Source organism: Onthophagus taurus, chromosome 5 (genome assembly GCF_036711975.1).
Source record: "Onthophagus taurus isolate NC chromosome 5, IU_Otau_3.0, whole genome shotgun sequence".
Classification (NCBI taxonomy): Eukaryota; Metazoa; Arthropoda; class Insecta; order Coleoptera; family Scarabaeidae; genus Onthophagus; species Onthophagus taurus.
This window is the reverse complement of record NC_091970.1, coordinates 8,334,175-8,910,890: the sequence shown is the minus strand read 5'-3', so window position 1 is coordinate 8,910,890 and position 576,716 is coordinate 8,334,175. Positions and strand designations below refer to the sequence as shown.

The 576,716-nt window shown below is 29.5% G+C and overlaps 16 protein-coding genes, 5 long non-coding RNA genes and 1 pseudogene across 51 annotated transcripts; 10 read left to right on the top strand and 12 right to left on the bottom strand.

The window, feature by feature from the left end:
• The first annotated feature begins 15,750 nt into the window (after positions 1-15,750).
• LOC111413406 (serine/threonine receptor kinase thickveins) lies at positions 15,751-62,125 on the top strand. Of its 2 annotated transcripts, none has more exons than XM_023044367.2 (3): positions 15,751-16,092; positions 53,278-53,456; positions 60,133-62,125. In XM_023044367.2, the coding sequence occupies exons 1-3, from the start codon at positions 16,047-16,049 to the stop codon at positions 61,438-61,440; spliced, it is 1,533 nt and encodes a 510-aa protein (XP_022900135.1). In that variant the 5' UTR covers positions 15,751-16,046; the 3' UTR covers positions 61,441-62,125. The 2 variants fall into 2 exon arrangements, with proteins under 2 accessions (XP_022900135.1, XP_022900136.1); XM_023044368.2 differs by lacking the exon at positions 15,751-16,092 and adding an exon at positions 26,105-26,301.
• Positions 62,126-63,937: 1,812 nt separating this feature from the next.
• LOC111413418 (uncharacterized) lies at positions 63,938-64,471 on the bottom strand. The gene is made up of 2 exons (XR_002706168.2): positions 64,276-64,471; positions 63,938-64,223 (listed from the first exon to the last, which is right to left on the bottom strand). It is a non-coding gene; the product is annotated as an uncharacterized lncRNA (long non-coding RNA).
• A 250-nt stretch (positions 64,472-64,721) lies between these two features.
• Positions 64,722-66,387, top strand: LOC111413409 (uncharacterized). The gene is made up of 5 exons (XM_023044371.2): positions 64,722-65,099; positions 65,149-65,507; positions 65,561-65,712; positions 65,762-66,166; positions 66,220-66,387. Exons 1-5 carry the CDS (start codon positions 64,848-64,850, stop codon positions 66,318-66,320), a joined length of 1,269 nt encoding a protein of 422 aa, XP_022900139.2. The 5' UTR covers positions 64,722-64,847; the 3' UTR covers positions 66,321-66,387.
• A 4,158-nt stretch (positions 66,388-70,545) lies between these two features.
• Positions 70,546-71,208, bottom strand: LOC111413416 (large ribosomal subunit protein eL34-like). The gene is made up of 2 exons (XM_023044380.2): positions 71,138-71,208; positions 70,546-70,875 (listed from the first exon to the last, which is right to left on the bottom strand). Exons 1-2 carry the CDS (start codon positions 71,200-71,202, stop codon positions 70,593-70,595), a joined length of 348 nt encoding a protein of 115 aa, XP_022900148.1. The 5' UTR covers positions 71,203-71,208; the 3' UTR covers positions 70,546-70,592.
• A 234-nt stretch (positions 71,209-71,442) lies between these two features.
• Positions 71,443-80,511, top strand: LOC111413414 (Vesicle transport through interaction with t-SNAREs 1a). Its single transcript, XM_023044377.2, has 4 exons — positions 71,443-71,657; positions 71,729-71,787; positions 71,878-72,228; positions 79,779-80,511. Exons 1-4 carry the CDS (start codon positions 71,564-71,566, stop codon positions 79,926-79,928), a joined length of 654 nt encoding a protein of 217 aa, XP_022900145.1. The 5' UTR covers positions 71,443-71,563; the 3' UTR covers positions 79,929-80,511.
• A 3,683-nt stretch (positions 80,512-84,194) lies between these two features.
• On the bottom strand, positions 84,195-124,614 carry LOC111413405 (long-chain-fatty-acid--CoA ligase 5). Of its 4 annotated transcripts, none has more exons than XM_023044362.2 (9): positions 124,445-124,614; positions 101,041-101,195; positions 93,552-93,675; positions 90,602-90,871; positions 90,317-90,516; positions 85,201-86,049; positions 84,999-85,142; positions 84,774-84,947; positions 84,195-84,712 (listed from the first exon to the last, which is right to left on the bottom strand). In XM_023044362.2, exons 1-9 carry the CDS (start codon positions 124,521-124,523, stop codon positions 84,575-84,577), a joined length of 2,133 nt encoding a protein of 710 aa, XP_022900130.1. In that variant the 5' UTR covers positions 124,524-124,614; the 3' UTR covers positions 84,195-84,574. The 4 variants fall into 4 exon arrangements, with proteins under 4 accessions (XP_022900130.1, XP_022900131.1, XP_022900129.1 ...); XM_023044363.2 differs by lacking the exon at positions 124,445-124,614 and adding an exon at positions 114,305-114,383; XM_023044361.2 differs by lacking the exon at positions 124,445-124,614 and adding an exon at positions 102,398-102,866.
• Positions 124,615-132,053: 7,439 nt separating this feature from the next.
• Positions 132,054-137,684, bottom strand: LOC111413410 (bone morphogenetic protein 10-like). The gene is made up of 3 exons (XM_023044373.2): positions 133,682-137,684; positions 133,067-133,629; positions 132,054-133,013 (listed from the first exon to the last, which is right to left on the bottom strand). Exons 1-3 carry the CDS (start codon positions 133,932-133,934, stop codon positions 132,783-132,785), a joined length of 1,047 nt encoding a protein of 348 aa, XP_022900141.1. The 5' UTR covers positions 133,935-137,684; the 3' UTR covers positions 132,054-132,782.
• Positions 137,685-137,769: 85 nt separating this feature from the next.
• Positions 137,770-148,466, bottom strand: LOC111413400 (microsomal triacylglycerol transfer protein). 3 transcript variants are annotated; one of them, XM_023044357.2, is made up of 5 exons: positions 148,250-148,466; positions 146,830-148,206; positions 138,577-140,301; positions 138,006-138,523; positions 137,770-137,955 (listed from the first exon to the last, which is right to left on the bottom strand). In XM_023044357.2, the coding sequence occupies exons 2-5, from the start codon at positions 147,088-147,090 to the stop codon at positions 137,823-137,825; spliced, it is 2,637 nt and encodes an 878-aa protein (XP_022900125.2). In that variant the 5' UTR covers positions 147,091-148,206; positions 148,250-148,466; the 3' UTR covers positions 137,770-137,822. The 3 variants fall into 3 exon arrangements, with proteins under 3 accessions (XP_022900125.2, XP_071051894.1, XP_071051893.1); XM_071195793.1 differs by having other exon boundaries at positions 146,830-148,209; positions 148,250-148,441; XM_071195792.1 differs by having other exon boundaries at positions 146,830-148,185; positions 148,250-148,441.
• A 180-nt stretch (positions 148,467-148,646) lies between these two features.
• On the top strand, positions 148,647-305,446 carry LOC111413401 (chromosome transmission fidelity protein 18 homolog). Of its 9 annotated transcripts, XR_011640316.1 has the most exons (9): positions 148,647-148,819; positions 148,898-149,439; positions 149,556-150,818; positions 157,456-157,950; positions 167,673-167,724; positions 199,865-199,906; positions 302,829-302,895; positions 302,984-303,044; positions 305,240-305,446. XR_011640316.1 is itself a non-coding variant. In XM_023044358.2 (6 exons), exons 1-6 carry the CDS (start codon positions 148,744-148,746, stop codon positions 168,127-168,129), a joined length of 2,526 nt encoding a protein of 841 aa, XP_022900126.2. In that variant the 5' UTR covers positions 148,647-148,743; the 3' UTR covers positions 168,130-168,185. The 9 variants fall into 9 exon arrangements, 1 of the variants encoding a protein (XP_022900126.2); XR_011640317.1 differs by lacking the exon at positions 302,984-303,044 and having other exon boundaries at positions 302,829-302,857; XR_011640314.1 differs by lacking the exon at positions 302,984-303,044 and having other exon boundaries at positions 302,829-302,857; positions 305,184-305,446.
• LOC111420214 (Dorsal root ganglia homeobox) lies at positions 173,564-281,680 on the bottom strand. Its single transcript, XM_071195794.1, has 7 exons — positions 281,244-281,680; positions 275,169-275,286; positions 248,683-248,774; positions 248,524-248,625; positions 225,790-226,145; positions 180,135-180,259; positions 173,564-174,367 (listed from the first exon to the last, which is right to left on the bottom strand). Exons 2-7 carry the CDS (start codon positions 275,260-275,262, stop codon positions 174,066-174,068), a joined length of 1,071 nt encoding a protein of 356 aa, XP_071051895.1. The 5' UTR covers positions 275,263-275,286; positions 281,244-281,680; the 3' UTR covers positions 173,564-174,065.
• LOC111413407 (probable cytochrome P450 6a13) lies at positions 180,244-186,871 on the top strand. The gene is made up of 2 exons (XM_023044369.2): positions 180,244-181,656; positions 186,343-186,871. The coding sequence occupies exons 1-2, from the start codon at positions 180,357-180,359 to the stop codon at positions 186,501-186,503; spliced, it is 1,461 nt and encodes a 486-aa protein (XP_022900137.2). The 5' UTR covers positions 180,244-180,356; the 3' UTR covers positions 186,504-186,871.
• LOC111420215 (peptidyl-prolyl cis-trans isomerase-like) lies at positions 235,469-236,721 on the bottom strand. The gene has a single exon (XM_023053159.2). It carries the CDS (start codon positions 236,604-236,606, stop codon positions 236,058-236,060), a length of 549 nt encoding a protein of 182 aa, XP_022908927.1. The 5' UTR covers positions 236,607-236,721; the 3' UTR covers positions 235,469-236,057.
• Positions 301,586-302,426, bottom strand: LOC111421462 (uncharacterized). The gene is made up of 3 exons (XR_002707204.2): positions 302,117-302,426; positions 301,909-302,059; positions 301,586-301,858 (listed from the first exon to the last, which is right to left on the bottom strand). It is a non-coding gene; the product is annotated as an uncharacterized lncRNA (long non-coding RNA).
• A 4,516-nt stretch (positions 305,447-309,962) lies between the features above and the next one.
• LOC111421459 (protein 5NUC-like) lies at positions 309,963-315,946 on the bottom strand. Of its 15 annotated transcripts, none has more exons than XM_071195907.1 (14): positions 315,688-315,945; positions 315,488-315,590; positions 315,159-315,274; positions 314,959-315,061; positions 314,629-314,735; positions 314,429-314,531; positions 314,090-314,197; positions 313,890-313,992; positions 313,560-313,666; positions 313,360-313,462; positions 313,028-313,134; positions 312,828-312,930; positions 311,884-312,161; positions 309,963-311,837 (listed from the first exon to the last, which is right to left on the bottom strand). In XM_071195907.1, exons 12-14 carry the CDS (start codon positions 312,907-312,909, stop codon positions 310,437-310,439), a joined length of 1,761 nt encoding a protein of 586 aa, XP_071052008.1. In that variant the 5' UTR covers positions 312,910-312,930; positions 313,028-313,134; positions 313,360-313,462; positions 313,560-313,666; positions 313,890-313,992; positions 314,090-314,197; positions 314,429-314,531; positions 314,629-314,735; positions 314,959-315,061; positions 315,159-315,274; positions 315,488-315,590; positions 315,688-315,945; the 3' UTR covers positions 309,963-310,436. The 15 variants fall into 15 exon arrangements, with proteins under 15 accessions (XP_071052008.1, XP_071052005.1, XP_071051999.1 ...); XM_071195904.1 differs by having other exon boundaries at positions 313,028-313,143; positions 315,159-315,265; XM_071195898.1 differs by having other exon boundaries at positions 314,629-314,744; positions 315,159-315,265; positions 315,688-315,944.
• Positions 315,947-316,318: 372 nt separating this feature from the next.
• On the top strand, positions 316,319-326,941 carry LOC111421458 (Sarcolemma associated protein). 2 transcript variants are annotated; one of them, XM_071195895.1, is made up of 9 exons: positions 316,319-316,390; positions 316,446-316,518; positions 316,922-317,205; positions 317,261-317,489; positions 317,551-317,810; positions 317,862-318,032; positions 318,199-318,351; positions 318,401-318,547; positions 325,098-326,941. In XM_071195895.1, exons 3-9 carry the CDS (start codon positions 316,981-316,983, stop codon positions 325,986-325,988), a joined length of 2,076 nt encoding a protein of 691 aa, XP_071051996.1. In that variant the 5' UTR covers positions 316,319-316,390; positions 316,446-316,518; positions 316,922-316,980; the 3' UTR covers positions 325,989-326,941. The 2 variants fall into 2 exon arrangements, with proteins under 2 accessions (XP_071051996.1, XP_022910384.2); XM_023054616.2 differs by lacking the exon at positions 316,319-316,390 and having other exon boundaries at positions 316,496-316,843.
• A 7,832-nt stretch (positions 326,942-334,773) lies between these two features.
• Positions 334,774-335,525, bottom strand: LOC139429779 (uncharacterized). Its single transcript, XR_011640362.1, has 3 exons — positions 335,372-335,525; positions 334,998-335,244; positions 334,774-334,922 (listed from the first exon to the last, which is right to left on the bottom strand). It is a non-coding gene; the product is annotated as an uncharacterized lncRNA (long non-coding RNA).
• A 581-nt stretch (positions 335,526-336,106) lies between these two features.
• LOC111421460 (nucleolar MIF4G domain-containing protein 1 homolog) lies at positions 336,107-351,114 on the top strand. Its single transcript, XM_071195894.1, has 7 exons — positions 336,107-336,556; positions 336,618-337,559; positions 340,538-340,659; positions 340,714-340,910; positions 347,482-348,139; positions 348,189-350,905; positions 350,958-351,114. The coding sequence occupies exons 1-6, from the start codon at positions 336,139-336,141 to the stop codon at positions 348,483-348,485; spliced, it is 2,634 nt and encodes an 877-aa protein (XP_071051995.1). The 5' UTR covers positions 336,107-336,138; the 3' UTR covers positions 348,486-350,905; positions 350,958-351,114.
• A 163-nt stretch (positions 351,115-351,277) lies between these two features.
• On the top strand, positions 351,278-556,344 carry LOC111414667 (cell adhesion molecule 3-like). Of its 2 annotated transcripts, none has more exons than XM_071195912.1 (7): positions 351,278-352,967; positions 375,654-378,081; positions 515,786-516,000; positions 533,821-533,956; positions 534,758-534,891; positions 542,425-542,632; positions 542,771-556,344. In XM_071195912.1, the coding sequence occupies exons 2-7, from the start codon at positions 378,027-378,029 to the stop codon at positions 542,914-542,916; spliced, it is 894 nt and encodes a 297-aa protein (XP_071052013.1). In that variant the 5' UTR covers positions 351,278-352,967; positions 375,654-378,026; the 3' UTR covers positions 542,917-556,344. The 2 variants fall into 2 exon arrangements, with proteins under 2 accessions (XP_071052013.1, XP_071052014.1); XM_071195913.1 differs by lacking the exon at positions 351,278-352,967 and adding an exon at positions 359,055-359,378 and having other exon boundaries at positions 377,993-378,081.
• LOC139429773 (uncharacterized) lies at positions 364,119-365,153 on the bottom strand. The gene is made up of 2 exons (XR_011640356.1): positions 364,648-365,153; positions 364,119-364,537 (listed from the first exon to the last, which is right to left on the bottom strand). It is a non-coding gene; the product is annotated as an uncharacterized lncRNA (long non-coding RNA).
• Positions 556,345-558,430: 2,086 nt separating the features above from the next.
• On the top strand, positions 558,431-559,722 carry LOC139429847 (uncharacterized). The gene is made up of 3 exons (XR_011640416.1): positions 558,431-558,711; positions 558,789-559,044; positions 559,404-559,722. It is a non-coding gene; the product is annotated as an uncharacterized lncRNA (long non-coding RNA).
• On the bottom strand, positions 559,708-576,421 carry LOC111414652 (hexosaminidase D-like). Its single transcript, XM_023046047.2, has 8 exons — positions 576,194-576,421; positions 576,079-576,133; positions 575,801-575,966; positions 575,073-575,748; positions 563,421-563,528; positions 563,201-563,371; positions 563,062-563,148; positions 559,708-560,079 (listed from the first exon to the last, which is right to left on the bottom strand). Exons 1-8 carry the CDS (start codon positions 576,220-576,222, stop codon positions 559,881-559,883), a joined length of 1,491 nt encoding a protein of 496 aa, XP_022901815.1. The 5' UTR covers positions 576,223-576,421; the 3' UTR covers positions 559,708-559,880.
• On the top strand, positions 565,996-568,268 carry LOC139429846 (tigger transposable element-derived protein 1-like; annotated as a pseudogene).
• Positions 576,422-576,716: the final 295 nt, after the last annotated feature.

The window sequence follows — 576,716 nt, the reverse complement described above, 5'->3', positions numbered from 1 at the left end:
GGTTATACGAAAATGTAAAGTTTGTTTCAACTTTTTTTTCTCAATATTTTTCCAATCCAACCCAACAATTATTATACATCATTTTAAAGAGAAAGCTTTGAGCTTTAATTTAGAACAAGTCTCATTCCTTAATTTCGATAAATACCGCTTCCAGGAATTTTTAAATTATCATCTTTTTTGGCACTTTTAGGTTATACGAAAATGTAAAGTTTGTTTCAACTTTTTTTTCTCAATATTTTTCCAATCCAACCCAACAATTATTATACACCATTTTAAAGAGAAAGCTTTGGGCTTTAATTTAGAACAAGTCTCATTCCTTAATATCAATAAATATGATTTCCAGGAATTTTTAAATTAGCATCTTTTTTGACACTTTTATGTATCGATTTAAACAGAAAGCTTTAAGCTTCAATTTAAAATATTGATTCCAAAGGCCTTTATTGAGTGTGTTTTGATAGCTTTTTAATTCTGTCATAAAGTTTCAAAATTTTTAACTTGGGGACACAAAGAGTTAAGGTTGTTTAAAGAACGTGAGGATTTTAAACTTTAAGGCGACCATTTGAAATAACAAATCGTGCAACATATGGTCGAAAAGTTTAGGTACAAAGGGACGTTCCGGGAATTGGGATCTTTGTAACAAAATACTCGTACCATGTGGGAGTCGGCATGATCAGCGGAAGTAACAAAAAAAATGGGATTTTTTCTCTGCCAAAGCGAAAATGTTGCATTTTTTAAAACTTATCTGCCCCGTATTGCATTACAAAAACAGACTGCTGACCAGATCACAACGGAGTAGATAAAAATTATCGTCGCGGAATTCCAAAACATCAACGTGCGAACTTACGCCGTATTTAATTCTCATTAGGATTAAATTGCTGACCAGAACAATAACTTTTTTTTTTTTAATTTATAAATTTTATCCGAGTATGTAACTGACTGAGCAATAAAAGAAAACAAAATAAAAGAAAAGAAATCAGTTGTGGCTTCGAGATGACGACAACGCAACCATACGACATAAATGGTAGAGCAATGCCACTGCTCGACTCTTAACTCTTAACACGTAGATGGACATCGGTTTGATGAAACCGATGTATATGGAACTTCGTGGCCGTTTTGGTGCCACTGGAATGCGAATCGCAGAACGTATCGATTTTATGTTCCCAAAGATGGGGGAATATTTGCAACGCTTTTAAGGGAACCCTCCCTTTCAAAAACTTGTTTGCCCAACTGATGTAGGACTAAGTACTCATATTCAATTACTACAAAAAAAAAAAGAAATTAAATTGATTTCAAAGAAATGTTGTATAAAATTTCCATACAATACAATACACCCTTCCAAGAGAATTCAAATTCATCGAACCATGAAACCGCGTTAAAAAAGCCCTCTTCTTCCCTCGTTCGAAAGGAAAAATCGAAAAAGCGAAGAGATCTCGCGGTCCATAATAACGGGGTCCTCCTAATATAAAATCGCAAGCGAAGCATGAAAGAACGAACAAGAAAGGTATCTTGGCTTCACGCCCCAATGCCCGAACTCTTCTTCGTTGCGCTCACGATTTCTTCTTGTATCGCCGTCTCGTTCGTGGTCTTTATCTCGGAACAAACGACGTCTCCCCGCGTATTGCCCGACAATTAAGTCGAAACAAACTGTTCGAGGAGTCGATACGTGCCAAACACGTGACTTATCCGTTTCTCTCTCGCTTATAACATTAATAACAGGTGGAATCGCATGCTGCGAATTGTTATGAAACGAACGTAGGTGTCTTTAGATCGATTTAAATGGAATTTGGTGACAATATAAAAGTATAAATCCAAGATTAATGATGGGATCTTATTTTTTTTATTCCCATTTTCTGTATACTTCATCTTTAACAATATGGGAATTTACGTCTTTCCCGAAGAGGTGAATACCGTTCTACCTGACCCTGCATTCATATATATTCAAGGGTGGATTTGGTATTATGCTCGTTTTTATTGTTACAGTCGTCCGAACCTGCGTGGCACCGATTCGTTTTCTCGATGCAGGTGTGCCACCGGCCGTTTCTGGCATTTAATCCTCCTCTTTTGTGTGCACGTTCGTGTGCAAGCCACGGCGAGAATTCAAATTTTTCTTCTCTTTAACACCTTGTCGTTGAAATTAGATGGGTGTAGCAAAGAAAATATCTTTCATTTATTCAATTTATAAGCTAAAAGATAAAAGTTTCACTATTGATTAATAAGGAAGCTCTTGTAAAGTGTACTTCAATTAGAGAAGAATGAATTATCTTCATGAATCATTTTTCTGCCAGTATTTAAATCATACTGGATCGTTTCTGCCAGTATGATGTAACTAATTTAGACACGATCCAAGAAAAAGAGATACCAAAAATTAATACACGAATTTTTGGCAACACTTCAACAGATGTGTTGAAGGTAATAATATTGAAATTTCAAAAAGTTTTCAAAAAATCGTATCATCTCTATTTTTAATGGTAATGATATGATGTATATGTTAAATTAAAGCTTGGAGATTCTAGTTTATGATATGATATAAAAACTATATGATAGTATTAATAAAATTTCCTGAAAAAAGATATTAAAGAAAACACTGTCAAATTTGCAAATATAAAAAGACATCATATTTTCAAAAAATCGTATCATCTCTATTTTTAATTGAAGTGGTATGATGTATATGTTAAATTAAAGCTTGAAGATTGTAGTTTATGATATGATATAAGAACTATATGATAATATTAATAAAATTTCCTGAAAAAAGGTATTAAAGAAAACACTGTCAAATTTGCAAATATAAAATGACATCATATTTTCAAAAAATCGTATCATCTCTATTTTTAATCGTAATGATATGATGTATATGTTAAATTAAAGCTTGAAGATTATAGTTTATTATATGATATAAAAACTATATGATAATATTAATAAAATTTTCTGAAAATAGGTATTAAAGAACACACTGTCAAATTTGCAAATATAAAATGACATCATATTTTCAAAAAATCGTATCATCTCTATTTTTAATGGTAATGGTATGATATATATGTTAAATTAAAGCTTGAATATTCTAGTTTATTATATGATATAAAAACTATATGATAATATTAATAAAATTTCCTGAAAAAAGTTATTAAAGAAAACACTGTCAAATTTGCAAATATAAAATGACATCATATTTTCAAAAAATCATATCATCTCTATTTTTAATGGTAATGATATGATATATATGTTAAATTAAAGCTTGGAGATTCTAATTTATGATACGATTTAAAATATATATGATAATATAAATAAAATTTCCTGAAAAAAGGTTTTAAAGAAAACACTGTCAAATTTGCAAATATAAAATGACATCATATTTTCAAAAAATCATATCATCTCTATTTTTAATGGTAATGATATGATATATATGTTAAATTAAAGCTTGGAGATTCTAATTTATGATATGATTTAAAATATATATGATAATATAAATAAAATTTCCTGAAAAAAGGTATTAAAGAAAACACTGTCAAATTTGCAAATATGAAATGACATCATATTTTCAAAAAATCGTATCATCTCTATTTTTAATGGTAATGATATGATATATATGTTAAATTAAAGCTTCAATATTCTAGTTTATGATATGATACAAAAACTATATGATAATATTAATAAAATTTCCTGAAAAAAGGTATTAAAGAAAACACTGTCAAATTTACAAATATAAAATGACATCATATTTTCAAAAAATCGTATCATCTCTATTTTTAATCGTAATGATATGATGTATATGTTAAATTAAAGCTTGAAGATTGTAGTTTATTATATGATATAAAAACTATATGATAATATTAATAAAATTTCCTGAAAATAGGTATTAAAGAAAACACTGTCAAATTTACAAATATAAAATGATATCATATTTTCAAAACATCGTATCATCTCTATTTTTAATCGTAATGATATGATGTATATGTTAAATTAAAGCTTGGATATTCTAGTTTATTATATGATATAAAAACTATATGATAATATTAATAAAATCTCTTAAAAATAGGTATTAAAGAAAACACTGTCAAATTTGCTAATATAAAATGACATCATATTTTCAAAAAATCGTATCATCTCTATTTTTAATCGTAATGATATGATATATATGTTAAATTAAAGCTTGAATATTCTAGTTTATGATATGATACAAAAACTATATGATAATATTAATAAAATTTCCTGAAAAAAGGTATTAAAGAAAACACTGTCAAATTTACAAATATAAAATGACATCATATTTTCAAAAAATCGTATCATCTCTATTTTTAATGGTAATGATATGATATATATGTTAAATTAAAGCTTGGATATTCTAGTTTATTATATGATATAAAAACTATATGATAATATTAATAAAATTTCCTGAAAAAAGGTATTAAAGAAAACACTGTCAAATTTGCAAACATAAAATGACATCATATTTTCAAAAAATCGTATCATCTCTATTTTTAATCGTAATGATATGATGTATATGTTAAATTAAAGCTTGAAGATTGTAGTTTATGATATGATATAAAAACTATATGATAATATTAATAAAATTTTCTGAAAATAGGTATTAAAGAAAACACTGTCAAATTTGCAAATATAAAATGACATCATATTTTCAAAAAATCGTATCATCTCTATTTTTAATCGTAATGATATGATGTATATGTTAAATTAAAGCTTGGATATTCTAGTTTATTATATGATATAAAAACTATATGATAATATTAATAAAATTTCCTGAAAAAAGGTATTAAAGAAAACACTGTCAAATTTGCAAATATAAAATGACATCATATTTTCAAAAAATCGTATCATCTCTATTTTTAATGGTAATGATATGACATATATGTTAAATTAAAGCTTGAATATTCTAGTTTATTATATGATACAAAAACTATATGATAATATTAATAAAATTTCCTGAAAAAAGGTATTAAAGAAAACACTGTCAAATTTGCAAATATAAAATGACATCATATTTTCAAAAAATCGTATCATCTCTATTTTTAATGGTAATGATATGACATATATGTTAAATTAAAGCTTGAATATTCTAGTTTATTATATGATACAAAAACTATATGATAATATTAATAAAATTTCCTGAAAAAAGGTATTAAAGAAAACACTGTCAAATTTGCAAATATAAAATGACATCATATTTTCAAAAAATCGTATCATCTCTATTTTTAATCGTAATGATATGATGTATCTGTTAAATTAAAACTTGAAGATTATAGTTTATTATATGATATAAAAACTATATGATAATATTAATAAAATTTTCTGAAAATAGGTATTAAAGAAAACACTGTCAAATTTGCAAATATAAAATGACATCATATTTTCAAAAAATCGTATCATCTCTATTTTTAATGGTAATGGTATGATATATATGTTAAATTAAAGCTTGAATATTCTAGTTTATTATATGATATAAAAACTATATGATAATATTAATAAAATTTCCTGAAAAAAGTTATTAAAGAAAACACTGTCAAATTTGCAAATATAAAATGACATCATATTTTCAAAAAATCATATCATCTCTATTTTTAATGGTAATGATATGATATATATGTTAAATTAAAGCTTGGAGATTCTAATTTATGATACGATTTAAAATATATATGATAATATAAATAAAATTTCCTGAAAAAAGGTTTTAAAGAAAACACTGTCAAATTTGCAAATATAAAATGACATCATATTTTCAAAAAATCATATCATCTCTATTTTTAATGGTAATGATATGATATATATGTTAAATTAAAGCTTGGAGATTCTAATTTATGATATGATTTAAAATATATATGATAATATAAATAAAATTTCCTGAAAAAAGGTTTTAAAGAAAACACTGTCAAATTTGCAAATATAAAATGACATATTTTCAAAAAATCGTATCATCTCTATTTTTAATCGTAATGATATGATATATATGTTAAATTGAAGCTTGGATATTCTAGTTTATTATATGATATAAAAACTATATGATAATATTAATAAAATTTCTTAAAAATAGGTATTAAAAAAACACTGTCAAATTTGCTAATATAAAATGACATCATATTTTCAAAAAATCATATCATCTCTATTTTTAATCGTAATGATATGATATATATGTTAAATTAAAGCTTGAATATTCTAGTTTATGATATGATACAAAAACTATATGATAATATTAATAAAATTTCCTGAAAAAAGGTATTAAAGAAAACACTGTCAAATTTACAAATATAAAATGACATCATATTTTCAAAAAATCGTATCATCTCTATTTTTAATGGTAATGATATGATATATATGTTAAATTAAAGCTTGGAGATTCTAATTTATGATATGATTTAAAATATATATGATAATATAAATAAAATTTCCTGAAAATAGGTTTTAAAGAAAACACTGTCAAATTTGCAAATATAAAATGACATCATATTTTCAAAAAATCGTATCATCTCTATTTTTAATCGTAATGATATGATATATATGTTAAATTGAAGCTTGGATATTCTAGTTTATTATATGATATAAAAACTATATGATAATATTAATAAAATTTCTTAAAAATAGGTATTAAAGAAAACACTGTCAAATTTGCTAATATAAAATGACATCATATTTTCAAAAAATCATATCATCTCTATTTTTAATCGTAATGATATGATATATATGTTAAATTAAAGCTTGAATATTCTAGTTTATGATATGATACAAAAACTATATGATAATATTAATAAAATTTCCTGAAAAAAGGTATTAAAGAAAACACTGTCAAATTTACAAATATAAAATGACATCATATTTTCAAAAAATCGTATCATCTCTATTTTTAATCGTAATGATATGATATATATGTTAAATTAAAGCTTGAATATTCTAGTTTATGATATGATACAAAAACTATATGATAATATTAATAAAATTTCCTGAAAAAAGGTATTAAAGAAAACACTGTCAAATTTACAAATATAAAATGACATCATATTTTCAAAAAATCGTATCATCTCTATTTTTAATGGTAATGATATGATATATATGTTAAATTAAAGCTTGGAGATTCTAATTTATGATATGATTTAAAATATATATGATAATATAAATAAAATTTCCTGAAAAAAGGTTTTAAAGAAAACACTGTCAAATTTGCAAATATAAAATGACATCATATTTTCAAAAAATCATATCATCTCTATTTTTAATCGTAATGATATGATATATATGTTAAATTAAAGCTTGAATATTCTAGTTTATGATATGATACAAAAACTATATGATAATATTAATAAAATTTCCTGAAAAAAGGTATTAAAGAAAACACTGTCAAATTTACAAATATAAAATGACATCATATTTTCAAAAAATCGTATCATCTCTATTTTTAATGGTAATGATATGATATATATGTTAAATTAAAGCTTGGAGATTCTAATTTATGATATGATTTAAAATATATATGATAATATAAATAAAATTTCCTGAAAAAAGGTTTTAAAGAAAACACTGTCAAATTTGCAAATATAAAATGACATCATATTTTCAAAAAATCGTATCATCTCTATTTTTAATCGTAATGATATGATATATATGTTAAATTGAAGCTTGGATATTCTAGTTTATTATATGATATAAAAACTATATGATAATATTAATAAAATTTCTTAAAAATAGGTATTAAAGAAAACACTGTCAAATTTGCTAATATAAAATGACATCATATTTTCAAAAAATCATATCATCTCTATTTTTAATCGTAATGATATGATATATATGTTAAATTAAAGCTTGAATATTCTAGTTTATGATATGATACAAAAACTATATGATAATATTAATAAAATTTCCTGAAAAAAGGTATTAAAGAAAACACTGTCAAATTTACAAATATAAAATGACATCATATTTTCAAAAAATCGTATCATCTCTATTTTTAATCGTAATGATATGATATATATGTTAAATTAAAGCTTGAATATTCTAGTTTATGATATGATACAAAAACTATATGATAATATTAATAAAATTTCCTGAAAAAAGGTATTAAAGAAAACACTGTCAAATTTACAAATATAAAATGACATCATATTTTCAAAAAATCGTATCATCTCTATTTTTAATGGTAATGATATGATATATATGTTAAATTAAAGCTTGGATATTCTAGTTTATTATATGATATAAAAACTATATTATAATATTAATAAAATTTCCTGAAAAAAGGTATTAAAGAAAACACTGTCAAATTTGCAAACATAAAATGACATCATATTTTCAAAAAATCGTATCATCTCTATTTTTAATCGTAATGATATGATGTATATGTTAAATTAAAGCTTGAAGATTGTAGTTTATGATATGATATAAAAACTATATGATAATATTAATCAAATTTCCTGAAAAAAGGTATTAAAGAAAACACTGTCAAATTTGCATCGAGGTAGTTACTGTCATGAAACTCATTTGTATTCTTCATCATAGAGACTGCCAACTTGTTGGCATCAAGAGCTCTTACATCTTAAAACCTACATTTATTATCCTAGAGGCTGCCAACTTGTTGGCAGCATGAGCTATTAAACGTTAAAACTTGTATTCATCATCCTAGAGGCTGCCAACTTGTTGGCAGCATGAGCTATTGAACCTTAAAACTTGTATTCTTTATCATAGAGGCTGCCAACTTGTTGGCAGCATGAGCTATTACCCTTTGACACATGTGTTTTTCATCATAGAGTCGGCAGCAAAAGCTCTTACATCTTAAAACCTTCATTCATCGTCATAGAGGCTGTCAACTTGTTGGGAGCATGAGCTGAATGTTTGGCTTAATTAAGCCGAGGTTGCTTTTCGCATTATTAATCTTTATTCTAGCATCTGAGATTTTGGACTATCGAAGTCACTAGACTTGTATGATTTTGACTATAATCTTTGAAATTATGGCCCCATTCTTCAGAGAGTGACAGTTTCAACTATGCAGAGATCAAAAAATTGTAGTCAAGCAGAAGGAGATTATATTGAACAATTCCCAGATCCATTTCTTTATGAGATCTTTGGTACAAGGACACTCTCAACACCTATATGTCAAAAATTTGGGATATACATATTCAAAAAAGTGAATAGAAATTAGATATTGCGAATCGAAGAATTTCTTGATTTCGCAAAAGTTTATTAATGTATGTGTCAATATCGATTACATCTCTCCATAGGAGTTTCCGCCTGGTTAGTACATAAATGAACGGTACAGAGCAGGAAACAACAACATAGATGTAATGTAATAACGAGTATTCAAAGCTTTCTGAGAAGTAAATAGAGGCGTTAACGTTTATATGCTCAATAAACGTAATAATTCTAAATTAACCGAGCTGTGAATTAGTTTAAATGAAAAGGTAAATTTTATCAGCGTGTTTCAATATGACAACTTCCATAAAAGTCGTTCTTCCACACATTGAAGAAGACAAGTCGTCATCTTCGTTATCTTAACTCGCGCATGTTACCGACTAATTCCGATTCACCCGGACTACCGAACAAGGTGTAAAGATAGCGCTTGTCCTCCTCCTCCGTGAAAAGAAGAGTCCATCGAGCGGGCGAAATAAAACCAACCGCCCAAAACACGATCTAGAAAAAGACAGACAGGTAGCCTCCCACGGCAGATTCGATTAACGCGCGCACAAAAACCCCCTCGATCTTCCTTCCTACGCTATCCTACGGCGACCAGAAAAGGACGAACGATGAGTTATGGTTCTCCTCAGTGGGGCAGACAGCCGTGCGCTAACAAAAGTGTTCTTCGACGGTCTCACTTTTAAAGATTCGCCCCAATCGACCATCGACTTTCGGCTCAAAATCGCTCGGCGTCGACGGGCGCATTGTGAGGTGTGATGTGGGCCGGTTTCGCCACAGATGTTCCTCTGGACAACCCGGGGGAAGAAGAAGGCGAAGAAGATGAAGAAGAAGAAGGTCCTTTGTAAAGGACGATAAGTTATTCCTTCTGAATCCGTCTTATGACGGACGGCCACGGAGGCCTTTTCACTCGTTTCGAATGCGCTAATGACATCTCGGCGATATTTCTTCTCGGTCGCGCCGTGGGAGGAAGTTTTTTTTAAAGGTCCTTATTGGATTTGACGGCCAACGTTGCTGCTTCGTACTTCGTACGGTTCTTATTGTCGAAACCGAGTCGATGGTAATGACGCCGAGAACTAATAGCTTTATACCCATGATAAACTATCCAATCATTTTTGGATATACACACAAAAAGAAATAAGTTGAATTATCATTACTGCTAATATCTGATCAATCTGATCATAATTAATTATATTAGTAACGATTTTTTAAAAATAGATTGTGGTTAAATGTAGGCAGGTTTCAATGAATGTGGAAAGGTCTCGTTGCGTATGAGTTATGGTTCAAAAAGAGAATTTGTATGAACTATGTGAGAAATGCCTGAACCCTTTCTCTTCTAAATAGGAAACAAGTTCTCTGTCGAATGCTCCCATAGAATTACTCCGTAATAAGTTGCGGTTGCTACATAAACTCTAAATGATGATCATTTTTGAGGTTTTTATTTATAAAGATTTCACTTTTAATCAATATGGAATTATTGGTTGTATCAAGCGCACGTTTTAAATTGGTGTAGAAAGAGATTAAGTTTAAACAAAAGGTTGCTATGCTATTATAACAATATCATACTTCGCTTTGGCATGGCTTGGAATCTGCCAAATTGTTGACATCAAGAGCTATTATATCTTAAAACCTACATTTACTAACATAGGGAATATTGAAATTTGTATTCTTCATCTTAGTGTCTGCCAACTTTTTGGCAGCATGAGCTATTAAACTTTAAAACTTGTATTCTTCATCCTACAGGCTGCCAACTTGTTGGCAGCATGAGCTATAAAACCTTAAAACTTGCATTCTTCGTCATGGAGGCTATCAACTTGTTGGCGGCATAAGCTATTACCCTTTGAAATGTGTATCTTTATGATAGAGCCTGCCAACTTGTTGGCAGCATGAGCTATTGAACCTTAAAACTTGTATTCTTCAATCTAGAGGCTGCCAACTTGTTAGCAGCATGAGCTATTACCCCTTGAAATTTGTATTCTTCATCCTAGAGGCTGCCAACATGTTGGCAGCATGAGCTATTACCCCTTGAAACTTCTATTCTTCATATTAGAGACTGACAACTTGTTGGCAGCATGAGCTATTGAACCTTAAAACTTGTATTCTTTAATCTAGAGGCTGCCAACTTGTTAGCAGCATGAGCTATTACCCCTTGAAATTTGTATTCTTCATCCTAGAGGCTGCCAACTTGTTGGCAGCATGAGCTATTACCCCTTGAAACTTCTATTCTTCATATTAGAGACTGACAACTTGTTGGCAGCATGAGCTATTGAACCTTAAAACTTGTATTCTTTATTCTAGAGGCTGCCAACTTGTTAGCAGCACGAGCTGTTACCCCTTGAAACTTGTATTCTTCATCCTAGAGGCTGCCAACTTGTTGGCAGCATGAGCTATTACCCCTTGAAACTTCTATTCTTCATATTAGAGACTGACAACTTGTTGGCAGCATGAGCTATTACCCTTTGAAATGTGTATCTTTATGATAGAGCCTGCCAACTTGTTGGCAGCATGAGCTATTGAACCTTAAAGCTTGTATTCTTTAATCTAGAGGCTGCCAACTTGTTAGCAGCATGAGTTATTACCCCTTGAAATTTGTATTCATCATTCTAGAGTTTACCAACTTATTGGCAGCAAGAGCTCTTACATCTTAAAACCTACATTCATCATTATAGAGGCTGCAAACTTATTCGCAGCACTCTTATTGCAGTATAAATTTGGAACTTGTTAGGTTGGGTTGGGTTGGGCAGCATGAAGTTCATAGAGTCTTCTAACATGTAGTTGACAGTAACAGCTATTGTATTTCAAGATTACTATTTTGTTTCTGATGTGCTTAATATCAAAAATATCTAGCATACTCTTAACACAAAAAACTGGCAAAAACTTGAGGTTCTATGACATTTCGTCACAATCGCATTTTTTAAGAATTACATTTCTACATTTGAATGTAACCAGAGTTGAATTATTTGCAGTAAAAATGTACTATGTATCCATAATTAAAGTATTTTAAGATTCCATGAAAGTTGGCATGTCTTTGTCTATGTATCTTTGTCTTATATCATTGATACCCAACATTGTATTAATGATGAAATATTCTACAGTTAAAGATGTCTTATTGTTGTGCTATTAACAGCTAATTTTGCGTTATTAAAAGAAAATTTTCTGCACACACAACATTTTTATGCATAATCATTTTTGAGCTTTCTACTAATACCAAATTATATAGCATTATAACTTGGTGGTTCTATTCTTCTCTAATCAGTATCCAGTTTTCTGCAAAAAGCATATTAACAATATGTAGTCCTCTGTTAGCAATATCTAGTCTTCTGCAAGCAGTAGGTATCAGTATTAGTAGTATTTAGTGTTCTACTAGCAGTATTTAGCCTTCTTTAAACAGTATCTGGCCTTTTTCTACTAATATCTAGTCTTTAGCAAAAAAATAATCTTTCATTACTGGTGTCTAATGTTCTGCTAACAATATCTAGATTTTTTCAACCGACGAAATTCATAAAAGTTACATATTTTCGTATTTTTCTCAATATCTATGCTTCTGAGAGTAAAAGTATAAGAGAGCAATATTATTAAGAATAAAATTTGCTACAACTTTTGTTCTAAATTTTTTTTTATAGCATGCCCCGATATCCAAGTGTTATCATGCAGTACTTTCAAAACGACGAAATTCATAAAATTTTCATAATTTCGTATTTTTCTCAATATCTATGCCTCTGAGAGCAAAAGTATAAGAGAGCAATATTATTAAGAATGAAATTTACTACAACTTTTGTTCTTAAAGTTTTTTTATAGCATGCTCCGATATCCAAGTGTTACCATGAAGTACTTTCAAAACAATGAGATTCAAAACATTTTCATAATTTAGTATTTTTCTCAATATCTATGCCTCTGAGAGCAAAAATATAAGAGAGCAATATTATTAAGAATGAAATTTGCTACAACTTTTGTTCTAAAAGTTTTTTTATAGCATGCCCCGATATCCAAGTGTTATCATGCAGTACTTTCAAAACGACGAAATTCATAAAATTTTCATAATTTCGTATTTTTCTCAATATCTATGCCTCTGAGAGCAAAAGTATAAGAGAGCAATATTATTAAGAATGAAATTTGCTACAACTTTTGTTCTAAAAGTTTTTTTATAGCATGCCCGGATATTCAAGTGTTACCATGCAGTACTTTCAAAACGACGAAATTCATAAAATTTTCATAATTTCGTATTTTTCTCAATATCTATGCCTCTGAGAGCAAAAGTATAACAGAGCAATATTATTAAGAATGAAATTTGCTACAACTTTTGTTCTAAAACTTTTTCTATAGCATGCTCCGATATCCAAGTGTTACCATGAAGTACTTTCAAAACAACGAAATTCAAAACATTTTCATAATTTAGTATTTTTCTCAATATCTATGCCTCTGAGAGCAAAAGTATAAGAGAGCAATATTATTAAGAATGAAATTTGCTACAACTTTTGTTCTAAAAGTTTTTTTATGGCATGCTCCGATATCCAAGTGTTACCATGAAGTACTTTCAAAACAACGAAATTCAAAACATTTTCATAATTTAGTATATTTCTCAATATCTATGCATCTGAGAGCAAAAGTATAAGAGAGCAATATTATTAAGAATAAAATTTGCTACAACTTTTGTTCTAAATATTTTTTTATAGCATGCTCCGATATCCAAGTTACCATGCAGTACTTTCAAAACGACGAAATTCATAAAATTTTCATAATTTCGTATTTTTCTCAATATCTATGCTTCTGAGAGCTAAAGTATAAGAGAGCAATCTTATTAAGAATGAAATTTGCTACAACTTTTGTTCTTAAAGTTTTTTTATAGCATGCTCCGATATCCAAGTGTTACCATGAAGTACTTTCAAAACAACGAAATTCATAAAATTTTCATAATTTAGTATTTTTCTCAATATCTATGCCTCTGAGAGCAAAAGTATAAGAGAGCAATCTTATTAAGAATAAAATTTGCTACAACTTTTGTTCTAAATATTTTTTTATAGCATGCTCCGATATCCAAGTGTTACCATGAAGTACTTTCAAAACAACGAAATTCATAAAATTTTCATAATTTTGTATTTTTCTCAATATCTATGCCTCTGAGAGCAAAAGTATAAGAGAGCAATATTATTAAGAATGAAATTTGCTACAACTTTTGTTCTAAAAGTTTTTTTATAGCATGCTCCGATATCCAAGTGTTACCATGAAGTACTTTCAAAACAATGAAATTCAAAACATTTTCATAATTTAGTATTTTTCTCAATATCTATGCCTCTGAGAGCAAAAATATAAGAGAGCAATATTATTAAGAATGAAATTTGCTACAACTTTTGCTCTAAAACTTTTTTTATAGCATGCTCCGATATCCAAGTGTTACCATGAAGTACTTTCAAAACGACGAAATTCATAAAATTTACATATTTTCGTATTTTTCTCAATATCTATGCTTCTGAGAGCTAAAGTATAAGAGAGCAATCTTATTAAGAATGAAATTTGCTACAACTTTTGTTCTTAAAGTTTTTTTATAGCATGCTCCGATATCCAAGTGTTACCATGCAGTACTTTCAAAACGACGAATTCATAAAATTTTCATAATTTCGTATTTTTCTCAATATCTATGCTTCTGAGAGCAAAAGTATAAGAGAGCAATATTGCTAAGTATAGAATTGGCAGTAGTTTGTCTATTTTTAATATGTAGTCTTCGATCAGCAGAGTTTACTCTTCTTTAAGCAGAATTATTGTCTATATCTGGTGTTCCATTACTAATATCTAGTGTTGTACGACCAGTATCTATTCTTTTTCAATCAGTATTTGGTTTTCTGCAAGAAATATCCAGTTTTCTGCAAAAAGCATTTAATTTTCTGTACACAATCTTTAATCTTCTATTAACAGTATTTATTTCTCCGTCAGCAATATGTAGTCTTTTTTAAGCAGTATCTGGTCTTTCTCAACTAGTATTTAGTTTTTTGCTTGAAGTATCAAATGTTTTACAAGCAATATCAGATCTTAGTACCAACTCTTCTGCAACCAGTACTTAATTTTTTCATGCGATATCTAGTCTTTCTATTTTAGTCAATATTTAGTCTTCTGGTAGCAGTATCTGGTGTTCTATTAGTACCATCTTGTCTTCCATAACCAGCATCTAGTTGTGTACATGCAATATTTAGTCTTCCACAACGAATATTTCGTTTTCTGCAAGCAATATTTAGTTTTTTATTACCAATGTGCACCGTGGCAGTAATAGTAATCTTGCGTCATATAACTTGGTGCTTAGTTATTTAGACAAACTCCCTCCACGCCAGATTAAAACGTACGCTTGATACATAGCTCTTCTTTTTAAATATGCCTAAGGTATATAATAATTTCATGATATCAATCCACAATTATAGTTTGAACCACATCATAACCGCGATGTGCACTCACCTCTCAAAACGAAAGCTCAACAATAGCCCCTCCTGGGCGTCCCTCTCGTCCCTTCACACCATAGTCTAGGTCCTCGGCCGCGCGCCTCGGTCGCCTCGCATCGACCGCCCGCCGCAAGACAGCGTGTTTTTTCACAGTCGCCTTACGCCATAATAACTTGGGCGCGTTTCGAACCTACGCTCAGTCGATGCGCAAACGTGGTGTGGTGCGTGTCGAAGCCTGGAGACTCTCACGCGATTTTCTCCTATACAACTAATAAATACGTGGGTCGGTAGACGCGAAATGATTTGCTTTTGCCGGTCGAGATCATTTCTTTTCACGTTTCGCGTACACCTAACGATTTACTTTCGGAAATTATACGAATCGTAGCAAAAAAAAAGAACTTTATATAGCAAAATCCTGTGATATAATTTAAAAGTGAACTGATAAAATAGTTTTAGTGATCGATACATGTGATTTTGATGTTTATTTGAGTCGAGATGAGTCTGAAAAGGAAAAGGAACATGAAAAGGCTACGTCAGAATGGTATGATTTTTCTTTTTTTGATACTTTTTTTTTTGACTCGTTTGGCTGGTCGTCAAGTGAAGTGGAGACGAAATCTCCTCTAAATTTGTAGGTGGATGTGTTGTGTGTATATTTACGACCTGTATATTCTACCTGGTTATTAAAATAACAAATGAGTTTAATTTTGGATTGAACCTACTTTATGGTTATGATATTTTCGATTGTCATTTAAATCATGAAAACGACTTTTAAAAAATAAAAACGTAACATAACATTTCTCTATGTTTATTATATAAAAGTTTTAAAATAGATGCTAATAAATTTCCCAATAAAACATAATGACGAAAAGCGACGTCATTTGAAAGGAAAAATACACCGCAATTTTCCACGAAATGATTTAGTAATTACAAATAAAAAAAAGTACAGTTAGATTTAAAATTTTTAATATATTGTTTATATTTTTCCATTATATCTCTCGTTATCGATATCTCTATCATAATTGCAAGTACTTTTTTGAGATAAAACCTTTATCATTGTTATTACAATAGACAGTAATAAGCAACAATATTGAATTAAAAAATTTTATTATGATATTTTATTGCCATCTCAACATTAAAAAGTAATTACTTATACCGCGTTTATAGTAAATTATAATCATGATTATTTATTACAAAATGAATTTCCTTCAACGTTATTAACTCCTCTTGGTTTTACCAAATAACCTGAAGACATTTGCAATCGATTAGTACCATTTTGACACACACCAATCATCTTTTTCCATTTCCTGGTATCTTTGAAACACTTAAAATCCAATAATAAAAGTATCTAATTTTATCTAATTCATTATTTGGCGCCAAAGATTTCTCCAATTTCTAATCATCTCGATTATAGTGGCTAAACCGCAAGTAATCTCGAATACAATCTTTGATAACCAACAAAAATACATCTTCGCAGCCTTCATACACAATAGTTATTAGTATGACAAGGTCGCGAATTACTACTTCGTGAATGAAGTCGAAATCGCTTGCGGCTGAGGCGTTTTATCTTTGACGATCTCGGTTTTATCGATATAGCCTCAAGCGGGCAATGTTAAATGATAAAAATCGATCTGATTGGACATTAATTATACGTATGATAAGATCTTTGTTTATTAATTTTATCGGTCGTGTTAATGAAGCCAAGGTGCATACCGGCCGAGGGGCTACAACCTAGACCTTTAGAATTTTTACTATCTCAAAAGATCCATCATCAATTTTGTCCCTGTCTCAAACCGACCCAACCTAAATATAATACAAATATATGTCACTATTACAGATAAGACAGCTGAAGAAATTGAGCTAATTAAATCATTGAAGTCAAAAGATATCATTATAATATTTGGAGGCTTAATGTCTTTCTTTTTAGTATTTTCCTGATTTTTTTTTTTTGATGTTATCCAAATTTTTGGCAAAATCTTTAATATCCATGAATTTAATATGTTGCATTACACCCTTGATTAGAAAAGTGGACGGCATTGGCAGTTAGAAGTAGAAAATAACAAAAATAACATAAACTTGAACAAACAACGAAATTCGTAAAATTTTCATATTTTCGTGTTTTTCTCAATATCTATGCCTCTGAGTGCAAAAGTATAAGAGAGCAATATTATTAAGAATGAAATTTGCTACAACTTTTGTTCTAAAAGTTTTTTTATAGCATGCTCTGATATCCAAGTGTTACCATGCAGTACTTTCAAAACGACGAAATTCGTAAAATTTTCATATTTTCGTATTTTTCTCAATATCTATGCCTCTGAGAGCAAAAGTATAAGAGAGCAATATTATTAAGAATGAAATTTACTACAATTTTTGTTCTAAAAGTTTTTTTATAGCATGCTCTGATATCCAAGTGTTACCATGCAGTACTTTCAAAACGACGAAATTCATAAAATTTTCATATTTTTCTCAATATCTATGCCTCTGACTGCAAAAGTATAAGAGAGCAATACTGTTAAGAATGAAATTTGCTACAACTTTTGTTCTAAAAGTTTTTTTATAGCATGCTCCGACATCCAAGTGTTACCATGAAATACTTTCAAAACGACGAAATTCGTAAAATTTTCATATTTTCGTATTTTTCTCAATATCTATGCATCTGAGAGCAAAACTATAAAAGAGCAATATTGTTAAGAATATAATTTGCTACAACTTTTGTTCTAAAAGTTTTTTTATAGCATGTTCCGACATCCAAGTGTTACCATGAAGTACTTTCAAAACGACGAAATTCATAAAATTTTCATATTTTCGTGTTTTTCTCAATATCTATGCCTCTGAATGCAAAAGTATAAGAGAGCAATATTATTAAGAATGAAATTTACTACAACTTTTGTTCTAAAAGTTTTTTTATAGCATGCTCCGACATCCAAGTGTGACCATACAGTACTTTCAAAACGACGAAATTCATAAAATTTTAATATTTTCGTGTTTTTCTCAATATCTATGCCTCTGAATGGAAAAGTATAAGAGAGCAATACTGTTAAGAATGAAATTTGCTACAACTTTTGTTCTAAAAGTTTTTTTATAGCATGCTCCGACATCCAAGTTTTACCATGCAGTACTTTCAAAACGACGAAATTCGTAAAATTTTCATATTTTCGTATTTTTCTCAATATCTATGCATCTGAGAGCAAAACTATAAAAGAGCAATATTGTTAAGAATGTAATTTGCTACAACTTTTGTTCAAAAAGTTTTTTTATAGCATGCTCTGATATCCAAGTGTGACCATGCAGTACTTTCAAAACGACGAAATTCGTAAAATTTTCATATTTTCGTATTTTTCTCAATATCTATGCATCTGAGAGCAAAACTATAAAAAAGCAATATTGTTAAGAATATAATTTGCTACAACTTTTGTTCTAAAAGTTTTTTTATAGCATGCTCTGATATCCAAGCGTTACCGCGAAGTACTTTCAAAACGACGAAATTCATAAAATTAAGCAGTATCTAGTATTTCTTAAGCAGTATCTGGTCTTTCTCAACTAGTATTTAGTTTTTTGCTTGAAGTATCAAATCTTTTACAAGCAATATCAAATATTAGTACCAACTCTTCTGCAACCAGTACGTAATTTTGTACCAAAAAGTATCTAGTCTTGTGCAGGAGGTGTTTAATCATCTATTAGTAATATGTAAATTCTCTATCAACAATACGTAGTCTCCTCTAACGTTCTACTAACATTATCTAACTTTTTTCATGCGATATCTAGTCTTTCTCATCTAGTATTTGGTTTTTCCAAGGATTATCAAGTCTTTTACATGTAGTATCTGAACCTTTATTACCAGCGTCAACTCTTCCGTAGCCAACATTTAGTCAACAAACAGAAGAATCAATATTTAGTCTTCTGTAAGCAGCATCATGTGTTCTATTAGCACTATCTTGTCTTCCACAAGCAGTATATAGTTGTGTATGTAGTATCTAGTCTGCCATAACCAATATTTGGTCATCCGCGGCAATATTTAGTCAACAAGAACGTTCTGGGTTTCTGCAAGCGATATTTAGTCTTCTTCAAGTAGTATCTAGTCTTCTAATAGCAACATTTAGTCTTCTGGTAGCAATATTTAATCTTGCATAACTAGTATTTGGTCTTCTGCAAGCAGTACCTGGTGTCTATCTGGTATCTACTGTCTTGTCTTCCATAAGTAGCAACTAGTTGTTGCCGAAAACCAACCTCAAAGCTTTTACACTTATTACAGGATTAAGTGTCTTCCAGATATTGCTTTCCTCTCCCATTGATATCTCTGGCATAACCAACAGCGTCTTCAGCTGATGGATAAAGCAAGACCTATTAGGACCCCATCATATCGATGCTCCATGAGCAAGTAATTCATCATGGCTGGGGAGTTAGAACGCATTTTGGCCAATGAAAAAGTTTTGATACTGCATCCATAAAATCCTTTTTAGACTGAAATTATAAATTTTGTGTTTTGAGAGACTTCCATATCTTAGCTTTAGTATCTCTTAGCGTCTTGTATTATTTGCCACATGTTGGTATTATATCATTTTTAATATTATAGTGTCTCAAAAGTCCATCAGCTTTTCCTACCCAGCTATACCATGTTTCTTTTTAGCCTTCATTCTTCTAATGGTCATTATTAACTCTGTTATCTCAGCAGCACAGATAACATGGGTATCTTGTATATCATCACTCATATCACATTTATAGTATATCATGTATGCTTATTTTATATCAAATACAGGAGAAATTGGTTTAAGACTTTTTGGTCGAGCTATCCATGAAAACTTTGTTGATACTTTCTTCATAATCAATTTTTGAAAAAAAATGATATCTCAAAAATCTCCCTATTTTGATTCATTACAATACAATTTTTCGACTCATTTTTATTCACAAAAACATTAAATGTGATTTATCTGCATTTGAAAATCAATAAGAACTCATTACCGAAACGTTACCGTACCGATATTATGCAAACCGCTCCATTTATTTTCACAATAAGCCGGGGTCTCGACTCCGTCGACGGCCCACGTCCTCGCAATGTAAATTGTAAATGGGTTGGTTCAAAAACGTCGACCCCCTTTGAAAACCTAGGGTATTGTATACAGAAACCTATTCTTCTCTCTCATTCTAGCCCCGGATTTCGTTTCCTTTAATATTTCTCTTTTTCGGGCCGATCCTCTTTTAAAGGAGAGGCTACGCCCCCCCTCTTTTTAAAAAGATACTGGCGCCAATAATTTCAAGGGCCTTCCGAACGGTCGGAGGCGATTATTGCGTGATAATTACGAGGTTGAAGAATACAAAATAAAATTTAAAAAAAAATCATTTCAAAAATTGATTCATGAAGTTGTTGTAAACGTGTTTAATAACCATCACTGTGTATATAAATAATTAGATTGTCAACGCTAACACTAAACGTGTATACACTCAGCATAAATTACTTCGTGTGAGTCTTATGTGGAAATTAGATAATAATTCGTTTTAAATTTTGCATGAAATTTTGGTTTATTAGTAAGTAATCGTTTAAAATGAATTAATTATAATTTTAAATTATCACAACTTTATGCATATTTGAGGATTTATAGTTAATTTACTTTTGATCATCATTATATAGTAATAATATTATTTTTTGACATTGGCAATTCTTTAATCGCGCAACGTTGCCAGATCGTTGGTATATACAGTACGCGTCATAAGTAAACCCCCTGCCTAATTTAAAAACGGTTCAAAATATAATATTGTCAAAATAGATATTGACGCATCTAAGAGCAAAAATGCAAGAGAGCAATATTGTTAACAATAAAATTTACTACAACTTTTATTGTAAAAGTTTTTTTGTAACACGCTGCGACTCCCGAGTATTAGCTTTAATAACTTAAAAAAGCTACAGATTCATTAAATTTTCATATTTTCGTATCTATCACGATATTGACGTATCTAAGAGCAAAAGCGCAAGAGAGCAATATTGTTAACAATAAAATTTGCAACAATTTTTGTTATAAAAGATTTCTTATAGCATGCTCCGATTCCCCAGTGTTAGCTTCAATAACTTGAAAGAGCAACAAATTCATGAAATTTTCATATTTTCGTATCTATCTCGATATTGACGTATCTAAGAGCAAAAGTGCAAGAAAGCAATATTGTTAACAATAAAATTTGCAACAATTTTTGTTATAAAATATTTCTTATAGCATGCTCCGATTCCCCAGTGTTACCTTCAATAACTGGAAAGAGCAACAAATTCATGAAATTTTCATATTTTCGTATCTATCTCGATATTGACGTATCTAACAGCAAAAGTGCAAGAGAGCAATATTGTTAACAATAAAATTTGCAACAATTTTTGTTATAAAAGATTTCTTATAGCATGCTTCGATTCCCAAGTATTACCTGCAATAACTTGGAAGAGCAACAAATTCATCAAATTTTCATATTTTCGTACTTTTCTCGATATTGACACATTTAAAAGCTAAAGTGCAAGAGAGCAATATTGTTAACAATAAAATTTGCTACAACTTTTGTGCTAAAAGTTTTTTTGTAACATGCTGCGATTCCTAAGGGTTACCTTTAATAGCTTGAAAAAGCTACAAATTCATCAAATTTTCATATTTATGTCGATATTGACGTATCTAAGAGCAAAAGTGCAACAGAGCAATATTGTTAACAATAAAATTTGCAACAATTTTTGTTATAAAAGATTTCTTATAGCATGCTCCGATTCCCCAGTGTTAGCTTCAATAATTGGAAAGAGCAGCAAATTCATGAAATTTTCATATTTTCGTATCTATCTCGATATTGACGTATCTAAGAACAAAAGTGCAAGAGAGCAATATTGTTAACAATAAAATTTGCAACAATTTTTGTTATAAAAGATTTCTTATAGCATGCTCCGATTCCCCAGTGTTACCTACAATAACTTGGAAGAGCAACAAATTCATGAAATTTTCATATTTTCGTATCTATCTTGATACTGACGTATCTAAGAACAACAGTGCAACAAAGCAATATTGTTAACAATCAAATTTGCTACAACTTTTATTAAAAAAGATTTCTTATAGCATGCTTCGATTCCCAAGTATTACCTTCAATAACTTGAAAGAGCAACAAATTCATGAAATTTTCATATTTTCGTATCTATCTCGATATTGACGTATCTAAGAACAAAAGTGCAAGAGAGCAATATTATTAACAATAAAATTTGCAACAATTTTTGTTATAAAAGATTTCTTATAGCATGCTCCGATTCCCCAGTGTTACCTTCAATAAGTTGAAAGAGCAACAAATTCATGAAATTTTCATATTTTCGTATCTATCTCGATATTGACTTATATAAGAACAAAAGTGCAAGAGAGCAATATTGTTAACAATCAAATTTGCTACAACTTTTATTATAAAAGATTTCTTATAGCATGCTTCGATTCCCAAGTATTACCTGCAATAACTTGGAAGAGCAACAAATTCATCAAATTTTCGTACTTTTCTCGATATTGACGCATTTAAAAGCTAAAGTGCAAGAGAGCAATATTGTTAACAATAAAATTTGCTACAACTTTTGTGCTAAACGTTTTTTTGTAACATGCTGCGATTCCTAAGGATTACCTTTAATAGCTTGAAAAAGCTACAAATTCATCCGATTTTCATATTTATCTCGATATTGACGTATCTAAGAACAAAAGTACAAGAGAGCAATATTGTTAACAATAAAATTTGCAACAATTTTTGTTATAAAAGATTTCTTATAGCATGCTTCGATTCCCAAGTATTACCTACAATAACTTGAAAGAGCAACAAATTCATGAAATTTTCATATTTTCGTATCTATCTCGATATTGACGTATCTAAGAGCAAAAGTGCAAGAGAGCAATATTGTTAACAATCAAATTTGCAATAATTTTTGTTATAAAAGATTTTTTATAGCATGCTCCGATGCTCCAGTGTTAGCTTCAATAATTGGAAAGAGCAACAAATTCATGAAATTTTCATATTTTCGTATCTATCTCGATATTGACGTATCTAAGAACAAAAGTGCAAGAGAGCAATATTGTTAACAATAAAATTTGCAATAATTTTTGTTATAAAAGATTTCTTATAGCATGCTCCGATTCCCCAGTGTTACCTTCAATAACTGGAAAGAGCAACAAATTCATGAAATTTTCATATTTTCGTATCTATCTCGATATTGACGTATCTAAGAGTAAAAGTGCAAGAGAGCAATATTGTTAACAATCAAATTTGCTACAACTTTTGTTATAAAAGATTTCTTATAGCATGCTCCGATTCCCCAGTGTTAGCTTCAATAACTTGAAAGAGCAACAAATTCATGAAATTTTCATATTTTCGTGTCTATCTCGATATTGACGTATCTAAGAACAAAAGTGCAAGAGAGCAATATTGTTAACAATCGAATTTGCTACAACTTTTATTATAAAAGATTTCTTATAGCATGCTTCGATTCCCAAGTATTACCTGCAATAACTTGGAAGAGCAACAAATTCATCAAATTTTCATATTTTCGTACTTTTTTCGATTTGACGCATTTAAAAGCTAAAGTGCAAGAGAGCAATATTGTTAACAATAAAATTTGCTACAACTTTTGTGCTAAAAGTTTTTTTGTAACATGCTGCGATTCCTAAGGATTACCTTTAATAACTTGAAAAAGCTACAAATTCATCAAATTTTCATATTTATCTCGATATTGACGTATCTAAGAGCAAAAGTGTAAGAAAGCAATATTGTTAACAATAAAATTTGCAACAATTTTTGTTATAAAAGATTTCTTATAGCATGCTCCGATTCCCCAGTGTTAGCTTCAATAATTAGAAAGAGCAACAAATTCATGAAATTTTCATATTTTCGTATCTATCTCGATATTGACGTATCTAAGAACAAAAGTGCAAGAGAGCAATATTGTTAACAATCAAATTTGCAACAATTTTTGTTATAAAAGATTTCTTATAGCATGCTCCGATTCCCCAGTGTTAGCTTCAATAATTGGAAAGAGCAACAAATTCATGAAATTTTCATATTTTCGTATCTATCTCGATATTGACGTATCTAAGAGCAAAAGTGCAAGAGAGCAATATTGTTAGCAATCAAATTTGCAACAATTTTTGTTATAAAAGATTTCTTATAGCATGCTCCGATTCCCCAGTGTTACCTTCAATAACTTGGAAGAGCAACAAATTCATCAAATTTTCATATTTTCGTACTTTTGTCGATATTGACGCATTTAAAAGCTAAAGTGCAAGAGGAGAGCAATATTGTTAACAATAAAATTTGCTACAACTTTTGTGCTAAAAGTTTTTTTGTAACATGCTGCGATTCCTAAGGGTTTCCTTTAATAGCTTGAAAAAGCTACAAATTCATCAAATTTTCATATTTATCTCGATATTGACGTATTTAAGAGCAAAAGTGCAAGAGAGCAATATTGTTAACAATAAAATTTGCAATAATTTTTGTTATAAAAGATTTCTGAGGATATATAAAAAAATTATAATGAGTTAATTTACTTTTGATCATCATTGTATAAGTCGCATATTATTTTTTGACAGTGACATAACCTCAAATTTCATTTTTCATTAATTTCTTATTGAAATTGATGTTTAACCGGTTAAATCCATTTAAAACGATAATCTTATCATATCAAGAACGAAAATCATCCATCATATGGTAGTTTTGATGAAGAATTGGACGAAAATCCGTAGATTAAATATTTAAATATATTTTTGAAGCTGGACGTTGAAATCTAAAAGAAAATGTTCCGAAATCAATACAAACAAAGTCAAAGCAACAAAACAACAACATTTCATGCATAATTATTGTTAAAATATAAATTTCAATAATTGTTGATAAAAATTTAATCGGTGACATTTCACATTTCGAAGTTGGCATTACCGGAGAAATTTAAATTACGAATTTCAAGTTGAAGAATTTAACCAATCAGAACACGGTATTTCAAACGTTCTTGCAGTAAACAAACGAAACTGGTGATTTTAGTGTGATTTCGAACGTGACGTGGAGTGCACGCTAATTTTTGTCCTCGATCATTTTTAAAACTAAAACAAAAGTTAGGTTAGTTGTCAATCACCGTTGTGACATAACCTCAAAAATAGAAAATTAACTTTAAACGATTATTAATAAGTTAAATAAGAAGATTATTCGAATTAAAATTAATCACCTTTAATAATAAACAAGAAAATTCCGTTCCGAAGAATTATTCCAATCCAATCAAGAATCATTGTTTCCGATTCCTTTGAAGAGTCCAAGTTTCTTTAACCGAGAACTTCAGTAATCTACAAGATAAGTTAAGTTATAATTTTTAATTTCATTACTAAACTTCTATACTTAATCTTAATCATCACAACGTAACAAAAGTAAATTCTACTTTTGTTCATCATTGTATATAGATATAATATCGTCATGGTGTTTTTACAAACGGTTCGTGTCTTTCCGTAGATCTTCTGAGCGGGTTCGAAGAGTTCCGAGCGAAGTTTCTCTGGGCGACCATTCATTAAGTAAAAAAACCTGGCTCCAGTCATTGTTGGATCCTTGTAAGGCAAACTTGCTATCGTCAACATTCCGAAACGTCGCGTTCCGTTGTCGGCTTTCCGTGCGTTTTTCCGCGAAAAGAACGCTTTTCCTATTATTAAATTCTCAATATGTTGCATAGGTGACGTCCGATTCGAGTTCTTACGGTTAATTTCGAAGTGTGAAGTTGTGATGTTAAACATGGATGAGATTGGTAAATATGATCTGGCTTATTAGATTACTTTCTTTGATTTGATTTGATTCTTTTTTGATTTATTTTTTTACTTTTGTAGGGAATAGATTGGTATTTAATTTAAATCGTTTCTTTTTTTAACGGGTTTCCTGACAGGTTATTTTCTTTATGTGGGGCCTCTTATGCTAGCAGACGCTGGAAGGGGCTGGTCATTGAGGCGCCAGTTCCTGGCTGGGATGGTCAGGTCGAGGCGCATAAGAACCTCAACAGATGTGTGTGGACGTGATCCTTTTTTTCGTCGAGATTTTAAAACGGGGGTTCAAAATATCTTTTAAATTTATAATTTTTCTTGGAACTCTTTTTTTCCAAAAAGTATTCCAAAAAACGGTTGACAAACAATATCAAAAACATCTTATTTCCTATTCAGATTACGACTTGTTTGTTTATTAACAGAATGTTTGCGTTGTAATTAAACCGTTTAGTTGGAAATTTTATTATGACATCATTTATGTCATGTTTTTTTTAATACCCTACATATTGGTACTCCTGAAGATGACTATTTGCCGCTAAAACCGGTGCGATGGGTACCAGATTTTGTTAAATTAAATACTCCAATAATAAACAAAATGAGATAAACTACTAGTTTAATAACAGATTAAATTGCTGATGAAAAGGAAGCGAACAATAACAGTTGGAGGTCACTATTAATTCTCAGCCGATCGAAATGCGCGCGAAAATATTGGAGATCAGTCATCGAAATTTCTCGGAAAAATTGTGCTAAGTCTAAAACTGACCAAAAAATCTTGAAATATATCTGGCAATGTTTAGAATATCTTCAATATCCCTTGATTTATTGTATAAGTTTACTAGATATCTTATATGTTGAGTTGGAACCTTTTTGAATAATCTTGGAAAGACTTAAACACCTGGAAATTCTCTGGAAATGCTTGACAATAATTTTAAAATGCCTAGATATACTTGGAAATTCTTAGAAACACTTAAATATCTTTGGACTCGTTATAAGATTCTTGGAAATGCTTAATATATATCTGGAAATGTTTAGAATTTCTTCAATATCCCTTAATTTGTTGTATAAGTTTACTAGATATCTTATATGTTGAGTTAGAACCTTTTTGAAGAATCTTGGAAAGACTTAAACGTCTGGAAATTCTCTGGAAATGCTTGAAAATAATTTTAAAATCCCTAGATATACTTGCAAATTCTTAGAAACACTTAAATATCTTTGGACATGGTTATAAGTTTCTTGAAAATCCTTAAAATATATCGAGAAATGTTTAGAATTTCTTCAATATCCCTTAATTTATTGTATAAGTTTACTAGATATCTTGGATGTTGAGTTGGAACCTTTTTGAATAATCTTTAAAAGACTTAAACATCTGGAAATTCTCTGGAAATGCTTGAAATAATTTTAAAATCCATAGATATACTTGGAAATTCTTAGAAACACTTAAATATCTTTGGACATCCTTATAAGTTTCCTGGAAATCCCTAAAATATGTCTGGAAATGTTTAGAATTTCTTCAATATCCCTTGATTTATTGTATAAGTTTACTAGATATCTTGGATGTTGAGTTGGAACCTTTTTGAATAATCTTGGAAAGACTTAAACATCTGGAAATTCTTTGGAAGTGCTTGAAAATAATTTTAAAATCCCTAGATATACTTGGAAATTCTTAGAAACACTTAAATATCTTTGGACATCGTTATAAGTTTCTTCAAAATCCTTAAAATATATTGAGAAATGTTTAGAATTTCTTCAATATCCCTTGATTTATTGTATAAGTTTACTAGATATCTTGGATGTTGAGTTGGAACCTTTTTGAATAATCTTGGAAAGACTTAAACATCTGGAAATTCTTTGGAAGTGCTTGAAAATAATTTTAAAATCCCTAGATATACTTGGAAATTCTTAGAAACACTTAAATATCTTTGGACATCCTTATAAGTTTCCTGGAAATCCCTAAAATATGTCTGGAAATATTTAAAATTTCTTCAATATCCCTTGATCTATTGTATAAGTTTACTAGATATCTGGGATGTTGAGTTAGAACCTCTTTGAATAATCTTTAAAAGACTTAAACGTCTGGAAATTCTCTGGAAATGCTTGAAAATAATTTTAAAATCCCTAGATATACTTGGAAATTCTTAGAAACACTTAAATATCTTTGGACATCGTTATAAGTTTCTTGGAAATCCTTGAAATATATTGAGATATGTTTAGAGTTTCTTCAATATCCCTTGATTTATTGTATAAGTTTACTAAATATCTTGGATGTTGAGTTGGAACCTTTTTGAATAATCTTTAAAAGACTTAAACATCTGGAAATTCTCGGGAAATGTTTGAAAATAATTTTAAAATGCCTAGATATACTTGGAAATTCTTAGAAACACTTAAATATCTTTGGACTCGTTATAAGATTCTTGGAAATACTTAAAATATATCTGGAAATGTTTAGAATTTCTTCAATATCCCTTGATTTATTGTATAAGTTTACTAGATATCTTGGATGTTGAGTTGGAATCTTTTTGAATAATCTTTAAAAGACTTAAACATCTGGAAATTCTCGGGAAATGTTTGAAAATAATTTTAAAATGCCTAGATATACTTGGAAATTCTTAGAAACACTTAAATATCTTTGGACTCGTTATAAGATTCTTGGAAATACTTAAAATATATCTGGAAATGTTTAGAATTTCTTCAATATCCCTTGATTTATTGTATAAGTTTACTAGATATCTTGGATGTTGAGTTGGAATCTTTTTGAATAATCTTTAAAAGACTTAAACGTCTGGAAATTCTTTGGAAATGCTTGAAAATGATTTTAAAATCCCTAGATATACTTGGAAATTCTTAGAAACACTTAAATATCTTTGGACATCCTTATAAGTTTCCTGGAAATCCCTAAAATATGTCTGGAAATGTTTAGAATTTCTTCAATATCCCTTAATTTATTGTATAAGTTTACTAGATATCTTGGATGTTGAGTTGGAACCTTTTTGAATAATCTTTAAAGGACTTAAACATCTGGAAATTCTTTGGAAATGCTTGAAAATAATTTTAAAATCCCTAGATATACTTGGAAATTCTTAGAAACACTTAAATATCTTTGGACATGGTTATAAGTTTCTGGAAAATCCTTAAAATATATTGAGAAATGTTTAGAATTTCTTCAATATCCCTTGATTTATTGTATAAGTTTACTAGATATCTTGGATGTTGAGTTGGAACCTTTTTGAATAATCTTTAAAAGACTTAAACATCTGGAAATTCTCTGGAAATGCTTGAAAATAATTTTAAAATCCCTAGATATACTTGGAAATTCTTAGAAACACTTAAATATCTTTGGACATCGTTATAAGTTTCTTGGAAATCCTTAAAATATGTCTGGAAATGTTTAGAATTTCTTCAATATCCCTTAATTTATTGTATAAGTGTACTAGATATCTTGGATGTTGAGTTGCAATCTTTTTGAATAATCTGGGAAAGACTTAAACATTTAGAAATTCTCTGGAAATGCTTGAAAATAATTTTAAAATCCCTAGATATACTTGGAAATTCTTAGAAACACTTAAATATCTTTGGACATCCTTATAAGTTTCCTGGAAATCCCTAAAATATGTCTGGAAATGTTTAGAATTTCTTCAATATCCTTTGATTTATTGTATAAGTTTACTAGATATCTTGGATAGATGTACTAGATGTACTCACAAATCCTTAGGAACCTCTAAATCCTTATCCATTTTTTGATAATCTTTGATAAACTTGGCTTTTTAAATAATTCCTCGATATTCTTGGAAATCATTATGCACATCTTTGAAATCTTCTGGAAATACTTCTTGCCGCAGTTACAATATTATGGTGTCAGGATTTGTTCCATTTCTGGAGTGCGTCTCTGCATAAGTCGTGCCTTGCTCGAATCCAGTTCCATGTCAGTCCCCAGCATCACTCAATGTTAAAGTTCTCATTACGTAGAGTCTTAACTGTCTAAATTGTAGGAATGTAGTTATGGATTTGTCCAATATTTTTTGGTATTCTCGGGCCAAAAGCACCTTATCTTTTTATCTTGGGCCGTGGAATGTGTCTGAAAGCAGAAAGACATCGTCTATTCAGCCAAACAGGTGAGCACTACAGGTAGATAAGTTACCCAGATACTTTGAGGTTGGATAGTGCTTGAGTATCTTTGAAAATGTTTATGAATTCTCTGGATATGCTTTAATTCTTTAAATTTTTTCTGTAATTCCATGGAAATTTATAGATGAGCTAAAGAATACTGAAAAAATACCACTGGGTTTTTAAGAAATTTTTAGATAAACTTGGGAAATATATAGAAATACATCAATATCATTGAAAATCTTTATAAGTTCTTTGGAAATCTTTTAAATCTTTGAAAATATTCTGCAAACACTTGGAATTCTGTAGGAAGCCTAGATGTCTTAGAAAAAAACCTGTAAATTATCTTAGGAAGCCGTAAATCTGCTTAATAATCCCTTAGTTCTATTGGAAATCATTAGAAATTTTATGGAATTCACCTGAATGTTTCCAAAAATCTTTAGACGTTTTCTGGAAATTCTTGAAATCTTTTGAAAAACCTGGTTCTCCAACTACCAATTTCGTAGAAATCCCTGAGTGTTCTCGAGAAGTCATAAAAATTCCTGAAAATATTCAGAATCTTTTCGATTTTTTAATTGAACACTTTTTATTGAAAACATTTTTGGAAATCCTTTAAATCTTTCAAATCATCTAGAAACATCTGGAATTCCTTAGAAATCCTAGATTTTCTTAAGAATTCTTAAGAATTTCAATGTAATCCTACAAATTTAAGAGTAATTTCTAGAAAGCCTAGATTTTCTTAATTATCTTTTGACACTCTTAGAAATTATCATAAATTCTATGGAAAATTACCTTGAAATCTTTTGGAAATAATCTTTGGATTTAGGAATATCGTTGGCAACTCAAGTAATCGCTTAATACTTCCAGAAATTATTATAACTTTTTATTATTTTTTTTATTATAATTTAGAATTCCCTAAATATACTTTAGAATTTTAAATCTTTGACAAGTCTTCAAAATTTTGAACAATTTTAGGAAAACTTGGAGTTTTTAATAATTCAACCTTTGATCATCTCTACAAATATTTTTAATCATTACAAATTCTTTAAAAGTAGCCAGAATTAATGTTTTGGAAATTCGCGTAAAGTTTTAAAATCCTAAGAATATTTTGGAAATCCTTAAAAAATCGTAATCCGTAAAAACTTTAGAATATTCTTGGCTGCCCTTACAAATCATTAAAATCTCTTAGAAATTAGTTTATAATGTTAGGAAATTTATTCTTTTCTCAAATCATTTGGCACTTTCGGAAATTATTATAATTTTTGCGGAAATCCTTGGCAGTGGTCTGCAGATTTTCTGGAAATCGTTACATATCTTTGATTTGCCTGAAAATATCTTTGATATCTTTTAGAAAACTTGTAAATACCTAAAATTTGCCTGAAATGTTTTGATATTGTTAAGAAAATCCTGCAACATGGAATGGTCCTAGAACCACTGCCTCAGCTTCTAAGTAATGAATTTGTATTAAAGAAAATTTTATTTTAAGTACTAGAGCCACTGCTTCGGCAGCACGGCTGCCTTGGCTTCTAAGTAATATGTTATTGTTGAAAACCTAAATACTGCCTCGGCAGCATGGCTGCCTCGGCTTTTAAGTAATGTATTTGTATTAAAGAAAACTACTTTATTTTAAATAATAGAGCCGCTGCCTCGGTAGCACAGCTATCTCGGTTTCTAAATAATGCGTTATTATTGAAAACCATGAATTACTGCCTCGGCAGCATGGCTGCCTCGGCTTTTAAGTAATGTATTTGTATTAAAGAAAACTGTACTTTATTTTAAATAATAGAGCCACTGCCTCGGCAGCACAGCTGCCTCGGTTTCTAAATAATTTTTTATTATTAAAAACCTCGAATTACTGCCTCGGCTTTTAAGTAATGTATTTGTATTAAAGAAAACTGTACTTTATTTTAAATAATAGAGCCACTGCCTCGGCAGCACAGCTGCCTCGGTTTCTAAATAATTTTTTATTATTAAAAACCTCGAATTACTGCCTCGGCAGCATGGCTGCCTCGGCTTTTAAGTAATGTATTTGTATTAAAGAAAACTACTTTATTTTAAATAATAGAGCCACTGCCTCGGTAGCACAGCTATCTCGGTTTCTAAATAATGCGTTATTATTGAAAACCATGAATTACTGCCTCGGCAGCATGGCTGCCTCGGCTTTTAAGTGATGTATTTGTATAAAAGAAATCTTTACTTTATTTTAAATAATAGAGCCACTGCCTCGGCAGCATAGCTACCTCGGTTTCTAAATAATGCGTTATTATTGAAAACCTTGAATTACTGCCTCGGCAGCATGGCTGCCTCGGCTTTTAAGTAATGTATTTGTATAAAAGAAATCTTTACTTTATTTTAAATAATAGAGCCACTGCCTCGGCAGCATAGCTACCTCGGTTTCTAAATAATGCGTTATTATTGAAAACCTTGAATTACTGCCTCGGCAGCATGGCTGCCTCGGCTTTTAAGTAATGTATTTGTATTAAAGAAAACTGTACTTTATTTTAAATAATAGAGCCACTGCCTCGGTAGCACAGCTATCTCGGTTTCTAAATAATGTGTTATTATTGAAAACCTTGAATTACTGCCTCGGCAGCATGGCTGCCTCGGCTTTTAAGTAATGTATTTGTATAAAAGAAATCTTTACTTTATTTTAAATAATAGAGCCACTGCCTCGGCAGCATAGCTACCTCGGTTTCTAAATAATGCGTTATTATTGAAAACCTTGAATTACTGCCTCGGCAGCATGGCTGCCTCGGCTTTTAAGTAATGTATTTGTATAAAAGAAATCTTTACTTTATTTTAAATAATAGAGCCACTGCCTCGGCAGCATAGCTACCTCGGTTTCTAAATAATGCGTTATTATTGAAAACCTTGAATTACTGCCTCGGCAGCATGGCTGCCTCGGATTTTAAGTAATGTATTTGTATTAAAGAAAACAACTTTATTTTAAATAATAGAGCCACTGCCTCGGTAGCACAGCTATCTCGGTTTCTAAATAATGCGTTATTATTGAAAACCTTGAATTACTGCCTCGGCAGCATGGCTGCCTCGGATTTTAAGTAATGTATTTGTATAAAAGAAATCTTTACTTTATTTTAAATAATAGAGCCACTGCCTCGGCAGCATAGCTACCTCGGTTTCTAAATAATGCGTTATTATTGAAAACCTTGAATTACTGCCTCGGCAGCATGGCTGCCTCGGCTTTTAAGTAATGTATTTGTATAAAAGAAATCTTTACTTTATTTTAAATAATAGAGCCACTGCCTCGGCAGCATAGCTACCTCGGTTTCTAAATAATGCGTTATTATTGAAAACCTTGAATTACTGCCTCGGCAGCATGGCTGCCTCGGATTTTAAGTAATGTATTTGTATTAAAGAAAACAACTTTATTTTAAATAATAGAGCCACTGCCTCGGTAGCACAGCTATCTCGGTTTCTAAATAATGCGTTATTATTGAAAACCTTGAATTACTGCCTCGGCAGCATGGCTGCCTCGGATTTTAAGTAATGTATTTGTATAAAAGAAATCTTTACTTTATTTTAAATAATAGAGCCACTGCCTCGGCAGCATAGCTACCTCGGTTTCTAAATAATGCGTTATTATTGAAAACCTTGAATTACTGCCTCGGCAGCATGGCTGCCTCGGATTTTAAGTAATGTATTTGTATAAAAGAAATCTTTACTTTATTTTAAATAATAGAGCCACTGCCTCGGCAGCATAGCTACCTCGGTTTCTAAATAATGCGTTATTATTGAAAACCTTGAATTACTGCCTCGGCAGCATGGCTGCCTCGGCTTTTAAGTAATGTATTTGTATAAAAGAAATCTTTACTTTATTTTAAATAATAGAGCCACTGCCTCGGCAGCATAGCTACCTCGGTTTCTAAATAATGCGTTATTATTGAAAACCTTGAATTACTGCCTCGGCAGCATGGCTGCCTCGGATTTTAAGTAATGTATTTGTATTAAAGAAAACAACTTTATTTTAAATAATAGAGCCACTGCCTCGGTAGCACAGCTATCTCGGTTTCTAAATAATGCGTTATTATTGAAAACCTTGAATTACTGCCTCGGCAGCATGGCTGCCTCGGATTTTAAGTAATGTATTTGTATAAAAGAAATCTTTACTTTATTTTAAATAATAGAGCCACTGCCTCGGCAGCATAGCTACCTCGGTTTCTAAATAATGCGTTATTATTGAAAACCTTGAATTACTGCCTCGGCAGCATGGCTGCCTCGGATTTTAAGTAATGTATTTGTATAAAAGAAATCTTTACTTTATTTTAAATAATAGAGCCACTGCCTCGGCAGCATAGCTACCTCGGTTTCTAAATAATGCGTTATTATTGAAAACCTTGAATTACTGCCTCGGCAGCATGGCTGCCTCGGCTTTTAAGTAATGTATTTGTATAAAAGAAATCTTTACTTTATTTTAAATAATAGAGCCACTGCCTCGGCAGCATAGCTACCTCGGTTTCTAAATAATGCGTTATTATTGAAAACCTTGAATTACTGCCTCGGCAGCATGGCTGCCTCGGATTTTAAGTAATGTATTTGTATTAAAGAAAACAACTTTATTTTAAATAATAGAGCCACTGCCTCGGTAGCACAGCTATCTCGGTTTCTAAATAATGCGTTATTATTGAAAACCTTGAATTACTGCCTCGGCAGCATGGCTGCCTCGGATTTTAAGTAATGTATTTGTATAAAAGAAATCTTTACTTTATTTTAAATAATAGAGCCACTGCCTCGGCAGCATAGCTACCTCGGTTTCTAAATAATGCGTTATTATTGAAAACCTTGAATTACTGCCTCGGCAGCATGGCTGCCTCGGATTTTAAGTAATGTATTTGTATAAAAGAAATCTTTACTTTATTTTAAATAATAGAGCCACTGCCTCGGCAGCATAGCTACCTCGGTTTCTAAATAATGCGTTATTATTGAAAACCTTGAATTACTGCCTCGGCAGCATGGCTGCCTCGGCTTTTAAGTAATGTATTTGTATAAAAGAAATCTTTACTTTATTTTAAATAATAGAGCCACTGCCTCGGCAGCATAGCTACCTCGGTTTCTAAATAATGCGTTATTATTGAAAACCTTGAATTACTGCCTCGGCAGCATGGCTGCCTCGGCTTTTAAGTAATGTATTTGTATAAAAGAAATCTTTACTTTATTTTAAATAATAGAGCCACTGCCTCGGCAGCATAGCTACCTCGGTTTCTAAATAATGCGTTATTATTGAAAACCTTGAATTACTGCCTCGGCAGCATGGCTGCCTCGGCTTTTAAGTAATGTATTTGTATAAAAGAAATCTTTACTTTATTTTAAATAATAGAGCCACTGCCTCGGCAGCATAGCTACCTCGGTTTCTAAATAATGCGTTATTATTGAAAACCTTGAATTACTGCCTCGGCAGCATGGCTGCCTCGGCTTTTAAGTAATGTATTTGTATTAAAGAAAACTGTACTTTATTTTAAATAATAGAGCCACTGCCTCGGTAGCACAGCTATCTCGGTTTCTAAATAATGTGTTATTATTGAAAACCTTGAATTACTGCCTCGGCAGCATGGCTGCCTCGGCTTTTAAGTAATGTATTTGTATAAAAGAAATCTTTACTTTATTTTAAATAATAGAGCCACTGCCTCGGCAGCATAGCTACCTCGGTTTCTAAATAATGCGTTATTATTGAAAACCTTGAATTACTGCCTCGGCAGCATGGCTGCCTCGGCTTTTAAGTAATGTATTTGTATAAAAGAAATCTTTACTTTATTTTAAATAATAGAGCCACTGCCTCGGCAGCATAGCTACCTCGGTTTCTAAATAATGCGTTATTATTGAAAACCTTGAATTACTGCCTCGGCAGCATGGCTGCCTCGGATTTTAAGTAATGTATTTGTATTAAAGAAAACAACTTTATTTTAAATAATAGAGCCACTGCCTCGGTAGCACAGCTATCTCGGTTTCTAAATAATGCGTTATTATTGAAAACCTTGAATTACTGCCTCGGCAGCATGGCTGCCTCGGATTTTAAGTAATGTATTTGTATAAAAGAAATCTTTACTTTATTTTAAATAATAGAGCCACTGCCTCGGCAGCATAGCTACCTCGGTTTCTAAATAATGCGTTATTATTGAAAACCTTGAATTACTGCCTCGGCAGCATGGCTGCCTCGGCTTTTAAGTAATGTATTTGTATAAAAGAAATCTTTACTTTATTTTAAATAATAGAGCCACTGCCTCGGCAGCATAGCTACCTCGGTTTCTAAATAATGCGTTATTATTGAAAACCTTGAATTACTGCCTCGGCAGCATGGCTGCCTCGGATTTTAAGTAATGTATTTGTATTAAAGAAAACAACTTTATTTTAAATAATAGAGCCACTGCCTCGGTAGCACAGCTATCTCGGTTTCTAAATAATGCGTTATTATTGAAAACCTTGAATTACTGCCTCGGCAGCATGGCTGCCTCGGATTTTAAGTAATGTATTTGTATAAAAGAAATCTTTACTTTATTTTAAATAATAGAGCCACTGCCTCGGCAGCATAGCTACCTCGGTTTCTAAATAATGCGTTATTATTGAAAACCTTGAATTACTGCCTCGGCAGCATGGCTGCCTCGGATTTTAAGTAATGTATTTGTATAAAAGAAATCTTTACTTTATTTTAAATAATAGAGCCACTGCCTCGGCAGCATAGCTACCTCGGTTTCTAAATAATGCGTTATTATTGAAAACCTTGAATTACTGCCTCGGCAGCATGGCTGCCTCGGCTTTTAAGTAATGTATTTGTATAAAAGAAATCTTTACTTTATTTTAAATAATAGAGCCACTGCCTCGGCAGCATAGCTACCTCGGTTTCTAAATAATGCGTTATTATTGAAAACCTTGAATTACTGCCTCGGCAGCATGGCTGCCTCGGATTTTAAGTAATGTATTTGTATTAAAGAAAACAACTTTATTTTAAATAATAGAGCCACTGCCTCGGTAGCACAGCTATCTCGGTTTCTAAATAATGCGTTATTATTGAAAACCTTGAATTACTGCCTCGGCAGCATGGCTGCCTCGGATTTTAAGTAATGTATTTGTATAAAAGAAATCTTTACTTTATTTTAAATAATAGAGCCACTGCCTCGGCAGCATAGCTACCTCGGTTTCTAAATAATGCGTTATTATTGAAAACCTTGAATTACTGCCTCGGCAGCATGGCTGCCTCGGATTTTAAGTAATGTATTTGTATAAAAGAAATCTTTACTTTATTTTAAATAATAGAGCCACTGCCTCGGCAGCATAGCTACCTCGGTTTCTAAATAATGCGTTATTATTGAAAACCTTGAATTACTGCCTCGGCAGCATGGCTGCCTCGGCTTTTAAGTAATGTATTTGTATAAAAGAAATCTTTACTTTATTTTAAATAATAGAGCCACTGCCTCGGCAGCATAGCTACCTCGGTTTCTAAATAATGCGTTATTATTGAAAACCTTGAATTACTGCCTCGGCAGCATGGCTGCCTCGGATTTTAAGTAATGTATTTGTATTAAAGAAAACAACTTTATTTTAAATAATAGAGCCACTGCCTCGGTAGCACAGCTATCTCGGTTTCTAAATAATGCGTTATTATTGAAAACCTTGAATTACTGCCTCGGCAGCATGGCTGCCTCGGATTTTAAGTAATGTATTTGTATAAAAGAAATCTTTACTTTATTTTAAATAATAGAGCCACTGCCTCGGCAGCATAGCTACCTCGGTTTCTAAATAATGCGTTATTATTGAAAACCTTGAATTACTGCCTCGGCAGCATGGCTGCCTCGGATTTTAAGTAATGTATTTGTATAAAAGAAATCTTTACTTTATTTTAAATAATAGAGCCACTGCCTCGGCAGCATAGCTACCTCGGTTTCTAAATAATGCGTTATTATTGAAAACCTTGAATTACTGCCTCGGCAGCATGGCTGCCTCGGCTTTTAAGTAATGTATTTGTATAAAAGAAATCTTTACTTTATTTTAAATAATAGAGCCACTGCCTCGGCAGCATAGCTACCTCGGTTTCTAAATAATGCGTTATTATTGAAAACCTTGAATTACTGCCTCGGCAGCATGGCTGCCTCGGATTTTAAGTAATGTATTTGTATTAAAGAAAACAACTTTATTTTAAATAATAGAGCCACTGCCTCGGTAGCACAGCTATCTCGGTTTCTAAATAATGCGTTATTATTGAAAACCTTGAATTACTGCCTCGGCAGCATGGCTGCCTCGGATTTTAAGTAATGTATTTGTATAAAAGAAATCTTTACTTTATTTTAAATAATAGAGCCACTGCCTCGGCAGCATAGCTACCTCGGTTTCTAAATAATGCGTTATTATTGAAAACCTTGAATTACTGCCTCGGCAGCATGGCTGCCTCGGATTTTAAGTAATGTATTTGTATAAAAGAAATCTTTACTTTATTTTAAATAATAGAGCCACTGCCTCGGCAGCATAGCTACCTCGGTTTCTAAATAATGCGTTATTATTGAAAACCTTGAATTACTGCCTCGGCAGCATGGCTGCCTCGGCTTTTAAGTAATGTATTTGTATAAAAGAAATCTTTACTTTATTTTAAATAATAGAGCCACTGCCTCGGCAGCATAGCTACCTCGGTTTCTAAATAATGCGTTATTATTGAAAACCTTGAATTACTGCCTCGGCAGCATGGCTGCCTCGGATTTTAAGTAATGTATTTGTATTAAAGAAAACAACTTTATTTTAAATAATAGAGCCACTGCCTCGGTAGCACAGCTATCTCGGTTTCTAAATAATGCGTTATTATTGAAAACCTTGAATTACTGCCTCGGCAGCATGGCTGCCTCGGATTTTAAGTAATGTATTTGTATAAAAGAAATCTTTACTTTATTTTAAATAATAGAGCCACTGCCTCGGCAGCATAGCTACCTCGGTTTCTAAATAATGCGTTATTATTGAAAACCTTGAATTACTGCCTCGGCAGCATGGCTGCCTCGGATTTTAAGTAATGTATTTGTATAAAAGAAATCTTTACTTTATTTTAAATAATAGAGCCACTGCCTCGGCAGCATAGCTACCTCGGTTTCTAAATAATGCGTTATTATTGAAAACCTTGAATTACTGCCTCGGCAGCATGGCTGCCTCGGCTTTTAAGTAATGTATTTGTATAAAAGAAATCTTTACTTTATTTTAAATAATAGAGCCACTGCCTCGGCAGCATAGCTACCTCGGTTTCTAAATAATGCGTTATTATTGAAAACCTTGAATTACTGCCTCGGCAGCATGGCTGCCTCGGATTTTAAGTAATGTATTTGTATTAAAGAAAACAACTTTATTTTAAATAATAGAGCCACTGCCTCGGTAGCACAGCTATCTCGGTTTCTAAATAATGCGTTATTATTGAAAACCTTGAATTACTGCCTCGGCAGCATGGCTGCCTCGGATTTTAAGTAATGTATTTGTATAAAAGAAATCTTTACTTTATTTTAAATAATAGAGCCACTGCCTCGGCAGCATAGCTACCTCGGTTTCTAAATAATGCGTTATTATTGAAAACCTTGAATTACTGCCTCGGCAGCATGGCTGCCTCGGATTTTAAGTAATGTATTTGTATAAAAGAAATCTTTACTTTATTTTAAATAATAGAGCCACTGCCTCGGCAGCATAGCTACCTCGGTTTCTAAATAATGCGTTATTATTGAAAACCTTGAATTACTGCCTCGGCAGCATGCCTGCCTCGGCTTTTAAGTAATGTATTTGTATAAAAGAAATCTTTACTTTATTTTAAATAATAGAACCACATAGCTACCTCGGTTTCTAAATAATATGTTATTATTGAAAACCTTGAATTACTGCCTCGGCAGCATGGCTGCCTCGGCTTTTAAGTAATGTATTTGTATTAAAGAAAACTGTACTTTATTTTAAATAATAGAGCCACTGCCTCGGCAGCACAGCTATCTCGGTTTCTAAATAATATGTTATTATTGAAAACCTTGAATTACTGCCTCGGCAGCATGCCTGCCTCGGCTTTTAAGTAATGTATTTGTATAAAAGAAATCTTTACTTTATTTTAAATAATAGAACCACATAGCTACCTCGGTTTCTAAATAATATGTTATTATTGAAAACCTTGAATTACTGCCTCGGCAGCATGGCTGCCTCGGCTTTTAAGTAATGTATTTGTATTAAAGAAAACTACTTTATTTTAAATAATAGAGCCACTGCCTCGGTAGCACAGCTATCTCGGTTTCTAAATAATATGTTATTATTGAAAACCTTGAATTACTGCCTCGGCAGCATGGCTGCCTCGGCTTTTAAGTAATGTATTTGTATAAAAGAAATCTTTACTTTATTTTAAATAATAGAGCCACTGCCTCGGCAGCATAGCTACCTCGGTTTCTAAATAATGCATTATTATTGAAAACCTTGAATTACTGCCTCGGCTTTTAAGTAATGTATTTGTATTAAAGAAAACTGTACTTTATTTTAAATAATAGAGCCACTGCCTCGGCAGCATAGCTACCTCGGTTTCTAAATAATATGTTATTATTGAAAACCTAACTACTGCCTCGGCAGCATGGGTGCCTCGGCTTTTAAATAATATATTTGTATTAAAAAAAACTTTAGTATATTTTATGTACTAGAACCACTGCCTCGGCTTCTAAGTAATGCATTTGTATTAAAGCAAACTTTAAATTATTTTAAGTACTAGAGTCACAGCCTCGGCAGCACAGCTGCCTCGGTTGCTAAATAATATGTTATTATTAAAAACCTAACTACTGCCTCGGCAGCATGGCTGCCTCGGCTTCTAAGTAATACATTTGTATCAAAAGAAGTTTTAAGTTATCAGCATTATATACAGGTGTCCCGTATCTTCCGCATCATATATAAACTCAATATTCTGTTTAATGAATTAGAAAAACTTTTTTATCGCCTAATCAACACAAATTTCTCTCTAATCCAATGATTTATGTACATACAAGATTGAATAAAAATGTTGATCAATTCGTTTATTTAATTTGCAATGCGTGTTCAGTGAAGCGTTGACACCTGAGCATTTTAGAACGCGCTACGAAACTAATAACAGCGGCGACTAGTATATCTATAGCGCAGAGTTGCACATCCAAGGCTAAAGTGGACGAGGCACCGGTGTCCGATGTGTGTAGGTGTCACTTGCATTAGATTTTCTCTTTAACTCTCGACAACTCTCGTTAATGGCATAGACGAGTGAAGGAACTAAATAGAATAGGTAGAGGAGGAGGGGAAAGAGTCCGGTATAAAGTGAACGGAGTTTACCCGGACGTAGAAGTGAAATTAACAACAAAAAAAAAATAAATTTATTTTTAGTTTATTTCTTTTTTAGTCGAAATGAGCGAATAACATACACACACCGGATGGTCTTAGTGCATAAACGCACAGAGACACATTTTATTTCTGTAACCTTTAACGACCACGTATATTTAGATCGAACGCTTTCGGCCCGCTTGCATTCCGGCGCGTTCCAAGTTCTACAACCTCGAAACCGAAGAGCAAACACGCGAGGAAACACGATAAACCTAATCTATTTCTTATTTATTTCTAATATTTTCTTATCCCCTCCTATTTCAACATTTCGTTAACTTTACACAAATTAGCTAATGAAGTAAATAAAGGTTCGACCCATTACGATTTCAACGAAAACATTGTTTTTTAAACGAAATTGTGTAAATGAGTAATTTGTTGAAGCGAGTTAATAAAACGAATTATAATATAATAAGACACTGTGTGCGTTATCGTAAATTTTAGTTACATAACTTTTTTTTTCCAACGCGGCGGCTTCATGCTTATTCCATTCATATTTAATACGCTTATAATACGTGTGTGTGTGCTCGTTAAAATGGTCATGCGCCGATAATAACTCGTAATCGTCTACTTATAAACAGCAAAACAAAACGCGTAGCGTAATCGTAAGGGTATTAAAAATATATGGTGTATTTTGTTATCGATAATAAATGCGTATTATTGTATATCAAAAAAGAAATTATATAAATTAGAGTAAATTAGATTAATACGATGTTTAAAATGATATGAGGAACACAAAAAGTACACACAATTCAAATTTGGCAGAAAGAAAAAAAATTACACGATTACTAAGTCATTATTTATTAGTTAATAAATTCGCAATTTTAAATTTTTTCGATTTTTTTGGTCCTAAGATGTTCAGCATGACCTAGGGAACACGATGAGCACGCACAATTCAAATTTGGTAGTTGCAAAAAAAATTACACGATTGTTAAAAGTCGCTCCTTTAGCTCTAAATTTGAAATTTTAATTTTTGAAAAAATTTTTTTTCTAGACTACGTAAAATATCCTTGGGAACACGACTAATACACACATTTTTCAATTTTGGCAATGACAAAGTACTTATTTCCTTAACTAATAAATTCAGAATTTTAAATTTCTTCGATTTTTTTGTTCCAAAGATGTTCAACATGACCTAGAGAACACGATGAGCACGCGCAATTCAAATTTGGTAGTTGCAAAAAAAATTACACGATTATTAAAAGTCGTTTCTTTAGCTATAAATTAGAAATTTTAGTTTTTGAAAATTTTTTTTCTTCAACACTGTCTAAAATATCCTTGGGAACACGACTAATACACACATTTTTCAATTTTGGCAATGACAAAGTACTTATTTCCTTAACTAATAAATTCGGAATTTTAAATTTTTTCGATTTTTTTGTTCCAAAGATGTTCAGCATGACCTAGGGAACACGATGAGCACGAACAATTCAAATTTGGTAGTTGCAAAAAAAATTACGCGATTACAAAAAGTCGTTTCTTTTGCTATAAATTAGAAATTTTAGTTTTTGAAAATTTTTTTTCTGCAACACTGTCTAAAATATCCTTGGGAACACGACTAATACACACATTTTTCAATTTTGGCAATGACAAAGTACTTATTTCCTTAACTATTAAATTCGGAATTTTAAATTTTTTCGATTTTTTTGTTCCAAAGATGTTCAGCATGACCTAGGGAACACGATGAGCACGCACAATTCAAATTTGGTAGTTGCAAAAAAAATTACGCGATTACAAAAAGTCGTTTCTTTTGCTATAAATTAAAAATTTTAGTTTTTGAAAATTTCTTTCTTCAACACTGTCTAAAATATCCTTGGGAACACGACTAATACACACATTTTTCAATTTTGGCAACGACAAAGTACTTATTTCCTTAACTAATAAATTCGGAATTTTAAATTTTTTCGATTTTTTTGTTCCAAAGATGTTCAACATGACCTAAGGAGCACGATGAACACACACAATTCAAATTTGGTAGTTGCAAAAAAAATTACGCGATTACAAAAAGTCGTTTCTTCAGCTATAAATTAGAAATTTTAGTTTTTGAAAATTTTTCTGCAACACTGTCTAAAATATCATTGGGAACACGACTAATACACACATTTTTCAATTTTGGCAATGACAAAGTACTTATTTCCATAACTAATAAGTTCAAAATTTTAAATTTTTTCGATTTTTTTGTTCCAAAGATGTTCAACATGACCTAGGGAACACGATGAGCACGCACAATTCAAATTTGGTAGTTGCAAAAAAAATTACGCGATTATTAAAAATCGTTTCTTCAGCTATAAATTAGAAATTTTAGTTTTTGAAAATTTTTTCTTCAACACTGTCTAAAATATCCTTGGGAACACGACTAATACACACATTTTTCAATTTTGGCAATGACAAAGCACTTATTTCCTTAACTAATAAATTCGGAATTTTAAATTTTTTCGATTTTTTTGTTCCAAAGATGTTCCACATGACCTAGGGAACACGATGAGCACGCACAATTCAAATTTGGTAGTTGCAAAAAAAATTACGCGATTATTAAAAGTCGTTTCTTCAGCTATAAATTAGAAATTTTAGTTTTTGAAAATTTTTTTTCTGCAACACTGTCTAAAATGTCATTGGGAACACGACTAATACACACATTTTTCAATTTTGGCAACGACAAAGTACTTATTTCCTTAACTAATAAATTCGGAATTTTAAATTTTTTCGATTTTTTTGTTCCAAAGATGTTCAGCATGACCTAGGGAACACGATGAGCACGCACAATTCAAATTTGGTAGTTGCAAAAAAAATTACACGATTACACAAGTCGTTTCTTCAGCTATAAATTAGAAATTTTAGTTTTTGAAAATTTTTTTTCTGCAACACTGTCTAAAATGTCATTGGGAACACGACTAATACACACATTTTTCAATTTTGGCAATGACAGAGTACTTATTTCCTTAACTAATAAGTTCAGAATTTTAAATTTTTTCGATTTTTTTGTTCCAAAGATGTTCCACATGACCTAGGGAACACGATGAGCACGCACAATTCAAATTTGGTAGTTGCAAAAAAAATTACGCGATTATTAAAAGTCGTTTCTTCAGCTATAAATTAGAAATTTTAGTTTTTGAAAATTTTTTTTCTGCAACACTGTCTAAAATGTCATTGGGAACACGACTAATACACACATTTTTCAATTTTGGCAACGACAAAGTACTTATTTCCTTAACTAATAAATTCGGAATTTTAAATTTTTTCGATTTTTTTGTTCCAAAGATGTTCCACATGACCTAGGGAACACGATGAGCACGCACAATTCAAATTTGGTAGTTGCAAAAAAAATTACGCGATTACAAAAAGTCGTTTCTTCAGCTATAAATTAGAAATTTTAGTTTTTGAAAATTTTTTTTCTGCAACACTGTCTAAAATATCATTGGGAACACGACTAATACACACATTTTTCAATTTTGGCAATGACAGAGTACTTATTTCCTTAACTAATAAGTTCAGAATTTTAAATTTTTTCGATTTTTTTGTTCCAAAGATGTTCCACATGACCTAGGGAACACGATGAGCACGCACAATTCAAATTTGGTAGTTGCAAAAAAAATTACGCGATTATTAAAAGTCGTTTCTTCAGCTATAAATTAGAAATTTTAGTTTTTGAAAATTTTTTTTCTGCAACACTGTCTAAAATGTCATTGGGAACACGACTAATACACACATTTTTCAATTTTGGCAACGACAAAGTACTTATTTCCTTAACTAATAAATTCGGAATTTTAAATTTTTTCGATTTTTTTGTTCCAAAGATGTTCAGCATGACCTAGGGAACACGATGAGCACGCACAATTCAAATTTGGTAGTTGCAAAAAAAATTACGCGATTATTAAAAGTCGTTTCTTCAGCTATAAATTAGAAATTTTAGTTTTTGAAAATTTTTTTTCTGCAACACTGTCTAAAATGTCATTGGGAACACGACTAATACACACATTTTTCAATTTTGGCAACGACAAAGTACTTATTTCCTTAACTAATAAATTCGGAATTTTAAATTTTTTCGATTTTTTTGTTCCAAAGATGTTCCACATGACCTAGGGAACACGATGAGCACGCACAATTCAAATTTGGTAGTTGCAAAAAAAATTACGCGATTATTAAAAGTCGTTTCTTCAGCTATAAATTAGAAATTTTAGTTTTTGAAAATTTTTTTTCTGCAACACTGTCTAAAATGTCATTGGGAACACGACTAATACACACATTTTTCAATTTTGGCAACGACAAAGTACTTATTTCCTTAACTAATAAATTCGGAATTTTAAATTTTTTCGATTTTTTTGTTCCAAAGATGTTCAGCATGACCTAGGGAACACGATGAGCACGCACAATTCAAATTTGGTAGTTGCAAAAAAAATTACGCGATTATTAAAAGTCGTTTCTTCAGCTATAAATTAGAAATTTTAGTTTTTGAAAATTTTTTTTCTGCAACACTGTCTAAAATGTCATTGGGAACACGACTAATACACACATTTTTCAATTTTGGCAACGACAAAGTACTTATTTCCTTAACTAATAAATTCGGAATTTTAAATTTTTTCGATTTTTTTGTTCCAAAGATGTTCCACATGACCTAGGGAACACGATGAGCACGCACAATTCAAATTTGGTAGTTGCAAAAAAAATTACGCGATTATTAAAAGTCGTTTCTTCAGCTATAAATTAGAAATTTTAGTTTTTGAAAATTTTTTTTCTGCAACACTGTCTAAAATGTCATTGGGAACACGACTAATACACACATTTTTCAATTTTGGCAACGACAAAGTACTTATTTCCTTAACTAATAAATTCGGAATTTTAAATTTTTTCGATTTTTTTGTTCCAAAGATGTTCCACATGACCTAGGGAACACGATGAGCACGCACAATTCAAATTTGGTAGTTGCAAAAAAAATTACGCGATTACAAAAAGTCGTTTCTTCAGCTATAAATTAGAAATTTTAGTTTTTGAAAATTTTTTTTCTGCAACACTGTCTAAAATATCATTGGGAACACGACTAATACACACATTTTTCAATTTTGGCAATGACAGAGTACTTATTTCCTTAACTAATAAGTTCAGAATTTTAAATTTTTTCGATTTTTTTGTTCCAAAGATGTTCCACATGACCTAGGGAACACGATGAGCACGCACAATTCAAATTTGGTAGTTGCAAAAAAAATTACGCGATTATTAAAAGTCGTTTCTTCAGCTATAAATTAGAAATTTTAGTTTTTGAAAATTTTTTTTCTGCAACACTGTCTAAAATGTCATTGGGAACACGACTAATACACACATTTTTCAATTTTGGCAACGACAAAGTACTTATTTCCTTAACTAATAAATTCGGAATTTTAAATTTTTTCGATTTTTTTGTTCCAAAGATGTTCAGCATGACCTAGGGAACACGATGAGCACGCACAATTCAAATTTGGTAGTTGCAAAAAAAATTACACGATTACACAAGTCGTTTCTTCAGCTATAAATTAGAAATTTTAGTTTTTGAAAATTTTTTTTCTGCAACACTGTCTAAAATATCCTTGGGAACACGACTAATACACACATTTTTCAATTTTGGCAAAGACAAAGTACTTATTTCCTTAACTAATAAGTTCAGAATTTTAAATTTTTTCGATTTTTTTGTTCCAAAGATGTTCAGCATGACCTAGGGAACACGATGAGCACGCACAATTCAAATTTGGTAGTTGCAAAAAAAATTACACGATTGCTAAAAGTCGTTCCTTTAGCTATAAATTAAAAATTTTAGTTTTTGAAAATTTTTTTCTTCAACACTGTCTAAAATATCCTTGGGAACACGACTAATACACACATTTTTCAATTTTGGCAATGACAAAGTACTTATTTCCTTAACTAATAAGTTCAGAATTTTAAATTTTTTCGATTTTATTTGTTCCAAAGATGTTCAGCATGACCTAGGGAACACGATGAGCACGCACTTTCAAATTTGGTAGTTGCAAAAAAAATTACACGATTACAAAAAGTCGTTTCTTTTGCTATAAATTAAAAATTTTAGTTTTTGAAAATTTTTTTCTTCAACACTGTCTAAAATATCCTTGGGAACACGACTAATACACACATTTTTCAATTTTGGCAATGACAAAGTACTTATTTCCTTAACTAATAAATTCGGAATTTTAAATTTTTTCGATTTTTTTGTTCCAAAGATGTTCAGCATGACCTAGGGAACACGATGAGCACGCACAATTCAAATTTGGTAGTTGCAAAAAAAATTACGCGATTACAAAAAGTCGTTTCTTCAGCTATAAATTAGAAATTTTAGTTTTTGAAAATTTTTTTCTTCAACACTGTCTAAAATATCCTTGGGAACACGACTAATACACACATTTTTCAATTTTGGCAATGACAAAATACTTATTTCCTTAACTAATAAGTTCAGAATTTTAAATATTTTCGATTTTTTTGTTCCAAAGATGTTCAGCATGACCTAGGGAACACGATGAGCACGCACAATTCAAATTTGGTAGTTGCAAAAAAAATTACGCGATTACAAAAAGTCGTTTCTTCAGCTATAAATTAGAAATTTTAGTTTTTGAAAATTTTTTTCTTCAACACTGTCTAAAATATCCTTGGGAACACGACTAATACACACATTTTTCAATTTTGGCAATGACAAAGTACTTATTTCCTTAACTAATAAATTCGGAATTTTAAATTTTTTCGATTTTTTTGTTCCAAAGATGTTCAGCATGACCTAGGGAACACGATGAGCACGCACAATTCAAATTTGGTAGTTGCAAAAAAAATTACGCGATTACAAAAAGTCGTTTCTTTTGCTATAAATTAGAAATTTTAGTTTTTGAAAATTTTTTTTCTGCAACACTGTCTAAAATATCCTTGGGAACACGACTAATACACACATTTTTCAATTTTGGCAATGACAAAGCACTTATTTCCTTAACTAATAAATTAAGAATTTTAAATTTTTTCGATTTTTTTGTTCCAAAGATGTTCAGCATGACCTAGGGAACACGATGAGCACGCACAATTCAAATTTGGTAGTTGCAAAAAAAATTACGCGATTACAAAAAGTCGTTTCTTTTGCTATAAATTAGAAATTTTAGTTTTTGAAAATTTTTTTCTTCAACACTGTCTAAAATATCCTTGGGAACACGACTAATACACACATTTTTCAATTTTGGCAATGACAAAGCACTTATTTCCTTAACTAATAAGTTCAGAATTTTAAATTTTTTCGATTTTTTTGTTCCAAAGATGTTCAGCATGACCTAGGGAACACGATGAGCACGCACAATTCAAATTTGGTAGTTGCAAAAAAAATTACACGATTATTAAAAGTCGTTTCTTCAGCTATAAATTAGAAATTTTAGTTTTTGAAATTTTTTTCTTCAACACTGTCTAAAATATCCTTGGGAACACGACTAATACACACATTTTTCAATTTTGGCAATGACAAAGTTTTTATTTCCTTAACTAATAAATTCAGAATTTTAAATTTTTTCGATTTTTTTGTTCCAAAGATGTTCAGCATGACTTAGGGAACACGATGAGCACGCACAATTCAAATTTGGTAGTTGCAAAAAAAATTACGCGATTACAAAAAGTCGTTTCTTTCGCTATAAATTAGAAATTTTAGTTTTTGAAATTTTTTTTTCTTCAACAGTGTCTAAAATATCATTGGGAACACGACTAATACACACATTTTTCAATTTTGGCAATGACAAAGTACTTATTTCCTTAACTATTAAATTCGGAATTTTAAATTTTTTCGATTTTTTTGTTCCAAAGATGTTCATCATGATCTAGGGAACACGATGAGCATGCACAATTCAAATTTGGTAGTTGCAAAAAAAATTACACGATTGCTAAAAGTCGTTCCTTTAGCTATAAATTAGAAATTTTAGTTTTTGGAAATTTTTTTCTTCAACGCTGTCTAAAATATCCTTGGGAACACGACTAATACACACATTTTTCAATTTTGGCAATGACAAAGCACTTATTTCCTTAACTATTAAATTCGGAATTTTAAATTTTTTCGATTTTTTTGTTCCAAAGATGTTCAGCATGACCTAGGGAACACGATGAGCACACACAATTCAAATTTGGTAGTTGCAAAAAAAATTACACGATTGCTAAAAGTCGTTCCTTTAGCTATAAATTAGAAATTTTAGTTTTTGGAAATTTTTTTCTTCAACGCTGTCTAAAATATCCTTGGGAACACGACTAATACACACATTTTTCAATTTTGGCAATGACAAAGCACTTATTTCCTTAACTATTAAATTCGGAATTTTAAATTTTTTCGATTTTTTTGTTCCAAAGATGTTCAGCATGACCTAGGGAACACGATGAGCACACACAATTCAAATTTGGTAGTTGCAAAAAAAATTACACGATTGCTAAAAGTCGTTCCTTTAGCTATAAATTAGAAATTTTAGTTTTTGGAAATTTTTTTCTTCAACGCTGTCTAAAATATCCTTGGGAACACGACTAATACACACATTTTTCAATTTTGGCAATGACAAAGCACTTATTTCCTTAACTATTAAATTCGGAATTTTAAATTTTTTCGATTTTTTTGTTCCAAAGATGTTCAGCATGACCTAGGGAACACGATGAGCACACACAATTCAAATTTGGTAGTTGCAAAAAAAATTACACGATTGCTAAAAGTCGTTCCTTTAGCTATAAATTTGAAATTTTAGTTTTTGTAAATTTTTTTCTTCAACGCTGTCTAAAATATCCTTGGGAACACGATTAATACACACATTTTTCAATTTTGGCAATGACAAAGTACTTATTTCCTTAACTAATAAATTCGGAATTTTAAATTTTTTCGATTTTTTTGTTCCAAAGATGTTCAGCATGACCTAGGGAACACGATGAGCACGCACAATTCAAATTTGGTAGTTGCAAAAAAAATTACACGATTATTAAAAGTCGTTTCTTTAGCTATAAATTAAAAATTTTAGTTTTTGAAAATTTTTTTCTTCAACACTGTCTAAAATATCCTTGGGAACACGACTAATACACACATTTTTCAATTTTGGCAATGACAAAGTACTTATTTCCTTAACTATTAAATTCGGAATTTTAAATTTTTTCGATTTTTTTGTTCCAAAGATGTTCATCATGACCTAGGGAACACGATGAGCACGCACAATTCAAATTTGGGAGTTGCAAAAAAAATTACACGATTGTTAAAAGTCGTTTCTTTAGCTATAAATTAGAAATTTTAGTTTTTGAAAATTTTTTTCTTCAACACTGTCTAAAATATCATTGGGAACACGACTAATACACACATTTTTCAATTTTGGCAATGACAAAGCACTTATTTCCTTAACTATTAAATTCGGAATTTTAAATTTTTTCGATTTTTTTGTTCCAAAGATGTTCAGCATGACCTAGGGAACACGATGAGCACGCACAATTCAAATTTGGTAGTTGCAAAAAAAATTACGCGATTACAAAAAGTCGTTTCTTTTGCTATAAATTAGAAATTTTAGTTTTTGAAAATTTTTTTTCTGCAACACTGTCTAAAATATCCTTGGGAACACGACTAATACACACATTTTTCAATTTTGGCAATGACAAAGCACTTATTTCCTTAACTATTAAATTCGGAATTTTAAATTTTTTCGATTTTTTTGTTCCAAAGATGTTCAGCATGACCTAGAGAACACGATGAGCACGCACAATTCAAATTTGGTAGTTGCAAAAAAAATTACACGATTATTAAAAGTCGTTTCTTTAGCTATAAATTAAAAATTTTAGTTTTTGAAAATTTTTTTCTTCAATACTGTCTAAAATATCCTTGGGAACACGACTAATACACACATTTTTCAATTTTGGCAATGACAAAGCACTTATTTCCTTAACTATTAAATTCGGAATTTTAAATTTTTTCGATTTTTTTGTTCCAAAGATGTTCAGCATGACCTAGGGAACACGATGAGCACGCACAATTCAAATTTGGTAGTTGCAAAAAAAATTACACGATTGCTAAAAGTCGTTCCTTTAGCTATAAATTTGAAATTTTAGTTTTTGTAAATTTTTTTCTTCAACGCTGTCTAAAATATCCTTGGGAACACGATTAATACACACATTTTTCAATTTTGGCAATGACAAAGTACTTATTTCCTTAACTAATAAATTCGGAATTTTAAATTTTTTCGATTTTTTTGTTCCAAAGATGTTCAGCATGACCTAGGGAACACGATGAGCAGGCACAATTCAAATTTGGTAGTTGCAAAAAAAATTACACGATTACAACAAGTCGTTTCTTTTGCTATAAATTAGAAATTTTAGTTTTTGAAAATTTTTTTCTTCAACGCTGTCTAAAATATCCTTGGGAACACGACTAATACACACATTTTTCAATTTTGGAAATGACAAAGTACTTATTTCCTTAACTAATAAAATCAGAATTTTAAATTTTTTCGATTTTTTTGTTCCAAAGATGTTCAGCATGACCTAGGGAACACGATGAGCATGCACAATTCAAATTTGGTAGTTGCAAAAAAAATTACACGATTGCTAAAAGTCGTTCCTTTAGCTCTAAATTTAAAATTTTAATTTTTGAAAATTTTTTTCTTCAACGCTGTCTAAAATATCCTTGGGAACACGACTAATACACACATTTTTCAATTTTGGCAATGACAAAGCACTTATTTCCTTAACTATTAAATTCGGAATTTTAAATTTTTTCGATTTTTTTGTTCCAAAGATGTTCAGCATGACCTAGAGAACACGATGAGCACGCACAATTCAAATTTGGTAGTTGCAAAAAAAATTACACGATTATTAAAAGTCGTTTCTTTAGCTATAAATTAAAAATTTTAGTTTTTGAAAATTTTTTTCTTCAATACTGTCTAAAATATCCTTGGGAACACGACTAATACACACATTTTTCAATTTTGGCAATGACAAAGCACTTATTTCCTTAACTAATAAATTCGGAATTTTAAATTTTTTCGATTTTTTTGTTCCAAAGATGTTCAGCATGACCTAGGGAACACGATGAGCACGCACAATTCAAATTTGGTAGTTGCAAAAAAAATTACACGATTGCTAAAAGTCGTTCCTTTAGCTATAAATTAGAAATTTTAGTTTTTGAAATTTTTTTTTCTGCAACACTGTCTAAAATATCCTTGGGAACACGACTAATACACACATTTTTCAATTTTGGCAATGACAAAGTACTTATTTCCTTAACTATTAAATTCGGAATTTTAAATTTTTTCGATTTTTTTGTTCCAAAGATGTTCATCATGACCTAGGGAACACGATGAGCATGCACAATTCAAATTTGGTAGTTGCAAAAAAAATTACACGATTGCTAAAAGTCGTTCCTTTAGCTATAAATTTGAAATTTTAATTTTTGAAAATTTTTTTTTTCTAGACTATGTAAAATATCATTGGGAACACGACTAATACACACATTTTTTCCATCTTATATCAATGATATTAAATATTCAAAATTTTATCATTTATTAATTATTATTTTACAGTGAGAAGATGTTATTGCCAAGGTCACTGCCCGGATAACCAAACGAATGGGACTTGCGAAATAAAGCAGGGTGGAATGTGTTTTACTGCCGTGGAAATCGAACAAGATGAAACTACAGGGAATTACGAGGCGGAATTTACGTACGGATGTCTTCCCGATGAGGAAGGCGGTCTTATGCAGGTAAATAATCCTATAAGTTATTATCGCTTCCGTATTTTAATACCAAACACGTTTTACTTAACACAGTCTTTTTAGGCGCCATCTAATATTCAATAGACAAATTAAATTTCGATATGTACCAAATATGAACCAATTAACACGATTTGGGTTATAATTAAAAAAATGAAAATTTGATTTATTAATTGCTCGATTTGCATAATTATTATAAATGGATTAACTCTTAACTTGATTTATTAATAGCAAAATTTGCGTAATCGTTTAATACTTAAAGATAATCCGAATAACGTTTTAATAAAGATTCTTTTGTTCCCTCTCCCGTTCTGGAGTCATTAAATGGGAGAAAATAGAAGCAAAAACAGCCATTATAAAGTAATTTTAAACATTCTATCCACAAAATACAAACGTTTACGTGAAATCTTTATAAACACAAGCTCGGCTTTTCTAAACAGAACGGGAGTAACTAACCTGGATCTCTCTTTTGTGTGTTGTTGTATTCCAATAAAATCTAATTCAAATCAAATTTTAAATCTTCTATAATTCTTTTTGATTTTGTTCCAAAAAGTATTGTATTTTTTCTGGCATAAAGATTATTTCTTACCATATTAGATTTTATTGTAATTAAGCGATTTTACGTGTTTCAACGCATTGAATCATCTTCAGGGAACTAAAATAAAATGTTTAAAACACGATGAATAACGGAAGTACTAAAACTGATGGAGAAAAACGTTATGGATAAAAAATGTTCCTAATGCATCAAAAAATCATAATCCATAATTATATCATTGTTATCTATCACCGGTTTCTAGTGATGTAGTATAAATCATAAAATATCAAGATTGGACGATTTTTCTTAATAAATTCAACTATGACGGAAGTACTAAAACTGATGGAGTAAAACGTCGTGGATAAAAAATGTTCCTAACGCATCAAGAAATCATAATCTATACTTGTTTCATATTTATCTATCACCGGTTTCTAGTGATGTAGCATAAATCATAAAATATCAAGATTGGACGATTTTTCATAATAAATTCAACTATGACGGAAGTACTAAAACTGATGGAGAAAAACGTTATGGATAAAAAATATTCCTAATGCATCAGGAAATCATAATCCGTAATTATATCACAGTTATCTATCACCGGTTTCTAGTGATGTAGCATAAATCATAAAATATCAAGATTGGACGATTTTTGTTAATAAATTCAACTATGACGGAAGTACTAAAACTGATGGAGAAAAACGTTATGGATAAAAAATGTTCCTAATGCACCAAGAAATCATAATCCATAATTATATCATTGTTATCTATCACCGGTTTCTAGTGATGTAGCATAAATCATAAAATATCAAGATTGGACGATTTTTTTTTAATAGAATCAACTCTGACGAAAATACTAAAACTGATGGAGAAAAACGTTATGGATAAAAAATGTTCCTAATGCACCAAGAAATCATAATCCATAATTATATCATTGTTATCTATCACCGGTTTCTAGTGATGTAGCATAAATCATAAAATATCAAGATTGGACGATTTTTCTTAATAAATTCAACTATGACGGAAGTACTAAAACTGATGGAGAAAAACGTTATGGATAAAAAATATTCCTAATGCACCAAGAAATCATAATCCATAATTATATCATTGTTATCTATCACCGGTTTCTAGTGATGTAGCATAAATCATAAAATATCAAGATTGGACGATTTTTCTTAATAAATTCAACTATGACGGAAGTACAAAAACTGATGGAGAAAAACGTTGTGGATAAAAAATGTTCCTAACGCATCAAGAAATCATAATCTATACTTGTTTCATATTTATCTATCACCGGTTTCTAGTGATGTAGCATAAATCATAAAATATCAAGATTGGACGATTTTTGTTAATAAATTCAACTATGACGGAAGTACTAAAACTGATGGAGAAAAACGTTATGGATAAAAAATGTTCCTAATGCACCAAGAAATCATAATCCATAATTATATCATTGTTATCTATCACCGGTTTCTAGTGATGTAGCATAAATCATAAAATATCAAGATTGGACGATTTTTTTTTAATAGAATCAACTCTGACGAAAATACTAAAACTGATGGAGAAAAACGTTATGGATAAAAAATGTTCCTAATGCACCAAGAAATCATAATCCATAATTATATCATTGTTATCTATCACCGGTTTCTAGTGATGTAGCATAAATCATAAAATATCAAGATTGGACGATTTTTCTTAATAAATTCAACTATGACGGAAGTACTAAAACTGATGGAGAAAAACGTTATGGATAAAAAATATTCCTAATGCACCAAGAAATCATAATCCATAATTATATCATTGTTATCTATCACCGGTTTCTAGTGATGTAGCATAAATCATAAAATATCAAGATTGGACGATTTTTCTTAATAAATTCAACTATGACGGAAGTACTAAAACTGATGGAGAAAAACGTTATGGATAAAAAATATTCCTAATGCACCAAGAAATCATAATCCATAATTATATCATTGTTATCTATCACCGGTTTCTAGTGATGTAGCATAAATCATAAAATATCAAGATTGGACGATTTTTCTTAATAAATTCAACTATGACGGAAGTACTAAAACTGATGGAGTAAAACGTCGTGGATAAAAAATGTTCCTAACGCATCAAGAAATCATAATCTATACTTGTTTCATATTTATCTATCACCGGTTTCTAGTGATGTAGCATAAATCATAAAATATCAAGATTGGACGATTTTTCATAATAAATTCAACTATGACGGAAGTACTAAAACTGATGGAGAAAAACGTTATGGATAAAAAATATTCCTAATGCATCAGGAAATCATAATCCGTAATTATATCACAGTTATCTATCACCGGTTTCTAGTGATGTAGCATAAATCATAAAATATCAAGATTGGACGATTTTTGTTAATAAATTCAACTATGACGGAAGTACTAAAACTGATGGAGAAAAACGTTATGGATAAAAAATGTTCCTAATGCACCAAGAAATCATAATCCATAATTATATCATTGTTATCTATCACCGGTTTCTAGTGATGTAGCATAAATCATAAAATATCAAGATTGGACGATTTTTTTTTAATAGAATCAACTCTGACGAAAATACTAAAACTGATGGAGAAAAACGTTATGGATAAAAAATGTTCCTAATGCACCAAGAAATCATAATCCATAATTATATCATTGTTATCTATCACCGGTTTCTAGTGATGTAGCATAAATCATAAAATATCAAGATTGGACGATTTTTCTTAATAAATTCAACTATGACGGAAGTACTAAAACTGATGGAGAAAAACGTTATGGATAAAAAATATTCCTAATGCACCAAGAAATCATAATCCATAATTATATCATTGTTATCTATCACCGGTTTCTAGTGATGTAGCATAAATCATAAAATATCAAGATTGGACGATTTTTCTTAATAAATTCAACTATGACGGAAGTACAAAAACTGATGGAGAAAAACGTTGTGGATAAAAAATGTTCCTAACGCATCAAGAAATCATAATCTATACTTGTTTCATATTTATCTATCACCGGTTTCTAGTGATGTAGCATAAATCATAAAATATCAAGATTGGACGATTTTTGTTAATAAATTCAACTATGACGGAAGTACTAAAACTGATGGAGAAAAACGTTATGGATAAAAAATGTTCCTAATGCACCAAGAAATCATAATCCATAATTATATCATTGTTATCTATCACCGGTTTCTAGTGATGTAGCATAAATCATAAAATATCAAGATTGGACGATTTTTTTTTAATAGAATCAACTCTGACGAAAATACTAAAACTGATGGAGAAAAACGTTATGGATAAAAAATGTTCCTAATGCACCAAGAAATCATAATCCATAATTATATCATTGTTATCTATCACCGGTTTCTAGTGATGTAGCATAAATCATAAAATATCAAGATTGGACGATTTTTCTTAATAAATTCAACTATGACGGAAGTACTAAAACTGATGGAGAAAAACGTTATGGATAAAAAATATTCCTAATGCACCAAGAAATCATAATCCATAATTATATCATTGTTATCTATCACCGGTTTCTAGTGATGTAGCATAAATCATAAAATATCAAGATTGGACGATTTTTCTTAATAAATTCAACTATGACGGAAGTACTAAAACTGATGGAGAAAAACGTTATGGATAAAAAATGTTCCTAATGCACCAAGAAATCATAATCCATAATTATATCATTGTTATCTATCACCGGTTTCTAGTGATGTAGCATAAATCATAAAATATCAAGATTGGACGATTTTTCTTAATAAATTCAACTATGACGGAAGTACTAAAACTGATGGAGAAAAACGTTATGGATAAAAAATGTTCCTAATGCACCAAGAAATCATAATCCATAATTATATCATAGTTATCTATCACCGGTTTCTAGTGATGTAGCATAAATCATAAAATATCAAGATTGGACGATTTTTTTTTAATAGAATCAACTCTGACGAAAATACTAAAACTGATGGAGAAAAACGTTATGGATAAAAAATGTTCCTAATGCACCAAGAAATCATAATCCATAATTATATCATTGTTATCTATCACCGGTTTCTAGTGATGTAGCATAAATCATAAAATATCAAGATTGGACGATTTTTCTTAATAAATTCAACTATGACGGAAGTACTAAAACTGATGGAGAAAAACGTTATGGATAAAAAATATTCCTAATGCACCAAGAAATCATAATCCATAATTATATCATTGTTATCTATCACCGGTTTCTAGTGATGTAGCATAAATCATAAAATATCAAGATTGGACGATTTTTCTTAATAAATTCAACTATGACGGAAGTACTAAAACTGATGGAGAAAAACGTTATGGATAAAAAATGTTCCTAATGCACCAAGAAATCATAATCCATAATTATATTATTGTTATCTATCACCGGTTTCTAGTGATGTAGCATAAATCATAAAATATCAAGATTGGACGATTTTTCTTAATAAATTCAACTATGACGGAAGTACTAAAACTGATGGAGAAAAACGTTATGGATAAAAAATGTTCCTAATGCACCAAGAAATCATAATCCATAATTATATCATAGTTATCTATCACCGGTTTCTAGTGATGTAGCATAAATCATAAAATATCAAGATTGGACGATTTTTTTTTAATAGAATCAACTCTGACGAAAATACTAAAACTGATGGAGAAAAACGTTATGGATAAAAAATGTTCCTAATGCACCAAGAAATCATAATCCATAATTATATCATTGTTATCTATCACCGGTTTCTAGTGATGTAGCATAAATCATAAAATATCAAGATTGGACGATTTTTCTTAATAAATTCAACTATGACGGAAGTACTAAAACTGATGGAGAAAAACGTTATGGATAAAAAATATTCCTAATGCACCAAGAAATCATAATCCATAATTATATCATTGTTATCTATCACCGGTTTCTAGTGATGTAGCATAAATCATAAAATATCAAGATTGGACGATTTTTCTTAATAAATTCAACTATGACGGAAGTACTAAAACTGATGGAGAAAAACGTTATGGATAAAAAATGTTCCTAAGGCATCAAGAAATCATAATCCATAATTATATCATAGTTATCTATCACAGGTTTCTAGTGATGTAGCATAAATCATAAAATATCAAGATTGGACGATTTTTCTTAATAAATTCAACTATGACGGAAGACTAAAACTGATGGATAAAAACGTTATGGATAAAAAATGTTCCTAATGCATCAAGAAATCATAATCCATAATTATATCATAGTTATTTATCACCGGTTTGTAGTGATGTGGCATAAATCATAAAATATCAAGATTGGACGATTTTTCTTAATAAATTCAACTATGACGGAAGTACGAAAACTGATGGAGAAAAACGTTGTGGATAAAAAATGTTCCTAATGCATCAAGAAATCATAATCTATACTTGTTTCATATTTATCTATCACCGGTTTCTAGTGATGTAGCATAAATCATAAAATATCAAGATTGGACGATTTTTCTTAATAAATTCAACCATGACGGAAGTACTAAAACTGATGGAGAAAAACGTTATGGATAAAAAATGTTCCTAATGCACCAAGAAATCGTAATCCATAATTATATCATAGTTATCTATCACCGGTTTCTAGTGATGTAGCATAAATTATAAAATATTAAGATTCGACGATTTTTTTAATAAATTCAACTCTGACGGAAGTACTAAAACTGATGGAGAAAAACGTTATGGATAAAAAATGTTCCTAATGCATCAAGAAATCAAAATCTATCGGATTAATACACAAATTAGTTCTAGTTTTATTTCAATAAAAATGTACAACAATCTAGCACTGAATAACAAGTAAAACAAGAATTAACCCAAAACTTTCCGGTGAAGTGTTAATTCTAAGAAGTTCAAACTGACCTAAGGAACACGATGAGTGCACACAATTCAAATTTGGCAGTAGCAAAAAAAATTACACGGTTGCAAAAAGTTACTTCTTTAGCTCTAAATTTGAAATTTTAATATAAAAAATTTTTTTTTTCTAAACTATGTAAAATATCCTTGGGAACACGACTAATACACACATTTCAATGAAAATATTCAACGAAAGTTTTTAATTGCGTATTTTAATTGCTTTCTTTTTGTTACAGTGCAAAGGTTCTTTAGTACCTCACCGTCAAATGAAAGTAATCGAATGCTGTAACGGATCCGATAATTGCAACAAAGATTTAATCCCAAAATACGAATTACCAAGCACGACGCAAGAACCCAGTTTTTTCAACACCCCCGAAAGTATACCGTTAATGGTACTTTTCACCTCGATAACCGCCTGTATAATATTCCTTTTGGCCGTGATAGCCTGTTTATACATCCATTTCCGACGGAAGGAATTAAAAAGAGGCAGCCCTTATTATTTGAAAAAATCCCCCGATCAATACCCCATTGATATCCACGTAAACGACACTTTCGCTAACATTTTGGATCCATCCAGCGGTTCCGGTTCGGGTCTTCCCATGCTCGTGCAACGAACGATATCGAAACAAATCCATTTGGTACATACGATCGGAAGAGGGAGGTATGGTGAAGTTTGGTTGGCGAGGTGGAGGGACCAAAAAGTCGCCGTTAAAGTGTTTTTTACAACTGAAGAACACTCTTGGTTTCGAGAAACCGAAATTTATCAAACGGTTTTGATGCGACACGAAAATATTTTAGGATTTATAGCTGCCGATATAAAAGGAACCGGTTCTTGGACGCAAATGTGGTTAATCACGGATTATCACGAATACGGCTCGTTATATGATTATTTACAAAATCATGTTTTGGATACGAATTCTTTATTGATAATGGCTCAAACCGTCGTTTCCGGTTTAACTCACCTTCACACTGAGATTTTCAGTACTCGAGGTAAACCGGCGATAGCGCATCGAGATATTAAATCAAAAAATATTCTCGTTAAGAAAAACGGGGAGTGCGTTATAGCCGATTTTGGATTGGCTGTAAAATATTGTAGCGATACGAATTTAATCGATGTGCCGGTTAAGAATGAACGAAGTGGTACAAAGAGGTACATGGCGCCGGAAATACTCGACGGTACAATTAATCCTGCGAATTTCGATGCCCATAAAATGGCGGATATTTACTCTTTGGGCTTGGTCCTTTGGGAAATGCTAAAAAGAACCGCAACCGGTGATAAATTATCGTCGGCGGAAGATTATTGTCTTCCTTATTACGACTGCGTGCCGAACGATCCCAGTTTTGAAGAGATGCAACAAGTGGTGTGCGTGAAAAAAGTTCGACCGGAAATATCGACGCGATGGTCAAAAGACGATGTATTATCATCGGTTTCGCGCGTGATGCAAGAGTGTTGGCACGCGAATCCCCTCGTAAGGCTGACGGCGTTACGTGTTAAAAAGACTTTGGCCAAACTTGAAGTGGATCCAAATGTAAAAATTGTTTAAAAAACACTTTAATTTTATTATTATTAATTTTTTTGTTGTTATTGTCTTCCTCTTTTTTTTTTAAAGAAGTTATATATTGTTAAGGAGTTGTAGTTCGGACAGAAAAAAAGAGTGGGGGGAAATTATAGTTTTTTTCCCCCGTTGTGTTGTATATATTAGAGCTATTAAGGACTATTAATTAATGTTATTTAAATCAAAAGATAAAATTTGAGCCCAGAAATAAATAATAAAATAAGTTTTTTTTTGTAAATAGGACGACTGTCAGCTATAACTTCCATCTTAACTTTGAACTCAAAAATAAATAAAATAGAATATCATTAAGTGCCATTTTCTGTTTACTTTTTAATTTATTCAATAACTTGCTCAAATAAACGAGATTTATTTATTTTTATCTTGACAGTCGAAAAAATGATGGTAAATTTTTTATGAAGGAACCTACATAGGCCGTGCGACTACAAACATGTGCATTTACAAATTGTAAATATTATAAATAATGAGGATAAAATGAATGTGTAAAACGTATAACGTAGCCGTTTTAATAAATTTACGAAAATATTAACAAAATTAAATGATGTAAAACACGTTGAAAGACTGACTTATGAATGTATCGTTTCGTTCTTATTTTTATTGTGTACAGAAGGAATGTAATGTGTATAAATCAATATAGTTTATAATAGAGATATTATTTAGTAGCTTTTTTTTCTAACTTATATAATAGATATAAATATTAAATAAATTTAATTTTAAAAAAATCAGCGACATCTATTACTCAGAAGCTTAAGTTTTCGCTTTAAACATGGTTCTCAACTTGGCTAATCGCATTAGTTCACCTAATGAATAAAAGATGTCGCATGACGTCATTTAAAAATTATTTTGAGATGGTTTGCTTCTCGGCTAAGTAAAAAATTATACCGGGTGATTCAAATAAAAAGAAAATTTTGCCAGAAAATCTCGTTTTAATTCATTTTATTTGGATCACCCGGTATAATTTTTTACTTAGCCGAGTTTCGAACCTTTAAATAATTCGTTTTTAACTTGACTAGTTTCACTAATGAAGAAAAGATGGCGCTAGTGGCCATCTAAAAATTATTTTTAGATGGTTTGCTTCTTGGCTAAGTAAAAAATTATACCGGGTGATTCAAATAAAAAGAAATTTTTGCGAGAAAATCGCATTTTAATTCATTTTATTTGGATCACCCGGTATAATTTTTTACTTAGCCGAGTTTCGAACCTTTAAAAATTCGTTGGTAATTTGACTAGTTTCACTAATGAAAAAGAGATGGCGCTAGTGGTCATTTAAAAATTATTTTGTGATGGTTTGCTTCTCCGCTAAGCAAAAAATTATACCGGGTGATCCAAATATAGAGAAATTTTTGCGAGAAAAACGCGATTTAATAAATTTTATTTGGATCACCCGGTATAATTTTTTACTTAGCCGAGTTTCGAACCTTCAAAAAATTCGTTGGTAACTTGACTAGTTTCACCAATGAAAAGAAGATGGCGCTAGTGGTCATTTAAAAATTATTTTCAGATGGTTTGCTTCTCCGCTAAGCAAAAAATTATACCGGGTGATCCAAATATAGAGAAATTTTTGCGAGAAAAACGCGATTTAATAAATTTTATTTGGATCACCCGGTATAATTTTTTACTTAGCCGAGTTTCGAACCTTCAAAAAATTCGTTGGTAACTTGACTAGTTTCACCAATGAAAAGAAGATGGCGCTGGTGGTCATTTAAAAATTATTTTCAGATGGTTTGCTTCTCTGCTAAGCAAAAAGTTATACCGGATGATCCAAATATAGAGAAATTTTTGCGAGAAAAACGCGATTAAATAAATTTTATTTGGATCACCAAGTATAATTTTTTACTTTGCCGAGTTTCGAACCTTCAAAAAATTTGTTGGTAACTTGACTAGTTTCACTAAGGAAAAAAAGATGGCACTAGTAGTCATTTAAAAATTATTTTAAGATGGTTTGCTTCTCCGCTAAGCAAAAAAATATACCGGGTGATCCAAGTACAGAGAAATTTTTACGAGAAAAACGCGATTAAATAAATTTAATTTGGATCACCCTGTATAATTTTTTACTTAGCTGAGTTTCGAACCTTTAAAAATTCGTTTTTAATTTGACTAGTTTCACTAATGAAAAAAAGATGGCGCTAGTGGTCATTTAAAAATTATTTTGAGATGGTTTGCTTCTCCGCTAAGCAAAAAATTATACCGGGTGATCCAAATATAGAGAAATTTTTGCGAGAAAAACGCGTTTTAATAAATTTTATTTGGATCAACCGGTATAATTTTTTATTTAGCCGAGTTTCGAACCTTCAAAAAATTCGTTGGTAACTTGACTAGTTCCACGAATAAATAAAAGATGTCGCCTATCGTCATTTAAAAATTATTAACCCGTAAAGAATTGGTTCGCAACCTAACTATCAATGTTTTCGTTGTTAAATAACAGATGTCGCTTATGATTTTTCAAAATTTGATATAACAACAAGAGCAATTTTCATCGTTTATTTGAGATCAATTAAATACAATACAATAATTAAAATGTACATCAATCAGACAGAGTGCTGCATTCCCAATACCAATACTCTTCTATTTAGTGTCCTCGTTCAACTCCCTACCTCTCATCACCTATTTTATGCCTTTACATCATGATCTTTGAGGTTGCCCCCTTTTATTTTTTCCAGGAGATACACAGAAGTGATACGAAACCGTTATTAAGTATTAAAAGTCATCAATTTAAGGATTAGTGGTCGATTCAACCAGAAAGCTCATCCAACCTACAAAAACATAAAAAATTAATAAAAACTCGGATTTTTTGAATAAACTTACCCCATATTGCTTGAAAGACATTTTAAACGGAATTTTATCCATCCATATCCATGAATTTCGTGGAAAAACTGCAAAAACGACGTGAATGAGAGGACGTTTACAAAATGGCGATGCTTGTTTGGGGGCAATTGTTTTGAGGTTATGTTTTAAAATTAATTAATCAAATTTAATTAAATGAATTAAAAGTTAACTAAAATCAAAGTAATTACTTACAATTAAACAAGTTTTTCTCTTTCGTATCAATATTAACAACTAATTCGAAATGGTTTGTAACAAATTTAGTGTATTTTTCGAACATTCATTTTAAGTTGGTATTAGATTTATTTTCTCATTTTTGCGAAGAATTTTTTAATTTAATGTATTTATATCTCTTAACATATTGAATCATCTTAATTAATAAATAAATTTATAAATTTTTATTTATTAATTTAATACAAATAAAGATAAAAAGTATCGCTCTCTCTCTCTCTCTTAGATAAAAATCGAACTGTCACATTCCAGCACATTGCGATTTCAACATAACCTAAAAATGTTCAAATTAAAAACATATTTTAATTAATAATTAATTTACGATGAATAAAAATAAACAGGAAACAAAGAAAAGAAAACGTTCGAATTCGTTGGAGATTAAAACCGAGGGAAATGTAAGCTTCAATCCAAAAGAAGAGGAATTTTCACTGGAAAACTCTATAATCGAGATAGATACATCTCTATACCGCAATAAAAACGAAATTAAAAGTATTAAAGATGTAACTAATGATAAATTATGCGACGCTATTAATCGAACGAATAACGAAATGGAACAAATTTTTAGAGATAACCAGGTAAAAAATTAATTTTGAGGTTATGTTGTTATTAATTTTTTATTTTAAGCATTTAATGGATTTAAGAATTAAAATACCGTTTAAAGTCCCAAAAGCACATCTAATTGAGAAATCAGTGGTTGCAATACAATCGAAAGGTTTATTTGATGGAATTCCCATAAATACAAAAAAATACACAAAACGTGAAGATGATTTAATTTTAAGAAACTTTAAAGAGTTTTGTGAAGCTCACAAAATCAAACATGATCCAACCCCGTTTGTAAATTTTGTTATTGGTGGGAGACATGTGTTAAGCGTTTACGAACGATTACAATTTGTGCGTTATATTGGAAAGGGGTTAAACGATAGGAAATTATATAGTATTTATAAACGATTTCAGTTATTATGTAGTACAACTAATAAAGGAAGGTTAATATTACCCCATTAACTATGATTATTTAAGATTAACATTTTTATTTTAGATTTTCTTCAATTGAAGATCAAATTTTATTAACTTACATCAATAATAACAATGATGATAAACAAAAATTTGCTAAAATAGCCAAAATTTTAAATCGATCCAAGAGTCAAATTTTAAAAAGATATTCGACCATTACAGAATCGATAGAAAATGGTGAAATTAAAATTTTATTTCAATTAAAAACTTAAAAATCAAATTTTAGATTTTGCCAAAATGACTGGTATACCAAAAATAGAATATTTAGTTTCAAAAATGATGGAGGTTTTAAATATTTCGACGATTAAAGAACTTAAAAGTACCGAACTGACGAGTGAATTTTGGGAGGAAATAAGTAAACAATTAGATTATCCCTTATATCAATTAAAAAGGTTTTGGAATGCGAGCGTTGCCACGAAGCTTTTTAACCAAAATATCAAAATTAACAAAGTTTTGAGGAAAATTGTTGATACTTTGCATGAAAAAAACATTACCGATTGGAAAAGTATCGATTGGAACGAAATTTGTAAACCTTTCGAACGCAAATATTACACACCTTCCTTTATTTATGATAAATTTAAGGATTTAAGAAGGTGTAACATCCGCAAAGAATATCAACAAGATCCACAGGGTAAAATATAACCATGAATTTAATAAAATCTTAACTTTGTGTGTTTTTTTTAGTGTGTATAAAAATGTTGAAGGATTTATTTAGTGAAAATCCGCTTTTACTGAGGAAAATAAAATCGTATGAATATGAAGATGGAAGAATTGCAAAATATTAAGTTATGTTAAATTAATTTAATGTTATTTTGTATTAGAAAATATAATGTAATTGGGTTAAGTTGTTTACTTTTGCGTTTTACTTCCTTTTATGCACAAATAATTACTTAAACAAATTAATTACAAATTTGTCTCAACATTTTCAATCAGTCAATTTTTAAAAAATCATTTCCGGTCTGTTTTTGGAGTTAAGAAACGGGATGTGTCTTAAATTAAAGCTTGAAATGTCCTCTTTAAAATGATGTATGATAACCTATATGGTTAATATGAAAATTTTGGAGAAAAAAAATTTTTTTTAAGTTGTAAAAATAGGTTATGTTATTATTATGATCATGTTTAAATAATCACTTCCGGTGTAATTCTCTTAGCTAAGAAATGTATTATATATCAAATTAAAGCTAAAAGTGTCCTCTTTAAAATAATATGTAACTTCTTTAAACAGATTACAGGGTCTTCGAGAAAATAAACAAACAAAAATTGTAGAATCAAATTAGATTTGTTTCAACATTTTCAATGAAAGCTAATTTTCAAAAAATCGTTAAGAAACGGGATGTGTCGTAAATTAAAGCTTGAAATGTCTTCTTTAAAATGATGTATGATAATCTATATGGTTAATATAAAAATTTTGGAGAAAAACGATCGTTTTTAAGTTGTAAAAATAGGTTATGATAGAGACTATTTTAAATTAATGTCAATGTTTAAATAATCACTTCCGGTGTAATTCTCTTAGCTAAGAAATGTATTATATATCAAATTAAAGCTAAAAGTGTCCTCTTTAAAATGATATATAACTTCTTTAAACAGGTTACAGGGTCTTTGAGAAAATAACCAAACAAAAATTGTAGAATCAAATTAGATTTGTCTCAACATTTTCAATGAAAGCTAATTTTCAAAAAATCATTTCCGGTGTGTTTTTGGGAGTTAAGAATCGGGATGTGTCTTAAATTAAAGCTTGAAATGTCCTCTTTAAAATGATGTATGATAATCTATATGGTTAATATAAAAATTTTGGAGAAAAACGATCTTTTTTAAGTTGTAAAAATAGGTTATGATGGAGACTATTTTAAATTGATGTCAATGTTTAAATGATCACTTCCGGTGTAATTCTCTTAGCTAAGAAATGTATTATATATCAAATTAAAGCTGGAAGTGTCCCCTTTAAAATGATATACGACTCCCTTAAACAGATTGTGGGGTTTTTGAGAAAATAACCAAATAAAAATTGTAGAATCAAATTAGATTTGTTTCAACATTTTCAATGAAAGCTAATTTTCAAAAAATCATTTCCGGTGTGTTTTTGGGAGTTAAGACACGGGATGTGTCTTAAATTAAAGCTTGAAATATCCTCTTTAAAATGATGTATGATAATTTATATGGTTAATATAAAAATTTTGGAGAAAAAAGATCTTTTTTAAGTTGTAAAAATAGGTTATGTTATTATTATGATTATGTTTAAATAATCACTTCCGGTGTAATTCTCTTAGCTAAGAAATGTATTATATATCAAATTAAAGCTGGAAGTGTCCCCTTTAAAATGATATACGACTCTCTTAAACGGATTGTGGAGTTTTTGAGAAAATAACCAAACAAAAATTGTAGAATCAAATTAGATTTGTTTCAACATTTTCAATGAAAGCTAATTTTCAAAAAATCATTTCCGGTGTGTTTTTGGAGGTTAAGAAACGGGATGTGTCGTAAATTAAAGCTTGAAATATCCTCTTTAAAATGATGTATGATAATGTATATGGTTAATATAAAAATTTTGGAGAAAAAAATCTTTTAAGTTGTAAAAATAGGTTATGTTATTATTATGATTATGTTTAAATAATCACTTCCGGTGTAATTCTCTTAGCTAAGAAATATGTTACATGTTAAATTAAAGCTGAAAGTGTCCTCTTTAAAATGACTCCCTTAAGCAGATTGTAGGGTCTTTGAGAAAATAACCAAACAAAAATTGTAGAATCAAATTAGATTTGTTTCAACATTTTCAATGAAAGCTAATTTTCAAAAAATCATTTCCGGTGTGTTTTTGGGAGTTAAGAAACGGGATGTGTCTTAAATTAAAGCTTGAAATGTCCTCTTTAAAATGATGTATGATAATCTATATGGTTAATATAAAAATTTTGGAGAAAAAACATCTTTTTTAAGTTGTAAAAATAGGTTATGATGGAGACTATTTTAAATTGATGTCAATGTTTAAATGATCACTTCCGGTGTAACTCTCTTAGTTAAGAAATATGTTATATGTTAAATTAATGCTAAAACGCCCTCTTTAAAATGATATATGACTCGGTATAGTTCAAGAATCATATCGCTTAAAAATCGACATTTTTTTTAATCGACGATAAATCACTCACGTAAAACGTTTCAAATAAAAAAAAAGTGCGGAAAAGTGTAAAACTTACCGACAAATCACTTTAAAGTCATTGAAGGAAAAGTATAATATAATATACAGGCGTCCCCAAACACACAGCTAAACCCGATACTTTCTAATTCTAGTGTTAGTTCTAGTTTTAGTGCAATAAAAATATACAACATAGTGATATCTAGCAACATCATATTTGGACTCATTTTAATGTTTTTTTTTTTTTTCATTTAATGTCAACGTCAATTTTAACATATTTGTAATTGTCGTGAAAAATCCTTTAAAATGAGCCCAAACATGATACGTTTAATTCCAATATTACTCGAGATATAAGCAACTTCCGGTTTGAAATGTTAACGTTATTTTGACAAATTCTTAATTTTTATAAAATGTCTTAATATTTGTCACAAAAAGAAAAAAAATTAAGGTTGGTATTAATATTTAATAATTAAATTGCTATCTTCATTGTTGCTAATTTCGGGTTTAACGTTTTTTATTCTAACTTCGTTGATTTTGAGATAAGTGCGTCATCTTTAGACTCATTTTAAAGGTTTTTTAATGAAGATGACAAATATGTCAAAATTAACGTTGACGTTTCAAACCGGAAGTGATTGTATTATTACATTAATATTAAAGTTAAATATGTCAAGTTTGGACTCATTTTAAAGGATTTTTTATGAAGTTGACAAATATGTCAAAATTAAAAGTTCGAACTTTTTGGCTTTTTGAGATAAATGCGTCAAGTTTGGACTCACTTTAAAGCTTATTTTATGAAGATTACGAATATAATAATAATCGGATTTAGTTCCACGTCTCTCAAGACGGCTAAACCCGAATGATTCTAGTTCTAGGTCTTCTAACGCAAGACTTCTAGTGATAGTGCTAGTGTAAAACTAGAAATATTCGGGAAAAAGCCGTGCGTCTTCAAACTTTTCAAAGTTCTTGTCTAAGACGCCCGGAAAAACCTAGAAGTTTTTAGTTCTAGTTTTAATTGTCATTTAACCCTAAATTCTTGTACATTTTAATTGATCTAAAAAAAATTTTTTTTTGATTTAATCCACTTACCTTGCTTATAATTTCATCCATTTACCCATTTTGAATTAAATACAACCTTTAAATCCAATTAATTATGTGTTTTTCATTAAAAAAAAACTTAAAATCAATGTCAATTTTGTCAAGCAACTGCAATATTTGGATCTTAATCACCATGGTAACCGAGTCAAGTTGGATAACCTTAAAATAATAAAATTTTATTCCGATTTTTTTATCAATTCTAACCTAATTTTTATTAATTTTAAAACACTTCGAATTCTTTACGATTATGTCGCATTCACAATAAATTCGTTAATTGTAATTAATTTAAATCGATTCTAATTAAGAGAAATAAATTAAAAATATCTTTTTTTTTGATTTAATTCACTTACCTTGTTTATAATTCCCTAGATAAACCGATTTTGAGTTAAATAGAACCTTTTAAACGAATTAAATTAGACTTTTTCCTTAAAAGAACTTAAGTTCAATTTCAATTTTGACAAGCACCTGCAATATTTGGATCTTAATCACCATGGTAACCGAGTCAAGTTGGATAACCTAAAAATAATAAAATTTTAAGTTATTTTAAAATAATTTATTGATTTATTTTAGAATTTTGTGTAGAAATTCCACTTTGAGTTAAAGAAATGATATAACACATGATATTAGATTATAACTTCTTAAATTTGAGTAGTTATGCATAAAATCATGAAGAACATTAAATAAACATGGAACAAATTGGCTTATAACAATCAAATAAAGTTATGGAACTTGTTTATTTGAGATAAAAGAGTTATAGGAGCTTAGAATATAAAAGAAATAAAACTATATTTTTCTTATAATAATAAATTTATTACAAACGTCAATTTTTATGCATTTACTTCTTAGATTTAGTCGCCTGTTGTGCTTTTAGCACCTTGACAACAATTTTCTGTTCTTCTAATAAGAAAGCACGCACAATCTTTTCTTTAACGCACTTATGACATAAAACACCACCGTAAGCCCTTTTGACGGTCTTCTTACGACGGCACATCCTCGAGCGTTCTTGGGGCCTCGCTGGGACAATACCCCTCAATTTATCGGAACATTGACCACATTTTGGTACCTTCTTCTTCTTTTCTAAGTATTGATAAACCAATTTACCACCAGGGGTACGAACACTAAAACAAAAACGATTTAGTATAGCAAAAATTTTTTTTAATACTTATAATTATTTAATTAAAACATAATCAGATATAAAAAACGAACGATATAACAGCATTTCGTCACGAGTTATTCAGGACTCTAGCCAAGAATCATCATTAATATTTTGACAACGTGTTTTGAAAGACATAACCTCAAAAAAAGTGAGGTTAAGTATGTTGCATTTTAATATTTTTTAAATGAATTTAAGATAACGAAATAAAATGAATTTAAACTTACATGCGTCGTTTATTAGAATTTGTATTATAAGACAATCGTCGCCGGAAAACAAGCCGTTGAACCATTTCGATCTGAAAAATCAACAAAAACTTACTCTCAATATTTCACTTAAACATTAAAAAACGAATTAAAACAACGCTGATTGAATAACAATTATTAATAAACGCGATGTTTTAGGATAAATCGGAAATAAATTTATTTTCACAAGCGACGTACCTTGTAAAACGCACCGGAAGAGAAAGGAAATTCTAACTTATCGACTCGGCTAACTTCGCGCCGAAGTAACCGCCATCTATCGGAGATTAAAATAGGGTGGGGATGAGTCAAGACTCGAGTGATTCGTCGAAAGAACCAAATTAGTTTTTTTTTCTTTGCTTTTTTTTTGAGACAAAATCAAAACAAAAAGGTGAAATAGAAATTTTTTAAATGGGGTCACTTTTTGAGAATTACGAACAGCAATATTCGGCCCTTACGGCCGATATTACGGCTCAAGTGGGACAGTTAACCTCAAGCGTAACGAGTAAGTAAATATTTCGATTTTCAGTTGGTATTTATTATTAATTTTTTTGTTTCTTTATTCTTTTGTTATAGAAGATAGACGCCAGTTGATCTCAAACATAGAAAAACATGTTGAAGAAGCTCAAGAACTGGTAAAATCTTAATTTGCACCTTAATCTAATTTTAATCATTATCTTTTATTTGTTCTTTACGATAAAAAAAATGTATTTTTCCCTCTACAGCTTGAACAAATGGATTTGGAAGTTCGAGAAGTTCCAGAACACGCAAAAAGACAAAGATGCAAAACAAAACTTGATTGCTATCGAGCTGAGTTAAAAAGACTCACCTTAGATTATATAAAAGCTAGATCGGTGCGGCAAAGTACGTTTGGTTATGATTCAACTGAGGATTTAAGCGATCGGATTTGTAACGATCAAAAACAACGACTTTTGGATAATTCGGAACGTTTAGAAAGGACCGGAAAAAATCTTGAGGAAGGGTATCGAGTCGTTATTGAAACGCAGAATATTGGAGCTGAGGTTTTAGCCAATTTAAGTGAACAACGCGAAACTATACAAAGATCGAGAGCAAGGGTACGTAATTTTAATTAAATTAAACTCTAAAAAAATTAAAATAATTCAAAAATCATCATGTCGCTTAAAAATCGTTAATTTTTTTTTAATCGACGGGAAGTCTCTTAAATAAGCCATTATATATATAAAAAATGTGTGAAAAAGTTTAAACTTGCCGAAAAATCACTTTAAAGCTTCGACGTGACGTCATTTTTTGTGACGTCATCGACCCTGCTACTCATATACAGGGTGGTTCAGTTTTTCATTGGGAAATCTTACTAGGATGCCAAAATAATCCTGCTTAATCACTGTTAATGTAAACACCTTCATTTTAAATCAACTTTAAGGTATATACACAATGTACAGTTGGTTGTCTATATTAAAACAAATCGAATACAAATCCTCTTCTTAATTAATTTGTCTCAAATTATGGTATACAAAACTTTGGAAACTGCTTTATTGTGTGTGTAAAATTAGTAATTCAATTTGTAACTTAATTTAAGCATACATTAATAAAAATTTTACACATTTAAAGACAATTCAGCTGGTTCAATGTAAACGCCCTTCATGGCGAAGCTTTTCTTTATTCATGAATTTTCATATTTTTTTCGATATCTATGCGTCTGAGAGCAATTTTGTTAAGAATACAATTTGCTAGGCGATTTTGATATTTTGAGAATTCCTGGCTTGAACCTAAGAAATGGTGATATCTATTGTGGCATTGATTATGGATTATGTTATCTTGATTCATTATAATTCATTTTTATAGGAAATGTTTTTCTCTATCACCTTTAATTTTCTAATTATAACAGAATTTAACGCAGATGATTGTCAATTTTGAGAATTCCTGGCTTGAACCTAAGAAATGATATCTATGGTGGCATTGACTATGGATTATGTTATCTTGATTCATTATCATTCATTTTTATAGGAAACGTTTTTTCTATCACCTTTAGTTTTCTACTTATAACAGAATTTAACGCAGATGATTGTCAATTTTGATATTTTGAGAATTCCTGGCTTGAACCTAAGAAATGGTGATGTCTATTGTGGCATTGACTATAGATTATGTTATCTTGATTCATTATTATTAATTTTTATGGGAAACGTTTTTCTCTATCACCTTTAATTTTCTAATTATAACAGAATTTAACGCAGATGATTGTCAATTTTGAGAATTCCTGGCTTGAACCTATGAAATGATATCTATGGTGGCATTGACTATGGATTATGTTATCTTGATTCATTATTATTAATTTTTATGGGAAACGTTTTTCTCTATCACCTTTAATTTTCTAATTATAACAGAATTTAACGCAGATGATTGTCAATTTTGAGAATTCCTGGCTTGAACCTAAGAAATGATATCTACGGTGGCATTGACTATGGATTATGTTATCTTGATTCATTGTTATTAATTTTTATGGGAAACGTTTTTCTCTATCACCTTTAATTTTCTAATTATAACAGAATTGAACGCAGATGATTGTCAATTTTGATATTTTGAGAATTCCTGGCTTGAACCTAAGAAATGGTGATATCTATGGTGGTATTGACTATGGATTATGTTATCTTGATTCATTATTATTAATTTTTATGGGAAACGTTTTTCTCTATCACCTTTAATTTTCTAATTATAAGAGAATTTAACGCAGATGATTGTCAATTTTGATATTTTGGGAATTCCTGGCTTGAACCTAAGAAATGGTGATATCTATGGTGGTATTGACTATGGATTATGTTATCTTGATTCATTATTATTAATTTTTATGGGAAACGTTTTTCTCTATCACCTTTAATTTTCTAATTATAACAGAATTGAACGCAGATGATTGTCAATTTTGATATTTTGAGAATTCCTGGCTTGAACCTAAGAAATGGTGATATCTATGGTGGTATTGACTATGGATTATGTTATCTTGATTCATTATTATTAATTTTTATGGGAAACGTTTTTCTCTATCACCTTTAATTTTCTAATTATAAGAGAATTTAACGCAGATGATTGTCAATTTTGATATTTTGGGAATTCCTGGCTTGAACCTAAGAAATGGTGATATCTATGGTGGTATTGACTATGGATTATGTTATCTTGATTCATTATTATTAATTTTTATGGGAAACGTTTTTCTCTATCACCTTTAATTTTCTAATTATAACAGAATTGAACGCAGATGATTGTCAATTTTGATATTTTGAGAATTCCTGGCTTGAACCTAAGAAATGGTGATATCTATGGTGGTATTGACTATGGATTATGTTATCTTGATTCATTATTATTAATTTTTATGGGAAACGTTTTTCTCTATCACCTTTAATTTTCTAATTATAAGAGAATTTAACGCAGATGATTGTCAATTTTGATATTTTGGGAATTCCTGGCTTGAACCTAAGAAATGGTGATATCTATGGTGGTATTGACTATGGATTATGTTATCTTGATTCATTATTATTAATTTTTATGGGAAACGTTTTTCTCTATCACCTTTAATTTTCTAATTATAACAGAATTGAACGCAGATGATTGTCAATTTTGATATTTTGAGAATTCCTGGCTTGAACCTAAGAAATGGTGATATCTATGGTGGTATTGACTATGGATTATGTTATCTTGATTCATTATTATTAATTTTTATGGGAAACGTTTTTCTCTATCACCTTTAATTTTCTAATTATAAGAGAATTTAACGCAGATGATTGTCAATTTTGATATTTTGGGAATTCCTGGCTTGAACCTAAGAAATGGTGATATCTATGGTGGTATTGACTATGGATTATGTTATCTTGATTCATTATTATTAATTTTTATGGGAAACGTTTTTCTCTATCACCTTTAATTTTCTAATTATAACAGAATTGAACGCAGATGATTGTCAATTTTGATATTTTGAGAATTCCTGGCTTGAACCTAAGAAATGGTGATATCTATGGTGGTATTGACTATGGATTATGTTATCTTGATTCATTATTATTAATTTTTATGGGAAACGTTTTTCTCTATCACCTTTAATTTTCTAATTATAAGAGAATTTAACGCAGATGATTGTCAATTTTGATATTTTGGGAATTCCTGGCTTGAACCTAAGAAATGATATCTATGGTGGTATTGACTATGGATTATGTTATCTTGATTCATTATTATTAATTTTTATGGGAAACGTTTTTCTCTATCACCTTTAATTTTCTAATTATAAGAGAATTTAACACAGATGATTGTCAATTTTGATATTTTGGGAATTCCTGGCTTGAACCTAAGAAATGATATCTATGGTGGTATTGACTATGGATTATGTTATCTTGATTCATTATTATTAATTTTTATGGGAAACGTTTTTCTCTATCACCTTTAATTTTCTAATTATAAGAGAATTTAACGCAGATGATTGTCAATTTTGATATTTTGAGAATTCCTGGCTTGAACCTAAGAAATGGTGATATCTATGGTGGTATTGACTATGGATTATGTTATCTTGATTCATTATTATTAATTTTTATGGGAAACGTTTTTCTCTATCACCTTTAATTTTCTAATTATAAGAGAATTTAACGCAGATGATTGTCAATTTTGAGAATTCCTGGTTTGAACCTAAGAAATGATATCTATGGTGGCATTGACTATGGATTATGTTATCTTGATTCATTATCATTCATTTTTATGGGAAACGTTTTTCTCTATCACCTTTAATTTTCTAATTATAACAGAATTTAACGCAGATGATTGTCAATTTTGATATTTTGAGAATTCCTGGCTTGAACCTAAGAAATGGTGATATTTATGGTGGTATTGACTATGGATTATGTTATCTTGATTCATTATTATTAATTTTTATGGGAAACGTTTTTCTCTATCACCTTTAATTTTCTAATTATAAGAGAATTTAACGCAGATGATTGTCAATTTTGAGAATTCCTGGTTTGAACCTAAGAAATGATATCTATGGTGGCATTGACTATGGATTATGTTATCTTGATTCATTATCATTCATTTTTATGGGAAACGTTTTTCTCTATCACCTTTAATTTTCTAATTATAACAGAATTGAACGCAGATGATTGTCAATTTTGATATTTTGAGAATTCCTGGCTTGAACCTAAGAAATGGTGATATCTATGGTGGTATTGACTATGGATTATGTTATCTTGATTCATTATTATTAATTTTTATGGGAAACGTTTTTCTCTATCACCTTTAATTTTCTAATTATAAGAGAATTTAACGCAGATGATTGTCAATTTTGATATTTTGGGAATTCCTGGCTTGAATCTAAGAAATGGTGATATTTATGGTGGTATTGACTATGGATTATGTTATCTTGATTCATTATTATTAATTTTTATGGGAAACGTTTTTCTCTATCACCTTTAATTTTCTAATTATAAGAGAATTTAACGCAGATGATTGTCAATTTTGAGAATTCCTGGTTTGAACCTAAGAAATGATATCTATGGTGGTATTGACTATGGATTATGTTATCTTGATTCATTATTATTAATTTTTATGGGAAACGTTTTTCTCTATCACCTTTAATTTTCTAATTATAAGAGAATTTAACGCAGATGATTGTCAATTTTGATATTTTGAGAATTCCTGGCTTGAACCTAAGAAATGGTGATATCTATGGTGGTATTGACTATGGATTATGTTATCTTGGTTCATTATTATTAATTTTTATGGGAAACGTTTTTCTCTATCACCTTTAATTTTCTAATTATAAGAGAATTTAACGCAGATGATTGTCAATTTTGATATTTTGAGAATTCCTGGCTTGAACCTAAGAAATGGTGATATCTATGGTGGTATTGACTATGGATTATGTTATCTTGATTCATTATTATTAATTTTTATGGGAAACGTTTTTCTCTATCACCTTTAATTTTCTAATTATAAGAGAATTTAACGCAGATGATTGTCAATTTTGATATTTTGAGAATTCCTGGCTTGAACCTAAGAAATGGTGATATCTATGGTGGTATTGACTATGGATTATGTTATCTTGGTTCATTATTATTAATTTTTATGGGAAACGTTTTTCTCTATCACCTTTAATTTTCTAATTATAAGAGAATTTAACGCAGATGATTGTCAATTTTGATATTTTGAGAATTCCTGGCTTGAACCTAAGAAATGGTGATATCTATGGTGGTATTGACTATGGATTATGTTATCTTGATTCATTATTATTAATTTTTATGGGAAACGTTTTTCTCTATCACCTTTAATTTTCTAATTATAAGAGAATTTAACGCAGATGATTGTCAATTTTGATATTTTGAGAATTCCTGGCTTGAACCTAAGAAATGGTGATATCTATGGTGGTATTGACTATGGATTATGTTATCTTGATTCATTATTATTAATTTTTATGGGAAACGTTTTTCTCTATCACCTTTAATTTTCTAATTATAACAGAATTGAACGCAGATGATTGTCAATTTTGATATTTTGAGAATTCCTGGCTTGAACCTAAGAAATGGTGATATCTATGGTGGTATTGATTATGGATTATGTTATCTTGATTCATTATTATTAATTTTTATGGGAAACGTTTTTCTCTATCACCTTTAATTTTTTAATTATAACAGAATTTAACGCAGATGATTGTCAATTTTGATATTTTGAGAATTCCTGGCTTGAACCTAAGAAATGGTGATATCTATTGTGGCATTGACTATAGATTATGTTATCTTGATTCATTATTATTAATTTTTATGGGAAACGTTTTTCTCTATCACCTTTAATTTTCTAATTATAACAGAATTGAATGCAGATGATTGTCAATTTTGATATTTTGAGAATTCCTGGCTTGAACCTAAGAAATGGTGATATCTATGGTGGTATTGACTATGGATTATTTTATCTTGATTCATTATAATTCATTTTTATAGGAAATGTTTTTCTCTATCACCTTTAATTTTCTAATTATAACAGAATTTAACGCAGATGATTGTCAATTTTGATATTTTGAGAATTCCTGGCTTGAACCTAAGAAATGGTGATATCTATGGTGGTATTGACTATGGATTATGTTATCTTGATTCATTATTATTAATTTTTATGGGAAACGTTTTTCTCTATCACCTTTAATTTTCTAATTATAACAGAATTGAACGCAGATGATTGTCAATTTTGATATTTTGAGAATTCCTGGCTTGAACCTAAGAAATGGTGATATCTATGGTGGTATTGATTATGGATTATGTTATCTTGATTCATTATTATTAATTTTTATGGGAAACGTTTTTCTCTATCACCTTTAATTTTTTAATTATAACAGAATTTAACGCAGATGATTGTCAATTTTGATATTTTGAGAATTCCTGGCTTGAACCTAAGAAATGGTGATATCTATGGTGGTATTGACTATGGATTATGTTATCTTGATTCATTATCATTCATTTTTATAGGAAACGTTTTTCTCTATCACCTTTAATTTTCTAATTATAACAGAATTGAATGCAGATGATTGTCAATTTTGATATTTTGAGAATTCCTGGCTTGAACCTAAGAAATGGTGATATCTATGGTGGTATTGATTATGGATTATGTTATCTTGATTCATTATTATTAATTTTTATGGGAAACGTTTTTCTCTATCACCTTTAATTTTTTAATTATAACAGAATTTAACGCAGATGATTGTCAATTTTGATATTTTGAGAATTCCTGGCTTGAACCTAAGAAATGGTGATATCTATGGTGGTATTGACTATGGATTATGTTATCTTGATTCATTATCATTCATTTTTATAGGAAACGTTTTTCTCTATCACCTTTAATTTTCTAATTATAACAGAATTTAACGCAGATGATTGTCAATTTTGATATTTTGAGAATTCCTGGCTTGCACCTAAGAAATGATAATATCTATGGTGGCATTGACTATGGATTATGTTATCTTAATTCATTATCATTAATTTTTATGGGAAACGTTTTTCTCTATCACTTTAAGTTTTGTAATCATAACAGAATTTAATGTAGGTGGTTGTCAATTTTGGATATTGTGCCGTTTAGCCGTGAATTGGAAACGTGGGGTCAAAACTTTCTAGTTCTAGGTCTAGGGTTAGTTCTAGTTTTACACTAGCACTATCACTAGGACTAATACAAGACCTAGAACTAGAATCATTCGGGTTCAGCCGTCTTGAGAGACGTGAGGCTAAATCCGAATGTTTCTAGTTTTCGATCTAGTATTACTTCTAATATTAATACAGAGTCTATTGATACACAGTTTATCTTACGACAGGTAATCAGTCGTTATGCACCGAAAGCTTAAGAAAAACAAGAGTGTTTTATCCGAAAATATACGTTGTAATCTCACCTAGTTTAGTTAGTTAGAAAATAACTTTACTTTTAAGTTTATCAGATTGATTTTGTGCGTGGTTATGGTTGCTATGGCTAGGTGTTGACCGATTTTATAGGAAAAACATTGCTTGTGACGTCACGTCAAAACTTTAATGTAATTTTTCGGTATGTTCTACGCTTCGTCGATTTTTAAGCTACATGATGATTCTTGAATCTTTTTTAAGGTTAAAAATTTAGTTCGACAATACATATCATTTGCAAATATTTTTAGTTGAGGGATACAAACGAGGAATTGGGTCGAGCTTCTCGTATAATGAACTCAATGATTATTCGTGCCATGCAACAAAAGGTTATTTTATTTGTGGTTGTTGTATGTTTTATAATAGCAATAACAGCAGCGATTTATATAAGTGTTTCGTAATATTTAGCGAAAAAGTCTTTTGAAGATTTTATTATAGTGACTTTATTTGATTCTTTATTAGATTTTAAATAATTTGTGCTAAAACATTGAATGAAGTTGCGTTAATTTTAGTTTCAAGTTGAGTCACTACTACAATAAGTATGAAACGCAGATTGATAAGTACAGTTCACAATTTGCATCCGATATTTTTACATAACACTTGCTTTAGTTGACCAATAATAATAATAATAATAATCGTTTGCGTTAAAGTCGTTAAAACTGTGATATAAAAGAACCGTTCCTTAATTTTCAGCACTTATATTTCATAACTCACACAGTATTTTTGTGTCCACACGCTAATGTGTTTCTAATTAATTAGTTTTTAACTAAATTTAAGAAAAAATAAATATACTTTGTATATAAATAAACCAAATTTATAGAGTTACAAATAAAAGGTAAGTTCAAAGTGGTTTGTAAACGATAGATATTATAAAATTATAAAAAAATATATATAAATCATTTTTTCTCTTTTTGTTGAATAGGTCGTATAGATTTTTTTTGTATTTATTGTAAATGTTGTTGAAGATTATACATTCCGTTTTTATTTGGCGATTTTCATTATAAACGATCTGTCTCTTAAGATCCTCAACATATTTCATCTTGTTACTCTTATCCTGTTCATATCCGAGAATTTTCCACCCACTTCTAATTTTATTCGTTTCACGCGCCTAATTTTTGCTTCTTTAGTATCATACCTTGTTTATATGTTGCTCATATTCTATTTTCCCTATTCTATCCTCCAGGGACTTTACAGTGTTAGCTGATTTTTCTCTTTTTCCCACTTCTGCTTCGCTTTTAGTTCTTGGAGTTCCTGCACTTCGGTTGTGAATACTTTTCTATTCAGTGTCATTCATCTCTCTTCTCCTCTTGGTGTCCTTTAGTACAATTGTTCGATTCTTTCCTCTTCCTTGCATAGCAAATGACCAAATCATCTCAAACCTCTCCTCTTCGAATTCTTCCTTGCACTTCTACGTAAATAATGCACATGTTTGCCAACCCTCTGTTTCTTCTCCTCTTTCATCGTCCAAACCTCACAGCCGTATGTCAATACACTTTTGGCCATAACCTTTCCAGTAAAGTTTCTTGTTATTATGACTTATATGTTTATCAGGTGGAGTTGTAGAAGTAATCATTGGTAAGTTATCTAAATTATTGGGATTTAGCTGGTTCTATTACATGATAACTAACTGCAGGTTTAAAATGTCAACCTCAATTTTGACATATTTGTAATCTTCATTAAAAATCCTTTAAAATGAGTACAAACACGACATATTTATCTTCAATATTAATGAAGTTATGGTCAACTTCCGGTTAAGATTGTCAACGTCAATTTTGACATATTTGTAATCGTCGTGAAAAATCCTTTAAAATGAGTCCAAACATGATACGTTTATACTCCAATACTCCAATTACTCCAATATTACTCGAGAAATAAGCAACTTCCGGTTTGAAATGTCAATGTCATTTTGACATACTCTTAATTTTTATAAAATGTTTAATATTTGTTACAAAAACAATAATATAATTAAAAATAATAAAAAATTAAGGTTGGTATTAATATTTAAAAATTAAATTGCTACCTTCATTGTTGCTAATTTCGGGTTTAATGTTTTTTATTCAAACTTTTTTGTTTTTTTGAGATAAGTGCGTCATCTTTGGACTCATTTTAAAGGTTTTTTAACGAAGATAACAAATATGTAAAAATTGACGTTGACGTTTCAAACCGGAAGTGATTGTATTTCCATTAATATTAAAGTTAAATATGTCGAGTTTGGACTCATTTTAAGGGTTATTTTATGAAGATCACGAATATAATAATAAAATTAAAGTTAACATTGACAACTGAAAGTTTTTTTCACGACTAAACCTGAATGTTTCTTCTCCTCTTTAGTTCTTCTCTAGAATTGTGGAAGTAGTTACTAAATTAAGGTTAGTAATCATTGGTAAGTTATCTAAATTATTGGGATTTAGCTGGAAAATCATTCAAATTATTGTAAACTTGTTTAAATAATGACAAACTAGTTCATGGCCACTTCATAAGTTGTTTTGAATCATTGGAAAATCCTCCAAATAATTGAAAACCAGTTCAAACCTTTGCCAACTGGTTTGCAGCTATTCCAAGTTGTTAAAAAAGAGTGATTGCATGTAAAGTTGTTCAAAACAGGTCTACAACATTGCAAAATTGTTCAAAATCATTGATAGTTAAGGTTGGTAATTATTGAAAACTTGAAATGATTAAAAAATGTTGTCCAAATGATTGAGATCTAATTTACAGCTATTCTAAGTCATTCAAAATGATTGAAAAACTAGTTGGTAATCACCAAAAACATGTCTAAATGTTTAAAAATATTTTCGTATTTTTTTGAAATCGTTCATTATGCTTGAACTGGTATTAAAATTATTCAAAACAGGTCTATAGCACTGTAAACGTATAAATATATACCAAATTAAATGAAAACTAATTGGTAATCAATGGAAACTTGTCTAAATAATGGAAAACTGTGTCATAGCTATTCCAGATTATTCAAAGTGATCGGTAACCTTGTCTAAATGATTAAGAACTGGTTCATAACTAGTCCAGGTTGATGAAAGTGGTCGAAAACTGCATCCAAAGTTGTCCCAAACGTGTTTATAGCTTTGCAAAATGCTTCATAATGTTGAGAATTGGGTGGTAATAATTCAAATTGAAAATGGCTGAAAACTGATTAATAGGTACATATTTCAAATGGTTCAGAATGATTAAAAACTGTAATTGAAATTATTCAAAACAAATTTGCGGAGAATAACTTTTTTTTATCTAATTCAAATGCAGTTATAAAACTTCTATTACATGATAACTAACTTCAGGTTTAAAATGTCAACCTCAATTTTGACATATTTGTAATCTTCATTAAAAATCCTTTAAAATGAGTACAAACACGACATATTTATCTTCAATATTAATGAAGGTATGGTCAACTTCCGGTTAAGAATGTCAACGTCAATTTTGACATATTTGTAATCGGAGTGAAAAATCCTTTAAAATGCGTCCAAACATGAGACATTTAATTCCAGTATTACTCGAGATATAAGAACTTCCGGTTTGAAATTTCAATGTCATTTTGACATATTCTTAATTTTTATAAAATGTTTAATATTTGTTACAAAAACAAAAATATAATAAAAAAAAAATAAAAAATTAAGGTTGGTATTAATATTTAAAAATTAAATTGTTGCTAACTTCGGGTTTAATGTTTTTTATTCTAACTTTTTTGTTTTTTGAGATAAGTGCGTCATCTTTGGACTCATTTTAAAGGTTTTTTAACGAAGACGACAAATATGTAAAAATTGACGTTGACGTTTCAAACCGGAAGTGATTGATTTGCCTTAATATTAAAGTTAAATATGTCGAGTTTGGACTCATTTTAAAGGATTTTTTATGAAGTTGACAAATATGTCAAAATTAAAAGCTGAAAGTTTGAACTTTTTGGTTTTTTGAGATAATATCGTCAAGTTTGGACTTACTTTAAAGGTTATTTTATGAAGACTACGAATATAATAGCAAAATTAAAGTTGACATTGACAACTGAAAGTTTTTTTCACGACTAAACCCTAATGTTTCTTCTCCTCTTTAATTCTTCTCTAGAATTGGAGAAGTAGTTTCTTAATTAAGGTTAGTAATCATTGGTAAGTTGTCTAAATTATTGGGATTTAGCTGGAAAATCATTCAAATTATTGAAAAGTTGTTTAAATGATGACAAACTGGTTCATGGCCACTTCACAAGTTGTTCCGAATCATTCGAAAATCCTCCAAATAATTGAAAACCATTTCAAACGCTTGCCAACTGTAACATTGTAACATTCTTTATAATGTTTGAGAACTGCGTGGTAATAATTCAAATATTACCTATATTATATTATATTTCAAATTGTTCAGAATAATTCAATTGCAACTCAAGACATTTCAAATATTTCTTAAGAAAAAATCTTATATTATAATTAATTGTTGGAGGGCTCCTTATATTTAATTTCCATAAAGATTGGACGTTTTAATTAAAACAACACAAAGTTTAATTTTATTTTTTTGTAAAATAGAACTTTATTTTTGCGTGAAACGTTTCTTGTTGTAAAATGAAAACTAACAAAATAAATTATGCACAACTTAATTAAGTCATCGAACTCAAGCTCCTTTAAATGCTCGCTAATCGTAAAACTATTTGTTTTATTAAAAAATAATTAAGACGAAAAGAAAAAAAAATAATCTATTTATTATTGTAAAACGGGGTTGTAATAGTAAAAACCCAAATTACTTATATACACGGTGAATTTTAAACACTACTTTCTTTTTCCTTCATCATAAAACTATCAAATTCTTCTTGATTTATTTAATTTTTTTTTTTCATTTTCATTCTTATTTTTTTATCTCAATTTATTTAAGTTACAAAGAGAATGTTATTTCGCGTCGTGATTTTAATATAAAAACGCGTTTCATTAACAACAACAAACAACAGAACGAAAAAACCGTGAAATGATATGCTGTCGTATGAATATTGCGTTTTAAATTGACTCTTATTTATTTATTTTTGTGTTTGTATCATTTCTTTATACAAAAATTTAATTAGTTTTTATTACGACAGTTTTTTATACATATCTTCGATTTGCGGGGTGAAGTACGACTTGATTTGTGGCCGTTTCGATTTCATTGTGGGTGTCAACAATCCATTTTGTACGCTAAATGGATCGGGGTGAAGATAAATATCTTTTACCTATCAAAAAAAAAGTGTTATTAAAATTAAAACAATTTTGCTTTATTTATGAGTTTGTTACTTGTTCGAATGATTTTAACGCTCCTTCTCTTCCCCATGCTAACATATCGTCTAAAATTAATTGTTTTACTTCTGGGTGATTACACAAAACGCTTAATGTGCCGGGAATTCCATTCTCTTGTGCCCAGCATTTGATTACATCTACATCTGGTACAACAATTGCTACAATACATGACTGCAACCAAATTTTATTATCATTTTAATCATTTTTTAATTCATTTTTTACCTTTAATGATTCACCATGGACAAAAACTTGTTGTACATATTGAGATCTAATATAACAATTCTCTATTTTCTCAGGAACTATGTATTCGCCTTGAGATAATTTAAAAATGTGCTTTTTTCTATCGATAATTTTTAAGGTTCCGTTCTAAAATCATTCATAAATTAAATTAATTCGATTCTTCTTCTTATTATTTTAACCATACATTTTGCCACATTCCTATATCCCCGGTGTGGTGCCATCCATTTTCATCAATAGTCTCATCTGTATTCTCTTGATCTTTGTAATACCCCTTAAAAACGTTTGTTCCTTTGACGCAAACTTCGCCTTGGTTGTTTTTGGCCCAATACTCCATTTCGGGCACATCGACCAATTTGACGCAACAACAAGCGACGGGGGGACCAACATGTCCTGGGACGTAATCGCCTTGAACTGTTAACGAAATTGGGGCGCAACATTCCGTTTGACCATAACCTTCAACCACCAAACAACCCAACGCGCAACGAATAAACGTCAAAACATTTTCTGCCAAAGGCGCGGATCCCACTAACATAAATCGAAGCCGCCCTCCCATTCCTTCCTGAACTTTCCTAAATACCAACATATCCCAGAAACTGTTATTCCTTATAATCCCTCTTTTAATTTCGTTTTCTTTCGCACTCATCGCCATGTTGTACAACATTTTTTTAATGCAACTCCTTCCGATTTCGTTTTGAACCTTATCGTAGATTCTGTTTAATAATCGTGGAACTGCTGGGGTCACCGTTGGTCTTAAAGCTTTCATGTCATCGCTTAACCTTCTGATATCTCCCGAATAAAATCCAACGGCCGCCCCAACCAGGTACATCGCGTTCTCACAACAACGTTCCAACATATGGGCCAACGGCAAAAATGATATCATAACATCACTACTGACCGGTTTGTGATCCCCTAATTGCATTATTACCGCGCAAACTGATGCCATAACGTTCTCGTGTGTTAACATGACACCTTTCGGATTTCCCGTCGTTCCACTCGTATAACAAATTGTACATAAATCAGACGGTTTCGGTGGCTAAAACAAATTAATTCATGATAAGAGACGTTATACATCACTTGACTAAGCGACATTTTATCGTTGTTAAAGATTTTCATGCTGTTTGGTGGGTAAAGGTTATATTTTGTGTATAAATTGTTTCAAAATTATAATTTTTGTTAAGTTCCCTACATTTTATTTTTTTGGTTCATGTCTCTAAGTGCATTCGTTCATTTTAAAGAACGAAATGAATTTGTCACTAACAATTTACTTAACCCTTTGTGTCCCAAGAAGTCAAAAATTTCCAAACTTTGTAACAGAATTAAAACGCTATCAAAATACACTCAGCAAAGGCCTTTGGAATTAATTTTAGCAAAATATGCAATCCCCCCATTCCGGGGGGATAATGGTACTTGAGTTGCTTTGGCAGAACAATTTTCACAACTTTCTCTTTCTTTTGAATTTGCGCTACGACATTTTCGTGAACGCAGAAAATTTGAATATACAGAACGACGAAAATCTGATAGAATATTGAGAAAAAACATATTGAGCAAAAACTAAGTGTCAAAAAAGATGCTAATTCAAAAATTTCTGGAAGCCGTGTTTATTGGAATTAAGAAATGAAACTTATTTTAAATTGAAGTTTCAAGCTTTCTGTTTAAATCGATATATAATAATCATTGGGTTGGATTGGAAAAATATTGAAAAAAAATGTTGAAACAAAACTTACATTTTCGTATAACCTAAACGTGTCAGAAAAAGATGCTAATTTAAAAACTCCTGGAAGCTGTATTTATTGGAATTAAGGAATGAGACTTATTCTAAATTAAAGCTCAAAGCTTTCTCTTTAAAATGATATATAATAATTGTTGGGTTGGATTGGAAAAATATTGAGAAAAAGAATGTTGTAACAAAAGCTACATTTTCGTATAACCTAAAAGTGTCAAAAAAGATGCTAATTTAAAAATTCCTGGAAGCCGTATTTATTGAAATTAAGGAATGAGACTTATTCTAAATTAAAGCTCAAAGCTTTCTCTTTAAAATGATGTATAATAATTGTTAGGTTGGATTGGAAAAATATTGAGAAAAAGAATGTTGTAACAAAACCTACATTTTCGTATAACCTAAAAGTGTCAAAAAAGATGTTAATTTAAAAATTCCTGGAAGCCGTATTTATTGAAATTAAGGAATGAGACTTGTTCTAAATTAAAGTTCAAAGCTTTCTTTTTAAAATGATGTATAATAATTGTTGGGTTCGATTGGAAAAATATTGAGAAAAAAAATGTTTAAATAAAACTTATATTTTCGTACAACCTAAACGTGTCAGAAAAAGATGCTAATTTAAAAACTCCTGGAAGCCGTATTTATTGAAATTAAGGAATGAGACTTATTCTAAATTAAAGCTCAAAGCTTTCTCTTTAAAATGATGTATAATAATTGTTGGGTTGGATTGGAAAAATATTGAGAAAAAGAATGTTGTAACAAAACCTACATTTTCGTATAACCTAAAAGTGTCAAAAAAGATGTTAATTTAAAAATTCCTGGCAGCCGTATTTATTGAAATTAAGGAATGAGACTTATTCTAAATTAAAGCTCAAAGCTTTCTCTTTAAAATGATGTATAATAATTGTTGGGTTGGATTGGAAAAATATTGAGAAAAAGAATGTTGTAACAAAACTTACATTTTCGTATAACCTAAAAGTGTCAAAAAAGATGTTAATTTAAAAATTTCTGGAAGCCGTATTTATTGAAATTAAGGAATGAGACTTGTTCTAAATTAAAGCTCAAAGCTTTCTCTTTAAAATGATGTATAATAATTGTTGGGTTGGATTGGAAAAATATTGAGAAAAAAGATGTTGTAACAAAATTTACATTTTCGTATAACCTAAAAGTGTCAAAAAAGATGTTAATTTAAAAATTCCTGGAAGCCGTATTTATTGAAATTAAGGAATGAGACTTGTTCTAAATTAAAGCTCAAAGCTTTCTCTTTAAAATGATGTATAATAATTGTTGGGTTGGATTGGAAAAATATTGAGAAAAAAAATGTTGTAACAAAATTTACATTTTCGTATAACCTAAAAGTGTCAAAAAAGATGTTAATTTAAAAATTCCTGGAAGCCGTATTTATTGAAATTAAGGAATGAGACTTGTTCTAAATTAAAGCTCAAAGCTTTCTCTTTAAAATGATGTATAATAATTGTTGGGTTGGATTGGAAAAATATTGAGAAAAAAAATGTTGTAACAAAACCTACATTTTCGTATAACCTAAAAGTGTCAAAAAAGATGTTAATTTAAAAATTCCTGGAAGCCGTATTTATTGAAATTAAGGAATGAGACTTGTTCTAAATTAAAGCTCTAAGCTTTCTCTTTAAAATGATGTATAATAATTGTTGGGTTGGATCGGAAAAATATTGGGAAAAAGAATGTTGTAACAAAACTTACATCTTCGTATAACCTAAAAGTGTCAATAAAGATGTTAATTTAAAAATTCCTAGAAGCCGTATTTATTGAAATTAAGGAATGAGACTTGTTCTAAATTAAAGCTCAAAGCTTTCTTTTTAAAATGATGTATAATAATTGTTGGGTTCGATTGGAAAAATATTGAGAAAAAAGATCTTGAAACAAGCCTTACATTTTCGTATAACCTAAAAGTGCTAAAAAATATGCTAATTTAAAAATTCCTGGAAGCCGTATTTATTGAAATTAGGGAATGAGACTTATTCTAAATTAAAGCTCAAAGCTTTCTCTTTAAAATGATGTATAATAATTGTTGGGTTGGATTGGAAAAATATTGAGAAAAAAAATGTTGTAACAAAACTTACATTTTCGTATAACCTAAAAGTGCCAAAAAAGATGTTAATTTAAAAATTCCTGGAAGCCGTATTTATTGAAATTAAGGAATGAGACTTGTTCTAAATTAAAGCTCAATGCTTTGAATCTTTTTAAAACGATCAACAAATTCAAACACCACTTTTCATTAAACTTCTAACCTCACATCTGGACGAATAAGTTTAAATATACCTAAAAACCCTACAGTGCGGATTGTTCAAAATGAGTGTTCAAAACTACCGGTACTTTAAAGTACCGTCGGGACACAAAGGGTTAAGATACTTTACGTTTTAATAAGGTGGCTTTGCTCATTGTTATTCTAATGACAGTTGGACAGTGATTTTTTATACAGAAGATTAGTACCATGGTTATTCTCTGTCTTGAAGATGGGCGTAATTATGAATGTGTTGCAAGAATCCTTCATGTTCATCGCTCCACTATTAAAAGAGTGATAACACAAACTGGAAGAAATAAGAGAAAGACAGGAAGCGGTAGAAAACGAAAAACCGCTGCTGTTGATGACAGATTTATTCGTGTTATAGCTTTGCGGAATCGTCATTTAACGTCAGTATAGACGAAAAATGAGCTTCGACAGGTCCGAGGTACAAATGTGAGCAATTCGCCGAAGACTAAAGGAATCTGGGTTGAAAGCTTGCAGAGGAATTGAGGATTTGAGGCAATGGAACAATGTTCTCTTCACCGATGAATTCAGGTTCCGCTTACATTCTCCAAATGGGCGGAAAAGAGTGTGGAGAAGAAATGGAGAAAGGTTTGCGGAATGCACATTTAGCCCCCGTCTGAGTTATGGAGGTGGTTCAGTAATGATGTGGGCAGAAATAAGCCGGGAAGCCTGCACTGATTTGGTCATCATCGATGAATCATTAACTGCCCACCGATAAATAATTACGTGCAACCCTTCAGTGAGTTTATAGGCGATGATTTTATCCTAATGCAGGATAATGCACGGCCTCATACAGCCATGTGTGTTACACAATACCTCAATGAAGTGGTTAATCTATTTGTAGAGTCTCTGAAGATGGCCAAGGGCCGAAACTGGTTAGACTTATCTATATAAAATAAAAACCAGTATAAAAGTACCAATCAAACTCTAGATTAATTTCTTCAAAAATGTTTACACGAATCGTCATCATTTTGTCTCTAGTTTTAGTGATTAAATTTATGCCACGACTTACAGAAACTGTTCTTGTGATAGCCAAACAATTTTCAATAGTTTGAACCTGTTTATTCTGAGAAGTCTTACATTTTTCTCAACATTATTTATTTGTCGCTTAGTCAAGTGATCCATAACGCGGTCCAATTATAAAATTGGTGAGAAGTTGTTGGGTAAGAAATTTATGAAAGCCTGATGATGGGAATAATTCCCGAAACGTCGACTTATTTGTAATGGTTTAGAAATAAATATTTTAAAGGAGGAAATTTCACATATTAAAACAAATTAATTAAATTTTTTAATTACCGTTTCTGGATGGTGTCTTTTCGAACCTTGAACTTCAACGTCAGAAAACTTAATAATCTCAACTCCACGGTTTTTCGCTCTTTGCTTAGTCGCCGCTCGAACGTCTTTAACAACGATCAATTTTTGCATACAACGTGGACCTTTGTCCAATAGGAAATTGCATTTTTGGTCGTCATCGCATACGACAACATTTATAGAGGCTAAAAAAGTACAATTTAATTTTTAACAAATTTGTGTAATTGTACAAGTACAATTTTTGATTTATTTAATTTTATTTTTTTTTACTTTGTTTAATGATGAAGGCACATGCGTCCGGACCGAGGGTATCGTATAACGGAACTAAAACCATGCTGTAACAATAAAGAGCTTGTTCGGTTAGGATCCATTCGGGGCAATTCTGAGCGTAAATCCCTATAAAAGTTTCCGTTCCCGGTTGTAAACCCATTTGAATTAATCCAGCACCGAAATTTTTCGCTCTTAATAAAGCTTCATTGTAGTTTAACCATTGGTAAGGTTTGTTATACGATTCTCTCCAACCCAAACAAGGACCATTATCTGAAAAATTAATTAAAATATGTGTGAAAAGAGTCAGTTTAAACATATAAATAATATTAATAACATTTGATATTGGCTTTGATGATGAAACAACAAAAATTTACATAATATCGTTTACTGCATGAATCCAGTATACAGTATATGATTCCAGTATACAGGGTGATTCATTAGCTCTATGACAAACTTTGGCAGATGAAAGGTGATGCGATTCTAAGGAAAAAATGTTATATGAATATGGGTCCGATTCATTTTGGTTAACGAGTTACAAGCCTTTGAAAATTTTACACAGTTTAATAGGCAAATGAAAATGTAACATAAAAAATAAGTTTAAAAATTACAAAAATTGTTCGAAATGTCCGCCTTCAGCTTGAATGCACGCTTCACATCGACGAAGTAAAGATTTGCAACAATAATTATGAAGCACAAATACAGAGTTGGCTGTGATAACAAAACTGAGTTCTTTATGTCAAACATTTCAATTTACTCTATTCTGTGTGTTTCAAAGTTTATAATTGTCAGAGTTTTGATCGAAAACGAAAATGCATGTATTTACGACTGAAGAATATGCAGATATTATTTTTGTATACGGGCTTTGTAACGGAAACGCTCGGCAAGCAGCAAGAGAATACCTTCGTAGGCTTCCACATAGACATCAACCTGCCCATGCAGTGTTTAGTGCATCATTTCGCAGACTGAGAGAAACAGGTCCACTAGATTCCGTTCGTCCCCATGATGTGAATGTACAAAATGAAGAACGTGTTATTGATTTAGTACTTGACGACCCTTCAATTAGTACTCGGCGTATAGCGAGCATGTTACAAATATCCCAAAGTTTTGTATGGCGTGTATTGAATCGAGAAATGTTACATCCGTTTCATCGCCAAAATGTTCAAGCATTACATCCTGGAGATACTGAACAACGCTTAGCATTTTGCCATTGGATTATTCAGCAACATGCTCAAAATAATAACTTCATTTCCCAAGTTTTGTGGTCTGATGAAGCGTGTTTCACTAGGGACGGCATAAATAATTATCATAACGAACATGTGTGGTCCTTGCAAAATCCACATGCAATTAGACCAGGAAGATTTCAGCAACGGTTTAGTGTAGACGTTTGAGGTGGCATTTTTAACAATTCTTTGCTACCTGTATGGGTGATAAATGAACGCTTAAATGCAAATATGTACAGAAATTTCTTGGGACATAACCTTTTCGATTTTATCGACGACGTACCACTTAACATCGTTCAAAATATGTGGTATCAGCACGATGGTGCACCACCACATCGAGGAAGAGAAGTCATCGCTTGGTTACATGAACATTTTCCAAACAAATGTATTGGCAATGGAGGTCCAGTAGTCTGGCCACCACGATCTCGAGATCTAAATCCGCTGGATTATTATTTCTGGGGACACATGAAGCAGCTTGTGTACCATGTAGAAATTACTACCCGTCAGCAACTACTGGACAGAATTCAAGATGCAGCTAATAGCATACGGAATGATCCAAATATCATACGTCGTGTGATAGAATCTTTACTTCGTCGATGTGAGGCGTGCATTCAAGCTGAAGGCGGACATTTTTGTAATTTTTAAACTTATTTTTTATGTTACATTTTCATTTGCCTATTAAACTGTGTAAAATTTTCAAAGGCTTGTAACTCTTTAACCAAAATGAATCGGACCCATATTCATATAACATTTTTTCCTTAGAATCGCATCACCTTTCATCTGCCAAAGTTTGTCATAGAGCTAATGAATCACCCTGTATAGAATATCATTTTAGTATATAATAGATGATTCCAGTATCACGTGGATGATGTCAAAACCCAAAAGTTAGATGCAATGTGTATGATAATTACTAAAACCAAACAACAGGGAACTTTTTAGGACTTGCTCGTAGCAGCATAAAAGTACTAATGGGTGTGTTTACTGGGCATTGCCGATTAAAAGCACACCTCAATTTGTTGGGTTTAGCCGACGATGTTGAATGCCGATTATGTGCGGAGGAAGCAGAGACGATTGAGCATGTTTTATGCCACTGCCCTGCTGTTAACCGTATCAGATTCATGATTTTTGGGTCGCAGTTTATCTCCTCAAAGGATGTGAATGACCTTTTACCGAGCAAGGTATTAATGTTCGTTAACAGCATTGGACGGACTGCACTGTGAAATTTGATAACGATATCTATTGGGGTACAATAGATCTAGATTTGTAGATTTGAGCAGGAAAGAAAGACAAAATATGTGGCTGCAAAATAATGGGTGTCCAGCACATTTTTCACATATTGTTTTCGAGATAATCGCTTGTCTCACGTCAAATAACCCTGTATATACATACAGTGTGTTAATTAATTTTCGTACCTGACGTCTTAATTCAAGTATGCAACCAATATCACAGTATTGGTATTGCAATATACGATTTGTGTATTACAATATCTATACTGTGATGTTGGTTGCATACTTGCAATGATGACGTCGGGTACGATAATTAATTAACACACTGTATATATCTTATCTTACACACTATCTGTTAAGAACTATTATTATAAGATGTGTAGGCATTATTTGGACAGCAAGTGTTAAATGAATATTTTTCCTTATGACTTATGTCGACCAAAAGAAAACTATTTCGATTTTCATCTCATTTAAATAATATTAATTTGATGATGAAAAACTTACTTGCTTCTTTGGCACCTCTTCGAAAACCTTCGTATAAAGTCCTCGTATCTGAATAAAGATAGCTGACGAATTGGCCTTCCTTAGCATCCTTAAAAAATTTTGATATCCTGATCAATTCTGGACCCTGAAAAACAAATTAATTTCTCAAATACGTTTCCACATTCTTAATTTTTAAAAGAATGTCGAATTAAAAAAAAAACGTAAAATTAAGCACTTAAATATTGGACAAACGCCAATTTAAATACACGAAGGTGATCCTTAAATGTGATTTTTGGCTATGCAGAAATAAAAATTTGTTGCAGACACCACACCTATTTATCATATCTTCTAGGTCATCATTTCCAAAAAATTAACATCAAATTAAAGGTTTGTTTAAAATAATTTGTTGAACACCAACTCAAATTGAAACCAATTTAAATGTCAATGAGCTAAATTTATCGTTTACTTTTAAACTTGACATTTTATGTTATTATTTATGTTTTTTTTTTGATTTCTTTTTTATTAGAATTTTTTAAACTTGAATCATACACCCAAAAAACAAAAATGAAAATATTAAATCGTATGAAAGGTTAATAAATCAAAGTCGGTAGACTATAACATAACTTCATTTATGTTATTTTAGCATTACAAATTATTGCATAAGACGTACTCTGATGGATCACGTGCGGGAATGTTTATTTTTAGAAATAAAGCAATAAATTACCATCTAATTGCATTCAAAATGCGTTCAGCCACGTTCGCTAAACATTAATCATAACTTACTAAACGAAGTAGAACTTAAAAGCTTTTAATTAAATTTTGAAATTGTTTATTTGTACAAATTATGCGACTTACTCTGGTTTTGTAAACATCGGTTTGATTATTTAAATTAATCGGGACGTGAATCGGCTGAACTGTAGCGCAACAACACTTGCAACACATTTTTTAAAATTTTTCTTTTAAGAAATAGAAAAAAAATTAATTCATATTCACAATGTCGTCTCGAACACTTTTATTTTCCTACGAGAAAATGTCCACCTCACCAAATCTCAGACTCTACTTGGCTAACGTTCAATAACACGAAATTTACGTAAATGTTCTTCAATTATAAATAGGATGGAGGACAATTTTTGTTCAACAAATCACCGATAAACGTTCGTTTTCTTTATCTTTCTAATAGAAATTCCTCTCCGAATTGGATTTCAACTGAGTGATAATAATTTTTCGGGAGGAAAGCACGGTCCGGTTGATTTTCAACTACTGAAAAGCTTTCATTCGAGTTAGAATCGTTAAATAGTAGAGATGACCCTCACTCCACTTCACCATTACAAAAATATAACGAGATGCCGATTCGTAAAAAAAAAGAACAAATCACGAGGTGTTGTTACAAAATTTTCTTGTTGATTCTTCCTTATTAATCATTAAATTTAAAAATTTAATTGATTGCGTTGATTGATTTTGAAAATTTAGAGATATTTAAAGGTTTCAAAACAAACATATTGACAAAAATGATTTTTGATCTAATTTTGGGTATGTTTTTATTGAAATATTATTCGATGCGAGTGACACATCGTCTTCTATCGAAATATAAAAGCATAAATATGTACAGATTGAAATGTTCTTTAAAATATTTTATACCTCATCGTTATATCTCAATTCGTTCTTAAAATACGATTGTCTAAATTTTTTTTTTTACAAATTAATAAAAATGTAGAGCTGAGTTTAAAAAATCATAATGACCAGGTTTATGGAATGTAAGAAATCATTTATGGCACACCAAATCTTCATTAAATTTGCTTTAAAACGTGCTTTATCTCATCGTTATATCTCAATTTGTTTTTAAGATACGAGATTTTCTAAATTTGTGTTTTTTACGAAAAAATAAAGATGCAGAACTGACTTTAAAAAATCATAACATCCAAGTTTATGGAAAATAAGAAATCATTTAAGGCATATTAAATCTTCATTAAATTTGCTTTAAAATGTTCTTTACTTCATCGTTATATCTCAATTCGTTCTCAAGATACAATCTCTTTAATTTCTATTTTTTTATATATTAATAAAAATGTAGAGCTGAGGTTAAAAAATCATAATGACCAGGTTTATGGAATGTAAGAAATCATTTATGGCACACCAAATCTTCATTAAATTTACTTTAAAATGTGCTTTATCTCATCGTTATATCTCAATTCGTTCTCAAGATACAATTTCTTTAATTTCTATTTTTTTATATATTAATAAAAATGTAGAGCTGAGGTTAAAAAATCATAATGACCAGGTTTATGGAATATAAGAAATCATTTATGGCACACCAAATCTTCATTAAATTTGCTTTAAAACGTGGTTTATCTCATCGTTATATCTCAATTTGTTTTTAAGATATGAGATTTTCTAAATTTCTGTTTTTTACGAAGAAATAAAGATGCAGAACTGATCTTAAAAAATCATAACAACCAAGTTTATGGAAAATAAGAAATCATTTAAGACACATTAAATCTTCATTAAATTTGCTTTAAAATGTTCTTTACTTCATCGTTATATCTCAATTCGTTCTCAAGATACAATTTCTTTAATTTCTATTTTTTTATATATTAATAAAAATGTAGAGCTGAGTTTAAAAAATCATAATGACCAGGTTTATGGAATGTAAGAAATCATTTATGGCACACCAAATCTTCATTAAATTTGCTTTAAAACGTGCTTTATCTCATCGTTATATCTCAATTTGTTTTTAAGATATGAGATTTTCTAAATTTCTGTTTTTTACGAAGAAATAAAGATGCAGAACTGATCTTAAAAAATCATAACAACCAAGTTTATGGAAAATAAGAAATCATTTAAGACACATTAAATCTTCATTAAATTTGCTTTAAAATGTTCTTTACTTCATCGTTATATCTCAATTCGTTTTCAAGATACAATTTCTTTAATTTCTATTTTTTTATAAATTAATAAAAATGTAGAGCTGAGTTTAAAAAATCATAATGACCAGGTTTATGGAATGTAAGAAATCATTTATGGCACACCAAATCTTCATTAAATTTACTTTAAAATGTGCTTTATCTCATCGTTATATCTCAATTTGTTTTTAAGATACGAGATTTTCTAAATTTGTGTTTTTTACGAAAAAATAAAGATGCAGAACTGACCTTAAAAAATCATAACATCCAAGTTTATGGAAAATAAGAAATCATTTAAGGCATATTAAATCTTCATTAAATTTGCTTTAAAATGTTCTTTACTTCATCGTTATATCTCAATTCGTTCTAAAGATACAATTTCTTTAATTTCTATTTTTTTATATATTAATAAAAATGTAGAGCTGAGTTGAAAAAATCATAATGACCAGGTTTATGGAATATAAGAAATCATTTATGGCACACCAAATCTTCATTAAATTTGCTTTAAAACGTGGTTTATCTCATCGTTATATCTCAATTTGTTTTTAAGATACTTAATTTTCTATATTTCTGTTTTTTACGAAGAAATAAAGATGCAGAACTGACCTTAAAAAATCATAACATCCAAGTTTATGGAAAATAAGAAATCATTTAAGGCATATTAAATCTTCATTAAATTTGCTTTAAAATGTTCTTTACTTCATCGTTATATCTCAATTCGTTCTAAAGATACAATTTCTTTAATTTCTATTTTTTTATAAATTAATAAAAATGTAGAGCTAAGTTTAAAAAAATCACAACGTCCAGGTTTATGGAATGTAAGAAATCATTTATGGCACACCAAATCTTCATTAAATTTACTTTAAAATGTGCTTTATCTCATCGTTATATCTCAATTTGTTTTTAAGATACGAGATTTTCTAAATTTCTGTTTTTTACGAAAAAATAAAGATGCAGAACTGACTTTAAAAAATCATAACATCCAAGTTTATGGAAAATAAGAAATCATTTAAGGCATATTAAATCTTCATTAAATTTGCTTTAAAATGTCTTTACTTCATCGTTATATCTCAATTCGTTCTCAAGATACAATTTCTTTAATTTCTATTTTTTTATATATTAATAAAAATGTAGAGCTGAGTTTAAAAAATCATAATGACCAGGTTTATGGAATGTAAGAAATCATTTATGGCACACCAAATCTTCATTAAATTTGCTTTAAAACGTGGTTTATCTCATCGTTATATCTCAATTTGTTTTTAAGATATTTAATTTTCTATATTTCTGTTTTTTACGAAGAAATAAAGATGCAGAACTGACCTTAAAAAATCATAACATCCAAGTTTATGGAAAATAAGAAATCATTTAAGGCATATTAAATCTTCATTAAATTTGCTTTAAAATGTTCTTTACTTCATCGTTATATCTCAATTCGTTCTAAAGATACAATTTCTTTAATTTCTATTTTTTTATAAATTAATAAAAATGTAGAGCTAAGTTTAAAAAAATCACAACGTCCAGGTTTATGGAATGTAAGAAATCATTTATGGCACACCAAATCTTCATTAAATTTACTTTAAAATGTGCTTTATCTCATCGTTATATCTCAATTTGTTTTTAAGATACGAGATTTTCTAAATTTCTGTTTTTTACGAAAAAATAAAGATGCAGAACTGACTTTAAAAAATCATAACATCCAAGTTTATGGAAAATAAGAAATCATTTAAGGCATATTAAATCTTCATTAAATTTGCTTTAAAATGTTCTTTACTTCATCGTTATATCTCAATTCGTTCTAAAGATACAATTTCTTTAATTTCTATTTTTTTATAAATTAATAAAAATGTAGAGCTAAGTTTAAAAAAATCACAACGTCCAGGTTTATGGAATGTAAGAAATCATTTATGGCACACCAAATCTTCATTAAATTTACTTTAAAATGTGCTTTATCTCATCGTTATATCTCAATTTGTTTTTAAGATACGAGATTTTCTAAATTTCTGTTTTTTACGAAAAAATAAAGATGCAGAACTGACTTTAAAAAATCATAACATCCAAGTTTATGGAAAATAAGAAATCATTTAAGGCATATTAAATCTTCATTAAATTTGCTTTAAAATGTCTTTACTTCATCGTTATATCTCAATTCGTTCTCAAGATACAATTTCTTTAATTTCTATTTTTTTATATATTAATAAAAATGTAGAGCTGAGTTTAAAAAATCATAATGACCAGGTTTATGGAATGTAAGAAATCATTTATGGCACACCAAATCTTCATTAAATTTGCTTTAAAACGTGGTTTATCTCATCGTTATATCTCAATTTGTTTTTAAGATATTTAATTTTCTATATTTCTGTTTTTTACGAAGAAATAAAGATGCAGAACTGACCTTAAAAAATCATAACATCCAAGTTTATGGAAAATAAGAAATCATTTAAGGCATATTAAATCTTCATTAAATTTGCTTTAAAATGTTCTTTACTTCATCGTTATATCTCAATTCGTTCTAAAGATACAATTTCTTTAATTTCTATTTTTTTATAAATTAATAAAAATGTAGAGCTAAGTTTAAAAAAATCACAACGTCCAGGTTTATGGAATGTAAGAAATCATTTATGGCACACCAAATCTTCATTAAATTTACTTTAAAATGTGCTTTATCTCATCGTTATATCTCAATTTGTTTTTAAGATACGAGATTTTCTAAATTTCTGTTTTTTACGAAAAAATAAAGATGCAGAACTGACTTTAAAAAATCATAACATCCAAGTTTATGGAAAATAAGAAATCATTTAAGGCATATTAAATCTTCATTAAATTTGCTTTAAAATGTTCTTTACTTCATCGTTATATCTCAATTCGTTCTAAAGATACAATTTCTTTAATTTCTATTTTTTTATAAATTAATAAAAATGTAGAGCTAAGTTTAAAAAAATCACAACGTCCAGGTTTATGGAATGTAAGAAATCATTTATGGCACACCAAATCTTCATTAAATTTACTTTAAAATGTGCTTTATCTCATCGTTATATCTCAATTTGTTTTTAAGATACGAGATTTTCTAAATTTCTGTTTTTTACGAAAAAATAAAGATGCAGAACTGACTTTAAAAAATCATAACATCCAAGTTTATGGAAAATAAGAAATCATTTAAGGCATATTAAATCTTCATTAAATTTGCTTTAAAATGTTCTTTACTTCATCGTTATATCTCAATTCGTTCTCAAGATACAATCTCTTTAATTTCTATTTTTTTATATATTAATAAAAATGTAGAGCTGAGTTTAAAAAATCATAATGACCAGGTTTATGGAATATAACAAATCATTTATGGCACATCAAATCTTCATTAAATTTGCTTTAAAATGTGGTTTATCTCATCGTTGTATCTCAATTTGTTTTTAAGATACGAGATTTTCTAAATTTGTGTTTTTTACGAAAAAATAAAGATGCAGAACTGACCTTAAAAAATCATAACATCCAAGTTTATGGAAAATAAGAAATCATTTAAGGCATATTAAATCTTCATTAAATTTGCTTTAAAATGTTCTTTACTTCATCGTTATATCTCAATTCGTTCTCAAGATACAATCTCTTTAATTTCTATTTTTTTATATATTAATAAAAATGTAGAGCTGAGGTTAAAAAATCATAATGACCAGGTTTATGGAATATAAGAAATCATTTATGGCACACCAAATCTTCATTAAATTTGCTTTAAAACGTGGTTTATCTCATCGTTATATCTCAATTTGTTTTTAAGATACTTAATTTTCTATATTTCTGTTTTTTACGAAGAAATAAAGATGCAGAACTGACCTTAAAAAATCATAACATCCAAGTTTATGGAAAATAAGAAATCATTTAAGGCATATTAAATCTTCATTAAATTTGCTTTAAAATGCTCTTTACTTCATCGTTATATCTCAATTCGTTCTAAAGATACAATTTCTTTAATTTCTATTTTTTTATATATTAATAAAAATGTAGAGCTCAGTTTAAAAAATCATAATGACCAGGTTTATGGAATATAAGAAATCATTTATGGCACACCAAATCTTCATTAAATTTGCTTTAAAATGTGCTTTATCTCATTTATGATTTTTTTAAATTTTTGTTTTTTACAATCAAACAAGCGGAGCTAAGTTTAAAGAATCATAACAACGTGATTTATGGATAGTAAGAAATTATTTATGGCACATTGAATCTACATTAAATTTGCTACAAAATGATCTTTACTTCATCATCATATCTCAATTCGTTTTTGAGATACGATTCTTTTTAGCAACTACTTTTTTTATGAGATCATTATCTTGATGATTCTTTTGGCGCTTAAATAAAGTATCATTGACCCACTCACAGTCCGTTAGACGAACGAAAAACTTTGATTGATTCAGTTCAATGCTAACGGAACATTCTCGATCATCATCTCAACGAAAAAAAAATCTTTAGAGTTCATCATCTCTTTTAAATAGCCGAGTTGTATTAAAAACTTTTTTTAGTGGATTATTTTCTTGTAGTGGTCTCTAAAAATACATCGTGGTTTCTAATTTTGTTACATCTTCGACGTAGAGAATACGTAATAAGATTTAAAACGATGTATTTACCGGTAAAAGCGTGCACTGTTCATCTAGAGGAAATAGTGGTTTTTGTGGTGCTGGTCTGCTTGCCAAATAAAACGCTGAAGCTGCGGCAACTCCCGTCAAAGCCAAAGCACCGGCTCCACCTCCAATGTAATGAAGGTATTGCTCCATATCTTCCACTAAAAACAAAATAAAAACGAAATTTATTAATAAATAATAAGTTTAAAACGTTGTATCACATCTTTAAGATCTATTTTACTTCTGAACAAAACTCTTGGCAAGAACCTGAGTGTATACGACAGATAAAGACGACCCAAATAACGGGTGATTTAATTTATTTTTAAAATAGAAATAATTATTTGGTGTTAATTTGAATAATTTGGGCCAAAAATTCTTAATCTCCATTAAATTTCCTTTAAAATGAACCCAAACTCGATGTGGTTATCTCAAAAAATAAAGCTAATCATGAAGTTAGCCATATAAAGTTAAACAACGTGAAGTTGGATTTAAATGAGTTATAACTCGGTTGTTTTTTGAGATAAACCCATCGAGTTTGTACTCATTTTAAAGGATTTTTTGTGTTGTATAAAATGAATTATTTATTTTTTTTTAATTTAACGTCTATAAAAATTTGAAAAAACCTTTTCAAAGTTTCACATTCCTTTTAAGTCTCTCTAACCTTTTCAGTTACTGTTACATAAAATGACAATAAGGCAGTTAGGTTCGTTGAACTGTTCGGGACTGAAAACTATCGCGTGGGTTTCCTGGATGCATTTCGAGCGCTCGGGATAATAAATTTCGAATTTTTCCAAAGTCAGGAACGAGTAGAAAGTGGGTGAGCTGTAACTCGGCGCTCGCTGAAGCTCTCGCGATCTCTTCGTGTGTAATAGGTGAAAGATTTCGATCCCGGTTAATGCCGGATACAATAAACCATTTAAAATGGGGTGCGCAACCATGTTAGGAGGAATGTTTTCTTTGAGAACTTTCTTAAATTAGAAATAACTTTGGGCGATCTCTAAAGAGAAAACGAGAATTAAAAATAATTTCTCAATTGGTTCCCAAAGTAATTTAAGGAGCCCGATTTTTTTTTTCGTTGCTTAATTTTTGATTGTGCTCCTCTCAATTACTGTCAGGCATGGTGTTCAGTTTGGAAGTGTATTGACTCCAAAAAATCGGGTTCACTGCTCCCTCGATTTATATTTTGATTGGCCAATTTCGAAAAAGGAGCGATGCGAAATGAAATAATCGCAACGGAGTCACATTCGCGAGGGCAATAAACTACAAATCGATATAACAAAAATTGTTTCTATTCATCAAAATTTAATCCATCAAGATTTAACCCAGAAAGATTGAATCCATAAAGTAAAACTTAATAACTTACAATTTCTCGTTTCCGGTCCATTTTCTTCTTTAACCCGCTTAATTCTTTTCTTAACGATTTTTTTCTGACTTTTCTTACGACCGTTCACGTACGTTTTCACGTAATTAATTATTTCTTCCTTCATATTAAGATTTAATTTCGATAAAATAGTTCATTGAATCACAATTTTCAAAATGAAACGAAAAAATAATAGTGACTTCTTGCATAAGCGCCTATCCGGGCACTTGTGCGTAGTACCAAAGAAGTGTGGCACAATTTAAGTTTTACCGAGCTGCCACTACTACTTCTTCTTCGAGAGACGAAGAGATCTCTTTGGTTGTGGTTCAGTATCCGTCGCGGCTTTGCACCACAATAATTTGATCGTTAGGAATTGTCCCGAAAAAATTATTATTCAATTATACTTTCATTAATTTAAACATTTTTTTTATGTCACCACAATGAAATGTTATACTTAGGCGGTGTTTAACACAACAATGCGTGCGTATCGGTTCGCGTAACGCTTTTATACTCACGTGTACGACTTAAAAAAACCACTACACTCTGTACAATATATATCGGCGATATCTATCGTAGTGGGGTTGGATACATTTATTTATCTTTTCTTATACAATAATTTCGTTGTAAATTTTGGTTCTTATCTGGATAAAGAATGACGTAAGGATACTAATCTTTATGTTTTAATATTAATTGAGTTTAAAATTTTTCACTTAATGTGGAGAAACTTGATATGCTGAGTAATAAATTCTGTTATAAACTCGCCGCGTTAGATTTGATAATTTTATGATTACGTTGCGTTCTTGCAAGATATTATATACTTAAAATATTAACAATTTTTTAATAATAAAACTAATATATAACCGATTTCAACCTAAAAGACCATCTTCAACACTTCAAAAGCAAAGAGGATTAATATACCCACTAATTTTGAATTCCTCATCGAATTTCCGTTAATTTGAGTACAAACTCGATGGGGTTTGATAAAATTTTGTTTGTTCCAAAATGGCGGATTGACGTAAAAATTAAGATGGAGGGTTAAAATCAAAATTAATAAAAATATATCGTGTTGGGGATGATATAAATTGCGGATTTCAAAAATATCCTAATAAAAATTAATAATAAATCGGTTTTAATTAATTATTTCGTTTATAATAAAAATTTCGTTCATTTTGAAATTAATATTTGAATTCCTTATCGAATTTCCGTTAATTTGAGTACAAACTCGATGGCGTTTCATGAAATTTTGTTTGTTGCAAAATGGCGGATTGACGTAAAAATTAAGATGGAAGGTTAAAATCAAAATTAATGAAAATATATCGTGTTGGGTATCGTTTTGGGATGATTTAAATCGCGGATTTCAAAAATATCATAATAAAAATTTAATAATAAATCGGTTTTAATTAAGTATTTCGTTTATAATAAAAATTTCGTTCATTTTGAAATTAATTTTGAATTCCTCATCGAATTTCCGTTAATTTGAGTACAAACTCGACGGGGTTTGATGAAATTTTGTTTGTTCCAAAATGGCGGATTGACGTAAAAATTAAGATGGAGGGTTAAAATCAAAATTAATGAAAATATATCGAGTTGGGTATCGTTTTGGGATGATTTAAATCGCGGATTTCAAAAATATCATAACAAAAATTTAATAATAAATCGGTTTTAATTAATTATTTCGTTTATAATAAAAATTTCGTTCATTTTGAAATTAATTTTGAATTCCTTATCGAATTTCCGTTAATTAGAGTACAAACTCGATGGGATTTGAAGAAATTTTGTTTGTTCCAAAATGGCGGATTGACGTAAAAATTAAGATGGAGGGTTAAAATCAAAATTAATGAAAATATATCGTGTTGGGTATCGTTTTGGGATGATTTAAATCGCGGATTTCAAAAATATCATAATAAAAATTTAATAATAAATCGGTTTTAATTAATTATTTCGTTTATAATAAAAATTTCGTTTATTTTGAAATTAATTTTGAATTCCTCATCGAATTTCCGTTAATTTGAGTACAAACTCGACGGGGTTTGATGAAATTTTGTTTGTTCCAAAATGGCGGATTGACGTAAAAATTAAGATGGAGGGTTAAAATCAAAATTAATGAAAATATATCGAGTTGGGTATCGTTTTGGGATGATTTAAATCGCGGATTTCAAAAATATCATAATAAAAATTTAATAATAAATCGGTTTTAATTAATTATTTCGTTTATAATAAAAATTTCGTTCATTTTGAAATTAATTTTGAATTCCTTATCGAATTTCCGTTAATTAGAGTACAAACTCGATGGGATTTGAAGAAATTTTGTTTGTTCCAAAATGGCGGATTGACGTAAAAATTAAGATGGAGGGTTAAAATCAAAATTAATGAAAATATATCGTGTTGGGTATCGTTTTGGGATGATTTAAATCGCGGATTTCAAAAATATCATAATAAAAATTTAATAATAAATCGGTTTTAATTAATTATTTCGTTTATAATAAAAATTTCGTTTATTTTGAAATTAATTTTGAATTCCTCATCGAATTTCCGTTAATTTGAGTACAAACTCGACGGGGTTTGATGAAATTTTGTTTGTTCCAAAATGGCGGATTGACGTAAAAATTAAGATGGAGGGTTAAAATCAAAATTAATGAAAATATATCGAGTTGGGTATCGTTTTGGGATGATTTAAATCGCGGATTTCAAAAATATCATAATAAAAATTTAATAATAAATCGGTTTTAATTAATTATTTCGTTTATAATAAAAATTTCGTTCATTTTGAAATTAATTTTGAATTCCTTATCGAATTTCCGTTAATTTGAGTACAAACTCGATGGGGTTTGATGAAATTTTGTTTGTTCCAAAATGGCGGATTGACGTAAAAATTAAGATGGAGGGTTAAAATCAAAATTAATGAAAATATATCGAGTTGGGTATCGTTTTGGGATGATTTAAATCGCGGATTTCAAAAATATCATAACAAAAATTTAATAATAAATCGGTTTTAATTAATTATTTCGTTTATAATAAAAATTTCGTTCATTTTGAAATTAATTTTGAATTCCTTGTCGAATTTCCGTTAATTTGAGTACAAACTCGATGGGATTTGAAGAAATTTTGTTTGTTCCAAAATGGCGGATTGACGTAAAAATTAAGATGGAGGGTTAAAATCAAAATTAATGAAAATATATCGTGTTGGGTATCGTTTTGGGATGATTTAAATCGCGGATTTCAAAAATATCAACAAAAATTTAATAATAAATCGGTTTTAATTAATTATTTCGTTTATAATAAAAATTTCGTTAATTTTGAAATTAATTTTAAATTCCTTATCGAATTTCCTTTAATTTGAGTACAAACTCGACGGGGTTTGATGAAATTTTGTTTGCTCCAAAATGGCGGATTGACGTAAAAATTAAGATGGAGGGTTAAAATCAAAATTAATGAAAATATATCGTGTTGGGTATCGTTTTGGGATGATTTAAATCGCGGATTTCAAAAATATCAACAAAAATTTAATAATAAATCGGTTTTAATTAATTATTTCGTTTATAATAAAAATTTCGTTAATTTTGAAATTAATTTTAAATTCCTTATCGAATTTCCTTTAATTTGAGTACAAACTCGACGGGGTTTGATGAAATTTTGTTTGCTCCAAAATGGCGGATTGACGTAAAAATTAAGATGGAGGGTTAAAATCAAAATTAATGAAAATATATCGTGTTGGGTTTCGTTTTGGGATGATTTAAATCGGGGATTTCAAAAATATCCTAATAAAAATTAATAATAAATCGGTTTTAATTAATTATTTCCTTTATAATAAAAATTTCGTTAATTTTGAAATTAATTTTGAATTCCTCATCGAATTTCCTTTAATTTGAGTACAAACTCGATGGGGTTTGATGAAATTTTATTTATTCCAAAATGGCGGATTGACGTAAAAATTAAGATGGAGGGTTAAAATCAAAATTAATGAAAATATATCGTGTTGGGTATCGTTTTGGGATAATTTTAATTGGGGATTTCAAAAATATCATAATAAATCGATTTTAATTAATTATTTCGTTTATAATAAAAATTTCGTTAATTTTGAAATTAATAATGAATTCCTTATCGAATTTCCTTTAATTTGAGTACAAACTCGATGGGGTTTGATGAAATTCTGTTTGTTCCAAAATGGCGGATTGACGTAAAAGTTAAGATGGAGGGTTAAAATCAAAATTAATGAAAATATATCGTGTTGGGTATCATTTCGGGATTATTTGAGGCGTAGATTCCAACTATATCAATCTATGTCCGTTTCGAGCAATAAGTTAGAGTCGTAAATCAGTTATTTTACCTATCATCTCTAATTTTTAACGCATTCGAACCTTTAAACGAAGTTGAAACTGCTTCTAAGCGGACTATACAACTTATGTCTTCTTACAATGTCGATATTGCTTGTATATCAGCTATCTATTTGGCGCTAGGCGAAGACTTTAGAACAGTAAGTAGAGGAAGAACCAATAGAGGAATAGCACACCATCAGAAATTCATTCAGTTCTTCACTTAACATTTATCAATATAAAATAATATAATAATATTCAATTTAACATTAATCTCATTCAAAACAACATTAAAAAATTATTTGATAACAACGTCGCAAAAATACTTAAAAAAAGAAGCTGAAGCAAAATTTGAATGCAGAGCAGATAATCCAAACAGCAGTAAAGTTATCGAGAGTATCAACTAGACATCAATCTAGTAATTACGTTTAATATACATAGTTTTGAAAAACCTGCGAGATAAAATAATCGGCCAAGTTTGGTTATTTCCCAACAACTTGGAAAAAGGCAGAAATATTGATGTTGTCAAAACCGGGAAAAAAGAATCCAACGCTGTCAAAGATATTTGAGAAGATTATTTATGCAAGATTATCAAAGGAATTGATGGTTTAAAGAAATCTTGTATTAGACGTGTCTTCTTCAGACTATCTCTGTACCAAGATGTTCTTGTTTTCAAACATCTATGGGACTTGGTACTTCTAATGCTTGAGGAACTGGACAAGTGATTGAATAAGTGATTTTATAGCATAGATGCCATAGATCATAGATCGTATTTTAAGAGTGGTCTGGTATTTTCTGTTTCTCCAGAAGACATTTTGAGAAAAAATTCCTTTCTGATCAAAACGTCTCAGTCTCCAACCATGTCCAGTTCCTGGAATCGCGTGATTATACTTGTGGACCAAAGCGTGGATCTATCGGCTATACTTAATTTGCATCCAGCTTGGTTTAGGTCCATCATAACTTAGATCTGCTCCACCACAACTTGATTTGTTTCTATTACAAGTTGGATTTTGGACAATATTTTTGGGCTAATAATTATTTTATATGGCAAAATCATCAAATTTAGAATTTTTCTGGTTCTGATTCTTACAATTTGGCAAAAGTCAATAATGTATTAAAATCTTGAGATTAATTGAGAAACTTTTTTGCAAAAAATTTTAAATCAAAATTTTAAGGTGGTCAAAAATGTCTTCGAGTGGTTTATTATCTCGTTTCGAATGATATAAACGGCCGTAGTATCTATATATAGTATGTTAAGGCCGCGAATGGCGCAACCGGGCGTAGTGCGCAAGGTCAATGCACCGTTTTATTTAAAGGAACAAGAGCGCGCCCCGTGAAACGTAAGTAGGCCACGACACAGCGCCTCCATCTCTTTTACTTCTTTAGTCCGGGGGCACGCGTTGTTTTGTTGTGTCCCGTCCGGACCATCTTTTTTTGCGTAACACCGGCAGCTGCGTCTGAGGGGCTCCAATTTTATCGAGAAAAATAATTAATGCAATGAATCATAAGTATGGAAATTTTTTCTATGCACTTTGCGTCTGTGATTTTTCGTTCCATTATTCAAACGGGGTAGTCCGGATTTTTTCGCACCGCGCGCGTTGTCTATTTCCGGCGGCGCAGACGAACAATCGATCTAAACACGCCCAGTTTTTGTTGTTGTTGTCTTGTACAGAGACTATAGACTAAGATAATTGTGATTCCCTACCGCGAATTTCATTTGCATGCACAGAACGGCGGCAGACTGTTTACGTTTTCTACGACGGCCTTGAATAACGACGTCTCGCTGAGTGAGTGTAATGACTTTTCGCGGATATCGGCGAAATATCGATGCCTATCCCGATTTCATTTACTTATCTTCATCTTTACCCATCAAGGTTAAACAAAGAAGATAAGACACTTTTTACGTAAAATTTTTTAACTGATTACGTACATAAATTGTAATAATCTTCAATATAATCGTCCAAAATAGTAATACCATGAATTGCTTTTAATTTATTATTTTAATTCATTTATTGCTTTCAAAGACTTTAATAATTGTTTGGAAAAGAGATATGTTTTCCAAAAAGCTACCTACCACCTCCAGAGTGTTAGATACACTTCTGGAAAAGGTTAATAACTGCTTGGAAAGAAGAGGTATGCTTCCCAAAAAGCTACCTAATGCTGCCAGAATTCTAGATACTGGTGGAAAAGATTACAATCTGCTTGGAGAAGACTAGACAGTGCAAACAAACTGCTTGGAAAGACGAAATACTGTTTCCATAAGATTATTTGCTGCTTTCCAAGCGCGATATACTAGTTGAAAAGATTACAACCTGCTTGGAGAAGACTAAATACTGCTGGGAGAAACTATTATCTGCTTGGAAAGACAAGATACTGTTTTCAAAAGATTATTAACTACTCTCAGAATGCTAAATATTGTTGGAAAGACTACTAATTGCTTGGAGAAAGCTAGATATTGTTCGCAAAGACTATTTAATGCTTTCAGAAGACTATGACTGTTACCAAAACACTACTAAGTGCTTGGAGATTAGAATACTACTGGTTGAAGACTATCTACTGAAACTATTCTTCAGTTATCTTAATCCTATCTATAATTATCAACCAAGATTGCGATTCTGAACTTTCGGAATCAATTTTATGTAAACATTTATAGCTGATTCTGATAAGTTTTAGTATTTGCCAAAAGATGCAATAATGCATATGTTTGGAAAGTTTTAAAATGTAGCTTTGAATAACAACAGAATCTATTGTAAGTACGACAATAGAATAAAGTCCAACCTCAACGTTGTCTAAATACTTAGAACTGATTCTGAACTTTCTGGAATCAGTTACCGAATATGTGCTGCATCTTTTTGAACCAACTTGCAAAATTTATACAAGTTTATGCTAATCTCTCAACATTTTCCGCAATATTTTACGGAGATAATAAGCAATAATACTCTGGTCTAGCCAACGGGGTTCCTATTTCATTTAGATTTTGACAAAATCTTCCTTTTGACTTAACATTATTTTGTGAAAAACATTAATTGATTTTTTTTTGTTGGAAAAACTATCTTTCGTCTTCAGACACACGAGTGTTAGTTCTAGTTTTACACTAGCACTATCACTAGAACTAATACAAGACCTAGAACTAGAATTATTCGGGTTTAGCAGTCTTGAGAGTGTTAGTTCTAGTGACAGTGGTAGGTAGCGCTAGTTAGCATAAGATATTACTATGTTGTATATTTTTATTGAACTAAAACTAGAACGAATAATTTAATTTTATCATTATATTCGTAATCTTCATAAAATAACCTTTAAAATGAGTCCAAACTTGACGCATTTATCACAAAAAACCAGAAAGTTCGAACTTTCAACTTTTAACTTTGACATATTTGTCAACTTCATAGAAAATCCTGTCAAATGAGTCCAAACTCGATATATTTAACTTTAATATTAATGGAAATACAATCACTTCCGGTTTGAAACGTCAACGTCAATTTTGACATATTTGTCATCTTCATTAAAAAACCTTTAAAATGAGTCCAAAGATGACGCACTTATCTTAAAAAACAAAAAAGTTAGAATAAAAAACATTAAACCCGAAGTTGGCAACAATGAAGATAACAATTTAATTTTTAAATATTAATACCAACCTTAATTTTTTATTTTCTTTTTATTATATTTTTGTTTTTGTGACAAATATTAAGACATCTTATAAAAATTAAGAGTATGTCAAAATGACATTGACATTTCAAACCGGAAGTTCTTATATCTCGAGTAATATTGGAATTAAACGTATCATGTTTGGACTCATTTTAAAGGATTTTTCACGACGATTACAAATATGTCAAAATTGACGTTGACATTCTTAACCGGAAGTTGACCATAACTTCATTAATATTGAAGATAAATATGTCGTGTTTGTACTCATTTTAAAGGATTTTTAATGAAGATTACAAATATGTCAAAATTGAGGTTGACATTTTAAACCTCAAGTTAGTTATCATATAACAGAAGTTTTATAACTAAAGTTAATCTATTGTTAGTCACTTTCTCAAATCAAATCATTGATTAAAAAATAATCATCGATTTTTAAGCCACATGATAATTTTTGAATTTTTCCCAAGTTTCAATAGTTTGAGCCTGTTTATTTTGATAAGTCTTATATTTTTAGAGAGATGAAAACGATAATTCGGTTTTTCTCAACATTATTCATTTGTCGCTTAGTCAAGTGATGCATAACGCGGTCCAATTATTTATGTATGCAAAGAATTGTTTTGTAAAAACGTACTACTTTTATGAAGTAGTAGTGGTAGGTCAGTTTATACCGTAAAAAAAGAACAAGAATTAGTGATTATTTTGGACGTGTCTATAAAAAACTATGCAAAATTGTGCTTTACTTATTTCTGTCAAGTTTTGGAAAGTATTATTCTAATTTCATTTTATTCTATTGTACCTACATCCTCACAATCTCGAATTACGCTTGAAGCATCATCTCGAATTGGAGAGCGTTTAATATGCCACTAATGAGACATCCGTTCATGATTCGCAATCCCATTTGTCTCTGTATGGAGTACAGAGATGTCTCTGTACCGGTAATATATCGTATATACATCGTTGTACTACAATAGAATTTCAGAATATATTTATATAAAATTTCAACTATAATATTTTTAGCTAAATAAGTTATTTTACGAAAGGAACCAGCCTAAATTTAGGCTGGCAATATGAGACAGCCTTTCTTTTCTTAAAAAAACTGGTAGAATACTGTTCATACTAGATTTGCTGCCAGTATACTGCTCCCCCCTCCATTCCTGCTCACCAGTCTCAACGTCAAGTTACTCTCTGTAGCACAGAATCCTAATCTGACGCCATATTATAGCGAGTTGCCAAGGTATGCTGCTATTGGTGTTAAAAATTTGGTCACTTCTGGTTATTCTGTGCCTTTGATAACTCGCAATAAGATGGCGTCAGATTAGGATTCTGGCATTTAAATCGATGTCACAAAACGAGGTGGCGCCAACATCAAACCACTCTTGATGTAACCTCTCTGCTGAGCACTCTTTCTTCATCAGTTTTAATTTTGTGCTGTGAAATGGTTTCTACAGATTGTTGCTGCTACATTTGTGGGACTTATACTTATATATTTACCTGTACCTTGTCCTCCAGCTACATTTGAAAACATGTTAGATGATGTCGATCATTTGTTTCAAAGCAGTGAGCCCACCTACAATGACCCAAAACTCTTCACGCAGTCGGAACTAAACGATTTCGTTAGAGACTTAAAAATTATTCAGCCGAAGTTTTAGGGTCGAGGACATTTGTTGGCTCTTGGAACATCCTTCTCTTGATACAGAAGTAGAGAAAAAAAAAGTTTGAGCCTTTTTCTCTCTGGAAGTGAGCTTGTTTTTTGTACTAATGTTCCTGGGTTGACGGAGACATTCTTCTAAAAGAAGTCTGAAAGCTGTTCTTCGCCACAATGACAACGAATATGCATCTGTACTAGTAGGACATTCACATCATTTGAAAGAATGTTTCGAGAACCTCAAATTGGTACTTAACAAGCTTAAGTACTCTGATCATAAGTGGACTCTTTGTGGGGATTTGAAAGTGTTACTAGGCCAACAGAGTAGCTACACAAAGAATGGCCAGCAAGAAAAACTTTGGTTCTTGGAGTTAAGAACGTTGAGAAAGAGAGTCCTAAAAAGATTCTACTTCCGCCACTTCACATCAAGTTGGGACTGATGAAGCAATTCGTCAAAGCATTGCATAAAAAGGAGAGTGTTTCAGATATCTCTGTGAGCAGTTTCCCGGCCTCTCTGAGGCAAAACTTAAAGAAGGGGTATTTGTTAGTCCCGATATAAGGAAACTTATGATGGATGAAAACTTCGAGTTCAAAATGGAAGACCAGGAAAGGAAAGCATGGAAGTTTTTTAAATAAGTGGCTTTCTAGGAAATAAAAAAGACCCAAACCAAGATATAAAAGAAATGGGGGCACTGCAACGTTAACATGATGACAAACTACTGCTGGATGTTAAAAAGGGAAAATCCTCAACCCCATAGCAGGAAAAGTAGCAAACGAAGTTTTGAAGGAAAAAGAAAACGTTACTACAAAGACTTGTAAAGGTGTTAATTTTGTTAATACATATATCCCATGGATTAATATTAAGCCCATGGAAGTATTTGTTGATCCCAAGTATATGAAAAGGCTAACCATCTCTATTATGTCATCCTCAACTTCCAAATATTCTGGTACATAGATCTTCGAGGCTTTGAAATATTCTGATAGATCTCTTTATATTCTGACCTTACTAGAAACTTTCCTGCTAGTTAAACGTATCATGACTACCAGATGAAATAAATTTAGTTAGAGAAGGTCTACTTTATGATCATATACTATAAGAGGATTGCACCACAAGACCAGAACCGCACGACCATGCATCGCTGTTGGTGCAGGTCTTTGAGGTACAGCTACAAAATCTTGATTCTGAAAAGGGTTAAAGATATTGTAGTTAGAAAGTTTGGGTTGAAAACTTTCAATTAACCCAGAACTGGAATGTTGTAGAAGAAAATCCTAAAGTCTTAGTTTGCACTAAGAAGCAAAGTTGTTAGAGTTTTAGTACCATTATGATCAATTTGAATAAAGAATTAGTTAGTTTTATTATCATTATAATAGTTTGATATGCTTAAACACGACTTTTATGCAAGACAAAGTAATCTAATAAACCGCATAAAGGTATGAGGGTTCACAATCAACAACGACAGTTATTTTACATAACGAAGTTTCTAACTTTGCGTACGTGGTTTGAATTTATTTGCCACGTGTGTGTGCACGGGTGCATTGACGAAATTTCGTTTTTACCCAATTTACCGGACACTTAGCACGAGAATCACGTCCTAAAGACCGCTATTATTTGACGAAAAAATTTTGGTGTTGTTAAAACTTTTCCTGTTTCGCTTTTTTCGGAACGAACTGTATATTTAGAAAACTTCACCGGAATATTTTATTGCTAAATAATAGATTAAGATCTAAGAAATCTTTTAACTACCTATTTCATGTACAATTTAAATTTGGCGATGCGTCATCAATCTACAACAATCGTAAGAGAGATGAAGAATCCGGAGATGATGATGAGTGGAAAAGGTGAACGGCCTCCTCAGTTGGTCACTGTACCATCGCGCAAGAAGTAACCAGACCACGGGATCACACCGCGAGCTCTCTCCAAGGGTGGAGAGGAGACGAAAGAGGCGGTTGAAGAAGAAAGATCTCTTGAGGTGCCGTCTAGAGAGAGGTAACTGACCTCTTTATATCTAACGGTATATTTGTTACAATTGCGCGATGGAAGGACGGTGGAAGAATATGAGTAACAAGGTCATAGGAATCGCTGTCGACCAGCAACTTGAGTTATTGGTGCGATATTTTTAGCTTTCTTCAATTTACCATCGCGGTATCAGTTTGGTGTCAATTTTCGCGGTCAATATGATCTTCGAAAGACTACTAATAACTTAGAAATTATTGAGATAGGTTATGGATTTCGTATTAATAAAGACTTTTCTCGTAAAGCATTAATTATTAGAATAAATTAGATAAATATCTTATTTACAAAATACTCACTAAATTCCTTCAACATTGTATTATTTCACTGCAAAAGCCCACGTTACGTTCAACTCTACCACATCTGGTTAAATGAGAAGTTATCTCAACAAATGAGTTGTTGACGCTTAATCAAAATAATGAAATATCGAAAGAGTTCAAAGTTCGCCGTCTCGAGCAACGTTTTAATTGAAATGATGGGATATTTTTACTCACAATACCAACATTACATAGTTCATTTTAACTTACAACTATCTAATTTTTGACCCATTATCATTCTTCATAAATTACAATTTTTGCAATGGAATCAACTTTATAAGCAGGATATGGATAATTAAAAATGGTTAATGATGTATTAGAAACGTTATTATAAAGATTGTTTATTTATCAATCTTAGAAAAAATGCAGAGTACTCTAAGAACCAACTTAGATACGACACTCATTGTTAGATACACCAAGAAATTCTACAATAGAAAAATAGATAAGAAGTTTATGTCTTTTATTTTATATAGAATTTAAGTCTAACCAGTTTCGGCCCTTGGCCATCTTCAGAAACTCCACAAACAGATTAATATCAGCACTAGTTGGCGGTTTAGTCGTGACAAAAACTTTAATTTTATTATTATATTCGTAATCTTCATAAAATAACCTTTAAACTGGGTCCAAACATAACGCATTTATCTCAAATAATCAAAAAGTTCGAACATACAACTTTTAATTTTGACATATTTGTCAACTTCATAAAAAATCCTTTAAAATGAGTCCAAACTCGACATATTTAACTTTAATATTAACAGAAATACAATCACTTCCGGTTTGAAACGTCAACGTCAATTTTGACATATTTGTCATCTTCATTAAAAAACCTTTAAAATGAGTCCAAAGATGACGCACTTATCTCAAAAAACAAAAAAGTTACACTAAAAAACATTAAACCCTAAGTTAACAACAATGAAGATAGCAATTTAATTTTTAAATATTAATACCAACCTCAATTATTTATTTTTTTTTATTATATTTCCGTTTTTGTGACAAATATTAACTATTTTATAAAAATGAAGAATATGTCAAAATGACATTGACATTTCAAACAGGAAGTTGCTTATATCTCGAATAATATTGGAATTAAACGTATCATGTTTTGACGTTGACATTCTTAACCGGAAGTTGACCATAACTTCATTAATATTGAAGATAAATATGTCGTATTTGTACTCATTTTAAAGGTTTTTTAAGGAAGATTACAAATATGTCAAAATTGAGGTTGACATTTTAAACCTGAAGTTAGATATCATACAATAGAAGTTTTACAACTGAAATTAATCTAGTGTTAGTCACTTTTCCGTATTTCCTTTTTATTTTTAACGTGTTTTTTGGGTCATTTCATATTGATTAAAAAAAACGTCGATTTTTAAACCACATGATGATTTTGACGTTTTCAACATTAAGGTTGTAACTCAAAAAGTAAGATCGAAAGAAAAAAGTTTTGTTATTAAAAAAATATTGTAATGTGTTCCCAAAAATTCCTAACCTAAGAGGTTATAATTCGAAAATTCTCGATTTTGATATTTTCAACATTAATATATTCAAAATAAATCAGTTTTATAGTTTTAAATAATAGTTTTATAATTTACAAATCAATTTTGATATTTTGAGAATTCCTGGCTTGTATCTAAGAAATGGTGATATCTATGGTGGCATTGACTATAGATTATGTTATCTTGATTCATTGTCATTAATTTTTATGGGAAACGTTTTTCTTTATCACCTTTAATTTTTTAATTATAACAGAATTTAAGGCAGATGATTGTCAATTTTGATATTTTGAGACTTCCTAGCTTGAACCCAAGAAATGATGATCTCTATGGTGGTATTGACTATAGATTATGTTATCTTGATTCATTATCATTAATTTTTATGGGAAACTTTTGCTCTTTCACTTTTAATTTTCTAATTATAACAGAATTTAACGCAGATGATTGTTAATTTTGATATTTTGAGATTTCCTGGCTTGAACCTAAGAAATGATGTTTATGGTGGTATTGACTATAGATTATGTTATCTTGATTCATTATCATTAATTTTTATGGGAAACGTTTTTCTCTATCACCTTTAATTTTTTAATTATAACAGAATTTAAGGCAGATGATTGTCAATTGTGATATTTTGAGACTTCCTAGCTTGAACCTAAGAAATAATGATCTCTATGGTGGTATTGACTATAGATTATGTTATCTTGATTCATTATCATTAATTTTTATGGGACACGTTTTTCTCTAACACCTTTAATTTTCTAATTATAACAGAATTTAACGCAGATGATTGTTAATTTTGATATTTTGAGATTTCCTGGCTTGAACCTAAGAAATGATCTTTATGGTGGTATTGACTATAGATTATGTTATCTTGATTCATTATCATTAATTTTTATGGGAAACGTTTTTCTCTATCACCTTTAATTTTTTAATTATAACAGAATTTAAGGCAGATGATTGTCAATTTTGATATTTTGAGACTTCCTAGCTTGAACCTAAGAAATAATGATCTCTATGGTGGTATTGACTGTAGATTATATTATCTTGATTCATTATCATTAATTTTTATGGGAAACGTTTTTCTCTAACACTTTTAATTTTTTAATTATAACAGAATTTAAGGCAGATAATTGTCAATTGTGATATTTTGAGACTTCCTAGCTTGAACCTAAGAAATAATGATCTCTATGGTGGGATTGACTATAGATTATGTTATCTTGATTCATTATCATTAATTTTTATGGGACACGTTTTTCTCTAACACCTTTAATTTTCTAATTATAACAGAATTTAACGCAGATGATTGTTAATTTTGATATTTTGAGATTTCCTGGCTTGAACCTAAGAAATGATCTTTATGGTGGTATTGACTATAGATTATGTTATCTTGATTCATTATCATTAATTTTTATGGGAAACGTTTTTCTCTATCACCTTTAATTTTTTAATTATAACAGAACTTAAGGCAGATGATTGTCAATTTTGATATTTTGAGAATTCCTGGCTTGAACCTAAGAAATGGTGATATCTATTGTGGCATTGACTATAGATTATGTTATCTTGATTCATTATCAGTAATTTTTATGGGAAACGGTTTTCTCTAACACCTTTAATTTTTTAATTATAACAGAATTTAACGCAGATGATTGTTAATTTTGAGATTTTGAGACTTCCTGGCTTGAACCTAAGAAATGATCTTTATGGTGGTATTGACTATAGATTATGTTATCTTGATTCATTGTCATTAATTTTTATGGGAAACGTTTTTCTCTAACACCTTTAATTTTCTAATTATAACAGAATTTAACGCAGATGATTGTTAATTTTGATATTTTGAGATTTCCTGGCTTGAACCTAAGAAATGATCTTTATGGTGGTATTGACTATAGATTATGTTATCTTGATTCATTATCATTAATTTTTATGGGAAACGTTTTTCTCTATCACCTTTAATTTTTTAATTATAACAGAACTTAAGGCAGATGATTGTCAATTTTGATATTTTGAGAATTCCTGGCTTGAACCTAAGAAATGGTGATATCTATTGTGGCATTGACTATAGATTATGTTATCTTGATTCATTATCAGTAATTTTTATGGGAAACGGTTTTCTCTAACACCTTTAATTTTTTAATTATAACAGAATTTAACGCAGATGATTGTTAATTTTGAGATTTTGAGACTTCCTGGCTTGAACCTAAGAAATGATCTTTATGGTGGTATTGACTATAGATTATGTTATCTTGATTCATTGTCATTAATTTTTATGGGAAACGTTTTTCTCTAACACCTTTAATTTTCTAATTATAACAGAATTTAACGCAGATGATTGTCAATTTTGATATTTTGAGATTTCCTGGCTTGAACCTAAGAAATGATCTTTATGGTGGTATTGACTATAGATTATGTTATCTTGATTCATTATCATTAATTTTTATGGGAAACGTTTTTCTCTATCACCTTTAATTTTTTAATTATAACAGAATTTAAGGCAGATGATTGTCAATTTTGATATTTTGAGACTTCCTGGCTTGAACCTAAGAAATGATCTTTATGGTGGTATTGACTATAGATTATGTTATCTTGATTCATTATCATTAACTTTTATGGGAAACGTTTTTCTCTAACACCTTTAATTTTTTAATTATAACAGAATTTAACGCAGATGGTTGTTAATTTTGAGATTTTGAGACTTCCTGGCTTGAACCTAAGAAATGATCTTTATGGTGGTATTGACTATAGATTATGTTATCTTGATTCATTGTCATTAATTTTTATGGGAAACGTTTTTCTCTAACACCTTTAATTTTCTAATTATAACAGAATTTAACGCAGATGATTGTTAATTTTGATATTTTGAGACTTCCTGGCTTGAACCTAAAAAATGATCTTTATGGTGGTATTGACTATAGATTATGTTATCTTGATTCATTATCATTAATTTTTATGGGAAACGTTTTTCTCTATCACCTTTAATTTTTTAATTATTACAGAATTTAAGGCAGATGATTGTCAATTTTGATATTTTGAGACTTCCTGGCTTGAACCTAAGAAATGATCTTTATGGTGGTATTGACTATAGATTATGTTATCTTGATTCATTATCATTAATTTTTATGGGACACGTTTTTCTCTAACACCTTTAATTTTCTAATTATAACAGAATTTAACGCAGATGATTGTTAATTTTGATATTTTGAGATTTCCTGGCTTGAACCTAAGAAATGATCTTTATGGTGGTATTGACTATAGATTATGTTATCTTGATTCATTATCATTAACTTTTATGGGAAACGTTTTTCTCTAACACCTTTAATTTTTTAATTATAACAGAATTTAACGCAGATGATTGTTAATTTTGAGATTTTGAGACTTCCTGGCTGGAACCTAAGAAATGATCTTTATGGTGGTATTGACTATAGATTATGTTATCTTGATTCATTATCATTAACTTTTATGGGAAACGTTTTTCTCTAACACCTTTAATTTTCTAATTATAACAGAATTTAACGCAGATGATTGTTAATTTTGATATTTTGAGATTTCCTGGCTTGAACCTAAGAAATGATGTTTATGGTGGTATTGACTATAGATTATGTTATCTTGATTCATTATCATTAATTTTTATGGGACACGTTTTTCTCTAACACCTTTAATTTTCTAATTATAACAGAATTTAACGCAGATGATTGTTAATTTTGATATTTTGAGACTTCCTGGCTTGAACCTAAAAAATGATCTTTATGGTGGTATTGACTATAGATTATGTTATCTTGATTCATTATCATTAATTTTTATGGGAAACGTTTTTCTCTATCACCTTTAATTTTTTAATTATAACAGAATTTAAGGCAGATGATTGTCAATTTTGATATTTTGAGACTTCCTAGCTTGAACCTAAGAAATAATGATCTCTATGGTGGTATTGACTGTAGATTATATTATCTTGATTCATTATCATTAATTTTTATGGGAAACGTTTTTCTCTAACACTTTTAATTTTTTAATTATAACAGAATTTAAGGCAGATAATTGTCAATTGTGATATTTTGAGACTTCCTAGCTTGAACCTAAGAAATAATGATCTCTATGGTGGGATTGACTATAGATTATGTTATCTTGATTCATTATCATTAATTTTTATGGGACACGTTTTTCTCTAACACCTTTAATTTTCTAATTATAACAGAATTTAACGCAGATGATTGTTAATTTTGATATTTTGAGATTTCCTGGCTTGAACCTAAGAAATGATCTTTATGGTGGTATTGACTATAGATTATGTTATCTTGATTCATTATCATTAATTTTTATGGGAAACGTTTTTCTCTATCACCTTTAATTTTTTAATTATAACAGAACTTAAGGCAGATGATTGTCAATTTTGATATTTTGAGAATTCCTGGCTTGAACCTAAGAAATGGTGATATCTATTGTGGCATTGACTATAGATTATGTTATCTTGATTCATTATCAGTAATTTTTATGGGAAACGGTTTTCTCTAACACCTTTAATTTTTTAATTATAACAGAATTTAACGCAGATGATTGTTAATTTTGAGATTTTGAGACTTCCTGGCTTGAACCTAAGAAATGATCTTTATGGTGGTATTGACTATAGATTATGTTATCTTGATTCATTGTCATTAATTTTTATGGGAAACGTTTTTCTCTAACACCTTTAATTTTCTAATTATAACAGAATTTAACGCAGATGATTGTCAATTTTGATATTTTGAGATTTCCTGGCTTGAACCTAAGAAATGATCTTTATGGTGGTATTGACTATAGATTATGTTATCTTGATTCATTATCATTAATTTTTATGGGAAACGTTTTTCTCTATCACCTTTAATTTTTTAATTATAACAGAATTTAAGGCAGATGATTGTCAATTTTGATATTTTGAGACTTCCTGGCTTGAACCTAAGAAATGATCTTTATGGTGGTATTGACTATAGATTATGTTATCTTGATTCATTATCATTAACTTTTATGGGAAACGTTTTTCTCTAACACCTTTAATTTTTTAATTATAACAGAATTTAACGCAGATGGTTGTTAATTTTGAGATTTTGAGACTTCCTGGCTTGAACCTAAGAAATGATCTTTATGGTGGTATTGACTATAGATTATGTTATCTTGATTCATTGTCATTAATTTTTATGGGAAACGTTTTTCTCTAACACCTTTAATTTTCTAATTATAACAGAATTTAACGCAGATGATTGTTAATTTTGATATTTTGAGACTTCCTGGCTTGAACCTAAAAAATGATCTTTATGGTGGTATTGACTATAGATTATGTTATCTTGATTCATTATCATTAATTTTTATGGGAAACGTTTTTCTCTATCACCTTTAATTTTTTAATTATTACAGAATTTAAGGCAGATGATTGTCAATTTTGATATTTTGAGACTTCCTGGCTTGAACCTAAGAAATGATCTTTATGGTGGTATTGACTATAGATTATGTTATCTTGATTCATTATCATTAATTTTTATGGGACACGTTTTTCTCTAACACCTTTAATTTTCTAATTATAACAGAATTTAACGCAGATGATTGTTAATTTTGATATTTTGAGATTTCCTGGCTTGAACCTAAGAAATGATCTTTATGGTGGTATTGACTATAGATTATGTTATCTTGATTCATTATCATTAACTTTTATGGGAAACGTTTTTCTCTAACACCTTTAATTTTTTAATTATAACAGAATTTAACGCAGATGATTGTTAATTTTGAGATTTTGAGACTTCCTGGCTGGAACCTAAGAAATGATCTTTATGGTGGTATTGACTATAGATTATGTTATCTTGATTCATTATCATTAACTTTTATGGGAAACGTTTTTCTCTAACACCTTTAATTTTCTAATTATAACAGAATTTAACGCAGATGATTGTTAATTTTGATATTTTGAGATTTCCTGGCTTGAACCTAAGAAATGATGTTTATGGTGGTATTGACTATAGATTATGTTATCTTGATTCATTATCATTAATTTTTATGGGACACGTTTTTCTCTAACACCTTTAATTTTCTAATTATAACAGAATTTAACGCAGATGATTGTTAATTTTGATATTTTGAGACTTCCTGGCTTGAACCTAAAAAATGATCTTTATGGTGGTATTGACTATAGATTATGTTATCTTGATTCATTATCATTAATTTTTATGGGAAACGTTTTTCTCTATCACCTTTAATTTTTTAATTATAACAGAATTTAAGGCAGATGATTGTCAATTTTGATATTTTGAGACTTCCTAGCTTGAACCTAAGAAATGATGATCTCTATGGTGGTATTGACTATATATTATGTTATCTTGATTCATTATCATTAATTTTTATGGGACACGTTTTTCTCTAACACCTTTAATTTTCTAATTATAACAGAATTTAACGCAGATGATTGTTAATTTTGATATTTTGAGACTTCCTGGCTTGAACCTAAGAAATAATGATCTCTATGGTGGTATTGACTATGGATTATGTTATCTTGATTAATTATCATTAATTTTTATGGGAAACTTTTGCTCTCTCACTTTTAATTTTTTAATTATAACAGAATTTAACGCAGATGATTGTCAATTTTGATATTTTGAGACTTCCTAGCTTGAACCTAAGAAATGATGATCTCTATGGTGGTATTGACTATGGATTATGTTATCTTGATTCATTATCATTAATTTTTATGGGAAACTTTTGCTCTCTCACTTTTAATTTTCTAATTATAACAGAATTTAACGCAGATGATTGTTAATTTTGATATTTTGAGACTTCCTGGCTTGAACCTAAGAAATAATGATCTCTATGGTGGTATTGACTATAGATTATGTTATCTTGATTCATTATCATTAATTTTTATGGGACACGTTTTTCTCTAACACCTTTAATTTTCTAATTATAACAGAATTTAACGCAGATGATTGTTAATTTTGATATTTTGAGATTTCCTGGCTTGAACCTAAGAAATGATCTTTATGGTGGTATTGACTATAGATTATGTTATCTTGATTCATTATCATTAACTTTTATGGGAAACGTTTTTCTCTAACACCTTTAATTTTTTAATTATAACAGAATTTAACGCAGATGGTTGTTAATTTTGAGATTTTGAGACTTCCTGGCTTGAACCTAAGAAATGATCTTTATGGTGGTATTGACTATAGATTATGTTATCTTGATTCATTATCATCAATTTGGATCTAATGGCTGGTACAACGTTATTGATAATCATCTTTTTGCATTTTGCTGCGTTAATATACTCGATGTTTTTGGTCACCATTGTTCCTCTTACCCGGTTCTTGCTGTTTCTTTTTGCATGTTCTTTATAAACAAAAGGCCAGAGTTCTATTTTGCCGTTCAAATACAGTTTTTAACACTGTCATAGCGTGGTCTGGCCACTGCAGCCATAAACATAACTTTAGTTATGAACCGTTTGCTTTTACAGCGTCTTTCTGGTTCTGCTTCGTCCAGCGTCTTGTAGGATGACCTTTAACTTGCGCTAAATTAAGATTACATTATATTATATTGAATAGATAGAAATTCGTTAATTCTCCAAACTTTCCTTAATTCATAACTTTTAGAGAAATAAAAATTACCGAAGCAATCCCAGAATACTAGAAACAAACAGTAAAGCTTCTTCCAATAGAATGTAATATTTAGTTGCTGAAGCAGCATCGCTGCTGAAGCAGTAGTTAGAATACTTAAAAAATAAATAGTGACGCTTTCTTTAGCTGAGAAGTATTGATTAATGAAAGCTTTCCTGTACAGAAATTGATTCTGGGAATGCAAGAAAATTATTGTAGTACATTTGTTCACATTATTATAGTGTTTATTATACAAATATGATAACGTAATTACGTTTTGACGATATTTGTGGAGTCTACGACATCGTTTTCGAATCGATTTTTTTTCAGGCGATTCTATAGGTTGAGCTTTTTCGCCTATTATCTCAGGATAATAATTTTTTTTTCTTTTGGACTTTCTTTTGAAGAAACAGAAATCTCAGCTTCTCTATAAATCATCACATTTATCTCTGGATATAAAATATATTTTCTAGTTGTAATTCTTAAGATATTAACTATTAATGAAAAGATTTGGGTTGGATTCTAATCCCAAATCTTATAGTTGATGAGAAATTGATTTTTTTATACAAATTTTAGATTCACCTCCTTTTTAGATAGGCAACCAATTTAACACTTTACTCAATTATAGTTTAATTCTACCAATTTTACATGTTGATAGATATAGTTTCATAATATTTAGCATTTTCAACATATTTCAATTAATTATTTATTTTTTACCGTTATTATAACCTTCAAAAGAATATAACTTACACGTTATTGATCGTTTAATCCAAATTACTTCTATCATATTGAATAATTTAAGCACTCATCCGTTATGCTCCCACGTAAATTGTGTATTATAACATCAGGTAAAATCAATAAAACGATTGAAATCATTCCAACACTGCTATGACATCATTGACACATTTTGCGTAAACAAGGTTGCATAATTTCTTGTTAATATTTATTTAAAATTTAAAATTGAGATCTTGCGGTTTCGACAATAAAACAGAATTTATAAACGTTGAAAGCATATGGATACTTACCAACACCAACCACGTCAACGTTCTTCGCGATTTTCACCGTCATTTTGGTAACGTTCACTAAAAAATCGTACCCGTACATCTTCACACTATATTTTTCGTATATGTTAACGAAGAAGTGTATAAAACTAATTTTGCACGTGTTTTCTATTAGCAACGCACTAAACCGGTAGATATATTTAGAAAATGTTTAGCTTTCAAAATAACTGTTTTAATAAAACGAAGGCCGAAACAGTAATTTTCACTACGATATCACAATCAAACCGGACCAAAATTTATAAAAACCCTAACTAAAATTTTTCAAGATGTGGTTTTCTCGGCGGTTTCCACGTTACGATTTTCCCGATAATTTTCCGGCCACCTTTCGATGTGGGCCGTTCGCGGAACGCATGCGTTAATACGTTTTACCCGGTTGTGCTGCGCCACTTGCTACGTATTCTACCGAAATCTTCGTTAAAACCTCCAAAATCCCTCTTATTATTATAAAGTTAGGTTAGGACCGAATTTCGGCATTTTCGTTTTTAACAGGCCGCTCTGACGTCATAGGCGCAACGCGGGGAACTACTAACGTTCGTTACGTCATCGTCGTCCTTACCCTGTAAAGTCAATACTTTACCCCCCACTTTTAAAACTTCCACACGAAAATATTAGGGAGGGTGAGAGAAAGTGTTATGGTTAAAAAAATTATAGTAAAATATTTTTTTTTTTTAAATAAAATATCTTCATAGCCCTGATGATGGTGGAATTGTTACGAAATTTTCACTAATTAGTAAACAAAGAATGAGTCCGTTTTAAATTATCACTCTTGATTTTTGAGACATAAATTAGTAAAATGAACTAAAAAGTTTTGCTATTTTTGAATTCCTTGAAATTTTGTTGCAAAACTTTCATAATGTTGAAAAAAACGGGATTTTCGTTTTCATCTCTCTAAAAATATAAGACTTCTCAGAATAGACAAGCGCAAACTATTAAAAATTATTTGGTGCCTGTCCATTTTTATCACAGCACACTGATGACAGCTATCATAAGCACAGAAGCCGCTTTACAATTATACAGGGTGTTTCTGTAAGTCGTTCCATAAATTTAATCACTAAAACTAGAGACAAAATGATAACGATTCGTGTAAAAATGTTTGATGAAAATAATCTAGAGTTTGAATTTATATTTTTAAACTGGTTTTTATTTTACATAGAATTTAAGTCTAACCAGTTTCAGCCCTTGGCCATCTTCAAAGATTCTACAAATAGATTAAAAAACAAGTTTCTTAATATTTCTTTTTGTTTTGTTAAAAAAGTCCAATTCTAAATAAAATTCTAGAGATATTTTGTTACTTTTTGACGCAAAAATTGCTTACATTATTTTTAAAAAATCGTGAAAAATCGTATTCTTAAGATATCTTTATAAAACATTCCTACTTTATAGAAGATAGTATATACTTTTTCATGAAGAAAACCGCGCTTGAATATCTCAAATCGTTCTTGAGATAATAATGTTTGAACTTAACCTTAATTATGAAACAAAAATTTTTAACTTTATTTAAAAAAATCGTGAAAAATCGAATTCTTAAGATATCTTTATGAAACATCCCTTCTTTATTAGAAGAAAGTACGTTCTTTTTCGTGAACAAAACCGTATTTGAATATATCAAATCATTCTTGAGATAATAATTTTTGAACTCAACCTCAATTGTGTATTAAAAAATTTTATCGCATTATTTCAAAAAAATCTTGAAAAATCTAATTCTTAAGGTATCTTTATGAAACATTCTCACTTTATAAAAGAAAGTACGTTCTCTTTCGGGCGGCAAAACCGCACTTGAATATCGCAATTCGTTCTTGAGATAATAACTTTTGAACTCAACCTCAATTATGGAGTAAAAAAAATCGTTCACATTGTTTTAAAAAATCGTGAAAAATCGAATTCTTAAGACATCGTAATGAAAATTTTTAACTTTCTAGAAGATAGTATGTATTTTTTCATGAAAAAAATCGTACTTCAATATCTCAATTCATTATTGAGATAATAATTATTGAACTCAATTTCAATTATGTAGTCAAACAATTTTTTCAGATTATTTTAAAAAAATCGTGATAAATCGAATTCTTGAGATATTCTTATGAAACATTCCTACCTTATAGAAGAAAATGCGCACTTTTTCACGATCTAAACCGTACTTGAATATCTCAATTCGTTCTTGAGATAATAATGTTTAAACTCAACCTCAATTATGTAGTAAAAAAAATTGCTCACATTATTTTTTAAAAATCGTGAAAAGTCGTATTCTTAAAATATCTTTATAAAACATTCTCACTTTATAGAATAAAGTATGTACTTTTTCATGAAAAAAACTGCACTTGAATATTTCAAATCGTTCTTGAGATAATAATGTTTGAACTTAATCTCACTTATGTAGTAAAAAAATTGCTCACATTATTTTTAAAAAATCGTGAAAAATCGTATTCTTAAGATATCTTTATAAAACATTCCCACTTTATAGAAGATAGTATATACTTTTTCATGAAAAAAGCCGCGCTTGAGTATCTCAAATCGTTCTTGAGATAATAATGTTTGAACTCAATCTTAATTATGAAAAAAAAAATTTTTTACTTTACTTTAAAAAAATCGTGAATAATCGAATTCTTAAGATATCTTCATGAAACATTCCTACCTTATAGAAGAAAATGTGCACTTTTTCACGATCTAAACCGTACTTGAATATCTCAATTCGTTCTTGAGATAATAATGTTTGAACTCAATCTCAATTATGTAGTAAAAAAAATTGCTTATATTATTTTTTAAAAATCGTGGAAAATCGTATTCTTAAGATATCTTTATAAAACATTCCCACTTTATAGAAGATAGTATATACTTTTTCATGAAAAAAACCGCGCTTGAATATCTCAAATCGTTCTTGAGATAATAATGTTTGAACTCAATCTTAATTATGAAAAAAAAATTTTTTTACTATATTTTAAAAAAATCGTGAAAAATCGAATTCTTAAGATATCTTCATGAAACATTCCTACCTTATAGAAGAAAATGTGCACTTTTTCACGATCTAAACCGTACTTGAATATCTCAATTCGTTCTTGATATAATAATGTTTGAACTCAATCTTAATTATGAAAAAAAATTTGTTTTACTTTATTTTAAAAAAATCGTGAAAAACGAATTCTTAAGATATCTTCATGAAACATTCATACCTTATAGAAGAAAATGTGCACTTTTTCACAATCTAAACCGTACTTGAATATCTCAATTCGTTCTTGAGATAATAATGTTTGAACTCAATCACAATTATGTAGTAAAAAAAATTGCTTATATTATTTTTAAAAAATCGTGAAAAATCGTATTCTTAAGATATCTTTATAAAACATTCCCACTTTATAGAAGATAGTATATGCTTTTTCATGAAAAAAACCGCGCTTGAATATCTCAAATCGTTCTTGAGATAATAATGTTTGAACTCAATCTTAATTATGAAAAAAAAATTTTTTTTACTATATTTTAAAAAAATCGTGAAAAATCGAATTCTTAAGATATCTTCATGAAACATTAATACCTTATAGAAGAAAATGTACACTTTTTCACAATCTAAACCGTACTTGAATATCTCAATTCGTTTTTGAGATAATAATGTTTGAACTCAATCTCAATTATGTAGTAAAAAAAATTGCTTATATTATTTTAAAAGAATCGTGGAAAATCGTATTCTTAAGATATCTTTATAAAACATTCTCACTTTATAGAAGATAGTATATACTTTTTCATGAAAAAAACCGCGCTTGTATATCTCAAATCGTTCTTGAGATAATAATGTTTGAACTCAATCTTAATTATGAAAAAAAAATTTTTTTACTATATTTTAAAAAAATCGTGAAAAATCGAATTCTTAAGATATCTTCATGAAACATTAATACCTTATAGAAGAAAATGTGCACTTTTTCACAATCTAAACCGTACTTGAATATCTCAAGTTGTTCTTGAGATAATAATGTTTGAACTCAATCACAATTATGTAGTAAAAAAAATTGCTTATATTATTTTTAAAAAATCGTGAAAAATCGTATTCTTAAGATATCTTTATAAAACATTCTCACTTTATAGAAGATAGTATATACTTTTTCATGAAAAAAACCGCGCTTGTATATCTCAAATCGTTCTTGAGATAATAATGTTTGAACTCAATCTTAATTATGAAAAAAAAATTTTTTTACTATATTTTAAAAAAATCGTGAAAAATCGAATTCTTAAGATATCTTCATGAAACATTCCTACCTTATAGAAGAAAATGTGCACTTTTTCACGATCTAAACCGTACTTGAATATCTCAATTCGTTCTTGAGATAATAATGTTTGAACTCAATCTCAATTATGTAGTAAAAAAAATTGCTTATATTATTTTTAAAAAATCGTGGAAAATCGTATTCTTAAGATATCTTTATAAAACATTCCCACTTTATAGAAGATAGTATATACTTTTTCATGAAAAAAACCGCGCCTGAATATCTCAAATCGTTCTTGAGATAATAATGTTTGAACTCAATCTTAATTATGAAAAAAAATTTTTTTTACTTTATTTTAAAAAAATCGTGAAAAATCGAATTCTTAAGATATCTTCATGAAACATTCCTACCTTATAGAAGAAAATGTGCACTTTTTCACGATCTAAACCGTACTTGAATATCTCAATTCGTTCTTGATATAATAATGTTTGAACTCAATCTCAATTATGTAGTAAAAAAAATTGCTTATATTATTTTAAAAGAATCGTGGAAAATCGTATTCTTAAGATATCTTTATAAAACGTTCCCACTTTATAGAAGATAGTATATACTTTTTCATGAAAAAAACCGCGCTTGAATATCTCAAATCGTTCTTGAGATAATAATGTTTGAACTCAATCTTAATTATGAAAAAAAATTTTTTTTACTTTATTTTAAAAAAATCGTGAAAAATCGAATTCTTAAGATATCTTCATGAAACATTCCTACCTTATAGAAGAAAATGTGCACTTTTTCACGATCTAAACCGTACTTGAATATCTCAATTCGTTCTTGATATAATAATGTTTGAACTCAATCTCAATTATGTAGTAAAAAAAATTGCTTATATTATTTTAAAAGAATCGTGGAAAATCGTATTCTTAAGATATCTTTATAAAACATTCCCACTTTATAGAAGATAGTATATACTTTTTCATGAAAAAAACCGCGCTTGAATATCTCAAATCGTTCTTGAGATAATAATGTTTGAACTCAATCTTAATTATGAAAAAAAAATTTTTTTACTATATTTTAAAAAAATCGTGAAAAATCGTATTCTTAAGATATCTTCATGAAACATTCCTACCTTATAGAAGAAAATGTGCACTTTTTCACGATCTAAACCGTACTTGAATATCTCAATTCGTTCTTGAGATAATAATGTTTGAACTCAATCTCAATTATGTAGTAAAAAAAATTGCTTATATTATTTTAAAAAAATCGTGGAAAATCGTATTCTTAAGATATCTTTATAAAACATTCCCACTTTATAGAAGATAGTATATACTTTTTCATGAAAAAAACCGCGCTTGAATATCTCAAATCGTTCTTGAGATAATAATGTATGAACTCAACTTTAATTATGAAAAAAAAATTTTTTTTACTATATTTTAAAAAAATCGTGAAAAATCGAATTCTTAAGATATCTTCATGAAACATTCCTACCTTATAGAAGAAAATGTGCACTTTTTCACGATCTAAACCGTACTTGAATATCTCAATTCGTTCTTGAGATAATAATGTTTGAACTCAATCTCAATTATGTAGTAAAAAAAATTGCTTATATTATTTTTAAAAAATCGTGAAAAATCGTATTCTTAAGATATCTTTATAAAACATTCCCACTTTATAGAAGATAGTATATACTTTTTCATGAAAAAAACCGCGCTTGAATATCTCAAATCGTTCTTGAGATAATAATGTTTGAACTCAATCTTAATTATGAAAAAAAATTTTTTTTACTTTATTTTAAAAAAATCGTGAAAAATCGAATTCTTAAGATATCTTCATGAAACATTCCTACCTTATAGAAGAAAATGTGCACTTTTTCACGATCTAAACCGTACTTGAATATCTCAATTCGTTCTTGAGATAATAATGTTTGAACTCAATCTCAATTATGTAGTAAAAAAAATTGCTTATATTATTTTTAAAAAATCGTGAAAAATCGTATTCTTAAGATATCTTTATAAAACATTCCCACTTTATAGAAGATAGTATATACTTTTTCATGAAAAAAACCGCGCTTGAATATCTCAAATCGTTCTTGAGATAATAATGTTTGAACTCAATCTTAATTATGAAAAAAAAATTTTTTTACTTTATTTTAAAAAAATCGTGAAAAATCGAATTCTTAAGATATCTTCATGAAACACCTCTACCTTATAGAAGAATATGTGCACTTTTTCACGATCTAAACCGTACTTGAATACCTCAATTCGTTCTTGAGATAATAATGTTTGAACTCAATCTCAATTATGTAGTAAAAAAAATTGCTTATATTATTTTAAAAGAATCGTGGAAAATCGTATTCTTAAGATATCTTTATAAAACATTCTCACTTTATAGAAGATAGTATATACTTTTTCATGAAAAAAACCGCGCTTGTATATCTCAAATCGTTCTTGAGATAATAATGTTTGAACTCAATCTTAATTATGAAAAAAAATTTTTTTTACTTTATTTTAAAAAAATTGTGAAAAATCGAATTCTTAAGATATCTTCATGAAACACCTCTACCTTATAGAAGAAAGTACGTACTTTTTCGCGATCCAAACCATACTTACATATCTCAATTCGGTGTTGAGATAATAACTTCTAAACTCATAAATAAAATTTTTTATATTATTTTAAAAAAATCGTGAAAAATCGTGGCCTAAAAATCGACGATTTTCTTTAATAAATGTAAAATGACCCAAAAAACACGTTAAAAATAAAAAGATTGTGCGGAAAAGTGACTAATACTAGATTAACTTCAGTTATAAAACTTCTATTATATGATAACTAACTTCCGGTTTGAAATGTCAATGTCATTTTGATATATTCTTAATTTTTATAAAATATCTTAATATTTATCACAAGAACAAAAATATAATAAAAAAAATTAAAAATTAAGGTTGGTATTAATATTTAAAAATTAAATTGCTATCTTCATTGTTGCTAACTTCGGGTTTAATGTTTTTTTTATTCTAACTTTTTTGTTTTTTGAGATAATTGCGTCATCTTTGGACTCATAAAGGTTTTTTAATGAAGATGATAAATATGTTCAAATTGACGTTTCAAACCGGAATTAAATAAATGCGTCAAGTTTGGACTCACTTTAAATGTTATTTTATGAAGATTACGAATATAATTATAAAATTAAAGTTGACATTGACAATTAAACTGATTTTTCTCAGTTTTAAGGATAGGCGAGGATTGTTTCATTAATTAGAAAAGTTAGACTTCTCGATACAAAGCTTTGTTATACATAATATAGCATTTCAATTCGCATTCCTCAATCAATAAGGCAATTTTTGCCTCACACAACTAAATTGATTCAAAATACCGCAAGCATAGCGAATTAATTTATTCAAGATAAGATAAAACAATGAAAATAAGATAAGTATCATAATTAGAGCTCGGATTTTTCGGTACCTAAGTCCAGTCGACCAGTTCATGAATGTTGCGTTATTAACGAGCGACGTATAGCCAAGGTCCCGAGTTCACTGGTCTACAGCGTTGTCATGGTAATCCATAGGCGCGCATTAGCAAGAATCTGTATTAACGCTAAATAAGCAAGTAATTATGTACTTTATCATAATTTTTCTCGACTCTCAGTTCCTGTTTGGAAAACAAGCCCTTCTAATTATGAAAAAGCAAGAACATATTTGATGATAATTAAATAAAATATTCAATACACTCGGTTTTAAATTATAAAAACTGAAACAATAGTACAATTCTAATTCAGAAAATGAAATGGATTTAACGGTAAATAAAGGATATTAAATAAATTGGCACTGAATTCTCGGAACGCACCACAGATAAATGCAGGCCTAGCATGCTTGTAGATGTGTGAGCGATCGGAACGGTAGATCGGGTGGTGGGAGAGCATTTATATTCGCGCCCCATAGGTTCTGCGCTGGCGACGCTACTGAGATGGTACCGAAATATCCGAGCTTTGATCATAATAGAAACGTTCTTATTATACATAAAATACAGGTTTATTTAATTTATGATTCCAACAGTACACATTAAAGCGAGCAAAAACAGAGTGAGTAACAAAAGTGAATGTAAACGCTTTCAAAAAATGAAAATTACCTACAGCCACATTCTAAAACGACCATATCGTTATAAGCGTACCTATAAGTTAAAATACCATTCTCAACGTACAAAATTGAAATCGACCCCATTTTGACAGGAACACAACATATTTTTGAAACTTCCCTCGGATGTAAATTGTGCATTAACGATTGTATAACGGCGTGTTTAGTCGGTGTTAAATGATGGGCGATGGGATAAAAGCATTTTCCTTGACATTGAAACGCCTGGAATAAAATTTATTTATAAATGTCGTATTAAATTTAATATAAATAAATACTTCGTAGCCACGTGGTTGAATAATCCAAGTGTCGTAGTAAATATCTGAAAAGTTTACGTATAACGATCGTTTTTTGCACGAATTTTTATATTTTTTTTCTAAAATTTCCCCCGCAGCAATGTTCCTTTTAATCCTATTTTTATTTAAAACAATATTCTTTTTTGACGTGTAAGTAAGCAATAATATTGGATAATCATGTTCGTGGTTGCCTTCTTCCAACGGTAATAAAGACAATTTTAATTTTCCTCGGACTGATATCACTAATTTTAGATAAATCAAATTTTTGTTGATTATTTTTTTAACTTGATTGGTGATGTTAAACGTTAACCAAGTGTTATTAATATGAACGATGTTTTTTGTTTCGATCGGAATTAAATCTCTCTTTAATTCATCGTACGATGAAATTATTATTAAATGGTGTAATTCGTCGATAACATTTTCTTCAATTATTGTTAATATTTTTAAATCTGCTTTTATAAAAACTTCGTCAACCCCACTTTTCGGAATTTCAAACAATAAAAAATGATAATTTTCTTTGTTCGGAGCCCCAAATATATTAAAACCTAAATAATTAATTTAATAATTAAATTAATAAATTAATTTTTCTTAATTTACCTTGATTAATTGGTGTGATACTTCTAACTATATCCGGCGGGGTAACATTCGGATTTAATTGAATTTGATCGTAAAGTTCTAGCATAAATTTGGGGACGTGGTGATTTATTTTTAATTTTTCATCAATTTCTTGGTTTCTTTGGGTATTCGGGGTTTTATGATAAAGGTGGTTATTTCGAATATAAAAAATGCATTCAAATAAGACCCAAATTGTAAAAATTAACGTTAACACAAGCACGCATGTCTTCCACATTTTAACTTTGTACAAATTGAGTTGAGCTTCGTTTTAAAGACACTTGAAAAGTTAATTTTGAACTTCTTATCGTTCAAACTTAATTTAGAATACCTGGTCGATAAACGTTAAGAAATCAATTTTATTTATTTAAAAAGTTTATTTTTGTGGCATTTAGAAATAAGATACTTACATGTAGATTAAGAGTAATCTGATTTTTTCTACAAAATGGTTTTTTCCTATTATAATAAGGTTTCTATACAGTGCGCGTCAAAAAGTAAACAACACCCTACTTATTTTGATTCCATTGCATTTACTTTTTGAAATTTTGTTTATGTCGTTATAACTTCCTTATATGATATGAACAAAACTCCGAGACCATATAGATGTCCATAGGAAATTTTACAGTCTATACAGTGGTATACAGGTGTCCCAAAACGAATACACAATACTTCACCAGCGTATTCTCTGATCGAAAATAGACAAAAAGAAGCCTAATAAACATAACCCTCTCATAATAACGTCATCTTATGCATTTTCAACGAATTGCGCGCTACAGTTATGTTGTGGGACACTCTGTATAACTTTAGTAGGTGCATGGTTGCACAAGCATTTTCCCTAGACTAAGCGACAAACGAATAATGTTGAGAAAAACGGGATTTAAATGGTTTTAAACTGGTTTTTATTTTATATAGAATGTAAATCTAACCAGTTTCGCGCCTTGGCCCTCTTCAAAGACTCTACAAATAGATTAACATCTTTCATCTTATCCATTTTACAAACAAGTATCTTAATATCACTTTTTGTTGTGTTCTAACTTCAGGTTTAAAATATCAACCTCAATTTTGACATATTTGTAATCTTCATTAAAAATCCTTTAAAATGAGTACAAACACGGCATATTTGTCTTCAATATTAATGAAGTCATGGTCAACTTCCGGTTAAGAATGTCAACGTCAATTTTGACATATTTGTAATCGTCGTGAAAAATCCTTTAAAATGAGTCCAAACATGATACGTTTAATTCAAATATTACTCGAGATATAAGAACTTCCGGTTTGAAATGTCAATGTCATTTTGACATATTCTTAATTTTTATAAAATGTCTTAATATTTGTCACAAAAACAAAAATATAATAAAAAAAAATAAAAAATTAAGGTTGGTATTAATATTTAAAAATTAAATTGCTATCTTCATTGTTGCCAACTTCGGGTTTAATGTTTTTTATTCTAACTTTTTTGTTTTTTGAGATAAGTGCGTCATCTTTGGACTCATTTTAAAGGTTTTTTAACGAAGATGACAAATATGTCAAAATTGACGTTGACGTTTCAAACCGGAAGTGATTGTATTTCCATTAATATTAAAGTTAAATATGTCGAGTTTGGACTCATTTTAAAGAATTTTTTTATGAAGTTGATAAATATGACAAAATTAAAAGTTGAAAGTTCGAACTTTTTACAGAATTAAAGTTTAAAAAATTGTGAAATGAAATTTTAAGGACGAAGTGTTACAAATTTACAGGTTAAAATTTAAAAACGCTCTTTTTTAACAAAAGAAATATTAAGAAACTTGTGAAAAATTCAAGAATCATCATGTGGCTCAAAAATTGACGATTTTTTTAATCAATGTGAAATGATCCAAAAAACACGTAAAAAGTAAAAAGAAAATGACTAACACTAGATTAACTTTACCTAAAAAACTTCTATTATATGATAACTAACTTCAGGTTTACAATGTCAACCTCAATTTTGACATATTTGTAATCTTCATTAAAAATCCTTTAAAATGAGTACAAACACGGCATATTTACCTGCAATATTAATAAAGTTACGGTCAACTTCCGGTTAAGAATGTCAACGTCAATTTTGACATATTTGTAATCGTCATGAAAAATCCTTTAAAATGAGTCCAAACATGATACGTTTAATTCCAATATTACTCGAGATTAAGCAACTTCCGGTTTGAAATGTCAATGTCATTTTGACATATTCTTAATTTTTATAAAATGTCTTAATATTTGTCACAAAAACAAAAATATAATAAAAAAAAATAAAAAATTAAGGTTGGTAATAATATTTAAAAATTAAATTGCTATCTTCATTGTTGCTAACTTCGGGTTTAATGTTTTTTATTCTAACTTTTTTGTTTTTTGAGATAAGTGCGTCATCTTTGGACTCATTTTAAAGGTTTTTTAACGAAGATGACAAATATGTCAAAATTGACGTTGACGTTTCAAACCGGAAGTGATTGTATTTCCATTAATATTAAAGTTAAATATGTCGAGTTTGGACTCATTTTAAAGGGTTTTTTATGAAGTTGACAAATATGTCAAAATTACAAGTTGAAACTTCGAACTTTTTGGTTTTTTGAGATAAATGCGTCAAGTTTGGAGTCAGTTTAAAGGTTATTTTATGAAGATTACGAATATAATAATAAAATTAAAGTTGACATTATTCATTATCATTATAACTTTATGATCATATAAAATTCATGATGAAGAGGTTTGATATTAAATGTGATGATGTTGGATGTGCCAAACGATAAGATTTTGAAGGACTTAAAAATTGGGAAATTGTTTATTCAGTAAGTTTGACAATTCTGTATCAGCAAGTTCGAAAATCTGAATAAGATGAATTTAGAGATCCGATGTTTGTTCTGGATAGACTATCTGCGACAACATTTGAATTTCCTCTGATGTATTTGATATCTGAAGTAAATTGTGCAATATGAATGAAAAAATTGATGTGACAATGGGTTTATGTTCTGTATATACTGTAAATTGATTTCCATGTAAGGAATGTTTGAAAATGTTGATGGCAGAATAGATTACTAATAGTGCTCTATCAAAAGTTGAATATTTCGTTTGGCATGAAGGAAAAGAATGCTAATGGTTGAGATTTTCCATTGATGGTTTGTGTTAAAACAGTTCCCATACCTGTGTTAGATGCACCAGTTGACAATGATAGGGTAGCATGTGAAAGGGGATGTTCTAGAAAGATAGATTTTGACAGAAGATCTTTGGCTGAAGCAAAAGCGTTGTCGGGTTGCAGTGAAAACTATAAGAGTTAGAAAAAAAGTAGCTTACATGTTTCGATCTCTTCTTTGATTAAATTCCAATGTCGAAAACCTCAAAGCGCTATCGTCTTTTGTTTTTCCCCTAGAGGGGCAGCAAGTGCAATTATCTTGGTTATTATTATAGCTGGAGTATTATAACTAAGACATTATATGGACACTTTTTTACAGAGAATTTGATGAAGTAGTCAAAAAAAAATTTTCGGTTTTAGATTTTGAGCTATTATGACAATTTTCGTTTTTTTAAATGGAAACAACCACTGATTATTCGCTTATTAAATTCGTTATTTTTTTCTGATTACAAAAAGATAGGTCTATTTCGTATTGTTTTAGAATAAAGCTAAAAATAAACTTTTTTTTAGTGTCACCAAAGAAATTAAATTTACAGTTTCCTGTAAATTACTTTAATATAACTAAACATTATTTTACTAAAAATTTACTTTATTTTCTAATATGTAACATTCTAACATGTTAAACTTTTCGTAATTTTCAAAATCCATCTTAAAAAACAGGATTTTTAATTTGACACTTATTTGCCATCTATCAAAAATTTATTAATTCATTCAATAATAATATTAAATATTAATAAAAAATTTGAAATAATGCAATCTATTCCAACTTTTGTGTAAAACAAATGTAAATTAAATAGTTCAACAAATGTATTTGTTTCAAATATCATAAATATGTTTTTTTAATTTTTAGTTATAATTTACAGGAAACTGTAAATTTAATTTTTTTGACAACACTAAAAAAAAGCGGTGTTTCCATTAAAAAAAACGAAAATTGTACAGAAAAGGTGTTTTAATTCAAAATTTATATTTCCAAAAACATTATAATCACGTGTTAAACATTTCGGTACATTTCTCATCGTTTTTCTTATTTAACGCATAAGTTCTTCCAGGAATTTTACTTTTTCTTTGGCTAATCTTCAAAGCATCTTTCCCATTAATTTCCTTTTTAACGACACTCCTAAAACAATTAATTAATTAATTTAATACATTAAAAAAGTATTTATTTACCTAAACTCAGTTTCAGGCTGACTTAATCTCATACACAACGCAACTTTCGAGGAAAAATCGATATCCGCGTTTAAAAACAAACTCGGTTCAACCGTAATTTTAAACTCAACCTTTAAATTAGCGAACGAATTATCTAAAATTATCGATCCAATTCCTTCATAACCCAACGATTTTTCGATTAGAGCTTGAGCGTTTCTATTCCACAAAGACATTTCGATTTTTCCGGCTAAATCGAACGACGCCGCCCCTTTAAAATCAACGTCGATGATAAATCCCGGTCCTAATCTTAAATATTCTTGGTGATCTTGTATTAAAATTAACGCTTGAAATGCGGTGGTTCGCTCTGATGCGGTTCCCGACCAAACGTGGCCCATTAATTCGCCTTGGCCTTCGAAAAAGATAAAGGGGCGAATCTGAGTTCCTAAAATTGCTAATTCCATACCTGCCGTGGTCGTTTCATCTTCTTCAGATGAATCTGATGACATGAAAGTTCCTAAACCACTTGAAAATATACCTAACTAAAAAAAATTTGAATCAAATTAATATTAAAAAGAAAAAAATTTATTATTACACTAGCTAATTCTTGTATATCATTATTTTGATCCATCACAACATTAACAATCCCTCTTTTAACAATTCCATTCGACATTTCTTGTATTGTTAATAAACTTCCATTAATTGATTTCGAATCCATAAATTTCCTCCTCAATGATAAAGATAACCCTTTGGGGGATAACCCTGAATAATTATTTAATTTTTTATTATTTCTAATAATTTTTAAAACCCTCGCTTTAAAATTAACATCATCTTCAGCCATCATTTCAATTTGTTGCAAAACGTACTTTTTAACTTCGTATTCTTTATCTTCGTTTAATAAATAATGTAAAAAATCTTCTAAAAGATCATCACTTGGATCGGATTGTAATAAAACATCGCCCGCTAAAGTTCTCGAACTTGAATCGTGCTTTTTATCCAATTGGAAATAAGTTTTGTAAGCGACGATTAAAACATCTTTAAAATCTTTTAAATTATTCATACTTTTTAAAGCTTTCCACGCTAAAACTTCCTCTTTAACCCCACTTTTTTTATTCGTAATTATCTCTAGTAACTTAAAAATCGTTTGTGATGATTTCAAATTTCTCAACGCCCTTAAATACATGATTTTATCATCGTGATTAGCTACATCTAAGTTATTTAGGAGCGTTTCTTTAACGATCCCAACGATTTTTGAGTAACCCAATTTGTTTAAATTAGATAATTTCGATGTCATTGATGAAATACTTAATAATAAAGTTTCTTGGATTTTCTTTGGTACATTTTCAGTCTTTTTAAATTTATTTAATAGGTCGATAACTATGTTAGGGTTCGGATTTGACACTAATTGGCACCCCCAAAGATATCTTTCATTATTATCTTCGTTTTTTGAATCGTCGAAGTGTAATTTTTTCATCACAGCTTCGTGAGATTGATCGGTTTGGACGTAAGCGAGAATGTCGTAGAGTTGGGGTAAAATTTTTTGATTCTTTTTCGCGTTTAAAACCTTTAAAATTTCATCTTTGTTACTTTTTTTGGCAGCGTTAATTAAAGGGATTATCGTTTTTGCCGAAATTAGTTTCCCCAAATTTTTCGACTTCAAATTGTCGCGAAATTCATTTATTAAGTTTGCGAAAGAAATTGGTTTTTGGGAATTTGAAAAATCTTTTTGTGTTAGCAAATTTTCCTCTTTAAAATCGCCGAAATCGTCGATTAATTTTTGTTTTACTTGATCGTAAGTTCTTTGATTCATTACATTCTTACTCTCTTTCGTCGAAATTAACTTTAAATTTTGTTCGATTAAAATTTCCCCCCCAATTTCTTCTTTGGCTTGTAAGAATATTTCGTGATGTTCTTTCGAGATTGCATTCTCGATTTCCTTTTTGTTTATTTTATAAATCGTTGAAATTGAAGAAATCGTTTTCGTGCTTAAAATTGGTTCCGTGTTGAAGACGTAAGATAAATCGAAATTTTCGCAATTCTTTTTCGTTTTTTCAACGAAATCATCTAAATGTTGGTAGGTTACATCGCAAATTCCAGATGAATCTTGTTCCTTTAAAGTTTGATCTTCAAATTTGAGTTGGAATAAACTTACGATTCCTTTTTTTAGATTCACCAAGCCTAAATCTTCTTGTTTTCTTAACAAAATACGGTCTACAACCCCATTTTTCCACAACACATAAAAATCTTCGTTGTTTAATTCTTTTATTTTTGATTCATCACTTGATTTTGGTGATTGCAAAAAGATTTTTGGGTGAGTTACCTTAAAAAACAATTATTAATTAATAATCGAGCGATGTTATTGAAAAGAACTAGACCGCGTTATACATCACTTGAGTAAGCGACATTTTATCATTTTTAGAGAGTTCTACTGCACTTAGCATAAGATGTTGTATATTTTTATTATTATATTCGTAATCTTCATAAAATAACCTTTAAAATGAGTCCAAACTCGACATATTTAACTTTAATATTAATGGAAATACAATCACTTCCGGTTTGAAACGTCAACGTCAATTTTGACATATTTGTCATCTTCATTAAAAAACCTTTAAAATGAGTCCAAACATGACGCACTTATCTCAAAAAACAAAAAAGTTAGAAAAATAACATTAAACCCGAAGTTGGCAACAATGAAGATGGAAATTTAATTTTTAAATATTAATACCAACCTTAATTTTTTATTTTTTTTATTATATTTTTGTTTTTGTGACAAATATTAAGACATTTTACAAAAATTAAAAATATGTCAAAATGACATTGACATTTCAAACCGGAAGTTGCTTATATCTCGAGTAATATTAGAATTAAACGTATCATGTTTGGACTCATTTTAAAGGATTTTTCACGACGATTACAAATATGTCAAAATTGACGTTGACATTCTTAACCGGAAGTTGACCATAACTTCATTAATATTGAAGATAAATATGCCGTGTTTGTACTCATTTTAAAGAATTTTTAATGAAGATTAGAAATATGCCAAAATTGAGGTTGACATTTTAAACCTGAAGTTAGTTATCATGTAATAGAAGTTTTACAACTGAAGTTAATCTAGTGTTAGTCACTTTTCCTATTCCACTCTTCATATTTGTCAACTTCTTAAAAATACTTTAAAATGAGTCCAAACTCGACATATTTAACTTTAATATTAATAGAAATACAATCACTTCCGGTTTGAAACGTCAACGTCAATTTTGACATATTTGTCATCTTCATTAAAAAACTTTTAAAATGAGTCCAAAGATGACGCACTTATCTTAAAAAACAAAAAAGTTAGAATAAAAAACATTAAACCCGAAGTTGGCAACAATGAAGATGGCAATTTAATTTTTAAATATTAATACCAACCTTAATTTTTTATTTCTTTTTATTATATTTTTGTTTTTGTGACAAATATTAAGACATTTTATAAAATTAAAAATATGTCAAAATGACATTGACATTTCAAACCGGAAGTTCTTATATCTCGGGTAATATTTGAATTAAACGTATCATGTTTGGACTCATTTTAAAGGATTTTTCACGACGATTACAAATATGTCAAAATTGACGTTGACATTCTTAACCGGAAGTTGACCATAACTTCATTAATATTGAAGATAAATATGCCGTGTTTGTACTCATTTTAAAGAATTTTTAATGAAGATTAGAAATATACCAAAATTGAGGTTGACATTTTAAACCTGAAGTTAATTGTCATGTAATAGAAGTTTTACAACTGAAGTTAATCTAGTGTTAGTCACTTTTCCTATTCTACTTTTCATATTTATCAACTTCATAAAAAATCCTTTAAAATGAGTCCAAACTCGACATATTTAACTTTAATATTAATAGAAATACAATCACTTCCGGTTTGAAACGTCAACGTCAATTTTGACATACTTGTCATCTTCATTAAAATACCTTTGAAATGAGTCCAAAGATGACGCACTTATCTCAAAAAACAAAAAAGTTAGAATAAAAAACATTAAACCCGAAGTTGGCAACAATGAAGATAACAATTTAATTTTTAAATATTAATACCAACCTTAATTTTTTATTTTTTTTTTATTATATTTTTGTTTTTGTGACAAATATTAAGACATCTTATAAAAATTAAGAATATGTCAAAATGACATTGACATTTCAAACTGGAAGTTCTTATATCTCGAGTAATACTGGAATTAAATGTGTCATGTTTGGACTCATTTTAAAGGATTTTTCACGACGATTACAAATATGTCAAAATTGACGTTGACATTCTTAACCGGAAGTTGATCATAACTTCATTAATATTGAAGATAAATATGTCGTGTTTGTACTCATTTTAAAGGATTTTTAATGAAGATTACAAATATATCAAAATTGAGGTTGACGTTTTAAACCTGAAGTTAGTTATCATATAATAGAAGTTTTATAACTGATGTTAATCACTTTTCCGCTCTTTCTTTTCATTTTTAACGTGTTTTTTGGATTATTTCTCATTGATCAAAAAAAATCGTCGTAAATTTTTCCCAAGGTTCTTAATATTTCATGTGTTAAAAAAGAGCGCTCTTAAATTTTAATCTGTAAACTTCAAACAGTCTTCAGACGCACGGCTAAACCCGAATATTTCTAGTTCTAGGTCTAGTGTTAATTCTAGTTTTACATTATCACTAGAACTAACACAAGACCTAGAACTAGAATCATTCGGGTTTAGCCGTCTTGAGAGACTTAGTTCGAGTATTAGTTCTAGTGGCAGTGGTAGATAGGGTAGTTAGCATAAGATATTACTATGTTGTAAATTTTTATTGAACTAAAACTAGAAACATTCGGGTTTAATCGTAAAAAAAACTTTCAGTTGTCAATGTCAACTTTAATTTTATTATTATATTCGTAATCTTCATAAAATAACCTTTAAAGTGAGTTCAAACTTGACGTATTTATCTCAAAAAACAAAAAAGTTCGAACTTTCAACTTTTAATTTTGACATATTTGTCAACTTCATAAAAAATCCTTTAAAATGAGTCCAAACTCGACATATTTAACTTTAATATTAATGGAAATACAATCACTTCCGGTTTGAAACGTCAACGTCAATTTCGACATATTTGTCATCTTCATTAAAAGACCTTTGAAATGAGTCCAAAGGTGACGCACTTATCTCAAAAAACAAAAAAGTTAGAATAAAAAACATTAAACCCGAAGTTGGCAACAATGAAGATGGCAATTTAATTTTTAAATATTAATACCAACCTTAATTTTTTATTTTTTTTTATTATATTTTTGTTTTTGTGACAAATATTAAGACATTTTATAAAATTAAAAATATGTCAAAATGACATTGACATTTCAAACCGGAAGTTTTTATATCTCGGGTAATATTTGAATTAAACGTATCATGTTTGGACTCATTTTAAAGGATTTTTCACGACGATTACAAATATGTCAAAATTGACGTTGACATTCTTAACCGGAAGTTGACCATAACTTCATTAATATTGAAGATAAATATGCCGTGTTTGTACTCATTTTAAAGAATTTTTAACGAAGATTAGAAATATACCAAAATTGAGGTTGACATTTTAAACCTGAAGTTAATTGTCATGTAATAGAAGTTTTACAACTGAAGTTAATCTAGTGTTAGTCACTTTTCCTATTCTACTTTTCATATTTGTCAACTTCATAAAAAATCCTTTAAAATGAGTCCAAACTCGACATATTTAACTTTAATATTAATGGAAATACAATCACTTCCGGTTTGAAACGTCAACGTCAATTTTGACATATTTGTCATCTTCATTAAAAGACCTTTAAAATGAGTCCAAACATGACGCACTTATCTCAAAAAACAAAAAAGTTAGAAAAATATCATTACACCCGAAGTTGGCAACAATGAAGATGGTAATTTAATTTTTAAATATTAATACCAACCTTAATTTTTTATTTTTTTTTTATTATATTTTTGTTTTTGTGACAAATATTAAGACATTTTATAAAAATTAAAAATATATCAAAATGACATTGACATTTCAAACCGGAAGTTCTTATATCTCGAGTAATATTGGAATTAAACGTATCATGTTTGGACCCATTTTAAAGGATTTTTCACGACGATTACAAATATGTCAAAATTGACGTTGACATTCTTAACCGGAAGTTGACCATAACTTCATTAATATTGAAGATAAATATGTCGTGTTTGTACTCATTTTAAAGGATTTTTAATGAAGATTAGAAATATGCCAAAATTGAGGTTGACATTTTATACCTGAAGTTAGTTATCATGTAATAGAAGTTTTACAACTGAAGTTAATCTAGTCTTAGTCACTTTTCCTATTCCACTTTTCATATTTGTTAACTTCATAAGAAATCCTTTAAAATGAGTCCAAACTCGACATATTTAACTTTAATATTAATGGAAATACAATCACTTCCGGTTTGAAACGTCAACGTCAATTTTGACATATTTGTCATCTTCATAAAAGGACCTTTAAAATGAGTCCAAACATGACGCACTTATTTCAAAAAACAAAAAAGTTAGAAAAATAACATTAATCCCGAAGTTAGCACCAATGAAGATAGCAATTTAATTTTTAAATATTAATACCAACCTTAATTCTTTATTTTTTTTTATTATATTTTTGTTTTTGTAACAAATATTAAGACATTTTACAAAAATTAAAAATATGTCAAAATGACATTGACATTTCAAACCGGAAATTCTTATATCTCGAGTAATATTGGAATTAAACCTGTCATGTTTGGACTCATTTTAAAGGATTTTTCACGACGATTACAAATATGTCAAAATTGACGTTGACATTCTTAACCGGAAGTTGACCATAACTTCATTAATATTGAAGATAAATATGCCGTGTTTGTACTCATTTTAAAGAATTTTTAATGAAGATTAGAAATATACCAAAATTGAGGTTGACATTTTAAACCTGAAGTTAGTTATCATGTAATAGAAGTTTTACAACTGAAGTTAATCTAGTGTTAGTCACTTTTCCTATTCCACTCTTCATATTTGTCAACTTCTTAAAAATACTTTAAAATGAGTCCAAACTCGACATATTTAACTTTAATATTAATAGAAATACAATCACTTCCGGTTTGAAACGTCAACGTCAATTTTGACATATTTGTCATCTTCATTAAAAAACTTTTAAAATGAGTCCAAAGATGACGCACTTATCTTAAAAAACAAAAAAGTTAGAATAAAAAACATTAAACCCGAAGTTGGCAACAATGAAGATGGCAATTTAATTTTTAAATATTAATACCAACCTTAATTTTTTATTTCTTTTTATTATATTTTTGTTTTTGTGACAAATATTAAGACATTTTATAAAATTAAAAATATGTCAAAATGACATTGACATTTCAAACCGGAAGTTCTTATATCTCGGGTAATATTTGAATTAAACGTATCATGTTTGGACTCATTTTAAAGGATTTTTCACGACGATTACAAATATGTCAAAATTGACGTTGACATTCTTAACCGGAAGTTGACCATAACTTCATTAATATTGAAGATAAATATGTCGTGTTTGTACTCATTTTAAAGGATTTTTAATGAAGATTAAAATATGTCAAAATTGAGGTTGACGTTTTAAACCTGAAGTTAGTTATCATATAATAGAAGTTTTATAACTGATGTTAATCTAGTGTTAATCACTTTTCCGCACTTTCTTTTCATTTTTAACGTGTTTTTTGGATTATTTCTCATTGATCAAAAAAAATCGTCGTAAATTTTTCCCAAGGTTCTTAATATTTCATGTGTTAAAAAAGAGCGCTCTTAAATTTTAATCTGTAAACTTCAAACTAAAACTAGAAACATTCGGGTTTAATCGTAAAAAAAACTTTCAGTTGTCAATGTCAACTTTAATTTTATTATTATATTCGTAATCTTCATAAAATAACCTTTAAAGTGAGTTCAAACTTGACGTATTTATCTCAAAAAACAAAAAAGTTCGAACTTTCAACTTTTAATTTTGACATATTTGTCAACTTCATAAAAAATCCTTTAAAATGAGTCCAAACCCGACATATTTAACTTTAATATTAATGGAAATACAATCACTTCCGGTTTGAAACGTCAACGTCAATTTTGACATATTTGTCATCTTCATTAAAAGACCTTTAAAATGAATCCAAACATGACGTACTTATCTCAAAAAACAAAAAAGTTAGAAAAATAACATTAAACCCGAAGTTGGCAACAATGAAGATGGCAATTTAATTTTTAAATATTAATACCAACCTTAATTTTTTATTTTTTTTTTATTATATTTTTGTTTTTGTGACAAATATTAAGACATTTTATAAAATTAAAAATATGTCAAAATGACATTGACATTTCAAACCGGAAGTTCTTATATCTCGGGTAATATTTGAATTAAACGTATCATGTTTGGACTCATTTTAAAGGATTTTTCACGACGATTACAAATATGTCAAAATTGACGTTGACATTCTTAACCGGAAGTTGACCATAACTTCATTAATATTGAAGATAAATATGTCGTGTTTGTACTCATTTTAAAGGATTTTTAATGAAGATTACAAATATGTCAAAATTGAGGTTGACATTTTAAACCTGAAGTTAGTTATCATATAATAGAAGTTTTATAGGTGAAGTTAATCTAGTGTTAGATATTTTTTCGCACTTTCTTTTTATTTTTATCATGTTTTTTGGGTCATTTCACATTGATTTAAAAAATTATTCACCATTATTCATTTGTCGCTTAGTCAAGTGATGCATACCGCGGTGCATAATATAAAAAAAAATAATTAAGACAATCATTAAAAAATAACTTACAGAAATCTTTAAAATCCGATTAAAATCACTCGAATCCCAAACACTCTCCACGATAACCGTTGCTTTTAATAAAAACCCAATTTGATTTGGATCATTTTTGTTACTCAACTGAGTTTTCGAGGAATAATCATAAACCCAAGTTTTTCCTTTTTCCAAAAACGCATTCTCAAACTCATCACTTGTAGAAGAAGTTAAAACAAATCCTGAAGACAATCCACAAAGTAATAAGCCAAAAACAACTTTACACATTTTATTTTCCATGTTAATAACACAATTTTAATGAAATCACTTCTCTTGTATCAAAACTCAAGTTCAAAGGTCGTTTTAAACTCGATTATCTCTTCGCTTATAATCATCTTTATACTTTAACTATTTAATTTTTAAATATATAAATATAATTCTTCTCCCTGACTCAGCGTTCTTTGTACTGAGAACTTCTTCTCTCAAGAAACGAAAACCGGATTTTTATCTCCTTCCTCTTTCTTAAACAATGCGTTTTAAACAGCTGATTTAACAATTAACACTTTAAGCCTTCACAACTTATTTTTTTTCACAACTAAAGATGTTTTAGTGAAGAAAACGCGTTAAATGAATACTTCCGTTAGTGTATCGACCTTAAAACTTAAAAATTAACTGTTATTTCATGGTGATGTAGCGTGCGCCTCGAATTGAACCATGGACTTGAATAATTATCGTTTAAAACGGTGAACGATCTTGCTAAATTGAAAAATTAAACAACTTAAATAAATTATTGGGATGTTCTGTGGAGTTATGTTATTTTTGGATCGTTAAAATGAGTGAAAACGCGTTTTCAATGATATTTTTAGACTTTATTTATGAGATTGTTATGTTTTTATGACCGTTTGCGTTGATTTAACAGCAACAAAATGATAAAAAAGCAATTAAATTATTTATATTGTTTGAATTTGATGCGGTTTTGTTTGGTTCGAAATTTGATTCATAGATGGCGCAATTAATGTCACTTATTTAAAAAAAATAATTTTTTTCCTTTTTTAAATAATCTAATATAATTCATTTCTTGCAAATTATTATTCAGAAACTTTAAAATTTGTTTAAAAAAATAATATAAGTATATCTACAATATAATTTGATATTTTGGTACAGTTCGGCGATTCTGTAATAGATGGCGCTGTTTGCATTTAAAATTTTTATTAATAAAATATATTTATTCCAAGTATAAAGGAATAAAATGTAGCTATAAGCGCCTCTTTTTGTTATATGAGTTGTTAGTAACAGAATTTTATGAAAACCATTTCTCTAATCCATGATTTTAACCAGGTTCAAACTTTTTGGATTCCGAGGTGGCCAAATCCCACTTATTTCGTCACCAATAGCCTTTAAATAAAATTATTAAACCTACTAAGCGAGTTATGCTTTGAGTCTATCAAGTTTTACTCACTTTGGACTTGGTTGATTACATTTCCTTATTTTGGTACTTTCTTGAGCCTTTTCTCCATGACATTAACATTTCACATCTTTCACAATGGCTATATCAACTAGGTATGGTACATTCTTTGCTGAAATAAGAGATTAATCACACGTTTTAGTATTATTTCTTTTAGAAAAACTTAAAAAAAAAAAAAGTTAGGTTAACTCGTATAGTTCACGAATTGTACAAAAGATGGCGCTGAACAATATCTTATTTTTTTATCTTAATATCAACATTATCCATAAATACAATTAATTTTATTACGAATTATTATAACAAAATAATAAAACTAACCAATAATAACGAAATAAGCATAAAGTGCAATAAATTATTATAATTATTAGTTATAATTAATTAAATTCACAAAAGATGGCGCTCTAAACGCATCTTGATTCTTGATTGTGGCGCGTAAAACTATTGTTATTATAATTATTATTAAATAAATAAATAAAAGGTAACAAAACATGGATTATCCAACAGAAGAAGAAGAATTTGAGTTAATGTACGAAGATGAACTCGAATTATTACGCGAACAAGAAGGTACTTTAATCATTAGTACATAAGTGAGGTTATGTAGTTAACAACAAACTTTTTAAACAACTTTTTTCTTGATTTTAGAAGTTGAAGATGCTCCAAAAGCGAAAAAGGCTTTAAATTTTAATGAATTAAACTCTCAACCTAACAATAATCCTCCAAAAGCATCCCAACCTGATAAATCTCAAGATACCGTTATAAACACTCAAAATGTAACTAATAAAAGAAGTATTCAGGAGTTATTTGGTGATATAGATGATATTTTAAGTGAAAATGTCGCTCCTTATATCAAGAAAAAGCGTAAAAATGCTGAGAATCACGATGATTTAGCCCTTATTGAGCATATTGTTCAATTGAGGAAAGCTAACCGAGAAAGAATTGTTCCTACAAGTGCTTTAAGTAGTGAAAATTCAACCCCTATTAGCTATAATCCAGATAATATATCTCTAAGTGTTCCAAAGTATTCCTTTATTGCGTTAATGAACCAGGAAGGACAAAGAGTTTATATTCGTTACCATTCGGAGATGTTTGAGAAAGAAGAACGCGAAAGGATCGCGCGACAATCAAATTTTCGGGGTGTTATGGGGTCTACTTTTAATGATATTTGGAAAGAAGCTCAAGAAAATGTAAATAATTTTGATTTTTGTAATAGCGCCATCTAGTTTTCTTTTTTAATAACTTCGCACTTTAAAAAATAGATGGCGTTTTAATTAAAATTTATTTAAAAAACATTTTTTTTTAGATTAACAAACAATTTGAATCAACATCTAATCAAGAATCAATAAATCCCGAAGAAATGCTTCAAATAGAAAACAATAAAGATCTTTGGGTTGAAATTTATAAACCAAAAAAATATTACGAGTTATTAAGCGATGAATCAACAAATAGAACATTGTTGAAGTGGTTAAAATTATGGGATAAAGCGGTTTTTCATCGTAATCCTAAAATAAAACAACAATCTGCAGCAAATTTGAAAAATAAACCATTTCAAAAGTTTCAAAAACAAGAATTAATTTTAGAATTGGAGCCGGATGGGCGACCAAAATATAAAGTTGCTTTATTATGTGGTCCACCAGGTTTAGGAAAAACAACTTTGGCTCATATGGTGGCTAAACATTGCGGTTATAACATAGTGGAGATAAATGCTTCAGATGATCGCAATTTGGATAGTTTTAGAAACGCGTTAGAAAACGCAACATCAATGAAATCAGTTTTAGATTTGGATAAACGCCCTAATTGTTTAGTTTTCGATGAAATCGATGGCGCCCCAACTAACTCTATAGATTATTTAATTAAGTTTATAAACGGTATTGAGACAAAAAAGAAAAAATCAAAATCAGGGATTAAACACGTTTTAAAACGGCCGATTATTTGTATTTGTAACGACGTTTATGTTCCCTCTTTAAGAAATTTGCGACAAATATCATTTATTGTAAATTTCCCCCCAACTGCAAGTAACCGTTTAGCGGAACGATTAAATGAAATTTCACGACACCAAGGTATCAAAACGGATTTAGGCGCACTTTTAGCTTTGGCTGAAAAAACTGAAAACGATATTCGCGCTTGTTTATCGATTTTACACTTTTTTAAAGTACAAAATAAGCCGGTAACGTTAAGCGACGTTTGGAAAATGAATATAGGGCAAAAAGATATGCAAAAAGGTTTATTTGCCGTTTGGCAAGATATATTTCAAATTGAGCGTGCAAAAACAGCAAAAAATCGTTCGAAAAAAATTTTAAACACCGTCCAATCGTTCGGCGATTACGAAAGATTAACTCAAGGAATTTTCGAAAACTTCCCAACGTTACAAATAAAAGATTCTTCGCTTTTAAGCACCGTCGAAGCGGAAGAATGGTTTTGTTTCAACGACATTTTAAACAGAAGAATCCAATCTCAGCAAGATTACAGTTTAAGCGTTTACCTTCCCTTTGGTTTTGTGACGTGGCACTTGGCGTTCGCGGGGTTTGTTCGACCAAAGATAAGCTACCCCAACGCTTGGTTCGAGGTGAGTTTTTAAGTTTAAGTAAACATCTTTTTCTACTTCTGTATGTATGAGCTAATAGTCTCATTCGAATCCTATGCGAACCGCGTTTTTTTCCCCTCCACGTTTTTTATTCCATTCAGTAGCGCGCGTCTGCTAAAGAGATTTTATCAGCTCGGTCAAAGGATGCTATTCAACCCCATACAATACCCAATTTGTGTTGAGTGGCCCCCCGCGTCATTACCTCTTTGTGCTTTGGACGGCTTCTCGCCGAATAAACACTAGGAAAATGGGTTTTGCGCTAAACGAGACTCTGTACAGTGCGATTCAATTCATTTGGGGGTGCTTTTACTACACTTTTTACCTTAGTTACTAGATCTATACAGGGTGTGGATTATACATTTTTTATATTGAGTTAAAAAATTATTTAAATCACAATAAAGACAAATTCATGAAATTTTGTGTAAACAGAGTTAATAGTGATTCATTAGCAGTATTTAGTCTTCTTCAAGCAGTATCTAGTCTTCTTTAAGCAGTATTTAGTCTTCTGCAAGTAGTAACTGGTCTTTTACAACCAGTATCTAGTCTACTGCAATCAGTAAGTAATTTTTTGTGGTTTTTGTGAATCCTTGTCCACTCCAAAAATCTAAATTATTTGGAGACGAAATTGGGTTCCCTAACAGTGAAGAATAGTTTATAGCCGAATGGGGACTGCAAAAAGAAGTAGCGGAAAGCCAAGAACAACAATCAACATAATATGCAAACCAACAATGCTTCAACTTGATTTGATTGTTATTGTTCTATTCATACTACGAAATTACAATTTTTAACAGAATTCCATTCTGGTCCCTATGTTCCAACTTGCTCTCACCGTAAATTCAAGAATATTTCTCAATCCACTCTTAGGAATTCAAAAATACTTATTTTGATCATTCTCCTGCATAATCATTGCCATCAGACATTTTCATGTGTCACTTCCAATGCCTCAACGAAATTTCATTATTTTGTGTAATGTTACCAACCATATTTGGATATCTGAACTCAACCCCACCTCTTTATTAATTGAAGACGAAATGCTTGCCTATGGTGTTACCGTTAGAAGTGCATCCTTCCTTCTTTTTGACTATTCTTCTTGCTTCTGTTGTCTTTCCTTTTAGTATTTTTCTGATTTCTTTTTGATGTTATCCATATTTTTGGCTACATTTTTACTTCGATCTCTTTTACGTCACATTTTTAATACCCATGAGTTTAGTATGTTGAATTGCACCCTTGATTAGAAAAGTGGACGGCATTGGCAGATAGAAGTAGAAACGAAATAACAAAAATAACATAAACTTGAACAAACAACGAAATTCGTCAAATTTTCATATTTTCGTATTTTTCTCAATATCTGTGCGTTTGAGAGCAAAAGTGCAAGAGAACAATATTATTAAGAATAAAATTTCCTACAACTTTTGTTCTAAAAGTTTTTTTATAGCATGCTCTGATATCCAAGTGTTACCATGAAGTACTTTTAAAACGACGAAATTCATAAAATTTTCATATTTTTTTCAATATCTATGCCTCTGAGTGCGAAAGTATAAGAGAGCAATATTGTTAAGAATGAAATTTGCTACAATTTTTGTTCTAAAAGTTTTTTTATAACATGCTCCGATATCCAAGTGTTACCATGAAGTACTTTCAAAACGACGAAATTCATAAAATTTTCATATTTTCGTATTTTTCTCAATATCTATGCCTCTGAGTGCAAAACTATAAGAGAGCAATATTGTTAAGAATGAAATTTGCTACAACTTTTGTTCTAAAAGTTTTTTTATAACAAGCTCCGATATCCAAGTGTTACCATGAAGTACTTTCAAAACGACGAAATTCGTAAAATTTTCATATTTTCGTATTTTTCTCAATATCTATGCCTCTGAGTGCAAAACTATAAGAGAGCAATATTGTTAAGAATGAAATTTGCTACAACTTTTGTTCGAAAAGTTTTTTTATAACATGCTCCGATATCCAAGTGTTACCATGAAGTACTTTCAAAACGACGAAATTCATAAAATTTTCATATTTTCGTATTTTTCTCAATATCTATGCCTCTGAGTGCAAAACTATAAGAGAGCAATATTGTTAAGAATGAAATTTGCTACAACTTTTGTTCTAAAAGTTTTTTTATAACATGCTCCGATATCCAAGTGTTACCATGCAGTACTTTCAAAACGACGAAATTCATAAAATTTTCATAATTTCGTATTTTTCTCAATATCTATGCCTCTGAGTGCAAAACTATAAGAGAGCAATATTGTTAAGAATGAAATTTGCTACAACTTTTGTTCGAAAAGTTTTTTTATAGCATGCTCCAATATCCAAGTGTTACCATGCAGTACTTTCAAAACGACGAAATTCATAACATTTTCATATTTTCGTATTTTTCTCACTAGCTATGCCTCTGAGTGCAAAACTATAAGAGAGCAATATTGTTAAGAATGAAATTTGCTACAACTTTTGTTCGAAAAGTTTTTTTATAACATGCTCCGATATCCAAGTGTTACCATGAAGTACTTTCAAAACGACGAAATTCATAAAATTTTCATATTTTCGTATTTTTCTCAATATCTATGCCTCTGAGTGCAAAACTATAAGAGAGCAATATTGTTAAGAATGAAATTTGCTACAACTTTTGTTCTAAAAGTTTTTTTATAGCATGCTCTGATATCCAAGTGTTACCATGCAGTACTTTCAAAACGACGAAATTCATAAAATTTTCATATTTTCGTATTTTTCTCAATATCTATGCCTCTGAGTGCAAAACTATAAGAGAGCAATATTGTTAAGAATGAAATTTGCTACAACTTTTGTTCGAAAAGTTTTTTTATAGCATGCTCCAATATCCAAGTGTTACCATGCAGTACTTTCAAAACGACGAAATTCATAGAATTTTCATAATTTCGTATTTTTCTCAATATTTATGCATCTGAGAGCAAAAGCACATTAGAGCAATATTGTTAAGTATAAAATTTGCTACAACTTTTGTTCTAAAAGTTTTTTTACAGCATGCTCTGATATCCAAGTGTTACCATGCAGTACTTTCAAAACGACGAAATTCATAAAATTTTCATAATTTCGTATTTTTCTCAATATCTAGGCATCGGAGAGCAAAACTATAAGAGAGCAATATTATTAAGAATAAAATTTGCTACAACTTTTGTTCTAAAAGTTTTTTTATAGCATGCTCTGATATCCAAGTGTTACCATGCAGTACTTTCAAAACGACGAAATTCATAAAATTTTCATATTTTCGTATTTTTCTCAATATCTATGCCTCTGAGTGCAAAACTATAAGAGAGCAATATTGTTAAGAATGAAATTTGCTACAACTTTTGTTCTAAAAGTTTTTTTATAACATGCTCCGATATCCAAGTGTTACCATGAAGTACTTTCAAAACGACGAAATTGATAAAATTTTCATATTTTCGTATTTTTCTCAATATCTATGCATCTGAGAGCAAAAGTACATTAAAACAATATTATTAAGAATGAAATTTGCTACAACTTTTGTTTTAAAAGTTTTTTTATAGCATGCTCCAATATCCAAGTGTTACCATGCAGTACTTTCAAAACGACGAAATTCATAGAATTTTCATAATTTCGCATTTTTCTCAATATTTATGCATATGAGAGCAAAAGCACATTAGAGCAATATAGTTAAGTATAAAATGTGCTACAACTTTTGTTCTAAAAGTTTTTTTACAGCATGCTCTGATATCTAAGTGTTACCATGAAGTACTTTCAAAACAACGAAATTCATAAAATTTTCATAATTTCGTATTTTTCTCAATATCTAGGCATCGGAGAGCAAAAGTATATTAGAGCAATATTGCTAAGCATAAAATTTGCTACAACTTTTGTTTTAAAAGTTTTTTTGAAGCATGCTCAGATTCCCCAGTGTAACCTACTTTAAAAAGCAACAAATTCGTAAATTTTACATATTTTCGTATTTTTCTCGATATCTATGCATCTGAGAGCAAAAGTATAACAGAGGAATATTATTAAAAATGAAATTTGCTACAACTTTTGTTCTAAAAGTTTTTTTATGGCATGCTCCGATATCCAAGTGTTACCATGCAGTACTTTCAAAACGACAAAATTCATAAAATTTTCATAATTTCGTATTTTTCTCAATATCTATGCCTCTGAGAGCAAAACTATAAGAGAGCAATATTATTAAGAATAAAATTTGCTACAACTTTTGTTCTAAAAGTTTTTTTATAGCATGCTCTGATATCCAAGTGTTACCATGAAGTACTTTCAAAACGACGAAATTCATAAAATTTTCATATTTTCGTATTTTTCTCAATATCTATGCCTCTGAGTGTAAAACTATAAGAGAGCAATATTATTAAGAATAAAATTTGCTACAACTTTTGTTCTAAAAGTTTTTTTATAGCATGCTCTGATATCCAAGTGTTACCATGAAGTACTTTCAAAACTACGAAATTCATAAAATTTTCATATTTTTTTCAATATCTATGCCTCTGAGTGCGAAAGTATAAGACAGCAATATTGTTAAGAATGAAATTTGCTACAACTTTTGTTCTAAAAGTTTTTTTATAGCATGCTCTGATATCCAAGTGTTACCATGCAGTACTTTCAAAACGACGAAATTCATAAAATTTTCATATTTTCGTATTTTTCTCAATATCTATGCCTCTGAGTGCAAAACTATAAGAGAGCAATATTGTTAAGAATGAAATTTGCTACAACTTTTGTTCTAAAAGTTTTTTTATAACATGCTCCGATATCCAAGTGTTACCATGACGTACTTTCAAACCGACGAAATTCATAAAATTTTCATATTTTCGTATTTTTCTCAATATCTATGCCTCTGAGTGCAAAACTATAAGAGAGCAATATTATTAAGAATAAAATTTGCTACAACTTTTGTTCTAAAAGTTTTTTTATAGCATGCTCTGATATCCAAGTGTTACCATGAAGTACTTTTAAAACGACGAAATTCATAAAATTTTCATAATTTCGTATTTTTCTCAATATATATGCCTCTGAGTGCAAAACTATAAGAGAGCAATATTGTTAAGTATAAAATTTGCTACAACTTTTGTTCCAAAAGTTTTTTTATAGCATGCTCCGATATCCAAGTGTTACCATGAAGTAGTTTCAAAACAACGAAATTCATAAAATTTTCATAATTTCGTATTTTTCTCAATATCTATGCCTCTGAGTGCAAAAGTATGTTAGAGCAATATTGCTAAGCATAAAATTTGCTACAACTTTTGTTTTAAAAGTTTTTTTGAAGCATGCTCAGATTGCCCAGTGTAACCAACTTTAAAAAGCAACAAATTCGTCAATTTTACATATTTTCGTATTTTTCTCGATATCTATGCATCTGAGAGCAAAAGTATAAGAGAGCAATATTATTAAGAATGAAATTTGCTACAACTTTTGTTGTAAAAGTTTTTTTATAGCAGACTCTGATTCCTCAATGTAACCATCAATAGCCCTGAACTCAGAGATCTCTAGACTATAGACACTATTTTCTAGATTTTGCTCTTTTCTGATAATCAAAGTCCAAGGGAAAGATTGCAACTTCCTGTGTTCTTTGGTATCTTGAGGTTTCCTTTTTTGAGACTTTTTGGCATATTTGACTTTGCTACTTGATGATTCCCTCATCCATTATTTTCTTACATATACAGCAAAAATTGAATGAGATCGTTGGGCACTTGATGCGTTATCTAGTTGATGTCTATCGTTACTCAAAACACTGTTCATAAGATAAGGTTTTTTGTAAGATAACAACTATCTAAAGAACCAATAATTCTGTTTTCTTCTTGCAATGGGATTTAGTCCTTCCTATTTTGTCTCATTCCTTCTTGTGATATGGATATCTTCCAGCATTCTTTCTAGCAAAAGCATAAAGAAAGTCCAAACGTCTTCCAACTGTATGCTTGGTTCCTGGTGTTTAGGTTGTTATTTCTGTAGTCCTCATTATGGTCTTCTTCATAATGGTTCTTCTTCACTTTGGCCAACTTCCATCTAGAAATAATTCAGACTCTTTTGGAACGGATAAGAATTCACAAAATTACAGAAGTTTACTTGCTGGTTGCAGAAGAGTAGATACTATTAGCAGAAGACTTGATACTGCTTGCAGAATACTAGATATTGCTTCTAGAAGACTAGATACTGGTCTCAAAAGACTAAATACTGCTTGCAGAAGACTAGATACTGTTTGCAGAAGATTGTACTAGATTCTGTAGGCAGAAAACCCGATATTAAATACTTCTTATAGAAGAGTAAATTGTTGATTTATTAAAAAAAAATTTTTTTCTTACCCCCCGTATAACATTGAGTTTTCTTGTAAACATAGATGCTAATTACGGCTTAAAAGTATCAGATCAGGAAGGTTTGTCGCCCTGATCCACTTCACTTGGGGGAGATTGGATGTCGGCGGTGGGTCCTTACTATTTCAAAGGGTTTGTAAAAAAAAGAGAAAAGGGTTCGTTTATAATTCAGACGTCATTAACTGCGGTGGAGGGAAAAATGTCATTTGAGGGCTTTCTTTCTCGTAGATTTCCAATTTCGTTCCCTTTAATAAGTAATCGTCTTTTCGAACCTCTTTAAAAATTTCTTCCATATTTCTTAATTGTTGTTTCAGATGCGAACGAAGGCGCAAAAACGGGAAGGGTTGATTAAGGAAGTTTTAAAAGGAATGAAACCGTCCGTGAAGATATTCGTTCAATCTAACGTTTTAAATTTGGAAATTTTACCTTATTTAAGTCAAATAATCGTTCCGCCGTTAAGACCGGTTAATTTACATTTTTGTACTGAACAAGAAAAGGAAGTTTTAAAAAACGTCGTTAACATCATGATCGATTACAATTTAAATTACGTCCAAGAAAGAACGTTCGAAGGAAATTACGTTTACAACGTTGATCCGAATATAGAAGAGGTAACCGTGTTTAGTTTGAGCACGCGTTCGAGAACTTTATCTTATTCGAATAAACAGATGATTGGACAGGAAATCGATGTTGAAAAAATGAGGAGGATCGAAAGGGCTAAATTTAAAGAAGATAAAAAGGAAAAGAAAAAAAACGAGGTTCCCAATCATTTGCAGAAGTTGCAAGTTAAAAATGTGAAACCAAAAGGACCGGTAAGAATAATTTATTTATTTTTTACTTGTTTTAATTTCCATCAAAAAGTTATTGATGGAAGTCTTTTAAGGGTAAGTAACATTAATCATTAGAAACAATTAAAACCAAGTCTCGGTTATTATGATTCTTTCAACATTATTTTCCTTCAGAGTATATCTATTCATATTGAAATAGCTCGCGGTCATCTGACGTTCATTTATCATACGTCGCGCCCTCCCTTAAATTATTGGCCCCATTCGGGAGATTTATACCCGGTTATTTGTGTTTATATTAAGCCCCGGAACTCCGCCTCTAACAGTTTATATTGAGGGGGCGTGTTGCTCGGCAAATAACTATGTATTTCAATGATACACAGTATCATTTTCTCTTAATGCGTTCTTATTTCGGTGAATAAACTTTTCATGATTTATTACATCAATTTTCTATTTATATGGAAAATTCGAAGATATTTTCTTGATTTTCATATAAAGTTAGTGTAAAAAATATTTATATTCCAAAGGATCATGTTGTCTACAATTGTGCTTGACAAATACGCTTCCACTGCGAAAGAAAGGCCGCGAATGTCAGTTTCAATCCTGCTGGACACCTTGACACCAAACAAAATCTCCTTAACCTTAACATTAGTTCAACCTCCAAACAATTCACTTTCTGTTAGGTTGGAGAATGATTCATAAAATCCGATGATTGATGATGAAGACCCGTTACTATTAGTAGAAGACTAGGTACTGTTGACACTGGACTAGGTACTGCTTGCACAAGATTACTTACTGCTTGCCGAATAGTAAATACAGCTTGCAGAAAAGTAGGTGTTGTTGGCATTGGACTAGATACTGATGATGGAAGACTAAATACTACTAATAGATGACTAGATACTGCTTGCAGAAGACCAGTTACTGCTGGTAGAAAGATAGGTCCTGCTGGCACTGAACTAAATACTGTTATTGGAGGAGTAAATAATGCTTACAGAAGATCAGGTACTGCTAGAATAGATACTGGACAAGATACTGATAATAGAAGACTAAATACTGCTAATAGAAGATTAGATACTGCTGCCAGAAGAAAGTGTTACAACTTTTGTTCTAAAAGTTTTTTTATAGCATGCTCCGATATCCAAGTGTTACCATGCAGTACTTTCAAAACGACGAAATTCATAAAATTCTCATATTTTCGTATTTTTTTCAATATCTATGCATCTGAGAGCAAAAGTATAAGAGAGCAATATTGCTAAGTATAAAATTTGTTACAACTTTTGTTCTAAAAGTTTTTTTATAGCATGCTCCGATATCCAAGTGTTACCATGAAGTACATTCAAAACGACGAAATTCATAAAATTTTCCTAATTTCATATTTTTCTCAATATCTATGCATCTGAGAGCAAAAGTACATTAGAACAATATTATTAAGAATGAAATTTGCTACAACTTTTGTTTTAAAAGTTTTTTTATAATTCATAAAATTTTCATAATTTCGTATTTTTTTCAATATCTATGCATCTGAGAGCAAAAGTATAAGAGAGCAATATTGCTAAGTATAAAATTTGTTACAACTTTTGTTCTAAAAGTTTTTTTATAGCATGCTCCGATATCCAAGTGTTACCATGCAGTACTTTCAAAACGACGAAATTCATAAAATTTTCATATTTTCGTATTTTTTTCAATATCTATGCATATGAGAGCAAAAGTATAAGAGAGCAGTATTGCTAAGTATATAATTTGCTACAACTTTTGTTCTAAAAGCTTTTTATAGCATGCTCCGATATCCAAGTGTTACCATGCAGTACTTTCAAGACGACGAAATTCATAAAATTTTCATATTTTCGTATTTTTCTCAATATCTATGCCTCTGAGAGCAAAAGTATAAGAGAGCAATATTATTAAGAATGAAATTTGCTACAACTTTTGTTCTAAAAGTTTTTTTATAGCATGCTCCGATATCCAAGTGATACCATGAAGTACATTCAAAACGACAAAATTCATAAAATTTTCATAATTTCGTATTTTTCTCGATATCTATGCATCAGAGAGCAAAAGTATAACAGAGCAATATTGCTAAGTATATAATTTGCTACAACTTTTGTTCTAAAAGTTTTTTTATAGCATGCACCGATATCCAAGTGTTACCATGCAGTACTTTCCAAACGACGAAATTCATAAAATTTTCATAATTTCGTATTTTTCTCAATATCTGTGCATCTGAGAGCAAAAGTACATTAGAGCAATATTATTAAGAATGAAATTAGCTACAACTTTTGTTCTAAAAGTTTTTTTGTAGCATGCTCCGATATCCAAGTGTTACCATGAAGTACTTTCAAAACGACGAAATTCATAAAATTTTCATAATTTCGTATTTTTCTCAATATCTGTGCATCTGAGAGCAAAAGTATAACAGAGCAATATTGCTAAGTATATAATTTGCTACAACTTTTGTTCTAAAAGTTTTTTTATAGTATGCACCGATATCCAAGTGTTACCATGCAGTACTTTCAAAACGACGAAATTCATAAAATTTTCATAATTTCGTATTTTTCTCAATATCTATGCCTCTGAGAGTAAAAGTATAAGAGAGCAATATTGCTAAGCATATAATTTGCTACAACCTTTGTTCTAAAAGTTTTTTTATAGCATGCACGGATATCCAAGTGTTACCATGCAGTACTTTCAAAACGACGAAATTCATAAAATTTTCATAATTTCGTATTTTTCTCAATATCTGTGCATCTGAGAGCAAAAGTATAAGAGAGCAATATTGCTAAGTATATAATTTGCTAAAACTTTTGTTCTAAAAGCTTTTTATAGCATGCTCCGATATCCAAGTGTTACCATGCAGTACTTTCAAGACGACGAAATTCATAAAATTTTCATATTTTCGTATTTTTCTCAATATCTATGCATATGAGAGCAAAAGTATAAGAGAGCAGTATTGCTAAGTATATAATTTGCTACAACTTTTGTTCTAAAAGCTTTTTATAGCATGCTCCGATATCCAAGTGTTACCATGCAGTACTTTCAAGACGACGAAATTCATAAAATTTTCATATTTTCGTATTTTTCTCAATATCTATGCCTCTGAGAGCAAAAGTATAAGAGAGCAATATTATTAAGAATGAAATTTGCTACAACTTTTGTTCTAAAAGTTTTTTTATAGCATGCTCCGATATCCAAGTGTTACCATGAAGTACATTCAAAACGACAAAATTCATAAAATTTTCATAATTTCGTATTTTTCTCGATATCTATGCATCTGAGAGCAAAAGTATAACAGAGCAATATTGCTAAGTATATAATTTGCTACAACTTTTGTTCTAAAAGTTTTTTTATAGCATGCACCGATATCCAAGTGTTACCATGCAGTACTTTCCAAATGACGAAATTCATAAAATTTTCATAATTTCGTATTTTTCTCAATATCTGTGCATCTGAGAGCAAAAGTACATTAGAGCAATATTATTAAGAATGAAATTAGCTACAACTTTTGTTCTAAAAGTTTTTTTGTAGCATGCTCCGATATCCAAGTGTTACCATGAAGTACATTCAAAACGACGAAATTCATAAAATTTTCCTAATTTCATCTTTTTCTCGATATCTATGCATCTGAGAGCAAAAGTATAAGAGAGCAATATTATTAAGAATGAAATTAGCTACAACTTTTGTTCTAAAAGTTTTTTTGTAGCATGCTCCGATATCCAAGTGTTACCATGCAGTACTTTCAAAACGACGAAATTCATAAAATTTTCATAATTTCGTATTTTTCTCAATATCTCTGCATCTGAGAGCAAAAGTACATTAGAGCAATATTATTAAGAATGAAATTTGCTACAATTTTTGTTCTAAGCGTTTTTTTATAGTATCCTCCGATATCCAACTGTTACCATGAAGTACTTTCAAAACAACGAAATTCGACGAAAATAAACTTTTATTTTAAAGGAAGCTATGTTTTTTGTAGTATTTCGTAACCTTTCTTCTTTTTACACCTATCTACTTCAACGTTCTGCTTTTAAATATGTATATTTAGTATGAAAAAGTGTAAGTGAACATAGATTTTGAAAATATTTGGCAGAGTACAAGAAGATCCTAAGCAACGTTAAAAGGAGAAGAACATTGGACAAAAAAATTCAGAAAAAGAATTGCTCTGAAATCAATTCGGAGACTACTAGACATGATATGTTAGAGCGAATCTTTTCGTGCATATGTTGAATCAAAACGTCAGACTCTCGTTTATGGGAATGTTTGGACTACACAATACGATTTCATAAAGCTAAAGTCATATAGGAACTCGTTATGTAAGCCGATTTCCAAACTACAAATAGAAGTCTAGGATTAAATTAGCTAGATTCCAGGCTTGAAGAAAATGACAGGAATTGCGCTGAGCAACTTTAAAACTGTAAGAATATTTTGTACTGGATTGTCTGGAATGATTAAAGAATTACGTTGGCTAAATTGCAAAATAGTAGTTTGGAATAACATTAATAAAACTCTACATTTTAAGGAGAAGTCTGTAATTACACCGACAATAGTCTAGATTTTAAGGAAATATCTGGAACTACTGGGTTAGAGTCTAGATTGCAAAAGCAAATGTAATTAACGCAAATGTAGTTGAGATTTGTCACTTCCAATGATCTTATCTGAGTCTTCCGTCTCCTGATGGACACTGCAGAAAACTAGTCACTCCTTGTAAAAGGTAGCCTTTTATATTTTGACGATTAGATTACGCTGGCAAAAGACTAGATACTGTATAAAAAATTTATAGATTATATTCTAATAGATGAGTAGATACTGCTCTAAATATTACTAATTGAAGTCTAGATTCTTCTTATAGAAGAGTAGGCATTGTTGTCAGAAAACTACTAGATACTGCTATTGAATGAGTTTGCTGTAAGTTGTAAGAGTTCAGATGTATATTGGTGGTTGGTGTAATTAGACAAGTTTTAATAGTTGTAAATAAATTTAAAAAGAAATAGTATTATTATCCTGTTTTGAACCAATGTTTCTCTTCTACTTAGTTCATTTCAAATCAAAACGGATACGATGACCATTTTTCTCTTCTTTAGTAACATTACCATTTCCGGTCGACGCCATCCCCTCAACGAAAACTATCGAGTGTCTTTTAGCGAATTAATGGGATGTCACCGTATAAAACAAGATAAACACCCGCTTCCTATCTCCACCCCTCATTGATTCTGAAAGTATCCAAAAACATTTCAAATCAATCTTCATCTATATTTATTTATTTCCCGAGAATCATAAATGCTTATGACGATGTTGGTCGATTTTTTGGTAAGATTAAGAACATAGTTTAATCGGGATTTCCTGAATAAAGTACTTTCGTTCGCCAATCGGAGAGGTTTCGGGCTAACGACCTAAATAAAAGCTCCGGAATGGATCTTGCGTCGTTTGTCCATCTCCACCCACTCCATTTAGGGCGCAATGGAAACGTCTGGAAGCGGTCACGGACCATCAAGCGACGAGAGGTTACTACAATGAACTAGAAAAGGAGAGGTTAATCAATTACAAAGTAGTAATGGAGTTTTTGAGGAAATCGCTGATCATTAAGCGGTATAATGGGACTCACTTTTATGGTATTACTCGAATTCAAGGGGAAAAACGAGATTTTTTTTCGCCTTTGGTATCATTACCAGGAAATAGCTCGGATAAAAACCAGATGGTAACGTTGACGGATATCGTCGGCTCGAAGATAATCCACGTAGCGGGGAATCACGCCAAGAAATACCGAAGAAAACGGGGAGTTTTCCTATTTTCCCGGATCCCCGGCAATCCAAACCTTTCGCCTTCGATTACGGGTGTAATATCGCTCCAAATGACTTTATCCGGATATAAAATCCATTTAACCCTCTGGAGAAATTTCGACCCCGTTGAATCCGCGAAACCATTATATACCCAATAACTCATTACTTTCCGTTACTTTCTACTTATAACTGTAATAGAATGTTACAGCTTAGTTATCAAAGCAAAAAATGTATACTATATAAAAATATTAACCGATAAATAACGTTCGTAACATTTTTGCTTTGGATGGAAAAATCGTTTTGCCAGCCAATTAACCCCGAATGGTACCGTTTTAAACGTGTTCCGTGAAAAATAATAGGCGTGGAAGTGAGTAACGGGTCTCGTTTTAAGCGTTTTCGGGCCATTTAATCGAAGGGGTTCGCCCGCTGCGTCGCCATCGTCTAAGAGGGTTCGTAAACGCTTTGACACTTTGTCCCACTCGAAATCCGATACCGTTTTCCGTTTTTATTATAACGGGTCCTCGCGCGCCCGTTTAGATGTATTATTTATGACGGTTACCGGCCCTTTATGGCGTCAAAAAGAATATCATAGCCTATTGATATTCAAATTTGACGACTATCGTGACTATATCGAAAACGATTCATACCGGGAATGGATTTTTAAGATGAATCAATAAGAAATTTTAAGACGAATACATTTTAGGGCTACTTCAAATTGGAAATAGGTGCACATCTATGCTGCTGAGGCAGTGGTTCTTAGACGCCGAGACAACCATGCTGCCGAGGCAGTAATTAAACAGTTTATGAAAAATCGCTGAGACGATTCTAAAGATTTAAATTTTTTGCAATTGTTTAGATTTGCAATTTCTAGAAGAGATATTAGCTCCATATTAAAGAAGTGAGAGTTAGCGCATCAAGATTAGCTGACCACATCGCGACTGTATCTAATAAAACTGTACATCTAAGAACCGTACAAAGGTTTTACGTGATTGTAAAACTCATGTCGACCAAGAAATGGATCTCGCAGTACAACCTTTTTGGAAGTGATGGTCGGGAAAAATTTGAAAGAAACGAAACACGGCGATGGAGTTGAAAAATTTTGTACTAACTGTAAAGCATGGCGGATTTAGTGTCATGGTTTGGGGATCGCTAGCAGCATCTGGTATCAAAAAACTAGCATTCCTTGATGGAATTATGGATCGTTATAAATATAAAAGTATTTTAGAACAAAATTTGAAGGCATCAGTGGAAAGCTTGGCCCTCGAGGATCGTTTTGAGAGTATATTTTGTTTTATAACAGTGTTGACCAGATTTCTGTCAATATCATTAAACCTCCAGTGCCTCGCCTGCAAGCGACCTCGGCGTTTTGAGATATATTTTGCTTTATAACAGTGTTGACCAGGTTTTTGTCGATAACATGTCAAAACAAGATAGCAACTTCAATTTAATACTTAATTCGAAACTATATTTTCGAAGAACTTGAAACTGGTTGTCATAATGGATATTATTTAAATTTTTTAGTTTCATAACAATTTAAATTTGAAATAAACAATCTAAAAATTAGTTATTTTTAAATTTGACAAAATTGAGGTTGGTAGCCCTTCCTATCATTTCGAGTTTTTGACAGAAACGGTTTATTCTCAGATTTTATTATTAATTTTCTAACTATTAAGTGTTTTATTATGTTTGTTCTTCGCGAATCGATCCTTTTTAGTTGCAACTCAGTAAGTAAATAGTTTTTATCGACTTGAAATTCTTTTCTAAAATAATCTTTGCTTTGATTAATCTTGGATTTAGATTAAAAGAAATTGTTAAGATTTTTGGTTTCATTAATATAATTATTACTTCAATTTCTTAATTTAATAACAATTTAAATTTTAAATAAACAATTTCATCAATAATATTTCCCTAAAAATTAGTTATTTTTAAATTTGATAAAATTGAGGTTGGTAGCCCTTCCTATCATTTCGAGTTTTTGACAGAAACGGTTTCTTCTCAGTTTTTATTATTAACTTTCTAACTATTAAGTGTTTTATTATGTTTATTCTTCGCGAATCGCTCCTTTTTAGTTGCAACTCAGTAAGTAAATAGTTTTTATCGACTTGAAATTCTTTTCTAAAATAATCTTTGCTTTGATTAATCTTGGATTGAGATTAAAAGAAATTGTTAAGATTTTTGGTTTCATTAATATAATTATTACTTCAATTTCTTAATTTAATAACAATTTCAATTTTAAATAAACAATTTCATTAATAATATTTCCCTAAAAATTAGTTATTTTTAAATTTGATAAAATTGAGGTTGGTAGCCCTTCCTATCATTTCGAGTTTTTGACAGAAACGGTTTTTTGTCAAGTTTTAATCAATTTATTATTAATTTTCTAATTATTAAGTGTTTTATATTGTTTATTCTTCACGAATCGATCCTTTTTAGTTGCAACTCAGTAAGTAAATAAATTTTATCGACTTGAAATTCTTTTCTAAAATAATTTTTGCTTGAATTAATCTTGGATTGAGATTAAAAGAAATTATTAAGCTTTTTGGTTTTATTAATATAATTATTACTTCAATTTTTTAGTTTAATAACAATTTCAATTTTAAATAAACAATTTCATTAATAATATTTCCCTAAAAATTAGTTATTTTTAAATTTGATAAAATTGAGGTTGGTAGCCCTTCCTATCATTTCAAGTTTTTGACAGAAACGATTTTTTGTCAAGTTTTAATCAATTTATTATTAATTTTCATTTATTAAGTGTTTTATTATCTTTATTTTTCATGAATCGATGCTTCTTAGTTGCAACTCAGGAAGTAAATGGTTTTTATCAACTTGAAATTCTTTTCTAAAATAATTTTTGCTTTAATTAATCTTGGATTAAGATTAAAAGAAATTATTAAGCTTTTTGGTTTTATTAATATAATTATTACTTCAATTTTTTAGTTTAATAACAATTTCAATTTTAAATAAACAATTTCATTAATAATATTTCCCTAAAAATTAGTTATTTTTAAATTTGATAAAATTGAGGTTGGTAGCCCTTCCTATCATTTCGAGTTTTTGACAGAAACGGTTTCTTATCAAGTTTTAATCAATTTATTATTGATTTTCGAATTATTAAGTGTTGTATTATGTTTATTCTTCACTAATCGATCCTTTTTAGTTGCAACTCAGTAAGTAAATAGTTTTTATCGACTTTTTGAGATATATTATGCTTCATAACAGTGATGACCAGGTTTTTGTCGACAATTTAAGACTTAATTTGAAACTATATTTTCGAAGAACCTGAAACTGGTTATCATATTGATTTTGTTATTTAGCCGTGCGTCTCTTAAGATGACTAAACCTGCATGTTTCTAGTTCTAGGTCTAAGCACCATCTAAATCTGTTACAATAAACACAAATTACATATACAGGGCCAGTCAAAAAGTTATGACGAAACAAAGTTAAGTTTTCTTTAATGGAATAACACCATATTGCAGTTCATTGAAGTCTAGTAATATTGGTATATAGTAGTCCTTTTAGATTCTACCGTCGTTGGTTTTAAGAATAAATTTTTGTTGATGTGTTAAGTTTGGTGGGAGGGAGGGAGGTAAATCGTTTCCGGTCTTAATGGGTTTTTTTCCAACGAGCCGTTAAAGTTGGGTCTCGGCGCGATCCGGAAATGAAATAACCGAGAGAACAGACTTAGAGGGCCGCGTTACCAGGCTTTATCGCGTTTCGCGCCGGAAGGATTGTGGGAAAGCGGCCCTTAAATGCGCAAAAGGCATTTGGGGCCGGAACACGGAAACTTTTGGCCGAGAGGAAACGTCTGGAACAGTGATTACTCTTCTAAAGGGAACCGCTATTTATCGTTCTTTAGCCTCCTCCTTTTCCTTATCCTTTTTCCCCCTTTTCTGTACTAACCTCTAAATTGTCTTAGATTTTATTCTATTTTTTTTTTATTTATTTTATTTTTAATTATGTTTTATTTGATTTCAGATGGTAACGAAAGATTTTTTTGGCCGAATCATCATAAAAGATGTACCTCAAGGTAAGTAAATAATTTTTTTCTCCGCAACAATTAATTTTCGTTGGGTACACAATTGCTAATTTGAAATCTCCGTCCAATAATGGAATTCCGGTCGGATGCGGGAAGGGGGGATTCGTTGCGTAGGTTAACAATGAGATTGGTTGCATTACGCTCGTTTGCCGGCATAATTCAACTGTAACGAGATCCGTAATTGCCTTTGGTGAGCCCCCGTCATTCCGAACCGACCCCATTAGCTCATTGTTTGCCAAAGAAAATTGCTCCGGGTGTCGCTCGATCCAATCTCAATGGGGGTTTCGTTAATTTGCAGGCGACGCCGCGACTACTCGCAACGATGTTTGGTTCCAATTTAAGGAGGGCCACACCAACGCTGTGAGGAAACCGGTTAAAATAAAACACTTTTTCTGATACAAACGATTATTTAAATTCAGATTTATATTAAACTTGCTTTTACTTAAGGAGTACTTAAAGAGTATATATTACCAAAAGGGGTTGGTTTTGACCAGATGGTGTTCGTTCTGGAAATACGTCGGCTTCTTCCAAGTTAGTGTTTAGGTTTCAGGTGGTTTACTCGCGAAATGTGAAAGTTAAGACCCACCCTATCCCTTAGTTGTTTTGATATTCAGTAAAGTTTAAGTGCAATTGTAGGTATTGCCAAGCAGTTTGTTCGCAGGAATTTCAAATTTATTTCTCTTTCCACCCCAACCCGAAATATCTCCTTGCAATTCCTGTTGTGCATATTTTGCGATTACAATTTATGGATTAATTAAGGTAAGTACACTTTGTTTTAAGATATTTACGATTTATGGGACTTTGTATTTACTTCCGTTTTATTACATGATAATTTATTGTGCAAACATTTTGAATATAACTTTAAGGATTTTAGATGGAATTTCATTCAACTCTTATGATCTTGCAGTTTTTGCCAGCAACTTATCTCGTCCTACATTTGCCAACAGATGCTATTTCAGAAATAACTATAGAGGAGGAAAATAATGAAGCAGAGAACGAATGCAGTAATACATAATCCTACTGAAAATGTGCAATTAACAACTGTTGGAGTTTCGGGTATTAATTTAATCACAACAGGAGAAATCGGTGGTGAGGAAGCTCAAAACTCTGCAAAGCACGCACTAGAAAAGTAAGCTGACAAAATGTTATGTTTGTCAAAAGGAAACTATCCAGTAGCTACCGTAGAAGAAAACGTACTTATAAGAATTCCGGATGTAGGTAGAGTGTCTAGTCTTCTGCCAACAAAAACTAGTAGTAGGTTATCTTTTGCAAACAATATCTAAACTTCTGTAAGCAGTAAATAATCATCTATATATATACATTAGCAGTGTCTAGTCTTTTGTCAGTAATAACTATTTTTTTCCAAAGCCTAATCTTCTGCAAGCAGTATCTCCTTTTCTATTGGTAACTTTCTGGAATCTGCCACATACTCTTATACATATTCTTTCTTTGTAAGTCTCTGCTCTTTATCTCCATTGTCTTGATATTAGCCATTTAGTACAGTCTTGTTTAATTATGCTGAAAGAATTTTCCCACTACTTCTCTTGCGTATGGTCTTTCAGTACTATTGAAAAAATCTTTTTATTAACTCCTGTTCTGGCACAACTTCCATCTTATCTTGAAAGTTGTTAAGTAACCTGATGATATATATACTTTTATTATATTAATTAATTAAGATGCATGACTTTATACAAATATTGATCGGTTCATTTTAGAATATCGAAACGCTAAATACAAATTAGTTTACCTTGTCGACATTTCACACTATCGCAAAACCAATGTTTCGGGACGTCCGGATATTAATCGGCGCGTCGCGACGCCCCCCCTCCCCCCCGTACTAATGACTATAAATAATAACGGGCGAACAACGGGCAATCCCATTAAGCGGCTCGGTTTCGCGTTTAGATCGGCGTTGGGTGCCATCGGACGGGGGGTTTTGGCACCAGGTGAACGCGCGCCGCGACGCCGGGCCCAGCGATCTAATTTCGCAATTGCGCCCATAATTCACGGGAAATTAGAGCGGCTGTCGCTGCCGGTGCCGCGCTAATTGCCGCAGTGATATAATTTATTGGCCGCATTACTTGACGGGACGACCCCTTCTGGCGGAAACGCCAACTATGCCGACACCCGCTCGCCCGCCCGCCTATGCCATTTCGAATCACTCGAATTGCGAAGGGTTGTTGCGTTTTCGGTTGATTAATTCTGAGAGTCGGCTGAGTTTCGGAATTAATGATCGTGTGCTGTTTCAGGTCAACTATAAAGGGGGAGATTACTACAAAAATTATTATATTTTTTTTTAATTTAAGCCTTTAAAAATTAAAAATGTCTTTCATTCAATTATTTGGCATATTGTTTTTCCATTATGTATTCTTCTGCCGGCAGTGTCTGGCTTTCTGCAAACAGTATCGAGTTCTGTTCTAGCAATACTTAGTTTTCTGCCAGCAATATCAAGTTTTTTGCAATCAATATTTAGATTATTTAGTCTTCTGCAAGCAATAAATAACTTTTTTATTGTGTCATTTATGGTGTAGTAGTACATCATAGTAGTAAGTGACTAGTTTAACAGACTATATTAGTATTTTCGTAGTATTTTATTAGTATATTAGTATTTGATTTAAAAGAAGGAGGATGTTATTCTGTTCACGATGCCATAACATGAAATTTTTGTGTGAGCTACTCGATCATGGTATTCTCTTTGCTTTTTCATGCTTTTTTATGTGTTGTACAATGTTTGCACCATTTATAAGGTAGTTCAATCCATTCTTATTACCACATTCCAGCACCATCTCGTATCGATCCATACATCTTGCGCAAAATTTTTGTTTCAAAGACTGTTAATTTGTTTTCATCTCCTGTTGACATGGAGTTTCGATTGTCTGCTAAGATTTAACACTTATGGGCGCTAAGTTGATGTCTTCAGTGATATTAAATCACCTTATCTAACTCAACAGTTTATTTCAAACAGTTCTGTTGGCTCTTCCTGAATTTTAACTATTGCCTTCGATCTGATGTGGTATTAATCAAGTTTGTCGGAATGTATGGTATTCCTTATTTTGTTAGATGCTCTAGAAGTCCATGTTATATTCGAAGATTTGTGTTGAGACACCTGGACTAAATCCACTTTGATATTCTTCCAGGGTTCTGTCACAATAAGGTTCAAGACATCAGAAGATAAATAACACGTTATATGTGGTGTTTAGCAGTGTGATGCCGTTGCCTCTGTAATTCTTAGGATTTAGTTTGTCTTCCTTCTTATAGATGGGCTGAATGTTACCATCTTTTCTGGAATGTGTTCTCATCTGCATATTTTCTGTATTAATATATGCGGATCCATATGTTCTCTCCTGATGCTTTCAATAGTTCAGCAGATATCTTCTTTTGATCTTTACGATATCCTGAAGTATTCTTGCATATTGCTATGTTAGGTTGATAGCCTTTGATGAGTGCTTTAGTCGAATTGTAAAATTTTTTTAAAATTTTCTCGTCAGCTAAAATTCATTTTGACATTTTGAACATATGCACTTCATTGTTCGAAAATGATGTCACCTAATCTCAAAGTGGTCACACATTAGCCATACATTATTTTCTTACGTTCATGTTAAACAATTTTCGTACTCAACATTTGTCTCAATCAGTGTTAATTTTTAAATAGTGATAAATTTCTTAATATAATTCTTCATTTTAGTAATTTTTTGGTTTTTTTAGCTTTATTCTCAGAAAATAGTGATAGCTAAGCTGAAATCGGTTATGAATTATATTTTTTGGCCCATTATAAACAATTTTTATGCACATTTTCCTCAGCCTATCTTACTTCTTGAGTAATGATGAATTTTTGCAACCATTCATTCTGACATTTTGAAGATATTCACTTTATTCCTAGAAAATGATAACGCCTAAGCTCGAACTGACCATACATTATCCTTCTTAGGTTCATTATAAACTATTTTCGTGCACAACATTTTTCTCAATCAGTCTTAGTTTTTGAATAGTGATAAATATCTTAAAATAATTCATAATTTTAGACATTTTTTGATCATTTTAGCTTTATTCTAAGAAAATAGTGATAGCTAAGCTGAAATCGGTTATGAATTATATTTTTTGGCCCATTATAAACAATTTTTATGCACAACATTTTTCTCAGCCTATCTTACTTCTTGAGTAATGATGAATTTTTGCAACCATTCATTCTGACATTTTGAAGATATTCACTTTATTCCTAGAAAATGATGACGCCTAAGCTCGAACTGATCATACATTATCCTTCTTAGGTTCATTATAAACTATTTTCGTGCACAACATTTTTCTCAATCAGTCTTAGTTTTTGAATAGTGATAAATATCTTAAAATAATTCATAATTTTAGACATTTTTTGATCATTTTAGCTTTATTCTAAGAAAATAGTGATAGCTAAGCTGAAATCGGTTATGAATTATATTTTTTGGCCCATTATAAACAATTTTTATGCACATTTTCCTCAGCCTATCTTACTTCTTGAGTAATGATGAATTTTTGCAACCATTCATTTTGACATTTTGAAGATATTCACTTTATTCCTGGAAAATGATGACATCTAAGCTCGAACTGGTCATACATTATCCTTTTTAGGTTCGTTATAAACAATTTTCGGGCTCAACATTTTTCTCAATCAGTCTTAGTTTTTGAATAGTGGTAAATATCTTAAAATAATTCATAATTTTAGACATTTTTTGATCATTTTAGCTTTATTCCCCGAAAATAGTGATAGCTAAGCTGAAATCGGTTATGAATTATATTTTTTGGTCCATTATAAACAATTTTTTATGCATAACATTTTCCTCATCCAATTTTCATAACGCAAACTATTAATTTTGACATTTTGAACATTTTCTCTTTATTTCTGGAAAATAACATGATCGGATTTATAACCTGTATATAGAGGGTGTAATTCTAAAAGATGGCCTGTTTAGTCAAGTTTCCAAAATGGTACAACACTTGCCATTTTTCTCTTCCTAAAAAATATTGTTGCCTGTTTTTCTGCAAAAAACACGTTATTTAAAAAATTCATACTTTTGTTTTTTATCTCAATCAAATACTTTTTTTTGCAAAACTAATGACTTTTCTTGTTCGATTTGTGACTGCTATAGTAGCATAGTTCATTAGGAATACATTATTAAAAAAATCACTATTAAATTGCGAACATTTCTGACCGTAGTACCTAAAGATATGATGTAAGGAACGATTTTTAACATTTTCAAAAATATGTCTATTACCACTTAACTAAGAGACATAGAATTTTTTTCTTATTTTTACCAGAACAGGTTGGCCTCTCACCCGGTGCCCCCTTGACGTTGAGTTTCGGGACTCCCTGTATATTACAGAAAAATTAACCAATTCAATTTCGTACTCATTACATTTTAATATAAAAAAATCATCCCCTTTACAAAATTTACCAACATCAGACCCATCTCAACCCACACCAACGAATCCAACCCCCTTTTCACATTGATATTAATAATAACCATAAATCAAGTTTACGTTGGAACCCCGGCTTTTCAAAACCATCTCGAATCCGGAGGGGTTGTTCGGGGGTTGTTACACACAAGCACGCCTCCCGACGGTGCGCGCCAATAAAACCGACCCGTTTGCTTGTCATCGATCAGCAAAGGGACGCCCACACCGTTTAACCAGTCAATTTTAACCAGTCAGGGGGTTGGTTTCAAGAGATATTTCCGCACGATGAAGGCGGAACTTTAACCCCCTTTATTTATCGTTTCTGTTTTAACTGAACCGTATAGGTTGTTTTATTTATTAGGCTTTTTTGTTTTGTGATAGGGGTTGTAAAAAGAAAAGAAATTTTCTATTATAGACGTTTTATTTACTCTTAAAATGTTTTTTTTTTTATCGGGAACACACTATTTAGTTTGAAATACACCTTATTATTACAGTTTATTATATATTTTCGACATTTTTTTTTTTAATTAATTAATTTTCGACTTTCTATTTTTTTTTATTGAATAATTTATATGTACACACATAAACTAAGTTTTTTTATTATTCATATTTGGTAACTTTACATATTTGCATTAGACACATCACAATTTATTACATTATTAATAATTAATATTTAATTTTTTAGCCGAAATCTACATTTATATCGTATAAGCACGAAAATAGCGGAATTATTTACACAAATTATTTTGTTTATTTTTTTTTAATATTGCTGCAATACACATTATTATTTGGTACAATTTTTGTCCCCCCAAAAATCATTTTAGGACGGTTATCATCATTTATATAAAGATTCCTACTTTTCACGTTACGGTTACTCATCGATAGATGGCGCGACGTGTTTCTTAAACGCGATCTTGTTGATCTTTGTTGCTCGTGATTGTTTCGTTGGCGTCGTGTTTTCTTAAAGCTTGTAAAGTCAACGGGGGTAAAAGTGGAAAATTTAATCCCCCCAAAGTGGCGTGTTGGAAATTGGCGACGTGTTGAAGACTTTGTAACAAAGCGGCTGAATGTTCTTGGGCTTTCCTGCGGAGTTCTGCCACGCTGGACGATCGCTGATCAGATGATGAGTTATCATCGGATGTCGGTAATAAAGATGCCGATGTTAGTGGTTTAATCGGACAACAAGAGCACAATCCTGGAAATCCTGCAACAATATTAAAGAGTAAGCAAATTTAATTAAAGAAGTGTCTTGAAAGATTTACGGCGCACGAAATTTGATATTAAGACGAGATTATCGTGGTGGAGTTGGTAAGTGTTTGGTGATGCGCTGAGGTAATTTTGTGAATTAAAATTTAGGAGGGTTTAGCACCTGGGTTGTGCGAGAAAATTGAGTGTAGGGGGATTTTATAGGGCGTAATGGAAGTAATGTGGTTTGCGTGATAAATTTATCGCTAAAAGAACTATCGAAAATTTATTAAGTTTCAAAATAATTTTTGAATTTATCCAAGATTTTTTTCAATATACTTTAATTTCCACTAGGATTCTTACTGCATTTAGGCATCGACTAACATTTTGGTTTGAGGACTATCTTGCACGGTTTTATAACTACTAATATTCAGGACTTCCGGGTTGGGTTTAGTGCCAGTACTCGTTATTCAGAGCGTTGAGTTTTGTGTCCTGCCATCTTTTTAGCAAATTGATGTATATTATAAAAAAGTGCTTCTACTCGTACAATGTATCTCTGTGATGAACGACTTCTAAGTATGTCCTAAGGTTGTTATTGCCTTCCTTCGCTGCCTTTCTAAGACACCAAGTCTTTTGCTTGCCAAATCTATCCAAAGTACGAAATTTGCACAAATCTGGAAAAGGCTTTGCTTTTGACGAAGTGAAACAGTTTGACGAATTCAACGTAATTCTGTGAATGCTGAAGGTTTTGCATAGCGATGTTGCTCAAAGCATTTCTCAACACTTTTTCAAAAGGCAAGATTTAAATTTAAAAGTTAAAAGAGATCTGAGTTGTGTGGAGTTACGCATTTTGTTCATAGAAAGCTTTCATCTTTTGATCACCACGTTTGTCTTAGGTTGTCAGCGGCGCTACAACCCTGCAAAGCTGTCGAATTCGTGTTGATGTATCAAATTCAGCGAATTCATTTTGAGGCGAAATCATTCCTTATATATTTTAGTAAAGATACAAGTCCGTTTTAAGAAGATATCTATCCTCAAACCGCCGAGGTCGCTTGCGGGCGAGGGGCTGGATCTGATACATCAACACAAAATCGTTATATTTAAAATGAATAAATCATCGATATAACACACTGCCTTATAGCCAACAAATGCTGGATATAAGGCTGTATATTGTTTGTTAGTGTTTATTATTTCTAAAATATGTCCAATTATAACTTTTACAAACAATTTTGAGAGTGTCGGTAAGATGTTTATATGACAAATTTTCTTAAATACACATACTTAAATACATAAGGAACAATTATGCTTGAAATCGCCGAGGTTACTTGCGGGTGAGGCGCTGGAATTAATACATCAATCCTAAATTTTCTGCTTTGCAGCATTCTAGCTTGAGGCCAAATCGTTCGTTATATATTTTGGCAAAAAACAAATCTATCATAAGAAGATATTTTTCCTCAAACAGCCAAGGTCAATTTAATAATACCTCAACACGAATCCGTCAGTTTTGCAGGATTCTACCGCCTCGCCCGCAAGCAACCTCGGCGGTTTGAGGGTAAATTTTTTCTTATAAAAGATTTTGTATCTGTACAAAGATATATATCGGCGATATCATCTAATATCGCTGAGGTTGCTTGCGGGCGAGGCGCCAGATTTGATATACTAATATCATATAGGCAGCCCCGGAGGATTCTGCATTCTACTGCCTCGCCCGCAAACGACCTCGACAGTTTGTGGAAAAACGCCTTCTTATAGAAGAGGTTGTACCTTTACAAAGATGTAAAAGGAACGATTTCGCTTCAAATCGCCGAGGTCGCTTGCGGGCGAAGCGCTGGATTTGATATATTAACACACAATCGTCAGTTTTAGATAATTCTAGCGCCTCGCCCGCAAGTGACCTTGGTGAAGTGTAGATAAACGATGTCTTGTTCAAGTGTTGCACGTTTGGTTCACTTTCCAAGACATCATATGAACGACATCATCTAATATCGCCGAGGTCGCTTGCGGGCGAGGGGCTGGATCTGATACATCAACACAAAATCGTTATATTTAAAATGAATAAATCATCAATATAACACACTGCCTTATAGCCAACAAATGCTGGATATAAGGCTGTATATTGTTTGTTAGTGTTTATTATTTTTAAAATATGTCGCATTATAACTTTTTCAAACAATTTTGAGAGTGTCGGTAAGAAACCTTGGTTACAACAAAATGGTGCACTCTGTATTAAAGTAGGAGTTCCTCAAGGAGGTATTTTATCACCAACCTTATTTAATATATTTATGCATGATATAATACCGTGCCGAAGATACAATGAAAAAAAATCTTACAATCTATGTCTTTAACCAAAATTGACCATTTTGACATTTTCGTATTTCTTGGTACATACATAAAGAACTCTCATCGTTAGGCTTTTACTGGTTATGGATTAAATAGTTTGGGTTCATTATGAACAATTTTTGTTGGAGACGTTTCTTTCTATCGGTTTTGGTTCTTGAGTTACAACCTATGTTTATAACCAAAGTTGTTCGTTTTTACATTTTCGTATTTCTTGGTACATACATAAAGAACTGTCATCGTTAGGCTTTTACTGGTTATGGATTAAATAGTTTGGGTTCATTATGAACAATTTTTGTTGGAGACGTTTCTTTCTATCGGTTTTGGTTCTTGAGTTACAATCTATGTTTATAACCAAAATGGACCATTTTAACATTTTCGTATTTCTTGGTACATACATAAAGAACTTTCATCGTTAAGCTTTTACTGGTTATGGATTAAATAGTTTGGGTTCATTACGAATAATTTTTGTTGGAGACATTTCTTTCTATCGATTTTGGTTCTTGAGTTACAATCTATGTTTATAACCAAAATTGACCATTTTGACATTTTCGTATTTCTTGGTACATACATAAAGAACTCTCATCGTTAGGCTTTTACTGGTTATGGATTAAATAGTTTGGGTTCATTATGAACAATTTTTGTTGGAGACGTTTCTTTCTATCGGTTTTGGTTCTTGAGTTACAACCTATGTTTATAACCAAAGTTGTTCATTTTTACATTTTCGTATTTCTTGGTACATACATGAAGAACTCTCATCGTTAGGCTTTTACTGGTTATGGATTAAATAGTTTGGGTTCATTACGAATAATTTTTGTTGGAGACGTTTCTTTCTATCGGTTTTGGTTCTTGAGTTGCAACCTATGTTTATAACCAAAATTGACCATTTTGACATTTTCGTATTTCTTGGTACATACATAAAGAACTCTCATCGTTAGGCTTTTACTGGTTATGGATTAAATAGTTTGGGTTCATTATGAACAATTTTTGTTGGAGACGTTTCTTTCTATCGGTTTTGGTTCTTGAGTTACAACCTATGTTTATAACCAAAGTTGTTCGTTTTTACATTTTCGTATTTCTTGGTACATACATAAAGAACTGTCATCGTTAGGCTTTTACTGGTTATGGATTAAATAGTTTGGGTTCATTATGAACAATTTTTGTTGGAGACGTTTCTTTCTATCGGTTTTGGTTCTTGAGTTACAACCTATGTTTATAACCAAAGTTGTTCGTTTTTACATTTTCGTATTTCTTGGTACATACATAAAGAACTCTCATCGTTAGGCTTTTACTGGTTATGGATTAAATAGTTTGGGTTCATTATGAACAATTTTTGTTGGACACGTTTCTTTCTATCGATTTTGGTTCTTGAGTTACAATCTATGTTTATAACCAAAATTGACCATTTTGACATTTTCGTATTTCTTGGTACATACATAAAGAACTGTCATCGTTAGGCTTTTACTGGTTATGGATTAAATAGTTTGGGTTCATTACGAATAATTTTTGTTGGAGACGTTTCTTTCTATCGATTTTGGTTCTTGAGTTACAATCTATGTTTATAATCAAAATTGACCATTTTGACATTTTCGTATTTCTTGGTACATACATAAAGAACTCTCATCGTTAGGCTTTTACTGGTTATGGATTAAATAGTTTGGGTTCATTATGAACAATTTTTGTTGGAGACGTTTCTTTCTATCGGTTTTGGTTCTTGAGTTACAACCTATGTTTATAACCAAAGTTGTTCGTTTTTACATTTTCGTATTTCTTGGTACATACATAAAGAACTGTCATCGTTAGGCTTTTACTGGTTATGGATTAAATAGTTTGGGTTCATTATGAACAATTTTTGTTGGACACGTTTCTTTCTATCGATTTTGGTTCTTGAGTTACAATCTATGTTTATACCCAAAATTGACCATTTTGACATTTTCGTATTTCTTGGTACATACATAAAGAACTCTCATCGTTAGGCTTTTACTGGTTATGGATTAAATAGTTTGGGTTCATTACGAATAATTTTTGTTGGAGGCGTTTCTTTCTATCGATTTTGGTTCTTGAGTTACAATCTATGTTTATAACCAAAATGGACCATTTTGACATTTTCGTATTTCTTGATACATACATAAAGAACTCTCATCGTTAGGCTTTTACTGATTATAGATTATATATTTTGCGTTCATTATGAACAATTTTTGTTGGAGACGTTTCTTTCTAGCGGTTTTTATTCTTGAGTTACAATCTATGTTTTCAATCAAAACTGTCCATTTTGGCATTTTCTCTCTGTTTGCTGACGATTTGTTGATTATGATTCAAGGTAGTGGTTTGGAGGAAGCTATAGAAATGGTCCTTACATCTGAATAAAAAAAAACAAATTTACCTCAAACCAGCGAGACGCTGAATTTGATACATCATCATAGATATATCAGCTTTGAGGATAAATATCATCTTATGGCAGGCTTGTATCTCTTCCAAAACATTTAAAGAACGGTTTGGCCTCAAATCGCAGAGGGCGCTTACGGGCGAGGCGCTACAATGCTGTAAAGCTGATACTCTCGTGTTGATGTATTAATAATAAATTGATAAATATGTTCTTCTGACAGACTTGTATCTTTGCCACATCAATATGAAGTCAGATTTAGAGAGCTCTGGCAAGCGACCTCGGCGGAGTGAGGATAGGCGATTTCTCGTTTCTAATTTTAGTTTTTTCCACACATTTTTATCAAGCCCTGCACCAAATTTTTCAAAATACACTCCACCTAGTTCCTCATCTCTCTTCGTTCTGTTACAATTTCTGTTACATTATTCCACATAAGTGTTCCTTTCCACCTTTTTCTGTCCTGTCAGATTGTCCTATCGTATTCTTCTCCTTCTCATGTCTTTAGCATGTACCAAGTACTTTTCATGTAAACTTTGTTTTCCAACGATATCTGAAAGTTCGATTTGTTGGCATAGTTGTTTTCAATTCCTCAAAAGTCTGACTAATTCAGTCTCAGTGGACATTTTGCAAACTTTTGATGCTGAGTAAACCAGCAACCTATGGTTAACAAACACCTTCTTTCAAATCACGCCAAGCATCTAGGTATCACTTAATTGCTACACAAGCACTAGCAAAGCTGTGATGAAAGCCGCATGTGATGACAGAACATTAAGAACATGCAACTCAAATCAATGAGCTAAGAATTCCCAGTTAGATGTGCGATCAGGAAGTAGTTCCAAACATATTTCTTGGTTAATCCTAAACATTTAGCGTGAATCTAATACGTTCATAGTACTCCATAGTACTCCATTTTGTAAATTTAACCGCTTTAATTCTAATAGATATTAATAGATGGCGCCACGTTTATCAAAACTTAATTTAAAACTTTGTTTCTTTCAATTTAAAACTTTAATCTAAATTAATTCTTTTTAATTAATCAAGATTAAAGATTTTAATAAGAATTTACCTTTTAATCCAGGAAATAATGGTGGAGAAAACTGTGAGGTGAGATGAGACGCTAAATGCGGAGGAAAAAATAGCGGAGGTGTAGATCTTGTTGAATTGTTATCCAAAACTGGTCTGAAGCTTGTTCTGAAACAAATAAAAGTAAATTAATCATCATACTTGAACAAAACCGCGAGATAAGATAAAATACGTTCAGTATCAAAACCACACTCAATAAAACACCATGTACGTTTTAATAACGTTATTAATCGTTTTATTCGCAACGTTTTATACATTTATAAAAAGAAGATATTCTTATTGGGAAAAATTAAAAATACCAACTTTAAATCCATCGTTTCCATTCGGTGATTTAAAAAGTGTCCCACCTCCAATCCAATTCGAAAACATCTACAAAGAATTTAAAAAAAAGGGGGTAAAACATGGAGGAATTTTTTTATTTACTTCCCCGCAATATTTCCCGATTGACCCAGAGATAATAAGAAACATTTTCGTGAGAGATTTCGCTCATTTCACCGATAGAGGTCTTTTTCACAACATAAAAGATCAGCCGATAATGGGAAATCTATTTTTCCTCGAAGGTACCAAATGGAAAAACTTACGGGCGAAATTAACCCCAACTTTTACATCCGGAAAAATGAAGATGATGTTTAACACGATGTTGGAGTGTAGTTATCCGTTAAAAGATCGAATCGAGGAGTTAATTAAAACCGGTGAGGTTATCGATGCTAAAGAAATTTTAGCCTTGTTTACGACCGATGTGATTGGATCTTGCGCTTTTGGTATTGATTGTAACAGTTTTAAAAATCCCAATTCGAAATTTCGCGATTATGGGAGAAAAATTTTTCATGAAACACCGTTTAAAGCGATTAAAGGAATTTTCCAGCACGTTTTTCCCGGATTTGCGAAAAAATTGCGTTTTATCTTAATCGCAAAAGATATCGAATTATTTTTTAATAAAATCGTTACAGATACTTATTTATATAGGACGGAAAATGATGTTGTAAGAAACGATTTTATGCAGTTATTAATCGAACTCAAAAAGGATCTTACTTTGAGTATGGATGAAGTAATCGCGCAAGCTTTTATCTTTTTTATAGCTGGATTTGATACCACAGCGACTCTTTTAACGTTTTGTCTCAGCGAGTTAGGATTAAATAAGGAAATTCAAAACAAATTACGAAATGAAATAAAGATTGTGTTAAACAGAAATAACGGAGAATTAAGGTATGAGAGTCTCAAAGAAATGAGATATTTAGACCAAGTTGTTTTAGAGACGATGAGGAAATATCCGCCGTTAACTATTTTTAATAGAATATGTACCGAAGATTATCGAATACCCGGAAGTGATGTTACACTTGAAAAAGGTGTGCAAGTACTCATTTCTTCGTTAGGATTACACCGCGATCCGGATTTTTTCCCGGATCCTCTTCGTTTCGATCCCGATAGATTCTCCGATGAGAATAAAAAAGACATCATTCCTGGAACTTTTATCCCATTTGGAGATGGACCAAGAATTTGTATAGGTAAATATTACAATGAAAAAGTCGTATCAAGTAAATTGTTGGAAGTTAAGAAATTATTTTTGGCACGCTTAATCCTGATTAAATTTGCTTTAAAATGGTTCATATTTCGTCGTGATATCTCAATTAGTTTTTAAGATATAATGTTTTAAAATTCATCAAATCATAAAATCATTTTAATCATGGAGAGTTGGATTTAAAAAATCATAACATCTAAATTTAGGGGAATTAAAAAATTCTTTTTGGCACACTAAATCCTGATTAAATTTGCTTCAAAATGTTCTTTATTTCATAATGATATCTCAATTCGTTTTTAAGATACAATATTTTGAAATGTCCATTCTATGCATATCTTCAATCCTAATTTCTTATTCATTTTTTTTTTATTTTGCGGTATTTTAAACAGAAACGGTTTATTTCAACGTATTCCACTAAATTCCACAACCATGAAAAAATTAATTCCACATCAGAAAAGATTCAACATGAATTTTTCCAAATTTCCATAACTAATCCACAGATTTTCGTTGAAATGTGATGAAAATCAAATAAAATTCCACATTTATGTGGAATTTTAAAGCTTCGCGAACTTTAAGAGGTTTAATTTCACTTTTAGAATGTGTTAATTCGAATTATCATATATATTAGCTTAAGCAAAATGTTTCCAATAGAAATATACCAATTTTTATTAAAACGTGATGAATATCCGTTAAAATTCCACATCAAGGTGGAATTTTAGTGGAATTCTAAGTTAACGTACTCAAATTTCGCAAAAATAGAATGCATTTTTGTTAAAATTTAACAGATTTTCCTTAGTCTTTGATTTAATTCTTAAAATCTGGTGAAATTCGACATATTCCACGAAATTCCGTCACTTTGAGAGGTTTAATTTCACTTTTAGAATGTGTTAATTCGAATTATCATATATATTAGCTTAAGCAAAATGTTTCCAATAGAAATATACCAATTTTTATTAAAACGTGATGAATATCCATAAAAATTCCACATCAAGGTGGAATTTTAGTGGAATTCTAAGTTAACGTAGTCAAATTTCACAAAAATAGAATGAATATTTGTTAAAATTAGTCAGATTTTATTTAATATGTAATTTAATTCTTAAAATTGGGTGGAATTCGGCATATTCCACGAAATTCTATAACTTGGAAAGGAATTTTAGTGGAATTTTAAGTTAACCGATTCAAATTTCGTAAAAATAGAATATTTTTTGTTATAACTTGTCAGATTTTCCTTAATACTTAATTTAATTCTTTAAATCTGGTGGAATTCGATCTATTCCACGAAATTCCGTCACTTTAAGAGGTTTAATTTCACTTTTAGAATGTGTTAATTCGAATTATCATATATATTAGCTTAAGCAAAATGTTTCCAATAGAAATATACCAATTTTTATTAAAACGTGATGAATATCCATTAAAATTACACATCAAGGTGGAATTTTAGTGGATTCTAAGTTAACGTACTTAAATTTCGCAAAAATAGAATGCATTTTTGTTAAAATTTAACAGATTTTCCTTAGTCTTTGATTTAATTCTTAAAATCTGGTGAAATTCGACATATTCCACGAAATTCCATCACTTTGAGAGGTTTAATTCCACTTTTAGAATATACTAAACCGGAATTTCCATAAATCTTAGCTTAATCAAAATGTTTCCAATAGAAATACACTAATTTTTATTAAAACGTGATGAATATCCATAAAAATTCCACATCAAGGTGGAATTTTAGTGGAATTCTAAGTTAACGTAGTCAAATTTCACAAAAATAGAATGAATTTGTTAAAATTAGTCAGATTTTCTTTAATATGTAATTTAATTCTTAAAATCGGGTGGAATTCGGCATATTCCACGAAATTCTATAACTTGGAAAGGAATTTTAGTGGAATTTTAAGTTAACCGATTCAAATTTCGTAAAAATAGAATATTTTTTGTTATAACTTGTCAGATTTTCCTTAATACTTAATTTAATTCTTTAAATCTGGTGGAATTCGATCTATTCCACGAAATTCCGTCACTTTGAGAGGTTTAATTTCACTTTTAGAATGTGTTAATTCGAATTATCATATATATTAGCTTAAGCAAAATGTTTCCAATAGAAATATACCAATTTTTATTAAAACGTGATGAATATCCATTAAAATTACACATCAAGGTGGAATTTTAGTGGATTCTAAGTTAACGTACTTAAATTTCGCAAAAATAGAATGCATTTTTGTTAAAATTTAACAGATTTTTCTTAGCCTTTGATTTAATTCTTAAAATCTGGTGAAATTCGACATATTCTACGAAATTCCACCACTTTGAGAGGTTTAATTCCACTTTTAGAATATACTAAACCGGAATTTCCATAAATCTTAGCTTAATCAAAATGTTTCCAATAGAAATATACCAATTTTTATTAAAACGTGATGAATATCCATAAAAATTCCACATCAAGGTGGAATTTTAGTCGAATTCTAAGTTAACGTAATCAAATTTCACAAAAATTGAATGAATATTTGTTAAAATTAGTCAGATTTTCCTTAATATTTAATTTAATTCTTAAAATCGGGTGGAATTCGGCATATTCCACGAAATTCTATAACTTGGAAAGGAATTTTAGTGGAATTTTAAGTTAACCGATTCAAATTTCGTAAAAACAGAATATTTTTTGTTATAACTTGTCGGATTTTCCTTAATACTTAATTTAATTCTTTAAATCTGGTGGAATTCGACAGGAAAATCACTTTCCACATCAGGAATTCCACATCAAGGTGGAATTTTAGTGGAATTCTAAGTTGATTAATTCAAATTTCGCAAAAATAGAATGCATTTTTGTTACAATAGGTCGAATTTTCTTTAATATTTAATGTAATTCTTAAATACTCTTAGAATTCGGCGTATTTCACCAAATTCCACAACTTTGAAATGTTTATTTGTTTATTTTATTAAACATTTGAAAACACATTAAGTTTTATTAAAAGGTGATAAATACCCATTAAATTCCACATCTAGGTGGAATTTTCAGTCAGCTGATTCAAATTTCCCAACAATTTGTCAGATCTTACTTAATACTTAATTTAATTCTTAACATCTGATGCAATTCGACGTATTCCACGAAATTCCACAATTTTGAAACTTTTAATTCCACTTTCTGGATGTGTTAAATCCAATTTTTTCTAAATATTAGCTTACTCAAAATATTTCCATTAATTTAATGCTTAAAATCTAATGCAATTTGACGTATTCCACGAAATTCCATAACTTTGAAAGATTTAATTCCGCATTCTGGATGTATTAAACCCCAATCTTCATAATTATTAGCTTACTCAAAATATTTTCACTAGAAACACCATTTTTTATTAAAACTTGATAAATATTCATCAAAATTCCACATTTACGTGGAATTTTAGTGGAATTCTAAGTTAATTAATTAAAAATTCGCAAAAATATAATGCATTGTTTGCTATAATTTGTCAGATTTTGCTTAATACTCAATTTAATTCTTAAAATTTGGTTCAAATCCGTGTATTCCACGAAAATCCATAACTTTGAAAGGTTTAATTCCACTTTTAGAATGTATTAAACCTAAATTTTATCTTACTCGAAACATTTCCATTAAACACACCAATTTTTAAAATATGATGAATATCCATTAAAATTCCAGGTGGAATTTCATTCATTCATTAGGTGGAATTTTCGTGGAATTTTAAGTCAATTGATTCAAATTTCGCTAAAATATAATGTATTTTTGTTATAATTTGTCAAATTTTTGTTAATACTTAGTTTAATTCTTAAAATCTAGTGAAATTTGACATATTCCACGAAATTCCATAACCTTAAAAGGTTTAATTCCACTCTCAGAATGTATTAAACCGGAATTTTTATGAATATTAGCTTTATTAAAACATTTCTATCAGAAACATACCAATTTTTATTAAAATGTGATGTAAATCCATAAAAATTCTACATCTAAGTGGAATATTTAAGTGGATTTTCCTAATTTTACCAAAAATTTCTTTTCAAATTTACGGAATTTCTTAAAACTTTGTATAATTTAACGAAAATTAACAAAATTCTATATGATTGGAACATTTAATTCCACATCCACATAAACTTGAAGTAAAATTCGTTATGAAATTGTCAAATTTAAGAAATATACAATCAAATTTCGGTAATATTCTATATTTTGTGATTAAAAATTCTATATCATTTCAAAGTTAGTCATAGACTCTTTGTAGGAAGGAGGAGTTACAATTAATTCTTTATCTTCTCTATACTTTGTAAAGCATGTAAAGCCACTTTGGCTTAATACATTGTAATCGAGGCCGAGGCCGAGGCGCTACAAAATATTATATCAACCCAAAACTGGTCAATACTATTGTTGTAATAATTAATACAATAATTTGCATCGTCAATTTTGAGTTTGAACACTAAATTTAATCGAGGTCGTTTGCGGCCGAGGGGCTACAATTCAACCCAAAACTGATTAATATTTTACAGCGACTCAGTTATAGGAGATTTTGGCTTAATCAGGCGAAATAATACATTTTGATCATAATCAGGGAAGGTCATAGAGTGCGTGTATTAAGTTTAGACAGCCGAGGGGCTACAATTTATGAAACGTTTTGATTCCAACAATCTTTATTATTGAAATATGTTTATTTCTTGATTAATTTAAAAAAATTATTTTTAGGGTCGAGATTCGGCTTAATGGAGACCAAAATATGTTTAGTGACTTTGCTAAAAAATTTTGATTTCTCCGTCAATGAAAAAACAAAAACTCCACTCGAGATCGGTTTAGGATTTATAACGACCGTTAAAGGAGGCGTTTGGTTGGACGCAAAAAAGGTTTAAAAATAACGATAGAAAATTGTTTATAAATGGTGGAGGCGCCGGTTATTTAATCCCATCTAAATTTGAGACATCTTCAGGTAAATCAGGGTCGGCAAATCGCGCTAGCAACACCTGCGGTAATTACATTAATGACGCCGACGCCGCCGCCACGGTGCTGCTCATAAATAAATATCCCTCGCAAATTAGAGTGAATGTGCAATTAATTAATCAGATAATTACGAAACCGGGAGTCGGGATCAAAGCGGGATTTCCCCGGATACCGACGTCGTCAACATCTCAAAATGGCCTCAAATTCGTCGTCTTAATTAAAACAATATTAATAAAATTGTTTTATTTTTAATCTTTTTTAATAAATGATATATGAATTAGCCTATTATGTAACTTAACTCTCCCAATGATGTTAGACAGTCGTAATTCGTCAGTTAACCTTTCAACCCGACCGCTCGGTTAAAACCGTCTCTTTTTTATACTTGGTTTCATTTAAGGCGCGATTTTCAAATTTCATTGTCCTTCTAATCAATTGGCGTTACCGACACGCGTCTATTTAAGGCCAATTTAGTCTAGTTATCGGCGAGAAGAGCCGCCTATTTGAAACGATAAAAAAAAATAGAAAATATCCGCTAAAAATAGTGTCTGTTAACAGGGTTCGTCGCGATTGGACGATGAAATATTGAACGACCGATTGGCGTAATCGAGTGAGCGAGTGAAACGACGACAACCAAAAAAAAATGCGTACCCAGCCGCGGTTATCATTTGTTTGACGTTGGTAATAATGTTTGGTGGTGGTCCCGCAAATCCTTCACCCCAAGGGGGCTTCGCGTCCCCCAGTTAAAATGTTTAGAGTTCAATTTGCTTTCGCAATCCCACGGGACGCATCTCTCGGGCCTCTCGGTCTTAAGAAATCACGTCGACGTACGGCTAATGTCGGTCGGAGGGAGCCCGCTTTTGTTACTTCCTTCGACTTCAATTCTTTCTCTCTCTTTTTGCTCATCCTTTACCCTAAGCCTCGCGGTTTGTACGTTTTGGGGAGTGGGTAATGTGAAATTTAGTGGTTTGTATACGAAGAACAACGATTTCAAAACCTCTTTAAATTGATAACTTTATCTGTCTTTTTGGGTCTATAAGGAATAGGGCTTAAATCAAAAAATATTAGATATGATAATTTATGTATAAACATAAAAAGATATGAAAATTTCACTTTGGCGTTGTCTGAAAAGACGATTCTATAATGTTTATGATTCAATTAGGACGGCATAAGCCGCGGCCGTAATAGGGAATTTCGGCAAATTGGTGGCGGCGACGGCGCGGCACTGCGAAATGAAGTTAGCTAAGACGGACGGCACAAAGGAGGCGACGCTCGTAGCCGCAATAATTCAGAATTTGCGCGTAATCCACTTTCGCCTCTCTCGCGCATTTAATGGCGCCTCTCCTTCTGTCTCTCCTCCCTTCGTTATCATCCTACACTATCGTTATACTATACTCTCATCGTTTCAACGTAAATCGAATCATTTCCTTTAGGTACATCTATCTTAAAGATATTTTAGAGACGATTTCTTTTTTTTTTGGCTCCTAATGGCTTCTAATTGCTCCAAATACCTCCTAATGGCTCTCACTATAATAAAACCGTTAAGTTTGAGATTATGTTTTTTTGGCACTTCACTTTTATGTTCCTTTTCTCTTTTTCGATTACGTAACTACCTTTACACCATTTCTCATATTCTTTCATTTATTTCTCCGATTATAACATCTTTTTTATCCTAGATTCTATCTTTTTACATCTTGCGTCATCTTTACTTTTCATATATTACCACATATACACTGTTGGAAATAATTCACGAGCACACCCTGTATAATCTGAACGCGTGTGTCTAGCGGAATAAAATTTGGTATGGAAGTAGTACGAAAGTAGTGTAACTTACTCTCACATGGAGAGCGGCACAACTCTGCTGGGGGATGAAACATCAATAGCGAGAGTATCCCTCGTGAGCTTCGCGTACCATCGCTACACGACGTGGCATGGAGTCTATAAGTCGCTGTATCGTAGCGAGAGGGATGGTCAACTATGCCACCTCAACTCGCCTCCACAGCACCAAAACGTTAGCCGGGGAAGCCGGATAACGTGGAAGTCTCCGACCAGTCATTTCCCAAACATGTTCGATTGGACTCAGATCCGGAAAACGAGCTGACCTAGGAAGCATTCGTATATGATGCTCTTCCACAAAGGTGTGTACAATACGCCCGATGTGCGTTCGGACGTTGTCGTGCATATATAGGAGACCTGGACGCCGCCGAACATAGGGAAGCACAACGGACCATAGCACCTCATCTACGTATCGTTGACCCGTCATGATTTGCTATACACGCAGCAGACATGTACGTCCACCATGTGTAATAGCACCCCATACCATAATGTTCGGTTGTCGGTGGATAGGGCATTCTTGCACGCACTGCTCGAGTAGACGATCACCACGTCTCCGACGAACTAAAATTCGCGCATCACCGGTGCTCAATTCGAATCTTGATTCGTCGGAAAACAAAATGTCCCTCTACTCGGCAACCCACTAATGCCTAGCGTTGACCCACTCGTGACGTATGCTGCGGTGCTCGGGTGTTACTGGAATCCGCTGTATCGCACGACGCACTATCTACCAAACGCCGCCATACAGTTCGCGTAGTGAGTGAGCCTTCCCCTGCCGGTGGTCAAACAGCTCCAAGTTGCCTTGAGGAGGACGCATACGACGCTAAAGCGCTGAGCACAAAAGTGCGATCCTCGTGTGCTGGGGTCGCGGCTGTAGGTACCTATGTCCTACCTCAGACCATTCTCGCCATGCCCGTTGCACTGCCGATAACGACCGCTCGAGACGACGCGCAATTTCACGGAACGATACACCCTCAATGTACATACCCACAAACATTCCTCGCCCAAACTCGCTTAAGTAACGCGATCGCTCATCCATTGCGCACAGAGTACGATAACAATGTGGTCCTTCACACCACACTAAAAACGACCGGTATTTTCCATCCACTTCGGTCTCCATAGCGACGGAATGTTCCACTTGGAAGGGCGGCTCAGTTAACAATGCCGCGACGGAGCAACTCGAAACTCGCTGAATAAACTCGTCTACAGTAAAGCTTTGTACTCCGCAAATATTATGGATTTATCTTCACGCGTTCAGATTATATAGGGTGTGCTCGTGAATTATTTCCAACAGTGTATGTATATTAATCCATATCCGTGTCACGTTTTTGAGGTTGAGTTAAGCCGAGGTGACTTAGAAGAAGATCGGGCCAATCACCGGTGTTTCTTGTAGCATCGAATATCGTCTCAGAAGTGGAAGACTAAAAATTTCCGCAACTTCCATCATGATTAAGCAGAATTCTAAGAAGTATCTTAGAAAAACGACTAATGAGATGAATATCAGCTGTGAATTTGCACACAGGATCTTCAAACATCGTTTGGGGCTTCGTAACATCAAGATGCAAAGACATCTTTCACGTCTAACGTGATCCACGTTGAAAAGAAACGTAGTTCTATGTTACTTAGGTCATGGTTTGGGCTGAAGTGATTCAACACTGCTGGTTTTTGTTGATCAGGGAGTCAAGATCAACTCATAGAACTACCTTGATAAGATTCTGATGAAGGAAGTACTAGTGTTACTTCAACGTTCCTCCCAAGATATTCATATAAAATTCAGCTCTTGCGCACAATGCTGAGGTGGTTCAGCGGTATCGAACCAATTTTCTGTGCGGTTAATCCTTGAGAGCAAGGCCTACCTCAAGGCCTCTGAGGGGCAAGGTGGGTCAGTGACGTAGTTGGTTCTATGAACAACACAACACGATGCGAGGTTTAAATATTTTATATAGCCTGTACCACAGTATAGGCTATCTTTTACTCAACTCTACTCTGACTGTATCGAACCAGTGACGTCATTCTGCGGGGTAATAATCGATACTACAGAGGCATAGGGAATTAGGTAACCTTATGTTCTATAGACCTTGAGCCTATCCTACTCATCCTACTAAGTTTTTGTATACTCCAACATCACTAAAATATATTTTAATGCCTGATGGTACTCTCAAGTACCATTATCCTCCCAGAATGGGGGATTGCATATTTTGCTAAAATTGATTCCAAAGGTCTTTACTGTAGAGTGTATTTTGATAGCGACTTAATTCTGTCACAAAGTTTCAAAATTTTTTACTTTTTAGGACACAAAGGGTTAAAAGGTATTGGAAGAATGTGGTGGCTTTCTGCTAGTCTGTTAGCCTGTGTGAAGGCGAGATTTTATCTCACCAGTCAAGGTGTGGTTATGTGTCTTATCGTGTTTTATGACTTCATCACCACAGTACCCAAAAGGTAATGGAAAAGCCAAAGAAGATTTCCATAACTCGTTGATGAAGCAAGGAGAAAATAATAATAATAATTCACTTTATTGCCAAAGAAGATTACAGGACAATATTGCCAGCAGTGAAACACCTCCACCATCAGATTTTTCTAATACCAATTAAAGAGGATTTCGCTAAATCTAAAATTTTCGGTAAATCGAATCATAGCTCGTCAAACCGAAATGTATTTAGTTTCGGTAAGGCATACAAAGTCAAATGATGAGGAGAAGGATCCAAGATATCGAGGAGAACTATAATCAACAGAGACAAGGATGGTACACACTCCTGACTGCGGAAGAGGAGGTCATGAAGAGATGGGAAGAATACTTCTCGAACTTGAATGTGGGGAATATAGCAGATGTTTCGGAACCGGAGATACAAACTGCTGAACCAAAAGTAGAACTACCATATTTCGACGAGACAACAAGAATTGTAATGAAGATGAAAAATGGAAGGGCACCAGGCGAAGATGAAATGACGTCATATGTTGAGAACATACTAGGTGAATACCAGTGTGGCTTCAAGGAAGGAAGATCTACAAAGGACCAAATCTTGCTCCTTTGTTAAGTAACTACTACACTGACTTACACTGTATATCTATATACTTTAATAAAAGCTTTGACAGTATACAGATCACCAGTTATCCACACCTATTCAAAATAGACGTTCTAAAGATAAAGAAGTTTTTTTTTCAAAACTGATGGGAATTAAGAAATTATGAAATTAACAAATCCAGCGGTTAGCATGTCTTATACAATACATACAAAACGAGACAACTTTAAGTGTCTTATCGCTAAAAACACGGTCTTCATTCAAGTTGATGCAGAGTAACTTCAGAGGACATCTTGAAATCCTCAAGGATCCATGTCTAAACCACTTAATCGAAATTAAAACGGACCTTATACCGACAGAATATAATTTCGACCATCCGTATAAGGTCATATACTATAAGTACCTCAACTTAAAAGAGGAGCCCTTTCTTGTCACAAAGACAGTTGGATCCAGAGTTGGTATGGGCATTAATGGACCAAAGAGCCGCATCACATTGCTCCTCAACTCAGACATAACCATTTTTTCAAGCAGGAGTTCTTGTTATAAACTTCTACACCGTTTTGAACCTAAAAAAAGGACAGAAAGGTGCATCCATAAACATTTTCTTTCACAAGCAGCCCTAAAGGTAATTTAGGCCTACACGTACTGATCAGAACGTGAGAAAACTCGCTAATGATGTTACTCTATGGTGGGTTCTAGGTCACAGAGACATTGAAGGCAATGAAAAGGCGGACACCACGGGCAAAGAGGTAACGAAAATGTCTTTTATTGGACCCCACCCTGGTTGTGCAAATAACTCTACCGCAAAACAAAACCAAAGATGTTTTATGCCTCAGCAAAGATCTAAAGTCGCTCTTAGGCTTCCTGATCGGCCATGCGCCCCTAAAACACCATCTATTCCACATTGGACAAGTTGAGGATCAAACTTGAGGACTTTGCAACGACGAGTCAGAGATTGCTGAACATATACTGTGTGAATGCGTCAAGACACAAAATTTTTGGTAAAGCACGTCTGACACCTACCTACATAAACGAACATTTGAGCAATACTACATTACATAGAATACATATCGGGTAGGCGGACCAACCAACCTTGCACCGCGACCCTAAGGATCTATTGTACCCCGATAGATATCATTATCAAATTTCACCATGCAGTCCAATGCTCTTAACGAACATTAATACCTTGCTCGGCGAAAGGTCATTCAGATCCTTTGAGGAGATAAACTGCGACCCAAAAATCGAGAATCTGATACGGTTAACGGCAGGGCAGTGGCATAAAACATGCTCAACCGTCTCTGCTTCCTCCGCACATAGTCGGCATTCAACATCGTCGGCTAAACCTAACAAGTTGAGGTGTGCTTTTAATCGGCAGTGCCCAGTAAAAACACCCATTAGAACTTTTATGCTACTACGGGCAAGTCCTAAAATATTCCCGGGTCTCATTCCAGGAGAACTGGTCCACAGTAGGCGAAGTCTCTCTTCAGCCCACAGTCCAATCCTATATTTGGCCATCGCAAATGATACACCAACTGCTGGTTCCGGTCCCACAAACGCTTCAGCGCTGCCATCTCGTGCTAGCTTATCTGCCGCTTCATTGCCAGCAACACCAGAGTGACCCGGGACCCAGATCAGAGAGACTCTGTTATCACAACTCAGTGTGTTTAATGTTCTCTTACAATCATTAACCAGAGCCGACACCGTTTTCACGGCTTGCAGCGACTGTCTGAGAAAATTCGTACTGTCATGTTCTTCACCCCTCTTTCAAGAAGGATTTTAGCACCCATGTCAATAGCAAATACTTCCGCCTGGAATACAGTACAGTACGTACCCAGGCTGTAGGCTTGCTTAATTCGAGGTGTCTGGCAGTATACTCCTGCTCCTACCCCTTCAGGCGTTTTTGATCCATCTGTGTACAAGCAAATGTCTGCCCGAACCAGAGAATTTTCATTTTCGATCCATGACTGCCGCTCAGGCAGTACAATCTGGTATCGAGCATTAATCACTGATAGTGATACCGCCAAATCTGACGGCATTGATAGCACAGTATCAGTGCTTATAATGTCTTCCGCAGCCCATTGGTAGGACATGTCGGAACAGTTTTGAGCATATTGCTTAAATCTGTAAATGGTTGTTCTAGCCACTTTCTCTATATGCAAATGCAGAGGAGATAGGCCAAGCAGAACCTCCATTGCTAGAGTTGGCGTTGTGCCTATCGCACCAGAGATTGCCAATCCAGCTACTCGTTGAATTCGTGAAAGTTTACTGATAGCTGAAGTCTGTCGGACTTTCCTATACCAGGCTGCTGCTCCGTATGTGATCATAGGTCTAACCACAGTCACATAGAGCCAGTACAGTCTTTCAGGGGTAAGACCCCAACTTTTTCCACAAAGACTGCGACAAGTCCATAAGGATAGTCTAGCTTTGTGCAAAACTCCCTGCAAATGTCCATTCCATGATAGGGTTTTGTCTAGGATTACTCCTAGATATTTGACTTCCTTTGAGAAAGGAATTTCTTCACCTTGGATAGTTGGGCGGATTAGTCCATCCAACTTTCGCAAATGGTATCTAGGGTCACCTGGAGGACTTTAGATATCCTCGGTTGAGCAATGCTAAGGTTCATCAAGGACCTATAGCCTTGTAGCAATAATAAAGAATAATAATAGTTTATACCAATTTAATTTTTCTTTTAACTTTTAAGATGCAAATTGCTTAATCACTTGATATCTCCACAACAATATAATTTAATACCATTTTCGCTTGGGAAAATATAGTAAAAGCATCGACTTCAGGATGTCCTTTTTGGTCTATTAACCACCTCCCCCATGTAACGTACTCGCATCAACCCGAAAAGGTCAGAAAATGCCCCATTGGGTCGTCGACAATACGGCCCGATGGACATCGCCGGTTCCGGATCCGGATCCGGTTCGAGAAGAGTAGCGTTTCACATCCGGCGCGCTAAAATAATCCACCATCGCCACCCGTCGAGTGCGTGCGCCCTCCAAAATCGCATAAATACGCAACATTAAGAGGGTGAATTAAATGGGGAGGGTTATTTTACTTCACTTTTTTTTGTGTCGCCTCAACAAAGCGTTATTTTTCGCTATTAGTGGTTTTGGGGGGTGTTAAATTTTTGACCACCGATTTAAAGATTACACACCCGTTAAGTTTAAATTAAATCAATTTGGTGAATTTGGCTCGATTAATTCGGGCCGCGTACCACATTGTTGATATCATGTCCAGTTTTAAGAGTGCAATTAAGCAATTAATTTACTAGTTGAGACGCTCGTGTCGAGATGGCTTTAAATTGTTCCTTAAATCAATGACAATACAAGTCAGAAAATACAAGACAATCGTATTAAATTGTTTTTGCCCCATTAACCATGATCCCATTCAAAATTTTTTGCATGAGAAAAACCTCTTAATCGAGGGTTCTGCTTTTATGCAAATCAAATGTGCGGCACACTTCGACGCTTTGCACAACACGCGGTGTCATTACGACGTCATTACGTTGTCCGTCCCTGTTAGTAGCAGGGGGCGCGCAAAGCACAATATGTCCCCCTATCGTTATAGGGTGATTGTTGGTGAAAATCCGCCCTCGAGTTGTTATCGGAATCGTTTTTGAACAAAAGCAAAGATGCGGGGCTATCATTGTAATAGTCGTCGTTGTTGTTTACAAGAATAGCAACGATTGGTGGTGGTGGTGATGGCGGAGCAGCGGTAGGGGGCGATTGTGTGAGTTACGCGGCTAATTAATGCCAATTAGGACCGTTAATATAATTACATGGTGGCCGGGCCGCGAGCAGAAGCGCTACTAATTAATACGTGACGTCATCCGGGTGTTGATTAGTCGATTACTGGTCGAGCTCGACGTCGAAGCGTCCTAACCAAGTTACACTGTTGATGTTATTTAACAGGATGCAATTTTCATGTATACACATATAGAATAAGTACATACGTCTAAATTAAATTTCACTAATTTTGCATTATGAAAATGTACAAGGTTTCCAAATTTCGATGGGTTTGCAGGGTATCTCAGTTATTATGAAAGATAGAAAGTTGCGGCTTTCGCGAACATTCGCCATTTTCCGAGTACTACCATTAATTTGCCGTGCATTAACTAACTTGGTTGATAAAGCAACAAATTGTCATATTTTTGTGTTTTTCTCGATATCTCTACATCTAATCGTAAGAGCAAAAGTACAAGAGAGCAATATTGTTAGGAATAAAATTTACTACAACTATTGTTCGAAACATTTTTTTGTAATATTCTCCGTAGCACGAATCTTACCATAATTTAAAAACGCAACAAATTCATACAATTATCACATTTTTGTATTTTTCTCAGTATTGACGCATCTGAGAGCAAAAATGAAAGAGAGCAATATTGTTAAGAACAAAATTTGCTACAACTATTGTTCCAAAAGTTTTTTTGTAACAATTTTCATTTTCCGAGTGCTTCCATTAACTGCTTGATAAAACAATAAATTCATCAAAATTTCATATTTTTGTGTTTTTCTCGATATTGACGCATCTAAGAGCAAAAGGGCAAGAGGGCAATATTGTTTAGAACAAAATTTGCTACAACTATTGTTCCAAAACTTTTTTTGTAACATTCTCCATTTTCCGAGTACTACTATTAACTGCTTGATAAAGCAACAAATTCATCAAATTGTCATATTTTTGTGTTTTTCTCGACATCTCTACATCTGAGAGCAAAAGTAGAAGAGAACAATATTGTTAGGAATAAAATTTAATAAAACTATTGTTCAAAACATTTTTTTGTAATACACGAATCTTATCATTAACTTGAAAACGCAATAAATTCATACAATTTTCACATTTTTGTACATTTCTCAATATTGACGCATATGAGAGCAAAAATGAAAGAGAGCAATATTGTTAAGAATAAAATATGCTACAACTATTGTACCAAAAGTTTTTTTGTAACATTCTCCATTTCCCGAGTGTTACCATTAACTTGAAAACGCAATAAATTCATACAATTTTTACATTTTTGTACTTTTCTCAATATTGACGCATCTGAAAGCAAAAATGAAAGAGAGCAATATTGTTAAGAACAAAATTTGCTACAACTATTGTTACAAAAGTTTTTTTGTAACATTCTCCATTTCCCAAGTGTTACGGTTAACTGTTTGAATAAGCAAATTCATCAAATTTTCATATTTTTGTGTTTTTCTCAATATTGACGCATCTGAGAGCAAAAATGAAAGACAGCAATATTGTTAAGAACAAAATTTGCTACAACTATTGTCCCAAAAGTTTTTTTGTAACATTCTTCATTTTCCGAGTGCTTCCATTAACTGCTTGATAAAACAATAAATTCATCAAAATTTCATATTTTTGTGTTTTTCTCGATATTGACGCATCTAAGAGCAAAAGTGCAAGAGGGCAATATTGTTCAGAACAAAATTTGCTACAACTATTGTCCCAAAAGTTTTTTTTGTAACATTCTTCATTTTCCGAGTGCTTCCATTAACTGCTTGATAAAGCAATAAATTCATCAAAATTTCATATTTGTACATTTTTCTCGATATTAACGCATCTAAGAGCAAAAGTGCAAGAGAGCAATATTATTAAGAACAAAATTTGCTACAACTATTGTTCCAAAAGTTTTTTTGTAACATTCTTCATTTTTCGAGTGCTTCCATTAACTGCTTGATAAAACAATAAATTCATCAAAATTTCATATTTTTGTGTTTTTCTCGATATTGACGCATCTAAGAGCAAAAGTGCAAGAGGGCAATATTGTTTAGAACAAAATTTGCTACAACTATTGTTCCAAAAGTTTTTTTGTAACATTCTCCATTTTCCGAGTGCTTCCATTAACTGCTTGATAAAACAATAAATTCATCAAAATTTAATATTTTTGTGTTTTTCTCGATATTGACGCATCTAAGAGCAAAAGTGCAAGAGGGCAATATTGTTTAAAACAAAATTTGCTACAACTATTGTCCCAAAAGTTGTTTTGTAACATACTCCGTTTCCCAAGTGTTACCATTAACTACTTGAAAAACCAACAAATTCTTAAAATTTTCATATTTTTGTATATTTCTCAATATTGATGCATCGCAGAGCAAAACTGCAAGAGAGCAATAGTGTTAAGAATAAAATTTGCAACAATTATTGTTCCAAAAGTTTTTTTGTAACATTCTCCCTTTTCCGAGTGCTACCATTAACTGCTTGATAAAGCAACAAATTCATCAAATTGTCATATTTTTGTGTTTTTCTCGATATCTCTACATCTGAGAACAAAAGTACAAGAGAGCAATATTGTTAGGAATAAAATTTGTTAAAACTATTGTTCAAAACATTTTTTTGTAATATGCTCTTGTTTTTACTACATTCAAAATAAACTTGTAGCATGTCAGTAAGTTCACTGAAATTCATGATATCTTTAAAAAACGTCGAATTATACTTATTAAAAATGTCACTAATAATTTGTAATGACAGTTATAAGTTGTTTTTTATTTTTTTCCATGGCACACTACATTATAACGCATGAGATTTTATGAGAATGTTCGGAAAGTGTTTTAATTTTTTTCTCTACTAAAATTACAATTAATATTGATGTATTATACATCAATGGATTTAAAAAAAAATCTCTATCCAATAACGTGAAAAAAAACATACCGACCAATTTGAAAATCAAAAGTTGACATCGCTTGAAATTGAAGATGGCTTTGGAAAAAATTTATTTGTAGCATGAATCATAGTATTCATCAAACCATTTCATTTGATACCTGGCTCATGAAAATCGGATTGTAAATGACTGAATTACAGGTTGAGGCATTCTTGTGTGATAACCTCTACGTACAGGTGTCTTTTCTCTGCTAAAAGTACATTCAAAATGGATGTGCTGTACATCATTGGATTCAGAAAAAAATCTCTATCTCATGACGTGACGAAAAATATACAGTGCAATTTGAAAAACAAAAGTTCATATTCGCTTGAAATTGAAGATGGCGTTGAAAGTCTTACTACTATAAAAATTTGGACCGAGGTTTAGTAGCCTCACAATGCACTGGATGACGTTGTAAACTGAATTTGCAGCAATCTGCATTATCTACACAAACAAAGCGCTTGTAACCATAGAAAAAAATTTATGTATAACGTCAAACTCAGAGGTGAAAGCAAACGTCACATTTTTGTTTTGTCGTTTAGTGTGATAATTGGTAATAACCCTGTTGTATAAGCAAATTTTCTTCCTTACGTTCTTTTGGCTTAGTGGCTTGGTTTATATCCTTTAGTTAAGTATTTAAATAAGTTAGGGCCACTTTTACCACCTCTTGATAAGTTTATCCAATAAATAAATTGGCGCTTTTTGCCAATAAGAGCAATATACGTTAAAAATTATGAATATTATCTTGGAAAAACTTTAAATTCATATTTTTTTCTATTTATTTGGAAAATGCACTTGACCTGTTCAAAATAAAGTAATGGTATAAACCGGTATAGAAATACCTATATTTAAATTTCGCGCTTTAACCTAATTAGTTCCCTCACAATCCCCTTGGGAGCGTTTGTACCAAAAAATAGTGGGGAAATGACCTTCTATATACATAATATATATAAATTTTTCTATGGCTTGAATCATAATATTTATCAAATCATTTCATTTGATACCTGGCTCATTAAAATCAGAATATAAATGACAGAGTTACAGCTTGGGGCGTTTTTTGTGTGACACCCTGTATATATTTCAACAATTTCAACAAAATCGGTGAGGGACAGTTCTGATACTTTCCTTAAGACAGAAAATCTTTTTCGGTTTTAGTATTTCTACTTTTAATATAATTTATTGTTGTTCTTTCTACTTGTCTGGTCTTTTTCTCCCCCGTTAAGGGTACGGAATAGAAAATAAGAAATTATATACAGCGCATTAAATCTTCATTAAATTTGTTGATGATATCTCAATTCGTTCTTGAGATACGATTTTTTTAAAATTTATATTTCATGACACATAAAATAAGGGATTTATTTATTTTAGTAAAATGACTTAAGTTTTATTTGAAATGTTTCGAGAAAACGAGTAATTTTTTATTGAAAGGTTGAGTTTTAAAACCAAAAAACGATTTAAAACCGCTTCGCCCCGTCGTCTTTACATTTTTTGTTTATTCACCTCCAGTATTCCTTTTCACACAATAAATTAAGGAGGGGATGTTTGGAAGTTGATTCGCTAATAACGCATTTTAGTTGATATGCGGGCATTTAAGGGTGATAAAGTAGTTTAGAAAAATAAAACTAGTTACTTGAATTAAGTGATAAATGCGTGCTATATTTTTGCTAAGCGTTATGTGATATTAGTGATGTTGAGATCATCGGATTGCTATTTTATGGATGTTAAAAGGTTAATTAATTCATTTTTTTTGTTACAATAAATAAATTTCTTTTCTTTCCAGCTGAGCTTTGAAGTAAAATCCAAGGAAAACAACATCCATTCGGTGAGTCGTTTTCAATTTTATTAATTTACCAAAACATATCGGGATAATTCGCGATTTGAACGGTGTAATGTTGCCAGATAAAAACCGTTTGAACATTCAATACATTTTTGCTTAATTAAAGCTTTAATTATTAACATTGTTAAAACATGAAATAATTTGAAATTGAGTCTATACCACTCCAAATAATACTAGTACTAGTATAATCAAATTCTAGCTTTTTAAGGGGGGAGTCTCTTTTTTTGTATCAAATAAAATGATCTCTTTTGGTATTTTTGGCTGCCAAATTATGTGGTATTTCAATTTAATCTTTTGCATGTGTTTTTATGATATATTTACTCATTTAAAAAGAATTGTTTATAAAAAATAATCTTTACATTGTACCTCAACCAAGTTGGTACGTGGTTTGTCTAAATTGCTGGTTGATACAATGAAATGATATGAAGCTCAAAAATCGAATGATGTTCTTTTCTATACAGGGTGCCCGGAAATTGCGTTCATATATTTAAAGGTGTGATTCTACATAAAAAAATCATAAAGAAAAGTTCATATAAAGTAGTAGGGTTAGAAACACGAAATTTTGCATATCCAGCTATTTTTACGAGGCGAATACGAATAATCGAATAAAAAATTAGAAGGAATGTGCAGTTGCGGAAATAAGGGATAGGGGGCGCAATTTATTTCCCATATTTTTTTTTGCTTTGATCTTTTCACTATTTTATCCTCAATGTATTAAACTATCACTAAAAATCTTAATAGGCTTCTTTCATTGGTTTGATTTAAGCTGTCAAATGGGTGATAAAAAATTTCTTCGTACATTGTCTACAAAATTTTTTTCCAATCATGGTTAATTTTAATGGTAAATTTTACCAAAACCTTAAAAAAGGAATCTAAACAAAACGTATTAACAATTTAACAAAAATAAAAAGTTTAACTTAAAACATTAACAAAAAGATTATGTAAATAAAAAACTTTGCTTTTCAGAAGGGTATCTTTTATTTTCGGCTCTACCGGTTTCGACTAATTCTTTCTAGTCATCTTCAGGAGCAATAGCCACCTGTTACACAATTTAAAAATTACATTAAAAACTAAATTAAAAATATATAATAAATTTTGTTCTTCAAAAAACACATGTTTTTAGGTTACTTCAAAAATCAACTTACGTCTGTTATATTTTTAATTTTCGAAATCTGGAATAATCGCTTCTTTCATCAGTACTTTCTTGAATTATTCGTTCTTAAATGTTGTTAAAATTTTCTCTATTTTTATGTTTTTCCTTATTTTTAGCTCACGTTGAATGTTAGTATTAGTAATGGTTGCTTTATCTTTATTTTTAGGTTATGTTCAACCCTGTGAATATAGCCGTGTATTCTTTAAAATTTAAATAGTTTCAAATATTGTGGTAAGGTTAGGTTGGCTGAATACATTTTGTTATCTTTGTGGTCACAATTAGCAATTAATTTATGAAATGAAAAAAGAAACAACAATTATAAAACAAATATGTAAGAACAATGGTTACAAACCAGATATTATTGATAAAATCATAAAAAGACAGAAGAACAAAGAAACACGCAACACTCTGACAACACTAAGCCAAAACCAGGAAAACAAATACAAAACATACATAGCTTTGGAATATCAAGGAGACATAAATGGTAAGATGAGGAAAATATTTGAAAAATACAACATTAAGCTAACTTCTAAGAGTAACAACACAATAGGTCAATTATTATTAAATAATAAGGACAAAATTAACAAATTAGATAACAACGGAATATACAAATTAACATGCGACACCTGCCAAGCAACGTATATAGGTGAAACAGGAAGATCTCTGCGAACAAGAATAAAAGAACACAAAAACCAACAAAAATCTAACTTTGGCAGACACCTTATTTTCAATAAAAACCATCAATTTGACGAAAATAAAAACGCAACCATAATACATTATAGAAACAAAGGTAATGTAATGGAAGCTCTCGAAAACTACGAGACAAACAAATTCAAATTTTTTAACCCACACACAATTTGTCTCAACGAACAAATCACCACAATGACACGACCATTGTATACTTACCTAAATACACCATACACCCCTCCCCGAAAACCCCCAGAAGAACGAGGATTTACAGCCACAGTTGCAGCTTAAAATCGCAACTATCTGGGTCCCATGGCAACTACTCCTCTCCTTTCTCCTACCTTTTCTCCTTTCTTTCCCTATTTCCCTAACTAAAACGCTAACTTGACATAACATGACATTGAATTTTTTAAACCTTGACTCAGACACCAAGAACTTACTCAACATTAACGAAGCTTCATACAATAACAGAAAAATAATATTTATGCTAATTATGACCACAAAGACAACAAAATATATTCAGCCAAAAACACCACACACCCCTCCCTAAAAAGAAACCCCCAGAAGAACGAGGATTTTAAAGCCATGGTTGCAACTCTAAAATCGCAACTATCTGGGTCCCATGGCAACTACTCCTCTCCTTTTCTCCTGCCTTTTATCCTTTCTTTCCCTATTTCCCTAACTAAAACGCTAACTTGACATAACATGACATTGAAATTTTTAAACCTTGACTCAAGCACCAAGAACTCACTCGACATTAACGAAGCTTCATATAATAACAGGAAAATAATATTTATGCTAATTGTGACCACAAAGATAACAAAATGTATTCAGCCAACCTAACCTTACCACAATATTTGAAACTATTTAAATTTTAAAGAATACACGGCTATATTCACAGGGTTGAACATAACCTAAAAATAAAGATAAAGCAACCATTACTAATACTAACATTCAACGAGAGCTAAAAATAAGGAAAAACATAAAAATAGAGAAAATTTTAACAACATTTAAGAACGAATAATTCAAGAAAGTACTGATGAAAGAAGCGATGATTCCAGATTTCGAAAATTAAAAGTATAACAGACGTAAGTTGATTTTTGAAGTAACCTAAAAACATGTGTTTTTTGAAGAACAAAATTTATTATATATTTTTAATTTAGTTTTTAATGTAATTTTTAAATTGTGTAACAGGTGGCTATTGCTCCTGAAGATGACTAGAAAGAATTAGTCGAAACCGGTAGAGCCGAAAATAAAAGATACCCTTCTGAAAAGCAAAGTTTTTTATTTACATAATCTAACAGGATGGGAAGTAATAATATTAATATTAACAAAAAGCACTTAAATTTTTAACAAATAACACCAAAAAAAGTTATAAGAATTGTTGAAAAATTCCACCATCCATGTCAATGCAACATCTCACTCGTTTAATTAATGAACGTCTCACTTTCCAAAAAATACCTTGTTTGTTTCGAATAGTGTTACAACCGTCCCTTACACGTTGTTCTAGCTCTTCGACATTGTTAACTGGTTAACTGGTGTTGCATACACTAAATATTTAAGATAACCCCAGAGAAAGAAGTCTATGGGATTTAAGTCTGACGAACGTGCGGGCCATGCTACGGGCGCTCCTCGACCTATCCATCTTTCACGGTAGGTTTCATTTAAATATTGCCGTACTTGAACGCTGAAATGAGGAGGAGCCCCATCATGCATAAACCACATTTCCCTTCGTGTTTGATACGGCACTTCTTCCATCAGTTCAAACAAGGTATTTTGCAAAAATTTAAGATAAGTTGTACCGTTGAGACGGTAATCAAGTACATACGGATCAATTAAATGATCCCCAATAATACCAACCCATACATTAATAGAAAATCTTTCTTGATGTTTCGTGGCTAAAACATTGTATGGGTTTTCATCGGCCCAAACATGGATATTATGGAAGTTAATGACGCCATCTCGGGTAAATCCAGCTTCATCGGTAAACAACACTTTTTCCGGAAAATTTCTGTCGTGGCACCATTGTTCCATAATCCAACGACTGAACTGTAGTCTTGGGATGCTATCGGTGGGTTTTAAGGCCTACACCTTTTGGAAATGATATGGATGCAGTACCTGATCTTTAAATACCTCCCAAACGGTGGATTTCGGCACATTTTCTTGTACCGATAATCTCCTAGTCCTTACCGTAGGATTGATAACTACTGCATCGAGCATGATCTTCCACAGTCGTAACGATTTTCCTTAAAGCGCCCAGTTTCACACAATCTTCTATGAATAGAAGCGAACGTTTGTGAAGTTGTAGGTTTGGATATCGTTCTGCGTACAATCTTCGTGCTTCTCTGGCATTTCCATCAGCTCTACCGTACGTAAAGTGAATGTTTGGCATCTCTTCGTTTGAGTATTGAACCATTTTGATTTAATTAAACGTAAATTATAATGGTTGTTGCACTAAAATAATTTTTTATCGACCGTTTGACAGCAAAGATCAACAAATGAAAAGAGCCTACTAAGATTTTTAGTGATAGTTTAATACACATGTTTGTGTGCAGTATTTTACTTAGCATTATTTATCTTGAAAACGAGTGGTCGTAGACCATTTTATAAGCAGAACATTTTTTATGTATTTTTTTCCGTAGATTCTAATTTTGAGGTTAAAATAGTGAAAACATCAAAGCAAAAAAAAATATGGGAAATAAATTGCGCCCCCTATCCCTTATTTCCGCAACTGCACATTCCTTCTAATTTTTTATTCGATTATCGTATTCCCCCCGTAAAAATAGCTGGATATGCAAATTTTCGTGTTTCTAACCTTAGTAGTTTTTGAAATAATGAGAAATAACCTCATATTGAACGTCTTCTTCAAAGCGCTCTAACTCCCATAGGAAGCATTTTCGGACACATCTTTATATGAACTTTTCTTCATGATTTTTTATGTAGAATCACACCTTTAAATATATGAACGCAATTTCCGAGCATCCTGTATACTTGTGATTACCGTTTGAATTAAACTAAGCAAAAAAAATATTATTGGCAAAGTCAAATTAAGATAATCGATTTTGTTCTTGAAATCGATAAGTTTATTGCAAAAAAAACATGTATAAATCGTATCAGTTTTTCTGTAGGTCATAGGATAGAAAGATGCTATTTGAAAATATAGTTCAAATTTCAAGTCAATCTTATGAGTGATTTTTTAGGAATCGTATTAACCAGATGTAAAAAGGATGTTTCGAGAAAAATGCACTTATAGTTTCATGTACTCTACAATGTTATGCGTGTATACGCCTTGTTAATTTAACATTTATAACTTCTACATTCAGCCAGAAATCTAATTACAACTAAATGAAGTTGAAAATGTTTAATACCTTTATAATATTTTTTTAATGGTTAGATAGGATTTATTTAATCTATCAACAGTTAAAACAAAATTTAGAATGTTGAAACGAATATTTGAAAATAAAAGCGAAACAAAGGTTTTGTATGGTACATTTATATTTTTATTATTTATACAGGGTGTCTCACGTAACTGGTTCGTTAGAACTTGTTTAGGTACCCCTATTCGTAGCGGTTTGAAATTTTGACAACATGGATTGTTCATTCGAAGCTTTCGATCTAAAATAATTTCAAGATGGCCGCCACTTCCGGTCTACCGGATGTAGACCACAACTTCGTTATTTTAAATGGGATGCTATAGTTTTTAATGCACCTTTTAATTATATTCGACAAAATAAGTTGACTTTGATAAAAGTTATTGGTACCTACCATTTTTCGTTTTCGAGTTATTTTGTTTTTAAGTTTTTCTTTGGCAAATTACTTTATGCTCTTTAAAACCTTATATCTCAGCCAACGCTCATTCAAAAAAGCTCTAAATTGGCACGATTACTCTTGAGATGTTGTCAAACAGATTGTCATTTGTTGTATTAAAGTATCTTATACAGGGTGGTCAAAAATTGAATTATCGTTTCTCCATATTCAATGGTAAGAAAGTCGAAAATTTTGGAACGCCCCATATTTTTTTACCCTATCAGAAATGGAATTTGATAAAAATGTGGCAAAATTAATTGGCAGATTTAGTTGGTTAGATAGCTCAATTTTACTTAGCTTTTACTAAAAATGTTTTAAGAACTATTCGAGAATAAACTCATCGCTCTTAATTTGAAGTGATATTGGAGAGGTAGAATTTTCCCATGATACTGAGATAGTCCACATACATTTCAAATTATTCGAGATAATATAAAATATTTTGTTATATTCACCAACATAACAAAATTTATCTCAATTTGTGTGAGTCTTCTTCATTTTCTAAATCTTGTTCCTCTATATTTACTTCTTCATCATTATTGTCTTCTTCTTCACTTTCTTCATCATCATCATCTTCTTCTTTACCTTCCTTTTCTTCTAGAGATTTGTCCAGTATAAGTAAATTTTTCATGTCTTCATTCATATTTTTATATCTTTCTGAACATTCTTTATAAAAGTTACTAATAAATGGATCAGAGCTCAGTAATAGTCTTTTAAATAAATCTTCATTTGTTTGAAGTCTACCACATTTTCTTGTGTGACACTCTCTAAATCTGCGTGCTTGTTTGTTTTTTGCTTCTTGATAAATAAAATCCACAATTATGTGTTAAGTAATCTTTGACTGCCAATTTTTTGGTTAAGGCGCACGTTGGCGCAAGATTTCTTATGCTATGTACAGGGTGTCCGCATAGGCTATCTCCGAAACTAAAAGAGATAGAAAAAAAGTAGCTTACATGTCATGATCTCGTTTTTCGAGAAAATGCTAATACCGAAAACTCCGAACAGCTATCGTCTCTTGTTTTCGCCCTATCGGCAAAAACTGAAAATTTTGCAAAAACTTATTATCAAAGATGGAGTATTATAAATAAAACATTATATGGGCAACTTTTTACGAAGAATTCAGTGGCGTAGGTAGAATTTTTTTCCCATCATTTATTTTCGAGATTTTAGACGTAACTTTATTTTTTTAAATGGAAACCATAGTTGGCTATGACTTAAAATAATTTGTTATTTTCTTCTGATAACAAATATATATAGCTAGGCTGAACAAGCAATTGAGAATTAGCAGTTCAACATAACCTAAAACTATGGCCAACAATAATTTTTTTGAAAATTTTGTGTTATTACAAGAGATAATGGATGATGATGTTGATTTTAAGGCTCATTTGATTTTATACAGTTCTGGCAGTTTTCCAAATTAAAGGGGAGAAACAAGAAATATTAATCCTAACCTAGAATTTCACAACCGCTGACAAACTAAGCACGTAACAGCGCTGACTTAGCGTATCGTTCAGCTGCGACTGCTAATATAGCAACTCAACAGTTGACACCGGCTGAACGTGCCCATTGTTTCCAATTATTGCCAAAGTTTGTAGTAGTATTTAAAAATTCACTAACAACTCTGGCATTATGTGCTGGTGCTCTGTCATATTGAAAATATATCATTTGAGACTTATTTAATGACAAATTGTCGACCAAAGGCACAATGTGCTGCCTTGATATATTGAGGTATTACCTGAGTTTAAGTTTTTATGGTAGATACTATATGCCAACATTCTATTATCTAAAAGGGCACACCATACATTGAACCCCAACCTTCTTCGAACACTCAGAGACTTAATTGGTCCAGATGACATTTTGAACAAACAGCAGATTATTTAATTTTTCTAAATATCATCTACAAAATTCTAATCTTAGATTGACATCTCCGGCACGTAAATAATGAGTCAGCCCCGCTTTGTATGGTTTATACAAATTTTTCTTTCATATTCGGGAGCTGCGGCTTTTGGGTCAGACGTCTTGTTCAATTTCTCTGCAAGATGTTGATGGATTTATCGCAACTGAAGCCAACACATTGACTTCATCCTCTTGCAGGCCATTTTGGTATGTTTTTGCACGTGGTTTGGGGAAGGACCAAAAATCTATTAAATTTTCTGCTAACCGGCTGAAGGTTGTGCCATCATAGTATGTATGGTTATCACCATAGCAACATAGCTTTTAAATACATACATTAGTTGTAGATAGAACAAAATGAATTTTTGTTAATTATTCAATAATTATAAGAAATATACCCCACAAACTATATATATTTGTTATCAGAAGAAAATAACAAATTATTTTAGGTCATAGCCAACTATGGTTTCCATTTAAAAAAATAAAGTTACGTCTAAAATCTCGAAAATAAAAGATGGGAAAAAAATTCTTCCTACGCCACTGAATTCTTCGTAAAAAGTTGCCCATATAATGTTTTATTTATAATACTCCATCGTTGATAATAAGGGAGATATTCGTAAATGTCGTTTTTGCAAAATTTTCACTTTTTGCCGATAGGGCGAAAACAAAAGACGATAGCTGTTCGGAGTTTTCGGCATTAGCATTTTCTCGAAAAATAAGATCATGACATGTAAGCTACTTTTTTTGTATCTCTTTTAGTTTCTGAGATAGCCTATGCGGACATCGAAATTGGGACACCCTGTACTCTATAATGTTATGCGTGTATACGCCTTGTTAATTTAACATTTATAACTTCTACATTCAGCCAGAAATTTAATTACAACTAAATGAAGTTGCAAATGTTTAATACCTTTATAATATTTTTTTAATGGTTAGATAGGATTTATTTAATCTATCAACAGTGCTTAAAACAAAATTTAGGATGTTGAAACGAATATTTGAAAATAAAAGCGAAACAAAGGTTTTGTATGGTACATTTATATTTTTATTATTTATACAGGGTGTCTCACGTAACTGGTTCGTTAGAACTTTTTTAGGTTCCACTATTCGTAGAGGTTTGAAATTTTGGTAGCATGGGTTGTTCATTCTAAACTTTCAATCTAAAATATTTTCAAGATGGCCGCCACTTCCGGTCTACCGGATGTAGACCACAACTTCGTTATTTTAAATGGAATGCTATAGTTTTTAATGCACCTTTCAATTATACATAAAAAAATATGTTGACTTTGATAAAAGTTGTTGGTACATAGCATTTTTTGTTTTCGAGTTATTTTAATTGTAAGCTTTTTTTGGCAAATTTCACCATGCTTTTTAAAAGCCCATATCTCAGTTAACTTTCATTAAAAAAAACCTCTAAATTGGCACGATTACTCTTCAGATGTTGTCAAATAGATTGTCATTTCTTGTATCGGAGTATCTTATACAGGGTGGTCAAAAATTGAATTACCGTTTCTTCATATTCAATGGCTAAAAAGTCGAAAATTTTAAATGGAATGCCCCGTATTTTTTTACCCTATCAGAAAGGGAATTTAATTCTCTACAAATTATCTATAAACATTCCTCTACCTATTTATTGTAGTTTCCTTGATATTGGGAAATTAATCAAAGCATGCACGGAATGCGGGAAAACGTTTGATTTTTTTATTAGAAGGCCATGGAATTTTGACAGTTTTTGGACCATATTTGTGTTATTGTTACTTACTTTTGATCAGGAGTGAAAGTCATTGTATATCATGGCAAATTATTCCAACGCCGATATTTTAAATTTGTTTTATATTCATGGCGAATGTAATAAATTTTTGGATAGGACGTGTCAAAAAGGGTTTTCTTAGTTCTACAAACATCGAAACAACAAGAAACCGTAAATTCCCTATCACCAGTGATGAAGATAATGAAATAAATGTCTTATCATATTTTATTGCTTACCCAAATTCTTCAGTAAGAGGTGCCTCGGTCGATTTAGGTAAGTAATGTCTGAGCCGGTGAGAATGAAAGTGGCATAAGTCATAAAATTTTAAAAATTGAGTTAAGTCCGTATTTACAATCCTTAGGTATAGGTTTATTTAGAATGAAATGCGCTTTAGTCAATTTGTGTCGAAATTCACCTCTAGGAGCACGAATAGGGTCATTAAGGATTGTACCCTATTCGTCTAGTTCGGAAGACGAAGAAGAAACGACAAAAATGGAACATTCTAATAAAACTAAAAGTAGGAAAAGAATTCGAAATCCTTCTCTAAACAAACAAAACATTGCGAAGCAAGCACGAAATTTCGGGCAACGATACGTTACAAAGATGGGTAAAATTATTGAGAAAAAAACATTTCAAGATGCTCTCTGTTCCTGCAAAAGGAACTGTAATGACAAAATCACGCCAGTAGAGCGAAAGTCGTTGTTTGAAGCTTTTTGGAAAATGGGAAATTTCAAAAGACAAAATACATTTTTATGTGGTTTAGTAAGTAAAAATTCAGTGAAGCAAAGAAGGCCAAGAAAGGAAGGAGCCACTATGAGGAGTGCTTCATTTCAATATAATTTAAAACCAAACAATAATTTATCAGTTGTGGTTTGCAAGAAATATTTTCTTGGCACGTTTAACTTGTCTGAGGGAAGAGTTTCCCAAGCTTTATGAAAAACACTCGATGGTCAGACTCCAGGAGATGACCTAAGAGGCTTAAAAGGCTGTCCTAAACGAAAATATCAGAAGACGATAAAACTTACGTTATGCAGCATATCCAAACAAAAAATATTTATGCCAATCATTGAGCCTGCGAAAAATGTATGCGCTGTACGCCGAAAAATGCTATGAAAACCAGAGATATCTTCAATACGAAATTCAACTTACACTTCTATAGCCCGAAAAAAGTTTTTCTACTAAGAGGTTTACAAGAAATATCGTCATGCCTATTAAAGCACTTAAAAGTTTATGCTAACAATAAAAAGAAAGTCACTGTTTACAGCGATACATGCGGAGGACAAAATCGAAACATTAATATGTGTTTGGCATTAATGAGATTTATTCAAAGTGATGAAACTAACATCGAGGTCATAGACCAGAAGTTTTTGGTACCGGGCCATTCGTTTTTGCCTAACGATTCTGATTTTGGCAGTGTAGAACTTGCAGCAAAAGGAAAAGTCATCTACGTTCCAGAAAACTGGTATGAAATTATGACAAATTGTAGAAATAAAAAAAAATTTATAATAAGTACAATGAATAAAAATGATTTTTTTTCTACTGAAAATTTAAAGAGGAATGTTAGTAACAGAAAAATCAATATAAACTGGTTGAAAATCCAGTGGATTAGAATACAGAAAGGGAGTCCTTATAAAATAATGTATAAGGAAACATTAGAGGACATGATAGAGTTTGATGTCCTAAACATAAAGCCAACTGGCAGAAAGGGAAGGCCTATTTCTTTAAAGAACGTACCGTACGTTAAACTTTATACTAACATAAGACCTATAGGGGAGTTTAAAAAACAGGATATGATGGCTTTGTTGTCGTTTATTCCTCCGGTGCATCACAATTTTTTTTTAAATCTATGTACAGGGTGTCCCAATTTCGATGTCCGCATAGGCTATCTCCGAAACTAAAAGAGATAGAAAAAATTTCGCAAAATTTTGCGAAAACGACATTCGCGAATATCTCACTTATTATCAAAGATGGAGTATTATAAATAAAACATTATATGGGCAACTTTTTACGAAGAATTCAGTGGCGTAGGTAGAATTTTTTTCCCATCTTTTATTTTCGAGATTTTAGACGTAACTTTATTTTTTTAAATGGAAATCATAGTTGGCTATGGCTTAAAATAATTTGTTATTTTCTTCTGATAACAAATATATATAGTTTGTGGGGTATATTTCTTATAGTTATTGAATAATTAACAAAAATTCATTTTGTTCTATCTAAAACTAATGTATGTATTTAAAAGTTAATGTTGCTATGGTGATAACCATACATACTATGATGCAACATAATGTATCAAATAATTGCCAAAGTTTGTATTTAAAAATTCGATAACAACTCTGGCATTATGTGCTGGTACGATGCACCTGCATGTTAAGTGTCAAAATATAACAAAACTGAATAAAACTTTACAATGAATTTCGAAAATTATGAAAAATGTAACATGATGGAATGCTATATGTTATCAGATAAGAATGCGACGTTAGCCGCGGAATTTTATTTTACAAGATATCCAGAAAGAAGACAACCGCACGTAAGAACCTTCAGCCGGTTAGCAGAAAATTTAATAGATATTTGGTCCTTCCCCAAACCACATACAAAAACATACCAAAATGACCTGCAAGAGAAATTGCAACAAGACGTCTGACCCAAAAGCCGTTGCTCCCGAATATGAAAGAAAAATAAGTATAAACCTTACAAAGCGGGGCTAACTCCTTATTTACGTGCTGGAGATGTCAATCGAAGATTAGAATTTTGTAGATGATATTTAGAAAAATTAAATAGTCTGCTGTTTGTTCAAAATGTTATCTGGACCGAACAAGTCTCTGAGTGTTCAAAGAAGCTTGGGGTTCAATGTATGGTGTGCCCTTTTAGATAATAAAATTTTGCCATATAATATCTACCATAAAACCTTAAACTTAGAGAAATACCTCAATATATTAAGGCAGCACATGAGCCTTTGGTCGACAATTTGGCACTAAATATGTCTCAAATGATATATTTTCAATATGACGGAGCACCAGCACATAATGCCAGAGTTGTTAGTGAATTTTTAAATACTACTACAAACTCCTTGCTACAAACTTTGACAATAATTGGAAACAATGCTTTCCCTCATGGTATGGTTATCACCATAACAACATTAAGTTTTAAATACATACAATAGTTTTAGAAAGAACAAAAAAAATTGATACATTATATTCCATCATAGTATGTATGGTTATCACTAGGGCACGAAACTTTTGTTACAAAACGATACGATTTCCCCCCTCCACTAGTTCTCATAGGCTAGTTTTCTAGGAAGCCACTGAGAACAAGTGGAGGGGGGAAATCGTATTCTTTTGTTACAAAAGTTCCGTGCCTTAGCTATCACCATAGCAACAATAACTTTTAAATACATACATTAGATTTAGATGGAACAAAATGAATTTTTGTTAATTATTCAATAACTATAAGAAATATACCCCACAAACTATATACAGGGTGATTCATAAGTAATGGGCCAAATTGTAAATGTACGTTCAGGAGGCCAAAATAATAATATTTTCATTAACAATAATGGGTCTTAGTCTGCTCCTTACTGAGATACAGGATGTTAAAGCGAAAAAAATAAAATAGATTTTTGTTAATAGATCAGCTACTTTTCTACATAATGACTCATAGTTGACTTATAGTTTTTGTAAGGGTAAACAATAATGTGTGAGAGGATTTGAGTTAACTCGTAGATGTCGCCACATGCGCCATATGAATTATGAAACGCCATATGATCGTGAAATGTACCCTTACAGAAGGTAGCCAAACCGGAAGATATTTCAAAATATTTATAATCGATTGGGTGAAACAGGTTCATTTCGTCCAAAATATCATACAGGACGTCCTAAGATTATCACTCCGCAGCAAGAAGATGAAATTTTGGTAAGAATTGCGCAAAATTCTGAAATAAGCACTCGTCGATTGTCTGCAGCAACTGGAATAAGCCAACCATCCGTGACTAGAATTTTACACAAGGAAAATTTATATCCCTATCATTTTATACCTGTGCAAAATTTACTTCCAACAGATTATCGAATCAGAGTTCAATTTTGTCAGTGGCTAAAAGGAAAATTGAATAATAATCCAACATTCCTAAATAACATTCTTTTCACGGATGAAGCAACCTTTACCAGACGCGGAGTTTTTAATTGGCGAAATAGTCATGCCTGGGAAACCGAAAACCCTCGTTTAAAAAAAGATAGACATTTCCAGCACGAGTTTAAAATAAATGTGTGGTGCAGTTGAATTACCTCCTAATTTAAATGGAGAGTCATATTTAATTTTTTTAAATAATGACTTAGTCGACCTCTTGGGAGATCTTCCATTACAACTAAGAAGAAATATGTGGTTCATGCAAGACGGTGCTCCTCCACATTTTTCACGTGCTGTGCGCGAACATCTGAATGAAACATTCCCTCACCGTTGGATTGGACGTGGTAGTGAATTTCAGTGGCCACCTCGCAGTCCCGATTTTAATCCACTTGATTTTTATGTGTGGGGTTACATGAAATCAATGGTCTATGCTGAACCTACTATAAATACACGAGACGAGTTATGGAATAGAATTCAAGATGCAGCCAATTCAATACGAAATAATCCTGCTACATTTTTTAAAATCAGACAATCCTTAACCAAACGGTTAAATGCGTGTATAAATGCTGGTGGTGGTCATGTTGAAAACCTTTTGCAGTATCAAGATCTCAAGATCAAAGAAGTATAGCTTTTTTCTACAGAAATGATGGGGCTATCCAAATTAAACAAGTATGTTGTAAAATAATGAGCGATAAAAAATTTGTAGCTGATTTCATCTAATTCATATGGCGCATGTGGCGACATCTACGAGTTAACTCAAATCCTCTCACACATTATTGTTTACCCTTACAAAAACTATAAGTCAACTATGAGTCATTATGTAGAAAAGTAGCTGATCTATTAACAAAAATCTATTTTATTTTTTTCGCTTTAACATCCTGTATCTCAGTAAGGAGCAGACTAAGACCCATTATTGTTAATGAAAATATTATTATTTTGGCCTCCTGAACGTACATTTACAATTTGGTCCATTACTTATGAATCACCCTGTATAATCGTAAACACTGTTTTAAATTTTATGACGCTTTACTAATTTTAAGAAAGTAGAATTGTATGTATTGTCACAGATATTGTTATATTGTCATAGTAACATCCATAATACTTTGTTTTATTAATATACCTCGGTAAAGATTAACTAAATATAGGAGGTTAGTGGAACAGAAGAAGCGACATTGCGCTTTCATGTAGAAGGTACCGGTTTCAAATCCTGCTCTGTCTTACGGCATTTTTTTCAAATTGACAGCATTTAGCGGCAGGTAAAGTACTTTGTGTGCCGCTAAATGCACAGTTTACTAGATAGTAGCACAAAGTGTCACTTTACTGCCGCAAATGGATAGCATAAAGTACGTTTTTGCTGTCGGTTGGCGATAAATATTATTATTATTATTAATAGTCTGTTTAAAATGTCTCTATTGTTGTGTATTCTGGACATTCTAAGGTCTTAATTCCTAGTTTCTTGCTTCTTCTGAAAGCAGGCCAATCGGGATACTTAATGATTTTATTATTAAGGCCCACTTTTACCAGCTCTTGATAAATTTATCCGACAGATAAATCCAGCTCTTAGCCAATGAGTGTGCTTAAAACAGCCGTAACCATGACAACTATCCTCTAGACTCTAGATAGTTTATCAGGAGGATGGTAAAAGTAGGCCTTAGTCAAGAAAGCAGAGAACGATTCAAATAAAAGAAAATTTAACTTAAATCAAATTTTTTTCTAATTATTGCTTTAAAAAGACTTCTGGTTTAGGTATAACGTTGAAGTGTTAATTAAGGGTAGATTTCAGTGGCTCACTAACTAAGAGGAGGGGTTGAGTTAGTAAAAGAGATAGAGAGGTGGGGGAGTCGGAAAGGGGCGGCTCCCAATAAAGGGCAATTAAAAACGTTAAAAGCAAGTGGATAATCGCATTTTCCCCGGGCCCGACGATTCGGAATCATGTTTTTCCGGCGGCAACATGGCCGCCCCCGGACAGTCGCCCCCTCCGCGCCCCTCACCGCCCACCGTACGGACAGTTCAATTCCAAAATGCGATTTCCTACTTCCCAAATATTAGCATTTCATATTTACCCCATTTACGGTTAACGCAGGCCAACGCGGCGGCGGCGGCGAAAGGGAGGGGGGGCCGTGCACCCGTATGCATATTTCATATTTTTGCGCGCACTTTATTGGGCGCCCCTCGACGCGCCCCCGGCTATGTGACGAATAAGCGAAAATCGCGTAAGTGCGCCCCGACGTGAATAATTCGGGGGATAAATTTTAATACGGTTTCCACTTTTCGGAATTTATTTGCTTCGCGTTCGTTCCTACTCTGGGAAAGAGTGGAAACGAACGAACCCGGGGATAACTAAGGGGGCGGCGGTTGTTTTTAAAGGGGGGGCTCGAATTTGCAATTCAATTGCCACTTATTTATTTTCGCGACGAATTTTCGGTTTTGCTGATTTTACTTCCTCTGAGCAATCTGCAACGTGAAAATTAAAATAAACTCTTTACGTTCTATTCTATTTCGTTTCAACAAAAAAAATAGTAAACAGCAAAACTCTTCCTTTAATTAATTTCGGGCAATCAAAATTTTTTTTTGCTGCAAACTAATAAAAAAGTCAATTCGTCCACTAATATTTTTTTTTTCTTTTTTTTATGAAGCATATTGCCCGCGCAAATTGGAGCGCGGAAAAAGCCGGAAATAAAAATTAAACGCGCACCCGAAATTATCAATATTGTACGTTCCAAAGTACGATGAAAAATGCAAATTTCGCGATGCGGCGTTGCCAAATCTGCGGGGCGTCGAAATTAGTAGCGACGCCGAATCGGCGAGCGTCATAATTCGACGGTGGCGCCGGAATGTTTGCGATTAATGTAAACTATATCAAATTCAATTACCCCGGTAGTAACTGCGCCCCGGCTCGGCTGTTTGGGACCGTGCCACCATCCCCTCTCGCCCACCCAACGAGCCGCCCATGGCAGCCGCGCCAGCGGCGTACGCGTTCACTACATTTGCAAATCTGATGCTTGTTAGCACGGGAATATTGCGTTTGGATTCGAAGTACGTAACTAGGTTATCTAACACACGAATCTAGCTGAAATCTACGTTGATTTCAGTTGGATGTAGTATGATATGTTAACTAATATCTTTATCAACTCAAATTTATTTATTACTACTTACCAATTTTTTTATTCAATGCAAGAGAACAATATTGTAAAGAACACAATTTTCGTTCCAAAAGTTTATTTATGATATGCTCTGTTGCCCGAGTGTTACCATTAACTATTTGAAAAAGCAAAAAATTCATAAAAATTTCATATTTTTGTGTTTTTCTCGATATTGATGCATCTAAGAGCAAAAGTGCAAGAGGGCAATATTGTTAAGAACAAAATTTGCTACAACTATTGTTCCAAAAGTTTTTTTGTAACATTCTTCATTTTCCGAATGCTTCCATTAACTGCTTGATAAAGCAATAAATTCATCACAATTTCATATTTTTGTGTTTTTCTCGATATTGACGCATCTAAGAGCAAAAGTGCAAGAGGGCAATATTGTTAAGAACAAAATTTGCTACAACTATTGTTCCAAAAGTTTTTTTGTAACATTCTTCATTTTCCGAATGCTTCCATTAACTGCTTGATAAAGCAATAAATTCATCACAATTTCATATTTTTGTGTTTTTCTCGATATTGACGCATCTAAGAGCAAAAGTGCAAGAGGGCAATATTGTTAAGAACAAAATTTGCTACAACTATTGTTCCAAAAATTTTTTTGTAACATTCTTCATTTTCCGAATGCTTCCATTAACTCCTTGATAAAGCAATAAATTCATCACAATTTCATATTTTTATGTTTTTCTCGATATTGACGCATCTAAGTGCAAGAGGGCAATATTGTTTAGAACAAAATTTGCTACAACTATTGTTCCAACAGTTTTTTTGTAACATTCTTTATTTTCCGAGTGCTTCCATTAACTGCTTGATAAAACAATAAATTCATCAAAATTTCATATTTTTATGTTTTTCTCGATATTGACGCATCTAAGAGCAAAAGTGCAACAGGGCAATATTGTTTAGAACAAAATTTGCTACAACTATTGTTCCAAGAGTTTTTTTGTAACATTCTTTATTTTCCGAGTGCTTGCATTAACTGCTTGATAAAACAATAAATTCATCAAAATTTCATATTTTTATGTTTTTCTCGATATTGACGCATCTAAGAGCAAAAGTGCAAGAGGGCAATATTGTTTAGAACAAAATTTGCTACAACTATTGTTCCAAGAGTTTTTTTGTAACATTCTTTATTTTCCGAGTGCTTGCATTAACTGCTTGATAAAACAATAAATTCATCAAAATTTCATATTTTTATGTTTTTCTCGATATTGACGCATCTAAGAGCAAAAGTGCAACAGGGCAATATTGTTTAGAACAAAATTTGCTACAACTATTGTTCCAAGAGTTTTTTTGTAACATTCTTTATTTTCCGAGTGCTTGCATTAACTGCTTGATAAAACAATAAATTCATCAAAATTTCATATTTTTATGTTTTTCTCGATATTGACGCATCTAAGAGCAAAAGTGCAAGAGGGCAATATTGTTTAGAACAAAATTTGCTACAACTATTGTTCAAAAGTTTTTTTGTAACATTCTTCATTTTCCGAATGCTTCCATTAACTGCTTGATAAAGCAATAAATTCATCACAATTTCATATTTTTGTGTTTTTCTCGATATTGACGCATCTAAGAGCAAAAGTGCAAGAGGGCAATATTGTTTAGAACAAAATTTGCTACAACTATAGTTCCAAGAGTTTTTTTGTAACATTCTTCATTTTCCGAGTGCTTCCATTAACTGCTTGATAAAACAATAAATTCATCAAAATTTCATATTTTTATGTTTTTCTCGATATTGACGCATCTAAGAGCAAAAGTGCAACAGGGCAATATTGTTTAGAACAAAATTTGCTACAACTATTGTTCCAAGAGTTTTTTTGTAACATTCTTTATTTTCCGAGTGCTTGCATTAACTGCTTGATAAAACAATAAATTCATCAAAATTTCATATTTTTATGTTTTTCTCGATATTGACGCATCTAAGAGCAAAAGTGCAACAGGGCAATATTGTTTAGAACAAAATTTGCTACAACTATTGTTCCAAGAGTTTTTTTGTAACATTCTTTATTTTCCGAGTGCTTGCATTAACTGCTTGATAAAACAATAAATTCATCAAAATTTCATATTTTTATGTTTTTCTCGATATTGACGCATCTAAGAGCAAAAGTGCAAGAGGGCAATATTGTTTAGAACAAAATTTGCTACAACTATTGTTCAAAAGTTTTTTTGTAACATTCTTCATTTTCCGAATGCTTCCATTAACTGCTTGATAAAGCAATAAATTCATCACAATTTCATATTTTTGTGTTTTTCTCGATATTGACGCATCTAAGAGCAAAAGTGCAAGAGGGCAATATTGTTTAGAACAAAATTTGCTACAACTATAGTTCCAAGAGTTTTTTTGTAACATTCTTCATTTTCCGAGTGCTTCCATTAACTGCTTGATAAAACAATAAATTCATCAAAATTTCATATTTTTATGTTTTTCTCGATATTGACGCATCTAAGAGCAAAAGTGCAACAGGGCAATATTGTTTAGAACAAAATTTGCTACAACTATTGTTCCAAGAGTTTTTTTGTAACATTCTTTATTTTCCGAGTGCTTGCATTAACTGCTTGATAAAACAATAAATTCATCAAAATTTCATATTTTTATGTTTTTCTCGATATTGACGCATCTAAGAGCAAAAGTGCAAGAGGGCAATATTGTTTAGAACAAAATTTGCTACAACTATTGTTCCAAGAGTTTTTTTGTAACATTCTTTATTTTCCGAGTGCTTGCATTAACTGCTTGATAAAACAATAAATTCATCAAAATTTCATATTTTTATGTTTTTCTCGATATTGACGCATCTAAGAGCAAAAGTGCAACAGGGCAATATTGTTTAGAACAAAATTTGCTACAACTATTGTTCCAAGAGTTTTTTTGTAACATTCTTTATTTTCCGAGTGCTTGCATTAACTGCTTGATAAAACAATAAATTCATCAAAATTTCATATTTTTATGTTTTTCTCGATATTGACGCATCTAAGAGCAAAAGTGCAAGAGGGCAATATTGTTTAGAACAAAATTTGCTACAACTATTGTTCAAAAGTTTTTTTGTAACATTCTTCATTTTCCGAATGCTTCCATTAACTGCTTGATAAAGCAATAAATTCATCACAATTTCATATTTTTGTGTTTTTCTCGATATTGACGCATCTAAGAGCAAAAGTGCAAGAGGGCAATATTGTTTAGAACAAAATTTGCTACAACTATAGTTCCAAGAGTTTTTTTGTAACATTCTTCATTTTCCGAGTGCTTCCATTAACTGCTTGATAAAACAATAAATTCATCAAAATTTCATATTTTTATGTTTTTCTCGATATTGACGCATCTAAGAGCAAAACTGCAAGAGGGCAATATTGTTTAGAACAAACTTTGCTACAACTATTGTTCCAAGAGTTTTTTTGTAACATTCTTTACTTTCCGAGTGCTTCCATTAACTGCTTGATAAAACAATAAATTCATCAAAATTTCATATTTTTATGTTTTTCTCGATATTGACGCATCTAAGAGCAAAAGTGCAACAGGGCAATATTGTTTAGAACAAAATTTGCTACAACTATTGTTCCAAGAGTTTTTTTGTAACATTCTTTATTTTCCGAGTGCATGCATTAACTGCTTGATAAAACAATAAATTCATCAAAATTTCATATTTTTATGTTTTTCTCGATATTGACGCATCTAAGAGCAAAAGTGCAAGAGGGCAATATTGTTTAGAACAAAATTTGCTACAACTATTGTTCCAAGAGTTTTTTTGTAACATTCTTCATTTTCCGAGTGCTTCCATTAACTGCTTGATAAAACAATAAATTCATCAAAATTTCATATTTTTATGTTTTTCTCGATATTGACGCATCTAAGAGTAAAAGTGCAAGAGGGCAATATTGTTTAGAACAAAATTTGCTACAACTATTGTTCCAAGAGTTTTTTTGTAACATTCTTCATTTTCCGAGTGCTTCTTCCATTAACTACTTGATAAAGCAATAAATTCATCAAAATTTCATATTTTTGTGTTTTTCTCGATATTGACGCATCTAAGAGCAAAAGTGCAAGAGGGCAATATTGTTTAGAACAAAATTTGCTACAACTATTGTTCCAAGAGTTTTTTTGTAACATTCTTCATTTTCCGAGTGCTTCCATTAACTACTTGATAAAGCAATAAATTCATTAAAATTTCACATTTTTGCATTTTTCTCAATATCTCTACATTTGAGAGCAAAAGTGCAAGAGAGTAATATTGTTAAGAACAAAATTTGCTACAACTATTGTTCCAAAAGTTTTTTTGTAACATTCTTCATTTTCCGAGTGCTTCCATTAACTGCTTGATAAACAATAAATTCATCAAAATTTCATATTTTTGTGTTTTTCTCGATATTGACGCATCTAAGAGCAAAAGTGCAAGAGGGCAATATTGTTTAGAACAAAATTTGCTACAACTATTGTTCCAAGAGTTTTTTTGTAACATTCTTCATTTTCCAAGTGCTTCCATTAACTACTTGATAAAGCAATAAATTCATCAAAATTTCATATTTTTACATTTTTCTCGATATCTCTGCATCTGAGAGCAAAACTGCAAGAGAGTAATATTGTTAAGAACAAAATTTGCTACAACTATTGTTCCAAAAGTTTTTTTGTAACATTCTTCATTTTCCGAATGCTTCCATTAGCTACTTGCAAAAGCAACAAATTTATCAAATTTTCACATTTTTGTGTTTTTCTTGTGCTTTATTTTGCTCGTATTCTATTTGTTTTATGGTCTCTCTCAATTTCTGCATCAATCATGCTATTTTTATCTAGCTTTTTGGATTTTTTCTATTCATTTTAAAAGTTTTAATCATAAAATGTAAAAGTATTATTAAGAATAGAAAGATAATTAATATGAGGGTATAGAAATGAGAGTTAAAGTGAAGGCGAAAAATGTTTCAAAGGAGAAGAAGTGTAAAAAAATGGAAACAACGATGAGGAAGAAAAAATTCATAAAAGAAAAGCTGCGGCGAAATATTAATTTAAAACGGTGCTCGGGATAAGGTGTTTAATTTGTAATGCAGCCCAGAAAGTTGCCGGGATAATTTCAAATTAAGATGCAAAATAAAGAGAAAATTCTCCCTTAGAATAAAAATTGGGCCTCGGGAAAAGAAGTTCTTAAGCAACTCTAATTCGCTTACGCCCAAATTAGTGTAATGAAAATATCACTGTCATATTTCGTTTCTCGTTTTCTCTCCGAAAACTCCTTCAGTATTCTTCTTTCCGCTCCGTCCGAGAAAAGCAGTGGGCAAAATTCGTTTTGCTGTATTAAGATCTTTACGTCTCGATGTTGAATATTTAAACCACACCGGGTTTGCGAGGGAGAAAAAGAAACGGTTGCGACCGACGAAACGGGGTTCAAGATGGAAAAGGACCAACGTTGCAAAGAAAGAATACGGAATTTGAATGCTGTACCGCGCCGGATTCCCTTTGTGAAACCGTCTGAACTGGGCTTTTAGCGAAACGTTTGTAATTCTATCCGATGGGAGAGGGTCCACGTCGATTAAGAATCGAGACTTATTGAATTTTCAAAATCTCCACTGACGACGACCCTCCTAAAAAACGATGATACCTATTTTCCCATTTTCTAACATACAAAATTTAATTTATTGCAAACATGTGTTGTTTTCTTAGACAATTTCCTCATCAAACCATAGATGTTTTAATCCTATCATAAAATAGAGCATTTCAGCTTTAATTTAAGATATAAATCATTACTTTACTCCATAAAATAAAGTTGATATGATTTTTTAAAGTTTTAGTTGCTTTTAGCACACTCAAAAATAACCTAATTTGTCAATTTTTTATTTCAATTTTTTTCTAGAAATTTTTATCATCAAACCCCATATATTTTATGGATTATCATAAAATAGAATCTTTAAGCTTCAATTTAAGACATAAACGATCCCTTAAATCCCAAAGGGGAAGTCAGAGTGATTTTTTGAAATTTCCTCTTTTTTGACACATTCCAACATAACCTAAGTTTGCAATTTTTTATTCACGATTTTTTCTCAGACAATTTTCTCATGAAACCATAGATGTTTTAATCCTATCATAAAATAGAGCTTTTCAGCTTTAATTTAAGATATAAATCATTGCTTTATCCCTTAAAATAAAATTGATGTGACTTTTTAAAGGTTTAGCTGCTTTTAACACACTCAAAAATAACCTAATTTGTCAATTTTTTATTTCAATTTTTTTCTAGAAATTTTTATCATCAAACCCCATATATTTTATGGATTATCATAAAATAGAATCTTTAAGCTTCAATTTAAGACATAAACGATCCCTTAAATCCCAAAGGGGAAGTCAGGGTGATTTTTTGAAATTTCCTGTTTTTTGACACATTCCAACATAACCTAAGTTTGCAATTTTTTATTCACGATTTTTTCTCAGACAATTTTCTCATGAAACCATAGATGTTTTAATCCTATCATAAAATAGAGCTTTTCAGCTTTAATTTAAGATATAAATCATTACTTCACCCCTTAAAATAAAGTTGATATGATTTTTTAAAGTTTTAGCTGCTTTTAACACTCTCAAAAATAACCTAATTTGTCAATTTTTTATTTCAATTTTTTTCTAGAAATTTTTATCATCAAACCCCATATATCTTATGGATTATCATAAAATAGAATCTTTAAGCTTCAATTTAAGACATAAACGATCCCTTAAATCCCAAAGGGAAAGTCAGGGTGATTTTTTGAAATTTCCTCTTTTTTGACACATTCCAACATAACCTAAATTTGCAATTTTTTATTCACGATTTTTTCTCAGACAATTTTCTCATGAAACCATAAATGTTTTAATCCTATCATAAACTAGAGCTTTTCAGCTTTAATTTAAGATATAAATCATTGCTTTATCCCTTAAAATAAAATTGATATGACTTTAAAGGTTTAGCTGCTTTTAACACCCTCAAAAATAACCTAATTTGTCAATTTTTTATTTCAATTTTTTTCTAGAAATTTTTATCATCAAACCCCATATATCTTATGGATTATCATAAAATAGAATCTTTAGGCTTCAATTTAAGACATAAACGATCCCTTAAATCCCAAAGGGGAAGTCAGGGTGATTTTTTGAAATTTCCTCTTTTTTGACACATTCCAACATAACCTAAGTTTGCAATTTCTTACTCACGATTTTTTCTCAGACAATTTTCTCATCAAACCATAAATGTTTTAATCCTATCATAAAATAGAGCTTTTCAGCTTTAATTTAAGATATAAATCATTACTTCACCCCTTAAAATAAAGTTCATATGATTTTTTAAAATTTTAGCTGCTTTTAACACTCAAAAATAACCTAATTTGTTAATTTTTTATTTCAATTTTTTTCTAGAAATTTTTATCATCAAACCCCATATATCTTATGGATTATCATAAAATAGAATCTTTAAGCTTCAATTTAAGACATAAACGATCCCTTAAATCCCAAAGGGGAAGTCAGGGTGATTTTTTGAAATTTCCTCTTTTTTGACACATTCCAACATAACCTAAGTTTGCAATTTCTTATTCACGGTTTTTTCTCAGACAATTTTCTCATCAAACCATAGATGTTTTAATCCTATCATAAAATAGAGCATTTTAGCTTTAATTTAAGATATAAATCATTACTTCACCCCTTAAAATAAAGTTGATATGATTTTTTAAAGTTTTAGCTGCTTTTAACACTCAAAAATAACCTAATTTGTTAATTTTTTATTTCAATTTTTTTCTAGAAATTTTTATCATCAAACCCCATATATCTTATGGATTATCATAAAATAGAATCTTTAAGCTTCAATTTAAGACATAAACGATCCCTTAAATCCCAAAGGGGAAGTCAGGGTGATTTTTTGAAATTTCCTCTTTTTTGACACATTCCAACATAACCTAAGTTTGCAATTTCTTATTCACGGTTTTTTCTCAGACAATTTTCTCATCAAACCATAGATGTTTTAATCCTATCATAAAATAGAGCATTTTAGCTTTAATTTAAGATATAAATCATTACTTCACCCCTTAAAATAAAGTTGATATGATTTTTTAAAGTTTTAGCTGCTTTTAACACTCAAAAATAACCTAATTTGTTAATTTTTTATTTCAATTTTTTTCTAGAAATTTTTATCATCAAACCCCATATATCTTATGGATTATCATAAAATAGAATCTTTAAGCTTCAATTTAAGACATAAACGATCCCTTAAATCCCAAAGGGGAAGTCAGGGTGATTTTTTGAAATTTCCTCTTTTTTGACACATTCCAACATAACCTAAGTTTGCAATTTTTTATTCACGGTTTTTTCTCAGAAAATTTTCTCATCAAACCATAGATGTTTTAATCCTATCATAAAATAGAGCTTTTCAGCTTTAATTTAAGATATAAATCATTGCTTTATCCCTTAAAATAAAGTTGATATGACTTTTTAAAGGTTTAGCTGCTTTTAACACCCTCAAAAATAACCTAATTTGTTAATTTTTTATTTCAATTTTTTCCTGGAAATTTTTATCATCAAACCCCATATATCTTATGGATTATCAGAAAATAGAATCTTTAAGCTTCAATTTAAGACATAAACGATCCCTTAAATCCCAAAGGGGAAGTCAGGGTGATTTTTTGAAATTTCCTCTTTTTTGACACATTCCAACATAACCTAAGTTTGCAATTTTTTATTCACGGCTTTTTCTCAGAAAATTTTCTCATCAAACCATAGATGTTTTAATCCTATCATAAAATAGAGCTTTTCAGCTTTAATTTAAGATATAAATCATTGCTTTATCCCTTAAAATAAAGTTGATATGACTTTTTAAAGGTTTAGCTGCTTTTAACACCCTCAAAAATAACCTAATTTGTCAATTTTTTATTTCATTTTTTTTCTAGAAATTTTTATCATCAAACCCCATATATCTTATGAATTATCATAAAATAGTATCTTTAGGCTTCAATTTAAGACATAAACGATCCCTTAAATCCCTAAGGGAGATTTTTTGAAGTTTATTCAAGATTTTTTCCAGACAATTTTTTCATCAAACCGTAACGTATTGTTCTACGACACAAAATTAAATTTATTGCGAACATGTGCCCTTTATTGTTTTAAAACGAAACGACTCTAAACCATTTAACTCTGCTTTCGTGACGCTGTTAATTGGACGAGCGACAATTAGGGCGCTCGACTCTGACGTCATTGTTACCCGCTCTTCCAGGATTTTCGTCGTTTAATAATCGTTAAGACTAATTAAGTTACGAATTAGCCTGGTAAACCCGCCTGATAGTTAATAATTTCATAAATTTATACACCACTTAAGCTTAAAAGTAAACTCACCCATCGCCGAATGGGAATATATGAGGAAACGGTGGTGGGACTGGTCTGGGTGGTTCAGAAGAAGCCGATGGTGTCGGGCTGTTAGGAGAAGCCGGACTTGAAGTAACGACTTCCGCAGCACTTCTTGTAGGCTCGGGAGATTCTCTTCCACTGCTTCTACTTGAGCATTCCCTCCCATTATCTTCATCCGGCGCGATATCTTCAGATAACACATCAGGGTTAATTTCTTCGCTTTGAGATAATTTCTCATCTTTAGCTTCCTCATCTTTCTTAACATCTTGGCCTTCGCGTTTTCTTTGCTCCTCTTTTAACCGCTCAGCTTTCCTCCACTTAGCTCTCCTATTTTGGAACCAAACCTAATAACGAATAGAAATAGAAAACGGTCATAAATTGTGTTAGACGAAATTGACATGAGAAATAAAGGATGATTCTTCTCGTCGTGTAACCCGATACCTTAATTGTAATTGGGCGACCATCGAAGGCCCTCCGGATCGTTCTAACTCGATTCCGGGGGCTCCCCGACTTAATCGAGTTTGTCCGGAAATACTAAAGGGGCCGCAATTTGCATTTCAATCGGCGATCTGCTTTGCTGTTTAATTTTAATCGCGTTTTTAATCGAATTTGCCTCCCGACTCTGAGTGGAAAAGTTTGTTTTCGGCCACCGCCGAAGCCGATTACGGATCTATTTAATTTTACACTAATACGTATTTGCTTTTTCATGATTATTTTGATAAAAGGAAATAACTCAAAGAAAGAAAGTAAATTAGATAATTAAGTTTTTGATTTGGAAAACAAATTGGATTAAAATTAAAATTTCCTTTGGAAACATTTTAAGGTTTAAAACATCGCCGGCTTTCAAAATACTCAAGTTAGCCAATTTCGGTACCGACGACGTACGTGTTTAAAACAAATTCAATGAAGAGCGTGGAGTGGGTCCAAAGTGGATTCGGGCCTTAAAAGTGTTATTAAGAGACGCGAACGCGCGCAGTTGCCAAGTTAAGCGGCTCGGCTTAATGAATTTTATGCCGCCTGAATCTTTTAAGGGTCCGTTAAACCGAAATTCCGCCCTCATAACGTTTTCTGCACCACTCTCTAACCCCCTAGAAATTCCCCCAAAGCATGTTGGCGAATGGGGGGATGGCAAATTCCCTCCTCCCAAAGTTACACGTCGACACAGGTTCAGATCAAACGGGATTTCTACGTGCTTTATTCATTTTCATCGATTCTAAACACAAAACGACGTTTCAATGATACTCAAATGATACTCTTGTTGTGTCTATCATCATTTATTATTCATTCATTCATTTTTAGGAGTACAATCATGAGTTATATATCAAATTAAAGCTAGAGAATCATATTTTAGAATGAACCATAAATATAATGTGATTTGGTTAAAAAAGTTTCGAGAAAAAATGTATTGAAGATATCTCAAGATTTTGTTGTAACCAAAAATATCAAATCAGTCTTATTTTTAGGATTTATATATCAAATTAAAGCCTAAAGTATCTTTTTTGAGACCATATAAAAAGTTATGAGTAGATCCATAAAGTTTAGGAGAAAAGAATTTTTTAAACAAACCCTAAAACTAGGTCATTTTAGAACGTTTTCTTAAAAATTTCAAACTTTAAAGAATCGTATCTGTTTTATTTCTTAGAATTAACCAACGATCTGTGTGTCAAATTATTGCTTAAAGTATCTCTTTTACATAGATCCATAAAATTCAAGAGAAAAGAAATTTTTAAACAAACCCTAAAAAGTTGCTCATTTTAGAACGTACTCTTAAAAATGTCAAAATTTAAAGAATGGAATCTACTTTATTTATTGGAATTAATACACGATCTATGTGTCAAATTAAAGTTTAAAGTGTCTTTTTTAATACCATATAAAGAATTATGAATAGATCCATAAAATTTAGGAGAAAAGAATTTTTTAAGCAAATCCTAAAACTTGGTTGTTTTAGAACGTATCCTTAAAAATGTAAAACTTTAAAGAATCATATCTACTTTATTTATTGGAATTAACAATCGATCTGTGTGTCAAATTAAAGCTTAAAGTTTCTTTTTTAAGATCACATAAATAGTTATAAGTAAATCCATAAAATTCAAGAGATAAGAATTTTTTAAACAAACCCTATTTTTAGTCATTTTAGAACATACTCTTAAAATGTCAAACTTTAAAGAATCATATTTACTTTACTTATTGGAATTACCAAACGATCTGGATTTAAAATTAAAGCTTAAAATATCCTTTTTAAGACCATACAAATACTTCTTAGAATTTTTTTTTAATAAATCCTAAAAATTGGTGATTTTAGAACGTATCCTTAAAAATGTCAAAATTTAAAGAATCGTATCTACTTTATTTGTTGGAATTAACTAACGGTCTGTATCTCAAATTAAAGTTTAAGGTATCTTTTTTAAGACCATATAAATAGTTTTGATTAGATCCATAAAATTTAAGAGAAAAGAATTTTTTAAACAAACCCTAAAACTAGGTCATTTTAGAACGTTTTCTTAAAAATGTCAAACTTTAAAGAATCGTATCTATTTTAATTGTTAGAATTAACTAACGATTTGTGTGTCAAATTAATGCTTACATCTTTACATAGATCTATAAAGCTCAAGAGAAAAGAAATTTTTTAACAAACCCTAAAAATTTGCTCATTTTAGAACGTACTCTTAAAAATGTCAAAATTTAAAGAATGGTATCTACTCTATTTATTGGAATTAATACCCGATCTATGTGTCAAATTAAAGTTTAAAGTGTCTTTTTTAATACCATATAAAGAATTATGAATAGATCCATAAAATTTAGGAGAAAAGAATTTTTTTAAGCAAATCTTAAAACTTGGTTTTTTAGAACGTATCCAACTTTAAAGAATCGTATCTACTTTATTTATTGGATTTAATAATCGATCTGTGTGTCAAATTAAAGCTTAAAGTTTCTTTTTTAAGATCACATAAATAGTTATAAGTAAATCCATAAAATTTAAAGATAAGAATTTTTTAAACAAACCCTATTTTTAGTCATTTTAGAACATACTCTTAAAGTATCAAATTTTAAAGAATCATATCTACTTTATTTGTTAGAATTAACAAACAATCTATGTGTCAAATTAAAGTTTAAAGTATCTTTTTTAAGACCATACAAAGTTTTTAAAATTTTTTTTAACAAATCCTAGAAATTGGTCAGTTTAGAACGTATCCTTAAAAATGTCAAACTTTAAAGAACCGTATCTACTTTATTTATTGGAATTAACCCACAATCTGTGTATCGAATTAAAGCTTAAAGTATCTTTTTTAAAATCATAAATAGTTTTAAGTAGATCCATAAAATTTTGAAGAAAAGAATTTTTTAAGCATATTTTAAAACTTGGTTATTTTAGAACGTGTCCTTAAAAATGTCAAACTTTAAAGAATCGTATCTACTTTATTTATTGGAATTAACCCACAATCTGTGTGTTGAATTAAAACTTAAAGTATCTTTATTAAAATCATATAAATAGTTTTAAGTAGATCCATAAAATTTTGAAGAAAAGAATTTTTTAAGCAAATTTTAAAACTTGGTTATTTTAGAACGTATCCTTAAAAATGTCAAATTTTAAAGAATCATATCTACTTTATTTATTGGAATTAACAATCGATCTGTATGTCAAATTAAAGCTTAAAGTATGCTTTTTAAGATCACATAAATAGTTACCAGTACATCTATAAAATTCAAGAGATAAGAATTTTTTAAACAAACCCTATTTTTAGTCATTTTAGAACATACTCTTAAAATGTCAAACTTTAAAGAATCATATTTACTTTACTTATTGGAATTACCAAACGATCTGGATTTAAAATTAAAGCTTAAAATATCCTTTTTAAGACCATACAAATACTTCTTAGAATTTTTTTTTAATAAATCCTACAAATTGGTCATTTTAGAACGTATCCTTAAAAATGTCAAAATTTAAAGAATCGTATCTACTTTATTTGTTGGAATTAACAATCGATCTGTGTGTCAAATTAAAGCTTAAAGTTTCTTTTTTAAGATCACATAAATAGTTATAAGTAAATCCATAAAATTCAAGAGATAAGAATTTTTTAAACAAACTCTATTTTTAGTCATTTTAGAACATACTCTTAAAATGTCAAACTTTAAAGAATCATATCTACTTTACTTATTGGATTTACCAAACGATCTGGATTTAAAATTAAAGCTTAAAGTATCCTTTTTAAGACCATACAAATAGTTCTTAGAATTTTTTTTTTAATTAATCCTAGAAATTGGTCATTTTAGAACGTATCCTTAAAAATGTCAAAATTTAAAGAATCGTATCTACTTTATTTGTTGGAATTAACTAACGGTTTGTATCTCAAATTAAAGTTTAAGGTATCTTTTTTAAGACCATATAAATAGTTTTGATTAGATCCATAAAATTTAGGAGAAAAGGATTTTTTAAACAAACCCTAAAACTAGATCATTTTAGAACGTTTTCTTAAAAATGTCAAACTTTAAAGAATCATATCTACTTTATTTGTTAGAATTAACAAACGATCTATGTGTCAAATTAAAGTTTAAAGTATCTTTTTTAAGACCATATAAAGTTTTTAAAATTTTTTCTTAACAAATCCTAGAAATTGGTCAGTTTAGAACGCATCCTTAAAAATGTAAAACTTTAAAGAATCGCATCTAGTTTATTTATTCGAATTAACCCACAATCTGTGTGTCGAATTAAAGCTTAAAGTATCTTTTTTAAAATCATAAATAGTTTTAAGTAGATCCATAAAATTTTGAAGAAAAGAATTTTTTAAGCATATTTTAAAACTTGGTTATTTTAGAACGTGTCCTTAAAAATGTCAAACTTTAAAGAATCGTATCTACTTTATTTATTGGAATTAACAATCGATCTGTATGTCAAATTAAAGCTTAAAGTATGCTTTTTAAGATCACATAAATAGTTACAAGTACATCCATAAAATTCAAGAGATAAGAATTTTTTAAACAAACCCTATTTTTAGTCATTTTAGAACATACTCTTAAAATGTCAAACTTTAAAGAATCATATCTACTTTACTTATTGGATTTACCAAACAATCTGGATTTCAAATTAAAGCTTAAAGTATTCTTTTTAAGACCATACAAATAGTTCTTAGAATTTTTTTTAATAAATCCTACAAATTGGTCATTTTAGAACGTATCCTTAAAAATGTCAAAATTTAAAGAATCGTGTCTACTTTATTTGTTGTTATTAACTAACGGTTTGTATCTCAAATTAAAGTTTAAGGTATCTTTTTTAAGACCATATAAATAGTTTTGATTAGATCCATAAAATTTAGGAGAAAAGGATTTTTTAAACAAACCCTAAAACTAGATCATTTCAGAACGTTTTCTTAAAAATGTCAAACTTTAAAGAATCGTATCTATTTTAATTGTTAGAATTAACTAACGATTTGTGTGTCAAATTAATGCTTACATCTTTACATAGATCCATAAAGCTCAAGAGAAAAGAAATTTTTTAACAAACCCTAAAAAGTTGCTCATTTTAGAACGTACTCTTAAAAATGTCAAAATTTAAAGAATGATATCTACTCTATTTATTGGAATTAATACACGATCTATGTGTCAAATTAAAGTTTAAAGTGTCTTTTTTAATACCATATAAAGAATTACGAATAGATCCATAAAATTTAGGAGAAAAGAATTTTTTTAAGCAAATCTTAAAGCTTGGTTTTTTTAGAACGTATCCAACTTTAAAGAATCGTATCTACTTTATTTATTGGAATTAATAATCGATCTGTGTGTCAAATTAAAGCTTAAAGTTTCTTTTTTAAGATCACATAAATAGTTATAAGTAAATCCATAAAATTCAAGAGATAAGAATTTTTTAAACAAACCCTATTTTTAGTCATTTTAGAACATACTCTTAAAGTATCAAATTTTAAAGAATCATATCTACTTTATTTGTTAGAATTAACAAACGATCTATGTGTCAAATTAAAGTTTAAAGTATCTTTTTTAAGACCATACAAACTTTTTAAAATTTTTTTTTTAACAAATCCTAGAAATTGGTCAGTTTAGAACGTATCCTTAAAAATGTCAAACTTTAAAGAATCGCATCTACTTTATTTATTGGAATTAACCCACAATCTGTGTGTCGAATTAAAGCTTAAAGTATCTTTTTTAAAATCATATAAATAGTTTTAAGTAGATCCATAAAATTTTGAAGAAAAGAATTTTTTAAGCAAATTTTAAAACTTGGTTATTTTAGAACGTATCCTTAAAAATGTAAAACTTTAAAGAATCATATCTACTTTATTTATTGGAATTAACAATCGATCTGTGTGTCAAATTAAAGCTTAAAGTTTCTTTTTTAAGATCACATAAATAGTTATAAGTAAATCCATAAAATTCAAGAGATAAGAATTTTTTAAACAAACCCTATTTTTAGTCATTTTAGAACATACTCTTAAAATGTCAAACTTTAAAGAATCATATTTACTTTACTTATTGGAATTACCAAACGATCTGGATTTAAAATTAAAGCTTAAAATATCCTTTTTAAGACCATACAAATACTTCTTAGAATTTTTTTTTAATAAATCCTAAAAATTGGTGATTTTAGAACGTATCCTTAAAAATGTCAAAATTTAAAGAACCGTATCTACTTTATTTGTTGAAATTAACTAACGGTCTGTATCTCAAATTAAAGTTTAAGGTATCTTTTTTAAGACCATATAAATAGTTTTGATTAGATCCATAAAGGAGAAAAGAATTTTTTAAACAAACCCTAAAACTAGGTCATTTTAGAACGTTTTCTTAAAAATGTCAAACTTTAAAGAATCGTATCTATTTTAATTGTTAGAATTAACTAACGATTTGTGTGTCAAATTAATGCTTACATCTTTACATAGATCTATAAAGCTCAAGAGAAAAGAAATTTTTTAACAAACCCTAAAAATTTGCTCATTTTAGAACGTACTCTTAAAAATGTCAAAATTTAAAGAATGGTATCTACTCTATTTATTGGAATTAATACACGATCTATGTGTCAAATTAAAGTTTAAAGTGTCTTTTTTAATACCATATAAAGAATTATGAATAGATCCATAAAATTTAGGAGAAAAGAATTTTTTTAAGCAAATCTTAAAACTTGGTTTTTTAGAACGTATCCAACTTTAAAGAATCGTATCTACTTTATTTATTGGAATTAATAATCGATCTGTGTGTCAAATTAAAGCTTAAAGTTTCTTTTTTAAGATCACATAAATAGTTATAAGTAAATCCATAAAATTTAAAGATAAGAATTTTTTAAACAAACCCTATTTTTAGTCATTTTAGAACATACTCTTAAAGTATCAAATTTTAAAGAATCATATCTACTTTATTTGTTAGAATTAACAAACGATCTATGTGTCAAATTAAAGTTTAAAGTATCTTTTTTAAGACCATACAAAGTTTTTAAAATTTTTTTTAACAAATCCTAGAAATTGGTCAGTTTAGAACGTATCCTTAAAAATGTCAAACTTTAAAGAATCGTATCTACTTTATTTATTGGAATTAACCAACAATCTGTGTGTCGAATTAAAGCTTAAAGTATCTTTTTTAAAATCATATAAATAGTTTTAAGTAGATCCATAAAATTTTGAAGAAAAGAATTTTTTAAGCAAATTTTAAAACTTGGTTATTTTAGAACGTGTCCTTAAAAATGTCAAACTTTAAAGAATCGTATCTACTTTATTTATTGGAATTAACAATCGATCTGTGTGTCAAATTAAAGCTTAAAGTTTCTTTTTTAAGATCACATAAATAGTTATAAGTAAATCCATAAAATTCAAGAGATAAGAATTTTTTAAACAAACTCTATTTTTAGTCATTTTAGAACATACTCTTAAAATGTCAAACTTTAAAGAATCATATCTACTTTACTTATTGGATTTACCAAACGATCTGGATTTAAAATTAAAGCTTAAAGTATCCTTTTTAAGACCATACAAATAGTTCTTAGAATTTTTTTTTTAATTAATCCTAGAAATTGGTCATTTTAGAACGTATCCTTAAAAATGTCAAAATTTAAAGAATCGTATCTACTTTATTTGTTGGAATTAACTAACGGTTTGTATCTCAAATTAAAGTTTAAGGTATCTTTTTTAAGACCATATAAATAGTTTTGATTAGATCCATAAAATTTAGGAGAAAAGGATTTTTTAAACAAACCCTAAAACTAGATCATTTTAGAACGTTTTCTTAAAAATGTCAAACTTTAAAGAATCATATCTACTTTATTTGTTAGAATTAACAAACGATCTATGTGTCAAATTAAAGTTTAAAGTATCTTTTTTAAGACCATATAAAGTTTTTAAAATTTTTTCTTAACAAATCCTAGAAATTGGTCAGTTTAGAACGCATCCTTAAAAATGTAAAACTTTAAAGAATCGCATCTACTTTATTTATTCGAATTAACCCACAATCTGTGTGTCGAATTAAAGCTTAAAGTATCTTTTTTAAAATCATATAAATAGTTTTAAGTAGATCCATAAAATTTTGAAGAAAAGAATTTTTTAAGCAAATTTTAAAACTTGGTTATTTTAGAACGTATCCTTAAAAATGTCAAACTTTAAAGAATCATATCTACTTTATTTATTGGAATTAACAATCGATCTGTATGTCAAATTAAAGCTTAAAGTATGCTTTTTAAGATCACATAAATAGTTACAAGTACATCCATAAAATTCAAGAGATAAGAATTTTTTAAACAAACCCTATTTTTAGTCATTTTAGAACATACTCTTAAAGTATCAAATTATAAAGAATCATATCTACTTTATTTATTAGAATTAACAAACGATCTATATGTCAAATTAAAGTTTAAAGTATCCTTTTTAAGACCATACAAATAGTTCTTAGAATTTTTTTTTAATAAATCCTTGAAATTGGTCATTTTAGAACGCATCCTTAAAAATGTCAAACTTTAACGAATCGTATCTACTTTATTTATTAGAATTAACCCACAATCTGTGTGTCGAATTAAAGTCTAAAGTATCTTTTTTAATACCATATAAAGAGTTATAAGTAGACCCATAAGATTTAGGAGAAAAGAATGTTTTAAACAAACCCTAAAAATTGGTCGTTTTAGAACGTACTCTTAAAAATGTCAAACTTTAACGAATCGTATCTACTTTATTTATTGGAATTAACCCACAATCTGTGTATCGAATTAAAGTCTAAAGTATTTTTTTTAATACCATATAAAGAATTATGAGTAGATCCATAAAATTTAGGAGAAAATAATTTTTTAAACAAACCCTAAAAATAGGTTATTTTAGAACGTACTCTTATAAATATCAAACTTTAAAGAATCGTGTCTACTTTATTTGTTGGAATTAACTCAAATTAAAGCTTAAAGTATCTTTTTTCAGAAGATTTTTAAATAGTTTTGAGTAGATCCATAAAACTTAGGAGAAAAGAATTTTTTAAGCAAATCCTAAAACTTGGTTATTTTGGAACGTATCCTTAAATATATTAAACTTTAAGCAACCATATATACTTTAATTATTAGAATTCACAAACGATCTGGGTATCAAATTAAAACTTAAAGTATCTCTTTAAGACCATACAAATAGTTTTTAGATTTTTTTTTGTAACAAATCCTAAAAATTGGTCATTTTAGAACGTATCCTTAAAAATGTCAAACTTTAAAGAATCGTATCTATTTTATTAAAACTTAAAGTATCTTTTTTATAATAATTTTTACCCCGTAGGAAATTATTTAAATCCATTTAAAGGATATGTTTATCAATTGATACATCTTGCGGCATCCTTCAGTATTCTAGAGCATCCCAATTTGTCGTCAGCATGGGCTATTGCGCAATCAGACTTCCATTCTGCCTTCTAAAACCACCCAACGTGTTAGTAACATCATTACATCTTGAATCTTCTATTTTGCGGTGTAAAGATTTAATGCATTATTTTATGTTTAAAGTCAGCCAAGTTTTTGGCAGCAGGAGATATTACATTAAAAGATTCACATTTGGCATTTTACAGCCTATTAATTTATTTTCCCAGTTAGCTAACTTGTTATATCAACTTGTTAATATCATTTGATGTATTGCGCTTTTAACAGTAACACAATAACTTCCATGTGTCTACAACACTCTAGTTCCCATAAAGTGTTTGCAGATACATTTAAGCTTTAAATTAAATGTATAAGAAACAATTCTTTATCTTGCACATTTTATATTAAATATAATAACGTAAATTTTCGAATATACGACTTAGAAACGCTATTGTATTTGGCCACATTTAGCAATAATGATTTGTTTTGATGGTATGCCGTTAGATAATCCAAATTTTTCAATTCTATTAAGCACGTGCAGTCCGTCGATGACTTTTCCAAAAACAACATGTTTATTATCTAACCAATTAGTTGCGGCGATGGTGATAAAAAATTGCGAGCTGTTGGTGTGTGGTCCAGCATTTGCCATAGATAAAGTTCCTTCGCCAGCGTGTTTTAAATAGAAATTTTCATCGACGAAATGTTTGCCATAAATACTTCTGCCGCCGGTACCATCGAAATGAGTGATATCGCCCCCTTGACACATAAAATTTGGAATGACCCGATGAAATTTTGAACCTTGGTATCCGAACCCTTTCTCTCCGGTACACAAAGCACGAAAATTTTCGGCCGTTTTTGGCGTAACGTCCGATCGAAGCTCGAAAACTATTCGTCCTAAATTTTTACCATCAGCGTTAATATCGAAGTAAACCCTCGGTAATTTTATTACACGTGATCCTTTACTTGCCTTGTTCATCACGTATTTGACTAAAGGCATTTTAACCAATTAAATAGTTTTTTATTGCAATGGTACTTGTTAATTTTGTTGTACGGATGGAGAAAGGAATAAAATGCGTGATATGGTTGACGTTGATTGATGTTATATGATGTTATAAATCTGATGGGAACGGTGCCTAGATTTTTAACTCAAAATTTAGATTTCGAAATAATTTGTTTTTGAAAATAATCTTGCATTGTTAGATTGTTGTTGTCCTTATTAACAGGGACAATGGCGTCTCTCGCTGACGATTCGTGGACACACGGTCGGAAGTGGAGAAGCCCGAGGGATGGACATCACAAAGCACGGGCCCTCGACAACGGCGCGAGGGCGCTACGGCCCTAATTGCAATGCCGTGCCTCGTTACCGAGCCCTAATTGCCAACTCAATCTAATACACACCTTCCATATCACCTGAGGCAGTAATTAGCGGACTATGAGGACTGCCATCTTTCGCAAACTGTGTCAAATGTGTAATGAAACTTTCTATGTATACTTAAAAAGATTTTTTTTATTTAAAATAGATAATTGATTTTTTGACTACGTTTTTAGGAAGTTGAGATATTAAGTATTCTTAATCAGAATTTATCCATCTTGGAAACTTAAAATTTGGTATAACCTAACCTCAAACCTTAATTTATAACCTCTAAAAGTTTCATATCTTAAATTCTAGGCATTTCGGAGAAAATAATATTTTTCTTTTATAACACTGAACAGAGACGTCAAATGAAATAGGAGATTTTAAAAATTTTTATAAAATTAATTTTAGGCCCTGGCAACTTCAAATTTGGTATAACCTAACCTCAAACCTTCCTTTATAACCTCTAAAAGTTTCATTTCTTCAATTCTAACCGTTTCGGAGAAAATAATTTTTTCTTTTACGATTTTAAAAAGAAACGTCAAAATGAAATAGATTTTTAAAAATTTCTATAAAATTAATTTTAAGCCCTGGAAATTTAAAATTTGGTATAACCTAACCTCAAACCTTCCTTTATAACCTCTAAAAGTTTCATTTCTTCAATTCTAACCGTTTCGGAGAAAATAATTTTTTCTTTTACAACAATGACAAGAAACGTCAAAATGAAATAGGAGACTTTAAAAATTTTTATAAAATTTATTGTTTGTCCGGGAAACTTGAAATTTGGTATAACCTAACCTCAAACCTTCCTTTATAACCTCTAAAAGTTTCATTTTTTCAATTCTAGCCGTTTCGGAGAAAATTAGTTTTCTTTTACAACAATGACAAAGAACGTCAAAATGAAATAGGAGATTTTAAAAATTTTTATAAAATTAATTGTTGCCCCTGGAAACTTAAAATTTGGCATAACCTAACCTCAAACTTTCCTTTATAACCTCTAAAAGTTTCATTTCTTCAATTCTAGCCATTTCGGAGAAAATAATTTTTTCTTTTACAACAATAACAAGTAACGTCAAAATGAAATAGGAGTTTTTAAAAATTAATTGTTTGTCCGGGAAACTTGAAATTTGGTATAACCTAACCTCAAACCTTCCTTTATAACCTCTAAAAGTTTCATTTCTTCAATTCTAGCCGTTTCAGAGAAAATAATTTTTTCTTTTACAACAATAACAAGAAACGTCAAAATGAAATAGGAGTTTTTAAAAATTAATTGTTTGTCCGGGAAACTTGAAATTTGGTATAACCTAACCTCTAACCTTCCTTTATAACCTCTAAAAGTTTCATTTCTTCAATTCTAGCCGTTTCGGACAAAATAATTTTTTCTTTTACAATGACAAGAAACGTCAAAATGAAATAGTAGATTTTAAAAATTTTTATAAAATTAATTGTTTGTCCGGGAAACTTGAAATTTGGTATAACCTAACCTCAAACCTTCCTTTATAACCTCTAAAAGTTTCATTTTTTCAATTCTAGCCGTTTCGGAGAAAATTAGTTTTCTTTTACAACAATGACAAAGAACGTCAAAATGAAATAGGAGATTTTAAAAATTTTTATAAAATTAATTGTTGCCCCTGGAAACTTAAAATTTGGCATAACCTAACCTCAAACCTTCCTTTATAACCTCTAAAAGTTTCATTTCTTCAATTCTAGCCATTTCGGAGAAAATAATTTTTTCTTTTACAACAATAACAAGAAACGTCAAAATGAAATAGGAGTTTTTAAAAATTAATTGTTTGTCCGGGAAACTTGAAATTTGGTATAACCTAACCTCAAACCTTCCTTTATAACCTCTAAAAGTTTCATTTCTTCAATTCTAGCCGTTTCAGAGAAAATAATTTTTTCTTTTACAACAATGACAAAAAACGTCAAAATGAAATAGGAGATCTTAAATTTTTTTATAAAATTAATTGTTGCCCCTGAAAACTTGAAATTTGGTATAACCTAACCTCAAACCTTCCTTTATAACCTCTAAAAGTTTCATATCTTAAATTCTAGGCATTTCGGAGAAAATAATATTTTTCTTTTATAACACTGAACAGAGACGTCAAATGAAATAGGAGATTTTAAAATTTTTTATAAAATTAATTTTAGGCCCTGGCAACTACAAATTTGGTATAACCTAACCTCAAACCTTCCTTTATAACCTCTAAAAGTTTCATTTCTTCAATTCTAACCGTTTCGGAGAAAATAATTTTTTCTTTTACAACAATGACAAGAAACGTCAAAATGAAATAGGAGATTTAAAAAATTTTTATAAAATTAATTATTATCCCTGGAAACTTGAAATTTGGTATAACCTAACATCAAACGTTCCTTTATAACCTCTAAAAGTTTCATTTCTTCAATTCTAGCCGTTTCGGAGAAAATAATTTTTTCTTTTACAACAATGACAAGAAACGTCAAAATGAAATAGGAGATTTTAAAAATTTTTATAAAATTAATTGTTTGTCCGGGAAACTTGAAATTTGGTATAACCTAACCTCAAACCTTCCTTTATAACCTCTAAAAGTTTCATTTCTTCAATTCTAGCCGTTTCAGAGAAAATAATTTTTTCTTTTACAACAATGACAAAAAACGTCAAAATGAAATAGGAGATTTTAAAAATTTTTATAAAATTAATTGTTCACGTTGGAAATTTAAAATTTGGTACAACCTAACCTCAAACCTTCCTTTATAACCTCTAAAAGTTTCATTTCTTCAATTCTAGCCGTTTCAGAGAAAATAATTTTTTTTTTTTACAACAATGACAAAAAACGTCAAAATGAAATAGGAGATTTTAAAAATGTTTATAAAATTAATTGTTTGTCCGGGAAACTTGAAACTTGGTATAACCTAACCTCAAACCTTCCTTTATAACCTCTAAAAGTTTCATTTTTTCAATTGTAGCCATTTCGGAGAAAATAATTTTTTCTTTTACAACAATGACAAGAAACGTCAAAATGAAATAGGAGATTTTAAAAATTTTTATAAAATTAATTATTATCCCTGGAAACTTGAAATTTGGTATAACCTAACATCAAACGTTCCTTTATAACCTCTAAAAGTTTCATTTCTTCAATTCTAGCCGTTTCGGAGAAAATAATTTTTTCTTTTACAACAATGACAAGAAACGTCAAAATGAAATAGGAGATTTTAAAATTTTTTATAAAATTAATTGTTCACGTTGGAAACTTAAAATTTGGTACAACCTAACCTCAAACCTTCCTTTATAACCTCTAAAAGTTTCATTTCTTCAATTCTAACCGTTTCGGAGAAAATAATTTTTTCTTTTACAACAATGACAAGAAACGTCAAAATGAAATAGGAGATTTAAAAAATTTTTATAAAATTAATTATTATCCCTGGAAACTTGAAATTTGGTATAACCTAACATCAAACGTTCCTTTATAACCTCTAAAAGTTTCATTTCTTCAATTCTAGCCGTTTCGGAGAAAATAATTTTTTCTTTTACAACAATGACAAGAAACGTCAAAATGAAATAGGAGATTTTAAAAATTTTTATAAAATTAATTGTTTGTCCGGGAAACTTGAAATTTGGTATAACCTAACCTCAAACCTTCCTTTATAACCTCTAAAAGTTTCATTTCTTCAATTCTAGCCGTTTCAGAGAAAATAATTTTTTCTTTTACAACAATGACAAAAAACGTCAAAATGAAATAGGAGATCTTAAAAATTTTTATAAAATTAATTGTTGCTCCTGGAAACTTGAAATTTGGTATAACCTAACCTCAAACCTTCCTTTATAACCTCTAAAAGTTTCATTTTTTCAATTCTAGCCATTTCGGAGAAAATAATTTTTTCTTTTACAACAATGACAAAAACGTCAAAATGAAATAGGAGATTTTAAAGTTTTTTATAAAATTAGTTGTTTGTCCGGGAAACTTGAAATTTGGTATAACCTAACTTCAAACCTTCCTTTATAACCTCTAAAAGTTTCATTTTTTCAATTCTTGCCGTTTCGGAGAAAATAATTTTTCTTTTACAACAATGACAAAAAACGTCAAAATGAAATAGGAGGTTTTAAAAATTTGTATAGAATTAATTGTTCACGTTGGAAACTTAAAATTTGGTACAACCTAACCTCAAACCTTCCTTTATAACCTCTAAAAGTTTAATTTCTTCAATTCTAGCCGTTTCGGAGAAAATAATTTTTTCTTTTACAACAATGACAAGAAACGTCAAAATGAAATAGGAGATTTTAAAAATTTTTATAAAATTAATTGTTTGTCCGGGAAACTTGAAATTTGGTATAACCTAACCTCAAACCTTCCTTTATAACCTCTAAAAGTTTCATTTCTTCAATTCTAGCCGTTTCGGAGAAAATATTTTTTTCTTTTACAACAATGACAAGAAACGTCAAAATGAAATAAGAGATTTTAAAAATTTTTATAAAATTAATTGTTCACGTTGGAAACTTAAAATTTGGTACAACCTAACCTCAAACCTTCCTTTATAACCTCTAAAAGTTTCATGTCTTAAATTCTAGCCGTCTCGGAGAAATTAATTTTTTTTCTATAACGTCACTTTCACAAATTTCAAACTAAAAAGGTAGATTTTAAAATTGATTCTAAACGACGTAAAAATTAATTTTCTGTACAAAGAGTCCAAACTCGATATTCTTATCTTATTTATCCTTCGAGATTTTCGTTGTTTCTTTGGAGTTATTATCAAAAATGGCGGATTACTATTATTTTTTTTTTTTTTGAAGTTCAAATTTTTTTATTAGAATTGCACAAAATTTGGTATGAAATTAAAAGAAATTCGAATTCATATTTATTTATATCGACGATGGTAATAATAATAATAAATTGACGTAAAAAGGTAATAAAAATAATAATTTTCGTAATTTTTATTTGAAATACGTCGTGTTTGGTATCAAATTAAAGGGAATCAAAAATCTAATCGATCTAAAATCACCTCGGCTTGCTAATTTCATCTAATTTCAAATTGATATGGACGAAACACTTTAAGAATGAGATATAACTTGAAAATGTACACGCGGAAACAGATACACTGCTAGGTAGTGTTGTGTAAAAAGTGTCCAGTCTTGGAAATGGTCCGTTGAGGTAAAGTGGACGAGAGGGTGGCCACAAAAATATAAAAATTCGTAATATGACACCGGACGTCTCCGCGACCGTCGCTGAGGTCCGCGGGGACCCAGTTTTATAACGCGCCGTCTTTCGTATCATCCTCAGAGGTTAAATTCGGACCTATTCTCGGAATTGCGGTGTCGAATTTCCAATTTCCAATGACGTAATTGACGTTTGACAGTAAAGGGACTTGCGGGAAATAAGGAGAGCCGCCGATAATTTCGTTTAACCGTTCGATTTTTCTTTATTCCCTTTTCATTCTTATTTCGAGAGCTCCCCTCGTTCGTATTTTCTTCCTTTTGTATTCTTTTTAAGCGATTTCCTCGTCATTATTACCCATAAAAATAATATTTACACACTCATCCCCTTTATGCCGTTCGTAAACCCACTCCAACACTCTCCAAACAAAAAGTAACATATGTAACAACCCGAGGGGCTATTGGAAGTCGTGAAGGGACCAGATGTACTCGTACTTGCCTCGTCGAGGCTAATCCTCAATCGCAACCTACCCTCAAATATATGTATAGGGAACCTGTTAGCCACAAATCGTTTATTTAAGGGTTGAAACAGTGGTTATATTTATGGGGGTAATCTTTGCGTTGTGCTTTATTTATAAATTTCTTTTATTTTTTCAAAAATAATTTTATTGGATGATAATGGAGGAAATCTGTTTTATGTTTGGTTTGAAATGAAACCTGGGTCAACACACGAATAGGGTTGGAGAGTTTGCCGATTCCGCACATGATCAAACAGCAATCGAGGCAGAATCATCGGTTTAGCTGCGCGTGAAATTCAACAATGTTAACCAACTGTTTAAGCAAACACGACCCGGTCTCACTCTCTCTCCAACGCAAAGGGGGCGAGGTCGCCAATCAATTTGTGGCTCCTCTACGTGTTTGCCTCCATTGTAATGCTTTCGATTCGACACACACACAACCCCATTACTATCCCCCCAAAAATTAACCAACCATCATTATCCCAAATTTAATGCTTTTCACACGAATCCCTTTTCTATTCTTCTTGTTTAATCTAAGTCTATTATTATTAAAGATCATAACAACCAAGTTTATAGAATCGAAGAAATTATTTATTGCACATTAAATCTTGATTAAATTTGCTTCAAAATGCTTCTTATTTTGTTACGATATCTCAATTAGTTTTTGAGATACGATTTATTAAATTTAAATGTGTCTAAATACAAAGACTTTAAATTTAGACATACAGGGATGGATTTAAAAAATCATAACAACCTAGTTTATAGAATCGAAGCAATTATTTATTACACATTAAATCTTGATTAAATTTGCTTCAAAATGCCTCTTATTTCATTAAAATATCTTAATTAGTTTTTGAGATACGATTATTTTAAATTCTAATAAATTTCGGTAAAAAAGAACTTGCAAAGTTTGATTTAAAAAATGATAACAACGAGATGTATGGATTCGAAGAAATTATTTATTGCACATTAAATCATGGCTAAATTTGCTTCAAAATGCTTCTTATTTCGTTACGATATCTCAATTAGTTTTTGAGATACGATTTTTTAAATTTAAATGTGTCTAAATACGAAGACTTTAAATTTAGACATACAGCGATGGATTTAAAAAATCATAACAACCAAGTTTATATAATCGAAGAAATTATTTATTGCACATTAAATCTTGATTAAATTTGCTTCAAAATGCTTCTTATTTTATTGAGATATCTTAATTAGTTTTTGAGATACGATTATTTTAAATTTTAATAAATTTCGGTAAAATGTACTTGCAAAGTTTGATTAAAAAAATGATAACAACGAGATGTATGGAATCGAAGAAATTATTTATTGCACATTAAAGCTTGATTAAATTTGCTTCAAAATGCTTCTTATTTCATTAAAATATCTTAATTAGTTTTTGAGATACGATTATTTTAAATTTTAATAAATTTCGGTAAAAAAGAACTTCCAAAGTTGATTTAAAAAATGATAACAACGAGATGTATAGAATCGAAGAAATTATTTATTGCACATTAAATCTTGATTAAATTTGCTTCAAAATGCTTCTTATTTTATTGAGATATCTTAATTAGTTTTTGAGATACGATTATTTTAAATTTTAATAAATTTCGGTAAAATGTACTTGCAAAGTTTGATTAAAAAAATGATAACAACGAGATGTATGGAATCGAAGAAATTATTTATTGCACATTAAATCTTGATTAAATTTGCTTCAAAATGCTTCTTATTTCATTAAAATATCTTAATTAGTTTTTGAGATACGATTATTTTAAATTTTAATAAATTTCGGTAAAAAAGAACTTCCAAAGTTGATTTAAAAAATGATAACAACGAGATGTATAGAATCGAAGAAATTATTTATTGCACATTAAATCTTGATTAAATTTGCTTCAAAATGCTTCTTATTTTATTGAGATATCTTAATTAGTTTTTGAGATACGATTATTTTAAATTTTAATAAATTTCGGTAAAATGTACTTGCAAAGTTTGATTAAAAAAATGATAACAACGAGATGTATGGAATCGAAGAAATTATTTATTGCACATTAAAGCTTGATTAAATTTGCTTCAAAATGCTTCTTATTTCATTAAAATATCTTAATTAGTTTTTGAGATACGATTATTTTAAATTTTAATAAATTTCGGTAAAAAAGAACTTCCAAAGTTGATTTAAAAAATGATAACAACGAGATGTATAGAATCGAAGAAATTATTTATTGCACATTAAATCTTGATTAAATTTGCTTCAAAATGCTTCTTATTTTATTGAGATATCTTAATTAGTTTTTGAGATACGATTATTTTAAATTTTAATAAATTTCGGTAAAATGTACTTGCAAAGTTTGATTAAAAAAATGATAACAACGAGATGTATGGAATCGAAGAAATTATTTATTGCACATTAAATCTTGATTAAATTTGCTTCAAAATGCTTCTTATTTCATTAAAATATCTTAATTAGTTTTTGAGATACGATTATTTTAAATTTTAATAAATTTCGGTAAAAAAGAACTTCCAAAGTTGATTTAAAAAATGATAACAACGAGATGTATAGAATCGAAGAAATTATTTATTGCACATTAAATCTTGATTAAATTTGCTTCAAAATGCTTCTTATTTTATTGAGATATCTTAATTAGTTTTTGAGATACGATTATTTTAAATTTTAATAAATTTCGGTAAAATGTACTTGCAAAGTTTGATTAAAAAAATGATAACAACGAGATGTATGGAATCGAAGAAATTATTTATTGCACATTAAAGCTTGATTAAATTTGCTTCAAAATGCTTCTTATTTCATTAAAATATCTTAATTAGTTTTTGAGATACGATTATTTTAAATTTTAATAAATTTCGGTAAAAAAGAACTTCCAAAGTTGATTTAAAAAATGATAACAACGAGATGTATAGAATCGAAGAAATTATTTATTGCACATTAAATCTTGATTAAATTTGCTTCAAAATGCTTCTTATTTTATTGAGATATCTTAATTAGTTTTTGAGATACGATTATTTTAAATTTTAATAAATTTCGGTAAAATGTACTTGCAAAGTTTGATTAAAAAAATGATAACAACGAGATGTATGGAATCGAAGAAATTATTTATTGCACATTAAATCTTGATTAAATTTGCTTCAAAATGCTTCTTATTTCATTAAAATATCTTAATTAGTTTTTGAGATACGATTATTTTAAATTTTAATAAATTTCGGTAAAAAAGAACTTCCAAAGTTGATTTAAAAAATGATAACAACGAGATGTATAGAATCGAAGAAATTATTTATTGCACATTAAATCTTGATTAAATTTGCTTCAAAATGCTTCTTATTTTATTGAGATATCTTAATTAGTTTTTGAGATACGATTATTTTAAATTTTAATAAATTTCGGTAAAATGTACTTGCAAAGTTTGATTAAAAAAATGATAACAACGAGATGTATGGAATCGAAGAAATTATTTATTGCACATTAAATCTTGATTAAATTTGCTTCAAAATGCTTCTTATTTCGTTACGATATCTCAATCAGTTTTTGAGATACGATTTTTTAAATTTAAATATGTCTAAATACAAAGACTTTAAATTTAGACATACAGGGATGGATATAAAAAATCATAACAACCAAGTTTATATAATCGAAGCAATTATTTATTACACATTAAATCTTGATTAAATTTGCTTCAGAATGCTTCTTATTTCATTAAAATATCTTAATTAGTTTTTGAAATACGATTATTTTAAATTTTAATAAATTTCGGTAAAGAAGAACTTGCAAAGTTTGATTTAAAAAATGATAACAACGAGATGTATCGAATCGAAGAAATTATTTATTGCACATTAAATCTTGATTAAATTTGCTTCAAAATGCTTCTTATTTCGTTACCATATCTCAATTAGTTTTTGAGATAAGATTTTTTAAATTTAAGTGTGTCTAAATACAAAGACTTTAAATTTAGACATACAGGGATGGATTTAAAAAATCATAACAACCAAGTTTATATAATCGAAGCAATTATTTATTACACATTAAATCTTGATTAAATTTGCTTCAAAATGCTTCTTATTTTATTGAGATATCTTAATTAGTTTTTGAGATACGATTATTTTAAATTTTAATAAATTTCGGTAAAATGTACTTGCAAAGTTTGATTAAAAAAATGATAACAATGAGATGTATGGAATCGAAGAAATTATTTATTGCACATTAAATCTTGATTAAATTTGCTTCAAAATGCTTCTTATTTCGTTACGATATCTCAATCAGTTTTTGAGATACGATTTTTTAAATTTAAATATGTCTAAATACAAAGACTTTAAATTTAGACATACAGGGATGGATATAAAAAATCATAACAACCAAGTTTATATAATCGAAGCAATTATTTATTACACATTAAATCTTGATTAAATTTGCTTCAGAATGCTTCTTATTTCATTAAAATATCTTAATTAGTTTTTGAGATACGATTATTTTAAATTTTAATAAATTTCGGTAAAGAAGAACTTGCAAAGTTTGATTTAAAAAATGATAACAACGAGATGTATCGAATCGAAGAAATTATTTATTGCACATTAAATCTTGATTAAATTTGCTTCAAAATGCTTCTTATTTCGTTACGATATCTCAATTAGTTTTTGAGATAAGATTTTTTAAATTTAAGTGTGTCTAAATACAAAGACTTTAAATTTAGACATACAGGGATGGATTTAAAAAATCATAACAACCAAGTTTATATAATCGAAGCAATTATTTATTACACATTAAATCTTGATTAAATTTGCTTCAAAATGCTTCTTATTTTATTGAGATATCTTAATTAGTTTTTGAGATACGATTATTTTAAATTTTAATCAATTTCGGTAAAATGTACTTGCAAAGTTTGATTAAAAAAATGATAACAACGAGATGTATGGAATCGAAGCAATTATTTATTACACATTAAATCTTGATTAAATTTGCTTCAAAATGCTTCTTATTTCGTTACGATATCTCAATTAGTTTTTGAGATACGATTTTTTTAAATTTAAATGTCTAAATACAAAGACTTTAAAATTGAAACATGCAGACATTGATTTAAAAATTCATTATAACTAAGTTTATAGAATCGAAGAAATTATTTATTGCACATTAAATCTTGATTAAATTTGCTTTAAAATGCTTCTTATTTCATTGTGATATCTTATTTAGTTTTTGAGATACGATTATTTTAAATTTCAATAAACTCCGGTAAAAAAAACTTGCAAAGGTTGATTTAAAAAATGATAACAACCAAGTTTATAGAATCGAAGTAATTATTTATTGCACATTAAATTTTGATTAAATTTGCTTCAAAATGCTTCTTATTTCGTTACGATATCTCAATTAGTTTTTGAGATACGATTTTTTAAATTAACACATTTCCAAATTTAGTGCTTTTCTCACGAATTTCTTTTTTACCCTTATTTCATTAAAATTGATTAATCTAAACCTATTATTATTAATTCGATTGTATTCGAAAAATTAAAAAAAAAAAAAACAATACGAGCACGCCTCCAATTAGAAGAAACAATAGGGCTCAAATTGTAAAGTGAGTGGTGCAGCGTTGAATTGTGTTGTCCCCCTCTTTTGGGGCGGTTTGGTTTGCAGACAACTTCACTACTACAAGATTTCAAGAGCCATTGATATTTATACGCTCCGTTGAGGGGGGTGGGCGAAGAGAACACAATTTTTTAAGTGACACTCAACGCGAATTTGTTTGGAAACAATTTTAAAACAAACAGGTTATTAAACGGGGCTTTAATAAACAATAAACTTAACCCTTTCACCCTTTACACCCATTCGCGCATTCATAAAGGAGTTTTATTCCCTTTTGTTCGACGTCGAATGTTACAGAGTTTATTTTTGAATAATAAGGTGTTGTTAAACACTTACCTGCACCCTTGCTTCCGTTAGATTGATTTTCATCGCTAAATCCTCTCGGGTGAACACGTCTGGGTAATGGGTTTGAGCAAATGCACTCTCTAATTCTTCCAACTAAACGTAAATAACAATAAAATTTTGATTCGCCTAGAAAATTTAGATGATACAAACCTGTTGTAACGTAAAGGTCGTCCTATTTCTTCGCTGTTTTCTTCTAACGAAGGTATCATCGTGAATTGCCGGATGATATGAGTAGCTTGTATCTGAAATGATATAAATACTAAAAATTATTATCGAAAAAAAAAGAATTTCTCTCAATTCGTTCTTGAGATATGATTTTTTAAATTTAAATGTTGTAAAGACGTGTAAAGATGTGTTATGAGAGATATTAACACTTTATGAGAGATGTATGGAATCGAAGAAATTATTCATTGCACATTAAATCTTGATTAAATTTGCTTTAAAATGCTTCTTATTTCATTACGATATCTTATTTAGTTTTTGTGATACGATTTTTTAAATATAAATGTGTCTCAATACAAAGACTTTAAATTTAGACATACAGGGATGGATTTAAAAAATCATAACCACCAAGTTTATAGAATCGAAGGAATTATTTATTGCACACTAAGTCTTGATTAAATTTGCTTCAAAATACTTCTTATTTCATTGAGATATCTTATTTAGTTTTTGAGATACATTTATTTAAATTTCAAAGAATTACGGTAAAAAGGAACTTGCAACGTTTGATTTAAAAAATCTTAATAACGAGATACATGGAAGCGAAGAAATTATTTATTGCTCATTAAATCTTGATTAAATTTGCTTCAAAATGCTTCTTATTTTATTGAGATATCTTATTTAGTTTTTGAGATACGATTATTTTAAATTTTAATAAATTTCGGTAAAATAGAATTTGCAAAGTTTGATTTAAAAAATGATAACAACGGGATCTATGGAATCGGAAAAATTATTTATTGCACATTAAATCTTGATTAAATTTGCTTCAAAATGCTTCTTATTTCATTGAGATATCTTATTTAGTTTTTGAGATACATTTATTTAAATTTCAAAGAATTACGGTAAAAAGGAACTTGCAACGTTTGATTTAAAAAATCTTAACAACGAGATACATGGAATCGAAGAAATTATTTATTGCTCATTAAATCTTCATTAAATTTGCTTCAAAATGCTTCTTATTTCGTTACAATATCTCAGTTAGTTTTTGAGATACGATTTTTTAAATTTAAATGTGTCTAAATACAAAGACTTTAAATTTAGACATACAGGGATGGATTTAAAAAATCATAACAACCAAGTTTATAGAATCGAGGCAATTATTTATTACACATTAAATCTTGATTAAATTTGCTTCAAAATGCTTCTTATTTCATTAAAATATCTTAATTAGTTTTTGAGATACGATTATTTTAAATTTTAATAAATTTCGGTGAAAAAGAACTTATAAAGTTGATTTAAAGAATGATAACAACGAGATGTATGGAATCGAAGAAATTATTTATTGCACATTAAATCTTGATTAAATTTGCTTCAAAATGCTTCTTATTTCGTTACGATATCTCAGTTAGTTTTTGAGATACGATTTTTTAAATTTAAATGTGTCTAAATACAAAGACTTTAAATTTAGACATACAGGGATGGATTTAAAAAATCATAACAACCAAGTTTATAGAATCGAGGCAATTATTTATTACACATTAAATATTGATTAAATTTGCTTCAAAATGCTTCTTATTTCATTGAGATATCTTATTTAGTTTTTGAGATACATTTATTTAAATTTCAAAGAATTACGGTAAAAAGGAACTTGCAACGTTTGATTTAAAAAATCTTAATAACGAAATACATGGAAGCGAAGAAATTATTTATTGCACATTAAATCTTGATTAAATTTGCTTCAAAATGCTTCTTATTTTATTGAGATATCTTATTTAGTTTTTGAGATACGATTATTTTAAATTTTAATAAATTTCGGTAAAATAGAATTTGCATAGTTTGATTTAAAAAATGATAACAACGGGATCTATGGAATCGGAAAAATTATTTATTGCACATTAAATCTAGGTTAAATTTGCTTCAAAATGCTTCGTAATTCATTGCGATATCTCAATTAGTTTTTGAGATACCATTTTTTAAATTTAAATGTGTCTAAATACAAAGACTTTAAAATTTACGCATGCAGAGATGGATCTAAAACATTATAACAACCAAGTTTATAGAATCGAAGAAATTATTTATTGCACATTGAATCTTGATTAAATTTCCTTTAAAACGCTTCTTATCTCATTATAATATCTCAATCCGTTTTTGAGATACGATTGTTTAAATTTAAATATGTCTAAATATAAAGGGATGGATTTAAAACATCGTAATAACCAAATTTATAGAATCGAAGAAATAATTTATTGCACATTAAATCTTGATTAAATTTGCTTCAAAATGCTTCTTATCGCATTACGCTATCTTAATTAATTTTTGAGATACAATTTTTTAAATTTAAATGTGTCTAAATACTAAGACTTTAAAATTTGCACATACATAGATGGATTTAAAACATCATAACAACCAAGTTTATAGAATCGAAGTAATTATTTATTGCACACTAAATCTTGATTAAATTTGCTTCAAAATGTTTTTTATTTTATTGAGATATCCTATTTAGTTTTTGAGATACGATTATTTTAAATTTTAATAAATTTCGGTAAAATAGAATTTGCAAAGTTTGATTTAAAAAATGATAACAACGAGATCTATGGAATCGGAAAAATTATTTATTGCACATTAAATCTAGGTTAAATTTGCTTCAAAATGCTTCTTAATTCATTGCGATATCTCAATTAGTTTTTGAGATACCATTTTTTAAATTTAAATATGTCTAAATACAAAGACTTTAAAATTTACGCATGCAGAGATGGATCTAAAACATTATAACAACCAAGTTTATAGAGTCGAAGAAATTATTTATTGCACATTAAATCTTGATTAAATTTCTTTTAAAACGCTTCTTATCTCATTATGATATCTCAATCCGTTTTTGAGATACGGTTGTTTAAATTTAAATATGTCTAAATATAAAGGGATGGATTTAAAACATCGTAATAACCAAATTTATAGAATCGAAGAAATAATTTATTGCACATTAAATCTTGATTAAATTTGCTTCAAAGTGCTTCTTATCTCATTACGCTATCTTAATTAATTTTTGAAAATTTTTAAAAATGTTTATATGTGTCTAAATACAGACTTTAAAATTTAGACATGCAGGGTTGGATTTAAAATATCATAACAACCAAGTTTATAGAATCGAAGTAATTATTTATTGCACACTAAATCTTGATTAAAATTACTTCAAAGTGCTTCTTATTTTATTACGATATCTTATTTAGTTTTTGAGATACGATTGTTTTAAATCTCAATAGATTTCGCCACAATTGAAGATATCATCGTTTTGCAACTGTATCATATACTACAACAATTAAATAATAATTTTATGTACATTTTCGAATTCCTCGTTGACGTAGAAAAGGGCTCTTTGTTAAAAGTTGTATTACCAACGGTTTTCATGGTATGAAAGTTTTTTTAGTAATTACATTGCAATTTTATATATAATTTTGAATTATAATGTGAAAACACTTCGTTATCCCATAAAACGTCAATTTTCACCGTACTATTCTCAGGGAAATTAAATAAATGAATTTACAGCGCCTCCTGGGGGAAATTAAAAAAAATATTATTAATGAAAGTTATTGCTTATTTGATTCTTGATAAGGTTGAATAAAGAAATTTTTTGATAAAAATAATAATTATTGAGATAACCTCTAAAATGTTGTTTTTTATATCAGGGTGGAGCGCCACCTGATGGAGATATTAAAAAATTGTGTTAAAAAGATCGATTTTATATGAGATTTTGAACAAATATTGTATAAAAAAATTTTTGATTAGAACAAAAATTTAAAAATTGTTACCATACTATTCACAGGGAATTAACTTTATGTCAAAGTTATGATTCGTAACTTAGGTTAGAAATATAATTTATTAAAAAATGATACAAATTTTAGATAATCTTATTAACATTATCAATTTGATTTAACGTTTTTGTGTAAATCAACAATTTTATAATTCCAAACAAATTAAAAAATATTTATTAAAAAGAGTCCATTAAAAAATAATGTGCATCAACGAAGCTTGGATGGAGAATTTTTTTGTTCATTTACAATATCGGTCGATTTATTTACGGTAACCGGAAGCAACTGGCGGCGCGTTTTGTTTATTCATCACTTTTTAGAAAAGCACCGCTGTTTTCCGAATGTTTTTGGTGGTAAATTGAAAAATTGCAAATCTCCGTTCAAAATTTCAACGCGAACCCACCGGGAATCGGTACGGATACTTTTTCGCGGGGGCGCCACCGGAAATTGAAATCTATAATAAAAATCCCGACCACAACCCCCCGTTTAGCTTTGCCCCGCTTCGCTCGTAAATTATTAACGGGGGAATTACCGCGGGGTAACCGTGTTTTTAAAATAATTGAAAATTAAATATGAAACGGTTTTTAATATAGATTAAAATCGAACGGGGAATCCGGAAAAAATATTTATATGGTTGTACCAACAATAACAACAACCACCAGTCGTCGGCCAAAATTTCGAAGAGCGGCCTAAACCGATTTTAATATTAAATCGATAAGGGTAGGCGTGGAGAGAGAGAGGGAAAGAGCGTCGGGACGCTCAGCGCCGCCCTAAATAATTCACCGACTCGAAATAGACGATGTTTGCGCCGGTTTTAATTCGCGGCAGATTATGGGATTAAATATACAATTTCGCTGAATTTAACATGAGATTTTAATTAATACATCTCAGTAGGGCAAAGCCCCTCCTCCACAACCCCGTTACCCCCTTGAGCCCGTCACGACGCTAATTACATTAACCCGACGTCAAATTAGCTCCACTTTTAACTGAGATGTCCAAATTCCAACGGCTCACTCTTTCTCCATCCCCGTTTCATCCGGTTATTTCATACAAGTTATTACGTAAAATACGTGCAATTTTCAACCCTACACATCATCATACACTTTTACGTTTTTGATTTCTTTTTCTTTTTGTTTTTTTTTTTTTAATCGAGTTTAACGAAGAATCTTTTATGACACTCCTCGGATTGAAACGAAATGATGGTACGTAATGGAATATTACAATCGAATTGTCCCCGATCTTAAATCATACCCAATTTGGGATTCATATCGAGTGACAGAGACACAGAAGTGGTTATTATGTAAATTCGCGGTGAGACAAATTTGTACGTTGTATTGGTAAAGGAAATTTTGCGCTTTGTTATCGCACATCGTCGTCGTCGCGTTCTTTTATAATTGCTCATATTTGTATCGATTTGAATTGTTAAATTATGTTTACCTAGATTGATTTAAAAAATCGTAACAACCACGTTTGTAGAATCGAAATAATTATTTATTGCACGTTAAATCTTGGTTAAATTTGCTTCAAAATGCTTCTTATTTCGTTACGATATCTCAATTAGTTTTTGAGATACGATTTTTTAAATTTAAATGTGTCTAAATACAAAGACTTTAAATTTAGACATACAGGGATGGATTTAAAAAATCATAACAACCAAGTTTATAGAATCGAAGCAATTATTTATTACGCATTAAATCTTGATGAAATTTGCTTCAAAATACTTCTTATTTCATTAAAATATCTTAATTAGCTTTTGAGATACGATTATTTTAAATTTTAATAAATTTCGGTAAAAAAGTACTTGCAGAATTTGATTTAAATAATGATAACAACGAGATGTATCGAATCGAAATAATTATTTATTGCACGCTAAATCTTGTCTAAATTTGCTTCAAAATGCTTCTTATTTCGTTACGATATCTCAATTAGTTTTTGAGATACGATTTTTTAAATTTAAATGTGTCTAAATACAAAGACTTTAAATTTAGACATACAGGGATGGATTTAAAAAATCATAACAACCAAGTTTATAGAATCGAAGCAATTATTTATTACACATTAAATCTTTATGAAATTTGCTTCAAAATGCTTCTTATTTCATTAAAATATCTTAATTAGTTTTTGAGATACGATTATTTTAAATTTTAATAAATTTCGGTAAAATAGAATTTGCAAAGTTTGATTTAAAAAATGATAACAACAGGATCTATGGAATCGGAAAAATTATTTATTGCACATTAAATCTTGATTAAATTTGCTTCAAAATGCTTCTTATTTCATTGAGATATCTTATTTAGTTTTTGAGATACATTTATTTAAATTTCAAAGAATTACGGTAAAAAGGAACTTGCAACGTTTGATTTAAAAAATCTTAACAACGAGATACATGGAATCGAAGAAATTATTTATTGCTCATTAAATCTTGATTAAATTTGCTTCAAAATGCTTCTTATTTCGTTACGATATCTCAATTAGTTTTTGAGATACGATTTTTTAAATTAGATAGATTATTTTAAATTTTAATAAATTTCGGTAAAAAAGTACTTGCAAAATATGATTTAAAAAATGATAACAACGAGATGTATCGAATCGAAATAATTATTTATTGCACACTAAATCTTGACTAAATTTGCTTCAAAATGGTTCTTATTTCATTAGGATATCTCAATTAGTTTTTGAGATACGATTTTTTAAGTTTAAATGTATCTAAATACAAAAACTTTAAAAATTAACCATGCTTAGATAGATTTAAAAAGTCATAACAACCTAATTTATGGAACCGAAGAGATTATTTATTGCACTCTAAATCTTGATTAAATTTCCTTCAAAATGCTTCTTATTTCATTACGATATCTTAATTAGTTTTTGAGATACGAGTATTTTAAATTTCGGTAAATAAAGAACTTGCAAAGTTTGATATAACAATCGACAACTACGAGATGTATGGAATCGAAGATATTATTTATTGCACATCAAATCTTGATTAAATTCGCCTTAAAATGTTTCTTATTTCATTACAATATCTCAATTAATTTTTGAGATACGATTTCTCAACTTTGAATGTGTCTAAATATAAAGACTTCAAAATGTCAATATGCAGGGATGGATTTAAAATATCATAAAAACCAAGTTTATGAAATTGAAGAAATTATTTATTGCGCATTAAATCTTGATTAAATTTGCTTTAAAATGCTTCTTATCTCATTGAGATATCTTATTCAGTTTTTGAGATACATTTATTTAAATCTCAATGAATTGCGGTAAAAAAGAACTTGCAAATTTTGGTTTAAAAAATCATAACAACGAGATGTATGGAATCGAAGAAATTATTTATTGCACATTAATTTTTGATTAAATTTGCTTCAAAATGCTTCTTATTTCATTTAAATATCTTAATTAGTTTTTGAGATACGAGTATTTTAAATTTCGCTAAATAAAGAACTTGCAAAGTTTGATATAACAATTGACAACTACGAAATGTATGGAATCGAAGATATTATTTATTGCACATTAAATCTTGATTAAATTCGCCTTAAAATGCTTCTTATTTCATTACAATATCTCAATTAATTTTTGAGATACGATTTCTCAACTTTGAATGTGTCTAAATATAAAGACTTCAAAATGTCAATATGCAAGGATGGATTTAGAATATCATAAAAATCAAGTTTATAAGATTGAAGAAATTATTTATTGCGCATTAAATCTTGATTAAATTTGCTTCAAAATGCTTCTTATTTCATTAAAATATCTTAATTAGTTTTTGAGATACGATTATTTTAAATTTTAATAAATTTTGGTAAAAAAGTACTTGCAGAATTTGATTTAAAAAATGATAACAACGAGATGTATCGAATCGAAATAATTATTTATTGCACACTAAATCTTGACTAAATTTGCTTCAAAATGCTTCTTATTTCATTACGATATCTTAATTAGTTTTTGAGATACGAGTATTTTAAATTTCGGTAAATAAAGAACTTGCGAAGTTTGACATAACAATCGACAACTACGAGATGTATGAAATCGAAGATATTATTTATTGCACATTAAATCTTGATTAAATTCGCCTTAAAATGCTTCTTATTTCATTACAATATCTCAATTAATTTTTGAGATACGATTTCTCAACTTTGAATGTGTCTAAATATAAAGACTTCAAAATGTCAATATGCAGGGATGGATTTAAAATATCATAAAAACCAAGTTTATGAAATTGAAGAAATTATTTATTGCGCATTAAATCTTGATTAAATTTGCTTCAAAATGCTTCTTATTTCATTAAAATATCTTAATTAGTTTTTGAGATACGATTATTTTAAATTTTAATAAATTTTGGTAAAAAAGTACTTGCAGAATTTGATTTAAAAAATGATAACAACGAGATGTATCGAATCGAAATAATTATTTATTGCACACTAAATCTTGACTAAATTTGCTTCAAAATGCTTCTTATTTCATTACGATATCTTAATTAGTTTTTGAGATACGAGTATTTTAAATTTCGGTAAATAAAGAACTTGCGAAGTTTGACATAACAATCGACAACTACGAGATGTATGAAATCGAAGATATTATTTATTGCACATTAAATCTTGATTAAATTCGCCTTAAAATGCTTCTTATTTCATTACAATATCTCAATTAATTTTTGAGATACGATTTCTCAACTTTGAATGTGTCTAAATATAAAGACTTCAAAATGTCAATATGCAGGGATGGATTTAAAATATCATAAAAACCAAGTTTATGAAATTGAAGAAATTATTTATTGCGCATTAAATCTTGATTAAATTTGCTTCAAAATGCTTCTTATTTCATTACGATATCTTTATTGGTTTTTGAGATACGATTCTTTAAATTTAAACGTGTCTAAACACAAAGACTAATTATTAGCCATGCAGTGATGGATTTAAAAAATCATAACAACCAAGTTTATGAAATCGAAGAAATTATGAATTGCGCATTAAATCTTGATTAAATTTGCTTCAAAACATACTTTATTTCAGTACGATATCTCAAACGGTTCTTGAGATATGATCTTTTAATTTTTAGTCTTGTAAACACATGAGTAATAATCAAAAATGTAGGGTGTTTATGGATATTAAGAAATTATTCTTAACTTATTTCTTAAAAATCATTTATTATTCAAGTTAGAAATTAATGAAATGTTAAGGTACATATCTTTTATTATTTTTTTATTAATTAATAAAAATTTTTAAGATTATTATAGCTGATATTAAGTGACGCTATATCGCTCATATCTCGGGCGGAATTATTCTCTTTAGCTCCCGGTTCGGTACAAGGCCTGCAATTTCGTCGACCTCTGACAGAAGGTAATGTGATTTGCCGTTGACGACTCCTTGTACTAGGCAGATAATAAGCGTAATCCCATAATAACTCGCGCTGCGCCCCTCGCATTACGCCCCAATGTCCGTGCCGTGTCTCTATCAATCCGTCCTGCCCCCTTTTGCAAAGCCGGGGTTGAATAATCCTGCTAATTCGTACTACAACCTCTCCCCCTCAAACATGTGCCCCATGGGCAAGTGCTAATTTGTCATCGAACTGTTGAATATTTACCAAAACTTTTCTTTGTCCATTAAGCACACGAGATTAAATTACCATCTCTTTATTATTTGGTAGTATTTCATTTTTGAGTTAAAAATTGATGCGATAATAATTCTTTATAAGGTAAGAAAGTATATAAATCGAACGAAGCGTAAAGAGAAACTTTTTAATAACGCGATCTCGATCGATCGACGTCGTCGTGGGCGCCGACTTCGGCAAAGTAGATTCCGCCAGCAAACGAGATAACTTCGTGTTCCAACTTAAACTTTATTAGATTTATTGGCCGACACCTCAGCATCTGCCGCCGCCATAGCCCGCGACGTGTCCAAATTCGCACCGTCTACTCTAATTTCTACCTTTTGACGCCGATCGTCCGCTCTTATTTCATTTTCTTCTTCCTCCGCTGCTCTGTCAGAACCAATTTCATCGAAAACAATAATAAAATCATGAACTTAACCAAAAATTATGCCAAAAATGTTTTTATGTTTATAAATAAATCAATTGAACGAGATTAAGATTTTTCTTGTGCCATGCAGTCCATTAAGTCCCATCGAACGTAATCAAAATCATCGGTCGTTTTGCGCTCCCCAACTGAAAGTCGGGCGTTAAGTAGAAAATTAGGGGCGGAGTCCCGCGGGTCTCCAACGTCTATTAGGGGGAGCTCGCGATACGTTGACGTTATTCGACCGAAATCTTAAGGATTTCATAAAAAATCGAAATATTAAAAAACTTGGGCAGAATAAATATATGGTAGATTTTACGATATATACCGATAAACTTGCCGACAGAGTTATCTGGCCGATAAGTTAGTTTATATTACAATAAAGTATTACATTAAAGATTTATTTGCTACAACTTTTGTTCTAAAAGTTTTTTTGTAACATGCTCCGATTCGGATATTTTTATCGGCAGGATAACTTATCGGATAGTCAGCGGTATTATGGTTACCAAGGTTTTTATATACAACTTTTGTATGGTACATTGTGTCAGTTGTCTGTCGTGAAAATTTTTTTCAAAATCATAATTCAAACTTTAAAGAAAGATTTACCAATTTACAAATCACTAATTATGGGAAAAAACTACTACCAACCGACTCGTATTTCGCCGATAGCAATCGTACCGACAAAACAGTTTGTACAACATCGAATATCTTTATCCTCCCGATAAGTTTATCGGCCAGATAGGTATCAGGTAGATTTATCGGTATATTGTATAATCTATCGATATTTACAACTTCGATTGTTATTTACGCATCTAAGAGCAAAAATGAAGGAGAGCAATATTGTTAAGAACAAAATTTGCTACAACTTTCGTTCTAAAAGTTTTTTTGTAATATGCTTCGCTTCCCAAATGTTACCATTGAGTATTTGAAAAAGCAACAAATTCATCAAATTTTCACATTTTTGTGTTTTGCTCGATATTGACGCATCTGAGAGCAAAAGTGCAAGAGAGCAATATTGTTAAGAACAAAATTCGCTACAACTATTGTTCCAAAAGTTTTTTTGTATTATGTTCCGTTCCCGAATGTTACTATTAACTACTTAAAAAAGCAACAAATTCATCAAATTTTCATATTTTTGTGTTTTACTCGATATTGACGCATCTGAGAGCAAAAGTGCAAGAGAGCAATATTGTTAAGAACAAAATTCGCTACAACTATTGTTCCAAAAGTTTTTTTGTATTATGTTTTGTTCCCGAATGTTACTATTAATTACTTAAAAAAGCAACAAATTCATCAAATTTTCATATTTTTGTGTTTTACTCGATATTGACGCATCTGAGAGCAAAAGTGCAAGAGAGCAATATTGTTAAGAACAAAATTCGCTACAACTATTGTTCCAAAAGTTTTTTTGTATTATGTTTTGTTCCCGAATGTTACTATTAACTACTTAAAAAAGCAACAAATTCATCAAATTTTCATATTTTTGTGTTTTACTCGATATTGACGCATCTGAGAGCAAAAGTGCAAGAGAGCAATATTGTTAAGAACAAAATTCGCTACAACTATTGTTCCAAAAGTTTTTTTGTATTATGTTTTGTTCCCGAATGTTACTATTAATTACTTAAAAAAGCAACAAATTCATCAAATTTTCATATTTTTGTGTTTTACTCGATATTGACGCATCTGAGAGCAAAAGTGCAAGAGAGCAATATTGTTAAGAACAAAATTCGCTACAACTATTGTTCCAAAAGTTTTTTTGTATTATGTTTTGTTCCCGAATGTTACTATTAACTACTTAAAAAAGCAACAAATTCATCAAATTTTCATATTTTTGTGTTTTTCTCGATATTGACGCATCTGAGAGCAAAAGTGCAAGAGAGCAATATTGTTAAGAACAAAATTCGCTACAACTATTGTTCCAAAAGTTTTTTTGTATTATGTTTTGTTCCCGAATGTTACTATTAACTACTTAAAAAAGCAACAAATTCATCAAATTTTCATATTTTTGTGTTTTACTCGATATTGACGCATCTGAGAGCAAAAGTGCAAGAGAGCAATATTGTTAAGAACAAAATTCGCTACAACTATTGTTCCAAAAGTTTTTTTGTATTATGTTTTGTTCCCGAATGTTACTATTAACTACTTAAAAAAGCAACAAATTCATCAAATTTTCATATTTTTGTGTTTTACTCGATATTGACGCATCTGAGAGCAAAAGTGCAAGAGAGCAATATTGTTAAGAACAAAATTCGCTACAACTATTGTTCCAAAAGTTTTTTTGTATTATGTTTTGTTCCCGAATGTTACTATTAACTACTTAAAAAAGCAACAAATTCATCAAATTTTCATATTTTTGTGTTTTACTCGATATTGACGCATCTGAGAGCAAAAGTGCAAGAGAGCAATATTGTTAAGAACAAAATTCGCTACAACTATTGTTCCAAAAGTTTTTTTGTATTATGTTTTGTTCCCGAATGTTACTATTAACTACTTAAAAAAGCAACAAATTCATCAAATTTTCATATTTTTGTGTTTTACTCGATATTGACGCATCTGAGAGCAAAAGTGCAAGAGAGCAATATTGTTAAGAACAAAATTCGCTACAACTATTGTTCCAAAAGTTTTTTTGTATTATGTTTTGTTCCCGAATGTTACTATTAACTACTTAAAAAAGCAACAAATTCATCAAATTTTCATATTTTTGTGTTTTTCTCGATATTGACGCATCTGAGAGCAAAAGTGCAAGAGAGCAATATTGTTAAGAACAAAATTCGCTACAACTATTGTTCCAAAAGTTTTTTTGTATTATGTTTTGTTCCCGAATGTTACTATTAACTACTTAAAAAAGCAACAAATTCATCAAATTTTCATATTTTTGTGTTTTTCTCGATATTGACGCATCTGAGAGCAAAAGTGCTAAAGAACAATATTGTAAAGAACAAAATTCGCTACAACTATTGTTTCAAAAGTTTTTTTGTAATATGCTTCGGTTCCCAAATGTTACCATTGAGTATTTGAAAAAGCAACAAATTCATCAAAATTTCATATCTTTGTGTTTTTCTCGATATTGACGCATCTGAGAGCAAAAGTGCAAGAGAGCAATATTGTTAAGAACAAAATTCGCTACAACTATTGTTCCAAAAGTTTTTTTGTATAATGTTCCGTTCCCGAATGTTACTATTAACTACTTAAAAAAGCAACAAATTCATCAAATTTTCATATTTTTGTGTTTTACTCGATATTGACGCATCTGAGAGCAAAAGTGCAAGAGAGCAATATTGTTAAGAACAAAATTCGCTACAACTATTGTTCCAAAAGTTTTTTTGTATAATGTTCCGTTCCCGAATGTTACTATTAACTACTTAAAAAAGCAACAAATTCATCAAATTTTCATATTTTTGTGTTTTACTCGATATTGACGCATCTGAGAGCAAAAGTGCAAGAGAGCAATATTGTTAAGAACAAAATTCGCTACAACTATTGTTCCAAAAGTTTTTTTGTATTATGTTTTGTTCCCGAATGTTACTATTAATTACTTAAAAAAGCAACAAATTCATCAAATTTTCATATTTTTGTGTTTTACTCGATATTGACGCATCTGAGAGCAAAAGTGCAAGAGAGCAATATTGTTAAGAACAAAATTCGCTACAACTATTGTTCCAAAAGTTTTTTTGTATTATGTTTTGTTCCCGAATGTTACTATTAATTACTTAAAAAAGCAACAAATTCATCAAATTTTCATATTTTTGTGTTTTACTCGATATTGACGCATCTGAGAGCAAAAGTGCAAGAGAGCAATATTGTTAAGAACAAAATTCGCTACAACTATTGTTCCAAAAGTTTTTTTGTATAATGTTCCGTTCCCGAATGTTACTATTAACTACTTAAAAAAGCAACAAATTCATCAAATTTTCATATTTTTGTGTTTTACTCGATATTGACGCATCTGAGAGCAAAAGTGCAAGAGAGCAATATTGTTAAGAACAAAATTCGCTACAACTATTGTTCCAAAAGTTTTTTTGTATAATGTTCCGTTCCCGAATGTTACTATTAACTACTTAAAAAAGCAACAAATTCATCAAATTTTCATATTTTTGTGTTTTACTCGATATTGACGCATCTGAGAGCAAAAGTGCAAGAGAGCAATATTGTTAAGAACAAAATTCGCTACAACTATTGTTCCAAAAGTTTTTTTGTATTATGTTTTGTTCCCGAATGTTACTATTAATTACTTAAAAAAGCAACAAATTCATCAAATTTTCATATTTTTGTGTTTTACTCGATATTGACGCATCTGAGAGCAAAAGTGCAAGAGAGCAATATTGTTAAGAACAAAATTCGCTACAACTATTGTTCCAAAAGTTTTTTTGTATAATGTTCCGTTCCCGAATGTTACTATTAACTACTTAAAAAAGCAACAAATTCATCAAATTTTCATATTTTTGTGTTTTACTCGATATTGACGCATCTGAGAGCAAAAGTGCAAGAGAGCAATATTGTTAAGAACAAAATTCGCTACAACTATTGTTCCAAAAGTTTTTTTGTATAATGTTCCGTTCCCGAATGTTACTATTAACTACTTAAAAAAGCAACAAATTCATCAAATTTTCATATTTTTGTGTTTTACTCGATATTGACGCATCTGAGAGCAAAAGTGCAAGAGAGCAATATTGTTAAGAACAAAATTCGCTACAACTATTGTTCCAAAAGTTTTTTTGTATTATGTTTTGTTCCCGAATGTTACTATTAATTACTTAAAAAAGCAACAAATTCATCAAATTTTCATATTTTTGTGTTTTACTCGATATTGACGCATCTGAGAGCAAAAGTGCAAGAGAGCAATATTGTTAAGAACAAAATTCGCTACAACTATTGTTCCAAAAGTTTTTTTGTATAATGTTCCGTTCCCGAATGTTACTATTAACTACTTAAAAAAGCAACAAATTCATCAAATTTTCATATTTTTGTGTTTTACTCGATATTGACGCATCTGAGAGCAAAAGTGCAAGAGAGCAATATTGTTAAGAACAAAATTCGCTACAACTATTGTTCCAAAAGTTTTTTTGTATAATGTTCCGTTCCCGAATGTTACTATTAACTACTTAAAAAAGCAACAAATTCATCAAATTTTCATATTTTTGTGTTTTACTCGATATTGACGCATCTGAGAGCAAAAGTGCAAGAGAGCAATATTGTTAAGAACAAAATTCGCTACAACTATTGTTCCAAAAGTTTTTTTGTATAATGTTCCGTTCCCGAATGTTACTATTAACTACTTAAAAAAGCAACAAATTCATCAAATTTTCATATTTTTGTGTTTTACTCGATATTGACGCATCTGAGAGCAAAAGTGCAAGAGAGCAATATTGTTAAGAACAAAATTCGCTACAACTATTGTTCCAAAAGTTTTTTTGTATTATGTTTTGTTCCCGAATGTTACTATTAACTACTTAAAAAAGCAACAAATTCATCAAATTTTCATATTTTTGTGTTTTTCTCGATATTGACGCATCTGAGAGCAAAAGTGCAAGAGAGCAATATTGTTAAGAACAAAATTCGCTACAACTATTGTTCCAAAAGTTTTTTTGTATTATGTTTTGTTCCCGAATGTTACTATTAACTACTTAAAAAAGCAACAAATTCATCAAATTTTCATATTTTTGTGTTTTTCTCGATATTGACGCATCTGAGAGCAAAAGTGCTAAAGAACAATATTGTAAAGAACAAAATTCGCTACAACTATTGTTTCAAAAGTTTTTTTGTAATATGCTTCGGTTCCCAAATGTTACCATTGAGTATTTGAAAAAGCAACAAATTCATCAAAATTTCATATCTTTGTGTTTTTCTCGATATTGACGCATCTGAGAGCAAAAGTGCAAGAGAGCAATATTGTTAAGAACAAAATTCGCTACAACTATTGTTCCAAAAGTTTTTTTGTATAATGTTCCGTTCCCGAATGTTACTATTAACTACTTAAAAAAGCAACAAATTCATCAAATTTTCATATTTTTGTGTTTTACTCGATATTGACGCATCTGAGAGCAAAAGTGCAAGAGAGCAATATTGTTAAGAACAAAATTCGCTACAACTATTGTTCCAAAAGTTTTTTTGTATAATGTTCCGTTCCCGAATGTTACTATTAACTACTTAAAAAAGCAACAAATTCATCAAATTTTCATATTTTTGTGTTTTACTCGATATTGACGCATCTGAGAGCAAAAGTGCAAGAGAGCAATATTGTTAAGAACAAAATTCGCTACAACTATTGTTCCAAAAGTTTTTTTGTATTATGTTTTGTTCCCGAATGTTACTATTAATTACTTAAAAAAGCAACAAATTCATCAAATTTTCATATTTTTGTGTTTTACTCGATATTGACGCATCTGAGAGCAAAAGTGCAAGAGAGCAATATTGTTAAGAACAAAATTCGCTACAACTATTGTTCCAAAAGTTTTTTTGTATTATGTTTTGTTCCCGAATGTTACTATTAATTACTTAAAAAAGCAACAAATTCATCAAATTTTCATATTTTTGTGTTTTACTCGATATTGACGCATCTGAGAGCAAAAGTGCAAGAGAGCAATATTGTTAAGAACAAAATTCGCTACAACTATTGTTCCAAAAGTTTTTTTGTATAATGTTCCGTTCCCGAATGTTACTATTAACTACTTAAAAAAGCAACAAATTCATCAAATTTTCATATTTTTGTGTTTTACTCGATATTGACGCATCTGAGAGCAAAAGTGCAAGAGAGCAATATTGTTAAGAACAAAATTCGCTACAACTATTGTTCCAAAAGTTTTTTTGTATAATGTTCCGTTCCCGAATGTTACTATTAACTACTTAAAAAAGCAACAAATTCATCAAATTTTCATATTTTTGTGTTTTACTCGATATTGACGCATCTGAGAGCAAAAGTGCAAGAGAGCAATATTGTTAAGAACAAAATTCGCTACAACTATTGTTCCAAAAGTTTTTTTGTATTATGTTTTGTTCCCGAATGTTACTATTAATTACTTAAAAAAGCAACAAATTCATCAAATTTTCATATTTTTGTGTTTTACTCGATATTGACGCATCTGAGAGCAAAAGTGCAAGAGAGCAATATTGTTAAGAACAAAATTCGCTACAACTATTGTTCCAAAAGTTTTTTTGTATAATGTTCCGTTCCCGAATGTTACTATTAACTACTTAAAAAAGCAACAAATTCATCAAATTTTCATATTTTTGTGTTTTACTCGATATTGACGCATCTGAGAGCAAAAGTGCAAGAGAGCAATATTGTTAAGAACAAAATTCGCTACAACTATTGTTCCAAAAGTTTTTTTGTATAATGTTCCGTTCCCGAATGTTACTATTAACTACTTAAAAAAGCAACAAATTCATCAAATTTTCATATTTTTGTGTTTTACTCGATATTGACGCATCTGAGAGCAAAAGTGCAAGAGAGCAATATTGTTAAGAACAAAATTCGCTACAACTATTGTTCCAAAAGTTTTTTTGTATTATGTTTTGTTCCCGAATGTTACTATTAATTACTTAAAAAAGCAACAAATTCATCAAATTTTCATATTTTTGTGTTTTACTCGATATTGACGCATCTGAGAGCAAAAGTGCAAGAGAGCAATATTGTTAAGAACAAAATTCGCTACAACTATTGTTCCAAAAGTTTTTTTGTATAATGTTCCGTTCCCGAATGTTACTATTAACTACTTAAAAAAGCAACAAATTCATCAAATTTTCATATTTTTGTGTTTTACTCGATATTGACGCATCTGAGAGCAAAAGTGCAAGAGAGCAATATTGTTAAGAACAAAATTCGCTACAACTATTGTTCCAAAAGTTTTTTTGTATAATGTTCCGTTCCCGAATGTTACTATTAACTACTTAAAAAAGCAACAAATTCATCAAATTTTCATATTTTTGTGTTTTACTCGATATTGACGCATCTGAGAGCAAAAGTGCAAGAGAGCAATATTGTTAAGAACAAAATTCGCTACAACTATTGTTCCAAAAGTTTTTTTGTATAATGTTCCGTTCCCGAATGTTACTATTAACTACTTAAAAAAGCAACAAATTCATCAAATTTTCATATTTTTGTGTTTTACTCGATATTGACGCATCTGAGAGCAAAAGTGCAAGAGAGCAATATTGTTAAGAACAAAATTCGCTACAACTATTGTTCCAAAAGTTTTTTTGTATTATGTTTTGTTCCCGAATGTTACTATTAACTACTTAAAAAAGCAACAAATTCATCAAATTTTCATATTTTTGTGTTTTTCTCGATATTGACGCATCTGAGAGCAAAAGTGCAAGAGAGCAATATTGTTAAGAACAAAATTCGCTACAACTATTGTTCCAAAAGTTTTTTTGTATTATGTTTTGTTCCCGAATGTTACTATTAACTACTTAAAAAAGCAACAAATTCATCAAATTTTCATATTTTTGTGTTTTTCTCGATATTGACGCATCTGAGAGCAAAAGTGCTAAAGAACAATATTGTAAAGAACAAAATTCGCTACAACTATTGTTTCAAAAGTTTTTTTGTAATATGCTTCGGTTCCCAAATGTTACCATTGAGTATTTGAAAAAGCAACAAATTCATCAAAATTTCATATCTTTGTGTTTTTCTCGATATTGACGCATCTGAGAGCAAAAGTGCAAGAGAGCAATATTGTTAAGAACAAAATTCGCTACAACTATTGTTCCAAAAGTTTTTTTGTATAATGTTCCGTTCCCGAATGTTACTATTAACTACTTAAAAAAGCAACAAATTCATCAAATTTTCATATTTTTGTGTTTTACTCGATATTGACGCATCTGAGAGCAAAAGTGCAAGAGAGCAATATTGTTAAGAACAAAATTCGCTACAACTATTGTTCCAAAAGTTTTTTTGTATAATGTTCCGTTCCCGAATGTTACTATTAACTACTTAAAAAAGCAACAAATTCATCAAATTTTCATATTTTTGTGTTTTACTCGATATTGACGCATCTGAGAGCAAAAGTGCAAGAGAGCAATATTGTTAAGAACAAAATTCGCTACAACTATTGTTCCAAAAGTTTTTTTGTATTATGTTTTGTTCCCGAATGTTACTATTAATTACTTAAAAAAGCAACAAATTCATCAAATTTTCATATTTTTGTGTTTTACTCGATATTGACGCATCTGAGAGCAAAAGTGCAAGAGAGCAATATTGTTAAGAACAAAATTCGCTACAACTATTGTTCCAAAAGTTTTTTTGTATAATGTTCCGTTCCCGAATGTTACTATTAACTACTTAAAAAAGCAACAAATTCATCAAATTTTCATATTTTTGTGTTTTACTCGATATTGACGCATCTGAGAGCAAAAGTGCAAGAGAGCAATATTGTTAAGAACAAAATTCGCTACAACTATTGTTCCAAAAGTTTTTTTGTATAATGTTCCGTTCCCGAATGTTACTATTAACTACTTAAAAAAGCAACAAATTCATCAAATTTTCATATTTTTGTGTTTTACTCGATATTGACGCATCTGAGAGCAAAAGTGCAAGAGAGCAATATTGTTAAGAACAAAATTCGCTACAACTATTGTTCCAAAAGTTTTTTTGTATTATGTTTTGTTCCCGAATGTTACTATTAATTACTTAAAAAAGCAACAAATTCATCAAATTTTCATATTTTTGTGTTTTTCTCGATATTGACGCATCTGAGAGCAAAAGTGCTAAAGAACAATATTGTAAAGAACAAAATTCGCTACAACTATTGTTTCAAAAGTTTTTTTGTAATATGCTTCGGTTCCCAAATGTTACCATTGAGTATTTGAAAAAGCAACAAATTCATCAAAATTTCATATCTTTGTGTTTTTCTCGATATTGACGCATCTGAGAGCAAAAGTGCAAGAGAGCAATATTGTTAAGAACAAAATTCGCTACAACTATTGTTCCAAAAGTTTTTTTGTATAATGTTCCGTTCCCGAATGTTACTATTAACTACTTAAAAAAGCAACAAATTCATCAAATTTTCATATTTTTGTGTTTTACTCGATATTGACGCATCTGAGAGCAAAAGTGCAAGAGAGCAATATTGTTAAGAACAAAATTCGCTACAACTATTGTTCCAAAAGTTTTTTTGTATAATGTTCCGTTCCCGAATGTTACTATTAACTACTTAAAAAAGCAACAAATTCATCAAATTTTCATATTTTTGTGTTTTACTCGATATTGACGCATCTGAGAGCAAAAGTGCAAGAGAGCAATATTGTTAAGAACAAAATTCGCTACAACTATTGTTCCAAAAGTTTTTTTGTATTATGTTTTGTTCCCGAATGTTACTATTAATTACTTAAAAAAGCAACAAATTCATCAAATTTTCATATTTTTGTGTTTTACTCGATATTGACGCATCTGAGAGCAAAAGTGCAAGAGAGCAATATTGTTAAGAACAAAATTCGCTACAACTATTGTTCCAAAAGTTTTTTTGTATAATGTTCCGTTCCCGAATGTTACTATTAACTACTTAAAAAAGCAACAAATTCATCAAATTTTCATATTTTTGTGTTTTACTCGATATTGACGCATCTGAGAGCAAAAGTGCAAGAGAGCAATATTGTTAAGAACAAAATTCGCTACAACTATTGTTCCAAAAGTTTTTTTGTATAATGTTCCGTTCCCGAATGTTACTATTAACTACTTAAAAAAGCAACAAATTCATCAAATTTTCATATTTTTGTGTTTTACTCGATATTGACGCATCTGAGAGCAAAAGTGCAAGAGAGCAATATTGTTAAGAACAAAATTCGCTACAACTATTGTTCCAAAAGTTTTTTTGTATAATGTTCCGTTCCCGAATGTTACTATTAACTACTTAAAAAAGCAACAAATTCATCAAATTTTCATATTTTTGTGTTTTACTCGATATTGACGCATCTGAGAGCAAAAGTGCAAGAGAGCAATATTGTTAAGAACAAAATTCGCTACAACTATTGTTCCAAAAGTTTTTTTGTATTATGTTTTGTTCCCGAATGTTACTATTAATTACTTAAAAAAGCAACAAATTCATCAAATTTTCATATTTTTGTGTTTTTCTCGATATTGACGCATCTGAGAGCAAAAGTGCTAAAGAACAATATTGTAAAGAACAAAATTCGCTACAACTATTGTTTCAAAAGTTTTTTTGTAATATGCTTCGGTTCCCAAATGTTACCATTGAGTATTTGAAAAAGCAACAAATTCATCAAAATTTCATATCTTTGTGTTTTTCTCGATATTGACGCATCTGAGAGCAAAAGTGCAAGAGAGCAATATTGTTAAGAACAAAATTCGCTACAACTATTGTTCCAAAAGTTTTTTTGTATAATGTTCCGTTCCCGAATGTTACTATTAACTACTTAAAAAAGCAACAAATTCATCAAATTTTCATATTTTTGTGTTTTACTCGATATTGACGCATCTGAGAGCAAAAGTGCAAGAGAGCAATATTGTTAAGAACAAAATTCGCTACAACTATTGTTCCAAAAGTTTTTTTGTATAATGTTCCGTTCCCGAATGTTACTATTAACTACTTAAAAAAGCAACAAATTCATCAAATTTTCATATTTTTGTGTTTTACTCGATATTGACGCATCTGAGAGCAAAAGTGCAAGAGAGCAATATTGTTAAGAACAAAATTCGCTACAACTATTGTTCCAAAAGTTTTTTTGTATTATGTTTTGTTCCCGAATGTTACTATTAATTACTTAAAAAAGCAACAAATTCATCAAATTTTCATATTTTTGTGTTTTACTCGATATTGACGCATCTGAGAGCAAAAGTGCAAGAGAGCAATATTGTTAAGAACAAAATTCGCTACAACTATTGTTCCAAAAGTTTTTTTGTATAATGTTCCGTTCCCGAATGTTACTATTAACTACTTAAAAAAGCAACAAATTCATCAAATTTTCATATTTTTGTGTTTTACTCGATATTGACGCATCTGAGAGCAAAAGTGCAAGAGAGCAATATTGTTAAGAACAAAATTCGCTACAACTATTGTTCCAAAAGTTTTTTTGTATAATGTTCCGTTCCCGAATGTTACTATTAACTACTTAAAAAAGCAACAAATTCATCAAATTTTCATATTTTTGTGTTTTACTCGATATTGACGCATCTGAGAGCAAAAGTGCAAGAGAGCAATATTGTTAAGAACAAAATTCGCTACAACTATTGTTCCAAAAGTTTTTTTGTATTATGTTTTGTTCCCGAATGTTACTATTAATTACTTAAAAAAGCAACAAATTCATCAAATTTTCATATTTTTGTGTTTTACTCGATATTGACGCATCTGAGAGCAAAAGTGCAAGAGAGCAATATTGTTAAGAACAAAATTCGCTACAACTATTGTTCCAAAAGTTTTTTTGTATAATGTTCCGTTCCCGAATGTTACTATTAACTACTTAAAAAAGCAACAAATTCATCAAATTTTCATATTTTTGTGTTTTACTCGATATTGACGCATCTGAGAGCAAAAGTGCAAGAGAGCAATATTGTTAAGAACAAAATTCGCTACAACTATTGTTCCAAAAGTTTTTTTGTATAATGTTCCGTTCCCGAATGTTACTATTAACTACTTAAAAAAGCAACAAATTCATCAAATTTTCATATTTTTGTGTTTTACTCGATATTGACGCATCTGAGAGCAAAAGTGCAAGAGAGCAATATTGTTAAGAACAAAATTCGCTACAACTATTGTTCCAAAAGTTTTTTTGTATTATGTTTTGTTCCCGAATGTTACTATTAATTACTTAAAAAAGCAACAAATTCATCAAATTTTCATATTTTTGTGTTTTACTCGATATTGACGCATCTGAGAGCAAAAGTGCAAGAGAGCAATATTGTTAAGAACAAAATTCGCTACAACTATTGTTCCAAAAGTTTTTTTGTATTATGTTTTGTTCCCGAATGTTACTATTAACTACTTAAAAAAGCAACAAATTCATCAAATTTTCATATTTTTGTGTTTTACTCGATATTGACGCATCTGAGAGCAAAAGTGCAAGAGAGCAATATTGTTAAGAACAAAATTCGCTACAACTATTGTTCCAAAAGTTTTTTTGTATTATGTTTTGTTCCCGAATGTTACTATTAATTACTTAAAAAAGCAACAAATTCATCAAATTTTCATATTTTTGTGTTTTACTCGATATTGACGCATCTGAGAGCAAAAGTGCAAGAGAGCAATATTGTTAAGAACAAAATTCGCTACAACTATTGTTCCAAAAGTTTTTTTGTATTATGTTTTGTTCCCGAATGTTACTATTAACTACTTAAAAAAGCAACAAATTCATCAAATTTTCATATTTTTGTGTTTTTCTCGATATTGACGCATCTGAGAGCAAAAGTGCAAGAGAGCAATATTGTTAAGAACAAAATTCGCTACAACTATTGTTCCAAAAGTTTTTTTGTATTATGTTTTGTTCCCGAATGTTACTATTAACTACTTAAAAAAGCAACAAATTCATCAAATTTTCATATTTTTGTGTTTTACTCGATATTGACGCATCTGAGAGCAAAAGTGCAAGAGAGCAATATTGTTAAGAACAAAATTCGCTACAACTATTGTTCCAAAAGTTTTTTTGTATTATGTTTTGTTCCCGAATGTTACTATTAACTACTTAAAAAAGCAACAAATTCATCAAATTTTCATATTTTTGTGTTTTACTCGATATTGACGCATCTGAGAGCAAAAGTGCAAGAGAGCAATATTGTTAAGAACAAAATTCGCTACAACTATTGTTCCAAAAGTTTTTTTGTATTATGTTTTGTTCCCGAATGTTACTATTAACTACTTAAAAAAGCAACAAATTCATCAAATTTTCATATTTTTGTGTTTTACTCGATATTGACGCATCTGAGAGCAAAAGTGCAAGAGAGCAATATTGTTAAGAACAAAATTCGCTACAACTATTGTTCCAAAAGTTTTTTTGTATTATGTTTTGTTCCCGAATGTTACTATTAACTACTTAAAAAAGCAACAAATTCATCAAATTTTCATATTTTTGTGTTTTTCTCGATATTGACGCATCTGAGAGCAAAAGTGCAAGAGAGCAATATTGTTAAGAACAAAATTCGCTACAACTATTGTTCCAAAAGTTTTTTTGTATTATGTTTTGTTCCCGAATGTTACTATTAACTACTTAAAAAAGCAACAAATTCATCAAATTTTCATATTTTTGTGTTTTTCTCGATATTGACGCATCTGAGAGCAAAAGTGCTAAAGAACAATATTGTAAAGAACAAAATTCGCTACAACTATTGTTTCAAAAGTTTTTTTGTAATATGCTTCGGTTCCCAAATGTTACCATTGAGTATTTGAAAAAGCAACAAATTCATCAAAATTTCATATCTTTGTGTTTTTCTCGATATTGACGCATCTGAGAGCAAAAGTGCAAGAGAGCAATATTGTTAAGAACAAAATTCGCTACAACTATTGTTCCAAAAGTTTTTTTGTATAATGTTCCGTTCCCGAATGTTACTATTAACTACTTAAAAAAGCAACAAATTCATCAAATTTTCATATTTTTGTGTTTTACTCGATATTGACGCATCTGAGAGCAAAAGTGCAAGAGAGCAATATTGTTAAGAACAAAATTCGCTACAACTATTGTTCCAAAAGTTTTTTTGTATAATGTTCCGTTCCCGAATGTTACTATTAACTACTTAAAAAAGCAACAAATTCATCAAATTTTCATATTTTTGTGTTTTACTCGATATTGACGCATCTGAGAGCAAAAGTGCAAGAGAGCAATATTGTTAAGAACAAAATTCGCTACAACTATTGTTCCAAAAGTTTTTTTGTATAATGTTCCGTTCCCGAATGTTACTATTAACTACTTAAAAAAGCAACAAATTCATCAAATTTTCATATTTTTGTGTTTTACTCGATATTGACGCATCTGAGAGCAAAAGTGCAAGAGAGCAATATTGTTAAGAACAAAATTCGCTACAACTATTGTTCCAAAAGTTTTTTTGTATAATGTTCCGTTCCCGAATGTTACTATTAACTACTTAAAAAAGCAACAAATTCATCAAATTTTCATATTTTTGTGTTTTACTCGATATTGACGCATCTGAGAGCAAAAGTGCAAGAGAGCAATATTGTTAAGAACAAAATTCGCTACAACTATTGTTCCAAAAGTTTTTTTGTATAATGTTCCGTTCCCGAATGTTACTATTAACTACTTAAAAAAGCAACAAATTCATCAAATTTTCATATTTTTGTGTTTTTCTCGATATTGACGCATCTGAGAGCAAAAGTGCAAGAGAGCAATATTGTTAAGAACAAAATTCGCTACAACTATTGTTCCAAAAGTTTTTTTGTATTATGTTCCGTTCCCGAATGTTAGTATTAACTACTTAAAAAAGCAACAAATTCATCAAATTTTCATATTTTTGTGTTTTTCTCGATATTGACGCATCTGAGAGCAAAAGTGCAAGAGAGCAATATTGTTAAGAACAAAATTCGCTACAACTATTGTTCCAAAAGTATTTTTGTATTATGTTCCATTCCCGAATGTTAGTATTAACTACTTAAAAAAGCAACAAATTCATCAAATTTTCATATTTTTGTGTTTTACTCGATATTGACGCATCTGAGAGCAAAAGTGCAAGAGAGCAATATTGTTAAGAACAAAATTCGCTACAACTATTGTTCCAAAAGTTTTTTTGTATAATGTTCCGTTCCCGAATGTTACTATTAACTACTTAAAAAAGCAACAAATTCATCAAATTTTCATATTTTTGTGTTTTACTCGATATTGACGCATCTGAGTGCAAAAGTGCAAGAGAGCAATATTGTTAAGAACAAAATTCGCTACAACTATTGTTCCAAAAGTTTTTTTGTATAATGTTCCGTTCCCGAATGTTACTATTAACTACTTAAAAAAGCAACAAATTCATCAAATTTTCATATTTTTGTGTTTTACTCGATATTGACGCATCTGAGTGCAAAAGTGCAAGAGAGCAATATTGTTAAGAACAAAATTCGCTACAACTATTGTTCCAAAAGTTTTTTTGTATAATGTTCCGTTCCCGAATGTTACAATTAATTACTTAAAAAAGCAACAAATTCATCAAATTTTCATATTTTTGTGTTTTTCTCGATATTGACGCATCTGAGAGCAAAAATGAAAGAGAGCAATATTGTTAAGAACAAAATTCGCTACAACTATTGTTCCAAAAGTTTTTTTATATTATATTCAATTTCCGAATGTTACCATTAACTGCTTGAAAAGGCAACAAATTCATCAAATGTTCATATTTTTGTGTTTTTCGCGATATTGACGCATCTGAGCGCAAAAATGCAAGAGAGCAATATTGTTAAGATTAAAATTTGCTACAACTATTGTTCAAAAAGTTTTCTTGTAACTTTTTCCATTTCCAAAGTATTACCATTAACTGCTTGAAAAAACAATAAATTGAGCAAATTTTCATATTTTTGTTTTTTTCTCGATATTGACGCATCTGAGAGCAAAAATGAAAGAGAGCAATATTGTTAAGAATAGAATTTGCTACAACTTTCGTTCAAAAAGTTTTTTTGTAATATGCCCCATTTAAAAAATATAAAGTTGGTCCAGTAAAATTTTTTGTGCTAAATTCGAAGTCCGTTGTATCGAGGTTTTACTGTATGTGGAAATGTACTTACAAGGGTGTGTGGGGGTGAATGGGTACTCCAGTTGTGGTAATCTTGGTTGTGGAGCACCTGGATGCAATGATGGCGGGCAATGGTAGCAGAACATTCCTCTGCCACCCGCACCGCCAATCTGGAAAAAAAACTCTGAATGAATTCAAATCAAAAAGCAAATAAAAAAAGGGAATAATAATAAAACGGGGGTGTTATACAGGATGCGCTTTTGTCGTGTCGCCAAAGTGTGCCTCGAGTGGAACCCCTTTGCGCCCCCATTGAATTTTATTTCCAGGCAATTGCCCCCGCATAGAGAACAAACCGCGCGCATAAACTGGTCTTCTCGACGCGACATTTAAATAAGACGTCCTTAATTGATAAGTCCAATCTACTCGGCTCTAATTCTCGAATTAGACCTATCAATTGCGCTGATTCAATTAGGAACCGCGCGCGGTTATGGCATCGATGGAAACAACACTTTTATTAGTTTGACACAAGACCGAGACTTACTTTAGAAGTGCGTTTCAATCGTTCGCCCCTATCCATTTTATTTCTCAAGATTCAATTTGGTTTATGAGAAAAAAATGATATTTAATTGACTCAAATAATAAATTGATTTTTAAACCTATCTTTTTATACAGTTCGTTCATAATATTTATCCAACCAACACCCACATCTCATAAACCCTAATTGCTTTGTTTGCAATATTCAGTTAGCGCAATTACATTTGACTCTTAAAATGAACAACATCCTGTAATTTATTTTATCCACATTATTTAGGGAAATTTTCGGCAATAATTTTTAAGTTTTATGATTTCATAACGTCGTTTTACGTTCGAGTCATCGTTATCCCTTGGGGTATCGTCTAATAACGTTAACTGGTACACACTCTGACGTTATAGAGACACCCCAGTAATTATAACGGTATCGGCTAATGTATGCATATGATATCGTCGTCGTACGAAGGGCACACACACACATAGAGACGGGGTACCATCGAGTTGGTGCGATGTGGAGGAGGAGGAGAAGGCAATTTCGGTGTCTGTTACCCCGGGCTTTAGCTACACTACTACCCATAACCCGAATTGGAATCATTTAATAATTCAAATATGTAAAGCAATTCACTACTGACATCTCTACCTACTCCTCCTATTACTCAAAATCGATTTGACTCAATTACTTAACAAAAGATATATATTTAATATCTCCGTTTAAAATGGTTAAAAGATATCTCAAATTCAAACTCCTTCGAAAAAGCATTGTGATGCTAAGGTGATATGGAAGATTTCTGGAAAGTAGCAAATGATGACATAAAATCGCCCAAAACATATCATTGCTTCCTATCATGTCGAAGCTTTCGAAAAACTTTGCTTAATGAGATTAAGCCAGAAAACCTCAGGTTGTTCTAAAAACAATAAAAATTTGGGTTAAGTTCAAAAGTTATTATCTCAGTGACGAATAGAGATTTTCAAATGGGGTGTTGTTCATCACAAAGTACGCACTTTCCTTTATAAGTCGCCAATGTTTCATCGAGATATCTTAAGAATTCGATTTTTAGCGATTTTTTTTAAAGTTGAGTGTAAAAAATTGTGTTTTTCAAGATGAAAATTCGGGTTGGGTTCAAAAATTATTATTTCAGAAACGAATAGATTATTTTAACCGCACACCATTAAAATGAAGCATTATTTCTGTGACTGTGTAATTGACAGCTGTAATAGTGTACCATACTATTCACAGGGAAATCAAAATTGAAAATTAGGCGAAAATTGTATTAACAAAAATTGTTGCTTATTCAATTAGAAACAAATATTGTTAGAAAATATTTTTGATTTAATCAATAATTAGGGATATAACCTCAAAAATTTAATTTTTTATATCTATATACAGCATCACCGCGTGGAGATATCAAAATATTTTATTAAGATAATCTTTTTAGAATCAAAATTTGATTATATTTTATTTGAAAAACTTTTTGATATTAACAATAATTATTAGTATAACCTCAAAATGATGACTTTTTAGCGATATTTAGAGCCACCCTGTGAATTTTTCAAAAATTTCTTAATAAAAAACAATTTTAATTAATATTTTAAACAAATGTTATATAAAACATTTTTCGATAAAAACAATAATATATTATAATAAACGGGGTTTAAATTTTATCTACCGTACTATTCACAGGGAAATCAAAATTGAATTAGGCGAAAATTGTATTAACAAAAATTGTTGCTTATTCAATTAGAAACAAATATTGTTAGAAAATATTTTTGATTTAATCAATAATTAGGGATATAACCTCAAAAATTTAATTTTTTATATCTATATACAGCATCACCGCGTGGAGATATCAAAATTTTTTATTAAGATAATCTTTTTAAATTCGAAATTCGATTATATTTTATTTGAAAAACTTTTTGATATTAACAATAATTATTAGTATAACCTCAAAATGATGACTTTTTAGCGGTATTTAGAGCCACCCTGTGAATTTTTCAAAAATTTCTTAATAAAAACAATTTTAAATGATATTTTAAACAAATATTATATAAAACATTTTTCGATAAAAACAATAATATATTATAATAAACCGGGGTTAAATTTTATCTACCGTACTATTCACAGGGAAATCAAAATTAAAAATTAGGCAAAAATTGTATTAAGAAAAATTGTTGCTTATTCAATTAGAAACAAATATTGTTAGAAAATATTTTTGATTTAATCAATAATTAAGGATATAACCTCAAAAATTTAATTTTTTATATCTATATACAGCATCACCGCATGGAGATATCAAAATATTTTATTAAGATAATCTTTTTAGAATCGTAATTTGATTATATTTTATTTGAAAAACTTTTTGATATTAACAATAATTATTAAGATAACCTCAAAATGATGACTCTTTAGCGGTATTTAGAGCCACCCTGTGAAATTTTCAAAAATTTCTTAATAAAAACAATTTTAAATGATATTTTAAACAAATATTATATAAAACATTTTTCGATAAAAACAATAATATATTATAATAAACCTGGGTTAAATTTTATCTACCGAACTATTCACAGGGAAATCAAAATTGAAAATTAGGCGAAAATTGTATTAAGAAAAATTGTTGCTTATTCAATTAGAAACAAACATTGTTAGAAAATATTTTTGATTTAATCAATAATTAAGGATATAACCTCAAAAATTTAATTTTTTATGTCTATATACAGCATCACCGCGTGGAGATATCAAAATATTTTATTAAGATAATCTTTTTAGAATTAAAATTTGATTATATTTTATTTGAAAAACTTTTTGATATTAACAATAATTATTAAGATAACCTCAAAATGATGACTCTTTAGCGGTATTTAGAGCCACGCTGTGAAATTTTCAAAAATTTCTTAATAAAAACAATTTTAAATGATATTTTAAACAAATATTATATAAAACATTTTTCGATAAAAACAATAATGTATTATAATAAACCGGGGTTAAATTTTATCTACCGTACTATTCACAGGGAAATCAAAATTGAAAATTAGGCGAAAATTGTATTAAGAAAAATTGTTGCTTATTCAATTTGAAACAAATACTGTTAGAAAATATTTTTGATTTAATCAATAATTAAGGATATAACCTCAAAAATTTAATTTTTTATATCTATATACAGCATCACCGCGTGGAGATATCAAAATATTTTATTAAAATAATTTTTTAAAATTGAAATTCAATTATATTTTATTTGAAAAACTTTTTGATATTAACAATAATTATTAGTATAACCTCAAAATGATGACTTTTTAGCGATATTTAGAGCCACCCTGTGAATTTTTCAAAAATTTCTTAATAAAAAACAATTTTAATTAATATTTTAAACAAATGTTATATAAAACATTTTTCGATAAAAACAATAATATATTATAATAAACGGGGGTTAAATTTTATCTACCGTACTATTCACAGGGAAATCAAAATTGAAAATTAGGCGAAAATTGTATTAACAAAAATTGTTGCTTATTCAATTAGAAACAAATATTGTTAGAAAATATTTTTGATTTAATCAATAATTAGGGATATAACCTCAAAAATTTAATTTTTTATATCTATATACAGCACCACCGCGTGGAGATATCAAAATATTTTATTAAAATAATCTTTTTAAAATCGAAATTCAATTATATTTTATTTGAAAAACTTTTTGATATTAACAATAATTATTAGTATAACCTCAAAATGATGGCTTTTTAGCGGTATTTAGAGCCACCCTGTGAAATTTTCAAAAATTTCTTAATAAAAACAATTTTAAATGATATTTTAAACAAATATTATATAAAACATTTTTCGATAAAAACAATAATATATTATAATAAACCGGGGTTAAATTGTATCTACCGTACTATTCACAGGGAAATCAAAATTGAAAATTAGGCAAAAATTGTATTAAGAAAAATTGTTGCTTATTCAATTTGAAACAAATACTGTTAGAAAATATTTTTGATTTAATCAATAATTAAGGATATAACCTCAAAAATTTAATTTTTTATATCTATATACAGCATCACCGCGTGGAGATATCAAAATATTTTATTAAGATAATCTTTTTAGAATTAAAATTTGATTATATTTTATTTGAAAAACTTTTTGATATTAACAATAATTATTAGAATAACCTCAAAATGATGACTTTTTAGCGGTATTTAGAGCCACCCTGTGAAATTTTCAAAAATTTCTTAATAAAAACAATTTTAAATGATATTTTAAACAAATATTATATAAAACATTTTTCGATAAAAACAATAATATATTATAATAAACCGGGGTTAAATTTTATCTACCGTACTATTCACAGGGAAATCAAAATTGAAAATTAGGCAAAAATTGTATTAAGAAAAATTGTTGCTTATTCAATTTGAAACAAATACTGTTAGAAAATATTTTTGATTTAATCAATAATTAAGGATATAACCTCAAAAATTAAATTTTTTATACCTATATACAGCATCCCGGCGTGGAGATATCAAAATTTTTTATTAAAATAATCGATTCCTAATTAAGAAATAACCAACTTTTATTCGAAAAAGTTTTTGATTTAACCACTTTTTTCAATCAAGCCCGATTAACACGATTAACATTAAAAAACATCAGATTATATCTAAAAATGTTGCTGTAGATGTAGCTAAAGTAGAAATTTTGGATATTTCGACGTTGAATATAAACCAATTCGAAATATTTATACATATACCACGAAATCCCGATTAAAAATATATCAATATTAACATAAATTATTCCGCGGCAGTTAATTAAATGATGATATATCCCGAAAACAGCCCGTTGGCCCCAAACCAGCAGGTATTATCTATTAATTAGTTAATGGCATTACTCGATTGCAATTTCATGATGGCAAACCGAATTCTGGTCCATATTTTATTCATCACGTTGGTCTGATGCTTGTGGAAACTTGATTGTACACCAACAATCTATTTCGGTATTTTCCCCTCTCTCACCTAACCCCGGTTTATAAATTTCAAAATCGACTTTCTGTTTAAATTGAAATATAAATATTCAAAATATTAATTAATTTTTTAAACGACTTTATTTTATGTACGTATGTGGATGAGAGGAAATGTCACTTTGCCTGATACGAAGTCCCCCATCCGCAACCCGACGGTAGAGTCAAATTCGCGTCTGTATAATTTTTATTATTCCATTAGAAGCGACACCTATCAATTTAAACCGAATTACCCACTCGGGGGCCCCTATTATTATTATTTTCGCAATGATCTCTCCTCCCTATTTCATATCTACATAAAAAAAATTATTATAGTATTCCTGATGATGATACTTTTAGATCGAAAATTTCTATAATTTATTAAAACTAATTGGTAAGATCTCAGGTGTGCACCCTCCGTTTTATTAATAAAAGGGGGCTCGAGGTTCTATTCGTGTAAAGTGGAATTAGACGTGTAACGACGAGAGAGAAGTGAAACATTAATATCAATTCGCGAAAGGGAGCTCCGACGGGTTTCGGCATTAACATATATCTATATATTTATAATTCGAGAAATTACGTTCTAATGGTTTCGAATTTACTTAAAATTAATCACCCACCTTATGTGTATCCCCGAAAATCGTGATGGCTGTTTTGGGGGAATCCCCCAAAATTGATCACCGAAAAATTTATTTTTAAATTAAACACGATTATTTATTTTATGGGTTTTAATCAAAGTCTCATTTTATTTGCAACAATCCCAAAATAAAATATATATATAATTTATAAATTATATATATAAATTAAAAATCACTCACGATTCAAAACTTAAAAGTCCACGTCCACGTTTTCTTATTATTATTATTTTCCAAAAAAATTTTTATATCACTCGCGAACTTATCAAGATAGTTATTCGTACGCAACCACCCTATATCTATGTACTCTTGATGGTGCTGCGTGTCAATGGAGTCTCTGCAGGACTACACGATATGATGATGCTTTCCTGCGTCGTTGCTATGGGAGGTGCGAGAGAGTGCGCGCGCTTCAAATGGGCGTGTTCAGCCGAGGAAATCCTATCCTGGTCGCAGGATAACGGCTCCTTAAGCAGCCGGCAGGACGAAAGGATGCCGATACACTTTACGGCCCTAAACACTAAACACTTTTTTCGCTGCAAGATCGCCGCTTCCACCACGACGATGGAGGTGGGTGGCAGGAAACGAGATGGAGATACGACCGTGTTGTCTTTATCCGACTTGAGGAGATTCCCGTAAGATCGAAGGAGTCGGTGTTATTCTTTATTTGTTTTCGCTTCTTGAACGAGAGGGTATCTAGAGTGGCTAAGGGTGGCGTTATTGTCGGGGTGTTTTCCGGTTAGTTTTATGGGTAGATGATTTTCCGAATGGTTGTCGTTTAAACAGGAGAAGTTGAAAATTCGATTCACCTTGATTTATTCATTTTAATTTTATTTAATAATTAAAAATTTTGATTTTGAATATAACTTCAAAATCATGTTAAAAATAAAGTTTTTTTACTTAATATAAATATTTGAGCAAAAAATGAGATTTGGATTAAATTAATATCAATTTTTTGATCACTGCTTATGTTTTATTGCACTTTTTAATGTTTAAAATTTAAACCAAGTGTTTTACAATCAAATTCTAAGTATCTAAAAAAGTAATTTGTCGATAAAAACAACAATATATTATGATAAAACTGGATTAAATTTTATTTACCGTACTATTCACAGGGAAATCAAAATTGAAAATTAGGCAAAAATTGTATTAAGAAAAATTGTTACTTATTCAATCAGAAACAAATTTTGTTAGAAAATATTTTTGCTTTAACCAATAATTAAGGATATAACCTCAAAAATTTAATTTTTTATACGTATATACAGCATGACCGCGTGGAGATATCAAAATTTTTTATTAAGATAATCTTTTTAAAATCGATATTCGATTATATTTTATTTGAAAAACTTTTTGATATTAACAATAATTATTAGAATAACCTCAAAATGATGACTTTTTAGCAGTGTTTAGAGCCACCCTGTGAATTTTTCAAAAATTTCTTAATAAAAAACAATTTTAAATGATATTTTAAACAAATATATAAAACATTTTTCGATAAAAACAATAATATATTATAATAAACCGGGGTTAAATTTTATCTACCGTACTATTCACAGGGAAATCAAAATTGAAAATTAGGCGAAAATTGTATTAAGAAAAATTGTTGCTTACTCAATTAGAAACAAATATTGTTAGAAAATATTTTTGATTTAATCAATAATTAAGGATATAACCTCAAAAATTTAATTTTTTATACGTATATACAGCATGACCGCGTTGAGATATCAAAATTTTTTATTAAAATAATCTTTTTAAAATCGATATTCGATTATATTTTATTTGAAAAACTTTTTGATATTAATAATAATTATTAAGATAACCTCAAAATGATGATTTTTAGCAGTGTTTAGAGCCACCCTGTGAATTTTTCAAAAATTTCTTAATAAAAAACAATTTTAATTAATATTTTAAACAAATATTATATAAAAGATTTTTCGTTAAAAACAATAATATATTATAATAAACCTGGGTTAAATTTTATCCACCGTACTATTCATAGGGAAATCAAAATTGAAAATTAGGCGAAAATTGTATTAAGAAAAATTGTTGCTTATTTAATCAGAAACAAATTTTGTTAGAAAATATTTTTGATTTAATCAATAATTAAGGATATAACCTCAAAAATTTAATTTTTTATACCTATATACAGCATCACCGCGTGGAGATATCAAAATTTTTTATTAAGATAATCTTTTTAAAATCGAAATTTGATTATATTTTATTTGAAAAACTTTTTAATATTAACAATAATTATTAGAATAACCTCAAAATGATTACTTTTTAGCAGTGTTTAGAGCCATCTGTGAATTATTCAAAAATTTCTTAATAAAAAACAATTTAATTAATATTTTAAACAAATATTTTACAAAACATTTTTCGTTAAAAACAATAATATATTATAATAAACCTGGGTTAAATTTTATCTACCGTACTATTCACAGGGAAATCAAAATTGAAAATTAGGCAAAAATTGTATTAAGAAAAATTGTTACTTATTCAATCAGAAACAAATTTTGTTAGAAAATATTTTTGATTTAATCAATAATTAAGGATATAACCTCAAAAATTTAATTTTTTATACCTATATACAGCATCATCGCGTGGAGATATCAAAATTTTTTATTAAGATAATCTTTTTAAAATCGAAATTCAATTATATTTTATTTAAAAAACTTTTTGATATTAATAATAATTATTAAGATAACCTCAAAATGATGATTTTTAGCAGTGTTTAGAGCCACCTGTGAAGTATTCAAAAATTTCTTAATAAAAAACAATTTAATTAATATTTTAAACAAATATTATACAAAACATTTTTCGTTAAAAACAATAATATATTATAATAAACCTGGGTTAAATTTTATCTACCGTACTATTCATAGGGAAATCAAAATTGAAAATTAGGCAAAAATTGTATTAAGAAAAATTGTTACTTATTCAATCAGAAACAAATTTTGTTAGAAAATATTTTTGATTTAATCAATAATTAAGGATATAACCTCAAAAATTTAATTTTTTATACGTATATACAGCATGACCGCGTTGAGATATCAATATTTGTTATTAGGATAATCTTTTTAAAATCGAAATTCGATTATATTTTATTTGAAAAACTTTTTGATTTTAACAATAATTATAAGGATAACCTCAAAATGATGATTTTTAGCAGTGTTTAGAGCCACCCTGTGAATTTTTCAAAAATTTCTTAATAAAAAACAATTTTAAATGATATTTTAAACAAATATATAAAACATTTTTCGATAAAAACAATAATATATTATAATAAACCGGGGTTAAATTTTATCTACCGTACTATTCACAGGGAAATCAAAATTGAAAATTAGGCGAAAATTGTATTAAGAAAAATTGTTGCTTACTCAATTAGAAACAAATATTGTTAGAAAATATTTTTGATTTAATCAATAATTAAGGATATAACCTCAAAAAATTAATTTTTTATATCTATATACAGCATCATGGCGTGGAGATACCAAAATTTTTTATTAAGATAATCTTTTTAAAGTCGAAATTTGAATATATTTTATTTGAAAAACTTTTTAATATTAACAATAATTATTAGGATAACCTCAAAATGATGACTTTTTAGCAGTGTTTAGAGCCACCCTGTGAAATTTTCAAAAATTTCTTAATAAAAAACAATTTAATTAATATTTTAAACAAATATTATACAAAACATTTTTCGTTAAAAACAATAATATATTATAATAAACCTGGGTGAAATTTTATCTACCGTACTATTCACAGGGAAATTAAAATTGAAAATTTGACAAAAATTGTATTAAGAAAAATTGTTGCTTATTCAATTAGAAGCAAATATTGTTAAAAAATAGTTTTGATTTAATCAATAATTAAGGATATAACCTCAAAAATTTAATTTTTTATACCTATATACAGCATCACCGCGTGGAGATATCAAAATTTTTTATTAAGGTAATCTTTTTAAAATCGAAATTGGATTATATTTTATTTGAAAAACTTTTTGATATTAATAATAATTATTAAGATAACCGCAAAATGATGATTCCTATCAGCATTTAGAGCCACCTGTTTATTGATTTTTTGTTAAAATTTTGCAGTTTAAATCAATTTTTTTGTTAATATTAAAAAAATCATGTTATAAATAACGTTTAGATGAAGTTTTTTGGATTGTCATTGAAGTTTTTTTACTTAATATAAATATTTCATTAAAAAAATGAGTTTTTGATGAAATTAATATCAATTTTGTGCTCACTGCTTATGTTTTATTGCACTTTTTAATGTTTAATAATAAATATTTGATTAAAATTTGAAGTTTAGATGAAGTATTTAACAATCAAATTCTAATTATCCATTAAAAATTGATGTTCAGATGAAGTTTCATGTATTACATTGAGATTTTCTGTTAAAAATTGGTGAAAATTAAATTTTTGGTGAAGTTTTATTGAAGTTTTTAATGTTTAATAATAAATATTTGGTTAGAATTTGAAGTTTAAATGAAGTTCTGTGCCTAGATATTTTTAAAGTCAATCCATAACGTTTTAACAGTTATCTTATTTATATCTCAAGCACTAAAAATAATTTTACAAAGCGGATACTTTTAATGGAAAGCTCATAGCTTTATTAATTGTTCATCAACATTATTATCACTCCCCAGCGATTTGATTTTTAGGTTATAGTTTTTAGAGAAAGATTTAAAAATTGCTATAAATTTCCAACTACTTCAAACACTTATATCTCAAGATCCAAAAGTAATTTTTCAAAGTGGGTACTTTTATTGGAAAGCTGATAGTTTTATTGATTGTACTTCAATATTATCATCTGTTTCCAGCGATTTGATTTTCTACAAAATATTTTACAGTTATTTGAGAAAAATTTAAAAATTGCTACAAATTTCCAAAAACTTTAAACAGTTATATCTCAAGAACCAAAAGTAATTTTATAAAGCGTACACTTTTATTAGAAAGCGCATACTTTTATTAATTAAAATTAATCATCATTTTCCAGCGATTTGATTTTCTACAAAATATTTTACAGTAATTTGAGAAAAATTTTAAAATTGCTACAAATTTCCAAAAACTTTAAACAGTTATATCTCAAGAACCAAAAGTAATTTTATAAAGCGTACACTTTTATTAGAAAGCTCATACTTTTATTAATCAAAATTAATCATCATTTTCCAGCGATTTGATTTTCTACAAAATATTTTACAGTTATTTGAGACAAATTTAAAAATTGCTACAAATTTCCAAAAACTTTAAACAGTTATATCTCAAGAACCAAAAGTAATTTTATAAAGCGTACACTTTTATTAGAAAACCTCATACTTTTATTAATCAAAATTAATCATCATTTTCCAGCGATTTGATTTTCTACAAAATATTTTACAGTTATTTGAGACAAATTTAAAAATTGCTACAAATTTCCAAAAACTTTAAACAGTTATATCTCAAGAACCAAAAGTAATTTTATAAAGCGTACACTTTTATTAGAAAGCGCATACTTTTATTAATTAAAATTAATCATCATTTTCCAGCGATTTGATTTTCTACAAAATATTTTACAGTAATTTGAGAAAAATTTTAAAATTGCTACAAATTTCCAAAAACTTTAAACAGTTATATCTCAAGAACCAAAAGTAATTTTATAAAGCGTACACTTTTATTAGAAAGCTCATACTTTTATTAATCAAAATTAATCATCATTTTCCAGCGATTTGATTTTCTACAAAATATTTTACAGTTATTTGAGACAAATTTAAAAATTGCTACAAATTTCCAAAAACTTTAAACAGTTATATCTCAAGAACCAAAAGTAATTTTATAAAGCGTACACTTTTATTAGAAAACCTCATACTTTTATTAATCAAAATTAATCATCATTTTCCAGCGATTTGATTTTCTACAAAATATTTTACAGTTATTTGAGACAAATTTAAAAATTGCTACAAATTTCCAAAAACTTTAAACAGTTATATCTCAAGAACCAAAAGTAATTTTATAAAGCGTACACTTTTATTAGAAAGCTCATACTTTTATTAATCAAAATTAATCATCATTTTCCAGCGATTTGATTTTCTACAAAATATTTTACAGTTGTTTGAGAAAAATTTAAAAATTGCTACAAATTTCCAAAAACTTTAAACAGTTATATCTCAAGAACCAAAAGTAATTTTATAAAGCGTACACTTTTATTAGAAAGCTCATACTTTTATTAATCAAAATTAATCATCATTTTCCAGCGATTTGATTTTCTACAAAATATTTTACAGTTGTTTGAGAAAAATTTAAAAATTGCTACAAATTTCCAAAAACTTTAAACAGTTATATCTCAAGAACCAAAAGTAATTTTATAAAGCGTACACTTTTATTAGAAAGCTCATACTTTTATTAATCAAAATTAATCATCATTTTCCAGCGATTTGATTTTCTACAAAATATTTTACAGTTGTTTGAGAAAAATTTAAAAATTGCTACAAATTTCCAAAAACTTTAAACAGTTATATCTCAAGAACCAAAAGTAATTTTATAAAGCGTACACTTTTATTAGAAAGCGCATACTTTTATTAATCAAAATTAATCATCATTTTCCAGCGATTTGATTTTCCACAAAAAATGTTACAGTTATTAGAGAAAGATTTAAAAATTGCTAACAACTTCATACACTTATATTTCAAGACCAAAATCAATTTTAAAATCATTAACTGATTGAATGAAATCTTTCGATTCGTATCAAAAAGCTGAGAGGTGGCTTAAGGGGTGTTTTATTACGTTTCGTAAAATGCACGTTGGGTTGGTTCTCGTTGATCCGTTCGAAAACGTGGTGCTTTGAGGTGCATCGCGTGTGTAGGGGTTGCCGCGGGTCCACAAACACGGTCTACTTGATTTTCGCAATCAACTCGAATCGGATTTACCGTCGTGACTCGAATACTCACTCATCCAAACGGATCGGAGGAGGTGGCAAAAATCGAGAATCACATTTTAGATATCGCAAACAACAACAGAAAAAAAATCTTTTTTTACAAAACCGCAATAGATTTGACTTTCTTAGATGTGAATTTCGTTCAACTTTCTCAATCTTGAAAATGTATGTATATGGGAAGACTGACAAAGTAAGTTTTAAGTTTGCGACGAAGATGTCTTTGGGATATGGATGGGATTGTCAATCGTCTCGGGAATACATATCGCGTAGCACAAATACGAGGCGCGTGGAACAGGACGAGGATGAGGGGGGAACGAGAATGGAAAAATAAATTTAGGCGTCGACTCCCCGGTTCTATTCCATCAATGCATCTGAAATGAGGAAAAATACGATGTGTATGAGGGTTTTGGAATCCGCGTTTCGGCCGCGTCGTGCGCTCTCGGCGATAGCAAATCGAAGTTTGTTTTCTGCCAGAAATCCATTTTCCTGGAAATCAAGGTTTTGGCTTCTATAGTTGTGATATAACCAGAAGACAAAAAGAACATATACATTGAAGCCAATATAAGAAAGTTTATACTATCACAATTTTTTTATTAAAACTGTTAAAAGAAATTCTTTTTATGGATTATCAATTAAAGAATAAGCTTTTCAATAAACTCAAAAATTTACAATAATCACTTTTTGTTTTTGAGATATGAGCATTTGAATTTTTACTTCCTTTAATAACGGTAAATTATTTTGTGGAAAATCAAATCGCTGAAGAATAATTGTAATGTTGAAGTACAATCAATAAAAGTATGAGCTTTCCAATAAAAGCATCAGCTTTGTAAAATTACTTTTGGTTCTTGAGATATAAGTGCTTGAAGTTATTGCAAATTCGTGGCAGTTTTTAAATCGTTCTCCAAAAACTGTTAATTTTTTTGTGGAAAATTAAACCGCTGGGGAATGATGATAATGTTGAATTACAATCAATAAAAGTATGAGCTTTCCAATAAAAGCATCAGCTTTGTAAAATTACTTTTGGTTCTTGAGATATAAGTGCTTGAAGTTATTGCAAATTCGTGGCAGTTTTTAAATCGTTCTCCAAAAACTGTTAATTTTTTTGTGGAAAATTAAACCGCTGGGGAATGATGATAATGTTGAATTACAATCAATAAAAGTATGAGCTTTCCAATAAAAGTACCCGCTTTGTAAAATTACTTTTGGATCTTGAGATATAAGTGTTTGAAGTTGTTGGAAATTTGTAGCAATTTTTAAATCGTTCTCCAAAAACTGTTAATTTTTTTGTGGAAAATTAAACCGCTGGGGAATGATGATAATGTTGAATTACAATCAATAAAAGTATGAGCTTTCCAATAAAAGTACCCGCTTTGTAAAATTACTTTTAGATCTTGAGATATAAGTGTTTGAAGTTGTTGGAAATTTGTAGCAATTTTTAAATCGTTCTCCAAAAACTGTTAATTTTTTTGTGGAAAATTAAACCGCTGGGGAATGATGATAATGTTGAATTACAATCAATAAAAGTATGAGCTTTCCAATAAAAGTACCCGCTTTGTAAAATTACTTTTGGATCTTGAGATATAAGTGTTTGAAGTTGTTGGAAATTTGTAGCAATTTCTAAATCGTTCTCCAAAAACTGTTAATTTTTTTGTAGAAAATTAAACCGGTGGGGAATGATGATAATGTTGAATTGCAATCAATAAAAGTATGAGCTTTCCAATAAAAGTACCCGCTTTGTAAAATTACTTTTGGATCTTGAGATATAAGTGTTTAAAGTTGTTGGAAATTTGTAGCAATTTTTAAATCTTTCTCTAAAAACTGTAAATTTCTTTGTGGAAAATTAAACCGCTGGGGAATGATGATAATGTTGAAGTACAATCAATAAAAGTATGAGCTTTTCAATAAAAGTACCCGCTTTGTAAAATTACTTTTGGATCTTGAGATATAAGTGTTTGAAGTTGTTGGAAATTTGTAGCAATTTTTAAATCGTTCTCTAAAAACTGTTAATTTTTTTGTGGAAAATTAAACCGCTGGGGAATGATGATAATGTTGAAATACAATCAATAAAAGTATGAGCTTTCCAATAAAAGTACCCGCTTTGTAAAATTACTTTTGGATCTTGAGATATAAGTGTTTGAAGTTGTTGGAAATTTGTAGCAATTTTTAAATCGTTCTCCAAAACTGTTAATTTTTTTGTGGAAAATTAAACCGCTGGGGAATGATGATAATGTTGAATTACAATCAATAAAAGTATGAGCTTTCCAATAAAAGTACCCGCTTTGTAAAATTACTTTTGGATCTTGAGATATAAGTGTTTGAAGTTGTTGGAAATTTGTAGCAATTTTTAAATCGTTCTCCAAAAACTGTTAATTTTTTTGTAGAAAATTAAACCGGTGGGGAATGATGATAATGTTGAATTGCAATCAATAAAAGTATGAGCTTTCCAATAAAAGTACCCGCTTTGTAAAATTACTTTTGGATCTTGAGATATAAGTGTTTAAAGTTGTTGGAAATTTGTAGCAATTTTTAAATCTTTCTCTAAAAACTGTAAATTTTTTTGTGGAAAATTAAACCGCTGGGGAATGATGATAATGTTGAAGTACAATCAATAAAAGTATGAGCTTTTCAATAAAAGTACCCGCTTTGTAAAATTACTTTTGGATCTTGAGATATAAGTTTTTGAAGTTGTTGGAAATTTGTAGCAATTTTTAAATCGTTCTCCAAAAACTGTTAATTTTTTTGTGGAAAATTAAACCGCTGGGGAATGATGATAATGTTGAATTACAATCAATAAAAGTATGAGCTTTCCAATAAAAGTACCCGCTTTGTAAAATTACTTTTAGATCTTGAGATATAAGTGTTTGAAGTTGTTGGAAATTTGTAGCAATTTTTAAATCGTTCTCCAAAAACTGTTAATTTTTTTGTGGAAAATTAAACCGCTGGGAAATGATGATAATGTTGAATTACAATCAATAAAAGTATGAGCTTTCCAATAAAAGTATCCGCTTTGTAAAATTACTTTTGGATCTTGAGATATAAGTGTTTGAAGTTGTTGGAAATTTGTAGCAATTTTTAAATCGTTCTCCAAAAACTGTTAATTTTTTTGTGGAAAATTAAACCGCTGGGGAATGATGATAATGTTGAATTACAATCAATAAAAGTATGAGCTTTCCAATAAAAGTACCCGCTTTGTAAAATTACTTTTAGATCTTGAGATATAAGTGTTTGAAGTTGTTGGAAATTTGTAGCAATTTTTAAATCGTTCTCCAAAAACTGTTAATTTTTTTGTGGAAAATTAAACCGCTGGGGAATGATGATAATGTTGAATTACAATCAATAAAAGTATGAGCTTTCCAATAAAAGTACCCGCTTTGTAAAATTACTTTTAGATCTTGAGATATAAGTGTTTGAAGTTGTTGGAAATTTGTAGCAATTTTTAAATCGTTCTCCAAAAACTGTTAATTTTTTTGTGGAAAATTAAGCCGCTGGGGAATGATGATAATGTTGAATTACAATCAATAAAAGTATGAGCTTTCCAATAAAAGTACCCGCTTTGTAAAATTACTTTTGGATCTTGAGATATAAGTGTTTAAAGTTGTTGGAAATTTGTAGCAATTTTTAAATCTTTCTCTAAAAACTGTAAATTTTTTTGTGGAAAATTAAACCGCTGGGGAATGATGATAATGTTGAAGTACAATCAATAAAAGTATGAGCTTTCCAATAAAAGTACCCGCTTTGTAAAATTACTTTTGGATCTTGAGATATAAGTGTTTAAAGTTGTTGGAAATTTGTAGCAATTTTTAAATCTTTCTCTAAAAACTGTAAATTTTTTTGTGGAAAATTAAACCGCTGGGGAATGATGATAATGTTGAATTACAATCAATAAAAGTATGAGCTTTCCAATAAAAGTACCCGCTTTGTAAAATTACTTTTGGATCTTGAGATATAAGTGTTTGAAGTTGTTGGAAATTTGTAGCAATTTTTAAATCTTTCTCTAAAAACTCTTAATTTTTTTGTGGAAAATTAAACCGCTGGGGAATGATGATAATGTTGAATTACAATCAATAAAAGTATGAGCTTTCCAATAAAAGTACCCGCTTTGTAAAATTACTTTTGGATCTTGAGATATAAGTGTTTGAAGTTGTTGGAAATTTGTAGCAATTTTTAAATCTTTCTCTAAAAACTCTTAATTTTTTTGTGGAAAATTAAACCGCTGGGGAATGATGATAATGTTGAATTACAATCAATAAAAGTATGAGCTTTCCAATAAAAGTACCCGCTTTGTAAAATTACTTTTGGATCTTGAGATATAAGTGTTTGAAGTTGTTGGAAATTTGTAGCAATTTTTAAATCGTTCTCCAAAACTGTTAATTTTTTTGTGGAAAATTAAACCGCTGGGGAATGATGATAATGTTGAATTACAATCAATAAAAGTATGAGCTTTCCAATAAAAGTACCCGCTTTGTAAAATTACTTTTGGATCTTGAGATATAAGTGTTTGAAGTTGTTGGAAATTTGTAGCAATTTTTAAATCTTTCTCTAAAAACTCTTAATTTTTTTGTGGAAAATTAAACCGCTGGGGAATGATGATAATGTTGAATTACAATCAATAAAAGTATGAGCTTTCCAATAAAAGTACCCGCTTTGTAAAATTACTTTTGGATCTTGAGATATAAGTGCTTGAAGTTATTGCAAATTCGTGGCAGTTTTTAAATCGTTCTCCAAAAACTGTTAATTCTTTAGTGGAAAATTAAATCGCTGAGGAGTGATGATAATGTTGAAGTACAATCAATAAAAGTATCCGCTTTGTAAAATTATTTTTAGTGCTTGAGATATAAATATATCATTTTGTACGAAATTGTTGGTAACTGTTAAAACGTTATGGATTGACTTTAAAAATATCTGGGCACAGACCTTCATTTCACTCACCAAAAATTTAATTTTCACCAATTTTTAACCGAAAATTTCAATGTAATACAGAAACTTCATCTGAACATCAATTTTTAATGGACAATTAGTATTTGATTGTAAAATACTTCATCTAAACTTCAAATTTTAATCAAATATTTGTTATTAACCATTAAAAAGTGCAATAAAACATAAGCAGTGAGCACAAAATAGATATTAATTTCATCAAAAGCTCATTTTTTACTGAAATATTTATATTAAGTAAAAAAACTTCAATGACCATCCAAAAAACTTCATCTAAACGTTATTTATAACATAATTTTTTTAATATTAATAAAAAAATTGATTTAAACTGCAAATTTTTAACAAAAAATCAATAAACACAGGATGGCTCTAAATTCTTGTAAAAAATCATCATTTTGAGGATATCCTAATAATTATTGTTAATATCAAAAAGTTTTTTAAATAAAATATAATCGAATTTCGATTTTAAAAAGATTATTTTAATTAAATATTTTGATATCTCCACGCGGTGGTGCTGTATATAGACATAAAAAATTAAATTTTTGAGGTTATATCCTTAATTATTGATTAAATCAAAAATATTTTCTAACAAAATTTGTTTCTAATTGAATAAGCAACAATTTTTCTTAATACAATTTTCGCCTAATTTTCCATTTTTATTTCCCTGTGAATAGTACGGTAAATAAAATTTAATCCAGGTTTATCATAATATATTATTGTTTTTATCGAAAAATGTTTTATATAATATTTGTTTAAAATATTATTTAAAATTGTTTTTTATTAAGAAATTTTTGAAAAATTCACAGGTTGGCTCTAAATACCGCGAAAAAATCATCGTTTTGAGGTTATCTTTATAATTATTATTAATATCAAAGAGTTTTTCAAATAAAATATAATCGAATTTCGATTTTAAAAAGATTATTTTAATAAAAAATTTTGATATCTCCACGCGGTGATGCTGTATATAGCTATAAAAATTAATTTTTTGTGGTTATATCCTTAATTATTGATTAAATCAAAAATATTTTGTAACAATATTTGTTTCTAATTGAATAAGTAACAATTTTCTTAATACAATTTTTGTGAAATTTTCAATTTTAATTTCCCTGTGAATAGGACGTTAAATAAAATTTAATCCAGGTTTATCATAATATATTATTGTTTTTATCGAAAAATGTTTTGTATAATATTTGTTTAAAATATTATTTAAAATTGTTTTTTATTAAAAAATTTTTGAAAAATTCACAGGGTGGCTCTAAACACTGCTAAAAAGTCATCGTTTTGAGGTTATCTTCATAATTATTATTAATATCAAAAAGTTTTTCAAATAAAATATAATCGAATTTCGATTCTAAAAAGATTATTTTAATAAAAAAATTTGATATCTCCACGCGGTGGTGCTGTATATAGATATAAAAAATTAAATTTTTGAGGTTATATCCTTAATTATTGATTAAATCAAAAATATTTTCTAACAAAATTTGTTTTTGATTGAATAAGCAACAATTTTTCTTAATACAATTTTCGCCTAATTTTCAATTTTGATTTCCCTGTGAATAGTACGGTAAATAAAATTTAATCCAGGTTTATCATAATATATTATTGTTTTTATCGAAAAATGTTTTATATAATATTTGTTTAAAATATTAATTAAAATTGTTTCTTATTAAGAAATTTTTGAAGAATTCACAGGGTGGCTCTAAACACTGCTAAAAAGTCATCATTTTGAGGTTATTCTAATAATTATTGTTAATATCAAAAAGTTTTTCAAATAAAATATAATCGAATTTCGATTTTAAAAAAATTATTTTAATAAAAAATTTTGATATCTCCACGCGGTGGTGCTGTATATAGATATAAAAAATTAAATTTTTGTGGTTATATCCTTAATTATTGATTAAATCAAAAATATTTTCTAACAAAATTTGTTTCTAATTGAATAACCAACAATTTTTCTTAATATAATTTTCGCCTAATTTTCAATTTTGATTTCCCTGTGAATAGTACGGTAAATAAAATTTAATCCAGGTTTATCATAATATATTATTGTTTTTATCGAAAAATGTTTTATATAATATTTGTTTAAAATATTAATTAAAATTGTTTTTTATTAAGAAATTGTTGAAAATTTCACAAGGTGGCTCTAAATACCGCAAAAAAATCATCGTTTTGAGGTTATCTTCATAATTATTATCAATATCAAAAAGTTTTTTGAATAAAATATAATCGAATTTCGATTTTAAAAAGATTATTATAATAAAAAATTTTGATATCTCCACGCGGTGGTGCTGTATATAGATATAAAAAATTAAATTTTTGAGGTTATATCCTTAATTATTGATTAAATCAAAAATATTTGCTAACAAAATTTGTTTCTAATTGAATAAGCAACAATTTTTCTTAATACAATTTTCGCCTAATTTTCAATTTTGATTTCCCTGTGAATAGTACGGTAAATAAAATTTAATCCAGGTTTATCATAATATATTATTGTTTTTATCGAAAAATGTTTTGTATAATATTTGTTTAAAATATTATTTAAAATTGTTTTTTATTAAGAAATTTTTGAACAATTCACAGGGTGGCTCTAAATACCGCTAAAAAGTCATCGTTTTGAGGTTATCTTCATAATTATTATTAATATCAAAAAGTTTTTCAAATAAAATATAATCGAATTTCGATTTTAAAAAGATTATTTTAATAAAAAAATTTGATATCTCCATGTGGTGGTGCTGTATATAGATATAGAAAATTAAATTTTTGAGGTTATATCCTTAATTATTGATTAAATCAAAAATATTTTCGAACAAAATTTGTTTCTAATTGAATAAGCAACAATTTTTCTTAATACAATTTTCGCCTAATTTTCAATTTTGATTTCCCTGTGAATAGTACGGTAGATAAAATTTAACCCAGGTTTATTATAATATATTATTGTTTTTATCGAAAAATGTTTTATATAATATTTGTTTAAAATATTAATTAAAATTGTTTTTTATTAAGAAATTTTTGAAAAACGTTCTTGAAATATAACTGTTTAAAGTTGTTGGAAATTTGTAGCTATCTTTAATACTACAACTAACACTAGACCTAGAAAGTTTCGGGTTTAGCCGTGCATCTTCAGACTTTTTTCGCACGTTTAAGTGCAAATGAAAAAATTTTCTTATAACGTCCTTTCGGCCATAACGAACACTTTCATCGCCGCATTACTCCGTTTATTAATGTTTTACCGTAATTTTATAATGACCAGATGGATATTATTGAGCTTTGTAGTGTGTGTTGGGATCGTAGAATGGATGTTTCGCGGGTTCTATTAAAGATGCATCGATGTAGTCGGTAAATAATTGATGGCCACTCAGCATTGTACCCCCGGCGACCGTTTCATCGTGTCCCTAATCTCGTTAGCCGCTAATTCGGGCCCCTAAATTCAGTTATCGAAGTTGAACCGCGGCCGATCGTTGAGCTTGATCTCTACTGCCCGTTAACACGTTATCCGAACGAGGAGACAAAGGACACGAAAAATCGATCGCAAAACTATCCAACGTCATCGAATTAATGACTTCCACTTGCAAATTTAATAAAATTGTTTAAGTACAACAAAAGACTTGTTTCGTTTTCTCTCGAAAAGCGACGTTCCGCATAACGAAATCAAGTAAACTGGGGATCCCTGGAATTGGCGAAGAAGGGGCTTCGGGGGGTTGAGGGGCGGCCGAAAACACGGCGTAAGTGGCGCGCGGGGGACGACGCGGTGGGCGGTTGAAAAGTGGCCCGATGGCGGCGCCGCGGGGACGAGACGGAGGCGAGCGCGGGGCCCGCTTTGATCTCTCCATATCTCTTACGGATGCAAATTACATTTGGCCATAGGGCCGGGCGCGCCACCCCCCATCAAAAATATGAACTAAACGATAACTGTATTCATTATTCATACCTCGGAGCGGCCGTACCCGCCCGCCTGCGATTCGGGAGGGGGATTCCCCGGACTTTCAAGACAACCCCATACCTTTACTTACATCAACCTTTAAGAAATTCTAAAAAAAATATATAATATAAGAACGATAAAATAAAAAGTTATACAATAAACGAAAGAATGTATATAATGGATATTTGTTTTAGTGTTTGGGGATGGCTAAACGCCGAAACTAGTTAGATCAAATATTTATTAGCATTAGTTTCAAAACAGCGTCTTCATCACTACTATCTTTAGCCACTCTACAACTTGATAATGTCAACTTCAAAATCTTGAAAGAAATTTATTAAAGCCACACCAAAAAGTTTTCATACTTTTTAAGTATTTTTATACCAGGTGAGGTATATACTGAAGAAGCAGCAAATGTCGAAAAAAGCAGTAGTACATAGATCGTGGTAGGTGTTAGGTCTAGAGTGAAAGAGTTATCATGACAATTAAAAAAGAATGACGTTGAGAAATATTATCCCTTAAAATCGTCCCCAAGATCTCCAAACACAATCTCTGATCTCCCTCAATACTACAACTAACAATCTTTATTGTCATCACTCAACATAGTCTTTAATATTTCTCAACAGCCTTCCTGTTGCTAATAAGTCTAAATGAGTTTTCTGGTCCCCATGAACATTTCCATTTACCACCTTCACTTTGATATTCTTCAAGTCCACCCACTTACCTCTTTCAAAATAATCCCTCAGCTCTTACAGTATTATTTTTGTGATTTCTCAACATAGTTTTGTTTTCCATCTTCTCAATTCCTTTATTGTTAACAATATTGCTCTCTTGCACTTTTGCTCTTAGATACGTCAATATCGAGAAAAGTACAAAAATATGAAAATTTGATGAATTTGCTTTTTTATGTTATTAAAGGTAATATTCGGGAATCGGAGAATGTTATAAAGAAACTTTTAGAACAAAAGTTGTAGCAAATTTTATTGTTAACAATATTGCTCTCTTGCACTTTTGTTCTCAGATACGTCAAAATTGAGAAAAATACAAGAATATGAAGATTTGTTGTATTTGTTGCTTTTCAAGCAATCAATGGTAACACTTTGGAAATGGAGAAAGTTACAAAAAAACTTTTGGAACAAAAGTTGTAGCAAATTTTATTCTTACCAATATTGCTCTTTTTCATTTTTGCTCTTAGATGCGTCAATATTGAGAAAAATACAAAAATATAAAAATTTGTTGAATTTTTTGCGATTTCAAGGTATTCATGGTAACATTCAGGAAATGGAGTATATTACAAGAAAACTTTTGGAACGAAAGTTGTAGCAAATTTTATTCTGAAGAATATTGCTCTGTTGCACTTTTGCTCTCAGATATATAGATATCGAGAAAAACACAAAAATACGAAAACTTGATGAATTTGTTGCTTTTCAAGCAATCAATGGTAACACTTTGGAAATGGAGAAAGTTACAAAAAAACTTTTGGAACAAAAGTTGTAGCAAATTTTATTCTTACCAATATTGCTCTCTTTCATTTTTGCTCTTAGATGCGTCAATATTGAGAAAAATACAAAAATATAAAAATTTGTTGAATTTTTTGCGATTTCAAAGTATTTATGGTAACATTCAGGAAACGGAGTATATTACAAGAAAGCTTTTGGAACGAAAGTTGTAGCAAATTTTATTCTGAACAATATTGCTCTGGTGCACTTTTGCTCTCAGATATATAGATATCGAGAAAAACACAAAAATATGAAAACTTGATGAATTTGTTGCTTTTCAAGCAATCAATGGTAACATTTTGGAAATGGAGAAAGTTACAAAAAAACTTTTGGAACAAAAGTTGTAGCAAATTTTATTCTTACCAATATTGCTCTCTTTCATTTTTGCTCTTAGATGCGTCAATATTGAAAAAAATACAGAAATATAAAAATTTGTTGAATTTTTTGCGATTTCAAGGTATTCATGGTAACATTCAGGAAATGGAGTATATTACAAGGAAACTTTTGGAACGAAAGTTGTAGCAAATTTTATTCTGAACAATATTGCTCTGTTGCACTTTTGCTCTCAGATATATAGATATCAAGAAAAATACAAAAATATGAAAATTTGATGAATTTGTTGCTTTTCAAGCAGTCAATGGTAACACTTTGGAAATGGAGAAAGTTACAAAAAAACTTTTGGAACAAAAGTTGTAGCAAATTTTATTCTTACCAATATTGCTCTCTTTCATTTTTGCTCTTAGATGCGTCAATATCAAGAAAAGTACAAAAATATAAAAATTTGTTGAATTTTTTGCGATTTCAAGGTATTCATGGTAACATTCAGGAAATGGAGTATATTACAAGAAAACTTTTGGAACGAAAGTTGTAGCAAATTTTATTCTGAAGAATATTCCTCTGTTGCACTTTTGCTCTCAGATATATAGATATCGAGAAAAACACAAAAATACGAAAACTTGATGAATTTGTTGCTTTTCAAGCAATCAATGGTAACACTTTGGAAATGGAGAAAGTTACAAAAAAACTTTTGGAACAAAAGTTGTAGCAAATTTTATTCTTACTAATATTGCTCTCTTTCATTTTTGCTCTTAGATGCGTCAATATTGAGAAAAATACAAAAATATAGAAATTTGTTGAATTTTTTGCGATTTCAAGGTATTCATGGTAACATTCAGGAAACGGAGTATATTACAAGAAAGCTTTTGGAACGAAAGTTGTAGCAAATTTTATTCTGAACAATATTGCTCTGCTGCACTTTTGCTCTCAGATATATAGATATCGAGAAAAACACAAAAATATGAAAACTTGATGAATTTGTTGCTTTTCAAGCAATCAATGGTAACATTTTGGAAATGGAGAAAGTTACAAAAAAACTTTTGGAACAAAAGTTGTAGCAAATTTTATTCTTACCAATATTGCTCTCTTTCATTTTTGTTCTCAGATGCGTCTATATTGAGACAAATATAAAAATATGAGAATTTGATAAATTGCCTGAATTCACAACCCTGTTTCTGACATCTCCTAATACAGTCTCAAAGTATCTTTTATGTTGTTATTGATATATCTCAATACTGTACTCATCAACATCATCTCAACATTCTCAATGCTTTCATCCCATCTCTAGGCTTTCTCAACGTAGTAGCATCTCATATCAATTTCTTATCTCACTTTAATTCCTTAATTGTTAATTTAATAACGTCTATTTTGTTTAAAACCTTTAAGGATGTTCTATAAATCGTAAAAATTTCATGTTAAATTATCTAAAAACATAGTAGATAGTATATTCCGCGATTTGCGAAACCTCCACGAAATAACTTCGAATTTGCCGGGTCGTAAGTAAAATTTAAGTCCGCATCGTGCTGGCAGCCGCGAGGCCCGATATATGGTTTGTCTGGCGTCAACCGAGCTGAGTTATTTATCCGGCCGTATGCAAAAGTGGCCCGGGGGCCGCCCCAGAAAACCCCCCGTTTTGAATCTTCCATGAACCGCAAGATGCCTCCTCTACGTTATGTACGTATATCGGATTTAAAATGTATACGCCACCGCCACCGGAGGCACGGCTAAGGCGGTTATTTTGGAAATTGGAATGGTTGAAACGTGAAATATGCACGAGGTGCCCTCTTGGGATACGTCCATCCTCCTCACCCCGTCTACTTTCTTTGCTTCTTCGCAACCCCCACGTTTATTTTCATTTTCATTTCCTTTTCTTTTTTACTTTCAACTTTTTTATCTTGATACATTCAATTTAAAGTTACATAAAAATTTATTAAATCTTCTAAATTTGTTAGTATTAGTCAAGTTGTATCAACATAAATTTAAGAAGAACTCATAAAAACAAATTTAACATCCCCTCGAGTAATATTTCTTATTGTTAGTACTTTTTTAGTGGAAATTTTTATCTTTCATTTTTTTTGTGTAAGGGGTGAATGTGAGGGAGTGGGAAAATTCGCTTTTTGGCTGTTAGAACGGCGCAAATAAGTCGATTTGTCGCGGCGTTCAACAATCGCACTCCGAGTGGCTTTTATCGTATGAATTATGCACGGGAAGCCGCGAATGAACACGCCTCCACGGGGAGGTTAAGTATTAAATTTGGGGTCGTCCTAATTGGCTTTCCGCTTTGTGGCGCACTTTTATCTCAATTAGAGGGCTCCACAGCTTTTACTAACAACTTTTTCCATTTTTTTTTATGTCTTAGTCTTTTTCACATAAACATTTTCATTAATATCCCACATTTATTAATGTTTATATCACATTATTTTATTATTACAAATCAAGCCAAGTAAAATTATAACAAAATTTTAATTGTACAAGAATTTTTTGATCTTTTTAAAATTGTTGTAAAGAATTTTTGAAGCAATTTCATCCATTAGCGCCATCTATTAAGAATGTCATAAAAGTAAACGACACATAATACAGTTTACTTCAAATCGAAATCTGTATTACCGACTTCAATGTTGTACTTTAAAACTTCTATTCAAGATGGACAATTAATTAAAAAAAAAATCATTTCCGGTTTGCTTTTGAGAGTTAAGAACGATTTGTATCTCAAATTAAAGCTTGAAATGTTCTCTTTAAGATGGTGTATAATAATTTATATGGTTAATATAAAAATATTGGAGAAAACATGAATTTATGATAGATGAGTATTGGCTCAAAAAATCATAACAACCACATTTAGAGAAATTAAGAAATTATTTAAAATCTCCTAAAATTAGATAAAATCCTCTTTCAAATGCTTTTTAACACATTGTGATGTCACACTTGGTTTTTGAGATACGATTTCTTTAATTTTCTTCTTATTAAATACTTTTTCACTAAATAAATTCTTATTATACACTCTAAAAAAACACAAAATTAAGATTTTATTAAATTCAAAATGATATTGTACCTTGTGGATCTTATTGATGTTCTTTCTGGATAGACACCTTCTTAAATCCTTAAATTTATCATAAATAAAGGAGGGTGTGTGATATTTCCATTGGAAAGGTTTACAAATTTCATTCCAAGTAAGTTAATAAAAATTCTTAAATACATAAGTGCTTAAAATAAGAAAATTAATAACAACATAACCTCAAAAATTAATTTTAACTTTTTACCTGGTTATCTCTAATAATTCGTTATTTGTTCGATTAATTATCATCTTTAATACTTTTAATTTCTTTCTTATTGCGATATAGAGGTGTATCTATCTCGATTATAGTTTTCCAGGGGAAATTCCTAAAATTTTGGATTATTGCTTACATTTCTTTCGGTTTTAATCTCCACCGAATTCGAACGTTTTCTTTTCTTTGTTCCCTGTTTATTTTAATCCATCGTAAAGTAATTATCAATTAAAATATGTTTTTAATTCGAAAGTTTTTAGGTTATGTTGCGATTGAAATGTGACAGTTTGATTTTTATGTAAGTAAGAGAGAGACAATGGTACTTTTTATTTTTATTAATATTAATAAATTAATTAAGATGAATTTAAAGGATTATAAATTCTATAAGTTAAGAGATGTAAATATATCAAATTAAAAGTTTAAATTAAAAAATTCTTCTCAAAAATGAAAAAAATAAAATCTAATACCAACTTAAAATGAATCTTCGAAAAATGTTCCAAGAAATACTAAATTATCTTAAAAAACATTTCGAATTAGGTGTTAATATTGATATGAAAGAGAAAAATGTGTTTAATTGTAAGTAATTAGTTTGATTTTAGTAAACTTTTAATTAAATTTAAAAGATAACCTCAAAACAATTGCCTAATGAGCCCCAAACAAGCATCGCCATTTTGTGAGCGTCCTCTTATTTCCGTCGTTTTTGCAGTTTTTCCAGGAAATTCATGGATATGGAAGGTAAAATTCCGTTTAAAATGTCTTTGACGCAATATGGGGTAAGTTTATTCAAAAATATCCGAGTTTTTAGACTGCGGGAAGTTAGCCCCCCATTTTTTGATTTTTAAATTTTTATTGTTGTTCTAGAGTTGTTCTACATTGTTCCAAAGGGGCAAATCGAAAAAATAAAAACTCCGCGAGAAAACAGGTTTTTTGACTAGCCCCCCATTTTTGGAAAAATCAAATTTTCTTAGTTGTTCTAGTTATTGTTCTAGAAAATCAAAATTATGGAATACAGCATTACGAAGTTATAACTAAAAATAGGTTTGGCTGCTGAAATGTCTAGTTGATTGCTGTGACCATAGTTTTTCTATTATCAATTCCATATTACAAATTATTTTTACTAGAACAACTCTCTAAAGGGCACTTTACTCTTTGAAAATGAAAGTTTTTGGAAGTTTCAGTCAGTAATTCTTGTGTCAGCGGTTTTATGTTATACAATAAGAATTAAAAAACATAGCCCAATCTAAAATAACTCAAACTTTGCTGATTCAAATTGTTCTAGATGTGTTTTACGTTTAACATGGACATTAATTTTGCAAAATCACATATTTTTTGTTGCTCTAAATTGTTCTTGTTGTTCTAGGTACTTAAAATGTTTATTTAATCATTGCGGCATTAGTTCTTTTAAACTTTCATATTAAAAATTAGTACTTATAACAATTAAAACAATTCAGAACAGCTGTTATTTTCACTAGAAAAACCTTAAATTTCAGTTGTTGTAACAGTAAAACATAAGATGCGATTTAAAGTGTATTTTATTTTGTATAAACTAAGTAATAAATTAATAAATAAACTAAACTAACAAATAAAACAATAACTATTCGATCAGTATTACTATATCAGTACAATAACTTATTCTAAGGTAAACTATAACTAAATAATAGTTATTTATATTACAAGTGGGCTAGAAACATAATTACTGTACGAGTGTGGAGAATTTAATCACACGAGTACTGTAATTATGCTCTAGCCCACGTGTGATATACAGCATTTTATCTACGACTGCTAAAAATTACTAAAAAAATCAATTTCTTAAGAAAAGTCTATTTGACATTTATAAAAAAATATTTTGAAATGATTGTTGAGAATTTTGAATTGTCAGTTTCAACAACATGTTTACTCATCTGGAATAAGTGTTTTGAAATGTAAAAATATACCAATTAATGTTATAATAAATAGTATTGTTTCTCTGTAAGTAGATAGCACTTTTTCTGTTGTATTGTTGCTCGTTTCAATAAATTAAGTCTGTTCTGATTAGGCTAAAAATGCGTTACGTAATGAAACCAGTGCGGTAATGAACTTCATTACGTAACTCAAATGAGTGCGGTAATGATGACTTATCCAAGCAGTCGTAGATAAACTAAATTATGTAACTAAACTAATATTATGGAATAATACGGTTACATCAGTTTGCTCATTTATAAACATATATGCACATTCGTGCATTTATTTCAGTAGCTTTTTCAACTTGTACGGTTTTTTTTCGTAAATCATTAAATAATATCGAATTGGCATTGTTGGGCACAAATGCTGGGTAGTGTCCTACATCATTCAAAGATTCAAAGACAAATTGCGTGCGTAATCACTCAATTTTGTTTTATTGTTCTCTCCATTCGTTGTTTCTATAAACACACAACATTTTTTGCAATTGTTGCTTAGAGTTTGCATGTAGTTTTCTATTACTTGCTTTAGCTGTGCATAGCCAAATATTGTTACGATGTCAATGTCGATTGGTAAAATTATGTTTTTATGGAAAGTAACGTTTAAACAATTATTGCAGTTTTTAATCCTACAATAACTAAATTCTTCTTTAAATAGTTGTGTGCAAAGAAACGCAATATTTGAAAAAGCATTCACTATTATCACGCCAGCAATATTCTGGTTTCCAAAATAATTTATTCCTGTTAATAGTTCAGCTCTTTTTTTATATGTTGCTTTACTAGAACCGGTTTTTAAAAATAATTTTAGGAAATTAAAGCAATCTGTGCAAACATTCTCAACATGATTTCTAAATGAATTGTGTGAATCCGCAAGTATTTTGAAAAGTATATTTTTTATTGTAATAGATATTAATGAAACTTACTTATGAACTTATGAAAGAATTACTAACTGAAATTTGATTTTTCCAAAAAAAATTCCGTTTTTCGGTTTTCTCGCGGAGTTCTTATTTTTTCGATTTGCCGCTTTGGAACAATGTAGAACAACAATAAAAAATTTAAAAATCAAAAAATGGGGGGCTAACTTCCTGCACTCGAGTTTTTATTAATTTTTTATCTTTTTATAGGTTGGATGAACTTTCCGGTTGAAACGACCACTAATCCTTAAATTGATGACTTTTAGTGTCTCTCCTGGAAGAAAATAAAAGTGAGCAACCTCAAAGATCATGATGTAAAGGCACAAAATAGGTGATGAGAGGTAGGGAGTTGAACGAGGACACTAAATAGAAGAGTATTGGTATTGGGAATGCAGCACCCTGTCTGATTGATGTACATTTTAATTATTTTATTGTATTGTACTTGATAGATCTCAAATAAACGATGAAAATTCCTCTTGATGTTGTATCAAATTTTGAAAAATCATAAGCGACATCTGTTATTTAACAACAAAAACATTGATAGTTAGATTGCGAACCAATTCTTTACGGGTTCGTAACTCGGCTAAACAAAAACGTACCAGCCTTGTTTATAGATATACATAGTTATTCAACCGATGTTAGTTTGTGCACATGATACCCAGATGGCAGGGTAATTTATGTGTCGCCATTCATAAAAATTTAAATTTTACTATACGCGCCCTAACGTATTACTACGAAAAACGTAAAATAAGTTGCATATATTTTAGTATTTCTTGCATAGAAAAAAATCGATAATGTGTCCTTCGAGAATAGCACCGAATTGTAAAAGACTATTCGTCGGTTGGTACCGATTTGTAGACGCCAAATTTTTTTAAGTAGGTGTATGAACAGGTTTTATGAGAGGAAACCAACTGCGTTGAATCTTTTTAAGAAGTTTGTTTAAAAGACTATATTTTATATACCGAGTAAGGCATTCAAATTGAGCCTACCTAATAACTCATAAAACATCAATTTTATTAAAAAAGTTTCAGATAAAACTTTCATCGTATAAAGGCGGAAAGTATTCTGAACGATTTTTATTGCATATTAGAAGCGCCATCAATATTTTTCAATTGTTAAGTATGCTTTTCAAAGGGTACATGTTTTTTGATATGCATGGTTTTTCGAAGTAAGGGCCAATTGAAAAGTTACCTATAATCCCACACAATATATTAACTGCCCAATGTCGTTACTAATTCATTTCACGTAACCAAAATATTGCATTGATTGTCGTTTAATTAGTTGTAATTTGTCGTAAAGTTTACAAATTTGTCGCTTCCTTTTTTATAAACAATACTTGAAATATTGCATTTTTGAGGTAGTGCTAACTTGACAGTGGGAATCTATGGTAAAGAGTGGAGATAACAAAAAACTAATGACGTCATTCATTGTTGCTTAATTTGTTGTAATTTGTCGTAAAGTTTACAAATTTGTCGCGTCCTTTTTTAAATATATGGATTATTACGAACAGCAGCTTAAACATTGAATTTCTTGTAGCGCCTTTTTCTCTATTGAAGATCGATAGATAGGATGTTTCTGTCTAGAAATCTTTGTTCGAATAAATTTTGGGCATAATTAGTATCTCTGCCTGCTCCATAAACAAAAGTCATTTTAGTTGTTTCAGCAATCGTGTCCCTTTCCGTGCATAATTAAAATAGGCAATAAAGTTACTATTTTACAACATAAGGAATTTGTAATTTGCAATTATAAGTAGTTAGCAGGATTTGTTATGTTTTTTGTTGTTATGTATTAATGATTTTCATTATGTTCAGTCAACACAATAAAGTCAACCTTAAAAAAGTTCATTAATGTACAGGCTGTATCTAAATTGCGATATCAAGGAGTGATTTTTCAACAAAAATTAAGGAGAGTCTTTCATATAACTTTTTGTTCAAAACCCCTTCCCCACCGAGTTACAGCACTCTAAAGTTAGGGGAAAAAATTGTTTTTATTTAACAAATCCACTATGGAGGAATTTAGAAGATTGAAATTTTGCAGATAACTGTTGTTAATAAAATGACACATTATGACGATTTCTATAACCCGAAAATGTTATTACAAGAGGCTGAACAAATCAACCCCATAATAGTTTGCATTAGAACTTTTTAATACGTCTACATTTTTCTATTTAAAAACTTGATTTAAATAGTGGGATTCAATACGCAACTTTTTTGTCTCTTGACGTTTTCTCCTACAATTGTTAGTTTGATCACAAAAAAATAAAATAATACATAGGCTCAAGTGAATTAATTCAGAGATTAATTATTATTAGTCAAAGAAATGAAGTTATGTCAAATTGGTCTCGGCATTATTTTATTTTTTATGATCAAATTAACAATTTGTTAGTTGTAAAATGTCAAGAGATAAGAAAGTTGCACATTTTTCCCTTAATTTTAGAGGGCTATAACTTGGAGGAGAAGGGGTTTTGAACAAAAAGTTATATGAAAGACATCCCGTAATTTTCGCTGAAAAATCATCCTTGAAATCTTTCACATCAATTTAGAAACACTGGTATAATAAAATCAGAAATACTTTATTTTTATTTACTTAATTGATTCTAATTAATATTTCTTAATTTTCGTATTTGTATTTTAACCAAAGAAATCTTAATGACGAAATAATAAAGAAGGAATTTGTATACGTGAAGTCGTTTATCCAAACTCGGGTAGTAGCAAAAAAACTTTGTTTATACTACATACTCGTTTGATATGTGTGATCCATTAAACTGTCGGTCGGCCAATTGCTCAAAGGAACGCTCGGCGCTACCACGTCTGGAATTAAGTCTGCAATAGGACGAACAAAAATCAAAACTGACTTTTTATATTTTTACTACAATTTAAACCGAAAATAATTATTGGTTTTTTTTATTCTATCCGAGAAAAGTACTAATTGATTTATTTAATTAGCAAGTTAATTTTTGGTTCTCTATTATAAAAAAGGACAGATATTTTTTAAAATATTTAGATGTAATGCTTAAAGTAATTAAATATTTTATATGTTAAACAATTTCGTGTTCAATCACATAAATTCAATTAATCTTTTATTCTGAGTATGCAACTTCTACTACAAGTTGGATTTCCAATTTTATTCAATTCATTCATAAATGATGTTTTTCTCGTTCGCCGTTAGAGGCAGCACGAGCTAGAGCAACCCAACTCGATCGGTTGAATAACTATGTATATCTATAAACAAGGGTACCAGTGATCCAACTAAAATTGATTAAACCATCCAAAAATAACTTTTAAAGGACACCAGCGACATCTCTTTTTCATTAGTGAAACTAGTCAAGTTACCAACGAATTTTTTGAGGGTTCGAAACTCAGCTAAATAAAAAATTATACCGAGTGATCCAAATAAAATGAATTAAAACGCGTTTTTCTCGCAAAAATTTCTCTATATTTGGATCACCCGGTATAATTTTTTTCTTAGCGGAGAAGCAAACCATCAAAAAATAATTTTTAAATGACCACTAGCGCCATCTCTTTTTCATTCGTGAAACTAGTCAAGTTACCAACGAATTTTTTGAAGGTTCGAAACTCGGCTAAGTAAAAAATTATACCGGGTGATCCAAATAAAATTTATTTAATCGCGTTTTTCTCGCAAAAATTTCTCTATATTTGGATCACCCGGTATAATTTTTTGCTTAGCGGAGAAGCAAACCATCACAAAATAATTTTTTAAATGACCACTAGCGCCATCTTCTTTTCATTGGTGAAACTAGTCAAGTTACCAACGAATTTTTTGAAGGTTCGAAACTCGGCTAAGTAAAAAATTATACCGGGTGATCCAAATAAAGTGAATTAAAACGGGATTTTCTCGCAAAATGTTCTTTTTATTTGAATCACCCGGTATAATTTTTTACTTAGCCGAGAAGCAAACCATCTCAAAATAATTTTTAAATGACCACTAGCGCCATCTTTTTTTCATTTGTGAAACTAGTTAAGTTAAAAACGAATTTCTAAAGGTTCGAAACTCGGCTAAGTAAAAAATTATACCGTGTGATACAAATAAAATTTATTAAATCGCGTTTTTCTCGCAAAAATTTCTCTATATTTGGATCACCCGGTATAATTTTTTGCTTAGCGGAGAAGCAAACCATCTCAAAATAATTTTTTAAATGACCACTAGCGCCATCTCTTTTTCATTAGTGAAACTAGTCAAATTACCAACGAATTTTTAAAGGTTCGAAACTCGGCTAAGTAAAAAATTATACCGGGTGATCCAAATAAAATTTATTAAATCGCGTTTTTCTCGCAAAACTTTCTCTATATTTGGATCACCCGGTATAATTTTTTTCTTAGCGGAGAAGCAAACCATCTCGAAATAATTTTTAAATGACTACTAGCGCCATCTTTTTCTCATTAGTGAAACTAGTCAAGTTAAAAACGAATTTTTAAAGGTTCGAAACTCGGCTAAGTAAAAAAATTATACCGGGTGATCCAAATAAAATTTATTAAATCGCGTTTTTCTCGCAAAAATTTCTCTATATTTGGATCACCCGGTATAATTTTTTGCTTAGCGGAGAAGCAAACCATCTCGAAATAATTTTTAAATGACCGCTAGCGCCATCTTTTTTTCATTAGTGAAACTAGTCAAGTTAAAAACGAATTTTTAAAGGTTCGAAACTCGGCTAAGTAAAAAATTATACCGGGTGATCCAAATAAAATGAATTAAAACGCGATTTTCTCGCAAAGTTTTCTTTTTATTTGAATCACCCGGTATAATTTTTTACTTAGCCGAGAAGCAAACCATCTCAAAATAATTTTTAAATGACGTCGAGCGACATCTTTTATTCATTAGTTGAACTAATGCGATTAGTCAAGTTGAGAACCATGATTAAAGCGAAAACTTAAGCTATTGAGTAATAGATGTCGCTGATTTTTTGAAAATTAAATTTATTTAATATTTATATATATTATAGAAGTTAGAAAAAAAAGGAACTAAATAATATCTCTATTATAAACTATATTGATTTATACACATTACATGCCTTCTGTACGCAATAAAAATAAGAACGAAACGATACATTCATAAGTTAGTCTTTCAACGTGTTTTACATCATTTAATTTTGTTAATATTTTTCGTAAATTTATTAAAACGGCTACGTTATACGTTTTACACATTCATTTTATCCTCATTATTTATAATATTTACAATTTGTAAATGCACATGTTTGTAGTCGCACGGCCTATGTAGGTTCCTTCATAAAAAATTTACCATCATTTTTTCGACTGTCAAGATAAAAATAAATAAATCTCATTTATTTGAGTAAGTTATTGAATAAATTAAAAAGTAAACAGATAATGGCACTTAATGATTGATTTTTGATTTAAATAACATTAATTAATAGTCCTTAATAGCTCTAATATATACAACACAACGGGGGGAAAAAAACTATAATAGAGACATCATAACCTATCTTTTTTATGTTATCATCAGTGTTAAAAGTAAAAGAAAATAACTAAAATTATTTCGAAAACTAAAACAATTAGATTTAACTTGAAGTAATCGCCTATCATATGGTAGTAATCTCCCACCCACTTCCGGAATAATATAAGTAGCTCTTTGAAGATAATCAATCATGATACCCACATCTCTTTTCCCAATCGGAATCGGATTCCAAACAACATCTCGAATAATCGTAAAAACACCATCACCTTTCAATAAATAACTGGTGATAATCACTTTGTAGCGTTTTTCTAATTCTAAAAGAAAATATTCCGGGACGTCACATTCACCGCATCTAACCTTAACCAATTTAACTCTTTCTCCAAAACGACTTTCTAAGTCAAACATAATCTTTAAGCCGGCCGTTAAAAGCATATCACCCTTTTTTGATCTTAACAGGTCTAAATGAGCCGTGCTAATTTCTAGAATACCTAAAAGATCGGCTCCTTTAATTTCAACTATGTAAATTATTTCCGAATACGGTAACGCTCTCATTACATCGCCGTAATATATTTTGTTACCATTTTTTGGGGCGTTTATGTCTGAAATTAAAGAATCGCTGTTCATTAACGCAACAGCGGCGTCCGTCCATCCGGGACCTTGATATTGTTTCGCTCTATACTCAACGAAGGCATCCACAACGAGATTTCCAAAATTGCATTCTTGATATTGACAGGTTGTGCCATCTAAATAAACGTGACAATTTGATAAAAACCGTTGATCGAAAGCTAAAATACTTGTTTTCATTTCGTCGACTAATTCCGTCATTTCCGGATCCTCCGAGATATTCGCATCCAATAATATTGGAGATCCATAAAATCCTTTGATTAGTCCATCCTCTGTAAATCGGAGATTCAATTTTCCGATGTATTTTAATGAATGATAAGCGTGGATGATTAAGGCTAAGCTACCATCTCTTCTTGTGACTGTTGTGGGGTACGACTCAATAGGAATTTCTGTATCTGGTGGAATGCCGTTATATAAGAATGTATTTGAGCCACCCCCAACGATCAAATCAATCTGTTCAACCGCATAAGCTATTATTATGTCGGTGTCGAAATGAGCCTGCCCTAAAGCGATGATCACCTTCACGTCTTCTTCGTAAGTTAATCGGTTACATTCTTTTTTTAGTTCCGTTATGATGTCGAGGACGTCGATGCTTCCTTTTTCCGCCCAAAGTATTAATTCAGAACGAAGATACCCAACGATTCCCACTTTAACACCATCAATAACCTTAATAATTGAAGGTTTTATTTTTTTTTTGGGTTCAACTTCATCGTTCCATCTTATGTTGGTGTTAATTAAAGGAAAATTAACGAGTTTTGTAAAATTTGTTAACCCCTCGATTTTTAGGTCGAATTCATGAGCACCGATGTTCTACGAAAATACCGTTATTGGGATAACATTTAAAATTTTAACTTACAAAAGCATCGGGTTGTAATTCGTTTAAAATTTTTGCCACTCCTTCATATGAATGAACCAAAAACCAAATGCTTCCGGTGAACATATTCCCAGCTTCGAGATATAAAATTGGCGGCCCATCACCTTCCTTATATTTTTTTCTTGCCGCTTTAATTGTATAAGCAACTCTGGCTACCCCGCCGAAATATTTTCCGGTTGTTGAGTCCAACCTCGCTTCGTATCGAGCGTGGGCATCACTCGTATGAAAAATTACCAAATCAAGATCGCCGCTTACAATTTCTAAATGCGAAGTTATTATAAGTAAATTGAACGTTAAAATTTTTTTGATTAGAAATGTCATTTATTAACGTGAAGTTTAATATTATAACTTCTTCAATACGTAATCGAAACGTTTTAGGAAAAAAGTTTTAGTATAAAAGTTGTAGCTAATTTTATTCTTAACAATATTGCTCTTTTATATTTTTGCTCTAAAATGTGTAAATATCGAGATAACTTGGAGAATGTAAATATTAGATGAAATCGTGATTTTAAATCATTTTGTCAAATCTTGACAATATACGCTCAGCTTGATATTAATTGAGATTAATTAAAAGCTTTTAAATGTTATTATTATAATTAATGGACTTACGACTTTATTTTAATGAATCATCCCAAAAAAGTGAGGTTATGTTTCGAAAAAACTTCTTTGATACATTTGTGGAGTAAAAATCTTTTCGTGGGACCTAAAATCACTTTGAATAGGTACTTTGCGCGTTCAAAAATGTATTTTGATGGATTATTTGGTGCTATTAAACTTATTTTTTGTAAAATTTGATGATTTTAAGAAAGAATACCAACGGTGCTTTTGAAATGTCAAAATACTACTAATATGGAGAACTGTCACTAGATGGCGTTAATTAATTTATTTTTTTTTTAATATTTATTCTTAAGTTATGTTTTACTTACTTATCTTACTAAATCCCGGCGTAAAGATGATCCAATTGAGGTGTAAAATGAAGAAAATATCCGATATAAACCAATTTCGCATTTATTAATTCCAAGTTTTTTCCTAAAAAAGTAAATGAACAAAATTAATTCTAAAAATTCTTAGAAATAGTTAAAGTTTTAACCGACAAATTCATAAATTATATAATTAATGAACTTACAACTATATTTTTATGAATCGCCCCAAATTCTCAATAAAAAAAGTGAGGTTATGTTTCGATAAAAACTTCTTTGATACATTTGTGGAGTAAAAATCTTTTCGTGGGACCTAAAATCACTTTGAATAGGTACTTTGCGCGTTCAAAAATGTATTTTGATGGGTTATTTGGCACAATTAAACTTATTTTTTGTAAAATTTGATGATTTTAAGAATAAATACAAACGGTGGTTTTGAAATGTCAAAATACTATTAATATGGAGAACTATCACTAGATGGCGTTAATTTATTTATTTTTTTTTTTTAATATTTATTCTTAAGTTATGTTTTACTTACTTATCTTACTAAATCCCGGCGTAAAGATGATCCAATTGAGGTGTAACATGAAGAAAATATCCGATACAAACCAATTTCGCATTTATTAATTCCAAGTTTTTTCCTAAAAAAGTAAATGAACAAAATTGATTCTAAAAATTCTTAGAAATAGTTAAAGTTTTAACCGACAAATTCATAAATTATATAATTAATGAACTTACAACTTTATTTTTATGAATCGTCCCAAATTCTCAATAAAAAAAGTGAGGTTATGTTTCGATAAAAACTTCTTTGATACATTTGTGGAGTAAAAATCTTTTCGTGGGACCTAAAATCACTTTGAATAGGTACTTTGCACGTTCAAAAATGTATTTTGAGGGGTTATTTAGTGCTATTAAGCTTATTTGTTGTCATATTTGGTGATATTAAGAAGGAATACAAACGGTGGTTTTGAAATGTCAAAATACTACTAATATGGAGAACTGTCACTAGATGGCATTAATTAATTTATTTTTTTTTTAATATTTATTCTTAAGTTATGTTTTACTTACTTATCTTACTAAATCCCGGCATAAAGATGATCCAATTGAGGTGTAACATGAAGAAAATATCCGATATAAACCAATTTCGCATTTATTAATTCCAAGTTTTTTCCTAAAAAAGTAAAGGCACAAAATTGATTCTAAAAATACTTAGAAATAGTAAAAGTTTTAACCGACAAATTCATAAATTATATAATTAATGAACTTACAACTTTAGTTTGATGAATCGCTCCAAATTCTCAATAAAAAAAAGTGAGGTTATGTTTCGATAAAAACTTCTTTGATACATTTGTGGAGTAAAAATCTTTTCGTGGGACCTAAAATCACTTTGAATAGGTACTTTGCACGTTCAAAAATGGATTTTGAGGGGTAATTTAGTGCTATTAAGCTTATTTGTTGTCAAATTTGATGATTTTAAGAAGGAATAGTAGGAATACAAACGGTGGTTTTGAAATGTCAAAACATTATTAATATGGAGAACTGTCACTAGATGGCGTTAATTAATTAATTTTTTTTTAATGTTTATTCTTAAGTTATGTTTTACTTACTTATCTTACTACATCCCAGCGTAAAGATGATCCAATTGAGGTGTAACATGAAGAAAATATCCGATACAAACCAATTTCGCATTTATTAGTTCCAAATTTTTTCCTAAGAAAGTAAATGAACAAAATTGATTCTAAAAATACTTAGAAATAGTAAAAGTTTTAACCGACAAATTCATAAATTATATAATTAATGAACTTACAACTTTATTTTGATGAATCGCCCCAAATTCTCAATAAAGAAAGTGAGGTTATGTTTCGATAAAAACTTCTTTAATACATTTGTGGAGTAAAAATCTTTTCGTGGGACCTAAAATCACTTTGAATAGGTACTTTGCACGTTCAAAAATGTATTTTGATGGGTTATTTGGCACAATTAAACTTATTTTTTGTAAAATTTGATGATTTTAAGAATGAATACAAACGGTGGTTTTGAAATGTCAAAATACTACTAATATGGAGAACTGTCACTAGATGGCGTTAATTAATTTATTTATTTTTTAATATTTATTCTTAAGTTATGTTTTACTTACTTATCTTACTAAATCCCGGCGTAAAGATGATCCAATTGAGGTGTAACATGAAGAAAATATCCGATATAAACCAATTTCGCATTTATTAATTCCAAGTTTTTTCCTAAAAAAGTAAAGGAACAAAATTGATTCTAAAAATACTTAGAAATGGTAAAAGTTTTAACCGACAAATTCATAAATTATATAATTAATGAACTTACAACTTTATTTTGATGAATCGCCCCAAATTCTCAATAAAAAAAGTGAGGTTATGTTTCGATAAAAACTTCTTTGATACATTTGTGGAGTAAAAATCTTTTCGTGGGACCTAAAATCACTTTGAATAGGTACTTTGCACGTTCAAGAATGTATTTTGATGGGTTATTTGGCACAATTAAACTTATTTTTTGTAAAATTTGATGATTTTAAGAATGAATACAAACGGTGGTTTTGAAATGTCAAAATACTAGTAATATGGAGAACTGTCACTAGATGGCGTTAATTAATTAATTTTTTTTTTATATTTATTCTTAAGTTATGTTTTACTTACTTATCTTACTAAATCCCGGCGTAAAGATGATCCAATTGAGGTGTAACATGAAGAAAATATCCGATATAAACCAATTTCGCATTTATTAATTCCAAGTTTTTTCCTAAAAAAGTAAAGGCACAAAATTGATTCTAAAAATACTTAGAAATAGTAAAAGTTTTAACCGACAAATTCATAAATTATATAATTAATGAACTTACAACTTTATTTTGATGAATCGCCCCAAATTCTCAATAAAAAAAGTGAGGTTATGTTTCGATAAAAACTTCTTTGATACACTTGTGGAGTAAAAATCTTTTCGTGGGATCTAAAATCACTTTGAATAGGTACTTTGCACGTTCAAGAATGTATTTTGATGGGTTATTTGGTGCTATTAAACTTATTTTTTGTAAAATTTGATGATTTTAAGAATGAATACAAACAAACGATGGTTTTGAAATGTCAAAATACTAGTAATATGGAGGATTGTCCCTAGATGGCGTTAATTTATTTATTTTAATATTCGTTCTTAAGTTATGTTTTACTTAATTATTTTACTAAATCCTGATGTAAAAATGATCAAATTGTGGTATAACATGAAGATAATATCTAATTCAAGCCAATTTCGCATTTATTAATTAAAAAGTTTGTAAAAATTTGTGGGGGAAATTTTTTTTTGTAAGATCGATGTGACACATCATCCTATCATCGTCGATTGCACTCAACATTAAATTTAGCAGGATTAAAACTATTTAAACATTTTATTATGTTTTTTTTATACGGAGTTTAGCAAATCTCAAACATGGTTAAAAACTGTGCTATTAATTGGAGATAGTCCCCTGAGATGGCGCACACATCTGAAAATAGGTAAGGTAGTAAACTTCATTCCTGTATGTCTGTAAACATCACAAAAAAAATAATGAGGTAATTAAATTAATGAATCGTATTTATATTGAAAATAATTAAGATTTAATTTTAGTGAATTAATAAAATTATAATTGAAATAAAATTGGTTATGTAATCGGGGCGAAATTAATAATAAATCGACGTCGGTAAGTTAGGAATTTCCCCAATAAACATTAAAATAAAAATAAATAATTACTCAACGCTTAATTAATTAATCCCATATTCAAAATGATTTTATAAAAGTCACACCCAACGCGTAAACATGTAACGATTAAAAAAAACACCTGATTTATTTTTAAAATTCCCGTTCTAATTTCACTGGGTTGGTTACCTACTATTTTTGACATATCCGCGTGTTATTCAGCAATTATCGTAACTGATTGTTATTTCCATCAAGTTTTTTAAAGTGTTGTATCCCCGTTTATCACCACTAAATCCGCCCGCATTAATTTCGGCCCTCATACGCCTCGTGTACGTATCATAAACGTCGTCAAAAGTTTTTCATTTGTGGGGTGTTGTTCTCTTTAATTCTTTTATTGTTCTATTTAGGAATACTAACATTATGAGTTGAAAAATGTACATCGAAACACAATAACACCAATAACGAAATGGTAGTACCAACAGCGGGCAATATGAGTGCGAAGGCTGTGTTGATCTGTCGCCCCAATTCACATCCGTTCCAAGATCGTACTTTATGTTTGGATCAACCTGTGAAGGTGGGACGATCTGTAGCTAGGGCGAAAGCAACTCAGACAAACGCTATTTTCGATTGTAAAGTATTGTCAAGACATCATGCTGTTTTATGGTATTCCTGTGGAAAGTTTTATTTACAAGTACTTAATACTTTTTAAATTGGTGTAAAATTGGTGATTAATTTGAATGTTTTAGGATACAAAAAGCAGTAATGGAACGTTTGTAAATAATAATCGATTATCTTCAAAAGATTCTGAATCACAAGAGGTTAGTTCTGGCGATATTGTACAATTTGGAGTGGATGTTGTAGAAAATAGCAATCGTAAGGTAACCCATGGGTGTATTATAGCCGCTTTAAAGCTTTATTTGCCAGATGGAAAAGAAGCTAAAGCCAGCCCTAGTTTAGTTGATAACAATAGACAAGGTTTGTTACATATAAAAAAGTTATTCTTACATTAAAATGATTTTCTTTTAAATTAATTAAGGAACCGTACCTTTAGAAGACCTTTATGAACTAAATCAAATAATACAAGAGGCGTCACAGCGAGAACAATGCCTCGAAACGAAATTACTCGCCTTACAACATATCGTAGACGAAGCCCGGAGATCGGCCGACGAAAGTTGGCGCGTTTATATCGGAGAAGAACGGTTATTATCGCGCGTGGCAGCTTTAGAGGAACAATTAAGTCAAGTTGGGAAGAATTCTGGGGGAGATCGCGTTAAAGAGGAGCTACAAAAGATTTATGTTAGTTTTTAATTAAAAAAAAATGAATAATTTGTAATAAAATAATTGTAGGAGGATAAAATGGCATATCAAGAAGCGGCGAAAGAATCGATTTCGAAACTTTTAGCCGATCAACTTAATATTTTGTGTACCGAGGCGGAACATCAAAGAGCTCGAGCCACAGCCGAACAAGAATCGATGTTAGCTAGAGAAAATTTGGAGAAAGTACAAAAAGAATTTCAGGTAATTAAATTCTAAATATAAATGTCAAATTTGACATTAATTTATTTGAGGTTATGTTATTAAAAAAAAATTTATTTTCTAAATGTCAAATTTGACGTTTAAGGTTATGTTAAATTTTATTTTTAAATAAATTGATTTGATTCAAGTAATTTTAATTTTTTGTTAGTTGTTTACACAAAATATGTCTGAAGATCGTAAAAAGCGGGAGGAAGAAATTTTGAGTAAAGAACAAAAAATCCAATCGTTAACGACGGCTTTGTTCGAGGAGAAAAAGAAACTGGACGATTTGGAAATGATTTTAGCCACTAAAGAATTGAGGGTAAATAAACGTTTAAAATGTTGGTGTCGATTAATTAGAATTTTTTTAGAAAAGCGGGGTGTTAATTGAAAACGACGATTTAAAAATGAAAGAGGATTTGATTGATAATTGTGAAAATGAAAACGAAAACACCGATTCTGGGATTTATCGAACGAATGGGGTTGATGAACCCGAACAAAACCACATCAACAAAACAGTAAGTTAATATAATTGATGATTAATTAAGTTTATACTCTATTTTTTTTTAATTCAGAGGAGTAAAATGAAAAGTCACTATTTATTTTTGGCGGGAGTTTTAAAACTAGAAAGGATTTTAAGTAAACTAGTTACGAATTTAATTATTTGTTTAAACATAATAAAAATCAGGGCTTACTTTATCACACATAAAATGCAATCATTTGAAATTACACTAAAACAATTAAATTTTTTTTGTTTAACATTTGATGGTTTTTACCTTACTTTTTTGGGTTTTAACAGAAATATATCGAGTTTAGTATCAAAATGAACGATTTTTAACCCCATAATTTGGGGTTAATATAAATATTTTCAAGATGACTGCCACTTCCGGTCTACCGGAAGTAGACCATAATCGTTATTTTAAATGAAATGCTATAGTTTTTATTACACCATGTAATTGTACGTAAAAAAATAGGTTGACTTTGATAAAAGTTATTGGTACCACCGTTTTTCGTTTTCGAGTTATTTTGGTTTTTATTTTTTTTTTTTGGTAAATTTCAACATGCTCTTTGAAACCCGAAATCTCAACCAACGTTCATTCCAAAAAGATCTACATTTTCACGATTACTCTTCAGATGCTATTAAATAGATTATCATTTGTTGTATTGGAGTATCTTATACAGGGTGGTCAAAAATTGAATTACTGTTTCTCCATATTCATTGGAGAAAAAGTCGAAAATTTTTTTAGCTTATCAGAAAAGGAATTTAATTCTCTACATTTATCTATAAACATTCCTATCAGTGTTGCCATACGTACGATAATTCCACTAAATGTACGGTCCAAAGCTGAATCAAAAATGCACGGTAATTTAGAAATCTGTAATGTAATTCAAGAAAATATGTACTGTACGCAGAATAGCATTAGGTGCCGTAACAAGTGGCGTAAAATAAACGGATAAACGGGGAATCACACACTTTTTTAACATAACCAACGATGTAATAACCACTTCATAATCACGATTTTGTGTTAAAATTTTATAATATCCCATTTGTGACCATATACATACACAGAGGTGGACTAACTACTTTCACCAAAAAGTAGTTTAACTACTTGGTGGTTAAAATACTTTTAAAATATGGTACTTAGATTACTAACTACCAAATAGTTACTAGTTAAATATCTAACTACTTTTTTAACTATAACTGCAAAAATGCATAAATAGGTCTATAATAATAAATAAAGAAATGCAAAATAAAATAAACAACTTTTTATTATACAGGGTGAGTTTTTTTCCATGTTTAGTATAGACATCTTGAAAACAAGCGGAGATAAAGAGACGATTAAATAGAGAAAGAATTGCAGCTTCATGAACTCAATTTAATGAGCTTTTTGCTTTTTTGATAAAATGCATGGTTAACTAGATATCTCGAAAAATTATTATTTATTTTAGGAAAAATGTGTAATGAAAAAATTTATAGGGTACTACCTATTTAATAAAGCAGTCTAACTGATTTTTTTATTTAAGCAATAATTTTTGAGTTATGGCACAAACTTGTAACTTTTGTAATGGAAACCATAGTTGGCCTTGACTATATAAAAAAGGCCTTTTCTCAACGATTCTAATGATATACCACTTGACATAGATATTTTTATTAATAAACAAATTATAGCCATTTATTCTTTTAATTGGCGAACTATTCAGGTAGTATGCTATGGAAACAATTGATAGATACGTTTGGTTATGACAGCTTAAGGCAAACGTAAGTTTCCATGATTTTGTACCGTTAGCTTATTATGTGGTGGTGCCCCATCGTGTTGAAACCATTTAAGCAAATGACTTGTCTGCAGGAGCAATCCATCCAACATATTATCGAACTCGTTCTGTAGAGGTTTTTCTGTTAAAACCCAAAAAAGGTAAGGTTAAAAACCATCAAATGTCAAACTAAAAAATTTAATTGTTTCTTTTTTTTTTATTAAAAATTGATATCTCCGAAACGATTAGAGATATACAGTGTGTCCCCGGATAGGTGAAACGACTCTTATAAAAGGTAAATTTTTTTCGATATTAATTCTCATTTTTTGAGGTTTAGCCCTGCTTGATTAACGACTAATTTTGAACATATTTTTAATTTTTAAAAAACAAGTGAGCCTTGACAGTGAAAGAAAAACTCTTTTTGTGGCAGGTAAAGTATCTTTTCTGTTTACAGTACGTGAAAGTGTTACTAAGAAGTTTTGTTCAGAATGAAAAACTATGGCCATATGCAAATTTTCGGATTGATCGGCCTACTTTGAAAATATCCATATCAAACAATTTTATTTCTAACAAAGACTGCCATGGATAAAACAAAATTGCTTTCCTGTCACTAGTAATCTGTCAAACTGTAATTTAGTAAATTTAAAGTGTTTTTTTAATAGAATGTTAACATTAGAGGAAAAAGTTTACGTGATTCAGTGTTATGGAATCGATAAATGTGGCAACTTGTTGGAGTTTAATCAAAAGTTTACTATTTTTTTGTTTTACTATTGACGAAAATAACAAAAAATGGGTTTTATCAAAGTAGGCCGATGATTCCGAAAATTTGCATATGGCCCTAACTTTTCATTCTGAATAAAATTTCTTAGTAACATTTTACCATACTGTAAAGAGAAAAGGCACTTTACCTAATGCACAAGAAGTTTTCGCTTCAGTGTCAACAGACATTTGTCTTTTAAAATTTGAAAATATGTTCAAAATTAGTCTTTAACCAAGCAGGGCTGAACCCCAAAAGATGACAATTAATATCGAAAAAAATTTACATTTTATAAGAGTCGTTTCACCTATCCGGGGACACACTGTATATAGGTGGTATTTGTACTCTTTTCAAATAATTTTTTGATTTCTTACTTAATTTCGTGTTAAGTGATTTTCTTTATTTTTATTTATCAATAATTTTGCCAAAAAAATTTTTTTAACTAAATTTATTAAAAAGAATAATTTGGGGTTAAAGATGATTAAAAATACTTCATTTTGACACCAAACTCGATATATTTCTGTTGAAACCCAAAAAAGTTAGCTTAAAAACCATCAAATGTCAAACTAAAAAATTCAATTGTTTTCTTTTAATTAAAAATTGATATCTCCGAAACGATTAGAGATAAATAGGTGGTGTTTGGACTCTTTTCAAATAATTTTTTGATTTCTTACCTAATTTCGTGTTAAAACCCTGATTTTCTTTATTTTTATTTTTCCATAATTTTTCCAAAAAAATTTTTTTAACAAAATTTATTAAAAAGAATAATTTGGGGTTAAAGATGATTAGAAATCCTTTATTTTGACACCAAACTCGATATATTTCTGTTAAAACCCAAAAAAGTAAGGTTAAAAACCATCAAATGTCAAACTAAAAAATTCAATTATTTTTTTTTTAATTAAAAATTGATATCTCCGAAACGATTAGAGAAAAATAGGTGGTGTTTGGACTCTTTTCAAATAATTTTTTGATTTATTACTTAATTTCGTGTTAAATTTTCTTTTTTATTTTTCAAAAATTTTTTCAAAAAATTTTTTTAACAAAATTTATTAAAAAGAAGAATTTGGTGTTAAAGATGATTAAAAATCCTTCATTTTGACACCAAACTCGATATATTTCTGTTGAAACCCAAAAAAGTTAGCTTAAAAACCATCAAATGTCAAACTAAAAAATTCAATTGTTTTCTTTTAATTAAAAATTGATATCTCCGAAACGATTAGAGATAAATAGGTGGTGTTTGGACTCTTTTCAAATAATTTTTTGATTTCTTACCTAATTTCGTGTTAAAACCCTGATTTTCTTTATTTTTATTTTTCCATAATTTTTCCAAAAAAATTTTTTTAACAAAATTTATTAAAAAGAATAATTTGGGGTTAAAGATGATTAGAAATCCTTTATTTTGACACCAAACTCGATATATTTCTGTTAAAACCCAAAAAAGTAAGGTTAAAAACCATCAAATGTCAAACTAAAAAATTCAATTATTTTTTTTTAATTAAAAATTGATATCTCCGAAACGATTAGAGATAAATAGGTGGTGTTTGAACTCTTTTCAAATAATTTTTTGATTTATTACTTAATTTCGTGTTAAATTTTCTTTTTTATTTTTCAAAAATTTTTTCAAAAAATTTTTTTAACAAAATTTATTAAAAAGAAGAATTTGGTGTTAAAGATGATTAAAAATCCTTCATTTTGACACCAAACTCGATATATTTCTGTTGAAACCCAAAAAAATTAGCTTAAAAACCATCAAATGTCAAACTGAAAAATTCATTTGTTTTTTTTTTAATTAAAAATTGATATCTCCGAAACGATTAGAGATAAATAGGTGGTGTTTGGAGTCTTTTCAAATAATTTTTTGATTTCTTACTTAATTTCGTGTTAAAACCCTGATTTTCTTTATTTTTATTTATCAATAATTTTGCCAAAAAAATATTTTTAACTAAATTTATTAAAAAGAATAATTTGGGGTTAAAGATGATTAAAAATCCTTCATTTTGACACCAAACTCGATATATTTCTGTTGAAACCCAAAAAAATTAGCTTAAAAACCATCAAATGTCAAACTGAAAAATTCATTTGTTTTTTTTTTAATTAAAAATTGATATCTCCGAAACGATTAGAGATAAATAGGTGGTGTTTGGACTCTTTTCAAATAATTTTTTGATTTCTTACCTAATTTCGTGTTAAAACCCTGATTTTCTTTATTATTATTTTTCAATAATTTTTCCTAAAAAATTTTTTTTAACAAAATATTAAAAAGAATAATTTGGGGTTAAAGATGATTAAAAATCCTTCATTTTGACACCAAACTCGATATATTTCTGTTGAAACCCAAAAAAGTTAGCTTAAAAACCATCAAATGTCAAACTGAAAAATTCATTTGTTTTTTTTTTAATTAAAAATTGATATCTCCGAAACGATTAGAGAAAAATAGGTGGTGTTTGGAGTCTTTTCAAATAATTTTTTGATTTATTACTTAATTTCGTGTTAAATTTTCTTTTTTATTTTTCAAAAATTTTTTCAAAAAATTTTTTTAACAAAATTTATTAAAAAGAAGAATTTGGTGTTAAAGATGATTAAAAATCCTTCATTTTGACACCAAACTCGATATATTTCTGTTGAAACCCAAAAAAGTTAGCTTAAAAACCATCAAATGTCAAACTAAAAAATTCAATTGTTTTTTTTAATTAAAAATTGATATCTCCGAAACGATTAGAGATAAATAGGTGGTGTTTGGAGTCTTTTCAAATAATTTTTTGATTTCTTACTTAATTTCGTGTTAAAACCCTGATTTTCTTTATTTTTATTTTTCAATAATTTTTCCTAAAAGATTTTTTTTAACAAAATATTAAAAAGAATAATTTGGGGTTAAAGATGATTAAAAATCCTTCATTTTGACACCAAACTCGATATATTTCTGTTGAAACCCAAAAAAGTTAGCTTAAAAACCATCAAATGTCAAACTGAAAAATTCATTTGTTTTTTTTTTAATTAAAAATTGATATCTCCGAAACGATTAGAGATAAATAGGTGGTGTTTGGACTCTTTTCAAATAATTTTTTGATTTATTACTTAATTTCGTGTTAAATTTTCTTTTTTATTTTTCAAAAAATTTTTCAAAAAATTTTTTTAACAAAATTTATTAAAAAGAAGAATTTGGTGTTAAAGATGATTAAAAATCCTTCATTTTGACACCAAACTCGATATATTTTTGTTGAAACCCAAAAAAGTTAGCTTAAAAACCATCAAATGTCAAACTAAAAAATTCAATTGTTTTTTTTTAATTAAAAATTGATATCTCCGAAACGATTAGAGATAAATAGGTGGTGTTTGGACTCTTTTCAAATAATTTTTTGATTTATTACTTAATTTCGTGTTAAATTTTCTTTTTTATTTTTCAAAAATTTTTTCAAAAAATTTTTTTAACAAAATTTATTAAAAAGAAGAATTTGGTGTTAAAGATGATTAAAAATCCTTCATTTTGACACCAAACTCGATATATTTTTGTTGAAACCCAAAAAAGTTAGCTTAAAAACCATCAAATGTCAAACTAAAAAATTCAATTGTTTTTTTTAATTAAAAATTGATATCTCCGAAACGATTAGAGATAAATAGGTGGTGTTTGGAGTCTTTTCAAATAATTTTTTGATTTCTTACTTAATTTCGTGTTAAAACCCTGATTTTCTTTATTTTTATTTTTCAATAATTTTTCCAAAAAGATTTTTTTAACAAAATTTATTAAAAAGAAGAATTTGGTGTTAAAGATGATTAAAAATCCTTCATTTTGACACCAAACTCGATATATTTCTGTTGAAACCCAAAAAAGTTAGCTTAAAAACCATCAAATGTCAAACTAAAAAATTCATTTGTTTTTTTTAATTAAAAAATGATATCTCCGAAACGATTAGAGATAAATAGGTGGTGTTTGGAGTCTTTTCAAATAATTTTTTGATTTCTTACTTAATTTCGTGTTGAAACCCTGATTTTCATCAATATTTGAAAACACTCCCCCGAATTAAAAAGAAAAAGAATATAATTAATTATTGTTTCGGTAGTATGCGAACGATGAGGGTGAAGTAAAAGTTCATTTCGAAGAGAAATTACCGGAATCGGAAAATACAATGATGGAGTGGGATACCCACGAAGATTTAAGCAACGCTTCCGATGAAACAGAGGCCTCTTTTGTAACCCTAATCAGTGCTGGTTCTTCCGATGACCAAGATTCAATTGATTACGATAAAGATTTAATGAGACAAGATAGCGGCACAACGGCCGATGTGGATGTTGACGAAGAAGAAGAAGAAATCGAAGACGATTTTAATAACGATAACGAAGAAACCGCGTGGGAAAAAGAACGATTCAAAAACGTTTACTCAAAAACTTTAAAATATCAGTTTCAAACCGCCCAAAACGAATTGAAAAAACAAATTGAAAATTTAGAACAATTATTGGTTAAAAATAAATTTAAAATAACTTCGCTCGAAGAAGAATTAAAAGCGGAAAAAATGATTTGTCTCGGAAAATCGAACGAAATGGATGAGTTGAAAGTAACGCTTAGTGTTAATATGGAAAAATTGAAAGAGGCTTGTAATGAATCGCAACAATTAAAGGATAAGTTAAACGTTGTTTGTGAAGAATTAAAAAGTAAAGAGGAAATGAATTTAGAAGCGAAATTGGAGAAGAAATCAGAAAATAATTTAGAAAAAAGATCTAATGACTATTCGAAAACGATTGAGCATGTATTGTGTTTAGAAGAGGAATTGGTGAAATTAAAAGAGAAATTTGCAGATGTTAATGAAGAAAAATTGGTTTTAAATAAAGAAATAAAAGAACTAAGAGAACGATATAAAGCAGAATGCGATCGTTCCCAAAACACCGTGTTTTTCTATGTAGCCCCATTGGTGCTGATATTGATTTATATGCTAGTAAGTTCATTGTTCTCTTGATTGCCCCCCGAGGTACCGATTATATTATTTATCTCGAAAATATTGGTTAAAAATTTTGTTTGATAAAAAATTAATAAAATTGGGATTTTAATGGAGTGTTTTTTAATTGTAACTAGGTAAGATTTAAAACGACTCTATTTATATCCCAAGCTTAGAATAATCCTCAAATAATAAAAATTAATAATATATAGATATATAAAAAGGGCGGATTCAACAATTTTATTTATTTAAAGAAATTTATTTTTGTATTTTCCTTTCTTAACAATATTTAAAAGCAATATTTCGCGTTTTATTTTTTAATTTTTCTTGATAAATCGCGCAAGTTATGTAATAAATAAAAAGAAAACGTATTTAATATATAAATGAACATATAAATAAGTAACCAATAATTTTTTAAAGCGAGTTATTGTATTAGTAGATCTGTAAAATTGTTGTATAGTGTATATTAAGTGTTTTATAATAAGTGGTTTTTTTACTTTATCTTAAATAAATTACAAAAAAAAATAAGGCAAATTGCACAATTGGGCTGCCAAAACCAAATAATGACATAATTATTAATCATCAAAGTGAATTAAATTTGAAAATTTAAACTAATTTTTGTTTAATAATTGGGTTATTTGAATTACGACTGCAATAGAACGAAAAAAACACTTCTATTTTTGATAATTTTCTTGTATGTAATTAAAATAATACAACAAACAAAGCATTGTGTTCATGAACAAAAAGAAAATTAAATATATCATAGGAAATATGTACATCAAGCTTTGGAACAAAATTGGAAATAGATTTCTTTTAATGTACAATAATAGTTTAGATTTAGTTTTGCTTATTGTATTCAGTTTGAAAAGATATTAAACACAAAAATCTTATTTTGTAACTGTAAATTTATATTTTTTTTTTGTTGTATCATTGAAGTAATAATATTGGTGCATTAAAAGTAAATAATAGTTAAACTTTCATTTTTATTATCCCAAAATTAATAGAATTCCTATTAGGTTCGTTCCAACCGCACTTTTGACTGCCAATTGACAGTCACCAGCCTGCGCAGTTGAAAAGTGCTGTTCCATCCGACCCGTGGACGTGCCGCGGACTGGTCGGCGACAAGTTGTCATGAGTTCCAACGAGCGTCGGACGCGTTCATGTACGCGTCCGCGACAAGTCAAATGCGTACCTGGTTTGAACGATGTACGGTTTGTCACGTTCTTTAGCGCTTGCGCATAACAGAGCATAACTCATTTCCAATTGTGCAGCCGGTCTGTTTGTATCTCTTATGGGTATCTTTACCATCAAGCGGGTCTGTCACGACGAGCTGAGTCTATATCTATGTGGCAAACTACTGGCACTATTTCTCTGAAAATTTGCATATAGCGTTTATCCGAGATGCTCGTTTCAGCTAAAATATTTTCAGTGTTCTCCAACTTCCAGTTATACCAGAAATGGACCCCAACTTCGTTATTTTAAATGGAATGTACCAATTTTTATTGAATTTTCGAGATCCCCACTAAATTTTAATATAATTTGATATAAGTCATCATATGTCTAGAGTGCACCATTTATGGATTATTTCAGTTTTTTCGAAAATTATGGCAGATGCAACCCTTCACAATAAAAGTAATTTTTCGAAATTACACTCGAGTCCGGCCAAATATTCTCAGGGTTTGCACAGAGAGGACCCATAGTTTACATAACGCTTGAAAAGTTTTTTAAAAAATTATGCAGATTGGTCAGAAATTTTCCCCAAATTTCCCTATCTCGAAAAGTCGAAAACTTCATTTTTTTAAATGGCAACCCTAATTTGGGGGTTGCTTTTCAAGTATTATGTAAGCTATGGATCGTCTCTGTGCAAACTTTGGGAATATTTGGCCGGACTCGAGTGTAATTTCGAAAAATTATTTTTATTGTGAAGGGTTGTATCTGCCCAAATTTTCGAAATGACTGAAATAATTGAAAAATGATGTACTCTAGACATATGATGACTTTATCAAATTGTATTAAAATTTGGCGGATCTCGAAAATTCAATAAAAATTGTTAAAATAACGAAGTTGGGGTAAATTTCCGGTATAACTGCAAGTTGGAGAAATCTGAAAATATTTTAGCTGAAACGAGGTGGGTTCGGGTAAACCCGTATACAAATTTTCACAAAAATAGTGCCAGTAGTTTGCCATATACATATAATTGGAGTTGTGTATTTTTCTTATCATCGTGTGAATTAAATAAATTAAAAAACAGCACTTGAACGATAACATTTATTGTAAAAAGCTTAATTTTCTACCGGTTTCGACTGTGCAACAGTCATCCTCAGGAAAACGACGTCAACGAACATAAAATAAAACAGGAGCTCATCGGATTACAATATGAAGGTTCCTTCACAAAAAACTATTACAGTGAAAGCTCTCCTTACGGACAGCTCTAATAAGCGGACATCTCTTATAAGCGGACAAAAATCTTGGAACCAACCCCAAACCTATATTTTCATGTACATATTTATTTCCCATAAACGGACGCTCTTTTAAACGGACGCTCTTTTAAACGGACGCGGACACTATTTTTCTTTACATAACGGGCAAAAATTTCTAATAAACGGACGCGTAGGTAACTAAACGCACACATCAAAGTAATCTGTAATAGATATTTACCGACATGTGTTCGGGGATTCCTCGTTTTACGAGTTCCGCTTGTTAACGAATCCCAAAACATTAGTACATAGTTATTATTAGTTTGTTCGTTTCGGTGTAACGTGCGTTGAAATGACTTCCAAGGTGGTAAAGAAAAAGATGCTTATGTTAAAGGGGAAAATGGAAATAGTGTGTTTATTAGATAAAGAAAAGTTGTCAGTTCGTGATATTGCTAAAAAATTTAAAATCGGGAAAACACAAGCGGCAAAAAAAAAAAAAGATTCGAAAGAAATGGCAGTCTGGAGTCAGTGTAAAAACGAAAAAAAACTTTTTGAGTAGTGAGGGTTCAAAGATCGACAAAGGCTGTTTCGAATGGTTTGTGAAAGCTAAAAATCAAAATATTGCCGTATCAGGATCATTCGTAAAGAAAAAAGCAAAAGAAATTGCAGAAAGATTAGGAGTGCGTACCTTTAAAGCGTCTGATGGGTGGTTACAAAAGTGGCGTTTGAGAAATAATGTTGCATTTAAGTGTATCTCCGGAGAAGCAGCAGATGTAAATGAAGAGGGCATTAATGAATTTATGAAAAAATTATTGAGCTTCTTACTAGGCTATCGACCAGAGGACATTTTCAACGCAGATGAAAGTGGGCTCTTTTTTCATGCATTACCAAATAAAACTTTAGCTTTAAAGTCGGAAAAATGCACAGGAGGAAACCTGTCCAAGGAACGATTAACCGTTTTGTTCTGTGTAAATAGTGTAGGTGAAAAAGAGGAGTTGTTAGTTATTAGAAAGTCGGCACGTCCCCGAGCATTAAAAAATGTAGCTCCCAAGGATTTACCGGCTATCTGGAAATCAAACAAAAAAGCATGGATGACACGAGACATTATGACGGAGTGGTTAAGTAATTTCGATAAAAACATGGGTATAAAAAAAAGAAAAATCATTTTATTTCTTGATAATGCCACTTCACATCCACATGACTTAAAATTAAAAAATATAAAAATTATTTTTTTACCTCCTAATGCAACATCTGTCTGCCAGCCGTTAGATCAGGGTATCATACGCAATTTTAAATTTTATTATCGCGATTTAATAGTGAGTCACCTATTATCAAAAATAGATTTCGCAGAATCGGCTTCTAAATTATCAAAATCTATACACAGACATATTAGAGAGCTTGTACTTTATAAAATCTGCGTGGCAGAAGGTCACTCCAAAGACAATTAGAAATTGTTTTAAAAAAGCTGGATTTCTAATGGATCAAGGAAGTTCAACTGACAGTAACTACGATGTCGAAGATAATTTGCCACTTGCGAGACTAGCTGATTTGTTTAAATGTAGTAAAAGACTGGGAATAGATAATGTAAAAACAGCAGAAGAATATTTAACTGTTGATCAAAACGTCGATATAGAAGATAATGACTTGGAATTTTTGGTAGTCACAAAAAATGTTGAAAATGAGACAGAAGAGGAAGAGAATGAAGAGGTAGAGGTGGAGGAGGACGAGGAACGTAATCCAATCACATCTTATAAAGAAGCATTGAATGTAATTTCCAAACTAAAATCATTCGTGAAAAATGATTTTACTGCATTTCAACATGTGAAAAATTTAGAAACACATATTAAACGTTCTCTATAATTACAAAGAGAAACTTCATTGCTGCAAAGCAGTATGCTAGATTTTATTCAAACGAAAAATAAATAGTTTTAGTTTTAAGTTTACCTTTTTTACGTATGAACGTTCGTTTTTAATAAAAAAAAATTAAAATATAAAAAAAAAGTTTGTTTTATTAAAGCGAAATTTTCGAAAATTGATCAAAATAATACATGTATGTGTATGTACTTTAATTTGAGTAGTCTTTTCTCATAAGCGGACATCTCTGATAAGCGGACAAAAGTAACGAAACCGTCACTGTCCGCTTATTAGAGCTTTCACTGTAATATAACTTAACTTAGAAATGATAAACTGTGAAAACTTTTAGGCGCGCAAATATGTCAGACATATTTGAAACTACATATGTGAAAACTAAGCTTTTTACAATAAATGTCATCGTTCAAGTGCTGTTTTTTAATGTATTTAATATACATATAAGACTCAGCTCGTCGTGACAGATCCTGTACATTTGGATTTGGATTATTCTCTACTCTTTTACATGTTTCTGGTGTTTTGATTAACAAATTTTTAAGAACTTTTATTTCATATGTATTGTTTTATGATAAGTTTCATACACAAATTAATCAAAAAAGTGTAAAAACATGCATATTTTTATTTCATTTTTCTAGTAAGGGTTATTACGTTTTTTTTACATTTCTAATTAATGCTACTTTAGTTCATTATTGTTAAAAAAATGAATAAATGGATTTCGTTTGAAATGGTAAATTGTGGTTGCAGCGCTAACTATCGGCAGGGTTGGATATAAAACGTACATAGAAATTTCAAACCGTTCCAACAGCGTTGACGAAATGTACGCGTACACGAACGTGTCCACGGACCACGGACGAACATGCGCAGAAAAAAGTCCTGTACTAGTCGTGTACGCGTACACGACGAGTCAAATTTGTGCGGTTGGAACGAACCTATTATTTCCTCCTTTTAAGGTTAGAAATACTTTGACAATGACAGATTAAACTTTTTCATGTTTTTACTCCAGAAGAGCTTTTACATGTTATATTGATTATTATTTTATGTGGTAATGTTAGAATTGAAGATGATAAGAAAAAAGATCTGTTATAACTTTAGATTTATACCTTTAAAATAAATCTTCATTATTATAGGTTATGTTTACCCAAATTTTGACATTTACAAAACAAACATAACCTCACTTTAAAAAATTATTTTAATTCATATATATACTATCTCCTATATCGCTGACTCCCTATCTAAGCAATGAGTGGCGAGCGTTTCCATCAAAAGAAGACGGAATGATATATGTTTTGTCTTTGTCGTGCCCCCATGTCGCGAAGGCGCTTGCGCGAATCGTAAATTTTAAAGAGTTTGAAGTGCTTCGCGCGTATTTTATGCAGCTTTGAAATGCAATTATTGTAGATAATTGACTTTAATTATAAATTATCATAGATGCATCAAATAAATTAGAATATATGTACTTTTGTGTGAAATTGACGTTTAATATTGCTTTAAATATCAACTTTATGTAGGTTGTTCATTAAACATTATATTCTTTAAAATTAAATTAATACATATATACATAGTAATTATTAAAAATGTGTACCAAAATATAGTTATTAATTTTTAACATAATTTGTGAGTTCACGCCCTTTAATGAAGTTGTTACATTAATTAAAGATATAAAATATGTATATACTTAGGGAACTTACTATTTAATGTACAGGGTGTCCCAATTTCGATGTCCGCATAGGCTATCTCCGAAACTAAACGAGATAGAAAAAAAGTAGCTTACATGTCATGATCTCGTTTTTCGAGAAAATGCTAATGCCGAAAACTCCGAACAGCTATCGCCTTTTGTTTTCGCCCTATCGGCAAAACCTGAAAATTTTGCGAAAACGACATTCGCAAATATCTCACTTATTATCAAAGATGGAGTATTATAAGCAAAACATTATATGGGCTACTTTTTACGAAGAATTCAGTGGCGTAGGTAGAATTTTTTTCCCATCTTTTATTTTCGAGATTTTAGACGTAACTTTATTTTTTTAAATGGAAACCATAGTTGGCTATGACTTAAAATAATTTGTTATTTTCTTCTGATAACAAATATATATAGTTTGTAGGGTATATTTCTTATGGTTATTGAATAATTAACAAAAATTCATTTTGTTCTGTCTAAAACTAATGTATGTATTTAAAAGTTAATGTTGCTATAGTGATAACCATACATACTATGATGGAACATAATGTATCAAATGATTGCCAAAGTTTGTATTTAAATGCCGCTGGCATTATGCACCAGCGTGTTAAGTGTCAAAGTATAACAAAACTGAATAAAACTTTACAATGAATTTCGAAAATTATGAAAAATGTAACATGATGAAATGCTATATGTTATCAGATAAGAATGCAACGTTAGCCGCGGAATTTTATTTCACAAGATATCCAGAAAGAAGACAACCGCACGTACGAACCTTCAGCCGGTCAGCAGAAAATTTAATAGATATTTGGTCCTTCCCCAAACCACATACAAAAACATACCAAAATGACCTGCAAGAGAAATTGCAACAAGACGTCTGACCCAAAAGACGCTGCTCCCGAATATGAAAGAAAAATAAGTATAAACCATACAAAGCGGGGCTAACTCATTATTTACGTGCCGGAGATGTCAATCGAAGATTAGAATTTTGTAGATGATATTTAAAAAAATTAAATAATCTGCTGTTTGTTCAAAATGTAATCTGGACCGATGAAGTCTCTGAGTGTTCAAAGAAGATTGGGGTTCAATGTATGGTGTGCCCTTTTAGATAATAGAATTTTGGCATATAGTATCTACCATAAAAACTTAAACTCAGGAAAATACCTCAATATATTAAGGCAGCACATTGAGCCTTTGGACGACAATTTATTTGCCACTAAATATGTCTCAAATGATATATTTTCAATATGACGGAGCACCAGCACATAATGCCAGAGTTGTTAGTGAATTTTTAAATACTACTACAAACTCAAGGACAGTACAATCTAACAGGACTGCTACATCCATTGTTGTGACAGCCTACCAGCAAACTACGTCACACCATTTTCCACGCCTAGCTGTTGTTATAGTCTATGCGTTTGCTGTGTGTTTTTAGAGGTTATATCCTAGACGTATTCATATTAGTTTTGAAGTTTTATGTTTTTAGACGTATTAATGTCTATCATATAACCTCTAAAAACATAGACAGTTATCAGGCGTGGCAAATAGTGTGACGTAGAGTGCGGGCAACCAACCCGTAGTCGACTACAAAAATACAATGGATGTAGCAGTCCTGTTAGATTCTACTGTCCTTGCTAGAAACATTGGCAATAATTGGAAACAATGCTTTCCCTCATGGTATGGTTATCACCATAACAACATTAAGTTTTAAATACATACAATAGTTTTAGAAAGAACAAACAAAATTGATACATTATATTCCATCATAGTATGTATGGTTATCACCATAGCAACATTAACTTTTAAATACATACATTAGATTTAGATGGAACAAAATGAATTTTTGTTAATTATTCATTAACTATAAGAAATATACCCCACAAACTATATATATTTGTTATCAGAAGAAAATAACAAATTATTTTAAGTCATAGCCAACTATGGTTTGCATTTAAAAAAATAAAGTTACGTCTAAAATCTCGAAAATAAAAGATGGGAAAAAAATTCTACCTACGCCACTGAATTCTTCGTAAAAAGTTGCCCATATAATGTTTTATTTATAATACACCATCTTTGATAATAAGTGAAATATTCGCGATTGTCGTTTTTGCAAAATTTTCAGTTTTTGCCGATAGGGCGAAAACAAAAGACGATAGCTGTTCGGAGTTTTCGGCATTAGCATTTTCTCGAAAAACGAGATCATGACATGTAAGCTACTTTTTTTCTATCTCTTTTAGTTTCGGAGATAGCCTATGCGGACATCGAAATTGGGACACCCTGTACATAATCTATCATAAAATTTTCATCATATCGATGTAATTATTAATTAAATTTTTAAGAAAAATGTTTCAAGAAAAGGAGGGCATTGAATTCTTTTTTATTACACTGAGATCGTTCCTTCTACCTGCTCAACCAATTTTTAGGCCTCAAAAATATCTTTTAACAAATTTTCTTCACTTTCTTAACAAATAATAATTACATTTTAAATTGCTTAGTCCTAAAATATGTTAATAATTATGTTATTATACACATGAAACCTATAATATACATAACTAAATATTTAGATTTTAGGTTATGTTTATGTCAAACATTTATTTGGTGATTTGTAAACATCAAGGTCATCAGCTGCTATTAATTTTTAATTCACCGTCCAATAAGATAAAAGCGTACTCACCACGTGTTCACGCATGTCTCTTGAATAGACGGGGGCACGACAGAGACAGATATATATATATCTGCACTCTAGTGTTTACACTCTTTTGCTGCCTTAGTCAGCGATATAGGAGATAGTATATATATGTTTTAATTCATATCAAATTTCTATTTTTTAACATGTTCCACATGATCCTTGTTAATTAGAAGGGAACAGTGATGGAGAGTTAAGAAGTTGCTAGTTTTTCGCAACAAAGAAAACCCCTAAACACAAGAAAACAGTTATTACACTCTCAACCTTGCAGCATAGTGCAGAAGTAGACCAAGAAAATAATAAATCTAAAATCAGAAATCAAACTTCATCGAGCGTTGAGTAAAATTTCATCACAATAACATGATTATTTCGCCACTTACATGGTGATAAGATCGTCTATATCCATAATTTTAAGATGAAGGTGTCAAAATCGAAATGATTTTGTTAAAAAAAGGAATTCTAACACCCAGTCAAGAAAAGCGTACCTCGTAATATTTCAGGCTTAATTTCATTCCAATAATTTTGTTATCGCAGCTAAGTTGGATCTTTCTAACATGTCTTATTCGATATTTGTCACCCCATTTTTATCTTAATTCCTTTCTGCATAGTGTGTTTCGACAGTTTTCTCTATAAAGATTATTTAAATATTATTTGATTATAAATTGAGCCCCTAAAACAACTTTATCCTCTTTGAGGTTATGTTAAAAGTTATAAATCAAACTAAACCCCAAAGCGTTAAGTGATGTTTACTCACCTGAAATGAATATTGATCTTAACAAATTTATGCAACAAACAGTTTTGTTGTCTTTATTTTATGAATAAAATGTTATTAATTAATTTTAAATTCAAAATTAATGTTTTTCTCGATAACGCTTTGTTTATTTGTATTGGATTCGCTTCGTCACCATGGCAACGAGGCTCATCTCAGCTAATTGCGCATCACTTAAATAAATAATTCTCAATTTTTATTAATAATTGCATGTTATTATTGAAATATACTTAAAGTTGCTTCAAACTTTAAAAAGGAAATAAATAAATCTTTTTATTTCTTAATATTGGATTAAAAATGCGATTGGTTCGTTTGAATGGTAGATGTGACGTCATTGACGCTTTCTAAATTTAACCTAACTTAACAGATTTGGGGTTAAGAAATAATCAAATTTTCTTTACGAGATACATTTACTGCTTTATAACTAAATTCGTAGAATTAAAGTAAATATATTTCTGTATAAGACGATATGGGTTCAACTTTGTTGGGATAAAATTAGGATAAAATAAAATAAAGCGCCATCTAAAAATTTACTGTTGAACTATTTAACTGTCATTAAATTGGTTTTTCTTTTCACCACATAAGCTTATTTTTAAATTAATTAATTGCATTAATTAAATTTGTTATAAAATAAATTAATTATTAAATAAAATTATTGTATAACCACCTATCAATATTTAAATCCCTCTATAATTTAAGAAAGCGCTCTGTATTACCAACCTTAACCACATGGTTAAGAATCAGATGTAAACATGTCAAAAGTAAAATCAAAAGCTTTTTTAAATGGTTCCAAATCAAGAAAAGAAATTAGAAAAGCAGGTCGAAAATTAAAGAAGCAGAAAAAGCAGGAATATTACACGAATCGAAAAAAAGTGGAAAAAATAAAAGGAAATGAACCAATTTTGGATAAAAATGTTGATAAAAACTTTAAAGCACAGAAACAAGAATTCAAAGAAAAACCTATTCAATATGATAAATTTAAAGAGATACAAAAAGATCGAATCAAACAAGATAAACTAAAAAAAGAGATGAGCAAGCAACGAAATCGGCAACTTCAAGATGCTAATATCGAGGAGGATCGGAACATTAAAAGACTTGAAAAGCAATTAAAATTAAATAAAAGGAAAACAAAGGCGATTCCTAAATCGTTTGTATCGGAAGGATTAGATTGTATCCTTTAATCCAGCTTAATTTAGCAATAAATCAATAATATTTTTATTAACAATCATAGATCTTTTAGAAATATGCGATGGTGAGATGAAAAACGCCATTTCAGCCGAACAACAATTCAAAGAAGCCAATGATGACTTTGAAGAAGATTTTGAATTAATGACAGACAAAAAAATTAAAAAACAAAAAGTTAAAAAAGACGATTTCGATAATTTTAGTGATCTTGAAGATGATTTACAAGATTCTGAACATGATTTAGATGATTTACAAGATTCTAAAGATGATTTAGATGATTTACAAGATTCTGAAGATGATTTAGATGATTTGCAAGATTCTAAAGATGATTTAGATGAATTAGAAGATTCTGAAGATGATTTAGATGATTTGCAAGATTCTAAAGATGATTTAGATGAATTACAAGATTCTGAAGATGATTTAGATGATTTACAAGATTCTAAAGATGATTTAGATGAATTACAAGATTCTGAAGATGATTTAGATGATTTACAAGATTCTGAAGATGATTTGCAAGATTCTAAAGATGATTTACAAGATTCTGAAGATAAAAATCTTGATGATATTGATGAAATTAATGATGATGAAGAAAATAAATCGAAAATTGGAACTTGGGAAGATATTTACGGTCGATTAAGAAGCAAAGATGGTTCAATATTAAACGACGAATCAATTAAGCCTTCAAAATATATTCCACCAGCTTTAAGAAAACAAGATTCCTTAAATGATTCTCAAAGAAAAGAACGATTAGCTCGATTAACAAAGCAACTTAAAGGGCTTTTAAATCGACTTGCAGAGGCGAACATGCACAGCATTTCAAATCAAATCGAAGAACTTTACATGGCGAATAGTAGGAATGATATGAACGAGACTATTACGAATTTAATTGTAAATTCTTTAGCTACGCACGTTTTTACCCCAGAAAGGTTACTTTTGGAGCATGTTATGTTGATTAGTATTTTACATGCTAATGTAGGAACTGAAGTTGGTAAGAAAAATATAATTAAAGTTATGTCATGTCAAATTTTTGACGTTTATGAAACATAACCTCACTTAATTAAATTAATTAATATAAAATATAACCGTGATATTGTAAATTCTTTACCTACACACGTTTTTACTTCAAAAAGATTACTTTTAGAGCATGTTATGTTGATTATTATTTTACATGCTAATGTAGGAACTGAAGTTTGTAAGAAAAATATAATTGAGGTTATGTCATGTTAAATTTTTGACGTTTATGAAACACAACCTCACTTAATTAAATTAATTAATAGAAAATATAAAAAGAAAAATTCAAGTATCATCATGTGGCTTAAAAATGAACGATTTTTTTAATCAATATGATACGACTCAAAAAACACGGTAAAAATAAAAAGAAAGTGCGGAAAAGTGACTAACACTAGATTAACTTCACTTATAAAACTTCTATTATATAATAACTAACTTCAGGTTTAAAATGCCAACCTCAATTTTGACATATTTGTAATCTTCATTACAAATCCTTTAAAATGAGTACAAACACGACATATTTATCTTCAATATTAATGAAGTTATGGTCAACTTCCGGTTAAGAATGTCAACGTCAATTTTGACATATTTGTAATCGTCGTGAAAAATCCTCTAAAATAAGTCCAAACATGATACATTTAATTCCAATATTACTTGAGATATAAGCAACTTCCGGTTTGAAATATCAATGCCATTTTGACATATTCTTAATTTTTATAAAATGTCTTAATATTTGCCACAAAAACAAAAATTAAACAAAAAAAAATAAAAAATTAAGGTTGGTATTAATATTTAAAAATTAAATTGCTATCTTCATTGTTGCTAACTTCGGGTTTAATGTTTTTAATTCTAACTTTTTTGTTTTTTGAAATAAGTGCGTCATGTTTGGACTCATTTTAAAGGTCCTTTTATGAAGATGACAAATATGTCAAAATTGACGTTGACGTTTCAAACCGGAAGTGATTGTATTTCCATTAATATTAAAGTTAAATATGTCGAGTTTGGACTCATTTTAAAGGATTTTTTATGAAGTTGACAAATATGAAAAGTGGAATAGGAAAAGTGACTAACACTTTGTAATCGTCGTAAATTAAAATGAGTCCAAACATGATGCGTTTAATTCCAATATTACTCGAGATATAAGCAACTTCCGGTTTGAAATGTCAATGTCATTTTGGCATATTCTTAATTTTTATAAAAGTCTTAGTATTTGTCACAAAAACAAAAATATAACAAAAAAAAATAAAAAATTAAGGTTGGTATTAATATTTAAAAATTAAATTGCTATCTGCATTGTTGCTAACTTCGGGTTTAATGTTTTTTATTCCAACTTTTTTGTTTTTTGAGATAAGTGCGTCATCTTTGGACTCATTTTAAAGGTTTTTTAATGAAGATGACAAATATGTCAAAATTGACGTTGACGTTTCAAACCGGAAGTGATTGTATTTCCATTAATATTAAAGGTAAATATGTCGAATTTGGACTCATTTTAAAGGATTTTTTGTGAAGTTGACAAATATGTCAAAATTAAAAGTTGAAAGTTCGAACTTTTTGGTTTTTTGAGATAAATGCGTCAAGTTTGGACTGACTTTAAAGGTTATTTTATGAAGATTACGAATATAATAATAAAATTAAAGTTGACATTGACAACTGAAAGTTTTAATTCAATAAAAATACACAACATAGTGATATTTCAAAATTTTGACATTTTTTGGAAGTATTTGAAATATGTCAAAAAATAGAAAAAGCTTGTTAGTGTGCGTCAAAATGGTACTAATCGGTTGAAAGCGCTCTCAGGATATTAGACAAAGATGAAACGACTTAATAATATCAAAAGGAATTATTTACAGCAAATTCAAAAATTCTTGAATATGAGAAAAGGTGATTGGTGCGAGTTAAAATGGTTCTAATCGATTAGAAACAACCTCGGGATACTTAACGAAGATGAAAGAACTAGAAAAATTATTTTTGATCTTTTTGCAACTATTCCAAAGATTCCAAAAAATGGAAAAAACGTATTAGTGCGTGTCAAAACGATACGAATCGATTAGAAACATATCCAGGATAGCTAACCAGGATGGAAGAATGTTTGTGGAAGTGTTTCAAAGCTACCAATAAACAGAAAAAGCTTATTGGGGAGTGCCAAAATACTACTAATCAGTGCTAAAGTGTTTATATTTCCGTCAGTGTGATTACAAATTTTGTCTGAGGTTTAGAATTTGGCCAGCGTACTTTTAGACACTATTTTGAAACATCAAATTGTGCCAATATAATTCTGTCTAGTTTGTTGTTGATTAGAACTTGGGCAGTGTAAATTCAGACATTTTCTTGCCTCGTAAACCTGATGGATAGTATGTTGCGCCTTGAAACTAAGCCTATTTCATTTGAAATGTATAAAAGATGTAATTTCGGTCGACTTAATAAGTATATTTGGACAGCCACAATCATCTCACTGTTACTGTTCAGCACACGTTTATGTTGTTATAGTAAAGATATTGATAAATATTTCTTACTTGTCTTATTTTCATTGAAACTTTATACTCAACTTCAGTATAACCCAGCAAAATTCTCAAATCAGCCTTTTTATACCATTTAGATCTTCTTAACTAATAGACGTAAATATTTAATAGTAGGGTTTTTTCCAAACATTATGTCGTAAGGCGTTTTCTTTTCTATAGTATTTGCTAATGTTCTATTCTTAAGATATGCAGCTACTACTTTTGGCCAAAAAATATTTTTCACCATTAAATCCCGTGGTGGTATGGTATGGTCCTAGGCTTAGTGACGTCACGTCAACACTTTAAAGTGATTTTTCCGTAAGTTTTACACATCTCCGCACTTTTTTTTTATTTGTAAAGACTAACTTGAGTAATTTCCTATCGATTAAAAAGAAAATTGTCGTTTTTTAAGCGACTTGATGATTCTTGAATTATACTAAAAGTTTTATGGTAATAGGTGCCCACTTTTTACAAGAAATCGTAAAATTATTCGATGACTTATTTAATTCACCGCAGGAAGTTGAAGATAAAACTTTGGATAATGTTGTTATAATAATCGCTCAATTATACAATTTTAAGGTAATTCATTAAATTAATTTAAATTTGTATCAAAAAAAATATTTTTGATTGCAGGTTTTCGATGCGGGTCTTATTTACGATATCCTCAAGAAATTTGCTGAAAGATTCAACGAAAAATCAATCGAATGCATTTTATTAATTTTAAAGAACGTTGGGTTCAGTTTAAGAAAAGATGATCCTTTAGCTTTAAAATCGTTAATATTAAATTTGCAAAAAGAAGCCGCCAAATTAATGGAGGAAAATAAAGAAAAGTAAATCAATTAATTAATTAACAGGGCACGGAACTTTTGTAACAAAACGATACGATTTCCCCCCTCCACTAGTTCTCAGAAAATCTTGATTAAAAGAACAGCATACTGTTCAGTGGGAAATTAAAATTTCAAGTTAGAAAAAAATTGTTCCTGAAACAATTCTAAACACACTTTGTCAACAATTTTTTTTGATTTAATCAATAATTAAGGAGATAACCTCAAAATAATAATTTTTCCGTTTTTATACATAATTATACTTAGATGCTTAATTAATAGAGATGTAAAATTTTTTTATTAAGATAATTGATTCAAAATTGAAATTGAAACAAATTTTATTTAAATCATTTTTTGATAAAAACAATAATTATTGAGATAGTTAATTTTCACAGCATACTATTCTGAGGGAAATTAAAAAGAAGAAGTTATCAAAAAATTGTATTAACAAACACTGTTCCTGAAGTAATTCTAAACAAATTTTGTTAACAACATTTTTTGATTAAATCAACAATAAGGATATAACCTCAAAAATATTAATTTTTGTGGCATACTGTTCAGTGGGAAATTAAAATTTCAAGTTAGAAAAAAATTGTGTTAACAAAAATTGTTCCTGAAACAATTCTAAACAAACTTTGTCAACAATTTTTTTTGATTTAATCTATAATTAAGGAGATAACCTCAAAAATATTAATTTTTGTAGCATACTGTTCAGTGGGAAATTAAAATTTCAAGTTAGAAAAAAATTGTGTTAACAAAAATTGTTCCTGAAACAATTCTAAACAAACTTTGTTAACAACATTTTTTGATTAAATTAAAAATAAGAATATAACCTCAAAAATATTAATTTTTGTAGCATACTGTTCAGTGGGAAATTAAAATTTCAAGTTAGAAAAAAATTGTGTTAACAAAAATTGTTCCTGAAACAATTCTAAACAAACTTTGTTAACAACATTTTTTGATTAAATTAACAATAAGAATATAACCTCAAAAATATTAATTTTTGTAGCATATTGTTCAGTGGGAAATTAAAATTTCAAGTTAGAAAAAAATTGTGTTAACAAAAATTGTTCCTGAAACAATTCTAAACAAACTTTGTTAACAATTTTTTTTGATTTAATTAATAATTAAGGAGACAACCTCAAAATAATAATTTTTCCGTTTTTATACATAATTATACTTAGATGCTTAATAAATAGAGATGTAAAATTTTTTTATTAAGATAATTGATTCAAAATCGAAATTGAAACAAATTTTATTTAAATCATTTTTTAGTAAAAACAATAATTGTTGAGATAATTAATTTTGATAGCATACTATTCAGAGGGAAATTAAAATTTCAAGTTAGCAAAAAATTATATTAACAAACACTGTTCCTGAAGTAATTCTAAACAAATTTTGTTAACAACATTTTTTGATTAAATCAACAATAAGGATATAACCTCAAAAATATTAATTTTTGTAGCATACTGTTCAGTGGGAAATTAAAATTTCAAGTTAGAAAAAAATTGTGTTAACAAAAATTGTTCCTGAAACAATTCTAAACAAACTTTGTCAACAATTTTTTTTGATTTAATCAATAATTAAGGAGATAACCTCAAAATAATAATTTTCCGTTTTTATACATAATTATACTTAGATGCTTAATTAATAGAGATGTAAAAAATTTTTATTAAGATAATTGATTCAAAATCGAAATTAAAACAAATTTTATTTAAATCATTTTTTAATAAAAACAATAATTGTTGAGATAACTAATTTTGATAGCATACTATTCAGAGGGAAATTAAAATTTCAAGTTAGCAAAAAATTGTATTAACAGACACTGTTCCTGAAGTAATTCTAAACAAATTTTGTTAACAACATTTTCTGATTAAATCAACAATAAGGATATAACCTCAAAAATATTAATTTTTGTGGCATACTGTTCAGTGGGAAATTAAAATTTTAAGTTAGAAAAAAATTGTGTTAACAAAAATTGTTCCTGAAACAATTCTAAACAAACTTTGTCAACAATTTTTTTTGATTTAATCAATAATTAAGGAGATAACCTCAAAATAATAATTTTTCCGTTTTTATACATAATTATACTTAGATGCTTAATTAATAGAGATGTAAAAAATTTGTATTAAGATAATTGATTCAAAATCGAAATTGAAACAAATTTTATTTAAATCATTTTTTAATAAAAACAATAATTGTTGAGATAATTAATTTTGATAGCATACTATTCAGAGGGAAATTAAAATTTCAAGTTAGCAAAAAATTGTATTAACAAACACTGTTCCTGAAGTAATTCTAAACAAATTTTGTTAACAACATTTTTTGATTAAATCAACAATGAAGATATAACCTCAAAAATATTAATTTTTGTGGCATACTGTTCAGTGGGAAATTAAAATTTCAAGTTAGAAAAAAATTGTGTTAACAAAAATTGTTCCTGAAACAATTCTAAACAAACTTTGTCAACAATTTTTTTTGATTTAATCAATAATTAAGGAGATAACCTCAAAATAATAATTTTCCGTTTTTATACATAATTATACTTAGATGCTTAATTAATAGAGATGTAAAAAATTTTTATTAAGATAATTGATTCAAAATCGAAATTGAAACAAATTTTATTTAAATCATTTTTTAATAAAAACAATAATTGTTGAGATAATTAATTTTGATAGCATACTATTCAGAGGGAAATTAAAATTTCAAGTTAGCAAAAAATTATATTAACAAACACTGTTCCTGAAGTAATTCTAAACAAATTTTGTTAACAACATTTTTTGATTAAATCAACAATAAGGATATAACCTCAAAAATATTAATTTCTGTAGCATACTGTTCAGTGGGAAATTAAAATTTCAAGTTAGAAAAAAATTGTGTTAACAAAAATTGTTCCTGAAACAATTCTAAACAAACTTTGTCAACAATTTTTTTTGATTTAATCAATAATTAAGGAGATAACCTCAAAATAATAAATTTTCCGTTTTTATACATAATTATAGTTAGATGCTTAATTAATAGAGATGTAAAAATTTTTTATTAAGATAATTGATTCAAAATCGAAATTGAAACAAATTTCATTTAAATCATTTTTTAATAAAAACAATAATTGTTGAGATAATTAATTTTGATAGCATACTATTCAGAGGGAAATTAAAATTTCAAGTTAGTAAAAAATTGTATTAACAAACACTGTTCCTGAAGTAATTCTAAACAAATTTTGTTAACAACATTTTTTGATTAAATCAACAATAAGGATATAACCTCAAAAATATTAATTTTTGTAGCATACTGTTCAGTGGGAAATTAAAATTTCAAGTTAGAAACAAATTGTGTTAACAAAAATTGTTCCTGAAACAATTCTAAACAAACTTTGTCAACATTTTTTTTTGATTTAATCAATAATTAAGGAGATAACCTCAAAATAATAATTTTTCCGTTTTTATACATAATTATACCTAGATGCTTAATTAATAGAGATGTAAAAATTTTTTATTAAGATAATTGATTCAAAATCGAAATTGAAACAAATTTCATTTAAATCATTTTTTAATAAAAACAATAATTGTTGAGATAATTAATTTTGATAGCATACTATTCAGAGGGAAATTAAAATTTCAAGTTAGCAAAAAATTGTATTAACAAACGCTATTCCTGAAGTAATTCTAAACAAATTTTGTTAACAACATTTTTTGATTAAATCAACAATAAGGATATAACCTCAAAAATATTAATTTTTGTGGCATACTGTTCAGTGGGAAATTAAAATTTCAAGTTAGAAAAAAATTGTATTAACAAAAATTGTTCCTGAAACAATTCTAAACAAACTTTGTCAACAATTTTTTTTGATTTAATCAAGAATTAAGGAGATAACCTCAATATAATAAATTTTCCGTTTTTATACATAATTATACTTAGATGATTAATTAATAGAGATGTAAAAAATTTTTATTAAGATAATTGATTCAAAATCGAAATTGAAACAAATTTTATTTAAATCATTTTTTAATAAAAACAATAATTGTTGAGATAATTAATTTTGATAGCATACTATTCAGAGGGAAATTAAAATTTCAAGTTAGCAAAAAATTATATTAACAAACACTGTTCCTGAAGTAATTCTAAACAAATTTTGTTAACAACATTTTTTGATTAAATCAACAATAAGGATATAACCTCAAAAATATTAATTTCTGTAGCATACTGTTCAGTGGGAAATTAAAATTTCAAGTTAGAAAAAAATTGTGTTAACAAAAATTGTTCCTGAAACAATTCTAAACAAACTTTGTCAACATTTTTTTTTGATTTAATCAATAATTAAGGAGATAACCTCAAAATAATAATTTTTACGTTTTTATACATAATTATACCTAGATGCTTAATTAATAGAGATGTAAAAATTTTTTGTTAAGATAATTGATTCAAAATTGAAATTGAAACAAATTTTATTTAAAACATTTTTTAATAAAAACAATAATTGTTGAGATAATTAATTTTGATAGCATACTATTCAGAGGGAAATTAAAATTTCAAGTTAGCAAAAAATGTTATTAACAAACACTGTTCCTGAAGTAATTCTAAACAAATTTTGTTAACAACATTTTTTGATTAAATCAACAATAAGGATATAACCTCAAAAATATTAATTTTTGTGGCATACTGTTCAGTGGGAAATTAAAATTTCAAGTTAGAAAAAAATTGGGTTAACAAAAATTGTTCCTGAAACAATTCTAAACAAACTTTGTCAACAATTTTTTTTGATTTAATCAATAATTAAGGAGATAACCTCAATATAATAAATTTTCCGTTTTTATACATAATTATACTTAGATGATTAATTAATAGAGATGTAAAAAATTTTTATTAAGATAATTGATTCAAAATCGAAATTGAAACAAATTTTATTTAAAACATTTTTTAATAAAAACAATAATTGTTGAGATAATTAATTTTGATAGCATACTATTCAGAGGGAAATTAAAATTTCAAGTTAGCAAAAAATTGTATTAACAAACACTGTTCCTGAAGTAATTCTAAACAAATTTTGTTAACAACATTTTTTGATTAAATCAACAATAAGGATATAACCTCAAAAATATTAATTTTTGTGGCATACTGTTCAGTGGGAAATTAAAATTTCAAGTTAGAAAAAAATTGTGTTAACAAAAATTGTTCCTGAAACAATTCTAAACAAACTTTGTCAACAATTTTTTTTGATTTAATCAATAATTAAGGAGATAACCTCAAAATAATAAATTTTCCGTTTTTATACATAATTATACTTAGATGCTTAATTAATAGAGATGTAAAAATTTTTTATTAAGATAATTGATTCAAAATCGAAATTGAAACAAATTTTATTTAAAACATTTTTTAATAAAAACAATAATTGTTAAGATAATTAATTTTGATAGCATACTATTCAGAGGGAAATTAAAATTTCAAGTTAGCAAAAAATTTTATTAACAAACACTGTTCCTGAAGTAATTCTAAACAAATTTTGTTAACAACATTTTTTGATTAAATCAACAATAAGGTTATAACCTCAAAAATATTAATTTTTGTAGACTACTGTTCAGTGGGAAATTAAAATTTCAAGTTAGAAAAAAATTGTGTTAACAAAAATTGTTCCTGAAACAATTCTAAACAAACTTTGTCAACATTTTTTTTTGATTTAATCAATAATTAAGGAGATAACCTCAAAATAATTATTTTTACGTTTTTATACATAATTATACCTAGATGCTTAATTAATAGAGATGTAAAAATTTTTTATTAAGATAATTGATTCAAAATTGAAATTGAAACAAATTTTATTTAAAACATTTTTTAATAAAAACAATAATTGTTGAGATAATTAATTTTGATAGCATACTATTCAGAGGGAAATTAAAATTTCAAGTTAGCAAAAAATTATATTAACAAACACTGTTCCTGAAGTAATTCTAAACAAATTTTGTTAACAACATTTTTTGATTAAATCAATAATAAGGATATAACCTCAAAAATATTAATTTTTGTAGCATACTGTTCAGTGGGAAATTAAAATTTCAAGTTAGAAAAAAATTGTGTTAACAATAATTGTTCCTGAAACAATTCTAAACAAACTTTGTCAACAATTTTTTTTGATTTAATCATTAATTAAGGAGATAACCTCAAAATAATAAATTTTCCGTTTTTATACATAATCATACTTAGATGCATAATTAATAGAGATGTAAAAATTTTTTATTAAGATAATTGATTCAAAATCGAAATTGAAACAAATTTTATTTAAAACATTTTTTAATAAAAACAATAATTGTTGAGATAATTAAGTTCGATAGCATACTATTCAGAGGGAAATTAAAATTTCAAGTTAGCAAAAAATGTTATTAACAAACACTGTTCCTGAAGTAATTCTAAACAAATATTATTAATAAAAATTTTTGATTTGATCAATAATTAAGAACATAATCTCAAAAAAATTTTTATATATTTTTTTTGAGAAAATCGAGGGGCGAAATCGTATCGTTTTGTTACAAAAGTTCCGTGCCCTATTAATTAATAATAAATAAACAACTTAATTAATTTTTAGCCCACGAATAAAATTTATGCTAGATATCCTCCTAGCAATCAAAAACAACAACGTTTCAAAAATCCCAAACTACGACTCAACTTACTCAGAACACCTAAAAAAAATTTTAAAAGGATTTATTAGAAAAGGAAATTATATCACACAATTAAAAATTTCTTTGGACGATTTATTAAAGGCGGAAACTCGGGGGAAATGGTGGATTGTAGGATCGGCTTGGACCGGAAATATCGACACCAACAAAGACACAAAACCAACGAATCAATTACAAGTTTTTTCCCAAAAATTACTCACTCTCGCCCGAAAACACCACATGAATACAGATGCGAGAAAAAACATCTTTTGTATTATTATGTCAGCCGAAGATTATTTAGAAGCCTTCGAAAAGTTACTAAAACTCGGCTTAAAAAACCAACAAGAACGCGAAATCATTCACGTCATTCTACATTGTTGCCTACAAGAAAAAGATTTTAACCCCTATTACGCCGTTTTGGCACAAAAATTTTGCGATTACGACCGGAAATTTCAAATGACGATTAAATTTTCGGTTTGGGATAAATTAAAAGCTTTAGAGGAATGCTCCGCGAGTCAATTATCGAATTTAGCGAAAATGTTGACTCATTTATTTTTAGAAAAGGGGATCCCCATTTCAACGCTAAAGGTAAAATTAAATCAATCTTGTTTTATGATTAAATTACAATTTGTTTTAGATCGTGGAATTTTGCGAATTAGATAAAACCACTTTGAGATTTCTACGACAAGTTTTATTGGGGATTTTTTTGCACGATGATGTTGATGCTTGTGTTCGAGTATTTGAGAAAGTTTCGCAATCGGAGAAATTAAAGATGTTTAGGGAATCGTTAAGATTGTTTATACATCACTTTTTGTTAAAAAATTTGGATAATAACGTTGTGGGGGAAGAACATAAAAAATTGTTGAGGGAACGAACTGGGTTGATTGAAAAGATGTTAATTAAGGAGAAAAAAATAAATTATAATGTTTATTAACAAAGCTGATTTAAGATAATAATTTTGAGATAAAAACAATTGTTTTTTAAATTAAATTGATTGACAAAATAATCTTATTATTGATTGCATTACAAAAACAAACCACTTCACGTAGTTTATCGTATTAATTAGAGTAGATTTTCGTCATCGTCACATCTTCCTTCTTTGATTATCCTCAAATCAGCGAATCGGGGTAATTTCTTCACACAATCAAACTCGCATTTATTCGCGTAAGTTTTACCATCGGAAGCGCAAAGTGGTCGGTAGATTCTTGGGCAAAAACATATTGGTTCTTGTTCATCTTCATCAATCGGGCTTGAATGAACTTGGAGCGATGAAATAATTTGCACCAGTACCACCAAAACAACCAAATATTGTAACTTAATCATTTTTACAATGAAAACAGCGAAAGCTCAGTTTATTACTGCAGCATAAACTCAGTATCACCATTAAATACATCAAGATAAACGTTATCTACAACCTGGAGATAAGATTGTAAAAGTTGTCATCGGTTTATTAATGTATTTACAGTTAATTATTTATCATGGGTTTTTCTCTAGATAGATTTAGTCAGTAGATAGTGTCGATTAATTGTATTTAATTGATGTTTTGGAATTAACATCAAAATTAAGAGATTTATAGAAAACCTTAATATTTATTATTAAATGTGCATAAATATTCGCGAATGAGTTACAAAAAGTAATAAAACACCAAATTCTTTGCATATTCATTAATTAGCTTGAGATTTATTGAGGTTATGTTTGTTAAAATTGTGATTTGACGTTACAACAAAACATAACCTCACTTTTAACAAATTAATTAGATTTCCCTTAAATATTAATATAAACTTATGCATAAATGAGTCATTGTTTAAATAAAGTGTTGTTTTAACATAACAATTCGTAAAATTAATTTATATTTTAGGAATTATTAAATCAGGTTTGATAAAAATATTTCTATATAACAGGAATTTCAATCAAAAATTCCCAATTTGGTGTAGTAAATAAATAATTTCTCATTTTCCAGGTTTATTATCTTTGGTATGATAAATACTTTAAATATTGCGAAATATATTCCATAGGCTTAAAGAAAACAAAGATATCTCGAATACCTTTTGATATTTTTACTCCAGAAGAGCTATTAGTACATGTTATATTGATTATTATTTTATGTGGGAATGTTAGAACTGAAGATGATAAGAAAAAGATCTGTTATAACTTTAGATTTAAACCTTTAAAATAAATCTTCATTATTATAGGTTATGTTTACCCAAATTTTGACATTTACAAAACAGGCATAACCTCACTTTAAAAAATTATTTCAATTCATATCAAATTTCTATTTTTTAACATGTTCCACATGATCCTTGTTAAAAAAAGTTGCTAGTTTTTCGCAACAAAGAAAACCCCTAAACACAAGAAAACAGTTATTACACTCTCAACCTTGCAGCATGGTGCAGAAATAGACCATGAAAATAAATCTAAAATCAGAAATCAAACGTCATCGAGTGTTGAGTAAAATTTCATCACAATAACATGATTATTTCGCCACTTACATGGTGATAAGATCGTCTATATCCATAATTTTAAGATGAAGGTGTCAAAATCGAAATGATTTTGATAAAAAAAGGAATTTTAACACCCAGTCAAGAAAAGCGTACCTCGTAATGTTTCCAGCTTAATTCCATTCCAATAATTTTGTTATCGCAGCTAAGTTAGATCTTCATAACATGTCTCATTCGATATTCTTCACCCCATATTTATTTTAATTCCTCTCCTCATAGTGTGTTTCCACAGTTTTCTCTATAAACATTATTTATAATTTATTTGATTATTAATTGAGCCCCTAAATCAACTTTATCCTGTTTGAGGTTAGGTCAAAAGTTATAAATCAAACTAAACCCGAAAGCGTTAAATGATGTTTACTCACCTGAAATGAATATTGATATTAACAAATTTATGCAACAAACAGTTTTGTTGTCTTTACTTTATGAATAAAATGTTATTAATTAATCTTAATTTCAAAATTAATGTTTTTCTCGATAACGCTTTGTTTGTTTGTATTGGATTCGCTTCGTCACCATGGCAACGAGGCTCATCTCAGCTAATTGCGCATCACTTAAATAAATAATTCTCAATTTTTATTAATAATTGCATATTATTATTGAAATATACTTAAAGTTGCTTCAAACTTCAAAAAGGAATTAAATAAATCTTTTTGTTTCTTAATATTGGATTAAAAATGTAATTGGTTCAATTGAATGGTGGATGTGACGTCATTTCTAAACATCTAAACACTGTGTCTAAACATAACCTAACTTAACATAGTTTTGGGGTTAAGAAAATTAATTATTTCTTTTAATGAAATAATTTATTTAATTAATTCGATGTGGGGAATAAACCTAAAAATGAAAAAATTAAGTAATTACATTTTTTTTTACTTTAATTTAATTTAATTAAACATTTTTTTTAGGTTAGGATTTATCTAAAATTTGGAAATTAAGAGTTAAAATGTTGGTTAAATTAATGAAATTGAACTAATTGACTATAAATATTGATTGTAATTGATTACCATTATTATAGTATTGTAGAAAAATGTTTTTTTTGACAATTAAATCATTCATCGGAGACACCGAAGCGTGATTATTGCCACAAATACCGTTTCAATTAACGTATCGTTTGATCTAAATCAATTAACGTTACGAATTAATTAATTTACTAATGATAGTTATTATACTTATTATATATGAATAACTTTTTTGATCAATATCCATTCTCAAAGTTCCTCATTCAGGGCGGAACAACAAAACCAATATTGACACGCTTCTATTTTACTAATTGAAATGTTGCGCAAATAGTCGAACTCGACGCGACCACTGTAATTACCCTTTCCAACCTGTTGGTTCTTGTCGAAAATGATAGATGGGTAACGAGTGGACCCGAAAACAGAAAAAAATTAACACTGTAAAGTCAAATTCGCTCGGTTTTGCGTTTCGATCGCGTTCATTGTTGTTTATTTGCGATGGATTTATTGGATGGTCGATTCATTTGCGTTACGCAACCCATTTCAATTCAAAAAATTAAGTTAAAACGTGATTCTTTTTATGTTAGATAACAATTAATAACTATTCAATCAAAGGTGACGTAAACACGTCGCAGCATGTTCCAAAGACTCCGACATGGAACACTTGTTGATATCAAGACCATCAATCACGATTCTACGAAGTGGATTTAACCGGAAATGGGGATGGGATTTCTTGATGGGAAAGGTGTAAACCTAAATTTATTAAGTCGAGAAAAGAAATTGCTATTTAGGACCTAAAAAAACATCTTGATACAGAATTAATCTTGTATGTACATAAATTTCGATTAAATTGGAATCAAAATGAAAACAAAAAGCCCCTGATTAAGACATAACAGAGATTTTCGACATTATCTATGCGATGTATCATTTTGGTGAAACACGAAAGGTTCCTAGAAACAACAGCAGTGTTCCCGGGGGAAATATGCAAAATAAACGGTTAACAACCGTGTTACGGCGAAAGCACAAGTAAAACGGTCCAACCTCAACGTCGGGTCGACCGTATACAAGACTTTACACGACTCGTTTATACACGTTCTTGTACAAGAGATGGTTTCTTGAAAACCCTTTTGATACTTTACAACCTAATCATTTTATTCCTTTATTTTTTTAGTTATATTTCCAAGAAGTATCTTCGCTTCTCAGGGTGCATTTATTTGAAAACGAGCTTTCCGCGTCAATTGTTCTTGTCGTCTGTCATAAAGACAAATTAATACGCAATTAAAGTTCTCCGTTCTCGTTTAATTAGCGCGACTCTCGAATTCGTAATTAGAAAGGCAAACAGCTCACAAAGAAACTTAGGGAAATAAAGGGGGGTTGCGAAATTATATTGAAATCCATCTTAATTACAAATCTTAAAAACGATAAATTAATCTAAGATTTCTTTTTTGACTTTATTTAGGATATGCTCGATCTGCTTGAGTGAATCAAATTGCTCGGATAAGATAGGAAAAATCGTTGATGACTCGGTACGAAAAATGACTCGATTTTGGAAACCACTCGGACTAGGCTGGTGGAATTAAGAAGATCAAGAAGTGTTGCAGGAGGTTAAATGGATGTGTTGGTGATACTATTGGCAGAAATTAGATCCTCCTTATAAAATGCTAGATAGTGCTGCTTCATGATTAGACACTGCTAAATATTACTGGCAGAAGACTAGATGCTGTTAGTAAAAGACTCAGGGTTCTTGTCTTATGACCTGAATCAGGACCGCTACGGCAGTTTTATTGCTCCTTCACGAGGTGCTCCTGTACCCTACCAAAAGTGCAGTGTGTCGGTTGAGTAGAACGCAGAATGATCATTTGTGTACTGGTCAGATTTTATATAATAAGTTACCGCAATCTATTAGGGCACGACAACACAAGCAATTTAAAACTGGAATAAAGAATTTCCTGATGACGGGTGCGTATTGTCATTATTTTTTATTTGATTGTATATTCTGTTTAAAATGACGTGTGTAAGCCTTTGGCATAAAGCACTAATAAAGTTATTATTATTATTATTATACAGGGTGATTCAAAAGACCGCTGACAGACTTCTAGGGCAGGTAATACATCAAAAATTAAGATGAAAAGTCTTAATATACATGGGGTCGCAAATGCCTCCTTTAACTCTCTGTGTCCCGACGGTATTTTAAAGTACCGGTAGTTTTAAACACTCATTTTAAATTGTAGTCATCTATTCGGCTCATTTAGAGCTGTCTCTATACAAGAAACAATCTGTATAAAAAATGACGTAACCCGTACTGTAGGATTTTTAGGTATATTTTAACTTATTCATCCAGATGTGAGGTTAGAAGTTTAGTGAAAAGTTTAGTGCGCTTTTGAATTTTGTTGTTCAAAAAGGTATCTCCTTGATAAATGATTATTAGGTGTGATTATTACAGATCATTTTATCTCATTTTGCATCTTTTTTGACAATTTTAGGTTGTACGAAAATGTAAGGTTTGTTTCAACTTTTTTTTTCTCAATATTTTTCCAATCCAACCCAACAATTATTACACATCATTTTAAAGAGAAAGCTTTGAGCTTTAATTTAGAACAAGTCTTATTCCTTAATTTTAATAATTACGGCATCCAGGAATTTTTAAATTAGCATCTTTTTTGACACTTTTAGGTTATACGAAAATGTAAGTTTTGTTTCAAATTTTCTTTTCTGAATATTTTTCCAATCCAACCCAACAATTATTATACATCATTTTAAAGAGAAAGCTTTGAGCTTTAATTTAGAACAAGTCTCATTCCTTAATTTCAATAATTACGGCTTCCAGGAATTTTTAAATTAGCATCTTTTTTGACACTTTTAGGTTATACGGAAATGTAAGGTTTGTTTCAACATTTTTTTTTCTCAATATTTTTCCAATTCAACCGTACAATTATTATACATCATTTTAAAGAGAAAGCTTTGAGCTTTAATTTAGAACAAGTCTCATTCCTTAATTTCAATAAATACGGCTTCCAGGAATTTTTAAATTAGCATCTTTTTTGACACTTTTAGGTTATACGAAAATGTAAGGTTTCTTTCAAGATCTTTTTTCTCAATATTTTTCCAATCCAACCCAACAATTATTATACATCATTTTAAAGAGAAAGCTTTGAGCTTTAATTTAGAATAAGTCTCATTGCTTAATTTCAATAAATACGGCTTCCATGAATTTTTAAATTAGCATCCTTTTTGACACTTTTAGGTTATACGAAAATGTAAGGTTTGTTTCAACATTTTTTTTCTGAATATTTTTCCAATCCAACCCAACAATTATTATACATCATTTTAAAGAGAAAGCTTTGAGCTTTAATTTAGAACAAGTCTCATTCCTTAATTTCAATAAATACGGCTTCTAGGAATTTTTAAATTAGCATCTTTTTTGACACTTTTAGGTTATACGAAAATGTAAGTTTTGTTTCAACATTTTTTTTGTCAATATTTTTCCAATCCAACCCAACAATTATTATACATCATTTTAAAGAGAAAGCTTTGAACTTTAATTTAGAACAAGTCTCATTCCTTAATTTCAATAAATACGGCTTCCAGGAATTTTTAAATTAGCATCTTTTTTGACACTTTTAGGTTATACGAAAATGTAAGTTTTGTTTCAACATTCTTTTTCTCAATATTTTTCCGATCCAACCCAACAATTATTATACATCATTTTAAAGAGAAACCTTTGAGCTTTAATTTAGAACAAGTCTCATTCCTTAATTTCAATAATTACGGCTTCCAGGAATTTTTAAATTAGCATCTTTTTTGACACTTTTAGGTTATACGGAAATGTAAGGTTTGTTTCAACATTTTTTTTTCTCAATATTTTTCCAATTCAACCGTACAATTATTATACATCATTTTAAAGAGAAAGCTTTGAGCTTTAATTTAGAACAAGTCTCATTCCTTAATTTCAATAAATACGGCTTCCAGGAATTTTTAAATTAGCATCTTTTTTGACACTTTTAGGTTATACGAAAATGTAAGGTTTCTTTCAAGATCTTTTTTCTCAATATTTTTCCAATCCAACCCAACAATTATTATACATCATTTTAAAGAGAAAGCTTTGAGCTTTAATTTAGAATAAGTCTCATTGCTTAATTTCAATAAATACGGCTTCCATGAATTTTTAAATTAGCATCCTTTTTGACACTTTTAGGTTATACGAAAATGTAAGGTTTGTTTCAACATTTTTTTTCTGAATATTTTTCCAATCCAACCCAACAATTATTATACATCATTTTAAAGAGAAAGCTTTGAGCTTTAATTTAGAACAAGTCTCATTCCTTAATTTCAATAAATACGGCTTCTAGGAATTTTTAAATTAGCATCTTTTTTGACACTTTTAGGTTATACGAAAATGTAAGTTTTGTTTCAACATTTTTTTTGTCAATATTTTTCCAATCCAACCCAACAATTATTATACATCATTTTAAAGAGAAAGCTTTGAACTTTAATTTAGAACAAGTCTCATTCCTTAATTTCAATAAATACGGCTTCCAGGAATTTTTAAATTAGCATCTTTTTTGACACTTTTAGGTTATACGAAAATGTAAGTTTTGTTTCAACATTCTTTTTCTCAATATTTTTCCGATCCAACCCAACAATTATTATACATCATTTTAAAGAGAAACCTTTGAGCTTTAATTTAGAACAAGTCTTATTCTCTAATTTCAATAATTATGGCTTCCAGGAATTTTTAAATTAGCATCTTTTTTGACACTTTTAGGTTATACGAAAATGTAAGTTTTGTTTCAACATTTTTTTTCTCAATATTTTTCTAATCCAACCCAACAATTATTATACATCATTTTAAAGAGAAAGCTTTGAGCTTTAATTTAGAACAAGTCTCATTCCTTAATTTCAATAAATACGGCTTCTAGGAATTTTTAAATTAGCATCTTTTTTGACACTTTTAGGTTATACGAAAATGTAAGTTTTGTTTCAAAATTTTTTTTCTCAATATTTTTCCAATCCAACCCAACAATTATTATACATCATTTTAAAGAGAAAGCTTTAAGCTTTAATTTAGAACAAGTCTCATTCCTTAATTTCAATAATTACGGCTTCCAGGAATTTTTAAATTAGCATCTTTTTTGACACTTTTAGGTTATACGAAAATGTAAGTTTTGTTTCAACATTTTTTTTCTGAATATTTTTCCAATCCAACCCAACAATTATTATACATCATTTTAAAGAGAAAGCTTTGAACTTTAATTTAGAACAAGTCTCATTCCTTAATTTCAATAAATACGGCTTCCAGGAATTTTTAAATTAGCATCTTTTTTGACACTTTTAGGTTATACGAAAATGTAAGTTTTGTTTCAACATTTTTTTTCTCAATATTTTTCCAATCCAACCCAACAATTATTATACATCATTTTAAAGAGAAAGGTTTGACCTTTAATTTAGAACAAGTCTCATTCCCTAATTTCAATAAATACGGCTTCCAGGAATTTTTAAATTAGCATCTTTTTTGATACTTTTAGGTTATACGAAAATGTAAGTTTTGTTTCAACATTTTTTTTTCAATATTTTCCAATCCAACCCAACAATTATTATACATCATTTTAAAGAGAAAGGTTTGAGCTTTAATTTAGAACAAGTCTCATTCCTTAATTTCAATAAATACGGCTTCTAGGAATTTTTAAATTAGCATCTTTTTTGACACTTTTAGGTTATACGAAAATGTAAGTTTTGTTTCAACATTTTTTTTCTCAATATTTTTCCAATCCAACCCAACAATTATTATACATCATTTTAAAGAGAAAGCTTTGAGCTTTAATTTAGAACAAGTCTCATTCCTTAATTTCAATAAATACGGCTTCCAGGAATTTTTAAATTGGCATCTTTTTTGACACTTTTAGGTTATACGAAAATGTAAGGTTTGTTTCAAGATCTTTTTTCTCAATATTTTTCCAATCCAACCCAACAATTATTACACATCATTTTAAAGAGAAAGCTTTGAGCTTTAATTTAGAACAAGTCTCATTCCTTAATTTCAATAAATACGGCTTCTAGGAATTTTTAAATTAGCATCTTTTTTGACACTTTTAGGTTATACGAAAATGTAAGTTTTGCTTCAACATCTTTTTTCTCAATATTTTTCCAATCCAACCCAACAATTATTATACATCATTTTCAAGAGAAAGCTTTGAGCTTTAATTTAGAACAAGTCTCATTCCTTAATTTCAATAAATACGGCTTCTAGGAATTTTTAAATTAGCATCTTTTTTGACACTTTTCGGTTGTACGAAAATGTAAGTTTTGTTTCAACATTTTTTTTCTCAATATTTTTCCAATCCAACCCAACAATTATTACACATCATTTTAAAGAGAAAGCTTTGAGCTTTAATTTAGAACAAGTCTCATTCCTTAATTTCAATAAATACGGCTTCCAGGAATTTTTAAATTAGCATCTTTTTTGACACTTTTAGGTTATACGAAAATGTAAGTTTTGTTTCAACATTTTTTTTCTCAATATTTTTCCAATCCAACCCAACAATTATTATACATCATTTTAAAGAGAAAGCTTTAAGCTTTAATTTAGAACAAGTCTCATTCCTTAATTTCAATAAATACGGCTTCCAGAAATTTTTAAATTAGCATCTTTTTTGACACTTTTAGGTTATACGAAAATGTAAGTTTTGTTTCAACATTTTTGTTTTCAATATTTTTCCAATCCAACCCAACAATTATTATACATCATTTTAAAGAGAAAGGTTTGAGCTTTAATTTAGAACAAGTCTCATTCCTTAATTTCAATAAATACGGCTTCCAGGAATTTTTAAATTAGCATCTTTTTTGACACTTTTAGGTTATACGAAAATGTAAGGTTTGTTTCAAGATCTTTTTTCTCAATATTTTTCCAATCCAACCCAACAATTATTACACATCATTTTAAAGAGAAAGCTTTGAGCTTTAATTTAGAACAAGTCTCATTCCTTAATTTCAATAAATACGGCTTCCAGGAATTTTTAAATTAGCATCTTTTTTGACACTTTTAGGTTATACGAAAATGTAAGTTTTGTTTCAACATTTTTTTTCTCAATATTTTTCCAATCCAACCCAACAATTATTATACATTATTTTAAAGAGAAAGCTTGGAACTTTAATTTAGAACAAGTCTCATTCCTTAATTTCAATAAATACGGCTTCCAGGAATTTTTAAATTGGCATCTTTTTTGACACTTTTAGGTTATACGAAAATGTAAGGTTTGTTTCAAGATCTTTTTTCTCAATATTTTTCCAATCGAACCCAACAATTATTATACATCATTTTAAAGATAAAGCTGTGAGCTTTAATTTAGAACAAGTCTCATTCCTTAATTTCAATAATTACGGCTTCCAGGAATTTTTAAATTAACATCTTTTTTGACACTTTTAGGTTATACGAAAATGTAAGTTTTATTTCAACATCTTTTTTCTCAATATTTTTCTAATCCAACCCAACAATTATTATACATCATTTTAAAGAGAAAGCTTTGAGCTTTAATTTAGAACAAGTCTCATTCCTAAATTTCAATGATTACGGCTTCCAGGAATTTTTCATGTATTATCTACTCTAGAAGTCTTTCAGCGGTTTTTTGAATCACCCTGTAGAAGAAAATACTCTGCTGGCAAAAGTCTAGATTCTGCTAATAAAGTACTATCTAAAACTATCAGAATACTAAATATCGCTGACAAAAGACAAGATATAGCGACACAAAGATTTTTTTGGGTTCACTTCAATCCGGGAAGATGGTGCAAATGTAATGGTTAAGTAACGAGATGGTGGAATCAACCACCTCGTTTAATCGTTGATGTTTTGATTGAGATATGCTCGAATACCTCCCAAAACACGACATCGCAATTATCTCCTTTACTGCAGATTTGTTCCGTTTCGGAGAATTTCTAGGAAAAGGATTATTCCATTTAATTAAAAAATAAAATTTCATCTCAACATTAATCCTAAATAAGTTGATTAAATCAATTTCGATTGTAATAAATCAATTTGTGGGTTAAAATAAAACACATTTCCCCATAGACGTGCTTTTGGAATAATATCTCACATGTCGAAAGCGTCTCGTATGAAAACAGAGCGAGCTTTCGTCATCTACGCATGTCCATCGCCGGAGAAAAAGATGGAATGATACTCCGGGAACGTTGCGGGAGAGAGACGACGGTGCTTGAAGCTCTTCTGGTAGCTTTAAAGCTCAGTGGACGTTCGACGGTCCAAAAAGGAAATTCGCGCAACACGGTGTAGTGTTAGTTAGAGAATTTACGTGTGATTTGAGTAAAAAGAAGGGTGGTTTTGTATAAATTCAAGTTTGGATAAAGGATTTTTCTCGAATTGTAAGAAAAATTTTTAATTAATTAATTTTTTTTTTAACAAAGGAACTTATTATTTTATGGTTAAACGAAATGATTTATTACCTGTGGAAATCTCATTAACCTGATTAAAATCTAACAAACATTTTTTCTTTTTAATAATAATAATCAAAAATAACAAATAAATAATATTGTTTTAGGTGTCACCTTAAAGCAATTTGAATTTATAAAGCACCCTCTTCGCCACTTATAATTCTTTTACGATATTTTTTTTTCGATTAAGATTGAGAACTTTAGGAGACCCTTATTGAGGGGGTATAAGTGGAATTTCGAACCCCAATGAAATATACAGAACCATCTGTTGCGTTCGGAATCAAACGCGAAGGGGAATTATCGAGGAATCTGAATTTATTTCAAAACCTTTCACCTTTTTCTTTCGGCTCGATTCAACGATACACAACGATTTAGTTTCTAATTACCGCGTTTTATTTCATAAAAACACTTTTAATTATTTAAATTGACCCAATATACAAAGAAATTTTATTGTTTATAGAGATAAAAGAATTGTTTTGCATAAAAAACTTTTAAATTTGTTGTAAAGTTAATGACAGTTGGTAACAATAGCAGGGATTTTTGTTATATCAAGTTTTGAAACAATTTGTCACATTGACGTTTCAATTTTCGTGATTAAAACGATAAAATTTAGTTTTATATTTATAAATAAATAATCGAAATGAAGTTAAATATTAATTTCGTAACCTAAATTATAATGATTATTGAAAATTTGATTAGAAACCAATAATAATAATAATAAGTAATACCAACTCAAATTTTAAAAATGACATTGACACGTATTATAAAAATCTAATTTAAGGTTAAATCTATTAGAAAAAATAATTTATTATAAAATATCGTCTTTTTTATAAACATAGTGACTTCACCTTGATGGCAGACTGAACCGGAAATATCATGTTATACAAAAAGCTGAGCAGATTAGACTTAAAAGTAGACAAATTTTAAAGTTCATAACTAAAGAACTAAAAGTGATATTTCCAAATGGACGTCATCACTGAAAAGTGGATGCTTTAATTTATAAGTGATGAACATTTCGTTATCATTTTCCAAGAAATCAATTTTTGTGGAATTTTTAAAGATAATCTAAATAATGTTAAAAATTGCAAATAATTGTGATTGTATTAAAAAGCTCGTAACTCAAAAAGTAAAAGAGATCTTTCAAAGCGGACTTGTTCATTGAAAAATACATGCTTTAATTGATAATTGATGAATACTTCATAATCATTTTCCAAAAAATCAATTTTTGACGAATTTTTAAAGTTATTAGATAATATTAAAAATGAAAAAAATGTGTTTGTATTAAAAAGTTCATAACTAAAGAACTAAAAGTGATATTTCCAAATGGACGTCATCACTGAAAAGTGGATGCTTTAATTTATAAGTGATGAACATTTCTTTATCATTTTCCAAGAAATCAATTTTTGTGGAATTTTTAAAGTTAATCTAAATAATGTTAAACATTGCAAATAATTGTGATTGTATTAAAAAGCTCGTAACTCAAAAAGTAAAAGAGATCTTTCAAAGCGGACTAGTTCATTAAAAAATACATGCTTTAATCGATAATTGATGAATATTTCATAATCATTTTCCAAAAAATCAATTTTTGACGAATTTTTAAAGTCATTAGATAATATTAAAAATGAAAAAAATGTGTTTGTATTAAAAAGTTCATAACTAAAGAACTAAAAGTGATATTTCCAAATGGACGTCATCACTGAAAAGTGGATGGTTTAATTTATAAGTGATGAACATTTCGTTATCATTTTCCAAGAAATCAATTTTTCATCAATTTCATCAAATTTTCGTGTTTTTCTCGATATTGACGCATCTAAGAGCAAAAGTGCAAGATAGCAATATTGTTAAGAATAAAATTTGCTATAACTTTTGTTGTAAACATTTTTTTATAACATGTTCCGATTCCAGAGTACTACCTTCATAATTTGAAACAACAACAATTTCATCAAATTTTCGTGTTTTTCTCGATATTGACGCATCTAAGAGCAAAGGTGCAAGATAGCAATATTGTTAAGAATAAAATTTGCTATAACTTTTGTTGTAAACATTTTTTTATAACACGTTTCGATTCCAAACTACTACCTTCATAATTTGAAAAAACAACAATTTCATCAAATTTTCGTGTTTTCTCGATATTGACGCATCTAAGAGCAAAGGTGCAAGATAGCAATATTGTTAAGAATAAAATTTGCTATAACTTTTGTTGTAAACATTTTTTTATAACATGTTCCGATTCCAGAGTACTACCTTCATAATTTGAAAAAACAACAATTTAATCAAATTTTCGTGTTTTTCTCGATATTGACGCATCAAACAGTAAAAGTGCAAGATAGCAATATTGTTAAGAATTAAATTTGCTATAACTTTTGTTGTAAAAATTTTTTTATAACATGCTCCGATTCCATACTACTACCTTCATAATTTGAAAAAACAACAATTTCATCAAATTTTCGTGTTTTTCTCGATATTGACGCATCTAAGAGCAAAGGTGCAAGATAGCAATATTGTTAACAATCAAATTTGCAACAATTTTTGTTATAAAAGATTTCTTATAGCATGCTCCGATTCCCCAGTGTTACCTTCAATACCTTGAAAGAGCAACAAATTCATGAAATTTTCATATTTTCGTATCTATCTCGATATTGACGCAACTAAGAGCAAAAGTGCAAGATAGCAATATTGTTAAGAATAGAATTTGCTATAACTTTTGTTGTAAACATTTTTTTATAACATGCTCCGATTCCAGAGTACTACCTTCATAATTTGAAAAAACAACAATTTCATCAAATTTTCGTTTTTTTCTCGATATTGACGCATCTAAGAGCAAAAGTGCAAGATAGCAATATTGTTAAGAATAAAATTTGCTATAACTTTTGTTGTAAACATTTTTTTATAACACGTTGCGATTCCAAACTACTACCTTCATAATTTGAAAAAACAATTTCATCAAATTTTCGTGTTTTTCTCGATATTGATGCATCTAAGAGCAAAAGTGCAAGATAGCAATATTGTTAAGAATAAAATTTGCTATAACTTTTGTTGTAAAATTTTTTTTATAACATGCTGCGATTCCAAAGTACTACCTTCACAATTTCAAAAAACAATTTCATCAAATTTTCGTGTTTTTCTCGATATTGACGCATCTAAGAGCAAAAGTGCAAGATAGCAATATTGTTAAGAATAAAATTTGCTATAACTTTTGTTGTAAAATTTTTTTTATAACATGCTGCGATTCCAAAGTACTACCTTCACAATTTCAAAAAACAATTTCATCAAATTTTCGTGTTTTTCTCGATATTGACGCATCTAAGAGCAAAAGTGCAAGATAGCAATATTGTTAAGAATAAAATTTGCTATAACTTTTGTTGTAAAATTTTTTTTATAACATGCTGCGATTCCAAAGTACTACCTTCACAATTTCAAAAAACAATTTCATCAAATTTTCGTGTTTTTCTCGATATTGACGCATCTAAGAGCAAAGGTGCAAGATAGCAATATTGTTAAGAATAAAATTTGCTATAACTTTTGTTGTAAACATTTTTTTATAACATGTTCCGATTAAAGAGTACTACCTTCATAATTTGAAAAACAACAATTTAATCAAATTTTCGTGTTTTCTCGATATTGACGCATCTAAGAGCAAAAGTGGAAGATAGCAATATTGTTAAGAATAAAATTTGCTATAACTTTTGTTATAAACATTGTTTTATAACATGTTTCGATTCCAGAGTACTACCTTCATAATTTGAAAAAACAATTTCATCAAATTTTCGTGTTTTTCTCGATATTGACGCATCTAAGAGCAAAAGTGCAAGATAGCAATATTGTTAAGAATAAAATTTGCTATAACTTTTGTTGTAAAATTTTTTTTATAACATGCTGCGATTCCAAAGTACTACCTTCACAATTTCAAAAAACAATTTCATCAAATTTTCGTGTTTTTCTCGATATTGACGCATCTAAGAGCAAAGGTGCAAGATAGCAATATTGTTAAGAATAAAATTTGCTATAACTTTTGTTGTAAACATTTTTTTATAACATGTTCCGATTAAAGAGTACTACCTTCATAATTTGAAAAACAACAATTTAATCAAATTTTCGTGTTTTCTCGATATTGACGCATCTAAGAGCAAAAGTGGAAGATAGCAATATTGTTAAGAATAAAATTTGCTATAACTTTTGTTATAAACATTGTTTTATAACATGTTTCGATTCCAGAGTACTACCTTCATAATTTGAAAAAACAATTTCATCAAATTTTCGTGTTTTTCTCGATATTGACGCATCTAAGAGCAAAAGTGCAAGATAGCAATATTGTTAAGAATAAAATTTGCTATAACTTTTGTTATAAACATTTTTTTATAACTTGTTTCGATTCCAGAGTACTACCTACATAATTTGAAAAAAAAACAATTTCATCAAATTTTCGTTTTTTTCTCGATATTGACGCATCTACGAGAAAAAGTGCAAGATAGCAATATTGTTAGGAATAGAATTTGCTATAACTTTTGTTCTAAAACTTTTTTTGTAATATGCTTAGATTCCCCACTGTTACCATCATCAACTTTCAAACAACATCAAATTTTTACATTTTCATATTTTCTTCGATTTTTAATTATAAAAATTATTATATTTACATTACTAACTTATTAGGAAAGAACGAAAATACAACAATTCCAAAAACAATTTAAAAAAACTTTATTTGTACTCCCAAATTGTTCAAAACTTTTGATTTCACCCTATATGTCAGTGATTAATAATATTATATTAATTAATGCGCTCAATATTAATATCAATAATAATTCCGGTCATCACATTGTGGCCCCTTAATATTACGTGGTGATTTTTATAAAGCGCGATGTCAAATTCGGAGATTATAACCTCATTTCATGGCCAAGAACTTTCACACATACTTCCTATAAAAACCTTTTCCAACACTTATTTCCAACAAAATGTTGTAGCTGAGCTCTCATAGTTTCGGCAGGAACCCCATTTTATCCAATTTTAGGTTTTTCCAATCCAATATCTTCACTTTAAAATCGGAATTTTACACTCTAATTATGCGACTTATATAGAAAGAAATAACATGTATCCTGTAATAAATCATCAAATCAATCAATTTTGAACAAATTTCGTACATAATTAAAGTTTATTTAATAAAAATCGATTAATTTTGATCAAAAACTTTTGTAGAATACTGTACCTTTTTGACAGAATGTGTCTTCCATTTGAATCTTTCAATAGTCGTCTTTCTTTTTTTTCCGTTTTTTATCAAAGTAGGCGATGGAAGGGTATAAATACCCCCGACCATTTTGAGACAGTTAGTTCATCTTTTATCACCGCCGTTTTCACGTCAGTTAGATATCTAAACGTAAACATAACCTAAAAACAAGAAGTGATTATTAATAATACCTGTGTTTAACCTAAATCAGTGTGATTTTTCATCTCGATCCGGATGGGAGGAATCCGTCTAATCTACCAGAGCTTCCAGATAAGTTAAATTTTACATTTTACGCCTAATTAACCTTACACCACATAATAAACAAAGCGGGAACTTACAGGTCTATAACGAATTACAACTTAAACCGCGAAATTCAAATCGACCTTAAGTTAAACGTATTTAGACCGATTTATTTAGATTTATTTGTTTATTGGTTATTTGGTGGTTAAAAAAAATCACTAGAATTGGAGGTTAATAGGAATTAGTTATTTTAGCGTTTCGAGTTGGTAACAAATTTATTTTGAAGTGAAACGTCAAATTAGTGAAAAAAAACATAACCAAACTTTATGAAATTTGACATAAACTACGTTAATGAGAAATAACGTCGATTATAATGATTATTTTTATATTAAATTAATTTTGTTTGAATATTGATGATTATGGTAATAATACTTGGATCAACAACGATGTACAACATGTTTTGTCGCATTATACAAGTAGTAATTATGCGGGAAATTGTATCGAATTATATAATCGGACGCGTTAATTACTATTTCGCGTGGAAATATGGTAATCAATGCCATAATTTGTCAAAGGACCATATCCTCCCGTTCGAAACCATGTTGATCTAGCGTAATTTGAGAACGTTTTTGATGTAAACGTTTAATTTAATTATTGGTCCATCGAAATGTTTTTGCAAACAAAACGAATTAAATAGTACATAAAGTAATTTAAAATTCAGCTCGGAATTTTTTTTCTTTTCCCTCTCGGATGATGAAAACGGAACGGTAGGGAGAAGTACGAAACGGAAAGTTCCTCGGGGGGAAATTGCAACGAATTCAAGATCTGGAAACAAGGACGTATTTTGTTATCCCGACTGGTAGGAATACCCATGTTTTTTCTTTTTTCCTTTTCCACGTCGTTAAATTTAAAATTTTCGCGGTGATGTATTCCAAAGTAATACTTTCACGTTGAAAATGACGCAACAATTCATGGTGTAATTGAAATTCGGATGGCAATAACCCTGTCTTTGACACTATATTGGTCATTATTCTACTCTTCGAACCGTATTGTAGTGACAATAATTAAGGACAATCCTGTCAACATAACACACCCATTCGTGAATTGACGTTCAGCTTACAGATCGATATTGGTTTAAAGTTAAAGCTTCTTGTTTTAATTAGGCATACTAAAATTAGAAATTTCAACTCTTACTCATAGACCATGTCGTGTTTCCAGAAAACACAGTTCTAGGGAATTAAATCCCCACATTCAAACCGGGGATAATCGGTTGAAACCTAGAATTGGACCACGTTATGCATTACTTGACTAAGCGACGAATGAATAATGTTGTTGTAATGTCATTTATCTAAAAATATAAGACTTCTCAGAATAGACAGGCTCAAATTATTGGAAATTGTTTGGTGCCTGTCTATTTTTATTACAGAAACTGACGTTTCGTGTAAAAATGTTGGAAGAAAATGATCTAGAGTCTAATTTTGTACTTTTAAATTGGTTTCTACACCAAAAAACACGTTAAAAATAAAAAGAAAGTGACTAACACTAGATTAACTTCAGTTATAAAACTTCTATTATATAATAACTAACTTCAGGTTTAAAGTGTCAACCTCATTTTGACATATTTGTAATCTTCATTAAAAATCCTTTAAAATGAGTACAAACACGACATGTTTATCTTCAATATTGAAGAAGTTATGGTCAACTTCCGGTTAACAATGTCAACGTCAATTTTGACATATTTGTAATCGTTGTGAAAAATCCTTTAAAATGAGTCCAAACATGATACGTTTAATTCCAATATTACTCGAGATATAAGCAACTTCCGGTTTGAAACGTCAATGTCATTTTGACATATTCTTAATTTTTTATAAAATGTTTAATATTTCTCACAAAAACAAAAATATAACAAAAAAAAAATAAAGGTTGGTATTAATATTTAAAAATTAAATTGCTATCTTCATTGTTGCCAACTTAAGGTTTAATGTTTTTTATTTTAACTTTTTTGTTTTTTGAGATAAATGCATCATGTTTGGACTCATTTTAAAGGTTTTTTAATGAAGATGACAAATATGTCAAAATTGACGTTGACGTTTCAAACCGGAAGTGATTGTATTTCCATTAATATTAAAGTTAAATATGTCGAGTTTGGACTCATTTTAAAGGATTTTTTATGAAGTTGTCAAATATGTCAAAATTAAAACTTGAAAGTTCGAACTTTTTGGAGAACGCGAGAGGGCGAAAACGGGAGTTTAAAAGGGATGCGAGGCATTTGCCTCGTTTCTGTCTATCACGAACTTCCATCCCTCATCGTCTTGTTTTCTCAATATTAATATTTCTCACGCAGTTTCTACTTTGTTAAAAATAATTTTTTTTTGTTAATATTTACAAAAAAATTATATACAGGTGTGCCAAATGTCTGGAATGTAGCTATTTGCTTGTTTGCATTGTTTTTTGTTTCGTTGCTATGGCAACCAATATTGTTAGTTTAAATGTAATGCATATGTTTTTTTTGCACATTTTAATAGAGGATAAATCCCTCTACGCGATGAACATATCAAATCATATGGTTGCATAAGAAAAAAATGCGTTCTCTGAAAATATTAAACCAGCAATTTCAATTTTGGCATATTTGTCATCTTCATTAAAAATCCTTTAAAATGAGTACAAACACGACATATTTATCTTCAATATTAAAGAAGTTATGGTCAACTTCCGGTTATTAATGTCAACGTCAATTTTGACATATTTGTAATCGTCGTGAAAAATCCTTTAAAATGAGTCCAAACATGATACGTTTAATTCCGATATTACTCGAGAAATAAGCAACTTCCGGTTTGAAATGTCAATGTCATTTTGACATATTCTTAATTTTTTATAAAATGTTTAATATTTCTCATAAAAACAAAAATATACAAAAAAAAATAAAAAATTAAGGTTGGTATTAATATTTAAAAATTAAATCGCTATCTTCATTGTTGCCAACTTAGGGGTTAATGTTTTTTATTCTAACTTTTTTGTTTTTAGAGATAAGTGCGTCATCTTTGGACTCATTTTAAAGGTTTTTTAATGGAGATGACAAATATGTCAAAATTGACGTTGACGTTTCAAACCGGAAGTGATTGTATTTCCATTAATATTAAAGTTAAATATGTCGAGTTTGGACTCATTTTAAAGGATTTTTTATGAAGTTGTCAAATATGTCAAAATTAAAACTTGAAAGTTCGAACTTTTTGGAGAACGCGAGAGGGCGAAAAGGGGAGATTAAAAGGGATGCGAGGCATTTGCCTCGTTTCCATCTATCACGAACTTCCATCCCTCATCGTCTTGTTTTCTCAATATTAATATTTCTCACGCAGTTTCTACTTTGTTAAAAATGATTTTTTTTTGTTAATATTTACAAAAAAATTATATACAGGTGTGCCAAATGTCTGGAATGTAGCTATTTGCTTGTTTGCATTGTTTTTTGTTTCGTTGCTATGGCAACCAACATTGTTATTTTAAATGTAATGCATATGTTTTTTTTGCACATTTTAATAGAGGATAAATCCCTTTACGCGATGAACATATCAAATCATATGGTTGTATAAGAAAAAAATGCGTTCTCTGAAAATATTAAATCAGCAATTTCAATTTTGACATATTTGTAATCTTTATTAAAAATCCTTTAAAATGAGTACAAACACGACATATTTATCTTCAATATTAAAGAAGTTATGGTCAACTTCCGGTTAACAATGTCAACGTCAATTTTGACATATTTGTAATCGTCGTGAAAAATCCTTTAAAATGAGTCCAAACATGATACGTTTAATTCCGATATTACTCGAGAAATAAGCAACTTCCGGTTTGAAACGTCAATGTCATTTTGACATATTCTTAATTTTTTATAAAATGTTTAATATTTCTCACAAAAACAAAAATATAACAAAAAAAAAATAAAAAATTAAGGTTGGTATTAATATTTAAAAATTAAATCGCTATCTTCATTGTTGCCAACTTAGGGTTTAATGTTTTTTATTCTAACTTTTTTGTTTTTTGAGATAAATGCATCATGTTTGGACTCATTTTAAAGGGTTTTTAATGGAGATGACAAATATGTCAAAATTGACGTTGACGTTTCAAACCGGAAGTGATTGTATTTTCAGTAATATTAAAGTTAAATATGTCGAGTTTGGACTCATTTTAAAGGATTTTTTATGAAGTTGACAAATATGTCAAAATTAAAACTTGAAAGTTCGAACTTTTTGGAGAACGCGAGAGGGCGAAAACGGGAGTTTAAAAGGGATGCGAGGCATTTGCCTCGTTTCCATCTATCACGAACTTCCATCCCTCATCGTCTTGTTTGCTGAATATTAATATTTCTCACGCAGTTTCTACATTATTGAAAAATGTCTGGAATGTAGCTATTTGCTTGTTTGCATTGTTTTTTGTTTCGTTGCTATGGCAACCAATATTGTTATTTTAAATGTAATGCATATGTTTTTTTGCACATTTTAATAGAGGATAAATCCCTCTACGCGATGAACATATCAAATCATATGGTTGCATAAGAAAAAAATGCGTTTTCTGAAAATATTAAATCAGCAATTTCAATTTTGGCATATTTGTCATCTTCATTAAAAATCCTTTAAAATGAGTACAAACACGACATATTTATCTTCAATATTGAAGAAGTTATGGTCAACTTCCGGTTAACAATGTCAACGTCAATTTTGACATATTTGTCATCTTCATTAAAAATCCTTTAAAATGAGTACAAACACGACATATTTATCTTCAATATTAAAGAAGTTATGGTCAACTTCCGGTTAGGAATGTCAACGTCAATTTTGACATATTTGTAATCGTCGTGAAAAATTCTTTAAAATGAGTCCAAACATGATACGTTTAATTCCGATATTACTCGAGAAATAAGCAACTTCCGGTTTGAAATGTCAATGTCATTTTGACATATTCTTAATTTTTTATAAAATGTTTAATATTTCTCACAAAAACAAAGATATAACAAAAAAAAAAAAATAAAAAATTAAGGTTGGTATTAATATTTAAAAATTAAATCGCTATCTTCATTGTTGCCAACTTATGGGGTTAATGTTTTTTATTCTAACTTTTTTGTTTTTAGAGATAAGTGCGTCTTGTTTGGACTCATTTTAAAGGGTTTTTAATGAAGATGGCAAATATGTCAAAATTGACGTTGACGTTTCAAACCGGAAGTGATTGTATTTCCATTAATATTAAAGTTAAATATGTCGAGTTTGGACTCATTTTAAAGGATTTTTTATGAAGTTGTCAAATATGTCAAAATTAAAACTTGAAAGTTCGAACTTTTTGGAGAACGCGAGAGGGCGAAAACGGGAGTTTAAAAGGGATGCGAGGCATTTGCCTCGTTTCCATCTATCACGAACTTCCATCCCTCATCGTCTTGTTTTCTCAATATTAATATTTCTCACGCAGTTTCTACTTTGTTAAAAATGATTTTTTTTTGTTAATATTTACAAAAAAATTATATACAGGTGTGCCAAATGTCTGGAATGTTGCTATTTGCTTGTTTGCATTGTTTTTTGTTTCGTTGCTATTGCAACCAATATTGTTATTTTAAATGTAATGCATATGTTTTTTTGCACATTTTAATAGAGGATAAATCCCTCTACGCGATGAACATATCAAATCATATGGTTGTATAAGAAAAAAATGCGTTCTCTGAAAATATTAAACCAGCAATTTCAATTTTGGCATATTTGTCATCTTCATTAAAAATCCTTTAAAATGAGTACAAACACGACATATTTATCTTCAATATTAAAGAAGTTATGGTCAACTTCCGGTTATTAATGTCAACGTCAATTTTGACATATTTGTAATCGTCGTGAAAAATCCTTTAAAATGAGTCCAAACATGATACGTTTAATTCCGATATTACTCGAGAAATAAGCAACTTCCGGTTTGAAATGTCAATGTCATTTTGACATATTCTTAATTTTTTATAAAATGTTTAATATTTCTCACAAAAACAAAAATATAACAAAAGAAAAAAATCAAAAATTAAGGTTGGTATTAATATTTAAAAATTAAATTGCTATCTTCATTGTTGCCAACTTCAGGTTTAATGTTTTTTATTCAAACTTTTTTGTTTTTTGAGATAAGTGCATCATGTTTGGACTCATTTTAAAGGTTTTTTAATGAAGATGACAAATATGTCAAAATTGACGTTGACGTTTCAAACCGGAAGTGATTGTATTTCCATTAATATGAAAGTTAAATATATCGAGTTTGGACTCATTTTAAAGGATTTTTTATGAAATTGACAAATATGTCAAAATTAAAGTTGACATTGACAACTGAAAGTTTGTTTCGGTTTTTTTCGTCTTCAGACGTACGGCTAAACCAAAAAGGCATATCAAAATTAAAAATTTCAACTTTTACTCATAGACCATGTCGTGTTTCCAGAAAACCCAGTTCGTGGAAATTAAATCCCGACCCTCCACATTCAAACCGGGATAATCTGGTGAAAGCCAGAATTATCCTCCCTCAAAATTGTTTGTTCATAAATTAAATTTTTTTTGATGTAAAAATCCAATAAAGATCGCTTAATATTCCATTACACGTCTGAATGTTGGCAACCGTACAAGTTTCAACTTGTTGCTGTCGCACTTTATTCTAGATAGAACTCGTTTCGTTTCTAAAACAACTCGGAATACACATCCCGAATACATTAGGGAAGCAAAAATAAAGTTTTAAATAAATTATTTTAGCTTTAAAAAAACTTGATGTCATTTCCATTTCATGGAAATAGGGGAACGTCGGTTGTAGCCGTTAACCTTTACCATTATCGAATTCATGGACGTTTACAAATTCATTATTTATAGATTTGATTTGAAATATGTTGAACAATTCTAACAAGAATATCGAAATTTTTATGGAAGACTATCAAAGTTTACGATGAACACGATCAGTTCGCATCGAAGCCAATGTTACAACTTTCATAACCCCCGGAACTTTCGGACAATGGATCGTCGTAGTACATCTTTTCAAGTTCAAGAAACCGACCATCGTTTATGTTCCGATCCGGGGAAAAAGCTTATAGATACGGAATCCGGGCGACTCACAAGTCAGCGTTTTGTTCCAATTGATTTTTCAATTGCGACGACCGAAGACGACCAAAGCATTATGTAACTGTCCGGGAGAGTTAGAGAACCTCTTTTAACTCGGTACCCCTTCTTGATAAAATTGATGGTGAATTGAATCGAATTGGACGATAGAAATTTAATACGAACTGGGAGGTTTACAGATGATCACGACAAATTATTTATTATAAAGTAATACTTTCTTAAAGCATATATTCATTTTTAGGATATTTTCACAGTTTCTAGCCTTTCAGACTTAGTGAGATTTAGTATCTTAGTAAATCACCCATTGGCAGTATACCCTAGGTTTCTGCCAACAGTATTTAGTCTTCTGCTCATGTTATCCAGACTTCTGGAAGGCAGTAGTAACCTTCTAGTAGCAATATCTAATCCTTTAACAGCAGTATTAATCTTCCTAACGCACTATTTAGTCTTATAACACGTAGTTTTCTATTTTCTACTATATAGTCTTTCACCAGTTCTATATAGTCTTCTGTAAGTGGTTCTAGAAGCAGTATCTATCGCTTTGCCCTATTAGCTAGAGATATTTCGATTTTTAAATTTTTGTAAAATCCAAGATGGCGGAAAACAAATGATTAATAAATACTAAGTTAGAAAATTAAAAATCCTTTAAAATGAGTCCAAACTTGACACATCTAGGTATTATTACACCGAAGATATCTTAGTTTCTATAAAACCAAGATGGCCGAAATAAAACACTAAAAAATGGCACCTCTTTGCTTTTAATAGTGAATTTTATGATAAATATAGAGTGTGATGCATCAAGTAAGGTTAAAATTTTCTGAAAATTATAACAAAAGCAATTTAATTTCAAAAACATCTGAAAAATGGTGGCTTCCGGTTATAACTGTCAACTTTAATTTTTAAATATTCTTAATCTTTGTGAAAAATCATTTGAAACGAACCCAAACACGACCTATTTTGGTGTTAAACCTTCCGAGATATTTTGATTTTTAATTATTTATAAAATCCAAGATGGCGGAACACAAATGATTCGTAATTATTGCTAGAGATAATTAAAAAACTTGTAAAATGAGTCCAAACTCGACTCATCTAAGTATTATAATACCTAAGATATCTTTGTTTTTATGAAACCAAGATGGCCGAAAACAAAACACTAAAAAATGGCGCCTCTTTGCTTTTAAAAGTGAATTTTATGATAAATATAGAATGTGATGCATCAAGTAAGGTTAAAATTTTCTGAAAATTATAACAAAAGCAATTTAATTTCAAAAACATCTGAAAAATGGTGGCTTCCGGTTATAAATGTCAACTTTAATTTTTAAATATTCTTAATCTTTGTGAAAAATCATTTGAAACGAACCCAAACACGACCTCTTTTGGTGTTAAACCTTCCGAGATATTTTGATTTTGAATTATTTATAAAATCCAAGATGGTGGAACACAAATGATTCGTAATTATTGCTATAGATAATTAAAAAACTTGTAAAATGAGTCCAAACTCGACTCATCTAAGTATTATAATACCCAAGATATCTTTGTTTTTATGAAACCAAGATGGCCGAAAACAAAACACTAAAAAATGGCGCCTCTCTGCTTTTAAAAGTGAATTTTATGATAAATATAGAGTGTGATGCATCAAATAAGGTTAAAATTTTCTGAAAATGATAACAAAAGCAATTTAATTTCAAAAACATCTGAAAAATCGTGGCTTCCGGTTATAAATGTCAACTTTAATTTTTAAATATTCTTAATCTTTGTGAAAAATTATTTGAAACGAACCCAAACACGACCTATTTTGGTGTTAAACCTTCCGAAATATTTTGATTTTGAATTATTTATAAAATCCAAGATGGCGGAACACAAATGATTCGTAATTATTGCTGGAGATAATTAAAAAACTTGTAAAATGAGTCCAAACTCGACTCATCTAAGTATTATAATACCCAAGACATCTTTGTTTTTATAAAACCAAGATGGCCGAAAACAAAACACTAAAAAATGGCGCCTCTTTGCTTTTAAAAGTGAATTTTATGATAAATATAGAGTGTGATGCATCAAATAAAGTTAAAATTTTCTGAAAATGATAACAAAAGCAATTTAATTTCAAAAACATCTGAAAAATCGTGGCTTCCGGTTATAAATGTCAACTTTAATTTTTAAATATTCTTAATCTTTGTGAAAAATTATTTGAAACGAACCCAAACACGACCTATTTTGGTGTTAAACCTTCCGAAATATTTTGATTTTGAATTATTTATAAAATCCAAGATGGCGGAACACAAATGATTCGTAATTATTGCTGGAGATAATTAAAAAACTTGTAAAATGAGTCCAAACTCGACTCATCTAAGTATTATAATACCCAAGACATCTTTGTTTTTATAAAACCAAGATGGCCGAAAACAAAACACTAAAAAATGGCGCCTCTTTGCTTTTAAAAGTGAATTTTATGATAAATATAGAGTGTAATGCATCAAATAAGGTTAAAATTTTCCGAAAAAGATAACAAAAGTAATTTAATTTCAAAATCAACTGAAAAATGGTGGCTTCCGGTTATAAATGTCAATTTTATATTTTAAATATTCTTAATCTTTGTGAAAAAACATTTGAAACGAACCTAAACACGACCTATTTTGGTGTTAAACCTTCCGAGATATTTTGATTTTTAATTATTTATAAAATCCAAGATGGCGGAACACAAATGATTCGTAATTATTGCTGGAGATAATTAAAAAACTTGTAAAATGAGTCCAAACTCGACTCATCTAAGTATTATAATACCCAAGACATCTTTGTTTTTATAAAACCAAGATGGCCGAAAACAAAACACTAAAAAATGGCGCCTCTTTGCTTTTAAAAGTGAATTTTATGATAAATATAGAGTGTAATGCATCAAATAAGGTTAAAATTTTCCGAAAAAGATAACAAAAGTAATTTAATTTCAAAAACAACTGAAAAATGGTGGCTTCCGGTTATAAATGTCAATTTTATATTTTAAATATTCTTAATCTTTGTGAAAAATCATTTGAAACGAACCTAAACACGACCTATTTTGGTGTTAAACATTCCGAGATGTTTTGATTTTTAATTATTTATAAAATCCAATATGGCGGAAAACAAAACACTAAAAAATGGCGCCTCTTTGTGTTTAAAAGTGAATTTTATGATAAATATAGAGTGTGATACATCAAATTATGTTAAAATTTTCTGATTTTTACGAAAATCTTATTCTTTTCACGTTTTTGTAAAGCTTATTGACTGGACGATTTAAAAATGGCAACTTTTTGTTATAAATGTCAACTTTATATAACGTAATTGTTGTCGCAACGTTGTCACTTTGTTGAATAAACCCCGAATAATCTTTGGTTTAGGGTTTTGGGAGTGTAATTACCTTAAATAGACGATTACCCGTCACCGATGTTAGTTCAACGTTGGTCCAAACTGCTGAACTAACGAATTTATGGGAGTTGAGAGTTCTGGAAGCAGTAGTAACTTTCTGGTGACAATATCTAATCTTTTACAAACAGTATTAATCTTCTGTCAGCAGTATTTAGTCTTGTATATGCAGTCTCTAGTGATCTGTCTGCAATATTTTGTTATTTTATAGATGGATTGTGGTGTAATTAAGTATTTTTTCAGGAGTTTTTAGATGTTAGCAACTAGATCAAATTATCTCTATCAGCAATATTCAATCTTCTAGCAGTATCTAGCCTTCTGCCAACAGTATCAAGTCTTCTGCAAACAGTATCTACACTTGAATTATGAGTATCTAGTAATCTGCCAGAATTTTGCCAATTTGCTACAATACTTAGCTAAACTAAGGAGCCTGGAGTCTTTGAAAAACGAATTTTGTACAAAATATCTGGATCGATACAAGATGGTGCTGGAATATGGAGAACCAGAGACATAAAATGAATGTTTTTCTGCCAACAGTATTAATGGTAGAGATCAAAAGCAATTTTTGAGACAATAAATTAATATTTCGGTTTTAACTTTGATCTTTTTGGAAAGTCAACCTTTCCCTTTCAGTATATAAATAAACGGGGGTTATAACGGGGTTGGTCGATAGGCGATAAAATTATTTTTAGACACCGTTCCAGTATTTACTTCCCACCGCTTGTAAAACTGTAAACCAACAGCCAGCGGGGGCACGATCAACTCAAACTGGAAATCGCAAAACCAGCCCAACGTCGAGCAAATTAAGTTAATAAATCTCCATTTTTACTCTTAGTATTTACTCATTCACTCCAAGAGTTACAAATAACCCCCCACATTAAGTTGACAGTTTAAATTCGAAACGTTCTCCAAATTAGTCGAAAATAAACGTCCGCACAAAAAACATTTTTTTTTTCGTTGTGGTACAATTTCGTTTCAGTCTATATTTTTAGAGAGGTATCAGAAAGTGGGGTTAACCCACCCCGTTTAGTTTGGTGAAACTCTCTGCCCGTGATATTGACAAATGGTCGACAACTCGACCTGTTGAAGAAAGGGAAATATCGCGTGCCATTTATATTAAAACATCTGCATAGCACGCCGGCTACTTTTCGCTACCTAGTTTCAAAGGAGAACGCGAGAGGGCGAAAATGGGAGTTCAAAAGGGATGTGAGGCATTTGCCTCGTTTCCATCTATCACGAACTTCCATCCCTCATCGTCTTGTACTATGAATATTATTAATATTTCTTCCACAGTTTCTACATCGTTGAAAAATGATTTTTTTTGTTAATATTTAAAAAAAAATGTATTGATTGTTGTATATTTTTACTGAACTAAAAGTGGAACTAACACTAGAATTTTTTTGTTCCTAACATGTTCTAAATGACCCAAGGTACACGATGAGTACACACAATTCAAAATTGGCAGTAGCAAAAAAAATTACACGGTTGCAAAAAGTCGTTCCTTTAGCTCAAAATTTGAAATTTTAATTTTTCAAAAATTTTTTGCTTCTAGACTATGTAAAAAATCCTTGGGGACACGACTAATACACACATTTCAATTTTGGCAATGAAAAAAGTACTTAATCCCTCAATTAATAAATGCGCAATTTTGAATTTTTTCGTTTTTTTTGTTCCTAATATGTTCAAAATGACTTAAGGAACACGATGAGTACATACAATTCAAACTTGGCAGTAGCAAAAAAAATTACACGATTGCAAAAAGTCGTTCCTTCAGCTTTAAATTTGAAATTTTAATTTTTCAACAATTTTTTGCTTCTAGACTATGTAAAAAATCCTTGGGAACACGACTAATACACACATTTCAATTTTGGCAATGAAAAAAGTACTTAATCCCTTAATTAATAAATGCGCAATTTTGAATTTTTTCGTTTTTTTTGTTCCTAAGATGTTCAAAATGACTCAAGGTACACGATGAGTACACACAATTTAAAATTGGCAGTAGCAAAAAAAATTACACGGTTGCAAAAAGTCGTTCCTTCAGCTTTAAATTTGAAATTTTAATTTTTCAAAAAATTTTTGCTTCTAGACTATGTAAAAAATCCTTGGGAACACGACTAATACACACATTTCAATTTTGGCAATGACAAAAACACTTAATCCCTTAACTTCTAAATCCGCAATTTTAATTTTTTAAATTTTTTTGTTCCTAAGATGTGCAAAATGATTTAAGGAACACGATGAGTACACACAATTCAAATTTGGCAGTAGCAAAAAAAATTACGGACACTCCCTTCCCTGTATTAGTCCGTTATATCGAAATTTTATTGGAGGTTTAACCCATTAAAACGAACCGCAAAAAAATCAATACTTAATGAGTAAAAAAATCGTTTCCAACACATGTAACCCGATTTGCATTTAGCCCTTTTACCCGACAATTAACTTTGCTGTACCTCTATAATTTGTTTTGGCACGCTAAACGAACAACCGGGTTCCAACTGGTGGCGACATTAAAATATGTGCTAATCGTAACTTTGCGTTTGTAATGTTACTTATAAAAACGTAACCTAATCACTTTGTCGCAGGGTTGGATAATTATTGACGTCGAAATCAAAAACTATGGAAAGCTCCCTTTTCAAGGATGTCGTAATCATGCTTCTTATATACATGGGGGGTAAGTACTTTACTTTTCTTTATGGAGGACGGAAAAAAATCGTTGCATGTTTAACGGTTGTTGAATTAATAATTTTATTCGCCACGGTTGTAATTTTATTATTTTTTATAACATTGCTTTTTGAAATAATTTTTGTTTCACGACTTGTGTAGTTGTTTTCGAAAAGATGATAAATAACGACTCGTTTTTCAACCTCATTTCGTATTTAAATTAACCGGGTCTTGTTTAAGAGGTAATATTGGATCTTGATGAAAGATTTCCGTTTTGAAATTCAAATTTACGCATCTAATTGCAAATTTTCTTGTGGTAATTTTAAAACAACCATTTGGACTGACCCTATACTTAATAAATTAACATTTATGTAATTTGTTTCAATTTCTCTCTCTCTTCTCTCTTTCGTTGTTGAGCATTTACATCGAAACCATTAGAAATAATTTCTCGAACGATACTCAAACGCGATTACGAAAAAACAACGTTTAGAATTGATTTATTCATGCCGTAATAATGGGGAATTTGTATTGGAAAAAAATTTTATGAGAAACTCGAAGAATTTCATCATGGTAGATAAGAATTAAAAATTTCGACCTATTTTGGTATTAATCTTTGCGAGATATTTCGATTTTTTAATATTTATAAAATCCAAGATGGCGGAAAACAAATGAGTCGTGTTTATTGTGGTAGATAATTAAAAGTCTTTTAAAATGAGTCCAAACTCGACATATCTAGGAGTAATAATACCCAAGATATCTTTGTTTTTATAAAACCAAGATGGCCGAAAACAAAACACTAAAAAATGGCGCTTTTAAAAGCGAATTTTATGATAAATAGGGTGTGATACATTAAATTGGGTTAAAATTTTCTGAAAAAGATACAAAAGCAATTTAATTTCAAAAACAACTGAAAAATGTCAACTTTAATTTTTAAATATTCTTAATCTTTGTGAAAAATCATTTGAAACGAATCCAAACACGACCTATTTTGGTGTTAAACCTTCCGAGATATTTTGATTTTTAATTATTTATAAAATCCAAGATGGCGGAAAACAAATGATTCGTAATTGTTGCTGGAGATAATTAAAAAACTTGTAAAATGAGTCCAAACTCGACTCATCTAAGTATTATAATACCCAAGATATCTTTATTTTTATAAAACCAAGATGGCCGAAAACAAAACACTAAAAAATGGCGCCTCTTTGCTTTTAAAAGTGAATTTTATGATAGATATAGAGTGTGATGCATCAAATAAGGTTAAAATTTTCTGAAAATGATAACAAAAGCAATTTAATTTCAAAAATAACTAAAAAACAGTGGCTTCCGGTTATAAATGTCAACTTTAATTTTTAAATATTCTTAATCTTTGTGAAAAAACATTTGAAACGAACCCAAACACGACCTATTTTGGTGTTAAACCCTCCGAGATATTTTGATTTTTAATTATTTATAAACTCCAAGATGGCGGAAAACAAATGATTCGTAATTATTACTAGAGATAATTAAAAAACTTGTAAAATGAGTCCAAACTCGACTCATCTAAATATTATAGTACCTAAGATATCTTTGTTTTTATAAAACCAAGATGGCCGAAAACAAAACACTAAAAAATGGCGCCTCTTTGCGTTTAAAAGTGAATTTTATGATGAATATAGAGTGTGAGGCATCAAATAAGGTTAAAATTTTCTGAAAATGATAAAAAAAGCAATTTAATTTCAAAAATAACTAAAAAACAGTGGCTTCCGGTTATAAATGTCAACTTTAATTTTTAAATATTCTTAATCTTTGTGAAAAATCATTTGAAACGAACCCAAACACGACCTATTTTGGTGTTAAACCTTCCGCGATATTTTGATTTTTAATTATTTATAAAATCCAAGATGGCGGAAAACAAAACACTAAAAAATGGCGCATCTTTATTTTTAAAAGTAAACTTTACGATAAATATGGGGTGTGACACATCAAATTAGGTTAAAATTTTCCAATCTTTACGAAAATCTTATACTTTTTGACATTTTTGAAAAATTTATTAAATGGTGTCGCGAAAAAGAAAATGGTTTCATAAATATTACGATACATAATTAAAAAACTTGTGAAATAAGTCCAAACTCGATCGATGTAGGTGTAATAACACCCAAGATATCTTTGTTTTTATAAAATCAATATGGCCGAAAACAAAACACTAATTATTTGTGTCATTTATACATTTAAAAGTGAATTTTGTAATAAATATAGGGTGCGATACATGAAATTAGGTTAAAATTTTCTGATTATTACAAAAATCTTAGTCATTTTAATTAATTTGAGTATAAAAATTTTTTTAATCGATTATAATTTGCACTGCTTAAAATTTTTGTTTTTTAATATAAAGTTTTGAGGTGTGGAGGTTTAAAGGCGTTGGCTAATTTAGCCAGGTGGCTCTGAACACCTAGGGCCATCAACTTTTACTACTTCTCATCACGAAGAGAGCATTGAACTGATTACAGTACTCTCATAACTTATTATCAAAACATTTTCCAACTAAAAGTAACCAAAATTTTTTTTTATGCAAAAAATCTCATCAGTATATCAACAATTTTTCACCCATTGTGATGTGCCCGCGTTATATCATCCATATTTATGTCAATTTGCATGCGGAAACGCGAATGTACGAAGCGATAACAAGGTAGAGAAGGTCGTTGGTTCGGGTGGGTTTGGTTCAGCTTCGAGTTTTCAGGACTTCCATAACTTCTCCTGAATTAATGTGGAATAACACTTGGGAGGCAATTAATGCATCGAGTTATTAGCCGGCGTTTTGGTAGATTGCCAGAAGCCCATTTCGTACGGTAGTTACAAAGCGTTTGGTGGTATAACGCATTACGGTGTTGATTAATGCCATTTAGGATTTGGTGTTTTAACACATTCTTTAACAACGCCCTTTTTTGGATGTAAAATGAATTAGTTTGGGTTGTTATTGAATTTTTATTGGGGTTTATTTTTTTTTGTGTGGTAATTTAGTACAAAAGAGCTTTGTTAAGTATCGATCTTCTGTTGCACCACCATCCTTCCTATCGCTAACTGGGTAATTCCTATTTATAGCTCGGGTTAACTATGGCCATTGCCATTACCGTGCATTTTCGCGATTGCCGTTAACTACAAAGCTCGACGACGAAATCCTTCTAATTACGTATACAGTGCAACTTTCCTTTTTGCGATCTCCTTTACTCAATTCGAGATTTTAACGATCCGCTAATTAATTAATTAAATCTCCAGCAATAGAAGCCCCAAAAAAATTCGTCAAAATAATTAACTACTTCAAAGCTGCACGTGTATCAAAGACCGGAGGTTAGGGGTCAGCACAAAAGGTCTTAAATATGTTTAGAATTCTTTTTTCTTCTTAGCCTCTTTGAAAAAGCCCGACAATAGGCGGGCGGAAAAGCGGGAAAAGAGGGATCCGATTTTTATGAAAAGACAGATTACCTCATCGTGTTTGGGGAAAAGCTAATTGAAAAAAATATTTCTGACTTTTGTGGTCATGACACCTAATCTTTCACTGTTTTAGTCATTTATTTCGATTATTATTTCACAACTTTAAGTCTAACCCATTAACGAGTTAAGTTCAAACCACGAAAGTTAATATCCAGCAGAGACTAAAATTTTATTGCTTGATATTCCCTCGTAATCGTGCTCCTTTGAATCGCCTCCAAAAAGTTACAAAAAGATTACTTTCTCGTTTTATGTCCGCAATAAAAATGCAATCATTTCAACGGAATTATCCAATTTTAACTCCTAAATTTGATATAAAAGTAACGCAATTGTCGTAGCGTTATCACTTTGTTGAATCTTCGGTTAACGATTTAACCCGAAATTTAACGAAAATGAACCCAAACACGACCTATTTTGGTATTAAACTTTCCGAGATATTTTTATTTTTAAATTTTTATGAAATCCAAGATGGCGGAAAACAAATGATTAATAAATATTACGTTAGAAAATTAAAAATCCTTTAAAATGAGTCCAAACTTGACACATCTAGGTATTATAAGACCCAAGATATCTCAGTTTCTATAAAACCAAGATGGCGGAAAAAAAACACTAAAAAATGGCGCCTCTTTGCTTTTAAAAGTGAATTTTATGATAAATATAGAGTGTGATGTATCAAATAAGGTTAAAATTTTCTGAAAATGATAACGAAAGCTATTTAATTTCAAAAACAATTGAAAAATGGTGGCTTCCGGTTATAAATGTCAACTTTAATTTTTAAATATTCTTCATCTTTGTGAAAAATCATTTGAAACGAACCCAAACACGACCTATTTTGGTGTTAAATCTTCCGAGATATTTTAATTTTAAATTATTTGTAAAATCCAAGATGGCGGAAAACAAATGATTCGTAATTATTGCTCGAGATAATTAAAAAACTTGTAAAATGAGTCCAAACTCGACTCATCTAAGTATTATAATACCCAAGATATCTTTTTTTTTATAAAACCAAGATGGCCGAAAACAAAGCACTAAAAAATGGCGCCTCTTTGCTTTTAAAAGTGAATTTTATGATAAGTATAGAGTGTGATGCATCAAATAAGGTTAAAATTTTCTGAAAATGATAACGAAAGCTATTTAATTTCAAAAACAATTGAAAAATGGTGGCTTCCGGTTATAAATGTCAACTTTAATTTTTAAATATTCTTCATCTTTGTGAAAAATCATTTAAAACGAACCCAAACACGACTTATTTTGGTGTTAAACATTCCGAGATACTTTGATTTTTAATTATTTGTAAAATCCAAGATGGCGGAAAACAAATGATTCGTAATTATTGCTCGAGATAATTAAAAAACTTATAAAATGAGTCCAAACTCGACTCATCTAAGTATTATAATACCCAAGATATCTTTGTTTTTATAAAACCAAGATGGCCGAAAACAAAACACTAAAAAATGGCGCCTTTTTGCTTTTAAAAGTGAATTTTATGATAAACATAGAGTGTGATACATCAAATAAGGTTAAAATTTTCTGAAAATGATAACGAAAGCAATTTAATTTCAAAAACAATTGAAAAATGGTGGCTTCCGGTTATAAATGTCAACTTTAATTTTTAAATATTCTTCATCTTTGTGAAAAATCATTTAAAACGAACCCAAACACGACCTATTTTGGTGTTAAACCTTCCGAGATATTTTGATTTTTAATTATTTATAAAATCCAAGATGGCGGAAAACAAATGATTCGTAATTATTGTTGGAGATAATTAAAAAACTTGTAAAATGAGTCCAAACTCGACTAATCTAAGTATTATAATACCCAAGATATCTTTGTTTTTATAAAACCAAGATGGCCGAAAACAAAACACTAAAAAATGGCGCCTTTTTGCTTTTAAAAGTGAATTTTATGATAAACATAGAGTGTGATACATCAAATAAGGTTAAAATTTTCTGAAAATGATAACGAAAGCAATTTAATTTCAAAATCAACTGAAAAATTGTGGCTTCCGGTTATAAATGTCAATATTAATTTTTTAATATTCTTAATCTTTGTGAAAAATCATTTGAAACGAACCCAAACACGACTTATTTTGGTGTTAAACGTTCCGAGATACTTTGATTTTTAATTATTTGTAAAATCCAAGATGGCGGAAAACAAATGATTCGTAATTATTGCTCGAGATAATTAAAAAACTTGTAAAATGAGTCCAAAATCGACTCATCTAAATATTATAATACCCAAGATATCTTTTTTTTTATAAAACCAAGATGGCCGAAAATAAAACACTAAAAAATGGCACCTCTTTGCTTTTAAAAGTGAATTTTATGATAAATATAGAGTGTGATGCATCAAATAAGGTTAAAATTTTCTGAAAATGATAATAAAAGCAATTTAATTTCAAAAACATCTGAAAAATCGTGGCTTTCGGTTATAAATGTCAACTTTAATTTTTAAATATTCTTAATCTTTGTGAAAAATCATTTGAAACGAACCTAAACACGACCTATTTTGGTTTTAAACCTTCCGAGATATTTTGATTTTTAATTATTTATAAAATCCAAGATGGCGGAAAACAAATGATTCGTAATTATTGTTGTAGATAATTAAAAAACTTGTAAAATGAGTCCAAACTGGACTCGTCTAAGTATTATAATACCCAAAATATCTTTGTTTTTATAAAACCAAGATGGCCGAAAACAAAACACTAAGAAATGGCGCGTCTTTGCTTTTAAAAGTGAATTTTATGATAAATATAGAGTGTGATGCATCAAATAAGGTTACAATTTTCTGAAAATGATAATAAAAGTAATTTAATTTCAAAAACAACTGAAAAACGGTGGCTTCCGGTTGTAAATGTCAATTTTATATTTTAAATATTCTTAATCTTTATGAAAAATCATTTGAAACGAACCCAAACACGACCTATTTTGGTGTTAAACCTTCCGAGATATTTTGATTTTTAATTATTTATAAAATCCAAGATGGCGGAAAACAAATGATTCGTAATTGTTGCTGGAGATAATTAAAAAACTTGTAAAATGAGTCCAAACTCGACTCATCTAAGTATTATAATACCCAAGATATCTTTTTTTTTATAAAACCAAGATGGCCGAAAACAAAGCACTAAAAAATGGCGCCTCTTTGCTTTTAAAAGTGAATTTTATGATAAGTATAGAGTGTGATGCATCAAATAAGGTTAAAATTTTCTGAAAATGATAACGAAAGCTATTTAATTTCAAAAACAATTGAAAAATGGTGGCTTCCGGTTATAAATGTCAACTTTAATTTTTAAATATTCTTCATCTTTGTGAAAAATCATTTAAAACGAACCCAAACACGACTTATTTTGGTGTTAAACATTCCGAGATACTTTGATTTTTAATTATTTGTAAAATCCAAGATGGCGGAAAACAAATGATTCGTAATTATTGCTCGAGATAATTAAAAAACTTATAAAATGAGTCCAAACTCGACTCATCTAAGTATTATAATACCCAAGATATCTTTGTTTTTATAAAACCAAGATGGCCGAAAACAAAACACTAAAAAATGGCGCCTTTTTGCTTTTAAAAGTGAATTTTATGATAAACATAGAGTGTGATACATCAAATAAGGTTAAAATTTTCTGAAAATGATAACGAAAGCAATTTAATTTCAAAAACAATTGAAAAATGGTGGCTTCCGGTTATAAATGTCAACTTTAATTTTTAAATATTCTTCATCTTTGTGAAAAATCATTTAAAACGAACCCAAACACGACCTATTTTGGTGTTAAACCTTCCGAGATATTTTGATTTTTAATTATTTATAAAATCCAAGATGGCGGAAAACAAATGATTCGTAATTATTGTTGGAGATAATTAAAAAACTTGTAAAATGAGTCCAAACTCGACTAATCTAAGTATTATAATACCCAAGATATCTTTGTTTTTATAAAACCAAGATGGCCGAAAACAAAACACTAAAAAATGGCGCCTTTTTGCTTTTAAAAGTGAATTTTATGATAAACATAGAGTGTGATACATCAAATAAGGTTAAAATTTTCTGAAAATGATAACGAAAGCAATTTAATTTCAAAATCAACTGAAAAATTGTGGCTTCCGGTTATAAATGTCAATATTAATTTTTTAATATTCTTAATCTTTGTGAAAAATCATTTGAAACGAACCCAAACACGACTTATTTTGGTGTTAAACGTTCCGAGATACTTTGATTTTTAATTATTTGTAAAATCCAAGATGGCGGAAAACAAATGATTCGTAATTATTGCTCGAGATAATTAAAAAACTTGTAAAATGAGTCCAAAATCGACTCATCTAAATATTATAATACCCAAGATATCTTTTTTTTTATAAAACCAAGATGGCCGAAAACAAAACACTAAAAAATGGCACCTCTTTGCTTTTAAAAGTGAATTTTATGATAAATATAGAGTGTGATGCATCAAATAAGGTTAAAATTTTCTGAAAATGATAATAAAAGCAATTTAATTTCAAAAACATCTGAAAAATCGTGGCTTTCGGTTATAAATGTCAACTTTAATTTTTAAATATTCTTAATCTTTGTGAAAAATCATTTGAAACGAACCTAAACACGACCTATTTTGGTTTTAAACCTTCCGAGATATTTTGATTTTTAATTATTTATAAAATCCAAGATGGCGGAAAACAAATGATTCGTAATTATTGTTGTAGATAATTAAAAAACTTGTAAAATGAGTCCAAACTGGACTCGTCTAAGTATTATAATACCCAAAATATCTTTGTTTTTATAAAACCAAGATGGCCGAAAACAAAACACTAAGAAATGGCGCGTCTTTGCTTTTAAAAGTGAATTTTATGATAAATATAGAGTGTGATGCATCAAATAAGGTTACAATTTTCTGAAAATGATAATAAAAGTAATTTAATTTCAAAAACAACTGAAAAACGGTGGCTTCCGGTTGTAAATGTCAATTTTATATTTTAAATATTCTTAATCTTTATGAAAAATCATTTGAAACGAACCCAAACACGACCTATTTTGGTGTTAAACCTTCCGAGATATTTTGATTTTTAATTATTTATAAAATCCAAGATGGCGGAAAACAAATGATTCGTAATTGTTGCTGGAGATAATTAAAAAACTTGTAAAATGAGTCCAAACTCGACTCATCTAAGTATTATAATACCCAAGATATCTTTGTTTTTATAAAACCAAGATGGCCGAAAACAAAACACTAAAAAATGCGCCTATTTGCTTTTATAAGTGAATTTTATGATAAATATAGAGTGTGATGCATCAAATAAGGTTAAAATTTTCTGAAAATGATAACGAAAGCAATTTAATTTCAAAATCAACTGAAAAATGGTGGCTTCGGGTTATAAATGTCAACTTTAATTTCTACATATTCTTAATCTGTGTGAAAAATTATTTAAAACGAACCCAAACACGATCTATTTTGGTGTTAAACCTTCCGAGATATTTTAATTTTTAATTATTTGTGAAATCCAAGATGGCGGAAAACAAATGATTCGTAATTATTGCTCGAGATAATTAAAAAACTTGTAAAATGAGTCCAAACTCGACTCATCTAAATATTATAATACCCAAGATATCTTTTTTTTTTATAAAACCAAGATGGCCGAAAACAAAACACTAAGAAATGGCACCTCTTTGCTTTTAAAAGTGAATTTTATGATAAATATAGAGTGTGATGCATCAAATAAGGTTAAAATTTTCTGAAAATGATAATAAAAGCAATTTAATTTCAAAAACATCTGAAAAATCGTGGCTTTCGGTTATAAATGTCAACTTTAATTTTTAAATATTCTTAATCTTTGTGAAAAATCATTTGAAACGAACCTAAATACGACCTATTTTGGTGTTAAACCTTCCGAGATATTTTGATTTTTAATTATTTATAAAATCCAAGATGGCGGAAAACAAATGATTCGTAATTATTGTTGGAGATAATTAAAAAACTTGTAAAATGAGTCCAAACTCGACTCATCTAAGTATTATAATACCCAAGATATCTTTGTTTTTATAAAACCAAGATGGCCGAAAACAAAACACTAAGAAATGGCGCGTCTTTGCTTTTAAAAGTGAATTTTATGATAAATATAGAGTGTGATGCATCAAATAAGGTTACAATTTTCTGAAAATGATAATAAAAGTAATTTAATTTCAAAAACAACTGAAAAATGGTGGCTTCCGGTTATAAATGTCAACTTTAATTTCACCATATTCTTAATCTTTGTGAAAAATCATTTAAAACGAACCCAAATACGACCTATTTTGGTGTTAAACCTTCCGAGATATTTTGATTTTTAATTATTTATAAAATCCAAGATGGCGGAAAACAAATGATTCGTAATTATTGCTCGAGATAATTAAAAAACTTGTAAAATGAGTCCAAACTCGACTCATCTAAGTATTATAATACCCAAGATATCTTTGTTTTTATAAAACCAAGATGGCCGAAAACAAAACACTAAAAAATGGCGCCTTTTTGCTTTTAAAAGTGAATTTTATGATAAATATAGAGTGTGATACATCAAATAAGGTTAAAATTTTCTGAAAATGATAACGAAAGCAATTTAATTTCAAAAACAATTGAAAAATGGTGGCTTCCGGTTATAAATGTCAACTTTAATTTTTAAATATTCTTCATCTTTGTGAAAAATCATTTGAAACGAACCCAAACACGACCTATTTTGGTGTTAAACCTTCCGAGATATTTTAATTTTTAATTATTTATAAAATCCAAGATGGCGGAAAACAAAACACTAAAAAATGGCGCCTCTTTCCTTTTAAAAGTAAATTTTATGATAAATATAGAGTGTGATACATCAAATTATGTTAAAATTTTCTGATTTTTACGAAAATCTTATTCTTTTCACGTTTTTGTAAAGTTTATTGACTAGACGATTAGAAAATGGCAACTTTCGGTTATAAATGTCAACTTTATATAACGTAATTGTTGTCGCACGTTGTCACTTTGTTGAATAAACCCCGAATAATCTTTGGTTTAGGGTTTTGGGAGTGTAATTACGTTAAATAAACGATTACCCGTCACCGATGTTAGTTCAACGTAGGTCCAAACTGCTGAACTAACGAATTTATGGTTCCCAATACTGTCTCGACCCCGAATACTACTTGAAATTAGTTTACAAACAAGTATTTCTTTTCGAGTTGAACTTAAAAAGTGTTAAATTTTATTTTTCTAACTTTAGATGTTAATAAATTTTATAAATCGTTACAAATTTATTTATATTTATCAAACTCGGAATCTTAATCATCATCATCATCATGATCTTCATCTTCGTCTTCATCTTCATCTTCGTCTTCATCTTCGTCTTCATCTTCATCATGATCTTCATCATGATTCCTTTCAGCATCACATTCTTCATGCTGTTCAAGCTCCCAAGCATCTTCCCATCCTTCCACAATATTCAGTTCGATCGTAGGCGGAGGAGTTGGTCTTCTTCTACCATTATCATCAATCGGTTGATTTAGTTCAGTGTTTGCTTCTATTTTTGCTACTTCATCAGATGGAGGTTTATCGGGAGAAACTTCATCAGAAGGAAATGCGTCGATAATTAACACCAAACCGAACAATAACAACAAAGCAATTTTCTTCATCATTCACTCTTTTACGACAACTTTCTTGGAATGGCCCAAAAGGAATTGTTAAGGAGTATATATAGGTGCAGTTATCGTCGATTTTAATGATATGTATCTTTATGTCTAGACGGTTCGTGTATTAATGCAAATTTAAAATTAATTTTGAAACTTTATATATATTGGTGCCACTTAGTTGGATTTTTAAGGCCTTGTAGATAGTTATAAAAAAGATCACAACATCTTTGTTGAAAGAAAACTAAAGTTAAAGTGGTTATTGAATTCCATAAAATAGGAAGGAAGTAAATCGTCCGAAATAAACCGCCCTGTTATAAACTTTCTCACACGTTTCAAGAATCCTACCGAATTCTTAATGCCTCGAAAAGTCGAACGACTTCGTCGTCTGGTTTGGAAGTTTCTCTATAAGTACTATATCGTTCTGCTAAACGAAAAATCTCTAAAACGTTTTGTCCCCTCAAACACGACAACTTCAACACACATATGGATCGTTGTGTAAAAAATTGTTTTACATAAATACGTTTATTTTAAAGCACAATTTCATTTCGTAATTAAAAGCTTTCGTGTGTAGGCGGAATCCTCTACCTTCGTTCGTAGGTGTGTTGTAGAGCTTTTGTCCAAAGCTTGGGCTAACTCGATCTTAATAAACGAGAGCTGAATTGCACGTGCCATCGTCATAGCTACTAATTGGAACAATGCACGTACGGTGTTTGTCAGTTGGTATGCAACGAAGAGAAGACCGTTCTTGTATACACGTGTTCTGATGAGATCTAATTTAAGCACAACCGCGGTGATGATGCACCATGTAAATTATAAACATATTGTTTTAAATTTATAATATTTAGGAATTAGCGACGCAAATTTTCCTCATAAATTCATTTGGTTAAATATGAATTTGTAGAAACTTACTAACGGAGTGATAATGACCCAAAATTTTTCATTTTAATGGCTGGAATAGTAAAATGCATTTCTCTTTGTTTGTAATGGTTATATTTTAGTGCTTAAATAAACCCTATTCATTTTTAAAAAATCAGACAACACTTTTAAAACCTCTATTCTTATCAAAATTAGGTTAAAATTTTCTGAAAAATTTGGTGGCTAAAAACGTCAACTTTAATTTCTAAATTTTCTTAATCTTTGTGAAAAATCATTTGAAACGAACCCAAACACGACCTATTTTGGTGTTAAACCTTCCGAGATATTTTGATTTTTAATTATTTATAAAATCCAAGATGGCGGAAAACAAATGATTCGTAATTATTGCTGGAGATAATTAAAAAACATGTAAAATGAGTCCAAACTCGACCCATCTAAGTATTATAATACCCAAGATATCTTTGTTTTTATAAAACCAAGATGGCCGAAAACAAAACACTAAAAAATGGCGCCTTTTTGCTTTTAAAAGTGAATTTTGTGATAAATATAGAGTGTGATGCATCAAATAAGGTTAAAATTTTCTGAAAATGATAACAAAAGCAATTTAATTTCAAAAACATCTGAAAAGTCGTGGCTTCCGGTTATAAATGTCAACTTTAATTTTTAAATATTCTGAATCTTTGTGAAAAATCATTTGAAACGAACCCAAACACGACCTATTTTGGTGTTAAACCTTCAGAGATATTTTAATTTTTAATTATTTGTAAAATCCAAGATGGCGGAAAACAAATGATTCGTAATTATTGCTGGAGATAATTAAAAAGCTTGTAAAATAAATCCAAACTCGACTCATCTAAGTATTATAATACCCAAGATATCTTTGTTTTTATAAAACCAAGATGGCCGAAAACAAAACACTAAAAAATGGCGCCTCTCTGCTTTTAAAAATGAATGTTATGATAAATATAGAGCGTGATGCATCAAATAAGGTTAAAATTTTCTGAAAATGATAACAAAAGCAATTTAATTACAAAAACAACTGAAAAATGGTGGCTTCCGGTTATAAATGTCAACTTTAATTTTTAAATATTCTTAATCTTTGTGAAAAATCTTTTGAAACGAACCCAAACACGACCTATTTTGGTGTTAAACCTTCCGCGATATTTTGACTTTTAATTATTTATAAAATCCAAGATGGCGGAATACAAATGATTCGTAATTATTGCTAGAGATAATTAAAAAACTTGTAAAATGAGTCCAAACTCGACTCATCTAAGTATTATAATACCCAAGATATCTTTGTTTTTATAAAACCAAGATGGCCGAAAACAAAACACTAAAAAATGGCGCCTTTTTGCTTTTAAAAGTGAATTTTATGATAAATATAGAGTGTGATGCATCAAATAAGGTTAAAATTTTCTGAAAATGATAACAAAAGCAATTTAATTACAAAAACATCGGAAAAATCGTGGCTTCCGGTTATAAATGTCAACTTTACTTTTTAAATATTCTTAATCTTTGTGAAAAATCATTTGAAACGAACCCAAACACGTCCTATTTTGGTGTTAAACCTTCCGAGATATTTTGATTATTAATTATTTATAAAATCCAAGATGGCGGAAAACAAATGATTGGTAATTATTGATGGAGATAATTAAAAAACTTGTAAAATGAGTCCAAACTCGACTCATCTAAGTATTATAATACCCAAGATATCTTTGTTTTTATAAAACCAAGATGGCCGAAAACAAAACACTAAAAAATGGCGCCTTTTTGCTTTTAAAAGTGAATTTTATGATAAATATAGAGTTTGATGCATCAAATAAGGTTAAAATTTTCTGAAAATGATAACAAAAGCAATTTAATTTCAAAAACATCTGAAAAATCGTTGCTTCCGGTTATAAATGTCAACTTTAATTTTTAAATATTCTTAATCTTTATGAAAAATCATTTGAAACGAACCCAAACACGACCTATTTTGGTGTTAAACCTTCCGAGATATTTTGATTTTTAATTATTTATAAAATCCAAGATGGCGGAAAACAAATGATTCGTAATTATTACTGGAGATAATTAAAAAGCTTGTAAAATGAGTCCAAACTCGACTCATCTAAGTATTATAATACCCAAGATATCTTTGTTTTTATAAAACCAAGATGGCCGAAAACAAAACACTAAAAAATGGCGCCTTTTTGCTTTTAAAAGTGAATTTTATGATAAATATAGAGTGTGATGCACCAAATAAGGTTAAAATTTTCTGAAAATGATAACAAAAGCAATTTAATTTCAAAAACATTTGAAAAATCGTGGCTTCCGGTTATAAAAGTCAACTTTAATTTTTAAATATTTTTAATCTTTTTGAAAAATCATTTGAAACGAACCCAAACACGACCTATTTTGGTGTTAAACCTTCCGCGATATTTTGATTTTTAAGTATTTATAAAATCAAAGATGGCGGAAAACAAATGATTCGTAATTATTGCTGGAGATAATTAAAAAACTTGTAAAATGAGTCCAAACTCGACTCATCTAAGTATTATAATACCAAAGATATCTTTGTTTTTATAAAACCAAGATGGCCGAAAACAAAACACTAAAAAATGGCGCCTCTTTGCTTTTAAAAGTGAATTTTATGATAAATATAGAGTGTGATACATCAAATTATGTTAAAATTTTCTGATTTTTACGAAAATCTTATTCTTTTCAAGGTTTTGAAAAGTTTATTGACTTTACGATTGAAAAATGGCAACTTTATATAACATAATTGTTGTCACTTTGTTGAATAAACCCCAAACAGGGTGATAATGACCCGAAAATTTTCATTTTAAGAGCCCACTTTACCAGGTCGGTCAGTTTCTGAGGGGCGCAGACGACGGACGTTCGGAAGCAACGAGGCGGAGTTTATTTTCTACTAGGCCCGACCCTTTATAGATAAAAAAAACATCGTGTTTATTTTATTACGATTCTTTTTCTCGTCGATGTTGTTAATGAAGAAATTAAACGACTTCTTCTAAATATTATTGTTTATTAACAATTTTTCTTAATTACGATTACAATCAATCTTTTTATTGACTTTCCAATTTATTTATTATTTTGATTTTTTATTAATAATCGTAGTCGTAGCCCACCTTTTTACTACGTTTGTTTTTTTAAGTATTTTGGTTCACAACAATTTACATTACGCAAATATCAGTTTTTTAACGCTTTTTTTCGATATGAATAGAATATTAATTTTTTAATAGAGAAATTAGAGAAAGAAGTTGAGAACATCTAAGATTATGGGTTTATAATTCAATTGAATGTAAGGCAAAAATCAATTTCAAATGCAATAAATAATTTTGCGAGGCATAAAACATTTATATCATTTTGAAACGAAAATAACATTTATAACTTCATTTTATATTAAAATAGATATATTTGCAATACAGGGAATGTGAAAAGTTCGGTACAACATTTATAAATTATATCTTTGTTGTATTATTATGCGTTCGTTTGATATACAGGTGTCTCAGAGTAACCGTGTAAGTAATTTTATTTGAAAACACAGGTAGTTACAAAAATTAAAGAAAAAATAGCTGAATAAATGTGGTTCCTTTATGAATATTATTACTTTTCATTCGAACTTTTTTAATATTTCTGTTTAAAAAATGGACTGCATGGTCTGCATCACCTTGTATAAGTAAATGAAATAATATGTAATACCTAATTAATAATAATATTAAATAATGATTGAAGTATACAAAATATGGCTAATAGTGTAATAAATAAAACAGCCCTGACTAGAAAAATCTTTAGAAAATTTTAATTTGCCATCGTTGAATAGATGTAAGCTCTTGAAATTCGCTGGACACTTCACCTCGACGATGGCATTTTCATTTTTTATTGTTTCATTTGGACTTGCAACTAAGAATCCATACATCCTACGGATGAATAGAGCTCAAGAGTTTGCTGGCAAGTTATATTTACTTTCAAATTTTTTTAATGCAAGCCATTCATAGTCTTGGCCATGTTTAGTGTTATTATTTCTAGCAAATTTCGAGTACAAGATTGATTTAACTTTATTTAAGCAAGACGTGTCATTTCTCATCCTACATACATCACCAAATCTCGATGCAGTTAGGCACAGATACCTTTCTTGGATCCATATCTGATTGGTACTTTAGCTTCTGGTAAGAATTTGTATTTTATTTCTGTTAATGCATCCATCTTGCAAGTTTCCAATAAATTCTTCTTTCTTTTATATTCTTCGTGTGAAATGTCCCTCATAAATTATAACCGAATTGCTATCATTACCCTGATCGGCTTTCGCTACCTACCTGAATTACTCTGTATACACGAGTATTTTATTTTATTGTATACAATTATTTTATAGCAGTACCACTCCGGATGATGCATCGTAATTGATGTTGTTCGAGCGTTTAGCGTTTACAGTCTTTATTCAGTCTTTATTTACTTTTCCTGAAGCTGTAACTAAATTAATTCTTCTTTACCTGCGTTCTTCATAGACTGCTATGCCATGTCACTTGCGGTTTCTTGATATTTTTGGAATGTTTTTGTTAACATAAATAACAAACACATAACAATAATTCTTCAGCCTGTGTATATCCGGTACCGACAGATAACAGAAACAACAGCAGAGTTTATCTCAATAGACTCTTTGCTTTCTTCAGTGTAAGCTTCTTTTTTATCCCGCACATAAAACATAAAAGAAATGAGCTGCTAAGCCCTGCTTTTGACTCATTAATAAATTTAATGCGAGTTTTGTTGCAGTTGAATGAATTATTCTCCACCATCAGTATTTGGTTCTGCATCATTTGTATTATTTATCTTATGGTATCGCTTCAAATAATGTATCGTTTTAATTTTTACTGTGATGGTTTATTCTTTTTAAATAAGTCCTTTTTATGTGTGCCACAGTTTATACAATAAAATTAATAAAATTTAACTTACCTTTCGGAATGAATACATTTTTCAATTGAATCTCGGACTATAAAATATGAAATTTTAGATTTTATAAAAATTTATATCGTAAATTATTACCGTCTATTACTCCTTTTTCGAGAACATCTTTAAATGCTAAGGGGTAGTTTTTTAGATGAACATACTTACCCATTGTTTATAAAAACTTTACACAAACTAAATTAAACTAACACTATAGTACACAATAAAATAACAACTATTGACTATAAATTCAAAAATTTTGTTAAATTACACAATCATTAGTAGAAAATCACGGAAAATAAAGTTCAAAACGTACTTTTGGAAATGATTATTTTCTCTACCACATTAAAAAGTAATAGATAAAACAAGGAGCTTCGATGAAGAGAGTCGATGTAAGCGCCGCTCAGTCGGCAAGAGGCGGGACTAACGCGGTGGTAATACTTCGTGGGAATCTTGACGGAAAATATTCATTTTTACGCTACCTTTTTGCAATTTTAGCAAATTACAAACTATTCCTTTATAACTAAAAATTTTGAAAAAATTTATTTGAAAAATATTACTATTTTCAAGTATACTATCATGCAAGCTAAAAAAGAACGACCAAATTGTATAATATTGAGGAAAAAAACCCCTTTTTTTGGAAAACTTTAAAAATTTTCACCATGCGTTATGTAGAATTGTTAGAAGAAGTTATGTACAAAATTTCATCCAAATATTTTCATAAATAATGTATGTTTTTTGTAATTTGCCGAGCTGTATGGTAAAGTAGCCTCTTAATAGCTGGAATTAGTAATGGTTACATTTTAGTGGTTAAATAAATCCTATTCATAGCGAATCCTTTTTAAAAATCCGACAACACTTTTAAAACCTCTATTCTTATCGTAAATAGTTGAGGTGAAGCGAAAAGTTGGTGGGGTTGAATTGTTTTCTACTCGCGAAGCTCTTCTTCGACCCATTACTCTTTCATCAAAGTTTTTCAATTTTACTTAAAGAGATTAGAGATAGTGGTGCGGCATCTGCCGCGTCTTTGTTACTCCCTCAACTGTTCACTTCTTAAAACGATCCTTGAATTTTTAACACAACGGGTTACAAAGTACCACAAACGATGAGACACGTTTTCTTCTTTAAATTATTCGTCAATAATTTAATTCGAGATCGTTGAAACCGTAAAGCGAGGTTGCGATGACAGTTTTAGAACGCCATTAGATTTTGTTTAATCTACAATTTATAGTTTGAATTGTAGAAAGGAATAAACTAATGGATCTTACAAGAATAATCCTTTATTATTGATATAATTATTATATAATTAATGTCCTTAAGGATGTGTCTAAACATTGCGTGGCATTCCTCACTCTACCAGCAGCAGAATATGTCCTAATTATTAAGATATTTCCTTTCATAAGGTGATATTAAGAGATATTAGGGAGCAGAATCGATTATATTGCCTGATTAAGCGGGGGTGTTACAAATTGACAGATTGATGTAGCGCCTCGGTCACAAACGACCTTGATTACATTGTGAGGTTGGGAGGGCAGCGTAAGGGATTTGACTTAACCAGTTTTTGTATTAACCCCACGATATTATCATACGATTATGAAAAAATATAAAAGTAAAATTACCATACAAAATTTTTTGTCATTTCAACAACCCGACGGTGACTCGAAATTAAGATGTGAACACGAGGAGTTGGCAAAAATTTCCCCTAACGACATCTGGCTAGCATGTAAATGAATTCCGAGTTTTGGCAGGGAATACTTAAAAAGTTTAGTTCGTTTCAACTGCCCTATGGTTCTTCCGGCGAAATTCCTTGGGGATTTTTTTTTGCATCGCGATTAAACGCTTCCAATTTCGAATGTAAACTCGAAAAAGTAATTACGAAGAAAATTTACGAACTAATTATGTATTCGTATAAAGAATTTTAAGTTCAACTTTTAGACTCACGTTCGTTATTACTTTAATTACACTACAAATTTTATAAAAACAATTTTATACATATATAGAAGTATTTTTTATTTGAAATTGTTTTTTATAATTGTTTACCATACCAATATATTTGTTCGATTTCAAATTACTTTAAAATTCTCAACACGTTTATTTTTATTCGCTCAATTTGTTTTTTTACGCGCATTTATTGCAACGTATTTATTCAATCAGATTTAATACCAACATTTCAACAAATACGATGTAAAAAAATTATTTCAATTCTAAAAATCCACCCCTAATCCTTTTTATTTATCCCCCCATCAAACCACTCGACTTAACTTATCTTAGACAAGCAATAAACCTTTTATCTGCACTAAACGAAGTGGTGAAGATAAAAAAGTTAAAGCTATCGTCTCTTGTAAAAGCAACTGACAGGAAACAAACGCTTTCTTTTTTTCTTATTTGAAGATAATAGCGTTCGTGGTTTTTAAAGCACTTGAAAACCAGATGGTGCAACAACAGAAACGATCTAAAAGGCGGCAGCAGAAGCAGCAAAAGCAGCAGCTCTTTTATAGGAATGCATGCAACGGAAACGACTGCAATATAAATCAAGTGAGCGGAGTACAGGTGGTTATGGGCTCGTATTGGGGGCATAAATTTTACGTGGGATTAAACCGAATAAGTTCCCCAACCCCTATATTAAAAGAGAGAAATCAATAGACTTTATGAATTTTGAACAAGAAAAATTTTGTCACCGAATTTTTTTATATTTTTTCGGGTTGCGTTTCTTTTTAGAGGGTCGATAAAATGAAACGAAACCCGACTTTGGTCGTTTCGTCGGGTATTGCGAAAGGGGCATATGACCTAAATGGGAATTTAATATTACCCAGTTTTCCCGTCTGGTACTTTTTACAACGCTCGTTTTCTCCGCTTGTTGCACAAAAATTTCGTTTCTAAATTTTCTAAACTTTCTTAATAATAACGGACACAATTGGACCGCTCTATCTTAGTCAAATGATGTGACTAAGCGACATTTTATCGTTTTTAGTCTAATACTTCTAAGAACCGACTTAGATACACAATAGATGAACCTACAATTTCGGGCGAGCGTCGTTTTCTAGATATTAGTCTTCAGACGCACGGCTAAACCCGAATATTTCTAGTTCTAGTCCAAACTTGACGCATTTATCTCAAAAAACCAAAAAGTTCAGTCATATTTGTCAACTTCATAAAAAATCCTTTAAAATGAGTCCAAACTCGACGTATTTAACTTTAATATTAATGGAAATACAATCACTTCCGGTTTGAAACGTCAACGTCAATTTTGACATATTTGTTATCTTCATTAAAAAACCTTTAAAATGAGTCCAAACAAGACGCATTTATCTCAAAAAACAAAAAAGTTAGAATAAAAAACATAAACCCTAAGTTGGCAACAATGAAGATAGCAATTTAATTTTTAAATGTTAATACCAACCTTAATTTAAAATTTTTTTTTTCATTATATTTTTGTATTTTAGACAAATATTAAACATTTTATAAAAATTAAGAATATGTCAAAATGACATTGACATTTCAAACCGGAAGTTGCTTATATCTCGAGTAATATTGGGATTAAACGTATCATGTTTGGACTCATTTTAAAGGATTTTTCACGACGATTACAACTATCTCAAAATTGACGTTGACATTCTTAACCGGAAGTTGACCATAACTTCTTTAATAATGAAGATAAATATGTCGTGTTTGTACTCATTTTAAAGGATTTTTAATGAAGATTACAAATATGTCAAAATTGAGGTTGACATTTTAAACCTGAAGTTAGTTATCATATAATAGAAGTTTTATAACTGAAGTTAATCTAGTGTTAGTCACTTTTCCGCACTTTCTTTTTATTTTTAACGTGTTTTTTGGGTTATTTTACATTGATTAAAAAATCTTTACAAAATAAAAACCAGTTTAAAACTACAAAATCAAATTATATTATTTTTTTCAAAAATTTTTAATTTTGACATATTTGTCAACTTCATAAAAAATCCTTTAAAATGAATCCAAACTCGACGTATTTAACTTTAATATTAATGGAAATACAATCACTTCCGGTTTGAAACGTCAACGTTAATTTTGACATATTCGTCATCTCCATTAAAAAACCTTTAAAATGAGTCCAAACAAGACGCACTTATCTCAAAAAACAAAAAAGTTAGAATAAAAAACATTAAACCCTAAGTTGGCAACAATGAAGATAGCAATTTAATTTTTAAATGTTAATACCAACCTTAATTTTTTATTTTTTTTATTATATTTTTGTATTTTAGACAAATATTAAACATTTTATAAAAATTAAGAATATGTCAAAATGACATTGACATTTCAAACAGGAAGTTGACCATAACTTCTTTAATATTGAAGATAAATATGTCGTGTTTGTACTCATTTTAAAGGATTTTTAATGAAGATTACAAATATGTCAAAATTGAGATTGACATTTTAAACCTGAAGTTAGTTATCATATAATAGAAGTTTTATAACTGAAGTTAATCTAGTGTTAGTCACTTTTCCGCACTTTCTTTTTATTTTTAACGTATTTTTTAGGTCATCTAATTAAAAAAAATCATCGATTTTTAAGTCAAATGATGATTCTTAAAATTTTTCCAAGTTTCTTAATATTTCTTTTGTTAAATAAGAGCGTTCTTAAACTTTTTAAACTTTAATTTTGTAAATTAGTGACTAATAATCTGATTTCAACTTTGATACGTGATCTTTTTTAACAAAATAAAAAGATTATTAAGAAACTTGTTTGGAAAATGGATAAGATGAGAGATGTTAATCTTCATAGAGTCTCCGAAATTGTTCAGACTTAAATTCTATATAAAATAAAAACTCAAACTAGATTATTTTTTTCAAAAATTTTTTATTTTGACATATTTGTCAACTTCATAAAAAATCCTTTAAAATGAGTCCAAACTCGACATATTTAACTTTAATATTAATGGAAATACAATCACTTCCGGTTTGAAACGTCAACGTCAACTTTGACATATTCGTCATCTCCATTAAAAACCCTTTAAAATGAGTCCAAACAAGACGCATTTATCTCAAAAAACAAAAAAGTTAGAATAAAAAACATAAACCCTAAGTTGGCAACAATGAAGATAGCAATTTAATTTTTAAATATTAATACCAACCTTAATTTTTTATTTTTTTTTATTATATTTTTGTATTTTAGACAAATATTAAACATTTTATAAAAATTAAGAATATGTCAAAATGACATTGACATTTCAAAGCGGAAGTTGCTTATATCTCGAGTAATATTGGGATTAAACGTATCATGTTTGGACTCATTTTAAAGGATTTTTCACGACGATTACAACTATGTCAAAATTGACGTTGACATTGTTAACCGGAAGTTGACCATAACTTCTTTAATATTGAAGATAAATATGTCGTGTTTGTACTCATTTTAAAGGATTTTTAATGAAGATTACAAATATATCAAAATTGAGGTTGACATTTTATACCATTTCTAGTTTTAGTGATTAAATTTATGCCACAACTTACAGAAAGACCCAGTATGCACTTTGTGCTTGTGATAGCTGTCATCAGTGTTCTGCGATAAAGATTCAAACAATTTTCAATAGTTTGAGCTTCTGTATTCTGAGAAGTCTTATATATTTAGAGAGATTTTCGTTTTTCTCAACATTATTCATTTGTCGCTTAGTCAAGTGATGCATAACTTCTTTTAGGGATGGAGGTCGAAGGCATGAAATGGGCTCATTGCACGAGTAATACAGTAATATATCACTTATGCGCCTGAGGCGCAACAGCATAAGCCGATCAGAAAAATATGCCGCCCACACCGACCGCATGAATAAATAACCACGCCGTACGTTTCCGAATATTGACATAAAATATTACTGATATCGTTCGAGGAAATTCCGCCGGCGACACTGTGACCGGAATACCACACCAACGGTTGTTCAGATAACTAGAGAATATACGACTTTCTTCATTTCTACCATTCATCTTTTTAGAATTTATTAGTAGCGTGGACAAAGTTTAAAATGACCTCTGAAATTTGCGTGCGTGATATTCCTGCGGTAAATTTCAACGCTGGGGATACTTCGGTCCGCGCCGAATTCCACAAAATTAACATATAAATTGTGTACCCCATCGTTGACCTCGGTTTTCGAGGCGGACGCGAAAGTTCGTGGAAGTGGACCGTCGCGAATGAAATCTAATGCATTCAGAATGAACGTTCCTATTACTTAGGGCTACATTCTCTCGTCTCGAAAGTGCACCGCGGCACGGAGTCCATCCATATTTTAAAACCGGAAACCGCACGTCTGTTGCGCGAACATTCGCGCACGGTTGCTGCATACCAGATGCTGTACGAGCACTTTTTGGATTATAGGTTAAAGATTAAAGAGTTCACCTCACCTCTACACTTTATATATACTATTTCAAAAAAATTTAAGTATCTATTTTCTCTAAAATGAAGAGTATGTTATTAAATTAAATTAAAGGATTAACGCCAGGCCTTCATATGGAATTTGCTTTAAAACTGTGCTGGTGAATTTGTAAGCAGACAAGACATGAATTTGGCACAACTTGAAACACGAAATAACAAAATCAGACGATATTGACACATTCAAGACATCATCAAATGCCTTACTAAAATCAACTAACACAAGCACAGTAGTTCTATCAGCATCAAGAGTTCTATATATATATATATATATAACATCAGTTAAGTCAAGAAGCGCTGTGGCACAGCTATACTAACTCCTGACACCAAATTGTTTGTAATGTAGTGTATTATAAGTATCTAGAAAGGATATTCTCCCCCATAATTTTCTTTAACACATTAGACAAAACCGGAAAGATGGTAATCGGCTATGTTACTATTAATTATTATTAATTAAAGCATCCTCTTCTTAATGCAAAAAGCCGTTTTAAAAAATCACTTTTAGTTTTTCAGAAATAAATTTTTGAAATAATCAACAATTTTTTCGAATTTTGCAATTTTCGCCGATTAAGTTTTAAAAATTGGTATAAAATCCATTTTTTGGAATATGAGTATGAAAATTTCCCAAAGTGTTAATAAAAGTGCCCTCTTTTCAATGAACCAACCCGTTTTGAAAAATTACTTTTAGTTTTTGAGAAAACAATGTTTGAAGTTTTGATAAAATTTTCGATGTTGCAATTTTCATCGATAATTTTCAAAATTCGCTATAAAATTAATTTCTTGAAGGATCCTTGTGGAAATATCACCAATTATTAATTAAAGTATCTTCTTTTTAATGCAAAAAGCCGTTTTGAAAAATCACTTTTAGTTTTTGAGAAATAAATTTTTGAAATAATCAACAATTTTTTCGAATTTTGCTATTTTCGCCGATTAAGTTTTAAAAATTCGTATAAAATCGATTTCTTGGAATATGAGTATGAAAATTTCCCAAAGTGTTAATAAAAGTGCCCTCTTTTCAATGAACCAACCCGTTTTGAAAAATTACTTTTAGTTTTTGAGAAAACAATATTTGAAGTTTTGATAAAATTTTCGATGTTGCAATTTTCATCGATAATTTTCAAAATTCGCTATAAAATTAATTTCTTGAAGGATTCTTGTGGAAATATCACCAATTATTAATTAAAGTATCCTCTTTTTAATGCAAAAAGCCGTTTTGAGAAATCACTTTTAGTTTTTGAGAAATAAATTTTTGAAATAATCAACAATTTTTTCGAATTTTGTAATTTTCGCCGATTAAGTTTTAAAAATTCGTATAAAATCGAATTCTTGGAATATGAGTATGAAAATTTCCCAAAGTGTTAATAAAAGTGTCCTCTTTTCAATGAACCAAACCGTTTTGAAAAATAACTTTTAGTTTTTGAGAAAACAATATTTGAAGTTTTGATAAAATTTTCGATGTTGCAATTTTCATCGATAATTTTTAAACATCGCTATAAAATTAATTTCTTGAAGGATCCTTGTGGAAATATCACCAATTATTAATTAAAGTATCTTCTTTTTAATGCAAAAAGCCGTTTTGAAAAATCACTTTTAGTTTTTGAGAAATAAATTTTTGAAATAATCAACAATTTTTTCGAATTTTGCAATTTTCGCCGATTAGTTTTAAAAATTCGTATAAAATCGATTTCTTGGAATATGAGTATGAAAATTTCCCAAAGTGTTAATAAAAGTGCCCTCTTTTCAATGCACCAACCCGTTTTGAAAAATAACTTTTAGTTTTTGAGAAAATAATATTTGAAGTTTTGATAAAATTTTCGATGTTGCAATTTTCATCGATAATTTTCAAAATTCGCTATAAAATTAATTTCTTCAAGGATCCTTGTGGAAATATCACCAATTATTAATTAAAGTATCCTCTTTTTAATGCAAAAAGCCGTTTTGAGAAATCACTTTTAGTTTTTGAGAAATAAATTTTTGAAATAATCAACAATTTTTTCGAATTTTGCAATTTTCGCCGATTAAGTTTTAAAAATTCGTATAAAATCGATTTCTTGGAATATGAGTATGAAAATTTCCCAAAGTGTTAATAAAAGTGTCCTCTTTTCAATGAACCAACCCGTTTTGAAAAATAACTTTTAGTTTTTGAGAAAACAATATTTGAAACTTTGATAAAATTTTCGATGTTGCAATTTTCATCGATAATTTTCAAAATTCGCTATAAAATTAATTTCCTGAAGGATTCTTGTGGAAATATCACCAATTATTAATTAAAGTATCCTCTTTTTAATGCAAAAAGCCGTTTTGAGAAATCACTTTTAGTTTTTGAGAAATAAATTTTTGAAATAATCAACAATTTTTTCGAATTTTGCAATTTTCGCCGATTAGTTTTAAAAATTCGTATAAAATCGATTTCTTGGAATATGAGTATGAAAATTTCCCAAAGTGTTAATAAAAGTGCCCTCTTTTCAATGAACCAACCCGTTTTGAAAAATAACTTTTAGTTTTTGAGAAAACAATATTTGAAACTTTGATAAAATTTTCGATGTTGCAATTTTCATCGATAATTTTCAAAATTCGCTATAAAATTAATTTCCTGAAGGATTCTTGTGGAAATATCACCAATTATTAATTAAAGTATCCTCTTTTTAATGCAAAAAGCCGTTTTGAGAAATCACTTTTAGTTTTTGAGAAATAAATTTTTGAAATAATCAACAATTTTTTCGAATTTTGCAATTTTCGCCGATTAGTTTTAAAAATTCGTATAAAATCGATTTCTTGGAATATGAGTATGAAAATTTCCCAAAGTGTTAATAAAAGTGCCCTCTTTTCAATGAACCAACCCGTTTTGAAAAATTACTTTTAGTTTTTGAGAAAACAATGTTTGAAGTTTTGATAAAATTTTCGATGTTGCAATTTTCATCGATAATTTTCAAAATTCGCTATAAAATTAATTTCTTGAAGGATCCTTGTGGAAATATTACCATTTATTAATTAAAGTATCCTCTTTTTAATTCAAAAAGCCGTTTTGAGAAATCACTTTTAGTTTTTGAGAAATAAATTTTTGAAATAATCAACAATTTTTTCGAATTTTGCAATTTTCGCCGATTAGTTTTAAAAATTCGTATAAAATCGATTTCTTGGAATATGAGTATGAAAATTTCCCAAAGTGTTAATAAAAGTGCCCTCTTTTCAATGAACCAACCCGTTTTGAAAAATAACTTTTAGTTTTTGAGAAAACAATATTTGAAGTTTTGATAAAATTTTCGATGTTGCAATTTTCATCGATAATTTTCAAAATTCGCTATAAAATTAATTTCTTGAAGGATCCTTGTGGAAATATCACCAATTATTAATTAAAGTATCCTCTTTTTAATGCAAAAAGCCGTTTTGAGAAATCACTTTTAGTTTTTGAGAAATAAATTTTTGAAATAATCAACAATTTTTTCGAATTTTGCAATTTTCGCCGATTAAGTTTTAAAAATTCGTATAAAATCGATTTCTTGGAATATGAGTATGAAAATTTCCCAAAGTGTTAATAAAAGTGTCCTCTTTTCAATGAACCAACCCGTTTTGAAAAATAACTTTTAGTTTTTGAAACAAATGCAAACAATGTTTGAAGTTTTGATAAAATTTTCGAAAAGTTGAAAATATGATAAAGAATATCATATCGCGATATAAATGGGAGTCACGACCTTTATCCCATTGCTTTGGAGCTGTTACTATTGCTTCCGGTATTAGTAGGAATACATTTTTCGTTTGTCACACTTGAACCTGTTTAGAATTGAGATGATTTACCCAATTATTACTCCGTCTTCACCCAACTCTACTTCATCCTCATGCAAATATAGATCCAACACAATCCAATCCTAACTTTATCTTACTCCACCCAATCCAAACCATTTCTTTGTCTTTCTTGAGAAAAGATTAGAAAATTTGTGAGCAGACATCTAGTCTTGTAGGCTAAGTATTGATGAGATGGGTTGAACCATTTACAACACTTCTTCAGCACGTATCTAACTCAATTTCATCTCCACTCAATCCAACTACATCCACACCCAAACCATTTCTTTTTCTTCCTTGAGAAGTGATTAGCTAATCTATCGGTAGATATCCAGCTTCATAGACCAGGAACTGTATTCGCATATAACCTAATCCAACCACAAATTCAACTTCACCCCCATACCTCATTTTTTCTTAAAAAAGAATCATAAAATCTGTGTCAATTTATGATCCTTGTCTCTGTGCCTATCTGTATCCAACACAATCCAATTTCTAATTCTATCTTACTCAACCCAATTTCATCTTACTCAACCCAACCTAACTATATCTTCACCAAATCATTTTGTTTCGCTTTTGAGAAGAGATTACTAAGAGATAACCAAGATAATTGCACTTGCTGGTTTTACGATATTTTCAATTTTGCCCTCTAGGGGAATTAGGCGCTTTGAGGCTTTTGGCATTAGCAGTTTCTCGAAAAACGAGATCATGACATGTAAGCTACTTTTCTTCTAATTCTTATAGTTTCCGAGATAGCCTATTCGGACATCGAATTTGAACCACCCTGTACATTTTATCATTTTCGACGTCTTTGCCGGACTCATTTGATGTTCGTTATTTCTCTAACGATGATCAGTTAGACAATATCCGGATGCTTAATGATAGGCCAAGTATTAACAAGTTGGATTGCAACTCCATTTCCACCAAAACCATCATGAATTATCATTTAAGCTTCGTTTAACCTTAAAGGAAGTTTTTTTTTACTTTCTAAAATATCATTTCAACTTCATAACTAAAACTGCTAATTAAGAAAGTTAAGTGTAAGATGGGTCATTCATTTTTTTAATAAAAAATATAAGTCAGCACCAACATCTTTTAGTATTCTTCTCCAAATATATATCATTGACTTTGTGCCAAATCGCATAAAGCAACGTAACCAAAAATCTTTCCGGGGGGGCAAAGTGCATCTCTCGATGGAAATCTATTCGGTGAAAGCATCATAAATTGGATGGGCGGGGGAGGCGTCCATCGACCAGGATATCGTAAAAATCCCGGGTTTTTCCGGAATATGCACCATCAGAATATGTAGGGAACAGCAAATTGAGGGGCTTCACGTATCCGGGGAATTTCGGCTCATTTAAATACCAAGAGGACCGAAACTTCTACACCAAAGTACCCGAAATGTGACGTAAAAGGGTGTTTAACCTTTTAGAACCCTTCCTCGGGTATCTTTAATTATAATAGGAAAAAAAGAACCCCATTTTATGAACTACGATTTAGATTTTTTCGTTTAACTTTTTTTTTACTAAAAACATAATTTTCCCGTATTTATAGTGTCGCTTAAACGCGACGATTACACAAGGTAGCTGGTGAAAAAGTTTTTAGGACCCGGGGGAACGCTTTACGACAATCTCGCGCAAAAAAATTGCAATTTTACGTGACCTTCGCCAAAGTTGAGCTGGTCCCAACAGAAATTACCACCGTTTTTAAGCACCACGCAAATTCTCCGCTCTCTCTATTTTAAAGAGTAATCAAGAGCTTTCTCATTACTACGTGGTAGTAGAGTGTTATGAGTTGAGATACATTTTTGTAACTTGAGGTGATAACATGAAACGTTCATGGTTATCTAAAATCTAAACTACCCCCCTGATAAACCCTTACGTAACCCTACACCATGTTATGGGAATAATATCAAGACAAATTGGACCACGTTATGCATATCACTTGACTAAGCGACAAATGAATAATGTTGAGAAAAACGTTTTTTTTATTTAAGCACTAATTTTTGAGTTATGACACAAATTTGTAATTTTTCTAATGGAAACCATAGATGGCCATCACTTTATAAAAAAGACCTTTTCTCAACGATTCTAATGATATACCACTTGACATGGATACTTTTATCAATAAATAAATTATAGCCATTTATTCTTTTAATTTGCAAACTGTTCAGGTAGTATGCTATGGAAACAGTTGATAGATACGTTTGGTTATGACAGCTTAAGGTAAACGTATATTTCGTTTAGTTTCTAATTAGCTTAATTTTTTTATACTTTTTCTATTAATTTTTCTAATCAATAAAAGCGTGATATCATTGAGTTACATTTTATTCTATAAAAATGCAATACAAACTGCAGAACAGTATTTTGATCGTCGCCAGCCTTCTCTACCTACTTTGAAGAGGCTGATAATTTGGGCGAGTTTGGTTCTTTCTATAAACTAATTCCGGTTAAGAATGTCAACGTCAATTATGACATATTTGTAATCGTCGTAAAAATTCCTTTAAAATGAGTCCAAACATGATACGTTTAATTCCAATATTACTCGAGATATAAGCAACTTCCGGTTTAAAATGTCAATGTCATTTTGACGTATTCTTAATTTTTATAAAATGTTTAATATTTATCACAAAAACAGAAATATAATAAAAAAAAATTAAAAATTAAGGTTGGTATTAATATTTAAAAATTAAATTGCTATCTTCATTGTTGCCAACTTAGGGTTTAATGTTTTTTATTCTAACTTTTTTGTTTTTTGAAATAAATGCATCATATTTAGACTCATTTTAAAGAAGAATACATGAAAGAACACCATGAAGTTGTCTATTATATGATAACTAACTTCAGGTTTAAAATGTCAACCTCAATTTTGACATATTTGTAATCTTCATTAAAAATCCTTTAAAATGAGTACAAACACGACATATTTATCTTCAATATTAAAGAAGTTATGGTCAACTTCCGGTTAAGAATGTCAACGTCAATTTTGACAAATTTGTAATCGTCGTGAAAAATCCTTTAAAATGAGTCCAAACATGATACGATTAATTCCAATATTACTCGAGATATAGGCAACTTCCGGTTTAAAATGTCAATGTCATTTTGACGTATTCTTAATTTTTATAAAATGTTTAATATTTATCACAAAAACAGAAATATAATAAAAAAAAATTAAAAATTAAGGTTGGTATTAATATTTAAAAATTAAATTGCTATCTTCATTGTTGCCAACTTAGGGTTTAATGTTTTTTATTCTAACTTTTTTGTTTTTTGAGATAAGTGCGTCTTGTTTGAACTCATTTTAAAGGGTTTTTAATGGAGATGACAAATATGTCAAAATTGACGTTGACGTTTCAAACCGGAAGTGATTGTATTTCCATTAATATTAAAGTTAAATATGTCGAGTTTGGACTCATTTTAAAGGATTTTTTATGAAGTTGTCAAATATGTCAAAATTAAAACTTGAAAGTTCGAACTTTTTGGAGAACGCGAGAGGGCGAAAACGGGAGTTTAAAAGGGATGCGAGGCATTTGCCTCGTTTCCATCTATCACGAACTTCCATCCCTTATCGTCTTGTTTGCTGAATATTAATATTTCTCACGCAGTTTCTACATTATTGAAAAATGTCTGGAATGTAGCTATTTGCTTGTTTGCATTGTTTTTTGTTTCGTTGCTATGGCAACCAATATTGTTATTTTAAATGTAATGCATATGTTTTTTTTGCACATTTTAATAGAGGATAAATCCCTCTACGAGATGAACATATCAAATCATATGGTTGTATAAGAAAAAAATGCGTTTTCTGAAAATATTAAATCAACAATTTCAATTTTGACATATTTGTAATCTTCATTGAAAATCCTTTAAAATGAGTACAAACACGACATATTTATCTTCAATATTAAAGAAGTTATGGTCAACTTCCGGTTAAGAATGTCAACGTCAATTTTGACATATTTGTAATCGTCGTGAAAAATCCTTTAAAATGAGTCCAAACATGATACGTTTAATTCCAATATTACTCGAGATATAGGCAACTTCCGGTCTAAAATGTCAATGTCATTTTGACATATTCTTAATTTTTATAAAATGTTTAATATTTGTCACAAAAACAAAAATATAATAAAAAAAAATAAAAAATTAAGGTTGGTATTAATATTTAAAAATTAAATTGCTATCTTCATTGTTGCCAACTTAGGGTTTATGTTTTTTATTCTAACATTTTTGTTTTTTGAGATAAATGCGTCTTGTTTGGACTCATTTTAAAGGGTTTTTAATGGAGATGACAAATATGCCAAAATTGACGTTGACGTTTCAAACCGGAAGTGATTGTATTTCCGTTAATATTAAAGTTAAATATGTCGAGTTTGGAGTCATTTTAAAGGATTTTTTATGAAGTTGGCAAATATGTCAAATTAAAACTTGAAAGTTCAAATTTTTTTGAAGATGTAGCCAAGGGCCATCTTTAGAGATAAAATGTCGCTTAGTCAAGTGATGTATAACGCGGTCCAATTAATATAATAACTATACACTGAGCGAAATGGATTGTACTATGCACTAAAAATATACTGTAAGGTAACATAATATTTAATATGTTAGTGACAGCGAGACGAGATTGTACTGAAGCATATAAATATAATGAGTATAATATTTTTTCTATAATACGATTCGTACAATCTATTTCTCTCAGTGTAAGTGAAAAAATGAGTAGATTCATAACTAATAACTTCATCACTTCGGCTACAGTGTTTTAGGTCCGGTTACTCGGTGTAGAGTGTAAAGTGCTGCGTTGCCGTAAAGTTAACGCTAACTTCGCCCCCCGCATACGTAATAGGACCCTGGCCAATTTCTAAATGAACTTATGCATGCAGCGCATCCACAGGAAAATCCGTCGAAGTGCGCACGGACGTGTACTAGCCCGGAAATTTCGTTTTTACCTCAAAAAACTTCGGACTCTATGAATAATAATTGACACATATTTCATATCATGACGTTATTAGTTTTTATGCGAAAAAAATTTTTAAATAAATACTCATACGTTGAAGTAATTCAATGAAAAGGTTATCAATCAATCCATTCTTTTTAATAATAATCTAAAAAAAAAACTTAAAAGCCGATTTCGACTGCTTAAAAATGGTTGTTGTTTGATCCTCTGGTTGCTGATCGAACATAATTACATTAAAGTGATAATTAAATTGGACGAAGTGGTCGGTAATACAATCGAAGCAGAATTAATTCAACAAAATGAATTAGCCAGTTTCCGATCCTGATTGATCGTGATACTCGCATCCAGAGAAATCCAAACTAAACCTAGAAATAAACTAAATACAGTCTTTGATTAGTTAAGTTAAAGATTTAAATTAAAAAATTCGTGAAAAATTGACGAATTAACTTTATATGTTTTTCTAATTAAATAAAATTAATATTTTCGCGATTAAATTCGTTTAGGAAATTAAATTTGCTTTAATTTGATACCAAACACGATATATTTCCGGTAAAAATCAAAAATGTTAGGTTAAAAATCAACAAAAAAGCCGCCATTTTGTTTTTGCCTTAATTCCTGTTTTCCTTAAATAGGGCGTGTTTAGTATCAAAATTCATAAAATTTTCTATACTTTCACGCTAGGTGGCTTTTAGATCGCTTTTTTTGAATTTATTTATTAATCAATTTCGCAAAAAATGTTCTAAATTAAGTAAAATCAATATTTTTTGATTAAATTCGCTTAGGAAATTAAATTTGCTTTAATTTGATACCAAACACGCTATATTTCCGGTAAGAATCAAAAATGTTAGGTTAAAAATCAACAAAGAAGCCGCCATTTTGTTTTTGCCTTAATTTCTATATTTTCCTAAATAGGGCGTGTTTGGTATCAAAATTCATGAAACTTTCTATACTTTCACGCTAAAGGGCTTTTAATTGCTTTTCTCAAATTTATTAATTAAGCAATTCTCACAAAAAATGTTCTAAATTAAATAAAACCAATATTTTATTATTAAATTCGATTAGGTAATTAAATTTGCTTTAATTTGATACCAAACACGCTATATTTCCGGTAAGAATCAAAAATGTTAGGTTAAAAATCAACAAAAAAGCCGCCATTTTGTTTTTGCCTTAATTCCTATATTTTCCTTAAATAGGGCGTGTTTAGTATCAAAATTCATAAAATTTTCTATACTTTCACGCTAGGTGGCTTTTAGATCGCTTTTTTTGAATTTATTTATTAATCAATTTCGCAAAAAATGTTCTAAATTAAGTAAAATCAATATTTTTTGATTAAATTCGCTTAGGAAATTAAATTTGCTTTAATTTGATACCAAACACGATATATTTCCGATAAGAATCAAATATGTTAGGTTAAAAATCAACAAAGAAGACGCCATTTTGTTTTTGCCTTAATTCCTATATTTTTCTAAATAGAGCGTGTTTGGTATCAAAATTCATGAAATTTTTTATACTTTCACGCTAGATGGCTTTTAATTGCTTTTCTCAAATTGGGTTAAATAATTGGGTTAAATGTCAACAAAAAAGCCGCCATTTTGTTTTTGCCTTAATTTTCCTAAATAGGGCGTGTTTGGTATCAAAATTCGTGGAATTTTCTCATTTTTCATATTATAGCGTGTTCATATCGAATTTCCAGCATTAATTAATTCCATAAAAGATTTTTAAGTGAAATAAATAATAAAATCGTTATTTTTATGATTAGGTTCGTTCAAGAAATGAAATTTGTTTTAATTTGACACCAAACACGACACATATCTGATAAAATTAAAAAAAAGTTAGGTTAAATGTCAACAAAAACGCCGCCATTTTGATTTTTTTCGTTCAATTTTTACATTATTGTAAGTAGGCCGTGTTTGGTGTCAAAATTCATAAAATTTTCCTCTCTATCACATTATAGCATCTTCATATCGATTTTCTAAAGTTAATTAATTCCATAAAGAAATTTTAAATGACATAAAATAGATATTTTCACGATTAGATTCGTTTCGGAAATGAAATTCGTTGCAATTTGATACCAAACACGACACATTTCTGTTAAAATTAAAAAAAAGTTAGGTTAAATGTCAACAAAAACGCCGCCATTTTGATTTTTTTCGTTATATTTTTACATTATTGTAAGTAGGTCGTGTTTGGTATCAAATTTCGTGCAATTTTCTCCTCTTTTACATTATAATATCTTCATATCGATTTTCTAAAATTAATTAATTCCATAAAAAAATTTTAAATGACATAAAATAGATATTTTCACGATTCGATTCGTTTCGGAAATGAAATTCGTTGCAATTTGATACCAAACACGACACATTTCCGTTAAAATTAAAAAAAGTTAGGTTAAATGTCAACAAAAACGCCGCCATTTTGATTTTTTTCGTTCAATTTTTACATTATTGTAAGTAGGCCGTGTTTGGTGTCAAATTTCATGAAATTTTCTCCTCTTTCACATTATAGCATCTTCATATCGATGTTCTAGAATTAATTAATTTCATAAAAAAATTTTAAATGACATAAAATAGATATTTTCACGATTAGATTCGTTTCGGAAATGAAATTCGTTGCAATTTGATACCAAACGTGACACATTTTCGTTAAAATTAAAAAAAAGTTAGGTTAAATGTCAACAAAAACGCCGCCATTTTGATTTTTTTCGTTCAATTTTTACATTATTGTAAGTAGGCCGTGTTTGGTGTCAAAATTCATAAAATTTTCTCCTCTATCACATTATAGCATCTTCATATCGATGTTCTAGAATTAATTAATTTCATAAAAGAATTTTAAATGACATAAAATAGATATTTTCACGATTAGATTCGTTTCGGAAATGAAATTCGTTGCAATTTGATACCAAACACGACACATTTCCGTTAAAATTAAAAAAAGTTAGGTTAAATGTCAACAAAAACGCCGCCATTTTGATTTTTTTCGTTCAATTTTTACATTATTGTAAGTAGGCCGTGTTTGGTGTCAAATTTCATGAAATTTTCTCCTTTTTCACATTATAGCATCTTCATATCGATGTTCTAGAATTAATTAATTTCATAAAAAAATTTTAAATGACAAAAAATAGATATTTTCACGATTAGATTCGTTTCGGAAATGAAATTCGTTGCAATTTGATACCAAACATGACACATTTTCGTTAAAATTAAAAAAAGTTAGGTTAAATGTCAACAAAAACGCCGCCATTTTGATTTTTTTCGTTCAATTTTTACATTATTGTAAGTAGGCCGTGTTTGGTATCAAATTTCGTGCAATTTTCTCCTCTTTTACATTATAACATCTTCATATCGATTTTCTAAAATTAATTAATTCCATAAAAAAAATTTTAAATGACATATAATAGATATTTTCACGATTAGATTCGTTTCAGAAATGAAATTAGTTGCAATTTGATACCAAACATGACACATTTTCGTTAAAATTTAAAAAAAGTTAGGTTAAATGTCAACAAAAACGCAGCCATTTTGATTTTTTTCGTTCAATTTTTACATTATTGTAAGTAGGCCGTGTTTGGTGTCAAATTTCATGAAATTTTCTCCTCTTTCACATTATAGCATGTTGAAATCGATTTTCTAGAATTAATTAATTTCATAAAAAAATTTTAAATGACATAAAATAGATATTTTCACGATTAGATTCGTTTCGGAAATGAAATTCGTTGCAATTTGATACCAAACGTGACATATTTTCGTTAAAATTAAAAAAAGTTAGGTTAAATGTCAACAAAAACGCCGCCATTTTGATTTTTTTCGTTCAATTTTTACATTATTGTAAGTAGGCCGTGTTTGGTGTCAAAATTCATAAAATTTTCTCCTCTATCACATTATAGCATCTTCATATCGATTTTCTAAAGTTAATTAATTCCATAAAAGAATTTTAAATGACATAAAATAGATATTTTCACGATTAGATTCGTTTCGGAAATGAAATTAGTTGCAATTTGATACCAAACATGACACATTTTCGTTAAAATTAAAAAAAGTTAGGTTAAATGTCAACAAAAGCGTCGCCATTTTGATTTTTTTCGTTCAATTTTTATATTATTGTAAGTAGGCCGTGTTTGGTGTCAAAATTCATAAAATTTTCTCCTCTATCACATTATAGCATCTTCATATCGATGTTCTAGAATTAATTAATTTAATAAAAAAATTTTAAATGACATAAAATAGATATTTTCACGATTAGATTCGTTTCGGAAATGAAATTCGTTGCAATTTGATACCAAACATGACACATTTTCGTTAAAATTAAAAAAAGTTAGGTTAAATGTCAACAAAAACGCCGCCATTTTGATTTTTTTCGTTCAATTTTTACATTATTGTAAGTAGGCCGTGTTTGGTATCAAATTTCGTGCAATTTTCTCCTCTTTTACATTATAACATCTTCATATCGATTTTCTAAAATTAATTAATTCCATAAAAAAAATTTTAAATGACATATAATAGATATTTTCACGATTAGATTCGTTTCAGACATGAAATTAGTTGCAATTTGATACCAAACATGACACATTTTCGTTAAAATTTAAAAAAAGTTAGGTTAAATGTCAACAAAAACGCCGCCATTTTGATTTTTTTCGTTCAATTTTTACATTATTGTAAGTAGGCCGTGTTTGGTGTCAAAATTCATGAAATTTTCTCCTCTTTCACATTATAGCATGTTGAAATCGATTTTCTAGAATTAATTAATTTCATAAAAAAATTTTAAATGACATAAAATAGATATTTTCACGATTAGATTCGTTTCGGAAATGAAATTCGTTGCAATTTGATACCAAACATGACACATTTTCGTTAAAATTAAAAAAAAGTTAGGTTAAATGTCAACAAATACGCCGCCATTTTGATTTTTTTGCTTAATTTTCGTAAATATGTCGTGTTTGGTATCAAAATTCATGAAATTTTCTCCTCTTTCACATTATGACATCTTTATGTAACAAAATCATCGCCATTTTGTTTTTTTTTCGTTTAATTTTGACATTGTTGTAAATAAGTCGTGTTTGGTATCAAAATTCGCGAAATTTTCTCCTCTTTCACATTGGAGTAGAAAAAATTTTGTAATCTTATTATTACTAAGACTTGGGGGGGAAATATGACTGTATTGGTATTCAAGGTTGCTTCAAAATCATAGAACCGTTTAGTTCTTTACAAATTATAGGAGACTTGCAAACTGAGTTATGTAGGGACGACGTTTGCACATAATCTTCTTGGGTAGGTGGTTGTAATTTATTATGAACCTTAGTAGGAAAGTAATCGTCTACTAACATCTCATGGGGTAATATCACAAAGCAATATTCGGACCCCATTTCGCCGTAAATCCACTCTAACGAGTCTCCATATCCTCGTAAACTCATAATAATATTTATCTACCACCCCAAAATTAACAATAAAACTACTTTTATCATTCGGGAATTAAATAAATCGTCTAAGTAAAGCTTACTGCGGTGAGTTCTCTTCAAGTCGTTCTTTGCAATTATAAATAGTTTAATTTTTTTTTAAATTTAATTAAAACTAACGACTTTTCCATCATTCCCGTTTAATTAACGGCAACGGGAATTTCAATTTCCGTCCGAAATTTAACACCACATGCGGCTAACGTGTAGCACGTGCGTTAAAATTGAATTGTCTCGTTTTTGGTACGTTTAAGTCCCCTCGAATTCATCATGTCGTTTTATTCCATTCATTTTCTCCCTGGCAATCATCCAAAAATGAACGTTCTTGTTCATAACATAGTCCTCGGCGGTTTTAATTAGTGATTGTTAAAGTAATAAGCTCCCCCGAGAAGATTTTTAATGATGTTATTGCATTATTACGGTTGCATGTTTAATGAATCCCGAGGGGAGTTTGTCTTATCAAAAGAATTAATTTCATTTTAAAAACACGGTGTAAAAGTTGAGATGTGATTAAAATTTTATCTCTAAATATTTCTTTCTAAGGCGATCATAATTTTTTTTATTACTCCCCTACATCACTTTGAGGTGCTTTTTATGATCACGGTCGTAATATATCGTGGAAAAGTTTATGAATACCAAAGTGGAGAAAATTAATGTTTCAAAATTTCGATTTTTATAAAAAGTACAAAATTCGTTGACCCCCTCAAGACACAAACGATCCAAACGCTACCTGTTGGCCCCGAGCTTAAACTTCACCCCCTTCTGTTTCCGTACGTATTGATCCGAAACGATGGTTGAGGTTCCACCTGAAGCACTTCAAATGAGAAAAAAAGAATAAAGAGGAGAGCTTCAAGTGGTTAAACGATTCGTGCGAGAAATTGCCTTCGAGAGTATAAAATAAATACGTAAAAAAATAATTAAATTCACAATAACATAATAATTCCATGCATTGAGGCTAAAATGTACAACAAAACAAACCCTCCCTATGGGATGGTTTCAATTCTGGTCCACTGAACTTGAGCCCTTTCAGCCTGAAGGGATGTAAAACAGCCCTTATCTGTTAGTAGGAAGTTGAACCGGTCACTGACAATATCAAAGTTTATGTTAGAGAATACAGATAAACCCCGAGGTGTTATATTACATCATACATTACATAATAGTTAACTAATCCCAATAAATTTATTTTAAAACTAATTTCAAATTAATTAAGTCAAGTTAATTAGATAGCGTTTCATTACGAATTCAATTAAACTTAAATCAACCCCCACATCGCTTTATAATGTATTTATTAATTCGTAAATATTAGATTGTTTTGTGTAATAATTAATAATTGCGTTATTTTGGTACACAAAGAAACCGATACTTTTAGAAAAGCTGTCCCCGATAATGCGCAAACTTTGAAACGATTCGAAAGCATTGATTTTGCTACCGGGTGTTTGATACCGCGAACTTTTTCCCACCGGCTATACCATCAAATCATCGCTAATGTATAAAGCGTGTAGTGCATTTGATACACTCAAAGCGACATCAACCCCCTTTACATCCGCATAATGAAGCCGTTTTAATTACAATTTTAATATTTCTAATAAATTAAAATGTTTTTATTGTAAAATGATGTCGTTTTAAATGATTAGATTTTAATGATGTTAAGATTTTTGGAATAATCAGAAAATTTTAACCTAATTTGATGTATCACACCCTATATCCACCACAAAATCCAGCTGTAAATATATAAATGACATAATTAATTAGTGTTTTGTTTTCGGCCATCTTGATTTTATAAAAACAAAGATATCTTGGGTATTATTACACCTAGATATATCATTTTGTATCCTTTTTTAATTGTTTACCGCAACATACACAAATTATTTGGTTTTCGGCCATCTTGAATAATAATATTAATTTATATTTATAATAAAATATTAAAAATAATAAGATTTTTGGAATAATCAGAAAATTTTAACCTAATTTGATGTATCATACTCTATATAGGTTACAAAATTTAAAATTATAGATGGCGCTAATTAATAGTTTTGATTTCGGCCATCTTGATTTTATAAGAATAAAATTTTTCGATATATTTAGGTTCATTTCATACTATTGATGATAAAATAGTGAAAATCAAAATCGATTTAATAAAAAAAAATGTCAAAAATTAATCAAAAATTTTTAAAAACGTCTAAAATGATAAGATTTTCGTAAAGATCAGAAAATTTTAACGTAATTTAATATATCACACTTAAATCCATCATAAAATTCGCTTTTAATTGTATAAATGACATAATTAATTAGTGTTTTGTTTTCGGCCATCTTGATTTTATAAAAACAAAGATATCTCGGGTGTTATTACACCTAAATATATCGAGTTTGGGCTCATTTTGTAGCCTTTTTAATTGTCAACCGCAAAAATTATTTGTTTTCGGCCACCTTGAATAATAACATTAATTTATATTTTTAATAAAATATTAAAAATAATAAGATTTTTGGAATAATCAGAAAATTTTAACCTAATTTGATGTATCATACTCTATATAGGTTACAAAATTTAAAATTATAGATGGCGCTACTTAATAGTTTTGATTTCGGCCATCTTGATTTTATAAAAAATAAAATTTTTCAATATATTTAGGTTCATTTCACACTATTGATGATAAAATAGTGCAAATCAAAATCGATTTAATAAAAAAAATGTCAAAAATGAATCAAAAATTTTTAAAACGTCAAAAATGAGAAAATTTTCCTAAAGATCAGAAAATTTTAGCCTAATTTAATATATCACACTTATATCCATCATAAAATTCGCTTTTAATTGTATAAATGACGTAATTAATTAGTGTTTTGTTTTCGGCCATCTTGATTTTATAAAAACAAAGATATCTCGGGTGTTATTACACTTAGATATATCGAGTTTGGGCTCATTTTGTAGCCTTTTTAATTGTCAACCGCAAAAATTATGTGTTTTCGGCCATCTTGAATAACAACATAAATTTATATTTATAATAAAATATTAAAAATAATAAGATTTTTGGAATAATCAGAAAATTTTAACCTAATTTGATGTATCATACTCTGTATAGGTTACAAAATTTAAAATTATAGATGGCGCTAATTAATAGTTTTGATTTCGGCCATCTTGATTTTATAAAAAATAAAATTTTTCGATATATTTAGGTTCATTTCACACTATTGACGATAAAATAGTGCAAATCAAAATCGATTTAATAAAAAAAAAAGTCAAAAACGAATCAAAAATTTTCAAAAACGTCAAAAATGAGAAGATTTTCGTAAAGATCAAAAAATTTTAGCCTAATTTAATATATCACACTTATATCCATCATAAAATTCGCTTTTAATTGTATAAATGACATAATTAATTAGTGTTTTGTTTTCGGCCATCTTGATTTTATAAAAACAAAGATATCTCGGGTGTTATTACACCTAAATATATCGAGTTTGGGCTCATTTTGTAGCTTTTTTAATTATTTACCGCAAAAATGATTTGTTTTCAGCCACCTTGAATAATAATTAATTTATATTTTTAATAAAATATTAAAAATAATAAGATTTTTGGAATAATCAGAAAATTTTAACCTAATTTGATGTATCATACTCTATATAGGTTACAAAATTTAAAATTATAGATGGCGCTAATTAATAGTTTTGATTTCGGCCATCTTGATTTTATAAAAAATAAAATTTTTCGATATATTTAGGTTTATTTCACACTATTGATGATAAATAGTACAAATCAAAATCGATTTAATAAAAACAAAATTCAAAAATTAATCAAAAATTTTTAAAAACGTCTAAAATGATAAGATTTTCGTAAAGATCAGAAAATTTTAACCTAATTTAATATATCACACTTATATCCATCATAAAATTCACTTTTAATTGTATAAATACATAATTAATTAGTGTTTTGTTTTCGGCCATCTTGATTTTTTAAAAACAAAGATATCTTGGGTATTATTACAACTACATATATCGAGTTTGGGCTCATTTTGTAGCTTTTTTAATTATCTACCGTAATATTCAACTAAATATATTTTTCAGCCATCTTGACTAATATTGTTAATTTATATTTTTAATAAAATATTAAAAATAATCCAATTTTTGGAATAATCAAACAATTTTAACCTAATTCAATGTATCACATCCTAAATCCACTACAAAATCCACCTTTAAATATATAAATGACATAATAAATTGGTGTTTTGTTTTCGGCCATCTTGATTTTATAAGAACAAAGATATCTCGGGTATTATTACACTTAGATATATCGAGTTTGGGCTCATTTTGTAGCTTTTTTAATTATCTACCTCAATATTCGCGAATCATTTGTTTTCGGCCGTCTTGAATTAAAAAAAAGTTTTAATTCCAAAATATGTCGTGTTTGGATTCGTTTTAAATGATTTTTCTCGAAGGTTAAGAATATTTTATAATTTTAATTGGTAACAAATTAATTAATTCTACTTTTAGTTCAATAAAAGCTAGAGTTTACACTAGACTTCTTATTTATTATTCGATTTCAATTATATTTCCACCTCTCTTTGGATAAGCTTGAGAAATTCGAATTCCGGCTCAATTCCCCGGATAGCTCCGGATGCGAGGCAACGAGAGAGTCACCCGAAGGGCATCTAAAGCCGGGATTTGGCGTCGGAATGAGGCGTCGCTGGAAATGCGAATTATGTGTAGCCGACTTCGTCGCCTCTTCCTTCTTAAACCCACTATTCCTGACGGTCCTGGATGGTCCGGGGTGGTCCGGGGTCGCAGACTGCATTAAACGCTGATGGTTCCTCTCAATCCAACGTTGCTTATTCCGGATTGTATTACTTATGAGCCTTTTAGTCCCGGCGGAATTCTTTTCTATTTTGTTATAAATCCCACTATGATCAAATAAAAAATGTTCTAATCCAATTAACACCCAAACTCATTATGATTTCGATATCGTCATTACAATGACGTCGTTGTAATTTATTCAGAGTTTGCAAACCGTAAAGGGCAACCGAAAGCCGAGTGAACCGCAGTGGGATCTCGAACTTTCAACAGGTTCTATGCAAATAACCTGCTGCGCTTAGTTTAAGGCTGTTTGTTGATTGTTTATTTTAAAAAAATGTTATAAAAAAATGTCGCATTATGTCGCAATAATGTAGTGTATCCTTTCGTGTTTGCAATTTTGCTGGGGAAACTTCAACATTGTGACGACAACGACCAAGTTTGCGAATCAATATTTGGCCTTATTATTCATTGTCGAGGAACAGACGCGCCGGGAATATTAAGTTTTCGACAGGTATTGTTTGAAAGGATCTAATGGACAGCTCGAAGGAATTCTTCGTCTAAAACTTAATCGAATCGCTTCTATATTGATATAATTGATTTTTCATTTTTAATTAATATTTTGTTGCTTCAATCAGTTCAAAGCTTTTAACCAATTGCCAGTTTGAGACGGCGGCAATAATTCTACAAGGAAACATCGCATTGTCAGTGCCAGATAAAACAGTTGGGCGAAATCGATTTTGTTCAGACCACAATAAATGAAACGATATTTCATGTTCTATTTTAAAACGAACAATTGGTATTTTTACACTTTATTGGACGGTTACGTTAATTTGCACCGCCAAGCTATTGATTATGCGAAACTAACCCTTGATGGTGTTGTCACTCTAGAACTGCTCATTCTCGACTAGTGGCCTTTTAACGTCAAGAGAACTAATTATGTACTTGCCTAAACGAGAGCTTACAAAGAACTCCTCTCGGCTTTTATTAACTAAAAATCTCGTCCCATAATTTATATAGAATTAATTAAGTCAGCTGCAGCTGCAACCAACTTGATTTTAACAGCGACACGACGTAACCAATTTAAATTATAAAATATTCTTAACCTTGAAGAAGAATCATTTAAAACGAACCCAAACACGCCGTAATTTGGAATTAAATTTTTTTATAAATTCCAAGATGGCCAAAAACAAATAATTCGTGAATATTTGGGTAGATAATTAAAAGAGCTACAAAATGAGCCCAAACTCGATATATCTAAGTGTAATAACACCCGAGATATCTTTATTTTTATAAAATCAAGATGGCCGAAAACAAAACACTAATTAATTATGTCATTTATACAATTAAAAGCGAATTTTATGATGGATATAAGTGTGATATATTAAATTAGGTTAACATTTTCTGATCTTTACGAAAATCTTATCATTTTAGACGTTTTTAAAAATTTTTGATTAATTTTTGACATTTTCTTTTATTAAATCGATTTTGATTTGTACTATTTATCATCAATAGTGTGAAATATACCGAAATATATCGAAAAATTTTAGTTTTTATAAAATCAAGATGGCCGAAATCAAAACTATTGATTAGAGCGCCATCTATAATTTTAAATTTTGTAACCTATATAGAGTATGATACATCAAATTAGGTTAAAATTTTCTGATTATTCCAAAAATCTTATTATTTTTAATATTTTATTAAAAATATAAATTAATGTTATTATTCAAGGTGGCCGAAAACAAATAATTTTTGCGGTTAAAAATTAAAAAAGCTACAAAATGAGCCCAAACTCGATATATCTAGTTGTAATAATACCCAAGATATCTTTGTTTTTATAAAATCAAGATGGCCGAAAACAAAACACTAATTAATTATGTCATTTATATATTTACAGCTGGATTTTGTGGTGGATATAAGTGTGATATATTAAATTAGGTTAAAATTTTCTGAACTTTACGAAAATCTTATCATTTTTGACGTATTTGAAAATTTTTGATTCGTATTTGACATTTTTTTTTATTAAATCGATTTTGATTTGCACTATTTATCATCAATAGTGTGAAGTGAACCTAAATATATCGAAAAATTTTATTTTTTATAAAATCAAGATGGCCGAATCAAAACTATTAATTAGCGCCACCTATAATTTTAAATTTTGTAACCTATATAGAGTATGATACATCAAATTAGATTAAAATTTTCTGATTATTCCAAAAATCTTATTATTTTTAATGTTTTATTATAAATATAAATTAATGTTGTTATTCAAGGTGGCTGAAAACAAATAATTTTTGCGGTTAACAATTAAAAAAGCTACAAAATGAGCCCAAACTCGATATATCTAGTTGTAATAATACCCAAGATATCTTTGTTTTTATAAAATCAAGATGGCCGAAAACAAAACACTAATTAATTATGTCATTTATACAATTAAAAGCGAATTTTATGATGGATATAAGTGTGATATATTAAATTAGGTTAAAATTTTCTGATTATTCCAAAAATCTTATTATTTTTAATATTTTATTATAAATATAAATTAATGTTATTATTCAAGGTGGCCGAAAACAAATAATTTTTGCGATAGACAATTAAAAACACTACAAAATGAACCCAAACTCGATATATCTAGTTGTAATAATACCCAAGATATCTTTGTTTTTATAAAATCAAGATGGCCGAAAACAAAACACTAATTAATTATGTCATTTATACAATTAAAAGCGAATTTTATGATGGATATAAGTGTGATATATTAAATTTGGTTAAAATTTTCTGATCTTTACGAAAATCTTATAATTTTAAACGTTTTTAAAAATTTTTGATTATTTTTTGACATTTTTTTTTTATTAAATCGATTTTGATTTGCACTATTTATCATCAATAGTGTGAAATGAACCTAAATGTATCGAAAAATTTTATTTTTTATAAAATCAAGATGGCCGAATCAAAACTATTAATTAGCGCCACCTATAATTTTAAATTTTGTAACCTATATAGAGTATGATACATCAAATTAGGTTAAAATTTTCTGATTATTCCAAAAATCTTATTATTTTTAATGTTTTATTATAAATATAAATTAATGTTGTTATTCAAGGTGGCTGAAAACAAATAATTTTTGCGGTTAACAATTAAAAAAGCTACAAAATGAGCCCAGACTCATCATATTATTTTTAATATTTTATTATAAATATAAATTAATATTATTATGCAAGATGACCGAAAACCAAATAATTTGTGTACATTGCGGTAAACAGTTAAAAAAGCTACAAAATGAGCCCAAACTCGATATATCTAGGTGTAATAATACCCAAGATATCTTTGTTTTTATAAAATCAAGATGGCCAAAAACAAAACACTAATTATTTATGTCATTTATTTATTTAAAAGTGAATTTTATGACGGATATAGGTTGTGATACATAAAATTAGGTTAAAATTTTCTGATTATTCCAAAAATCTTAATATCATTAAAATCTAATCATTTAAAACGACATCATTTTACAATAACAATGTTTAAAAACTAAGTAAAGATAGAAAATTTTTACCAATTAGCTATTTTAAACAACTTCTGCTCTGCGATATCTGAAACTTTTGCCATTTGCATCTTGTAAATAGCAATTGAAGTATAATTTTTTGAATTGATGAATGACTTACAAATGGAACAACATTATAAAAATCATGGCAAAAAGAAATAAAGCATTTTTAAATTTCCATTCGTTATAAATCACTCCACAAAAAGTCTCCCATTGTTTTCTTTTCAACATTGAGCCCTTACTATAAATACACGCGGGGATAAAAACCGGGAATCGCGTAACGATATTTCATGGTGCATCGCCTATTATTGATTGCCGAAGGAGTGGTCGTCGGGTTGGCGAGAGGCCATTAGGCGACGGTTTTCGCCGCTTTATTTTTGAATACGCCACCGCGACGTTCACCCCCTGTTTCGTTAGTTTTTAAAGGATTTATGACCGCATTCGCGATTTTCGACAATGGACTGTGGTGTCCTATGAATATTTTATGACCAAACGAACAGTTGCGGGAACGTCCGGCAACGACAGGTAGTTTTTCGTTATTTATAAACACCCTAAATTCGGTCGAATGGCTATTTTGGGATACCAAATCTATTTTATATGTTCTTTTTTATAAATTGATTGTGTGTAATTTTTATCAAATACAACACTCGAACTCTATCCTGTAATTTCCTTTTCACAAACAACTTTGCGATCGATACCGTTAATATAGTACCCTTCTTGTTGGTTTTGTCTGAACAAAGACAGTCCAATATTCATAAATTGTTTATGCGGTAGAAAAGTACACCATAAATTATAACAACGCCTTCGATGCTATTTTCTATTTTCGCGCTGCGCCCAGCGTTCTTTTTAAAAAATTGTTTTTTCGCAAAATAAAACGAATCAATTGAATTTAACGACCGAAAGAAAAACACTAATTGGTTGTCATTTTTATAATTTATTGCCCCATTCGGCAATAAAATTCTCTTTTGGGGCAATTTTACAGCATCCCGTTTTATAATGAATTATTGGAACTATTTTTTATCCAATCAAACAGAAATCAATACAACACATTTTTTGGTTTTATTCAATTTATAACAAATTACAATAAAACCTCAATATAACAGATTAATACGGGGAAGTTAATCCGAATGATTTTAGTTCTTACTGTAATGTTAATTAATAAAAAAATGTCAAAAAGAAATCAAAAATATCCAAAACACATCAAAAATAATAAGATTTTCGTAAAGTTCAGAAAATTTTAACCTAATTTAATATATCACACTTATATCCATCATAAAATTCGCTTTTAATTGTATAAATGACATAATTAATTAGTGTTTTGTTTTCATCCATCTTGATTTTATAAAAACAAAGATATCTTGGGTATTATTACAACTAGATATATCGAGTTTGGGCTCATTTTGTAGCTTTTTTAACTGTTTACCGCAATATACACAAACTATTTGGTTTTCGGCCATTTTGAATAATAATATTAATTTATATTTATAATGAAATACTAGAAATAATAAGATTTTTGAAATAATCAGAAAATTTTAACCTAATTAGATGTATCACACCCTACATCTATCAAAAAATTCACTTTTATTTGTATAAGTGACATAAATAATTTAGTGTTTTGTTTTCGGCCATCTTGATTTTATAAAAACAAAGATATCTTAGGTATTATTACACCTAGATATATCCAGTTTGGGCTCATTTTGTAGTTTTTTAATTGTTTACCGCAATATACACAAACTATTTGGTTTTCGGCCATTTTGAATAATAATATTAATTTATATTTATAATGAAATACTAGAAATAATAAGATTTTTGGAATAATCAGAAAATTTTAACCTAATTAGATGTATCACACCCTACATCTATCAAAAAATTCACTTTTAATTGTATAAATGACAAATAAATTAGTGTTTTGTTTTCGGCCATCTTAATTTTATAAAAACAAAGATATCTTGGGTATTATTACACCTAGATATATCGAGTTTGGGCTCATTTTGTAGCTTTTTTAATTGTTTACCGCAATATACACAAACTATTTGGTTTTCGGCCATTTTGAATAATAATATTAATTTATATTTATAATGAAATACTAAAAATAATAAGATTTTTGGAATAATCAGAAAATTTTAACCTAATTAGATGTATCACACCCTACATCTATCAAAAAATTCACTTTTAATTGTATAAGTGACATAAATAAATTAGTGTTTTGTTTTTGGCCATCTTGATTTTATAAAAACAAAGATATCTTGGGTATTATTACACCTAGATATATCGAGTTTGGGCTCATTTTGTAGCTTTTTTAATTGTTTACCGCAATATACAATTTGGTTTTCGGCCATTTTGAATAATAATATTAATTTATATTTATAATGAAATACTAGAAATAATAAGATTTTTGGAATAATCAGAAAATTTTAACCTAATTAGATGTATCACACCCTACATCTATCAAAAAATTCACTTTTATTTGTATTAAGTGACACAAATAAATTAGTGTTTTGTTTTCGGCCATCTTGATTTTATAAAAACAAAGATATCTTGGGTATTATTACACCTAGATATATCGAGTTTGGGCTCATTTTGTAGCTTTTTTAATTGTTTACCGCAATATACACAAACTATTTGGTTTTTGGCCATTTTGAATAATAATATTAATTTATATTTATAATAAAATATTAAAAATAATATGATTTTTGGAATAATCAGAAAATTTTAACCTAATTAGATGTATCACACCCTACATCTATCAAAAAATTCACTTTTAATTGTATAAATGACAAATAAATTAGTGTTTTGTTTTCGGCCATCTTGATTTTATAAAAACAAAGATATCTTGGGTGTTATTACACCTAGATATATCGAGTTTGGGCTCATTTTGTAGCTTTTTTAATTGTTTACCGCAATATACACAAACTATTTGGTTTTCGGCCATTTTGAATAATAATATTAATTTATATTTATAATGAAATACTAGAAATAATAAGATTTTTGAAATAATCAGAAAATTTTAACCTAATTAGATGTATCACACCCTACATCTATCAAAAAATTCACTTTTAATTGTATAAATGACAAATAAATTAATGTTTTGTTTTCGGCCATCTTGATTTTATAAAAACAAAGATATCTTGGGTATTATTACACCTAGATATATCGAGTTTGGGCTCATTTTGTAGCTTTTTTAACTGTTTACCGCAATATGCACAAATTATTTGGTTTTCGGTCATTTTGAATAATAATATTAATTTATATTTTAATAAAATATTAAAAATAATATGATTTTTGGAATAATCAGAAAATTTTAACCTCATTTTATGTATCACACCCTATATCTATCAAAAAATTCACTTTTAATTGTATAAATGACATAAATAAATTAGTGTTTTGTTTTCGGCCATCTTGATTTTATAAAAACAAAGATATCTTGGGTATTATTACACCTAGATATATCGAGTTTGGGCTCATTTTGTAGCTTTTTTAATTGTTTACCGCAATATACAATTTGGTTTTCGGCCATTTTGAATAATAATATTAATTTATATTTATAATGAAATACTAGAAATAATAAGATTTTTGGAATAATCAGAAAATTTTAACCTAATTAGATGTATCACACCCTACATCTATCAAAAAATTCACTTTTAATTGTATAAATGACAAATAAATTAGTGTTTTGTTTTCGGCCATCTTGATTTTATAAAAACAATGATATCTTCGGTGTTTTTATAGCTAGATGTGTCGAGTTTGGGCTCATTTTGTAGCTTTTTTAATTATCTATCACTATAATACGGGGAATGGAGTTTTAATTTGCACTTTATGCTACTAGTTTATATGTCGCAATAAATAAATAAACATAATGAACGGTTGCGGCTGAGGCATTGAATATAAACTTATTAATGACAAAACATCGCCATAATGACAGTCCATATCGCTTGAGGATGAAGTTTAAAGATAAAGAGCGATCGAGGTAGCGCCTCGGCTTCATTCTCTCAACCAATTATGATAATAAAGTTTTTTCTCGTCTCAATCAACTCTCGCTGTATATGTCCCTCGGTGAATGTTGTAAAGCTAGATAAATAATTCTATATAAACAATGTTTAATGACCAAAGAAAAGCAATATTGAAAATTTTCTTGAAACTGTAGATAATGTTAAATAACGCCTGAAATAGGTCGATTCTAGGGAGCAGGAACGAAGGAGAGGTATAAAACGAAAAAACATTTTTACGGGAGTGTTCGTTGCCCTCGATGGATTCTGGTCTTATCAAAGGGTGTCTCCAGCCCTTTCCCGTTTACACAATGTTCCATTTTCAGGCGGCCGCACAAGCGCTAAATCGAATCATGACGGTATAGAACGGTTTTGTCATGTACAGAATCCAGCAAAGTGCTATTTTATACACGTACACCCTCTATAAGTCCATTTTAATGCTAAAAGAATCTTTTTATTTATATTATATCGTTAATATAAAACCCCAATTTGATTTAGACCCGATTTTTTTAAGGAGATTAAAAAAAATTAATCTCCGAAATCTATATTAATTAATCAAAGTGAAGAGTAGAGGTAAACTAAAATGTAATATTCCTACATATATGTATCTACAGATGCAATATAAATGCAAATTTCATTCAAGAATCGATATCCTATGAATAAATAAAATGGGAACACGTACAAACTCCGTTTAACTTTTAATAAAGTTATTTAAAAAAAATCATTTTAAAATCACTATTAAATAAATATTGATTTGAAATGAAGTTGAAGTTTGTAAGATATTGTATTAAGTTTCTGGATGTATTAGAAATAGCGGAAATGCGTTTAATCCTTGTATAATGCGTTATTAATGCATAACAAGGTTTGTATATATGTAGATGGTACGTAGAGGTGGGCGCCGCCATCTATGTTATGATGAAACCTGGGAAGTTCGAAGTCCTGTTAATGGTAAACACATTACAAGTTGAACTCGTGCCCCATCGGTCGTTAATAACTTAATAACTATCGATCTTGCTCGCGAACGAAACGAGCGTATATGATGAACGATTGACATAATGTTATAAATTACTTAAAATCTAAAATACGGCGCACAAAAATGTTTTAAACTTTAATGGATTATACACGATAAAATAAGCAAACAACAATTTTTGTTTTAAAAGGAGATTTTAACCCGGTTCGTTGGAGTTCTTAGCACACGCGGGTTGCAAATAGCACCGTAGCGGATTATATTAACCGAAATTATATTACCCCCGAGCACACATTCACAAACATTTGCGTAATTAATTTCTGTAGTCTCATTTTGCAGACACACATACACACGTCGCTTCGAATTCCATTTTCAACCGTACCTAAATTAAATGCATTATTTTAATATAACGCCTCGAATTATGCGGCAAAGAGATTTTATTCGAAAACATCTCATTTATGTTTAAATAAAAATACATTGAAATTCCTCCAATTCAAACTTTTATACTACGAATTATTCTCTAAGACGAATAATTTTCGTAAACTCAATCTTTTTTATTAATTAATTCCAATTTTTTGTGGTATATTTAGATAGGGGAGGTTGGATTTATTCGAATTGATACCCAACAATGTTAGATTTGGTGGAAAAATGAAAAGGTTACGCTGAAATGTCAACAATGACAGGCGGCCATTTTGTTTTTTATCTCTCTTTATTATTTATAGGATAACTAAAATAACTAGTGAATCAATTAGAGTTAAATTAAAGCATTTTTGATCCAATTAGTGAGGTTAGAATTAAAAAATGTTGCATCGCGACCATTTTAGATTTTTAATTTATTAAAAATAAGTGTGAAATTCGAAAAGATCACCCTAAAATTATTCGAAATGACATCAAAGAATGTTAATTTTGGTGGAAAAATGAAAAAGTTACGCTGAAATGTCAACAATGACAGGCGGCCATTTTGTTTTTTATCTCTCTTTATTATTTATAGGAAAACTAAAATAATTAGCGAATCAATTAAGATAACTTAGTCGTGTTTGGAGTTAAATTAAAGCATTTTTGATCCAATTAGTGAGGTTAGAATTAAAAATTTTTGTATCGCGACCATCTTAGATTTTTAATTTATTAAAAATAAGTGTTAAATTCGAAGAGATCACCCTAAAATTATTCGAAATGACATCCAAGAATGTTAATTTCGGTGGAAAAATGAAAAAGTTACGCTGAAATGTCAACAATGACAGGCGGCCATTTTGTTTTTATCTCTCTTTATTATTTATAGAAAAATTAAAATAACTAGTGAATCAATTAAGATAACTTAGTCGTGTTTAGAGTTAAATTGAAGCATTTTTGATTTTTGATCCAATTGGTGAGGTTAGAATTAAAAAATAAAAATAAAACTTAATAAGTTACATATAATTTTAAAAAGGAAATTTTCAGCATTAATTTGTGATATAAATCATTTCTTCGTTCCTAGAAATAAGCTTAGTATGATCTTTTACAGTTCACTTTGGTATTGTTGATTTTATAAAAAAGTCATAATTTAGATCTCTCAACTTTAAGCTATATCTCCCAAACTTTTTCATAAATCTTAATAAGTTACATATCATTTTAAAAAGGAAATCTTTAGCTTTAATTTGTGATATAAACCATTTCTTCATTCCTAGAAATAAGCTTACAATGATTTTTTTAAATTTACTTTGGTATTGTTGATTTTATAAAAAAGTCAAAATTTAGAACCCCCAATTTTAAACTATATCTCCCAACATTTTTCATAAAACTTAATAAGTTACATATCATTTTAAAAAGGAAATCTTCAGCATTAATTTGTGATATAAATCATTTCTTCGTTCCTAGAAATAAGCTTAGTATGATCTTTTACAGTTCACTTTGGTATTGTTAATTTTATAAAGAAGTCAAAATTTAGATATCTCAATTTTATGCTATATCTTCCAAAATTTTTCGTAAAACTTAATAAGTTATATATCATTTTAAAAAGGAAATCTTCAGCTTTAATTTGTGATATAAACCATTTCTTCATTCCTAGAAATAAGCTTACAATGATTTTTTAAAATTTACTTTGGTATTGTTGATTTTATAAAAAAGTCAAAATTTAGAACTCCCAATTTTAAGCTATATCTCCCGTCTTTTTTGATAAAACTTAATAAGTTACATATCATCTTAAAAAGGAAATCTTCAGCTTTAATTTGTGATATAAATCATTTCTCCAACTTTATAAACAAAGTCAGAGCGATTTTTTAAATATTTGGATTTTTTTAAAATTTACCTTACTTTAAGAGTGATTTATATCGGATTGTTTCAGATTCATTTTCACAATCAACATATCGATCTCAATACATCGTTTTAAAGAGGAGAATTCAAGCTGTAATTTAAGATATAATTCATTTTTCCAACTTTATAAACAAAGTCAGAGCGATTTTTTAAATTTTTTGATTCTTTTTAAATTTACCTTACTTTAAGAGTGATTTATATCGGATTATTTCGGATACATTTTCACAATCAACATATCGATCTCAATACATCGTTTTAAAGAGGAGAATTCAAGCTTTAATTTAAGATATAATTCATTTCTCCAACTTTATAAACAAAGTTATAGCGATTTTTTAAATTTTTTGATTTTTTTTAAAGTTACCTTACTTTAAGAGTGATTTATATCGGATTGTTTCGGATACATTTTCACAATTAACATATCGATCTCAATATATCGCTTTAAAGAGGAGAATTCAAGCTTTAATTTGTGATATAATTCATTTCTCCAACTTTATAAACAAAGTCAGAGCGATTTTTTAAATTTTTTGATTTTTTTAAAATTTACCTTACTTTAAGAGTGATTTATATCGGATTATTTCGGATACATTTTCACAATCAACATATCGATCTCAATACATCGTTTTAAAGAGGAGAATTCAAGCTTTAATTTAAGATATAATTCATTTCTCCAACTTTATAAACAAAGTCAGAGCGATTTTTTAAATTTTTTGATTTTTTTTTAATTTTCCTTACTTTAAGAGTGATTAATATCGGATAATTTCGGATATTTTTTCACAATCAACATATCGATCTCAATACATCGTTTTAAAGAGGAGAATTCAAGCTTTAATTTAAGATATAATTCATTTCTCCAACTTTATAAACAAAGTCAGAGCGATTTTTTAAATTTTTTAATTTTTTTTAAATTTACCTTACTTTAAGAGTGATTTATATCGGATTATTTCGGATACATTTTCACAATTAACATATCGATCTCAATATATCGCTTTAAAGAGGAGAATTCAAGCTTTAATTTGTGATATAATTCATTTCTCCAACTTTATAAACAAAGTCAGAGCGATTTTTTAAATTTTTTGATTTTTTTAAAATTTACCTTACTTTAAGAGTGATTTATATCGGATTATTTCGGATACATTTTCACAATCAACATATCGATCTCAATACATCGTTTTAAAGAGGAGAATTCAAGCTTTAATTTAAGATATAATTCATTTCTCCAACTTTATAAACAAAGTCAGAGCGATTTTTTAAATTTTTTGATTCTTTTTAAATTTACCTTACTTTAAGAGTGATTTATATCGGATTATTTCGGATACATTTTCACAATCAACATATCGATCTCAATACATCGTTTTAAAGAGGAGAATTCAAGCTTTAATTTAAGATATAATTCATTTCTCCAACTTTATAAACAAAGTCAGAGCGATTTTTTAAATTTTTTGATTCTTTTTAAATTTACCTTACTTTAAGAGTGATTTATATCGGATTATTTCGGATACATTTTCACAATCAACATATCGATCTCAATACATCGTTTTAAAGAGGAGAATTCAAGCTTTAATTTAAGATATAATTCATTTCTCCAACTTTATAAACAAAGTCAGAGCGATTTTTTAAATTTTTTGATTTTTTTTTAATTTTCCTTACTTTAAGAGTGATTAATATCGGATTATTTCGGATACATTTTCACAATTAACATATCGATCTCAATACATCGCTTTAAAGAGGAGAATTCAAGCTTTAATTTGTGATATAATTCATTTCTCCAACTTTATAAACAAAGTTAGAGCGATTTTTTAAATTTTTTAATTTTTTTTAAATTTACCTTACTTTAAGAGTGATTTATATCGGATTATTTCGGATACATTTTCACAATTAACATATCGATCTCAATATATCGCTTTAAAGAGGAGAATTCAAGCTTTAATTTGTGATATAATTCATTTCTCCAACTTTATAAACAAAGTCAGAGCGATTTTTTAAATTTTTTGATTTTTTTTTAATTTACCTTACTTTAAGAGTGATTTATATCGGACTATTTCGGATACATTTTCACAATTAACATATCGATCTCAATACATCGCTTTAAAGAGGAGAATTCAAGCTTTAATTTAAGATATAATTCATTTCTCCAACTTTATAAACAAAGTCAGAGCGATTTTTTAAATTTTTTGATTTTTTTTAAATTTTCCTTACTTTAAGAGTGATTTACATCGGATTGTTTCGGATACATTTTCACAATTAACATATCGATCTCAATACATCGTTTTAAAGAGGAGAATTCAAGCTTTAATTTAAGATATAATTCATTTCTCCAACTTTATAAACAAAGTCAGTGCGATTTTTTAAATTTTTTGATTTTTTTTAAATTTACCTTACTTTAAGAGTGATTTATATCGGATTATTTCGGATACATTTTCACAATTAACATATCGATCTCAATATATCGCTTTAAAGAGGAGAATTCAAGCTTTAATTTGTGATATAATTCATTTCTCCAACTTTATAAACAAAGTCAGAGCGATTTTTTAAATTTTTTGATTTTTTTAAAATTTACCTTACTTTAAGAGTGATTTATATCGGATTATTTCGGATACATTTTCACAATCAACATATCGATCTCAATACATCGTTTTAAAGAGGAGAATTCAAGCTTTAATTTAAGATATAATTCATTTCTCCAACTTTATAAACAAAGTCAGAGCGATTTTTTAAATTTTTTGATTCTTTTTAAATTTACCTTACTTTAAGAGTGATTTATATCGGATTATTTCGGATACATTTTCACAATCAACATATCGATCTCAATACATCGTTTTAAAGAGGAGAATTCAAGCTTTAATTTAAGATATAATTCATTTCTCCAACTTTATAAACAAAGTCAGAGCGATTTTTTAAATTTTTTGATTCTTTTTAAATTTACCTTACTTTAAGAGTGATTTATATCGGATTATTTCGGATACATTTTCACAATCAACATATCGATCTCAATACATCGTTTTAAAGAGGAGAATTCAAGCTTTAATTTAAGATATAATTCATTTCTCCAACTTTATAAACAAAGTCAGAGCGATTTTTTAAATTTTTTGATTTTTTTTTAATTTTCCTTACTTTAAGAGTGATTAATATCGGATTATTTCGGATACATTTTCACAATTAACATATCGATCTCAATACATCGCTTTAAAGAGGAGAATTCAAGCTTTAATTTGTGATATAATTCATTTCTCCAACTTTATAAACAAAGTTAGAGCGATTTTTTAAATTTTTTAATTTTTTTTAAATTTACCTTACTTTAAGAGTGATTTATATCGGATTATTTCGGATACATTTTCACAATTAACATATCGATCTCAATATATCGCTTTAAAGAGGAGAATTCAAGCTTTAATTTGTGATATAATTCATTTCTCCAACTTTATAAACAAAGTCAGAGCGATTTTTTAAATTTTTTGATTTTTTTTTAATTTACCTTACTTTAAGAGTGATTTATATCGGACTATTTCGGATACATTTTCACAATTAACATATCGATCTCAATACATCGCTTTAAAGAGGAGAATTCAAGCTTTAATTTAAGATATAATTCATTTCTCCAACTTTATAAACAAAGTCAGAGCGATTTTTTAAATTTTTTGATTTTTTTTAAATTTTCCTTACTTTAAGAGTGATTTACATCGGATTGTTTCGGATACATTTTCACAATTAACATATCGATCTCAATACATCGTTTTAAAGAGGAGAATTCAAGCTTTAATTTAAGATATAATTCATTTCTCCAACTTTATAAACAAAGTCAGTGCGATTTTTTAAATTTTTTGATTTTTTTTAAATTTACCTTACTTTAAGAGTGATTTATATCGGATTATTTCGGATACATTTTCACAATTAACATATCGATCTCAATATATCGCTTTAAAGAGGAGAATTCAAGCTTTAATTTGTGATATAATTCATTTCTCCAACTTTATAAACAAAGTCAGAGCGATTTTTTAAATTTTTTGATTTTTTTAAAATTTACCTTACTTTAAGAGTGATTTATATCGGATTGTTTCGGATACATTTTCACAATTAACATATCGATCTCGATACATCGTTTTAAAGAGGAGAACTCAAGCTTTAATTTAAGATATAATTCATTTCTCCAACTTTATAAACAAAGTCAGAGCGATTTTTTAAATTTTTTGATTCTTTTTAAATTTACCTTACTTTAAGAGTGATTTATATCGGATTATTTCGGATACATTTTCACAATCAACATATCGATCTCAATACATCGTTTTAAAGAGGAGAATTCAAGCTTTAATTTAAGATATAATTCATTTCTCCAACTTTATAAACAAAGTCAGAGCGATTTTTTAAATTTTTTGATTCTTTTTAAATTTACCTTACTTTAAGAGTGATTTATATCGGATTATTTCGGATACATTTTCACAATCAACATATCGATCTCAATACATCGTTTTAAAGAGGAGAATTCAAGCTTTAATTTAAGATATAATTCATTTCTCCAACTTTATAAACAAAGTCAGAGCGATTTTTTAAATTTTTTGATTCTTTTTAAATTTACCTTACTTTAAGAGTGATTTATATCGGATTATTTCGGATACATTTTCACAATTAACATATCGATCTCAATATATCGCTTTAAAGAGGAGAATTCAAGCTTTAATTTGTGATATAATTCATTTCTCCAACTTTATAAACAAAGTCAGAGCGATTTTTTAAATTTTTTGATTTTTTTAAAATTTACCTTACTTTAAGAGTGATTTATATCGGATTGTTTCGGATACATTTTCACAATTAACATATCGATCTCGATACATCGTTTTAAAGAGGAGAACTCAAGCTTTAATTTAAGATATAATTCATTTCTCCAACTTTATAAACAAAGTCAGAGCGATTTTTTAAATTTTTTGATTCTTTTTAAATTTACCTTACTTTAAGAGTGATTTATATCGGATTATTTCGGATACATTTTCACAATCAACATATCGATCTCAATACATCGTTTTAAAGAGGAGAATTCAAGCTTTAATTTAAGATATAATTCATTTCTCCAACTTTATAAACAAAGTCAGAGCGATTTTTTAAATTTTTTGATTCTTTTTAAATTTACCTTACTTTAAGAGTGATTTATATCGGATTATTTCGGATACATTTTCACAATCAACATATCGATCTCAATACATCGTTTTAAAGAGGAGAATTCAAGCTTTAATTTAAGATATAATTCATTTCTCCAACTTTATAAACAAAGTCAGAGCGATTTTTTAAATTTTTTGATTTTTTTTTAATTTTCCTTACTTTAAGAGTGATTAATATCGGATTATTTCGGATACATTTTCACAATTAACATATCGATCTCAATACATCGCTTTAAAGAGGAGAATTCAAGCTTTAATTTGTGATATAATTCATTTCTCCAACTTTATAAACAAAGTCAGAGCGATTTTTTAAATTTTTTAATTTTTTTTAAATTTACCTTACTTTAAGAGTGATTTATATCGGATTATTTCGGATACATTTTCACAATTAACATATCGATCTCAATATATCGCTTTAAAGAGGAGAATTCAAGCTTTAATTTGTGATATAATTCATTTCTCCAACTTTATAAACAAAGTCAGAGCGATTTTTTAAATTTTTTGATTTTTTTTTAATTTACCTTACTTTAAGAGTGATTTATATCGGACTATTTCGGATACATTTTCACAATTAACATATCGATCTCAATACATCGCTTTAAAGAGGAGAATTCAAGCTTTAATTTAAGATATAATTCATTTCTCCAACTTTATAAACAAAGTCAGAGCGATTTTTTAAATTTTTTGATTTTTTTTAAATTTTCCTTACTTTAAGAGTGATTTACATCGGATTGTTTCGGATACATTTTCACAATTAACATATCGATCTCAATACATCGTTTTAAAGAGGAGAATTCAAGCTTTAATTTAAGATATAATTCATTTCTCCAACTTTATAAACAAAGTCAGTGCGATTTTTTAAATTTTTTGATTTTTTTTAAATTTACCTTACTTTAAGAGTGATTTATATCGGATTGTTTCGGATACATTTTCACAATTAACATATCGATCTCGATACATCGTTTTAAAGAGGAGAATTCAAGCTTTAATTTAAGATATAATTCATTTCTCCAACTTTATAAACAAAGTCAGAGCGATTTTTTAAATTTTTTGATTTTTTTAAAATTTACCTTACTTTAAGAGTGATTTATATCGGATTATTTCGGATACATTTTCACAATCAACATATCGATCTCAATACATCGTTTTAAAGAGGAGAATTCAAGCTTTAATTTGTGATATAATTCATTTCTCCAACTTTATAAACAAAGTCAGAGCGATTTTTTAAATTTTTTGATTTTTTTTTAATTTTCCTTACTTTAAGAGTGATTAATATCGGATTATTTCGGATACATTTTCACAATTAACATATCGATCTCAATACATCGCTTTAAAGAGGAGAATTCAAGCTTTAATTTAAGATATAATTCATTTCTCCAACTTTATAAACAAAGTCAGAGCGATTTTTTAAATTTTTTGATTTTTTTTAAATTTACCTTACTTTAAGAGTGATTTATATCGGATTGTTTCGGATACATTTTCACAATCAACATATCGATCTCAATACATCGCTTTAAAGAGGAGAATTCAAGCTTTAATTTAAGATATAATTCATTTCTCCAACTTTATAAACAAAGTCAGAGCGATTTTTTAAATTTTTTAATTTTTTTTAAATTTACCTTACTTTAAGAGTGATTTATATCGGATTATTTCGGATACATTTTCACAATTAACATATCGATCTCAATATATCGCTTTAAAGAGGAGAATTCAAGCTTTAATTTGTGATATAATTCATTTCTCCAACTTTATAAACAAAGTCAGAGCGATTTTTTAAATTTTTTGATTTTTTTAAAATTTACCTTACTTTAAGAGTGATTTATATCGGATTGTTTCGGATACATTTTCACAATTAACATATCGATCTCGATACATCGTTTTAAAGAGGAGAACTCAAGCTTTAATTTAAGATATAATTCATTTCTCCAACTTTATAAACAAAGTCAGAGCGATTTTTTAAATTTTTTGATTCTTTTTAAATTTACCTTACTTTAAGAGTGATTTATATCGGATTATTTCGGATACATTTTCACAATCAACATATCGATCTCAATACATCGTTTTAAAGAGGAGAATTCAAGCTTTAATTTAAGATATAATTCATTTCTCCAACTTTATAAACAAAGTCAGAGCGATTTTTTAAATTTTTTGATTCTTTTTAAATTTACCTTACTTTAAGAGTGATTTATATCGGATTATTTCGGATACATTTTCACAATCAACATATCGATCTCAATACATCGTTTTAAAGAGGAGAATTCAAGCTTTAATTTAAGATATAATTCATTTCTCCAACTTTATAAACAAAGTCAGAGCGATTTTTTAAATTTTTTAATTTTTTTTAAATTTACCTTACTTTAAGAGTGATTTATATCGGATTATTTCGGATACATTTTCACAATTAACATATCGATCTCAATATATCGCTTTAAAGAGGAGAATTCAAGCTTTAATTTGTGATATAATTCATTTCTCCAACTTTATAAACAAAGTCAGAGCGATTTTTTAAATTTTTTGATTTTTTTAAAATTTACCTTACTTTAAGAGTGATTTATATCGGATTGTTTCGGATACATTTTCACAATTAACATATCGATCTCGATACATCGTTTTAAAGAGGAGAACTCAAGCTTTAATTTAAGATATAATTCATTTCTCCAACTTTATAAACAAAGTCAGAGCGATTTTTTAAATTTTTTGATTCTTTTTAAATTTACCTTACTTTAAGAGTGATTTATATCGGATTATTTCGGATACATTTTCACAATCAACATATCGATCTCAATACATCGTTTTAAAGAGGAGAATTCAAGCTTTAATTTAAGATATAATTCATTTCTCCAACTTTATAAACAAAGTCAGAGCGATTTTTTAAATTTTTTGATTCTTTTTAAATTTACCTTACTTTAAGAGTGATTTATATCGGATTATTTCGGATACATTTTCACAATCAACATATCGATCTCAATACATCGTTTTAAAGAGGAGAATTCAAGCTTTAATTTAAGATATAATTCATTTCTCCAACTTTATAAACAAAGTCAGAGCGATTTTTTAAATTTTTTAATTTTTTTTAAATTTACCTTACTTTAAGAGTGATTTATATCGGATTATTTCGGATACATTTTCACAATTAACATATCGATCTCAATATATCGCTTTAAAGAGGAGAATTCAAGCTTTAATTTGTGATATAATTCATTTCTCCAACTTTATAAACAAAGTCAGAGCGATTTTTTAAATTTTTTGATTTTTTTAAAATTTACCTTACTTTAAGAGTGATTTATATCGGATTGTTTCGGATACATTTTCACAATTAACATATCGATCTCGATACATCGTTTTAAAGAGGAGAACTCAAGCTTTAATTTAAGATATAATTCATTTCTCCAACTTTATAAACAAAGTCAGAGCGATTTTTTAAATTTTTTGATTCTTTTTAAATTTACCTTACTTTAAGAGTGATTTATATCGGATTATTTCGGATACATTTTCACAATCAACATATCGATCTCAATACATCGTTTTAAAGAGGAGAATTCAAGCTTTAATTTAAGATATAATTCATTTCTCCAACTTTATAAACAAAGTCAGAGCGATTTTTTAAATTTTTTGATTCTTTTTAAATTTACCTTACTTTAAGAGTGATTTATATCGGATTATTTCGGATACATTTTCACAATCAACATATCGATCTCAATACATCGTTTTAAAGAGGAGAATTCAAGCTTTAATTTAAGATATAATTCATTTCTCCAACTTTATAAACAAAGTCAGAGCGATTTTTTAAATTTTTTGATTCTTTTTAAATTTATCTTACTTTAAGAGTGATTTATATCGGATTATTTCGGATACATTTTCACAATCAACATATCGATCTCAATACATCGTTTTAAAGAGGAGAATTCAAGCTTTAATTTAAGATATAATTCATTTCTCCAACTTTATAAACAAAGTCAGAGCGATTTTTTAAATTTTTTGATTCTTTTTAAATTTATCTTACTTTAAGAGTGATTTATATCGGATTATTTCGGATACATTTTCACAATCAACATATCGATCTCAATACATCGTTTTAAAGAGGAGAATTCAAGCTTTAATTTAAGATATAATTCATTTCTCCAACTTTATAAACAAAGTCAGAGCGATTTTTTAAATTTTTTGATTTTTTTTTAATTTTCCTTACTTTAAGAGTGATTAATATCGGATTATTTCGGATACATTTTCACAATTAACATATCGATCTCAATACATCGCTTTAAAGAGGAGAATTCAAGCTTTAATTTGTGATATAATTCATTTCTCCAACTTTATAAACAAAGTCAGAGCGATTTTTTAAATTTTTTGATTTTTTTTTAATTTTCCTTACTTTAAGAGTGATTAATATCGGATTATTTCGGATACATTTTCACAATTAACATATCGATCTCAATACATCGCTTTAAAGAGGAGAATTCAAGCTTTAATTTAAGATATAATTCATTTCTCCAACTTTATAAACAAAGTCAGAGCGATTTTTTAAATTTTTTGATTTTTTTTAAATTTACCTTACTTTAAGAGTGATTTATATCGGATTATTTCGGATACATTTTCACAATCAACATATCGATCTCAATACATCGTTTTAAAGAGGAGAATTCAAGCTTTAATTTAAGATATAATTCATTTCTCCAACTTTATAAACAAAGTCAGAGCGATTTTTTAAATTTTTTGATTTTTTTTAAATTTACCTTACTTTAAGAGTGATTTATATCGGATTGTTTCGGATACATTTTCACAATTAACATATCGATCTCGATACATCGTTTTAAAGAGGAGAATTCAAGCTTTAATTTAAGATATAATTCATTTCTCCAACTTTATAAACAAAGTCAGAGCGATTTTTTAAATTTTTTGATTTTTTTTTAATTTTCCTTACTTTAAGAGTGATTAATATCGGATTATTTCGGATACATTTTCACAATTAACATATCGATCTCAATATATCGCTTTAAAGAGGAGAATTCAAGCTTTAATTTGTGATATAATTCATTTCTCCAACTTTATAAACAAAGTCAGAGCGATTTTTTAAATTTTTTGATTTTTTTTTAATTTTCCTTACTTTAAGAGTGATTAATATCGGATTATTTCGGATACATTTTCACAATTAACATATCGATCTCAATACATCGCTTTAAAGAGGAGAATTCAAGCTTTAATTTAAGATATAATTCATTTCTCCAACTTTATAAACAAAGTCAGAGCGATTTTTTAAATTTTTTGATTTTTTTTAAATTTACCTTACTTTAAGAGTGATTTATATCGGATTGTTTCGGATACATTTTCACAATCAACATATCGATCTCAATACATCGCTTTAAAGAGGAGAATTCAAGCTTTAATTTAAGATATAATTCATTTCTCCAACTTTATAAACAAAGTCAGAGCGATTTTTTAAATTTTTTAATTTTTTTTAAATTTACCTTACTTTAAGAGTGATTTATATCGGATTATTTCGGATACATTTTCACAATTAACATATCGATCTCAATATATCGCTTTAAAGAGGAGAATTCAAGCTTTAATTTGTGATATAATTCATTTCTCCAACTTTATAAACAAAGTCAGAGCGATTTTTTAAATTTTTTGATTTTTTTAAAATTTACCTTACTTTAAGAGTGATTTATATCGGATTGTTTCGGATACATTTTCACAATTAACATATCGATCTCGATACATCGTTTTAAAGAGGAGAATTCAAGCTTTAATTTAAGATATAATTCATTTCTCCAACTTTATAAACAAAGTCAGAGCGATTTTTTAAATTTTTTGATTTTTTTTTAATTTTCCTTACTTTAAGAGTGATTAATATCGGATTATTTCGGATACATTTTCACAATTAACATATCGATCTCAATACATCGCTTTAAAGAGGAGAATTCAAGCTTTAATTTGTGATATAATTCATTTCTCCAACTTTATAAACAAAGTCAGAGCGATTTTTTAAATTTTTTAATTTTTTTTAAATTTACCTTACTTTAAGAGTGATTTATATCGGATTATTTCGGATACATTTTCACAATTAACATATCGATCTCAATATATCGCTTTAAAGAGGAGAATTCAAGCTTTAATTTGTGATATAATTCATTTCTCCAACTTTATAAACAAAGTCAGAGCGATTTTTTAAATTTTTTGATTTTTTTTTAATTTTCCTTACTTTAAGAGTGATTAATATCGGATTATTTCGGATACATTTTCACAATTAACATATCGATCTCAATACATCGCTTTAAAGAGGAGAATTCAAGCTATAATTTAAGATATAATTCATTTCTCCAACTTTATAAACAAAGTCAGAGCGATTTTTTAAATTTTTTGATTTTTTTTAAATTTACCTTACTTTAAGAGTGATTTATATCGGATTATTTCGGATACATTTTCACAATTAACATATCGATCTCAATATATCGCTTTAAAGAGGAGAATTCAAGCTTTAATTTGTGATATAATTCATTTCTCCAACTTTATAAACAAAGTCAGAGCGATTTTTTAAATTTTTTGATTTTTTTAAAATTTACCTTACTTTAAGAGTGATTTATATCGGATTGTTTCGGATACATTTTCACAATTAACATATCGATCTCGATACATCGTTTTAAAGAGGAGAACTCAAGCTTTAATTTAAGATATAATTCATTTCTCCAACTTTATAAACAAAGTCAGAGCGATTTTTTAAATTTTTTGATTCTTTTTAAATTTACCTTACTTTAAGAGTGATTTATATCGGATTATTTCGGATACATTTTCACAATCAACATATCGATCTCAATACATCGTTTTAAAGAGGAGAATTCAAGCTTTAATTTAAGATATAATTCATTTCTCCAACTTTATAAACAAAGTCAGAGCGATTTTTTAAATTTTTTAATTTTTTTTAAATTTACCTTACTTTAAGAGTGATTTATATCGGATTGTTTCGGATACATTTTCACAATTAACATATCGATCTCGATACATCGTTTTAAAGAGGAGAACTCAAGCTTTAATTTAAGATATAATTCATTTCTCCAACTTTATAAACAAAGTCAGAGCGATTTTTTAAATTTTTTGATTCTTTTTAAATTTACCTTACTTTAAGAGTGATTTATATCGGATTATTTCGGATACATTTTCACAATCAACATATCGATCTCAATACATCGTTTTAAAGAGGAGAATTCAAGCTTTAATTTAAGATATAATTCATTTCTCCAACTTTATAAACAAAGTCAGAGCGATTTTTTAAATTTTTTGATTCTTTTTAAATTTACCTTACTTTAAGAGTGATTTATATCGGATTATTTCGGATACATTTTCACAATCAACATATCGATCTCAATACATCGTTTTAAAGAGGAGAATTCAAGCTTTAATTTAAGATATAATTCATTTCTCCAACTTTATAAACAAAGTCAGAGCGATTTTTTAAATTTTTTGATTCTTTTTAAATTTATCTTACTTTAAGAGTGATTTATATCGGATTATTTCGGATACATTTTCACAATCAACATATCGATCTCAATACATCGTTTTAAAGAGGAGAATTCAAGCTTTAATTTAAGATATAATTCATTTCTCCAACTTTATAAACAAAGTCAGAGCGATTTTTTAAATTTTTTGATTCTTTTTAAATTTACCTTACTTTAAGAGTGATTTATATCGGATTATTTCGGATACATTTTCACAATCAACATATCGATCTCAATACATCGTTTTAAAGAGGAGAATTCAAGCTTTAATTTAAGATATAATTCATTTCTCCAACTTTATAAACAAAGTCAGAGCGATTTTTTAAATTTTTTGATTCTTTTTAAATTTACCTTACTTTAAGAGTGATTTATATCGGATTATTTCGGATACATTTTCACAATCAACATATCGATCTCAATACATCGTTTTAAAGAGGAGAATTCAAGCTTTAATTTAAGATATAATTCATTTCTCCAACTTTATAAACAAAGTCAGAGCGATTTTTTAAATTTTTTGATTTTTTTTTAATTTTCCTTACTTTAAGAGTGATTAATATCGGATTATTTCGGATACATTTTCACAATTAACATATCGATCTCAATACATCGCTTTAAAGAGGAGAATTCAAGCTTTAATTTGTGATATAATTCATTTCTCCAACTTTATAAACAAAGTCAGAGCGATTTTTTAAATTTTTTAATTTTTTTTAAATTTACCTTACTTTAAGAGTGATTTATATCGGATTATTTCGGATACATTTTCACAATTAACATATCGATCTCAATATATCGCTTTAAAGAGGAGAATTCAAGCTTTAATTTGTGATATAATTCATTTCTCCAACTTTATAAACAAAGTCAGAGCGATTTTTTAAATTTTTTGATTTTTTTTTAATTTACCTTACTTTAAGAGTGATTTATATCGGATTGTTTCGGATACATTTTCACAATTAACATATCGATCTCGATACATCGTTTTAAAGAGGAGAACTCAAGCTTTAATTTAAGATATAATTCATTTCTCCAACTTTATAAATAAAGTCAGAGCGATTTTTTAAATTTTTTGATTTTTTTTAAATTTACCTTACTTTAAGAGTGATTTATATCGGATTATTTCGGATACATTTTCACAATTAACATATCGATCTCAATATATCGCTTTAAAGAGGAGAATTCAAGCTTTAATTTGTGATATAATTCATTTCTCTAACTTTATAAACAAAGTCAGAGCGATTTTTTAAATTTTTTGATTTTTTTTAAAGTTACCTTACTTTAAGAGTGATTTATATCGGATTGTTTCGGATACATTTTCACAATTAACATATCGATCTCAATACATCGCTTTAAAGATGAGAATTCAAGCTTTAATTTAAGATATAATTCATTTCTCCAACTTTATAAACAAAGTCAGAGCGATTTTTTAAATTTTTTGATTCTTTTTAAATTTACCTTACTTTAAGAGTGATTTATATCGGATTATTTCGGATACATTTTCACAATCAACATATCGATCTCAATACATCGTTTTAAAGAGGAGAATTCAAGCTTTAATTTAAGATATAATTCATTTCTCCAACTTTATAAACAAAGTCAGAGCGATTTTTTAAATTTTTTAATTTTTTTTAAATTTACCTTACTTTAAGAGTGATTTATATCGGATTATTTCGGATACATTTTCACAATTAACATATCGATCTCAATATATCGCTTTAAAGAGGAGAATTCAAGCTTTAATTTGTGATATAATTCATTTCTCCAACTTTATAAACAAAGTCAGAGCGATTTTTTAAATTTTTTGATTTTTTTAAAATTTACCTTACTTTAAGAGTGATTTATATCGGATTGTTTCGGATACATTTTCACAATTAACATATCGATCTCGATACATCGTTTTAAAGAGGAGAACTCAAGCTTTAATTTAAGATATAATTCATTTCTCCAACTTTATAAACAAAGTCAGAGCGATTTTTTAAATTTTTTGATTCTTTTTAAATTTACCTTACTTTAAGAGTGATTTATATCGGATTATTTCGGATACATTTTCACAATCAACATATCGATCTCAATACATCGTTTTAAAGAGGAGAATTCAAGCTTTAATTTAAGATATAATTCATTTCTCCAACTTTATAAACAAAGTCAGAGCGATTTTTTAAATTTTTTGATTCTTTTTAAATTTACCTTACTTTAAGAGTGATTTATATCGGATTATTTCGGATACATTTTCACAATTAACATATCGATCTCAATACATCGTTTTAAAGAGGAGAATTCAAGCTTTAATTTAAGATATAATTCATTTCTCCAACTTTATAAACAAAGTCAGAGCGATTTTTTAAATTTTTTGATTCTTTTTAAATTTATCTTACTTTAAGAGTGATTTATATCGGATTATTTCGGATACATTTTCACAATCAACATATCGATCTCAATACATCGTTTTAAAGAGGAGAATTCAAGCTTTAATTTAAGATATAATTCATTTCTCCAACTTTATAAACAAAGTCAGAGCGATTTTTTAAATTTTTTGATTTTTTTAAAATTTACCTTACTTTAAGAGTGATTTATATCGGATTGTTTCGGATACATTTTCACAATTAACATATCGATCTCGATACATCGTTTTAAAGAGGAGAACTCAAGCTTTAATTTAAGATATAATTCATTTCTCCAACTTTATAAATAAAGTCAGAGCGATTTTTTAAATTTTTTGATTTTTTTTAAATTTACCTTACTTTAAGAGTGATTTATATCGGATTATTTCGGATACATTTTCACAATTAACATATCGATCTCAATATATCGCTTTAAAGAGGAGAATTCAAGCTTTAATTTGTGATATAATTCATTTCTCTAACTTTATAAACAAAGTCAGAGCGATTTTTTAAATTTTTTGATTTTTTTTAAAGTTACCTTACTTTAAGAGTGATTTATATCGGATTGTTTCGGATACATTTTCACAATTAACATATCGATCTCAATACATCGCTTTAAAGATGAGAATTCAAGCTTTAATTTAAGATATAATTCATTTCTCCAACTTTATAAACAAAGTCAGAGCGATTTTTTAAATTTTTTGATTCTTTTTAAATTTACCTTACTTTAAGAGTGATTTATATCGGATTATTTCGGATACATTTTCACAATCAACATATCGATCTCAATACATCGTTTTAAAGAGGAGAATTCAAGCTTTAATTTAAGATATAATTCATTTCTCCAACTTTATAAACAAAGTCAGAGCGATTTTTTAAATTTTTTAATTTTTTTTAAATTTACCTTACTTTAAGAGTGATTTATATCGGATTATTTCGGATACATTTTCACAATTAACATATCGATCTCAATATATCGCTTTAAAGAGGAGAATTCAAGCTTTAATTTGTGATATAATTCATTTCTCCAACTTTATAAACAAAGTCAGAGCGATTTTTTAAATTTTTTGATTTTTTTAAAATTTACCTTACTTTAAGAGTGATTTATATCGGATTGTTTCGGATACATTTTCACAATTAACATATCGATCTCGATACATCGTTTTAAAGAGGAGAACTCAAGCTTTAATTTAAGATATAATTCATTTCTCCAACTTTATAAACAAAGTCAGAGCGATTTTTTAAATTTTTTGATTCTTTTTAAATTTACCTTACTTTAAGAGTGATTTATATCGGATTATTTCGGATACATTTTCACAATCAACATATCGATCTCAATACATCGTTTTAAAGAGGAGAATTCAAGCTTTAATTTAAGATATAATTCATTTCTCCAACTTTATAAACAAAGTCAGAGCGATTTTTTAAATTTTTTGATTCTTTTTAAATTTACCTTACTTTAAGAGTGATTTATATCGGATTATTTCGGATACATTTTCACAATTAACATATCGATCTCAATACATCGTTTTAAAGAGGAGAATTCAAGCTTTAATTTAAGATATAATTCATTTCTCCAACTTTATAAACAAAGTCAGAGCGATTTTTTAAATTTTTTGATTCTTTTTAAATTTATCTTACTTTAAGAGTGATTTATATCGGATTATTTCGGATACATTTTCACAATCAACATATCGATCTCAATACATCGTTTTAAAGAGGAGAATTCAAGCTTTAATTTAAGATATAATTCATTTCTCCAACTTTATAAACAAAGTCAGAGCGATTTTTTAAATTTTTTGATTCTTTTTAAATTTACCTTACTTTAAGAGTGATTTATATCGGATTATTTCGGATACATTTTCACAATCAACATATCGATCTCAATACATCGTTTTAAAGAGGAGAATTCAAGCTTTAATTTAAGATATAATTCATTTCTCCAACTTTATAAACAAAGTCAGAGCGATTTTTTAAATTTTTTGATTTTTTTTAAATTTACCTTACTTTAAGAGTGATTTATATCGGATTATTTCGGATACATTTTCACAATCAACATATCGATCTCAATACATCGTTTTAAAGAGGAGAATTCAAGCTTTAATTTAAGATATAATTCATTTCTCCAACTTTATAAACAAAGTCAGAGCGATTTTTTAAATTTTTTGATTTTTTTTAAATTTACCTTACTTTAAGAGTGATTTATATCGGATTATTTCGGATACATTTTCACAATCAACATATCGATCTCAATACATCGTTTTAAAGAGGAGAATTCAAGCTTTAATTTAAGATATAATTCATTTCTCCAACTTTATAAACAAAGTCAGAGCGATTTTTTAAATTTTTTGATTTTTTTTAAATTTACCTTACTTTAAGAGTGATTTATATCGGACTATTTCGGATACATTTTCACAATTAACATATCGATTTCAATACATCGTTTTAAAGAGGAGAATTCAAGCTTTAATTTAAGATATAATTCATTTCTCCAACTTTATAAACAAAGTCAGAGCGATTTTTTAAATTTTTTGATTTTTTTTAAATTTACCTTACTTTAAGAGTGATTTATATCGGACTATTTCGGATACATTTTCACAATTAACATATCGATTTCAATACATCGTTTTAAAGAGGAGAATTCAAGCTTTAATTTAAGATATAATTCATTTCTCCAACTTTATAAACAAAGTCAGAGCGATTTTTTAAATTTTTTGATTTTTTTTAAATTTACCTTACTTTAAGAGTGATTTATATCGGATTATTTCGGATACATTTTCACAATCAACATATCGATTTCAATACATCGTTTTAAAGAGGAGAATTCAAGCTTTAATTTAAGATATAATTCATTTCTCCAACTTTATAAACAAAGTCAGAGCGATTTTTTAAATTTTTTGATTTTTTTTAAATTTACCTTACTTTAAGAGTGATTTATATCGGACTATTTCGGATACATTTTCACAATTAACATATCGATCTCAATACATCGCTTTAAAGAGGAGAATTCAAGCTTTAATTTAAGATATAATTCATTTCTCCAACTTTATAAACAAAGTCAGAGCGATTTTTTAAATTTTTTGATTTTTTTTAAATTTTCCTTACTTTAAGAGTGATTTACATCGGATTGTTTCGGATACATTTTCACAATTAACATATCGATCTCAATACATCGTTTTAAAGAGGAGAATTCAAGCTTTAATTTAAGATATAATTCATTTCTCCAACTTTATAAACAAAGTCAGTGCGATTTTTTAAATTTTTTGATTTTTTTTAAATTTACCTTACTTTAAGAGTGATTTATATCGGATTGTTTCGGATACATTTTCACAATTAACATATCGATCTCAATACATCGCTTTAAAAAGGAGAATTCAAGCTTTAATTTAAGATATAATTCATTTCTCCAACTTTATAAACAAAGTCAGAGCGATTTTTTAAATTTTTTGATTTTTTTTAAATTTACCTTACTTTAAGAGTGATTTATATCGGATTGTTTCGGATACATTTTCACAATCAACATATCGATCTCAATACATCGTTTTAAAGAGGAGAATTCAAGCTTTAATTTAAGATATAATTCATTTCTCCAACTTTATAAACAAAGTCAGAGCGATTTTTTAAATTTTTTGATTTTTTTAAAATTTACCTTACTTTAAGAGTGATTTATTTCGGATTATTTCGGATACATTTTCACAATCAACATATCGATCTCAATACATCGCTTTAAAAAGGAGAATTCAAGCTTTAATTTAAGATATAATTCATTTCTCCAACTTTATAAACAAAGTCAGAGCGATGTTTTAAATTTTTTGATTTTTTTTAAATTTACCTTACTTTAAGAGTGATTTATATCGGATTATTTCGGATACATTTTCACAATCAACATATCGATCTCAATACATCGTTTTAAAGAGGAGAATTCAAGCTTTAATTTAAGATATAATTCATTTCTCCAACTTTATAAACAAAGTTATAGCGATTTTTTAAATTTTTTGATTTTTTTAAAATTTACCTTCCTTTAAGAGTGATTTATATCGGATTATTTCGGATATTTTTTCACAATCAACATATCGATCTCAATACATCGCTTTAAAGAGGAGAATTCAAGCTTTAATTTAAGATATAATTCATTTCTCCAACTTTATAAACAAAGTCAGAGCGATTTTTTAAATTTTTTGATTTTTTTTAAATTTACCTTACTTTAAGAGTGATTAATATCGGATTATTTCGGATACATTTTCACAATCAACATATCGATCTCAATACATCGTTTTAAAAAGAAGAATTCAAGCTTTAATTTAAGATATAATTCATTTCTCCAACTTTATAAACAAAGTCAGAGCGATTTTTTAAATTTTTTGATTTTTTTTAAATTTACCTTACTTTAAGAGTGATTTATATCGGATTGTTTCGGATACATTTTCACAATCAACATATCGATCTCAATACATCGTTTTAAAGAGGAGAATTCAAGCTTTAATTTAAGATATAATTCATTTCTCCAACTTTATAAATAAAGTCAGAGCGATTTTTTAAATTTTTTGATTTTTTTTTAATTTTCCTTACTTTAAGAGTGATTAATATCGGATTATTTCGGATACATTTTCACAATTAACATATCGATCTCAATACATCGCTTTAAAGAGGAGAATTCAAGCTTTAATTTAAGATATAATTCATTTCTCCAACTTTATAAACAAAGTCAGAGCGATTTTTTAAATTTTTTGATTTTTTTAAAATTTACCTTACTTTAAGAGTGATTTATATCGGATTATTTCGGATACATTTTCACAATCAACATATCAATCTCAATACATCGTTTTAAAGAGGAGAATTCAAGCTTTAATTTAAGATATAATTCATTTCTCCAACTTTATAAACAAAGTCAGAGCGATTTTTTAAATTTTTTGATTTTTTTTAAATTTACCTTACTTTAAGAGTGATTTATATCGGATTATTTCGGATACATTTTCACAATCAACATATCGATCTCAATACATCGTTTTAAAGAGGAGAATTCAAGCTTTAATTTAAGATATAATTCATTTCTCCAACTTTATAAACAAAGTCAGAGCGATTTTTTAAATTTTTTAATTTTTTTTAAATTTACCTTACTTTAAGAGTGATTTATATCGGATTATTTCGGATACATTTTCACAATTAACATATCGATCTCAATATATCGCTTTAAAGAGGAGAATTCAAGCTTTAATTTGTGATATAATTCATTTCTCCAACTTTATAAACAAAGTCAGAGCGATTTTTTAAATTTTTTGATTTTTTTAAAATTTACCTTACTTTAAGAGTGATTTATATCGGATTGTTTCGGATACATTTTCACAATTAACATATCGATCTCGATACATCGTTTTAAAGAGGAGAACTCAAGCTTTAATTTAAGATATAATTCATTTCTCCAACTTTATAAATAAAGTCAGAGCGATTTTTTAAATTTTTTGATTTTTTTTAAATTTACCTTACTTTAAGAGTGATTTATATCGGATTATTTCGGATACATTTTCACAATTAACATATCGATCTCAATATATCGCTTTAAAGAGGAGAATTCAAGCTTTAATTTGTGATATAATTCATTTCTCTAACTTTATAAACAAAGTCAGAGCGATTTTTTAAATTTTTTGATTTTTTTTAAAGTTACCTTACTTTAAGAGTGATTTATATCGGATTGTTTCGGATACATTTTCACAATTAACATATCGATCTCAATACATCGCTTTAAAGAGGAGAATTCAAGCTTTAATTTAAGATATAATTCATTTCTCCAACTTTATAAACAAAGTCAGAGCGATTTTTTAAATTTTTTGATTCTTTTTAAATTTACCTTACTTTAAGAGTGATTTATATCGGATTATTTCGGATACATTTTCACAATCAACATATCGATCTCAATACATCGTTTTAAAGAGGAGAATTCAAGCTTTAATTTAAGATATAATTCATTTCTCCAACTTTATAAACAAAGTCAGAGCGATTTTTTAAATTTTTTAATTTTTTTTAAATTTACCTTACTTTAAGAGTGATTTATATCGGATTATTTCGGATACATTTTCACAATTAACATATCGATCTCAATATATCGCTTTAAAGAGGAGAATTCAAGCTTTAATTTGTGATATAATTCATTTCTCCAACTTTATAAACAAAGTCAGAGCGATTTTTTAAATTTTTTGATTTTTTTAAAATTTACCTTACTTTAAGAGTGATTTATATCGGATTGTTTCGGATACATTTTCACAATTAACATATCGATCTCGATACATCGTTTTAAAGAGGAGAACTCAAGCTTTAATTTAAGATATAATTCATTTCTCCAACTTTATAAACAAAGTCAGAGCGATTTTTTAAATTTTTTGATTCTTTTTAAATTTACCTTACTTTAAGAGTGATTTATATCGGATTATTTCGGATACATTTTCACAATCAACATATCGATCTCAATACATCGTTTTAAAGAGGAGAATTCAAGCTTTAATTTAAGATATAATTCATTTCTCCAACTTTATAAACAAAGTCAGAGCGATTTTTTAAATTTTTTGATTCTTTTTAAATTTACCTTACTTTAAGAGTGATTTATATCGGATTATTTCGGATACATTTTCACAATTAACATATCGATCTCAATACATCGTTTTAAAGAGGAGAATTCAAGCTTTAATTTAAGATATAATTCATTTCTCCAACTTTATAAACAAAGTCAGAGCGATTTTTTAAATTTTTTGATTCTTTTTAAATTTATCTTACTTTAAGAGTGATTTATATCGGATTATTTCGGATACATTTTCACAATCAACATATCGATCTCAATACATCGTTTTAAAGAGGAGAATTCAAGCTTTAATTTAAGATATAATTCATTTCTCCAACTTTATAAACAAAGTCAGAGCGATTTTTTAAATTTTTTGATTCTTTTTAAATTTACCTTACTTTAAGAGTGATTTATATCGGATTATTTCGGATACATTTTCACAATCAACATATCGATCTCAATACATCGTTTTAAAGAGGAGAATTCAAGCTTTAATTTAAGATATAATTCATTTCTCCAACTTTATAAACAAAGTCAGAGCGATTTTTTAAATTTTTTGATTTTTTTTAAATTTACCTTACTTTAAGAGTGATTTATATCGGATTATTTCGGATACATTTTCACAATCAACATATCGATCTCAATACATCGTTTTAAAGAGGAGAATTCAAGCTTTAATTTAAGATATAATTCATTTCTCCAACTTTATAAACAAAGTCAGAGCGATTTTTTAAATTTTTTGATTTTTTTTAAATTTACCTTACTTTAAGAGTGATTTATATCGGATTATTTCGGATACATTTTCACAATCAACATATCGATCTCAATACATCGTTTTAAAGAGGAGAATTCAAGCTTTAATTTAAGATATAATTCATTTCTCCAACTTTATAAACAAAGTCAGAGCGATTTTTTAAATTTTTTGATTTTTTTTAAATTTACCTTACTTTAAGAGTGATTTATATCGGACTATTTCGGATACATTTTCACAATTAACATATCGATTTCAATACATCGTTTTAAAGAGGAGAATTCAAGCTTTAATTTAAGATATAATTCATTTCTCCAACTTTATAAACAAAGTCAGAGCGATTTTTTAAATTTTTTGATTTTTTTTAAATTTACCTTACTTTAAGAGTGATTTATATCGGACTATTTCGGATACATTTTCACAATTAACATATCGATTTCAATACATCGTTTTAAAGAGGAGAATTCAAGCTTTAATTTAAGATATAATTCATTTCTCCAACTTTATAAACAAAGTCAGAGCGATTTTTTAAATTTTTTGATTTTTTTTAAATTTACCTTACTTTAAGAGTGATTTATATCGGACTATTTCGGATACATTTTCACAATTAACATATCGATTTCAATACATCGTTTTAAAGAGGAGAATTCAAGCTTTAATTTAAGATATAATTCATTTCTCCAACTTTATAAACAAAGTCAGAGCGATTTTTTAAATTTTTTGATTTTTTTTAAATTTACCTTACTTTAAGAGTGATTTATATCGGATTATTTCGGATACATTTTCACAATCAACATATCGATTTCAATACATCGTTTTAAAGAGGAGAATTCAAGCTTTAATTTAAGATATAATTCATTTCTCCAACTTTATAAACAAAGTCAGAGCGATTTTTTAAATTTTTTGATTTTTTTTAAATTTACCTTACTTTAAGAGTGATTTATATCGGACTATTTCGGATACATTTTCACAATTAACATATCGATTTCAATACATCGTTTTAAAGAGGAGAATTCAAGCTTTAATTTAAGATATAATTCATTTCTCCAACTTTATAAACAAAGTCAGAGCGATTTTTTAAATTTTTTGATTTTTTTTAAATTTACCTTACTTTAAGAGTGATTTATATCGGACTATTTCGGATACATTTTCACAATTAACATATCGATTTCAATACATCGTTTTAAAGAGGAGAATTCAAGCTTTAATTTAAGATATAATTCATTTCTCCAACTTTATAAACAAAGTCAGAGCGATTTTTTAAATTTTTTGATTTTTTTTAAATTTACCTTACTTTAAGAGTGATTTATATCGGACTATTTCGGATACATTTTCACAATTAACATATCGATTTCAATACATCGTTTTAAAGAGGAGAATTCAAGCTTTAATTTAAGATATAATTCATTTCTCCAACTTTATAAACAAAGTCAGAGCGATTTTTTAAATTTTTTGATTTTTTTTAAATTTACCTTACTTTAAGAGTGATTTATATCGGATTATTTCGGATACATTTTCACAATCAACATATCGATTTCAATACATCGTTTTAAAGAGGAGAATTCAAGCTTTAATTTAAGATATAATTCATTTCTCCAACTTTATAAACAAAGTCAGAGCGATTTTTTAAATTTTTTGATTTTTTTTAAATTTACCTTACTTTAAGAGTGATTTATATCGGATTATTTCGGATACATTTTCACAATCAACATATCGATTTCAATACATCGTTTTAAAGAGGAGAATTCAAGCTTTAATTTAAGATATAATTCATTTCTCCAACTTTATAAACAAAGTCAGAGCGATTTTTTAAATTTTTTGATTTTTTTTAAATTTACCTTACTTTAAGAGTGATTTATATCGGACTATTTCGGATACATTTTCACAATTAACATATCGATCTCAATACATCGCTTTAAAGAGGAGAATTCAAGCTTTAATTTAAGATATAATTCATTTCTCCAACTTTATAAACAAAGTCAGAGCGATTTTTTAAATTTTTTGATTTTTTTTAAATTTTCCTTACTTTAAGAGTGATTTACATCGGATTGTTTCGGATACATTTTCACAATTAACATATCGATCTCAATACATCGTTTTAAAGAGGAGAATTCAAGCTTTAATTTAAGATATAATTCATTTCTCCAACTTTATAAACAAAGTCAGTGCGATTTTTTAAATTTTTTGATTTTTTTTAAATTTACCTTACTTTAAGAGTGATTTATATCGGATTGTTTCGGATACATTTTCACAATTAACATATCGATCTCAATACATCGCTTTAAAAAGGAGAATTCAAGCTTTAATTTAAGATATAATTCATTTCTCCAACTTTATAAACAAAGTCAGAGCGATTTTTTAAATTTTTTGATTTTTTTTAAATTTACCTTACTTTAAGAGTGATTTATATCGGATTGTTTCGGATACATTTTCACAATCAACATATCGATCTCAATACATCGTTTTAAAGAGGAGAATTCAAGCTTTAATTTAAGATATAATTCATTTCTCCAACTTTATAAACAAAGTCAGAGCGATTTTTTAAATTTTTTGATTTTTTTAAAATTTACCTTACTTTAAGAGTGATTTATTTCGGATTATTTCGGATACATTTTCACAATCAACATATCGATCTCAATACATCGCTTTAAAAAGGAGAATTCAAGCTTTAATTTAAGATATAATTCATTTCTCCAACTTTATAAACAAAGTCAGAGCGATGTTTTAAATTTTTTGATTTTTTTTAAATTTACCTTACTTTAAGAGTGATTTATATCGGATTATTTCGGATACATTTTCACAATCAACATATCGATCTCAATACATCGTTTTAAAGAGGAGAATTCAAGCTTTAATTTAAGATATAATTCATTTCTCCAACTTTATAAACAAAGTTATAGCGATTTTTTAAATTTTTTGATTTTTTTAAAATTTACCTTCCTTTAAGAGTGATTTATATCGGATTATTTCGGATATTTTTTCACAATCAACATATCGATCTCAATACATCGCTTTAAAGAGGAGAATTCAAGCTTTAATTTAAGATATAATTCATTTCTCCAACTTTATAAACAAAGTCAGAGCGATTTTTTAAATTTTTTGATTTTTTTTAAATTTACCTTACTTTAAGAGTGATTAATATCGGATTATTTCGGATACATTTTCACAATCAACATATCGATCTCAATACATCGTTTTAAAAAGAAGAATTCAAGCTTTAATTTAAGATATAATTCATTTCTCCAACTTTATAAACAAAGTCAGAGCGATTTTTTAAATTTTTTGATTTTTTTTAAATTTACCTTACTTTAAGAGTGATTTATATCGGATTGTTTCGGATACATTTTCACAATCAACATATCGATCTCAATACATCGTTTTAAAGAGGAGAATTCAAGCTTTAATTTAAGATATAATTCATTTCTCCAACTTTATAAATAAAGTCAGAGCGATTTTTTAAATTTTTTGATTTTTTTTTAATTTTCCTTACTTTAAGAGTGATTAATATCGGATTATTTCGGATACATTTTCACAATTAACATATCGATCTCAATACATCGCTTTAAAGAGGAGAATTCAAGCTTTAATTTAAGATATAATTCATTTCTCCAACTTTATAAACAAAGTCAGAGCGATTTTTTAAATTTTTTGATTTTTTTAAAATTTACCTTACTTTAAGAGTGATTTATATCGGATTATTTCGGATACATTTTCACAATCAACATATCAATCTCAATACATCGTTTTAAAGAGGAGAATTCAAGCTTTAATTTAAGATATAATTCATTTCTCCAACTTTATAAACAAAGTCAGAGCGATTTTTTAAATTTTTTGATTTTTTTTAAATTTACCTTACTTTAAGAGTGATTTATATCGGATTATTTCGGATACATTTTCACAATCAACATATCAATCTCAATACATCGTTTTAAAGAGGAGAATTCAAGCTTTAATTTAAGATATAATTCATTTCTCCAACTTTATAAACAAAGTCAGAGCGATTTTTTAAATTTTTTGATTTTTTTTAAATTTACCTTACTTTAAGAGTGATTTATATCGGATTATTTCGGATACATTTTCACAATCAACATATCGATCTCAATACATCGTTTTAAAGAGGAGAATTCAAGCTTTAATTTAAGATATAATTCATTTCTCCAACTTTATAAACAAAGTCACAGCGATTTTTTAAATTTTTTCTACTTTATATTCACCCTAGTAAAAAGCATCTATTTTGTGATTGTCGTCGAGAATCTATTATGTATAGAAAACTAATTTCATGCAACGCTGGTTGCTGAAATTTCAAAATTCGTATAACCAAAGATTTCTGTTCCATCTTGGACCAATTCCAACTTCTCGTGATCATTTCATACACAATATTGAAACCTATTTTTAACATGTTAAACTAAAATATTCGTCTTTAAGAAAAATGAAAAATAAAACGGTGATTAATCCCCTTGAAAAAGATAGCACCCCGTTCGTTCAGGAGATAGCGTGCATAGATAAAGATCTGAGAAAAGCAGGTTTGATGTGCTTAACCGTGCCGGTTACAGTCAAGAATATAGATAGAACCCGGCACCTGGACTCGTTTTTCTTTTTCTTTTATCTTCCCTTTTTCCTCCCTTCAAGGACTCGTTCGTTCTTGTGTGGGCACCCTTCTCTTTTAATAAAACCTGACCTATTCATCACCGGGACACCTCCGATTGCATTATTCAAAAAACCGAATCAAAACGACGGAGGTGACCAAGATTAAAAGGTCCAATCTATAGATTTTCGATTGAAATCGCACGTTTTATTAAAAATTTTCTTAAGATAGAATTATTTAAGCGTGCTTATTAAAGTCGAGAACAATTCTAGGTTTTGCGAGATTAATAAATTCGGGACAACTTGCATTTCTCGTGGAAAATGCTTTAAAACGACGTTTGCGGTGAGTAATCGAATGGATTCGTTGGACGTGGGGTTAGTGAAGGGAAAGGGACCCGAATCCAATTAGAAAGTGGAGCCGAAGCCGGGAGCATTATCTCCATCGAATACTTCTTCTCCGCTGGGCCAGTTCTAATTGTCAAAGTTTCGATTGTGAATTAAAGGATGAACCCATTAGCGGCGAGAACAAACGGTGCTATTATGCTTGTGGTGGAGGAATCTTCGGAACGGTTCCGCTTCCTGCCTTCCGAACTGGACCGTTATCAACACGTTGTAAATCAATCGGGGTGCCAGGAAATCGAATGGGCGGAGTCGCCGGTAATAGAATAGAGAAACGTTTGTGGTAATCTGTAAACAATGACATAAACTAGCTATTAGGATACTTAATAAAAGAAAGCGTTGATATTAATACATACATAGCAACGATTTCAACTCCCACGCGTACGATAAAACACAAAAAAAGGGGGGAAAACTTGGCAATGTCGCTCCTCCCACGTTTTCAACCCACACCAAGATAGCTCTTATTGTAACACCCGAAGGGAGAAACGCGAATAAACGGCAAAACCTTGTCCCTTTCCTTCCCCCCGAGACTTTTTTACAACCCCCAGGGCTTTACGACCAGACCTTTATCCAGCACACGTTTTCCACCCTAATGAAGATTTGATTTTGATGCCAAAAAAGGTCCTTAATTCGGTCGAAACTTTTATTGTGCGCTTTCTAACGTTTCATTTGCTTACATGTAAACGTTAGTCGCGTTTCGAAAATAGAGTGAAATTCTCCTAATGCGAATCGTTAACGGAGCAAAAGAAAATTCGAGTACAAAAATGTAAAAATTTGACGAATTAGTTGTTTTTTCAAGATGATGGTAACACTGGGGTATCTGAGCATGCTACGAAAAAACTTTTAGAACAAAAGTTGTAGCAAATTCTATGCTTAATAATATTGCTCTCTTACAGTTTTTCCCTCAGACGTATAAATATCGAGAAAAGTACGAAAATGTGAAAATTTGATGAATTAGTTGTTTTTTCAAGATGATGGTAACACTGGGGAATCTGAGCATGTTACGAAAAAACTTTTAGAACAAAAGTTGTTGCAAATTCTATGCTTAACAATATTGCTCTCTTGCAGTTTTTCTCTCAGACGTATAAATATTGAGAAAAGTACAAAAATGTGAAAATTTGATGAATTAGTTATTTTTTCAAGATGATGGTAACACTGGGGAATCTGAGCATGTTACGAAAAAACTTTTAGAACAAAAGTTGTTGCAAATTCTATGCTTAACAATATTGCTCTCTTGCAGTTTTTCTCTCAGACGTATAAATATTGAGAAAAGTACGAAAATGTGAAAATTTGATGAATTAGTTATTTTTTCAAGTTCTTGATGGTAAGATTGGGGAATCTAAGCATGCCACAAAAAAACTTTTAGAACAAAAGTTGTAGCAAATGTTATTGTTAATAATATTGCTCTTTTACAGTTTTGCTCTCATAAGCATAAATATCGTGAAAAGTACGAAAATGTAAAAATTTGACGAATTAGTTTTTTTCTCAAGATGATGGTAACGCTGGGGAATCTAAGCATGCCACAAAAAAACTTTTAGAAGAAAAGTTGTAGCAAATTCTATGCTTAACAATATTGCTCTCTTATAGTTTTTCCCTCAGACGTATAAATATCGAGAAAAGTACGAAAATGTGAAAATTTGACGAATTAGTTGTTTTTTTAAGATGATGGTAACACTGGAGAATCTGAGCATGCTACGAAAAAACTTTTAGAACAAAAGTTGTAGCAAATTCTATGCTTAACAATATTGCTCTCTTACAGTTTTTTTCTCAGACGTATAAATATTGAGAAAAGTACGAAAATGTGAAAATTTGATGAATTAGTTGGTTTTTCAAGATGATGGTTACACTGGGGAATCTGAGCATGCTACGAAAAAACTTTTAGAACAAAAGTTGTAGCAAATTCTATGCTTTACAATATTGCTCTCTCACAGTTTTTCCCTCAGACGTATAAATATCGAGAAAAGTACGAAAATGTGAAAATTTGATGAATTAGTTATTTTTTCAAGTTCTTGATGGTAAGATTGGGGAATCTAAGCATGCCACAAAAAAACTTTTAGAACAAAAGTTGTAGCAAATGTTATTGTTAATAATATTGCTCTTTTACAGTTTTGCTCTCATAAGCATAAATATCGTGAAAAGTACGAAAATGTAAAAATTTGACGAATTAGTTTTTTTCTCAAGATGATGGTAACGCTGGGGAATCTAAGCATGCCACAAAAAAACTTTTAGAAGAAAAGTTGTAGCAAATTCTATGCTTAACAATATTGCTCTCTTATAGTTTTTCCCTCAGACGTATAAATATCGAGAAAAGTACGAAAATGTGAAAATTTGACGAATTAGTTGTTTTTTTAAGATGATGGTAACACTGGAGAATCTGAGCATGCTACGAAAAAACTTTTAGAACAAAAGTTGTAGCAAATTCTATGCTTAACAATATTGCTCTCTCACAGTTTTTCCCTCAGACGTATAAATATCGAGAAAAGTACGAAAATGTGAAAATTTTACGAATTAGTTTTTTTTTTTAAATTGTTGATGGTAACACTGGGGAATCTGAGCATGTTACGAAAAAACTTTTAGAACAAAAGTTGTAGCAAATTCTATGCTTAATAATATTGCTCTCTTACAGTGTTTCCCTCAGACGTATAAATATCGAGAAAAGTACGAAAATGTGAAAATTTGACGAATTAGTTGTTTTTTTAAGATGATGGTAACACTGGAGAATCTGAGCATGCTACGAAAAAACTTTTAGAACAAAAGTTGTAGCAAATTCTATGCTTAACAATATTGCTCTCTTACAGTTTTTCCCTCAGATGTATAAATATCGAGAAAAGTACGAAAATGTAAAAATTTGACGAATTAGTTTTTTTTTTTAAATTGTTGATGGTAAGATTGGGGAATCTAAGCATGCTACAAAAAAACTTTTAGAACAAAAGTTGTAGCAAATGTTATTGTTAATAATATTGCTCTTTTACAGTTTTGCTCTCATAAGCATAAATATCGTGAAAAGTACGAAAATGTAAAAATTTGATGAATTAGTTGTTTTTTCAAGATGATGGTAACACTGGGGAATCTGAGCATGCTACGAAAAAACTTTTAGAACAAAAGTTGTAGCAAATTCTATGCTTAACAATATTGCTCTCTTACAGTTTTTCCCTCAGACGGATAAACATCGAGAAAAGTACAAAAATGTGAAAATTTGACGAATTAGTTGTTTTTTCAAGATGATGGTAACACTGGGGAATCTGAGCATGCCACAAAAAAACTTTTAGAACAAAAGTTGTAGCAAATTCTATGCTTAACAATATTGCTCTCTTACAGTTTTTCCCTCAGATGTATAAATATCGAGAAAAGTACGAAAATGTAAAAATTTGACGAATTAGTTTTTTTTTTTAAATTGTTGATGGTAAGATTGGGGAATCTAAGCATGCTACAAAAAAACTTTTAGAACAAAAGTTGTAGCAAATGTTATTGTTAATAATATTGCTCTTTTACAGTTTTGCTCTCATAAGCATAAATATCGTGAAAAGTACGAAAATGTAAAAATTTGATGAATTAGTTGTTTTTTCAAGATGATGGTAACACTGGGGAATCTGAGCATGCTACGAAAAAACTTTTAGAACAAAAGTTGTAGCAAATTCTATGCTTAACAATATTGCTCTCTTACAGGTTTTCCCTCAGACGGATAAACATCGAGAAAAGTACAAAAATGTGAAAATTTGACGAATTAGTTGTTTTTTCAAGATGATGGTAACACTGGGAAATCTGAGCATGCCACAAAAAAACTTTTAGAAGAAAAGTTGTAGCAAATTCTATGCTTAACAATATTGCTCTCTTACAGTTTTTCCCTCAGACGTATAAATATCGAGAAAAGTACAAAAATGTGAAAATTAGTTATTTTTTCAAGTTGTTGTTGGTAAGATTGGGGAATCTAAGCATGCTACAAAAAAACTTTTAGAACAAAAGTTGTAGCAAATGTTATTGTTAATAATATTGCTCTTTTACAGTTTTGCTCTCATAAGCATAAATATCGTGAAAAGTACGAAAATGTAAAAATTTGATGAATTAGTTATTTTTTCAAGTTGTTGATGGTAGCACTGGGGAATCTGAGCATGCTACGAAAAAACTTTTAGAATAAAAGTTGTAGCAAATTCTATGCTTAACAATATTGCTCTCTTACAGTTTTTTTCTCAGACGTATAAATATTGAGAAAAGTACAAAAATATGAAAATTTGATGAATTAGTTGTTTTTTCAAGATGATGGTAACACTGGGGAATCTGAGCATGCCACAAAAAAACTTTTAGAAGAAAAGTTGTAGCAAATTCTATGCTTAACAATATTGCTCTCTTATAGTTTTTCCCTCAGACGTATAAATATTGAGAAAAGTACGAAAATGTAAAAATTTGATGAATTAGTTATTTTTTCAAGTTGTTGATGGTAACACTGGGGAATCTGAGCATGCTACGAAAAAACGTTTAGAATAAAAGTTGTAGCAAATTCTATGCTTAACAATATTGCTCTCTTATAGTTTTTCCCTCAGACGTATAAATATTGAGAAAAGTACAAAAATATGAAAATTTGATGAATTAGTTGTTTTTTCAAGATGATGGTAACACTGGGAAATCTGAGCATGCCACAAAAAAACTTTTAGAACAAAAGTTGTAGCAAATATTGTTGCTAATAGTATTGCTCTTTTACAGTTTTGCTCTCATAAGCATAAATATCGTGAAAAGTACGAAAATGTAAAAATTTGATGAATTAGTTATTTTTCCAAGTTGTTGATGGTAACACTGGGGAATCTGAGCATGCTACGAAAAAACTTTTAGAATAAAAGTTGTAGCAAATTCTATGCTTAACAATATTGCTCTCTTATAGTTTTTCCCTCAGACGTATAAATATTGAGAAAAGTACAAAAATATGAAAATTTGATGAATTAGTTGTTTTTTCAAGATGATGGTAACACTGGGAAATCTGAGCATGCCACAAAAAAACTTTTAGAACAAAAGTTGTAGCAAATATTGTTGCTAATAGTATTGCTCTTTTACAGTTTTGCTCTCATAAGCATAAATATCGTGAAAAGTACGAAAATGTAAAAATTTGATGAATTAGTTATTTTTTCAAGTTGTTGATGGTAACACTGGGGAATCTGAGCATGCTACGAAAAAACTTTTAGAATAAAAGTTGTAGCAAATTCTATGCTTAACAATATTGCTCTCTTATAGTTTTTCCCTCAGACGTATAAATATTGAGAAAAGTACAAAAATGTGATAATTTGATGAATTAGTTGTTTTTTCAAGATGATGGTAACACTGGGAAATCTGAGCATGCCACAAAAAAACTTTTAGAACAAAAGTTGTAGCAAATATTGTTGCTAATAGTATTGCTCTTTTACAGTTTTGCTCTCATAAGCATAAATATCGTGAAAAGTACGAAAATGTAAAAATTTGATGAATTAGTTATTTTTTCAAGTTGTTGATGGTAACACTGGGGAATCTGAGCATGCTACGAAAAAACTTTTAGAATAAAAGTTGTAGCAAATTCTATGCTTAACAATATTGCTCTCTTATAGTTTTTCCCTCAGACGTATAAATATTGAGAAAAGTACAAAAATGTGATAATTTGATGAATTAGTTGTTTTTTCAAGATGATGGTAACACTGGGAAATCTGAGCATGCCACAAAAAAACTTTTAGAACAAAAGTTGTAGCAAATATTGTTGCTAATAGTATTGCTCTTTTACAGTTTTGCTCTCATAAGCATAAATATCGTGAAAAGTACGAAAATGTAAAAATTTGATGAATTAGTTATTTTTTCAAGTTGTTGATGGTAACACTGGGGAATCTGAGCATGCTACGAAAAAACTTTTAGAATAAAAGTTGTAGCAAATTCTATGCTTAACAATATTGCTCTCTTATAGTTTTTCCCTCAGACGTATAAATATTGAGAAAAGTACAAAAATGTGATAATTTGATGAATTAGTTGTTTTTTCAAGATGATGGTAACACTGGGGAATCTGAGCATGCTACGAAAAAATTTTTAGAATAAAAGTTGTAGCAAATTCCATGCTTAACAATATTGCTCTCTTACAGTTTTTTTCTCAGACGTATAAATATTGAGAAAAGTACAAAAATATGAAAATTTGATGAATTAGTTGTTTTTTCAAGATGATGGTAACACTGGGGAATCTGAGCATGCCACAAAAAAACTTTTAGAAGAAAAGTTGTAGCAAATTCTATGCTTAACAATATTGCTCTCTTACAGTTTTTCTCTCAGACGTATAAATATCGAGAAAAGTACAAAAATGTGAAAATTTGACGAATTAGTTTTTTTTTTAAGTTGTTGATGGTAACACTGGGGAATCTGAGCATACTATGAAAAAACTTTTTTAACCTAATTAGTACCAATTGATTTACCAGCTAGCTACGTGCCATACAATTAATTAAAATAATTAGTTATTATTAGAAAAAAAATGTTTTTCTAGAAAACTAAGTGAATTGATTACATAATACCGAAAGATTTTTGTGAGTAAACTATTGAATCAATTTTCTTAATAATTAATCAAGTATTATAGGTTTTTTAGTTCTTCAAAACAACCTTTTTACTCCTAAAATAATGATGAACCCCTTTTATCATAATCCATAACCTGCACAGAGACCTTTTTGTGTCGTGAAGGCCGTAAAAAGGACGGAGAGACCCCATAAAATGCGCCGGGATTCAATTACCTCAAACCTGGGAACCGTGTTTGTTTCACGCGCACAAAAGCCGTTCGGATAATGACGCATTTCACGTCGGATTGAATTTTATTTACGACCAAACTCGATATGTATAAGTTTCCATAATTAAAGACATTTAAATAAAAATTATTACAAACACACAAACAATTCCGCAATCGTTTTAATCGACGAATTTTAGTAGATAATTTCTGCTAAAGTCCAATTTTAACTCTATATGAGAATATTATAGTTCGCGTCGAAGATATCCGGGTGCAGTTTCGACATTATCATTCGGATTACGGCCTCAATCTACGGATTTCATTAAGGTTCATCCTCCACTGCTATTAAACTAATCCTCTAATCCGTGGATTTTCCTAGAGCGCCTCAATTTAGCTTTCCATATCTGGCATATACCGAGATCTTAGTGAAAGAGAACAAATTCCTTGAACAAATTTCGATGTAATTTGAATGTTCTATAGCTTAATAGTAGAAATGAATGTCAAATTATTATTAAAAAAGTTACAAAGGCATCAAACTTCCCATAATAATTCTTATCCAAAAGTGAGTATCTCTCAATTGTATTTGATGAGCTTGGGCTTCTTCAATCAGGTGACGATTGAAGAATGTTTAACCAAATAGATCATGTTCTTGTAGGCAAAAGGGTAGCCTTCGACATCATGGATGTAAGAATGAAAGAGAAGCTGAAGAAAATATACTACTATTTTGTATGAATTTCTGATTCTTTGTATGTTTGGTTCCTATTGTGTATGAGGGACCATAATTCGATTCCGTAGATTAGGTATTCCACTACGTAGAGAAATTTATCATTGTGAAACATTTTTATCCATCATTAACTCAATTATAACTTGATATTTTAACCAGTTTCAATATTAGTTCTACCACTTGTTGATCTAACCTCACACTTCCTCGTCCCCAAATTATACGTCGTGGGTGTTAAACAATCAATCCAATTTCGTGGTACATTATTTTAAGATGACCACAAAAATCTATTAATGTTTTAAAAACAATACTTTTTCTGGTCCTTCTATTTATCGCGTAACCGGTTTCGGCTTGCGCCATCATCAGAGACTTCAAGAATATATCATTAAATTTTAACACCGTATGGGATTAATCTTGTTGCACATATATTTCTCCTCTTTGTAGTATTTCCAGTAATTTCTTTCTTAACACTTTGAGCTTCATCTAGTTTTCTTTTAATTGATGGGTTAATTTTCTTATCAGTTTGCTCTAATATTTTCATAAAAGTGTTGTAAGAATAGTTTAGGAACCACTGTTTAAATTAAAAATATATTCCGTGAATTTCCGATTATCGCAAAAATTTATTATATACGAAGCGTTTTTCGTCACGCGCTATAAAAAATTATCACAAGGTTGAACCAAACATTTCATTAACGAGATAATACAGTTATAATATACAGTGTGTTAATTAATTATCGTACCCGAGGTCATCAAGTATGCAACCAATATCGCAAATCGCATATTCCAATACGCATACTGTGATATTGGTTGCATACTTGCAATGATGACGTCGGGTACGGTAATTAATTAACACAGTGTAGTTTATAATACTACTATTATTTATTTATAATATTATTATAATATAGTTGTAATGATATAAAACTAAAACTAACACTAGACCTAGAACTATAAAGTATCCGGCTTAACACTGTCACTAGAATCAAAATTAGACTTAGACTTCTACTTAAATGTTACAAGTTTACAAAAGAAATATTAAGAAACTTGGGAAAAAATCAAAAATCGATGATTTTTTTTAATCACTGTGAAATGACTCAAAAAACACGTTAAAAGTAAAAAGAAAGTGACTAACACTAGATTAACTTCAGTTATAAAACTTCTATTACATGATAACTAACTTCAGGTTTAAAATGTTAACCTCAATTTGACATATTTGTAATCTTCATTAAAAATCCTTTAAAATGAGTACAAACACGACATATTTATCTTCAATATTAATGAAGTTACGGTCAACTTCCGGTTTGAAATGTCAATGTCAATTTTGACATATTTGTCAGCTTCATTAAAAAACCTTTAAAATGAGTCCAAACACGACGCACTTATCTCAAAAAACAAAAAAGTTAGAATAAAAAATATTAAACCCGAAGTTGGCAACAATGAAGATGGCAATTTAATTCTTAAATATTAATACCAACCTTAATTTTTTATTTTTTTTAATTATATATTTGTTTTTGTGAGAAATAGTAAGACATTTTATAAAAATTAAGAATATGTCAAAATGACATTGACATTTCAAACCGGAAGTTGCTTATATCTCGAGAAATATTGAAATTAAACGTATCATGTTTGGACTCATTTTGAAGGATTTTTCACGGCGATTACAAATATGTCAAAATTGACATTGACATTGTCAACCGGAAGTTGACCATAACTTCTTTAATATTGAAGATAAATAAGTCGTGTTTGTACTCATTTTAAAAGATTTTTAATGAAGATTGCAAATATATCAAAATTCAGGTTGACATTTTAAACCTGAAATTAATTATGATGTAATAGAAGTTTTATAACTGATGTTAATCTAGTGTTAGTCACTTTTCCTATTCCACTTTTCATATTTGTCAACTTCATAAAACATCCTTCAAAATGAGTCCAAACTTGACATATTTAACTTTAATATTAATGAAAATACAACCACTTCCGGTTTGAAACGTCAACGTCAATTTTGACATACTTGTCATCTTCATTAAAAAACCTTTAAAATGAGTCCAAACACGACGCACTTATCTCAAAAAACAAAAAAGTTAGAATAAAAAATATTAAACCCGAAGTTGGCAACAATGAAGATGGCAATTTAATTTTTAAATATTAATACCAACCTTAATTTTTTATTTTTTTTTATTATATTTTTGATTTTGTGACAAATATTAAGACATTCTTATAAAAATTAAGAATATGTCAAAATGACATTGACATTTCAAACCGGAAGTTGCTTATATCTCGAGAAATATTGAAATTAAACGTATCATGTTTGGACTCATTTTGAAGGATTTTTCACGACGATTACAAATATGTCAAAATTGACGTTGACATTGTCAACCGGAAGTTGACCATAACTTCTTTAATATTGAAGATAAATATGTCGTGTTTGTACTCATTTTAAAAGATTTTTAATGAAGATTGCAAATATATCAAAATTCAAGTTGACATTTTAAACCTGAAATTAGTTATGATGTAATAGAAGTTTTATAACTGATGTTAATCTAGTGTTAGTCACTTTTCCTATTCCACTTTTCATATTTGTCAACTTCATAAGACATCCTTCAAAATGAGTCCAAACTTGACATATTTAACTTTAATATTAATGAAAATACAACCACTTCCGGTTTGAAACGTCAACGTCTATTTTGACATATTTGTCATCTTCATTAAAAAACCGTTAAAATAAGTCCAAACACGACGCACTTATCTCAAAAAACAAAAAAGTTAGAATAAAAAATATTAAACCCGAAGTTGGCAACAATGAAGATGGCAATTTAATTTTTAAATATTAATACCAACCTTAATTTTTTATTTTTTTTTAATTACATATTTGTTTTTGTGAGAAATAGTAAGACATTTTATAAAAATTAAGAATATGTCAAAATGACATTGACATTTCAAACCGGAAGTTGCTTATATCTCGAGAAATATTGAAATTAAACGTATCATGTTTGGACTCATTTTGAAGGATTTTTAACGACGATTACAAATATGTCAAAATTGACGTTGACATTGTCAACCGGAAGTTGACCATAACTTCTTTAATATTGAAGATAAATATGTCGTGTTTGTACTCGTTTTAAAGGATTTTTAATGAAGATTACAAATATGTCAAATTGAGGTTAACATTTTAAACCTGAAATTAATTATGATGTAATAGAAGTTTTATAACTGATGTTAATCTAGTGTTAGTCACTTTTCATATTTGTCAACTTCATAAAACATCCTTCAAAATGAGTCCAAACTTGACATATTTAACTTTAATATTAATGGAAATACAACCACTTCCGGTTTGAAACGTCAACGTCTATTTTGACATATTTGTCATCTTCATTAAAAAGCCTTTAAAATGAGTCCAAACACGACGCACTTATCTCAAAAACCAAAAAAGTTAGAATAAAAAACATTAAATCCGAAGTTGGCAACAATGATGATGGCAATTTAATTTTTAAAAATTAATTCCAACCTTAATTTTTTATTTTTTTTTAATTATATATTTGTTTTTGTGAGAAATAGTAAGACATTTTATAAAAATTAAGAATATGTCAAAATGACATTGACATTTCAAACCGGAAGTTGCTTATATCTCGAGAAATATTGAAATTAAACGTATCATGTTTGGACTCATTTTGAAGGATTTTTCACGACGATTACAAATATGTCAAAATTGACGTTGACATTGTCAACCGGAAGTTAACCATAACTTCTTTAATATTGAAGATAAATATGTCGTGTTTGTACTCATTTTAAAGGATTTTTAATGAAGATTACAAATATGTCAAATTGAGGTTAACATTTTAAACTTGAAGTTAATTTAATGTTACTATATCTACACTATATCGGACGGCTATCGGGTTTAGCCACACGTCTCTAAAGGCTCGATTCTAGTTCTAGGTATGGTGTTAGTTCTACATTAAAACTAACACTAGAACTAGAAACATTTAAGTTTAGCAGTACGTCTCTTAAGACGGCTAGCCACATTATTAATACATTAAATAATAATAAGAGTAAACAAAATTAATACGAACAAATATTTTACGTTTCTAAAGAAGTGAATTATTTGAAACAGATGGGTTTTGTATTTATCGTCTTTAATTAACGTCAGCTACAAACACTTTGCATTTCGAATATAGAGGCACAAAGAAAGAAAAATGAGTAAATGGTTTAAAGGAATCGCGATGAAATGTTTAATTATTATTGTTTGAATAGTATAAATTGTTTATATGGTACATCTATAAATTTGCGAGCTTGTGCCAACACGGAGGAAGAGGTAATTAATTTTGGAATCAAAGCTGACCCGAAATGTCCTAATTGAACATAAACAAAACCCAGCGGTTGCGGATGGGTTGTCGGAAATATAACTTATTAATCCCGAGAACTTCGTATTTTCCAGTTCCGACCACGTCAAGTCTAATAATACACGAAATTTCTTCCGCAACCCGGATTTTCTCATCTTTTAATAAACATCATAACATAAAATGATGTTTTTAAAGTATTTTATACACGACGTAAAGCGAAATTAACGTTAAAGATATGAATTATTTGTTAAGAGTAACTATTTTTAGAAGAAAAATTATCCTCGATTTTCTTACATGTATGTAAGAACGTATACCGTGTCTAATATTTTCCACTTGACGCAATGGTCACGCGAACAGATCATTTGCATATTGGAGTCGAGAAAAACACGCCTCGAAAACGAAAAAGAGCTTATCGACTATAAACTTGGAAATTTAGCCGAAAGTTTTGGTGCCCTTTCACTTGAGATAACATCGATTTCGAATGGGCTCAATTACATAGAACACGCCTCCATATCGTTTTTTTTTTTGATTGTGTGATGTTGTCATAATGAAAAACAACTTTATATAAATGATTTTGGATCTCTTTTATTCCGAGATAATCTTATAAATAATTTAGTGGAATCACTGGGAGCTACAAACCGTGTTAGACTTCAGTTCGATGTCGAAACAAAGCAAAAAACGCTCAAGGCGAAAAGTTTTAAAGAACGAACTTCGAAGCTTGAACTTTCCCGGCTGGCGGCCCAATCTTATCGAATTTAGAATTTATCTCGCCGTTGGTCCAGTGTGAAAGGGCTAAATTGGGGATCCAGTCTCTAGTTAGTTCGGAGTTCGAGACCTGGGTTATTTAAGTTCTTAATTATTTTTCATAAAACTTTTCATCTTAACAATATAAGTTATTATTATTCAAACCGCGTTGTAATATCGTACTATCATCTGGTCAAACTAAACACGTTTCACCACAGAAGGAACAATCGCTAGTAAGTTTTCGAACAGTTCCAAACAGTTTCAAACACCCGGTAGAGAATAGTTGCAGGATGTCTTTGCTAAATGCTAGTTTGACAAGTGTCCCGGCTTTGCGTTAGTTGCAGAAGTTAACAATGGGTCTTTTCCTCTCTTGGGGGAGCCTCAAGCTGTGATTGCGTCTCGTATTACAAGACTTTGGACCTGTCATAACACTACTTGATTGCAAATTTTGGTACTTCCTTTGAGACACCTATCATATTGAATCCAATTTTAACTTTAATTTCCAAAGAGAGGTTATTCCGTTTTAATTTATCGTACGTCCTGCTGTAGGAAGACAGCGCTTCCAACCTGCATTTGTTATTGTCCACCCTACCTGCTGTGGTAATCAATTGAACCTCTCTATGTCCCGGTTCGTCGTTTGCTTGCTTTCGCCCTACTATTTACCTGCAGGAAATGCTGCTCTGTCACTGACGGAAAATCGATTCGAACACATTGTATGGATTTGTTAACGTAATGATTGTGCAAGAAAACACAATTTTACCATCATATTTAAAGTTTAATTAAAGTCCCAAAACAACACGATATAAATAATCCCCAGTAATCCTAAAGGGTAATCGGTATAAATCAGCCCTTGACATTGTTATCCAAAATTGAATCTACTTAAAACCCATAATAAATTCATTCCACGATGTTGCTTCTCGTTAAATATTATCTCGTTAATGAAATGTTTGATGAAACTGTTTATTATATATTATGAATGTTGGTGTTAGTTTTAATGATATAAAACTAGAACTAACACTAGACCTATTCGGGTTTAGCCGTCTTAAGCGACATTGAGCTAAACTCGAATATTTTTAGTTCTAACGATATGGAACTAGTTCTAGGTTTAGTGTTAGTTTAAGTTTTAAAACTATACAACATAGTAATCTGATGCTAACTAGTGCTAAAATCATATCTACTGTGTTTTTAAGAATCATGATACGATATCTATATTAAATTGAAGCTTAAAGATTCTAGTTTATGATGTGATATAAAAACAATAAGATAATATTATTGAAATTTCCAAGAAAAGCTTATTAAAGACAAAATTGTCAAATTTATAAATCAAAGAAAATACTAAACTTTCACAAAATGATATCTACTGTGTTTTTAAGAATCGTGATATGATATGTATGTTAAATTGAAGCTTAAAAATTCTAGTTTATGATGTGGTATAAAAATTATAAGATAATATTGAAATTTCGAGGAAATAATTATTAAAGAAGAAACTGTCAAATTTATAAATCAAAGAAAATACTAAATTTTCAAAAAATGATATCTATTGTGTTTTTAAGAATCATGATATGATAAGTATGTTAAATTGAAGGTTAAGGATTCTAATTTATGATTTGATATAAAAATTATAAGATAATATTATTGAAATTTCAAGGAAATAATTATTAAAGAAGAAATTGTTAAATTTGTAAATCATACGTAATACGAAATTTTCAAAAAATCATATGAACCGTATTTTTAAGAATCATGATATGATATGTATGTTAAATGGAAGCTTAAAGATTCTAATTTATGATTTGATATAAAAATTATAAGATAATATTATTGAAATTTCCAAGAAAAGCTTATTAAAAAAGAAACTGTCAAATTCATGAATCAAAGAAAATAGTAAATTTTCAAAAAATCATATCTACTGTATTTTTAAGAATCATGATATGATATGTATGTTAAATTGAAGCTTAAAGATTTTAGTTTATGATGTGATATAAAAATTATAAGATAATATTATTGAAATTTCCAAGAAAGGCTTATTAAAGAAGAAACTGTCAAATTCATAAATCAAAGAAAATAGTAAATTTTCAAAAAATCATATCTACTGTATTTTTAAGAATCATGATATGATATGTATGTTAAATTGAAACTTAAAGATTCTAGTTTATGATGTGATATAAAAATTATAAGATAATATTATTGAAATTTCCAAGAAAAGCTTATTAAAGAAGAAACTGTCAAATTCATGAATCAAAGAAAATACTAACTTTTAAAAAAATCATATCTACTGTATTTTTAAGAATCATGATATGATATGTATGTTAAATTGAAACTTAAAGATTCTAGTTTATGATGTGATATAAAAATTATAAGATAATATTATTGAAATTTCCAAGAAAAGCTTATTAAAGAAGAAACTGTCAAATTCATGAATCAAAGAAAATACTAACTTTTAAAAAAATCATATCTACTGTATTTTTAAGAATCATGATATGATATGTATGTTAAATTGAAACTTAAAGATTCTAGTTTATGATGTGATATAAAAATTATAAGATAATATTATTGAAATTTCCAAGAAAAGCTTATTAAAGAAGAAACTGTCAAATTCATGAATCAAAGAAAATACTAACTTTTAAAAAAATCATATCTACTGTATTTTTAAGAATCATGATATGATATGTATGTTAAATTGAAGCTTAAAGATTCTAGTATATGATGTGATATAAAAATTATAAGATAATATTATTGAAATTTCCAAGAAAAGCTTATTAAAGAAGAAACTGTCAAATTCATAAATCAAAGAAAATAGTAAATTTTCAAAAAATCATATCTACTGTATTTTTAAGAATCATGATATGATATGTATGTTAAATTGAAGCTTAAAGATTCTAGTTTATGATGTGCTATAAAAATTATAAGATAATATTATTGAAATTTCCAAGAAAAGCTTATTAAAGAAGAAACTGTCAAATTCATGAATCAAAGAAAATACTAACTTTTAAAAAAATCATATCTACTGTATTTTTAAGAATCATGATATGATATGTATGTTAAATTGAAGCTTAAAGATTCTAGTTTATGATGTGATATAAAAATTATAAGATAATATTATTGAAATTTCCAAGAAAAGCTTATTAAAGAAGAAACTGTCAAATTCATGAATCAAAGAAAATAGTAAATTTTAAAAAAATCATATCTACTGTATTTTTAAGAATCATGATATGATATGTATGTTAAATTGAAGCTTAAAGATTCTAGTTTATGATGTGATATAAAAATTATAAGATAATATTATTGAAATTTCCAAGAAAAGCTTATTAAAGAAGAAACTGTCAAATTCATGAATCAAAGAAAATACTAATTTTTAAAAAAATCATATCTACTGTATTTTTAAGAATCATGATATGATATGTATGTTAAATTGAAGCTTACAGATTCTAGTTTATGATGTAATATAAAAACAATAAGATAATATTATTGAAATTTCGAGGAAATAATTATTAAAGAAGAAATTGTCAAATTTGTAAATCATACGTAATACGAAATTTTCAAAAAATCATATGAACCGTATTTTTAAGAATCATGATATGATATATATGTTAAATTGAAGCTTAAAAATTCTAGTTTATGATGTGATATTAAAACAATAAGATAATATTATTGAAATTTCCAAGAAAAGCTTATTAAAGAAGAAACTGTCAAATTCATGAATCAAAGAAAATAGTAAATTTTCAAAAAATCATATCTACTGTGTTTTTAAGAATCATGATATGATATATATGTTAAATTGAAGCTTAAAGATTTTAATTTATGATTTGATGTAAAAATTATAAGATAATATTATTGAAATTTCGAGGAAATAATTATTAAAGAAGAAATTGTCAAATTTGTAAATCATACGTAATACGAAATTTTCAAAAAATCATATGAACCGTATTTTTAAGAATCACGATATGATATGTATGTTAAATTGAAGCTTAAAGATTCTAGTTTATGATGTGATATAACAACAATAAGACAATATTATTGAAATTTCCAAGAAAAGCTTGTTAAAGACAAAATTGTCAAATTTATAAATCAAAGAAAATACTAAATTTTCACAAAATCATATCTACTATGTTCTTAAGAATCGTGATATGATATGTATGTTAAATTGAAGCTTAAAGATTCTAGTTTATGATGTGGTATAAAAATTATAAGATAATATTATTGAAATTTCGAGGAAATAATTATTAAAGAAGAAGCTGTCAAATTTATAAATCAAAGAAAATACTAAATTTTCAAAAAATGATATCTATTGTGTTTTTAAGAATCATGATATGATAAGTATGTTAAATTGAAGGTTAAGGGTTCTAATTTATGATTTGATATAAAAATTATAAGATAATATTATTGAAATTTCGAGGAAATAATTATTAAAGAAGAAATTGTTAAATTTGTAAATCATACGTAATACGAAATTTTCAAAAAATCATATCAACTATATTTTTAAGAATCATAATATGATATATATGTTAAATTGAAGCTTAAAGATTCTAGTTTATGATGTGATATAACAACAATAAGATAATATTATTGAAATTTCCAAGAAAAGCTTATTAAAAACAAAATTGTCAAATTTATAAATCAAAGAGAATACTGAATTTTCACAAAATCATATCTACTGTGGTTTTAAGAATCATGATATGATATGTATGTTAAATTGAAGCTTAAAGATTCTAGTTTATGATGTGGTATAAAAATAATAAGATAATATTATTGAAATTTCAAGGAAATAATTATTAAAGAAGAAATTGTTAAATTTGTAAATCATACGTAATACGAAATTTTCAAAAAATCATATCAACTGTATTTTTAAGAATCATGATATGATATGTATGTTAAATTGAAGCTTAAAGATTCTAGTTTATGATGTGATATAAAAACAATAAAATAATATTATTGAAATTTCCAAGAAAAGCTTATTAAAGACAAAATTGTCAAATTTATAAATCAAAGAAAATACTAAATTTTCACAAAATGATATCTACTGTGTTTTTAAGAATCATGATATGATATGTATGTTAAATTGAAGCTTAAAGATTTTAGTTTATGATGTGATATAACAACAATAAGATAATATTATTGAAATTTCCAAGAAAAGCTTGTTAAAGACAAAATTGTCAAATTTATAAATCAAAGAAAATACTAAATTTTCACAAAATCATATCTACTATGTTTTTAAGAATCGTGATATGATATGTATGTTAAATTGAAGCTTAAAAATTCTAGTTTATGATGTGATATTAAAACAATAAGATAATATCATTGAAATTTCGAAGAAAAACTTATTAAAGAAGAAACTGTCAAATTTAATATCTTAATCGTAATATCTTATGCTAACTAGCGCTACATATCACTGCCACTAGAACTAACACTCGACCGAGAACTAGAAACATTCGGATTTAGCCGCACGTTTTTCAAAATGGTTAAACCCAAACGTTTCTAGTTCTAGGTCTAGTGTTAGTTCTAGTTTTATATCATTAAAACTATATTATAATAATATTATAAATAAACTATATGATCTCGTTAATGAAATGTTTGATGAAAATATTTGGTTCAACCTTGTAGTAATAATTTCTTATAGCGCGTGATATATGAGAGACGAAAAACGCTTCGTATATAATAAATTCTTGCGATATCCCGAGCTGACCGTAAATCCAACCCGGCTACGGCACTAAACAGCGAATATTAGTGGGTTTCCGGATTGCGAAACCACCGGGAAACGCAAAAATTAAATATTACGGTGGATTTTGGAATGATAACGGTCAAAATGCCGGAACTCATGGAAAATATTTAAACAGTGCATATAGTTAAACAGTTTTCCTAATCGCGGAATACTAGTTCTGAGTACTTTATGAAAATACTTGAGCAAATTATTGATAGAAGCTCAAAGTGACAAAAAGACAACAAATAACGGAAAAGATTAATTATGCAGCAAAATGAAAAAGTCTCTTTTCTGGAAAAGGATTTATTAAATGAGATCTTGAATGACTAAAAATAAAACAACAGTTATGGTGACAGGCAATGAAGAAGAAGCATTTTAAGTACTTAGACTGCCATAATAATTGAGAAGTCATCGAATCTATATCATAGGATAAATACCCTATTTATCAATAAGAGTGATATTTAGACCAATATTGACTTTTTGCGAAACTTGGATACTTACAGAAAGAGAAAAAAGTAAATTGGAGGCAATCGAGATGAAGTGTCTGAGAAGAGTGTCAAAAAAGAGATAAAATTAGAAGCTTGGGGATATACTGATGACCTGGTAATCACAATCATAACTCAACTAACGCAGAAAATCCTACTACTTACTAGCACTTGTTGCAGAAGCAATGGGCTCAGCATTAATTCAAACAAAATCGAAATAGTCCCTTTCGATTTTGTATCCCACAGATATTTATTTTTGTATGATATATGACAGTGGTGTACATAACGTCGATCGCGATCGACTGGTCGATCACAAAGCAGTTTTGAGTCGATCGCCAAAAAAATCGTGAATCTGAAATATCTAATATCTGGGCCTCAAAGCAAAAAAAGGAAGGTTACTTTAAACCCTTCGGTCGATCTTGGCAAGACATTTATATAAAAAGTTGATTTTGATCAAAAATTTGAGGACAATACTGCTCTAAATCGATTAAACGTCAAAATTGTTGATTTTCGAAAATTAACTCAATTATAACTCAAAAACTAAAAGTGATGGAGAAAAACTTTTTATACATAAAACTTTAGTAATGGGCCATAATGACTAGATCCATAAAAAGATTGAACCCAATTATTACCATTTTTTATTTATAAGCTCTAAATCGATTAAACATCAAAATTGTTGATTTTCGAAAATTAACTCAATTATAACTCAAAAACCAAAAACGATGGGGAAAAACTTTTTATACATAAAACCTTAGTAATGGGCCATAAAGACTAGAACCATAAAAAGATTGAACTCAATTATTACTATTTTTTATTTATAAGCTCTAAATCGATTAAACATCAAAATTGTTGATTTTCGAAAATTAACTCAATCATAATTCAAAAACTAAAAGCGATGGGGAAATATTTTTTTATACATAAAACCTTAGTAATGGACCATAAAGACTAGATCCATAAAAAGATTGAACCCAATTATTACTATTTTTTATTTATAAGCTCTACATCGATTAAATATCAAAATTGTTGATTTTCGAAAATTAACTCAATTATAACTCAAAAACCAAAAACGATGGGGAAAAACTTTTTATACATAAAACCTTAGTAATGGGCCATAAAGACTAGATCCATAAAAAGATTGAACTCAATTATTACTATTTTTTATTTATAAGCTCTAAATCGATTAAACATCAAAATTGTTGATTTTCGAAAATTAACTGAATTATAACTCAAAAACTAAAAGCTATGGGGAAAAATTTTTTATACATAAAACCTTAGTGATGGGCCATAAAGACTAGCTCCATAAAAAGATTGAACCCAATTATTACTATTTTTTATTTATAAGCACCAAATCGATTAAACATCAAAATTGTTGATTTTCGAAAATTAACTCTATTATAACTCAGAAACTAAAAGCGATGGGGAAAAACTTTTTGTACATAAAACCTTAGTAATGGGCCATAAAGACTGGATCCATAAAAAGATTGAACCCAATTATTACAATTTTTTATTTGTAAGCTCTAAATCGATTAAACATCAAAATTGTTGATATTCGAAAATTAACTCAATTGTAACTCAAAAACTAAAAACGATGGGGAAAAACTTATTGTACATAAAACCTTAGTAATGGGCCATAAAGACTAGATCCATAAAAAGATTGAACCCAATTATTACTATTTTTTGTTTATAAGCTCTAAATCGATTAAACATCAAAATTGTTGATTTTCGAAAATTAACTCAATCATAATTCAAAAACTAAAAGCGATGGGGAAAAACTTTTTGTACATAAAACCTTAGTAATGGGTCATAAAGACTAGATCCATAAAAAGATTGAACCCAATTATTACCATTTTTTATTTATAAGCTCTAAATCGATTAAACATCAAAATTGTTGATTTTCGAAAATTAACTCAATCGTAACTCAAAAACTAAAAGCGATGGAGAAAAACTTTTTATACATAAAACCTTAGTAATGGGCCATAAAGACTAGATCCATAAAAAGATTGAACCCAATTATTACAATTTTTTATTTATAAGCTCTAAATCGATTAAACATCAAAATTGTTGATTTTCGAAAATTAACTCAATTATAACTCAAAAACTAAAAGCGATGGGGAAAAATTTTTTATACATAAAATCTTAATAATGGGCCATAAAGACTAGATCCATAAAAAGATTGAACCCAATTATTACCATTTTTTATTTATAAGCTCTAAATCGATTAAACATCAAAATTGTTGATTTTCGAAAATTAACTCAATCGTAACTCAAAAACTAAAAGCGATGGAGAAAAACTTTTTATACATAAAACCTTAGTAATGGATCATAAAGATTAGATCCATAAAAAGATTGAACCCAATTATTACTATTTTTTATTTATAAGCTCTAAATCGATTAAACATCAAAATTGTTGATTTTCGAAAATTAACTCAATTATAACTCAAAAACTAAAAGCGATGGGGAAAAACTGTTTGTACATAAAACCTTAGTAATGGGCCATAAAGACTAGATCCATAAAGATATTGAACCCAATTATTACCATTTTTTATTTATAAGCTCCAAATCGATTAAACATCAAAATTGTTGATTTTCGAAAATTAACTCAATCGTAACTCAAAAATTAAAAGCGATGGAGAAAAACTTTTTATACATAAAACCTTAGTATTGGGCCATAAAGACTAGATCCATAAAAAGATTGAACCTAATTATTACCATTTTTTATTTATAAGCTCCAAATCGACTAAACATCAAAATTGTTGATTTTCGAAAATTAACTCAATTATAACTCAAAAACTAAAAGCGATGGGGAAAAATTTTTTATACATAAAATCTTAATAATGGGCCATAAAGACTAGATCCATAAAAAGATTGAACCCAATTATTACCATTTTTTATTTATAAGCTCTAAATCGATTAAACATCAAAATTGTTGATTTTCGAAAATTAACTCAATTATAACTCAAAAACTAAAAGCGATGGGGAAAAACTGTTTGTACATAAAACCTTAGTAATGGGCCATAAAGACTAGATCCATAAAGATATTGAACCCAATTATTACCATTTTTTATTTATAAGCTCCAAATCGATTAAACATCAAAATTGTTGATTTTCGAAAATTAACTCAATCGTAACTCAAAAATTAAAAGCGATGGAGAAAAACTTTTTATACATAAAACCTTAGTATTGGGCCATAAAGACTAGATCCATAAAAAGATTGAACCTAATTATTACCATTTTTTATTTATAAGCTCCAAATCGACTAAACATCAAAATTGTTGATTTTCGAAAATTAACTCAATTATAACTCAAAAACTAAAAGCGATGGGGAAAAATTTTTTATACATAAAATCTTAATAATGGGCCATAAAGACTAGATCCATAAAAAGATTGAACCCAATTATTACCATTTTTTATTTATAAGCTCTAAATCGATTAAACATCAAAATTGTTGATTTTCGAAAATTAACTCAATTATAACTCAAAAACTAAAAGCGATGGGGAAAAATTTTTTATACATAAAATCTTAATAATGGGCCATAAAGACTAGATCCATAAAAAGATTGAACCCAATTATTACCATTTTTTATTTATAAGCTCTAAATCGATTAAACATCAAAATTGTTGATTTTCGAAAATTAACTCAATCGTAACTCAAAAACTAAAAGCGATGGAGAAAAACTTTTTATACATAAAACCTTAGTAATGGATCATAAAGATTAGATCCATAAAAAGATTGAACCCAATTATTACTATTTTTTATTTATAAGCTCTAAATCGATTAAACATCAAAATTGTTGATTTTCGAAAATTAACTCAATTATAACTCAAAAACTAAAAGCGATGGGGAAAAACTGTTTGTACATAAAACCTTAGTAATGGGCCATAAAGACTAGATCCATAAAGATATTGAACCCAATTATTACCATTTTTTATTTATAAGCTCCAAATCGATTAAACATCAAAATTGTTGATTTTCGAAAATTAACTCAATTATAACTCAAAAACTAAAAGCGATGGAGAAAAACTTTTTATACATAAAACTTTAGTAATGGGCCATAAAGACTAGATCCATAAAAAGATTGAACTCAATTATTACTATTTTTTATTTATAAGCTCTAAATCAATTAAACATCAAAATTGTTGATTTTTAACTCAATCGTAACTCAAAAACTAAAAGCGATGGAGAAAAACTTTTTATACATAAAACTTTAGTAATGGGCCATAAAGACTAGATCCATAAAAAGATTGAACCCAATTATTACCATTTTTTATTTATAAGCTCTAAACCGATTAAACATCAAAATTGTTGATTTTCGAAAATTAACTCAATCGTAACTCAAAAATTAAAAGCGATGGAGAAAAACTTTTTATACATAAAACCTTAGTAATGGACCATAAAGACTAGATCCATAAAAAGATTGAACCCAATTATTACCATTTTTTATTTATAAGCTCTAAACCGATTAAACATCAAAATTGTTGATTTTCGAAAATTAACTCAATCGTAACTCAAAAACTAAAAGCGATGGAGAAAAACTTTTTATACATAAAACCTTAGTAATGGGCCATAAAGACTAGATCCATAAAAAGATTGTACCCAATTATTACCATTTTTTATTTATAAGCACTAAATCAATTAAACATCAAAATTGTTGATTTTCGAAAATTAACTCAATCATAATTCAAAAACTAAAAGCGATGGGGAAATATTTTTTATACATAAAACCTTGGTAATGGGCCATAAAGACTAGATCCATAAAAAGATTGAACTCAATTATTACTATTTTTTATTTATAAGCTCTAAATCGATTAAACATCAAAATTGTTGATTTTTAACTCAATCGTAACTCAAAAACTAAAAGCGATGGAGAAAAACTTTTTATACATAAAACTTTAGTAATGGGCCATAAAGACTAGATCCATAAAAAGATTGAACCCAATTATTACCATTTTTTATTTATAAGCTTTAAATCGATTAAACATCAAAATTGTTGATTTTTAACTCAATCGTAACTCAAAAACTAAAAGCGATGGAGAAAAACTTTTTATTCATAAAACCTTAGTAATGGGCCATAGAGACTAGATCCATAAAAAGATTGAACCCAATTATTACTATTTTTTATTTATAAGCTCTAAATCGATTAAACATCAAAATTGTTGATTTTTAACTCAATCGTAACTCAAAAACTAAAAGCGATGGAGAAAAGCTTTTTATACATAAAACTTTAGTAATGGGCCATAAAGACTAGATCCATAAAAAGATTGAACCCAATTATTACCATTTTTTATTTATAAGCTCTAAATCGATTAAACACCAAAATTGTTGATGTTTAACTCAATCGTAACTCAAAAACTAAAACCGATGGAGAAAAGCTTTTTGTACATAAAACTTTAGTAATGGGCCATAAAGACTAGATCCATAAAAAGATTGAACCCAATTATTACCATTTTTTATTTATAAGCTCTAAATCGATTAAACATCAAAATTGTTGATTTTTAACTCAATCGTAACTCAAAAACTAAAGGCGATGGAGAAAAACTTTTCATACATAAAACTTTAGTAATGGACCATAAAGACTAGATCCATAAAAAGATTGAACCCAATTATTACCATTTTTTATTTATAAGCTCTAAATCGATTAAACATCAAAATTGTTGATTTTCGAAAATTAACTCAATTATAACTCAAAAACTAAAAGCGATGGGGAAAAACTTTTTGTACATAAAACCTTAGTAATGGGCCATAAAGACTAGATCCATAAAAAGATTGAACCTAATTATTACCATTTTTTATTTATAAGCTCCAAATCGACTAATCATCAAAATTGTTGTTTTTTGAAAATTAACTCAATCGTAACTCAAAAACTAAAAGCGATGGAGAAAAACTTTTTATACATAAAACCTTAGTAATGGGCCATAAAGACTAGATCCATAAAAAGATTGAACCCAATTATTACCATTTTTTATTTATAAGCTCTAAATCGATTAAACATCAAAATTGTTGATTTTCGAAAATTAACTCAATCATAATTCAAAAACTAAAAGCGATGGGGAAATATTTTTTATACATAAAACCTTGGTAATGGGCCATAAAGACTAGATCCATAAAAAGATTGAACTCAATTATTACTATTTTTTATTTATAAGCTCTAAATCGATTAAACATCAAAATTGTTGATTTTTAACTCAATCGTAACTCAAAAACTAAAAGCGATGGAGAAAAACTTTTTATACATAAAACTTTAGTAATGGGCCATAAAGACTAGATCCATAAAAAGATTGAACCCAATTATTACCATTTTTTATTTATAAGCTTTAAATCGATTATTCATCAAAATTGTTGATTTTCGAAAATTAACTCAATCGTAACTCAAAAACTAAAAGCGATGGAGAAAAACTTTTTATTCATAAAACCTTAGTAATGGGCCATAGAGACTAGATCCATAAAAAGATTGAACCCAATTATTACTATTTTTTATTTATAAGCTCTAAATCGATTAAACATCAAAATTGTTGATTTTTAACTCAATCGTAACTCAAAAACTAAAAGCGATGGAGAAAAGCTTTTTATACATAAAACTTTAGTAATGGGCCATAAAGACTAGATCCATAAAAAGATTGAACCCAATTATTACCATTTTTTATTTATAAGCTCTAAATCGATTAAACACCAAAATTGTTGATGTTTAACTCAATCGTAACTCAAAAACTAAAACCGATGGAGAAAAGCTTTTTGTACATAAAACTTTAGTAATGGGCCATAAAGACTAGATCCATAAAAAGATTGAACCCAATTATTACCATTTTTTATTTATAAGCTCTAAATCGATTAAACATCAAAATTGTTGATTTTTAACTCAATCGTAACTCAAAAACTAAAGGCGATGGAGAAAAACTTTTCATACATAAAACTTTAGTAATGGACCATAAAGACTAGATCCATAAAAAGATTGAACCCAATTATTACCATTTTTTATTTATAAGCTCTAAATCGATTAAACATCAAAATTGTTGATTTTCGAAAATTAACTCAATTATAACTCAAAAACTAAAAGCGATGGGGAAAAACTTTTTGTACATAAAACCTTAGTAATGGGCCATAAAGACTAGATCCATAAAAAGATTGAACCTAATTATTACCATTTTTTATTTATAAGCTCCAAATCGACTAATCATCAAAATTGTTGTTTTTTGAAAATTAACTCAATCGTAACTCAAAAACTAAAAGCGATGGAGAAAAACTTTTTATACATAAAACCTTAGTAATGGGCCATAAAGACTAGATCCATAAAAAGATTGAACCCAATTATTACCATTTTTTATTTATAAGCTCTAAATCGATTAAACATCAAAATTGTTGATTTTCGAAAATTAACTCAATCATAATTCAAAAACTAAAAGCGATGGGGAAATATTTTTTATACATAAAACCTTAGTAATGGGCCATAAAGACTAGATCCATGACAAGATTGAACCCAATTATTACCATTTTTTATTTATAAGCTCCAAATCGATTAAACATCAAAATTGTTGATTTTCGAAAATTAACTCAATTATAACTCAAAAACTAAAAGCGATGGGGAAAACCTTTTTGTACATAAAACCTTAGTAATGGGCCATAAAGACTAGATCCATAAAAAGATTGAACCCAATTATTACCATTTTTTATTTATAAGCTCCAAATCTCTGAAAACTCTCAAGACTCTGAAATATCTATGTCTGGGCCTCAGAGAAAAAGAAAAGATATTTATATAAAAAGTCGATCTTGATCAAAACTTAGTGGACAACACTGATATATGATATATTTGTGTATCCCATAAGTAATCAAAAATTTTGAGAATTTCTGTATTTAAATAATGTTTCCTGTATACGCGAGTTTTAACCAATTTAACCCGTTTTGATTTAATTTAATGTCTTTCGAGCACGATTTTAATTATCACGCAATTTTAGTAAAAGCAACCCGCAATATCCAACCAATTACAGTAATTACAACAACATACAAATAACTTTATATCTAAAACTTAAGATAATATCAAAAAGATTTCTTTAAAACAAGTTGTAAAGTTGAGGGATTTGTTACGTTGAGTCGCAAAGATAATTGAAGCGGTAAATTGTTTCTTGTTTGCACGTACAAAACTGAAACATCTCAGATTTAAATTGAATTTTAAATATTAAACGATCGACCTCTGTGTATACGTTCTACTTTAACGGGGAACTACGAATTGTATCAGAATTAAGATTGATTGTTTGCGCTGTTTATTCATTCTAAAGGTTCCACTTTTCTTCTATAAATGAGAAAAACAAATAATATTGCGTTATTAAACAATCGCATTTGGCGATTAAAAAGAAGGAAATGTTTAAAGTTTTCCTTTTAAATATCGCCCTCGTTTCTTATTTAAAACTATTCGAAGCACGAAACGGAGTCGATCCCAAACTGTAGAGAACGTGATCTGTATTATCAATTACTTACCATTTTATGGGTGCATCCGGTTGCTTTGGTGGGACGCTTCGAAGTGAATTGGCGAAAATTGTATAATGTTTTATTCGCACACAAGTTGTGAATCTATAATGAAATCGTTTTCTGCGTAATAAATTTTGGTTACGGAAAATTAACTGTAAATCGAGTCGCGATCAAAAATATCGACTTCGCACTTCGCCAAGCGGAAAAGTTTGATGAGATTTCACTAACGAGGCCTCTTTCCAAGTAACTTTTCTTACCGGATGTAAATACATCAAGGGTATAATTCCCTTCTTCAAAAAGTTTTCTCCTATTTCCTACGTCCATATGCATATATATATAGATTTGATATCGTTTTCCAGAAAACTCATCCTTCCATACACAATACATAGCGTAGAAAACTAATTTCACGGTTCTACGAACTCGCCTACGGCTTATACTTCGGGCGTTTCGCGCTCCTTCCCCGAAGGTTTTAAACATAGAAAGGGTGCATCTTGGCGTTAGCCCCCTCATGCTTGAGGAGATAACGCTTTATGCTGGTGCTCCTCATCTTCCTCCTTCCATCTGAAGGGAAAACTAATAAAGACGACCAGGACGACAGGATGAAGGGGCCGCATCCTACCAAACGTCTCGGGCCGAAAGCCCCGGATTCGTGTTATGAAGGAAAAATTCCTCTTCGAATTTAGCCTCGAGAATTACGTGAAGTGGAAATGCGGGATGTCTGGGGTGAGCATAAATTTCTCCCGGATGTTAAACTGTAACTGGGATATCTTGAAAAATTCAGGTGATATCGCAAGAATTAAAAAGACTTGATTTTGATGTATTTGCGAGGATAAGAATCGATTTATTGGAATTTAGAAACACACAAAAACAGTGTAACAACATCCTTTTATGTGTAAACTAAATTGTTGTCCATAAATTCTCATACCATCTACAGTATTCCAAACAAGAACGAGTTTATTGGAACAATATTTAGTATTAATCGATTTAAATTACCTAATTTATTTTTAATGACTTCATTTCATTATTTCTCCCTTATCAACCATTTAATTATTCATAAATTTGCCGCTGTCATCTATAATGCACTAGAAATATTCAGGTTTAGTCAATTTTATTATTATATTCGTAATCTTCATAAAAAATCCTTTAAAATGAGTCCAAACTCGACATATTTAACTTTAATATTAATGGAAATACAACCACTTCCGGTTTGAAACGTCAACGTCAATTTTGACATATTTGTCATCTTCATTAAAAAACCTTTAAAATGAGTCCAAACACGACTCACTTATCTCAAAAAACAAAAAAGTTAGAATAAAATACATTAAACCCGAAGTTGGCAACAATGAAGAGAGCAATTTAATTTTTAAATATTAATACCAACCTGAATTTTTTTATTTTTTTTTGGTATATATTTGTTTTTGTTACAAATATTAAACATTTTATAAAAATTAAGAATATGTCAAAATTGACGTTGACATTCTTAACCGGAAATTGACCATAACTTCTTCAATATTGAAGATAAACATGTCGTGTTTGTACTCATTTTAAAGGATTTTTAATGAAGATTACAAATATGTCAAAATTTAGGTTGACATTTTATACCTGAAGTTAGTTATCATATAATAGACAACTTCATGGTGTTCTTTCATGATGTATTCTTCATTAAAAAATTACCTGTTTTACTTTTAATGATTTTATTTCATATTCTATATGTATTTATTTCTCCCTTATCAACCAATTACGTATTCATAAATTTGCTTTCATCCATAATCTACTTCAGAGACTATATTTTTCTTGCACTAAAACTAGAACTAACACTAGACCTAGAACTAGAAATATTCGGATTTAGTCGTGAAAAAGCTTTCAGTTGTCAATGTCTACTTTAATTTTATTATTATATTCGTAATCTTCACAAAATAACCTTTAAAATGAGTCCAAACTCGACATATTTAACTTTAATATTAATGGAAATACAACCACTTCCGGTTTGAAACGTCAACGTCAATTTTGACATATTTGTCACCTTCATTAAAAAACTTTTAAAATGAGTCCAAACACGACTCACTTATCTCAAAAAACAAAAAAGTTAGAATAAAAAACATTAAACCCGAAGTTGGCAACAATGAAAATAGCAATTTAATTTTTAAATATTAATACCAACCTTAATTTTTTTATTTTTTTTTGTTATATATTTTTTTTGACAAATATTAAGACATTTTATAAAAATTAAGAATATGTCAAAATGACATTGACATTTCAAACCGGAAGTTGCTTATATTTGGAGTAATATTGGAATTAAACGTATCATGTTTGGACTCATTTTAAAGGATTTTTCACGACGATTACGAATATGTCAAAATTGAAGTTGACACTCTTAACCGGAAGTCGACCATAACTTCTTCAATATTGAAGATAAACATGTCGTGTTTGTACTCATTTTAAAGGATTTTTAATGAAGATTACAAATATGTCAAAATTTAGGTTGACATTTTAAACCTGAACTTAGTTATCATATAATAGATAAATAAACAACTTCATGGTGTTCTTTCATGATGTATTTTTTATTAAAAAAAACCTTTAAAATGAGTCCAAACAAGATGCACTTATCTCAAAAAACAAAAAAGTTTGAATAAAAAAACATTAAACCTGAAGTTGGCAACAATGAAGATAGCAATTTAATTTTTAAATATTAATACCAACCTTAATTTTTTAATTTTTTTTTTGTTATATTTTTGTTTTTGTGACAAATATTAAGATATTTTATAAAAATTAAGAATATGTCAAAATGACATTGACATTTCAAACCGGAAGTTGCTTATTACTCGAGTAATATTGGATTTAAACGTATCATGTTTGGACTCATTTTAAAGGATTTTTCACGACGATTACAAATTTGTCAAAATTGACGTTGACATTCTTAACCGGAAGGTGACCATAACTTCTTCAATATTGAAGATAAACATGTCGTGTTTGTACTCATTTTAAAGGATTTTTAATGAAGATTACAAATATATCAAAATTGAGGTTGACATTATTATAACCCTACATTTATTTTTGCAGTTTCTAATAGTAGATTTAGTTTAGAAATTTTTATTACTGTTAGATAATATTGATAAAAATCACCGTTTTCGTGTTGAATGCAAAAATGATTTCCTTTAGTATTTTTTATTACTTGTCTTGTTATTTTATGTACTTTTTTTATTATTCCTGTTAGTGCTTATTTTTTGTTGATTTTTAATTTATTGTTTTTGGATTCTTTTATTAAACCAACTAAAACAAATTAAAAATGTGATTTAGCTAAATCTACACTTCAGTTCTGAACAAACAAACTTTAGAAACAGCGTATACAGGGTGGTTCAGTTTTTAATCGGGAAACTTTACTAGGATGTAGTAGTTGCCAAAATAACACAAGTTTTTTTATATGAACATAGGGTCGTGACTCTTTTGTTTTCGAGCTATGAGCTGTCAAAATTGAGCCAAAAATTTACATTTTGTCTTATAATCTTAAGCAACACTCTGAACCCTCTGAATTCTCTCCACATCTGCAGACAATAAGCAGGGGCCATAAACAATATCGCAATGATTAAATACTGATAATATAAGGGAGTCACATAACATTAATGACGATTAGGATAAAGTACGAAAGAACCCAACTCCAAAGCAAGGCAATCCATGTCGTTATGGTTTTCATTGCTGCCTCTAACTGGATAGTTGCGATTGATTGGATTAACTTGCTTTAGGAAACTAACCCAATATATAGTCTATCAGTCTGGTCTTCTGAAAGCAATTTTCTGATCTTTTGCAAACAATTTTTGGTGTTCTGTAAGCAGTATTTATTGTTCTGCAAATAGTTCTGCCATCTTGAATGGCTTCTAAATAGTTCCAATGTTAATTTTAATGATATAAAACAAGAACTAGACTTAGAATTTAGCCAAAAAGAATCGCCACAATACTTTTTGTTCAAAATGATAAGAAAAATCGATTTTATTTTTCAGTTAGGCCTCGGGTCGGAGAGTTTAGTTTCGGTTTTATGGGACTTCTGGGGCTTATAACGGCCCCGCCGAATGATTTATGGCCCAACCAACAAGTGGTTATTAGTTTTGGCTCGGATTTTTAACGTTCCCTAGCAATTAGAATCGTAATTAAGATTAATTAATGCGAACTACCGTTTCGCATTAATCATTTTATTTCAAATTTTGGTAATAATAACTTTTAATGCAAACTTTATTTAAAGATAACCCAAATGTTTTTCGTTTAAAATAAAAACACGCAAAAGTATCGTTATGGCTCTTCGAAACATAACCTTACATATGTTGGGTTCGTCTAATTAATGGTTCTTTTTAATTGAAACGAACATTAATAGGCCACCTGTTGAATGTAAAACATAAATTACGCGCAGTCGATATCGTTAAATGGGTTAGACCTCGATCGAAGGACGTTCTCCGCCAAGCTTCTGGTCAATATTAGGTGGTGCTCATAATTTCAATTGACGTTGATTGCTTTTAAAGCCATTTAGTTACCAACTTAAATTAACTCTGAATTTTTCTGTCAATTTGTTATTAGATTAAAAAAAATTACAACTATAAAGTGAAACGGTTTGAAACACAACGATTATGATTATCAAATTATATTTGAATATCTTTTAATTTAACCTTTTTTGGTTTAATCAAACCAAAAATACAATTAGTTAGTTCTCCGAATACGGCTCGTATATCATTACACATTTCACCGTGCGCCCGGTGTATAGTAATTTAAAATAGTCGACTCGTTATTTTCCGGAAATAGCAATATTCAGAGCTACCGTTGCTTGTGAAGCTTGCATCCCCTAAGTAATTAATATTAATGTGTTCACCCTCGATTCACGCAGAAATGTCACCCCTCGACCCACACACGCTTACAACCCACGTGCATTAATACGTTGGATTTCCATAAGATTCATTATGTAATGTATATGTGGAAAGGCAAAATCGATTTTTCGATTAACTCATTCATGTTTTCGAACACGTTCCGGTATAAATCCGATTTTGTCCATTAAATCGCATTAAACGCGTGTGAGTTTATGACATTAAGCACTTTAATACAAGCGAAATCTATAGCCATTTAATAATGTATAGAGTATAGACGCAAATGGAGGGGATAAAATCGAATTATCACTAAATTGGCAATTTGCGTTGCGTTTATTACGTTTTACATTGAGTGAAACGTCATATTTTATTCACCTTATTTTATTCAATAAACAAATGTTAAATGTCAACTTTAATTTTGATGTATTCGTAATCCTTATTAAATAACCTTTAAAATGAACCCAAATATGACGCATTTATCTCGAAAAACAAAAAAGTTTGAATAAACCTGAAGTTGGCAACAATGAAGTTAGCAACATAATTTTTAAATCTTAATTATTGAGATTTTTCTTGTAATTTTGTTTTTTATGAAAAATCATATATATTTTAAGACTTTTTGATAAAATTACGAATACGTCAAAATTGACGTTGACATTTCAAACCGAAAATTGAGCATAACTTCATTAATATTGAAATTAAATATGTCGTGTTGGTACTTATTTCAAAGGATTTTTAATGACAATTACAAATACGTCAAAATTGAGGTTGACATTTCAAAGTTGACAACTTCATGGTGTTAATGTCAACTTTAATTTTGATGTATTCGTAATCCTTATTAAATAACCTTTAAAATGAACTCAAACATGACGCATTTATCTCGAAAAACAAAAAAGTTAGAATAAAAATATTAAACTTGAAGTTAGCAACATAATTTTTAAATATTAATACCAACCTTAATTTTTGAGATTTTTCCTTGTAATTTCGTTTCTTATGAAAAATTATATTTATTTTAAAACATTTTGATAAAATTACGAATATATCAAAATTGACGTTGACATTTCAAACCGGAAATTGACCATAATTTCATTACTATTGAAATGAAATATATCGTGTTGGTACTCATTTCAAAGGATTTTTAATGACGATTACAAATACGTCAAAATTGAGGTTGACATTTCACAGTTGACAACTTCATGGTGTTAATGTCAACTTTAATTTTGATGTATTCGTAATCCTTATTAAATAACCTTTAAAATGAACCCAAACATGACGCATTTTTCTCCAAAAACAAAAAAGTTAGAATAAAAATATTAAACTTGAAGTTAGCAACGATGAAGTTAGCAACATAATTTTTAAATATTAATACCAACCTTAATTTTTGAGATTTTTCTTGTAATTTCGTTTCTTATGAAAAATTATATTTACTTTAAGACATTTTGATAAAATTACGCATATGTCAAAATTGACGTTGACATTTCAAACCGGAAATTGATCATAATTTCATTAATATTGAAGATAAATATATCGTGTTGGTACTCATTTCAAAGGATTTTTAATGACGATTACAAATACGTCAAAATTGAGGTTGACATTTCAAAGTTGATAACTTCATGGTGTTAATGTCAACTTTAATTTTGATGTATTCGTAATCCTGATTAAATAACCTTTAAAATGAACCCAAACATGCCGCATTTATCTCGAAAAACAAAAAAGTTAGATAAAAAATATTAAATTTGAAGTTAGCAACGATGAAGTTAGCAACATAATTTTTAAATATTAATACCAACCTTAATTTTTGAGATTTTTCTTGTAATTTCTTTTTTTATGAAAAATTATATTTACTTTAAGACGTTTTGATAAAATTACAAATATGTCAAAATTGACGTTGACATTTCAAACCGGAAATTGACCATAATTTTATTAATATTGAAATGAAATATATCGTGTTGGTACTCATTTCAAAGGATTTTTAATGACGATTACAAATACGTCAAAATTGAGGTTGACATTTCAAAGTTGACAACTTCATGGTGTTAATGTCAACTTTAATTTTGATGTATTCGTAATCCTTATTAAATAACCTTTAAAATGAACCCAAACATGACGCATTTATCTCGAAAAACAAAAAAGTTGGAATAAACCTGAAGTTGGCAACAATGAAGTTAGCAACATAATTTTTAAATCTTAATTATTGAGATTTTTCTTGTAATTTCGTTTTTTATAAAAAATTATATTTATTTTATGACGTTTTGATAAAATTACGAATATGTCAAAATTGGTGTTGACATTTCAAACCGGAAATTGATCATAATTTCATTAATATTGAAGATAAATATATCGTGTTGGTACTCATTTCAAAGGATTTTTAATGACGATTACAAATACGTCAAAATTGAGGTTGACATTTCAAAGTTGACAACTTCATGGTGTTAATGCCAACATTAATTTTGATGTATTCGTAATCCTTATTAAATAACCTTTAAAATGAACCCAAACATGACGCATTTATCTCGAAAAACAAAAAAGTTAGAATAAACCTGAAGTTGGCAACGATGAAGTTAGCAACATAATTTTTAAATATTAATTATTGAGATTTTTCTTGTAATTTCGTTTTTTATGAAAAATTATTTATATTTTAAGACTTTTTGATAAAATTACGAAAACATCAAAATTGACGTTGACATTTCAAACCGGAAATTGAGCATAACTTCATTAATATTGAAATTAAATATGTCGTGTTGGTACTTATTTCAAAGGATTTTTATTAACGATTACAAATACGTCAAAATTGAGGTTGACATTTCAAAGTTGACAACTTCATGGTGTTAATGCCAACATTAATTTTGATGTATTTGTAATCCTTATTAAATTACCTTTAAAATGAACCCAAACATGACGCATTTATCTCGAAAAACAAAAAAGTTAGATTAAAAATATTAAACTTGAAGTTAGCAACGATGAAGTTAGCAACATAATTTTTAAATATTAATTACCAACCTTAATTTTTGAGATTTTTCTTGTAATTTCGTTTTTTATGAAAAATTATATATATTTTAAGATATTTTAATAAAATTACGAATATGTCAAAATTGACGTTGACATTTCAAACTGGAAATTGACCATAATTTCATTAATATTGAAATGAAATATATCGTGTTGGTACTCATTTCAAAGGATTTTTAATGACGATTACAAATACGTCAAAATTGAGGTTGACATTTCAAAGTTGACAACTTCATGGTGTTAATGTCAACTTTAATTTTGATGTATTCGCAATCCTTATTAAATAATCTTTAAAATGAACCCAAACATGACGCATTTATCTCGAAAAACAAAAAAGTTAGAATAAAAATATTAAACTTGAAGTTAGCAACGATGAAGTTAGCAACGATGAAGTTAGCAACATAATTTTTAAATATTAATACCAACCTTAATTTTTGAGATTTTTCCTTGTAATTTCGTTTTTTATGAAAAATTATATATATTTTAAGATATTTTGATAAAATTATACATATGTCAAAATTGACGTTGACATTTCAAACCGGAAATTGACCATAATTTCATTAATATTGAAGATAAATATATCGTGTTGGTACTCATTTCAAAGGATTTTTAATGTCGATTACAAATACGACAAAATTGAGGTTGACATTTCACAGTTGACAACTTCATGGTGTTAATGTCAACTTTAATTTTGATGTATTCGTAATCCTTATTAAATAACCTTTAAAATGAACCCAAACATGACGCATTTATCTCGAAAAACAAAAAAGTTAGAATAAAAAATAATAAACCTGAAGTTGGCAACAATGAAGTTAGCAACATAATTTTTAAACCTTAATTTTTGAGATTTTTCTTGTAATTTCGTTTCTTATGAAAAATTATATTTACTTTAAGACGTTTTGATAAAATTACGCATATGTCAAAATTGACGTTGACATTTCAAACCGGAAATTGGCCATAACTTTATTAATATTGAAATGAAATATGTCGTGTTGGTACTCATTTCAAAGGATTCTTAATGACGATTACGAATATGTCAGAATTGACGTTGACATTTCAAACCGAAAATTGAGCATAACTTCATTAATATTGAAATGAAATATGTCGTGTTGGTACTCATTTCAAAGGATTTTTAATGACGATTACAAATACGTCAAAATTGAGGTTGGCATTACAAACCAAAGGTATTAATTTTGATGTATTCGTAATCCTTATTAAATAACAACATAAAATTTTTGTAGAATAATTAAATACTGGCAAGAACTCTTTTTAAAAAACTAAACATTGCTTATAAAGGACAATACATTACTGTTAGAAGATAGATAATGATAACGGAAGATTTAACCGGGCAGAAATCCTGACATTACGAGCAGCAGATTAGATACTGCTCATAGAAGACTAGAACAACTCGCAGAACACTCTATTATTCTAATGGTATAAATTTAAATGATGACTAAACCCGAAACATTCCAAGTCTAGTATTAGTTCCAGTTCTAATTATTATTCTGCGATGACGTCACAAACGGGCCATCGAGCTGTGCCTCTTAGATTCTACCGTCCTTGGGCCTAACAGAAAAATAAAATCGATATTTCTTATAATTAAAAAAAAAAATATATTGTGGCGTTATTCTTGTGGCGAATTCGAGCTTTCAACGAAGTTGATGGAGACCTTCCGGTAGGTTTGATAACTACTCCCTCACCCAGAGGGATAAAATCGCGATAAAAACACCGTCGTCGCCGTGGGTGTTTCAATTCGACGGGGCAACAACGAGAAAAAAAGCAACTTTTCCGTGTTTTTTTTGTCGTGGTGCTTCCGCTGCTAACAACGACGGCGAGTGGATTGCACTTTGTTAGGTGCTGGCAGCAGCTGTGCAATAAAGCAAGTGACCTGAATCGGGTTATATAAGAGTGGAAATAAGAATAACAGTTCGGTTGAGAGAAACATTAAATTGAGTTAAATGTAAAATGAACTTTTTATTATATTATAGTTTGTTCGCGGCACTTTATTAAAATGGTATCGAATCGAATTTAAGTCTAACTCAAGTCAATTCGAGAATTTCGACTTATTTTGCAAAAATTGTACCATTGGGTAAAGTTTAGTGTGATAAATACACATTAATTAAAATTGGAATAAAAATTTAGAGGTTATATTGACTTACCCGTTTGAAAACCAAAACTCTAACAAAAATTTTCATTAAAACACTCTGCAAATATGTACTGTTGAGTTTTAATGGTGAAAATAAGATAAATCGGAGAAAGTGACATAAACGAAATTTGAACGTCAATCAGAGTTAGTGCCAACCTTAAATAATAAAAATAACTAGCGATGTTTTGGCGCGTAATTTAAAAAGTTTGTTGTTTATAAATAATTCTTTTACAATTAATTTATGGATAATTAATTTATGGATAATTTATGGAATTAATTTATGGCAAATCTCGGAGTGTCGATAAATAATCAAGTTGTTTAATTGGGGAGATATTTTTACTAAAAATTATTTTAATACTTTCTCATTTGAAAAATAATTCATTTTCCTCATAATCTTGGATCTCAATGTACGTGCGCAATTAAAAATTCTCGAGATATTTCTGCGTCCAATTCCCGATCCTTTATTACCGTTATTACGTATTCCAATGAATTCCATTCAATTCATTGCATTAATTGTCGGACTCAACTCTATGGTTAAGCTTCAAACTGAGCTTTTTGCGTATCCATAGATAAATTCGGATTGTATGAAATTCGCAATGTGAAAATGCACATTTCTGCGTATTCGAGTCCATCCATATCGGTCTGGTCGGATTGCTATCAATGTTAAAGGATGAATCTCGCGAGTTGTGAGTAACCAAGTTTTTTCATGAATGGAAATTTTTGTGGAGCTGAATTGGGTTGATCTGCACTAATTGTTTTCCTAGTTCTAGGTCTAGTGTTAGTTCTAGTTACTAGTTCTATTCGGGTTTAGCACTGGGAACACAGTTTCAAGACCATTTATTGCTTTCAAAGACTTTAATAATTGTTTGGAAAAGAAATATGCTTTTCAAAAAGCTACCTACCACCTCCAGAATGTTAGATACTGCTGGAAAAGACTAATAACTGCTTGGAAAGGAGAGATATGGATCCCAAAAAACTACCTAATGTTGCCAGAATACTAGATACTGGTGGAAAAGATCACAATCTGCTCGGAGAGGACTAGACAGGCTACCAAACAACTACAAATTGCTTGGAAAGACGAAATACTGCTTCCATAAGACTACTTACTGCTTTCAAAGCGCTATATACTACTAGAAAAGATTACAACCTGCTTGGAGAAGACTAAATACTGCTGGGAGAAACTATTATCTGTTTATTAACTACTTTCAGAATGCTAAATATAGTTGGAAAGACTACTAATTGCTTGGAGAAAGCTAGATATTGTTTGCAAAGACTATTTAATGCTTTTAGAAGACTATATACTGTTGCCAAAACACTACTAAGTGCTTGGAGATTCCAACACTACTGGCTGAAGACTATTTACTGAAACTATTCTTCAGCTATCATAATCCTATCTATGATTATCAGTCCAGATTCGTGGATTCTAAACTTTCGGAATCAATTTTATGTAAACACTTATAACTGATTCTGAGAACTTTTGGTGTTTACCAAAAGATGTAATAATGCAAATAGAACGAGTTTGGAGTTTGGAAATATTTACTGAAAAGAAAACCGATCCAATCATAAGCTAAATTCGTTTCAAAACGCAGCTTTCAATAACACCAACCTCAACGCTTAGAATTGATTTTGAACTTTCTGGAAACAGTCTTAAATGTACTGCATCTTTTCCTACCAACTTGCATAGTTTTATGTGAACACTCGAAACTGAGTCAGATAAGTTTTAGTATTTGCCAAAAGACGCAATAATGCAAATAGAATATGTTTGGAAAGTTTCAAAATGCAGCTTTGAATAACACCAGAATCTATTGTAAGTATGACAATAGAATAAAGTCCAACCTCAACGTTGTTTAAATATTTAGAACTGACTCTGAACTTTCTGGAATCAGTTATCTAATATGTGCTGCATTTTTTTCAACCAACTTGCAAAATTTGTACAAATTTATGCTTTAATCTCTCAACATTTTCCGCAATGTTTTACGGAGATAATACTAATAATTGATTTTTTTTTGTTGAAAAAACTATCTTTCGTATTTTATTATTTTTACACTAGCAGTATCACTAGAATTAATACAAGACCTAGAACTGGAATCATTCGAGTTTAGCCGTCTTGAGAGACTTGCGGCTAAACCCGAATGTTTCTAGTTCTAGGTCTAGTGTTAGTTCTAATAGCAGTGGTAGGCAGCGCTAATTAGCATAAGATGTTACTATATTGTATATTTTTATTGAACTCAATGTCAACTTTAATTTTATTATTATATTCGTAATCTTCATAAAATAATCTTTAAAGTGAGTTTAAACTTGACGCATTTATTTCAAAAAACCAAAAAGTACGAACTTTCAAATTTTAATTTTGACATATTTGTCAACTACATAAAAAATCCTTTAAAATGAGTCCAAACTCGACATATTTAACTTTAATATTAATGGAAACACAATCACTTCCGGTTTGAAACGTCAACGTCAATTTTGACATATTTGTCAACTTCATTAAAAACCCTTTAAAATGAGTCCAAAGATGACGCACTTATCTCAAAAAACAAAAAAGTTTGATTAAAAAACATTAAACCCGAAGTTAGCAACAATGAAGATAATAATTGAATTTTTAAATATTAATACCAACCTTAATTTTTTATTTTTTTTTATTATATTTTTGTTTTTGTGACAAATATTAATTTGACATAAGAATATGTCAAAATGACGTTGACATTTCAAACCGGAAGTTGCTTATATCTCGAGTAATATTGGAATTAATCGTATCATGTTTGGACTCATTTTAAAGGATTTTTCACGACGATTACGAATATGTCAAAATTGACGTTGACACTTCTTAACCGGAAGTTAACCATAACTTCTTCAATATTGAAGATAAATATGTCGTGTTTGTACTCATTTGAAAGGTTTTTTAATGAAGATTACAAATATGTCAAAATTGACGTTGACATTCTTAACCGGAAGTTGACCATAACTTCTTCAATATTGAAGATAAACATGTCGTGTTTGTACTCATTTGAAAGGATTTTTAATGAAGATTACAAATATGTCAAAATTCACGTTGACATTCTTAACCGGAAGTTGACCATAACTTCTTCAATATTGAAGATAAATATGTCGTGTTTGTACTCATTTGAAAGGATTTTTAATGAAGATTACAAATATGTCAAAATTGACGTTGACATTCTTAACCGGAAGTTGACCATAACTTCTTCAATATTGAAGATAAATATGTCGTGTTTGTACTCATTTGAAAGGATTTTTAATGAAGATTACAAATATGTCAAAATTGAGGTTGACATTTTAAACCTGAAGTTAGTTATCATATAATAGAAGATTTATAACTAAGTTAATCCTAGTGTTAGTCACTGTTTCGCACTTTCTTTTTATTTTTTCCAAGTTTCTTAAAAAAAAGTGTTTTTAAATTCTAACCTGAACACTTCGTCTTTATTTTCATTTTACAACTTTTTAAACTTTAATTTTGTAAATTAGTAACTACTCAATTCCTTATTTTATTACAGCTGTAAAAACGTTTCCGTGATAAATGTTATACAACATATTTAGTTTTAGCAACGTAATAAAAATGTTTATAAAACAACTGTAGCACCAAAATAGGCACAATTTATGTAATTTTTTCAATTATTTTATAGCTGTGTCTTGATCTACTATAAAATATTTATATAGGGTGATTCAAAAAACCGCTGACAGATTTCTAGAGTAGATAATACATGAAAAATTAAGATGATAGTCTTTAAAGTCAAAGTTTCTTTAAAATTAAACATTATCTGCAATAAAAAGCCCTTTTTTAAAAATATTGTCTACGCCATTGCTAATTTTGTCAAACGGGTAGTATTTTTGTGTAAAATCTATCAATTGATCTTTTACAAAACTTTGTATTCCATCTATTAGACAATATTATAAACATTACTCCTGAACTACCACCTAGCGATTAAATAACCTTATCGTGTTGTTAGCTGCAGTTATAATGTGTTATAAAACTGATATTATCTTTGCGTCAGTTTTTAAATAACTGTTTTATAAACACTTATAGAGATACATATAAAACAATTGCAATATTCATTTATAACAGGATTGTGAATAACATGTTACGCTTTTGGGAAGATCTAATAAGATTATGTTGTATTATAAGCTGTGTGGTTATACAGGTGTCCCGCAACGATTGTACAAAACTGCATCAGCGTATTCTATGATCAAAAATAAACAAAAAACGCCTAATAAACATAGGTCCGAAAATGGACCATTTTCGAGATATTCAAAGATTTAGTTTTATAAGTTGATATTGTTAACATCATGAATTTAAATTTGTTTTTATAATAATTAAGTCGTTACTATGATTACGATAAGTTGTCTAATCAAAAAAAAAATAATAATACTTCACGAAATTATTATTTTACTATTTAATTTAATAAAACTATTAAGTATGGCTCCTATTAATTACTCCAAGGAAGAGATGGCGGATATGGTGTATTGTTACGGACTAGCTGATGGAAATGCGTCGTTAGCAGCTCGTCATTACGCGCAAAGGTTTAATTAGGTTTAACCTTTAGCAGACTATTTCTCAGATTAAAAGAAATGGGAAGCGTAATCCACAGCCATTCCACGGAGAGACATTACACAAGGCCGGTGGAATTAGAAGAAGCAGTTTTGAGAAGAGTCGATGAAAATGCCTCAACCAGCATTAGAAGAATTTCTGCACAACAAAACATTAACAAAACAACCGTTCACCGTATTTTAAGGGAGCAGTTGCTTTATCCTTATCATTACAACACCGTTCAAGCTCTAACAGAAAATGATGGCGAAAAAAGAGAGATTTTTTGTAGGTGGGCCATACAGGAAGAGGTAGTAAACGTCGACTTTCCCATAAACATTGTATTTACGGATGAAGCAACATTTACTCAAAGCGGAATTTTTAATATTCATAATACGCACGTTTGGAGCGATGAAAATCCCCATGCAATACTAGAAACTCATCATCAGTGGCGATCCAGTGTTAATGTATGGGCTGGAGTTATAGGTGATCAGTTATTAGGTCCATTTTTTCTTCCAAAGAGATTGACAGCCGATGCCTACATACATTTTTTACAAAATGACCTTACAGAGGCATTTGATGAATTACCTCAACAAATTCTAGAAGATTGCTACTTTATGCACGATTATGCACGCGCTACTCGAGCATACTTAAATAACAGATTTGGCAATAAGTGGATTGGCCGAGGAGGGCCACCTCGTTCACCAGATTTAAATCCGTTAGATTTTTGGTTTTGGGGACATTTAAAACAAATTGTTTATTCTGAAAACGTTCAAAATGTGCAGGATTTGAAGAATAAAATTAGTAACGCATTTGACACAGTAAAACAAATTCCTGGTATCTTTGAACGCATTAGAAGTTTATTTAGAAAAACCCGTGCGACGATAGCAACAAACCTCCCAGCAACAAACTTTTACTTGTAATTTCCTATCTACTTTCTTAGCTGATATCTTCCTTATAATTAGGGATAGCGAAAAACTAAATGCACCACTTGAAAGCTTGAATCTTTCTCTATCTAAAACCGGGTTTTCGGCTGCCGATAAGTTGATATTAAGATCAATAAAATATGAAGAACACCGCGCTGTACTTAAAATAGCTCAAAATCACCAAACTTCAAGGCCTTGTGCAATTGTTACGAAACCGAATTTTACAAAACTGTTATCACAGTCAGAAAGGGCGCTCCTTCAGCTATCTTAATCCGGGTTTTCGTCGGTCAATATCTATCGGCGTCATGCTTAAATCACCCTTAATGTCCATCCCTACACGCAGAAACGCTTAAATACTCTTCCTCTAAACAACTTTCTTATTTGATAAGGAGAAAACTATAGAAACATATCTATCTTATTGAAAATTTTCTGCTCTTTCTAGTGGCGTATAACACGCGGCGATCACGCGCTTGCACACGTACATTTTTGGCCAAAAACTGCTAAATTCACACGTTTTAGCCATTCTTAAACCCTGTTGGGGTCGATAACTTTCTTATATGAGCAGGAGAAAACTCTAGAACCATATCTATCTTATCGGAAATTTCCTGCTCTTTCTAGTGATGTATAACACGCGTCGATCACGCGCTTGCACACGTACATTTTTGGCCAAAAACTGCTAAATTCACACGTTTTAGCCATTCTTAAACCCTGTTGGGGTCGATAACTTTCTTATATGAGCAGGAGAAAACTCTAGAACCATATCTATCTTATCGGAAATTTTCTGCTCTTTCTAGTGATGTATAACACGCGACGATCGCGCGCTTGCACAAACACGTTTTGCGCCAAAAACTACTAACGTTGTGGATTTTTCTGTTTCTAGTTAACTCCCATTTGTGACAGAGTCTGTCACGATGACCTGAGTGAAAATCATTATAAACGATTTATGGAAAAATCCCTGAAATCGATCTAAAGATTTAACTTTTGTGCAATTTTTTGGTATAGATTTCAAAATTGTTCTCCCAACGAAGACTGTACTAACTCAAATTTTGAACTTTGGAGATAAATCAAGTAAAACTAAAAACCAAAAATAAAAAAAAATTAAAAAAATAAAAAAAACCAAAAATAATAACCAAAAATTTGAGTTAGTACAGTCTTCGTTGGAAGCGTCGACTTATCAATAAGGTTAAATAGTTGCATTACCATAACTAAATCGTTTCTAAAAACGAAAAAATAATTTACCCGTTAAACGGTTTAACGAGTTATGACGCAATCGATATTTTTTCAAATGGCAATCCCCCATTTTTATTACGGAATACAAAAGAAGATTTTTTCTGAATCTAGTACATTCAATATTAATATTGGTTACATAAGAAAATTTTCGAGAAAAATTAGTTTAAACTTTAATTATTTCAAATTTATATAAATGATAAAAATAGCAGTAGCCATGGGTAACTATGGTAACCAATTATTTTAAACAATTCCCTGAGTGTCAAAAACTGATTTAGTAGCTTCTTGAGGTGTGGTGGCGCGCCATCTTGTTGGAATAACTGCCGTTGGAATTGAGTTGGGTCAAAATTAGCGGGATGGAAGGAATAGCACAGTTTTTAAAAATTTAAACATGTCTTTCCAGTTAAGGTTTCCTCAAGCTTTTGCGGATATTGGGTGTGCGCATTTTAAAGTCTACGGTAAAGTAACTAAATTTAAAGTCTACTAGTATGTTTACTAGTAACTCTACTAGTATGAGATTTAATCACAAAGTCTCCTGATTTTTCAGCATATAATACGGTGGTGAGGCAAAAAAGTAGAGTTGCCATTTAAAAAAATAAACTTTTTGAGATACGGAAATTTGACGCACATTTCTGACCATCCTGTATAACTTTAATTAATAATTGTTGTTAAATTAAAGTGTATAATTGTTATTAAAAGACACCATTAGAAAGAGCAGAAAATTTTCAATAAGATAGATATGGTTCTAGAGTTTTTTCCTGCTCATATAAGAAAGTTATCGCCCCGAACAGGGTTTAAGAATGGCTAAAACGTGTGAATTTAGCAGTTTTTGGCCAAAAATGTACGTGTGCAAGCGCGTGATCGCCGCGTGTTTTACATCACTAGAAAGAGCAGGAAATTTCCGATATGATAGATATGGTTCTAGAGTTTTCTCCTGCTCATATAAGAAAGTTATCGATCCGAACAGGGTTTAAGAATGGCTAAAACGTGTGAATTTAGCAGTTTTTGGCCAAAAATGTACGTGTGCAAGCGCGTGATCGTCGCGTGTTTTACATCACTAGAAAGAGCAGGAAATTTCCGATATGATAGATATGGTTCTAGAGTTTTCTCCTGCTCATATAAGAAAGTTATCGCCCCGAACAGGGTTTAAGAATGGCTAAAACGTGTGAAATTAGCAGTTTTTGGCCAAAAATGTACGTGTGCAAGCGCGCGATCGTCGCGTGTTTTACATCACTAGAAAGAGCAGGAAATTTCCGATATGATAGATATGGTTCTAGAGTTTTCTCCTGCTCATATAAGAAAGTTATCGACCCGAACAAGGTTTAAAAATCGCTAAAACGTATGAATGTTGCAGTTTTTGGTCAAAAATGTACTTGTGCAAGCGCGTGATCGTCGCGTGTTATACACCACTAGAAAGAGCAGAAAATTTCCGATAAGATAGATATGGTTCTAGAGTTTTCTCCTGCTCATATAAGAAAGTTATCGACCCGAACAAGGTTTAAAAATCGCTAAAACGTATGAATGTAGCAGTTTTTGGCCAAAAATGTACTTGTGCAAGCGCGTGATCGTCGCGTGTTATACACCACTAGAAAGAGCAGGAAATTTCCAATAAGATAGATATGGTTCTAGAGTTTTCTCCTGCTCATATAAGAAAGTTATCGACCCGAACAAGGTTTAAAAATCGCTAAAACGCATTAATGTAGCAGTTTTTGGTCAAAAATGTACTTGTGCAAGCGCGTGATCGTCGCGTGTTATACACCACTAGAAAGAGCAGAAAATTTCCGATAAGATAGATATGGTTCTAGAGTTTTTTCCCTATCAAATAAGAAAGTTGTTTAGAGGAAGAGTATTTAAGCGTTTCTGCGTGTAGGGATGGACATTAAGGGTGATTTAAGCATGACGCCGATAGATATTGACCGACGAAAACCCGGATTAAGATAGCTGAAGGAGCGCCCTTTCTGACTGTGATAACAGTTTTTTAAAATTCGGTTTCATAACAATTGCACAAGGCCTTGAACTTTGGTAATTTTGAGCTATTTTAAGTACAGCGCGGTGTTCTTCATTTTTTATTGATCTTAATATCAACTTATCGGCAGACGAAAACCCGGTTTTAGATAGAGAAAGATTCAAGCTTTCAAGTGGTGCATTTAGTTTTTCGCTATCCCTAATTATAAGAAAGATATTAGCTAAGACAGTAGATAGGAAATTACGGGTAAAAGTTTGTTGCTGGGAGGTTTGTTGCTATCGTCGCACGGGTTTTAGAAAATGTATCCGTTTGTGTTTAGAAGTAAATGGTGCGCATATTGAACATTTATTATGACATGAATCTTTTCTAATTTGTTAAATATTCGTTGTTTTTATGCTGGTTGAACGATTTTCTTCGACAATCTTTGTTACTTGTTTTGTTAAATTATTAATGAACTGTATTAATTAACTTAATATTATGTTATTATTTATTAAACTTTATCTTAACCATCGTAACCATGGTAATCATATAATTACTGCATCTAAATCGTTAGAATTAATGATGTTTACAATATTATTTAATATCTCGAAATTGGTCCATTTTCGGACCTATGTTTATTAGACTTTTCTTGTCTGTTTTCGATCAGAGAATACGCTGATGCAGTATTGTACAATCATTGCGGGACACCCTGTATAAAATCGGAATGATGATCATTACACAATATATACAAAATTATTATATAGCTATTTTATAATTTTGTTTGTAAATTGTTCACTCAGATCAGTAATGTTGATATGCTGAGAATACAATTTTGTGGTGCATCTTGATATCGCTAAAACTCACTTTATATCCATAACATTAGTCATAAACTCAAAAAGAAATCAATATTTCCAAAAATAGATTTATCGGATGCATTTGAAAATCGAGCCATGTTTCGTGGGCAAACACGAAATGCACTTCAACAGGTTGTCATGGAATGTGGGTGGAGAACTCGATGAATAAATACAGCGAGACTCACCTTCCACGTGACCGACACATTTCGAGCTGGTAGTTTCGTATGTCGAACGATTTTCCAGTCGGCGGAGTGCGAGCTGATTGTGATTTCCATTTTCCGGGTATCTAATTTTCGGGGGCCTATCAACTAAACTGCTCGAAATCGACAATTTTCTCCTAACGCAATTTATTTTTAAGAAATAGATAGAAATTTTTTGCTTCCCCATTCAGAATACCGCAACCTCTTGAATTAATGGAAAAAAGATGATCTCACTAATGAACTAAAATAATTAACATGGACGAAAAGAAATTAATTTTTCTTGTTGGAAAAAGAGAATGCGAAATGGTTTTTCGCGTACCAAGTAATTAACTTGGATCGAAAAGTCAGTGCGATGGAAAACAAATTGAACTTTACTAATTCAAGCTTTTCACTCCGAAACGATTCTTTTTCGATAACGTTGATAATCAATAAATGAATAACTCATCAATTTTCTGTTTGCGACATCTTCATGGCGTTCCCTAGTGGCTCTTGAGGAAACGTTAAATTACTTACATCCGCTTTCGGCAGTGACCCTACCATATAAATCATGTCGCAAATACGTTCACTAAACAATGGTTCCGGCATCTGTGCAGTGGACTTCCGCCGTTACTTGCTGAAATACGACTCCGATTGTTTGCACCGGACATTAGAACCAAGTTCCTTTTCAAAAATAGCCAATCTTAAGTGTTTTGAGAGATCGTTTTTAAAACAAAGTTATGTGAAAATTAAAATTTAAATTTAAAATCAATACGAACCGCCTCCATAATACTTAATTAAGCTGCAACGTTTAATTTTCACGTCGAGCGACCGTTAGTGTCGCGGTTCATTAAATTAAATTATAACGCAGCCAAGTTTTGGCGCTGAGGTCGCCTTCTTCCTCGTCGATGGCATTTAATAATTAGGAAATGCCAAATTTAAAAATAGATTATAAAAAGAAATTTACTCGAAATTTTATGTAAATTTTAAATGTAACTTATACTCATAGTGGAGTAGGACAGTTTATAAATTTGTTGAAACTTCACCGACGTCTCTCTTATCGAGTTCGCGAGTTCCCCCATCCTCGGGGAATTGCCTTGGCGAACATTTCAAAATGAAAAACCAATAAAACCAATTTTAAAATAAAACTTAAAAACGACTTTTAACAATCAAGATTCTTTTGACATATATCTTTATATTGATCTGTCAAACGACTGAAATATAAATATAAATGATAAATAAGTATAGTACCAAGTAATAAATAATAAGCATTTTATTAGCTAAATGTACCATTTGAAATCATTGAAAGTGAAATTGTACGTAATTTTAGGAATAAATTATTTATTATGAACTAAAAAGACATCATCCATAAATAAATTTAGTTTAGGCATAATCATTTTCTAGTGATAAAGAGAAAATCCCCAAAATGTCAAAATTAAGTACTTTTGGTTTGAAAATCGATTATAACTCAAAAGTGAAAGGTGATGGCGAAAAGTTTTTTAGGAATAAATTGTTTATTATGAACTAAAAAGATTTTATTGATAAACAGATTTTGTTTAGATGTAATGATTTTCTAGTGATAAAGAGAAAATCCCCAAAATGTCAAAAGTGAGTACTTTTGATCTTAAAATCGATCATAGCTTAAAAATGAAAGGTGATGGAGAAAATTTTTTAAGGAACAAATTGTTTATTATGAACTAAAAAGACATCATCCATAAACAAATTTAGTTTAAGTATAATGATTTTCTAGTGATAAACAAAAAATCACCAAAATGTCAAAATTAACTACTTTTGGTTTTAAAATCGATTATAACTCAAGAATGAAAGGTGATGGCGAAAAGTTTTTTAGGAATAAATTGTTTATTATGAACTAAAAAGATTTTATTGATAAACAGATTTTGTTTAGATGTAATGATTTTCTAGTGATAAAGAGAAAATCCCCAAAATGTCAAAACTGAGTACTTTTGATCTTAAAATCGATCATAGCTTAAGAATGAAAGGTGATGGAGAAAATTTTTTTAGGAATAAATTGTTTATTATGAACTAAAAAGACATCATCCATAAACAAATTTAGTTTAGGTATGATGATTTTCTAGTGATAAAGAGAAAATCCCCAAAATGTCAAAATTAAGTACTTTTGGTTTTAAAATCGATTATAACTCAAGAATGAAAGGTGATGGCGAAAAGTTTTTTAGGAATAAATCGTTTATTATGAACTAAAAAGATTTTATTGATAAACAGATTTTGTTTAGATGTAATGATTTTCTAGTGATAAAGAGAAAATCCCCAAAATGTCAAAACTGAGTACTTTTGATCTTAAAATCGATCATAGCTTAAGAATGAAAGGTGATGGAGAAAATTTTTTTAGGAATAAATTGTTTATTATGAACTAAAAAGACATCATCCATAAACAAATTTAGTTTAGGTATAATAATTTTCTAGTGATAAAGAGAAAATCCCCAAAATGTCAAAATTGAGTACTTTTGGTATTAAAATTGATCATAATTCAAGGATGAAAGGTGATGGAGAAAAGTTTTTTAGGAATAAATTGTTTATTATCAACTAAGAAGACATCATCCATAAACAAATTTAGTTTAGATATAATGATTTTCTAGTGATAAAGAGAAAATCCCCAAAACGTCAAAATTGAGTACTTTTGATCTTAAAATCGATCATAGCTTAAGAATGAAAGGTGATGGAGAAAATTTTTTTAGGAATAAATTGTTTATAATGAACTAAAAAGACATCATCCATAAACAAATTTAGTTTAGGTATGATGATTTTCTAGTGACAAAGAAAAAATCACCAAAATGTCAAAATTGAGTACTTTTGGTATTGAAATAGATCATAACTCAAAAATTAAAGGTGATGGAGAAAAGTTTATTTGAAATAAATTGTTTATTATGAACTAAAAGGACATTACTCATAAACAGATTTGGTTTAGTTATAATGATTTTCTAATGATAAAGAAAAAATCCCCAAAATATCAAAATTGAGTACTTTTGATCTTAAAATCGATCATAGCTTAAGAATGAAAGGTGATGGAGAACATTTTTTTAGGAATAAATTGTTTATTATGAACTAAAAAGACATCATCCATAAACAAATTTAGTTTAGGTATAATGATTTTCTAGTGATAAAGAGAAAATTACCAAAATGTCAAAATTGAGTACTTTTGGTATTGAAATAGATCATAATTCAAAAATTAACGGTGATGGAGAAAAATTTATTTGAAATAAATTGTTTATTATGAACTAAAAGGACATTACTCATAAACAGATTTGGTTTAGTTATAATAATTTTCTAATGATAAAGAGAAAATCACCGAAATATCAAAATTGAGTACTTTTGGTATTAAAATTGATCATAATTCAAGGATGAAAGGTGATGGAGAAAAGTTTTTTAGGAATAAATTGTTTATTATCAACTAAGAAGACATCATCCATAAACAAATTTAGTTTAGATATAATGATTTTTTAGTGATAAAGAGAAAATCCCCAAAATGTCAAAATTGAGTACTTTTAATCTTAAAATCGATCATAGCTTAAAAATGAAAGGTGATGGAGAAAATTTTTTTAGGAATAAATTGTTTATTATGAACTAAAAAGACATCATCCATAAACAAATTTAGTTTAGATATGATGATTTTCTAGTGACAAAGAAAAAATCACCAAAATGTCAAAATTGAGTACTTTTGGTATTGAAATAGATCATAATTCAAAAATTAACGGTGATGGAGAAAAATTTATTTGAAATAAATTGTTTATTATGAACTAAAAGGACATTACTCATAAACAGATTTGGTTTAGTTATAATAATTTTCTAATGATAAAGAGAAAATCACCGAAATATCAAAATTGAGTACTTTTGGTATTAAAATTGATCATAATTCAAGGATGAAAGGTGATGGAGAAAAGTTTTTTAGGAATAAATTGTTTATTATCAACTAAGAAGACATCATCCATAAACAAATTTAGTTTAGATATAATGATTTTTTAGTGATAAAGAGAAAATCCCCAAAATGTCAAAATTGAGTACTTTTAATCTTAAAATCGATCATAGCTTAAAAATGAAAGGTGATGGAGAAAATTTTTTTAGGAATAAATTGTTTATTATGAACTAAAAAGACATCATCCATAAACAAATTTAGTTTAGATATGATGATTTTCTAGTGACAAAGAAAAAATCACCAAAATGTCAAAATTGAGTACTTTTGGTATTGAAATAGATCATAATTCAAAAATTAACGGTGATGGAGAAAAATTTATTTGAAATAAATTGTTTATTATGAACTAAAAGGACATTACTCATAAACAGATTTGATTAAGTTATAATGATTTTCTAATGATAAAGAGAAAATCACCGAAATATCAAAATTGAGTACTTTTGGTATTAAAATGAATCATAATTCAAGGATGAAAGGTGATAGAGAAAAGTTTTTTAGGAATAAGTTTTGTTTATTATCAACTGAGAAGACAGCATCCATAAACAAATTTAGTTTAGATATAATGATTTTTTAGTGATAAAGAGAAAATCCCCAAAATGTCAAAATTGAGTACTTTTGATCTTAAAATCGATCATAGCTTAAAAATGAAAGGTGATGGAGAAAAGTTTTTTAGGAATAAATTGTTTATTATGAACTAAAAAGACATCATCTATAAACAAATTTAGTTTAGGTATAATGATTTTCTAGTGATAAAGAAAAAATCACCAAAATGTCAAAATTGAGTACTTTTGGTATTGAAATAGATCATAACTCAAAAATTAAAGGTGATGGAGAAAAGTTTATTTGAAATAAATTGTTTATTATGAACTAAAAGGACATTACTCATAAACAGATTTGATTAAGTTATAATGATTTTCTAATGATAAAGAAAAAATCACCGAAATATCAAAATTAAGTACTTTTGGTATTAAAATTGATCATAATTCAAGGATGAAAGGCGATGGAGAAAAGTTTTTTAGGAATAAGTTGTTTATTATCAACTGAGAAGACATCATCCATAAACAAATTTGGTTTAGATATAATGATTTTTTAGTGATAAAGAGAAAATCCCCAAAATGTCAAAATTGAGTACTTTTGATCTTAAAATCGATCATAGCTTAAAAATGAAAAGTGATGGAGAAAAGTTTTTTAGGAATAAATTGTTTATTATGAACTAAAAAGACATCATCCATAAACAAATTTAGTTTAGATATGATGATTTTCTAGTGATAAAGAAAAAATCACCAAAATGTCAAAATTGAGTACTTTTGGTATTAAAATAAATCATAATTCAAAAATTAACGGTGAAGGAGAAAAATTTATTTGAAATAAATTGTTTATTATGAACTAAAAGGACATTACTCATAAACAGATTTGGTTTAGTTATAATAATTTTCTAATGATAAAGAGAAAATCACCGAAATATCAAAATTGAGTACTTTTGGTATTAAAATTGATCATAATTCAAGGATGAAAGGTGATGGAGAAAAGTTTTTTAGGAATAAATTGTTTATTATCAACTAAGAAGACATCATCCATAAACAAATTTAGTTTAGATGTAATGATTTTCTAGTGATAAAGAGAAAATCCCCAAAATGTCAAAATTGAGTACTTTTGATCTTAAAATCGATCATAGCTTAAAAATGAAAAGTGATGGAGAAAAGTTGTTTAGGAATAAATTGTTTATTATGAACTAAAAAGACATCATCCATAAATAAATTTAGTTTAGGTATGATGATTTTCTAGTGACAAAGAAAAAATCACCAAAATGTCAAAATTGAGTACTTTTGGTATTAAAATAGATCATAATTCAAAAATTAACGGTGATGGAGAAAAATTTATTTGAAATAAATTGTTTATTATGAACTAAAAGGACATTACTCATAAACAGATTTGGTTTTGTTATAATGATTTTCTAATGATAAAGAGAAAATCACCGAAATATCAAAATTGAGTACTTTTGGTATTAAAATTGATCATAATTCAAGGATGAAAGGTGATGGAGAAAAGTTTTTTAGGAATAAGTTGTTTATTATCAACTAAGAAGACATCATCCATAAACAAATTTAGTTTAGATATAATGATTTTCTAGTGATAAAGAGAAAATCCCCAAAATGTCAAAACTGAGTACTTTTGATCTTAAAATCGATCATAGCTTAAGAATGAAAGGTGATGGAGAAAATTTTTTTAGGAATAAATTGTTTATAATGAACTAAAAAGACATCATCCATAAACAAATTTAGTTTAGATATAATGATTTTCTAGTGATAAAGAGAAAATCCCCAAAATGTCAAAACTGAGTACTTTTGATCTTAAAATCGATCATAGCTTAAGAATGAAAAGTGATGGAGAAAAGTTTTTTAGGAATAAATTGTTTATTATGAACTAAAAAGACATCATCCATAAAAAAATTTAGTTTAGGTATAATGATTTTCTAGTGATAAAGAAAAAATCACCAAAATGTCAAAATTGAGTACTTTTGGTATTGAAATAGATCATAATTCAAAAATTAACGGTGATGGAGAAAAATTTATTTGAAATAAATTGTTTATTATGAACTAAAAGGACATCACTCATAAACAGATTTGGTTTAGTTATAATAATTTTCTAATGATAAAGAGAAAATCACCGAAATATCAAAATTGAGTACTTTTGGTATTAAAATTGATCATAATTCAAGGATGAAAGGTGATGGAGAAAAGTTTTTTAGGAATAAGTTGTTTATTATCAACTAAGAAGACATCATCCATAAACAAATTTAGTTTAGGTATGATGATTTTCTAGTGATAAAGAAAAAATCACCAAAATGTCAAAATTGAGTACTTTTGGTATTGAAATAGATCATAATTCAAAAATTAACGGTGATGGAGAAAAATTTATTTGAAATAAATTGTTTATTATGAACTAAAAGGACATTACTCATAAACAGATTTGGTTTAGTTATAATAATTTTCTAATGATAAAGAGAACATCACCGAAATATCAAAATTGAGTACTTTTGGTATTAAAATTGATCATAATTCAAGGATGAAAGGTGATGGAGAAAAGTTTATTTGAAATAAATTGTTTATTATGAACTAAAAAGACATCATCCATAAACAAATTTAGTGTAGATATAATGATTTTCTACTGATAAAGAGAAAATGTCAAAATTGAGTACTTTTGATCTTAAAATCGATCATAGCTTAAGAATGAAAGGTGATGGAGAAAAGTTTTTTAGGAATAAGTTGTTTATTATCAACTAAGAAGACATCATCCATAAACAAATTTAGTTTAGGTATGATGATTTTCTAGTGATAAAGAAAAAAATCACCAAAATGTCAAAATGGAGTACTTTTGGTATTGAAATAGATCATAACTCAAAAATTAAAGGTGATGGAGAAAAGTTTATTTGAAATAAATTGTTTATTATGAACTAAAAGGACATTACTCATAAACAAATTTAGTTTAGGTATGATGATTTTCTAGTAATAAAGAAAAAATCACCAAAATGTCAAAATTGAGTACTTTTGATCTTAAAATCGATTTAATAATAAGCTCATTTATATTTACAATATAAAGATATTTCAGTCGTTTGACATATCAATTGATACACAATCTATTAACATAAAGTCTATTAACACACATTTGGTAGAAAGAATTCTATCTAACGACAGGTAATTGTCGTTATGCATTAATAGCCTAAGAAATAAGGTTTTTATCCGAAAATATGTTGTAATCTCAATAAGTTTAGTGAAAATAACTTATAAAATAACTAAATTATATTGATTTTTGTCCGCTTTTTGTGAAGTGGAAGAATTCGATAGCGGCTATTTACGACGTTCATTATAAAACCTAATCTCCCGCTGACCTTTTCGTTTCCGACCTTCGTCCTCCGGAAACGACGACGTAGACTGGGAAAATTTACCAGTGGATTACGACATACAAATTAGGGATTCTAGTGTTTGAGTGCTATCGCGTTGTCCTTTAAAACTGCCTCATTAATACTCCTTTTATATAAAAAGTCTTTTTTTTAACTCTAGTAAAATCAATCTGGTAAAAGATACGACATCAGCAGAACTGATCTGAACCATGTAATTCAAGTCGATTTCTCTCAGTGAGTTTGTCCCTGAAGAATCGTCTAACTGCAACGACGGGGTTTCTACTAACAAAGAGAATAAGGAAGTGAGTTCAGATTTGTCTTGTTAGAGAAATTCGATATCTTAGAATATACGAAGAATCTTTTAATAAAAAAAAAATCAAACAGACTTTATTTATCCTAATATATATATCTATGTTGCTTTAGTGTTAATAGAATGATTTAACATCAATTTGAAATTCTGAGAAGAACTACCAGAACTTTATGAAACCACGTTAAACCATGCTTACCTTGTTGAAAACGGATGGAATAAATAATTTCGACCCTAAGCGCTTGCAAAATACTAAATACTTCTGGTAAAAGACTTTGGCCAGTGTAATTCCATATATTTTTCTATAGTTCAAAGATTGGTTAGAGCACAAGTATCACAAACACTAAGACTTTGTGAAACTCAGATGTAGTCAAGTGGTCGAGTATCACGACCTTTGTGAAACCACGTGAGACTAAGATTACCTTGCTTTGACGTATGGAAGAAGTAATTTCGGCCGACTTTGAAGACGCCAAGTATCATAAACACTAGGATTATACTTGCAAAACCTTAAATACTGCTGGTAAAAGAGCATAGATGGACTAAGTCTTCTTTTTTCCAACGATTCCTAATCTAATGATGATGAGTCAACTAAGAGGTCGAATTTACACACCATCAAAGTCCGAGGGAAAGTAGCTGCCGCCGATACTGAAAGTGCAGCAAAATGTGTTGAAAATCTAGCAAAAGTTATAATAGTTGATGAAGCATAATTAATTGTTCATTCCCAAAAAGAGATAAGAGTAAATTACAGGTATACAGAGTGTTCCGTGACTCAACCGACAAACTTATACCATATATTCAGGGGGTCATTACGATCAAAAAATGGTATATCACCTATAGACGAATTTTTCTAAACGCCAAGTTATAAAGCAGCAAGACAGAGTACCACTTGTATTTGTCACCAACGCCTTAGGTAGTATGAAACTGAAACCAACCTTAATTTACCAGAATGAAAATCTGAGATAGATTAGACTCTAAAAAGAATAACACACCACACGGAAGAGGACCTATAGGACGACCACCTAAACGATGGCAAAACAATTGGTAGTCAACATCACAAGAAGAGGAAGAATAACATCCTAGAGGTCATCAAAATTATGAGAAGTCTTCCTATTCACTGAAGATCTAACAAGAAAGCTCGAAACGCAAAGTCCTTGAAACGCAAATACACAATACAATTAATTAATGATATTAGACCATCCGAAAATACTTTACAAGCGTTTGAACACCTTGACAAAGCACTGGTCGAATATATCGAAGTCTTATTGTCGTTATAAAGAAATTTACAAAGAACAGAAAAAAACTGCAACTCAAAGAATTTTTCTAGATACCTATTTCCATCAAAAAATTTGTATCATCAATGTCCAGATCCTACTCTTTCTCTCTTCTTTACCATTACAGCCTTACCCGCCTCCACTCGTCGTTCTTCGTTTCCATCCTTTTCCAGCTTAGTGTCTGCGTGTACTCATCTTTTCCTTGGCTTTCCTACTGAGAGCTGTCCTTGCATTCTTGTTATAATGCTTCGTTATTCCTGATTATACTTTCCCTATGCTACTGAGCTCCAGCTGTTTTTTCATCACATTGAAGGTCTTCCTATTGGTCTTTTGGTATATATTTTGTACATTTTGGCTGATCCATTCTTGATACATGTTCATTCCATTCTCGTTTCTGCCAGATCTATCTGGTGATGTTACCTTTTTCTCTAATTTCTGTGTTTCTCTTACAATCCATTAAAGTATTACGGATAGCATACGTTGTATAATCTGGCATTGTTTGCGATTGTTAAATGTTGTTTGTTGCCTTTATGGTTTGCTTTGTAACGCTGTTTTTTTAAACGCTCAAAGCAGTATTAAGACATAGGATTTATAAATCAAAATACCTCTCCATAACTAAGTGGTAAATAACTCCCACACAGAAAGTTCTATTAGAGCATCGAAAACTAAGATTGAAGGTAAAGATCGACGATAAATCAATTAGTAATTAGGGTAGAACCACATTAATTATTACAAGTTACGTCGGCGAGGTTGCAAGAACTCAACTGCGGCCCATTAGTAGTTCTTCAACGTTGCTCGCCCCAAAACCGATATATGGAACCATCACGTTATGGCGATAGCAAAGCTTGTCACCACCGTAACGAGGGGCCATTTATCTTTTGGACGATGGCATAAATGAGCACTTTGGATGCTGTTGGCTTTAATTAATAATGCCCCAGATCAATCAAGTGGGCCGTGTAACGCGTCGTCGTGATTTCGGGTTCAATTTATGATACGTTCGTGTGTCAAAAATTGATTTTCGTGACGTTATGAAGTATGCGCCTGTCTGATCTTGTTGGCGTTGATCGAACGTTGTTTTATTATCGAGAACAAGAGTAAATTGGCGATTTTTTTTTACTATTTGATTAGATTTGTTTTTAACGATTTTCTTTGTTTTAGGAGTTTCTGCGAACATTGATAGGTTGGAACTATTGATGCCCAAATATGCTATTAGAGGAGGAGATGTGATTTTGAGGTGTGATCACACCGTCTCTAACGAGCAACTACATAAAGTGGAATGGCATAAAGCTGAAAAGAAGATTTTCCAATATGTTAAAGGGAGGATTCCGCCGTTTAGGAAGTTTCCCGATGCACTTTCTGGGGCTACGGTTAACGTAAGTATTTAATTCAAAGTTTTGCATAAAAGAGTATAAATTTTTGAGGATATTAATTTTTAGTGTGGGTAGTTTTCTTAAGAAATATCGCACGAGAGGTACTATAACGTCGTAAATTACGCGCTGTTTCGAGATAAAAAGTTATGTGTATTTTAAAATACAGTAAAACTTCGGATATAACGCATGATGATGCACAGTTAATTATTAATTTTAATGATATAAAATTAGATATAACACTAGACCTAGAACTAGAAGCAATCGGGTTTAGCCGTACGTCTCTTAAGACGGTTAAACTCGAATGATTCTAGTTCTAGGCCTAGTGTTAGTTCTATGATATGAAACTAGAACTCACACTAGACCTAGAACTAGAAAATTTCGAGTTTAGCCGTGCGTCTTCAGAACTCAGTATCCTGTAATATTTTTTTATGTAACCAATATTAATATTGAGTGTACTAGATTCAGAAAAAGATATTTTTTTGTATTCCGTAATAAAAATGGAAGTTTGCCATTTCTTCCAAAATTGCAAAAAATTTAAATCTTATTATCTCCATAAATCGTTTATAATAATTTTATTGCTTATATCCGCTACTTTACGGACACACTGTATGATAATTAACTTGAGATTTAAAATGTCAACCTCAATTTTGACATATTTGTAATCTTCATTAAAAATCCTTTAAAATGAGTACAAACACGACATATTTATCTTCAATATTAATGAAGTTATGGTCAACTTCCGGTTAACAATGTCAACGTCAATTTTGACATATTTGTAATCGTCGTGAAAAATCCTTTAAAATGAGTCCAAACATTATACGTTTAATTCCAATATTAATGGAGATATAAGAAACTTCCGGTTTGAAATGTCAATGTCATTTTGACATATTCATAATTTTTATAAAATGTCTTAATATTTGTCATAAAAACAAAAATATAATAAAAAAAAATAAAAAATTAAGGTTGGTATTAATATTTAAAAATTAAATGGCTACCTTCATTGTTGCCAACTTCTCGTTTAAGATTTTTTATTCTAACTTTTTTGTTTTTTGAGATAAATACGTCATCTTTGGATTCATTTTAAAGGTTGTTTAATGAAGATGACAAATCTGTCAAAATTGACGTTGACGTTTCAAACCGGAAGTGATTGTATCTCCATTAATATTAAAGTTAAATATGTCGAGTTTGGACTCATTTTAAAGGATTTTTTATGAAGTTGACAAATATGTTAAAATTAAAAGTTGAAAGTTCGAACTTTTTGGTTTCTTGAGATCAATACGTCATGTTTGGACTCACTTTAAAGGTTATTTTATGAAGATTACGAATATCGAAATCACTAAATCATTTTTTTACACTTAGAAAATTGTTTAAAATAGTTGGTTACCATAGTTACTCATGGCTAATTCTATCTTTATCATGTCATCAAATATGAAGTAGTTTCACTTTAAAGTAATTTTTCTCGAAAATTTTCTGATGTAATGAATATTAATATTGACTGTACTAGATTCAAAAAAACATCTTTCATATTTCGTAATAAGAATGGCGGATTGCCATTTAAAAAAAATGTCGAGACGTTATAACTCGTTTAAAAAAGGTGAAAAAAAATTAAAATCTTCACCAAAAATTGGATAAAATTTAAATCTTATTATATCCATAAATCGTTTATAACGATTTTATTGCCTATATCCGCTACTTTACGGACACACTGTATGATAATTAACTTCAGATTTAAAATATCAACCTCAATTGTGACATATTTGTAGTCTTCATTAAAAATCCTTTAAAATGAGTACAAACACGACATATTTATTTTCAATATTAATGAAGTTATGGCCAACTTCCGGTTAACAATGTCAACGTCAATTTTGACATATTTGTAATCGTCGTGAAAAATCCTTTAAAATGAGTCCAAACATGATACGTTTAATTCCAATGTTAATGGAAATATAAGAAACTTCCGGTTTGAAATGTCAATGTCATTTTGACATATTCATAATTTTTATAAAATGTCTTAATATTTGTCACAAAAACAAAAATATAATAAAAAAAAATAAAAAATTAAGGTTGGTATTAATATTTAAAAATTAAATGGCTACCTTCATTGTTGCCAACTTCGCGTTTAAGATTTTTTATTCTAACTTTTTTGTTTTTTGAGATAAGTGCGTCATCTTTGGACTCATTTTAAAGGTTGTTTAATGAAGATGACAAATATGTCAAAATTGACGTTGACGTTTCAAACCGGAAGTGATTGTATCTCCATTAATATTAAAGTTAAATATGTCGAGTTTAGACTCATTTCAAAGGATTTTTTATGAAGTTGACAAATATGTCAAAATTAAAAGTTGAAAGTTCGAACTTTTTGGTTTCTTGAGATCAATACGTCAAGTTTGGACTCACTTTAAAGGTTATTTTATAAAGATTACGAATGTAATAATAAAATTAAAGTTAAAGTTTAAGTTTTACAACTGAAAGTTTTTTTCACGACTAAACCCGAATGTTTCTAGTTTTAGTTCAATAAAAATATACAACATAGTAATATCTTATGCTAACTAGCGCTACCTACCACTACTACTAGAACTAACACTAAACCGAGAACTAGAACTAAAACTAGATCTAGAATCATTCGGGTTTAGCCGTACGTCTCTTAATACGGCTAAACCCGAATGTTTCTAGTTGTAGGTCTAGTGTTACTTGTAATGATATAAAACTAGAACTAACACTAGACCTACAAGAAGTATTTACTCTTTTGCAAGCACCCTTTAAGCAGTATGAATTGATTTGCAATGAGAATTTCGATTTTCGATAAAATAGTCTTCTGCAAACAATACCTAGTCTTCTGTTGATAGCATCTAGCCTTTATTGGGACTATTTAATCATCTGTCAGCAGTATTTAGTGTTCTATTAGCGCAATGTAGTCTTTTATTACCAATATCTAGTCTTCTTCCATTACCAGTATCTAGTATATAGTCATCGAGCTTTCTGCAAGCAAAATCAAAGTGTCTGCAAGCAATATTCACTCTTTTGCAAGCAATTTTTAAGCAGTATAAATTGATTTGCAATGAGAATTTCGATTTTCGATGAAATAGTCTTCTGCAAACAATACCTAGTCTTCTGTTGATAGCATTTAGTCTTCTATTGGGACTATTTAATCATCTGTCAGCAGTATTTAGTCTTTTCCAAGCAGTATTTAGTGTTCTATTGTCGCTATGTAGTCTTTTATTACCAATATCTATTCTTCTTCCAATACCAGTATCTAGTACATAGTATCGAGCGTTCTGCAAGTAAAATCAAAGTGTCTGCAAGCAATATTCTCTTTTTTGTAAGCAACCATTAAGCAGTATAAATTGATTTGCAATGAGAATTTCGATTTTCGATGAAATAGTCTTCTGCAAATAATACTTAGTCTTCTGTTGATAACATCTAGTCTTTTATCGGGACTATTTAATCATCTGTCAGCAGTATTTAGTTTTCTCCAAGCAGTATTTAGTGTTCTATTGTCGCTATGTAGTCTTTTATTACCAATATCTATTCTTCTTCCAATACCAGTATCTAGTACATAGTATCGAGCGTTCTGCAAGTAAAATCAAAGTGTCTGCAAGCAATATTCTCTTTTTTGTAAGCAACCATTAAGCAGTATAAATTGATTTGCAATGAGAATTTCGATTTTCGATGAAATAGTCTTCTGCAAATAATACTTAGTCTTCTGTTGATAACATCTAGTCTTTTATCGGGACTATTTAATCATCTGTCAGCAGTATTTAGTTTTCTCCAAGCAGTATTTAGTGTTCTATTGTCGCTATGTAGTCTTTTATTACCAATATCTATTCTTCTTCCAATACCAGTATCTAGTACATAGTATCGAGCGTTCTGCAAGTAAAATCAAAGTGTCTGCAAGCAATATTCTCTTTTTTGTAAGCAACCATTAAGCAGTATAAATTGATTTGCAATGAGAATTTCGATTTTCGATGAAATAGTCTTCTGCAAATAATACTTAGTCTTCTGTTGATAACATCTAGTCTTTTATCGGGACTATTTAATCATCTGTCAGCAGTATTTAGTTTTCTCCAAGCAGTATTTAGTGTTCTATTGTCGCTATGTAGTCTTTTATTACCAATATCTATTCTTCTTCCAATACCAGTATCTAGTATATAGTCATCGAGCTTTCTGCAAGCAAAATCAAAGTGTCTGCAAGCAATATTCACTCTTTTGCAAGCAATTTTTAAGCAGTATAAATTGATTTGCAATGAGAATTTCGATTTTCGATGTAATAGTCTTCTGCAAACAATACCTAGTCTTCTCTTGATAGCATTTAGTCTTCTATTGGGACTATTTAATCATCTGTCAGCAGTATTTAGTCTTCTCCAAGCAGTATTTAGTGTTCTATTGTCGCTATGTAGTCTTTTATTACCAATATCTAGTCTTCTTCCAATACCAGTATCTAGTACATAGTATCGAGCGTTCTGCAAGCAAAATCAAGGTGTCTGCAAGCAATATTCACTCGTTTGCAAGCAACCTTTTATCAGTATAAATTGATTTGCAATGAGAATTTCGATTTTCGATGAAATAGTCTTCTGCAAATAATACTTAATCTTCTGTTGATAACATCTAGCCTTCTATTGGGACTATTTAATCATCTGTCAGCAATATTTAGTCTTCTCCAAGCAGTATTTAGTGTTCTATTATCGCTATGTAGTCTTTTATTACCAACATCTAGTTTTCTTCCATTACCAGTATCTAGTATATAGTATCGAGCATTCTGCAAGCAGAATCAAGGCGTCTGTAAGCAGTATTCTGCAAACAATACCTAGTCTTCTGTTGATAGCATTTAGTCTTTTATTAAGACTATTTAATCATCTGTCAGCAGTATTTAGTCTTCTTCAAGCAGTTTTCTTCCATTACCAGTACCTAATACATAGTATCTAGCGGCCTGCAAGCAATATTCAGTCTTCTGCAAGCAACTTTTAAGCAGTATAAAATGATCTACACTGAGAATTTCAATTTTCGATGGAGCAGTCTTCTACAAACAATACCCAGTCTTCTATTAACAGTATCTAATCTTCTTTTGGCAGTATTTAGTCTTCTGCCAGCAGTATTTAGTCTTTTCCAAGCAAATTTACAAATTTTATGTCAGTTTTATGTAATTAAAATTTATATTTATTAACATTCTTTAGTACATACATAAGCTGTCATCATCGAAATACAGAAATTTATTTCCGTATGCATTTCAAATTTATCTGAATATGACATTGGGGAGCTTTTCCTTTTCAGTTCTGGGAGAATATTTCACGCCGAAATAATTCGTTCCTCGTTTTCGTGTGGGGGCGCCGGAACCGTCCGGAAACTCCAAAGGTAATTTAATAATCGATCCAATAAAAGCAACAAAAACCATCGGCTCTCCACGTGAGAAAATACGGTTATGGTTTTGCGAAAATACTCCGATATTTTCCTTCGTTTTTATTACCCCAAATTCAAACAACGAAATTAATTTTAAAATCGCTACTCTATATTCGTAAGCAATAAACGTTAAATAAAGAATCGTAAAGCACAACATAAAGTGCGGCTTTTCAGTTTGTTTAGAAACTTTCGTGGCTAGTGGAAAATTCTCTCTAATCTGAAATAGTCCATTCGAAGGTTGTTTGTTTGTGCTAGGCACGCTTTTTCGCACTTAGCCTTCTCATGAATATGAATTTCGTAGACGTTGGTTGTAGCTTTCGCGAAGATCTTTGTAGCTAATTTGACGTGACTGTGTTCGCGGGGGCATCTCTCGTCTTTGCCGTAATCCGGCTGCGGCCTTTCTGACTTTGATTTAGAGCAAACACGTCCCTCAGGAGTAAAACCCACAGCAGACTGGAATATACCGGAAATATTTGAATTATTCAGGATGTGGTCCGAGTAGTATTTTTGAGCAAATCGATATCTCCGTAGTAAAATAAGTTTTACGCCCAAATATCTTTATTCATTTAAGCGAGTTAAGATTTTAATCAATAAAGAGAGAATTTAGAGTGAGAAATGCAGGAAGTAAGTTACGTTTAGTTCCCAATTTATGGGTGTAGCGATATGCGGATATCTACTAGGTTGGAGGAGCTCGTATTATTTATCTTCTCATTTCCGTCACGAAACCTTTACGGTAAATTGATTTCCTTTTTAAATAACTACGTTGTACGAGAGATAATTTGAAAGAAACAAAGATATTGAAGACACCATCTGGAAGTGCCGTCTAAAACTAAATAAAAGAAATAAGGGCAAGTGGAAAAGACAGGCTGATTGGCGTTGGGGATAAAGATGGGGGTCCAACGTGGAGGAATCTGCAACTTCTTTTCGGTGAAGGGAACGGGGACGATACGTCATGTCCTAATTGGGTAAAGGGCCCTGCTTTCGATTGTTTACCCGGAATCCGGGTTTCTGCAAGGTCAGCACCCTTATTTACAGAATAACACGGTAAATTGCGTTTGCAACCTCCCCGTCTATAGCGTTTCGCGTTCTTTTCCGATACCTTTCTCAATCTGTTTCAACTGACGTAAATGTGAAAACTTGGATTTCTATCAACCTTTGCCTTAAGGAAATTGAATAGAATCGACATCCCTATCTTCGACGTCCTTCTCGATTTGATTATGTAAAAGGAAAAAAAATTGAAATGTACCCCCTCGTACGTTGTAACAATAAATTTAGAGTAATCAGAAGAAACCTTTACGATGTCCCATAAAAACAATGAATGGCAATCTGGAACTCTACCAAGCCGACTTTTATCACGTTTCGCTCTAAATAGCTTCATCATAGATTAGATCTCGATGTAATCTTGATTTAGAAGTTTCTTGGAAATATAAAACTACATCTAGAGAGTTAGGAATATAAAATGTGTAGAGAGTAGATGCACGTTGCGAGAAGCTGCAATAAATCTTGTTGAACACCTGGAAGGTGGCTTCATTAAATTGTAGAAAACAGCGGAGAGTAATTTTAAGTTTGTTGCCGATCGTTTTGCGGTGGTTTGAAGTGTGATTTTTCTACATTTTCGATTTTCCCTGTTGCTGTTAAGAGAAGCAAGTCGACAAACTGGTTTTCGGCCATGACTCGTACACAGAAAGCGGATATTAAAATGATTGTTTCGGAGGTTGTCAGTTTGCCGGAATTTCTTAGTGATTTAATTAATACTCTAACTGATAAAATTAATGGAATAATTGAGAAAGAATGTGACAAGTTAAGGAAATTGGTGGCTGACGTAGATAACCGTTTGAAAACTGTCAATAATAAGTGTGAATGTCTTGAAAAGAAAAATATTGAACTCGAACGTTCCCTTGATGATCTGAAGCAGTATGGAAGAAGAATGAATCTTCGTATTTACGGGAAGGCTGAGAAAGATGGGGAAAAGCCGCGAGAAGTTGTTTTGAGTGTGTTTAACAATGAGATGAAATTAAATGTGGTGGATGCTGACCTGGATTGGGTTCATCGCATTGGGAAGCGTGATAGGGGAAAAAAATCGAGACCAATAATTGTTCGCTTTACGAACTATGTAGCGAGGAACAGTGTCTTTCAAGCCAAAAGGATGCTGAAGGGAACTGCAACCAGAGCCGATGTGGTCAAGGAGGCAGTGGAGGTATATGGAAGACACAACGTATGGACGAGTTTTTGTCAAAGATGAAAATGGAATTAAACGTAAAGATATCTAATTGTGAGTTACTCCTGTCCATTTTATCTAAGGATTATGTAATAATGGTGTAACGCTACTTTTCGTGTGTTTAATCAATTGAGTTTAATTTACATTATTATTGTTACTTCAATGTTCAGTGATTCTAATTATAATGTTTAATATTATTAAGTTTTTACGCTACCTGGTGTCAGTTGTTTATTAGGTTGCAGTCACACATGATTTTAGTTTTCTTTAATTTATTAGAATATTATCTATAACTTGCAAGAGCGCTTTATTTAGGCGCTGATATATGTATTTTCTTTTTTTAAGCATGTTTAGTTTCAGTTAAATTTGTTTTGTTCATTAAGGATCACTGAATCATTCCGTTATGTGCGTCTACTTAACTAATTAGTGCAATGTTATTGTTTAATTATTGCAATCTGAAATATTATAAATATGTATAGGTACTGATAAGTTCATTCTACTGTTTTTAACGGGGTTGCAGCCACATGTTCTGGATTTATTTTACTTTTTTCTTTGTTTTTTTCTCTGTTGATTTTTGCTTTTATTTTATTGTTGTTACCCTCCTTTTTACTTTACTTTATTCTCTGCTGAAATTTTACTTACGTTTGGTACAACTACGTGTTTTATAATTACTAGTTTGCTACTGGTTGATTTGTGTTTTTTGATCTGTTGAAAATTGCGGTGCGGTGTGACAAGAGTGCGTTTTGGAATAATAAGGAATTTCTATGAACCACAACTATTTTAGAATTGCTCATCTGAACGTGCGTTCACTGACGGCTCACTTTCATCAATTCTCAGATTTGGTTGAGTCCAGTTCTTTTGATATTGTGGCTATTACGGAGACCTGGCTGAGTCCGATTATTTCTGATATCAGTGTAGCTATAGACGGCTACACTTTTGTACGTCTGGATAGACCGGATAGGGTTGGGGGTGGTGTGGGTGTCTACTTCAAAAGTTATTTGCACGTGGAACATTTAAATGTGTACGATTCGGTGCAGGAACATGGCATTGTGTGTAATGTATAGACCTGAAGGTAGTTTCCCTAATTTTATTCTAACCTTTGAGAGTGTTCTTGAGACCCTTAATGATCGCTTCGAAACGGTTTTCATTGTGGGTGATCTCAATGTGAATTTGGGTGATCATACGGTTTACCGTTCATTTCAGTTGCTCGATGTGATAGAATCTTTTGGATTTCAGCAATTGATTACGGAACCTACGAGAGTAACAAATGGTACTCGCACATTACTCGATTTAATTATTACTAATCATGATGGTATTGAGTCGTCTGGTGTGATGAGTGTGACTGATATTGGCGATCATGATATGGTTTTTTGTGGCCTTAGGTTGGAAAAATCTCTGCGTACTCCTATTCTGAAAACATTTCGCTCATTTTCATCGATTAATTATGATAACTTTCAGGCTGATTTAAATTCGCTATCGTGGCAAGATTTTCTGTTAGAGAACGACATTAATACTAAAGTAAATAAACTAACTGAAAATATATTAAATCTTTTTGATAAGCACGCCCCTCTGAAATCGGTGGTCTTTACGCGTCCTCCTGCACCTTGGTTAACTTGTACCATAAGAATGATGATGGGTTTACGTAATAAAGCTCTCAGGAAATACAGAGCAACTAGATTAAATGCTCATTGGTGCTACTATAGGGACCTGCGTAATTTGACAGCTACTGCTATTAAAAATGAAAAAAGGGCATATCTCGATTATTGTTTGCGTACAAAATCGCCCAAGAAAACGTGGAATACTTTGAGAAATTTGAGAGTTGGTAGAAAGAACATATCAATCAATTTATCTGATCAAACAATTAATGCTGATACTATTAACGATCATTTCATTAATTCGATACACCTCACACCTCCGCCTGATGAAATTTATAACTATTACACTTCAAATTTTGTTTGTGGTATGACCGGCGACTTAGCTATGAATTTTTCTGCAGTTGAGGAGAGTGATGTAATGAAGGCTTTACTGACTAAGTAAGCTTACAAATGATTAAACTATGTCTACCTGTTTTACTGCCCTACATCACACACGTGATTAATTCATGTATAATTGACTCAGTATTTCCAGATAAATGGAAAAGTTCGCTGGTTGTACCACTACCCAAAAAATCTGGTACTCACACTTTAAATGATATTAGACCCGTATCGGTTCTTCCAGTTCTGTCTAAGGTACTGGAAAAGATACTGGCATCACAATTGACGAGTCACCTAAATCAGTTTAAAATCTTGCCCGATTTGCAGTCAGGTTTTAGATCTGGCTACAGTTGTGCCACTGCGCTGGCAAACGTTATGGATGACATTGTTACGGCTAGGGATGCGGGATTAACTACAGTGCTTGTGCTTTTAGATTTTTCAAAGGCTTTTGATATGTTCGATCATAGGTTGCTGTTATGTATGCTTCATTATGTTGGGATGAGCCGGTGTGGTGTTCAGTTGATGGACGATTATTTGCGAGATCGTACACAGAGTGTGTTGTTTGGGGGCAGTCGATCCAACATCTTAAATGTGAAATCGGGCGTGCCCCAAGGCTCAGTGTGCTTGGTCCACTGCTGTACTCGATATATACACTCAATATTCAAAAGTACATTCGTACCTGTCGCTATCATCTCTATGCGGATGATACACAGATATATTACTCCTTTAAGCCATCGGATGTTGCGTTAGTTTCTAGTCAAATCAATCAGGACTTGAGCGGGATTCTTCGCTTTGCGGATGATCACGGTTTGGTGGTGAATTCGCATAAAACTGTTGGTTTGGTCTTTGCGAATGGAAGAAATAAACTGGCTGCGCAGCGGGATTTGGGATTGCTTATTGGAGGGGCTGAGAGGCTGTACCGTCGCATAACTTACAGAACTGATATTCACAATCTTGGTACTCGATTCAGGGGTCAGGTCGCAATTCCAAGGCATAGGACTCAACTATTTAAGAAATCATTTTCATACAATATTGCAAAGTATTTCATTGATCTTAATCGTTGCTTTTGCTTTAAGTCGAGATATGAATTTAAAAAGGGCGTCATAAAATATTTGTCTGAGCTGCGGTGAGGGTGGGTTCGTTGGGTGTGGCAATGTTCGATGTGTTTAAACTGGTCAGTTGGTGGTTCTGGTCAAAAGCTGTTTGAGGTATTTAGCTTAATCCATCTATATTGTTATATATCTATAGTTTTTCTTTTTTTTCCGGGCTGCGTGGAGGAGTGGATCGTGACTATGTTACGAGCCAAACGCAATCCATTTGGTTACAACCCCGTTCTATTGTAATATATATTGTTTTTGTAATTTTTTTTTGTTTATTTTCTTTCTGATGTTATATATGTAAAGTATGTGGGTTGTGCCAATAAATATTATTATTATTATTATTATTATCTCGATATAACGGACTAATATGGGAAAGGGAGCTTAATTACTCTTAATGATACAGGGTGGTTCAGTTTTTAATACTACCTTATTTTCAACCATACCTTAAACTTCCCTTCCTTATAACAACTTTTTAACGCCAAGAAATATTAACACAAAAAAATATGGGTTGTAAGCTTGTTCATTATTAGTACTTTTTGTCTCTTTAGTTTTTTCCTTAAAGATAATAGTTTTAATATAAAAAAATAAAATATGCTACATTGCACTGTAAAGCACTACTATTATTAAAAAAATTTTTTTCTTTATAGCTGGCTATGGAAGTTGTGCACTTATTGATTTTCATAAGAAAAACTATAAATAAGATGACTATCTAACAAATTACGTTGTTTTAAACAATTTTAAAAAATTGGTACTCTTGTCAAAACTTATTAATAATCATCAACAATTATGAGAATTCACTGTAAATGCAACTTACAAGTTCTCAGAGCCAACTTTTAGAATAATATTAGCTCAACATGAAACTATTAACGTTAAGGAAAATACTAAAGAGACAAAAAAGTACCACTGAAGAATGAGCTTTACTACAATCCATATTTTTTTAACGTAAAATTTCATAACGGTAAAAAGTTCTTTTAAAAAAAATCAAGGAGGTGGTAAATTTCATCCTCTTAGGCGCTAGGGAAGTTTAAAGTATGCTTGAAAATAAAGTATTAATCAGTAATTAACGATAGCCGAAATAAAAAATAACTTGTAAATTTTTAGCTCAACCCTATGTTTATATAAAAAACTTGTCCCGATTAAAAACTGAACCACCCTTTATAGCGCCTCGGAAGCAAGTGACCTTGACATTCACGCATTTCTAAAACGTATTCAGGTTTAGTGTCAATTTGGTATCAATACTCTGCCTCGGCCGCAAGCGACCTCGGCTTTAACTTTTAAAATCGTTAAAATCTGGTTAGTTTTTATATGCAATATCGTATCAATGTAGCGCCTCGGCCGCAAGCGGTCTCGACTTAATTAAACTACGTATCTCTGAAACGTTACTCTTCATACAGTTTTTGTATTTGATATGGTATCAATGACATTAATGTAGTGCCTCGGCCGCAAGCGACCTCGGCTTAACTACTTTTAATATCGTTCAAAACTGGTTCCTTTTTGTATGTCATATGGTTCGATATTGTGCCTCGGCCGCAAGCGACTTCGGCTTAATTATTTTTGATGTCGTTCAAAACTAGAAATTATTAATATCATTATTCTGCCTCGGCCGCAAGCGACCTCGGTTTAATTACTTCTGAAATCGTTAAAATCTGGTTAGTTTTTATATGCAATATCATATCAATGTAGCGCCTCGGACGCAAGCGACCTCGGTTTAATTAAACAACGTATCTTTGAAACATATTCAGGTTTTGAATCGATTTGATATCAACAGTCTGCCTCGGCCGCAAGCGACCTTGGTTTAATTGCTTCTAGAATCGTTCAAATCTGGTTAGTTTTTATATACGATATCGTATTAATAAAACGCCTCGGCGAAAGAGTAAAGAGTAAGTAATAAGATGCGACGCTAGAGTGAGAAACTCTAGTTTTTAAAAAAGATAGAAGACATTTCACTTTAAATGTCCTTACAATAACAACCTACAAATGTGACAGTCGGTATATTCATAGTATATTCTAACCTAAATAAGCTGCGACGCTAGAAGGAGAAACTCTAGTTTTGAAAAGAGATAGAAGACATTTCAATTTATATGTCCTCACAATAACAACCTACAAATGCGACAGTTGATATATTCATAGTATATTTTAACCTAAACAAGCTGCGACTCTAGAAGGAGAAACTCTAGTTTTGAAAGAGATAGAAGACATTCCAATTTAAATGTTCTACCAATAACAAACCATGCCAATTTAAAGGTCCATAGCGTTCAAGGTCACAAAAAATGGCAATCTTACATCAAAAGTGCCGGCACGAAGCGTCACATCTTGTTTACTCTTTAATCATTGCCTCTACCGCAAGCGACCTCGGCTTAATTACTTCTGAAATCGTTGAAATCTAGTTAGCTTTTATTTGCAATGTCGTATAAATGTAGCGCCTCGGCCGCAAGCGACCTCGGCTTAATTACTTCTGAAATCATTAAAATCTGGCTAGTTTTTATATGCGATATCGTATCAAAGTAGCGCCTAGGCCACAAACGACCTTGGCTTAATTGATCCACGCATTTCTCAAACGTATTTAGGTTTTGTATCGATTTCGCATCAATCCTTTGCCTCGGCCGCAAGCGACCTCGGCTTAATTACTTCTGAAATCGTTAAAATCTGGCCAGTTTTTATATGCGATATCGTATCAATGTAACGCCTCGGCCGCAAGCGACCTCGGCTTAATTACTTGTGAAATCGTTAAAATCTGGCTAGTTTTTATATGCAATATCGTATCAATGTAGCGCGTCGGCCGCAAGCGACCTTGGCTTAACTGATCCACGCATTTTTGAAACGTATTTAGGTTTTGTGTAGATTTAATATCATTATTCTGCCTCGGCCGCAAGCGACCTCGGCTTAATTACTTCTGAAATCGTTAAAATTTGGGCAGTTTTTATATGCAATATCGTATCAATGTAGCCCCTCGGCCGCAAACGACCTTGGCTTAATTGATCCACGCATTTCTCAAACGTATTTAGGTTTTGTATCGATTTCGTATCAATCCTTTGCCCCGGCCGCAAGCGACCTCGGCTTAATTACTTCTGAAATCGTTAAAATCTGGTTAGTTTTTATATGCAATATCGTATCAATGTAGCGCCTCGGCCGCAAGTGGTCTCGGCTTAATTAAACCACGTATCTCTGAAACGTATTTAGGTTTCGTGTCGATTTAATATCATTATTCTGCCTCGGCCGCAAGCGACCTCGGCTTAATTACTTCTGAAATCGTTAAAATCTGGCTAGTTCTTATATGCAATATCGTATCAATGCAGCCCCTCGACCACAAACGACCTTGGCTTAATTGATCCACGCATTTCTCAAACGTATTTAGGTTTTGTATCGATTTCGTATTAATCCTTTGCCTCGGCCGCAAGCGACCTAGGCTTAATTACTTCTGAAATCGTTAAAATCTGGCTAGTTTTTATATGCAATATCGTATCAATGTAGCGCCTAGGCCGCAAGTGGTCTCGGCTTAATTAAACCACGTATCTCGGTTTTGTGTCGATTTAATATCATTATTCTGCCTCGGCCACAAGCGACCTCGGCTTAATTACTTTTGTAATCGTTAAAATCTGGCTAGTTTTTATATGCAATATCGTATCAATGTAGCGCCTAGGCCGCAAGTGGTCTCGGCTTAATTAAACCACGTATCTCGGTTTTGTGTCGATTTAATATCATTATTCTGCCTCGGCCGCAAGCGACCTCGGCTTAATTACTTTTGTAATCGTTAAAATCTGGCTAGTTTTTATATGCGATATCGTATCAATGTAGCGCCTCGGCCGCAAACGGTTTCGGCTTAATAAACCACGTATCTCTGAAACGTATTTAGGTTTTGTGTCGATTTAATATCATTATTCTGCCTCGGCCGCAAGCGACCTCGGCTTAATTACTTCTGAAATCGTTAAAATTTGGCTAGTTTTTATATGCAATATCGTATCAATGTAGCGCCTCGGCCACAAACGACCTTGGCTTAATTGATCCACGCATTTCTCAAACGCATTTAGATTTTGTATCGATTTCGCATCAATCCTTTGCCTCGGCCGCAAGCGACCTCGGCTTAATTACTTCTGAAATCGTTAAAATTTGGCTAGTTTTTATATGCAATATCGTATCAATGTAGCGCCTCGGCCGCAAGCGACCTTGGCTTGATTGATCCACGCATTTCTCAAACGTATTTAGGTTTTGTATCGATTTCGTATCAATCCTTTGCCTCGGCCGCAAGCGACCTCGGCTTAATTACTTCTGAAATCGTTAAAATCTGGTTAGTTTTTATATGAAATATCGTATCAATGTAGCGCCTCGGCCACAAACAACCTTGGCTTAATTGATCCACGCATTTTTGAAACGTATTTAGGTTTTGTGTCGATTTAATATCATTATTCTACCTCGGCCGCAAGCGACCTCGGCTTAATTACTTCTGAAATCGTTAAAATCTGGCTAGTTCTTATATGCAATATCGTATCAATGTAGCGCCTCGGCCACAAACAACCTTGCCTTAATTGATCCACGAATTTTTGAAACGTATTTAGGTTTTGTATCGATTTCGTATTAATCCTTTGCCTCGGCCGCAAGCGACCTCGGCTTAATTACTTGTGAAATCGTTAAAATCTGGCTAGTTTTTATATGCGATATCGTATCAATGTAGCGCCTTGGCCGCAAACGGTTTCGGCTTAATTAAACCACGTATTTCTGAAACGTATTTAGGTTTCGTGTCGATTTAATATCATTATTCTGCCTCGGCCGCAAGCGATATCGGCTTAATTACTTCTGAAATCGTTAAAATCTGGCTAGTTTTTATATGCGATATCGTACCAATGTAGCGCCTCGGCCACAAACGACCTTGGCTTAATTGATCCACGCATTTCTCAAACGTATTTAGGTTTTGTATCGATTTCGTATCAATCCTTTGCCTCGGCCGCAAGCGATATCGGCTTAATTACTTCTGAAATCCTTAAAATCTGGCTAGTTTTTATATGCGATATCGTATCAATGTAGCGCCTCGGCCGCAAACGGTCTCGGCTTAATTAAACCACGTATCTCTGAAACGTATTTAGGTTTCGTGTCGATTTAATATCATTATTCTGCCTCGGCCGCAAGCGACCTCGGCTTAATTACTTCTGAAATCGTTAAAATCTGGCTAGTTTTTATATGCGATATCGTATCAATGTAGCGCCTCGGCCGCAAACGGTTTCAGCTTAATTAAACCACGTATCTCTGAAACGTATTTAGGTTTTGTGTCGATTTAATATCATTATTCTGCCTCGGCCGCAAGCGACCTCGGCTTAATTACTTCTGAAATCGTTAAAATTTGGCTAGTTTTTATATGCAATATCGTATCAATGTAGCGCCTCGGCCACAAACGACCTTGGCTTAATTGATCCACGCATTTCTCAAACGTATTTAGGTTTTGTATCGATTTCGTATCAATCCTTTGCCTCGGCCGCAAGCGACCTCGGCTTAATTACTTCTGAAATCGTTAAAATCTGGTTAGTTTTTATATGGAATATCGTATCAATGTAGCGCCTCGGCCACAAACAACCTTGGCTTAATTGATCCACGCATTTTTGAAACGTATTTAGGTTTTGTGTCGATTTAATATCATTATTCTGCCTCGGCCGCAAGCGACCTCGGCTTAATTACTTGTGAAATCGTTAAAATCTGGCTAGTTCTTATATGCAATATCGTATCAATGTAGCGCCTCGGCCACAAACGACCTTGGCTTAACTGATCGACGCATTTTTGAAACGTATTTAGGTTTTGTGTCGATTTAATATCATTATTCTGCCTCGGCCGCAAGCGACCTCGGCTTAATTACTTGTGAAATCGTTAAAATCTGGCTAGTTCTTATATGCAATATCGTATCAATGTAGCGCCTCGGCCACAAACGACCTTGGCTTAACTGATCGACGCATTTTTGAAACGTATTTAGGTTTTGTGTCGATTTAATATCATTATTCTGCCTCGGCCGCAAGCGACCTCGGCTTAATTACTTCTGAAATCGTTAAAATCTGGCTAGTTTTTATATGCAATATCGTATCAATGTAACGCCTCGGCCACAAGTGACCTCGGCTTAATTGATCCATGCATTTCTGAAATGTGTTTAGGTTTTGTATCGATTTCGTATCAATCCTTTGCCTCGGCCGCAAGCGACCTCGGCTTAATTACTTCTGAAATCGTTAAAATCTGGTTAGTTTTTATATGCAATATCGTATCAATGTAGCGCCTCGGCCGCAAGTGGTCTCGGCTTAATTAAACCACGTATCTCGGTTTTGTGTCGATTTAATATCATTATTCTGCCTCGGCCGCAAGCGACCTCGGCTTAATTACTTCTGAAATCGTTAAAATTTGGCTAGTTTTTATATGCAATATCGTATCAATGTAGCGCCTCGGCCACAAACGACCTTGGCTTAATTGATCCACGCATTTCTCAAACGTATTTAGGTTTTGTATCGATTTCGTATCAATCCTTTGCCTCGGCCGCAAGCGATATCGGCTTAATTACTTCTGAAATCCTTAAAATCTGGCTAGTTTTTATATGCGATATCGTATCAATGTAGCGCCTCGGCCACAAACCACGTATATCTGAAACGTATTTAGGTTTTGTGTCGATTTAATATCATTATTCTGCCTCGGCCGCAAGCGACCTCGGCTTAATTATTTCTGAAATCGTTTTTATATGCAACATCGTATCAATGTAGCGTCTCGGCCACAAACGACCTCGGCTTAATTGATCCACGCATTTCTGAAACGTATTTAGGTTTTGTATTGATTTCGTATCAATCTTTTGCCTCGGTTTAATTACTTATGATTTGGAAATAATTAACTTTTATCATTATTAAAAGGAGGAATAAAAGTTTGATGTAAAAACTAGGAAAATTTTGTTTTTAATCCCTTTGCAGTGGTCGGTTTTCCCATTTTTTTTTTCTATTTCGTACTGAAAACGTTGCATGGATATTGGAGTGGCGTTCATTATCTATCAAAAATCTCGTCGCTTTGCGTAATTTTGCAAACAAAACTTTGGCCACTTTATTTCAACCGGACAATATCCGTGTAATGTAAGCATTACGTAATTTGTGAGACAACAAGTTTTTAAAGAATTTTTTCTTATTGGTTTCAGCGAACCGGCAGCAATGACAAGCAACTACAACTGTCCAATTTAAATTTTAGCGCATCAGGATCATACTCTTGCATTGTATCTATGGAAACGCCAATTTTCAGCAAAGATTCCGAAAGGCATGTTCTTACAATTATAGGTAAGTTATATTCATAAATAAAGCTGCACTTTATCCACGACCACAGCTGGTTACATTTCCAATTAAGTTTTCTCAAGTTGCAATTATACGCATCTGCATTCCACCATCCCAATCTACTAGGAATTATCTTTACGCTTTACGTTAGAACGTTGCAGAAGTTGTTCAGTCGTAAGAAACCGGAGTAGACGGTGTCGTTTCTAAAACCGGTAGATGTCGCCGTGCAGAGCGCTTTAATAAATCAACTGGTAGATGGTGGCGGATTATGAGTCTCACGTATACTGAGAACTCCAAAGTTCAGCAAAGTTTTCAACGGGGTTTTTACGCGTGAAAGGAACGCTCGTTGTCCTGCACTTTGCCAGATTAATTGCCTCCTCAAACACTCTTCGTTTTATTAGTCGGGAGATTACTAAAAAGAGAGACTCTAAAGGGAATATTACGACAAAGGGAATCAATTTGATATAAAAACTGTTTTTACTATGTAAAATCAATTTCGCGTAGCACACAGCCAGAAGGTATGTCCTAGAATATAAACACATAGAGGCCGCCCGCTCTTATCTACCTCCAAAGAGATAACTTGATTTTCTTCCTTGTGCGTCTCTTCCTGGTGCTTCAACGCCGGAAGTGTCGTTATCGACAAACCGCCGCCTGAGGCGTACATAACATACCTTTTGCGACCTCGTCTCCTTATCTGTACCACCCCTAAGGCGACAACTTGGTAATTTACCTTGATGGCGAACATTTTGATGTAGTAACGATCTTAAAAAATATTTTTTGTTGTATTTATTTAATTTATATTTTTAGAACCACAAGCTGATAACCCAAATATAACTTTTACAAAGGACAGATACGAAGTGGGAGACACGTTGGAAGTGAATTGCACGAGCGCCCCTTCAAGACCGCCAGCTCATATCACGTGGTACATCAACGAAATGAAGGTAAAATCGAATCGTGTTAACGAAACGTTCGTACGAATAGGTACTTTATTGAATTAAAACGAGAGGGAACGATTTGTATAGAATTTAGATAAAAAGGATCTTATATATAGGATAAAAAAAAGCCCCAAGCTGTAGTTCTGCCATTTATGTCATGAATTGAGCATTTATGAGTGAGGTATCAAATGAAATGGTTTGATGAATACTATGATTCATGCTACAAATAAATTTTTAATCTAAATTTTGCCATCTTGAATTTCAAGCGATTATCAACTTCGCACTTCCTAACCCCATATATGATTACCTCTCTCCTGCCACTAGGCCCGAACAACAAAATTTGTGATTTGCTAGGATTAAGGTTTAAGCAAAGCTTAAAGGCAGTATCCGTAATTATACGTAGGTCATCATTGACCACCAACTATGCTTGAAGTACCTTTGGGACTGAAAGTATGACATATTTGAGAGTCATCTGCATATAAATGGTAATTGCCGGTTATATTTCGGAAAAGTTGAGAGAAACATTAACAAACTTGGGAAATGACCCAAAAAAACACGTTAAAAATAAAAAGAAAGTGACTAACACTAAATTAACTTCAGTTATAAAACTCTATTATGATAACTAACTTCAGGTTAAAATGTCAACCTCAATTTTGACATATTTGTAATGTTCATTAAAAATCCTTTAAAATGAGTACAAACACGACATATTTATCTTCAATATTAAAGAAGTTATGGTCAACTTCCGGTTAAGAATGTCAACGTCAATTTTGACATATTTGTAATCGTCGTGAAAAATTCTTTAAAATGAGTCCAAACATGATGCGTTTAATTTCAATATTAATCGAGATATAAGCAACTTCCGGTTTGAAATGTCAATGTCATTTTGACATATTCTTAATTTTTATAAAATGATTAATATTTGTTACAAAAACAAAAATATAATAAAAAAAAATAAAAAATTAAGGTTGGTATTAATATTTAAAAATTAAATTGCTATCTTCATGGTTGCTAACTTCGGGTTTATTGTTTTTTATTCTAACTTTTTTGTTTTTTGAGATAAGTGAGTCGTGTTTGGACTCATTTTAAAGGTTTTTTAATGAAGATGACAAATATGTCAAAATTGACGTTGACGTTTCCAACTGGAAAAACGTACAATCTGGAATCTTTAAATTTGGTATAACCTAACCTCAAACATTCTTTTATAACCTCAAAAAGTTTCATTTCTTAATTTCAAATTGTATTGGAGAAAAAAGACTTTTTCTTAATCTTATTGTCCAGAAACGTCAAATTGAAATGGATAAACTTTACAAATGTTTATAAAAAAACCGTACAAGCTAGAAACTTTAAATTTGGTATAAGCTAACCTCAAACATTCTTTTATAACCTCAAAAAGTTTCATTTCTTAATTTCAAACTGTATTGGAGAAAAAAGATTTTTTCTTAATCTTATTGTCCAGAAACGTCAAATTGAATTCGATGAACTTTAAAAATTTTTATAAAAAAAACCGTACAACCTAGAAACTTTAAATTTGGTATAACCTAACCTCAAACATTCTTTTATAACCTCAAAAAGTTTCATTTCTTAATTTCAAACTGTATTAGAGAAAAAAAATTTTTTCTTAATCTTATTGTCCAGAAACGTCAAATTAAAATGGATGAACTTTACAAATGTTTATAAAAAAAACCGTACAACCTAGAAACTTTAAATTTGGTATAACCTAACCTCAAACATTCTTTTATAACCTCAAAAAGTTTCATTTCTTAATTTCAAATTGTATTGGAGAAAAAAATTTTTTCTTAATCTTATTGTCCAGAAACGTCAAATTGAAATGGATGAACTTTACAAATGTTTATAAAAAAACCGTACAACCTAGAAACTTTAAATTTGGTATAAGCTAACCTCAAACATTCTTTTATAACCTCAAAAAGTTTCATTCCTTAATTTCAAACTGTATTGGAGAAAAAAGATTTTTTCTTAATCTTATTGTCCAAAAACAACAAATTAAAATGGATGAACTTTACAAATGTTTATAAAAAAAACCGTACAACCTAGAAACTTTAAATTTGGTATAACCTAACCTCAAACATTCTTTTATAACCTCAAAAAGTTTCATTCCTTAATTTCAAACTGTATTGGAGAAAAAAAATTTTTTCTTAATCGTATTGTACAGAAACGTCAAATTGAAATGGATAAACTTTACAAATGTTTATAAAAAAACCGTACAACCTAGAAACTTTCAATTTGGTATAACCTAACCTCAAACATTCTTTTATAACCTCAAAAAGTTTCATTTCTTAATTTCAAACTGTATTGGAGAAAAATAAAATTTTCTTAATCTTATTGTGCAGAAACGTCAAATTGAAATGGATGAACTTTAAAAATGTTTATAAAAAAAACCGTACAACCTAGAAACTTTAAATTTGGTATAACCTAACCTCAAACATTCTTTTATAACCTCAAAAAGTTTCATTTCTTAATTTCAAACTGTATTGGAGAAAAAAGAATTTTTCTTAATCTTATTGTCCAGAAACGTCAAATTGAAATGGATGAACTTTACAAATGTTTATAAAAAAAACTTTACAACCTGGAATCTTTAAATTTGCTATAACCTAACCTCAAACATTCTTTTATAACCTCAAAAAGTTTCATTTCTTAATTTTAAATTGTATTGGAGAAAAAAGAAATTTCTTAATCTTATTGTGCAGAAACGTCAAATTGAAATGGATGAAGTTTACAAATGTTTATAAAAAAACCGTACAACCTAGAAACTTTAAATTTGGTATAACCTAACCTCGAACATTCTTTTATAACCTCAAAAAGTTTCATTTCTTAATTTCAAACTGTATTGGAGAAAAAAAATTTTTTCTTAATCGTATTGTGCAGAAACGTCAAATTGAAATGGATAAACTTTACAAATGTTTATAAAAAAAACCGTACAACCTAGAAACTTTCAATTTGGTATAACCTAACCTCAAACATTCTTTTATAACCTCAAAAAGTTTCATTTCTTAATTTCAAACTGTATTGGAGAAAAATAAAATTTTCTTAATCTTATTGTGCAGAAACGTCAAATTGAAATGGATGAACTTTAAAAATGTTTATAAAAAAAACCGTACAACCTAGAAACTTTAAATTTGGTATAACCTAACCTCAAACATTCTTTTATAACCTCAAAAAGTTTCATTTCTTAATTTCAAACTGTATTGGAGAAAAAAGAATTTTTCTTAATCTTATTGTCCAGAAACGTCAAATTGAAATGGATGAACTTTACAAATGTTTATAAAAAAAACTTTATAACCTGGAATCTTTAAATTTGCTATAACCTAACCTCAAACATTCTTTTATAACCTCAAAAAGTTTCATTTCTTAATTTCAAACTGTATTGGAGAAAAAAGATTTTTTCTTAATCTTATTGTCCAGAAACGTCAAATTCAATTCAATGAACTTTACAAATGTTTATAAAAAAAACCGTACAACCTGGAATCTTTAAATTTGCTATAACCTAACCTCAAACATTCTTTTATAACCTCAAAAAGTTTCATTTCTTAATTTTAAATTGTATTGGAGAAAAAAGACTTTTTCTTAATCTTATTGTCCAGAAACGTCAAATTGAAATGGATAAACTTTACAAATGTTTATAAAAAAAACTTTACAACCTAGAATCTTTAAATTTGCTATAACCTAACCTCAAACATTCTTTTATAACCTCAAAACGTTTCATTTCTTAATTTCAAATTGTATTGGAGAAAAAAATTTTTTCTTAATCTTATTGTCCAGAAACGTCAAATTCAATTCAATGAACTTTACAAATGTTTATAAAAAAAACTTTACAACCTGGAATCTTTAAATTTGCTATAACCTAACCTCAAACATTCCTTTATAACCTCAAAAAGTTTCATTTCTTAATTTCAAACTGTATTGGAGAAAAAAAAAATTTTCTTAATCTTATTGTCCAAAAACGTCAAATTGAAATGGATGACCTTTAAAAATTTTTATAAAAAAAAAACCGTACAACCTGGAATCTCTAAACTTGCTATAACTTAACCTCAAAGATTCTTTTATAACCTCAAAAAGTTTCATTTCTTAATTTCAAACTGTGTTGGAGAAAAAAGATTTTTTCTTAATCTTATTGTCCAGAAACGTCAAATTCAATTCAATGAACTTTACAAATGTTTATAAAAAAAACTTTACAACCTGGAATCTTTAAATTTGCTATAACCTAACCTCAAACATTCTTTTATAACCTCAAAAAGTTTCATTTCTTAATTTCAAACTGTATTGGAGAAAAAAGATTTTTCTTAATCTTATTGTCCAAAAACGTCAAATTGAAATGGATGAACTTTAAAAATTTTTATAAAAAAAAACCGCACAACCTGGAATCTCTAAACTTGCTATAACTTAACCTCAAACATTCTTTTATAACCTCAAAAAGTTTCATTTCTTAATTTCAAACTGAATTGGAGAAAAATTTTTTTTCTTAATCTTATTGTCCAGAAACGTCAAATTGAAATGGATGAACTTTACAAATGTTTATAAAAAAAACTTTACAACCTGGAATCTTTAAATTTGCTATAACCTAACCTCAAACATTCTTTTATAACCTCAAAAAGTTTCATTTCTTAATTTCAAATTGTATTGGAGAAAAAATTTTTTTCTTAATCTTATTATCCAGAAACGTTAAATTCAATTCAATGAACTTTACAAATGTTTATAAAAAAACCGTACAACCTGGAATCTTTAAATTTGTTATAACCTAACCTCAAACATTCTTTTATAACCTCAAAAAGTTTCATTTCTTAATTTCAAACTGTATTGGAGAAAAAAATTTTTCTTAATTTTATTGTCCAAAAACATCAAATTGAAATGGATGAACTTTACAAATGTTTATAAAAAAAACCGTTCAACCTGGAATCTTTAAATTTGCTATAACCTAACCTCAAACATTCTTTTATAACCTCAAAAAGTTTCATTTCTTAATTTCAAATTGTATTGGAGAAACAAAATTTTTTCTTAATCTTATTGTCCAGAAACGTCAAATAGAAATGGATGAATTTTAAAAATTTTTATAAAAAAAACCGTTCAACCAGGAATCTTTAAATTTGCTGTAACCTAACCTCAAATATTCTTTTATAACCTCAAAAAGTTTCATTTCTTAATTTCAAACTGTATTGGAGAAAAAAGATTTTTTCTTAATCTTATTGTCCAGAAACGTCAAATTCAATTCAATGAACTTTACAAATGTTTATAAAAAAAAATTTACAACCTGGAATCTTTAAATTTGCTATAACCTAACCTCAAACATTCTTTTATAACCTCAAAAAGTTTCATTTCTTAATTTCAAATTGTATTGGAGAAAAAAAATTTTTTCTTAATCTTATTGTGCAGAAACGTCAAATTGAAATGGATGAACTTTACAAATGTTTATAAAAAAAACCGTTCAACCTGGAATCTTTAAATTTGCTATAACCTAACCTCAAACATTCTTTTATAACCTCAAAAAGTTTCATTTCTTAATTTCAAATTGTATTGGATAAAAAAGACTTTTTCTTAATCTTATTGTCCAGAAACGTCAAATTGAAATAGATGAACTTTACAAATGTTTATAAAAAAAACTTTACAACCTGGAATCTTTAAATTTGCTATAACCTAACCTCAAACATTCTTTTATAACCTCAAAAAGTTTCATTTCTTAATTTCAAACTGTATTGGAGAAAAAAATTTTTTTCTTAATCTTATTTCATGTCGCAACGACAGCAACTTTTGACATTGTTATTGATTGTCATGCTTTTAATTGATATATGTAAACAACCATTTGTGTCAAATTGTTAATTAAAGTAAAATACTTTTTCTGTTTGTACTTTTATTAAAAATGGATTTATTGTTTTAAATTCTACCGGCTTCAGAAATGGTCCAGAAAAGATGAACACGTGCACACCTAATCCTGTCCGAAAGTTTAAGCATAACACACATTACACCTAAAAATAAAGACACAGATTCATTTAAATAAAAACGTTTACTAGAACGAGATTCGAAGGTTCCTGAAGATGGTTTTGTAAATAAACCGAAACCGGTAGAATTTAAAACTATAAATCCATTTTTAATAAAAGTACAAACAGAAAAAGTATTTTATTTTATTTAAAAATAAAATGGAAAGAAATAATGATTACAACAATATAAATTGTTAATTGTCGTCATTATACATAAAATTAATAAATTGATTAAAATTAATACTTTATAGAAGTGAAATACTTAATAAACTTTTTTCGTGTGCTATCCACAGGTTTTTAGTTAACATCTGTTACGTTTAAACAAAGAGTTGTTTGTGTTTAGCTATCAGTGGTTGAAAAAAAATTTCACTCATTAGTTTTTATGAAAGTCAGCAGAGTCAATGCAAATAACAACTTTCAACACTCGTATCCAAGTTAGAAACTAGCAATTTCGAAGGTAATCACTGTATATATTGCAGATTGTGATAAAAATGAAGCTTTCTTAGTATCTCTGTAAAAAGAGACGACGGCGAAGAGGGATTTCCTTTGAGAAATTATGGGCTCAATTATTCCCAAGTTGCGAGGACGGTCTGTATCCGAACCCATATATCTCGCGCGAGTCGATAAATTTTCCTTCCGGGCGGTAAAAGTTAGATTTGCCATTTATCAGTTTTAACGTTTTCCGGGCAATGCACGGCAGCTACCCATTATCAATTGATAAATCTAGTCGATCGAGCGGCAAACCGTAAATTGTCCCCTCGAGTATAAAACGTACAAATTTTCACTATTAATTCACCCTTATTTCAACTTTTATAATTTATCAACGTGTACATACATTGATTTTTTTCTTTTCACATCCTTATAAATTATTTAAAAAGATCGCTTCGAGGTCCGCACGCGTGCTAAACTCCGTGGTGTTGAGATAAGGTTTGTAAACAAGACCTCGTCTCCACCCATTCATGGTCCATAAACTGACTTTCGCAGTCGCGAACACGTGCCCTCCGGAAGAAGCCTTCAACAAAAACCGATGGATCCTGTCACGTTTCCTTCGGCTACAACTTCAGCGATTTCCTCCGGTCGATTTTTCTCCACATCTTAAAAGTTACGTCACGTAATTTCCTGTTCCACCATTCCCTTAGCTTTAATTTAAGATATATATCGTTGTTTAAACTCTTAAAAATATGTTCTTCGTTTTATTTTTTAATTCTAAATTCATCTCTAGTTAAAAACTGTGGAAAATACTTCAAATACTTTGATAATTCAGTATCTGCAAGTAGATGTTGGGTTTTTGCGTTTTTTCAAAAACGCATAACTTTTTTATTCCATTGCCAAAATTGAATTATGGGTGCGTGATGTATTCAATAAGTCATTTAGTACATTTTAGAATCAAACAGAACTTAATAAATCCAATTTGATCCAAATCGATATCTTAAATTTTACCTCTAAGACTCGAAGTTCCAATCTAAAACATGTATGGTGTAAATATTCAAAGATATGATGCTTTTATATCTAATTGTTTTGTAAGACTAATTCCTTTTTGTTTATTTAGGCACCAGAAAACTTAACAAAAAGTTATTTTAATGGCAAAATTCATGGTTATTATGACCAAATCGCATCAGCAACTAAACAGCTGTCAATCGAAGTCTCGGATTTGCATGTTGGTGAAAATGGACTTCGATTAACTTGCATGTCAACAATACCTGGGTACATCACCGATGATGAAACATATGCGGACAAGAGAGAACATTCAATAAGAGGTCAGTATCGGTAAATTGATCGAATAGTACCACAATAGACATCGATTGATGCATAAAATAATCTAATGAATATTAAAATGGGAAAAAGTGAACAATTTCCGTATTTTAATATTTATGAATGTGTTAATTATGTTACAGTTATCGTTGAAAATGTAGAGCCGCCGAAAAAGCCCAACGAACAAACTCAAAATGATATCCCCGAATTGGAGAGTAACTGTTCGTGGTCGGCGAAAACAGCTTCGTCGGCTTTTTTGATATTTCTCTCGTTCTATATTCTCCAGTAAGAAAAAAAATACTCCGTCTTCAATAAAAATAAGGAGAATTTATTGAATAAAAAAATGATGAGAAGAAAATTTCGACGTAACTGTTTTCTATGTTGCATGTAAATTATATGTTATAGGTGTTGAGACGAAAAGTAACGCGATTACCGACAATTTTCTTCGCAACTTTGAACAAAGAAAGTTTTCGGAACTTAAAACAAAAAAAATGAATTTATAAAATTGTATATAAAGGAGTCCGAAAAGGACGGTTACGATATACTTTCCGTGCTTTTTATGAAAAACAGAACCCGTGGTGCTGAACTTACTTGAAAATTAAACTAACAATTAAAATAAGTTGAAAAAAAAACGCAAACGAATGTTTTATTAATTAAATTTAATAACGATTGTTTGCGTTTAATATTTTTCTATATCACCCTATTTTTATTTATTTTATTCATTGGAAATTTCATATAACTCGCAATATATGAATGTAACTGTCCCACATAAAATGCAACACAGCTTAATAGTACATGCATATTCGAAATTTTAGAACGTGCCCTAAAAGGATACATTCAAAATGTTCAAATGTCATTTAAAACGTCATAATTAATATTTTATTTAAAACGTTGAAATCAATGTTTCATCTAAAACGTTAAATTCCACGATATCATTTAAAACGTCGATCGCAACATTTCGAAATGACGGTTGAAACGTTTAATTCATAATTTCGAATTGACATAAAGCGGCATATTCGAAATTTTAGAACGTGCCCGAAAGGGATACATTCAAAATGTTGAAATGTCATTTTTAACTTTAAATCAAATGTTTCAATTAAATCGTTAAATTCAAAATGGCATTTCGAACCTCAAACGTCAAATCCCAAGGTATTTAAAATGTCAAAAACAAGATTTCAAAGCGATTAATCCATAAATTCAAATTGACATAAAGCGGGATATTCGAAATTTTAGAACGTGCCCTAAAGGGATACATTCAAAATGTTGAAATGTCATTTTTAACTTCAAGCCCATCGTTTAAAAAAGTCATTTAAAACGTCATAATTAATATTTTATTTAAAACGTTGAAATCAATGTTTCATCTAAAACGTTAAATTCCAAGATATCATTTAAAACGTCGAACGCAACATTTCGAAATGACGGTTGAAACGTTTAATTCATAATTTCGAATTGACATAAAGTGGCATATCCGAAATTTTAGAACGTACCCTAAAAGAATACATTAAAAATGTTGAAATGTCATTTTTAACCTTAAATTTATGTTTCAACTAGATCGTTAAATTCAAAATGGCATTTCGAACCTCAAACGTCAAATTCCAAGGTATTTAAAATGTCAAAAACAAGATTTCAGCGATTAATTTTTAATTTCAAATTGACGTAAAGCGGCATATTCGAAATTTTAGAACGTGCCCTAAAGGGATACATTCAAAATATTGAAATGTCATTTTTAACTTCAAACCCATCGTTTTAAAAAGTCATTTAAAACGTCATAATTAATATTTTATTTAAAACGTTGAAATCAATGTTTCTTCTAAAACGTTAAATTCCAAGATATCATTTAAAACGTCGAACGCAACATTTCGAAATGACGGTTGAAACGTTTAATTCATAATTTCGAATAAAGCGGCATATTCGAAATTTTAGAACGTGCCCTAAGAGAATACATTAAAAATGTTGAAATATCATTTTTAACCTTAAATTTATGTTTCAACTAAATCGTTAAATTCAAAATGTCATTTCGAACCTCCAACGTCAAATTCCAAGGTATTTAAAATGTCAAAAACAAGATTTCAAAGCGATTAATTCATAATCTCAAATTGACGTAAAGCGGCATATTCGAAATTTTAGAACGTGCCCTAAAGGGCTACATTCAAAATTTGAAATGTCATTTTTAACTTCAACCCCATCGTTTTAAAAAGTCATTTAAAACGTCATAATTAATATTTTATTTAAAACGATGAAATCAATGTTTCATCTAAAACGTTAAATTCCACGATATCATTTAAAACGTCGATCGCAACATTTCGAAATGACGGTTGAAACGTTTAATTTATAATTTCGAATTGACATAAAGCGGCATATTCGAAATTTTAGAACGTGCCCTAAAAGAATACATTAAAAATGTTGAAATGTCATTTTTAACCTTAAATTTATGTTTCAACTAAATCGTTAAATTCAAAATGTCATTTCGAACCTCAAACGTCAAATTCCAAGGTATTTAAAACATCAAAAACAAGATTTCAAAGCGATTAATTCATAATTTCAAATTGACATAAAGCGGCATATTCGAAATTTTAGAACGTGCCCGAAAGGAATACATTCAAAATGTTGAAATGTCATTTTTAACTTCAAACTCATCGTTTAAAAAAGTCATTTAAAACGTCATAATTAATATTTTATTTAAAACGTTGAAATCAATGTTTCATCTAAAACGTTAAATTCCAAGATATCATTTAAAACGTCGAACGCAACATTTCGAAATGACGGTTGAAACGTTTAATTCATAATTTCGAATTGACATAAAGTGGCATATCCGAAATTTTAGAACGTACCCTAAAAGAATACATTAAAAATGTTGAAATGTCATTTTTAACCTTAAATTTATGTTTCAACTAGATCGTTAAATTCAAAATGGCATTTCGAACCTCAAACGTCAAATTCCAAGGTATTTAAAATGTCAAAAACAAGATTTCAGCGATTAATTTTTAATTTCAAATTGACGTAAAGCGGCATATTCGAAATTTTAGAACGTGCCCTAAAGGGATACATTCAAAATATTGAAATGTCATTTTTAACTTCAAACCCATCGTTTTAAAAAGTCATTTAAAACGTCATAATTAATATTTTATTTAAAACGTTGAAATCAATGTTTCTTCTAAAACGTTAAATTCCAAGATATCATTTAAAACGTCGAACGCAACATTTCGAAATGACGGTTGAAACGTTTAATTCATAATTTCGAATAAAGCGGCATATTCGAAATTTTAGAACGTGCCCTAAGAGAATACATTAAAAATGTTGAAATATCATTTTTAACCTTAAATTTATGTTTCAACTAAATCGTTAAATTCAAAATGTCATTTCGAACCTCCAACGTCAAATTCCAAGGTATTTAAAATGTCAAAAACAAGATTTCAAAGCGATTAATTCATAATCTCAAATTGACGTAAAGCGGCATATTCGAAATTTTAGAACGTGCCCTAAAGGGCTACATTCAAAATTTGAAATGTCATTTTTAACTTCAACCCCATCGTTTTAAAAAGTCATTTAAAACGTCATAATTAATATTTTATTTAAAACGATGAAATCAATGTTTCATCTAAAACGTTAAATTCCACGATATCATTTAAAACGTCGATCGCAACATTTCGAAATGACGGTTGAAACGTTTAATTTATAATTTCGAATTGACATAAAGCGGCATATTCGAAATTTTAGAACGTGCCCTAAAAGAATACATTAAAAATGTTGAAATGTCATTTTTAACCTTAAATTTATGTTTCAACTAAATCGTTAAATTCAAAATGTCATTTCGAACCTCAAACGTCAAATTCCAAGGTATTTAAAACATCAAAAACAAGATTTCAAAGCGATTAATTCATAATTTCAAATTGACATAAAGCGGCATATTCGAAATTTTAGAACGTGCCCGAAAGGAATACATTCAAAATGTTGAAATGTCATTTTTAACTTCAAACTCATCGTTTAAAAAAGTCATTTAAAACGTCATAATTAATATTTTATTTAAAACGTTGAAATCAATGTTTCATCTAAAACGTTAAATTCTAAGATATCATTTAAAACGTCGAACGCAACATTTCGAAATGACGGTTGAAACGTTTAATTTATAATTTCGAATTGACATAAAGCGGCATATTCGAAATTTTAGAACGTGCCCTAAAAGAATACATTAAAAATGTTGAAATGTCATTTTTAACCTTAAATTTATGTTTCAACTAGATCGTTAAATTCAAAATGTCATTTCGAACCTCCAACGTCAAATTACAAGGTATTTAAAATGTCAAAAACAAGATTTCAGCGATTAATTTTTAATTTCAAATTGACGTAAAGCGGCATATTCGAAATTTTAGAACGTGCCCTAAAGGGATACATTCAAAATGTTGAAATGTCATTTTTAACTTCAAACCCATCGTTTTAAAAAGTCATTTAAAACGTCATAATTAATATTTTAATTAAAACGTTGAAATCAATGTTTCATCTAAAACGTTTAATTCATAATTTCGAATAAAGCAGCATATTCTTAATTTTAGAACGTGCCCTAAAAGAATACATTAAAAATGTTGAAATGTCATTTTTAACCTTAAATTTATATTTCAACTAAATCGTTAAATTCAAAATGTCATTTCGAACCTCAAACGTCAAATTACAAGGTATTTAAAATGTCAAAAACAAGATTTCAGCGATTAATTTTTAATTTCAAATTGACGTAAAGCGGCATATTCGAAATTTTAGAACGTGCCCTAAAGGGATACATTCAAAATGTTGAAATGTCATTTTTAACTTCAAACCCATCGTTTTAAAAAGTCATTTAAAACGTCATAATTAATATTTTATTTAAAACGTTGAAATCAATGTTTCATCTAAAACGTTAAATTCCACGATATCATTTAAAACGTCGATCGCAACATTTCGAAATGATGGTTGAAACGTTTAATTTATAATTTCGAATTGACATAAAGCGGCATATTCGAAATTTTAGAACGTGAACTAAAAGAATACATTAAAAATGTTGAAATGTCATTTTTAACCTTAAATTTATGTTTCAACTAAATCGTTAAATTCAAAATGTCATTTCGAACCTCAAACGTCAAATTACAAGGTATTTAAAATGTCAAAAACAAGATTTCAAAGCGATTAATTCATAATTTCAAATTGACATAAAGCGGCATATTCGAAATTTTAGAACGTGCCCTAAAGGGATACATTCAAAATGTTGAAATGTCATTTTTAACTTCAAACCCATCGTTTTAAAAAGTCATTTAAAACGTCATAATTAATATTTTAATTAAAACGTTGAAATCAATGTTTCATCTAAAACGTTTAATTCATAATTTCGAATAAAGCGGCATATTCGAAATTTTAGAACGTGCCCTAAAAGAATACATTAAAAATGTTGAAATGTCATTTTTAACCTTAAATTTATGTTTCAACTAAATCGTTAAATTCAAAATGTCATTTCGAACCTCAAACGTCAAATTACAAGGTATTTAAAATGTCAAAAACAAGATTTCAGCGATTAATTTTTAATTTCAAATTGACGTAAAGCGGCATATTCGAAATTTTAGAACGTGCCCTAAAAGGATACATTCAAAATGTTGAAATGTCATTTTTAACTTCAAGCCCATCGTTTAAAAAAGTCATTTAAAACGTCATAATTAATATTTTATTTAAAACGTTGAAATCAATGTTTCATTTAAAACGTTAAATTCCACGATATCATTTAAAACGTCGAACGCAACATTTCGAAATGACGGTTGAAACGTTTAATTTATAATTTCGAATTGACATAAAGCGGCATTCGAAATTTTAGAACGTCGCCTAAAGGGATACATTCAAAATGTTGAAATGTTATTTTTAACTTCAAATTAATGTTTCAGCTAAAACGTTAAATTCAAAATATCATTTCGAACCTCAAACGTCAAATTCTAAGGTATTTAAAACGTCAAAGACAAGATTTTGAAGCGATTAATTTATAATGTCAAATTGACGTAAAGTGGCATATTCGAAAATTTAGAACGTGGAATAAAGGGACACATTCAAAATGTTCATTTTTAACTTTAATTTATTTAATTTTATTTAAAATGTTGAATCTAAAACGTTAAATTCCAAGATATCATTTCAAACGTCAAAAACATGATTTTGTAGCGATTAATTCATAATTTCGAATTGACATAAAGCGGCATATTCGAAATTTTAGAACGTGCCCGAAAGAGATACGCTCAAAATATTGATATGTCATTTTTAACTTTAAATCAATGTTTCAAGCAAAACGTTACATTCAAAATGTTATTTCGAACCTCAAACGTCAAATTCCAAGGTATTTAAAATGTCAAAAACAAGATTTCAAAGCGATTAATTCATAATTTCAAATTGACGTAAAACGGCGTATTCGAAATTTTAGAACGTTTCCTAAAGGGATACATTCTAAACCCGACTATTTCTAGTTCTATCAAAAATATGCAACATTAACTAACATTAAACTTAGAACTAGAAACATTCAGACATGTTGCATTTTATGTGGAACAAAGTAAGTAGGTAAACCCTGGTTTCTATGGAAATATATTCTTGTATATTGCATCTTAAGTGAAATTCACTCTATTCTAATTGAGTATAATTTTTTTGTGATTTCTCTTTGATATGAATTAGAATAGAAAAAAAAGGACTAAAGGTATAAAGGCGACGTTGATTAGTTGAAATGACTTGGAAAGGGTGTAGTTGTTACTTTACGACGAACCCCATAACTAAAGCCGTAAACTAAACGACACAAAACTTTTACACCCCACACATGTTCCAATGTAAACTAAACTTTTATGGGGTACCAGAACAATTTAAACCCAATAAAAGTGTTGTGACAAGACGAAAGATTGAACTCTCAAAAGGAAAATTTCGCTAATAAGAAAATTAATTTGATTCTAAATGATTCTAAACGTACAGAGAAACTTTAAAGTACTGTTACAAAACGATATGAATTTAGTTTATTTAAAAAAAAACTATAACTCAAACTGTTGTATATAACAATTTTATCAAAAAAAAGAATAAATAAATTATAGTATGGTATTCATTCAAATTGCCAAAAAGGAAATTATAAAAACAAATTTATTTTATCCAGCTTGGTTAAAGCACAAAATATTTCTACATTACAATGGAAATACAACAAAAGATGTTAAACAAAAACGTGGAGAGAGATGTTTTTTTAATAAAATTGAAATCAAAGCATAAATGAGAAATTTAAAAAAACTGCATCAACAAGGACAGTCAATTATCGTAAAAATACAATCACGTATACCAAAACAAAAGAAAAATATTAACGATGTAACGATAAAAACGAAATCATTTTTTGTTTCGTTTCGCTAAAGTTGATAAATTTATTACGAATTTGTTCGGATTAAAAATTTTAAATAATAACAATCAGAATGTTTCAATCATATAAAAAAAAATATATATAAATTTTAAAAAATCTATATCACTTGCTTAAAGCTATCTCAAAAAGTTTTACCTAATACAATTAGAATTTAGTGAAACATGCGTAAAGAAGAAAATGTATTTACATATCCTTGTTCTAATTACATATCATATTAGGCAATACTTAGTGTTATAGGAAAAAATATTTAGTACCATTTAATAAAGCAAATCGTATCATATCAGTACCTGCTAGCTAAAAAGATATTATCTGCTATTTTTGGGATAGTTTTAATGACACAAGTTTACACGGTTTTGGAAACGAGTTAATTTTTTAATTTCAATTTGTTCTTTTTGATATCAGCTTAAAAACTCAACCCATAATTTGTTTAAGACAAAGAGATATTGCACTTTTTAATTTGAACCTGGAGCGAGTTGCAAGAAAGATTAAGAACACCTATGTTTAGCCTATGTTGATGATTTAATCTGTTGGCAAGGATAGAAGGGGATTTAGTGGAGAGCTTTGCACAGTTTGAGGAAGAATTAAGAAGAGCTGGACTTGAAATTAATGAGGGGAAGACAGAACATATGATTATGATATGAACGATAACAATAACCTAATAATTGTTTGAACTAAAACGTTAAATTTAAAATGTCATTTCGAACCTCAAACGTCAAATTCCAAGGTATTTAAAATGTCAAAAACAAGATTTCAAAGCGATTAATCATAAATTCAAATTGACATAAAGCGGGATATTCGAAATTTTAGAACGTGCCCTAAAGGGATACATTCAAAATATTGAAATGTCATTTTTAACTTCAACCCCATCGTTTTAAAGTCATTTAAAACGTCATAATTAATATTTTATTTAAAACGTTGAAATCAATGTTTCATCTAAAACGTTAAATTCCAAGATATCATTTAAAACGTCGAACGCAACATTTCGAAATGACGGTTGAAACGTTTAATTTATAATTTCGAATTGACATAAAGCGGCATTCGAAATTTTAGAACGTGCCCTATAGGGATACATTCAAAATGTTGAAATGTCATTTTTAACTTTAAAATTGTTTGAACTAAAACGTTAAATTCAAAATGTCATTTCGAACCTCAAACGTCAAATTCCAAGGTATTTAAAATGTCAAAAACAAGATTTCAAAGCGATTAATTCATAATCTCAAATTGACATAAAGTGGTATATTCGAAATTTTAGAACGTGCTCTAAAGGGATACATTCAAAATATTGAAATGTCATTTTTAACTTCAAACCCATCGTTTTAAAAGTCATTTAAAACGTCATAATTAATATTTTATTTAAAACGTTGAAATCAATGTTTCTTCTAAAACGTTAAATTCCACGATATCATTTAAAACGTCGAACGCAACATTTCGAAATGACGGTGGAAACGTTTAATTTATAATTTCGAATTGACATAAAGCGGCATATTCGAAATTTTAGAACGTGCCCTATAAGGATACATTCAAAATGTTGAAATGTCATTTTTAACTTTAAAATTGTTTGAACTAAAACGTTAAATTCAAAATGGCATTTCGAACCTCAAACGTCAAATTCCAAGGTATTTAAAATGTCAAAAACAAGATTTCAAAGCGATTAATCCATAAATTCAAATTGACATAAAGCGGGATATTCGAAATTTTAGAACGTGCCCTAAAGGGATACATTCAAAATATTGAAATGTCATTTTTAACTTCAACCCCATCGTTTTAAAAAGTCATTTAAAACGTCATAATTAATATTTTATTTAAAACGTTGAAATTAATCTTTCATCTAAAACGTTAAATTCCACGATATCATTTAAAACGTCGAACGCAACATTTCGAAATGACGGTTGAAACGTTTAATTTATAATTTCGAATTGACATAAAGCGGCATTCGAAATTTTAGAACGTGCCCTATAGGGATACATTCAAAATGTCATTTTTAACTTTAAAATTGTTTGAACTAAAACGTTAAATTCAAAATGTCATTTCGAACCTCAAACGTCAAATTCCAAGGTATTTAAAATGTCAAAAATAAGATTTCAAAGCGATTAATCCATAAATTCAAATTGACATAAAGCGGGATATTCGAAATTTTAGAACGTGCCCTAAAGGGATACATTCAAAATATTGAAATGTCATTTTTAACTTCAAACCCATCGTTTTAAAAAGTCATTTAAAACGTCATAATTAATATTTTATTTAAAACGTCGAAATCAATGTTTCTTCTAAAACGTTAAATTCCACGATATCATTTAAAACGTCGAACGCAACATTTCGAAATGACGGTTGAAACGTTTAATTTATAATTTCGAATTGACATAAAGCGGCATATTCGAAATTTTAGAACGTGCCCTATAGGGATACATTCAAAATGTTGAAATGTCATTTTTAACTTTAAAATTGTTTGAACTAAAACGTTAAATTCAAAATGGCATTTCGAACCTCAATCGTCAAATTTCAAGGTATTTAAAATGTCAAAAACAATATTTAAAAGCGATTAATTCATAATTTCAAATTGATGTAAAGCGGCATATTCGAAATTTTAGAACGTGCCCTATAAGGATACATTCAAAATGTTGAAATGTCATTTTTAACTTTAAAATTGTTTGAACTAAAACGTAGTAAAAACATAGTAAAAGACAGATTTAGACAAGATTGAAGATATCTTCGATAGATTAGTACTATAGATTTAAGAAATGGATTTTTTAAACTTTAAAAAACAGTCTAGAATGACACTGACAAGATTTCGGGCACAGAATAACCAGAAGTGATCCCTCCAAAATTAATATTCCTTGGTATTAACACTTATATTGACGTTTTTCGACAATTTGTTAAAAGTTTTCAACAGTTCTACTTTTGTAGTTCAAATTATTAGGCTTAAGTTGGCATTACCTGATTTGTAGTCACATTTTATATATGATATCAATTATTTGAGTATAAATATAATAGCAAAAATTTTCACTTTTTGAATAACAAAAGTTTAAACGTCACTTTGACACTGATGTTGTCAAAAACATGATATAACAAAATTCCCTGTTAATATTGCCAACTGTTACAAACTTTACAATAATTTGACATCTTACTACGTTGCATATCCTTTTTAATAACTTAATATATTTTGATTATTACGTCACTTACCTTTACGAAATCTGGGTTGCATCTTAGCGTCCATTCGGAACACTTTTCCGGATCATTACAATGTATTCAGGATTGAAGGACCAAAGGGCAACGAAAGGGTGATGATATGTTGATGGATGGGAAGGTTCTGGTTAAAGTATGTTCTACGTTGACATCACTGGAGGTGAAAATAATGACACTTAGGGCTGGGAAAAGAGATAATTTGGTATTGTACTCAATCATGGACTAATATTTAGGGACCTTACCTGTCAGAAATTGAATGGGTCCTTGCAATAATGCTCGATCTGTATCAATTTAATCACCATATAACTGCTTTAATCATAAACAAGATCTTTGTTGAAATCAATCTTTCATCTAAAACGTTAAATTCCACGATATCATTTAAAACGTCGAACGCAACATTTCGAAATGACGGTTGAAACGTTTAATTTATAATTTCGAATTGACATAAAGCGGCATTCGAAATTTTAGAACGTGCCCTATAGGGATACATTCAAAATGTTGAAATGTCATTTTTAACTTTAAAATTGTTTGAACTGAAACGTTAAATTCAAAATGGCATTTCGAACCTCAAACGTCAAATTCCAAGGTATTTAAAATGTCAAAAACAAGATTTCAAAGCGATTAATTCATAATTTCAACTTGACGTAAAGCGACATATTCGAAATTTTAGAACGTGCCCTAAAGGGATACATTCAAAATATTGAAATGTCATTTTTAACTTCAAACCCATCGTTTTAAAACGTCATAATTTATATTTTATTTAAAACGTTGAAATCAATGTTTAATCTAAAACGTTAAATTCCACGATATCATGTAAAACGTCGAACGCAACATTTCGAAATGACGGTTGAAACATTTAATTTATAATTTCGAATTGACATAAAGCGGCATTCGAAATTTTAGAACGTGCCCTATAAGGATACATTCAAAATGTTGAAATGTCATTTTTAACTTTAAAATTGTTTGAACTAAAACGTTAAATTCAAAATGTCATTTCGAACCTCAAACGTCAAATTTCAAGGTATTTAAAATGTCAAAAACAATATTTAAAAGCGATTAATTCATAATTTCAAATTGACGTAAAGCGGCATATTCGAAATTTTAGAACGTGCCCTAAAGGGATACATTCAAAATGTTGAAATGTCATTTTTAACTTCAACCCCATCGTTTTAAAGTCATTTAAAACGTCATAATTAATATTTTATTTAAAACGTTGAAATCAATGTTTCTTCTAAAACGTAAAATTCCACGTTATCATTTAAAACGTCGAACGCAACATTTTCAACATTAATAAATTTTGATTATTACGTCACTTACCTTTATGAAATCTGGGTTGCATCTTAGCGTCCATTCGGAACACTTTTCCGGATCATTACAATGTATTCAGGATTGAAGGACCAAAGGGTGATGATATGTTGATGGATGGGAAGGTTCTGGTTAAAGTATATTCTACGATGACATCACTGGAGGTGAAAATAATGACACTTAGGGCTGGGAAAAGAGATAATTTGGTTTTGTACGCAATCATGGACTAATATTTGGGGACCTTACCTGTCAGAAATTGAATGTATCAATTTAATCACCATATAACTGCTTTAATCATAAACAAGATCTTGTTATTAACAAATTCTTACGAAATACCTATCTTAAAAATCTCTTCTTTCATTCTCTTCCACATTAACGATTAATTGTAATGAACTTTCTTCCCAAATTTATGTCTTCTTTACCCACTTCCTATTACTAAGTTGCTTTAAGTTATCTTGAATGCTGATGGATTTTGTGTTTCATCTAATACTTTAACATAACTTGATGTTTCTCCGTATCCTGAGGTGATTATTTGTAACATAGCTGATATCGAAAAACGAGCTCCTAAAAAATAAATAATTATTTTTTAATCGTGTTTCCGATTGGCCGATAAACCTGTGTTGTTAGTTTTGATTTAAAAGCGTAAATTAAAGTTTTATCAATCAATTCTATAATAAAGATTATAAAGAAGTCATTATCACAAAGAAATGTTAAATCATTGTGTGTAGCGTTTATTTTATATAAGATTAATATATTTAAATGAAAAGAAATTAGATTATGATAACATATAAAACTATGTAAATTATTAGATCAATTTGAATTAGGTAATTTGGATTAAATTAAATTATTAAACCTTTTTAATCCAAAATATCTAAAAATACGTGAAAGATATTCGAAAATATGGACTGGAAAAACTAGAAAAAAAGATTAAATTAAATTAATTAACGAGAAAAAAAAATTAGAATGTATTAATTAAAAGAAAGACAAAAAAACTATTTAAGAATTATAAAAAGAAATAAATTAGCTACGTTTAGCTTAACGACGAACTGTTAATAGAACAGTTTGGAGGCTCTAATACAGCCAAATATGTCTTCCTTGAGCTATTGTCTATTATTAATTAAAATATAAGGGAGCAACATTGTCACTTCGAGCTAAGAGATGACCTATTGTTAGTATTAACTACAAGAAAGATGGATAAATTACGATTGATATAAAAATTACTCCAGCTTTGTCCAAGATTTAAAAAAAAAATTAACGTAACAACTCAATTTCTGGTAAATTTAATAGATATAGCCCAAAATTATTAAATAATTATTAAAAAAAATTGCAATTTACACAAAAAAAAAGTAAATAAAATAATAAAAATAAAAAACAGTAATCATCCCATAAAAACACATTCTCCAACAACAATAACCATCCTCTATTTACAACTCCTGTAATGATAGACGAAATTATTTTTAATACTGCGAGCTCGTAGAATTGACAATAAATTGCTTTAACTAAAAGAACACTCACAAAACAAAAAAAATTAAATTAAATTAAATAACGCGAAAGTATAACGTGAAATATTAGAGAACCCTTAATACAGAAAGCAAAAAAAATGATACTGTACGTCTATAAAATGATAAATTTAATTTATAATATATAGTTGGTTTATATACGATTCATGTTATTTTTCTATTGTTATTAATAGCTTTTTTATGTGTATTTCTTGGTGATACCTCGGTTTAGGGCACGTCTGGACAAAATGATATAAAACAACCAAATTCGATATGTAAATAAACATTGTATATGTATGCAGAATTTATGTGTAATATTATAACTGGAAATATATTGTTTATGTAAAAATCTTGATTTTATTTATTCCTGTAACAAAAAAAAATTAATAAATAAAATTATATATTGCGGTGTTTTACTTGTGTGTTTTTACACAAGTTATTAAACTATAAATTTGGGTTTCTTTAATTTTAAGAGACTCTTATTAAAAACTCAGGGTTTCGGGCAAGTTCAGGTTCAAAAGAAAATTAATCAGGTTCGACAAAAAATTCATTTAATTAAACACAAAATTTAATTAACTCGTTTTATGAGTAACAAAAAAAATGGTTTTCCTAAATTTACTTTAATAGCAATGCTTATTTACGAGAGATAAATTTTTAAATAAAATAGATAGCTGCGGTTGTCGACTGAAATATCGATATTAGAGAGAACCCGTTTATTATTTGAGAGAGAGAGAATAGGATAAAACCATATATATACTATCTCCTATATCGCTGACTAAGGCAGCAAACACTAGAGTGCAGATATATATATATATCTGTCTCTGTCGTGCCCCCGTCTACTCAAGAGACATGCGTGAACACGTGGTGAGTACGCTTTTATCCATAGATAAGATATAATATATTTGTTATATAGATGGGCAACTATAAACGTTTGATTAAAATGCGCAATTAGTTTTGGATACTGTCACCTACAGCGCTGAAATCATTGGCAGGCGGGAAATATAAATTAAATTTGTTATTTGAAAGGTTTATCGATGATTTTTTACCAAAATATTGCTTGGCGACAAAACTTTACAAACTGTGCAAAACTTTAAACACATTAAATTTTGTCGTTTACAATATTTTACAAAAAAACATGACTAGGTATTAAATTATTATTTGGTACAGAGTTTATTAAAAAGTCTTTAAATGAATAACAAAGACTTTATTCTTTAATTTTTTTATTATTATTTTTACCACATCGTTTCCTTTTAATTTTATTGCATTTATCCAATGCTGCTTCCGCATCAATCAAAGTGTACTTATTATAAAGCAACAACAACAAATCGCTTTTTCTTCAAATCGCTAGCAACTCTTCCACTGTACACAATACAACGCAATAAAAATATTACTATGTCAAACCTGGTCAAACCAGTCAAACTGACAACTCAAAAAATTGCCAAAATGGGTTCTGTAATCGAAAGCAACGCCATAAGTGACAGTATCCAGAATTAAACGTATGTTCCCAACTTCATTAATACGAGTGACTGGTGCATGCTTTTATCTTATTGGACGGTGAATTAAAAATTAATAGCAGCTGATGACCTTGATGTTTATAAATCACCAAATAAATGTTTGACACAAACATAACCTAAAATCTAAATATTTAGTTATGTATATTATAGGTTTCATGTGTATAATAAATAATAACATAATTATTAACATATTTTAGGACTAAGCAATTTAAAATGTAATTATTATTTGTTAAGAAAGTGAAGAAAATTTGTTAAAAGATGTTTTTGGGCCTAAAAATTGGTTGAGCAGGTAGAAGGAAAGATCTCAGTGTAATAAAAAGCCCTCCTTTTCTTGAAACATTTTTTTAAAAATTTAATTAATAATTACATCGATATGATGAAAATTTTATGATAGAATATTATGTACATTAAATAGTAAGTACCCTAAGTACATATTTTATATCTTTAATTAATGTAACAACTTCATTAAAGGGCGTGAGCTCACAAATTATGTTAAAAATTAATAACTATATTTTGGTACACATTTTTAATAATTACTATGTATATATGTATTAATTTAATTTTAAAGAATATAGTGTTTAATGAACAACCTACATAAAGTTGATATTTAAAGCAATATTCAACGTCAATTTCACACAAAAGTACATATATTCTAATTTATTTGATGCATCCACGATAATTTATAATTAAAGTCAATTATCTACAATAATTACATTTCAAAGCTGCATAAAATACGCGCGAAACACTGCAAACTCTTTAAAATTTACGATTCGCGCAAGCGTCTTCGCGACATGGGGGCACGACAAAGACAAAACGTGCGGTTATTATAAACATTTCGAAAAAATTTTATTAGAAAGATCGCTTCAGAATAATGTATTCTACAACCGTATAATGCTCTGATGCGGAAGATACGGGACACGCTGTATATCATAAATAGACTTTAGGTTGGAGTCAATATGTCAAACTTTTATTAGTAAATAATAAACCGATGTGATATTAGCTCAAAATAAACTCCAATAAAATGGCGATTCACAAGGCCCCATTTTGTCTAGACGGGCTCACTGTCATTTCTGGTTATTCTGTGACCGTTCTTTGAAAATAACAAATGGCCGACGTCTTAAGTTGTCATCAAACTCGTTGAAGAAAAATAGAATTAAATAAATGAACGTTATTCAAGAAAACTAATAAATCTTTACCCACAAGTAAGTATTGATCAAAATTATAGGAAACTCTTGTGAGTTATTCTTTGAGTTTGATTCTTTGATTTTTCTTTTTGTAGGTTATGTTAAATAATAAAATAAAATTATCATCCGACTCACTGTGAAAAAGAAAGGATAGGAGTTCAATGTGGTATCTGGATTATGGATTGTCTCTTGTGTTTGGGGCACTAACTAATTTTCTGGATTATCTACAGGATTCTTCTTACAGGAAATTGAACTGCTTGTTCTTCGGAAATAGGGTCTTGGATGATCTCGAAGAAGTATCAGTAGTTCTCGGAATAGGTTGTAGGATGATTCTCTTTTTATTTTAATATCGTAAGTTGATTTGACTTTAAAAAAATTATCTTAAATTTTTGAGGTTATCTCTTGAGATTCAAAATTTCTTCTATCTGACGACGTAGATTCGAAGCTGGTCCGACGACGACTCTCCCACTCCCTCTTCGCGATCTCCTTATATACCCCGGCACTCCAACTGTTTTTTCCTCGTTTCTGATTGGCTCTTAGCTTCGCGCCCTTTTCAAAATTCAAAATTCTTGCTTCGAAACTAGCGTCATCTCTTGATTTTTCTCGGAATTAACCTTCAAAATTTAATTCTTTTTTCGTTGATTTCTCCCTTATTCCTTTATGAAACGTAATAAAACTTCGTATTCAACGTTGTCTTTTCTTGTTTTTAGACATACATTGGAGTACACGCCAAATTTCAACAATGAGTAAAGTTAGAAAAATTCAAATTTAAATCAAGGATTTCTTCCTCAAAATAACGTTAAAACCTCAAAAAATGGATGAAAAATGTGCTTTAGGAGCTGAACTATAATAATTGATACTTTTGGAAGCCAACAAAACGGTTTAAGATAAGATTTTCACCAACAAAAAATCTCTCTGTCACAATTTCTAGGTTATGTTCTCTCGGTCAACTAAGAGAATGTTAAAATTATCACAATTTATTGAGGAAAAACGCAAAGGAAAATAAAACGTTTTTATATTAATACTTTATTTGTGCAAGTTTACTTACTCCATTTCCTTATTATTCTTTTTTTTTTTTGATTAAGTTCTTATCGTAATATCTATAATAGGTACATGAGAATACTTACATTATTAAAATTATATCGAGAAATATCACAAAGTCTAGTAGAAAAGTAGTTAAAAGATTTTCATAAATTGAGACTTTTTTGTCCTCGAACGCGGCACCCAAACGATAATTGCGATTCGCACTCGCACGATAATTGTCTTACGTGCTGCTTTATAGGCAAGATCAACGTTCCAATTAATTCCTCTATCGTGTACGGATAAAAGTATTGCTCCAAATTCGATTTTAAATAATTTTCGAGGGAGGAAATCTCAACGTGGAGACTAAAATTAAAAAGAATTTAATTAAACCGTACTATACTCTATATTTTTTTAATTCGGAGGAGTGTTTTCAAAAAGCGCCAAAAAGGATGATTCTAGTTCTATATCTTGTGTTAGTTCTAATGATATGAAATTAGAACTAACACTAGACCTAGAACTAGAAATATTCAAAGTTAATGTCTTTTTTGAGATAAATGCATCATGTTTGGACTCAAAGATTTTTTAATAAAGAATATATCATAAAAGAGCACCATGAAATTGTCCATTTGTCTATTATATGATAATTAACTACCTTCAGGTTTAAAATGTCAACCTCAAATTTGACATATTTGTAATCTTCATTAAAAGTCCTTTAAAATGAGTACAAACACGACATATTTATCTTCAATATTAATGAAGTTATGGTCAACTTCCGGTTAAAAATGTCAATTTTGACATATTTGTAATCGTCGTGAAAAATCCTTTAAAATAAGTCCAAACATGATACGTTTAATTCTAATATTACTCGAGATATAAGCAACTTCCGGTTTGAAATGTCAATGTCATTTTGACATATTCTTAATTTTTATAAAATGTCTTAAAATTTGTCACAAAAACAAAAATATAATAAAAAAAATCAAAAATTAAGGTTGGTATTAATATTTAAAAATTAAATTGTTAACTTCATTGTTGCTAACTTCGGGTTTAATGTTTTTTATTCCAACTTTATTGTTTTTTTGAGATAAATGCATCATGTTCGGACTTATTTTAAAGGTTTTTTAATAAAGAATACATCATGAAAGAACACCATGAAGTTGGCTATTATATGATAACTAACTTCAAGTTTAAAATGTCAACCTCAATTTTGACATATTTGCAATCTTCATTAAAAATCCTTTAAAATGAGTACAAACACGACATATTTATCTTCAATATTAATGAAGTTATGGTCAACTTCCGGTTAAGAATGTCAATTTTGACATATTTGTAATCGTCGTGAAAAATCCTTTAAAATGAGTCCAAACATGATACGTTTAATTCCAATATTAATCGAGATATAAGCAACTTCCTGTTTGAAATGTCAATGTCATTTTGATATATTCTTAATTTTTATAAAATGTGTTAAAATTTGTCACGAAAACAAAAATATAATAAAAAAAAATAAAAAATTAAGGTTGGTATTAATATTTAAATATTAAATTGCTAACTTCATTGTTGCCAACTTCGGGTTTAATGTTTTTTATTGTAACTTTTTGGTTTTTTGAGATAAATGCGTCAAGTTTGGACTTATTTTAAAGGTTTTTTAATAAAGAAGACATCATGAAAGAACACCATGACGTTGTCTATTATATGATAACTAACTTCAAGTTTAAAATGTCAACTTCAATTTTGACATATTTGCAATCTTCATTAAAAATCCTTTAAAATGAGTACAAACACGACATATTTATCTTCAATATTAATGAAGTTATGGTCAACTTCCGGTTAAGAATGCCAACGTCAATTTTGACATATTTGTAATCGTCGTGAAAAATCCTTTAAAATGAGTCCAAACATGATACGTTTAATTTCAATATTACTCGAGATATAAGCAACTTCCGGTTTGAAATGTCAATGTCATTTTGACATATTCTTAATTTTTATAAAATGTCTTAAAATTTGTCACAAAAACAAAAATATAATAAAAAAAATCAAAAATTAAGGTTGGTATTAATATTTAAAAATTAAATTGCTAACTTCATTGTTGCCAACTTCGGGTTTAACGTTTTTTATTCTAACTTTTTTGTTTTTTGAGATAAATGCATCGTGTTTGGACTCATTTTAAAGGTTTTTTAATGAAGATGACAAATATGGAAAAATTGACGTTGACGTTTCCAACCGGAAGTGATTGTATCTCCATTAATATTAAAGTTAAATATGTCGAGTTTGGACTCATTTTAAAGGATTTTTTATGAAGTTGACAAATATGTTAAAATGAAAAGTTGAAAATTCGAAATTGTGTTTTAATGCTAACTTCGGGTTTAATGTTTTTTATTCCAACATTTTTGTTTTTTGAGATAAATGCATCATGTTTGGACTTATTTTAAAGGTTTCTTTAATAAAGAATACATCATGAAAGAACACCATGACGTTGTCTATTATATAACTAACTTCAGGTTTAAAATGTCAACCTCAATTTTAACATATTTGTAATCTTCATTAAAAATCCTTTAAAATGAGTACAAACACGACATATTTATCTTCAATATTAATGAAGTTATGGTCAACTTCCGGTTAAGAATGCCAACGTCAATTTTGACATATTTGTAATCGTCGTGAAAAATCCTTTAAAATGAGTCCAAACATGATACGTTTAATTCCAATATTACTCGAGATATAAGCAACTTCCGGTTTGAAATGTCAATGTCATTTTGACATATTCTTAATTTTTATAAAATGTCTTAAAATTTGTCATAAAAAAAATCAAAAATTAAGGTTGGTATTAATATTTAAAAATTAAATTGCCAACTTCATTGTTGCCAACTTCGGGTGTAACGTTTTTTATTCTAACTTTTTTGTTTTTTGAGATAAATTCATCATGTTTGGACTCATTTTAAAGGTTTTTTAATGAAGATGACAAATATGTCAAAATTGACGTTGACGTTTCAAACCGGAAGTGATTGTATTTCCATTAATATTAAAGTTAAATATGTCGAGTTTGGACTCATTTTAAAGGATTTTTTATGAAGTTGACAAATATGTCAAAATTAAAAGTTGAAAGTTCGAACTGTAATGTTTGTTATTCTAACTTTTTTGTTTTTTAAGATAAATATGTCATGTTTGGACTCATTTTAAAGGTTATTTTATAAAAATGACAAATATAACAATAAAATTAAAGTTGACATTGAATGTTTTTTTCTTAGCCAAAAAATAGCGTTAAAAAATTACGCTTGTGTAAAATTGACTTTTCATTTTACTCCTCCGCATTAAAAAAATAGAGTATAAAGTGTATTAAAAAACACCAACTTAGCTAGTACGGGTAAAATACTTTCAATTTGCATTGGATTTGTGTAGTTATTTAACACCTGCCATTGATTAAACCAAGTGTTTATCCTAAAATTGTTTAATTAGAAATAAAAAATATTTAATTAATTCTTTTTTTTACTGATCGCTATCAATTAAGCTTCGATACTTCGACTTAATATTGGCAAACCACTCAAAACCAACTAAAATTTGCCATCCAGGAAACGATAATTGCGAAGGAATGGGAATCGGTCTTATGGGAGGTTCCATATGGAGCACCGTTTCTGTATAACCCAATACTTTACTGATTGATCTACAAAATAAAATTAATACTCCATAAAAATTTTTTTTTTATTACCCACGTATAAACATCCTGAGAATATCCTCCAGATAACCAAGTTTTCATGCACAAAAACAACGTTGGAATAGCGCAAGGTAAAATTTCGCATAACGTAGCATAATGATCATACCTAAAATAAAATTTAATTAAATTAATTTACACTGCACAAAAAAATTAGAGGAACACTTTTTCTCGAAATCTGTAAATGTAAACGTTTCTATATCTTATAATATAAGGCTTAATGGCGTCTATAACAATTTATTATCAGAATGTGCGTGGCCTTAGAACCAAACTGAGTACTTTAGGTTATTTCTCCAACATTATTATGGTGCCTTATGGCGTACCGCAGGGTAGCCACTTAGGTCCTCTCCTATTTAATATTTACATTAATGACATCTTTGAGGTCATAATCACCTATTAACTCACCTATGGATTGCTCCGAGTTACAACGCGATATATCTAAATATATTTTAAACGGCTTTTAAAGTTAATAAGTTGTCGCCATCGTTTTTAGGAACTTTCGTCGCGTTGTAGTACCAATCTGTGATATTGGTTGCATACTTTGTTGGGTACAATAATTAATTAACACACTGTATATAACCAGAGCTGTTACAAGTACAAAGGAAAAGTACTCCCAGTAATAGGTAACAAATATTTTTTGTGAAGTAATAAGTAATTTTACTTGAAACTATAAAATTTCAAGTACCCAGTACAAAGTAATTATAACCCTTGAATGTACAATACATATATCTTGTATTTTTAAATAATTCTCTTGTACTGTAACAGTGTTATTGAAACTTATCATTTTCCAGAAATTTCTACACATATTTCGATTTTTATAACATTTTGCAAAATTTTCCAAATATATCTAGAGATTTTGAAAAAATTTCCTAAAATGTTCAAAGGCATCCTGTAATTTCTGAGTGATTTCCAATAATATCCAAGAAAAAAGGATATCCAATAATCCATTAATAATATCTAGGATTTTAACGATTCTCAAAGATTCAAATAAGCATTTCCAAGTATTCCCATAAGATTTTCAAAGATACCATTCGAATTTCCCAGGATATTTGAGGATTCGAACGAGTTTCCAGAGATTTCTATAGATATTCAGGTTTTATGAAAATTTCCAAATACATCCAAAGATTTTGTAGCAATTTCCTACAATTTTCAAACATAACCAAATATTTCTAAACATTTCAAGGGATATTCGCAAATTTATACGAATTTCTTAGGATTTTTGAATGTATCCAAGGTTTTTGAATGATTTTTTTAGATAAATTAGAAGAATTTCCAAGGATATCCAATGATTATTACGAATGTCCAGGACTTTTAATTCTTCCCAAACACTTATGTGTGCATTTTCTAATATTTCCAAGAGATTTCCAAAAGATTTCAACGGATTTTTAAGTATACCATAAAAATTTCTCAGAATACGTAAAGTTATCTAAGATTTTGCAGATTTCTTCAAAATTACAAGTTTTTAGAAGATTTTATAGGAATTTCCAAACGTATCTAGGGATTTTGAAACGATTTCCAATAATTTTCATCGTCAATTGGGTATTTCTAAAAATTTTAAAGAATTTAAACACATTTTCAAAGCTATCCATCAATTTTTAGGAATATCTTAGGATTTTTGAGTGTATCCAAGATTTTTGAAAGATTTTTTAGAAAAATTAGAAAGATTTCCAAGGATATCCAATGATTATTACGAATGTCCAGGACTTTTAACTCTTCCCAAACACTTATGTGTGCATTTTTTAATATTTCCAGGAGATTTCCAAAAGATTTCAACGGATTTTTAAGTATACCATAAAAATTTCTCAGAATACCTAAAATTATCTAGGATTTTGCAGATTTCTTCAAAATTTCAAGTTTTTAGAAGATTTTATAGGAATTTCCAAACATATCTAGGGATTTTGAAACGATTTCCAATAATTTTCATTATCAACTGGGTATTTCTAAAAATTTTAAGGAATTTAGACACATTTTCAAAGCTACCCATCGATTTTTAGGAATATCTTAGGATTTTTGAGTGTATCCAAGATTTTTGAATGATTTTTTAGAAAAATTAGGATTTCCAAGGATATCCAATCATTATTACGAATGTCTAGGACTTTTAATTCTTCCCAGACACTTATGTGTGCATTTTTTAATATTTCTAGGAGATTTCCAAAAGATTTCAACGGATTTTTAAGTATACCATAAAAATTTCTCAGAATACCTAAAGTTATCTAAGATTTTGCAGATTTCTTCAAAATTTCAAGTTTTTAGAAGATTTTATAGAAATTTCCAAACATATCTAGGGATTTTGAAATGATTTCCAATAATTTTCATAGTCAACTGGTTATTTCTAAAAATTTTAAGGAATTTAGACACATTTTCAAAGCTATCCAGCGATTTTTACGGATATCTTAGGATTTTTGAGTGTATCCAATGTTTTTGAATGATTTTTTTAGAAAAATTAGAAGAATTTCCAAGGATATCCAATGATTATTACGAATGTCTAGGACTTTTAATTCTTCCCAAACACTTATGTGTGCATTTTTTAATATTTCTAGGAGATTTCCAAAAGATTTCAACGGATTTTTAAGTACAGTGAGCGCTCACTTAACGTACACAATGCGTTCCTGAGTTTCCGTACGTATAACGAATGTACGTTAAACGAACACGAAATATCCATAAGAATACGTATATTTATGTTTAATTGGTTCCAAGATGATCTTTGTTCGCACGAACGTACAAACTTGTTCGTACGAACGTACACTTACGGCCGACTCGGGACTTTCCTACTTTGCTCGTTACACTACTCTATTTTACCACATTTTGCATAGGAGATTTACCGAAAGAGACCGGACGAAAAAATATCTTTGTGAATTCAATTGATACACGGCCTGAGTTCGCTTCAGATCGTTTCAGACATCGTCCGCGTCAATACATTTCGATCAAACGAGATTTTGGAAATAAAAAGTTGAAAATGAATAAAAGGAAAGGTGACCGCGAGATAAAACAAGGTTCGAAAAGAAGAAAACCGATTACTTTTGCTGAAAAACTGAAAATTATTGAAATGGCAGAGAAGGGTGAAAAACTAGCGGAAATAGGAAGACGTTTAGGATACAGTAGATCAACAGTTAACACAATAGTAAAATCAAAAGAATGTTTGAAGTGTTATGTTAAAGATGGGGTAAATCTTCAACAAACTTCAGGTACTCGTATACGCTCTAATGTGATGGAAGAAATGGAGGGGACTTTGAAAGTTTGGTTAGACTCTCAATTACACAGAAATATTCCTTTAAGTCTTTCTGCTATCCAACAAAAAGCTAAGGAAATTTATTCAGAATTAAGAAAAAAATGGATGAGAACGCAACTGATACGTTTAATGCAAGTTGGGGATGGTTTAGAAGATTTAAAATCAGGGCCAACTTAATTAAAGTGAAATTGACAGGAGAAGCAGCGAGTGCAGACTCTAACGCTGCTAGTGAATTTATAGCAACACTAAAAGCTATTGTCCATGATGGAAATTACAGTCCACATCAAATCTTTAATGTTGACGAAACGGGATTGTTTTGGAAGAAGATGCCTTCCAACACATATATCACTAAAGATGAGAAACGTATGCCGGGATATAAAGCTGCCAAAGATCGTCTAACGTTATTACTAGGTGGTAACGCGGCAGGTGATTTTAAATTGAAGCCAATATTGGTTTACCATAGTGAAAATCCGAGAGCGCTTAAAGGTGTATCAAAGTCATCAATGCCAGTGATTTGGAAATCAAATCGTAAAGCTTGGGTCACGAAATCTGTATTTGAAGATTGGTATAGAAACAACTTTATTCCAGAAGTGAAAGATTACTGCTCTAAAAACAACTTAGCGTTTAAAGCATTACTACTTCTTGATAATGCCCCAGGGCATCCAATAACGTTAAATGAGTATTTTTGCCACCAAATACGACATCATTAATCCAACCGATGGACCAAACCGTTATAGCCGCGTTTAAGAAATATTATTTACGTGCAACTATGGTAAGCATGATTAAAGCTATTGATGATAATAAGGAATTAACGGTTAAGTCTTATTGGAAAGATTACAATATTCATAATGGAATTAAAAATATATCTGCCTCTTGGGATGAAGTTAAAGAAACGACAATGAAAAGAGCGTGGAAAAAGTTGTGCCCGCAATTTGTTTATGACGAAGGAACAAATGTTGAAAATCTTCAAAACGAAGTTGTAGAAGGCGTGATAGAAATTGGAACGCGCTTAGGCTTGGAAATAAACGAAGAAGATATCGAAGAGTTAATAGAATCACATGACGAAGAGTTGTCTATCGAAGATCTCATGGAATTACAAAAGACAGATAATGTCGAAACGAATGACGATGGCGCTGTTGAAGACCTGCCCAAAGAAAATGTATTAAACTTAGAAACTTTAAGTGAAATTTTAAATAAAATCTAAAATCTCGCCGATGTCATAGAGAATGTAGACCCAAATATGGAACGAAGTTCTAATGTTGTAGGTATGCTCCGTGATGCGTTTACTTGTTACAAAACCATGTACATAGAGAAAAAGAAGACTGGCCTTAGGCAATTAACCTTAAAACAATTTTTAACTAAAAAAACTTAAGAATCGATAAGTTAATAATCGTTTATTTATAACTTTTTAAATTAGAATAAAATGTAAAAGTAACGTTCTTACTTTTCTAGTTTTATTTGAATTCAATCATTCACTTTCTATAAAAAAAATAAAGAAATTGAATCGCCGATGTACGTTAATGCGGATGACAAATGTACGTTGTACGAACACGAGGTCATAAAACGTCTTGTACGTATCTGCGAACGTACGTAAAGCGGGCGTACGTTAAGCGGGCGTTGACTGTATACCATAAAATTTCTCAGAATACCTAAAGTTATCTAAGATTTTGCAGATTTCTTCAAAATTTCAAGTTTTTAGAAGATTTTATAAGAATTTCCAAACATATCTAGGGATTTTGAAACGATTTCCAATAATTTTCATCATCAACTGGGTATTTCTAAAAATTTTAAGGAATTTAGACACATTTTCAAAGCTATCCATCGATTTTTAGGAATATCTTAGGATTTTTGAGTGTATCCAAGGTTTTTGAAAGATTTTTTAGAAAAATTAGAAGAATTTCCAAGGATATCCAATCATTATTACGAATGTCTAGGACTTTTAATTCTTCCCAGACACTTATGTGTGCATTTTTTAATTTTTCTAGGAGATTTCCAAAAGATTTCAACGGATTTTTAAGTATACCATAAAAATTTCTCAGAATACCTAAAGTTATCTAAGATTTTGCAGATTTCTTCAAAATTACAAGTTTTTAGAAGATTTTATAGGAATTTCCAAACGTATCTAGGGATTTTGAAACGATTTCCAATAATTTTCATCGTCAACTGGGTATTTCTAAAAATTTTAAGGAATTTAGACACATTTTCAAAGCTATCCATCGATTTTTAGGAATATCTTAGGATTTTTGAGTGTATCCAAGGTTTTTGAAAGATTTTTTAGAAAAATTAGAAGAATTTCCAAGGATATCCAATCATTATTACGAATGTCTAGGACTTTTAATTCTTCCCAGACACTTATGTGTGCATTTTTTAATTTTTCTAGGAGATTTCCAAAAGATTTCAACGGATTTTTAAGTATACCATAAAAATTTCTCAGAATACCTAAAGTTATCTAAGATTTTGCAGATTTCTTCAAAATTTCAAGTTTTTAGAAGATTTTATAGGAATTTTCAAACATATCTAAGGATTTTGAAACGATTTCCAATAATTTTCATCGTCAACTGGGTATTTCTAAAAATTTTAAAGAATTTAGACACATTTTCAAAGCTACCCATCGATTTTTAGGAATATCTTAGGGTTTTTGAATGTATCCAAGATTTTTGAATGATTTTTTAGAAAAATTAGGATTTCCAAGGATATCCAATGATTATTACGAATGTCCAGGACTTTTAATTCTTCCCAAACACTTATGTGTGCATTTTTTAATATTTCCAGGTGATTTCCAAAAGATTTCAACGGATTTTTAAGTATACCATAAAAATTTCTCAGAATACCTAAAGTTATCTAAGATTTTGCAGATTTCTTCAAAATTTCAAGTTTTTAAAAGATTTTATAGGAATTTCCAAACATATCTAGGGATTTTGAAACGATTTCCAATAATTTTCATCGTCAACTGGGTATTTCTAAAAATTTTAAAGAATTTAGACACATTTTCAAAGCTACCCATCGATTTTTAGGAATATCTTAGGATTTTTGAATGTATCCAAGATTTTTGAATGATTTTTTAGAAAAATTAGAAAGATTTCCAAGGATATCCAATAATTATTACGAATGTCTAGGACTTTTAAGTCTTCCCAGACACTTATGTGTGCATTTTTTAATATTTCTAGGAGATTTCCAAAAGATTTCAACGGATTTTTAAGTATACCATAAAAATTTCTCAGAATACCTAAAGTTATCTAAGATTTTGCAGATTTCTTAAAAATTTCAAGTTTTTAGAAGATTTTATAGGAATTTCCAAACATATCTAGGGATTTTGAAACGATTTCCAATTATTTTCATCGTCAACTGGGTATTTCCAAAATTTTTAAGGAATTTAGACACATTTTCAAAGCTATCCATCGATTTTTACGGATAGCTTAGGATTTTTAAGTGTATCCAAGATTTTTGAATGATTTTTTAGAAAAATTAGAAGGATTTTCAAGGATATCTTAATTCTTCCCGGACTTTTAATTCTTCCCAAACACTTATGTGTGCATTATTTAATATTTCCAGGAGATTTCCAAAAGATTTCAACAGATTTTTAAGTATACCATAAAAATTTCTCAGAATACCTAAAGTCATCTAAGATTTTGCAGATTTCTTCAAAATTTCAAGTTTTTAGAAGATTTTATAGGAATTTCCAAACATATCTAGGGATTTTGAAACGATTTCCAATAATTTTCATCGTCAACTGGGTATTTCTAAAAATTTTAAAGAATTTAGACACATTTTCAAAGCTACCCATCGATTTTTAGGAATATCTTAGGATTTTTGAATGTATCCAAGATTTTTGAATGATTTTTTAGAAAAATTAGAAAGATTTCCAAGGATATCCAATCATTATTACGAATGTCTAGGACTTTTAATTCTTCCCAGACACTTATGTGTGCATTTTTTAATTTTTCTAGGAGATTTCCAAAAGATTTCAACGGATTTTTAAGTATACCATAAAAATTTCTCAGAATACCTAAAGTTATCTAAGATTTTGCAGATTTCTTCAAAATTACAAGTTTTTAGAAGATTTTATAGGAATTTCCAAACGTATCTAGGGATTTTGAAACGATTTCCAATAATTTTCATCGTCAACTGGGTATTTCTAAAAATTTTAAGGAATTTAGACACATTTTCAAAGCTACCCATCGATTTTGAGGAATATCTTAGGATTTTTTAGTGTATCCAAGGTTTTTGAATGATTTTTTAGAAAAATTAGAAAGATTTCCAAGGATATCCAATCATTATTACGAATGTCTAGGACTTTTAATTCTTCCCAGACACTTATGTGTGCATTTTTTAATATTTCTAGGAGATTTCCAAAAGATTTCAACGGATTTTTAAGTATACCATAAAAATTTCTCAGAATACCTAAAGTTATCTAAGATTTTGCAGATTTCTTCAAAATTTCAAGTTTTTAGAAGATTTTATAGAAATTTCCAAACATATCTAGGGATTTTGAAATGATTTCCAATAATTTTCATAGTCAACTGGTTATTTCTAAAAATTTTAAGGAATTTAGACACATTTTCAAAGCTATCCAGCGATTTTTACGGATATCTTAGGATTTTTGAGTGTATCCAATGTTTTTGAATGATTTTTTTAGAAAAATTAGAAGAATTTCCAAGGATATCCAATGATTATTACGAATGTCTAGGACTTTTAATTCTTCCCAAACACTTATGTGTGCATTTTTTAATATTTCTAGGAGATTTCCAAAAGATTTCAACGAATTTTTAAGTATACCATAAAAATTTCTCAGAATACCTAAAGTTATCTAAGATTTTGCAGATTTCTTAAAAATTTCAAGTTTTTAGAAGATTTTATAGGAATTTCCAAACATATCTAGGGATTTTGAAACGATTTCCAATAATTTTCATCGTCAACTGGGTATTTCTAAAAATTTTAAAGAATTTAGACACATTTTCAAAGCTACCCATCGATTTTTAGGAATATCTTAGGATTTTTGAGTGTATCCAAGATTTTTTAGAAAAATTAGAAAGATTTCCAAGGATATCCAATAATTATTACGAATGTCTAGGACTTTTAATTCTTCCCAGACACTTATGTGTGCATTTTTTAATATTTCCAGGAGATTTCCAAAAGATTTCAACGGATTTTTAAGTATACCATAAAAATTTCTCAGAATACCTAAAATTATCTAGGATTTTGCAGATTTCTTCAAAATTTCAAGTTTTTAGAAGATTTTATAAAAATTTCCAAACATATCTAGGGATTTTGAAACGATTTCCAATAATTTTCATCATCAACTGGGTATTTCTAAAAATTTTAAAGAATTTAGACACATTTTCAAAGCTACCCATCGATTTTTAGGAATATCTTAGGATTTTTGAGTGTATCCAAGATTTTTTAGAAAAATTAGAAAGATTTCCAAGGATATCCAATAATTATTACGAATGTCTAGGACTTTTAATTCTTCCCAGACACTTATGTGTGCATTTTTTAATATTTCCAGGAGATTTCCAAAAGATTTCAACGGATTTTTAAGTATACCATAAAAATTTCTCAGAATACCTAAAGTTATCTAAGATTTTGCAGATTTCTTCAAAATTTCAAGTTTTTAAAAGATTTTATAGGAATTTCCAAACATATCTAGGGATTTTGAAACGATTTCCAATAATTTTCATCGTCAACTGGGTATTTCTAAAAATTTTAAAGAATTTAGACACATTTTCAAAGCTACCCATCGATTTTTAGGAATATCTTAGGATTTTTGAATGTATCCAAGATTTTTGAATGATTTTTTAGAAAAATTAGAAAGATTTCCAAGGATATCCAATAATTATTACGAATGTCTAGGACTTTTAAGTCTTCCCAGACACTTATGTGTGCATTTTTTAATATTTCTAGGAGATTTCCAAAAGATTTCAACGGATTTTTAAGTATACCATAAAAATTTCTCAGAATACCTAAAGTTATCTAAGATTTTGCAGATTTCTTCAAAATTTCAAGTTTTTAGAAGATTTTATAGGAATTTCCAAACATATCTAGGGATTTTGAAACGATTTTTAATAATTTTCATCATCAACTGGGTATTTCTAAAAATTTTAAGGAATTTAGACACATTTTCAAAGCTACCCATCGATTTTTAGGAATATCTTAGGATTTTTGAGTGTATCCAAGGTTTTTGAATGATTTTTTAGAAAAATTAGAAGAATTTCCAAGGATATCCAATGATTATTACGAATGTCTAGGACTTTTAATTCTTCCCAGACACTTATGTGTGCATTTTTTAATATTTCCAGGAGATTTCTAAAAGATTTCAACGGATTTTGAAGTATACCATAAAAATGTCTCAGAATACCTAAAGTTATCTAGGATTTTGCAGATTTCTTCAAAATTTCAAGTTTTAGAAGATTTTATAGGAATTTCCAAACATATCTAGGGATTTTGAAACGATTTCCAATAATTTTCATCGTCAACTGGGTATTTCCAAAATTTTTAAGGAATTTAGACACATTTTCAAAGCTATCCATCGATTTTTACGGATAGCTTAGGATTTTTAAGTGTATCCAAGATTTTTGAATGATTTTTTAGAAAAATTAGAAGGATTTTCAAGGATATCTTAATTCTTCCCGGACTTTTAATTCTTCCCAAACACTTATGTGTGCATTTTTTAATATTTCCAGGAGATTTCCAAAAGATTTCAACGGATTTTTAAGTATACCATAAAAATTTCTCAGAATACCTAAAATTATCTAGAATTTTGCAGATTTCTTCAAAATTTCAAGTTTTTAGAAGATTTTATAGGAATTTCCAAACATATCTAGGGATTTTGAAACGATTTCCAATAATTTTCATCGTCAACTGGGTATTTCTAAAAATTTTAAAGAATTTAGACACATTTTCAAAGTTATCCATCGATTTTTAGGAATATCTTAGGATTTTTGAGTGTATCCAAGGTTTTTGAATGATTTTTTAGCAAAATTAGAAAGATCTCCAAGGATATCTTAATTCTTCCCGGACTTTTAATTCTTCCCAAACACTTATGTGTGCATTTTCTAATATTTCCAAGAGATTTCGAAAAGATTTCAACAGATTTTTAAGTATACCATAAAAATTTCTCAGAATACCTAAAGTTATCTAAGATTTTGCAGATTTCTTCAAAATTTCAAGTTTTTAGAAGATTTTATAGGAATTTCCAAACATATCTAGGGATTTTGAAACGACTTCCAATAATTTTCATCATCAACTGGTTATTTCTAAAAATTTTAAGGAATTTAAACACATTTTCAAAGCTACCCATCGATTTTTAGGAATATCTTAGGATTTTTGAGTGTATCCAAGATTTTTGAATGATTTTTTAGAAAAATTAGGATTTCCAAGGATATCCAATCATTATTATGAATGTGTAGGACTTTTAATTCTTCCCAAACACTTATGTGTGCATTTTTTAATATTTCCAGGAGATTTCCAAAAGATTTCAACGGATTTTTAAGTATACCATAAAAATTTCTCAGAATACCTAAAGTTATCTAAGATTTTGCAGATTTCTTCAAAATTTCAAGTTTTTAGAAGATTTTATAAGAATTTCCAAACATATCTAGGGATTTTGAAACGATTTCCAATAATTTTCATAATCAACTGGGTATTACAAAAAATTTTAAGGAATTTAGACACATTTTCAAAGCTACCCATCGATTTTTAGGAATATCTTAGGATTTTTGAATGTATCCAAGATTTTTGAGTGATTTTTTAGAAAAATTAGGATTATTACGAATGTCTAGGACTTTTAATTCTTCCCAGACACTTATGTGTGCATTTTTTAATATTTCCAGGAGATTTCCAAAAGATTTCAACGGATTTTTAAGTATACCATAAAAATATTTCAAAATACCTAAAGTTATCTAGAATTTTGCAGAGATTTCTTCAAAATTTCAAATTTTTAGAATATTTTAAAGAATAAAAAATTTTAAGGAATTTAGACACATTTTCTAAGCTATCCATCAATTTTTATGGATACCTAAAGATTCTTGTAGTATTTTCATTAAATATTTCATAGAATTCCTAAGATTATCTAGGATTTTGAAGAAAACTTTAAAAAATTGTTATTTTACTTATTATTGAAAGTACTGGAAGTAAATAAACTACTTGGAGTAAACAAATAGTTCTTCAAGTACTTCTTATGTCAAACAAGTAACAAGTATCCAGTACAATTTAAGCTAAATACTGAAAATACAAGTATTAAGTACCTACAGTTTGAAAGTACTGGCAGTAAATTACTTACTAAGTAAAAAAGTGTTGAATAAATTAAATTTTTACTGCAAGTAGCTCAACTCTGAATGTAACTTATTATTTAAAACATTACAGGTTTCGTAAAAATTGTTCCCCTAATTATTTTTGAGCTAATTAAACAAAATTTTTATAATTTACCTTGACCACCCTGTTAAAACAATCCCTCTAAAATTCAAAACCTTCCCCACATGCATCCCTAACTCAGATAACCACGCCTCATGATTACTAACATGGAATTTATGGACAGGAAGAATTTGACAACTGCTTGTAGCCCCTTTAAAAGCAGTTGCAGCCCAAACATTTGTAAAAACATTCCCATACTTTTCCCATAATTGCCCTCCTAATTGAAAAGTATCCCTACTATTATAATGCCAAATCATTGGTTCAACCAAATTTCCAATGTAGTATTCTTGAAGAATGTTCTCATCAATTGTTCGTAGCATATCATCCCAAATGATAACTCGCAAATTTGGGTAATTTTCTTTGATGTATTGAGCAACTTCGGTTACATGATCTAAATAAAGAGCAGCTTTTCCATATTTATTTGATTGTACTCGTTTTGAGCAAGCCTGGCACAACCCCATGTGCCAAACTTCATCAGCCCCAATATGAAGGTATTGGATGTTTGGGTGGAAAGAGACAATTTGTTTAATTAGACTCCGTACAAGCGACATTGTACCACTATTACTTGGACACATGGAACTTGGATAAGCTTCAACTTCGCGTAATCCCCTCCATTGTTCATATTTTAATACAAATTCCATATGCCCAAATGTTTGTACTAAGGGTATTATTTCTAACCCACAATCAGCAGCTAATAAAAATAATAAATAAATTAAATTTGATTTATATTAAACAACTTTTACCTAATTCAAGTATATGCCTTGCTTCTTCTATTGTGTACGGTGCTCCACTTGCTTGGGCACTGTTCGACAAACCCCCAATTTGAAGCAATTCTTTCGTGTACGGAAACGTATCCTCCCATTCTAAAAGAATCCCCGTCGCTCCGATATCTTTTATTAAAGGAAAAAACTACAATAAAAAAAGAAAGAACGAAAATAAATCGTAAATAAATCAATGAGTTACATCATCAATGTTGACATTGCGCAATAACCTAAAAATTAAAAAAACAACAACAACCAACCTTCTCGAGATAACTCGGTTTCGGCGGGGCCCCTTTAAAATCCAAATGGATCAATCTAAAATGTAAAACGCACGTTTTAATTACGAACGAATTAATTTTTCGTTAAAAAAATCACCTGTGAGTACCAAATGTCAAAGTGTCCATGACGCTTAACCTCACTTTTGTTCGCTTTTGTTGTCGTCGCTGTCAAATGTAAAAAGTAAAAAGCACATTTATCGATTTGTTTGTAAACATTTCCTACTTTTTATGAATTTCGAAATAAATCTTGCATTATTTTTTTTATTAAACTGAAAATTTAGTTTTTGACCTAAAATTTTTTTAATTTTAATGATAAACGAGAATTTTTAATCGAATATGTCAAATGTCAAATATGATTTTTAAAATCAAATTAACCTTAAAATTAATTATTGATATTATTTGCGTTAAAATGCTTAATTTTTTAGATGTATTACACGCAATCCAACACACTTAAATGACACTGTCCTTAGGATAAGTCTCAAAAAGTAGACGCTTTTTTCTATAACCTGTCAAATTATTGTAAAGTTGGCAAAATTAACGGGGAATTTTGTTTTATCATGTTTTGAATTAAATATGTCACAATGACGTTTATTTGAACTTTTCTTATTCAAAAAGTGAAA

Coding starts and splice junctions, on each gene's coding strand:
- LOC111413406 (XM_023044367.2), top strand. CDS start 16,047: ATGAGTCTGAAAAGGAAAAGGAACATGAAAAGGCTACGTCAGAATG. Junction 16,093..53,277: donor GAAAAGGCTACGTCAGAATG/GTATGATTTTTC, acceptor ATTATTTTACAG/TGAGAAGATGTTATTGCCAA. Junction 53,457..60,132: donor AGGAAGGCGGTCTTATGCAG/GTAAATAATCCT, acceptor TTTTTGTTACAG/TGCAAAGGTTCTTTAGTACC.
- LOC111413414 (XM_023044377.2), top strand. CDS start 71,564: ATGGGGTCACTTTTTGAGAATTACGAACAGCAATATTCGGCCCTTACG. Junction 71,658..71,728: donor GTTAACCTCAAGCGTAACGA/GTAAGTAAATAT, acceptor CTTTTGTTATAG/AAGATAGACGCCAGTTGATC. Junction 71,788..71,877: donor TTGAAGAAGCTCAAGAACTG/GTAAAATCTTAA, acceptor TTCCCTCTACAG/CTTGAACAAATGGATTTGGA.
- LOC111413405 (XM_023044361.2), bottom strand. CDS start 102,521: ATGAAGGAAGAAATAATTAATTACGTGAAAACGTACGTGAACGGTCGT. Junction 101,196..102,397: donor TGGACCGGAAACGAGAAATT/GTAAGTTATTAA, acceptor TTTTGTTTTTAG/TGGAAGATATGGAGCAATAC. Junction 90,517..90,601: donor TGCCTTCATCATTAAACAAA/GTAAAAAAAAAT, acceptor GTACTTTTTTAG/CCTCTATAAATGTTGTCGTA.
- LOC111413416 (XM_023044380.2), bottom strand. CDS start 71,202: ATGGTTCAACGGCTTGTTTTCCGGCGACGATTGTCTTATAATACAAAT. Junction 70,876..71,137: donor AATTCTAATAAACGACGCAT/GTAAGTTTAAAT, acceptor TTTTTGTTTTAG/TGTTCGTACCCCTGGTGGTA.
- LOC111413410 (XM_023044373.2), bottom strand. CDS start 133,934: ATGTGGAAGACATGCGTGCTTGTGTTAACGTTAATTTTTACAATTTGG. Junction 133,630..133,681: donor TATCACACCAATTAATCAAG/GTAAATTAAGAA, acceptor TTAATTATTTAG/GTTTTAATATATTTGGGGCT. Junction 133,014..133,066: donor TTCAACCACGTGGCTACGAA/GTATTTATTTAT, acceptor ATTTTATTCCAG/GCGTTTCAATGTCAAGGAAA.
- LOC111413409 (XM_023044371.2), top strand. CDS start 64,848: ATGAATAAAAATAAACAGGAAACAAAGAAAAGAAAACGTTCGAATTCG. Junction 65,100..65,148: donor AAATTTTTAGAGATAACCAG/GTAAAAAATTAA, acceptor TTTTATTTTAAG/CATTTAATGGATTTAAGAAT. Junction 65,713..65,761: donor TACAGAATCGATAGAAAATG/GTGAAATTAAAA, acceptor ATCAAATTTTAG/ATTTTGCCAAAATGACTGGT.
- LOC111421460 (XM_071195894.1), top strand. CDS start 336,139: ATGTCAAAAGTAAAATCAAAAGCTTTTTTAAATGGTTCCAAATCAAGA. Junction 340,911..347,481: donor ATGGAGGAAAATAAAGAAAA/GTAAATCAATTA, acceptor ATTAATTTTTAG/CCCACGAATAAAATTTATGC. Junction 348,140..348,188: donor TCCCCATTTCAACGCTAAAG/GTAAAATTAAAT, acceptor AATTTGTTTTAG/ATCGTGGAATTTTGCGAATT.
- LOC111413407 (XM_023044369.2), top strand. CDS start 180,357: ATGTACGTTTTAATAACGTTATTAATCGTTTTATTCGCAACGTTTTAT. Junction 181,657..186,342: donor TGGACCAAGAATTTGTATAG/GTAAATATTACA, acceptor AATTATTTTTAG/GGTCGAGATTCGGCTTAATG.
- LOC111413400 (XM_023044357.2), bottom strand. CDS start 147,090: ATGGAAAATAAAATGTGTAAAGTTGTTTTTGGCTTATTACTTTGTGGA. Junction 140,302..146,829: donor ATCGGATTTTAAAGATTTCT/GTAAGTTATTTT, acceptor TTGTTTTTTAAG/GTAACTCACCCAAAAATCTT. Junction 137,956..138,005: donor CAGCCTGAAACTGAGTTTAG/GTAAATAAATAC, acceptor TAATTGTTTTAG/GAGTGTCGTTAAAAAGGAAA.
- LOC111420214 (XM_071195794.1), bottom strand. CDS start 275,262: ATGTTCTGCTACCATTGCCCGCCATCATTGCATCCAGGTGCTCCACAA. Junction 248,626..248,682: donor CGACCTTTACGTTACAACAG/GTTTGTATCATC, acceptor ATTTACGTTTAG/TTGGAAGAATTAGAGAGTGC. Junction 180,260..225,789: donor ATATTCCCATTCGGCGATGG/GTGAGTTTACTT, acceptor TATTTGTTTCAG/AACAAGCTTCAGACCAGTTT.
- LOC111414652 (XM_023046047.2), bottom strand. CDS start 576,222: ATGGACACTTTGACATTTGGTACTCACAG. Junction 576,134..576,193: donor TTGACATTTGGTACTCACAG/GTGATTTTTTTA, acceptor TTTACATTTTAG/ATTGATCCATTTGGATTTTA. Junction 563,149..563,200: donor AGCTTAATTGATAGCGATCA/GTAAAAAAAAGA, acceptor AAACAATTTTAG/GATAAACACTTGGTTTAATC.
- LOC111414667 (XM_071195912.1), top strand. CDS start 378,027: ATGGAAAGCTCCCTTTTCAAGGATGTCGTAATCATGCTTCTTATATAC. Junction 534,892..542,424: donor GGTACATCAACGAAATGAAG/GTAAAATCGAAT, acceptor TTGTTTATTTAG/GCACCAGAAAACTTAACAAA. Junction 542,633..542,770: donor GAGAGAACATTCAATAAGAG/GTCAGTATCGGT, acceptor ATTATGTTACAG/TTATCGTTGAAAATGTAGAG.
- LOC111420215 (XM_023053159.2), bottom strand. CDS start 236,606: ATGCCTTTAGTCAAATACGTGATGAACAAGGCAAGTAAAGGATCACGT.
- LOC111421459 (XM_071195909.1), bottom strand. CDS start 312,909: ATGCGAAATTGGTTTATATCGGATATTTTCTTCATTTTACACCTCAAT. Junction 312,162..312,827: donor GCCGGGATTTAGTAAGATAA/GTAAGTAAAACA, acceptor CTTCGCATTTAG/AAATTGTAAGCGGCGATCTT. Junction 311,838..311,883: donor AATTACAACCCGATGCTTTT/GTAAGTTAAAAT, acceptor GTATTTTCGTAG/AACATCGGTGCTCATGAATT.
- LOC111413401 (XM_023044358.2), top strand. CDS start 148,744: ATGGATTATCCAACAGAAGAAGAAGAATTTGAGTTAATGTACGAAGAT. Junction 157,951..167,672: donor ATGTGAAACCAAAAGGACCG/GTAAGAATAATT, acceptor ATTTGATTTCAG/ATGGTAACGAAAGATTTTTT. Junction 167,725..168,031: donor CATAAAAGATGTACCTCAAG/GTAAGTAAATAA, acceptor GTTAATTTGCAG/GCGACGCCGCGACTACTCGC.
- LOC111421458 (XM_071195895.1), top strand. CDS start 316,981: ATGGTAGTACCAACAGCGGGCAATATGAGTGCGAAGGCTGTGTTGATC. Junction 318,352..318,400: donor TAGCCACTAAAGAATTGAGG/GTAAATAAACGT, acceptor GAATTTTTTTAG/AAAAGCGGGGTGTTAATTGA. Junction 318,548..325,097: donor AAAACCACATCAACAAAACA/GTAAGTTAATAT, acceptor TTGTTTCGGTAG/TATGCGAACGATGAGGGTGA.